At 46.1% G+C, this 576,716-nt stretch overlaps 3 long non-coding RNA genes across 4 annotated transcripts in view; all 3 read right to left on the bottom strand.

Annotated features, from left to right (window-relative positions):
• Nucleotides 1-114,007: 114,007 nt before the first annotated feature.
• Nucleotides 114,008-115,008, bottom strand: LOC137564057 (uncharacterized). The gene is made up of 2 exons (XR_011030501.1): nucleotides 114,840-115,008; nucleotides 114,008-114,761 (listed from the first exon to the last, which is right to left on the bottom strand). It is a non-coding gene; the product is annotated as an uncharacterized lncRNA (long non-coding RNA).
• A 33,514-nt stretch (nucleotides 115,009-148,522) lies between these two features.
• On the bottom strand, nucleotides 148,523-385,829 carry LOC137564059 (uncharacterized). 2 transcript variants are annotated; one of them, XR_011030503.1, is made up of 2 exons: nucleotides 385,663-385,829; nucleotides 148,523-148,816 (listed from the first exon to the last, which is right to left on the bottom strand). It is a non-coding gene; the product is annotated as an uncharacterized lncRNA (long non-coding RNA). The 2 variants fall into 2 exon arrangements; XR_011030504.1 differs by lacking the exon at nucleotides 385,663-385,829 and adding an exon at nucleotides 149,895-149,933.
• A 92,305-nt stretch (nucleotides 385,830-478,134) lies between these two features.
• The window catches only part of LOC137564058 (uncharacterized), a 265,554-nt gene continuing 166,972 nt past the window's right edge, over nucleotides 478,135-576,716 (bottom strand). Inside the window, exons 2-3 of the long non-coding RNA XR_011030502.1 lie at nucleotides 522,529-522,563; nucleotides 478,135-478,206 (exon numbers count right to left, since the gene is read on the bottom strand). This is a non-coding gene — a long non-coding RNA (uncharacterized lncRNA). The remainder of the gene's footprint in view (nucleotides 478,207-522,528; nucleotides 522,564-576,716) is intronic.

Raw genomic sequence — 576,716 nt, forward strand, 5'->3', positions numbered from 1 at the left:
TAATTTATGTAATTCCTGCTAGATTTGGTACAGCAGGCAAAGGGTGTATGACAGTACACCTGATTGGCTGACTAGCGTCTGCTGGCCAGATAGAGGCAGGATATTGCTCTAGCTGGAAGTTAGCAATTGTGTTTGTTGCAGTTGGCATTCAGTTTAGAGGTGGTGGGGTGAGTTCCCTGGAGGTGAGAGGTCCAGGGCTTGCCCACACTTCCCTCTAGGTGTCGCATGGTGGTTTGGGGGCCCCAGGTAGAGACAGAGGCCTGGGGCCCCTGGGCTGTCATGTGGACCAGTGTTTGTGATTTTAAAATAATATTTGCCAAGCAATGCATTGTTAATTGACTCATGCGACTTTATCACCAGCACCTTAGAGAACCTTACGAGCAGGGGCGTAGCAATAGGGGGTGCAGAGGTAGCAACCGCATCGGGGCCCTTGGGCCAGAGGGGCCCCGAAAGGTCCACCCTTTATCACAGTATTAGCTCTCTGTTGGTCCTGTGCTGGTAATAATCACTTTTATGGATGTTTTGAATAGTAGTAATCCTTAAAACACTGTTCCCCATCTCCTTCTTGCAACTCTGACTCTGTGGTTGTCTTTGGCAGGTTTTGGTGCGCCAAATCAATTGTTATGTATAGAGTGCTTGGGGGGGCCCCATGTAAAACTTGCACCGGGGCCCACAGCTCCTTAGCTACGCCACTGCTTACGAGAAAAGTTGCCTGGCGTAGATCGGCCCCAAACCCTTGGACGACACTGCATGGCCAATGGGAGGCAGAAGACTGACGAAGTGTGATGTTACATAGGAGCTGGGTGGGGAGAACAATGCTTTCAGCCGCAGCTCAGCTGAAGTTATCCCCCAGGTTGAATTGCTGGCTGGGCGGGCTAGAGGGTTTTTGGGTTGCTGTACAGACTTTGGATTCTTGGCAGAAGTGGCCATAATCAGCAATGTTTGGAATTGAACTGGGTACACAGTCAGTACTGTGGGGACCAGTTATCTTTGAGGCATTGTGCTTACTCACCAGGAGATTTGGGGAAGGGACAATGCACCTGCGATGATTACCACTTTTTACAAGAACTTATCTCTACTAATACAGAGGAAACAAATGTATACTTAGTATTCGCCACAGGATAAAGCTATAATTTTTGTTTATTGTGACACGTCTAGTATGCAGAAGCAAATCTGCTGAGGGAGCAGACCCTGCAGCCACTGGGATGGGGGGGGCAGAACTGTGAGGGCCCCAAAATTCTTACCTACTATCCTTCCTGTACACTAGCTCCCCTCTAGAGCAAGGGTGGTTGTGACCACTCTTGTTAAGGACAGGGGAAAACACAGTTACCACGTCGGAATGTGTATGTTCGCCCTGTGCCTTTGTGGGTTTTCGCTGAACACTCCAGTTAACTCCCACATCCCCCCAAAAATACAGATAAATTAATTGCCCCCCCCTACATTGGCCAACACTACGATGGATATATGACTATGGTAGGGATTACGGTACAGTAGGAGCCCCTGTGAGGGACAGTTAGAGACAAAACTATATGTAAAACACTGTGGAAGATGTTGATGATGATGATGTTATCCATTCAGTTGTATCCGACTCTCAGTGATTCTGTGGGTTAGCTTTCTCCATGCTGTCCGATCTTGTACCATTTCTGTCAGTTGCCTTAAGCTCAATCCTGTGTCAGCTTTGATGGTGTCAAGCCAACGCGTTCTTTGGCGGCCTTGTTGCCCTTTGCCACTGATCAGTCCTAGGTCTTTTTCTAAGGAATTTGATTGCATCACGTAGCCGAAATATTTGAGTCTGAGTCTGGTGATCTTGCCTTTCAGTGATATGTCTGATCCTATACATTTCAATACTTCTTTGTTCGTCATCCTTGCTGTCCATGGAATGGGAAGCAACCGTCGCCAGCACCACAACTCGAAGGAGTCAATTTTTCCTCTATCTGCATTTCTTAGGGTCCAGCTTTCACATCCATACATGGTTATGGGGAAAACGATGGAAGATATTAGCACTATATAAATACTAAATAATAATTTATTATGCTATATGACCCTTGGCAGTCGGGCCCCTTCTAGCTATGGAAGGATCAAAGAAAGGGTTTGTGAATGTGGCGGGCAGATCACAAGGGTAGTGCATAGCACAAACTGCAATTTACTACTGGTACTCTTGTACTACTCAACACTCTTGTGTTGCAGTTCTTGTAGCTACTAACCATATTAGTTAGGCAAACGTCCATGCAGAAAGTACCTGTAAACTGAATATAGTTGCAGGACACCCTAGGGTTCTGGGGGCTGACCGCAAGTTATTTAAGGATTGAGGGTTGCCTTGAGAGAGGGCTTTGAAATTAGGGGAATTGTGAGTTGCTTCTCCTCCCCAGCTGAGGTGCCACAGGTTCTGAGCTATACAGGAGCACCAGTCATCACTGTCTTTGGGAAACTGCTCCCAGAGAAGGGACAAGGTCCTCCAGCACCCAAGGCTGAGACACCAAAGTGCGCCCCTCCATCCCTCCCACTCCAGCTGTCACACACTGATTGCTATAAGACTAAGAGGGCCACAGGGCCCACAACCTCCCCAACACCTTAATATCTAGTTATCTGGCTTGCAGTCACTGCTATGTATCCCCTTTTCTTATTTCTTTCTGCTTCATACATAATTTGGAATGACAGCTGAATGAATTGTGCGCCCCCTCCTACACTGCGCCCTGAGGCTGGAGCCTCTCCAGCCTATGCCTCGGCCCGGCCCTGACTGCTCCTACAACCTAGAAGATGCCGTGGCATGCTACTGGCAGAAAACTACTGGCTTGGGTGCTACCGGATCCCATAGAGATCTAAAAATTAAAACTGCTCCAGCAGCTTTCTTCTGATTCACTGGGCTGCCACCCCACAAGTACCTTCCATATGCTATAGCACCCTGCTTACATTTAGTGCAAGAACTATTGCCTTCAATTACAATTAATTCAGTATAGCTTATCTTCTAGCAAAAATACGAAAATAAAATATGATACTCAGAAGAGATAACACAGTTGAGATGAAGCTAGAAGGGTATTCGTTTGACTCATTAAATAGTTTACATACAACAATTGTTGGATATGATAAAAATAATGACATTTAATAATAGGTTATTGCTATGGATCTGATTGGTAGGTAACCAGGGCTGGGACTTTGAGCATTGCTGCATATTCTAAAGATTTTAAACCTTTGATTGTGGGGGTTAGAGTTCCCCTTTAATCGGTTGTGTAGATTGAAAAAAAATCTTGTTGGATGATTGGTTGCTCCCTACCTGCCAAGGACGTCATCATCAACCCAAATTATTTGCAGAGATTAAACTACTTACGAAAGAAATAATCTCTCAGGAAAGGGAAGATTCTTGTCTCTGGAGCATTCATTAGATGTTGTTGTATGACTACATCGTTTTTCCTCTTCATTCCAGGTAAATATGTTGAAACTGGCTAATTGCAGATGACAGGGCCTGAACAATCATATCTAAAGTGCAGAATTCTGGAGTGTTTCTGCCAGGAAAGAAGTTGATCCAAGTCATAAATGTTACATTAGAAGCTTCGGCTCTATGATGCAAAGTACAGCGTGTGACCTAGAGCGAGAATATACAATGGCTTTCAGCTGGGGATCTTCTGTCACCGCCATTCCCTTTGATTCTGGCAGTCGCCTTTCAGGCTAGAGCACAGGGACTGAAGGTTTGTGGCCCGGTCCCCTGTTGTCCCTCATTCTGCAGGCAGGAGAGAACAGATGAAAACTGGCGGCACATACAGAAAACCTCAGCCCTTTCATCAGCTGCCTTTCTTCCTCCACGAAACTTTGTAAGTGCGAATGGTGCTCCTTATTATACAGACGCCTTGCTTCCCTCTTCTCTGTGCTCATGAAATTCTGCCAATGACACTAACATATTTTATGACTCCATCCAAGTTTTCTCTCAGCTACTTTTTCTCATCCTCTGCTTCTCTGCTGGGAGAGGGGTCCATTGAGCACTGATGAGACCAGGCAGAATCTATAGTCTAGGATGGTGATACTATCTATGCCTAACATATTATAAATTTCTAGTATACAGGCAATCTAGCAAAGGGACTACCCAGTGATACCACTGGCTGGAGTTTCCCTTTACTATCCTGTTGAGGATTAGTGATACTGCTGCTGCATACTGGGGGTTACTTGAAAGAAAGCAAGAGAGTCTATTTTACAACAGTGTTAAAGCTTATTCATAAAGTCTGTCCACAATAAATTGTAAGGCTCAATGTGTAGTGGCAGTGTTCCAATATTAAATCTTGAACCAAAGTGCAACAGCACCAGTCTGTTTTGGGCTATTCAAGACCAGAAAATAACATCCATAGCCAGGTCATTCTCAGAGCAATCACTCTGAGATTGACTCTGAACACTGAAGATATTACACTTTGATACAATCTAAAGTGTACAGCTTATATAACAGTGTCAATTTGCCGTCCCAATAAAATAACTCAACACAGCCATTAACGTCTAAATTGCTGGCAAAAGAAGTCAGTACACCCCTAAGTAAAGAATGTCAAGTTCTGCCTAAAGTGTCAATATTTTGTGCAGTGTCAAAACTAAGAAGCTTGGGCCGCATTGCGAGTTTTACATGGGGCCCCAAGCACTGTATTGATATGTAGAGATTGCCCGCCGGCGAACGGTTCCCGGTGGTTCGCGTTCGCGAGAACCGCTAACTTTTCCGGAAGTTCGATTCGCCCCCAACTTTGACCCTCTACATCACAGTCAGCAGGCACATTGTAGCCAATCAGGCTACACTCCCTCCTGGAGCCCCACCCACCCTTATATAAGGCAGGCAGTGTCAAGCATTGGACTCAACGTGTGCCTGCAATATTTAGAGAAGGGAAAGCTGCTGTGCAGAGACCTATAGGGAAATCTTAGTTAGGCTCTTGTGGGCTTCTTAGCTTGCTCCTTGCTGATTCTTATTGCCAAAAAAGCACCCCTCAACAGCTCTTTTGAGAGCTAATCTTGTTCTTGTGATCTATTTTTTTTTTTTTTTATGGCCCACTTGCATTATGTACAGCCCTGTCAGTCAGTCGCGGCTGGCCTTTGGCCCCTTGGTGATATAATTATTACTACTGTGGCAGGTGCACATTGTAATACTCATCACTGTATATACCTACCTTATGTTCACAGTGCACCCACCTACCTACATGAGCACACGCAGTGTCACTGTGCCTGTCCGGTACCTGTCTGTGTGTGACAGGTGCACATTGTAATACCCATCACTGCATATACCTACCTGTTGTTCACAGTGCACCCACCTACCTATGTGAGCGCACGCAGTGTGATATTTAATACCACCAGTCACTGCACCTGTTCACGGTACATGTGTGTGACAGGTGCACATTTGTAATACCCATCACTGCATTTACCTACCTGTTGTGTTCAGTGCACCCATCTACCTACATGAGTGCACGCAGTGATATACCACTCCGTGCATACCTGTTAACTGTGGGTCTACATGAAAAGGGCGCCGGTAAAAAAGGGCGCCTGGTGGAGCCCATATATATACCAACTTCGGCTACAAAAAAGGCGCCTGGTGTAGCCCATATAAACTTCGGCTACAAAAAAGGCGCCTGGTGTAGCCCATTTAAAAACTTCGGCTACAAAAAAACTCCGGGATGTGTTAATTACTATTCCCCCTCCAGGCCGCCATGGATAGTGGGGGAATGAAATAATTCGGCTTACAGTGCTTGTAGCCCATATAAAAACTTCGGCTACAAAAAAAAGTCAATAATATGGGCTACAGAGGGGCACCTTACTGTAGCCGAAAAAAATATGGGCTACAAAGGGGAGCCCGCTTGTAGCCGAAAACCTTGTAGCCGAAAAAATATGGGCTACAAAGGGGAGTCCACTTGTAGCCTATATCAAAACTCGGGCGCCCTTTTCTACACCTTGTAGCCCATATTTCCAGAAATAACATTGATGTCTATGGCGGCGCCCTTTTCATACAGGCAGCTCGGGCGCCCTTTTCAACCGATCCCGTTAACTGCACCTGTGTGACTGCACATTGTATTAGTCAAGTCAGTGCATACCTTTCACTTCATCCCCCCCGATATGGACAAAACGGACAAAACAGGTAGAGACAGAGGTAGAGGCAGACGCAGAGGAAGGCAACCCGGCAGGTCTGTGCGAGGTCGTGCTGATGTGATTTCGTGCGGCCCTGGACCAAAGTACAGTGCTCAGAAAAAGGCACGTCCCATCAACTCCCAAGATTGTCAGGACGTGGTTGACTATTTAACACAGAACACCTCATCTTCCGCAGCCACCAGCGCTACTACAAGCACCACATCCATTGCATTTGACACTTCGCAGGAGTTAATTGGTGTGGAATTAACTGATTCACAGCCATTATTGTTAAAACCAGATGAGGGCGCTAAACAAGTTACACCACCTCACATGTCTGAGTTAGGTGGCGACACTATGGACGTAACGTGTGAGGAGGAGGATGATGAAGTACCTGCTGTTGGTGCAGTTTTGGAGGTGTCTGAGGCAAGAGAAGCTGGGCAGGATGATTATGATGATACAGATCCCACATGGGTTCCTAATAGACAAGATGACCAAGGGGACAGTTCAGAGGGGGAGTCAGAGAGGAGTAGGAGGAGACGAGTTCCTGAAAGAAGCAGGGGGAGCTTGTCGTCAGAAACAGTTGGTGGCATTGTCCGGCGCCATGTATCGCCACCTATGGACAGCCAGCCAACATGCCCGTCAACGTCAGCTGCTGATGCCACCCTAGTGCCATCACCCCAGGGGGGCTCAGCGGTTTGGAAATTTTTTAATGTGTCTGACTCAGACCAGAGCAATGCCATCTACTGTATTCTCTCTGTCTCCAAAAATTGAGCCGTGGAAAGGCCAACACCCACGTAGGGACAACTGCCTTACGAAGGCACATGCAGAAAAGGCAAATACTGCAATGGGAAGAGCACCTGAGCAAAAGCAGCACACAAAAGGAAAGCCACCCTCTTTTTACTCTTCCTCCTTCAGGTGCAGCATCTTCAGCCGCTTTCTCCCTTGCACCTTCGCAGCCACCCTCCTCCACTCCACCTCTCACCTTGAGCGGTTCCTGCTCCTCTGCCCACAGCAGTCAGTTGTCTGTGAAGGAAATCTTTGATCGGAAGAAGCCAATTTCTGCCAGTCACCCCCTTGCCCGGCGTCTGGCAGCTGGCTTGGAACTGTTAGCTCGCCAGCTGTTACCATACCAGCAGGTGGACTCTGAGGCCTTCTGTAAATTTGTGGCCATTGGGACACTGCAGTGGAAGATACCAGGCCGCAATTATTTCTCTAAAAAGGCGATACCCAAACTGTACCGTGAAGTTGAGAGGCAAGTGGTGTCTTCTCTGGCACACAGCGTTGGGTCAAGGGTCCACCTGACCACGGATGCCTGGTCTGCCAAGCACAGTCAGGGCAGGTACATAACTTACACAGCCCATTGGGTCAACCTGGTGACCACTGGCAAGCAGGGAGTACGTGGCTGTGCAGCGGACCAACTTGTGACACCTCCACGGCTTGCAGGCAGGCCTCCTGCCACCTCGTCTCCTCCTGCTACATCCTCCTCGCTGTCGTCATCCTCTTCCTCCTTGGCTGAGTGGCAGTTCAACTCTACTGGTACTGCGATCTCCTCTCCAGCTGCACAGCCCCAGCTCCACAGGGCCTATGCTGCTTACCAGGTACGACAGTGTCATGCCATCTTAGACGAGTCTTGCCTCAAAGCGGAGAGTCACACTGGAGCATCTCTCCTGGCTGCTCTTAACAAACAGGTGGATCAGTGGCTGACCCCGCACCAGCTGGAGATCGGCAACGTGGTGTGTGACAATGGCAGCAATCTCATTTCTGCTTTGAATTTGGTAAAGCTGACACATGTACCCTGCATGACACATGTGCTGAATCTAGTCATTCAAAGATTTGTGTCAAAGTACCCAGGCTTAAAGGACATCCTGAAGCAGGCCAGGAAGTTGTGTGGGCATTTCAGGCAGTCTTACACGGCCATGGCACGCTTTGCTGATATTCAGTGGAGAAAAAGTTGCCGGTGAGACGCCTGATTTGCGATAGCCCGACTCGCTGGAATTTGACCCTCCTTATGTTCTCTCAGCTGCTAGAACAGGAGAAAGCCGTCACTCAGTACCTCTACAACTACAGTAGAAGGACACAGTCTGGGGAGATGGTGATGCTCTGGCCCAACAACTGGACACTCATGCGAAATGCATGCAGGCTCATGCGGCCGTTTGAGGAGGTGACCAACCTGGTGAGTCGCAGTGAAGGCAACATCATCAACTTGATCCCGTACGCTTACTTCCTGGAGCGTGCCGTGCAAAAAGTGGTGGATCAAGCTGTGGAGGAGCGTGAACAGGAACAGTTATGGGAGGATGCATTGTGGGATCAATTCTCATCAGAACCAGATGTTTCCTCAACACTTGCGGCAGCACAGAGGGGGGAGGAGGAGGAGGAAGAGTTGTGTGGGGAAGAGGAGTCAGACTCGGATGATGAGGAAGGTGTGAGGAGGAGGAGGCGGCGGCAGAAGAACAACCGCAGCAGGTGTCGCAGGGGGCTTGTGCTGCTCAACGTTCCCGTGGTATTGTTCGTGGCTGGGTGAAGGAGGAGGACTTACCTGACATCACTGAGGAAGAGCAAGAGGAGATGGATAGTACGTCTGGATCCAACTTTGTGCAGATGGCGTCTTTCATGCTGTCCAGCCAGTTGAGGGACCCTCGTATAAAAAAACTCAAGGGGAATGACAATTACTGGGTGGCCACGCTACTAGACCCTCGGAATAGGCACAAAGTGTCCGACATGCTTCCAAATCACCAGAACGCAGAAAGTATGCAACACTTGCAGAACAAGCTGGCAACTATGCTTTACAATGCGTTTAAGGGTGATGTCACAGCACAACCCAATAAAGGTACCACTGCCAGTAATCCTTCTCCCATGTCCACGCAGGCAAGGACAGGACACTCCAGCGATCTCATGGTGATGTCGGACATGCGGACATACTTTAGTCCAACGCCTCGCCTTAGCCCTTCTGGTCCCGGATCCACCCTCCACCAACGCCTGGACTGGCAGGTAGCCGACTACCTGGCCTTAAGTGTGAATGTAAACACTGTGAGCAGCGATGAACCCTTGGACTACTGGGTGCACAGGCTTGACCTGTGGCCAGAGCATTCACAATTTGCCACCCAACTTCTGTCTTGCCCTGCCTCAAGCGTCCTGTCAGAAAGGACCTTCAGCGCAGCTGGAGGCATTGTCACTGAGAAGAGAAGTTCCCTAAGTCACAAAAGTGTTTAGTAACTCACCTTTATCAAAATGAATGAGGCATGGATCCCGGAGGGCTACTGCCCGCCCCAAGACTAAGTCAGTCCCCACACACAGCATCTCTGCCTGCACGCCATGTGATTGCCTGCCCCAAGACTAAGTCGCTCCCCACACAGCACTTCTGCCTGTAGGCCGCTTGACTGCCTTCTCCGCAACCACCAACAGGGTCCAGGACTCCAGGTGGATTCCTGAATTTTTAAGGCCGCTGCTAGCAGTGGCCGCTATACTACTTTTTCTGGTGCGTGTACATGCCTGCCTAATTTTTCTGGCTGCACTGCAGCTGTAACAACAAAACAAAAGGCATGTACATGTGCCAATTTCCCTTCGTGATCATTACCTTGCCACGATGAAGGGGCTTGCGTATCACAATGAAGCAATGACCGACGGCGATATGAGTGTCTCGGGGGGAGGGGGGGGGGCAGGGGATGGGGCACACCCAAGATAATAAGGTCGTTGCTTCATTGTGGACAGACCAAATTTGATCAGCTGGACAGTCACTGTTGTTCTGTCACTGAGCTACCTCAGCCTGGCGACCATATGGGCTTGAAAACCGCTATTGCCTGCACTCTCGCCATGGTGCGCACCAGTCCAGCACGGCCGTCACAACACAAACAGCTGTTTGCGGTGCATTACACAGTGAGTTTGGTGTGTCAGTGTGAAGCAGTACTCTAATTACACTCCCTGATAGATGTATACACATGCAAGATGTTTTAAAGCACTTTAGGCCTCCAATTTAGCATTCAATGTGATTTCTGCCCTTAAAACGCTGCTTTGCGCCAAGTCCAGATTTTTCCCTGGTACTTTTGGCATCTATCCCACTCCTCCATGCAAAAACTCAGATGTTAGACCTCTTGAAACATCTTTTCCATCACCTTTGTGACCAGCATAAGTGTTTCTAGTTTTCAAAGTTCGCCTCGCCATTGAAGTCTATTGCGGTTCGCGAAAGTTCGGGCGAACCGCACTTTTGCGGAAGTTCGCGTTTGCGGTTCGCAAACCGAAAATTGGAGGCCATCTCTATTGATATGCAGCCCCAAAACCTACCAAGGACAGCTGCAGTTTCAGAGAGGTGTATTTAGAGTAAGGTTACAGTTTATTGAGGATTACCACTATACAATGTAGATAAAAATAAATTGCCAGCATAGCACCAATGAAAAGTTATTGAGATGGCTGAAGTAGGGCTCCTAGTGTGGGCCCCTCTGGTCCAGGGGCCCTGGTGCAGGTCGCAACCTCTACATCCTATATTGTTAAGCAACTGATTTTGTGTGCCCATAATTTTCCAGAACTGGAATTTTCCAGAACTGGACCCAAATTAAAAATACAAGATTTCAGAAATAAAATCTATTTTCTAAATTATAATAATAAATAGCAGCCTTTTTTCAGCTGCATGATGACAAATATAAAATATTTTACATTTATTGGAGGAACCCCTCCCTTCCTTTCAAATTGCCGGGATTTTTCCAGCAAACTGGTGGAGTAAATGGTGTCCGGCAATGGAGGAATTGCTAATGGCTACCCCCAGTATAACCCCAGTTATGAAAAGAGAAGGGTGAAAAGCATGCACTGAAATGATCATAGGTTTGAAGGAGTGTTTATTGATCTTTGTATGTGTCAGAGTGGTGCAACTAAATATTTTTAATTAAAAAAATGTTTGGTTTGGGTCCGCTTTAATCCTCGACACCCCTGTGGGCATTTTGTTTATGGTCTATAAACTGGGGACACTCCTTGCCATTATGTATAGACCTATGGTTATCTTGATAGCAATCTTTCATCATTCTAGTGGTCCTCCCTATATAGATTTTCTCACAGGGACAAACAATTAGTGATGCTCGGATACCCCTTTTTATTACTCGAGTCAGGTCGAATTCGAATAGTAAATTATTTGAGGTTGGTCGAATATTCGAGTCGAATATTTTTTACTATTCGATTCGACCTCGAAATTCGAGCTCACTATTCGAGTCGGTATTCGAGCTCATTATTCGAGCTGACTATTCGAATTGGCCTTAAATAGCTTCCAACACTTGTTTTGGGGGTGAATGATGCAAGAAACATCTTTTTTTCCAAGTAACAACAGCAAGTGATTATGTGGGGATGTTCCTTTAAAAAAAAAAAAAGGTGGAAAGAGAAGTTGTGTCCAAAATTCTGTTCAGTACTGTATACTTCTTCTTCTTCTTTATCTTCTATATCTTCTTCTTCTTATTCTATATCTTCTTCTTCTATATCTTCTTCTTCTTCTTCTATATCTTCTTCTTCTATATCTTCTTCTATATCTTCTTCTTCTTCTATATCTTCTTCTTCTATATCTTCTTCTTCTTCTTCATCTTCATCTTCTTCTTCATCATCTTCTTCTTCTTCTTCTTCTTCTTCATCTTCTTCTTCTTCATCATCTTCTTCTTCTTCTTCTTCTTCTTCTTCATCTTCATCTTCTTCTTCTTCATCTTCTTCTTCTTCTTCATCTTATTTTTCTTCATCTTCTTCTTCTTCATCTTCTTCTTCATCTTCTTCTTCTTCATCTTCTTCTTCTTCTTCTTCTTCTGCATCTTCTTCTTCTTCTTCTTCTTCTTCTTCTTCATCTTCATCTTCTTCTTCTTCTTCTTCTTCTTCTTCTTCTTCTTCTTCTTCTTCTTCTTCTTCTTCTTCTTCTTCTTCTTCTTCATCTTCATCTTCATCTTCATCTTCTTCTTCTTCTTCTTCTTCTTCTTCTTCTTCTTCTTCATCTTCTTCTTCTTTTTCATCTTCTTTTTCTTCATCTTCTTCTTCTTCATCTTCTTCTTCTATATCTTCTTTTTCTATATCTTCTTTTTCTATTTCTTCTTATTATTACTATTTTTCTATTTCTTCTTCTTCTTCTTCTTTTTCTATATCTTCTTCTCCTTCTTCTTCTTCTTCTTCTTTTTCTATATCTTCTTCTTCTTCTATATCGTCTTCTTCTTCTTCACTTATTTCTCTTATATTTTTTTTTTAAAGAAATGCAGCTATTTTGAGCGTAATAAATAGCTGGTGGTGCATGGTGGAAGCGCCATTGTATGTGCTCCCTGGCAGTGGAAACACACAGACAGCATGAGGTAAATTCAGCAGCAGCAGCAGGAGGAGGATGATTGTGTGGCAGCAGGCAGTCAATAAGGCAGGCCAGGCAGCGAGACATAATAGGCTGTGGTACCTAGCGGTGGTACCAGGCCGTAAATACACAGCATGAGGTTCCAGACAGCGGTCGCGAAGCCCACATCGTGTCCAATACACAACTGGGACAACACAGTTTTCAACCCGGACACCTCAGAAAAATTAAACCTTTTTTTTTTTTTAATGGTTTATTTATTTATTTATTTTTGACAGCAAATTACACAGATATAGCTATTGTGGGACGTAATAGCTGGTGGCAGAGTGGCAGCAGAAGGTAAATCTGTGTACCCTGGCAGTGGGAAACACAGACAGACAGACAGCAGCAGCAGCAGGAGGAATGGAGGAGTAGTGTGAGTGTGGCAGCAGGTAGGTAGGCAGCGTGACATAATAGCCCTGGTACCTAGCGGTGATACCAGGGCTGTAAATAAACACAACAGGAGGTCCCAGACAGCGGTCGTGCAGCCCACATCGTGTCCAATACACAACTGGGACAACACAGTTTTCAACCCGGGCACCTCAGAAAAATTAAACCTTTTTTTTTTTTTAATGGTTTATTTAAATTTTTTTTTTTGACAGCAAATTACACAGATATAGCTATTGTTGGACGTAATAGCTGGTGGCAGAGTGGCAGCAGAAGGTAAATCTGTGCACCCTGGCAGTGGGAAACACAGACAGACAAACAGCAGCAGCAGCAGCAGGAGGAATGGAGGAGTAGTGTGAGTGTGGCAGCAGGTAGGTAGGCAGCGGGACATAATAGCCCTGGTACCTAGCGGTGATACCAGGGCTGTAAATAAACACAACAGGAGGTCCCAGACAGCGGTCATGCAGCCCACATCGTGTCCAATACACAACTGGGACAACACAGTTTTCAACCCGGGCACCTCAGAAAAATGAAACCTTTTTTTTTTTTTTTTTAATGGTTTATTGATTTTTTTTTTTTTGACAGCAAATTACACAGATATAGCTATTGTTGGACGTAATAGCTGGTGGCAGAGTGGCAGCAGAAGGTAAAGTCTGTGTACCCTGGCAGTGGGAAACACAGACAGACAGACAGCAGCAGCAGCAGCAGGAATGGAGGAGTAGTGTGAGTGTGGCAGCAGGTAGGTAGGCAGCGTGACATAATAGCCCTGGTACCTAGCGGTGATACCAGGCCGTAAATACACAACAGGAGGTCCCAGACAGCGGTCGTGCAGCCCACATCGTGTCCAATACACAACTGGGACAACACAGTTTTCAACCCGGGCACCTCAGAAAAATTAAACCTTTTTTTTTTTTAATGGTTTATTGATTTTTTTTTTTTTACAGCAAATTACACAGATATAGCTATTGTTGGACGTAATAGCTGGTGGCAGAGTGGCAGCAGAAGGTAAAGTCTGTGTACCCTGGCAGTGGGAAACACAGACAGACAGACAGCAGCAGCAGCAGCAGGAATGGAGGAGTAGTGTGAGTGTGGCAGCAGGTAGGTAGGCAGCGTGACATAATAGCCCTGGTACCTAGCGGTGATACCAGGCCGTAAATACACAGCAGGAGGTCCCAGACAGCGGTCGTGCAGCCCACATCGTGTCCAATACACAACTGGGACAACACAGTTTTCAACCCGGGCACCTCAGAAAAATTAAACCTTTTTTTTTTTAATGGTTTATTGATTTATTTTTTTTTACAGCAAATTACACAGATATAGCTATTGTTGGACGTAATAGCTGGTGGCAGAGTGGCAGCAGAAGGTAAAATCTGTGTGCCCTGGCAGTGGGAAACACAGACAGACAGACAGCAGCAGCAGCAGGAGGAATGGAGGAGTAGTGTGAGTGTGGCAGCAGGTAGGTAGGCAGCGTGACATAATAGCCCTAGTACCTAGCGGTGATACCAGGCCGTAAATACACAGCATGAGGTCCCAGACAGCGGTCGTGCAGCCCACATCGTGTCCAATACACAACTGGGACAACACAGTTTTCAACCCGGGCACCTCAGAAAAATTAAACCTTTTTTTTTTTTAATGGGTTTTTTTTTTTTTTTTTTTTTTACAGCAAATTACACAGATATAGCTATTGTTGGACGTAATAGCTGGTGGCAGAGTGGCAGCAGAAGGTAAAATCTGTGTACCCTGGCAGTGGGAATGGGAAACACAGACAGACAGCAGAAGGTCAGTACACAGCAGCCCACTGTAGGTGTAAAATGTGTGGCTACAGGCGACGTAATAGTCAAACTGAACCAGGCTGGCTTAGTAGTGAGCAGGAGCCAGGAGGTGGTAAAGGGTGGTAAGGCATATTAACGATGGTTCCGGCAGCCAGTTCATGTCCCCCTCTCGCCGACAACAGGGGCCAGGAACTTGCCTTACACCCACGCCTGGTTTATCTTGAGAAACGTCAGTCTGTCCACAGACTTGTGAGACAGACGTAGTGTTGGGCGAACACCTGGATGTTCGGGTTCGGGAAAGTTCGCCAAACATGGCCGCAATGTTCGGCATGTTCGGGCCGAACCCCGAACTCCCCGAACATCCCGCTTTTGGGGGCCCTATGGGGTCGCAGGCATAAGGGGGGAGCATGCCCCGATCGCGGTGGGGGTCGGAAATTCCCCCCACCCCCTCCGCTAGCGCTCCCCCCTCTGCCCGCTTCCCCATACAAAAGTTTCAGGAAGTACCGGTCCGGTGGTAGTGGGTGGCTGGCAGTGGGCGGCACTGTGAAGTGAGTGACTGAGGAGGAGGAGTCCGGAGAGTGATGCGTTGAGGGAGGCCGGGCAGCGGGCGGTTCAGCAGTAGTACCGTACTACTGCTGAACCGCCCGCTGCCCGGCCTCCCTCAACGCGTCACTCTCCGGACTCCTCCTCCTCAGTCACTCACTTCACAGTGCCGCCCACTGCCAGCCACCCACTACCACCGGACCGGTACTTCCTGAAACTTTTGTATGGGGAAGCGGGCAGAGGGGGGAGCGCTAACGGAGGGGGTGGGGGGAATTTCCGACCCCCCCCCCCGCGATCGGGGCATGCTCCCCCCTTATGCCTGCGACCCCATAGGGGGGCAGTATTCGGCCGAACAGGGGCCCTGTTCGGCGGCCAATTAGTAGTTCGGGGCGAACCCGAACTTAAAAGGCCGAACACCATCAGGTGTTCGGCCGAACTCGAACATCACCCGAACAGGGTGATGTTCTGCAGAACCTGAACAGTGGCGAACACTGTTCGCCCAACACTAGACAGACGTGAGCGTTTCTCAGTGACCACGCCACCAGCTGCACTGAAGCAGCGCTCGGACAGGACGCTGGAAGGGGGACAGGACAGCACTTCCAGGGCGTACTGCGCCAGCTCGCTCCAGATCTCCAGGCGCTGGACCCAATACTCCATGGGATCAACAGGGGCATCGCTGTCAAGCCCGCTGTAGGACCCCATGTAGTCAGCCACCATGCGGGTCAGGCGCTGGCTGTGACCGGAGGAGGATGCTGCTGCATGCACCTCCTCTCTAGTCACTGCTGGAGCCTCTACAGTCCTGTAGAGCTCGTTGCTGAGAGACAGCAGGTCTGTGGGGCGCTTGCTGCTGGATGCAGGCACCTGCTGCTGCCTCTGTGCTGGGTGGACAGTGGGGGTGGAAGGCTGGGGGAATGCTTCCTCCAAGCGCTCAACAAGGGCCTGCTGCAAGCTCCTTATTTGTTGCGCTGGGTCTCCTCCTGCAGGAGGCAGGAACTGGCTCAACTTCCCCTTGAAGCGCGGGTCCAACATCATGCTGATCCAGATGTCCTCCCTCTGCTTCATCTGGATCACCCTGGGGTCCTTGCGCAGGCACGTCAGCATGTGCGTTGCCATTGGGAAGAGGCGGGCCACGTGTGCTGGCACATCGACGGCAGTGCTGTCCTCCTCATCCTCCTCCTCTGCCGCCTCATCCTCTCTCCACCCCCGCACCAACTCAGCTGCACTGTGCTGATCCCCCTCATCAGCAGCAAGGTCAGGGACCTCCACCAAGTCCTCCTCCTCTTCCCCCTCAGAGGTGGACTGTGCAGCTGCATGCCGCTCCTGCTGGGCCAAGGCTGCCCCTCCCTGTTCCAGCGAAGCATTGAGGGCCCTGTTCAGCAGACAAACCAGGGGCACCCACTCGCACACCATAGCATGGTCCCTGCTCACCATGTTGGTGGCCTGCAGAAAGGGAGCCAGCACTAAGCACACCTGCTGCATGTGCCCCCAGTCGTCATCGGGGACGATGGACGGGATGTTGCTGGTCTTGTCCCTTTTCTGAGCGGCGGACACAGTGGCCAGGGCAAGGTACTGGTTGACAGCGTGCTTCTGTTCAACCAGACGCTCCAACATCGCCAGGGTGGAGTTCCAGCGAGTTGGAACGTCAAGGATCAGCCGATGGCGTGGCAGCTCCAGCTCCTTTTGCACGTCTTCCAGGCTCGCAGAGGCTGCAGCCGAGCGCCGGAAGTGACGCACATCATTCCTTGCCGTTTCCAGCAGTTCGCCCATCCCCTGATAGGTGCGCAAGAACTTCTGCACCACCAGGTTCAGCACGTGGGCAAGACAGGGGATGTGGGTCAGGTTTCCCCTGTCGATTGCGGCAACCAGATTGGCCCCATTGTCGGCCACCACCTCTCCGACTCTGAGGCCTCTGGGGGTCAGCCAAATCCTCTCCTGCTCCTGGAGTTTGGCCAACACATGGGTTGCCTTAAGTTTGGTCTTCCCAAGGCTGACCAACTGCAGCAGCGCTTGGCAGTGGCGTGGCTTCACGCTGCTGCTGAGGCGGGGGGTTTGGCCAGGTGTGCCGGAGGATGGCAGAGGATCGGAGGAACCTGCTGCAGTTCCCCTGACCCTGCGGGGTGGCACCACCCACTGTGTTGCTGCTGCTGCTGTGCCCGCTGCTGCTCTCCCATCCTCACCCCCTTCCACCAAGCTGACCCAGTGGACAGTGAAGGACAGGTAGCGGCCTGTCCTGAAGCGGCTGCTCCAGGAGTCCATGGTGACGTGGACCCTTTCACCAACCGCATGCTCCAGCCCTCGCTCCACATTGGCCATGACAAAGTGGTGCAGTGCAGGCATGACCTGGCGGGCAAAGAAGTGTCTGCTGGGGAGCTGCAGTGGTTTTGTGCGGCTGGTGGTGGTACTGGCAGATGCTGCTGCTGTTACTGCTGAGCCTGAGACACCAGCAGGCTGTGGGACCTGCCCGCTGCTGCCAATGCTTGCAATGATGCGCCTCCTTGCAAGGCCCACAAGCGCATCCTCCTCCTCCTCCACAGAGCTGCTGATGATGACATACCCAGGTGCTGGTGGTGGCGGCACCCAGTCTTTGTCTGTCACCACATCATCATCATCATCATCATCCTCCCCCTCCTGAAACATGTCCTGCTGGGATGATGACCCCCCAAACTCCTCTCCTATCGCATGGATGGGCTGCTTGACTGTCGCCACAGTCTTGCTGTCCAATCCCTCCTCCCCCAAAGTGCCCATCAGCATCTCCTCCTCAAAATCGCCAACAACAGCAGACAATTTACTGATGATGCCTGGGGTCAAAAGACTGCTGAATGACAGATCGCCAAGTGACGGTGAACTGGCCTCCTCCCCAGGCCCTGCTGGGCGGCTGCTGCGAACAGGGGTGGTGGTGGTGGTGAGGGTGGAGGCCTCGGATGCAGAGCTGATGGCGGGCTGCTCATCCTCCGTCATCAGTTGCACCACTGTGGCTGCATCCTTTTCCTCAATGGGACGTTTCCGACCCGGCTGGAGGAAAATAGGAGCAGGTACTACACGCTGCTGCTGCTGCTGTGTCTCTGCAGCGTAAGTTGCAGATGCTCCTGCTGGGCGGCGCCCAAGGCGTCCACGGCCAGTGGCTATAGGAGGAATGTTAGCCACTGACGCAGCTGCTGCTGCTGCGGAACTGTGCATGGTGGCGCGGCCGCGGCTTGCCACAATGCTGCTCCCTCTCCTCCTGATTCCATTGCTGCCCTTCCCCTTGCCCAAACCGCGCTGGCTGCCACTTCCAGACATCTTAGATGTTTTGGGCGTAAACAAAAAAGTTTTTTAAAAGGGCGGGTGAAAAAGTGGGGTATTTTAATGGAGTGGGTTAGTGGGTGAGGTCACACTAATCACTAAGTGATTAGATCGCTAAGTGATTACTAGTACAGTACAAATACAAAATACAATAATTCAGTAGTAATCAGTAAGTGTGAACAGAACAGTGAACAGTGAGTGTGTCCCCTAGTACACTAACTAGAAAATACAATAATCAGTAGTAATCAGATTCAGTAGAAGGAAATAGAGTGTGTGTGTACACTACAGACAGTGCACGCACACACACACGCAGGAGCTAGCCTATGAACAGTCACTGAGTGTCCCGAGTACAGTAAGTACAAGCAACTAGAAAATACAATAATCAGATTCAATAATCAGATGATTCAGTAGAAGGGAATACTATGTACTGTGTACACTACAGACAGTGCACGCACACACACACGCAGGAGCTATGAACAGTGACAGTGAGTGTCCCTAGTACAGTATACAAAATACAATAATCAATCAGTAAGTAAAGGACAAGACAGGGTAGAATAAACAGCAGAAACACTGGTATAGATGAGAAATGTACTAACAGAGGACAGGAGGACAGCTGCCCACACAGGCAAGGCCCTGTGGCCTAAAGCTGTGTAAACTTGCCTGCAGCAGCAGCTGTATCTATGTAACACACAAGCTACTAACTAAAATACAATCTCTATTTAGCTAACAACAATATAGGTGTATATAGCAGGTGTATGTGAGCAACAACGCTAGGTAATTGACCACTATAGAGCACTTGCTAAGCCAAAGCACAAAGGAGCAGATCTCTCTCTGTACAAGTCTCAGGCAAGGACGGAAAAACCGAACATGGCGGCCGCTATTTATAGGGTAGGGGCTGGCCAGAGTGCCCCTCTGTGATTGGCTGCCGTCAGAGGGCCTAGGAGCCCTCTGATTGGCTCTAAGGACATCAATCTGGGCTATGACGCTATTCGAGCTCGGTATTCGAGCTCGAATAGCGCTGTTAGCTCGAATAGCTCGAATAGTGAGTGGGCTATAGTTCACTCGAATAGCCCATTCGAATAGCTGCAGCTATTCGAGCTCGGTATTCGAGCTCGAATAGCTGAAAAAGAGCTCGAATATTCGAGCTACTCGAATATTCGAGCTCTGCTGAGCATCCCTGCAAACAATTGCATAAACACCTTTCCTTTTGCAGTTGATAAACTATTTAAATCTACACACCTTCCCGTGTCTCATAAAGGATCTACCTCTGATCAAAAAGTTGGAACAAGAGCAATCGTTACATCTGAAATTGCCCATGGGTCGATTACTTACCAACCAACAGTCGGTTGTTCACTCACAAGCTCAGTATAATGTGTCTACATGTACTTCAGATTAGGGGTCCTCTTCTAGGTGTTGAGAAGGAGAGTCCAGTAGCCACTGATGGAAAATGTTGATACAGAACAAGGAGGTGCTGCACACTGTTTAATCCATGTTGAGGTCAGATTTCAGTCAGATATTAATCAGAAATGGTTTGCTTTCCTGTAATTTTTCAGGAAATTGAGCAGCTATATCACATTTCATACACTCATGAGAAGCTTTAAATAATGTTGTATCTATATATTAATATTACATGACGATGTTTATTTTTACTGGATTCAGATGAACCCTCATATATCTTCCAAAATGAAGGTGAAGCCATAACTTGATACTATGATAGATAGATATATATATATATATATATACAGCACCATCCTGCATCTTCATTTGGAGGTGTCATTCATGAACAGAAATAGTTTGAAAGACATAGAGAGAGAATGGCTGGACTGTGGTACAAAAATATAATGTCATGGTCTTTCAGCAGGGCCCTAACCTAATCATATTTAAAGGACTTTCGAGGACAGAAAATAAATGTAGTTTTACTTGCCTGGGGCTTCTTCCAGCCCCTAGAAGTCATTTGGGTCCCTTACCACAGCTCCGGTCCTCTCCAAGGTCCCGCTGGCAGCCTTTAAAGATCGGCAACTCCCAAAGGGTCGGCGTCTTCTACGCATGCGCAGAAACCTGTCAACGTGCCTGCATCATCAGGAACGTACTGCGCCTGTGCTGTACTACTGCACAGGCATTATGCTCCCAGTGACGTGGGCACTTTTTCGCATGGGGTGGCCACACGCCCGCGCATGCACAGAAGATGTCGACCCATCAGGTGTCGGCAAATTTTTGGAGGCTGCCAACGGGATCCTGGAGAGGACCGGAGCTTTGGCAAGAAATTACTTCTAAGGACTGGAAAAGTAAGTAAAACTACATTTATTTTCTGGCCTCGTTTTAAGTACCCCTGAAGTGAAAATAAATTGTAAATTAAGCCCATGGTGGGCTAGGTTACCGGACCTCCTCAGTCAAATATTCAACTTGCGACGGATATATAGAAAAAACAGCAGGCTGGCACTACAGTGCTTGTAGAGCTGAACTAGTGCATCTGGTGGCACTATCAGTGCTCCTTCCCTTCCTGTAAGCCTGGACAAAGCGTGCTCTGGTTCACAGTTATGAATGATTCAAAAGAATGAGTGAAAAGTGGAGAAACCGCACTGCTAAATAGGCTTCTTTATTCAATTGCGTAGAAAAAATAAATACATCTTGCAAACATGCGCATTAGCATATACAGTGTAAAACATACCCTTGGGGGGAAGGTAGCATTAATCAGTGTTTGGTGAGCGGTTGGTGCCCGGGTGCTGATGCCTTACGGCCGTTTCACGCTTACACACGCTTCTACGGTGGCAGCCTCCGTAGAAGCGTGTGCAAGCGTGAAACGGCCGTAAGGCATCAGCACCCGGGCACCCACCGTTCACCAAACACTGATTAATGCTACCTTCCCCCCAAGGATATTTTTTACACTTCATATGCTAATGCGCATGTTTGCAAGATTATTTTTTTTTTTTCTACGCAATTGAATAAAGAAGCCTATTTAGCAGTGCGGTTTCTCCACTTTTCACGTATTCTTTTGAATCAGTTAAATATTCTCCTGGAATCCGCCGTGGCCATGCAGAAGTGATTCTGAGCTGTGCATACCCAATATAAGTAAGTGCTTGTGTATGAAAAAAGAATAAGTACACAAGTTCTTTCTTTCACTGAGCATGCACAGTTTGAAATTTGTGCATGCCTAGTTTAGAGTCGCTTGTTCACAAGCAACAGGAGGATGGTAGGTGGTGGGTACCCTAGTCCACCATGTTTTTAAATTTAAAGTTTTGATACACTTCATGTGTGTTTTTAAGGGAAGCTAAGATAAAACAACAACCAAAAAATCATACGTACCTGGGGCATTCTCCAGCCCCCTTCGGCCTGATCACTCCCTCAGCACCATCCTCTGCCTCCTGGATCTTCTGTAAGGGCTCCCGGTAACTTTGGCCAGTCGGGGTTACTGCGCATGTGCCACAAGGCCACACACATGCCCCCCACCTAGCTCCCATACCCAGGAGCAATCTGTGCAGGTGCAGATCTCTCCTGGCCACGGGAGCGCAACAGGGGAGCGAGCGTGGCTGCACTGCACGTGTGCAGACTGGCACCGATTGGCTGAAGTTACCGGGAGCCCTTATGGAAGATCCAGGAGGTGGAGGACTGCGCCGAGGGAGCAATCAGGCTTAAGGGGGCTGGAAAAAGCCCCAGGTATGTATGATTTTTTTTTTGTGTTTCACCTCAGGTACATTTTAAAGTGGAATAAAACTCTTATCATAAAATTCAATAAAAATGTGTTTTCCTTATTTTTATTACCCATTCAGTTACCGTATTTGCTTTGCACTAGTACTGCCTGTTTGCAAATTATAAGTTCCCAAAGTACAGTTTATGTGCTCTGAAAGCTGCCATTGCATTCTATACATACAGTAACGGTTAATATACAGTAATTCTATATTAAGATCTTCTAGTGAGCTCTTCTGAACTGTGTGCAAGCTTGAAGCAGAGAGAGCTCCTTTTCAGCATATCTAAGAACAGGGTCGGATTATCGACCAGGCAACAAAAGCAGTCGCTTGGGGCCCCATTCTGAGTCTGAGCGGTCCCATCAGCACTGCAAAACAGGTCTTTGGGCCGCGAACAGAAGGGGGCACAGCACAGGAAGGGAAAACAGTGGGCACAGAGTGGTGGGAAGGGGGGGCTGTCCCCCTCACCTGGGGACCCCTTTCTACGCACCCCCTCCAGAATTTAACGCAGCGGCATAGAGTGGGAAACGGCTTACTTCTTCCTGGTTCCAGGCACTGGAGTTCTGCGTGCTGCTGGTCTGGTCTTCTCAGTTGTCCACTGCCGCTCTCACTGTACTTCCTGATTAGCGCAAGTACAGTGAGAGTGGCATTGGACAACTGAGAAGGCCAGACCAGCGGCATGCAGAGCTCCGGCGTCTTGCTGGAACCAGGAAGAAGTAAGTCGTTCCCCGCTCGCTGCTGCTGAGCTAAATTCTGGGCGGGGGGGGGGGGGTGCGGAAGGGAACCCCAGGTGAGGGAGGGGGGAGAGGCTGCACCTCCTCCCCGTCACTCTGTGCCCGTTTCGCCTCCTTCCAGGCTACCTATACTGGGGACACCTATAGACCTGGCTACCTATACTAGGGACACCTATAGACCTGGTTACCTATACTGGGAACACCTATAGACCTGGCTACCTATACTGGGGAACCTATAGACCTGACTACCTATATTGGGGGCACCTATAGCTGGCTACCTATACTGGGGGCACACATAGCTTGCTTCCCATACTTGGAGCAACTATAGCTGGCTACCTATACTGGGGCCACCTATAACTTGCTACCTATACTAAGGTCACTTATACTTGGGTACATTGGGGGCACCTATAGCTGGCTACTTATACTGGGGGCAACTATAGCTGGTTACCTATACTGGGGGCAACTATAGCTGGTTACCTATACTGGGGGAAACTATACTTGACTATTGTGGGGGGGCAAATCTGCTAGTTTGCTTAGGGCACAATTTGACCTTAATCTGGCCCTGACTAAGAATGTAACAACAGAATAATATACTGTAAACAAAAGAATTATGTTATCACCTCTTCATATGCGGATCATAAGCTGAAGGACTTTTTCACTGCTGAACAAAGTTCTATGTTTAACTGTTTGAATGCTGTTCAGCTGCATTTTTTTGTGGTAGTAGGTTGAGATGGGCCAAAGTATTGATCGGGGGGGGGGGGGGGGGTGTCTGTTGGGGGGCCCCCAGGCTAATTTTGTCCTAGGGCCCAATTGTTACTTGAACCGGCCCTGTCAGCTAGCACTCCCTCCTGGACCCCCCACCCCCTTTAAAAACACAAGTGCGGTGGCCATATTGCATTCATTCTCTGGCTACAGTGATAGGAAGAGCAGGGAGAGACTGAGCTGCAGTCCTGCACATAGGGAAAGCGTTAGCTAGGAATCTATTCTGTGTCACCACTGCCTTGCTAGCTGTTTATACAGTGTCCTGTGCAGGGCAAAAGAGTCCTTTTCAGGACTGTTATTGGTATAGGGTGTGCTTGTATAGCGTCCTCCTCCTGACTCCTCCTGAGTCCTGAGTGAGAATTAAAGGGCCAAACACAAAAGGATTGCTCACTCCCAGACAGCACTCTGCCACATATATATATATATATATATATATATATATATATATATATATATATATATATATATATATATATATATATAGTCAACCAATAAGAAGTGCAAATACATTACACCTAGTCTGCAGTACTTAACCTCCCTGGCGGTAAGCCCGAGCTATGCTCGGGCTAGCCGCCGCAGAAAATCACATGGCCCCAGGAGGATTTTTTAAAATAAAATTTGTTGTATAGGCTTAAGCTAGCACTTGGCTAGCTAACTATGTCCCCAAAGTTTCTCTGCTCCCCATCGATCGCCCCCGAACGGCACCGTAATACGTAGTACCCCCCAGGGATCCTGAGATGGAGCAGCCTCCCAATCAGCTCCAGGCTTCGCTATTGGGAGGATTGGGACTGCGCATGATGTCATGTGGTCGATGACGGCGTAGCGACGAGTGATGCTGAATCGTGAAGCCGCGGAGGGGTAAATATTGCCGGCAGCGATCTGGGGGTTTAGTTAGGTGCAGCGAGGCTTGGGGGACAAGCGAAGTGATAGCTAACACGTAAAAACGCATTTTATTTAAAAAAAAATACTCCTGCAGACGCAGCCTCGTAAACTGCGAACCGCCAGGGAGGTTAGTTGAGCAGAGGCTGAGCAATTCAGCCAATTGTTGGAGAGAGATTCAGTCACATATAGACAAGGGCGTATATGACCAGCAGGGGGCACCAGCATGCAGGAAACTTCCTCTCATCCGCCTCCCTCCTAACTAAACTGCATAAGGAGCTGCAAATGAAGTTTAAAATATGCAAACACTAGTGCACATGACAGGCGGGGGCCCGAGCTCAGCATTTAAGTCAGCAGCGAGCGGGGAAGCAATGATTCACCTTCTTCCGTTCCAGGCATTGCATTCCACCAATCGCATCACTTCCTGCAATGCCACCTACTGTACTTCCACAGTACAGTCGGCGGCATTGCAGGAAGTGACGTGAGCGGTGGAAAGCAGCGGCTGGAACGGAAGAAGGTGATTCATTGCTTCCCCGCTTGCTGCTGACTTAAATGCTGCGCAAATAGCTGGATGGGGAGCACGGATGGGGGAGCCCCAGGTGAGGGATGGGGGGACTGACCCCCCTCCCCACCACTGTGCCCACTGCTCCCCCTTCCTGGCTGCTACCCCCTCCAGGCTACCTATACTGGGGGCAATTATACTACCTATGGGGGGGCAGCATCCTCAAAAATTTGCCTCCAAATCACCCCCTTGCCCGGCATCTGACAGCTGGTTTGTCTGAACTGTTAGCCCACCAGCTGTTACCATACAAGCTGGTGGAGTCTGAGGCCATTAAAAAAATTGTTGGGACACCGCAGTGGAAGGTACCCGGCAGGACTTATTTTTCCAGAAAAGTAATCCCCAACCTGTACCATAATGTGGAAAGCCAAGTCAAGGCATCTCTGGCACACACTGTTGGGACAAGGGTTCATCTGACCACTGATATCTGATCTGCAAAGCATGGTCAGGGCAGATATTTCACCTATACCGCACACTGGGTAAACCTGCTGACCGCTGGCAAGCATGGAATGCGTGGGTTGGCAGTGGAGGTGGTGACACCGCCACAAATGGCAGGCAGGCCTTCTGCCACCTCCTCTTCTTCTCCTCCTCCATCCTCTTCACTGTCGTCCTCAGCTGAGTCCTTCTCTACTGCTGCTGCTGCTGTGCCTTCCTCTACTACAAGTGCCCACCCCCCAGGTCCCCAGGGCCTATTCCACATCCCAGGTATGACAGCATCATGCCATCCTGGGCCTGACTTGCCTGCCGAGAGTCACACCGGACAAACACTCCTGGCCGCTCTGAACGAGCAGGTGGATGAGTGGCTGACCCGGCACCAACTGGAAATTGACAAAGTTGTGTGTGACAACTGAATCAATCTGCTGGCGGCATGAATTTGGGAAAGTTAACACATGTGCCCTGCATGGCACATGTGTTGAATCTTATTATACAACACTTTGTGTCTAAATATCTAGGCTTACAGGAGGTCCTCAAGCAGTCCAGGAAGGTGTGTGGCCATTTCAGGCGTAACTACAAGGCCATGGCACGCTTTGCAGAGATTCAACGGCGAAAGAACCTGCCAGTGAGGCGCTTGATTTGCGACAGCCCGACTTGCTGGAATTCAACTCTGCTAATGTTCGACCACCTGCTCCAACAAGAAAAAGCCATAAATGAGTATATGTACGAGCCCGTTGCTAGGACAGGCCATGTGGAACCGTGGATTTTTTTGCCGCATTACTGGACGCTCATGCGCAATGCCTGCAGGCTCATGCGTCCTTTTAAGGAGGTGACAAACCTGGTGAGTCGCAGGGAAGGTGCCAACAGTGATCTCATCTTATATGCGTTCTTCCTGAAGTGTGCCCTGAGCAGTGGCGTTTCTACCACAGGGCGCAGGGGGGCGCGGCGCACCGGGTGCCAGACAGCCAGGGGGTAGTGTTGAGCCGAAATTTTCGAAATTTCGCGTTACTATAATTACGCATGCGAAATTTGCTATTACGATGCGAAATTATGGTAGCGTAATTGCCATTAAAATGGTAATTGAAAATACCGTAACTGTAATTTTCAACGCGTAATTTCGCGTTTCGTTCATAACGTAATTTCGCGTTAAACCATAACGTAATTTCGCGTTAAACCATAACGTAATTTCTCATTTCTTCGTAATTTCACAAATTTCGTAATTACTTGTTAGCAGGGTTGCTCGCGAATTTTCGCCAAAGGCATTTTCGTCTGTATGGCGAATTTTGATGCGAAATTTCACTACATGGCGAATTTTATATGCGTAATAGCATTCCGTAACGTGAAAACGACGCAAAAATTAACGCTTACAGTAATATGAACTATCGCAAAATTATGTTCTGTAACTACGCTTACAAACGGTTGCATGCAAGGTAAACGTAATTTCGCGATACCCACTGTAATGCGAAAATTACGCTTACGCGGAATTTCGCGAAATCCTTCTTCATTACGATTATGTACTTACGGCCATAATCATAATTACACTAATTACGTGAAATTTCGCAAAATCGTAATGAAGTCATTACGCTCATCTCTACCAGAGGGGTGTCGCCACGACCCCCCATAGATGCCGGACTCAGGAGGGGAAGAGCAGCGCTAGGAGGAGGGGTGAAGGCAGGGATAGGAGCGGGGAGGGGGGACATATCCCCCCCTCCTCCCTCACCTGGGTCCCCTCCTTCTGCCTCTCTTCTCCCCCCTCAAAATGTGGGCAGCGGGCCGGGGGCAGTGGTTAGCGAGCAGGCGAGCACGGAGAATACTCACGTTACTTCCGCGTATCAGTCTGGAACGCTCCGTCGCCGTCACGTGCCTCTTCTGCGCCTCCAATCATTGGAGGCGCAGTAGAGGCACGTGACGGCGACGCATGTTCCAGGCTGATACGTGGAAGTAACGTGAGTATACTTTGCGCCTGCCTGCTCGCCCTGTTTGCTGCCCGCTGCCCACATTTTGGGGGGGGAAGAGGCAGAAGCAGAAGGAGGGGACACAGGTGAGGGAGGGGGGAGATATGTCCCCCCCTCCCCACCGCTATCCCTGCTGTCACCCCTCCTTCTAGCTACACGGGGGGGGGAGGGGTACTATACTACCTAAACTGGGGGCCACTATACTGGGGGCAGCTAAACTGGGGGCCACTATACTACCTAAACTGGGGGCCACTATACTGGGGGCAGCTAAACTGGGGGCCACTATACTACCTAAACTGGGGGCAGCTAAACGGGGGGCCACTATACTACCTAAACTGGGGGCCACTATACTGGGGGCTGCTAATCTGGGGACCACTATACTACCTAAACTGGGGGCCACTATACTGGGGGCAGCTAAACGGGGGGCCACTATACTACCTAAACTGGGGCCGCTATACTACCTAAACTGGAGGCCACTATACTACCTAAACTGGGGGCCACTATACTACCTAAACTGGGGGCCACTATACTACCTAAACTTGGGGCCACTATACTGGGGCCACTATACTGGGGGCAGCTAAACGGGGGGCCACTATACTAGCTACACTGGGCCTGGGGGTCACTATACTAGCCATACTGGGGGCCACTATATTACCTATACTGGGGGGGGGGCACCATACCAGCTACAATGGAGGCTACACTGGGTGCAACTATACTATCTAAACTGTGGGCCACTATACTACCTATACTGGAGGGCAGCTGTACGGGGGCCACTATACTAGCTACACTGGGGGCAGCAACACTACCTACATTGGGGGCAGCAGCTATGCTGCCTATCCTGGGGGCAACTATACTAGCTATATTGGGGCAACTATACTACCTTCACTGGGGGCAACTAGCTACCTATACTGGGGGCAACTGCTAGCTACCTATACTGGGGGCAGTGGCGGCACCGGGGGGGGGGGGTGCTTTGGGTGCTGAAGCATCCCCTAAAATTCTCTAAGCACCCCCCAGCATGAACTGACTTTCGGTATCTAATAGATGCCGTGTCAGTTAACCGCAGTGGCAGAGCAGGGCTATAGTAAGATGTCTGAAGCCCTGCTCTGGAGACTTTGGGAGTTTCAGTTGCTGGCTGCAGAGGATCGTGGGAGCTGCGCACCGGACGGAGGCCGGAACAGGAGCTCTGCTGCAGGTGAGTAAGTGTGTTTTTTGTTTTTCTTTTATTTATATTAGCAGCCAGGTGTAGCGTTTATGTTCTGGACAGGTCTGCTACACGATTGAAGTGCTTTCTGGACTGGTCTGCCACACGTTTGCATGTATTTTCTGGTCAAATCTGCTACATGATTGCATGTATTTTCTGGGTAAATCTGCCGACATGATTGCATGTATTTTCTGGGCAAATCTGCTGACATGATTGCATGTATTTTCTGGGCAAATCTGCCGACATGATTCCATGTATTTTCTGGGCAAATCTGCCGACATGATTGCATGTATTTTCTGGGCAAATCTGCCGACATGATTGCATGTATTTTCTGGGAAAATCTGCCGACATGATTCCATGTATTTTCTGGGCAAATCTGCCGACATGATTGCATGTATTTTCTGGGCAAATCTGCTGACATGATTCCATGTATTTTCTGGGCAAATCTGCCAACATGATTGAACCTATTCTCTGGGCAAATCTGCCGACATGATTGAACGTATTCTCTGGGCAAATCTGCACACATTACGTTTATTTTCTTGAGAAAACCTGCACAAGTATGTGAATTTTCTGGGGAAAGGGTCACCAAAACTTGGGTCCACTGTCTTTGCGTTGCACTTTTAAAGGGAACCCGAGGTGAGAATAATATTGAGCCTGCCATATTTATCTCCTTTTAAGCAATATCAGTTGCCTGGCTGCCCTGCTGGTCCTCTGCCTCTAATTCTTTCAACCATAGACCCTGAACAAGCATGCTTGTTTCTGGTGTGATTCAGTTCGCTACTGCAGCCAAATAGATCAGTAGGGCAACTAGTATTGTTTAAAAGGAAATAAATATGGCAGCCTCCATACAGTTAGCTCCACCCTCATCCAGTCATGGCCACGCCCATTTTTATTTTATAGCTCCACCCATTTTTTGCCCCTTTACTTTTTTGGGGGGGGGGGGGGGGGGGGTCGTATAATACCCAGCAGCGGGTGTCAAATGCCCTAGGTACGCCACTGGCCCTGAGAAGAGTGCTTGATCAAGCCGTAGATGAGCGTGACCAGGAAGAGGAAGAGTTGTGGGTGCCATCGCCACCAGAACCTGCCTTGTCGTCATCACCTGCAGTACCTGCGGCAACGCAGGTAGAGGAGTCGTCTGGGGAAAAGAAGTCAGAGAAAGAATGTGGCTTTGTTGAGTTGGAAGACCAACCACAGCAGGTATCCTAGGGGTCTTGTGGTCACCTTTCAGAGCCTTGGTGTTGTATGTGGGGGGAGGAGGGGGAGGAGAAGACCTTTCATGAAATCACTGAGGATGAGGAACAGGACGTGGCTGCCTCGGCATCCAACCTTGTGCAAATGGGGTCTTTCATGCTGTCCTGCCTACTGAGGGACCCCCGTATAAAAAGGCTCAAGGACAAGGACCTGTACTGGGTGGCAACTCAGTATAAGCACAAAGTGGCGGAACTCACTGTTACCAAATTACCAGAAGGCAGAAAGGATGCAGCAGTTGCACAACAGCCTGAAAAGTATGCTGTACACTGTATTTAAGGGTGATGTCACAGCAGGATGGGAATCGAACAGGGGAAGAGGTGCCAGTAATCCTCCTCCTCCTCCCACGGCCACACCAGCGAGGATAGAGCGCTATAGTGATGTGATGGTCATGTCGGACATGTGCACTTTCTTTAGTGCAAAGCCTTGCCTTAGTCCTTTAATGATTACTACTATTTAATGCATCTATAGAAGTGATTATTACCAGCACAGGACCAAATAAGAGCTAATACTGCAGTTGAGGGAGGGCCCCTCTGGGCCCCTTTGGCCCAAGGACCTTGGTACAGTTGCAACCTCTGCAACCTCTATTGCTATGCCACTGTAAATGAGGCATGGATCCCGGAGGGTTACCGCCTGCAGAGTAGGGTGGCCACTTGTAGAACCCCAAAAAGGAGGACATCACACCCTGAAAAGGAGGAAATCGTTCTGAGAGTGCCAAAAGTGGGTGTGGTCAAACATAAAGTGGGCATGGTCATGGGTGGGGCCAAATATACATGACCTTAGCAGTGGTGTAAATTGTTTGCCAGGGAAGTTTGAGTAGTATAGCCCCCAAAAATAGATGTAATCTGGCAGCATTTCACCAAAAAGACACGGAATCTGGTAGAAGTTCCTCCAAAATACAAATAATATGGCAGTGGTTCCCCCAAAATAGACAATGTGGCAGCAGCAGTTCCCCCCAACATACACATAATCTGGAACCAGTTCCCCAAAATACGTGAAACCTGGCAGCGGATCACCCTAAATACACATAACACCCAAAATACATGTAATCGGGCAGCAGTGGTCCCCCAAACATACACATTCTGGCAGCAGTTCCCCAAAATACGCAAAATCTGGCAGCACCCGTGCCCCTAACCCTAACATACATAATATGGCAGCCGTTCCCCATAAATACAGATAATCTGACAGCAGTTACCCCAAAATAGGTACCCCCAGCATAGGTAGCCAGGTCTATAGGTGTCCCCAGTATAAGTAGCCATGAGTATAGTTGTCCCCAGAATAGGTAGCCAGGTGTATAATGTCCCCAGAATAGGTAGCCAGGTCTTTGGGTGTCCCCAGAGTAGTTAGCCAGGTCTATAGAGGTCTCCGGTACAGATGGCCAGGTTTTTAGGTCTCCCCAGAATAGTTAGGCAGGTCTATAGGTGTCCCCAGTATATGTAGCCAGGTCTTTAGGTTCCCCCAGAATAGTTAGCCAAGTGTATAGGTGTCTCCAGTACAGATAGCCAGGTGTATAGTGTTCCTAGTATATAGCCAGGTCTATAGGTGTCCCCAGTATATTTAGCCAGGTCTATGGGTGTCCCAAGTATATGTAGCCAGGTCTATGGGTGTCCCCAGAATAGTTAGCCAGGTGTCCACCGGCAGGAGGGGAGAGCTCAGTGAAGGGAGAGCGGTAGGTACATCTCCCTCCCGGCAGCAGGACATTTGGGCGCATGAGACAAGTGGACAAAAAGGGCGCCCCATTCACTCCCATTATAAATATCGTTTAATGGGCGCCGAACAGGGAAAAAAAGAGATTATTAACGTTTTACAAACGGCGCCCGGAGATTTTTAAGGTTTTATAACTGTGCTTGTGATGATTTAACTTTACAAAATGAGTCCGTGACGAATAACGTTTTTAAAGATACTAAATCACTATTTCTAAAACATTTCTAAAACATTATTATCCACCCCAAAAAATTATTTACATTTTTTATTTACATTTTTTATTTATTAATGTTTGTAAAACATTATTATCCATAGGGGGTCTTAGGTTTAGGCACCACCAGGGGGGTCTTAGGTTTAGGCACCAACAGAGGGGTCTTAGGTTTAGGCACCAACTGGGTGGTCTTAGGTTTAGGCACCACCAGGGGGGTCTTAGGTTTAGGCACCACCAGGGGGGTCTTAGGTTTAGGCACCAACAGGGGGGTCTTAGGTTTAGGCACCACCAGGGGGTTCTTAGGTTTAGGCACCACCAGGGGGTCTAGGGGTTAGGGATAGGTACAGGGAGGGTTTTTAACAAACGTAAATATAAGTTTCAGTTTAGAAACAGGGAAGATTAACGTTTTAAGAATTGCCGATCTCAAACACATTATTTAATGATTTATAAATTCTTAAAACACTATTTGTAAACGAAATTCTACACAATATTTTTATAAACGATAATACTGCTTATCGTTTACACCACGCGCCCATTTTTCCCGATGCCCTTTTTTGATGTACGCCTCCCTCCCCCCCTTTCCTCACTTTTGGGCTCCCCCTTCTTCGGTCTCCCTCTAGAACTAAAGTTTTTGGGTGGCTGGCAGCGGGTGGGACTTACCTGCCTCCTTCCACGGCGAAGCAGTAGTGATGTCCGGTTCATGAGTCATTTGAGCCTGTTCTTTCCTGTGATCCGACTCATCCACTGAACCGAATCAGTTCAGTGGATGAGACAGGAACTGCAGCTGCAGTTCCTGTCTCATCCACTGAACTGATTCGGCTCAGTGGATGAGTCGGATCATTAAACTCACAGGAAAGAACAGGCTCAAATGACTCATGAACCGGACGTCACTACGCAGCGCTTGGAGCGAGGCAGAGGTAAGTCCCGCCAGCTGCCAGTCATCCCAAAACTTTAGTTCTAGAGGGTAGAGCGAGGAAGGGGAGCCCAAAGGTGAGGAAAGGGGGGAGATGGCCCCCCTTTCCGACTGTGCCCACCGCTCCCTCTTCTTTGTGCTTTCTCCCTCCACACAGCCCAAAAAGGAGGACATCTGGCTGTCCTTCCTTGCCTTGTGCCGGACGGAGGACAAGCAGTCCAAAAACTGGACTGTCCGGCCTAAATCCGGACGGATGGCCACTCTACTGCAGAGTCCCCCCCCCCCCCCCCCACAGCTGTATTTACTCTCTCCACTCCGCGTCTTTGTGACATTTTCTCCAGGTAAACCCTGAATTTTTCAAGCCGCTGCTACAATACCTAATTTTTCAGGCTTGTGTACATGCTTAAAGGGACTCCGAGCAGTGCAGAAACTATGGAAAGATGCATAACATTTTAAAGCTCTCTTTCTCCTCTTTCCAATGATATATAAACCGCCGCCCTACGTCTTTTAGTTTTTGCTATTTTCGCAATTGAAATTGCAGCGACCGCGTTTTCAATCGCAAAAATAAAGAAAACTAAAAGGCGTAGAGCGACGATTTAGGTGTCGCCAGAAAGAGGAGAAAGAGAGCTTTAAAATGATATCCATCTTTCCATAGTTACTTGTATTACACAGGACGACACTTTCCCCAGTGTCAGCAGCTCCATTCAGCAGAAAAAGTCGGCCTGTGTAATACAATGTAACTATGGAAAGATGGATATCATTTTAAAGCTCTCTTTCTCCTCTTTCTGGCGACACCTACATCGTTGCCCTACGCCTTTTAGTTTTCTTTATTTTCGCGATTGAAATCGCGGCCGCTGCAATTTCAATCGCGAAAATAGCGAAAACTAAAAGGCAGAGGGCGGCGGTTTATATATCATTGGAAAGAGGAGAAAGAGAGCTTTAAAATGATATGCATCTTTCCATAGTTTCTGCACTGCGCGGAGTCCCTTTAATTTTTCTGGCCTCGGGTGATGCACTGTGGCTGGAACAAAAAAAAGCCTTTTACGTGTGTAAATTCCCCTTCGTGATTGTTACCTTGTCGTGGTGAAGGAGCTTGCGTATCACAATGAAGCAATGACCTATATGAGTGTGGTGGTGGCACACCCAAGATGATAAGGTCGTTGGTTCATTGTGGACAGAACAAATTTCATCGGCTAAATAAGTGTTGGCAAAAACAATTATTTTTTTTATGGTTTTCTCAGGTGATCAATAAAGCCTACTAGGCCAACACTGGGACCACACTGCAGAATCAGTGTTTTCTGCGTCACTTTACTGTCATTGAACTACCTCAGCCCAACCATACAGGCTGGAAAACAGCCATCGCCTGCACTCTTACGAATGTGCGCACAAGCACGGCAACCACTACACAAAGTTGCCACAGAGAGGACTAACATTTATGTCCTGAGAGTGTCAACTATTGACATAATAACAAAAGTTCTTTAGGTGATACCTTTTATGACTAACTGACTAACAGTTAGTCATTAGAGGTATCACCTAAACAACTTTTGTTGTTATGTCTTCGGATTCTCTCCATGACTAATACCCGACAACACTCAACTGGCTCAACTATTGACAACTCTTTGTGGTTGTTTGCAGTGCGTTAAATGGTGAATTTGGTCAGTCAGAGTTTGTTCTGTCAGTGTGAAGCGGCCTTAACCCTTACACTACCTGATCGACATGTACACACGCTGGATGTTTTAAAGCACTTTATTCCACCAATTTAGGAATGTATTGTGATTTCTGCCCTTTAGCGATTAAAACACAACTCTGCGTGGGACTTTTGGCATGGATTCCCTCTGGCATGCCACTATAAGGATCGTTATCAAGACAAGACAGGAATAGGAGATCACTTGCAAGGAAATACTGAGGTCTGCACAGATTGGATTTGAAGATGAGTAAACGTGTTTATTTACAGAAATGCAGTTAAAGGAGTCATCAGGGCAAAATTAATAAAATAAGTGCTACTTACCGGAGGCTTCCTCCAGCCCCAAGCTCCCGGCATGTCCCTCGCCGCAGCTCTCCCCGCAGCCGTTTGCCGCAGCTCCGTCCCGGTCCCCGTCAATGACATCAGGGCGACCTCCAGGTCGGCCTGTACTGCGCCTGCGCGAGCGGCGCTGTCAATCACCACCACATGGGCCGGAGCGGACTGCGCTGACGCAGTAGTTCTGCGCCTGCGCAGTCCGCTACGGCCCACGTGGTGGTGATTGACAGCGCCGCTTGTGCAGGCGCAGTACAGACCGACCTGGAGGTCGCCCTGACCTCATCACTGGGGACCGGGAAGGAGCTGCGGCGAACGGCTGCGGGGAGAGCTGCGGCGAGGGACATGCTGGGAGCTTGTGGCTGGACGAAGCCCCCCGATAAGTAGCACTTATTTTATTAATTTTGCCCTGATGACTCCTTTAACATATATACACACACCAAAAATATGCATGCAATCATACAATCTGAACATAGTGCACCGATATCACCCCTGACTAACTAACTAATATTCACAACAAATATGCAAAGACATTGATCACACAATATATACAAGAGCAGCACACAGGAACACGGATCACACAATATATACACACTAGCAATTATACAACAGCTATGATAATGTAATATATACATAAACGTATCAGCAGAATCAGCACACAGGAGAAACGTCATACAGGTCAGGATCAATAATCAGAAGTTATGCAGACATTGGGCAAGAGAAAAATCAGACAAAGCAGGAGGTCGATACCGGGAGGTCAATGCAGAAATACAGGAGGCTAGGAACAGGGAACACGGATAGGTGACCAGAACACAAGGCAAATAGTCTAGCGATGTTCCTTTGCCAGAAGCAGCCTTAGGCCGCATACACACGCCATACCGCCGCAAACGACGGGTCTGTAAGACCCTCCCGCTGGGCGGACGTTCAGCCAACATTAGCATGTGTGTACGCACTGTCGGCAGACTGATAAGGCTATTTCTGAACGATCCACTGAGTGCCTTTAAAGGACTTACGAGGCCAAATTCTGCCCCCAAAACCTTAAAAAAGTTAACTACCTGCATGAGTTTGTATGGCACGGTGGACGCCGTCCGCACCCTCCGTGCCGTTCCGCCTGGTCCCCTCTGCGCAATAGCCCCCCGAAAGGCTGCGACCCCACAGTCCGGGTCGGAATCTGCAGCCTGCAGAAAGATGGCCGCCGGAGCTGGCCACGGCTGCGCAGTCGGCATAGCCGCTACTGCGACTGCGCAGCTCCAGGGCCAACCCCCCGATCCATGTAAAAGGCAGCGTGGATCGGAGGGTTGGCCCTAGAGCTGCGCAGCCGCAGTAGCGGCTATGCGGACTGCGCAGCCGTGGCCAGCTTTGGCGGCCATCTTTCTGCAGGCTGCAGATCCCGACCCGGACCGTGGGGTCGCAGCCTTTCGGGGGACTATTGCGCAGAGGGGACCAGGCGGAACGGCACGGAGGGCGCGGACGGCGTCCTCCGTGCCATACAAACTCATGCAGGTAGTTAACTTTTTTAAGGTTTTGGGGGCAGAATTTGGCCTCGTAAGTCCTTTAAATACTGCACAATGGTCAGGTGACTGTTCACAAAGTTCCACACAGGAGGTGAGACCTCTGCTGGTGGGCATCGGAAGTTCCTGTAAAGTCCACAATCCTGCCACCAGCAGGAATTCAAACAACAAGCAGCATGACAGCCTCAGTCCAGGTGTTAGGCCCCTTGAAACAACTTTCCATCACTTTTGTGACCAGAAACAGTCTCTGTAGGTTTTAAAATTCGCCTGACCATTGAGGTTTATGGAGATTCACTGGATTCTCCTATCCACAAATTCTTGTGGAGATTTGAATTCGAAAATTTGTGAACCTGAAATTTGTTATTCGGCCCATCACTAGTAGTAGGTTTAACCACTTGAGGACTACGGTGTTAAACCCCCCTAGTGACCAGGCCATTTTTACTTAATTGGGCCACTGCTGCTTTAAGGGAAAGCTGCAGGGCCGCATAACACAGCACACAAGTGATTCCCCCTCCCTTTTACCCCCACCAACAGAACTCTCTGTTGGTGGGGTCTGATCGCTCCCCCTATGTTAATTTTTTTTTTTAATGTAAATATTTTTATTATTATTTTTTAAATAAAAAAACATATTTCTTTAAATGTTTTCCCTCCCTCCGTCCCCCAGTCAGCCAATCACTGTGATCGGCTGTGATAGTCTTCAGCCTATCACCACTGATCGCTTCTGTGTCACTCAGGGGGACAGCCGTGTCACACGGCTGTCCCCAGTACAGCGCTGCTGCTGATCGCAGCACTATACTACCCTATTAGACGGTGGTTTCGCCGTCTAAGTCTCCCAAGCGGCGATTGCCGCTTCTGGGGCTGCCGCACTGCTCACACCAATTGGCGTGGAGCAGTCGGCAAGGGGTTAAAGCTGTAAGTAATCTTTTAGAGCAAAGAGGAAATGCTGAGTTCCAGACTACTTTAATGTAAAGTAAACTAATCTTTCCTAAGCTAAGAACACATAATGAAATGCCCTATGAGAAAGTATGACACTAAATTACTAGAGAAAAATATGAAGCACCAACATCCACATCATAACTAAATGAATGTCACTTAACAGTGCATGTAGCTGTAATTCACATTTGAATGTCAAATCTCAGCTAAGAATAGGAGTCCTCCTTATATAGTATAGGTAAATAGGAGTCCCCCATTAGATAGTATAGGTAACCTGGAGCAGTAGCGGCGCCAGGGGGTGCTTTGGGTGCTGAAGCACATACTAAAATTCTCCAAGCACCCTATTAGCACTCCCCAGCGTGAACTGACTTTCGGCATCTGATAGACGCCGTGTCAGTTCACTGGCACCAGCAGCCAGCAGCGGCAGAGCAGGGCTACGGTAAAATGGCATCCGAAGCCCTGCTATAGAGACTTCGAGTCTGCAGTGCAGGGCTTGGGGTGCCATTTTCCCCGTAGCCCTGCTCAGGGCTCTTTCACATCAGAGCTTGCGTTGGAGAACGCTCAAAGCATGCGTTTTGTTGTATGCCTTTTAATGCGTTTTGATATGCGTTGCACTGCAGTGAGTGTGCGTTTTTAATCCGTTTTCAATCCGTTACTGCACATAGAAAAACGCAGGTAATTTTTTTTTCTTTTTAGTTTTCAACTTTCTACATTGTTCCTCTGTTGCATTCTGGGACTGATTGCCTGCGTTAACGGATTGAAAACGCGCATAGTGTGCGTTTTACATTGACTAACATTGTAACGCATAAAGCTAGCGTTGGCTGAAAAACTGCGCCTGGGTGCAGTGTAACGCAACGCACAAAAAGGCTGCGTTATATGTGAAAGCTAAAATGAAAGTCTATGGACTTTCATTTCACCTTGGGTAACGCAAACTTTACCCTTTGCGTTGAAACGCAGAAAATCTGCCCTAATGTGAAAGAGCCCTCAGCGCGGGAGTTTCAGTTGCTGGCTGCAGAGGATCGTGGGAGCTGCGCCCCGGATGCAGGCCGAGACAGGAGGTCTGCTGCAGGTGAGTACGGTAAATGTTGTTGTTTTTTTATTACAGCCAGCCAGGTGTATGTTCTGGTCAAGTCTGCTACATGATTGAAGTGTTTTCTGGTCAGGTCTGCCTGCCACATGATTGCATGTATTTCTAGTCAAACATGCCACATGATTGCATGTATTTTCTGCTCAAATCTGCTGTCATGATTGCACGTACTTCTAGTCAAATCTGCTGAAATGATTGCACGTATTTCTAGTCAATTCTGCTGACATGATTGCACGTATTTCTAGTCAAATCTGCTGACATGATTGCACATATTTTCTGGTCAAATCAGCCACATGATTGCACATATTTTCTGGTCAAACCTGCCGACATGATTGAACGTGTTTTCTGGTCAAATCTGCCACATGATTGAACGTGTTTTTTAGTCAAATCTGTCAACGTGATTGAGCGTATTTTCTGGGCAAATCTACTCACATTACGTGTATTTTCTTGAGAAAACCTGCACAATTATGTGAATTTTCTGAGGAAAGGGTCACCAAAACTTGAGCCCACTGTCTTTGCGTTGCACTTTTAAAGGGAACCCGAGGTGAGAATAATATTGAGGCTGCCATATTTATCTCCTTTTAAGCAATACCAGTTGCCTGGCTGCTGTGCTGATCCTCTGCCTCTAATTCTTTCAACCATAGACCCTGAACAAGCATGCAGCAGGTCAGGGGTTTCTGACAATATTGTCAGAACTGACAAGATTAGCTACATGCTTATTTCTGGTGTAATTCAGTTCACTACTGCAGCCAAATAGATCAGCAGGGCTGCAAGGCAACTAGTATTGCTTAAAAGGAAATAAATATGGCAGCCTCCATATCACTCTCACCTCGGGTTCACTTTAAGTTAGTTAGCTCCGCCCTCATCCGGCCGTGGCCACGCCCATTTTTTTTGCCACGCCGCGCGGTTGTAGCCACGCCCGGTTTTTGCCGCAACGTGCTTTGCGCACCATGGGTCATCAGCTACCCCAGAAATTCGCCCAGCACCTGCATAGCACCCCCCCCCCCCAAAAAAAAATCCTGGAGCCGCCACTGACCTGGAGTCTCTCTTAGATACTAGAAGTATCCAGAAGTCCCCCATAGATACTATAGGTAACTAGGAGCCCTCCATTGATAGTATGGGTAACCAGGAGTCACCCTTAAATATTATAAATATTCAGAGGTCTAGTGATTCCCCCTTACCCTTACAGTATAATCTGGTGGTCTAGTGGTCCTCCGCCCCCCTTATACCATCCTCTGGTGATCTAGTGATCCCCCCCAATCCCCCTATAGCTTCTCTAGTGGGCTAATGGACCCCTACCACTTATTGTAAACCCTAGTGTCACACACCTCCAAGTGGTCGGGCAGTTCAATGTCTTCCAATCTGTTGTCCGCCCACAGGCCATCCAATCTCATGGATGCAATTGATGCGTTGAAACCGTTGGAATTGGGCAAACAGACAGGCCAGGATGAAACGCGCAAGCAACACAAACACTTTAATATACAATATTTCAGGTATATGCCACCACCTCTGTATAAATATAGAGGAACCTGCTCTGACTATTCTAAACCTGCGAATGAAAACTGTTAACACACTCTAGTCTGATCGTAACAATATCCAGATAGCGAATCTTCGGAAAGTCTAGGATTCTTTCTGCAGTGTTCAAATCAGATATGCAGATGTAAAAATGACCTTAAGTTATTTTATTTTAAAAGCAATATAAATAATTAATATATACAGAAAATTATGTTCTTTTCCGTTAGCTGGGCACAACCACTAGGTGGCGCTAAACCTCCATTAGCTGGGCGCAACTGAGCTAAGTAATGTAGAATGTAATCTCCCTCGCCATCGATCGCTGGCAGCAGAGTCACATCTTTCCCTACTATCCATGGCGGCCTGGAGGGGGAATAGTAATTAACGCCGCTGGGATTTTGCAGGCTGAGGGGAATTACATTCTACATTACTTAGCGCCACCTAGTGGTTGCGCCCGGCTAACTGAATACTACCGAAAATTATTATAAGTAACAATTATGGAGACGGTAAGCACAGTGTAAGATAAAAGGGAAAAAAGCAAAGAAAAGAATACTTAAAGAGACTCTGTAACAAATTTTTCAGCCTTAGTTCTTCTATCCTATAAGTTCCTATGCGTGTTCTAATCTGCTCTGGCTTACTGCAGTCTTTCCTAACTGCACTGTCTCTGTAATAAATCAATGTATCTTTCCTCTGTCCTGTTTGTCAGGCTAAGGATTGATTGTGTGGAATGTGCAGGGCTGCTTGTGATTGGTAGAAGCGATACACACCCTCTGCAGGCCCCCTGCACACTGTGAATGACTCACACACTATGCTTAGCTGAGCCTATTAGAAGCTGGTTAGTTTGTTTGTAAACACTGCCTAAAACTGTTAATTACAAGCCAGGATTGCAGCAGAGAGTGGCAGAAACAGCACAGAGGGGCACAGGAGAAAATAATGAATAGAATGATATGCTTTTTATTGTAAGAATATTAGAGTACATATTCTCTTTAAGGTTTTGGAAGAAAGATGTCCTTGATGTGGAAATCCAAGCATCCGACCACTGCACTCGGATGTGGTATCTTTCAGGACCCCTGACAACGGGCATTGCATAAGGTATGTCAACAGCCCATCTCATGCAAGGGCTTCTTGCCAAGTGTCGGAGGACATAAGGGAACCCCACGGTATCCCTTGCCTTCCCCATCTCCTGACAGACAGCACATGACCTGCAATATTTCATCACAACTATGTTCATTCTAGGCCGATAAAACTGCTATCGAATACAGGCAAGTGTCTTATGGAACCCCATGTGCCCTGCCAGAGGACTGTCATGTGCAGACTTCAGCACATGCCCCCTGAACACACTCAGTACCAGGAGCCACTTGGTATTCACACTTCTTTTACCTGTAAGAATAAACATACATATATCCAGGCACATCGCCTCTAGTTAGGACATTAGATAAATTATTAGGGAAAGGGAGGTGCTGAAGGGGGTGTGGCTAGAAACAGCAAAAATCAATTAACCCTTCACACTCTCACATGCAAATGTTCAAACAAATGCATTCACAGATTTACTCATCCAGGCACAACTGTTATCCCTACAGCTAAATTAAAAGCCAGGGTTTTAGTTCACAGAAGAATGCATTCTTATGCTTAGTCACCTATACTGCGTAGAAGTACCCAGGTAAACATAGGTGTCCTAACTCTGGCCCTATAACATGCATAGTGCAGACATGCAAACACATTCATTGCATCAAACCTATCAATGGATTAGGAGCACACATCCTAACTTCCTCTCCTGGGAAAGACAGTGCATCTTACCAATCGCACAAGGGAGCTAACGATATGTGTCCATGTGCACCATGCGCATACACCAGCATAAGCTGTCTGCATGCTGACAAACATACAGGGGAAGGGGGGAGTGCACCGAATTGGACCCTAGCCACAGGGGTCAATGATAAGAATAAACATACATATATCCAGGCACATCGCCTCTAGTTAGGACATTAAATAAATTATTAGGGAAAGGGAGGTGCTGAAGGGGGTGTGGCTAGAAACAGCAAAAATCAATTAACCCTTCGTACTCTCACATGCAAATGTTCAAACAAATGCATTCACAGATTTACTCATCCAGGCATAACTGTTATCCCTACAGCTAAATTAAAAGCCAGGGTTTTAGTTCACAGAAGAATGCATTCTTATGCTTAGTCACCTATACTGCGTAGAAGTACCCAGGTAAACATAGGTGTATATGTATGTTTATTCTTATCATTGACCCCTGTGGCTAGGGTCCAATTCGGTGCACTCCCCCCTTCCCCTGTATGTTTGTCAGCATGCAGACAGCTTATGCTGGTGTATGCGCATGGTGCACATGGACACATATCGTTAGCTCCCTTGTGCGATTGGTAAGATGCACTGTCTTTCCCAGGAGAGGAAGTTAGGATGTGTGCTCCTAATCCATTGATAGGTTTGATGCAATAAATGTGTTTGCATGTCTGCACTATGCATGTTATAGGGCCAGAGTTAGGACACCTATGTTTACCTGGGTACTTCTACGCAGTATAGGTGACTAAGCATAAGAATGCATTCTTCTGTGAACTAAAACCCTGGCTTTTAATTTAGCTGTAGGGATAACAGTTGTGCCTGGATGAGTAAATCTGTGAATGCATTTGTTTGAACATTTGCATGTGAGAGTGCGAAGGGTTAATTGATTTTTGCTGTTTCTAGCCACACCCCCTTCAGCACCTCCCTTTCCCTAATAATTTATTTAATGTCCTAACTAGGGATGGGACGACGAATCCGGCGAATCCACGAATCCCTCGAATATTGGGAAATATTCGAGATTCGTGGATTCGAATCCCGACGCCATTTTCCACTTTGCGAATCCGCCGAATCCCGACGCTGCACTCGTCCTCCTCCGAGCCCCCCCCCCCGCGTCTCCTCCGCCCGCCCCGCGCCTCCTCCGCCCGCCCGCATACATTGTATCAACTTACCTGTCCAGTGGAGCGCAGAGCGGCAGACCTCTCGCTCACTTCCTGGTTCCCTCTAGTGACGGCTTTTACAATGACGTCATCAGTAAAAGCCGGTCCGGCCACTAGAGGGAACCGAGAAGTAACGACGAGGTCTGCCGCTCTGCGCTCCACTGGACAGGTGAGTTGATACTTATGCAGGGGTGAGCGAGGAGGCACGGGGGACGGAGGAGGCCGTGGGGGTGAGCGGAGGAGGCACGGGGGGGAGGGGGAGCGACACCTACCTACCTACCTACCTACCTACCTCTATACCTACCTCTATACCTACCTAAAGGCCCCCTATACGTACCTACCTACCTACCCGCCACTATACCTACCTACCTACAGGCCCCTATACCTACCTAAAGGATACGTACCTACCTACCTACCTACCACTATACCTACCTACCTACAGGCCCCTATACCTACCTAAAGGCCCCCTATATGTACCTACCTACCTACCTAAAGGCCCCTATACCTACCTACCTAAAGGCCCCTATACCTACCTACCTACCTAAAGGCCCCTATACCTACCTACCTACATATCTACCTATACTTAAGGCCCTATACCCTGCTACCTATACTGAAGGTCCCTTTAACTACCTACCAACCTACCTACAGGACACTATACCTACCTACCGGCCACTATACCTACCTACCTACAGGCCACTATACCTACCTAAAGGCCCCCTATACGTACCTACCTACCTAAAGGCCCCCTATACGTACCTACCTACCTAAAGGCCCCTATACCTACCTACCTAAAGGCCCCTATACGTACCTACCTACCTACCTACCTACCTAAAGGCCCCTATACCTACCTACAGGCCTCTATACCTACCTACCTACCTACCTAAAGGCCCCTATACCTACCTAAAGGCCCCCTATACGTGCCTACCTACCTAAAGGCCCCTATACCTACCTACCTAAAGGCCCCTATACCTACCTACCTACATATACTTAAGGCCCTATACCCTGCTACCTATACTGAAGGTCCCTTTAACTACCTACCTACCTACAGGACACTATACCTACCTACCTACTGGCCACTATACCTACCTACCTACAGGCCACTATACCTACCTACCTACATACCTACCTATACTTAAGGCCCTATACCCTGCTACCTATACTGAAGGTCCCTTTAACTACCTACCTACCTACAGGACACTATACCTACCTACCTATTGGCCACTATACCTACCTACCTACAGGCCACTATACCTACCTAAAGGCCCCCTATACGTACCTACCTACCTACCTACCTAAAGGCCCCTATACCTACCTACCTAAAGGCCCCTATACCTACCTACATACCTACCTATACTTAAGGCCCTATACCCTGCTACCTATACTGAAGGTTCCTTTACCTACCTAAAGGCCCCTATACCTACCTACATACCTACCTATAATTAAGGCCTCTATATACCCTGTTACCTATGCTGAAGGCCCATATACCCTGCTACCTATACTGAAGGCCCATATACCCTGCTACCTATACTGAAGGCCTATATACCCTGCTACCTATACTGAAGGCCCATATACCCTGCTACCTATACTGAAGGCCCATATACCCTGCTACCTATACTGAAGGCCTATATACCCTGCTACCTATACTGAAGGCCTATATACCCTGCTACCTATACTGAAGGCCCATATACCCTGCTACCTATACTGAAGGCCCATATACCCTGCTACCTATACTGAAGGCCCATATACCCTGCTACCTATACTGAAGGCCCATATACCCTGCTACCTATACTGAAGGCCTATATACCCTGCTACCTATACTGAAGGCCTATATACCCTGCTACCTATACTGAAGGCCCATATACCTTGCTACCTATACTGCAGGCCCCTATACCTTGCTACCTATACTGAAAGCTACCAATATTGAAGGCACCCATACCTAGCTAGCTATACTGAAGGCACCTTTACCTCGCTACCTATACTGCGGGCAACTATACCACGGATCACACAATTCTTATGTGCAGGATTCGTTAGATTCGGGATTCGAAAGGTTCGAGATATTCGAGAACCTTTTCAGATTCGGATTCGGATTCGAAAAAATTGTGGATTCGTCCCATCCCTAGTCCTAACTAGAGGCGATGTGCCTGGATATATGTATGTTTATTCTTATCATTGACCCCTGTGGCTAGGGTCCAATTCGGTGCACTCCCCCCTTCCCCTGTATGTTTGTCAGCATGCAGACAGCTTATGCTGGTGTATGCGCATGGTGCACATGGACACATATCGTTAGCTCCCTTGTGCGATTGGTAAGATGCACTGTCTTTCCCAGGAGAGGAAGTTAGGATGTGTGCTCCTAATCCATTGATAGGTTTGATGCAATGAATGTGTTTGCATGTCTGCACTATGCATGTTACAGGGCCAGAGTTAGGACACCTATGTTTACCTGGGTACTTCTACGCAGTATAGGTGACTAAGCATAAGAATGCATTCTTCTGTAAACTAAAACCCTGGCTTTTAATTTAGCTGTAGGGATAACAGTTGTGCCTGGACGAGTAAATCTGTGAATGCATTTGTTTGAACATTTGCATGTGAGAGTGCGAAGGGTTAATTGATTTTTGCTGTTTCTAGCCACACCCCCTTCAGCACCTCCCTTTCCCTAATAATTTATTTAACGTCCTAACTAGAGGCGATGTGCCTGGATATATGTATGTTTATTCTTATCATTGACCCCTGTGGCTAGGGTCCAATTCGGTGCACTCCCCCCTTCCCCTGTATGTTTGTCAGCATGCAGACAGCTTATGCTGGTGTATGCACATGGTGCACATGGACACATATCGTTAGCTCCCTTGTGCGATTGGTAAGATGCACTGTCTTTCCCAGGAGAGGAAGTTAGGATGTGTGCTCCTAATCCATTGATATGTTTGATGCAATGAATGTGTTTGCATGTCTGCACTATGCATGTTACAGGGCCAGAGTTAGGACACCTATGTTTACCTGGGTACTTCTACGCAGTATAGGTGACTAAGCATAAGAATGCATTCTTCTGTGAACTAAAACCCTGGCTTTTAATTTAGCTGTAGGGATAACAGTTGTGCCTGGATGAGTAGATCTGTGAATGCATTTGTTTGAACATTTGCATGTGAGAGTGCGAAGGGTTAATTGATTTTTTCTTTTACCTGTAGTGGGTTGCACAGACTCACTGTACAATTTCCCACTTTCCCAATACACCTTGAATGCAGCCCCGTCTGCGAGGGGCTCTGAAGCCTGTCACCTAAGTGCCTCCAGACTAGGGTCAGTCTTTAGGGCTTGCATGAATGCAGCACTACCAGTTTCAGCCAGCTGGCCCATGGCATATGAAATCAGGGACTGAAAGTTATCATCCCTGTGGTCAGAGAAGGGTGAGAAGGCCAGAACCTCCTCTACCTGTTCTGAGCTCAGGTTCTAAGCAGCACCGCTGCGAGTCACTGCTAAGCCAGATACACTGGGCAGCATGGTGGTGTAGTGCTTAGTGCTCACGCCTTACAGTCAGGGCACTGTCTGCACAGAGTTTGTATGTTCTCTGTCTCCTTCCTTGAGCATTGAGGCAGTTGCGGCAGGTTCATAATATTAGGACACAAGCTTGCCCAAATTGGTCCCCAACAACGCAGGAAGCGGGAGCTCATCCACAACCCCAGCAACCTTTTCTTGCACCCCCACCCCCCAGTCGAGTTTCACTCTTGCTTGGACTATGTGCAAAAGGGTGCCCCCCACACTCCAGTAAGGGCAAGATATCGGTCAGAGCTGATGCTCTCCTTTGGAACAAGGTGTGAGTGAACTAACATGATGTCTGCTCCAGTGTCTCGGAAACCAGTGACGATCTGGTTGTTTATTTTAACAAGCTGTTGGTTGGTTTGGTGGCAGATTTTCTTTCCGTGGACAAACATTACAGAAGTTGATGATTCAGGCTGTGGTTCGCTGGCTGGCTGCATCTGCCGTGGGCAAGGCACTGGTGGTCCAGGTGCTGGTGGTGTTGGCCCCCATTCAGGACAGTTAAACTTCTTGTGTCCTGTCCTGTGGCAGTAATGACAGGTGACCCAATCAGATGTCTCAGGCCTGGAAGCAGCAGCTGCAATGGGTGGCCTCTGTGGCAGACGGCTCACAGGGGCAGGAGGATCTGCTAGCGTATTCAGCTGACCTCCTCTCCAGCTAGGTGGTGTAGTTCTGCGTGTGTCAGGCACCCGGATAGTCACAGAGGTCTCAGCGAGCTCTGCTGCCATGGTCGCTGATTCAGGCTCTCTTTCCAGTACAAATTGTCACACATCAGCAGGCCAAATACACAGAAGCTAGTCTAGTACCATCAAGTCCTCTAGGGCAGGGCTTCTCAAACTTTCCACTAATTGTACCACTTTTATTGCCTGAAAAATGTCAAGTACCACAGTGTGCCTGCACAGTAGATCTGACCCGATCAGACTTGGCTGTTTCCGCTGGAGCCCAAGCAGAGAGCCGCTGCTGCGCACGCGCTCACATCAACCAGGCGATCTTCGGGGGGGGGGGGGGGGGGGGTCGGGCGGTGGCGGACAGCACTGGATCCTTTCTACTGAGGAAAAAGGGGAAAGCCTATTTAAGATCTAGAGGTGAGTACCACCCAGGAGCACTTTCTTCTTACAGGTGCACTTTAAGATAAGGGGGGCAAATGGGAGGGGAGTATCAGATATCAGGAGGCATTGGTGGGGCAAAGAATAAAAATCAGATTGTTAGCCTACAGATTGCAAATATAGGTAGCCTTTCCAGTTCCTCCCTCCCCTGCTTCAGTATAGGTAGCCTCCCCCCCACCACCAGAGACCTCAACAAAGTTCAGTTCCCTCTTACTCGCTCCTCACTGTGCTGCCCTGCGGGATAGTTCAGACCTCATATCAGTTGTAACCCTGCCGCAGTGAAGAGATAGACAGGCGAATGGTGCAGTGACGCCACGTATACGTCAATTACAGGAACTAAGCAGTGATGTCACTTCCTGTATTTGAAGTATACCTGCTGTCATTGTGCACCATTCGCCTGGCTTTCTCCTCACTGCTGATCTGAGGTCTGAATTATGCTTCCGGGCAGGACAGTGAGGAGCGAGCAAGGGATAGCCAAACTTTGTGAAGGCAGGACTGGACCAGGATAATCAGCAGGCAGGCAATTAAGTGGCAGACAAACTTAGAGTGTACCACCTGGCCAACAGCAAAGTACCACTGGTGGTACGCGTACCACAGGTTGAAAAGCCCTGCTCTAGGGCATCATAAGACTTTTTGGTAAGACCCAGAGTCCATTGGCGAAATGTGGTAAGTTGCTGACCACATCCGGATAAGGGTCCATGTGCTTTTTCTGCAAGGACCTAAACTTTTTACGATAGACCTCAGGGGTAAGCTGAGTTTTGGCAATAATAGCATCTTTGATTGCAGCATAATCATTACCCTGTTCCATAGGTAACTCCACAAAAGCATCAAGCGCTTTGTAGTGCAGCAAGGGTGTCAGATGTCTGGCCCATGGCCGTTTCTAGGGCCGTGCGGCCCGTGCAGCAGCCCTGAGCGCAGAAGGAGGAGGGGCGCCGTGATGGAGAGGGAGCCGCAGCCGCGGGGAGGGTGGCCCGACCTCTCCCTCCCTTCCTCTTAGGCGCGGACTGGCCCATATGCTGAGCAAAAGAGGAATCAGGTCAGCAGAATAGGATTAGGATCCACGCAGCAGCCAGCGATGATTCAGTATCACGCGCTCTGGCTCCAGGCTGCAATGATCTGCTCCTTTCTCCTCGGTGGCCGCTCGTTCTCTGTCCCCATCTTCTGCACCTCAAAAATCATGTGATGTGCAGAAGAACCAGGAAGTGGAGAACGAGCGGCCGCCGAGGAGGAAGGAGCAGATCATTGCAGCCTGGCTGGAGCCAGAGCCCGTGACAGTGAATCATCGCTGGCTGCTGCGTGCATCCTAATCCTATTCTGCTGACAGGTAAAAGGGGAGGCAGGGGCACCCGGGGGAGGGGGAGTTCGAGCAGCACTACTGTCTGGGTGTGAAGGAAGGGGAGGGGCTTTGAACACAGCCATCCATGTCCAGCCCGCAGCGCGCGCGGGGGGGGGGGGGAGATTTGGGGCTATGGGGGTTGAGCACTCCTATCTGGGGAGGAGGTGTTGAAACCTACCTACCTAATCTTTATTACAGCACCTACCTACCTACCTAATCTATACTGCACCTACCTACCTACCTAATCTATACTGCATCACCTACCTACCTAATCTATACCGTAGCACCTACCTACCTAATCTATACTGTAGCACCTACCTACCTAATCTATACTGCATCACCTACCTACCTAATCTATATTGTAGCACCTACCTACCTAATCTATACTGCAGCACCTACCTACCTAATCTATACTGCAGCACCTACCTTCCTAATCTATACTGTAGCACCTACCTACGTAACCTATACTGCAGCACCTACCTACCTAATCTATACTGCAGCACCTACCTACCTAATCTATACTGTAGCACCTACCTACCTAACCTATACTGCAGCACCTACCTACCTACCTAATCTATACTGCAGCACCTACCTACCTAATTTATACTGCAGCACCTACCTACCTAATCTATACTGTAGCACCTACTTACCTAACCTATACTGCAGCACCTACCTACCTACCTAATTTATACTGCAGCACCTACCTACCTACCTAAGGCACTAAGTTTGGTGAACTGGGATAATGTACTACAAGGGGAGGACACTGAAGGGAAATGGCAAGCTTTTAAACGTATTCTCAATCAATATTGTAGTATGTATATCCCATATGGAAACAAAATGTCTAGGAATAAAAAAAGGCCTCTATGGATGAATAGAAAGGTTAGAGATAAAATGAAGAGGAAAAAGAATGCCTATAAGGTCCTAAAACAGGAGGGGTCCGAGGCTGCACTCAGCAATTACAAGGAGTGCAATAAAAATTGTAAAAAAGAAATTAGGCTAGCAAAGATCGAAGCTGAAAATCAAATCGCTAGGGATATCAAATCTAACCCAAAAAAGTTTTACAAGTACATCAACTCTAAAAAAAGAAAGGTTGACTGTATAGGACTCCTAAAGGATGAAGGTGGAAACTCAATGGTGGATGACCAAGGTAAGGCAGAGTTATTAAATGCTTTCTTTGCTTCTGTCTTTACAAAGGAAACAGCACTGTTGCAAATTACAGAGGCGGAAGAGTCTCAATCTTCTAACTGTAATATTAAATACTTAACGCAGGAAGAAGTAAAGGCAAGACTAAATAAATTAAAAATAGACAAGGCACCTGGCCCGGATGGCATGCATCCTCGGGTCCTAAGGGAATTAAGTTCAGTTATAGATAAACCCCTTTATCTTATCTTTTGTGACTCTCTTGCAACTGGCAGAGTCCCAGTGGATTGGCGTACAGCCCACGTTTTCCCATTATTTAAGAAGGGCAAAAAATCAGATCCAGGAAATTATAGACCTGTAAGCTTAACATCAGTTGTATGCAAACTATTTGAGGGGTTACTAAGAGATACTATACATGACTTCATAGTAGAAAATAATCTTATTTCTCAGCATCAACATGGGTTTACTAAAGACAGGTCCTGTTTGACTAACATGCTCAGCTTTTATGAGGTAGTGAATGCTAATATGGATATTGGGAATGCTGTAGATGTGATATACTTAGACTTTGCTAAGGCCTTCGACACTGTTCCCCACAAAAGTCTGGTGCAAAAGATGAGGATGCAAGGACTGGGGAAGAGTCTGTGTGCTTGGATAGGGAACTGGCTAATGGACAGAAAACAAAGAGTTGTGGTCAATGGATCATACTCAAAATGGGAGACTGTTAGCAGTGGGGTCCCACAGGGGTCTGTACTGGGTCCAGTGCTCTTCAATTTATTTATTAATGACCTAGTGGATACAGTAGTGAGCAATGTTGCTATTTTTGCAGATGATACAAAATTGTGCAGAATCATCAACTCTAAGGAAGATAGTGTTATATTGCAACAGGATCTGGATAGGATGGCTATATGGGCACATACATGGCAGATGAAATTCAATGTTGACAAATGTAAAGTCATGCATTTTGGTCATACCAATGGTCTAACACCATACAAAATAAATGGGATACAGTTGGGGACATCAAACTTGGAGAAGGACTTAGGAGTACTCATCGACAACAAGTTAAATAATCGTACTCAATGCCAAGCCGCTGCAGCTAAAGCTAACAAAATTTTGGGATGCATTAAAAGGGAAATAAAAACTCGAGATGCTAGAATAATATTGCCCCTGTTTAACTCTCTAGTAAGGCCACATCTGGAATATGGAATTCAGTTCTGGGCACCACATTACAAAAAAGATATTGCAGTTCTAGAGCAGGTGCAGAGACGAGCAACAAAATTGATACGTGGGATGGAAGGTCTCACTTACCAAGAAAGGTTAGATAAACTGGGTTTATTTAGTCTAGAGAAAAGACGCCTTAGAGGAGATCTAATTAACATGTATAAATACATCAGAGGGCAATATAATAGCTTGGCGGATGAGCTTTTTGTCCCTAGGCCTTCTCAAAGGACTAGAGGACATGATCTGCGCATGGAGGAAAAACGTTTTAGCCATTTATTTAGGAAAGGGTTCTTTACAGTAAGAGTGATTAAGATGTGGAATGCATTGCCACAGGAAGTCGTTATGGCAAACTCTATACCTGCATTTAAAGGGGGCTTAGATGCTTTCCTTGCGTTGAATGACATCCATGGCTACAATTACTAGGTAATGCCAATGATGTTGATCCAGGGATTTTATCTGATTGCCATCTGGAGTCGGGAAGGAATTTTTACCTTGTAAGGGTTTTTTCGCCTTCCTCTGGATCAACAGGGATATGTGAGGGAGCAGGCTGGAGTTGTACTTTGTACTGGTTGAACTCGATGGACGTATGTCTTTTTTCAACCAAAGTAACTATGTAATTTATACTACAGCACCTACCTACCTACCTAACCTATACTGTAGCACCTACCTACCTAATCTATACTGTAGCACCTACCTACCTACCTAATCTATACTGCAGCACCTACCTACCTACCTAATCTATACTGCAGCACCTACCTACCTACCTAATCTATACTGCAGCACCTACCTACCTACCTAATCTATACTGCAGCACCTACCTACCTACTCTATACTGCAGCACCTACCTATCTACCTAATCTATACTGCAGCACCTACCTACCTACCTACCTACTCTATACTGCAGCACCTACCTACTCTATACTGTAGCACCTACCTACCTAATCTATACTTCAGCACCTACCTAATCTATACTGCAGCACCTACCTACCTAATCTATACTGCAGGCACTTACCTAATCTATACTGCAGCACCTACCTACCTAATCTATACTGCAGCACCTACCTAACCTATACTGCAGTCACCTACCTAACCTATACTGCAGGCACCTACCAAACCTATACTGCAGGCACCTACCTACCAAACCTATACTGCAGGCACCTACCTATCTAACCTATACTGCGGGCACCTACCTATCTAATTCATACTGGTGGCACCTACATAGCTAACCTAAACTGTGGGCACCTATACCTGGCTCCATGGCGCGGAGGGGGGGGGGGCGATTTTTACACCCTGGGTGACATTTAGCCTAAAAACTGCCCTGGTCTGGCCCACTGGTCTTGGGACAGACAATAGTCAAAAGATCGCAAAAACAAGTCAATATCAGTGTCTTATTCAATAGGTGCAAATTTAAGCTTTGCACTCACAGCTGGTGCATGCTGCTCTTTCAGCAGGGAGGTTGGGCTATGAACTCTGCTATGAACGACTGTTGCACCTTGGCCACACTGAGAGTTCATGCTGATGCTGTCGCTCCTGTTTTGTAGCATCCCTCTTAACTTGGCGTTCTGCATCAGTGGCTTCTCTTTTCAGAATGTGCAGGATCTATACTAACTGACTGCTAGGCCCTATAAGAGTTGGCCCATGCAAAATACTTTGCATCTCAACAGGGGTGCCGTGTGTAGGCCTCAAATGCACCCAAGAAATGGGAAGCAGCGCTGACAACATCCCATCCCACGCACTAGTTTGGACTTTGGATCATATAAATATCCAGCATGATTCTGATTACTTTAAGATATCCAGTATGGTTTGGATTGCTCTGAATTATCCACCAGCATGCCTCATGATTACTCAAACCTATACAGCGTGTAAGGAAAGTTTTTTGGAAAGTTATAGTGCAGAATGATGACTGGTGACCTCGGTGCAACAGCAAGGTCTGCTGATGTCACTATATGGTTGGACTTTTTGTCTCAATCGCTGGCATTCCCCATCCTTGCTGTGAAAGGCGACCTTGCAAACAGCGCTGACAAAGGTCGCAATGTGTTCATTGATCAGCCAGGCCGAGCAGATGACAGTCTGAGCCTTAATTGAATCCCAAAAGGGGGCAGACTGGGCTATTATTACAGATCGCAGCCAATAGCGCTCATTAAAAGCTCCACAGGCTGCGTGCCTTACTAATGACTATATTATACAGACACCTTGACGATGGCCGATGTGTCATTCTGCCCTTTATCGCTCTAAGGATATTGTTAAAAGTTTATTCAGACAAGGCTGACTGGCTCGGTCTGGCTAGGTGAGTGTGGCTAGGCCTGAGGTCACTCCTACCATAATGATTATGACAGGATCAAAGCCCAGCTTTCTGAAGAGGAGACATCCGTGAGGTGAACGATGCACCTGAGCCTGACCTGCTAGGAAAGATGGAAACAGATGATGCAAGGAAACTAGAAATGTCACCTTCTTTAACTACTTCAATTAACGTAGCACTTACTAAAGATAAAGTGACATCCCTTATCATCTTCTCAATGTGTGACTCCATCATTTGATGCCATCATGTGACACTAGACTACTTGCAAATTGCAATTACAGTTCGTTAACTCTTGAAGGTCACTGCATTCAGGTTATTCCCTACTACCGTTCACACTTAATAGCTGGCCATACACAATACAATCTTTATTTTACAATCATGTTCATTTTTTGCACATCTTCCTAATGGCTTTACCTCACTGAACAAACTGTTGAGAATGTATTCAGTTTGTTCACCTTCATGCTGCACAAGTTGGTACGATGACACAGAATTATACAAACAATTTTATATGGTGCATTTAAGTCCACAATTATGCCTCATACACATGATGAGATTTTCTGGCAGATTTACTGCCAGATCAACTATTTCCAGCATGTCCGATGTAATTTCCGATCGATTTTTCAATTGAGTTTATGTTCACTATCATGGAAAATCGATCGGAAATTAGATCGGACATGCTGGAAATAGTCTTTCTGGCAGTAAATCTGCCAGAAAATCTCATTGTGTGTATTAGGCATTAGAATTCATAAACGTTCTGGATCCCATATGAGGTAAAATAATGCCCCCTCTCTGACAGCCCCTTTTGAAACAGTGTAAACTTCAGACCTAGTGGGCCCAGTACTACCTGCAGCTTTTGATGGCATGCCAGGTAGTATGGGCAGCTTAATCAAGGAATTGAGTCACAGGCCAGTGCATAGTCATTAGCACCTGTAGCAGTTAAGAGACTGTATTCAAATAAACTCTGGTCTGGTGCAGCAAATTGCTGCTGAGATCTGGATAGTGATGGGCTGTTTCTGCAGTGTTTCCCGTGTGTCACAGTTCTAAAGGTGCTCTGCTCACTATGGTAACATTTTCAGAATCGCATGAGCGATCAGATAAATACCAGTGTTCCAAATTGACTGTGAACGATTCTAATGGTGATTATTTGATGACAATGTGGCCGAATGGAAACACAGGTTTTGTAATTTTGTAATGGTTTTTTTAATTGGTAGTCATGAATTATACAAACTAATACATCTTATTATACAAATTAAAAACTAGGAATTATACAACCTAATAACTAGGAAGTACAGATTGGTTTGTTGATGGGGAAATACTCGATGTATTATGACATTTTATTTCTGAACACATTTATCTGATCACTTGGGTGATTCTTCACTGAAAATGTTATCGTCAGTGGGCTCCGTAAGATACCACCACCATGTGTGAAGTATAAAGAGGGACTGAATTTTCAAGTGTCAGCTTATTAGCCAAAAATGATGCGGGCAATCTAGATTTACAATCTTCCCACATCTGTGTATTATGAGAGATTTAAAAAAAACATCCTGGTGGTGAAACATTATACTGCAGCAGGGGCATAACTAGAGGGTAGCAGCCCCTGCGATCGAAGGGGGCCAGAGCTGTATTGGGGCCCCAACTACTAACTTTCCTTTCCGCTGATTCAGGGTTCTACACTTCAGATTACGGTAGGTGTTTTTGTGGCTACACTTGTTATGGGTGTGAAGATCATGATGGCTGCACTTTTATGATTCTTGTGAGATGGGCCCAAAGGCTGTGAAGGTCACCAACAGGAGGCAAGGGAAGGGTTGTGAACATTTAGGGGGTGGGGGGACGACATCAAAGTTTTGTTTGGGGACCCTACCAATTGTACAGGGTGGGCCATTTATATGGATACCCCTTAATAAAATGGGAATGGTTGGTGATATTAACTTCCTGTTTGTGGCACATTAGTATATGTGAGGGGGGAAACTTTTCAAGATGGGTGGTGACTATGCCAGCCATTTTTAAGTCAGCCATTTTGAATCCAACTTTTGTTTCTTCAATAGGAAGAGGGTCATGTGACACATCAAACTTATTGGGAATTGCACAAGAAAAACAATGGTGTACTTGGTTTTAACATAACTTTATTCTTTCATGAGTTATTAAAAAATGTGTTCAATGTGCTGCCCATTGTGTTGGACTGTGAATGCAACCCTCTTCTCCCACTCTTCACACACTGATAGCAACACCGCAGGAGAAATGCTAGCACAGGCTTCCAGTATCCGCAGTTTCAGGTGCTGCACATCTCGTATCTTCACAGCATAGACAATTGCCTTCAGATGACCCCAAAGATAAAAGTCTAAGGGGGTCAGATCGGGAGACCTTGGGGGCCAGGGAAATTGCTACATGATGATGTGTTTCCCTCTTTATGCACTGAAGCTGGCACGTTCCCTGAGTTTTTCCAACAAAATAGTGCACCACCACATTATGGGTGTCAGGTCCGAGCATTCCTAGATGAACAGTTTCCTGGAAAGTGTATTGGTCACCGTGGGCCAGTGAGATTAGCCGAGAATGTGCAATATATGGCATCTGAAGATATTAAACATATGCGGCAAAATTGCACACACCAAGCAGCTTTCCTATTGGAAAAGGGCCAGGACCTTATGAGTCTGCGGGAGTTTTGACTGTGTTTTTGCCCTATCCTTATGATTGGCACATAAAAAAGTACTGTTATGAGGTGCTGAGGAGAGGGCAAGCCACAAGCCATATAGTTTTTAATAATTTTTTTCTTCAGACTGTTAAAAGAATGTTGCTCTTACAGAAATGCTGACTGTGTTTTCAGTCAGCCTGCAGTTATTCCTTGGTTGGTTTAGCTGTTAACAGCTCAAAGCGGAGCCCTTCTTTAAGGAGCCCATGTCTCACAGATGGTACCACGCAACATGGTAAGTGACATCAACAGTGCACCTACACAGCTGGAAAATGATTGAAGGTGAGACCTCGCCTCAGCCATCATTTTTCCTTGTCGTTTTCTGTGAAATGTTACAAATTAATAGAGATAATGATATTAAACAGCTAGTTGATGTTATAGAAACAAATGGAAGATAACAGTTGGGTAATTAGTATATTATCATTGCTACATGTTATTTTTACCCAAAGAAAGAAAAGCAGACAGCATCATTAATTAAATTTGTTTCACACTCTTTTGGTGCAGCATGTGATTCTCCCGCCGCCAGATGAGATACGATCGGCGCTCCTGTCACTTATAAGAGCCGTACATGGTGCCGCCTCCAGCTTCCCCGACGGGTAATAATTCACTCCAGTCGAGGTAAATAACGATCAGCATTGGGGAAAACGTCGCTCGATTGTCACATAACGCCGCATGAATTGCACAATTAATTAACAGCGCGGCCTGTAAAAAGAACAGCGAATATTAAATTCCATTTAACAAGCGCTTTCATTGCCGATGGCTCTGATCCTTCCACTGTTCACAAAAGGAGTAAAGTAAGACATCGGCAAGCGGTCTATTAGCGCGGATTACAGGGGTGATTTAATAAGCAGCGGTCATTCTCCTTCTCAAATACAAGAGACGTGAAAAATGAAATAGATTAAGACTTCAAATGTACCATCATCAAACGTATTATCTAATTACGGAGTTCAGCAAGCGAGGCCAGCACAAACGCTTGCTAAGACTCGTTAGCACTCTTCTGGGAATACAGCAGAATTATGCGCAAATAACAGCGGCTTCTGTTGCAAGTTGGTAATTAAGAATTTGTCAGGGAAATTTGACCCTCTAGGGTGGAAATTACTTTGTAGAATAAGAATAGGAGTGCAGAAAGTCTCAGCCGACTCCTCATCATTTAATGAGATTATTTATACATCAAAGGCCTCTTCTGCTGCTTCTTGCTAATATCTGAGCAGTGGCGTATTAGTGGAGGAGGCTCGCTGCCTTGCCATCGCTCCCCAAATCGTCGGAAGAAAATAGAGGAAATCTTCATAACACTGTTCATTTTGCATATAAATTGCCGCTCAGATTGTGCCTGAGAATTTAGCCCTGTCACATTTAATTCACCTTTAATTCTTCAGGCTGCAGCATGAGTGACGGGCGCTGTGCCAAGCAATTTTTAATGCTCCCAGGTAGAGGCCAGATCAATAATGTGTCTTTATGAGAAATTACCTGTAATGTTACTTGCTACGCCTTTCCCTTTCTTAGGATAATCGGCTAATGAAGTTGCGACTCGTTCATTAGGGGGACTCTGGAAGTGACACAGTGACATCAAGGCACAGTGGTTGTACATACAGCCAAGGAATAGACAAGAATTGAAACAGTGAGCTTACTTATTATATCAAACAATAAAGCAGGCTAAAAACAAATACTGTATTTTTAATGATTAAATGATTATATATGGTATAAATGCAATTTGATAGGATGAGACACTAAAATGTTATTGTATTGTATTGTATTGTAAAAAGCCCCATATTTGCTCTATTTTTCACTTTATAAGAGGTGTGGCAAATCGTATGTGGCACGTGTGCTGCTGCGAAGCTTCAGACAAATTGCTACAGCCATGTCTTGCATGGCTATAGGGAGTCGGATGTGTGCTACAAAAAACTGCAGCATGCTGTCCAGAGTCCCAACAGCAAGTGATTCGGACAGCATGCTAATGTCTGAATACAGTAGGCAGCGTTTCCCCATCCTTCTAGCATGCAGGGAAATGCTGCCTATTCGGATATAATTAAAATGGACCTTTACCAAACTTTCAGAACAAACCCAGGTACTGTGCATAGATAAGATAAGACAGAAGAACCCATATGCAATTCACCTTTTCTCCAGAGTTTTCTTCTAGGAGATAATTTTTCAACTTTCAACGGAAAAAGTACTAAAAAGTAAACGAAAAGTACTATCAAAATTATTTTAAGTATTTTCTCGCTTGCAGATGTTTTAAAGAGAATCTGTACTCTAATATTCTTACAATAAATACCATTCTATTCCTTATTTTCTCCCTCTGTGCTGTTTCTGCCACTTTCTGCTGCAATCCTGGTTTGTAATGAACAGTTTTAGGCAGTGTTTACAAACAAAAGACTGGCTTCTAACCACAGTATCCTAGGCTGAGAACTAGCTTACTGTGTGACTCATGTAGAGCTTGGAGGGGGTGTGTAAAGCTTCTTCCAATGACAAGCAGTGCTGCACATTCCACACATTCCAGCCTCAGCCCGACAGACAGGACAGAGGAAAGGAGATAAGATTTATTACAGAGACAGTGCAAGTAGGAAAGGCTGCAGTAAGACAGACCACATTAGAACAGTAATAGGAACTTATAGGACAGAAGAAATAAGGCTCATAATTTTGTTACAGAGTCTCTTTAAAGGGTATTTTACGGACGATTGTAAAAATATCACCTTGGAGAAAACTCAGGGGAAAAAGTTAATTGCATATGGGCCCAGGAGTGTAGTAGAATGGGAATTCATTGTTCTTGTAGGGAAGGATATAAGAAAGAAGCACCTGGTTTGCCAGAATAGTGACCTAATCACTGTAGAATGATGGCCTAAAGTTTTGAGAATGGCACAAATACGGATTTTCACAACGCTTGCTGCTTCCGTTTTTATGATGACAATTTGTATATACTCCAGAATGTTATGAAAAGTGATCAGACTAATTGCAAAGTCCTTCATCACGATGAAAATGAAGCTTACCCCTGTCCTCCTCACCAAACTTAGCCTGAGCTTTTGAAACGTATGAAATGCTTGTAAATATATTATAATACACCACAGAATCAACTGACAAAATAATGTAGAAACAGTGAAGGAGCAAAGGTGAAAACCAGTATTTGTGCCATTGCCATACTCAAAACTTTTGGCCAGGACTGTTCACCTCATTCAAAAATGACTTCTACTGAATCTGATACATATGTAAGTGATTTAGCTGCTGACTTAATATGCACTGGTTTGCTGGTTTGGACTTGTAGTGCAACATTTGAGAAATTACTGCAAAGTGACCCAAGTCTGGACTTGCAGTGCCAACTTGTAGTGCCACAATTGAGGAATTACTGCAAAGTGATTCAAGCCTAGAATGGCTGAAGGGCCTAGCCTATAGTCCTCTTGGGAGGAGCTAAATACAAGGAGAGTACTAATAAAATAAAATTAAATTAAAAGATCATCACCTGCTGCAATTCCCAATCCTCTCAGTAGCACAGCTTCACATTTTCTGGTCCCAATGCAGAATTTGGAATTGTTCTGTACACATCAACTCCACTCCCCATCTTCTTGCAATGTAGCTTAGCCCCCCCCCCCTTTTCTATTCACACCACAACCAAATACAACTCTCAGATAAAAAAAGTTACTGGAGATCATTCATTCACATTAATAGCATTGCAAAAATAATACTACAAAGCTGTAAAGTACAGTATATTGACCATTTTAGGGATCTGTCTAGTCTTTATTGCTAGCAGAAATACATAGGGGCAGCAGGCCCTCTGTAAAGCAATGGCTGCAGAAATATGTGTGAGGAAGGGGTAACCCTCCTGTTACGCCTAACATTAACCATTCTCTCCTGCACATAATCCCCTTCCGGCTGTAAATCTGGGTACCCAAATTATACTCTGGACACCACTAAAGCCGCAATTGGCATTTCAGTCTCTTGAAGTGCCCTAATTACCTGCCACTGTACAACCCAAATTACCTGCCTCATGTCAGGATGGTAGTTGGTGCTTCCAGGTAAATGTGAAGATAGCAGACATAGGTTTTTGAGTGCAAAGAGTTAGGTGTGGAGGGGAAATGATGGGTTATTGGATGACAGTGTGGTAGTGTGGCCACACACCACACAAGGGTGGAGTGGGCAGTCAAGGAGGTTTTTGAGTAGTTGGATCTGCATTGTACTGCACAGTATATTCCAGCATCCCTAGCATATATTCCAGCTTCCAGAGTTCTCATTAGTGTATTCCAGCATCCCATAGTTCCCTCTAATTTTGTTTAGGGTCTGTGATAATGGAGTTTCTGCAATAGGATGCATCCCACTCTTCCTCTTAGAGTGAGACATATTCCACCTAGAATTCTGCAAATATGCAGTGGTGCTGCGAAATTTCGCATCGAAATTCACCGTTTTCCATCGTAATCGTAATGCGACATTTATGGGAGAATGCGTAATAAATTACGCGTGAGCCGTAATTATGTATCGAAATTACGGTTCATTACGAAATTAGTCATTTAGTATCGTTTGATGCATATTTGTATTGATGTACGCTTACAAATTTCCGCATGCGGGCATGTTATATTATAGACGCGCATGCGCTGTTTCATGCGTATGTTTATACGCATCATAAGCATGATTGTACGCATTAATGTATATTATGCGCATGCGCATTGGCAAGTCAAGTAACGCGAAATTACGTTACGCAATTTTCGTTTACACGCATAGTACCGTAGCCGTAATTACGCTGTACCAGTAACTTCGTAAAATACTACGCGAAGTTTAATGCAAAGTTTTACGATGCGAAAAACTTAGCGAAATTTGCGAAACGAGGTTTTTTGGCCATTATGAGCACCACTGCAAATATGTACTCCATGTCCATCTAAGTACCTAAAACATTGCCTGTCGAATTGAGCTGGGTAGATTTCCACTACTGCATGAGATAGAGAAGACTATGTGCTATCCTACTGGGCCCACCTACAGAGCAGCAGCCTAGACTCATCCCACCACAAAGCCATGTTGCAAGATGAAGGATGAGAAAAGATGTGTGCCCTGAAAGAATTGGCCAACTCTATGCTCTCCCCAAACCCAGATCCATGGGTTCAAACAAAAGCCCAGATAAAACATACCACATCCAAGTGCAAAAAGGACTATGTAGATATAACCATATACCAGTCCCTACAGAGAGAATATAAAATATCGTACCTGGAAAATCTCCAAAATTCGTAAGAGAGGCGAATACTGAATGTATTCAGAGTGAGTGCTCACAAACTTGAAATTGAGTCTGGGAGACACAGACAGGATAAGGACAGACAGGACAAACTCAGGGAGAATACACTATGCCAATACTGTTAAAAGAAGATATTTGAGGATGCAGATCACTTCCTGCTGCACTGCCCCAAATAACAGGGAAAAGATTGGCAGCGCTCAATCAGGCTGCAACTGAAATGAAACCAACAGAGGCGTGCACTGCCCCCCCTAGGGACTTAAATTACACACTTTGAATACAAATCAGATGCAAAACTATGCACTAAACCCTAATCTAAATAAACTGAATGCAAACTGATACACATGGATGCAGCTAGCCATAAGTAGACTTACATTTTGTACAACAAGAGATATTGACAGCCCTTCCAAATTCAGGTTGCACCAGTTGCCCAGCTGCATAGATGTGCAGAGCCAACGCATGGGCAGATTACACAACTTGCATTCAAAACAGATGCAACAAAGGAGGATGTTGGCTTCAAGGACAGCCTGTGCACAGCTGTCCTTGAAGCCAACATCCTCCTTTGCTGCATCTATTTTGAATGCAAGTTGTGTAATCTGCCCGTGTGTGGGCTGTGCACATCTATGCAGCTGGTCAGTTCGGGTGCAGCCTGCATCAATTTTGTATATGCAAATGCGATTGCAATTATCTTTTAACATGGGAGCAAGTCAAAGGTAAAATTGCTCCAAGAAGTGATTGAGCTTAACATAAAATCGATTTGCAAAAATAGAAAATACTTTCATGTTCATGGATTCTACATGTAATCACGGCTAAAATCCGAATCGAATCCGGAGCTCCGATTCAAATCCGGATCATGATCACGTCATATCTTGATTTCGATTCTGCCGTGGACGGATTAACTCAAATTTGTGATTGAGGGGTATCCGAGCAACACTACGAAGATACAGTGACAGTCTCCCCAGGCTCTGGCGACATTAGAGTTCCAGGTCTACGCTATCTCCTCCTCTACAATGCCACTCACATTACTTCTTGATTCAGTGTGAGTGGCACTACAATGCCACTCACATTACTTCTTGATTCAGTGTGAGTGGCACTGCAGAGAGAAGAGACAGCGCAGACCTGGAGCTCTAACGTCTGCTGAATACCGGAGCCTGGGAGGTGAGTATTTAGCTGTATCTTCCACTGCCAGTAAAAGGAGGGGGACTCCAAAGGTGAGGGACAGAGGATCGGAGATGGTCCCCCAGCCTTCTGCAACACTTTACCACGGTCCGCTACTCTTCACTCAACCACTGTATTAAAAAGGTAGCCCCTCTCACGGGTGCCATATTACTGAACTGTTTGCTCCTTTATTGCTTTCTTATTGTTATTTAACTGATTTTATTAAGAATCCTATTCATTTTAAGGACATTTTTGCAAAAGATACGTTTATATTTACTTACTGGTGAGCCGGTGTGTTGTCGGATTAAACCCTAGGGAAGGTCACTATTGAAAAGGTAGGAGAACCCAACATATACCAGCAGCTCCCCCGGGGGTAGTGCTACTGTTTAATTCTAACTTAAATCACACCAGCTCCATGGTAACCACAAGACTAAACAGACATCAACCTATTATTATTATTTATTGTATTTATAAAGCGCCAACATATTACGCAGCGATGGACAATAAATATATATAATGATAAAAGAATGACAGACATAACAAGGTTATACAACATAGAACAAAGTTATACAAGGCAAACGGTACAAGATACATGATCATGTGATTAAGGGCTGGTTAGGTAGGCCCAGCAGGGCCGGCGCTACCATAGAGGCAAAGGAGGCAATTGCCCCAGGGCCCCAGAGCCTGTGGGGACCCCAGTGGCTACAAGAGGAATTTTTTTTTTCAAAAAGACCTTATAGTGTTTGAGAAAATCGTTTTTAAAGTTTCAAAGGAAAAAAACACACCTTTAAAAACCCGCTGATTTTAACGGTAAATAGCAAATCCACCTTAAATGCTAGAAACCCTAAATTTGCAGGATATATTAACCTCCCTAGCGGTATGGACAGAAATGTCCGTTCAAAAAAACATGCTGTGAACAGTATAAACGTGCATACACATCAATACTCTCCTGCACTGTATACTAGACCCTTGCTTGACACATTTTGGCAAGTTACAGGGAAAAAAAAGTTTTAAAAATAAATTTTATCACTGTTTGCACAGAAATCCTGGGGAAATTGAACGCTGGGAAGGTTAAGGAGATCATCGGGAATAAGAGGAAAAGAATTTTCAAAAAGACCTTATAGTTTTTAAGAAAATCGATTTTAAAGTTTCGAAGGAAAAAGGTTTACTTTTAAATGCGGTAAATGTCACTTTTAGTAGCAAACCTAACGATAGTGTAATTTTACATGTATCAAAAGAAAGAGCGATACATTTTCTGACGGGGTTTCCAGGGGGTCCATATGCAGCCGCAGCGTTTTGTCCAGGGATCGCTATACAGCCGCAATATGGCTGCATGAAGATCCCTGGCGTTTTTTCCTATTTTCCCAATTTATTTTTTTTATGTTTAGAGTGTGGGAAAATTTTTTTTTAAATTATGTGGGGTCCCCCCTCCTGAAACTTTTTAACCCCTTGTCCCCCATGCAGGCTGGGATAGCCAGAATGTGGAGCTCCGACCGATTGGGGCTTCACACCCTGACTATGCCAGCTGCAAAAAAGGTCCCTTAATGCAGATTTTTGTTCCGGGATATCGGTTGGGGGCCCCCCAGGTTTATTGTGCCCTGGGGCCCCATTGTTGCTTAAACCGGCCCTGAGGCCCAGTAATGAAAGTACAGGCTGTCATAGGAAAGGAGCACATGATCATGTAAACTACACGAGGGAGGACTCTGCCAGAAGCTTACAATCTAAGGTCTAAGGTACAATCTAAACTTAACCACTTTACCCCCACACGTACGGATTTCTTCGCCCCTTTTTTCCCTCCTAAAAAACCAGGGACGGAGAAATCCGTACCTTCCGCGCTACCGCCGCTGTCCGCGCTCCCGCCGCTCGTGCGCGTGCACCCGCTGCTCGTGCACGCCGCCGCCCGCTCGCCCGGAGATCAATGAACGGGAAAATCCATTCCCGTTCGTTGATCTAGCCCCCGCAATGATCTGCTGCTTCTTTCAGAAACAGCGAGATCATTGCGAGTCTCCCAGCCTCCTACTGCTTCCTGTAAGCGTCCTTCCGGACGCATACAGGTCGCATGTAAACAAACACTCTTTGGCCAAATAGTAAACTACACCCTAAAAGCATTTTACATATACAAACATTACATTTACACAATAAATTAACTCATTACCTCCCACACTCCCCAATTTTTTATTTTTTTTTTTGTAATTAAAAAAAATAAAAAATACAATAAAAAAAAAAACATAAATAGTTACCTTAGGGACTGAACTTTTTAAATATTTATGTCAAGAGGGTATAACACTGTTACTTTATAAACTGCGGGCTTGTAATTAGGGATGGATGCAAAACTGAAAAAAAATGCACCTTTATTTCCAAATAAAATATTGTCGCCAAACATTGTGATAGGGACATAATTTAAATGGTTTTATAACCGGGACAAATGGGTTAATACATTTCATGGGTTTTAATTACAGTAGCATGCTTTATTTAAAAACTATAATGGCCGAAAACTGAAAAATAATAATTTTTCCCACATTTTTTCCTATTTCCCCATTAAAACACATTTAGAAGAAAATAATTCTTGGCATAATGTCCCACCTAAAGAAAGCCTAATTGGTGGCGAAAAAAACAAGATATAGTTCATTTCATTGGGATAAGTAATAATAAAGTTATAGACGAATGAATGGAAGGAGTGCTGAAAGGTGAAAATTGCTCTGGTGGTCAGGGGGTAAAACCCCTCAGTGGTGAAGTGGTTAAGTAACTTTTATTTTTATTTACTTTATTATTTTATTGCTTAATTTTTTAGTTATTATGGGCATTTTTCTATATTCCTTTAATGCACTATTTTTACTTTCTCTCCTATTTTGAGTATTCAAAATATTGAATCCGCCTCTCTGTGTTACCATAGAAATATTATGCTTTGCATAGAGCAGGCATGTCCAAAGTCCAGTGCGGCCCTCCAAGCCTTTTTTGGTGGCCCCCAAAGCTCTCTATAGTTGTGAATTCCATGTGATCCACAGGCCGTAGCTGCAGTGCAGCACGCAGGGTCGCGGGGTCAGATAAAAATGGCACAGGACAAATGCCTATAAAAATGGCGCCGCCATTTGCGGCAATAGTACAAGCTGTGATTAGCGGCAATAAGGTTAACCACTTCACCACTGAGGGGTTTTACCCCCTGACCACCAGAGCAATTTTCACCTTTCAGCGCTCCTTCCATTTATTCGTCTATAACTTTATTATTACTTATCCCAATGAAATGAACTATATCTTGTTTTTTTTGCCACCAATTAGGCTTTCTTTAGGTGGGACATTATGCCAAGAATTATTTTATTCTAAATGTGTTTTAATGGGGAAATAGGAAAAAATGTGGGAAAAATTATTATTTTTCAGTTTTCGGCCATTATAGTTTTTAAATAAAGCATGCTACTGTAATTAAAACCCATGAAATGTATTAACCCATTTGTCCCGGTTATAAAACCATTTAAATTATGTCCCAATCACAATGTTTGGCGACAATATTTTATTTGGAAATAAAGGTGCATTTTTTTCAGTTTTGCATCCATCCCTAATTACAAGCCCGCAGTTTATAAAGTAACAGTGTTATTCCCTCTTGACATAAATATTTAAAAAGTTCAGTCCCTAAGGTAACTATTTATGTTTTTTTTTTATTGTATTTTTTTTTTTTTTATTACAAAAAAAAATAAAAATTGGGGAGTGTGGGAGGTAATGAGTTAATTTATTGTGTAAATGTAATGTTTGTATATGTAAAATGCTTTTAGGGTGTAGTTTACTATTTGGCCAAAGAGTGTTTGTTTACATGCGACCTGTAAGCGTCCGGAAGGACGATTACAGGAAGCAGTAGGAGGCTGGGAGACTCACAATGATCTCGCTGTTTCTGAAAGAAGCAGCAGATCATTGCGGGGGCTAGATCAACAAACGGGAATGGATTTTCCCGTTCATTGATCTCCGGGCGAGCGGGCGGCGGCGTGCACGAGCGGCGGGTGCGCGCGCACGAGCGGCGGGAGCGCGGACAGCGGTGGTAGCGCGGAAGGTCTGGATTTCTCCGTCCCTGGTTTTTTAGGAGGGAAAAAAGGGGCGGAGAAATTCGTACCGCTGGGGGTAAAGTGGTTAAATTATGGTGCCCGATAATCACAGCTTGTACTATTGCCACCTCTGGTGGCAAAGGGATTAGTGTTAGGCAGCGGGGTTTCTGGAGCAGTTAGGCAGCGGGTCCTGGGTTAGGCAGCGAGGCTGGAGCAGTCAGGCTAAGGCATAGGTAGAGGGAGGGTTCAGTATGTAGGCAGTATGTTTGTATGTATTACCTGCTCCGGGGCCATCGCGTCTTCTCCACTTCCTACTTAGATTGAATGAGTCAGGCAGCCAGCCATTCACCATGCGGCTTCAGTCCCACATTGTGATTGGCGGGCTTCAGGACTCTTGCAAACTAAACAGGAAGTGGAGAGAAGATGAGATCACCGGGACCGGGTTATGTATATTAGGACATTTCCAAAATGTTAAATAATTTTAGTAGCAAGATGCCATTATCAGCATCACCATGCACCATTTTTGTGCTGCACTATTTTTAAATGTACCCGCAGGGGCCACCTTGTGTCGCCACTCTGCCTCCCCCTTTATTTGCCTGTAGCTTATCAGCCAACCCTGTAGCAATAGCAACCACTGATTAGCAGCCGCCACTATGCCAGCAGCAGTAGCAGCCACTCAATACAGACATGTGGTAACATCCTCTAGATTGTAAGCCTCCTGCAGGGTCCTCCTTGTATCTCCTTCCAGTTCATGCACCTCCATTACCGTACACCCATTCTATGGATCTGAGTGAAGTCCTGAGTGAACTCAATTTGCCTAATCTCCATGCTCCCATCCAGTGACTGACTAAGCATTACCTTATACTCATACTGTGCTGCGTAATCTGGTTTGCATGTATTCCTGTATTGTCTTATTGCTGTAAGTCACCCCTAAATATTGTCTGTAACCTTAACTAATGTCCAGCGCTGCGTAATATGTTGGTGCTTTATAAATACAATAAATAAAATAAATAGCAAGCAATTTGATTGCATGTGTGTGTGCCCCAGTTTTCTGTTATCCTGTTCTTAGCTGACTGGTACATACAATGTAGTCCTGGACACTGGAAAATATCTAACACCGGCATTCCAGCGCAGGAGACTTAGGCGCAGCAGTGAGTAACCTCAGCGCCATCAGATGACGGAGCTGAAGTTACTTATAAAACACTATAATTCGGCCTACAGCAATTGCTGGAAGCCGAATTACTTCATTACCTACCATTCAATGGGAATTTATGCAGGAGCAGGATAAGCCATACAGGCTGTATCCTGCGCCCAAGTCTCCTGCGCCGATTCCTCTCGTACGCGGAAAATATATGTGGAGGGTGTGGATGTGAGAGTTATGACAGGGAACTGGGGTTTTTGGCAGGTGCCTTGTCTGGAACACCAAATAGGTCAGAAATGGACTTGGCAATGAGCGTACACCCAGGCAGATGTGGGAGAGGTAGCAATGGCTATAGCTGGTGTAATAAACTGACTTCTCCCAGTCTAGGAATTAATAAACCATGTTTTTCCCTCTGGGGACAATAATAAATGATACTAATCAGTAGTTTCACAGTTACCTTCACCTCTGGGGCAGATCGTCTTACTCCTGCATCAGCGATGAACAAACACAGAAATTGACAGCTGGATCAAGTTTTAATGTCTTCTGATAAACATTATTAAATATGGAGTTCTGTGTCATCTTCCTGGAAATTGCTGATGAAATCAGATCTTGTGTTGATCTTTATTCCTGAATGCAGAGAATCCGATACAAACCACAAATAAAACTGTATCACCTTTCATTGGTTTACACTAAGCATGATTGAAAGTCGATGGCAGCATCAGTGTATCCAATTTGTGAATATGCAGAGATGTGTGTATAGTATATCTGTGCTTTGAACTACAGAGACCAGCATGTGTCTATGGTGAAGCTTTGCAGGCAGTATAGGCCCAGGGCAGTATGGTAAAACGGTACAGCAAAGACAAGGAAAATCAAAAGGTGCATGTTTCCAACAAGGCATTTGTTTCCCCGCAGCTGATGGCAAGATGGCTAACCAGCCCATGTTGTCTCCAATACTGGCATAATTTGGCGTAGATTTTTGAGAGTCTCTATTTAAATTAAACCATGGAGAGAAAGCAGTTTATGTAGACAAGCACTCTGTTACTTACAGAAGGCATCTATAATGCTCCAACTGGATGCACGCATATAAAAACACAGTGTGCAAATTTGGGCGCAGGGTGGAGCCAAAAGAAATCTCACCCTGTTCCAAATGTACCACAACAAAACAGAGCAATATCAAATGATCCATGGCCATGGAAAAAAGGGGCAAAGCTATACAAAAAGAAAGCAATCCATGGTCTTTATACCAAAGCAAGCACACACAGGTGTAATGAAATATGTATAAAGTGTATTAAAGGACGTATCCCAAAAAGCAATAAAAACAAATGCACTGCCAGTGTTGCCAAAATGGAGGCATATATGTTAATAAAGTATTATACAAGGTACAACTAGCCAAGTATAGGCAAAGGCACATTGGTATATAAACCAGAGTAAATATGCACCTGATCAGCTGCAAAAACCAATCTCCCTATTCAGGTAATGCTGTTGAAAGTGACAGTATAGAAATCGCAGCAATTAGAGAACTGATAAATATAACCCGCCTCACCTCACTATAGAACTGTACCCCCTCGGCCCCACCGGCAGTCTGGACCTCACATGTATCGCACCCACTTGGTGCTTCTTCGGAGATTAAAAAACTTAAAACTGGGAAGCCTTAAATACACCTGTTCACACACCGCAAACCCGACACAGCGGGCGTGGCCACACCCCCTCTGCGTCACTCCGCCATGCGTATGCAATGACGCATGACACGGCTGGTTGAATGCAAAATATTACAATTATTTAAACACCAGTGTGCTTGGGATGTAAGTATACTATACAATAAAAAAAATATACAAAATTAAAAAACATGATGCAAAAGAAATCTGCTAATTCATATTAAATAAAGTGCCATCTTGTGGACGAAAAGAATAGGGCATCAAAATACATATATCAGGAAATGGAACAAGAAAAGTCAGGTAAACTGAGGACATGTACTGGTTGGAATAATTATTATTATTATACTAATCAATGAGCGGTCATGATGAAAAATAAGAAAACATTTTAAAAAAATCAAACAATTGCGTGCAGCAATTGCTAAAGTGCTCAAAGTGCAATAATTATGCTATGAAGATTACTGCTAATAATTATTATGTGACAATGTCGTGCATCAAGAAATTCATATTAGTGTTATGCAAAACATCTTGTTCCAGAACTTGACTGTGAATTCTTCAATGAATATAGAAACCAATAAAAGGGAAATATATACTAAAAAACAAAACAAACAAAACACACGACAAATGATCAAAATAGTGACAAAAAACAATATAAAAAGAACCACTCATAGTAAAGTGTAACTATAAAAAAGTGCCAATAATATACCCCAATTGCCCATACTCACTTTAGGCAAGAATTGGGTACAAAAATACTGTGCACAAAAAAAAGTGTCCACTATATACAAATGAACAAACGTGCTAAAAATATACCCCAGTAGCCCATACTCATTTAGGGCAAAAACTGGGTACAAAAATCTGTGCAATATGAATGAAAAAAGTGACACGTGTCTGCTCAAAGGGTTGTACTTACGGGCGACCCCCTATGCTAGTTAACAATCATAGTGTATAAAGTGCATAGTGCAAACTGGTGCTAAAAAATGTAAGGTGAAAAACACGACCACCCACAAATAAGTTGTGTGGAAGGACCGGACTCACACTGGCCCCCCTCCACACATGTATATCATAAAACTAAAAGACGCACAAAATATAAAATAATACTCACTTATAATATGAAAATATTGTGAAGAGGCGTTACTAAGTGGTAGTCAAGAGAATTATCACGTATATATATGCATTTATATCTCATTATCCCAACACATGTTCATGTGTATCATAGCCTGTTAATAACAGAAGATTTATTAAAGATTATATAAAATAAATAGATTTTCACATCATGGCATACTTGCAGTCAAACGGGACCATAATTCCTAAATACTTGGGTCCATAAATTACTGAGGCAAAAAAAAACACGCAAAGCTAGAATCTGCATTAAACCCCATTGGGCTCCTGGTCTTTAACTTGTATATCCAGCGAAGTTCAGCGCGCAGTAGTTTGTTCACAACTAGGGATGGCCCAAACGGTTCGCCGGCGAACGGTTCCCGGTGAACTTTCGGGGTTCGCGATCGCGAAGAACCGCAAACTTTTCCGGAAGTTTGGTTTGCCCCCATAGTGCACCATTAGGGTCAACTGTGACCCTCTACATCACAGTCAGCAGGCACATTGTAGCCAATCAGGCTACACTCCCTCCTGGAGCCACTCCCCCCCCCTTATAAAAGGCAGGCCTCGCCGGCCATTATACTCACTCGTGTGCCTGCAGTAAATAGAGAAGGGACAGCTACTGTTGCTGCAGTGCAGACTTTCTCATAGGGAAAGATTAGTTACGCTCTTGTAGGCTTGTTAGCTTGCTCCTTGCTGATTCTTATTGCTAAAATAGCACCCCACAACAGCTCTTTTGAGAGCTAATCTTGTTCTTGTGATCTATTTTTTTTTCTGTGTTTCCCACTGACACTTGTGTTTCATAGACAGCCTTGATAATCCATACTGTGTGTGTGCCACTGCCAGGCCCAGCACATTCAGTGACTACCTGTGTGTGTGACAGGTGCACATTGTAATACCCATTACTGCATATACCTACCTACCTGTTGTTCACAGTGCACCCACCTAACCATGTGAGCGCCAGCAGTGTCACTGTGCCTGTCCGCTACCTGTCTGTGTGTGACAGGTGCACATTATAATACCCATTACTGCATATACCTACCTACCTGTTGTTCACAGTGCACCCACCTACCTACGTGAGTTGAGCGCACGCAGTGTCACTGTGCTTGTACGCTACCTGTCTGTGTGTGAGGTCACTGAGGAAGAGCAAGAGGAGATGTGGAGTACGTCTGGATTCAACTTTGTGCAGATGGCGTCTTTCATGCTGTCCAGCCTGTTGAGGGACCCCCATATAAAAAAACTCATGGGGAATGAGCTGTACTGGGTGCCCACGCTACTAGACCCTCGGTATAGGCACAAAGTGGCGGACATGTTACCAACTCACCAGAAGGCAGAAAGGATGCAGCACATGCAGAACAAGCTGGCAAGTATGCTTTACAATGCGTTTAAAGAGACACTGAAGCGAAAAAAATATATGATATAATGAATTAGTTGTGTACTATGAATAATTACTAGAAGATTAGCTGCAAAGAAAATATTCTCATATTTTTATTTTCAGGTATATAGTGTTTTTTTCTAACATTGCATCATTCTATAATATGTGCAGATTACACAACACTCAGCATTCAAAATGAGTCTTTCAGAGCAGTCTGTGAAGTAATGACCTCTCCTCTAGCAGAGGAAAAGTAAACAGGTCACTTACAGTTGAGATAATAAATGTCAGATAACAGCCCTCTCCACGACTAAGTTAGTCGGAGAGCTTAATAGCTTTTTTGCATAGAGATAACAACTGGAGTTTCTCAACTCTTCCTGTACTGGAAACAATTAGACTGATGTATCTGATCTTAATGTTTTATTTCTTAGCTGTACTACACATACAAATCATAATATCATAATTTTTTTTTCGCTTCAGTGTCTCTTTAAGGGTGATGTCACAGCACAACGCAATAAAGGTACCACTGCAAGTAATCCTCCTCCCATGTCCATGCAGGCAAGGACAGGACGCTCCAGCAATCTCATGGTAATGTCGGACATGTGGACATTCTTTAGTCCAACGCCTCGCCTTAGCGCTTCCGGATCCACCCTCCACCAATGCCTGGACCGGCAGGTAGCCGACTACCTGGCCTTAAGTGTGGATGTAGACACTGTGAGCAGCGATGAACCCTTGGACTACTGGGTGCGCAGGCTTGACCTGTGGTCAGAGCTGTCCCAATTTGCCATCCAACTTCTGTCTTGCCCTGCCTCAAGCGTCCTGTAAGAAAGGACCTTCAGCGCAGCTAGAGGCATTGTCACTGAGAAGAGAAGTCGCCTAAGTCACAAAATTGTTCAGTACCTCACCTTTATCAAAATGAATGAGGCATGGATCCCGGAGGGCTACTGCCCGCCCGAAGACTAAGTCAGTCCCCACACACACCATCTCTGCCTGCACGCCATGTGACTGGCTGTTTGCCCCAAGACTAAGTCGCTCCCCACACAGCATCTCTGCCTGCAGGCTGCTTGCCTTCTCCGCCACCACCAACAGGGTCCAGGACTCCAGGCGGATTCCTGAATTTTTAAGGCCGCTGCTAGCAGCGGCCGCTATACAAATTTTTCTGGTGTGTGTACATGCCTGCCTAATTTTTCTGGCTGCACTGCAGCTGCAACAACAAAACAAAAGGCATGTACATGTGCCCATTCCCCTTCGTGATCATTACCTTGCTGCAGTGAAGGGGCTTGCGTATCACAATGAAGCAATTGACCGCCGGCTATATGAGTGTCTCGGGGGGTGGCACACCAAAGATATTAAGGTCGTTGCTTTATTGTGGACAGACCAAATTTGATTGAAGGTGTTAGATCCCTTGAACCATCTTTTCCATCACTTTTGTGGCCAGCATAAGTGTTTCTAGTTTTCCGAGTTCGCCCCCCCCCCCCCCCCTATCATTGAAGTCTATTGCAGTTTGCGGAAGTTCGCACGAACCAAACTTTTTGCGGAGACCCGGTTCGCGTACCGAAAATCGGAGGTAAGGGCCATCTCTATTCACAACATCACCACAACTATTATCCATCCTCACTGCCTCCAGTCCACAGAAGAGCCAATCTCTAAGGGAACGCCCATGTATGTTCAGGGCATGCGTGGCTAGTGTGGTAAGTGTCTTACCTTGCCCTCTGTCTCTTGCGGCTAGTCTAACAACTGAATAGTGTTTTTGAAGGCGAATTTTAAGGGCATTCTTAGTTTGTACAACATATTGCCAGCCACATGGACATTGCAACGGAAACAGGAAAAAATGGCGCAGGCAGCTAGTGGACAAATCGGGCGCCGCCATTCACTCCCATTATAAATATTGTTTACTGTGCACTGAACAGGAAAAAAGGGCACCGGAGAGTAATAACGTTTTACAAGCGGCGCCCGAAGATATTTAATGTTTTATAACTGCTTGTGATTGTTTACGTTTAGAAAAAGCACCCGTGATGAATACCGTTTATAAAAGTACTAAACATATTTATTCTATTTAAATAAAACATTATTTAAAATTGTATCCCTTACTGCTTGTAAAACATTATTATTCATAAAATAAAACGATCACTACGTAATGTAATTTGTAATATATTTTATCCCTTACTGTTTGTAAAACATTATTCTGCACACAATAAAGTGATCACTAAGGGGGGGTCTTAGGTTTAGGCACCACCAGGGGGGTCTTAGGTTTAGGCACCACCAGGGGGGTCTTAGGTTTAGGCACCACCAGGGGGGTCTTAGGTTTAGGCACCATTAGGGGGTCTTAGGTTTAGGCACCACCAGGGGGGTCTTAGGTTTAGGCACCACCAGGGGGGTCTTAGGTTTAGGCATTACCAGGAGGGTCTAGGGGTTAGGGGTAGGTACAGGGAGGGTTCTGTGTGAGAGTCGGGTTAGGTATAGTTTTAGTAAAATTTTAGTAATACTTACAAATTTTTTACAAAACGTTATTATACGTTTAACTTTTGAAACAGGGAATATTAACATTTTCACAATTGCCGATTTCATACACATTATTTAATGATTTAAAACTTTATAAAACATTATTTTTTAACGAAATATAGCACAATATTTTTTTTAAACGTTATTCATGTTTATCGTTTAAACCCCGCGCCCTTTTTTCTTGATGCCCTTTTTTGACGTACGCCATTGTAACATATAAACTACTGCACGAGTCTTGCAATTAATAAAATCATTGATATAAAAATTATTTCCAGTGTGTCGATTCCTAACAGTCCTAGTGCTTTTCATACATTACAGAATCCAAAAGGGTAACTACCCTTGGTGGTCACACCCGTACTTAATTTTTAGAAGTGACGGTGGCAAAGCATATTTTTCAAAGTAGGTGCCCTTTTTGCCATCAAACTCGGATGATCTGTAAGAAATGGACTGATTTCAGAATCCATTTTCAAAATGTCCCAGTGTGTACCAATGATCTTCCGCAATTCCAATGGGGTATTATATGGTGTTATTCTGATTTTAACATCACTGTTTTTCTTCCCGGGCATAATAAATCAGTACGCGGAGTGGCTCTCGCTCTTCTAATGGCTCTCTCTATATGTCTGCTGGGATAGAATCTTGCCTTAAACCGTTCCCTTAGATCAGTGGCTGCAAGTTCAAAATCTCCATACTCTGAACAGTTCCTGCAAAGACACACAAACTGTCCTGTTGGTATATTACGTTTAACTGACTCCATATGATGTTATTGATACTGCAACAAAATATTAACGATAGTAGATTTACGGAAAACAGTGGTGGAGAGTTCTCCCTTCAAGTTTTTCAAATTTTAAGGTCTAGAAATTCAACCTCCTGATGACTGATGTTGTGCGTGAGAAAGATACCAAGATCATTACGATTTAATACTTCAAAAAAATTCAACACATACATCACAAGGTCCCTACCAGATGATAAAGAGATCATCGATGAATCTGAACCACCCCAGAATATGGGGGTGGAACTGACTCATCGACTCTGATCACACCCACTCCCGCTCCCACCAGCCAAGGAGCAGCTCATTGATTAGTATAACAATAATTCTTCCAACCAGTAGATGTCCTCAGTTTACCTGTGTTTTCTTGTTCTATTTCCTGATATATGTATTTTGATGCCCTTTTCGTCCACAAGATGGCACTTTATTTAATATGCATTAGCAGATTTGTTTTGCATCATGTTTTTTGAATATTGTACAATTTTTTTATTGTATTATACCTAACTTACATCCAAAGCACACTGGTGTTTAACCACTTGAGGACCTAGCCTTTACCCCCCTTAAGGACCAGCGCTGTTTTTTGTGATCTGTGCTGGGTGGGCTCTGCAGCCCCCAGCACAGATCAGGTTGCATGCTGAGCGATCAGATCGCCCCCCTTTTTTTCCCCCTATGGGGATGATGTGCAGGGGGGGTCTGATCGCTCCTGCCGGCTGGCATGTTGCGGGGGAGGCACCTCAAAGCCCCCCTCCGCAGCGAAATTCCCCCCCTCCCTCTCCTACCTGTCCCCCCTGGTGATTGGGGCTGCACAGGACGCTACCCGTCCTGTGCAGCCTGTGACAGGATGTCCTCTGTCACATGGCGGCGATCCCCGGCCGCTGATTGGCCGGGGATCGCTGATCTGCCTTACGGCGCTGCTGCCGTTCAATGTAAACAAAAGAGACAAACGTCTCCTGCGTTTACATTTAGTCTACGAGCCGCGATCAGCGGCTCGCAGGCTATTCACGGACACCCGCTTCGTGATCTAACAGGAAACGGCCGCTCACGCCAGCGGCCTTTCCTGATTAATTAGGGAGGCACCTGGCGATGCAGATGTGCGTCGCTGGTCCTCCAGCTACCACTTTGCCGCCGCACGGTATGAGTGTGCGGTCGGCAAGTGGTTAAATAATTGTAATATTTTGCATTCAACCAGCCTCCTGACTCGCTGCACTTAGCCCTCATAAATTAGTATTTCGGGCCAGCGCCGATCATGTCATACATCATTGCGTATGCAGGATGGAGCAACGTGGAGGGGGCGTGGCCACGCCCCCTGTGTCGGATTTGCGGCGTGTGAACGGGTGTATTTAAGGCTTCTCCGAAGAAGCACCAAGTGGGTGCGATACATGTGAGGTCCAGACTGCCAAGGGGGTACAGTGCTATAGTGAGGCGAGGCGGCTTATATTTATCATTTTTCTAATTGCTGTGATCTCTATACGGTCACTTTCAACAGCATTACCTGAATAGGGAGATTGGTTTTTGCAGCTGATCAGGTGCATATTTACTCTGGTTTATATACCAATGTGCCTTTGCCTATACTTGGCTAGTTGTACCTTGTATAATACTTTACTAACATGTATGCCTCCCTCTTGGCAACACTGGTAGTGCATTTGTTTTTATTGCTTTTTGGGATATGTCCTTTAATAAACTTTATACATATTTCATTACACCTGTGTGTGCTTGCTTTAGCATAAAGACCATGGATTGCTTTGTTTTTGTATAATCTCGCTCTGTTCCAACTGAAACTCTTCCCTGGGGTATAAAACGATTTCCCCATCGAGTTGTGGAAACTGGGGGGATACGTTATTTGGCCTCCAGCTTTTGCCAGCAGCCGAATCACCCCGGTTTTTGTTAATTTGTGCTCTGGTCATTGTTGGCACCCAAAATAGTCACTGAATGCCACTATAGCCATAATTTACATTATGGCCTGTGGCGGTGCACAAATCATCGGCACATAGTTGTACTGTACCAACACATTCAGCACTTACCACAAAATCCTTTGAAGCGCAATCCTGTGTTGAATTTTTGGTTACAAATTTGATGTGTTTTTTATAAACTGGAAATCAGTATAAAGTAAAAGCCAGAACTGGACTTGGCTCATGTTTTAGGACACAGATGAGTACAAGTCCTGCAGCGGAAATGGCTAAATAACTATCCTCAAGAAGTGTGTGTCTACAAGCACCCTTTCCAGCTCCAAAATTGGATGCTGTTCACATCACAAACGCGGATGGCAGGGCGTGCGGAATGCAACGCATGCAAACGCGCGCCATCCGCTTTTGTGTGCGTTGCGTGGCTGATCCCATCACTGAAAAGTGAATGGGACAGCCACGCGATTTTGCAAAAAATGCGTGCAGCATGCGTTCCCGGGCCGCACAGGTCCGGAACGCATGCAGTGTGAACATCAGACAATGCACTCTATACACTGTCTGATGTCGTGCGTGTCGGCCACCTGCACGCGTTTCCAAAACGCGGCTGGAAACGCGTGCAGTGTGAACGGGGCCTAAGGGAGTTTACAACTCTTTTTAACAATGGGCACAAGGTCATATTTGTTTCTTGCTAATGTACAAATCTGTGACAAAAAAGTACTAAATGTTGATGAAAGGCACCAATATAAAATGGACCCGAGTCAAATCATGAAGGATACTATGCAATTCAGTTTTATACAGGGATAATGCCAGGTAGGAACACATCATGAGAGTGTTGCAGAAGGATGTTTGTAGGAAGCATACACTGCCTGTTGCTGTCTGTCTTCTTTCCCGCCTCAGAGTTTTTAAATGGAAGTGTACTGAATTGCGCTCTTTCGCCTCCTAGCTAGGCTTCCAGAAGGAGCCTCCTCCTTTCACCATAAGTCCACCAACACCAACAAGATTGTACATTCTATACAATAAGTACATTCATTAAAAGACACTGACTTACAGGACTGGTGAAGTACAGGTGTTATAAAGTTGTGTATATTTAAAACCATTAATGTTTTGGTAGCAAGTTAAAAAGAACCAAAAAGCTCTTCTACTGAAAAAAACTTTGCTAAGTACAATTTTACAGACTGCCCAACAAGCTAATGGTGAACTAGATCTCTTAGAAGTGTAAGGGACTGAAAGAGATCAAAAAGCATCCTTACTAAAATGCTATGCAAAACAGATGGTTGCTTTCTTAAAACAGAAGGTATTTGCAATTATCCAGGTTGAGGCTACTCATTCTGTTAAGCGGTAGATTTCTGGCAACCAGTGTTGCTCAGCAGAGCTCGAATATTCGAGTAGCTCGAATATTCGAGCTCTTTTCCAGCTATTCGAGCTCGGTATTCGAGCTCCGAATAGCTGTAGCTATTCGAATGGGCTATTCGAGTACACTCGAATAGCCCATTCACTATTCGAGCTATTCGAGCAAACGGCGCTATTCGAGCTCGGTACCGAGCTCGAATAGCGTCATAGCCCAGATTGATGTCCTTAGAGCCAATCAGAGGGCTCCCAGGCCCTCTGACGGCAGCCAATCACAGAGGGGGACCCTGGCCAGCCCCTACCCTATAAATAGCGGCCGCCATGTTAGGTTTCTCCGTGCTTGCCTGAGACTTGTACAGAGAGAGAGTTGCTCCTTTGTGCTTTGGCTTAGCAAGAGCTCTATTGTGGTCATTTACCTAGCGTTTTTGCTCACATACACCTCCTATACACACCTATATTGTTGTTAGTTAGTTAGACATTGTATTTTAGTTAGTAGCTTTTGTGTTACATAGAGACAGGCCAGCTGCTGCAGGCTTACAGCTTTAGGCCTCAGGGCCTTGCCTGTGTGGGCAGCTGTCCTCCTGTCCTCTGTTTATTTCTCTCTATTCTATACCAGTATTTCTGCTGTCCTTTACTACTGATTGTATTAGTATTGTAGTTATATACTGTAACTGTACTAGGACACTCACTGTCACTGTTCATAGGCTACTAGCTGCTCCTGCGTGTGTGCACTCAATTTCTGTGTACACACTACACACTCTATTTCCTTCTGATAACTGATTGATTATTGTAATTGATTATTGTAATTAGTTAGTTGTACTTACTGTTACTACTTACTGTACTAGGAGTCTAGGACACTCAGTCACTGTTCATAGGCTACTAGCTCCTGCGTGTGTGCACTCACTGTCTGTGTACACACTACACACACTCTATTTCCTTCTGATAACTGATTGATTATTGTAATTAGTTAGTTGTACTTACTGTTACTACTTACTGTACTAGGAGTCTAGGACACTCAGTCACTGTTCATAGGCTACTAGCTCCTGCGTGTGTGCACTCACTGTCTGTGTACACACTACACACACTCTATTTCCTTCTGATAACTGATTGATTATTGTAATTAGTTAGTTGTTTGTACTTACTGTTACTACTTACTCTTACTGTACTAGGAGTCTAGGACACTCAGTCACTGTTCATAGGCTACTAGCTCCTGCGTGTGTGCACTCACTGTCTGTGTACACACTACACACACTCTATTTCCTTCTGATAACTGATTGATTATTGTAATTAGTTAGTTGTTTGTACTTACTGTTACTACTTACTCTTACTGTACTAGGAGTCTAGGACACTCAGTCACTGTTCATAGGCTACTAGCTCCTGCGTGTGTGCACTCACTGTCTGTGTACACACTACACACACTCTATTTCCTTCTGATAACTGATTGATTATTGTAATTAGTTAGTTGTTTGTACTTACTGTTACTACTTACTCTTACTGTACTAGGAGTCTAGGACACTCAGTCACTGTTCATAGGCTACTAGCTCCTGCGTGTGTGCACTCACTGTCTGTGTACACACACTACACACACTCTATTTCCTTCTGATAACTGATTGCTTATTGTAATTAGTTAGTTGTACTTACTGTTACTACTTACTCTTACTGTACTAGGAGTCTAGGACACTCAGTCACTGTTCATAGTCTACTAGCTCCTGCGTGTGTGCACTCACTGTCTGTGTACACACACTACACACACTCTATTTCCTTCTGATAACTGATTCATTATTGTAATTAGTTAGTTGTTTGTACTTACTGTTACTACTTACTCTTACTGTACTAGGAGTCTAGGACACTCAGTCACTGTTCATAGGCTACTAGCTCCTGCGTGTGTGCACTCACTGTCTGTGTACACACTACACACACTCTATTTCCTTCTGATAACTGATTGATTATTGTAATTAGTTAGTTGTACTTACTGTTACTACTTACTGTACTAGGAGTCTAGGACACTCAGTCACTGTTCATAGTCTACTAGCTCCTGCGTGTGTGCACTCACTGTCTGTGTACACACACTACACACACTCTATTTCCTTCTGATAACTGATTCATTATTGTAATTAGTTAGTTGTACTTACTGACTGTTACTACTTACTTACTTACTGTACTAGGGACACTCACTCAGTCACTGTTCATAGGCTAGCTCCTGCGCGTGTTTGCGCGTGCGTGCACTCACTGTCTGTAGTGTACACACACTAAATTTACTTGTGATTACTACTGATTATTGTAACTGCTAGTTGTACTTCCTGACTGTTACTACTTACTTACTGTACTAGGGACACTCACTCAGTCACCTCACCCACCAACCCACTCCATTAAAGTACCCCACTTTTCACCCGCCCTTTTAAAAAACTTTTGTCTATACGCCCAAAACATCGAAGATGTCTGGAAGTGGCAGCCAGCGCGGTTTGGGCAAGGGGAAGGGCAGCAAGGGAATCAGGAGGAGAGGGAGCAGCATTGTGGCAGGCCGCGGCCGCGCCACCATGCACAGTTCCGCAGCAGCAGCAGCAGCGTCAGTGGCTAACATTCCTCCCATAGCTACTGGCCGTGGACGCCTTGGGCGCCGCCCAGCAGGAGCATCTGCAACTCACGCTGCAGAGACACAGCAGCAGCAGCGTGTAGCACCTGCTCCGATTTTCCTCCAGCCGGGTCGGAAACGTCCCATTGAGGAAAAGCATGCAGACACTGTGGTGCAACTCATGACGGAGGATGAGCAGCCCGCCATCAGCTCTGCATCCGAGGCCTCCACCCTCACCACCACCACCACCACCACCCCTGTTCGCAGCAGCCGCCCAGCAGGGTCTGGGGAGGAGGCCAGTTCACCGTCACAAGTTGGCGACCTGTCACTCAGCAGTATTTTTACCCCAGGCACCATCAGGGTATTGCCTGCTGTTGTTGGCGATTTTGAGGAGGAGATGCTGATGGGCACTTTGGGGGATGAGGGATTGGACAGCAAGACTGTGGCGACAGTCAAGCAGCCCATCCATGCATCAGGAGAGGAGTTTGGGGGGTCATCATCCCAGCAGGACATGTTTCAGGAGGGGGAGGATGATGATGACCCGGTGACAGACAGAGACTGGGTGCCACCACCTCCAGGGGATGTCGTCCTCAGCAGCTCTGAGGAGGAGGAGGAGGATGCTCTTGTGGGCCTTGCAAGGAGGCGCATCATTGCAAGCATTGGCAGCAGTAGGCAGGTCCCACAGCCTGCTGGTGTCTCAGGCTCAGCAGCAGCAGCAGCAGCATCTGCCAGTACCACCACCAGCCGCACCCAAGCCCCCCAAGCCCCCCCCCCCCAACCACCACAGGGAGACAGGCAGCAGCGCTTCCATGCCGTAGGGGGATGTTTCTGTCACCAATCTGGCGATATTTCACCATGCCCACTGTGTACAGCAAGTACGCCACTTGCAACCACTGTCAGCGGAAGTTGAGCAGAGGTGCAGACCCCTTAAAGTTCAGCACCAGCTCGCTCATCAACCACCTTGCTGCGAAACATTTCCACCAGCATGAGGAGTTCCAGAGGCTGAAGGCATCTGGTGCTGGCAGTGGCACCACACCCATCACTGCACAGCCTTCAGCAGCAGCAGCAACAGCAGCCACCCGCCCTCCTGCTCCTCCAGCAGCACCAGCAGGAGTGCGGAAACGCACTGCTCCTCCCCCCTCTGCAACTCCTGCCGCCGACACTGAGGCCTGTTCTGGCAGCCAGTCCTCAGTGGCCTCCTCCGCTGTGTCTGCTGATTCCCGTGCCAGCAAAAGGCCACGCCAGAGCCTTTTGAGCGAGTCCTTCCAGGGGGTGGTTAGGGCTCTGCCTCCCAGCAGCCGTCGCGTGCGGCAGCTGAACGGCTTGCTGGCACGGGCCATGTGCTCCCAACTCCTGCCGTACACGCTCGTGCAGGAGGGGAGCGACATTCGTGCGCTGCTTGCTTGCGCAGCCCCAGACTGGCAGCTCCCCAGCAGACACTTTTTCTCCCGCAAGGCCATTCCTGCACTGCACCGCTTTGTGATGGCCAATGTGGAGCGAGGGCTGGAGCACGCGGTTGGTGAAAGGGTCCACGTCACCATGGACTCCTGGAGCAGCCGCTTCGGGACAGGCCGCTACCTGTCCTTCACTGTCCACTGGGTCAGCTTGGTGGAAGGGGGTGAGGATGGGAGAGCAGCAGCGGGCACAGCAGCAGCAGCAACACAGTGGGTGGTGCCACCCCGCAGGGTCAGGGGAACTGCAGCAGGTTCCTCCGATCCTCTGCCATCCTCCGGCACACCTGGCCAAACCCCCCGCCTCAGCAGCAGCGTGAAGGCCCGCCACTGCCAAGCGCTGCTGCACTTGGTCAGCCTTGGGAAGACCAAGCTGACGGCAACCCATGTGTTGGCCAAACTCCAGGAGCAGGAGAGGATTTGGCTGACCCCCAGAGGCCTCAGAGTCGGAGAGGTGGTGGCCGACAATGGGGCCAATCTGGTTGCCGCAATAGACAGGGGAAACCTGACCCACATCCCCTGTCTTGCCCACGTGCTGAACCTGGTGGTGCAGAAGTTCTTGCGCACCTACCAGGGGATGGGTGAACTGCTGGAAACGGCAAGGAACGTTGTGCGTCACTTCCGGCGCTCGGCTGCAGCCTGTGCGAGCCTGGAACACGTGCAAAAGGAGCTGGATCTGCCACGCCATCGGCTGATCCTTGACGTTCCGACTCGCTGGAACTCCACCCTGGCGATGTTGGAGCGTCTGGTTGAACAGAAGCACGTTGTCAACCAGTACCTTGCCCTGGCCACTGTTTCCGCCGCTCAGAGAAGGGACAAGACCAGCAACATCCCGTCCATCGTCCCCGATGATGACTGGAGGCACATGCAGCAGGTGTGCTTAGTGCTGGCTCCCTTTCTGCAGGCCACTAACATGGTGAGCAGGGACCATGCTATGGTCTGCGAGTGGGTGCCCCTGGTTTGTCTGCTGAACAGGGCCCTCGATGCTTTGCTGGAACAGGGAGCGGCAGCCTTGGACCAGCAGGAGCGGCAAGCAGCTGCACAGTCCACCTCTGAAGGGGAGGAGGAGGAGGACTTGGTGGAGGTCCCTGACCTTGCTGGTGATGAGGGGGAGCAGCACAGTGCAGCTGAGTTGGTGCGGGGGTGGAGAGAGGATGAGGCTGACGAGGCAGAGGAGGAGGATGAGGACAGCAGCACTGCCGTCGATGTGCCAGCAGACGTGGCCCGCCTCTTCCCAATGGCAGCGCACATGCTGACGTGCCTGCGCAGAGACCCCAGGGTGATCCAGATGAAGCAGAGGGAGGACATCTGGATCAGCATGATGTTGGACCCACGCCTCAAGGGGAAGTTGAGCCAGTTCCTGCCGCCTGCAAGAGGAGACCCAGCGCAACAAATAAGGAGCTTGCAGCAGGCCCTTGTTGAGCGCTTGGAGGAAGCCTTCCCCCAGCCTTCCACCCCCACTGTCCAGCAGCCAGCACAGAGGCAGCAGCAGGTGCCTGCATCCAGCAGCAAGCGCCCCACAGACCTGCTGTCTCTCAGCCACGAGCTCTACAGGACTGTAGAGGCTCCGGCAGCAGTGACTAGAGAGGAGGTGCATGCAGCAGCATCCTCCACCGGTCACAGCCAGCGCCTGACCCGCATGGTGGCTGACTACATGGGGTCCTACAGCGGGCTTGACAGCGATGCCCCTGTTGATCCCATGGAGTATTGGGTCAAGCGCCTGGAGATCTGGAGCGAGCTGGCGCAGTACGCCCTGGAAGTGCTGTCCTGCCCCCCTTCCAGCGTGCTGTCCGAGCGCTGCTTCAGTGCAGCTGGTGGTGTGGTCACCGAGAAACGCTCACGTCTGTCTCACAAGTCTGTGGACAGACTGACGTTTCTCAAGATGAACCAGGCGTGGGTGGAAGGCGAGTTTCTGGCCCCTGTTGTCGGCGAGAGGGGGACATGAACTGGCTAAGAACCATCGTTAATGTGCCTTACCACCCTTTACCACCTCCTGGCTCCTGCTCACTAAGCCAGCCTGGTTCACTTTGACTACTACGTCGCCTGCAGCCACACATTTTACACCTACAGTGGGCTGCTGTGTACTGCCCTTCTGCTGTCTGTCTGTGTTTCCCACTGCCAGGGTACACAGATTTACCTTCTGCTGCCACTCTGCCACCAGCTATTACGTCAAACAATAGCTGCACACATAATTACTCCTCCATTCCTCCTGCTGCTGCTGCTGTCTGTCTGTGTTTCCCACTGCCAGGGTACACAGATTTACCTTCTGCTGCCACTCTGCCACCAGCTATTACGTCAAACAATAGCTATATATCTGTGTAATTTGTTTTACAAACAAAACCAAAAAACCATTAAAAAAAAAAAAAGGTTTAATTTTTCTGAGGTGCCCGGGTTGAAAACTGTGTTGTCCCAGTTGTGTATTGGACACGATGTGGGCTGCACGACCGCTGTCTGGGACCTCCTGTTGTGTTCATTTACGGCCTGGTATCACCGCTAGGTACCAGGGCTATTATGTCACGCTGCCTACCTGCTGCCACACTCACACTACTCCTCCATTCCTCCTGCTGATGCTGCTGTCTGTCTGTGTTTCCCACTGCCAGGGTACACAGAATTAGCTTCTGCTGCCACTCTGCCACCAGCTATTACGTCAAACAATAGCTGCTCACATTACTCCTCCATTCCTCCTGCTGCTGCTGTCTGTCTGTGTTTCCCACTGCCAGGGTACACAGAATTACCTTCTGCTGCCACTCTGCCACCAGCTATTACGTCAAACAATAGCTGCTCACATTACTCCTCCATTCCTCCTGCTGCTGCTGCTGTCTGTCTGTGTTTCCCACTGCCAGGGTACACAGATTTACCTTCTGCTGCCACTCTGCCACCAGCTATTACGTCAAACAATAGCTGCACACATAATTACTCCTCCATTCCTCCTGCTGCTGCTGCTGTCTGTCTGTGTTTCCCACTGCCAGGGTACACAGATTTACCTTCTGCTGCCACTCTGCCACCAGCTATTACGTCAAACAATAGCTATATATCTGTGTAATTTGTTTTACAAACAAGACCAAAAAAACATTAAAAAAAAAAAAGGTTTAATTTTTCTGAGGTGCCCGGGTTGAAAACTGTGTTGTCCCAGTTGTGTATTGGACACGATGTGGGCTGCACGACCGCTGTCTGGGACCTCCTGTTGTGTTCATTTACGGCCTGGTATCACCGCTAGGTACCAGGGCTATTATGTCACGCTGCCTACCTGCTGCCATACTCACACTACTCCTCCATTCCTCCTGCTGATGCTGCTGTCTGTCTGTGTTTCCCACTGCCAGGGTACACAGAATTAGCTTCTGCTGCCACTCTGCCACCAGCTATTACGTCAAACAATAGCTGCTCACATTACTCCTCCATTCCTCCTGCTGCTGCTGCTGTCTGTCTGTGTTTCCCACTGCCAGGGTACACAGATTTACCTTCTGCTGCCACTCTGCCACCAGCTATTACGTCAAACAATAGCTGCACACATAATTACTCCTCCATTCCTCCTGCTGCTGCTGCTGTCTGTCTGTGTTTCCCACTGCCAGGGTACACAGATTTACCTTCTGCTGCCACTCTGCCACCAGCTATTACGTCAAAAAATAGCTATATCTGTGTAATTTGTTGTAAAAACAAAACAAAAAAAACCAAAAAAAAAAAAAAGGTTTAATTTTTCTGAGGTGCCCGGGTTGAAAACTGTGTTGTCCCAGTTGTGTATTGGACACGATGTGGGCTGCACGACCGCTGTCTGGGACCTCCTGTTGTGTTCATTTACGGCCTGGTATCACCGCTAGGTACCAGGGCTATTATGTCACGCTGCCTACCTGCTGCCACACTCACACTACTCCTCCATTCCTCCTGCTGATGCTGCTGTCTGTCTGTGTTTCCCACTGCCAGGGTACACAGAATTAGCTTCTGCTGCCACTCTGCCACCAGCTATTACGTCAAACAATAGCTGCTCACATTACTCCTCCATTCCTCCTGCTGCTGCTGCTGTCTGTCTGTGTTTCCCACTGCCAGGGTACACAGATTTACCTTCTGCTGCCACTCTGCCACCAGCTATTACGTCAAACAATAGCTGCACACATAATTACTCCTCCATTCCTCCTGCTGCTGCTGCTGTCTGTCTGTGTTTCCCACTGCCAGGGTACACAGATTTACCTTCTGCTGCCACTCTGCCACCAGCTATTACGTCAAAAAATAGCTATATCTGTGTAATTTGTTGTAAAAACAAAACAAAAAAAAACAAACAAAAAAAGGTTTAATTTTTCTGAGGTGCCCGGGTTGAAAACTGTGTTGTCCCAGTTGTGTATTGGACACAATGTGGGCTGCACGACCGCTGTCTGGGACCTCCTGCCTGCTGTGTTTATTTACAGCCCTGGTATCACCGCTAGGTACCAGGGCTATTATGTCACGCTGCCTGCCTCATTGACTGCCTGCTGCCACACACTCATCCTCCTCCTCCTGCTGCTGAATTTACCTCCTGCTGTCTGTGTGTTTCCACTGCCAGGGAGCACATACAATGGCGCTTCCAACATGCGTGCGCCACCAGCTATTTGTTACGCTCAAAAATAGCTGCATTTCTTTAAAAAAAAAATTTTGAAAAGAGAAATAAGTGAAGAAGAAGACGATATAGAAGAAGATGAAGAAGATGAAGAAGAAGAAGATGATGAAGAAGAAGAAGAAGATGAAGAAGAAGAAGAAGAAGATGAAGATGAAGAAGAAGATGAAGAAGATGAAGAAGATGAAGAAGAAGATGAAGAAGATGAAGAAGAAGATGAAGAAGATGAAGAAGATGAAGAAGAAGAAGATGAAGAAGAAGAAGAAGATGAAGAAGATGAAGAAGATGAAGATGAAGAAGATTTCTGGGCACAACTGAACAAATTTCTGGACACAACTTCTCTTTTCAACTTTTTTTTTTAAAGGAACATCCCCACATAATCACTTGCTGTTGTTACTTGGAAAAAAAGAGGTTTCTTGCATCATTCACCCTCAAAACAAGTGTTGGAAGCTATTTAAGGCCATTTCGAATAGTCAGCTCGAATAATGAGCTCGAATACCGACTCGAATAGTGAGCTCGAATTCCGAGGTCGAATCGAATAGTAAAAATTATTCGACTCGAATATTCGACTGACCTCGAATAATTTACTATTCGAATTCGACCTAACTCGAATTTTGAAAAGGGGTATTTGAGCACCACTGCTGGCAACACTACAGGACAGTTACCTGACTCAAATGGCAACTAAGCCAACTAGGGGGAATGCGTTACCGGATTTGATAATTTCGAATAGACCAGATAATGTATCAAATGTGCAGGTTCAAGAACATTCTGGAAATAGTGATTACAACATGATAACATTTGATCTGGTGACTGATAGGGCGCGGAGCTGCGGGAAAACTAACACTATGAATTTTAGAAAAACTAGGAATTTTAGAAACGCTAAGTTCAATCAACTCAGGCAGGCTCTACCTTTGGTGGACTAGGATAATATGCTACAAGGGAAGGACACTGAAGGGAAATGGCAAACTTTTAAAAAAATATCTCAATCAATATTGTGGTAAATAAATCCCTTATGGAAACAAATGTCTAGGAATAAAAAAGGCCTCTATGGGAAAACAGAAAGGTTAGAGATAAAATGAAGTGGAAAAAAGTCCTAAAACAGGAGAGGACCGAAGCTGCATTAAGCAATTATAAGGAGTGCAATAAAAGTTGTAAAAAATAAATTAGGCTGGCAAAGATTGGAGCTGAAAATCAATCGTTAGGGATATGAAATCTAAACCAAAGGAGTTTTATGAGTTTTACAAAAAAAAAAAAAAGGTTAACTGTATTGGACTCCTAAAGGATGAGGGTGGATGACCACAATGGTGGATGACCAAGGTAGGGCGGAGGTATTAAATGCTTTCTTTGCTTCTGTCTTCACAAGGGAACCATAGCTGTTGCAAATTACAGATGCAGAGGGGTCTCAATCTCCCAATTGTAATATTAAATACTTAACACAGCAAGAAGTGAAGGGAAGAGTAAATAAATTAAAAATACAGGTCCTTCTCAAAAAATTAGCATATTGTGATAAAGTTCATTATTTTCTGTAATGTACTAATAACAACAACAGCAACAGCAAATAACATTTGTAAAGCGCTTTTCTCTGTAAGACTCAAAGCGCATAAGCATGGCTCAGACCATCGTGGTACAGAGGAAGAATTTTATAAGTCCGGAAATGCCAGGCTAAACAGGTGGCTTCTCAGTCTGGATCGTAATAGCAGAAAAAAGTGTGTTCCTGCGCTGCTGTAACACTTGATGGCAGTGAAGATGCTCCCAGGTGCTGCTCCAAGCGCTGGGTGGCTCCAGCAATCTGTGCAAGTGAAGAGAAGAAACAGGAGCGCCTCTCTGGTGCATTAACGTTTAATTAGAGAAATAAGCGCATTAAAATTACACTTAGGCCTCTTGCACACTGCAAGCGATTCAGATTAAGATTCCGCTTTTTAATCAGTTTTTACTTCCGATTCCGATTCAGATTTGCAGTTTGCTCCCTGCACACTGCAAATCGGAATCTGAATCGGATGTAAAAACAGATTAAAAAGCGGAATCTGAATCGGAATCGCGTGCAGTGTGCAAGAGGCCTTACAGTGTGTGAGGACAGATATAGCGTGTCTCAAAGCCTGCCGTCAGCTCCTCTCCTAGCTCTCTCACTTGGCCAGAGCGAGAAGCGCGATGGTGCGATGTGGAGCGAAGGTCTGGTGGGCGGGGCTTCCTCACGCAATGCCGTCTGACGTCACGACGCGTTTCGGCGTTTGACCATGCCTTCGTCAGGTGACAAAGGCGTGGTCAAACGCCGAAACGTGTCGTGACGTCAGACGGCATTGCGTGAGGAAGCCCCGCCCACCAGATCTTCGCTCCACATCGCACCATCGCGCTTCTCGCTCTGGTCAAGCGAGAGAGCTAGGAGAGGAGCTGATGGCAGGCTTTGAGACACGCTATATCTGTCCTCACACACTGTAAGTGTAATTTTAATGCGCTTATTTCTCTAATTAAACGTTAATGCACCAGAGAGGCGCTCCTGTTTCTTCTCTTCTCTTGGATCGTAATAGCTCCAGGGATGGTGCTGTCTTTACTGGGTGTGGCAGGGAGTTCCAAAGAGTAGGGGCAGCATGACAGAAGGCTCTATCACCAGATTTTTTTGAGGTGCACTCTGGGAGTGACCAAGTTTATAGAACTTGCTGATCTGAGGTTGTGAGAGGTGGGGTGCAGCTTCAGCAAGTCCTTCATGTATCCAGGGCCAAGATTGTGCAGGGATTTGAATGTCAGCAGTCCAATATTGAAGAGTATTCTCCATTCTACTGGTAGCCAGTGCAGTGAGCGAAGGATCGGTGTAATGTGACAGTGGCGAGACTGGTTTGTTAGCAATCTGGCAGCAGCATTCTGCACTAATTGCAGGCGACGCAGGTCCTTTTTGGGGAGGCCAGCATAAAGGGCATTGCAGTAGTCCAGCCGTGATGTGATGAAGGCGTGAACTAGGGTTGGAAGATCCTCTGGGGGAATCAGATATTTAATCTTTGCAATGTTCTTCAGATGAAAGTAGGAAGATTTAACTACAGATGAAATTTGGTATCTGAAACTCAATTCCCCATCGATTAGTATGCCAAGGCTGCGCACAAGGTTGGAGCTGTTTATGTCTGAATTCCCAATCCTGATTGGTGTTGCTTTAGGATAGAGCTGTTTTGATGGTGAGCGCTGGCTTTGGACAAAAAGGACCTCCGTTTTGTCAGCATTCAGTTTCAACCAGTTATCATTCATCCATGCCTGTAGCTCAGCTAAGCAAGAGTTTATTTTTGGAGTAGGGTCTGTTCCACCAGGTTTAAAGGACAGGTATAGCTGTGTTTCATCGGCGTAGCAGTGGTACGTCAGGCTATGTCGTTGGATAAGTGTACCGAATGGCAACATGTAGATTGCAAACAGCAGAGGGGATAGGATTGATCCTTGTGGCACTCCGAATTGTAGAGGTGCAGGTTTGGACATTATTGGTCCTAGGGATACTCTCTGTGTTCTGTCAGTCAGGAATGATCTGAACCACTGGAGGACTGATCCACTGATGCCACAGTACTCCTGCAGTCTGTTAAGCAGGATTTCATGGTCAACTGTATCAAAAGCCGCTGAGAGATCCAACAGGATTAGGATGGAGCAACCCAAAATGAAAACCCCAAATTCCTATCTCAAAAAATTAGCATATCATGAAAAGGTTCTCTAAACGAGCTATTAACCTAATCATCTGAATCAACTAATTAACTCTAAACACCTTCAAAAGATTCCTGAGGCTTTTAAAAACTCCCAGCCTGGTTCATTACTCAAAACCGCAATCATGGGTAAAACTGCCGACCTGACTGCTGTCCAGAAGGCCATCATTGACACCCTCAAGCAAAACGGTAAGACACAGTAAAGAAATTTCTGAACGAATAGGCTGTTCCCAGAGTGTTGTATCAAGGCACCTCAGAGGGAAGTCTGTGGGAAGGAAAAAGTGTGGCAGAAAACGCTGCACAACGAGAAGAGGTGACCGTTCCCTGAGGAAGATTGTGGAGAAGGACCGATTCCAGAGCTTGGGGGACCTGCGGAAGCAGTGGACTGAGTCTGGAGTAGAAACATCCAGAGCCACCGTGTACAGGCGTGTGCAGGAAATGGGCTACAGGTGCCGCATTCCCCAGGTCAAGACACTTTTGAACCAGAAACAGCGGCAGAAGCGCCTGACCTGGGCTACAGAGAAGCAGCACTGGACTGTTGCTCAGTGGTCCAAAGTACTTTTTTCAGATGAAAGCAACTTTTGCATGTCTTTCGGAAATCAAGGTGCCAGAGTCTGGAGGAAGACTGGGGAGAGGGAAATGCCAAAATGCCTGAAGTCCAGTGTCAAGTACCCACAGTCAGTGATGGTCTGGGGTGCCATGTCAGCTGCTGGTGTTGGTCCACTGTGTTTTATCAAGGGCAGGGTCAATGCAGCTAGCTATCAGGAGATTTTGGAGCACTTCATGCTTCCATCTGCTGAAAAGCTTTATGGAGATGAAGATTTCATTTTTCAGCACGACCTGGCACCTGCTCACAGTGCCAAAACGCACCACTGGTAAATGGTTTACTGACCATGGTATTACTGTGCTCCAGTAACCTATTACTGGGCCTGCCAACTCTCCTGACCTGAACCCCATAGAGAATCTGTGGGATATAGTGAAGGGAAAGTTGAGAGACGCAGGATCCAACACTCTGGATAAGCTTAAAGAGTAACTGTCAGGCTACAAAAGCTAATTTAAACCTCTATTCTCCTGTGTTAAACAGTTTAGAAGGAAGCCAAAAAGGCATTACTGAAGATAAAAATCTCTCTTACATTTGATGTGTGCTTATCAGCAAAGCTGTTATTCCCAAGCTCTTAAGAAGACGCAAGCCGCATACCATACTGCAAAGTATTCTGGGGCTCTCCCCTCGGCTGCTAATGAGAAGTTACAGGGTCAAGTAACAATAGCATGTAACTCAGTCCAGCGCACAGCACTGATAAATCTCCAGGCAGAGTACACTGCAGGAGTCCGCTATTGTTCCTAGCCACATGGCTAATTAATATTCACTGCACACTAGTGTGTGATCAGGAAGCAGGGAGGACATGACGACACATTTGGCTTCATAGGAGACAGACAAACATGGAACCTGCCATGAGCTGTCAGGAGCATCATTCTCTGCATATACTATATAAAAATTCTGTGAAATCCAAACGTGGACAGTGAAATGCATATGTAATGTAAGTACAGCCAGGGCCGGCCCGCCCATGAGGCGGGGTGAGGCGGGTTCCTCAGGTGGCAGGAAGTGGAGGGGCGGCACCAGATGAAGTGGCTGTGACTGAGCGGGGGGAGCCAGAGCCGCGGTGAGGGCAGCCCGACCTCTTCCTCCCTCTCCCCGGGCCGCCCTCCATGCTCCCCCCTCGGACTTTAGGCAGCAGAGTTAGCGCGCAGGGAAGCGCTGCTGTACACAGCCTGTTACTCACCTCCCTGGATCCGATCGCCGCTCCCGCCCTGCTGGTCTCCTCTCTGCAATGTAGCCGCTGATACATTACACACGCTGCTTCCTGTTTACACAGGAAGCAGCCGCGTGTGTATCAGCCGGCTAGGCAGAGAGGAGACCAGCAGGGCGGGAGCGGCGATCGGGTCCAGGGAGGTGAGTAACAGGCTGTGTACAGCAGCGCTTCCCTGCGCGCTAACTCTGCTGCCTAAAGTCCGAGGGGGGAGCATGGAGGGCGGCCCGGGGAGAGGGAGGGAGAGGTCGGGCTGCCCTCCCCGCAGCTCCGGCTCCCCCCTCCGCCATTATGAGGGGGCACCTACCTGGGCAAGCTACCTATCTATCCTATACTGGGGGGCACCTACCTAATCTAACCTGTTTTGGGGGCAAGCTACCTATCTATCCTATACTGGGGGGCACCTACCTAATCTAACCTGTTTTGGGGGCAGCTACCTATCTATCCTATACTGGGGGGCACCTACCTAATCTAACCTGTTTTGGGGGCAGCTACCTATCTATCCTATACTGGGGGGCACCTACCTAATCTAACCTGTTTTGGGGGCAGCTACCTATCTATCCTATACTGGGGGGCACCTACCTAATCTAACCTGTACTAGGGGCAGCTACCTATCTATCCTATACTGGGGGGCACCTACCTAATCTAACCTATACTGGGGGCCAGCTACCTATCTATCCTATACTGGGGGGCAGCTACCTATCTAACCTATACTGGGGGGCAGCTACCTATCTAACCTATACTGGGGGGCAGCTACCTATCTAACCTATACTGGGGGGCAGCTACCTATCTAACCTATACTGGGGGGCAGCTACCTATCTATCCTATACTGGGGGGCAGCTACCTATCTAACCTACACTGGGGGGCAGCTACCTATCTAACCTACACTGGGGGGCAGCTACCTATCTAACCTATACTGGGGGCAGCTACCTATCTATCCTATACTGGGGGGCACCTACCTAATCTAACCTGTACTGGGGGCAGCTACCTATCTATCCTATACTGGGGGGCACCTACCTAATCTAACCTGTACTGGGGGGCAGCTACCTATCTAACCTATACTGGGGGCAGCTACCTGTCTATCCTATACTGGGGGGCACCTACCTAATCTAACCTGTACTGGGGGCAGCTACCTATCTATCCTATACTGGGGGGCACCTACCTAATCTAACCTGTACTGGGGGGTAGCTACCTATCTAACCTATACTGGGGGGCAGCTACCTATCTAACCTATGTTGGGGGGCAGCTACCTGTCTAACCTATGCTGGGGGCAGCTACCTATCTAATCTATACTGGGGGCACCTACCTAATCTAACCTGTACTGGGGGCAGCTACCTATCTATCCTATACTGGGGGGCACCTACCTAATCTAACCTGTACTGGGGGGCAGCTACCTATCTAACCTATACTGGGGGGCAGCTACCTATCTAACCTATACTGGGGGCAGCTACCTATCTATCCTATACTGGTGGGCACCTACCTAATCTAACCTGTACTGGGGGCAGCTACCTATCTATCCTATACTGGGGGGCACCTACCTAATCTAACCTGTACTGGGAGGCAGCTACCTATCTAACCTATACTGGGGGGCAGCTACCTATCTAACCTATGCTGGGGGGCAGCTACCTGCCTAACCTATGCTGGGGGCAGCTACCTATCTAATCTATACTGGGGGCACCTACCTAATCTAACCTGTACTGGGGGCACCTACCTAATCTAACCTATACTGAAGGGCAGCGACCTAATCTAACCTATACTGGGGGGAAGCTACCTATCTAACCTATACTGGGGGCACTTATCTTACCTGTATTGGGGGCACCTACCTACCTAGCTAGCCTATACAGGTGGCAACTATACTGGCTACCTTTACTGGGGGCACCTACCTAACTAACCTATACTGGGGGTACCTACCTATCTAACCTATGCTGGGGGCAACTATACTGGCTACCTATATTGGAGGCACCTACCTAGCTAACCTGTACTGGGGGCACCTACTTATCTAACTTATACCGGGGGGGGGGGGGGTGCCTGCCTATCTAACATACTGGGGGCAACTATACTGGCTACCTATACTGGAGGCAACTACCTGGCTAACCTATTCTGGGGGCAACTTTACTGGCTCACCCATGCCTGGCCACCTATACTCGGGGGGGACCTATAGCTTTGAGAAGGACTTGTAGATAAGACACCTGACCCGGATAGCATACATCCTCGGGTTCTAAGGAATTAAGTTTAATTATCGAGAAACCCCTTTATCTTATCTTTTTGGACTCTCTTTCAACTGGCAGAGTTCCAACAGATTGGCGTACAGCCAACATTTTCACGTTATTTAAGAAGGGCAAAATAATCCGTTTTGGGAAATTAAGCTTAACTTCAGTTGTGTGCAAACTATTTGAGGGGTTACTAAGAGATACTATACAAGACTTCATAGCAGAAAATAATATTATTTCTCAGCATCAGCATGGGTTTACTAAGGACAGGTCCTGACTCCTGTTTGACTAACATGCTCAGCTTTTATGAAGTAGTAAATGCTAATGTCAATATTGGGAATGCTGTAGATGCAGGGCCAGATTACCGACCAGGCAACAAAAGCAGTCGCTTGGGGCCCCATTCAGAGTCAAAGGGGCCCCATCAGCACATAAACCAGCCCTCGCCATCCTGTCAGTGGTGGCTGGATGGTATAATGGTTAAAAGGACTCTGAGCAGTGCAGTAACTATAGAAAGATGCATATCATTTTAAAGCTCTCTTTCTCCTCTTTCCAATGATATACAAACGGCCACCCTATGCCTTTGAGTTTTCGCTATTTTCGAAATCGCGGCCACAGGACGAATTTTCTCCAAACTCCGCAGCTCGATTCAGCACAATGCAATGAAATATAAGGAACCCAGGGGGATATAATTACAAACATCATGCTGGTAGGTGTGAGGATGTAATTCATTAGTTGTGGGTATGCTTAAAGGCATACCCACAGGCACTGCTCAGAGTCCCTTTAAGGGCTCTGCCTCTGACACAGGAGACCAGGGTTTTGAATCTCGGCTCTGCCTGTTCAGTAAGCCAGCACCTATTCAGTAGGAGACCTTAGGCAAGTCTCTCTAACACTGCTACTGCCTATAGGGAGCGTCCTAGTGGCTGCAGCTCTAGCGCTTTGAGTCCGCCAGTAGAAAAGCACGATATAAATGTTATTTGTCTTGTCTTGTCAAATGATGCCGTGCGCTGCTGATTGTCTTCAGAGCCAGGCTCTCCTCCTAGGTCCCCCTCCTGCTACTGTGCACTCTGCCGCTGCCCACTCCTCCCTCCCTTCCCACAGAGAACCACAGCTTCAGCAACAATGAAAACAGCAGATGGAAAACGCTCACTCACCTATCCATGATCCAAGCGATAGAGATCCCGTCATCTGAAACTCATCTGTCTCTTCTACAGTGCAGCCGCTCGCTCTGAACTTCCTGATTCTCGGATCAGACAGGAAGTAGGAAGTAGTAATAGTAGTAGTAACAGAGCGGCAGCACTCCAGAGGAGACATATGGGCTCCGGATGACGGGACCTCTATTGCTTGGATCGCAATAGGTGAATGTGAGTCATCTGGTGCTGTCATTCTCCCCCGCTGCGGCTGCCTTCTCTGCTGGACTATCGTATTCACTGGGATGGAGGCTGCATGGTGGCTGTCTAGTTTGGGAGGAAATCGGTTGTTTGGTGGTGGGGGTGGTTATGTAATTCTGTCTGGGGAACGGCTTCCGGGTTGGCAGTGTCCAGAGCTTTCTGCTATTGCCAGGCTGGAGATGCAGGAGGAAAGTGCTGCTGCTGTGATATCTGGCGCCCTCTTCACAGGGGTGCCCCAGCCCCTGAATGCAAATGTCCCAGCCATTCATCTTTCACTCTGCATTTTGCCGCTGCTATTCCCTGCATTGTGCACCCACAGAGGAAAGCGGGCTGTTGCCCATAGCAACCAGTAGCTCGGCTGCCCCGGTGTGTGCGGCATATTGCTGTGCAGCTGCATCTTCTGATTCTATTACGACATGATGAGGGGCCCAAATCAGTTACTTTGCTTAGGGCCCCATTTAGCCTTAATCTGGCTCTGTGTAGATTTTATATACTTGGACTTTGCAAAGGCCTTTGACACTGTTCCGCACAAAAGTCTGGTGCAAAAGTTGAGGATGCAAGGACTGGGGAAGAGTCTGTGTGCGTGGATAGGGAACTGGCTTATGGACAGAAAACAAAAAGTGTTGTGGTCAATGGATCTTATTCTAAATGTGTGACTGTTAGCAGTGGGGTCCCATAGGGGTCAGTACTGGGTCCAGTGCTCTCCAATTTATATATTAATGACCTAGTAGATGCAGTAGAAAGCAATGTTGCTATATTTGCAGATGATACAAAATTGTGCAGAATCATCAACTATCAGGAGGATAGTGACATATTGCAACATGATCTGGAATTCTGGATAGGATGGCTATATGGGCACATAAATGGCAGATGAAATACAATGGTGAAAAATGTAAAGTCATGCATTTTGGTCGTTCCAATGGTCTAGCACAGGCATGGGCAAACTCGGTCCTCCAGCTGTTAAGGAACTACAAGTCCCACAATGCATTGCAGGGGTCTGACAGCCACAGTCATGACTCATAAAGGCAAATGCATTGTGGGACTTGTAGTTCCGTAACAGCTGGAAGGTCGAGTTTGCCCATGCCTGGTCTAGCACCATCATACAAAATAAACAGAATACAGATGGGGACATCAAACTTGGAGAAGGACTTAGGAGTACTCATCGACAACAGGTTAAATCAGTGTTTCTCGAACCTGTCCTCGTGGCTCCCCAACGGTGCATGTCTTGCAGGCAGCCTCACCTATGCACAGGTGGGGTAATTAGTGTCTCAGTTACATGGAATCCACCTAGAGACACTAATTACCCCACCTGTGCATAGGTGAAGTTACTTGCAAAACATGCACCGCTGGAGAGTCACGAGGGGAGGTTTGAGAAACACTGGATTAAATAATCGTATTGAATACCAAGTCGCTGCAGCTAAAGCAAATACAAATTTGGGATGAATTAAAAGGGAAATGAAACTCGAGATGCTAGCATAATATTTCCCCTGTTCAATTCTTTAGTAAGGCCACATCTGGAATATGGAATTCAATTATGGGCACCACATTACAGGAAACATATTGCAGTTTATAGAGCAGGTGCAGAGACGGGCAACATAATTGATATGAGGGATAGAGATGGCCTGAATGGTTCACCGGCGAACGGTTCCAGGTGAACTTCTGGGGTTCGCGATTGCGGAGAACCACAAACTTTACCGGAAGTTCGATTCGCCCCCATAGTGCATCATGAGGGTCAACTTTGACCCTCTACATCACAGTCAGCAGGCACATTGTAGCCAATCAGGCTACACTTCCTCCTGGAGCCACTCCCCCTCCTTATAAAAGTCAGGCAGTGTCAGCTGGGAAAACTGCTGCAGACTCTCATAGGGAAAGATTAGTTAGGCTCTTGTAGGCTTGTTAGCTTGCTCCTTGCTGATTCTTATTGCTAAAAAAGCACCCCTCAACAGCTCTTTTAAGAGCTAATCTTGTTCTTGTGATCTATTTTTTTTTCTGTGTGTCCCACTGACACTTGTGTTGCATAGACAGCCTTGATAATCCATACTGTGTGTTTGCCACTGCCAGGCCTAGCACATTCAGTGACTACCTGTGTGTGTGACAGGTGCACATTGTAATACCCATTACTGCATATACCTACCTACCTACCTACCTGTTATTCCCACTGACTCTTGTGTTGCATAGACAGCCTTGGTAATTCCTACTGTGTGTGTCACTGCCAGTACCAGGCCCAGCACATTCAGTGACTGCTACCTGTGTGTGTGACAGGTGCACATTGTAATACCCATCACTGCATATACCTACCTACCTACCTGTTGTTCACAGTGCACCCAACTACCTACGTAAGCACTCGCAGTGTCACTGTGTCTGTCCGGTACCTGTTTGTGTGTGACAGGTGCACATTGTAATACCCACTGCATATACCTACCTGTTGTTTACTGTGCACCCACCCACCTACATGAGCGCACGCAGTGTCACTGTGCCGGTCCGGTACCTGTCTGTGTGTTACAAGTGCACATTGTAATACCCATCACTGCATATACCTACCTGTTGTTCACTGTGCAGTGTGCACCCACCCACCTACGTGAGCGCACGCAGTGTCACTGTGCCTGTCCGGTACCTGTCTGTGTGTGACAGGTGCACATTGTTATACCCACTGCATATACCTACCTGTTGTTCACTGTGCAGTGTGCACCCACCTGCCTACGTGAGCGCACGCAGTGTCACTGTGCCTGTCCGGTACCTGTCTGTACGTGACAGGTGCACAATGTTATACCCACTGCATATACCTACCTGTTGTTCACTGTGCAGTGTGCACCCACCCACCTACGTGAGCGCACGCAGTGTCACTGTGCCTGTCCGGTACCTGTCTGTGAGTGACAGGTGCACATTGTAATACCCACTGCATATACCTACCTGCTGTTGTTCACTTCAGTGCACCCACCTAACTACGTGAGCGCATTCAGTGTCACTGTGCCTGTCCAGTACCTGTCTGTGTGTGACAGGTGCACATTGTAATACCCACTGCATATACCAGTCCAGCACGGCTGTCACAACACAAACAGCTGTTTGAGGTGCGTTACACAGTGAGTTTGGTGTGTCAGTGTGAAGCAGTGAAGCAGTATGTTTTAAAGCGCTTTAGGCCTGCAATTTAGCATTCAATGTGATTTCAGCCCTTAAAATGCTGCTTTGCGTCAAATCCAGATTTTTCCCCCGGGACTTTTGGTGTCTATCCCACTCTGCCATGCCCCCCTCCAGGTGTTAGACCCCTTGAAACATCTTTTCAATCACTTTTGTGGCCAACATAAGTGTTTCTAGTTTTCAAAGTTCGCCTCCCCATTGAAGTCTATTGCGGTTTGCAAAAGTTTGCGCGAATCGAACGTTTGGTGTGAGAGCTTATAGCAAACATTGAAATTGCGCCCCCTCCCCCCTTCCCGGTCAGACATTATCTGCGCATGGAGGAAAAATGTTTTAGCCATTTATTTAGGAAAGGGTTCTTTACAGTAAGAGTGATTAAGATGTGGAATGCATTGCCACAGGAAGTAGTTATGGCAAATACTATATCTGTGTTTTAAGGGGGCTTAGATGCTTTTCTTGCGTTGAAAGACATCCATGGCTATAATTACTAGGTAATGCCTGGTGGTGTTGATCCAGGGATTTTATCTGATTGCCATGTGGAGTAGGGATGCTCATTCGGATTTCGCAGAATTTACATTTTCACGAATATCCGATGGGAAATCTGAATTTCGGATCGGAACTCGGAAAACGGAACTTGGAAATCGGATTTCTGCAGAAATACTGCATTACTGCAATTTGGTAATTTTAGCCCAATCACATAACTCGGAAGCAATGGACCAGTCAGAGAATGCAGAGTCAACTCGGAAGTATTTGGCCAATCAGAGAATGCAAAAAATGACCAAAAAACCCACTATTTGGGAATCGGAAATCCGAAACTCAGAAATCGATTGGAAATCCGTGAAATCGGTAATCGGCATTAGCGGAAATCAGAATTTCTGCAGAATTGGAAATCAACATTTCCGACCATCAGAAAGCAATTTTTTCCCTTTTGGGGCTAATTGAACCATGCCTTGTAAGGGGTTTTTTTGCCTTCCTCTGGATCAACAGGGATATGTGAGGGAGCAGGCTGGTGTTGTACTTTGTTTTCTGGTTGAACTCGGTGGACGTATGGCTTTTCAACCTACTATGTAACTATGTAACTTCCAGAACTGCTGGAATGCATTGATGTGTTAGCTTGTTAATATTACAGTGCTTAACTAATCCAACATGCATACAGACTGTTTTGTATTGGTTGATCCTCATCAGTGCATGGCATGGATTAATATGGCTCTATGGGGTAGGACTTGACACACCCAGAGTTACAGATTGCTCAGCAAGCTCATGGTCAACTAGAACTCCTAGGAGTGTCTAAGAGGCTTAAAGAGATCAAAAAGTCTCCTTAATAAAATGCTACGCAAATCAGAAGTTTGCCTTCTTAAAACAGAAGTCAGGGAATGTTACAAGGAGTAGCCATAGCACACGGTAAGAGATACAAGCAAGGCAAGCATCTGCTTGGGACCTCACTTCAGAGGGGGACCTCACTCTCCCTGGTGGGCCTCAAGCTGGGTTGCCCTGTGCTCCATGGCCACGGCCCCTTCTACTGTAACTAACATGGCCTCAATCCAGAGCTGAATCTCACCGCTCTCTTGCCAGCAGCTTAGTCTTCTGTCACCATGGTTGCTTTTAGCCGGCGCCTCTCATGACATCAGAGGCGCCAGTCTGAAGTAACCATGGTGACTGGAGCTAAGCAGCCAACACGAGAATGGTTATATTCGGCCCTGGACCTGGGCCATGTGAGTTACGTCAGAAGGGGCCGGGGGCAGTAAAGCACAACACTGGGGGACAAGAGGAGAGGGGGAAATGAGGTTACACAGATGGGGACAAGATGAATAGGTGACACAGACAGGGGAACAAGAGGTGACACTGGGGGACAAAAGGTAACACAGAGCGGTACAAGAGGTGACAAAGAGTGGGGCAAGAGGTGACACGGGGGAACAGAGGTGAAACAGATGAGGACAAGAGGTGACACATGGGGACAAGAGGTGACACAGGGTGAACAGAGGTGGCACAGAGGGGAAAGAGGTGACATAGGGGGACAAGAGGTGACACAGAGGAGGACAAGAGGTGACAGAGCGGGGCAAAAGAGGCATTTGGGATACAGAGGAGGACAAAAGAGGCACAGAGGGAACAGAGGTGGCACAGTGTGTCAAAAGAGGCATAGGGGGAACTGAGGTGACACAGAGGAGGACAAGAAAGGCACAGTGGGACTGGGAACAGAGGTGATACAGAGGGGGACAAAGGAGACACAGGGGGACATGAGGTGACACAAAGGGGATAAAAGACATGGGGAACAGAAATAACACAGGGGGACAAGAGGCATGGGGGAAACAAAGGTAATACAAGGGAACAGAAGTGACACAGAGGGGACAAAAGAGGCAAAGTGGGACTGGGAACAGAGGTGATACAGAGGGAGATAAAAGAGACACAGGTGGACATGAGGTGACACAGAGGGGGATAAAAGAGACATGGGGAATAGAAGTAACATAGGGGGACAAGAAACACAAAGAGAACAAAGGTATCACAAAGGAACAGAAGTGACACAGAGGGGGACAAAAGAGGCACAGAGGTTACAGTGTTCTGACTTAAGAAGAGATTCAGGTTAAGAACGGACCTACAGTCCCTATCTCGTTCGTTAAACGGGGACTACCTGTATTTCGCTGGTCACTATTAGGTACGTCTTGCTAGTGTGGAGTATGAGCTTTATTGCTATCAGAACTGCCTTTATGCCTTCACGGCATTCTGCAGAGAGTTTTGGTCTATATTGACATGGTAGCATCATGCAGTTAGCTCTGCCCAAATCATGTTATGGACATGCCAATTTTTCAGCGGGGGGGGGGGGGGGGGGGGTTACAAATTATGTGCCACTTGGGACCACCAAAACCTTACCAGGTTTTGGTGGCCCCAAGTGGCACCAAACTGAGTGGGGAGGGAGGGCAGTCACTGGGGCTCTGCTACCAGTAGACCACCAGGCACAACAATCCTTATGGGAAGGGGGGGCCACTAGACCACCAGGGAAAGCTTTAGAGCAGAGTTCCCCAACCTTGTCCTCAAGGCCCACCAACAGTGGCATGCCACTAACCAGGAGACTACTAGGGAATGTTAGGACGACAAAAGGAGGGGGGCATGTTTACTGCCCATCCTTAACCACTTAAGGACCAGCTAACGCCCTTAGGCGTCAGCAGGTCTTAAGTGGGTTACCATGGAAACATCGATCGAGCGGCCTTTCCATGACAGTTCACGGAGGGTGTCTCCGTGAACAGCCGGAGAGCTGCCGATCGCGGCTCGTCGGCAAAATGTAAACATGCGGGGAAGAAATCCCCGCTGTTTACCTCATACAGCAGCGCCGTAGAGCAGATCGGCGATCCCCGGCCTCGGATTGGCCAGGGATCACCGTCATTTGATAGGCTGAAGCCTATCCTACATTGCGCAGGACGGATATCCGTCCTGCGCTGCTCACAGGTGGAGGGAGAGGGAGAGAGCGCCGAAAACGCTGCGGAGGGGGCAGAACCGGGCCGACACAGAGGCTGGCGAGGCTCCAGCCTATGAGCGCTGGTCTGGATGAGCGCTATCTGTACGTCCTGCTGTTTGCCTCCTGGCACTGTTTTCACCTGGTGCCGCTGTGCGCTATACTTCTGGGACGCAGGAGGGCCTGTTACACAAAGTATCTATAGGACAAAAGCCGCCCGCCCGCACATGCAACTGTATCTAGACAGGCCGCCCCTCCTCCTGATTGCTCTCCTTAGCTCTGTCTCTCACGTGGTGCGTCACTGGCCAGCGCGAAATTCAATAGAAGGCAAGAGAAGGACAGATGTCAGCGCTGGAGCGTGTCTTCAAAAGCACAGGGAGCAGTGAGCCGTATGTACGCTGACAGGAGGGGGTTGAGAAGAGACACACACAGACAAGAGCCAGCATGTCAGAGTGTGACACGGAGGACAGAGCCAGCCCACAGCCCAGCAGTAAATTTCAGAGTAGTGTTGTCCGGATCATGAACGATTCGGATCTTTGATCCGAATCTATTTTATGAGTCGATCATCCGAATCATCAAAATGAGTGATTCGGATCGCAAAAGGGGCGGGGCCAGAAGCGACACGCCCCCTCTCAGCGGGCAGCGGGGTCCTGGAAGCAGAGCTGAGATGGATCGCTCTGTTAGATGGGAGGCAGCCTTGCCGGGACAGCAGGTAGATAAGAGAGAGGGGACATGGGTGCCACTGCCAGATATGTGTAGAGCACACATACTGGTTGAAACGTGCTGCTCATTACAGGCTGTCTGTTCGTAGTTGTGCACAGTGAACACATTGGAAGCTTTTGGCTCAGCACAGGTCAGTAACTTTGCAGGCACTGTGATTGCAGGGCAAAATGATCCTCCTCCACTCCGCACTAAACAGCTGCACTTATCTTCTGGGAATGCTTTCCTGCACTGTGCGACGTTTGCATGGAAAGTACACAGATGAGCATATAGGTGAAATACATGTAAAGTATATGATTGCAGCATGTGGGTATTGTGTGCAAACATTTCTGCTCTCTGCTCGTCCCTCCTCCCTTCTCTGTCCACTCCCTGCCCTCTGTCCATCTTCTCCCCTTCTCTCTGTGTGTCCACCCCCCTCCCCTTCTCCTGTCCACAGCAGGGAAAGACCTGTCCTGCTAGTCATCTCACCCCAAACGCTTCGTTAGTAAAATGATCCGAGATTCGGATCAAAGATCCGGATCTTTTCAATGATCCGATTCGAATCATCCGGATCATTGAAAAGATCCGAACTTCCCATCTCTATTTCAGAGGAGCAGATGCCAGACCAATGAGCAAAAAGGAAGAGGTAACATGCCCTGTGATGTAATGTTTTTACCATAGGCATTCTCTCTCTCTTTCTTTTACCGCAGTCTGTCAGTCTCTCCTCCTCAACATTTCCCTGTCCTTCCACCTTTCTGCCCAATGCCCACCCTGTCACACTCACCTTCTGGACACTCCAGTATTGTTCACAGCTCTGTCAGTCAGCCCTGTTATTATATAGAACTGACATCTTCTGCAGCACTTTACTGACTGTCCTCAGAAGAGCTCACAATCTAATCCTACCTTAGTCATAGTCTCATGTCCTATCATATTATTATTATGTATTTATATAGCACTGACATCTTCTGCAGCACTTTATAGAGCACATAATCATGTCACTGACTGTCCTCAGAGGAGCTCACAATCTAATCCTACCATAGTCATAGTCTCATGTCCTATCATATTATTATTATTATGTATTTATACAGCACTGACATATTCTGCAGCACTTTACAGAGTATGTAGTCATGTCAGAGGAGCTCACAATCGAATTCATGTCATATACAGGGTAATTAGAACATTATCTTAATTTATTATCTTATTTTATGACCGATTGTAATTTTTTTTTTTTGGGGGGGGCGCACTAGAGCAGCTCAGCCTCTGTTGGTGGTGGACCTTGTCCCGGCCCTGGGAGGGGGGCTTTGATGAGCCCCCCCACGCAAAGCGCAGCAAGCCGGTGGCGATCAGACCCCCCCAGGAGGACATCCCCCCCCTAGTGGGGAAAAAAGGGGGTAAGTCTGATCGCCCTGGCTATTTCCTGATCGGTGCTGCGGGCTGGAGAGTCCACGCAGTACCGATCAGAAGAAAATCCCCTGGTCCATAATCGTACTCAATGCCAAGCCGCTGCAGCTAAACCTAACAAAATTTTGGGATGCATTAAAAGGGAAATAAAAACTCGAGATGCTAGCATAATATTGCCCCTGTTTAACTCTCTAGTAAGGCCACATCTGGAATATGGAATTCAGTTCTGGGCACCACATTACAAAAAAAATATTGCAGTTTTAGAGCAGGTGCAGAGACGAGCAGCAAAACTAATACGTGGGATGGAAGGTCTCACTTACCAAGAAAGGTTAGATAAACTGGGTTTATTTAGTCTACAGAAAAGACGCGTTAGAGGGGATCTAATTAACATGTATAAATACATCAGAGGGCAATATAATAGCTTGGCGGATGAGCTTTTTGTCCCTAGGCCTTCTCAAAGGACTAGAGGACATGATATGCGCATGGAGCAAAAACGTTTTAGCCATTTATTTAGGAAAGGGTTCTTTACAGTAAGAGTGATTAAGATGTGGAATACATTGCCACATGAAGTCGTTATGGCAAATTCTATACCTGCAATTAAAGGGGGCTTAGATGCTTTCCTTGCGTTGAAAGACATCCATGGCTACAATTACTAGATAATGCCTAATGATGTTCATCCAGGGATGTTATCTGATTGCCATCTGGAGTCGGGAAGGATTTTTTTCCCTTTTGGGGCTAATTGGACCATGCCTTGTGGGGGTTTTTTCGCCTTCCTCTGGATCAACAGGGATATGTGAGGGAGCAGGCTGGTGGTGTACTTTATACTGGTTGAACTCGATAGACGTATGTTTTTTTTCAACCAAAATAACTATGTAACTATGTAAGCAAAGAAATACTTAAAATAATTTTGACAGTATTTTTTCACCTACTTTTTGTTACTTTTCCATTGAAAAGTGCTACAAAAAATATTTTAAATCAAAGATGAAAAATTATCTCCTAGGAGAAAACTCAGGAGAAAAAGTGAGTTGCATATGGCCCTATGTCTTGCAATATGTGACCTGTCTCTGCACCATTGTATAATATTGTAATGTTTCCCCTATTCATTTACAATACTGCATAATATTTTAGCACTTTATAAATAAAGCTAATAATCGGGGATGTATTTACCCATAGGCACATAAGGCAGGACCATGAATGAGAGGCGGCTCACTAGCCGCCAAAGTGCCCTTCCTTCCATTCCTCCCTCCCTGCAGAGTGCGAGCGGAGTGTTACGCCTGAGAAGACACACCGGGATCCGACATGCCAGTGATGATTGCTTCTCTCTCCTGCAGTGTACCCAGTGTCATCTCCTAGGTAACAGCGTGCCTCCTTACTGTGATGAGCCTGTTACTGGCGGTGGGGCTTCATAGTAAGGAGACACGCTGGGTGCGTTGCGGGGAGAGAAGTGGTCATCGCTGGGATCTCGGTGAGTCTTCTCATGCGTAACGCTCTGCTCGCACTCTGCAGGGAGGGAGAGAACTACAGGCTGATTTTACCCCTGTCACCACTGATCTGAGGTCTGTTATCATGGCACCCAGACCTAGCCGGCACACAGACCCAGCCCCAGCCAGCCTGCACCTTACCCACCCTGCCCCATTCACCCTGCAGCCATACCCAGCCTGCACCCAGACCCAGCTCCATCCACTCTGCACCCAGACCCCGCCCCCAGCCACCCTGCTCCAGCCCCAGCCTGCACCCATACCCAGCCCCAGCTAGCCTGCACCCATACCCAGCCTGCACCCTGCCCCCAGACCCAGCCTGCTCCCTGCCCCAGCCACCCTTTCCTTCCCTCAGACCCAGCCACCCTGCAACCAGCCTCATCCAGCCTGCAGCCAGACCCAGCCTGCACCCTGTCCCCAGACCCAGCTAGCCTTCCCCCAGCCCCAGCCAGCCAGCACCCATACCAACTCAGCCCCAACCTGCACCTTGCCCCAGCCACCCTTCCCCAGACTCAGCCTGCACCCATACTCAGCCCCAGGTAGCCTGCACCCATACACAGCCAGCGCCCTCCCCCAGCCACCCTGCCTGCCTTCCAGACCCAGCCTGCACCCATACTCAGCCTGCACCCTGCCCCAGCCACCCTGCAACCATACTCAACCCGCCTGCACCAGACTCAGCCTGCACCCTGATCCCAGACCCAGCCAGCCTGCACCCAGCCCCAGCGATGGCGATTTTAAAAATCGCCTTAAAGTGAACCTCCAGACTAAAATTCTACTCAGCAGCACTGAAAAGGCTTGGTGTTTAACAGTTTCACAGCATCAGAACTTTGTTTTTCTTACCCAAGCCTCATTTTTAGCTGCACAGAAGCTTAGAAAGCCCCATCAAAGAAATCTGCCCGGGCATTTTTTCCCCTGATGCTGTGCACAGCATAATAGGATTTCTGGTGTTTTTTTTTTTTATTTCTAATTTGAGATTTGAAGCCTACCACACGCAGCTGGGAGGGGTGATCAGGACACAGGACAGTTGGAACTGTGTTTCATGCTCCCTTTCACCTCCTTTCATCCACAAAGATGGCTGCCCCCATGAAATCACAAACATTTGCCTGTTCTTTTAAAACAGGGTGGGTAAGAGATTATATTACCTATCTTTTTAATTAACATAACTAGTGTAACTTAACAAAAGTATGTTTGTTTAGGCTGAAATTCCTCTTTAAAAATGCTAGTGCAATGTTAACTTATGTGAGTGTTCTAAAATAAACGATGAGCTGTCTGAAAAAGCACTTTGAAACGTGATTTCCTGAGCGCTTTCAATAAATAAATACATTGTATTTATTCATTTTCCGGGGCAAAGAGTTCACTTCCTGACTGACGTCAGGAAGTGAAAAAAACACTGGTACACAAAAGCGCTTAGAAAAGCGATTTTCTAAGCGCAAATCGCTCTGAAAGCATTTAGAAAAGCGGTTTCAAAATTGCTCAATAAATTGATCAGCGATTGCGATAGCGCTGGCGATTTGTAATGTGAACAAGGCCTAAATAACAGCAGTTCACTGCAATACACTGCAATACAGTGCATCAGGCCCAATGTGACATGACTGCATGGTTCTTTTCTTGGGTCTTCTCAGTGAGAAGAAGAACGTTGGCAGGCGTTGGGCTCAATCTATCACTGCTGAAATATAACTCTGTATTAAATTACATTGCTCTTTTAATTCATCTTCATATTATGGGTCAGAACTTTCTGAAAAAAAAGACCTCTGTACCTCTAGTCTGGGCAATGGTGGCATAATTTAATGATGCTGATTTGTGGCAGGTTTAGCTCGAGAAGTAAAATACAGTGTGATTAGTTCAGTCATATTTCTTCATTTCTGGCCGCTGAATGCTGAAGCACACATTACCATAAAAGTCAGGGAAGGTGCGTGCGGTGCTCATGTTCTGGATGGTGACCGAAAAACATTTAAGTTGTTCGTCCCAATCTTTACATAGTTCACAGAGTTGAAAGATGACATTTCATCTCTGAAATTAACCTTTCCGTTATCTGAGATTGATGAGGTGATTACCACAAACGGAAAAGAGTTACTCCAACCTTTCTGATGGTGTGAAACTTTGCTTAAAACTGAACAAGTCTCATTAAGAGAGATGCTAAATGAACTGCAGGATAAAAGAAGGTTCTGTACCGTCTCTAGCAATTTACTGCCATTCCACAGTCTTTGATTGGAGGACCAGAGATACACAATGACAATAATTAAGCAAACATGACCTGTCACATCTGACGTGCATAATACACAATTACTTTATACTACAGTTAATTTTCTATGGGCTTGATTCACTAACACAAATAGCATGCCTTATCAAAGTTAGCACACCTTATCAAAGTTAACATGCCTTTTCAGAGTAGCATAGCGAGCGCTACGAACCCGCAGGGGCTCTGGGCAGGACGAGTGGAGCTTATCAGAGTAGCATAGCGAACTTATGCCTGCTAATTGGCAATGACAAGAGCTCCTCTCGTCCTGCCCAGAGCCCCTGCAGGTTTGTATCGCTCGCTATGCTACTCTGAAAAGGCGTGTTAACTTTGATAAGGCGTGCTAACTTTAATAAGGCATGCTATTTGTCTTAGTGAATCAAGCCCATAGAAAATTAACTATAGTCTAAAGTAGAATCAACAGCTCTAAGATTTGGTGAAAGGAGGTTTGGAAGCTAGCCATTTTAGTACCTGAGCTCAGCAGTGATGTCACTAGGTGACATCACTATGGGGGAAGTGCAATCTATTTTGGGAGTGGTTTCTGGGGAATTTGTAATCTGTATATAAGGCCAGAGCTCTCAGTCACTCACTGGCCTTGATACTAATCAGTTCGCTGGTTCTTGGCCTAGCTAGTAGTATTTTGAGCTACATTAATATATTGTGTAGACGCACAATATATATGTACTCTAGTCAGTCAGTATTGTTCTTGTAGTTATACTTTGTAATTTATTCGTAATATTCTAGTAATATTATTGAAGTAACATCTATTGTATATTTATCTGTGTACCGACCTCTTGCCTGCCTCTTGATCTCGCTCTAGTTTGATCCTTCTGTACCGCTGCTATCTGATACACGTGTTCGACTCAGCCTGTCCCTGACTTCGTTATTGCGTGATCCTTACAATACGACTGACATCTGACCTATGTGTATGACTCTGCTTGATTATTGACTACGATTTTGTTTAGCGACTCTGTATCTTGATATCTCTGACTTGTGCTTGAATATGGCCCGATCCTGACTACGCTTTACGTACTATTGTTTGTGTATACTGCTGTACGTTACCTCATCACGTACCATCGTAATACCCATTCATTTGGGATTATGGCAAGTACAGGAAAAACTAGAGCGTTAATATAACAAATAAATGAGATGTAAGCTAGGCCACGAAGGGTAATAAACAAAGCCTCCTTCTCTTGTGCTGCTTATAACCAGCCTTATCATTTTACGTCTTTAAAGTTAACCCGATCCAAAGCTTGGGTTCAAATCAAAACAAGCCCTTACCCTGAACAGAGGGAAGCCTCTGGATCCTACTGAGGCTTTCCTCACTTGTCTGAAGCCCCCCAGGAAGCCCCCGGTTGCTGAGCGCAGGCCCCCTCCACATCGGGGCTGTGCAGCTCTTCTTCCTGATTCATGGACACGTAGTAGACGCGTGAACCCGCCTGCACATGCGCAGTAACATGGAGCCCTCAGCTTCAGCTTTCTGCGCATGCGCAGGTGGTCCCATGCGTCTCCTGCACATCCATGAATTAGGAAGAGGAGCTGTGCTACCCCAGTGCCTTGTCATTAATCTTCAGGGGGCAGGCTCAGCAATGGGGAACATCAGAAAAGCGAGGGAAGCCTCTATAGGATCCTGAGGCTTCCCTCTCTTTAATAAGTATCCCATTTTGTAACCGACCTTTGGCTTGTGTATACTTTAAAGCGTATAAGACTACTTTTTAACCCTTAAAAATCTTATGAAAAGTTGGGGGTCATCATACACTGGATGTCATTGATGTGGAGTGATGCGTGATGCAGATACGAGATGAACGTACGTGACATGCGGATGTTTAATTACCAGGTCCTGGAAATTCGGCGGTCGCCGCATATGCTGGAGGGGAGCTCACCGCTCACGCTGCAAGGTCTGGGATGCCCAGGATATGGAAGAAAAAGATTGCGCTGTGCCCATAAAACACGCCTCTTCCACCCGTATGGCCCACCCTATCCTGTTACCGCCTATCAGAATATCGCTGCTGAGGACAGTAGTGAAGCGGCACAGGTATATGTGCAAAATCTGAGAGGCAGAGAAGGTGGTAAATAGGATCAAGGGTGGGCCAGACAGGTGAAAGATGCATGTTTTTTGGGCACAGCACAATCTATTCTTCCATAGCGCTCTGATAAACAGGGAGACATGGAGAGCTGACCAATTTGCTTGGAGACAGGTAGAGCTGACCAATCCACTTAGGGAGAGTTGACCAATCCAACCAGTCAATCGCTTGTATACTGTTATACACTGGGTACCACATACAGTACAGCACCAGTATATGTTAATACATAGCACCAGTATATGATGTTTTTTATTTTTATTTGGTGTGCATTGGAAGAAGGATACTTCTATACAGTGAGTATATCTCAAACTCTATATTTTAACTGGAAAAGTTGAGAAGTCGTCTTATACGTCCACTCGTCTTATACGGTGGAAAATACGGTATGTGTATAGCTGTAGTTTAAAGGGAACCTGAAGTGAGAGGCATTTGGTTGCTGCCATATGTATTTATTTTTTAACAATATCAGTTGCCTATGGCCTCAATTCACTAAGCTTTATCAAACACTTTATCAAACATTTGATAATTTACCTCATGAGTAAAATCTAATTTTAAATTCACTAAGGTGTTATAGATGTATCGAATGTTTTATCGATAAAATGTTTAATAAATCTATAACACCTTAGTGAATTTAAAATTAGATTTTACTCATGAGGTAAATTATCAAACGTTTGATAAAGTGTTTGATAAAGCTTAGTGAATTGAGGCCTATGAGTCCTGTTGATCATTGGGGCATCAGTAGTGTCTGAATCACACATCTGAAACAAGCATGGAGCTAATAAAGTCAGACTTCAGTAAGAGCACCTGTACTGCATTCTTTTTCAGTGTCTATTCGGGTCTGTAGGTATTGGTTTTTTTTTTTCTGTATGGCTCTGCTATTCATTATCTGTTTTGTGGTTAATACATTTCAAATATATTAGTAAAACTGTATTTGCTGCAAATGCTAGATATTAATTACTGATTGAATTTTTGACACACATACTTCATTTTTGTCACATAAAGGTACATCCACAAAGCATGGTAACATTTCAGTGTACTTCAATTTTACCAGTGTTTATGGAAACCAACATTGTGCATATAGCACGACCTGCGTTATATACACAACACGTGTTAAGCGACTTATTTTACATTGTTTGCTGTCTGGCAATTTTACAGTTTTTTTTCGAAAAAATATCACATGGTTCTTTAAGTTACAAAAACCTTCATTTTCAGATTGGATACGAAATGTACAGGGTGGGCCATTTATATGGATACACCTTAATAAAATGGGAATGGTTGGTGATATTAACTTCCTGTTTGTGGCACATTAGCATATGTGAGTGGGGAGACTTTTCAAGATGGGTGGTGACCATGGCGGCTATTTTGAAGTTGGCCCTTTTGAATCCAACTTTTGTTTTTTCAATAGGAAGATGGTCATGTGACACATCAAACTTATTGAGAATTTCACAAAAAAACAATGGTGTGCTTGGTTTTAATGTAACTTTATTCTTTCATGAGTTATTTACACGTTTCTGACCACTTATAAAATGTCTTTAATGTGCTGCCCATTGTGTTGGATTGTCAATGCAACCCTCTTCTCCCACTCTTTACACACTGATAGCAACACCGTAGGAGAGGGCCGAAGACTAAGTCAGTCCCCACACACAGCATCTTTGCCTGCACGCCGTGTGACTGCCTGCCCCAAGACTAAGTCGGTCCCCACACAGCATCTCTGCCTGCAGGCCGTTTGACTGCCTTCTCCGCCACCACCAACAGGGTCCACCAGGACTCCAGGCGGATTCCTGAATTTTTAAGGCCGGCCGCTATAATGATTTTTCTGGTGCGTGTAAATGCCTGCCCAACAAAACAAAAGGCATGTACATGTGTCAATTCCCCTCCGTGATCGTTACCTTGCCGCGGTGAAGGGGCTTGTGTATCAAAATGAAGCAATGACCGACAGCTATATGAGTGTCTGGGGGGGGGGGGGGGCACACCCAAGATAATTAGGTCGTTGCTTCATTGGGGACAGAACAAATTCGATCAGCTGGACAATCACTGTTCTGTCATTGAGCTACCTCAGCACGGCGACCATATGGGCTTGAAAACCGCCATGGCCTGCACCCTGGCCATGGTGCGCACCAGTCCAGCACGGCTGTCACAACACAAACAGCTGTTTGCGGTGCATTACACAGTGAGTTTGGTGTGTCAGTGTGAAGCAGTACTCTAATTACACTCCCTGATTGATGTATACACATGCAAGATGTTTTAAAGCACTTTAGGCCTCCAATTTAGCATGCAATGTGATTTCTGCCCTTAAAATGCTGCTTTGCATCAAATCCAGATTTTTCCCTGGGACTTTTGGCATCTATCCCACTCATCCATGTAAAAACTCAGATGTTAGAGCCCTTGAAACATCTTTTCCATCACTTATGTGGCCAGCATAAATGTTTCTAGTTTTCAAAGTTCGCCTCCCCATTGAAGTCTATTGCGGTTCGTGAAAGTAGGCAAGTTCGCAAAAGTTTGCAGAGGTTCGCGAACCTAAAATCAGAGGTTCGGGCTATCACTAGCTATGGAATGTAAAAGATCAAAGATTTTTAACATTTTCCTCAGTCAGTGTGATCACAAATTACCACAGCTGTGTTCTACAACAGAAATCCCACAGGGTGCTGCTGGTGAGGCCTGAGGACAGGATTGCAAATCTCTGTTGTTAACAGTACTGGCTGAAACTGCCACAAATCAGGACCTTTTGGAAAGCATCAGAGAAAAATAATATTTGGTAAGTCTGATTGAAGGATATTTTACAGGAGAAAATTAGAGATGGTGTAATGGGGTCCAATCGTGATGTAATACAATTCAGGAAACGGAGAGGAATAGAAAGTTTGATGGAACAACTTATGTGATTAAAGAGGAACTGTAAATGGTAATAAATTATTTAGGATGCCCATTTTTACCTTAATTATCCTGGTTTTAGCATTAGAAATGTTTCGTATATCTGTATATTGGTATGTAATCACACCCTCTATTGATGTTTAGCCTAGGCTATGATGTCGTGCAGCCTTTCCACAGCAATATGTGAAATCATGAGATGTTCCTGCTCACTTCAAAGAGGAGAAAAAGAAACATTTGACAGTGGTTGACCTTGCCAGCAGTAAAGATGCTGGCTTCTCTGATAAATTGTGTTTAAATCAGGGTGAGGTAGGATGTTACAATGATCAAATAACGTATAAGCAAATACTGGAAAAATAAGTATTTTTTAAGTTTGATATAGTAAAGTTAAGTTCTTCTTTTATGGTTGCAGCGTATGAGGGGACATTTTACTGAACGCCAACCGTTTCAGGTTGTGATGGGTATGGCACTCACTCAGACTTTCTGCTGTATAGGGGTTAATGTGTATTGTCAAGATTTCCATAGCATAGGTTTTGACCTAAATGAGAAGTGAATGTCCATCATAATTGTTTTTTATACTGCTATCAAATTGTTGTCTTATTTGACAGTAAGTAATACAGTATTTTAACAATTTCCCCCTTGGCACCTCTTCATAATTTGTATTGTATTGTACTGGAGTATCTTTCAGCAGACATATTATTCTATAAGTCTGTGGAATAAGATGTTTTTTCCATGGGAAGAGGCACCAATCCTAATGTTTGGGAACTTTTCAGAAAGTATCTTTTAATTTGTGCCAAAATAATGTTGCTAATTGAGGCTCATGGATGGGGAAAATTTAAGATGATGAATTTATTATGGCAAGTCCAACAATCATTGTTCTATAAGTAGACCCCTAATTTGTTGTAACAAGGACCAGAGACATTTCAGTCTGGTGGGTTGGCCTCTATCTTAGCATACAATGTAGTCCCTGGACCGAAGTGCCACTACTTGTTGGCTAATGAGGACCCCCGTTCTGTCCTCTCCTCACCATTGTTGTCCTTCTGCCGGATCAGAACTTTGAATCAACTAGTTCAAAGCCAACGACTTTCATGCTCCCCTTCCATGTCTGACACTTTCAACTCCTTATATCAAAGTCCCTCTTGGCTGCGGTTCAAAGGGCCGTGGGCTTGCGGGGGGTACCAGAGGAGTAAAAGGTTGCGTGTCTACAAAGCCAGGGACTTCACAGCAATGTGGAGCCTGGAGAAGCACACGGTAATACAATTTCTAGCACTCTGCCATTGATTGAAGTGCTTTACCAGTGTCGGACAATAATTCAGGAGGAGGAAAGTCTCATTTGTATGTGGAGAAGCCTTGGCCTCCGCAGACACATTAGGATTAGTTTAGAGATAAAGAATTCCAGCCGTAGATTAGTCATGGAGGAATACGGATTCTACTTTTCGATTCATCTTCCTCTCTTCACTCTCTTCTTTTTATCTGGCTGCCCACAAGATGTGGAGCCACTTTAATTGGTCCTGGGGGAAGCTGTCGGCCTCCTCTTTCATCAGTCGATCCTTTGTATGGCGAACGTGTCCACAGTTCTCTAGAGATAAACAAAGAGATGACTTGCTGGAGGTGGAGGAGGAAAATTCTGTTATACTCTGTAAAGATTATCATTTACCTAATGTGGAATCTATTCAGAGTTACCCGAGTCTCTGGTCTGGCTTCTGCTAATGCTGCAGATTTGTCCCCAGGTCTCCAGCCCAGCCCTCCGATTAGCCGTCATACAGAGAGGGCACAAGGGTAATATTTCTTCAGATCAGAAGCCAATTGTCAGATTTACTACCACCAATTATCTACATGGAAAAAGTGAAAACACAGAATGAGAACTCAGCTACAGACTCCCCCACAGTAAATGTTACAGAAGCCTAATTTCAGACAGGTAAGACAAAATCACGTTAAATGGGGTAACCTGTAAAGATTCTTTAAATGTAGAAAAAAAGTCCTTAAACAGGATCTGAATTTGCCAATCAGGATTAATCAGCGTAATCTGTTGTAAAGGAGTTGATTTATAAAACCTATGCCATAAATGATGTCTCTTTACGTATTTCTCACCGTATCTATAAAATAACTATATAAGCCTTTCTAAGCAAAAAAAAAGTTCTAGCATTACTGTTTTTGCCTTATTTGTAGATCATTTTTGCATGTTAGATAAATAAGTTGATACACAGGTAAGGTGAAAAACAGATAATCTATATATATATAATAGGCTAAGTGCCTCAACCTTCAAGCAAGAAGAAGAAGTAGCGCCCTGCCCCCAGGGCCGGTTCAAGCAAGAAGAAGGGGCCAGTCCAAGCAAGAAGAAGTAGCGCCCTGCCCCCAGGGGCGGTCCTACACTTCCCGCGAGCAGGAGGGGGTAGCAGGCAGGAAGGGGGTATTGGGCACAGCGGCGGGGAGGGGGGTCGGACCCCCCTCCCTCACCTGGGTCCCCCATCTGCGCTACCCTTCTAGCTTAAGTTCAGCAGCAGCCTCCGCTATTAGTAAGAGGCAGTGGGCGAGGATGACTCACCGCTTCCGCGTTCCAGCGTGCGTTCCACTGTCGTCACTTCCTGCAATGCCGTCCACTTACAATACAGTGGGCGGCATTGCATGAAGTGTCGACAGTGTAACGCACGCTGGAATGCGGAAGAGGTGAGTCACCCCGCCCGATGCCTCTTACTAATAGCGGCGGCAACTGCTGCTGAGCTTAAGCTGGAGGGGGAGCGCAGATGGGGGACCCAGGTGAGGCAGGGGGGGTCCGACCCCCCCTCCCCGCCGCTGTGCCCGATGCCCCCTTTCTGCCCGCTACCCTCTTATGTGGCGTATGCTACGCCGCGGGTCCGCTAGTATGAGATAATTCATGAGAAAAGGTTTTTGAATCAACCTTTGAGTGAAGAAAAAAGTTATCCCCAATGGGAACATTAACAGTCAGTCAAGCTGACAGGTAATATAAGCCTTCTTTACCTTTCCCAAAACAAAAGTGTTTTGTGTGGAAATGGGCATTATGGATATAAGCATTCGTCTACAAGTGGTGGTGTATGGGGGCTATTTCTTATATGGATGCATTTATACTGTTTGCTGCTCCTTTCAGTGCGGGCACTGGCCACTCCCCTGTGCGTGTCATACCGTTTTAGGAAGTTCTGAAAGCTTGGATTGTACAGTGCATGCATGCGTGTACATTGCTATGGTAACACAGGGACTTCATACAGACCAGAAAAACGTTAATCGTTACTGCATGCTGCGTTTTTTCTGCATTTTTCTGTTGATAGCATTCAGGGAACATCGGAATCGCAAATTAAAATCGCAAATCGGAATCGCAAATCAGATTTGCAGTGTAGGCACCTATGGCTGGCTACCCATACTGGAGGCACCTTTGGTTGGCTACCCATACTAGAGGCACCTTATGACTGGCTAACCTACCTATACTGGAGGCACCTATGGCTTACTAACTATACTGGAGAAACCTATGGCTGGCTAACCCTACTAAACTGGAGGCACCTATGGTTGGCTACTTATACTGGAGGCACTTATGGCTGGCTAACCTACCTATTCTGGAGGCACCTATGACTTTCTACCTCTACTGGAGGCACCTATGGCTGACTAATCTACCTATACAATAGGCACATATGGCTGACTACCTATACCGGAGGCACCTGTTGCTGGCTAACTATACTGGAGGCACCAGTATACTATTATTATTTAGTATTTATATAGTACCAACATGTTCTGCAGCACTGTACAGAGTATATTGTTTTGTCACTTAACTGTCCCTCAGAGGGGCTCACAATCTAATCCCTACCATAGTCATACAGTATGTCCATGTAGTGTATGTATCGTAGTCAAGGGCCAATTTAGGGGGAAGCCAATTAACTTATCTGTATGTTTCTGGGATGTGGGAGGAAACCATGCAGACACGGGGAGAACATACAAAGTCCTTGCAGATGTTGACCTGGCTGGGATTTGAGCCGGGGACCCAGCATTGTAAGGCGAGAGCGCTAACCAGGGGCGTTGATAGGATCCTAGGAGATCAGGGGCACCCAAGGGCACCAGGTTAGGCGAAACTGCGGCGTGCGCAGCACAGCAAAAAAGGGTGTGGCAATGCGATGAGTGGGCGTGGCCATGGGTGGGGCCAAATGTACACAAACTTAGGAGCGGTGTGCCTTAAAGATAATAGGCCTTCCCAGCTAAATGTTGGATGGAGGCTCCTATCCTTTCATTAGATAGTTTACTATCAGCATAGGCATAGCGTACAGATGCATACACAGACTCAATTTTGATTGGTCAATCACTGACCAATTATACAACCCTTATGTAGTATGAGGTAAAACAGACATTAAATACAGGCTTTACAGTGAATACTGTACATACCAGAGGTAGTAGGGATCAGCACGCATAGTAACATCTTATACTGTACATTCTGGATATAGCAGAGATCAGCACACATATCAGCTAGCTTACTATCACAACAGGCACAGAGTAGCAGCTTACACTGGTAAGCATGTGTGGCGCCACAAGGTGAAGAGGAGTACAAAGACAAGTGTGTCTTGTCTTTGGCTGTAATGGCTTGATAGTGTACTAGTTAAGGGTTCTGCTTTTGACACAGGAGACCTGGGTTAGAATCTCAGCTCTTCAGTAAGCCTGCACCTATTCAGTGAGGAAACCCTGGGCAAGACTCCCTAACTCTGCTACTGCTTACAGAGTGCACCCCTACTGGCTGCAGCTTTGGCACTTTGTCTTGTCTATAGTCAAGCATTGTCATGGGAGTGTCATGGTTTGAGGCTGCATGAGTGCTTCTGGCACTGGGGACCTACAGTTCAATGAGGGAACCATACATGCCATCATGTACTGTGGTATACTGAAGCAGAGCATGAACCCCTGCCTTGGGAAACTGAGCCACAGGGAAGTATTCCAAAAAGATAACAACCCTAAACACACTTTCAAGATGACCACTGCCTAGCAAAGCAAGTTTCCAGACCTAGACTCATTGAGTATCTGCATTCTAAAATATTGAACTCAGGGCAGAATTCTGACATTCTTTAGATTGTATGCTTGCAAGGGCAGGGCTCTCACCCTTTTGTGTCATGGAATATTATTAATTTAATTGCTTGCACTCTGTTATAAATGTATACCCTTTAGTCATCATGTTAAATTTGCTGTTGTAATCACCAGTTCTGTATTTTGTACCAGTGTTCATATTTGATGTATATCAAATATGAACACTTTTAGTCATCATGTTAAATTTGCTGTTGTAATCACCAGTTCTGTATTTTGTACCAGTGTTCATATTTGATGTATATCATTGTCTGTATCATGTACAGTGCCATGGAATATGTTGGCGCTTTATAAATAAATGATAATAATAATTGTTGAACTGACTTTTGTTGCCAGCAGTTTACACATTAATGGTCATGTGTTGAGTTTTTTATGGGACAGCAAATTTCCATGGGCATTGAGAGAGTGGAGGAACACAAGAAAGTTAATAATGAATACATCAAGTATCACCCGGGCCCTCTCTGCTCCAGGCCCACATAGCAGCTTCTATGGCTGCTATGGCTATTGCTATGCCCCAGGCGTGGTAGGCAGAGGGGACTGAGTGAGGCTCAGTAGGTTTGCCCTGTATGGGAGTGGGACCTGGAAATTTCTGCTGGTAGCCCTGGAGCATAGCAGGAGGAGTCCCTATTAATGGGTGCAGCAGGTGTGCACAAATAGAAACTCATGTGAACAAAGATTTCACAAACTGAGTCCCAGAGAGGTAGACAAGTCCAGCAAGGGAAGAGGAACATGGAGGAACCCTAGTTAATGGGTGCAGCAGCTGTGCAGATCTAAGAACTCAGGCACACAGGGTTCCCACCACAGTAGTTCCAAATAGAGGAAACCAGCAGAAGGAGGGGAGCACCTGAAAGTGTGAGGAAACGCGGAAAAGCCGCCGTCTCTCGAGGTGAGGCGGCTGTTTCCGCGTCCAGCATGGCGTCACAACGCGGAAAAAACGCCGCATGCCGCATGGGCAGTGCGGCGGAATCCGCATTGGTAACGGCGGAATCCACATCAGAGGCGACCCCCGCATTAGATACATTGCAAAACAGTACTGGTGTGGCTGGGACTGATAGTCCACCAAGATTCAGACTTACACGCGCGCGAGCACTGAGGCAGAATTTAAATAGCAGTTAGAAGGGTGTCGGCTGACCAGCTGGGTCAGCTGACAAATTCCACTGCTCCCATTGGACCAGCAATTAGGGAGGTCCTGGAAAGGTCCTAGAGTATATATACTGCTGGTTGTTCACTTGCTCCTTGTCTGGCGTTGCGTTCACATATGTGGGAGCACCCAGATCCGTAGTTAGATCCGTTAGTGTGCCGGGACCAGCTGGAGCTGTAATCCTACACTAAGCTAGATTCTATTGATAGCTAAAGTACTAGTTTGATTGTGATTATCTGTTATGACTTTTGCCTGCCTTGACTATCCTCCTGAACTCTGATCTTGCACCTCGATATTTCTGATACTCTGTTGCCGAACCCCGGCTCGTACTTTGACTCTGCTTCTGCCTCCTGATTTTGTACCCCGATATTTCTGATACCCCGTTGCTGAACCCTGCCTGTACTCTGACTCTGCCTTTGCCTCCTGATCCTGTACTTTATCTGTCCGTGTGTGTACGACCTGGCTTGTCCGACCTCGAGAACCGACCTTACCGTTAGAGGCGGTTCCTCGCTCTGTTAGCGATCCTTCCTCCTGAGGGTCACTTTCAGATATCCCTTCCTACTGTCAGTCTGACTCCTCCCATCTTGGAGAGCTCAGGTCTGCGGAAGGAATCTGTGCAGTACTCCTTACTGCATTGAGGCCTTGTCCTCTTAGTGTTACAGTTACACCAAACACTACACTCTATTCAGGTGATCAGAGGTTAGTTTGTATATCGGATTATCGGTGAGACTGCAGTTCACTTATAATCTGGTATATATCTGTATTTCCGGTGATACTGCAGATCACCGGTAATCAGATACTCTCTGCGCCCACCGATCGTTACAGAACGCCAGACCAAAAAACAAAATGGACGCAAACACTGGTCGTCTGGGTATGCTTGCCACTTCGGTGGATAACCTCCATCAAGCACTGGGCCAGCACAAAGCTTTGATTGATGCCCTTTCAGGCTCTGTGCAAACCCTCCAGACGTCAGTTGATTCAGTGCGATCCCCTCCTAGTGATGACATACGTATGCCTGTACCTGATAAATTTTCCGGCCACAAGTCTGACTTCCGGAATTTCAAGAGTAGAGTGTTGTCATACTTCGAGTTAAGACCCCGATCCTCGGGGACTGAGACCCAACGGGTCATTTTCATTAAAACACTGTTAACTGGTGATTCCCAGTCCTGGGCATACAACCTGTCCCCCACTAATTTAGCTCTGACCTCAGTCGAGGAATTTTTTAAGGCTATGGCCGTAATATACGACGACCCTGACCTTGCGGCAACTTCAGAGCGGAAGCTCAAACTTTTGCGGCAAGGCAGAGGGTCGGTCGAGGATTACGCAGCAGAATTTCGTAGGTGGTCTGTTACCGCCAGATTCGACAATTTTGCTCTGATGGATTATTTTCTATCTGGGTTGTCGGAGGAGGTCTCTGATTTGATGCTAACCTTACCCGAGCCCGCAACAGTCGATGAGGCCATATCATCGGCCATCAGAGTCGATCGTCGACTACGCCATCAGAGGCAGACTAGGGGCAGTCACCGGGTCAGGGTGACTTCGTATGTGGCACCTTCTGGTACACCCGCAGTAACGGCATCTCCACCGGTGTCACCCTCTCCAGCCTCACCACCACCCGAACCCATGCAAATTGGTCGATCAAGATTGACCCAGGTGGAACGTAGGCGGAGAATAACAGAACAACTGTGCCTGTATTGTGCAGAAGCAGGGCACAGGGTGCGAAACTGCCCTAACAAGTCGGGAAACGGGTCTGCCTAGGAGTAGTGGGGGGTGACACCCTAGGCACTTCATTCTCACCCCAAAAAGAGAAGAAGTTACTTCTCCCCTGTACTATTACGTGGGATGATAAGTCTGTGGACACTGAAGCTTTTATTGACTCTGGCTCAGCGGCCAATTTTATGAACCTTGAATTTGCTCGGGAGTTGGGTATTCCTCTCACTCCAGTAAGTCCCCCCATTCAGGTCACGGCAGTAGACGATTCCCCGCTGCAACGGGATCGTCCCCTGTCTCAGACTCCGCAGGTGAGGGTTACGATAGGGGTATTGCATGGGGAACAGCTACAGTTTTTCGTTTTGAACATGTCAACCTCCACTATTATCTTAGGCATGCCTTGGTTACAGGCCCACTCTCCACAAATCGACTGGGCCACAGGTCAGGTAACCAGATGGTCTGATCGTTGTCACCAACAGTGTCTAGGAAAGGTGACATTGGGTCAGACCAAGGTGTACGTGGAGGGTGTTCCCGAGGTGTATTCCGATTTTTCTGATGTCTTTTGTCCCAAGTCTGCTGATCAATTACCTCCTCATCGCCCGTTCGATTGCCCCATTGATCTCCGTGCTGGTTGTATGCCCCCTAGGGGTCACCTGTATAACTTGTCCGGTCCCGAGAAGTTGGCCATGCAGGATTACATTCGTGACAACCTGGCCAAGGGGTTTATTCGGCCCTCTCGGTCACCTGCTGGGGCCGGTTTCTTTTTTGTTAAGAAAAAAGACGGGGGTCTTCGACCTTGTATCGACTACCGAGGTCTCAATAAAATCACGGTGAAAAATCGCTATCCGTTACCATTGATAGACGACTTATTCACGCAGGTCACTACTGCAAAGATCTTTTCTAAGTTAGATCTGAGGGGGGCATACAACCTAATCCGCATTAGAAGGGGCGATGAATGGAAGACGGCCTTTAACACACCCGACGGGCATTACGAATACTTGGTGATGCCCTTCGGGTTGTGCAATGCGCCCGCCGTCTTCCAGGAACTAATCAATGAGGTATTCCGGGAGGTATTGGGTAAATTCGTACTGGTATATCTCGATGATATATTAATTTATTCCAATAACCTCCCCGAACACAGGGTCCATGTGAATTTTGAGGTGACATCCGTCACGTTTCTGGGGTATGTGATTTCTACCTCAGGTCTGTCAATGGACCCTGCTAAAGTCACAGCTGTCCTAGAATGGCCGCAACCTGTGGGTCTGAAAGCCCTCCAGAGATTCCTGGGTTTTGCAAATTATTATAGGAGGTTTATAAAAGGGTACTCCACAATCATTGCACCCCTTACCAGTCTTACAAAAAAGGGGGCAGATACTACCCACTGGTCTCCGGAGGCTCAGAATGCATTTTCTAGTCTGAAAAAATTGTTTTGTTCCGCACCAATCCTGAGACATGTCGACACCGCTTATCCGTTCATTGTTGAGGTCGATGCCTCGGAGGTCGGGGTAGGGGCTGTGCTGTCTCAGCGATCAGGGTTACAGGGAAGACTACATCCCTGTGCGTACTTTTCCCGTAGGTTCTCTCCGGCGGAGAGAAACTACGATATAGGCAACAGAGAGCTCCTGGCCATTAAATTGGCATTTGAGGAGTGGCGCCACTGGTTGGAGGGGGCAGAGCACATGATCACTGTTTACACCGACCACAAGAACTTGGAGTACATCGAGGGGGCTAAGAGGCTTAGTCCCCGTCAGGCCCGGTGGTCCTTGTTTTTTACGAGATTCAGGTTTATAATCACATACACTCCAGGTAGCAAAAACATCAAGGCAGATGCCCTCTCCAGGTGTTTTGAACCTGAGACAGCACAGCCCCCCACTTCTGAATCCATCATTCCGCAGAAACTGGTGTTAGCCGCCACGGAGTCTTGGGAAGAGTGGACAGAGATCTTGGGTCCCTTTCAGCAGGAGGTTCCTGAAGGGAAACCCGAAGGGGTCTTGTTCATACCACTACCATTCCGGTTACAGGTTCTGCAACTCTTTCACGCCCATAAGAATGCTGGTCATCCTGGAGCTGCCAGAACGCAGGATCTGATTGCCAGGTGTGCTTGGTGGCCTTCCTTGGCAACAGATTGCAAGGAGTATGTTAGGGAGTGTGCGGTGTGCGCCCAGAGTAAGCCCTCCCGGCTGGCACCTGTAGGAAGGTTGCAGCCTTTGCCCACCCCGAGTGAGCCATGGACCCACTTGTCCATGGATTTTGTGGGGGAATTGCCCAGGTCTGAAGGCATGTCGGTCATTTGGGTGGTAGTCGATCGGTTTAGCAAAATGGCCCATTTTGTGCCCCTGAAAGGACTCCCCTCGGCTCAAGAACTGGCTGAATTGTTTATCATTCACATCTTCCGGCTGCATGGCATTCCGGAAGACATCGTGTCTGATAGGGGAGTCCAGTTTGTGTCTGGATTCTGGAGGGCATTTTGCCACCAAATGGGCATGAAATTGTCTTTCTCGTCAGGCTACCACCCACAGACCAATGGGCAGACAGAACGCATTAACCAATCCCTGGAGCAATTCCTGAGATGCTACGTTGCTGAGGCGCAGAGTGACTGGGTGAAATTTTTGCCCTTCGCGGAATTCGCTCAAAATAATTTAAAGAATTCCTCGTCTGGGTTTTCCCCATTTCAGATTGTAACAGGGAGGTCACCCAAATTTTCCCCTTTTCCAGTTGTCTCGTCTCCATTTCCAGCACTGGAAGATTGGCAGAGATCACTCAGGGACAATTGGGGAATTGTTAAGGGGAATTTACAGAAGGCGTTCCAGAGTCAGAAGGGTCAAGCAGATAAGAGACGGTCCGTGGAATGGAAGTTTCGGCCAGGGGATCTAGTCTGGGTGTCCACGCGTCACTTGACCCTGAAGCAGCCATCTGCCAAACTGGGTCCCAGGTTTGTGGGCCCATTTTCCGTGACCAAGAAGATTAATAATGTTACTTATTCCATTGACCTTCCCACCAGCATGCGGGGGGTGAGGTCTTTCCACGTATCCCTTCTTAAACCAGCAGTCCAGGTGGGTCCCACTCCTCCTCCTCCCGTGTTGGTGGATGCCCAACCCGAGTACGAAGTGGAGAAGATCATAGATTCACGTACTGTACAGAACTCGGTACAGTACCTCGTACATTGGAAGGGGTACGGGATTGAGGAGAGGCAATGGGTACCTAGGAACCGCATGCATGCGGACGAGTTAGTGAAGGAATTTCATGCTGTACATCCCGAGAAACCTGGTGGGAGTTGTCCGGAGTCCACTCCTCGGGAGGGGGGTACTGTGAGGAAACGCGGAAAAGCCGCCGTCTTTCGAGGTGAGGCGGCTGTTTCCGCGTCCAGCATGGCGTCACAACGCGGAAAAAACGCCGCATGCCGCATGGGCAGTGCGGCGGAATCCGCATTGGTAACGGCGGAATCCACATCAGAGGCGACCCCCGCATTAGATACATTGCAAAACAGTACTGGTGTGGCTGGGACTGATAGTCCACCAAGATTCAGACTTACACGCGCGCGAGCACTGAGGCAGAATTTAAATAGCAGTTAGAAGGGTGTCGGCTGACCAGCTGGGTCAGCTGACAAATTCCACTGCTCCCATTGGACCAGCAATTAGGGAGGTCCTGGAAAGGTCCTAGAGTATATATACTGCTGGTTGTTCACTTGCTCCTTGTCTGGCGTTGCGTTCACATATGTGGGAGCACCCAGATCCGTAGTTAGATCCGTTAGTGTGCCGGGACCAGCTGGAGCTGTAATCCTACACTAAGCTAGATTCTGTTGATAGCTAAAGTACTAGTTTGGTTGTGATTATCTGTTATGACTTTTGCCTGCCTTGACTATCCTCCTGAACTCTGATCTTGCACCTCGATATTTCTGATACTCTGTTGCCGAACCCCGGCTCGTACTTTGACTCTGCTTCTGCCTCCTGATTTTGTACCCCGATATTTCTGATACCCCGTTGCTGAACCCTGCCTGTACTCTGACTCTGCCTTTGCCTCCTGATCCTGTACTTTATCTGTCCGTGTGTGTACGACCTGGCTTGTCCGACCTCGAGAACCGACCTTACCGTTAGAGGCGGTTCCTCGCTCTGTTAGCGATCCTTCCTCCTGAGGGTCACTTTCAGATATCCCTTCCTACTGTCAGTCTGACTCCTCCCGTCTTGGAGAGCTCAGGTCTGCGGAAGGAATCTGTGCAGTACTCCTTACTGCATTGAGGCCTTGTCCTCTTAGTGTTACAGTTACACCAAACACTACACTCTATTCAGGTGATCAGAGGTTAGTTTGTATATCGGATTATCGGTGAGACTGCAGTTCACTTATAATCTGGTATATATCTGTATTTCCGGTGATACTGCAGATCACCGGTAATCATATACTCTCTGCGCCCACCGATCGTTACAGAAAGTAGTTTTGGCAGGTGTGCAAAGCTGGGTACTCTAAATTAAAGAGATCTTGTAAGGCTTGACAGGTTGTGTCCACAATCAGTCCCTATGCCCCAATCTAGTGCCACGGCTCTGAGCCCGGCCCACAGTCTTCACCTATAGACAAGCCCCCGCATGAACAGAACACTTTATTTGTCTCCTGACTACGGTTACCCTCAGGTCTTAACGTGCAAGGCATACAGACTGAAGTAGAGTGGACAATAACCCACCAGAACCCCACTGAGGCAAGTATAGCAAAGTTTTAACAGTTCACAAGTATCACACAGGACTAGTACCTTTTGATTTAGGAGGATGAGGCCCTCAGCGACGACTGCCAGAAATGTGACAGATAGTTCAGGAAACAGGCAATGGTTGATCCAGGCAACAAGCAAGAGAGTCCAAGCAAGGTCAGTTCAGGCAGCATACAAGAGTATCCAGGTAACAAACAAAGGTCGGTCCAGGTAGCATGCAAGAGTATCCAGGTAACAAGCAAGGGTCGGTCTAGGCAGCAAGCAAGAATGTCCAAGTAACAAGCAAGGGTCGTCCAGGCAGAAGGCAAGAGTGTCCAGGTATCAAGCAAGGTCAGTCCAGGCAGAAGGGTATCCTATATAGAAGGGTATCTCTCATTCAGTCCACAGCACCCACGACTCATGCAACTAATGGAAATAGCTGCAAAAACAACCTAACACCCTGGACTGACTTCAAAAGTATTAGTGAGGAAGAGATCTCAGACATCCTCTGTCGTCTCCGCCAGACAACCTGCGACCTGGACCCTGGACCAACTAAACATATGCTGAAATGCCCTGACCTGCTTGGTCCAGCATTTCACAAAATAGTAAATTGCTCTCTGCAAGCGGGGAGGTTTCCTACCTCTCTAAAAGAAGGAATCATCAAGCCCCTTCTTAAAAAACCTTCCATGGATCCAGATGCTATGAGCAGCTACAGACCTGTCTCCAACCTCCCCTTCTTAGGTAAAGTTATTGAAAAGGCTGTCTATCGGCAACTTGAAACCAGGCTGTCAGTAAACAACATCCTGGACCCTCTACAATCTGGCTTTAAGAAACACCACAGCTGTGAAACAGCCCTCATCCAAGTCTGCAACGATCTGCTCATGGCAAGGGACAGAGGGGAATGCTCCATCCTAATCCTGTTGGATCTCTCAGCGGCTTTTGATACAGTTGACCATGAAATCCTGCTTAACAGACTGCAGGAGTACTGTGGCATCAGTGGATCAGTCCTCCAGTGGTTCAGATCATTCCTGACTGACAGAACACAGAGAGTATCCCTAGGACCTATAATGTCCAAACCTGCACCTCTACAATTCGGAGTGCCACAAGGATCAATCCTATCCCCTCTGCTGTTTGCAATCTACATGTTGCCACTCGGTACACTTATCCAACGACATGGCCTGACGTACCACTGCTACGCCGATGACACACAGCTATACCTGTCCTGCAAACCTGGTGGAACAGACCCTACCCCAAAAATAAACTCTTGCTTAGCTGAGCTTCAGGCATGGATGAATGATAACTGGTTGAAACTGAATGCTGACAAAACTGAGGTCCTGTTTGTCCAAAGCCAGTGCTCGCCATAAAAACAGCTCTATCCTAAAGCAACACTAATCAGGATTGGGAATTCAGACATAAACAGCTCCAACCTTGTGCGCAGCCTTGGCGTACTAATCGATGGGGAATTGAGTTTCAGAAACCAAATTTCATCTGTAGTTAAATCTTCCTTCTTTCATCTGAAGAACATTGCAAAGATTAAACATCTGATTCCCCCAGAGGATCTTCCAACCCTAGTCCACGCCTATCACATCATGGCTGGACTACTGCAATGCCCTTTATGCTGGCCTCCCCAAAAAGGACCTGCGTCGCCTGCAATTAGTGCAGAATGCTGCTGCCAGATTGCTAACAAACCAGCCTCGCCACTGTCACATTACACCGATCCTTCGCTCACTGCACTGGCTACCAGTAGAATGGAGAATACTCTTCAAGATTGGACTGCTGACATTCAAATCCCTGCACAATCTTGGCCCTGGATACATGAAGGACTTGCTGAAGCTGCACCACACCTCTCACAACCTCAGATCAGCAAGTTCTATAAACTTGGTCACTCCCAGAGTGCACCTCAAAAAAATCTGGTGACAGAGCCTTCTGTCATGCTGCCCCTACTCTTTGGAACTCCCTACCACACCCAGTAAAGACAGCACCATCCCTGGAGCTATTCAAATCCAGACTGAAAAGCCACCTGTTTAGCCTGGCATTTCCAGATTTATAAAATTCTTCCTCTGTACCACGATGGTCGGAGCCATGCTTATGCGCTTTGAGTCCCACAGGAGAAAAGCGCTTTACAAATGTTATTTGTTGTTGTTGTTGTTGTAATAACAAGCAAGGGTTAGTTAAACAGCAGACAAGAATGGTCAAATACAAGCCAAGGTCAATTCCAAAAGATAAAGATAGTATGAGTGCACACCCAGCAACTAGCCACAGCTATGCCTATCACGGGCGATGACTGGGAGCACTCTGTGCATTTAAATACAACTTCCATCCAATCAGTGGCCGACCACACTCCGCACATTCAATCACAGCAGACACACCTGCCTGAGTGTCAGCTGAATAATCAGCTGACGCTTGTGCTGTCAGCTGACCTTACTCAGCTGACTATTGTTTATCTTTGCGGAGGGCGTACTGAGAACGCACCCTTCACCTATCAGGAAGTGTGGCCTGTGTTCCAGCCTGCATTTGCTGTCATCAGCGGGGAACAAACGCCGAGACCCGGAAGCAGCAAATTCCGCACGGTTCTTGGCATAACCATCAGCATTCACAGATAAGTTCCTTATAGCTCTCCATGTCAAAATCCTGAAGAGATCGAAAAGTCCAGCAGAAGAAAGGTAGTACTTAGTAATGGCTACAACAAAAACAACAAAACATTTGTAAAGCGATTTTCTCCCGTATGACCCAAAGCGTATAAGTCTGTCTCACATCAGTACATAGTGATTTTTACAGGGGGAAAACTTAAGTGATCATAAATGTCAGACTAAACAGGTGGCTTTTAAGCTTTGATTTGAACATGTTCAGGGTTAGAGCTGTCTTGATTACGTTTGGCAAGGCATTCCATTGGGTAGGGGCAGCATGACAGAAAGCTTTGGCTCCAAAGGTTTTTAGTTCAACTCTGGGGGTGGTCAAGTTATGAGATCTAGTGTTGCGCTAGTAACTCAAGAGGGCTGATATCTTGCCAAGAAATAGAGATATCCAGTAGGGGTAGAAGTCCCTGGCAATAGACAAAGCAGTTGTGTAAAGCTGGGAACTTAGATCCACAGAGATCTCACTGCTGAAGTCCTTGAGAAACAGACACCTCTTGGGGGCTTATCTCTCCAGACACCACTCACAAACATCATTTCTGAACAAAGTTATATTTCTGCTGAATGCTGGTGAACATGTCGGCCACTCAGGACTTTTTATTTGTTTCTTTCTTGAACTTAAAAGTTGAAGATCTCTGCAGGCAGAAGATTCAATTTGTCGTCTATTAAATGTGACCTTTCAGGAACTGAAGTCTTCACTACATAAAGCATTCAGGAAATATGTCTGTAATTAAAGTGACGATTCGCTGGCTGCAAGCTCAGGATCTCTGGATAACATTTCTAGCAGAGAATGGAGGAAATTTTATGCCGATTTACTTCTCTCTCTGCTCATTCTGGGATAATATTTACAGGTGAGCTCTCAAAGGATACTACTTGGCCTTATTTACCCAGGATATCTTTAAAGGTGGCCACACATGATACAATAAAATAATCTGATTTTACGGCAATTCGATATGATCTCGGCATGATCTCCCGAAAAATCGAAAGCTTTTTTTTTCATTCAAATGAAAAATCCAATCGGATTTCACGTTTTCTTCGGTTTTTATCGGTCCGGAATGCCAGATATTTTTCTTCAATCTTTCTAAAGATTGTATGGTGTGTGCTAGATTGTCAGTTTTATTAATATACATACTTGACAACAGGATACAAAGATATAGTGTGGCACTTCCCACTAGTTCAATTTGTGAGACAAAAAGGGGTTAACACAGGGAATATGCCTTCCGCTCTCCTGCAAAGTCCACAGTTTGTGACAGTAATCGCCACTAAGACGTGCGCTCCGTGTAAACACTTGTAAAGAACAATGCACTCCTTCACATTAAGAAAAAGCAAAAAAAAGTGCACCTTCCGTCTTGATGTATAAACTTTTAATTGCAAAAAGTGGCTGATCAGATTTCCGATACAAACATCCAAAAGTGGCACAAATCAATCAACAAAACATGATCAGATGGTACCAGTCGGTGTCTGGGACGGCCATAGGGACCCCAGTGGCGTTCTCCTATGTGAACCTTTTTTGGGGGGAGTGGGAGAAGTCTGCCGTGCTCTCGGATTCAAATCTGTTCCGGGGCACGTCAGACAATGGTCGAGATACGTGGACGATGTCCTGGTGGTGTGGTCAGGCACGAATGAACAATTCAATTCCTTTATGGATTATCTGAATACAATTGTTGTTAATATGCAATGCACGTCAGAGTTTGGTGACTCAGAGGTCACTTTCTTGGATTTGAGGCTAATCGTGGAGAACAATCAGAGCCGGATTAAGGCTAAATGGGGCCCTAAGCAAAGTAACTGATTTGGGCCCCCCATCATTTCGTAATAGAATCAGAAGATCCAGCTGCACAGCAATATGCCGCACACACCGGGGCAGCCGAGCTACTGGTTGCTATGGGCAACAGCCCGCTTTCCTCTGTGGGTGCACAATGCAGGGAATAGCAGCGGCAAAATGCAGAGTGAAAGATGAATGGCTGGGACATTTGCACTCAGGGGCTGGGGCACCCCTGTGAAGAGGGCGCCAGATATCACAGCAGCACTTTCCCCCTGCATTTACAGCCTGGCAATAGCAGAAAGCTCTGGACACTGCCAAACCAGAAGCCGTTCCCCAGACAGAATTACATAACCACCCCCACCACCGAACAACCGATTTCCTCCCAAACTAGACAGCCACCATGCAGCCTCCACCCCAGTGAATACGATAGTCCAGCAGAGAAGGCAGCCGCAACGGGGGAGAATGACAGCACCAGATGACTCACATTCACCTATTGCGATCCAAGCAATAGAGGTCCCGTCATCCGGAGCCCATATGTCTCCTCTCGAGTGCTGCCACTCTGTTACTACTACTATTACTACTTCCTACTTCCTGTCTGATCATAGAATCAGGAAGTTCAGAGCGAGCGGCTGCACTGTAGAAGAGACAGATGGGTTTCAGATGACGGGATCTCTATCGCTTGGATCATGGATAGGTGAGTGAGTGTTTTCCATCTGCTGTTTTCATTGTTGCTGAAGCTGTGGTTCTCTGTGGGAAGGGAGGGAGGAGTGGGCAGCGGCAGAGCGTACAGTAGCAGGAGGGGGACCTAGGAGGAGAGCCTGGCTCTGAAGACAATCAGCAGCGCACGGCATCATTTGACAAGACAAATAACATTTATATCGTGCTTTTCTCCTGGCGGACTCAAAGCGCTAGAGCTGTAGCCACTAGGACACTCCCTATAGGCAGTAGCAGTGTTAGAGAGACTTGCCTAAGGTCTCCTACTGAATAGGTGCTGGCTTACTGAACAGGCAGAGCCGAGATTCAAAACCCTGGTCTCCTGTGTCAGAGGCAGAGCCCTTAAAGGGACTCCGAGCAGTGCCTGTGGGTATGCCTTTAAGCATACCCACAACTAATTAATTACATCCTCACACCTACCAGCATGATGTTTGTAATTATATCCCCCTGGGTTCCTTATATTTCATTGCATTGTGCTGAATCGAGCTGCCGAGTTTGGAGAAAATTCGTCCTGTGGCCGCGATTTCGATTTTGAAAATAGCAAAAACTCAAAGGCATAGGGTGGCCGTTTATATATCATTGGAAAGAGGAGAAAGAGAGCTTAAAAATGATATGCATCTTTCTATAGTTACTGCACTGCTCAGAGTCCTTTTAACCATTATACCTTCCAGCCACCGCTGACAGGATGGCGAGGGCTGGTTTATGTGCTGATGGGGCCCCTTTGACTCTGAATGGGGCCCCAAGCGACTGCTTTTGTTGCCTGGTCGGTAATCCGGCCCTGGGCTATATGAGTGTCTTGGGGGGGGGGGGGGCACACCAAAGATAATAAGGTCATTGCTTCATTGTGGACAGACCAAATTTGATCAGCTGGACAGTCACTGTTGTTCTATCAATGAGCTACCACAGCCCGGCGACCATATGGGCTTGAAAACCACCACGGCCTGCACTCTGGCCATGGTGCGCACCAGTCCAGCATGGCCGTCACTACACAAACAGCTTTTTGCGGTGCATTACACAGTGAGTTTGGTGTGTCAGTGTGAAGCAGTACTCTAATTACACTTCCTGATCCATGTATACACATGCAAGATGTTTTAAAGCACTTTAGGCCTGCATTTTAGCATTCAAGGTGATTTCTGCACTTAAAACGCTGCTTTGCGTCAAATCCTGATTTTTCCCCGGGACTTTTGGCATCTATCCCACTCTGCCATGCCCCCTCCAGGTGTTAGATCCCTTGAAACATCTTTTCCATCACTTTTGTAGCCAGCATAAATTTTTCTGGTTTTCAAAGTTCGCCTCCCCATTCAAGTTTATTGCGGTTCAGGCCATCTCTAGCAGTTTATAGCAAAACAGCAATTCATGGCAAGACAGCCAGTGTGAACATAGAGTCAGCAGCAGCAGCAGCAGCAGCACACAATGATGGAGTTAGTCCAAATAGTTACTACATAGCAAGCAGAGATAGAGGAAGCCGACACTGTATGCATATAGCAGCAAAGATGTGCAGAAATAAATCCTGTTAACATCAGTTCATAGAACATGGCATACAGTACCAAATCAACGGTGTCCACTGTCCAGCTTCCATTCAGGGTTGCATGCTTCACACTATAGATAATAAAAGGCTCCTGTAGCAATGTCTGGCCTACGCACCACTTGTCTGTTTCTCACTACCAATTGTGGAGTCCACTGCATCCCCAGTCCAAGTACTAGAGGCAACTGGATAGGTGCACCAAGGGGTATCGAGCTCGCTAAGGAGGAGCAGAGCAGAGCTTCAGGGCGGCGATCACACATCTGCCAAGCATCCCACACTAGCCCGCAACATGTTTCACAGGCCACTTCCCCTGAGTTCACAGCACTGCACATCTGCTGCATCCATTCCAAAGGGTTCCCCTTCCCCTGTTGGATTAAAGCGGAATGAAACTCAGCATTTCTTCTTTGCGCTAAAAAAGTATTTACAGCATATTATATACTACCTCCATTTATTTTTAACTAGAACAGCATTCAACTAGTTAAACACATGACTTAAAAGTTCACTGCAGAGAAAGCTGGACGCATACGAAGTGGAGATAATGTTATCTTGTGTTTATTTAATTGTATCAAGTGAGGAATGTGACACATTCTCTGACTGTACAGAAGCTCCTGGACACAGAGAGACACTGAAAGCATTTCTGCCTTCAATACAACATAAATAAAACTGGTTATGAATAAAATGCAAAGGCAGTTCTCAAAGCAAAAAATTATACTTTTGGGAACTTGTTATTTCTAAATCAATAATACTTATGCACAAATGCAAATTTGATAACCGTATAACATATAAAAAGTAGTAAAACATATTTTTATTGAATATTATGTCAGGGTTTTATACACCCTCATCAGCGAATCTGCAGGTGCCAGGGTACTATGTGTTCGGTTCATTGGCACACCCTTAACCAACAACTTAAGGTGGGGCAGGAAGTGGTGTTGTTGAATGACCATTGTCCAGGGGACATCGCTGGACCAATCGGATGGTGAGTACGGAGCTTTAGGTTTCCCAATGCCCTGAGCAAAACATGACTTTGGTGCCCCCTTCCAGAGATTTCTAATTCCACTCAGAGAAATAAGTCACAAATAGGCACATTGGGGGCATATACACTAAACAGTGGTAAAATTGCCTTGCATACAAAGCGGTCAGCAATTTTACCATTACTAAGGACAGACACATGTTACACTAGTAAATTAACATTATTTAGATAAAGCGGGCTGCACTAATATGCCACTGGCACAAGTAATGCTGCCTGTGCATGACAATTTTACTGCTATTTAGTGAATATTAGAATGAGGCTACTGAGGATGCTAGGGGATGGGTAAGGAGAGAGGGGTGCTTACTGGGGGTCTGGGGGAGAGTGAGAATACTGAGGATGCAAGGGGTGGGTAAGAAGAGAGGGGGGCTTACTGAGGGTCTGTGGAGAAAGAGTAAGGCTACTGCGGATGCAAGGGGGTGGCTAAGAGAGAGAGGGAGGCTTACTGGGGTCGGGGGGAGTGTAAACCTACTGGGGATACAAGAGAGTGGGTTAGAAGAGAAGGGGGGCTTACTGGGGGTACAGTATAAGGGTTTTGAGGAAGCGGGTGGGGTGTAAAGGAGAGAGGGGGGCTTACTGTGAGTCTGGGGGAGAGAGTAAGGCTACTGAGGGTTCATAGAGGTGGGTAAGAAGAAAGCGGGCTTAGTCTGGGTGGGAGGTTGAGGGTACTGACTGTGCTAGGAGGTGAGTTAGGAGAGAGATTGCTTAGTGGGGGTCGGGGGGGGGGGGAGAAGGAGGTTACTAAGGATGCTAAGAGAGAGTAAAGCTACTGAGGTTGAAAATGGGTGGGCAAGGAGAGACGGGGGCTTACCGGGGTTCTGGGGGAGAGTGAGGGTGCAAGGGGATGGATAAGGAGAAAGGTAGTCTTACTGGGGGTCTGGGGGGAGAGAGTGAGGCTACTAAGGATACTGGGGATGGGTAAGGAGAGACGAGGGTTAGTGGGGGAGAAAGGGTCCTGAGGATGCAAAGGGGATTGGGGGAGAAGAAAGGGGGCTTAGTGGGGGTTTGGGGGTGAGAGTGAGGGTACTGAGGATGCAAGCTGGTGGGTAAGGACAGCAGTGGCCTACTGGAGGTATGGGGGGGGGGGGGAGAAGAGAGTGAGACTACTGAGGATGTAAGGAGGGCAATGGGGAGAGAGGGGCCTTATAAGTGGGGGCTATTTAGGGTCAGGAGAGAGAGAGAGGTTACTGAAGGGGCTGGTAAGTACAGAGGGGGCAGACTGAGGACAGTCAGGAGAGAATGAGAATGTAACCTACCTCTCACATCTCCTGCTCTGCTAATCTCAAAGTGTGAGGCCAGAATAGTAACTAGATATCACTGGGCCCCCCTGCAAAACTTTGGATGGGGCCCCCCTCCCTCGCTTTTTGCTCAGGTAAACTGAGAACTTATAAGGAATTCACCCGTGTCTGTGAGTAATTCCACAGAGACCCGGGCGGAATCCGCCACTTCCCGGGTCTCGGCGCTTGTTCCACCCTGATGCGCTGGCTCACAGGCCGCACATTCTCCGCAAAGGTAAACAATATTCAGCTGACTCCGGTCCGCTTTCAGAGTGGTGTCAGCTGACTTTGCAGCTGACACCTAGGCAGGGCCTTGCTGTGTGATTGGATGTGCGGAGTGTGGCCGGCCACTGATTGGATGATGTATTGTATTTAAATCTGCAGAGTGCTCCCAGTCATCACCCGTGATAAGCATAGCTTTGGCTAGTTGCTGAGTGCGCATTCACTTGTTAATGATTCACTGGATATTGACCTTGGCTTGTATTTGACTATCCTTGTCTGTTGTGATTAACTTCTGCTTGATTCCTGGATTGCCTGTTATTGGATACTCTTGCCTGCCGCCTGGACTGACCTCTACTAGTTACTGGACACCCCTTGCTTGCCGTCTGGACTGACCTCTGCTAGTTACTGGGCACCCCTTGCTTGCCGCCTGGACCGACCTCTGCTAGTTACTGGATATCCCTTGCTTGCCGCCTGTACCGACCTTTGCCTGTTGCTGGATACTTCTTGCATGCTACCTGAACTGGACGATAAGTATAATTCTACTATCCTTGTCAGTCATCTGAACAACTTGTTTGCAGCCTCATATGAACTTTATCCTACTACCTGGAGCATCTGTTACCTGTCCAATAACTTTGCATGCAGACTAATAGGAACTGTGTCATAACTTGCATCATCTATTACCTGTTGCATAATTCTGCATGCAGACTTGCTTGGACTGTCTCATAACGTGGACCATCCATTACCTGTTGAATAACTTTCCATGAAGACTTACCTGAACTGTTTCATACCTGGTTTACTCATTGCCTGAACTTTGCCTGTGGACTGTTTGATCCCTCTCTTGATATTGAAAGAATCTGCAATCGCTATCTCTGCCATTACTGATAACCGACACTGATTGCCTCATCCCTCTGATTCAAGGTAATAACCCTTTGTGATACTGCTGAACAGTTGAACTGTGTTACTAGCCTCATTAGGACTCTAACAGGTTATTCCTCTCTACTTCAGTCTGTATGCCTTGCACCTTAAGACCTGGGGGTAACCGTAGTCAGGAGACAAATAACATGTCTTGTTCACGCGGGGGCTTGTCTATAGGTGAAGACATGTGCCTGGCTCAGAGCTGCGGTAATAGATTGGGGCATAGAGACTGAGTGAGGACATAACCTGTCAAGCTTTACAGAACCAATGTTATTCAATTGGCTAGTGCAGACCTCTCCCCCCACAGGGCCCCTGCGACTTCTGGGCATCTCTGGGGCTGCATCGCTTGCAGGGTCTATTGTTATGTGAGACAGTGTTGCATACATGCCTGTGGGGGCGCAGCTTCACACCAGTTTGGGGCAGCACATTGTGGTAATATGGGGCAGAGAGTCACGCCGGTATAGGTGTGGGACTTCACAGAGGACCCGGCACCTCTTGGAAGACTATAATGTGGCACCCTGATCAGCCACTGAGGTCGCTCAGCAGGGGGCGTTGCCAGCCCCAAAGATCAGTGGCTTGTGCCCCGGATCTATTCTGGGGTGCCCCGGATATCCCCCAGGCAGCGGGCGGCAGTACTCACCTCCGGCCGCTTGGTCTCTAAATTCTGCAGACATCTTCTCCTCTGGCTTTTCCCTCTAGTGTCTGAAAATGAATAAGACGGTAGAGCTCCTAGTGTCTGATTCTCGGATGCTATGGGGAGAACTGCAAGCTACCCAGTGTGCCCCATTTTTTTGTGTATTAATGGAGAGGCCTGCCCAACATTTTGCTGGGCAGGCCTACTTAGACTGCTGTTAAGTTCATGTAAATTTGGCCCTGCCCATGACCACACCCATATTCTGGTGCAAGGCCACACCTATTTTGCGGCTGGAGTGCCTAAAAGTGCCCCGGATCCTAGCAACGCCCATGTCGCTCAGGGCAAATGCAGGTCCTGCTGGTGGTGTCCCTCTCTACCAGCCGTCTAGGAAGCCGCTGGAGTTGTCAGAAACCCTCACAGTGAGGTAGGTATGTGCATTTGTATCAATAGGTTTAATCTTTTCTCTGGGCAATGCACTTCTCTTTTCTTCCTTTCCTCCATATTTTTACTTTCTCCATTCCAATACAACATTGGGCCCAATCCAATTCACTTTTTCTCAAAGTTTTCTCCTAGGTAATTTTTTTCACATCTTTTCAATAAAATGCATGTTAAGCCATCAGTAAGCAAGAAAATACTCAGAACAATTTTGATAGTACTTTTCCCCCTACTTTGGTACTTTTTCAATTGCAGAGTGCTGAAATGTATTTTAAACAGGAGACAAAAAAAATCTCTTAGGAGAAAGAAGAAAAAGTGAATTGAATTGGGCCCATTCTCTGCTATCTATCAGTATATCATTAGAAAAGTATATCACCTCCCCACTATTGATCCTTGCTGTCCACTCCAGGTAATCGTCTACACTTTGGAAGGGTCAAAAGAAGGTGATATACTTGTTTTTATCCCCGACTCTGTATCACATAAGAATCTCTTTGCAACTCATGCAAAGTTTTCCTGTCTCAGCAGCAACTTTTGGCATCAGATGAGTTTTTCTAGAATTCTCTGGCCAGTCATCAGCCATCATTACCAGAAAGCGACACCTCTGCAGTTTTACACTCAAGGTTCCTCACAAGATAAAAATAAATATCAGTTGGACAGTTCCTGATCCTGCGCTCAGCTGGATGATAATTTGGGGGAATTATTTCAGGTGCACACTGGCCCCTCACCCGTTCCCTTGATGTGGAATTGCTCAATCACTTCATAAAATGTTACTCAGCACTTTCTCACTTTATCACTTGTTTTAGGGGCTCCGGGGAGATCGGTCGCCATTATTTTTCCGGAAAATGTTATGTGACACTTCTCAGCCACACAATTACTATATTTTTGTGAAAATTCAGCGCTCCGTGTCATCATGAGTATCGCCTTTTATAGGGCCATAAAGATTGAGTGTCACCGTAAATCCCTTCCCTTGCTGAAGATGACATTTATAGGACCCAGAACAAGGACAGACTGCAGATTTATACCTGGCTGGATGCTGCAACCATTATTCAGGGAGACGGAGGGGCACTGGCAAAACAGCCAAGCAGACTTTACACCAATGCATTCCAATCAAATTGAGTGTAATTAGCAAAATTGGTTAATTATACTACAATTAGGTGGTACCACCATTAATGTAATGGAGGATGAAACATATAGAAGACAAGACCTTGTCATTGTCTATTATAAGGCAGAGAATAAAAGGAGTAACCTCATATGTACAATAAAAAGCTAAGGAGCTATTTTCATTCTTCATAATCGTTGTTAATGCTCCCACAATGGATGCAAATATGCAAAAAACATTATTATTATGTATACAAAGTTATGTTTTCTAAATGTATTTTAAAAATGAGTTTAAAATGAAATCCCTTCAGATCTATGCATCATAAGTACCGTATTCCGACAAACATTATTTCAGATTTCTTTCCTTGATTTATAAGCAAAGACAAAAACAGCCATTTCCCAGGGTCACTAACAGCAAATATTTTATAAGAGTTTGCTGATTACCCCAGGTGTGGAGCTGTAGTTGCTGCCACTCTGTGCAGCTGATTTCCATAGAGGAAGAGCAGAGCTATTAGGATATTATTGGGTGGTCTGTTCTTCAAATATACTGAAAAAGTACTGATTTCATAGTTGGCTGCAAAAACTGAAAGAGTACTATTTATAATAATATATAAAATAGAGCTTGCTCTATATATTTTTTTCCTTTCAAGCTTGCTCTAAAATATTTTCTTTTTTACTGATGTAAGGTTAGCATGAGAGGGTGACATCTGTTGTTTTACAGGTTATAACAGTGTCATATTAATTTAGCCCAATTTAAATGGGTACTGAAGCAAGAGGGATATAGAGGCTGCCATATTTATTTCCTTATAAGCAATCCCAGTTGCCTAGCTGTCCTGCTGATCCTCAGTCCCAAACACTTATAGCCATAGACCCTGAAAAAGCATGCAGCAGATCAGAACAGAATCAGTTCATAATCAGTTTAATTCATTTCGCCAAGATCAGGTGTTTCTGACATTGTTGTCAGATCTGCCTTGATTAGCTGCATGCTTGTTTCTGGTATTATTCAGACATTACTGCAGCCAAATAGATCAGCAGGGCTGCCAGGCAACTGGCATTGCTTTAAAGGAAATAAATATGGCAGCCTCCATATTCTTCTCACTACAGTTATCCTTTAAGATAATGGCGCTTCTGGTTACCTAATACTGGAAGGGACCTCTGCCTACCTAATACCTGGGGCATCAATGTGCAGCTAATACTGTGGGGAACATCAGACTACCCAATACTGTGTGTGGGGGGGAGGGCTCTGGCTACCTGATAATGAGGGGCACCTATGGCCACCGATGCTGGGGACACTTCTGGCTACCTGTTCTGGAAGGCACCTTTCGTGACCAGTAGTGGGGATTCCAAATGCTGGGGGGGGGGCATCTCTAGCTACCTATACTGGGGGTGTACCTCTAGATGCTGATACTGGGGGCCACCTCTGGCTACATGTGCTAGGGGTAACCTCTGGTAGCCTTTACTGGGAAGTTATCCCTTGCTGCCAATATTCCAAATACTTGGAGCCAGAGTGGCTGCTGGAAGGAGGAGGAGGACACATGATGCATCAAGAGAGCCAGCATATACAGTGGGATGCGAAAGTTTGGGCAACCTTGTTAATTGTCATGATTTTCCTGTATAAATTGTTGGTTGTTACTATAAAAAATGTCAGTTAAATATAGCATATAGGAGACACACACAGTGATATTTGAGAAGTGAAATTAAGTTTATTGGATTTACAGAAAGTGCGCAATAATTGTTTAAATAAAATTAGGCAGGTGCATAAATTTGGGCACTGTTGTCATTTTACTGATTCCAAAATCTTTAGAAGTAATTATTCGAACTCAAATTGTCTTGGTAAGCTCAGTGATCCCTGACCTACATACACAGTTGAATCCAATTATGAGAAAGAGTAGGTCAATTGTAAGTTTCCCTCCTCCTTTAATTTATTCTGAAGAGTAGCAACATGGGGGTCTCAAGACAACTCTCAAATGACCTGAAGACAAAGCTTGTTCACCATCATGGTTTAGGGGAAGGATACAGAAAGCAGTCTCAGAGATTTCAGCTGTCAGATTGAGGAAATGGAAGACCACAGGCTCAGGCCAAGAAAAAATCTCGGATAAATCATCAACTCTCGGCAGAATCATCAACTCTCAGGAAGATAGTGTCATATTGCAACAGGATCTGGATAGGATGGATATATGGGCACATACATGGCAGATGAAATTCAATGTTGAAAAATGTAAAGTCATGCATTTTGGACGTACTAATGGTCTAGCACCATACAAAATAAATGGGATACAGTTGGGGACATCAAACTTGGAGAAGGACTTAGGAGTACTCATCGACAACAAGTTAAATAATCGTACTCAATGCCAAGCAGCTGCAGCTAAAGCTAACAAAATTTTGGGATGCATTAAAAGGGAAATAAAAACTCGAGAGGCTAGCATAATATTGCCCCTGTTTAACTCTCTAGTAAGGCCACATCTGGAATATGGAATTCAGTTCTGGGCACCACATTACAGGAAAGATATTGCAGTTTTAGAGCAGGTGCAGAGACGAGCAACAAAATTTATATGTGGGATGGAAGGTCTCACTTACCAAGAAAGGTTAGATAAACTGGGTTTATTTAGTCTAGAGAAAAGACGCCTTAGAGGGGATCTAATTAACATCTATAAATACATCAGAGGGCAATATAATAGCTTGGCGGATGAGCTTTTTGTCCCTAGGCCATCTCAAAGGACTAGAGGACATGATCTGCACATGGAGGAAAAACGTTTTAGCCATTTATTTAGGAAAGGGTTCTTTACAGTAAGAGTGGTTAAGATGTGGAATGCATACAAGTCGTTATGGCAAACTCTATACCTGCATTTAAAGGGGGTTTAGATGCTTTCCTTGCGTTGAAAGACATCCATGGCTACAATTACTAATTAATGCCTAATGATGTTGATCCAGGGATTTTATCTGATTGCCATCTGGAGTCGGGAAGGAATTTTTCCCTTTAGGGGCTAATTGGACCATGCCTTGTAAGGGTTTTTTCGCCTTCCTCTGCATCAACAGGGATATGTGAGGGAGCAGGCTGGTGTTGTACTTTATACTGGTTGAACTCGATGGACGTATGTCTTTTTTCAACCAAAATAACTATGTTACTATGTAACTATATAAACAGAATCAACGAATGGTGAGAACTGTCAACCCATAGACCAGCACCAAAGACCTACAACATCATTTACACAAGGAGATGCTGTATGCAAGAGTGATGCAGAGGAAGCCTTTTTTCCATCCACAGCACAAACAGAGCCGCTTGGGGTATGCTAAAGCACATTTGGACAAGCCAGCTTCATTTTGGAATAAGGTGCCGTGGACTGATTAAACTAAAATTGAGTTATTTGGGCATAACAAGGGGCATTATGCATGGAGAAAAAATGACACAGCATACCAAGAAAAACACCTGCTACCTACAGTAAAATATGGTGGTGGTTTCATCATGCTGTGGGGCTGTGTGGCCAGTGCAGGGACTGGGAATCTTGTCAAAGTTGAGGGACGCATGGATTACACTCAGTATCAGCAGATTCTGGAGACCAATGTCAGGAATCGGTGACAAAGCTGAAGCTGCGCCAGGGCTGGATCTTTCAATAAGACCAACAACGACCCTAAATACTGCTCAAAATCCACTAAGGCATTCATGCAGAGGAAGAAGTACAATGTTCCGGAATGGTCATCTCAGTCTCCAGACCTGAATATAATTAAAAATCTGTGGTGCGAGTTAAAGAGAGCTGTCCATGCACGGAAGCCATCAAACCTGAATAAACTAGAGATGTTTTGTAAAAAGGAATGGTCCAATATACCTTCAACCAGAATCCAGACTCTCATTGGAACATACAGGAAGCATTTAGAGGCTGTAATTTCTGCAAAAGGAGCATCTACCAAATATTAATTTCATTTATTTTTTGTGGTGCAAAAATTTAGGCACCTGCCTAACAGGGGTGCTCGGATACCCCTTTTCAAAATCCGGATTGGATCCGGATACCCAGATATCCGATCCGGATCGGATATCCGAGTTCAACATTTTCCAATCTGGATCCTAATCGGATATCCGACCTCAATATCCGGGGTATCCGGCCGGATTCGGGTATCTGGATAGAAAAACCGGAAGTGGCCTTTAAATTGCTTTAAAAGGGTATTTAGGGTAAATGAGGGATGTATCATGATTATTTTGTAAAGGGGAACACTAATTGATGAAGGGGATTTCAAATCCCCCTCCAAAAAAAAAAAAAAAAAAAAAAAAAAAAAGGCTGTCAGTTAACATTAGGCCTAGGTTCCAGACAGCGGTCGTGCAGCCCACATTGGCCTCAATTCACTAAGCTTTATCAAACACTTTACCAAACGTTTGATAATTTACCTCATGGGTAAAATCTAATTTTGAATTCACTAAGGTGTTATAGATTTATCTAATGTTTTAATGAAAAAAAGTTCAATAAATCTATAACACCTTAGTGAATTAAAAATTAGATTTTACCCATGAGGTAAATTATCAAACGTCTGGTAAAGTGTTTGATAAAGCTCCGTGAATTGAGGCCATTGTGTCCAAAGTCCAACCGCACAACTGGGACATGACAGTTTTCAGCCAAGACACCTCCACGTGGCACTTGGCACGTGTCACTTGCCACGTGTCATATGGCACTTGCCACGTGGCACTTGCCAAGTAGCACTTGGCACGTGTCACTTGCCAAGTGTCACGTGTCACTTGCCAAGTGTCACGTGTCACTTGCCAAGTGTCACGTGTCACTTGCCATGTGTCACGTGGCACTTGCCACGTGTCACTTGCCAAGTGTCTGCCAAGTGTCACGTGGCACTTGGCACATGTCAAGTGTCAATTGCCACGTGCTATTAACTGCTAAGTCGGCGGGAATTGGTTCCCTAAGAATTGTCATTACGGCATTTAAATGTATACTTTTTTCTTTAAAATTTTAAAATCGATTTTCTCAAAAAGTATAGGGTCTTTTTGAAAAAAAAAATGTCTTCTTGCTCCCACAGTTCTTCTTAACATTCCCTACACATTTGGTGTTTCTGGCATTTACAGGGGATTTGCTATTTACCGCTAAAATCGGCGGGCGTTTAATTTTCCCACCATCAGAAGGAGAATTTTAAAATCGATTTTCTCAAAAACTATAAGGCAGAGGTGGCCTTAGAGTATGCGGGGCCTGGGGCGAGTGTCATATGCGGGGCCTAGAGACATATGCTGTGGACACACACACACACACATATGCTGTGGAAACACACACACTGTGGAATCACACACTCTGTATATGTTAGATAGGTAGGTGACTGCAGTATAGTTTAGATAAGTAGGTGCCCCCAGTATAGGTTAGATAGGTAGGTGCCCCACAGTATAGATTAGATAAGTGCCTGCAGTATAGATTAGATAGGTTCCTGCAGTATAGATTAGATAGGTGCCTGCAGTATAGATTAGATAGGTGCCTGCAGTATAGATTAGATAGGTAGGTGCCCCGCAGTATAGATTAGATAGGTGCCTGCAGTATAGATTAGATAGATGCAGTATAGATTAGATAGGTGCCTGCAGTATAGATTAGATAGGTGCCTGCAGTACTTATTGGATGGGAAGGTGGCTGCAGCGGTGGGGAGAGCGGGCATAGTTGTTAAAAACTCACGTTTCTTCCTCCGATGCTCACAGCCTCCATCTCTTTCCTGTCCCGGCATCTGTGTATTGGTAACAGCGCCCCCTGGGATGACGTGACCGCATGTCACCACAGGGGGCGCTGTTACCAATACACAGATGCCGGCACAGGAAAGAGAATGAAGCTGTGAGCATCGGAGGAAGGACCGTACGTTTTTTACTATGCAATCGGGAGAAAATGAAATGGTCACGCATCTAACCAAGATGCACCTGATAGATACTCACTGCATAGGGCTAAAAAGCCTCTCAAAGGCACAAGTGTGCTCATTGCAGTGAAACAGGTGCATTAAGAACTAATGCATCTCACAATACAAACAATGGAAGCAAATCCATGTGTTACACATTATCCGGGGACCTTACCCTTCTCTTATTGAGAGAGACATCTGTTCCACACTGCAGAGCATGTTAGCAGGGACGGCTCGTGCAGCCTTCTCTCGGGGTCCCCACCCTATCTAAGTTTAAAATAAAGATGTCTCTCTCAATAAGAGAAGGGTAAGGTCCCCAGATAATGTGTAACGCATGGATTTGCTTCCATTGTTTGTATTGTGAGATGCATTAGTTCTTAATGCACCTGTTTCACTGCAATGAGCACACTTGTGCCTTTGAGAGGCTTTTTAGCCCTATGCAGTGAGTATCTATCAGGTGCATCTTGGTTAGATGCGCGACCATTTCATTTTCTCCCCATTGCATCGTGAGTTTTTAACTACTTTGCCCGCTCAACCCACCGCTGCAGAGAGTGTGGACTCTTCAGACGCAGGGCCTGGAGCGATTGCTCCACTTGCCACCCCAAAGGCCGGCTCTGCTATAAGGTCTTTTTGAAAAAAAAAATGTTCCCAATTTTCTTCTTAACAAAACCTGCAAATTTGGTGTTTCTAGCTTTTAAGGGGGCTGTGCTATTAAACGTTAAAGTCGGCGGCCAGACATTTTCCAAACGGCAGCAAAGCAGAGCTTAAAACGATAAATATCGTTCAGGTAGGACATAAAAAGCAGGTTTCTAAACGATAAATAAAGTTTTGATGGTCGGCGCCATGTTTTAACTTTATAAAACGATAGATATCGTTTAATAATGATTTTCAATGAGGCATCATTTTTATAGCGCCCGCGCCTAGCGCCATTTTTCACTGCTCCCTGTAAATGCTATCACCCTATGTTTTGTTTTTTTTACTTTTTTCATATGCCTGAGGTGCAAAGGTAGCAAAAGGCCGGAGTCAATTGCCTCAGCTCTGCTACTAGCTCGGGGTAAGAATGAGTAAACATTGTAGGAGATCAGAGAGTGATTGGACATCAGTATGGTGTATGTTTTGGCATGATTATGCAAATCTTTGAGCTGGAGTTAAGGGGCCCATACACTCAGTCGATTTTCTGGCCGACCGATCGATCCCGATCGATCGATCGATCGATTGCAAATCGGTTGGCCAATCGACCGATCGATGGCCGATTTCGATTGATTTCGATGGATTTCCATCGAACTGGCAGGGTGGAAAATTTAGGTCGATCTGATGAGATTGCTTATCAGTTTGCATTGGCCTTAATGGAAATCTGATGGCAAAAAAATGCCATCAGATCGAATTTCAATAGATTTCAAACTGAAATCTATTGGAATTCTATCCTGGTAAAAAATGTTCTAAAAACGCATCAGATAGATCATCAGATGCATTTCTTATCTATCTGCTGCCAATCTGACGAGGGTATGGGCACCTTTATTATAAGAAAGAATCCAATTAGGTGGAAGCAGGTAGGGAAAAAGTAAAGGTGGCCATACACCTATAGATTTGCAGCAGATTTAACCATCAGATAGATTTCTGTCAGATGCCTGTGAAGTTGAATCTGACAGGAATCTATATGATGTGTGCCACACACTAGGAACAGATTTCCAATAGATTTCAGAATTAAAAAAAAGAAAGGTTGACTGTATAGGAATCCTAAAGGATGAGGTTGGGAACTCAATGGTGGATGACCAAGGTAAGGCAGAGTTATTAAATGCTTTCTTTGCTTCTGTCTTCACAAAGGAAACAGCACTGTTGCAAATTACAGAGGCAAAAGAGTCTCAATCTTCTATGTAATATTAAATACTTAACGCAGGAAGAAGTAAAGGCAAGACTAAATAAATTAAAAATAGACAAGGCACCTGGCCCGGAAGAGAATTAAGTTCAGTTATAGCTAAGCCCCTTTATCTTATCTTTTGTGACTCTCTTGCAACTAGCAGAGTCCCAGTGGATTGGCGTACAGCCCACGTTTTCCCATTATTTAAGAAGGGCAAAAAATCTGATCCAGGAAATTATAGACCTGTAAGCTTAACATCAGTTGTATGCAAACTATTTGAGGGGTTACTAAGAGATACTATACATGACTTCATAGTAGAAAATAATCTTATTTCTCAGCATCAACATGGGTTTACTAAAGACAGGTCCTGTTTGACTAACATGCTCAGCTTTTATGAGGTAGTGAATGCTAATATGGATATTGGGAATGCTGTAGATGTGATATACTTGGACTTTGCAAAGGCCTTCGACACTGTTCCCCACAGAAGTCTGGTGCAAAAGTTGAGGATGCAAGGACTGGGGAAGAGTTTGTGTGCATGGATAGGGAACTGGCTAATGGACAGAAAACAAAGAGTTGTGGTCAATGGATCGTACTCAGAATGGGAGACTGTTAGCAGTGGGGTCCCACAGGGGTCTGTACTGGGTCCAGTGCTCTTCAATTTATTTATTAATGACCCAGTAGATGCAGTAGTGAGCAATGTTGCTATTTTTGCAGATGATACAAAATTGTGCAGAATCATCAACTCTCAGGAAGATAGTGTCATATTGCAACAGGATCTGGATAGGATGGCTATATGGGCACATACATGGCAGATGAAATTCAATGTTGACAAATGTAAAGTCATGCATTTTGGTCGTACCAATGGTCTAGCACCATACAAAATAAATGGGATACAGTTGGGAACATCAAACTTGGAGAAGGACTTAGGAGTACTCATCGACAACAAGTTAAATAATCATACTCAATGCCAAGCCGCTGCAGCTAAAGCGAACAAAATTTTGGGATGCATTAAAAGGGAAATAAAAACTCGAGATGCTAGCATAATATTGCACCTGTTTAACTCTCTAGTAAGGCCACATCTGGAATATGGAATTCAGTTCTGGGCACCACATTACAAAAAAGATATTGCAGTTTTAGAGCAGGTACAGAGACGAGCTACAAAATTGATACGTGGGATGGAAGGTCTCGATTACTAAGAAAGGTTAGATAAACTGGGTTTATTTAGTCTAGAGAAAAGACGCCTTAGAGGAGATCTAATTAACATGTATAAATACATCAGAGGGCAATATAATAGCTTGGCGGGTGAGCTTTTTGTCCCTAGGCCTTCTCAAAGGACTAGAGGACATGAGATGCGCATGGAGGAAAAAACGTTTTAGCCATTTATTTAGGAAAGGGTTCTTTACAGTAAGAGTGATTAAGATGTGGAATGCATTGCCACAGGAAGTCGTTATGGCAAACTCTATACCTGCATTTAAAGGGGGCTTAGATGCTTTCCTTGCGTTGAAAGACATCCATGGCTACAATTACTAGGTTATGCCTAATGATGTTGATCCAGGGATTTTATCTGATTGCCATCTGGAGTCGGGAAGGAATTTTTCCCTTTTGGGGCTAATTGGACCATGCCTTGTGGGGGTTTTTTCGCCTTCCTCTGGATCAACAGGGGTATGTGGGGGAGCAGGCTGGTGGTGTACTTTATACTGGTTGAACTCGATGGACGTATGTCTTTTTTCAACCAAAAACACTATGTAACTATGTAAATCTATTGGAAATCTATCTAAATGCATTATTGGACCATTAGATCCAATGCAACTCTATGGGCCATTGATCTGCTGCCAGCAGCAGATCGACCTAGATTTTCCATCCTGACAGATAGATCAAATCGATTGAAATCAGCTGCAAATCGATCGACCGCTAGATTTGATAGAATCGATTTCTGATCAATCGATTCTATCAATGGCTGAAACCGACCAGTGTATGGCCCCTTTTACACTTGAAAAATAGGATAGGAAAGACAGGGGAACACAAGAAAAGATATTTTCATGACAATGTAAGATTCTTCATAAAAATTGTCATACAATAAGTATATATCCTGCGATGAAAATATGATTTTTGCGGCAAATAGTTTTTGCAGATTTTACAGATCCATTTCTAGTTTTAATGCCTGGTACACGACACCATGCTATTTCCCGTCAGATAGATGGGTCGAATTGATTTTTTCTGACAGATCGGATCTAATTTCCGATTGTTTTTCTTAACGATTTTCTGATCTCTTCTCTACAAGATCGATCAGAAAAAACAATCGGAAAACAGATCGGACCTGTTGGAAATAATGGATTTGACCCTTCTATCTGACAGGAAATTACATGGTGTGTACCAGGCATAAGATGTCTGATGATATAGGGGTATTGCAGACTGGCCAATTATTTTATGGCTGTGGGTACCCTGTAGAAATATTGCCCGAATCTGTTATGGAGAAATAGATTGTAGAGGTTGGGGAACAAAGAAGAGTTTCCACTATGCTGCAGTGACCGGAGGTTGGGCAAAGTGTCTGTTTGCAGTTTCTCTTCTGAGTGATCAATTGTTCCACGCAGGTATATTTTCTGTCCAGTGTCTTCTCAGATCCTGTCTCAGGATCAGTGATGGACTTTGTGTCATTTCATCTGAATACTGTGTTCGAGTAAGAATGGGAGCTGGCAGGGGAGTAAGACAAAAGGACTGGTGAATAGGGACACAATGAGTTATTATATAAATAAAAGATTGCAATAAAGTGGAAAACATATTTCAGACATAATGGCATTGCTGTAATGTTTTATTAAACGCTGGTGGAGATTTTCCTCGTTCAATATCATGTTTATCATTTTCCCCAATAAAAATAAAATACTTTCTACGCTGATGCAGCGAATGTTTCCGTCGCTGAATAATTACATCACATGGAACAGCGGAACTTGCATTATTGTGGTAATATTTCCTGCCAAAGGTTACATTATTCAAAGCTTCCCCCTCGGTTGAATAGTACATCTGACGCTTATCTTGTGGCTACTGCAGTACTACGTTGGGCAGATGATGATTGTGCATCCTGTTGTACCTGAAAAAAATTCACACATTAAAGCTGCATTAAAGCTGCTATAATTTAAATTAGGTATATATGTTTCTTCCCTCCACATCATAAAGTAAATCCAGATGTGTGAAACAAGAAGCTTCTGTTTAGTTCCCTATGTGGAAACATTCAGCTATTGCCAGACTACTGGGATGTCCTTATGCAGGACCAGGACGAGGTTCTCCAGCAAAGGTGGAAAAACCAAAAGGCATCCCCTCCACATTGTGCCTGCCACAATATAGGTATCAAATGTGCCCCCAGTATTAGGAAGACTACCTCCCCAGTTTAGATAGCCATATGTGACAACAGTGTTAGGTAGGTTCCCCCCAGTATATGTAGTCACATGTGCCCCCACTGAACGGAAGATCTCGCTCAAAAGGGTGCGGGTATCATCTAGTGATGTGTGGGCAGATCGACCAAGAGACAGATTTCTCTCTGATTGAATCTGATCAGAGAGAGATCTGTTGGCTGCCCATACACCACAGTGCTAATCAGCAGTGTTCATTTAGAAGTGTAATTTATCATCCATCCCATTCTCAATGAAACAGTTGTCTAAAAGAATTCCATAAGGTACAGTGTGGGTAGAACAGCCCTGTAGTGCAACCTCCTACAAGTGTTGCCCTAGGCATTTTCCTGGCTTGCCTATGCCTACAATCACCCATATGTCTCTATATCCAAGTACTGGTCAGAAACAGGAATATAGGAGCCATTTATAGCATACAGGACCTTATCTGGCGTTGTCTCAGATTCACTAGTATTATATATTTAAGTGTGTAGTTAGGTGTCATACTACTCAGTTTTGACGTGGCAAAAAGAAAACCATATGTTGGTAACAGGAACTGAAACATGGAGCACATTCAGTGGGGGGACTGTTGCTCAGTTCCAACACAGCAGGCAACACCCAGCATGACATGGTGGAAGTGTCATGGTTTGGTGCTGCATGATTGCTGCCGGCACTACAGAGCTACAGTTCATTGAGGGCACAATAGAGGTAAAGAGGCGCCCTGGTTGAGATAAAAGCATCTAAAAACAGCTTGAAAACGAGAAAATAATATAGGTGGCTTACCTCAATAATGAAATCTTTGTATGTGACAAAAGATTTTTATTTAGCACAGGCAACGCATTTCGCAGGTCTGAGCCCGCTTCATCAGGCCAATAAAAGTGCCTACGATGGTAAAAAAGCTCCTCAATATAACTGTATCGACAGGGTTATATACTGATACAATAAATATTTATGCATTACACATTTCTATCATAATGGTATATCTGATTTTGTAGTTAAATAGAAAAAGATCAACTAATCGGATAGATCGAAGGTGGTAAATAATTATGCAAAATGCAGTATATAGCTATATAGAATATATGTATATATTGTTCAAAAGGATCTATAGTCCATATGCTTAAGACGTCTATATAGTGGAGGTGGTTCTTATAGTAAAAACTAATATATATATATATATATATATATATATATATATAATGAAAGTTATACACAACGTACATATAAAAAAAGAATCCAGCATTCATAATACAATATAGTAGATGTTTTCCTTGCCTGTACATATATAGTGTTAAATATGGTGCATGTATCAATATAAAAAAAAAGGAACAATTATCAAAAAGACTTGGCCAAATAATAGAAAGACATGTGTCTAATGGAAACTGACAATTTAAGAATACCTGGTCACTAGTATCATAAAAGCAACAGTCAGCTGTGCATAGCTTCAACAGCAGGGGTAACGCTTAAAGAGTAACTGTCAGGCTGCAGAAGCTAATTTAAACCTCTATTCTCCTGTGTTAAACAGTTTAGAAGGAAGCCCAAAAGCCATTAGTGAAGATAAAAATCTCAGTTACCTTTGATGTGTGCTTATCTTAAAGGCTGTTATAGACCCATAAGGACGCAAGCCGCATACTAAACTGCAAAGCATTCTGGGGCCCTCCCCTCGGCTGCTAATGAGACGTTACAGCAGCTTCTAATCAGTCCAGCGCGTAGCACTGATAAATCTCGGGGCAGAGTACACTGCAGGAGTCAGCTATTGTTCCTAGCCACATGGCTCATTAATATTCACTGCACACTGTGTTATTTAGTACCAGCTTTTCTGTGATCAGGAAGCAGGCAGGACATGACGACACATTTGACAGAAAAACATGGAGCCTGCCATGAGCTGTCAGGAGCATCTATCTCTGCATATACTATATACAAATTCTGTGAAATCCAAACGTGGACAGTGAAATGCATATGTAATGTAAGTACAGCCAATCTTTAGCTACTGATATATGTGTTTACTTTCTCTGAGACCTTATACCTAACAGCTCCTCTTTAATATAGCTGTATTAATTGGAGTAAATTTTACTTACCAAATGAATAGATCGATATAGCAAAGGGAGCCTCTAACGGGGGCTCTGAAGAGGTGCAGTATATATCAGCTTTGATATTCTCGGCAGCCGCAGTAATGCGTTCTCGCCGAGGGGTGGAACAGATGCTAGGGGGGCGTGATGACGTCATTTTGGATTTGGGCATTTGTATGTATATTAGTAGAGCGTGCCAGTACTTGTATATATTAGACAGGACAGCAGCTAAAAGGTCCCTGCGGCTGTTCTGTCCTTAGGTGGCAGCACAGGACATATACTGTAGCTTGATTTTACTACAGGAAACATTGCAGTACATGGAATTGAATTAAATTAGGGTGCATGCATACCATGTGTGTTTTATTCTTATATTAACTAATTAAAATGAGTGGAACCTATTGTTCAAAATATGTTCGTAGTGCATAACGGTATAATAATATCGCATAAGGAGTATGATATGATTAATTCCATTACAGTATGGTGGTTCATATGCATATTAATTAAATTGATATTCATGTGGTATATCGTTAAACTCTATGAAAGTGTATTACATAGTGACGTGAAATAAATTGGGAAGAAAAACAGGGAGGGGGGGGCAAGGGGACCGGACAAGGGGCAGGATTAAGGGAGGGGGGGGGGGGAAAGTGGGGAACAGTGGATGTGAGGAGAGGGGAGTGAAGCTATGGGGATTGGTGGTGGAACTTTTTGGACTATGAGGATTATGTGGTTGTTAATAGTTATGCACCAGACACTCATTTAAACCTTCTGGTTTGAGTGTTCTGAGTTTAAAAATCCAGTCTAATATATACTAGTACTGGAGCGCCCTACTAATATACATACAAATGCCCAAATCCAAAATGGCAGCGCGACGTCATCACGCCCCCCCTAGCATCCGTTCCACCCCTTGGCGAGCGCGCATTACTGTGGCTGCTGAGATTATCAAAGCTGATATATACTGCACCTCTTCAGAGCCCCCGTTAGAGGCTCTCTTTGCTATATCGATCTATTCATTTGGTAAGTAAAATTTACTCCTATTAATACAGCTATATTAAGCGCTCCCCCTGCTGTTGAAGCTATGCACAGCTGACTGTTGCTTTTATGATACTAGTGACCAGGTATTCTTAAAGTGTCAGTCTTTTTGATAATTGTTCCTTTTTTTTATATTGATACATGCACCATATTTAACGCTGTATATGTATAGGCAAGGAAAACACCTACTATATTGTTCTATGAATGCTGGATTCTTTTTTTATATGTATGTTGTGTATAACTTTCATTATATATATATATATATATATATATATATATATATATATATATATATATATATATATATACAGTGGGTTGCAAAAGTATTTAGCCCCCTTGAAGTTTTCCACATTTTGTCACATTACTGCCACAAACATGCATCAATTTTATTGATATTCCACGTGAAAGACCAATACAAAGTGGTGTACATGTGAGAAGTGGATCGAAAATCATACATCATTCCAAACATTTTTTACAAATAAATAACTGCAAAGTGGGGTGTGCGTAATTATTCGGCCTCCTGAGTCAATACTTTGTAGAACCACCTTTTGCTGCAATTACAGCTGCCAGTCTTTTAGGGTATGTCTCTACTAGCTTTGCACATCTAGAGACTGAAATCCTTGCCCATTCTTCTTTGCAAAACAGCTCCAGCTCAGTCAGATTAGATGGACAGCGTTTGTGAACAGCAGTTATCAGATCTTGCCACAGATTCTCGATTGGATTTAGATCTGGACTTTGACTGGGCCATTCTAACACATATATATGTTTTGTTTTAACCACTTGAGGACCACAGTCTTTCTTCTACTTAAGGACCAGGCACTTTTTTTCCATTCAGACCACTGCAGCTTTCACGGTTTATTGCTCGGTCAGGGATCGGTTGAAAAGGGCGCCCGAGCTGCCTGTATGAAAAGGGCGCCGCCATAGACATCAATGTTATTTCTGGAAATATGGGCTACAAGGTGTAGAAATGGGCGCCTGAGTTTTGATATAGGCTACAAGCGGGCTCCCCTTTGTAGCCCATATTTTTTCGGCTACAAGGTTTTCGGCTACAAGCGGGCTCCCCTTTGTAGCCCATATTTTTTTCGGCTACAGTAAGGTGCCCCTCTGTAGCCCATATTATTGACTTTTTTTGTAGCCAAAGTTTTTATATGGGCTACAAGCACTGTAAGCCGAATTATTTCATTCCCCCACTATCCATGGCGGCCTGGAGGGGGAATAGTAATTAACACATCCCGGAGTTTTTTTGTAGCCGAAGTTTGTATATGGGTTACAAGCGCTGGAAGCCGAATTATTTCATTCCTCCACTATCCATGGCGGCCTGGAGGGGGAATAGTAATTAACACATCCCGGAGTTTTTTTGTAGCCGAAGTTTTTATATGGGCTACACCAGGCGCTCTTTTTTTTTTGTAGCTGAAGTTTTTATATGGGCTACACCAAGCGTCTTTTTTGTAGCCGAAGTTTATATGGGCTACACCAGGCGCCTTTTTTGTAGCCGAAGTTGGTATATATGTTACGGCCAGAACCCGAAGTTTGGCCAGAACTAGAAGTGGCCGGCCACTTCGGGTTCTGGCCGGCCAATGTGCGAACTGGCCGCTGCGCTGCGGCCAATGTGAGAAATGCAACAATTCCTGTAAGGTTAATGGGATGTTGTGGCCGCAGCGCAGCGGGCAAATGTATCACACATCTTTACTTTGTTCAATGACATTAAGCCGCCCGGCTTTTTCTCTGCCTCTCTCCTCCCCCCCCGCCTCTCTCTCCTCCTCCCCCCACCTCTCTCTCTTCTTCTCTTATGGGCAGCCGGGCGGGGGACACGCGTGTCCCTCCGGAGTCGTTCGTCGCGGCAGGGGAATCCTGCCGTTCTTGCAGAGCGGGTGCTGGCAGAAGCGATGTCTGCAGCCTCCCCGCTCTGCTCTCCTGCCGCGACGAACGACTCTCCTGGACACGCGTGTCCCCCGCCCGGCTGCCCATAAGAGAAGGAAGAGAGAGAGGCGAGGGGAGGAGAGAGAGGCGAGGGGAAGAGAGAAAGCGGGGAAAAAGCCGGTCGGCTTAATGTCATTGAATAAAGTAAAGATGTGTGATACATTTGCCCGCTGCGCTGCGGCCACAACATCCCATTAACTTTACAGGAATTGTTGCATTTCTCACATTGGCCGCAGCGCAGCGGCCAGTTCGCACATTGGCCGGCCAGAACCCGAAGTGGCCGGCCACTTCTAGTTCTGGCCAAACTTCGGGTTCTGGCCGTAACATATATATGGGCTCCACCAGGCGCCCTTTTTTACCGGCGCCCTTTTCATGTAGACCCCACGGTCATACAACCTACCACCTAAATGAATTTTACGTCCTTTTCTTCTCACTAATAAAGCTTTCTTTTGGTGCTATTTGATTGCTGCTGCGATTTTTAGTTTTTATTATATTCATCAAAAAAGACATGGATTTTGTCAAAAAAATGACTTTTTTAACTTTCTGTGCTGACATTTTTCAAATAAAGTAAAATTTCCTATACATTTGAGCGCGAAAGTTATTCTGCTACATGTCTTTGATAAAAAAAAAAAAAACCTTCAGTGTATATTTATTGGATTGAGTAAAAGTTATAGCGTTTACAAACTATGGTGCAAAAAGTGAATTTTCCCATTTTGAAGCATCTCTGACTTTTCTGACCATCTGTCAGGTTTCATGAGGTGCTAAAATTCCAGGATAGTATAAATACCCCCCAGATAACCCCATTTTGGAAAGAAGACATCCCAAAGTATTCACTAAGAGGCATGGTGAGTTCATAGAAGATTTTATTTTTTGTCACAAGTTAGCGGAAAATGACACTTTGAAACAAAAATAAAACTAAAAAAAAAAGTTTCCATTTCTGCTAACTTGTGACAAAAAAAAAATGAAATCTGCCACGGACTCACCATGCCCCTTTCTGAATACCTTGAAGTGTCTACTTTCCAAAATGGGGTCATTTGTGGGGTGTGTTTACTGTCCTGGCATTTTGGGGGGTGCCTAATTGTACGCACCCCTATAAAGCCTAAAGGTGCTCATTGCACTTTGGGCCCCTTTGCACAGTTAGGCTGCAAAAAAGTGCCACACATGTGGTATTGCCGTACTCAGGAGAAGTAGTATAATGTGTTTTGGGGTGTATTTTTACACATAACCATGCTGGGTGGGAGAAATATCTCTGTAAATGACAATCTTTTGATTTTTTTTACACACAATTGTCCATTTACAGAGAGATTTCTCCCACCCAGCATGGGTATGTGTACAAATACACCCCAAAACACATTATACTACTTCTCCTGAGTACGGCAATACCACATGTGTGGCACTTTTTTGCACCCTAACTGCGCTAAGGGGCCCAAAGTCCAATGAGTACCTTTAGGATTTCAAGGGTCATTTTGAGACATTTGGTTTCAAGACAACTACTCACGGTTTAGGGCCCCTAAAATGCCAGGGCAGTATAGGAACCCCACAAGTGACCCCATTTTAGAAATAAGACACCCAAGGTACTCCATTAGGAGTATGGTGAGTTCATAGAATATTTAATTTTTTGTCACAAGTTAGCGGAAAATGATTTTTATTGTTTTTGTTTACAAAGTGTCATTTTCCGCTAACTTGTGACAAAAAATAAAATCTTCTATGAACTCACCATACTCCTAACAAAATAGCTTGGGGTGTCTCCTTTTTAAAATGGGGTCACTTGTGGAGTTCCTACACTGCCCTGGCATTTTAGGGGCCCTAAAACATGAGCAGTAGTCTTGAAAACAAATGTCTCAAAAATGACCTGTAAAATGCTAAAGGTACTCATTGGACGTTGGGCCCCTTAGCGCAGTTAGGGTGCAAAAAAGTGCCACACATGTGGTATTGCCGTACTCGGGAGAAGTAGTATAATGTGTTTTGGGGTGTATTTTTACACATACCCATGCTGGGTGGGAGAAATATCTCTGTAAATGGACAATTCTGTGTAAAAAAAATCAAAAAAATCTCTTTTACAGAGATATTTCTCCCACACAGCATGGGTATGTGTAAAAATACACCCCAAAACACATTATACTACTTCTCCCGAGTACGGCGATGCCACATGTGTGGCACTTTTTTGCACCCTAACTGCGCTAAGGGGCCCAAAGTCCAATGAGCACCTTCAGGCTTTACAGGGGTGCTTACAATTTAGCACTCCCCCCACTTGCCAGGACAGTTAACAAACCCGACAAATGACCCCATTTTGGAAAGAATACATGCTAAGGTATTCCATGATGGCCATGGTGAGTTCATAGAAAATTTTATTTTTTGTCACACGTTAGCGGAAAATGACATTTTGTGAAAAAAAAAAAATTTCTGCTAACTTGTAACTCTGAACTCACCATGCACCTCACGGAATACTTTGGGGTGTCCTCTTTCCAAAATGGCATCATTCGTGGGGTCTGTCCTGGCATTTTAGGGTCTCTGCCATCATTACATGTATGGCCAGGATTAGGAGTTTCTGCTATACTCCTTATATTGGGCATTCGGGTAATGCACTCTGGGCTGAAAGGAAAAATGTACATCAAACAATCAATCAATCAATGTGGATGAAAAAATATCTGCCAAAAAAATGTGAAAAAAAAAAGGGACATAGGAGCTGCCACCCAAAAACGTCCAAACCCACTCAGCTCGTATGCCCTGGCAAACCTGAGTTATCCATTCACACCGATCGATGTGGATGAACAAATCATTGCCAGAGTTCTTTTTTGATACAAAGTGCTTGCCAAAGCATATGAACCCCAACACCGCTCCTCGGCCCATATGCCTCGGCAAACGTATCTTTTTGACTGCGGAGGAGAAATCTCGTCCTGCAGCGCTGCATGCACCGACTTGTATGTAATCTGACAGACGCACAATGCCTCTGTCAGAATGCACCACCAGAATGCACCATCAGTGCTGCAGCTGGTTGGTCGGTCTGGATAGAAAAAAAAGAGAGAAGAAAAACGAAAAAACAAAACAAAAAGGAGGGAAAGGTGTCCGCCTGGACATAGGAGCTGCCGACCCACAAATCCAAACCCACCAGCTCGTATGCCCAGGCAAACCTGATTTATTCATCCACATCGATCGATGTGAATGGAGAAATCATTGCTTGAGTTCTTTTTTGATACAAAGTGCTTACCAAAGCATATGAACCCCACTACCGCTCCTCAGCCCATATGCCTCGGCAAACGTATCTTTTTGACTGCGGAGGAGAAATCTCGTCCTGCAGCGCTGCATGCACCAATTTTGTGTAACCTGACAGACGCGCAATGTTCTGTCATGATGCACCATCAGTGCTGCAGCTGGTTAGTCGGTCGCTCGGTCCATCTGGAAGGTTAATGGGTGGAAAAAGAGGGGAAAAAAAACAAAAAACAAGCAAGCAGCAAAGCAATTACTTCATTAACATTAATAAACATTGAACTTTTTTAAACAAAACCTTAACATTTCGAACCAAACATTAACTTTTTTGCTTACCTGTTTTTTGTTTTTTTTTTACTTACCTTCCGAGGACAAACCTCCCCTCCCCCATGGGACAATGTGCAAAGTGCAAATCGCACAGAGTTGTGGCAACGTACATTACGCATTTTGTCCCAAGTGAAAGGAGAGGTTTCTGGCAGCCCTGTGTATTAGGGTCTCTCGAAACCAGATGCTTGGTTTCACACTGCATATTGACATATCCGGTGGGTCGAGCCCGCCGCACCGTATCGTCCAAAACAGACCTTCAGGGAATACCACAAGAGTAGCATTCGGCCTAGTAATGAACTGCGTCGCCATAGACTAACATGACTTCCGGGCCGACCGAAATTACTGCAGAAGCCTCGCAGTAAAGTAGGCATGCACTAGCGTTAAGTCAAGCACTTCCGGCGTAGGGGGGGACCGCAAAGTGTGACTTTCGCTAGGCATTTTGCCCTACCGCATCGCAGCAGTGTGAAATAGCACTGAGAGGCCCTTGTGTGCCTACCGCTGTGTCTGCAGTTCCCTACTCTCTAATAGTGTACCTGCTCGTGGTACCTCTCAAAACACTCCCCTACGCATAGGCCAGGCTGGTCAGGACAGCGGGGACAATAAAAACTGGTGTCACACCTTGTTCCAGCCCTGCTGCAGACACGACAACGTTTTCTTCGGGTGCGTTGACCTGGGGTACTCCGAAGCGGATAGGCGTAATGCCTTCCATGCAGCCGGCTAGTTGCATCTTGGGGTTGGGCCCGGACACCTCCTGGATACAGGAGTTCCGTGATGATCTGTCTCAGAAATTGAAGAAACGATCCAGTTCTCCCAGCCTTACTGTAGAGAACAAAGCTGTTGTAAACTGCCAATTGAATTAGATAAAAAGACACTTTTTTATACCAGCGTCTTGTTTTACGGGCAAGCAAATAGGGCGCTAACCTCTGGTCATTGAAGTCCACCACTCCCATGTTAGTATTATAGTCGTGGACGACAAGGGGTTTTTCAGTGACCTGGGTTGGCCGTTCAATTTGGACTGTCGTGTCTGCGTGAATGGTGGACAGAAAATAAACGTCCCTCTTGTCCTTCCATTTCACCGCGAGCAGGTCGTCAGCACTCAAGGTAGCCCTCTGCCCCCGTTGAAGTCTGGTGGTAATAAACCGTTGGGGGAAGCCCCGGCGACTAGGCCGCACAGTGCCACAGCATCGGATTCCTTCTAACTTTAAGTGCTGATAGAGGGCCACACTTGAGTAGTAATTGTCCACATAAAGATGGTACCCCTTCTGGAACAAGGGTGACGCCAAGTCCCACACAACCTTTCCACTGCTCCCCAGGTAGTCAGGGCATCCGACCGGCTCCAATTTTGAGTCTTTTCCCTCATAGACCCTAAAATAAGATGTATAGCCTGTGGCCCTTTCACAGAGTTTATACAGTTTCACCCCATACCGGGCGCGCTTGCTTTGGATGTACTATTTGATGCCAAGGCGCCCGGTATAACGAATGAGGGACTCATCTACGGAGATTTGCTGTTCAGGGGTATAAGCATCTGCAAATCTGGATGACAGGTGGTCTATGAGGGGCCGAATTTTGTGGAGCCGGTCATAAGCAGGGTGGTCACTTTGATGACAGGTTTCGTCATCATTGAAGTGCAGGAAGCGCAGGATGTTCTCAAATTGTGTCCTGGACATGGCAGCAGAGTACAAGGGAACGTGCTGTATTGGGTCCGTAGACCAATAAGACCGGAACACAATGGGCCTGATTCACAAAGCGGTGCTAACAGTTAGCACCCTGGTGAAAAGCCCTTTATCATGCCTAAACTCAGTTTAGGCATGATAAGTTTAGGTGTGATAAGTTTAGGTGTGATAAGTTTAGGCATGATAAGTTTAGGTGTGATAAGTTTAGGCATGATAAGTTTAAGCGCCAACTGCGTTAGCACCGCAGTGCACAGCTGATCAAAAGTTTTACGCTAGCAAAGACTGGTGCACTTCGTATAAAGTTTAATGGCGCTGCTTTGCGTGCGGGACTTTGCAAGCGATCTAAACTTATCTAAACTTAGCATGCCTAAACTTATCACACCTAAACTTATCATGCCTAAACTTATCACACCTAAACTGGCTTTTCACCAGAGTGGTGCAATGGTTATCATGCCTAAAGTCTCTAACTGGGTTAGCACCGCTTTGTGAATCGAGCCCATTCTGATTGGTTAGTCCCATGTGTAGGAGAAGGCCCCAAAAAGTTTTAAGTTTGGAAACTTGGACTGGTTTCCACCGAGATGGCTGGGCAAGAAAGACATCCGGATGGGCGGTTAAATATTGTGTGGCTTTACGGTTGGTCTCTGCCACAATTAAGTCTAAGGTATCCTGGGTGATGAACAGATAAAAAAAGTCTAGGGCGATCCTAGATTATCTGTCTCCACCTGGACTCCAGACTGGGCGGTGAAAGGGGGCAGTACGGGTGCGGCGGTATCAGGGGATTGCCAATTGGGATTTGCCAGCACCTCTGGTATACTAGGGGTAGTACGGGCCTGTTTACTTGGTGGCTGCGACTGGGGTGTTACCGCACCAGTTTCAACTTCCATGCTGGTGCTCGCCACTTCACCAGGCTATAAGGAAGCACTGGTTCTAGGTCCAGGAGATGCTGTGCTGCTGGTGCCTGCCTCACCATGAAAAATCAGACCAGCACTAGCACCACTCTGCTGCCCTTGAGGCTGATCTTGCGCCGCCTGCGGTCCAACGACATGAGGTGTGGTACGCCTGGCTGTAGCCGGGACCTCAACCTCGCCATCGCTATCGGTCAGTGAGCCACTGCTCAATTCAGGTACAAACTCTGACCCAGATGATTAGTCGAATGGTTTGTCCCAATCGTCCTCATCCGACTGGGTCATGTACCTGAGCACCTCATAATTGGAATACCCCTTTCTTGACATGGTGGACTGCTAAATTTAGGGGGTATTCCTCTGAGACTACCCAGAAAAAAAGAGCATCTACCTAGCGAAATGGAGTATTTGGGAGGTAGAAAGCTGTGGTCACTGAGTTTTGACTAAAAAAAAAATCAAAACTGATGTTTACAGTGCCACAGCTAGTGTTCAGTGTTTTTTGCAGTGATCAGAAAAAAAAATTCTGTCACTGGGGTGGGGTGGGCTGAACGCAAGTGCGAGCGAACGATCAGGCCTGATCGGGCAAACTGTGATTTATGTGGATCCTAGTGACCCTAATATAGATCTGACTGCGATCAGTAACGAATCGATCACTTACAGATACTATATAGTACCAATTCTGATTAGCGACAGTGATGACGCTAATTATTGACTGTGGTGCAGTGGGCTGAGCACTAACTGACACTAACAAAGGGGCCTAGCTAACTGGCCTAACTGCTAACGTTAGTGATACAAAAAAAAGTGACAGTTTTCACTGATCACTGGTTTTAGATCACCAGGATAGTGACAGGGGGTGGGGGTGATCTGGGGTGGGGTGGGGGGTTTGGGGGTGGTGGCGATTGGGGAATCAGAGGCAATCAGAAACAATCACGGGACAATCAAAGCCAATCACGAGAAATCAAAGCCAATCACAGGCCAATCAAAGCCAATCACAGGCCAATCAAAGCCAATCACAGGGCAATCACAGGCCAATCACAGCCAATCACGGGGCACTCAAATCACGGGACAATCAAAGCCGATCAGGGGTCAATCAAAGCCGATCAGGGGTCAATCAAAGCCGATCAGGGGTCAATCAAAGCCGATCAGGGGTCAATCAAAACCGATCAGGGGTCAATCAAATACAATTACAGCACAATCAAATACAATAACAGCACAATCAAATACAATGACAATACAATCAAATACAATGACAGCACAATCAAATACAATGACAGCACAATCAAATCCAATGCAGTGGGAAGGTGATGGGGGGGGGGGGGGGGAGGGGTCTTAGAGTGAGGGGGGTTGATTAGGTGCCCGCACAGGGCAGATTGGGTCCTGATCTGATGGGTGGCAGACACAGGGGGGTGACAGAAGGGAGATCAGTTAGTGATTACAGGCGAGAATGGATGTAAACAATGCACTGGGGAGGTTATCAGGAGGGGGGTTTGAGGGCAATCTGAGGGTCTGGGTGGGTGATCAAGTGCCCCCAAGGGACAGTTTAGAGCAGGGCCATGCAGAGGGTCCTTAAGTGGGGGGTGCTCAAATTTAAAAAAGAGGCCTGGCAATGCTTTCCCCCGCATACCCCCTTCCTCGTTTCTGGATGGGGGGGGTATTGATTGTCATGCTGCTGGATGCAGATGATGGGTGCCATCTGCCATGTGGGTTCTGGGTGTAAGTACTGAGTGTCATGTGGGTTCTGGCTATGGTTGGGTATCGAGTGCCATGCCGGTGTTGATTGCAAGTACTTAGTGCCATGTGAGTTCTGGGTGTAAGTGCTGAGTGTCATGTGAGTTCTGGCTATGGTTGGGTATCGAGTGTCATGCAGGTGTTGATTACTTAGTGCCATGTAAGATCTGGGTGCATGTACTCGATGTCATGTCGGTGCTGGGTGCAGGTACTGGATGTGACATGGGTGCGAACACTTGGCGTCATGCCTGTACTGGGTGCTGGCTATGGGTGGGCTTTGGGCATCACATGGGTTTTGAATGCAGGTACTTTGGGTGCGGGTACGGGTTAAGTGGGTGCTTGGTGCAGATAGTGGGGGCCATGTGGAAGCTGTGTGCAAGTGTGAGTACTGGGTGCAATTTTAGGCCTGGGTGCAGATACTTGGTGTCATGTGAGTGTGAGTACTGGGTGCCAACTATGAGGGGAAAGGGGTGGCTGATGGTAAAAGTAGAGGTCAGTGTGGGTGCTGCAGGAAGGGCAGGGCCGTGCAGAGGATCCGCAAGGCTGTGGTGCTAAAATTTGAAATCGATAAATCGTGATAAAATTGTGTATGTAATACCCCCTTATCAGAAAGCATAAGGTAGTCTTAACCCCCCCCCCCCCCCCCCCCCCACACACACACACACACACACACACACACACACACACACACACACACACACACCTTTACAGCAGTATCAGGCAGACTTTGTGTCTCCTTCCAACCAACTCTTTTGGTGCTACCACCCTCAAAACAGCAGTGATAGGTGCCCACTGTTAGTTGGTTAGAGTGGGCACAGTGGAGCCAACAGTGGAGGCACAGACTCACCTTTCATTACTGGGACCTCTGTCCCTCTTGATCAGCACCCAAGCCTCTTTCCAGCCAAAGAAGTGGTTACCAATATGCAGTGGTTGCTAAGCATTAGTAGATGCAAAACTGCAGTAAGTGCCAAGGTGCAGTGGGTGCCCAGATGCAGTAGATGGTAAGATGCAAAGGTTCACTTTGTGCTAAGTTGCAGTGGGTGCCGAGATGCCAAAGTAAAGTCTGTGTCAAGCTGCTTTGGGTACCAAGGTCCAGTTTGTATTGGGTGTTTATTTGCAGTTGGTGCTATGCAGTATTGGGTGCTGAATGAGTAGCAGATTGTGATAAACAATAGTGGGTGCCATGTGAGTGCTAATTGGTACAGGGAGCCATGTGAGTGTTGGACATGAGTGAGTAGGGAGTGCCATGTGTGGTCTGGATGTGTGACATGGGAGAATACTGAGTCTCATATGGGTTCGGACCAAGGATGGGTACTGGGTACTATTTGGGTGCTGGCCATGGACAGGTACTAGGTGCATATAATGGCTTTGGAACTTGGTGACGTGTGAGTACTGTGCTATATGGGTGTTGATTATGGGGGTATGTGGGTCTTAGGTGAAAATACTGAGTGCCAAGTGGGTACTGGGTGTGAGTACATGGTGACATATGGGTGATGGGTGCTGGCTAGTGGGGTATTTGTTGTCATGTGAGTGCTAAAGGCAGATGCTGGGTGCCATGTGGGTTCTGGGTGCTGGCACAGGGTGTCATGTGGATTCTGGCTGTATGGGTGGGTATCAACCATCATGCAGGTGTTGATTGCAGGTACGCAGTCCCTTGTGAGTTCTGGGTGCAAGTACTGGATGTCATATGTGAGTGCTTGGTGTTTGTGCTGGGCACCAAGTGGAGGCTTAGTGCATCTGGAACTACTGCAGATGAAACATGTGGGTGTTGGGTGCAGGTACAGGGTATTACATAGGTGCAAATACTTGGTGCCATGCCTGCACTGAGGTGCGAGCTATGGGTGGGCATTGTGTGTCATGTGGGTTCTAAGTGCAGGTACTTTGGGTGCCAGTATTAATTATTGTAGTGCAGATAGTGGGTGCCATGTGAAGGCTGTGTGCAGGTGTGAGTGGTGGGTGCCATGTCGGGGCTGGGTGCAAGTACAGTGCCATGTAGGTGTGAGTACTGGGTGTCAGCTATAGGGTGAAGGGGTGCAGGTATTGGGTGTCATGTGGCTGTTTGATGCAAGTACTAAGTGCCATACTGAGGCCGGATGTGAGTATTGCGTGCAGGGTGCTTGGTGCAAGTACTGGGTGCTTGCTATAGTGGGGGTTACTGGTTGAGTGTAATGCGGGTGCTGAATATTGGTGGGATTTCTGTGGGTGCAGGGGGTGAGAGATCACTGTGGGTACTGCTATGAATGGCATAGTTGCTGCTAGGAGAGGTAGAGGTCAGTGTGGTTGATGGGGGAAGGGTAGGTCACTGTGGGTGCTGGGGGGAGAAGTAACTGGGTGCTGTGGAAGGTAGAGGTCAGTATGGGTGCTGGAGGAAAGGGAGGTCGCTGTGGGTCCTTTGGGGGAGATCACTGTGGGTCTCGGGAGGTATAGGTCATTGTGGGTGCAGGGGGTGGGAGGTCACTATGGGTGCTGCTATGAATGGCATAGTTGCTGCTAAGGGAGGTAGAGGTCAGTGTGGGTGCTGGGGGAAGAGTAGGCCACTTTGGGTGCTGTGGAAGGAAGAGATCAGTATGGGTGCTGGAGGAAGGGGAGGTCACTGTGGGTGCTGGGAGAAGTCAGTGTGGTTACTGGAGGAGGGAGTGGATGCTGGATGTTGGGAGAGGCCACTGTGAACGCTGGTAATGGGAGAGGTCACTGTAGGTGCTGCTTTGGGGATGGGAGGTCCCTGTGGGTGCTGCAGGGGACAGGAGGGTAGCCAATGGGGCAGGGAAAAATCACTGCTAGAGGTCAGTGTGGGTGCTGGGGTAGGCAGGATCACTGCTAGAGCTGGGGAGGGAGAGGTCACTGTGGGTGCTAGGTGGAGGGAGAAGTCACTGTGGGTGCTGTGGGAGGGAGAGGTCACTGTGGGTGCTGGGTAAGAGAGAGGTCACTGTGGGTGCTGGGTAAGAGAGAGGTCACTGTGGGTGCTAGGTGGAGGGAGAGGTCACTGTGAGTGCTAGGTGGAGGGAGATGTCACTGTGGGTACTGGGTAGGGAGAGGTCAGTATGGGTCCTAGGTGGAGGGAGAGGTCACTGTGAGTGCTAGGGGAGGGAGTTGTCACTGGGTCCTAGGTGGAGGGAGAGGTCACTATGGGTGCTGGGGGAGGTAGAGGTCAGTATGGGTCCTAGGTGGAGGGAGAGGTCAGTATGCTACACTAGGATTTCTGTCTGGGGCTCTTCACTTGAAAGTGTCCCCGGCGGAGGCGGAGCTTCCCGCGGGTGGGGCTTACCGCAGTTGGGGGCGGAGCTTATTTTGCGCGGCGAGAGGGGCCTTTTTTGAAAATTTTAAAAAGAGGGGTGCCTGGGCACCCAGAGCACCCCCCTGTGCACGTGCCTGGTTTAGAGTCTGCTCTGATGGGTGGTGGTGACAAGGGGTGACAGACAGGTGACAGACAGGTGATCAGTGAGTCAGATACTGTATACAAATGTATACAGTATACAGGGGGTGGTCTGGGGGGGGTCTGGGGGGATCTGAGGGTAAGGGGACCCTAGGGGGCAGTTAGGGACCTAATACACAAACTAGCGTCGGCAGATAGTGGCAGGGGGTGATTGATGGGTTGATAGGGGGGTGCTTGGGTGCACACTGGGGTATTTATGGGTGGTCAGGGGGGGTCCTGAGGGCTGGGGTGGGCGATCGGGGGGTCTGTGGGTGGAAAAACGGGTGTTGTGGTGCTTACTGATAGGGCTGCCTCTCCCTCCGATGGTCACACTGCAAAGAGACCGGATGAGGAGGAGGCAGCCTGTATAATACACTTTGTTTCATAAGCAAAGTGTACTATACGCCTTTGATTGGCCGGATCGCCATTTTTAAAACCCGCCAGCACTGCTAATTGGCTGGCGGGTTACGGCGCTAGGTGGGCGGGACCAGTTGCCGGCGGCAGATCGCGTCATTAGTGACGCGATCTCTCGCTAGACACGCCTTAAGGAGCCGCCGCGTTTCTGCGTTCGGCGGTCCTTAAGGTGTCCACTTTGCCGCCGCCAATGAGCTGTTGGAGGACAAGTGGTTAAACCATTCCATTGTTGCCCTGGCTTTATGTTTAGGGTCATTGTCCTGCTGGAAGGTGAACCTCCGCCCCAGTCTCAAGTCTTTTGCAGTCTCCAAGAGGTTTTCTTCCAAGTTTGCCCTGTATTTGGCTTCATCCATCTTCCCATCAACTCTGACCAGCTTCCCTGTCCCTGCTGAAGAGATGCACCCCGGAGCATGATACTGCCACCACCATATTTGACAGTAGGGATGGTGTGTTCAGAGTGATGTGCAGCGTTAGTTTTCCTCCACACATAGCGTTTTGCATTTTGGCCAAAAAGTTCCATTTTGGTCTCATCTGACCAGAGCACCTTCTTCCACATGGTTGCTGTGTCCCCCACATGGCTTGTGGCAAACTGCAAACGGGACTTCTTATCCTTTCTGTTAACAATGCCTTTCTTCTTGCCACTCTTTCATAAAGGCCAACTTTGTACAGTGCATGACTAATAGTTGTCCTATGGACAGAGTCTCCCACCTAAGCTGTAGATCTCTGCAGCTCGTCCATAGTCACCATGGGCCTCTTGACTGCATTTCTGATCAGCGCTCTCCTTGTTCGGCCTGTGAGTTTAGGTGGATGGCCTTGTCTTGGTAGGTGTACAGTTGTGCCATACTCCTTCAATTTCTGAATGATCGCTTGAACAATGCTCCGTGCGATGTTCAAGGCTTTGGAAATCTTTTTGTAGCCTAAGCCTGCTTTAAATGTCTCAATAACTTGATACCTGACCTGTATTGTGTGTTCTTTGGACTTCACAGTGTTGTTGCTCCCAATACCAATCCCAAGGACAATTACTTGACTCAAATGGTAACTGAACCAACTAGGGGGAATGCGTTACTGGATCTGATCATTTCTAATAGACCAGATAATGTATCAAATGTGCAGGTTCAAGAACATTTGGGAAATAGTGATCACAACATGATAACGTTTGATCTGGTGACTGATAGGCCACGGGGCAGCGGGACCACTAAAACTATGAATTTTAGAAAAGCAAAGTTCAATCAAATTAGGCAGGCACTAAGTTTGGTGAACTGGGATAATGTACTACAAGGGGAAGACACTGAAGGGAAATGGCAAGCTTTTAAACTTATACTCAATCAATATTGTAGTATGTATATCCCATATGGAAACAAAATGTCTAAGAATAAAAAAAGGCCTCTATGGATGAATAGAAAGGTTAAAGATAAAATAAAGAGGAAAAAGAATGCCTATAAGGTCTTAAAACAGGAGGGGACCGAGGCTGCACTAAGCAATTATAAGGAGTGCAATAAAAATTGTAAAAAAAAGAAATTAGGCAGGCAAAGATTGAAGCTGAAAAACAAATCGCTAAGGATATCAAATCTAACCCAAAAAAGTTTTACAAGTACATTAACTCTAAAAAAAGAAAGGTTGACTGTATAGGACTCCAAAAGGATGAGGGTGGGAACTCAATGGTGGATGACCAAGGTAAGGCAGAGTTATTAAATGCTTTCTTTGCTTCTGTCTTCACAAAAGAAACAACACTGTTGCAAACTACAGAGGCGGAAGAGTCTCAATCTTCTAACTGTAATATTAAATACTTAACGCAGGAAAAAGTGAAGGCAAGACTGAATAAATTAAAAATAGACAAGGCACCTGGCCCAGATGGCATGCATCCTCGGGTCCTAAGGGAATTAAGTTCAGTTATAGATAAACCCCTTTATCTTATCTTTTGTGACTCTCCTGCAACTGGCAGAGTCCCAGTGGATTGGCGTACACGTACAGCCCACGTTTTCCCATTATTTAAGAAGGGCAAAAAATCAGATCCAGGAAATTATAGACCTGTAAGCTTAACATCAGTTGTATGCAAACTATTTGAGGGGTTACTAAGAGATACTATACATGACTTCATAGTAGAAAATAATCTTATTTCTCAGCATCAACAGGGGTTTACTAAAGACAGGTCCTGTTTGGCTAACATGCTCAGCTTTTATGAGGTAGTGAATGCTAATATGGATATTGGGAATGCTGTAGATGTGATATACTTGGACTTTGCAAAGGCCTTCGACACTGTTCCCCACAAAAGTCTGGTGCAAAAGTTGAGGATGCAAGGACTGGGGAAGAGTCTGTGTTCATGGATAGGGAACTGGCTAATGGAGAGAAAACAAAGAGTTGTGGTCAATGGATCGTACTCAAAATGGGAGACTGTTAGCAGTGGGGTCCCACAGGGGTCTGTTCTGGGTCCAGTGCTCTTCAATTTATTTATTAATGACCTAGTAGATGCAGTAGTGAGCAATGTTGCTATTTTTGCAGATGATACAAAATTGTGCAGAATCATCAACTCTCAGGAAGATAGTGTCATATTGCAACAGGATCTGGATAGTATGGCTATGAAATTCAATGTTGACAAATGTAAAGTCATGCATTTTGGATGTACTAATGGTCTAGCACCATACAAAATAAATGGGATACAGTTGGGGACATCAAACTTGGAGAAGGACTTAGGAGTACTCATTGACAACAAGTTAAATAATCGTACTCAATGCCAAGCAGATGCAGCTAAAGCTAACAAAATTTTGGGATGCATTAAAAGGGAAATAAAAATCTAGATGCTAGCATAATATTGCCCCTGTTTAACTCTCTAGTAAGGCCACATCTGGAATATGGAATTCAGTTCTGGGCACCACATTACAAAAAAGATATTGCAGTTTTAGAGCAGGTGCAGAGACGAGCAACAAAATTGATACGTGGGATGGAAGGTCTCACTTATCAAGAAAGGTTAGATAAACTGGGTTTATTTAGTCTAGAGAAAAGACGCCTTAGAGGGGATCTAATTAACATGTATAAATACATCAGAGGGCAATATAATAGCTTGGCGGATGAGCTTTTTGTCCCTAGGCCTTCTCAAAGGACTAGAGGACATGATCTGCGCATGGAGGAAAAACGTTTTAGCTATTTATTTAGGAAAGGGTTCTTTACAGTTAGAGTGATTAAGATGTGGAATGCATTGCCACAGGAAGTCGTTATGGCAAACTCTATACCTGCATTTAAAGGGTGCTTAGATGCTTTCCTTGCGTTGAAAGACATCCATGGCTACAACTACTAGGTAATGCCTAATGATGTTGATCCAGGGATTTTATCTGATTGCCGTCTGGAGTCGGGAAGGAATTTTTCCCTTTAGGGGCTAATTGGACCATGCCTTGTAAGGGTTTTTTCGCCTTCCTCTGGATCAACAGGGATATGTGAGGGAGCAGGCTGGTGGTGTACTTTATACTGGTTGAACTCGATGGACGTATGTCTTTTTTCAACCAAAATAACTATGTAACTATGTAATATTCTCTTAGACAACCTCTGAGGCCCTCACAGAGCAGCTGTATTTGTACTGGCATTAGATTACACACAGGTGCACTCTATTTAGTCATTAGCACTCATCATCAGTCAATGTCTATAGGCAACTGACTGCACTCAGATCAAAGGGGGCTGAATAATTATGCACACACCACTTTGCAGTTATTTATTTGTAAAAAATGTTTGGAATCATGTATGATTTTCGTTCCACCGTGTACACCACTTTGTGTTGGTCTTTCATGCGAAATTCCAATAAAATTGATTCATGTTTGTGGCGGTAATATGACAAAATGTGGAAAACTTCAAGGGGGCCGAATACTGTTGCAACCCACTGTATATATATATATATATATATATATATATATATATATATATATATATATATTTTTATATATATATTTAGATTTTAGTTTTTACTATAAAAACCACCTCCATTATATAGAAGTCTTAAGCATATGGACTATAGGTCCTTTTGAAGAATATATACATATACTCTATATAGCTATATACTGCTTTTTGCATACATATTTACCACCTTTTGGAAATTATAGCCCATTGTGGATCAACGGTCCAGATCCTTAATTTAGGCTGTGTCCACCTCTTGGAAAAATCGTTTTTCTGATTTACCGATCTATCAGATTAGTTGAACTTTTTCATTTTAACATCAAAAGCAGATATACCATTATGACACAAATGTGTAATGCATAAATATTTATTGTATTAGTATATAACGCTGTCGATACAGTTATATTGAGATGCTTTTTTACCATTGTAGGCACTTTTATTGGCCTGATGAAGCGGGCTCAGACCCGCGAAACGCGTTGCCTGTGCTAAATAAAAATCTTTTGTCACATACAAAGATTTCGTTAATGAGGTAAGCCACCTCATAATATTTTCTCATTTTTAAGCTGTTTTCAGATGCTTTTATCTCAACCAGGGCGCCTCTTTACCTCTATTGTGCTTAGTTTACCCCCAAACAATTAGTGTTTGAGGGGCGGTGACAGACCACTTGTGGGTTTACCACAGTGGACGTCTGTCCCTATTTTTCCAAGGAGAGCGACCACATCCAGGTCCTGGCTGGGACTACCCCGAGTGGAGTTGGGTTTATGTCTCCACCTGCTTCCTACAGTCGGTTGCCCTTGCAACCCCCTTTTGTGAGTAGTGTTGGGCGAACAGTGTTCGCCACTGTTCGGGTTCTGCAGAACATCACCCTGTTCGGGTGATGTTCGAGTTCGACCGAACACCTGATGGTGTTCGGCCAAACCGTTCGGCCATATGGCCGAACTAAGAGCGCATGGCCGAACGTTCGGCTAGCGCTGTGATTGGCCAAATGGGTCACGTGGTTCGGACCCGAACGCGCTCTGATTGGCCGAACGGGTCACGTGGTTCGGGTAAATAAATACCCGATCCACGTCATTTCTCCGCCATTTGTCTGTGGGTTTAGCTTTGGGTAGGCAGGCAGGGTAGTTCTCTCTCCAGCCAGGCTAGCCAGGGTCCCCCCAGTCATTGTGTCGCTGCTGGGAACAGTAGTACACCGCTCACCCACACTATATAGCATTGTGTTTACTGCCACTCTGTGTACACCGCTCACCCACCACTGTATAGCATTGTGTTTACTGCTACTCTGTGTCTCTGCTGGGAACAGTAGTACACCGCTCACCCGCCACTGTATAGCATTGTGCTCTGTGTCGCTGCTGGGAATAGTAGTACACCGCTCACCCACCACTGTATAGCATTGTGCTCTGTGTCGCTGCTGGGAACAGTAGTACACCACTCACCCACCACTGTATAGCATTGTGCTCTGTGTCGCTGCTGGGAACAGTAGTACACCACTCACCCACCACTGTATAGCATTGTGCTCTGTGTCGCTGCTGGGAATAGTAGTACACCGCTCACCCACCACTGTATAGCATTGTGCTCTGTGTCGCTGCTGGGAAAAGTAGTACACCGCTCACCCACCACTGTATAGCATTGTGCTCTGTGTCGCTGCTGGGAACAGTAGTACACCGCTCACCCACCACTGTATAGCATTGTGCTCTGTGTCGCTGCTGGGAATAGTAGTACACCGCTCACCCACCACTGTATAGCATTGTGCTCTGTGTCGCTGCTGGGAACAGTAGTACACCGCTCACCCACCACTGTATAGCATTGTGCTCTGTGTCGCTGCTGGGAACAGTAGTACACCGCTCACCCACCACTGTATAGCATTGTGCTCTGTGTCGCTGCTGGGAATAGTAGTATACCGCTCACCCACCACTGTACAATCAATTTTCTCAAAAACTATAAGCTCTTTTTCAAATATTTTTTTTCTTCTTGTACCCACTCCCAAGGTGCACATACCCTGCAAATTTGGGGTATGTAGCATGTAAGGAAGCTTTACAAAGCACGAAAGTTCGGGTCCCCATTGACTTCCATTATGTTCGGAGTTCGGCGCGAACATCCGAACATCGCGGCCATGTTCGGCGAACGTTCGCGAACCCGAACATCCAGGTGTTCGCCCAACACTATTTGTGAGTAGTATTTTGTCGAATTCATTTTTCAATTGCACATTAATATACTACACTATTGGGCTCCCGTCTCTGTCTCCTATATTTCTTCTCTGCGGGGTGCCGAGACACCCCCACTACACTAAGTTCATTGAGGGAACCATGAATGCCAACATGTAATTAGAGATGGTCTGAATATTACAATTTTGGTTCGGTAATTTCGAATCCCCACAAAAATTTGCAAATAGTCGAATCCGGCGAACCTCCATAGACTTCAATGGGCAGGAAAATTTCAAAATCTACAAAGACTGTTTCTGGCCACAAAAGTGATGGAAAAGTTGTTTCAAGGGGCCTAACACCTGGACTGTGGCATGTCGGAGGGGGATCCATGGCAAAAGTTCCACCAAAAATTATGGAGTTGATGCAGAGTCGTGTTTTAAACACTAAAGGGCAGAAATCACAGTACAGTCTAAATTGGTGGAATAAAGTGCTTTAAAACATCCGACGTGTGTACATGTTGATCAGGTAGTGTAAGGAATACACCTGCTTCACACTGACAGACCAAACTCTTACTGACCAAGACCAAACTCTGACTGACCAAATTCACCGTTTAACGCACCGCAAACAACCACAAAGGGCCTGATTCACAAAGCGGTGCTAACCCAGTTAGAGACTTTAGGCATGATAACCATTGCACCACGCTGGTGAAAAGCCAGTTTAGGTGTGATAAGTTTAGGCATGATAAGTTTAGATAAGTTTAGATCGCTTGCAAAGTCCCGCACGCAAAGCAGCGCCATTAAACTTTATACGAAGTGCACCAGACTTTGCTAGCGTAAAACTTTTGATCAGCTGTGCACTGCGGTGCTAATGCAGTTGGCGCTTAAACTTATCATGCCTAAACTTATCACACCTAAACTTATCATGCCTAAACTTATCACACCTAAACTTATCACACCTAAACTTATCATGCCTAAACTGAGTTTAGGCATGATAAAGGGCTTTTCACCAGCGTGCTAACTGTTAGCACCGCTTTGTGAATCAGGCCCAAAGAGTTGTCAATAGTTGACACTCTCAGGACATAAATGTTAGTCCTTTCGTCTGCAATCTTTGTGTAGTTGTCGCTGTGCTCATGCGCATGTTCGCCAGAGTGCAGGCGATGGCTGTTTTTCAGCCCTTATGGTCGGGCAGAGGTAGTTCAGTGACAGTAAAGTGACCCAGAAAACACGGATTCTGCAGTGTGGGCCCAGTGTTGGCCTAGCAGGCTTTATTGATCACCTGAGAAGTTCATAAAAAAAATAATTGTTTTTGCCAAAACGTATCCAGCCGCTCAAATTTGGTATGTCCACAATGAAGCAATGAACTTATCATCTTGGGTGTGCCACCTACCAACACACTCATATAGGTCATTGCTTCATTGTGATACGCAAGCCCCTTCACCACGACAAGGTAACAATTACGAAGGGGAATTTACACATGTACAGTACATGACTTTTTTGTTGTTGTTCCAGCCACAGTGCATCACTAGAGGCCAGAAAAATTAGGCATGTACACAAGCCTGAAAAATTAGGTATTGTAGCAGCTGCTGCTGTAGCAGCGGCCTGAAAATTCAGGATTTACCTGGAGAAAATGTCACAAAAATGCAGCGTTGAGAGAGTAAAGACAGCTGTGTGGGGGAGTCTGGGCAATAAGTCACAAGTAAGTCTCCAGCAGGCAGTAACCCTACGGGATCCATGCCTCATTCATCGTAGTACAGGTTAGGAAGTCAACATTTTGGTTACCTAGGTGGTGACTTCTCTTGTCAGTGACAATCCCTTCTGCTGCGCTGAAGGTCCTTTCTGACAGGACACTTGAGGCGGGGCAAGCCAGGAGTTTGATGGCAAATTGTGACAGCTCTGGCCACAGGTCAAGCCTGCGCACCCAGTAGTCCAGGGGTTCATCACTCCTCAGAATGTCGATATCCACATTTACGGCCAGGTAGTCCCCTACCTGTCGGTCCAAGCATTCTCTGAGGGTGGATCCCGAAGCGCTGAGGCGATGCATCGAACTAAAGAAACTGTGCATGTCCAATATCACCATCATATCGCTACAGCATCTTTTCCTTCCCGGCGTGGCCGTGGGAGGAGGAGGATTACTGGCACCTCTTTCCTGCCGTGCTGTGACATCACCCTTAAATGCAGTGTAACGCATACTTGCCAGCTTGTTGTGCAACTGCTGCATCCTTTCTGCCTTGTGGTAATTCGGTAACATTTCCACAACTTTGTGCTTATACCGAGGGTCTAGCAGCGTTGCCACCCAGTAAAGGTCGTTGTCTTCAAGCCTTTTTATACGGGGTGCCTCAGTAGGCAGGACAGCATTAAAAACCCCATTTGCACAAGCATGGATGCCGAGCTAGCCATCTCCCGTTCTTCATCCTCACTGACGTCACTGAGGGTCTCTTGCTCCCCCCAGCCACGTACAACACCAAGGGTACACGAAAGGTGACCTCAAGCCCCTGGGACACCTGCTGCAGTTGGTCTTCCACCTCCTCAAAGCTACCTTCCTTCTCTAATTCCTCTTCCTCAGACTCCTCTACCTGCATTTCTGCAGGTACTGCAGGTGATGACAACAAGGCTGGTTCTGATGGTGATGGCGTCCACAACTCTTCCCGGTCACGCTCATCTACGGCCTGATCCACCACTCAGGGGCACGCTCAGGGCACGCTCCAGAAAGAAACCATATGGGATGAGGTCGCTGATGGTGCCTTTGCTGCGACTCACCAGATGTGTCACCTTCTCAAAAGGACGCATGAGCCTGCAGGCATTGTGCATGAGCATCCAGTAACGCGGCAAAAAAACCCCAACTCCGCAGAGCCTATCCTACCACACAGTTGGAGCAGGCAGTCTAACATTAGCAGGATTGAATTCCAGCTAGTCGCCTCACAAATCAAGCGCCTCACTGGCAGGTTCTTTCACCGCTGAACATCTACAAAGTGCGCCATGGCCATGTAGGAACGCCTGAAATGGCCACACACCTCCCTGGACTGCTTGAAGACCTCCTGTAAGCCTGGGTACTTTGACACGAAGCGTTGTATAATAGGCTTTTAAAACATGTGCCATGCAGGGCACATGTGTTAACTTTCCCAAATTCAATGCTGCCAACAGATTGCTTCCGTTGTCACATACCACTTTGCCGATCTCCAGTTGGTGCGGGGTCAGCCACTGATCCACCTGTTCATTATGAGCTGCCAGGAATGCTTGTCCAGTGTGACTCTCGGTTTGCAGGCAGATGTGGAATAGGCCCTGGGGAGCTGGGGGTGTGCAGTTGTAGAGGAGGGTACAGCAGCAGTAGAGGAGGACTCAGCCGAGGATGACAGCAAAGAGGATGGAGGAGAAGTAGGAGGAGAAGAGGAGGTGGCAGCAGGCCTGCCTGCCATTCGTAGCGGTGTCACCAACTCCACTGCCGAGTCACGCATTCCATACTTGCCAGCGGTCAGCAGGTTTACCAAATGTGTGGAATAAGTGATATACTTGCCCTGACCGTGCTTTGCAGACAAGGTATCAGAGGTCAGATGAACCCTTGCCCCAACACTGTGTGCTTGAAATGTCTTGACTTGGCTTTCCACAGTATGGTACAGTGTAACGATCGGTGTAACACAGAGAGGATCTGATTACCGGTGATCTGCAGTATCACCGAGAATGCAGATATATACCCGATTATTGATGATCTGCAGTATCACCGATAATCAGATATATCTAACCTCTGGACACCTGAGAGATGAGAGTGTTTTGGTGCAACAGTAATACTTTGAGGACCGCACCTGAATATCAGGAGCAAGAGCAATAAGGAGTACTGCTCTGCAGCAAGTTCCCTCCGTTGGTCTGAGCTCTCCGCAGGGAGGAATCAGGCCGAGAATGGGAAGGACAGAACGTGAGTGACACCAATGAGGGAGTGTCACTGACAGATCTGTGAACTACCTCTCAACAGGAGAGATAGTTCTCGAGGTCGGGCAGGCCAGGTTGTTAACACACGGACAGATAGAGTACAGATACAGGAGACAGATGCAGAATCCTAAGACTAGCCGGGTTTGGCAACAGAGTATCAGAATGACAAAAGGTACAAAATCAGAGATCAGAAGAATTGTCAGGAAAGCAGAAGGTCATAACAAATAATCAACAATTCCTAGACTAAGGTGTGAGTTCCTTGGTCATCAACACCTTGGAAACTGGTCTAGACAATAACACAGATGATAACAGAATTCCTAGACTAAGGTGTGAGTTCCTTGGTCATCAACACCTTGGAAACTGGTCTAGACAATAACACAGATGATAACAGAATTCCTAGACTAAGGTGTGAGTTCCTTGGTCATCAACACCTTGGAAACTGGTCTAGATAATAACACAGATAATAACAGAATTCCTAGACTAAGGTGTGAGTTCCTTGATCATCAACACCTATCTGTACCCTGATCTGTTATATCCAAACTTGGCTTGTTTGACTACATTTATTGCCTGCTGATTTGGTCCTGCGCTTCTTGTATATATGTCCAGTACAGTATTGTATATATTTGCATAGATAGATAGATAGATGTGTTTGGGGTTTATGATTGAGGTGGTTTGGGATGTTTTTTTTTATGTTTGCATTGCTGTGTGTAAAGCCTCTACTGTTTTGGATGCGGAATCCGCCGCACCGCTGTCCGAGCGTGCAGCGTTTTCTCCGCGTTCAGCAGTACTGACAGAATTAGGCCTATGCGCCGCGTCGGACGCGGAATCCGCCGCCCTGTTCTCTGGGCATGCGGCGGTTTCTCCACGCTCCGTCAAGCCAGTGAATGCAGGTCTCTGCGCACAACCTGCCATGTTGAACGCGGAATCAGCCGCCTTACTCTGAGTACTTGCGGCGGCTTTTCCGCGTTTTCTCACATACAGGTTGGGGATTGCCTTTCTGGAAAAATAAGTTCTGCCGGGTACCTTTCACTGCGGTGTCTCAATCGCAATACATTTTTTTAAACGTCTCAGACTCCACCAGCTTGTATGGTAACAGGTTGCAGGCTAACAGTTATGATAAACCAGCTGTCAGATGCAGGGCAAGGGGATGACGTGGAGACTTCGGCTTCTTCCGTTCCAAAATTCCTTGATGGAAAGCTGCCTGTGTGGACAGATGAGCAGGAACTGCTCAAGGTGAGTGGCAGAGTGGAGGGTGGCTGCGAAGAGACAAGGACAGCAGAGGTTGACGTGGCTGAAGAAGCTGGACCAGGAGAAGGGTGGCCTCGACTTTGGGTGCTTCTTCTCCTCCTGTGTTGCTCCCATTGACGTGGGTGTTTGGAGATCAGGAGCTTTCGCAAAACCGTTGTGCCTAGGTGGGTGTTGGACTTCCCACAACTTGTGGTCTTGTGACACAGGTGACTTTGCTGTTGTAAGAGGCAGACTCATAAAAAATTGCCACACTGGTGAGCTTTGGGATAATGGCATTCTGGTGGTGGTGGTGGTAGTAACAGCAGAAGTTGGCGGGCGTGTTGGCTGGCTGACCCCAGGTGCTGATACATGCTGTGTGGCAGTGGCACTAGCTCCTTGTGACGATCTCCCCCTGCTTACAACTCATTTCCTCCTGCTCTCTGTCTTTCCATCTGAACTCTTCACTATAGACGCAGAGGTCTGCAATATGACACAATCAAAATAGAACTAGAATAGCACGTATGATGTTGTGGTGTATTCTGTACACGGACTCACCAGGAATGTGCGCCCATGTGTGATGTGCAGCTCAATAGACACTGCACACTGGATGCAGAGGTATACGATATGACAATCAAAATAGAACTAGAATAGCACTTATGATGTTGTAGTGTATTCTGTACATGGAGTCACTATGAGTGTGCCCTTGTGTGTGACATACAGCTCAATAGACACTGCAGACTGGATGCACGGGGTGCTCAGTCAGGACACTGTACAAACACAACCTAGGCGCTTTAGTGCTTAGTCAGGAGTCAGAAGTCTGACTCCTACATACAACCTATACAACCTATGTGTAAATATAGCAGCCCTGAGAAGGGTCCTTTAATGCTCAGCCAGAAGGACTCAGGAGGAGCCAAGATGCTATACAAATACAAGTAATACCAGTACCAGTCCTGAAAAGGACTGTTTTTGCATGCTCTGGATGCTGTATAAACAGATAGCAAGGCAGTGGTGACATAGAATATAAACCTAGCTATCGCTTTCCTTATGTGCAGCAATGCTCTGGCCCTTCTCTCACTAACAGTAGCCACAGAATAAATCCAACATGGCTGCCACAACTGCTTTTTTAAAGGGGCGTGGGGGTGGGGGGGGGGGTCCAGGAGGGGTGCTAGCTGATTGGCTGCCATGTGTCTGCTGACTGTGATGTACGGGGTCAAAGTTTAGCTCAATGATGATGTATAGGGGGCGGATCGAATGCACCATGTATTCGCCTGAGCAGGCGAATGCGAATACCCCATCTTTGCTGCAAAGTATTTGCCTGGCGAATACTTCAGCCCATCTCTACATGGAATTTGACATACTGAAGCAGACCATGATCCCCTCCTTTGGGGAACTTGGCTCCAGGGCAGTATTCCAATATGATAACTACCCCAAACACACCCCAAGTGCTTGCTCAAGTAACTGAGTGTAAAGGTGCTGGACTGCATGTCTCCAGACTTAAACCCTATGCATCTGTGAGACACCCTCAAATGAAAGGTCTAGGGGAGCGCAATGTCTCTAACATCCACCAGCTTCAACATGGAGGAGTGGAAAAGTATTCCAGTGGCAACATGTGAAGCTTCAGTGAATTCCATGACTAAAAGAGTTAAAGGGAAGGTTCAGGGAGGGGATTAAAAAAATAAATTTCCACTTACCTGGGGCTTCCTCCAGCCCGTGGCAGGCAGGAGGTGCCCTCGCCGCCGCTCCGCAGGCTCCCGGTGGTCTCCGATGCCTGACCCGACCTGGCCAGGCCGGCTGCCAGGTCGGGCTCTTCTGTGCTCCATTTCCTGGGACTTCTGCGTCCCACGCCGGCGCGCTGACGTCATCGGACGTCCGCCGGGCGTCTCCGGGTCGGGCACCGGAGACCACCGGGAGCCTGCGGAGCGGCGGCGAGGGCACCTCCTGCCTGCCGCGGGCTGGAGGAAGCCCCAGGTAAGTGGAAATTTATTTTTATTTTTTTAATCCCCTCCCTGAACCATCCCTTTAAGGCAATGCTGGAAAATAACAATAAAAGTAATTTAAGGTTAGCGCTCATGAAATGAAACAATCAAATGCTACGTGGTGCACGCTCACACAATCTGATGAAAATTGTCCACAAATAAGTTATTCCTGGACTGCGCTCAAGACCTTACCCGAGTAGGAAATAACCTGATAATGTCCGCCAGAAAGGCAAAAGTCCTTTTCACAGGTCCTAAGCACATCCAAGGTTCCTGAATATCCTTCCACGCAGGGTCACACAGAAAACATAAAAACAAGGAAAAAGACCAATAGCGTAATTCTGTAATGACAGTCAAATTCCCACCACCTTCACATTGGCTATGGATAATGATCCGTGAGATTAACTTGACTAAAACACCTCAGGTGAGCACCATCTCCCCACAATGTCCGCACTCACCTAAAAGTCCTTCAAAACTCTCCGAAGGCAAAATTGATAGCATTGGGGGATGATATCCACACTTTATCCTCAGGTCATCAAACACTGTCCAAATGTGAGCATGTGGCTGGCTTCTGCTGCTAGCCCTGCTGGAGGAGGCATAGGATGGCAGGCAGAGCGAAGACAAGCAGCTGTGAGGCTGCAGCCAGACTACAGACAGCTGAAACAAGTGCAGGAGACACCTGCATTTGTTTCAGTTGTCTGTAGTCTGGCTGCACCCTCACAGCTGCTTGTTTTCCCTCTGCCTGCCATCCTATGCCTCCTCCAGCAGGGCCATCAGCTTCATGACCTGAGGATTAAGTGTGGATATAATCCCCCAATGCTATCAGTCTTGCCACCAGAGAGTTTTGGAGGACTTTTGGGTGAGTGCCTGCATTGTGGGGGAATGTCAAGGTGCTCACCTGAGGTGTTTTAGTCATGTTAATCTCACTGATCATTGTCCATAGCCAATGTGAAGGTGGTGGGAATTTGACTGTCATTATAGAATTACGCTATTGGTCTTTTTCCTTCTTTTTATGTTTTAAGTGTGACCCTGCTAGGAAGGTTATTCAGGAACCTTGGATGTGGTTAGGTGAAGCAGGAAATTTTGGCGCATGAGACAAGTGGACAAAAAGACCGCCGCCATTCACTCCCATAATAAACATCGCTTGATGGGCACCAAACAGGAAAAAAGGGCGCCGGGAATAATTAACGTTTTCAAATGGCGCCGGGAGATTTTTAATGTTTTCTAACGGCACTTGTGATGATTTAAGTTTACAAAATGCGCCCGTGACGAATAACGTTTACAAAAATACTAAACATATTTATCTTATTTGACTAAAATATTATTTAAAATGTTATCCCTCACTGTTTGTAAAACATTATTATTCACAAAATAAGGCAAGCAGTACGTAACGTAAATTGTAATATATTTTTTACAGTCACTATTTGTAAAACATTATTCTCCACACAATAAAGTGATCACTAAGGGGGTTTTAGGGTTAGGCACCACCAGGGGGGGGTCTTAGGGTTAAGCACACCAGGGGGGTCTTAGGGTTAGGCACTGTCACAAGCCCCCTAATGCCTTCCAATTGGTTTCAGTACACAGACCATGCAATCAGTGGTCGCAATCGGTGCGCAGAAACCGCTGGGAATTTGGCAGCAGACCGACAAGAAGGGAGCCTGTGAGTTACGGTAATACAAATTACACACTCTTTCAGGGTATAACTGCCACCACTCCTACAGAAGGGTAGGAGTCCTAACTATACTGAGACTAATACCTGCAAATAAAACGGTTAAACACACTCTATTTTATCTAGCTATCAACAATAGTAGCGACTCTTCAGAAGCTAGAGTTCAGTTTGTGCGGCTGAATAGCAAGTGTAGCTGAACAAATAAAATGACTTTTTATAAAGTCTTTATTATAAGTGCAATATAAATAATTAATATATACAGAAAATCATTAAAATCAACAATTATGGAGACAATCATAGCGCAGTATAAAAAAAATAAAAAGGGAGGAAAATACTTAAGTTCATGTGGGAATATGTCCTTTCCGGGAAAACACGTGCAATTCTTTGTTTCAGTTCAGGAGCCAAAGTTCAGGCAAGATGCCCGCTGCCCGTCCTCAAGGCAGCAGCAGGCTCACATACAGATGGAATTGGAGGAATGAAGGAGGAGGCCCTGGCAAACACTTTTGAATAAACCACAATTTTGGGTGGAGTCTCAGGTTCAGCCCAAGGGCTGGACAGGGTGCGGTTAACCTCCTGGGTGGGTTTCTAGTGCCCACCAAATATGACAGTTTTCACATCTCGGCTTACGCTTCCTACACACACATAACGGTCACTGATTCATATTCCTCAGAATATGCCAGTTCATATGACATCAAACTTGGGTGCTTTCGCATGCCCGGTTACGAAGTAGCGGAATACCTCGGGTTCTGGGTATGTCAGTGGCCTCAATTTACATAGTAGTTACATAGTTACATACTTATTTGGGTTGAAAAAAAACCAGCCTGCTCCCTCACATATCCCTGTTGATCCAGAGGAAGGCGAAAAACCTTTACAAGGCATGGTCCAATTAACCCCAAAAGGGAAAAAATTCCTTCCCGACTCCAGATGGCAATCAGATAACATCCCTGGATCAACATCATTGGGCATTACCTAGTAATTGTAGCCATGGATGTCTTTCAACGCAAGGAAAGCAACAGGGACGCAGACTGGAACGAAGGTGGCGCAAACATCAGTCTCCTGATGACAAACTTTCCCTAATTGCTCACCTGAAAAAATATCAAACGATGATTAACAAAAAGAAGTCCTTATTCCTGTCTCACGAAATTGCAAATGCAGCCAACAGACCTGCCCAACTCTTCCGCACGGTTGACAGTCTCTGCAATCCATCTTGCAGGAAATCCAGCATCAGACCTTCACAGGAACTGTGCGAGAAATTTGCCCACTTCTTCTCAGACAAAGTCTCCTCCATACGATCTGCCATTCAATTCAAAGCCCCAGAAACCCATGCAGAGCCATATAACAGGTGCAAAAATAGCCTACCACCATGGTCTGATTTTAAGGTAATCACTGAAAAAGACATCCTGGATATCCTCTCAAACCTTCGCCAGACTACCTGCGATCTGGCCCCTGGCCCCACTAAGTTCATGTTGAAATGCCCTGAACTATTTACACCGGCATTCCACAAAATAGTCAACGGCTCCTTACAAGAAGGGTGGTTTCCCTCTACTCTGAAAGAAGCAATCGTCAGGCCTCTACTCAAGAAACCATCCTTAGACCCAGATGCTCTAAACAGCTACAGACCTGTCTCAAACCTCCCCTTTCTGGGAAAAGTTTTTGAAAACGCTGTCTACCTCCAACTTGAAGCCAGGCTCTCCAGAAACAACATCCTTGACCCTCTTCAATCTGGTTTCAGGAAATATCACAGCTGTGAAACAGCCCTCACCCAGATTTGCAATGATCTGCTCATTGCAAGAGACAAGGGTCAATGTTCCATCCTGATTTTGCTCGACCTCTCAGCGGCTTTTGACACAGTCGATCATGAAATCTTACTCAACAGGCTACAAGAGTACTGTGGCATAGATGGCATTGTTCTCCGGTGGTTCAACTCCTTCCTGGCTGGCAGAACACAAAGGGTAGCCTTAGGGCCCTTCCTCTCCAACCCTGTACCACTAAAATACGGTGTACCTCAGGGCGCAATATTATCCCCTTTACTGTTCACCATATACATGCTGCCACTTGGAGAAATCATACAAAAACATGGCCTGACATATCATTGCTATGCTGATGACACCCAGCTATATTTGTCATTCAAACCTGACGTCACAGACCCTACTCCACAAATAAACGCATGCTTAGCTGAGCTTCAGGAGTGGATGAATAATAATTGGCTAAAACTTAATGCTGACAAAACTGAGGTTCTTGTTATCGAGGGCCAGGGCTCAACAGCAAAGCAGCTCCCGTCTCAACCAACACCGCTAAGGATAGGGAGCTCAGACCCGAACAACTCAGACTGTGTGCGCAGCCTGGGAGTACTGATTGATGGGAAATTAAGCTTCAGGAATCAAATCTCAGCTGTTGTGAAACATTCCTTCTTTCACCTAAGGAATATTGCAAGGATTAAACACCTAATTCCTTCAGAGGATCTTCCAACCCTAGTTCATGCCTTCGTCACATCAAGGTTAGACTACTGCAACGTCCTCTACACAGGCCTGCATAAGAAAGACTTACGCCGCCTGCAATTAGTACAGAATGCCGCCGCAAGGCTGTTAACGAGCCAACCCCGCCATTGCCACATAACACCAACCCTGAGCTCACTCCACTGGCTACCGATAAAATGGAGAATTCTGTTTAAGATTGGCTTACTGACATTCAAATCCTTGCACAATCTGGGCCCTGGATACCTGAAGGACTTGTTGCAACTACATCACACCCCCCACAATCTTAGATCAAAAGGACGTAACACCTTGGTCACCCCCAGAGTCCACCTCAAAACCTTTGGAGACAGAGCCTTTTGTCATGCTGCCCCTACACTTTGGAACTCCCTGCCACACCCAATCAGGACAGCCCCATCCCTGGAAACATTTAAGTCTAAACTGAAAACCTACCTTTTCAGTCTGGCATTCATGAACATCTGACTATCTCCTCTGTAACACAACCCAGCCTAAAACCCTGTATTAATCTGAGACACAGCTATGCGCTTTGAGTCCTATGGGAGAAAAGCGCTTTACAAATGTTATTGTATTGTATTGTATTGTATTGTATTGTATCTAAGAATCTATATTTAACCACTTCAGGATTCGGCGTACGCTTAACTACGCCCCTGAATCCTGAAGTGGATTGCATGGAAACGGCCGCTCGTATGAGCGGCCTTTCCATGTCAGTTCACGGAGGGTGTCTCCGTGAACACCCTGCGAGCCGCCGATCGTGGCTTGCAGGGTAAATGTAAACACACGGGGAAGATCTTCCCCGGTGTTTACATGTATACGGCGCTGCTGCGCAGCAGCGCCGTGGCGGAGATCGGCGATCCCCGGCCTCTGATTGGCCGGGGACCGCCGGCACCTGATAGGCTGAAGCCTATCCCATCAGGCGCAGGACGGAATTCACAGGGGGAGGTAGAGGGAGGGAAGGGGAAGGCGGCCAGGAAGCGCTGCGGAGGGGGGCTTTGAAGAGAGCCCCCCCCCGCAAGCGCAAGCAGCCGGCGGCGATCAGACCCCCCCAGCAGGACATCCCCCTAGTGGGGAAAAAAGGGGGGAAGTCTGATCGGCCTGGCTGCTAGCTGATCGGTGCTGCGGGCTGGAGAGCCCACGCAGCACCGATCAGCAAAACCACCCGGTATCCGGAAGTGGTTAATATTAAAATATTCACCAGATCCGGATCAGCAGAATGAGATAACTTCCATACCTCTCATAGGAACGGTATTCCTTAAATCGGCAAAAAAGCATAAACTCCATGTATTTCTAAGCTGTCTACATGGCTCCGTTGAGTCTGAGTCCTTGCTGTGTGGGGAGCTCACCAAATGGTATCCTTTCCTCACACTTAGCTGTGATCTGCCTGTGACAGGAAATCCTTTGTTCCTTGCTAATTAAACAAAACCTTGGGACAGCCACAGGCAAAAGGGCTTTATGAAAGTCTTCCTCTAGCAGCTATTAAAGCTAGATTTCCAAAAGAAGACCCCCCATTGACATCAAATCTTGATCTAGCAAAGCAACAACAATCGGTTCAGGAAACCGATTGTAATTGCGTTTTCTGGTCTCACGGCTCTTCCGTGACAGGCACCACCAGGGGAGATTTAGGTTTAGGCACCACCAGGGGGGTCTTAGGTTTAGGCACCACCAGGGGGGTCTTAGGTTTAGGCACCACCAGGAGGGTCTTAGGTTTAGGCACCACCAGAGGGGTCTTAGGGCTAGGCACCACCAGGGGGGTCTTAGGGTTAGGCACCACCAGGGGAGATTTAGGGTTAGGCACCATCAGGGGGGTCTTAGGGTTAGGCACCACCAGGGGGATCTAAGGGTTAGGGATAGGTACAGGGAGGGTTCTGTGTGAGAGTTAGAGGGTTAGGTTTAGTTATAGTAAAATGTTAGTAATATTTACTAATGTTTTACAACAGTTATTACAAAAACACGTATATACTTTTTTCATCGTTATAAACAATATTTTCAGATTTTATTATATGAAGAAATGATAAATTAAGGTTATTCACAATAATATATAATTATAACGATTAAACATATATTATTGTTTTTTTTAACAAACGTAGTTATAAGTTTCACTTTTAAAACATGGAAGATTATCTTTTTCACAATTTGCGATTTCATACACATTATTAAATGTTTTTTAATTTGTAAAACATTATTTGTAAAAGAAATACAACACAATATTTTTATAAACGCTATTAACGCTTATCGTTTACACCCTGCGCCCTTTTTTCCTGACGCCCTTTTTGCATGTACGCGTGGTTAGGACCTGTAAAAAGGACTTTTGCCTTTCTGGCGGACATTATCAGGTTATTTCCTACTCAGGTGAGGTCTTGAGTGCAGCTCAGGAATAACTTAGTGCTGGAAAATACTAGTTGGCATCCAAAAATAATGAAACTTTGGGTGTAAGTTTGACATTCTTCACTTAGGGGTATACTCACTTTTGTTGCCTTCGGTTTAGACATTAATGGCTGTGTGTTGTTATTTTCGTGGGACATCAAATGTACACTGCTATACAAACTGACTTATTTTACATTGTATCATAATGTCATATAATGAGTGTTGTCCCATGAAAAGATATAAAATATTTACCAAAATGTGAGAGGTGTACTCACTTTTGTGATACTGTATATATAGCAAACTAATGTATATGAATAAAATTTAGAGTCAATTAAACACAATTTTCAGTAGAAAATTCAGTAGAAAACTCATACAGACTCATACAGAGATAGAAATACTGTTCCCCACAACAGTCTGGTGCAAACGTTGAGGATGCAAGGACTGGGAAAGAATCTGTGTGCATGGATAGGGAACTGGCTAATGGTCAGAAAGCAAAGAGTTTTGGTCAATGCATCATATTCAAAATGGGTGACTGTTATCAGTGTGGTCCCACAGGGGTCGTTACTGGGTCCAGTACTCTTCAATGTATTTATTAATGACCTAGTAGATGAAGTAGAAAGTAATGCTGCTATCTTTGCAGGATATACAAAATTGTGCAGAATTATCAACTCTGATAAGAGTGATGTATTTCAGAAGGATCTGAATTGGAGGACTACGGACACATAAATGGCAGATGAAATTCAATCTTGAAAAATGTACAGTCATGCATTTTGGTCATTCAAATGGTCTAGGATCATACAAAATACACAGGATACACATGGGGACATGAAACTTGGAGAGAGACTTAGGAGTACTTATCGACAACCATTCAATACCAAGCAGCTGCAGCTAAAGCAAAGAAAATTTTGGGATGCATTAAAAGGGAAATAAAAACTGGGTATACTAGCATAATACTGTGCCTGTTCAACTCACTAGTAAGGCTGCATTTGGAATATGGAATTCAGTTTTGGGCACCGCATTACAGGAGGGACATCGCAGTTTAGAGTAGGTGCAGAAACGAGCAACAAAATTGATTAGAGTCTCCCTTACCAGGAAAGGATAGATAAACTGTGTGATGAATAAAATTGCATATCGCACCCACCAATTGCGCATATCGATTGCGCCATCAGCAGAAGTGACATTCTCTCTTAAAAATGACAATTAGAGTGTTTTTCCCCTTTCTCTTTTCCACCCTCTGAGAGCATGAGGGAACTGCAGTGTATATTCCCTTCCCCTATGTCCTGCATTAGGACAGAGAGGAATGTCACACGTGGCTGGACCCCCTAATGAGACCTCTTGGTGCTTACAGCCCCTCTCCAAAAATACATTTTCTGATACCCATAAACCAGCTCTATCATCCACCCGAATTACAATTTTCTAACTGTCAGGGGTCAATCGGGGAAACTGCTTTATTTATCATGAGCAGACCGAATGCGATAGACTAGGCATGTGTACCCTCATTTGATACCGGATCGTGGGCCGCTTATGAATATAGTCTCGGATTTGCAATACGCCAATCTGGGGCGGAGTCACGCAGATGATTAATAAATGTTACATTTTCTGCTCTGAGTTCTGGGGGCTGCAACCTGGCTGACCAGGAGGTAACCCCACCTAATTTGGAGGTAATCCCGCCCCAATTCTAAAACTGTATAAATCTGGGGCCGGCATTGCCCGCCTTGTCTTTCACCATTTCATCTGCTAAAGAAGAGCTTTTAGCATGCGTTCATACAAAAGGACCGAACACATGCATTGTTCCAAGGACTCTTACCGTTAACAAAGTTTATACATTGGTTCAAAACTGTAGAAGGTGGTTTAAACAAGGACTCTAACTTCTTGTGCTGGTACGATGGGTTTTAAATGCCACAATTCTTTTAATTTAAATTTTTCTATCTTTTCATTCATTTTTGTGCCATATGCTGTGTAAGATGGTATTCAATGTCACTATTCATTTTATTTGCTTTCATGTGCTGGCTTTAAATGCCACAATTCTCTTACGCTTAGAATTAATGGTGCATGTAACCAGCCCAGTTACAATTTGAACTCGGAATTTACGATGTCTCCCCATCACCAGAGTCTGCTTCATGTCATGATGAGGATTCTATTGATCTTATCAATTTAGCCAGGATGCCTGGGAAAGCCTCCTCAATAACAGTTGAAGCATCTAATTACATTTATGTTTGCCAAAGAATGTTTCACCTCTGTATGTCAGTGTATATAAGCTGTGTTTTTCAGTTTTGGTCAGGAACCAGTCCGACGAAGGCTTTTTATAAGTCGAAAGCTCACTGTTTATCCATCTCTAAGTTAGCCAATAAATGGTATTTTCCTGATTCAAAACTTAATGCCTAATTTAAACAGGACTCTTTTCTTTATTCTCCAAATGGACTGCTCAGCCATAACTAAAGTAAGATCTTTCTAATTGTATCCCTTTTATTTTTAGCTATGTGTCTATGTGTTGATCTGTATAAATGTATGTAATGCAACTTTATTATTAAAACGTTTAAAAATCGTTATGGTTATGACCTGCTCTGAATATACACAAACGTACCTATTCTCCTGGAACCGCTAGCCTGTGTTTAATAGAAGTGTACCTTTATAACCCGTATGCGCGGACCTGGCCCAGATAGTCAGATCTATCTGACCCAGATTCCTGCATACTGCTAAGGGTTAACAGAGCGTTCTCGAAGTAGTAGTAGTACAATTACAGTAGCGGACTGTGTAACCCGCTTGGTGGCAGATCTTTGAATTGTACTGTATGTGTGGGGTGAATCCTTTGGCGTCCGAACACACCCTCCGCTAGGCGGTTCATCAACTTGCGAAGTCAGGTTGCGCTTCGTGATGAGCAAAATGACAGTGTGAGAGGATTTCTGACTCCGATCGATTGACCCGATAGCAGACTGGCCCTCGCGGTTTGTGACAAACTGGGCTTATTTAGTCTGGAGAAAAGAAGACTTTGAGGAGATCTAGTTGACATGTATTAATATATCAGAGGGCAATATAAAAGCTTGGCAGATTTTTGTCCTAAAGTTTTTTGTCCCTAAGCTTGTGCAAAGGGGACAAGATTACACAGACAGCATCATCAGCATCCCTGCAAGCATGCTCACATACACGAGCAGATGTCTAATGCTGGGCATAGACGGTGCGCTTGCTTTTTATCAATCGAGCCGCTGATGGCTCGATTGATAATTTCTGACAGGTCCGATCACTGCGCGGATCGATTCCCCGCTCGATACATGCGGGCGGACAATAGCGGAAATCGAGCGGAAGTTAAGGAAGCACCTACGGGAACGAGCGGGAATCGATCCGGGCGGCCGCAGGGACGAGCGGGGACGCGGCGGGAGTCGATCTGGTGGCTAATCGAGCCGCCGGATCTAACCGTCTATGCCCAGCATTAGACAGGCATATGTGGCCACACATCTTATTCCTTCTGGCAGCATTGTTAGCCACAGCTGGGGGAATTATCCTCATTTGTATGTAGAATGAGAGGTCACTTGGCCTATGCATAAACTTCGCCTGTTGGACTACTCTCTTGCTCTACGAAACACTCAAAGAGGACTAGCACTATCAATATAATTATGAATCTTAATCATATAAAACAACACAGGAATGTGCAGTATAACCAACACAGTATACATAAAATACATAAACTCAAGAACTGCACAAAACCAAAATAATCGAAATAGTAATAAGGTTATTGTCAACATCATTAAAAACACAATAATTACACTGGGGTCCAACAATAAATAAGTGCAAATTATTGCACACAATAAAGATATTGCACATATCAAGGTATCTCAGTATATCAATATCACAAGGGATTTCAAATGCAGGCAAGAAAAATATGCAAATTGTAATAGATGGGCAAAGTTAATTGCCAATAAATTGCCTGTGCTAAATAGTAATCCAAGAAAGTAAAGTGAACTGTGTCAAAAAAAAGGGGTCCAATACCGAACCAGGTATTGAATGAAAAAATGTCAGACACCACGTGAGAAAACTCCCAGAATAGCAGCACAGAGAGTGAGAGTAAGAAAGTGAAGCAAGATCTTACCGCAAAGTGAGTAAGAGAGATGCCTGCAGCCGGGACCCCCAACTGTCCCTGTCGTGATTTGTCACAGCAGTGGCTCCCTCAAAGGTTTCTCTGACTGATGATCCTTCCTGCCTAGCAGGGTTCTGATGGTACTTTTGCCTTCACCTTCAAAGTTTTGGTTCCTATTCCTTGCGCACTTGAAGCCTGTGTGTAACTGAGTGCTGAGACAACACATAAAGTATCCTAAGGCTGAGCAGTGACATGTCACATAGGGTGAAGACTGCAATGGACATTAGAGCATAAGAGCTGAAAAGAAGGAAGGAGATCTGCCAGGATTTACAACTGTTTTGTAGAAGTAGGAAAAGGTTGCTTGCTTTTGAAATCTTGGGGGAAGCACTACTTATTTTTGTATTATTATTTCATTACAAAGCTGTTGCCAATTATTATTATTATTACTTTTATTATTATACATGTGCACGTGGGCATAGGCAGTCTTTTTTGCAGTGTTATGCCTGTTTCCCTTGCAAATCAGTTGTTATTTGTAAGGGGCTACTTTGTGATGGATTTGCCCTGGGTGTCTGACGTGTCAGTGGAATTTATTATGAGGGTTTTTACAAACTATAGCCACAAATGTGCAACATTGCATCTTCAAAAATAAGAAGGGGTCAGGGCACAAGGTAGCAGACATGGAGGGAAAGTTGAAAAGTTGCTTTGTTTGGTATAAGTCAAGGCCCACCAACAGTGCATAGTTTATGGAAATCCAAAGAGGTAGTTAATCAGCCCCGCTGATACATTAATTGCCCTACCTGTAAACAAAAAAGTAGGGTGTTCTAGGGTTAGTAAACCCTAGACAGTGATCTGTGAGTGTGTAGGGGGACAGGTGCTGTTTCCTGTGGGACACAGTATATCTATGAAAAGACAAAAGAGAAGAAGACCACACACTGTGATGTCTATAAAGAAAGGGCTAATGCCCTATTTGAAAAAAAAAATCTCACCTATTAGATGGTGCTGGGAGTACCCGTACGGGCTGCCAGCAATCACACTTTCGTCTCACTAGTGACAGGGACCAAGCTTGTGGCAGTGTCCTGGATGGATGAGCTGAGAAGAAGATGTGACTTCAGTGTTAGCTCTAATGTCAGAAGCATTGTGGATGAAAGAGCCAGATGGTATGGAATTAGCTGGAGAGCTGCGGCAATGGTGAGCACATAGTGATCTTGGTTGGTATGGGCGATTCCGCCAGCAATGAGTGAAGTTTGCTAGAGGAAACTGTAAGCAGTATTTAGCCTCAAGAGATTGATGTAAACTTGTTTTGGCCAAGCATTACAAATGGGCTCTCCCTAGAATTTTTAAGCTAGTGTAAATACCGGGTACTCCAGCCTCACCTAGTAGGTGAGACTTATTTGTAAATGTGTGTGGTTTCCTGCAAATCATGTACTGTTGGCGGGCCTTGAGGACAGGGTTGGGGAACTCATTGTGGTGTAAAACACATTATAGAACATACTAGAAACTCTTACTATTTGGGGAGCCCTTGCACCAGAAAAACAACATAAACCCTCTGGAGTCTTACATGGTTCATACACTATCTATATGCAATATAAGAGTTATGGAATGGACAGGGATAGAAGTATAGACAGAGACAGAGTGTATCCTGATATTAAGAATGACACAAAGGAAACACTGGATCCTGACACAGTTCCTTGCCTGTGAACTCTTCCATCTGCTCCTGTATTATTTATCATCCTCCCACTGTATTAAGCCTTTGCTGCCAATTGCCTCTCCACAGCCCCTGGCCTCCTCTTCTTCTTTCCAACTTCTAAAAATATGTATTTCCCAGGAGTCATTTTCAGCCAAATGCCCAGACAGAGCTGTGTAGCTTTTTCTAAGGTCACGAAAAGGCCATTAATGTGTCGGAACAAAGTTTGACAAAAGACAATGGGCCTGATTTACTCAGGTTCTTCTGGGCTAGGGAACATTGGAATACATAAGTTATCCAGCAGCCCTGTCCTCTGGTTAGAGGTGAAAGTTTTTAGATCTAATCTAGGTCATGTCAGAATATAGTGAGGGCTGATGAAAGGTTAGAAACAGGTAGCAGCTTTTCTGGGCATACATATATTCAAAACCAGATAGAAAAAATGCAACTATGATCACCAACACTAGAAATAAAAACTAGAAATTAGAAATTAAAGTAAAGCCATGTTAGGTCTTGGAAGATTCATTACGTAAGGTGCATACACACCATTACTGTCACCTGTAGGGATTTGGACTCAATCCCACTGACGACAGTTCAAGGTCAAGTGCTCATTACCCGACTGTGGGAATGGGTGGGGTGAGGATGGCAGAGGTGTCAATCAGGCATCATATAGACATTTGTACACCTACTAGATTCTCAGACAAGATAGTCCTGAATCGCCACCTTAGACAAGTGTCATATAGCATGTATACCTAGGTTTACACTAGTGGTCCAAATCAGGACATAAACTGTGCTAAGTTTGTAATCTCAATTGTAAGCCATCCCCGTCTGTTTGACAAGTTAAGACTAGAGATTGTGAGTGACAGGCTACTAATTCTGGCTTGCTTACACACTTCATGTTAACTGTATGCAACTTGAAGCTGGGTTAGTTGAATGCACTTCCCATGACCTTTTCATGCAGTTGTCATAAAAATATATTTTTCCCCCATTGATTTCAATGGTATTTGGATTTATAAACCAAGTGGAATACCGCTACACTCTTAAGGCAGTATATGACTAAGGATAGCCAATCCTAGTGAATATAAAAAATACAGTAGATCCACACGATGCCGAAATAAAAATGGATATATCCAATCACAGTACCATAGAAACACATGGATGACATATTTTGGATTACACTAGTCCTTAGTTTGGATTTAGTCGTGAACATTTTGACCTGTTTGTCTGAACACCGTCCCCTTCCTATGCTGCAAGGTATGTAGCACTTGCTGCTAACTTCTAGCCAGCTTAGTACCCATAGTAGAGCATGGATGCCATCTTGCAGAGTAGCTTCGTAGTTTACCCTCCTCTGTTCATTACTGCAGCCAGGTGGGGTGCTATTTATGTATGACTCCCAATGCATGTCACGTGACATGCAGGAACCCCTGGGAGCAGTAAGTAAATATCAGCACAGTGTCCATGCTGCATTGATGAGGAGGGCAGAGGGTTCTAGACCTTGCCTGCCACTGGAGCAGTTAAAATACTGTGGTCTGCTGAGTTTCTCTGTCTGCTGCACCTCTCTGTATAATGTGGGGTCTCAGGAAAAGTAAAGAGGGGTTGTGATACTGTGCACATTTGTATTAGGGAATGCAGTAGCGTACCTAGGGCATTTGACACCCAGAGCTGGGTATTAAAAGAAAACCCCCGCCCCCCAAAAAAGAAAAGGACTGAGTGTGGCATTCTAAGCGCACCACAGCAAGTCATGCCAGGTATAGTTTCCCCAGTATAGGTAGCATAGTTGGCCTTATAAAGTTGGCCTAGTACAGGTAGTAAACTTGCCCCTAGTATAGGTAGCTAGTATAGTTGCCCCCAGTGTAGGTAGTATAGTTGCCCCAGTATGGCTAGTATAGTTGCCCCAGTGTAGGTAGTATAGTTGCCCCAGTACAGCTAGTATGGTTGCCCCCAGTGCAGGTAGTATAGTTGCCCCAGTATAGCTAGTATAGTTGCCCCTGTATAACTAGCATAGTTGCCCCCAGTGTAAATAACATAGCTGCCCCATTATAGTTGTATAGTTGCCTCAGTTTAGCTAGTATAGTTGCCCCCAGTATAGGTAGCATAGTTGGCCCAGTAGGGGGGAAGCTTGGAAGGAGGGGCAGTGGGGAGGGGGGCCAGACTCCCCCCACCTCACCTGGGTCCCCTCCTTCTGGCGCTCCCCCTCCAGATATGTGGAGGCAGGCACGAGCAGCGAGCGAGGAATTACTCATCTGTTTCCTGCAATCCAGGCACTGGCACGCAGCGTCATCATCACGTGCCTCTGGTCTCCGCCTTCTCCACCACTCACTGTGCTTCCTGATTAGCGGAAGCACAGTGAGCGGCTGAGAAGGCGGAGACCAGTGATACATGACAATGATGCTGCATGCCTGCGCTTGGTACGCAGGAAGTAGTTGAGCAATTCCTCGCCCGCCACTCCTGTCTGCCACCGCAAATCTGGAGGGGGAAGCGCCAGAAGGAGGGGACCCTGGTGAGGACCCTCCCTGCCCCTGTCCCCGCTGCCCCTCCTTCAGCACTGCTTTCCCCTCTTGCTCATGGCCTCTGTGGGAGGCCTTGGCGACACCCCCCTCCTGTCTGTCACCTGGTGGCCAACGCCCCCTGGCACCCAATGGCAGTAACCCCCCCTGAGGGCATATATGGGAGGTTATATTATTCTTACTATAATATGTATATTGCATCAATATTGTGAGAAACCGTGGAGAAGCCGCCGTGCAGACTGGCATCAGGGCGGCGGATTCCGCGTCCAGCGCGGCTGTTTGCACGCAGCAGCGTGTGGCTGGTGTGGCTGAGCCTACTAGTGCACACAGTTTGAGAAATACGCGCGCGCGCTGAGAGGCAGAACCTTTATGGCAAATGAGGAAGGATCAGCTGACCAGGCTGGTCAGCTGATCTCGGTGCGAACGGTGATTGGTTGATCAGCGGTGGGTGGCGCTGCTGAGCCTCTCGTATATATTCTTGCTGCTTGCCAGTCTCAGGTTGTCTGCCGTTGCGAACACTTACGTGGAAGCACTCAGACCTTAGTCAGATCTTACAGTGTGTTTGAACCAGGAGGACCTGGGAAATCACACTGAGCCAGATTACTTCTGTTATCATTCTGTTATACTTCAGACTAGTTCCAGGGTGTCGAGACCACGGACCTCACACCCAAGATTAGGGACTTTGTGTTATCATTCTGTTATACTTCAGACTAGTTCCAGGGTGTCGAGACCACGGACCTCACACCCCAGATTAGGGACTTTGTGTTATCATCTTGTTATACTTCAGACTAGTTCCAGGGTGTCGAGACCACGGACCTCACACCCAAGACTAGGGATATTGCTTACCATCATATTATACTCCAGACTAGTTCCAAGGTGTAGAGACCACGGACCTCACACCCAAGACTAGACATTGTTTGATATCTGTTATGACCTACTGGTTTTCTGACTATCCCTCTGCTTTCTGATTCGGTACCTTCGCACATCTGATTATCTGTTGCCAAACCCTGCCTGCCTGTGGATACCGAATCAGCCTTCTGTCTTTGTACTTTGTCTGTCCGTGTGTTGCCGACCTGGCTTGCCCGACCTCTAAAGCTATCTCTCTCCTGTAAGAGATAGTCTCCAGACCAGCTAGTGACATCCATCTTCAGGTGTTACTCACTCGCTGGCCCTTCCTATCTTCAGCCTGAGACCCCACCCCTTGGAAGGGCTCAGGCTGCTGGAAGGTTCTCGTGCTTCTCAAAAGAGCAGTATTGCCCATACTGCCAAGGACCACCTGCTCATTAGGTGGTTTACTCGAAGTTATTACTGTTGCACCAAACACTCTCTATATATACCAGAGGTTAGCGATATATCTGTATTATTGGTGATTCTGCAGATCATCCATAATCAGGTATATATCTGTATTCTTGGTGATACTGCAGATCACCAATAATCAGATTCTCTCTGTGTGCTGACACGTCGGTACAAATATCTTCTGCAGCACCGTACTTGCTTTACAAAATTGACAATAGTAGGGAGCATAGATACATGAGTATTTCAATACACAGTACAATGAGAACTTCCAGCAACCCAAGTACAAATGCACACAACACATTGTCATTAGCATAAAGTTGATACTGCAAACCAAAAGTGCGCATTAATTGTCCCAGACCATCTTTTAGATTGTATGCTTGCAAAAGGCAGGGCACTCAACCTTTTGTTGGAATTTGTTATAAATCATGCTATTTTTGTCACTGTAATTGCCAATTCTGTATTTGTACCAATCTTGCATTGGTACATAATCTATTGATTCTGTCAAATATTTATACCAAGACTCTCACCGGTGGTTTTAGGTGGTACAGTTGCCTTCTGATGGCATAAAAGGTTCTGCAGGCTTTTTCTTTAATTCATTGCCTCTACTGCTGGCTTGCAGCTTCCTGACTGGTTGACCTCCAGCCCCAGGTTGGTGTTACTGTTGATGGTGGTCACCAGTGCTGAAATATCTAATGTAAATGGGGAGACGGAGGTTTTATTTAGGTTCTTCCTGTTGAACACCATCACTTTTGATTTCTTTGGATTGATGGACAGTGCCCATGTGGTGCAGAAACATTCTAGTACTGCCCGTATAAGCATTGTGCGCTCTATTGACTTTTATTATTGGGAATGAAGGATATAACTTTTCAGAAAGGAATTCTTCACTGTAAAAGTGGTTAAGATGTCGAATATACTACCCCAGGCAGTTGTTACAGCACTTCTATAGGTTCAGTTAAAATGGGCTTGGATACTTTCCTCTGGTTGAACTCGATGGACGTATGTCTTTTTTCAACCCAAGTAACTAACTATGTAACTATGCAGCTTTCCTCTGCACACTTTGATCCAGGCATGGAGACAGTACCTGGCCTTGTACCTTTTCTTTTCTATGGGCTGGGGAGCAGTGAAGCTCAGCCCAGGAGATTGAACTTGATGGGTGCATGTCTTTTTTCAACCTAACTATGCCTGTGTGATAGCTGACATTGAAGGCGAAGTGAAGTCACCTAGCGGGCATTACTCATCTGCGCCTTTTTCCACTTATTGGGATATGGAGGAAGCTCTTGGTGTGTGAAATTAATGGCAGACACCGCTCTATTATAGTTCACCGTTACTTTAACGCTGACATTTCGGAAAGCCCGAGAGGCAGCTTCACCTATTTACAAACTGTGTTTTATCTCCTCTCCATAAATCCGCTCGCTGGATGTCCATTAACTTTGTATGAGTCGCCGCCATTAATTCCTTACAGAGTGACATTCTGATGGAAGACGAACAGATGGAATCGCGGGATTGTTCCAGCAAATTTATCATAAAAAATGCATCGGACACCTGTGTAATTTGCCTAATCATTTTCCTAATAAGCTCCCACCATTAATTATACACGATTTCCACAATGCAATCAAGATTAAAGTAAATCTGATGACTTAATACCCTTCAAAATAATTGCTTCACCCAACACTGGCCTCCCGCGCTGCTCTGACAGTTAATTAGGGAGAGGCTGCGCCCTGTAGCAGGTTGCTGGGGCTGAGCTGGGGGGGCTGCAGCTTTGGGGCTCCAGTGGAGGATCTAAACTCATAAAAGGGAAAATATAATAGGAGCCCCTAGCTCACATCCAACTCCATGGTAAACAGATGTGAGCCGAGAGAGGCTCGGCTTTGGCTGCTCTTTCTGCTAAGATGCAGATGGAGGTTGCTGATGCTGCTGTCTTGTAGTGAGTCCCAGCTGTCACATCATTCACTACCGTGTGTGTCCACCAATGTGTCTGCTAAACCAGATTCACATTCTATTACACAGATGAATCTTGTGAAAGTTGTATGCACAGTAACCTACCCATAAGTTGTTTGTCAAGTCAAAGGCTTCGGCTGAATAGGGAGAACTCACTTCTTACATCTTACATCACTATGAGTGAAATTAACAAACTATAACATGTAAATAATGGAAAAAGTGCTATCTGTGGCTGTGAATCTCTTCTTTTCGTCTACTGCACGTATGTACCCTGTGATCACATATACAGTGTAAAGAGAGTGTGATGTCACCCACCGTAATTTATAGTGAGCCTCTGCAGTAAACAAAGATCTAACTATTTATCACATATTGCATGAGCGTGATGAGCATGAGGGGAGTGGTTTTTCTGCTAAAATGATTGCATGTCCCCTAATGTTTCCAATGTCTGCATAACCCACATACACACCTGCCACACTGCCACACACAAACATATACACAAACACCCTACTGGCACACACTTACGTAAAATATTTTAGCCACTTATTTAGGAAAGGGTTCTTTACAGTAAGAGTGATTAAGATGTGGAATGCATTGCCACAGGAAGTAGTTATGGCAAATTCTATACCTGCATTTAAAGGGGGCTTAGATGCTTTCCTTGCGTTGAAAGTCATCCATGGCTACAATTACTAGGTAATGCCCAGTGATGTTGATTCAGGGATTTTATCTGATTGCCATCTGGAGTCAGGAAGGAATTTTTTCCGTTTTGGGGCTAATCGGACCATGCCTTGTAAAGGTTTTTCGCCTTCCTCTGGATCAACAGGGATATGTGAGGGAGCAGGCTGGTGTTGTACTTTGTTTTCTGGTTTAACTCGATGGATGTATGTCTTTTTTTCAACCCAAATAACTGTGTAACTATGTAACTATGTAGACAGACACACACCTGGAACACACTCTCTCTCACACACTCACTCACACCTCACACCTCTTTTGGAGGATCAGTCCTTCTTTTGGAAACAAATTCCTTTGCCCATTTATCCTGTTTTAATTACCCTCTGTTAGCCTTAAAGGGACACTTAAGCCAGAAAAAAATGAGCCCCCTGCAGGAGTCCTGTGCCCTCACAGCCACTTACTAATCCTCTGGTCCCCCGCTGCCAGCTAGTTTCATTTTTGCTGACAGGCCCGTCAGGACAGGCCACGCGTAGCTTTTTCTGCATTCCCGACTGTAATTAGCGCTATTGCGGGTCGCAACACGTACAAAAATACGCGTTGACGCATTTCGAACGCGTATTTTTGTACGCGTTGCGGCCCGCAATAGCGCTAATTACAGTCTGGAATGCAGAAAAAGCTACGCGTGGCCTGTCCTGACGGGCCTATCGGCAAATACGAAACTAGCTGGCAGCGGGGGACCAGAGGATTAGTGAGTGGCTGCGAGGGCACAGGACTGCTGCAGGGGGCTAGTAGAAGCCCCAGGTGAGTAAAACTCATTTTTTTTTTCTGGCTTAAGGTTCATTTTAAGTACAGATCAATATAAATGAATGTAAAGGCCCGTATCCACTAAGCGTTTTTTTGGGTGATTTTTCCAACTACCATAGATTTTTTTGACCAATGAACAATTGTTTCCACATTCTAACCATGTGGGTACAGGTGAAAGATTATGCGGATGATGCATAGCGGGATGCGGTGGTAACGACCGTAGCATCACGGCGGATCAGATCTTTAAGCTCCCCAATGACTCCTGCACAAAGTACGACAATCACTTGAACTGTTCTGCAACCACTATGTTCTGATATGATCCACGCTAAGGTTGCCGTAATCAGTAGCACAAAGCAGGATACGCTGCTTTACAGCCATGTTTTTTATATGCAGCTGATCTCAAGCCACCATTTTGTCCCTATATGACACAGGCTATGCAGCCAGTGATCACCAGCAAACAAATAAGGCATTATAATCATGTAATATATACATGAACAATCACCAGTCATTATCAGTTAATTTTGTTAATAAACAAATTGCATGATTTCCATGTGCCACTCAGTAATAACAGTCTGTCTTCCAGAACATGGTTCCCGCCAATACTTGGAATCCATCAAAATCAAGGTGAAACACCAATGAAGAAGCAATAGGTGAGGTGCCCACCTGGGGATCTACTGTTGCTCTAGGAGTAATGAACCCCACTACAATATATGTGTTTTGAATAAATAAAACATTCCCTGCTGGTTTTGGTGGTTTGCAATATTGTACATTTAGTGCGTATTTGCGTGTGTGTGTGTGGGGGGGGTGCGGGGCGGGGCGGGGGGTTAGATTGCATCCCAGGGTTAAATTTGCACCGGGGCCCATGGCTCTGTACAGGGATGTTTTATAGTCTGTCTTTCACCACAGGCAACAAGAAGTCCTGTGTTACCCCCTGCCACCCCCCCCCCAAAAAAAAAAGGTGGATGCACAATATAGGGAGTCCCCGAGATACAAACATCCCAAGGATCCTTTGGCATTTCTATGCAAACCCCATTCCTGCACTCCCCCAGCTTAGTGTGTAAATCCAGAGTATAACACAGCAGAAGCTGTGCTCTTACCTCTCTTCGAGAGTCCAGTGCTGTGCTTTCACCCGTCTGCTCACCGCTTGGCCTAGTGTCCGGCATCTTCTACCACATATGGCATGATTATACATGACATGAGGAGAGTGAGGTGCCAGCAATAGAGGGAGCAGGAGATAGACAGGATAGTCACACAGGCACAACGCTGGATTCCGGCAGGAATTGAGAGCACAGCTTCTTCTGCGATTTATTCTGCATTTGCACACTTGGCTGGGGGAGTACAGGAGGGGAACGGGGACAGATAGTGGCACAAGGGGACAGAAGGAGGCACAGGGGGACATAGGAAGGCATAAAGGAGGACAGAAGGCAGCACAGTGGAACAGAGGGATGCATGGGTGGTAGAGGTAGCACAAGGGAAATAGGAGGCACAGGGGGACAGAAAGTCACCAAAAGGGGCAGAAAGAGTCGCAAAGAGGGGCACAAACAGGAACAGAATGAGGCACAACGGGGGGCAGGATGAGACGCAGGGAGACAGAGGGAGGCACAAAGGGGGGCAGAAGGATCCAAGTAACTCCCTGTGTTGGCCAGTATCATCTTGTGTTCCTCTTGACATATATATACACTGCTCAATCAGTAGTTTGTACAGCCCCCACTTGCTTCTATGCTTACCTCAAAATGCCAGGCATGCTCCTGATGAGATGACTGATTGTGTCCTGGAGAATCTCCTTCCAGATCTGGACCAGGGCCTCACTGAGTTTCTGGACTGTCTGAGGTGCGGTGACGGGAAATTTGCTGGTAGTGGAGGATGTTTGGGCGGAAGTTAAGGTTAGCCATGAGGGGTGAGTGGTTTAGGTTAGCCGTGCGGGGTGGTTAAGGTTTGGTGTGGGGCAGTGGATAAGGTTAGGCATGGGGGGGGGGGGGTGCTTAAGGATAGGCATGGGGAAACGTTTTTACGGTTAGGCATAGGATAGTGGGAGGGTTCAGTGTGAGAATATGGTTATGTTTAGCTATAGTAAAATATCGGTATGTGTTACTGATATTTTACTATCGTCATTTTCACCGTAACAGTAAATTTACTGATATTCTATTATCGGGTTTTCTGGGCACCCTTTTTGCATGTACTCCTGTTCTGATGTGCAACCAGGGGACAGTAAATAGAAGGAGACATAGGCCCTTATGCAATTCACTTTACCTCCTAAGTTTTCTCCTAGGAGATAATTTTTCATCTTCTGTTTAAAATAACTTCTTAGTAATCTGCACTTGAAAAAGTACTAAATTAGGTGAAAAGGTCCTGTCAAATGAATTTTGAGTACCGGTATTTTCTTGTTTGCTTGATAAGGTTTGAGAATATCACCTAGGAGAAAACTTAGGAGAAAAAATGAATTGCATTTGGCCCAGAATGTCCTAGAGGTGTTCTATTGGATTTTGGCCAGGAGAATATAAGGGCTAATCAATGGTATAAATTCCTTCATCCTCTATAAACTGCCTGCATACTCTTGTGACATAATGCCAGGCATTGTCATGCACAGGAGAAACCCAGGATGCACTGCACCACCATAGGGTCTGACAATTTGCCCAAGGCAATGAAGATGTCATTGTCTAGTAGTCCAAATATATGTTACCAGTATTCTGCTACAGATTGAAACGGTTCTTTTGTGATCAGCTGTATGTCTGATGATACCCTTCTTTAAACCTACCCTATTCCCTAACTGTAACGCTCCTACCAAATCTCCTAAAAATGCCCATTAACGGTACAATTTTTCCCGCAGATTCGATCTTTTGACGCAATTTGAACGATCAAAGGTAATCGGACGGTAGTTATGGATTGTCTGCATTACTGCAATGATTTAAAAAGGTTTTACATTCCAATTCAATCATAAAATACAATTAGATCAATATTTTTTTTTTGTCCTATCGACCAAAAATTGTTTCACATCGATTTGTGCCACACATGGTGTATAAAAATTGGGTCAAAAGATCAAATCTGAAGGAAAAATTGTACCGTTAATAGGCACCTTAACACTAATCTTCCTACCAATATGCCTAACAGTAACCCTCCTACTGCTATGTCTAACATTAAACTTCTTACCAAACCTGTGGCAGCTTACTGATCACTCACCACCATTTGCTGAACACTCACTGAAGCCAGCTCTGCATACTGATCACTTGTCGCCACTTGCCGAACAGTTGCCGAAGCCAACGCTACTTACTGATCACTAGTTACCACTTACCAAACACTTGCCGAAGCCAGTGCCTTTTACCGATTACTCACCACTGCTTGCTGAACAGTTGGCAAAACTGGACACCGCCTAATGGTCACTAATTGCCACTTGCAAAACAGTTGCTGAAGCTGACACTGCTTACTGGTCACTAGCTGCAACTTGCAGAGCAGTTGATGAAGCCAACGCCATTTACTGATCATAGTCACCGCTTACTGAACACTTGCCAAAGCTGGTGCCTCCTCCCTATCACTTACGACCGCTTGCCGAACAATTGTCAAAGCCGGACACCGCTTATGGTGCAGAACAGTTGCTCAAGCCAGCGCCACTTACTGATCACAAGTCACAGCTTATTTAACACTTGATGAAGCCAGTGTCTCCAACCGATCACTCACTGCCTCTTGCCAAACAGTTGCCAAAGCCATCACTAAACAGTGACTGAAGTAGCTGCCACTTACCCTGCCCATCACTATCCACCACTTGCCATACAGTTGGCAAAGCCTGCACCACTTGCCAAACCTTGCACCAAACATAAGCACTCCCGCGCCCCAACTTAATATTGCAGTTTATGGTTCTGTAGTAGTGTGCATATAGCCATCATGCCAATATGAACCGCTTTGCCTTATGGATATACCTCCCCAGGCCATCTCTGACCCACCACCAAACCGGCCATGCTGAACAATGTTACAGGTAGTCCTTATCGAAGCCTCTGAACTGATGAATTTTGTGTCCCCGTCCGTCTGTCCCAGTTAGCTGCTAAGAGGAGCATATCATCACTAATCAGCTGGAAGGGACTTTTCCAGCCTCAGTTTCCTCCCAGTAGGGATGGTCAATGAGATGCACATAATTCTGAATTGATTCAGAAATGTAATTATGCCCATCTTTTATGCAAATAGCCCATTTCCAAGTTGCATTCATTTGCATAAAATTTGAGTAATTCTGCATTGGCTTTGGGATTATTTGTACCTCCCAGTGATCTTCAGCTCCAATCTCTGGTAGCAGCTGTTCCTCCCTCTTGTTGCATCCTTGCTTCATCCGAAGTGTTCAGTCTATAGGTAGTAGCTACCACGGCCCAAAAAAGAAGATACTTTATAGTTTGGGACAACTTTAGTCTCTCAAAGTCTGCTTCACTTCAAGAACAAAACAAATGCGAGCAGTAATGAGGATGCCATTTGTATACTGACTGCACTTGCTAGGGGTAAAAAGAATGGGAGTGGCCCAGGAGGATGGGGGGGGGGCTTACAGGTAGCTGGAGGAAGCCCCAGGTAAGTAAAAATGCTTGTCTTTCTGTTATCTCAGGTTTCCTTTAAGGTTCAGCATTAGGAAGAGGGTTTTTCCCAAGGGGAGAAGCTAAGGTTAGACATAGAGAAGTGGGGTGGTTAGAAGAGGGGTTGGAAGTAGTGGGGAGACGTAGGGTGGTTAGAATTAGGAAAAAGACATGGAGACAAATAGTGAAACCGTGGACGAAAACATCATCACAGATGAAGCTACAAGTGAACCCAAATTGCAAAGCCAAAATAAAACAAAGGGAGAGAACAGAGTTGGAAGTTAGGTATGGATGAAGAAGAGACTGAAAGATGAGACTAAAGAGAGGGATTAAAAGGGAGATAAAGAAAGAGGCATTTGGAACTGTAATTAAGATGGAATAGAGAGAAAAGCAAAAAGGCTGGAATTTGGGGGGGGGGGTGAATATGAGGGAAATGGAGAAGATAGTTGGGAATATGGAGAGAGAAAGGGTGAGATACAGGGAGTAGATATGAAGATAGAGGAAAAGAGATTTGAGGGTATAAGTGGAAGATCAGGGGAAGGGTGCCCCAAACTGTAGGTAGCACCCCTACATTTTGCCCTAGAACTGTGAAGCCCCGATGGCCCAACCAGCATCCATCACACATTTTCTGCAAACTATGAGAAATGAGACGCACAATGTTCAGCAGGACTTTGATGTTCCATTACAGAAGATTAGAAGAAGTGAATCTTTATCACTGGTCTTTCATCTCGGTGCTGTGATAATGTAAGGTGCAATTATATCATTATCATAATCACTTTCCTGTGTTCCTCCTATAATATACGATGAAAAGAATGGAGCTTTTTTCTTCTGCAGATTCTTTCATTGTGTGATTAGCCTTCAACCATTAATTGTCATTAGTAGATGCTTCTTCTGCTATTCTGGGTAAGCTCAATTCCCCCACCTCACTGGAGGTCTGGGGGATGGGCAAAGGATCCATTCTATACAATATCCATAATTCAAAGTCTTGTACAGGGAATTTTTACAGCTCCCCATATATGGATATGCATTTTCTTTCCTGACAGGCTAATGCACGATTGGTTCTGGGGAGCTGTAGGGGTGGGAAGGGGTATAGGGGGTCTGGAGAGATTTTGTTTTCATTTGTAACTTGCAGCATATGCCTGTTCATCAGGCAGGCACTGTTTTACACTCATTTACAACTTCATATTTCATCTTAAAGGGAACCTGAGCAAAGAGGCAATACAGATTGTCTGGCTGGCCTGCTGACCCTCGCTCTAAAGGCCCCTCCTCCCGCCCTTACCACCACCACCACCACCACCACCACCACCACCACCACCAGAGACAATTTAAAGGGAACCTAAGGTGAGAGTGATATGGTGATATAGTGGCTGCCTGGCTGCTCCACCCCCTCCCCCCCATCCTGTGTCTCTAATCATTTTAGCCTTTGTAAATTGTATAAAATACTATTATGTAACAATTTATTACAATTAGATAAAGTAAGTAATAGCAAGAATAAATGAGTCAATAGACAATATTTTATATAGGTATGTACCTACAGTCACTCTCACATTCAGGCATGCCACAACCATACCACCTCCACTCATTGCAGTGAAAAAATGGATTTGGAGGGTACTGAAAAAGTGAGCAAAATGGTATGCAGTGAAAAAATGGACTTGGAGGGTCTTGAAAAAGTGTGCAAAATGGGTAAGGGAGATGTACCTCCTGAAATGCATCAGAATCAGTGTGACATCACCACTGTTAAAGAGGGACAATGGATCCACCAGCGGTGCAGGGCCAGAGCTACCCAAGTTGTCCCTCCCCATCTTAACTGTTGCTCCCCAGGGATTCTGAAGAGTCTGATAAGTTGGAAGGTGATTGGGGAGGGTCAGCAGCCAGCTCAGGGGCCCAGGACGGACGTTTGGCTGCAACAAAGGGCCTCTAATAACGCTTTTTGGTCGGGGGTGTCTGTTAGGGGGCCCCCAGGCTAATTTTGCCCTAGGGCACAATTGTTACTTAAAACGGCCCTGCAGCGGTGTACAGCTCTTCATACCTAAGCAACCGTGGGACTCTCATTAAGTCTCCACCCACCTTCCAACTACCACCGCCAGCAACAAGCATGTAGATCAGGTGCTCTAACTCAAGTCTGACTGGACTAGTCACATGCTTGTTTCAGGATTGTGACTCAGACACTGATTCCTGAAAATTAACAGGACTGCCAGGCAGCTGCATTGTTTAACAGTAAATAAATATGTATGTCAGCCTCCAAATCTTTCTCACCTTGGGTTCCCATTAAGGGGAGTGGGGAGACTGGATCACTGGAGATGGTGGAAATCTAGCACATCTACTGCATTCTCTCTTATGGTGAGAATCCAGCACCTCTGCTGCATTAGTTTCTGCTTATTATAAGGGGAGAAGAAGAGGGCTCCATGCAAAAAGGGAGTCTGGAAAAAAGGGTGCAGGATATAGCCGAAATGATAAGTTTTTATGTAAAACAATATTTGTCGTTTCTATGTTATAAACGAAAATCAAGTGCTAAATATGTTGAATTAATGCTAATGAAATGGCAAAGTACCGTCTTATATGAAGAAACGATTTTTATACTGGTAATAAGCAAAGTAATACAATTGTAGTTATTACAGGTTTTTTTTTACTGCAATTATACCTAACTGTACTCTCACACAGAACTCTCCCTATACCTATCCCTAACCCCTAGACCCCCCTGGTGGTGCCTAACCCTAACCACCCCCATGGTGGTGCCTAACCCTAACCACCCCCCTGGTGGTGCCTAAACCTAACCATCCCCATTGCACAAACACTCTTACACACATAGAAACAATAATATATTTCATACTGTAAAATACTTCACTACAAATAACATGAATAGAATAATTTATATATTTTAATACAGCCTTACAATTACGTAAACATTTATAATATTATAAATAGTAAAAGTTATATATTTGTTATAGAATAAATAGCTTTATAATCACGTACGCATTAAAAAATATTATAAATAGAAAAGGTTATATATTTATAATTGAATAGCCTTACAATCACGTACACATTAAAAATCTTAAAATAACGGTAATATTAAAAGCAATATATTAGCAAGATAATAAATCTGAAAACTATAATTTACACATAATAATTCTGAAAACAAGGTTAATACAAAAAAACAATATATTTGTAATACAATAAGCTTGAAAATGATATTTAAGCATTATACTTATGAAAACGAAAATGTACTTATTACACTCATGAAAGCGACATTTGAAAATGATAAAATAAGTTAAACTGAAAGTAAAAACAAATTTGTAAACGATATGTGTAATGAACCTTATTCTGTAAACAAAAACTTTTGTTAACACGATCCCTGCAACCGTTATTTCTCGGGCGCCGAAATTTACTCTCTGGAGCCCAATAGCCGATATTTTGCATTGCAGTCTATGAGTGCGCCCTTTTTGTCCACTAGCCATATGCGTCCTTCTTTCCTGCTTCTGCAGAAGAGGAGGTCCCAGGAGAGGGAGGGAGGGAAGGAAGAAGTCTGCCCCCCCTCCCTACCACCATGGATAATGCTTAAGTGGGGTGGGGAGAAGTTGGGGATGTAAATTGTATTGGGGGGGGGGGGGGGCAAACACACATCTTATGGGAAGGGAGGGAATGAAGGCTACCTAACATTTCTATATGGGGGACCACAAAGCAATTAAATGTTAACTATTACTTCTATCTGCGAGGGGGATTGGGGCACAAAACAAGAGGCTACCTATTACTGCTATCTGTGAGGGGTTGCATTTACTCATTTACTGCAACCGTCTAATGGTCTTTACTGTGTTATGATTGCAACCTCATTTCATCTGGTTGCATTCATAAACCAGACCGCAGCTCTACTCAGGAGATCACACAACTCTGATATCACATCCACCTCCATAAAGGACCATGCAAAGTACAGTATTGTAAATGTTACAATTTTTAGGTGATCCTTTAAGGAGGTGGGTGAGCCCCCCCTCCCCCACATAGCAGTAAAAGTGTTAAGCATTGTCTCTGGTGGCAGGCAGGGGGACCCGACTTCTTCCCTCCCTCTCCTAAGACCCCCTCTTTTTCTCCACTAATATTAGGCAGAGTCGTGCAGGAGACATGCTGGATTTTCACCAATTCCAGTCTGCCAAGCCCCGACCGTTCTCCACTTTCTGCCTCCTGTTTTCTACCTGCTTCTGCTGCATGTCCTGGATGGCAGAAAGCAAGTGACCGCAGTGAAGGATGGTGGGGACTTAGGACACAGCGCTGGAGATGGTAAGGTTGAAAAGCATTCCCACTGTGCCTAGTCTCTGCTGGTAGGGGAGGAAAGGGGGGGGGGAGCCTAGGATGATGGAGGAATGATGTTGTGGTCCCCCTCCCCGCATCTCTTCCTGAATTGCAGCCAGAGATTAGAGCCGTGATCCCTTCTAGGCTAAATATCTTTCTAGGCAAGTTTGTAAAAAATTCAGAAAAAAAAACAAAAACAGTTTCATTGGGGTTTCTTCCAGCCTGAGCAGTTTCACGGCTAAATTGCACTCAGGGTGAGGGTGTAAAAATTGTGCCCCCCAGTTAGATATGCAAGGTGCACCTGGTATAGCCCCCAGTATAGGTTTGCTTGGTGGGTGCCTCCAATATAGGTAGCCAGTATAGTTGCACCCAGTGTAGGTTAGCTAGGTAGTTGCCTCCAATATAGGTAGCCAGTATAGTTGCCAACAGTATAGGTGAGATAGGTAGGTGTCCACTGTCCGCAGTATAGATTAGATAGGTAGGAGCCCGCAGTATATATTAGATAGGTAGGAGCCTACTAGTAGAAAAGACTGTCTCTCAGCCTAAACTGCTATAAATTTATACCAGGGAGTCAACCAGCACACACCCGGATCCACCAAAGGTGTAGTGATGCAAGAAAAGATGACTGGGTCTCCACCTGGATTTCAAGCAATTATTGCTGTGTTTATTGTACCATAGTTCACAAAGACAAACAACGTTTTAGCCGGCAGGCCTTTATCAAGTTTAGAGAGGTAGGAGCCCCCAGTATAGGTTAGATAGGTAGGTACCCCCAGTATAGGTTAGATAGGTAGGTGCCTCCAGTATAGGTTAGATAGGTAGGTGCCTGTAATATAGGTTAGATAGGTAGGTGACCCCCCCATAGATGATGGAGGGGGAGCCGCGGCCACACTGAAACTCAGCCGCTGGAGGGGAGCTTAGATAAAACACACAAAAAGAGATCGAGAGCCCGATATGGTGTAGTATGTCAGGAAATTAGGAGAAAACGGTAATCGATAATAAATATACTCACAAAATTGGGTTACCGCACAGGCAACCACTGAAACGGCAGGTGGGGAGAATTATAACCTGACCCCACTCAGGTATTAAAATGTCGCTCTCTGTAGACAGGGAAAAAGGATGGGGATACACCCCTCCACCCAGGGTGGACTCAATCAATGTAATCGTCAAACAGCAGAGGCGCCAAAAAGTGTAAAAGAATTCCTTTTAAAAGCGTTTAAAAGAAGGGAGGGATATGGGTGGATTCACCTCCCTTAAGTACAGACCAGCCAATGAGCCGTAAACAGACAACAGTATAATTTATTGGGGTTTCTCCAGGCAATGCAACGCATTTAATTATGTCCAATATTTAAATTATATAACATGTATTATGTCTATGCTGTGGAGTGTCCTCTGGTTTAGTCCCACTGTTTGTTTTGTCCCCTTGTCTTTTCCCCAGTTTTTCTCCATTTTGATTGCCTGATGAAGCGGGAGCTTTGCCCGTGAAACGCGTTGCATTGCCTGGAGAATCCCCAATAAATTATACTGTTGTCTGTTTACGGCTCATTGGCTGGTCTGTACTTAAGGGAGGTGAATCCACCCATATCCCTCCCTTCTTTTAAACGCTTTTAAAAGGAATTCTTTTACACTTTTTGGCGCCTCTGCTGTTTGACGATTACATTGCTGGAGGGGAGCCTGACTTCCCCCCTTCCTCTCCCCGGGGCACCCCTCCGTGCTTCCTCCTCTTTGCAGAGTTAGCGCAGGAGAGCCTGTAGTAACTCACCTCCCTGTTCATTCCAATCGCTGCTGCTTACTTGCTGATAAAAAGGAAGTAGAGCGTGTATCAGCGGCTATACAGACAGAGATTAGCAGGAAGCGAGCGGCGGCAATTGGGACAAGCAGGGAGGTGAGTCACTAAAACAGGCTTGCCTGCGCTAACTCTGCATAGAGGGGGGAGCACGAAGGGAAGCTCCGGGGAGAGGAAGAGGGGGAAAAGTCGGGCTCCCCTCCAACGGCTGAGTCCCTGTAAGGCTATGGCTCCCCCCTCCATCATGGCGCCCCCCTCTCTCAGCACTCAGGGCAACGGCACGCCTTGCACGCCCCTAGAAACGGGCTGCTTCCAGCCCATAGAAGTCTGTTACGTCACACAGTGCAGTTCTGCTCTGAGCCAGGCCTCCACTCTCCTCTCCATAAGATTGCGAGCTGCAGCTCGGTCGCGATCTTCTGCGCGGATACACTTCTCGTGATCATGTTCCCATCCCTGGGAGCACTCTGCGTATGCTCAGTTCCAGTGCTGCTTGGATACCATTTTTCACTATCTGGAACTAATTCGGATCCGGATACCCCTCTATCCGATCTAGGTCGGATATCTGGATCAAAACATTTCCAATCCGAATCGGATATCCGACCCCAGTATCCGACGGATTCGGATATCCGGATGGAAAACTGGAAGTGGTTGTTCACTGGGGGCGTGCCTAGAGGGTCTCCCTCTGCTTCATAAGCCTTCGTTTGTCACTTGCATCTTGTCTGCTGTTGCGAATACTTCGTGTTAGCACTCAGACCCTTAGATAGTTCCGGTGTGCTTTGATCTGGGAGGAAACCTGGGATTTCACACAAGATAGTAATTGTTGATTATCTTTAGCATTATCTTACTGTATTATTTGTATATGACTCTGGCTTGCTCTGACTACTCTCTTGCTAAGTGATTCTGTACCTCTGCACATCTGATCTCGTTGCCTACCCTGCCTGATTATATCTTCCTGACTCTGTCTTCCGATTTTGTACTGCATCTCTCTGTCTGTTGCCGAACCCGATCTGTCTGACTACTCTACTCTCACCAGAGGGCCCTTGTCTCTGGTGAGAGGCTTTCACTGATAGTACCCACCAGCTCCTCTGGTGAGGTACAACTCTATCAGTATTACTGTTGCACCAATCACCATCAGTATTACTATTGCACCTAACACCATCAGTATTTGTTGTCACATCAGTTTCTGATATACCAGCATTATAGGTGATTCTGCAGATCACCTCATAATCAGGTATATTTCTGCATTATAGGTGATACTGCAGATCACCTAATAATCAGAATTCTGACGATTGCTGACACAAATCGTTACAGAACAGCAGACCAAAATGTCTACGGACTCGCTGGGTAAACAGGTTGAGGCCTTGATCATAGCGGTGAATGATTTAACCACAGTGGTCAATACCCAACAGACTCAGATCACCCAGCTGTCTGGGGTGGTCTGCACCCTCCAGACTGCCACTGTTCCAGTGCCTTCCCCTTCAGTTGTAGAACCCAGAATGCCTATGCCGGCAAAATTTTCAGGGCATACATCTGATTTTCAGAATTTCAGAAACTGCTGTTTGTCATACTTTGAGATGAGACCTATTTCATCAGGGACAGAAAGTCAGAGAATCACCCTCATTAAAACTCTGTTATCAGGGGATTCACAGACATGGGCTTACAGTCTCCCTACGGGTCATGAAGCTTTGACATCAGTTCAGGAATTTTTCAAATCAATGGCTATCATATATGATGACCCAGATATTGCAATCACTGCTGAAAGGAAACTTAAAACTCTCAGGCAAGGGCAGAACACCGCTGAGACCTATGCGGCAGAATTTAGATGATGGGCCGTGTCAGCTAGGTGGGGACAATTTGCCTTGTTAGACTGTTTCTTATCCGGGTTATCTGATCCCATTACAGATGTAATGTTAAGCCATCCTGAACCTAAGACTGTAGATGATGCGATCTCACTTGTTGCAAGAATAGATCGCCGTATCCGTTATCAAAGACAAGCACGTGGTAAACACTCTGTGAAGTCTAGTCCTGTCTCTTATCCCATTCCTTCTCCGCCTCAGGTTGAATGAATCGGACATTCTAAATTGTCAGAGGTCGAGAAAAATCGGAGACGGTTAGAGGGACTCTGTCTATATTGTGCAGAAAAAGGCCATATAGTACAGAACTGTCCTAAGAAGGTGGAAAACTCTGCCGCCTAGGTATAGCTAGAGGTACTACCCTAGGTGAGCCAGTATTACCTCTACTTGATAATCAGTTACTACTCCTTTGTTCTATTTCCTGGGAGAATCGAGTCCAGTCTACTCAGCCATTTGTAGACTCGGGTTCAGCCGCTAATTTTATTGATTACGATTTTGTTAAGAAATTGCGGATTCCTCTGATTCCCCTAGACAGACAGATTGTTCTCACTGCAGTGGACGATTCTCCTCTTCAAGGGAGCCGTCCTCTGTCTCAGACCCCGAATCTGGTATGTCATGTGGGGGTCTTACATAGAGAACAAATACAATTTTTTGTACTTAAAAATGCCACTTCTACTGTGATTTTAGGGATGCCGTGGCTGCAAAAGCATTCTCCTCAGATAGATTGGAGTACCGGCCAGATGCTTAGTTGGTCCTTCTGTCATCAGCATTGTATGGAGAAAATTGCTATTTGCACCACCAAAATTCAAGTAGAAGGATTACCTGCACAATATGCAGAATTTGCTGATGTCTTTTGTCCTAAGTCAGCTAATAAACTTCCTCCACACAGGAGTTTTGACTGCCCCATTAAGTTACGGTCTGGTTGTATACCCCCTAGAGGGCACCTGTATAATCTGTCTGCTCCTGAAAAACTCGCTATGCAGAATTATATTAAGGAAAACCTTGCTAAAGGGTTTATCCGTCACTCTAGGTCTCCGGCTGGAGCAGGGTTCTTCTTCGACGGTGGGCTTCGGCCTTGCATAGATTATCGAGAATTGAATAAAATTACCATCAAAAATCGTCATCCTCTCCCGTTAATTGACGACTTGTTCTCTCAGGTTACTGATGCAGGTGTCTTCTCTAAACTTGATTTAAGAGGGGCATATAACCTGGTATGCATAAGAGAGGGTGACGAATGGAAGACAGCGTACCTGGTTATGCCCTTCGGGCTGTGTTACGCTCCAGCCGTGTTCCAAGAATTCGTCAATTAGATTTTCTGAGAGGTCGATTTGTATTGGTATATCTGGGGTATATTTTTGCATTATAGGTGATACTGCAGATCACCTAATAATCAGAATTCTGACGATTGCTGACACAAATCGTTACACACAGCTATTGTGTTCAGATAATTGCTATGGCACCTAGTGTTGGTACCACGGCACAGGTAAAACATTAAAAAAGGAAAGGTTCCAGAAAGCGGTTGTACTGCCGCACTTGGGGCCTCCCCACAACTTGGACAGCACAGACACCTCAAAAACATGACACAGCTATTGTGTTCAGAGAATTGCTATGGCACCTAGTGTTGGTACCACGGCACAGGTAAAACATTAAAAAAAAGAGAGGTTCCAGGAAGTGGTCGTACTGCCGCAGTTGGGGTCTCCCCACAACTTGGACAGCACAGACACCTCCAAAAAAATGACACAGCTATTGTGTTTACAGAGTTCACCATGGCACTTAGTGTGTTGTATCGCGGCTGTAACAAAAATTTGAACCTGGTTTAATGAAGATGGAGTTTGGAGGTTGTGTTGGTAAAGGGTGGTGAAGCAGGCATAGTGATTCACACTCAGCCACTTTATTTCCCCCCTCTTGTCAACAACAGGGGCCAGGAACTCACCAAACACCTAAGCCTGGTTCATTTTTTAAAAAGTCAGTCTGTCCACAGTGACCACGCCGCACTGAAGCACCTTTCTGACAGAACGCTGGAAAGCGGGCAGGACAGCACTTCCAGGGCGTACTGCGCCAGCTCGCTCCAGATATCCAGGTGCTTGACCCAGTACTCCAAGGGGTCCACAGGGGTGTTGGTGTCAAGCCCGCTGTAGGACCCCATGTAGTCGGCCACCATCCGGGTTAGGCGCTGGTTCTGGCTTTGAGAGCCGGATGCAAATAGTGTACAGAAGGTATTTAAGTGTAAAAACGCTGTGTTTATCACTCAGATAATGCACTTGCTTCAGCCAAACACACTGGACTTGTCTCTCAGTGGCAGTCACAAAGCAAGGACGAGATTCTCATCATGGCCCCCTGCTTATATACAGGAGGGACTGGCCAAGGTTCCCCTCTGTGATTGGTTGTTTGGGCTTAGGCTGGGAGCCCTCTGATTGGCTGAATGACGTCATGGACGTTATCTCCATGGTAACAATACCCGGATCCGGATATCCGCATGATATCCGCGGATATCCGGGCATGCGACCAAATATCTGCGGTTTGCATTCCGGATTTGGGCCCAGGTATCCGGAATCCGAAAATGTATATATACACGCACACACACACATATACACCCTTACACATATTTACACAGCCACACGCACGCACGCACGCACACACACACACACATATATATACACATACATACACACACACATATATATGTATATATATATATATATATATATATATATGCACACACACACATATATATACAGTAGCTTGCAAAAGTATTCGGCCCCCTTGAAGTTTTTCACATTTTGTCATATTACTGCCACAAACATGAATCAATTTTATTGGAATTCCACATGAAAGACCAATACAAAGTGGTGTACACGTGAGAAGCGGAACGAAAATCATACATGATTCCAAACATCTTTTTACAAATAAATAACTGCAAAGTGGTGTGTGCATAATTATTCGGCCCCCTTTGATCTGAGTGCAGTCAGTTGCCTATAGACATTGCCTGATGAGTGCTGTCACGGACGGTTGCGGGGCCGCAGACGCGTCCTGGAACCGCCCGTGAAGAAAAAGCAATCGCGCTCGATTCTCTGCATCAATTGCGATTCAGATCAATAGAATCTGGATTGGTTGTGTAGGGGCTACCTGTAGCACCTGGAGTTTCCCTTTCTCCCAGCTGTCACGGAACAGCCGGGAGGAACGTAGGCGAATCTGGAAGATTCACCGTCGGTTGCTCCGATTTCTTGGTCAGATCTGCTGGTCATTGCAGCGAACAGAACTGACATTCTTGGGGGTTTTATTCTTTTTTTTTTTTCTTTCCCTCCTTCCACCAAAAGGGCACTAGCCTGCTGCAGAGTGTCCCTGGCTTCAAGCTGTGCTGATGGCCCATCCATCAGATATAGTTGATAAGCACGATGGCAGAAGCAATCTAGTTGGGGGAAAAGTCAGACACTCTGTCTCCCTCCCAGCAGGGGAGCTGACACGTAGCTGGCTGCCCCCAAACTTCAAAGAGCCTTTGCCTGGGAATGACCTGCTGTAAATCCCAGAGGTATCTCATATTCCATAAACTGCTATATGTGTCATATTTTCTGTGTTGCCAGGCTGACAGACCCTCCAAACTAACAGCGCTTCTTTGCCCTATCTGGCGCTGGTTCTGAAGAAGTTTCAGAACATTCTGAGATAAAGACTGCCAGTTAGGCAGTTCAAAAGTGCCCTGATGATACCACAGGGGTCCCACCCCTCATGTTTGGTATCAGGCTCCTGGGTAAATCGAGACAGACCTGAAAATGTTAGTAAATCTGCCCTGACCTGTACGGTTCTGTGAGATAGAGCCCATATATGGTTAGATATGATTTCTGGTCCCCAGGACAAGGGGAGGACTCATCTCATATTCTAAGGGGATGTGTGGCCCCTGCCCTCACTCCCTCCTACTGGATCAGGGGCATAAGAATGGCAGAGGAGACAAACTCAGTGTCCATTACCCTGAAACATCATCTTGATCTCATCTGTGCCAGCTTGAGGATATGCTGGCATCCACCTGGTCTGAACTCTGAACTTTGATCTGAAACAAAGGACTTTACCAAGGACTTTATGATTCTTCCCACAAAAAGGACATATTTCCAGGAACTAAGTATTTTTTCTCCCTTTTTTCTCTTATTTTTCATACTGGCTATTACTGTTTTAATAATTGTTGATTTTAATAATTGTCTGTATATATTAATAATTTATATTGCCCGTGAATAAAAGACTTTACCAAAGTCATTCACTGTTCCGCTACCCTATTATTCAGCATACACAGGAACTGAGCTCAGACTTCTGAAGCGATGCTACTATTGTTGTTATTAGCCGGACAGAATAGAGTGTGTTAACCGTTTTTATTTGCAGGTCGAGAAATAACCAGTTAGTGAGTTCCTCTGTCTCAGAAAACAGAGGTGGTGGCAGTTATACCCTGAAATAGTGTGTAAAGTTGTAATTACCGTACCTCACAGGCTCCCTTCTGGTCGGGCTGCTGCCCAAATTCTATCTGTTTCTGCGCAAAGCTTGCATGGTCTGTGTGCTGAAACCGATTGGAAGGCAATTTGCGGTCTGACCACTAGGGCTCCTGTGACAAGTGCTAATGACTAAATAGAGTGCACCTGTGTGTAATCTAATGTCAGTACAAATACAGCTGCTCTGTGAGGGCCTCAGAGGTTGTCTAAGAGAATATTGGGAGTAACAACACCATGAAGTCCAAAGAACACACAAGACAGGTCAGGGATCAAGTTATTGAGAAATTTAAAGCAGGCTTAGGCTACAAAAAGATTTCCAAAGCCGTGAACATCCCACGGAGCACTGTTCAAGCGATCATTCAGAATTTAAAGGAGTATGGCACAACTGTAAACCTACCAAGACAAGGCCATCCACCTAAACCAGGCATGGGCAAACTTGGCCCTCCAGCTGTTAAGGAACTACAAGTTCCACAATGCATTTGCCTTTATGAGTCATGACAGTGGCTGTCAGACTCCTGCAATGCATTGTGGGAATTGTAGTTCCTTAACAGCTAGATGGCCAAGTTTGCCCATGCCTGACCTAAACTCACAGGCCGAACATAGTAACATAGTTATTTTGGTTGAAAAAAGACATACGTCCATCGAGTTCAACCAGTATAAAGTACAACACCAGCCTGCTCCCTCACATATCCCTGTTGATCCAGAGGAAGGCAAAAAAAACCTTACAAGGCATGGTCCAATTAGCCCCAAAAGGGAAAAATTCCTTCCTGACTCCAGATGGCAATCAGATAAAATCCCTGGATCAACATCATTAGGCATTACCTAGTAATTGTAGCCATGGATGTCTTTCAACGCAAGGAAAGCATCTAAGCCCCCTTTAAATGCAGGTATAGAGTTTGCCATAACGACTTCCAGTGGCAATGCATTCCACATTCCACTAGGGACAAAAAGCTCATTCGCCAAGCTATTATATTGCCCTCTGATGTATTTATACATGTTAATTAGATCTCCTCTAAGGCGTCTTTTCTCTAGACTAAATAAACCCAGTTTATCTAACCTTTCTTGGTAAGCGAGACCTTCCATCCCACGTATCAATTTTGTTGCTCATCTCTGCACCTGCTCTAAAACTGCAATATCGTTTTTGTATTGTGGTGCCCAGAACTGAATTCCATATTCCAGATGTGGCCTTACTAGAGAGTTAAACAGGGGCAATATTATGCTAGCATCTCGAGTTTTTATTTCCCTTTTAACTTGTTGTCGATGAGTACTCCTAAGTCCTTCTCCAACAAAAATGCATGACTTTACATTTTTCAACATTGAATTTCATCTGCCATGTATGTGCCCATATAGCCATTCTATCCAGATCCTGTTGCAATATGACACTATCTTCCTGAGAGTTGATAAATTCTGCACAATTTTGTATCATCTGCAAAAATAGCAACATTGCTCACTACTGCATCTACTAGGTCATTAATAAATAAATTGAAGAGCACTGGACCCAGTACAGACCCTGTGGGACCCCACTGCTAACAGTCTCCCATTTTGAGTACGATCCATTGACCACAACTCTTTGTTTTCTGTCCATTAGCCAGTTCCCTATCCATGCACACAGACTCTTCCCCAGTCCTTGCATCCTCAACTTTTGCACCAGACTTTTGTGGGGAACAGTGTCGAAGGCCTTTGCAAAGTCCAAGTATATCACATCTACAGCATTCCCAATATCCATATTAGCATTCACTACCTCATAAAAGCTGAGCATGTTAGCCAAACAGGACCTGTCTTTAGTAATAACGAGAGCGCTAATCAGAAATGTAGTCAAGAGGCCCATGGTGACTCTGGACGAGCTGCAGAGATCTACAGCTCAGGTGGGAGACTCTGTCCATAGTAGGACAACTATTAGTCATGCACTGTACAAAGTTGGCCTTTATGGGAGAGTGGCAAGAAAAAAAGGCATTGTTAACAGAAAGCATAGGAAGTCCTGTTTGCAGTTTGCCACAAGCCATGTGGGGGACACAGCAACCATGTGGAAGAAGGTGCTCTGGTCAGATGAGACCAAAATGGAACTTTTTGGCCAAAATGCAAAACGCTATGTGTGGCGGAAAACTAACACTGCACATCACTCTGAACACACCATCCCCACTGTCAAATATGGTGGTGGCAGCATCATGCTCGGGGGGTGCATCTCTTCAGCAGGGACAGGGAAGCTGGTCAGAGTTGATGGGAAGATGGATGGAGCCAAATACAGGGCAAACTTGGAAGAAAACCTCTTGGAGACTGCAAAAGACTTGAGACTGGGGCGGAGGTTCACCTTCCAGCAGGACAATGACCCCAAACATAAAGCCAAGGCAACAATGGAATGGTTTAAAACAAAACATATCCATGTGTTAGAATGGCCCAGTTAAAGTCCAGATCTAAATCCAATCGAGAATCTGTGGCAAGATCTGAAAACTGCTGTACACAAACGCTGTCCATCTAATATGACTGAGCTGGAGCTGTTTTGCAAAGAAGAATGGGCAAGGATTTCAGTCTCTAGATGTGCAAAGCTGGTAGAGACATACCCTAAAAGACTGGCAGCTGTAATTGGAGCAAAAGGTGGTTCTACAAAGAATTGACTCAGGGGGCTAAATAATTACGCACACCCCGCTTTGCAGTTATTTATTTGTAAAAAATGTTTGGAATCATGTATGATTTCCGTTCCACTTCTCATGTGTACACCACTTTGTATTGGTCTTTCACGTGGAATTCCAATAAAATTGATGCATGTTTGTGACAGTAATGTGACAAAATGTGGAAAACTTCAAGGGGGCTGAATACTTTTGCAACCCACTGTACATACAGAAGCTATATATATATATATATATATATATATATATATATATATCGCATATTCAACCCATAAAACGATAAATATTGTTTTTAAATGTAGTCATAAAACGTTAAATATCGTTTTTAGTGCGGCGCCATTTTTTAAACTCATAAAACGATAAATATTGTTTTATAATGCAAATTAATGCGGCAACATTTTTACACTGTCGGCGCTGGCGCCATTTTTAACTGATCCGGGTCTTGAAGAGTCCATGCCTTGATGGATCACAATTATTTTGCATCACTGTGGGGACCTGCACAATATTAGGCAAGTGGTATTAATGTTTTGGCTGATAAGTGTGGCTGTTTTCTGAATGTGTCTTAAGCAGGTTTCCTCAAAACATTGAAGTTCCAAAAAGTTGTGTTTAGTCAGATCTGGTGGCAGATGTCTCGGCGATGGCGGCCAGGAGGCAGAAGGGGGTCTGTCACGCTCAGAATAAGGAGTTGTTTTAATGCCATAAGCCTGGAAGCTAAACAGATTTGCAGATACACTAGTGCTGATGAACTTGTTGCTGTGACTCTGTGAGGCCTGCTTGGAAAATAGTTTTGCTAGAGCCCTTCCTGATATCATTTATTACAGGAGGGTTGTACTTTCCCTGGGCTGCAAAGGACTTCAAGTCTACAGTAGGTGTGGTGGGAACCTTTGTATCCCCTGGTGCTATGCATGTGCTAAATACCATTGCATAACCCATCAACCAAAACTTTCACATTCTTGGTGAGTCCATCGAATCCCATTGCATATAATTTAGTTTATATGATGCTATGTCATTGACACAGATGCACGACTGTATATTTATTGACATCATTTTTCTACATAGCCATGTTGTTCAAAAGCTTTTGTAGCATGTCTATTTTGAGCGTTGATAATGCTACATAATTTTGCAACATCTACAGAGATGGCAGCTTTGTTTTCTATTCCATCAATGAAAATGATTAACCTCTTGACGACCAGCTAACGCCGATTGGCGTAAACTGGTCGTCTGCGGGTTACCATGGTTTCCATGTCAGTTCACGGAGGGTGTCTCCGTGAACAGCCGGAGAACCGCCGATCGCGGCTCGCCGGCAAAATGTAAACAGGCGGGGAAGAAATCCCCGCTGTTTACATCATACGGCGCTGCTGCAAATCGGCGATCCCCAGCCTCTGATTGGCCGGGGATCGCCGGCATATGATAGGCTGAAGCCTATCCTTCAATGCGCAGGACGGAAATCCGTCCTGTGCAGCTCACAGGGGGAGGGAGAGGGAGGGAGCGGCAGAGACGGCGGAGAACTCTGCGAAGGGGGGCTTTGAAGAGCCCCCCCGCTAAGCAAATGCAGCCGGCGGCGATCAGACCCCCCCCCAGCAGGACATCCCCCTAGTGGGGAAAAAAGGGGGGGTAGTCTGATTGCCCTGCTGCACTCCTGATCGGTGCTGCGGGCTGTAGAGCCCACGCAGCACCGATCAGTGAAAAATCCCCTGGTCGGCAAGTGGTTAATAGCAGGACCTGTTGCAGGACCCCAGTGTAAACGGTTTCCCCTTTTTGTGTATGTTTTCATTTTCTTCTTAGCCTTCTGCTATGCACACACTGCAAGAAATCATGTGACACGACATATGAACAATCATTCCACCGGATCAGTGAATAATGGCGCACAGCGCCTATGCATAAAAATGGCACCGCATTAAAAAGATACGCTTATCGCTATTTATCGTTAGTACTGCATAATAATGGTGCACAGGGAAAAAAAGAAGAAAAACGGCACACACTAAAATTATTTATTAATAGTGGCACACACTAACGTTATTTATCAATAGTGCCGTTCATTTGCCAAACAGCAGAGGTAATTGCCCACAGTAACGTTATTTATCAATAGCGCTCTTCATAAGCCAAACTGCAGACGTTATTTAACTACAAAACGGTGAATGGATTTAATGTAACACTGTCAAGGTTAGGGTTAGGCACCACTGGGGGGGTCTTAGGGTTAGGCACCATCAGGGGGGTCTTAGGGTTAGGCACCACCAGGGGGGTCTTAGGGTTAGACACCACCAGGGGGGTGGTTAGGGTTAGGCACCACCAGGGGTTGGTTAGGATTAGGCACCACCAGGGGGGTCTTAGGGTTAGGCACCAACCGGGGGGGTCTTAGGGTTAGGCACCACCAGGGGGGTCTTAGGGTTAGGCACCACAAGGAGGGTCTTAGGGTTAGGCACCACCAGGGGGGTCTTAGGGTTAGGCACCACCAGGGGGTGGTTAGGGTTAGGCACCACCAGGGGGTGGTTAGGGTTAGGCACCACCAGGGGGTGGTTAGGGTTATGCACCACCAGGGGGGTTTAGGGGTTAGGGATAGGTACAGAGAGGGTTCTGTGTGTTAACGCTAAATAACGATAAGGCTTTAACGCTAAATAACAATAAGGCTTTAACGTTAAATAGCGATAAGCGGCAAACGGATTAGCGGCAACACCATGCGCCATTATTCTTAGGCGCCATTTTCAGATGGATCCCATTCCACAGTCTATCACTAAAGATGTGAACAACAGCAGAAGATTGCAAACAAAATGCCAAACGATCGTTAAACAATGTAGGATTCAGGCGAAGTGCCGTAGATTTGCGGACATGTCATTTAGTAAGCGTTCATAGCTCTGTACACACTACTGACTATGAACAATTATCTGCCGAGGTGATTTGTCATGACGGTCATTTAAAATGCTCAAGCACAATCATAGATCGCTCATTCAAACCGTTGCTTGTGTCATGAAATTTTCGGAACGAGTCGTTCATATTTCCTTTCAAATTATTTTTCCTATCTGTGTGTGCAGGACTCATTGCTCAGATGGAAGTCATTCAAAAAAACTATGGAAGACCGACTTGTGAACGACGTGTTGCTAGTGATGGCGTGCATACACACAACACTTTAAACTGTTGATAAAGCATCAGATAATTTGCACACGCAACCAGAAAAGTCACTTTTTTTTGTTGGTACGGCGCAATACTGTGCTTTTAACAAAATGCATGGTGGGAAAAAGCTCTATAAAACAGGCTCTCTACTACTCACTTCCTGTGGCCAAAATATATAGTGCAACCAATATGTTTAGATATCGAGCTAGGCTGTTGTATAGGGGATTGGCAATCCTAGTTTTATGGCACATGCTGAGCCGGCGATATAGAAATGTCAGGAGGTGGTGGGTACATCCTCGAGGAGAGGCCTGACAATGGACATATTGCCACATTATTCCTGGATTTACTGCAAAATACTGACAAGTTCCAGGAATATACCTGAATGTCTATTTCTAGGTGAGTGATAACAATGCCAACAAACAAGGTGCAGTTTAAACACTTCAGGAATACCAATAGTATAAAAACGTCCAATTGGACCCTGTTAATGGACCAATGGACGTTTTATAACGTCCAGTGTTTATCATGGGCATCCACACGTCGAGCAAATTGGGGCATCTGCCCTGCCCGGCCGCCACTGCCCCCTCCCCCCGGCCGCCGTCAGACCTCGATCAGCTGCCCTGCGACCAATAGTGCGGGCACTAGGACCTAGCACACCGCACTGATATGCAGAAGTGACATCACTTCCGCATATAGAGCGTGGTGCGTCCGTGCACCCGCTCTAACTGGTCGGGTCGCCGGCTAAATCTGGGGTCTGACGACTGAATGGTGAGGGGGGTGCCTTTCACTTCCTGACCTGGAGGGGTCCCTGTTACTTCCTAACCTGGGGGGCGCCTGTCACTTCCTAACCTGGAGGCGTCCCTGTCACTTCCTGACCAGGGAGGCAACTGTCGCTAGCTAATCTGGGGGTCCCTGTCACTTCCTAACCTGGGGGTCCCTGTCACTTCCTAATCTGGGGGGGCGCCTGTCACTACCTAATCTGAGGGTCCCTGTCACTTCCTAACCTGGGGGGCACCTGTCACTACCTAACCTGGGGGTCCCTGTCACTTCCTAACCTGGGGGGGTGCCTGTCGCTACCTAATCTGGGGGTCCCTTTCACTACTTAACCTGGGGGGGGGGGCAGCTGTCCCTGTCACTACCTAACCTGGAGGGGCACCTGTCGCTACCTAATCTGGGGGTCCGTCACTATCTAACCTGGGGGGCACCTGTCGCTACCTAATCTGGGGGTCCCTGTCACTACTTAACCTGGGGGGCAGCTGTCGCTACCTAATCTGGGGGTCCCTGTCACTACCTAACCTGGGGGGGGCACCTGTCACTACCTAATTTGGGGGTCCCTGTCACTTCCTAACCTGGGGGCACCTGTCACTACCTAATCTGGGGGTCCCTGTCACTACCTAACCTGGGGGGTACCTGTCACTACCTAATCTGGGGGTCCCTGTCACTACCTAACCTTGGGGGGCACCTGTCGCTACCTAATTTGGAGGTCACTGTCACTTCCTAACCTGGGGGGCTCCTGTCACTACCTAACCTGGGGGGGGGGGGCACCTGTCACTACCTAACTGGGGGTCCTTGTCACTTCCTAACCTGGAGGGCACCTGTCACTACCTAACCTGAGGGTCCCTGTCACTACCTAACCTGGGGGTCCCTGTCACTACCTAACCTGGGGGTCCCTGTCACTCACTACCTAACCTGTGGGTCCCTGTCACATCCTAACCTGGGGGTCCCTGTCACTACCTAACCTGGGGGTCCCTGTCACTATCTAACCTGGGGGGCGCCTGTCACTACCTAACCTGGGGGGTGCCTGTCACTACCTAAACTGGGCGGTTCCTTTCACTACCTGAACTGGGGGGCACCTGTCACTGTCTGAGCTGGGTGGCTCCTGTCACTACCTAAACGGGGGGGCACCTATCACTACCTAACCTGGGGGTCCCTGTCACTACCTAACCTGGGGGTCTCTGTCACTTCCTAACCTGGGGGTCCCTGTCACTCACTACCTAACCTGGAGGTCTCTGTCACTTCCTAACCTGGTGGGCACCTGTCGCTACCTAACCAGGGGGCCCCTGTCACTACCTAACCTGGGGGTCCCTGTCACTTTCTAACCTGGGGGTTCCTGTCACTCACTACCTAACCTGTGGGTCCCTGCCACATCCTAACCTGGGGGTCACTACCTAACCTGGAGGTCCCTGTCACTTCCTAACCTGGGGGGCACCTGTCACTACCTAAACTGGGGAGCTCTTGTCACTACCTAACCTGGGGGTCCCTGTCACTATCTAACCTGGGGGGCACCTGTCACTACCTAACCTGGGGGGTGCCTGTCACTACCTAAACTGGGGGGCTCCTTTCACTACCTGAACTGGGGGGCACCTGGCACTGCCTGAGCTGGGCGGCTCCTGTCACTACCTAAACTGGGGGACTCCTGTCACTACCTAAAATGGGGGGCTCCTGGCGCTATGTAAACTGGGGGCTCCTGGCGCTACATAAACTATCCAGGCCAGCCAGCCCAGCATCACCACCAGCCCAGAATCACTGTCAAAAAGGCCAGAGCATCACCACCAGTCAGGCCTGCATTTACTTCAACCAGCCAAGCCCAGTCACAGCATCACCGCCAGCCAGCCCAGGCACAGCATCACTGCCAGCCAACCCAGCCACAGCATCACCGCCAACCCAGCCACAGCATCGGCCACAGCATCACCGCCAGCCCGGCCACAGCATCACCGCAAGGCCTTTCAGCTCACACATCAGCCCCAATCCAGCCAAAAACAGTATTCCCAGGCACAGCAGCCAGTAGAGGAGAATTCAGAAGCCAGGTGAGAGGTGTCTACCATGTTAAGGGGGCATTCTGCCTATTTATGTGAAAGGCTGTCTATTTATGTGCCTCATGACTGCTGAATTTGTCTTGTTGGGGGCCTCATGATTGCTGAATTTGTCTTGTTGGGGGGCCTCATGATTTGTTGGGGGCCTCAAGCTTGCTGAATGTGTCTGTTGGGGCCTCATGATTTGTTGGGGGCCTCATGATTGCTAAATTTGTCTTGTTGGGGGCCTCATGATTGCTGAATTTGTCTTGTTGGGGGTCTCATGATTGCTGAATTTGTGTTGTTGGGGGCCTCATGACTGCTGAATTTGTCTTGTTGGGGGCCTCATGATTACTGAATTTGTCTTGATGGGGGCCTCATGATTGCTGAATTTGTCTTGTTGGGGGTCACATGATTGCTAACAGCGAGACTATGGGAAAAGCTGAATCATAATCATATGAGAAAATAGCATTAAACCTACTTTTTTAGCTTTTTAAAACAGAAAAGAAACTGGGAGGTTCTAAAAAATGAATACATTTTTCAGGAGTAGGATGGATGAAATTGTTTATCTTCACAGTTTATTTTCAACTTCGATTTTCCATAATGTTCATGTATGAGTTAAAATCTTTGTGTTTAGTGGCAACAGCAAATTGCTGTTGCCACTTTGCGATAGATAAGTAACTTTTGGGTTGCAGTTTGGGCACTCGGCCTCCAAAAGGTTCGCCACCACTGTCCTAATCTAATGCCCCACCATTGCTAAGTTCATGTAAATGTGTCTCCACCCGTGACCACACCCACATTCTGGTCCATGGCCATACCCATTTTTCGACGTGACGCGTACAACTTCACCCTCACATTTTTCGGCACAACAAATCAATGCAATCATCGGCACGGCGCGCATATTTCTTTCCCTTTTTGTCCCCCTCCCGGAAAATTTTCGCCGGACGCCCATGGTATTTACAATCAATTTTCTCAAAAACTGTAAGGTCTTTATGAAAAAAAAAATGTTGACCTTGCTCTCAAGGTCTATTTAACATATCCTGAAAATTTGGTGTTTATATCTTGTAAGGGGGCTTTGCTATTAACCGCTAAAGTTGGCGGGTTTTGGTGGTTTTTAATCACAAATACTTTTTCATTTGAAACTTTAAAATCAATTTTCTCAAAAACTATAAGCTCTTTTTGAAACAAATGTTGTCACCTTGTCCTCAATGTTCTACTTAACGTATCCTGAAAATTTGGTGTTTATATCATGTAAGGGGGCATTGCTATTAACCACTAAAGTCGGCGGGTTTTGGCGGTTTTTAATCACGAATACTTTTTTCGTTTGAAATTTTGAAATCGATTTCCTCAAAAGCTATGAGGTCTTTTTGAAAAACATTTGTAAGTAGTAGTAGCCACTGATCACCTTTATAATCCATGCACTTTTGGCAATTGTAGCATGTATGGGGGTTTTGCTATTAATTTTTAAGTCAAATCAGTAATCACTGGCATGATCACGGATTCTACACGAAATCATGGCTAAAATCCGAGTTGAATCCGGAGCTCCGATTTAAATCCGGATCACGACCATGGCATAACTGGATTTTCGATTCTGCCAAGGCCGGATTTACTCAAATTCGTGATGGGGGGGTGGAGGGGGGTATCCGAGCAACACTGCCCGTGCAAACTAATGTGCACTTTAAAAGTGACAACCAGGGGCTTCTTTTGGTCTATCTGTCCCTTGCCGCAGCTCTAGCGTCCCAGGATCCCCTCTGATGCAGATGCCGACCTTGGCAGATCAGCATCTTCTGTGCCTGCGCTAGCGCTTGGCCATGCTGCTTGCGATCGTGCTCACTCACGTGGCCTGGAGCGTTCTGCAGTACTCCTGCACCTGGGCAATATGCTCCAGGCCATGTGAGCATGATCATGAGCGTCACGGCCAAGCGCTCATAGCCAAGCGCTCACGCAGGCGCAAAGAATACCGACCTGACAAGGTCGGCATCTGCAACGGAGGCAGAACTGCAGTGAGGGACAGATAAGTTGCTAGGGGTTGGAGGAAGCCCAAGGTAACTAGAGCTTTCTTTCACCTTGCACCTCTTCTTTAAGGCAGGGTACACACTTGCAGGGCTGTTTTCCCCTTTGGTTCCCGGGTCTCCATCGCTTTTGCGTTCACGCTTCTGCGTTTGCGCTTAACGTGTACGTTTTTCCAGGAACATTCCACATTTCTGACGGCATGTACATTATGCGAATGTGCATGCCATGCAGAAAGTTGTGCACCTTAACTTCCGCGCGTTTTTAAATCACACAGCTTTCTGCTTTTTTCCACACGACACACGTTTGCATACAGTACATGCCGCCGCAAACACAAAAATGCGGAATCATTTACAGAAAAACCTTTGCATTAAATACAAACGAAAAATCCAGCAAAGACCCGGGAATTACAGGGGAAAATAGCCCTGCAAGTGTGTTCCCTGCCTTAAAGTGCACGTGTGGGTGTGGGTGCACATGCGAATGCACGTGCGTGTGCATTGTAGAATCGTGCATGTTTTGCCGTCCGTGGCAAAACGCGCACAAATGCGTTTAGTGTGTTCTCTGCCTAAAGGGAACCTTAACTTCAGTGCGTTTTTAAATTGAACAGCTTTTTTTTGTTTCTGCATGATGCACACATTTGCATAAAGTACATGATGCCACAAACGCGGAAATGCGTAAACGTTCATGAAAACTGTTTGCTTTAAACATTAATGCAACATTAATGCAAAAGCCGACGGAGCCCTGGGAATCGCAGGGGCAAACCGTCCTACAAATGTGTTCCCTGCCTTAAAGAGCACATGCGGGAGCGTGCACGTGCTGAAGCAGGTGCATGTGCACTGTAGAATCGTGCATGTTTTGCCGTCTGTGGCAAAACGCGCACAAAGGCATCTAGTGTGTTCCCTGCCTAAAGGGAACCTTAACTAAACATTAAAAAGAGTTTCACTTACCTGGGACTTCTACCAGCCCCCTGCAGCCGCACTGTACCCGCGTCGTCCTGGAATGATCCTCTGCTCCCCACAGTGGCTTAGTTTCAATTCCGGCGACAGAGCCACTCGCCGGTGACTGTGCCTGCACAGCCCTGGCTGCGCGCGTCCTCATACATGGTAATATGTCCTGAAAATAACACAAGTCTTTCATTTTTATTCCTGTAGATTTTATGCTTTTTAACCACTTGAGGACCCACCCTTTACCCCCCCTTAAGGACCAGCGTTATTTTTTGTGATCTGTGCTGGGTGGGCTCTGCAGCCCCCAGCACAGATCAGGTTTCATGCAGAGCGATCAGATCGCCCCCCTTTTTTCCCCCCTATGGGGATGGTGTGCAGGGGGGGTCTGATCGCTCTGGTGGGCAGGCTTGTTGCGGGGGGGGGGGGGCACCTCAAAGCCCCCCTCCGCGGCGAAATTCCCCCCTCCCTCTCCTACCTGCTCATCCCCGGTGATCGGGGCTGCACAGGACGCTATCCGTCCTGTGCAGCCAGTGACAGGACGTCCCCTGTCACATGGCGGTGATCCCCGGCCGCTGATTGGCCAGGGATCGCCGATCTGCCTTACGGCGCTGCTGCGCAGCAGCGCCGTACAATGTAAACAAAGCGGATTATTTCCGCTTGTGTTTACATTTAGCCTGCGAGCCGCCATCGGCGGCCCGCAGGCTATTCACGGAGCCCCCCGCCGTGAATTGACAGGAAGCAGCCGCTCGCGCGTATTTATTAATGACCTCTGAAGAAGCAGGTTACCCTGCGAAACGGCTGTAAGGCCTGCACATTTCACTGTATGTCAGTTTGATGGGGATGGATTAAAGGTTGTTTAGCATTACCTCTGCTGTGACTGGTGCCTAGATACTTTGTTTCTACCTACCGTTTTGTGCATAGCTGTTTGACCTGGAGGCACAGTTACTCAATCTGTTACCCCCGGAGGTTTGCCAGTTTATGCATCTTGTGCCAATCATTGCTACTCTCTGTTGAAACTTGGACTTTGCAAAGGCCTTCCACGCTGTTCCCCACAAAAGTCTGGTGCAAAAGTTGAGGATGCAAGGACTGGGGAAGAGTCTGTGTGCATGGATAGGGAACTGGCTAATGGACAGAAAACAAAGAGTTGTGGTCAATGGATCATACTCAAAATGGGAGACTGTTAGCAGTGGGGTCCCACAGGGATCTGTACTGGGTCCAGTGCTCTTCAATGTATTTATTAATGACCTAGTAGATTCAGTAGTGAGCAATGTTGCTATTTTTGTAGATGATACAAAATTGTGCAGAATCATCAACTCTCAGGAAGATAGGGACATATTGCCACAGGATCTGGATAGGATGGCTATATGGGCACATAAATGGCAGATGAAATTCAATGTTGAAAAATGTAAAGTCATACCAATGGTCTAGCACCATACAAAATAAATGGGATACAGTTAGGGACATCGAACTTGGAGAAGGACTTAGGAGTACTCAACAACAAGTTAAATAATCGCACTCAATGCCAAGCCGCTGCAGCTAAAGCTAACAAAATTTTGGGATGCATTAAAAGGGAAATAAAAACTCGAGATGCTAGCATAAATTTGCCCCTGTTTAACTCTCTAGTAAGGCCACATCTGGAATATGGAATTCAGTTCTGGGCACCACATTACAGGAAAGATATTGCAGTTTTAGAGCAGGTGCAGAGACAAGCAACAAAATCGATACGTGGGATGGAAGGTCTCACTTACCAAGAAAGGTTAGATAAACTGGGTTTATTTAGTCTTGAGAAAAGACGCCTTAAAAGGGATCTAATTAAAGAGACTCTGTAACAAATGTTTCATTCTGATTTCTTCTATCCTATAAGTTCCTATGCCTGTTCTAATGTGCTCTGGCTTACTGCAGCTTTTCCTAATTGCACTGTCTCTGTAATAAATCTTATCTACTTTCCTCTGTCGTGTCTGTCGGGCTAAAGCTTGAGTGTGTGGAATGTGCAGGGCTGCTTGCGATTGGTTAGAAGCGATACACACCCTCTGCAGGCCCCCTGCACACTCTGTATGACTCACACACTCTGTTTATGTGAGCCTATTACAAGCTGGTTAGTTTGTTTGTAAACACTGGGATCAGTGAATAATGGCGCACTGCGCCTATGCATAAAAATGGCGCCGCATTAAAAAGATACGCTTATCGCTATTTATCGTTAGTACTGCATAATAATGGCGCACATGGAAAAAAGAAGAAAAACGGCACACACTAACGTTATTCATCAATAGTGGCACACACTAACGTTATTTATCAATAGTGGCACACACTAACGTTATTTATCAATAGCGCCCTACATAAGCCAAACTGCAGACGTTATTTAACTGCAAAATGGTGAATGGATTTAATGTAACACTGTCAAGGTTAGGGTTAGGCACCACCAGGGGGTTCTTAGGGTTAGGCACCACCAGGGGGGGTCTTAGGGTTAGGCACCACCAGGGGGGTGGTTAGGGTTAGGCACCACCAGGGGGGGTCTTAGGGTTAGGCACCACCAGGGGGGTGGTTAGGGTTAGTCACCGCCAGGGGGGTCTTAGGGTTAGAGATAGGTACAGGGAGGGTTCTGTGTGAGAGTAGGGTTAGGTATACAGTACAATATACACCACCAGGGGGTGGTTAGGGTTAGGCACCACTAGGGGGGTGGTTAGGGTTAGGCACCACCAGGGGGGGGGGTTTATGGGTTAGGGATAGGTACAGAGAGGGTTCTGTGTGTTAACGCTAAATAACGATAAGGCTTTAACGCTAAATAAAAATAAGGCTTTAACGTTAAATAGCGATAAGCGGCAAACGGATTAGCGGCAACACTGTGCGCCATTATTCACAGGCGCCATTTTCAAATGGAAGCGTAAACACTGCCTAAAACTGTTAATTACAAGCCAGGATTGCAGCAGGGAGTGGCAGAAACAGCACAGAGGGGCACAGGAGAAAATAAGGAATAGAATGGTATGCTTTTTAGTGTAAGAATATTAGAGTACAGATTCTCTTTAACATGTATAAATACATCAGAGGGCAATATAAAAGCTTGGCAGATAAGCTTTTTGTTCCTAGGCCTTCTCAAAGGATTAGAGGACATGATCTGCGCATGGAGGAAAAATGTTTTAGCCATTTATTTAGGAAAGGGTTCTTTACAGTAAGAGTGTATAAGATGTGGAATGCATTACCACAGGAAGTAGTTATGGCAAACTCTATACCTACAATTAAAGGGGGCTTAGATGCTTTCCTTGCGTTGAAAGACATCCATGGCTACAATTACTAGGTAATGCCTATGATGTTCATGCAAGGATTTTATCTGATTGCCATCTGGAGTCGGGAAGGAATGTTTTCCCTTTTGGGGCTAATTGGACTATGCCTTGTAAAGGTTTTTGGCTTCCTCCGGATCAACAGGGATATGTGAGGGAGCAGGCTGGTGTTGTACTTTGTTCTCTGGTTGAACTTGATGGACGTATGTCTTTTTCAACCCAAATAACTATGTAACTAAAAAATAGGGACTTGTATGTGACTTTTTGATCCTGCCCTTGATGTGGTAAAATCAATCCTCATACTACTGTGCAGTTTTGATTTTAATATATATTGATAAATAGTTATATTTTATACTTAGCTTCCCTCATAGGGTTAATTATGTGTTGAATTTACTAAATCAGGATTTGTGATTTGTTTTGTTTCTTTGTTTTTTACTCCAAGGTATTAGCCATATGTCATTACTCTTTACGTCATGACAAAGTATGCATTCAACTGTCATCAGTTTACATGGCATACTGTTAAAACTCTCTCTAAAAACATTGGTTTCATACAAAATAGTTGCTTTTTACAGACGATATCATAGTATAGTATCCAAAAACATCTATTTGGTGAAAAAAGTAACCCAATCTGGGTTATTAATGCAAAGATCTGTCTGCAATAAACTTACAGCGGTTCACAACCTCTTCCTCTCCAAAACCCTCACCATCCTCGCACTCACTGAGACATGGCTCACCCCCTCTGACTCTGCAGCAGAGGCTGCCCTCTCCTATGGGTGGCTTCACTTCCCCCAGACCAGACAACAGGACCTGGGGAGGGGTTGGTCTGCTCCTTTCCCCATCCTGCAGCTTCCGTGTCCTCACACCACCACCCCGTACATTTCACATAGTTCGAGGCCCACATTATCCGCCTCTACATCCCCTCCCAGCCATTGTTGTGGTCTTATACCACCCTCCGTCGAGCTCCACACCACACTTTCTTGACAACCTTGCCTCCTGGCTCCCACACATCCTCTCCTCTGACCTCCCCACCATCATCCTTGGGAATTTCAACATTCCCATCAATGAACCTGACAACTCTGTCGTGACCCGGCTGTCATAACATAGCAGCCATTTGTGATGTTGCATATAATACAGAAGCCATATTTTTCATTTTTCTGTCTGATGTGTACTACTTCAGATGTGTATGTATGTTCCGAAGCCATCTGGCTTTGGGGGTATAATTGTCACCTGGCTGAAGGAAGCTGCTAATTTGATTGTCTGTATGGCCATGTAAAGTACATTAGCATTCATTTTCCTCTGGACACTGTGGCCTCCAGCAAGGAAACAGGTAATTAGGTAACGACCCACTATTTTGTCCTGAATCTGCTAAAAAGGTGTTGCATTGCTTTGAACTCTGTGTATATGTAAACAGGCAATATACAATCAGACTGTCTGTGTCTGGCCAGTTGAAAGCTAAAACAGGAACCTTTGGAATTTGCATATCATAGCCAGCAAGGATGTGCTGTCACACCTGAGGAAATTGGATTATTACTGGATCTGGACATTTGAGTGGCTCCGGGACACAAATCTCGCTGTAAAACATTAGCTAGGAAGATTTAGAGTTGTAGTTTCCTGGAGATAGCAAAGACACTAGGACTATCCTGGTTTCTGACCAGCGTGCTCCTCGCAAACAATGCTCTGTTCATGCTGGTAACGTTTTATTACCCTTTTTATGTTTGAGCAAACTGTCTTGTTGTGTGTCTTTGTAATTTTTACTTTGTTTTTGTAAATCTTTTGTATATATTCCTTTCTGCACTGTTCCACATTTTTCTGGAATATTAAATATTTATTTAATAAGTTTGACTTCTGATGTACTAACAGCTCATAGTCTTGGAGAGACTGCAGTGTAATTTGCGTTACAATTTCAGTGCCTGATTGTGCCTTGCTACTGTGTGATTGTATTGTGTGCGCGGCGTTCCCGTTTGGCCTAAGCGCGCAGCTGACCCAAATACGAAAACGCTGGACTGAGTGCAGGCCCCTCGACAGCAGCGTGGGAATTGTTGAAGTGTCTAGCAGCAGCTAGTGGTGGCAGTGAGAAGTGTTTTTGAGGGGTAACAGCCATGTGTTAGCTTGAATAAGGCTGCTTTCCCTTGTGATCTGGTCAAACCCCCAGTCGGGAACCGTTCCTGCAAGCAGCCCGTGGGGCCGGTTCCTGACACTGGCTACTCACCATAGCCAACTCCATTAGCCTAGTACAACACACCAACACCCCCACCCACTCGGCAGGTCACAATCTGGACCTTATACTCACTAAATCCACCACCATTAGAGACTTTGACATAGCACCATTCCTGCCCTCAGACCACCTCCTTCTCACCTTCAACCTCCTCACAGAAGGCACCTCCAAACTACATGCCCACCCACCTGGTCGATGGCAGCGAGACCTATGTCAGCTCAACCCTAGTGTCATAGCTGAACCCCTCCATGCCCTCTACTCCTTTCTCCCCCCCAAACCTGTCCTAATCTTGCTGCAGCTCAGTATCGTCAAACCCTCTAATCGGCCCTAGAGGAAGCTGCTTCCCCAATATTCAACTAATCAACTGCAACCGACTCCCTAACCCCCAGCTCTGGTGCACCACCCATACTCTCAACCTCGAGAGGGTAACTCGCCACTCAACGGAAATGGAGGAGAACTCAATTTAACCAGGATTTCCTACAGTACAAGGCTAACCTGCTGCATTTCCATACTGCCTTTGCTGATGCGAAGCAGGAATACTTTACAAAGCTCATCGGAGCACAAGCTTCTAACCCCCGGCGTCTCTGTCACTTTGAACTCCCTGCTTAAACCCCCCCTTCGTTTCCTCCCTCTCTGCCACAGATTTAGCTGCCCACTTCACCAACAAAATGGTTTCCATCTGTCAGGAAATATCCAGCCTTCAATCCTCACCTCCCTCCCCCTCCCATCCAGCTCCACCTTCACCCTATCCTCCCCTCACCTCCCTCACCCCTACTACCATTGAGGAAGTCAACCACCTTCTGCAGACTTCCAGCACCACTACCTCCCCCTTGACCCTGTCCCTTCTGACATACTCCTCCTCACTTTCTGGATTTGGCCTTACTGCTTACTGCTCGGTTTAATCTCTCCCTATCCACAGACACCTTCCCCTCTGCCTTCAAGCAGGCCACTGTACTACCCCTGCTCTAGAAACATTTCCTCGACCCCTCACTACCCTCTAACTACCGCCCTATCTCCCTCCTCTCCTTTGCCTCAAAACTCCTTGAACGCCTGGCTCACAAAAGCCTGACCCAGTGCCCAATGCCAACTCCCTACTAGACCCACTGCAATCTGGATTTCGGCCTGCCCACTCAACCGAAACAGCTCTCACCAAAGTGGTCAATGACCTCACCTTAGCTAAAGCTGAACGCAAATACTCCATTCTCCTCCTCTTTGACCTTTCAGCAGCTTTTGACACAGTGGACCATCCCCTACTCCTCCAGTCCCTCCAGTCCATGGGCATTCATGACCTCGCCCTGGCCTGGCTCTCATCCTACCTCTATAACCGCTATCCTTCATGACCTCCTTCAATGAGCCCTCATTCACCCCCAACCACCTCTTGGTGGAAGTCCCCCAAGGCTCGGTCCTTGGCCCCCTACTGTTGTCTGTATACACATCCTCCATTGGCAAAGTTGTCTCCTCCTTGGGTTTTAACTATCATCTGTATGCCGATGACACCCAGATCTACCTCCACACCCCTGACCTATCCACCACTACCATGGACAAGGTCTCCTCCGGCCTATTAGCCATCTTCTCCTGGATGTACTCTAGGTTCCTGAAACTAAACCTGGACAAAACAGAATTCATGATCTTCCCTCTAGAGATGGCCCGAACGGCGGGTAGCGAACAGATAGGGCGGTTCGATCCGCCCTCTATACCTCATCTTTGGGCTAAACTTTGAAACCCTACATCACAGTCAGCAGACATGTGACAGCCAATCAGGCTGCACTCACCCACGGATACCCGCCCCCCCCCCCTATAAAAACACAGCAGCGCCGGCCATGTTCTCAGTCTGGTGCTGCTGCTGTAGTGAGTGGAAGGGAGAGACATTGCTGCAGAGACAAAGACAGTTAGCTAGGCACTTCTGTTTATTGCTGATTGCTGAAAGCACCGCAAATCAAAATCACCCCTTTGAGGGCTTATATTGTTCTATTTGTGTGTGTGTGTGGGTGGGGGGGGAGGGTGTTGTGCGTGTGAGACGCTGGTCATACGGGCCAGCCACAGTCATTGCTGGGTTGTGTAGTTCTACTATACTCTTCTATCTACAATTGTGTCCAAAATTATTCAACCCCCACTGAAATTGAGTGTTTTGGCCAGTTTGACATTGATTTTGATCATTTCAGTTATCTTCTTTACAATTAAATCAAAGAGGCACTTGTAAGTCAGACAAATATAACATAACATTTATAATGAAATAACCACAAATGTCTTTTCTGTGCTCACATCATTATAAGTTTTATTCAACCCCCAAGTGACATTCATTCTTAGTACTTATAACTGGAAAAGGATGTTGTACTAACAGCTTTTAAACGTGAAGCATAGCTTGACACAAGTGTCTTGCAGCAATGTAGGGGTATCTTAGCCCATTATTCATGGGCAAAAGCCTCCAGTTCAGTCACATTCTTAGGCTTGCGCGCGGCAACTGCTTTCTTTAAGTCCCACCAGAGGTTCTCAATCAGATTTAAGTCTGGTGACTGAGATGGCCACTCCAAAATGTTCCAGCATTTAATCTGCAACCATGCTTTAGTGGACTTAGAGGTATGCTTGGGATCATTGTCCTGTTGAAAGGTCCAACATCTCCCAAGCCTCAGGTTTGTGAAGGACTGCATCACATTTTCATCCAATATCTCCTGGTACTGAAGAGAATTCATAGTACCTTGCACACGCTGAAGCTACCCTGTACCTGCAGAAGCAATGCCCCAAAGCATGATGGACCCCCCCGCCATGCTTCACAGTAGGCAAGGTGTTCTTTTTTTCATAGGCCTTGTTCTTCCTCCTCCAAACATAGTGTTGACCCATGGGCCCAAACAGTTCTAATTTTGTTTCATCAGCCCACAGAACACTACCAAAAAAGTTTTGGGATAGTGTTCTGTGGACTGATGAATTCACTAATCTAGAGGATAGTGTGGAAGAAACAATAGGGAAGGAAACACAGGGGTAAGTGGGTGAGCCAGTGTGGTTATGGAGTTAATGTGAGGATTAAATGAGAGACGAATCAAATATTACCCCTAAGCACCGTGCTTTGGGAACTGAAGTTATAGGGGTATTATTAACATTTATTGTAATATCAGGCTGAAAGGTGGACAGAGATGGTGGAAAGATGATTAGTTCAGTTTAATTCATATTACGTTTTAAGAAGCGAGAGGAAATGAGAAAGAGGATATAGTGGACAGACAGTCGGGAATCCATGTGAGCAGAGAGTTGAGGTCTAGAGCCGAGAGGTACAGCTGTGTATTATCACAGGCAGCACGGTGGTGTAGTGGTTAGCGCTCTCATCTTGCAGTGCTGGGTCCCCGGTTCAAATCCCAGGCAGGTCAACGTCTGCAAGGAGTTTGTATATTCACTCCAGTTTCCTCCCACATCCCAAATACATACAGATAAGTTAATTGGCTTCCCCCTAAAACTGGCCCTAGATATGATACATGCACTACACAACACATACATAGACATATGATTATGGTAGGGACTAGATTGTGAGCCCCTCTGAGGGACAGTTAGTGACAAGACAATATACTCTGTAAAGCGATGCGTAATATGTTGGCACTATGTAAACACTAAAATAAATAAATCTGCGTATAGGTGGCATTGAAAGCCAAATGAGTTGATTAAGTTACCAAGGCCGTGCATGTAGATGGAAAAGAGAAGCTATCCAGGAGAGAGCGAGGCCCTTTATGCCTATAGAAAGGATCTGTAGGAGTAAGGTGTGGTCGACAGTATCAAAAGCTGATGACAGATCAAGAAGGATGAGTATGGAATGATAGCCTTTGGATTTAGCTGTGAGTAGATCATTGGCCACTTTAGTAAGGGTTGTTTTTCTGGAGTGGTTTGCCCGGAAACCAGACTTGAACTGGTCAAGCAGGGAATTAGCAGATAAATAATGGCTTAGTTCAGCATGAATGTGGCAGTCAAGTAATTTAGATGCAAGTGGGAGAAGTGACACTAGGCGGTAGTTGGCGAGCACAGTGGGATCTAGAGATTTTTTTTAAGTAGTGGTGTTACAACAGCTTTCTTGAGTGAGGATGGAAAATACCAGTGGAAAAGGATAGGTTAAACAGCGATGTTAGGGCAGGGATGAGGATAGCTGCGGAATGAGATGGAAGGGGATAGGATCCAAAGAACAGGTGGTTAGATGAGATTTGGAGATTAGAGAGGAAAGAGATGGTTTGGAGAGTGGAGAGAAGGCAGAAAGATAGCAATCGACAAGAAGGTAGAGGTGTAGCAAACGGTTCGCCGACGAACGGTTCCAGGCGAACTTTGGTGGTTCGCGTTCGCCTGGACCAGGCGACCTTTTGCGGAAGTTCGATTCGCCCCATAATGCACTATGAGGGTCAACTTTGACCCTCTGCATCACAGTCAGCAGGCACATTGTAGCCATTCAGGCTACACTAAGCCCTGGAGCCCCACCCCCCCCCCTTATATAAGGCAGGCTCGCCGGCCATTAGAGTCACTCGTCTGCCTGCTTAGACAGACTAGGGCGAGCTGCTGCAGATTGTTCTCCTAGGGACAGATTAGTTAGGTTCTTGGCTGCTTAGCTTGCTCCTGGCTGATTATTATTGTTTTTATAGCACCCCTCAACAGCTCTTTTCAGAGCTAATCCTGTTTTGTTGCATACTTTTGTTGCATACACAGGCTTGCTAATTCATACTGTGTGTGCCACTGCCAGCAACCCAGCCAGCACATTCAGTGACTACCTGTGTGTGTGACAGGGAGCTGCACATTGTACTACCCAGTACTGCATATACCCAGTACCTGTTGTGTTTACTTAACCCACCTCATCACTACATCTAACTACCTGTTGTGTTAAGTGAACCCAGCTCACTGCATCTACCTGTTGTGTTGAGTGAACCCAGCTCACTGCATATAACTACCTTTACTGTTGATTGAACCCACCTCACTGCATATAACTACCTTTATTGTTCAGTGAACCCACCTCACTGCATATAACTACCTGTTGTGTTGAGTGAACCCACCTCACTGCACATAACTACCTTTATTGTTCAGTGAACCCACCTCACTGCATATAACTACCTGTTGTGTTGAGTGAACCCACCTCACTGCATATAATTACCTGTCGTGTTGAGTGAACCCACCTCACTGCATATAACTATCTTTACTGTTTAGTGAACCAACCTCACTGCATCTAACTACCTGTTGTGTTGAGTGAACCCAACTCACTGCATCTAACTACCTTTATTGTTCAGTGAACCCAGCTCACTGCATCTAATTACCTTTATTGTTCAGTGAACCCAGCTCACTGCATATAACTACCTTTACTGTTGAGTGAACCCACCTCAGTGCATATAACTACCTTTATTGTTCAGTGAACCCACCTCACTGCATATAACTACTTGTTGTGTTGAGTGAACCCACCTCACTGCATCTAACTACCTGTTGTGTTGAGTGAACCCAGCTCACTGCATATAACTACCTTTACTGTTGAGTGAACCCACCTCACTGCATATAACTACCTGTTGTGTTGAGTGAACCCACCTCACTGCATCTAACTACCTGTTGTGTTGAGTGAACCCACCTCACTGCATATAACTACCTTTATTGTTCAGTGAACCCACCTCACTGCATATAACTACCTGTTGTGTTGAGTGAACCCACCTCACTGCATATAATTACCTTTACTGTTCAGTGAACCAACCTCACTGCATCTAAATACCTGTTGTGTTGAGTGAACCCACCTCACTGCATCTAACTACCTGTTGTGTTGATTGAACCCAGCTCACTGCATATAACTACCTTTACTGTTGAGTGAACCCACCTCACTGCATATAACTACCTTTATTGTTCAGTGAACCCACCTCATTGCATATAACTACCTGTTGTGTTGAGTGAACCCAGCTCACTGCATATACCTAGCATCCCCCGCCCCCCCCCCGAGATGGACAAAATGGACAAACCAGGTAGAGGAAGAGGTAGAGGCAGACCCAGAGGAAGGCCACCTGGCACCGGCAGGTCTGTGCGAGGTGGTGTTGCTGTGATTTCGTGCGGACCTGGCCCAAAATACAGTGCTCAGAAGAAGGCACGTGCCATCACTTCCCAAGATCAGGATGTGCTTGACTATTTAACACAGAACACCTCATCTCCTGCAGCCAGTGCCACCAGCGCTAGTACAAGCACCACATCTGCTGCATTTGACACTTCGCAGGAGTTATTTGGTGGTGGTGGTGGTGAAATCACTGATTCACAGCCACCACTGCAACAACAAGAAAAAGGCGCAGGTACACCACCTCATACGTCTGAGTTAGGTGGCGACAGTATGGACGTAACGTGTGAGGAGGGGGATGATGAACCACCTGAAGTTGGTGCAGTTGTGGAGGTGTCTGAGGAAAGCAAAGCTGGGCAGGAGGATTATGATGCCGATTATACGGATGCCACGTATGTTCCCAGTAGAGGAGATGACCAGGGGGACAGTTCAGAGGGGGAGTCAGAGAGGAGTAGGAGGAGACGACTCCATGATAGAAGCAGAGGGAGCTCGTCCTCAGAAACAGCTGGGGGCAGTGTCCGGCGCCATATATCGCCAGCTATGGACACCCAGCCAACATGCCCTTCAACATCAGCTGCTGATGCCACCGTAGCGCCATCACCCCAGGGGGGCTCTGCGATTTGGAAATTTTTTAACATGTGTGTCTCAGATCAGAGCAAAGCCATATGTTCTCTCTGCCAGCAAAAATTGAGCCGTGGAAAGGCCAACTCTCACGTAGGGACAAGTGCCTTACGAAGGCACCTGGAGAAAAGGCACAAACAGCTATGGCAAGAACACCTGAGGAAAAGCAGCACCCTTCAAAAGACAAGCCACCCTCCTTCTCCTCTTCCTCCTTCAGGTGCATCGTCTTCATCCGCTTTCTCCCTTGCACCTTCACAGCCACCCTCCTCCACACCGCCTCTGCCCTTGAGCGGTTCCTTCTCCTCTGCCCACAGCAGTACCCAGCTGTCCGTAAAGGAAGTATTTGAGCGTAAGAAGCAAATGTCTTCCAGTCACCCTCTTGCCCGGCGTCTGACAGCTGGCGTGGTGAAACTATTAGCTCGCCAGCTATTACCATACAAGCTGGTGGAGGCTCTCCGTAAGTTTGTGGCTATTGGTAGACCACAGTGGAAGATACCAGGCCGCAATTATTTTTCACAAAAGGCCATACCCAAACTGTACCAAGCAGTTGAGAGGCAAGTGGTGTCATCTATTGCGAAGAGCGTTGGGTCAAGGATCTACCTGACCACAGATGCCTGGTCTGCCAAGCACGGGCAGGGTCGCTACATTTCGTACACAGCTCATTGGGTCAACCTGGTGACCGATGGCAGCAAGCAGGGAGTATGTGGCTGCGCAGTGGACCGACTTGTCACACCTCCACGGCTTGCAGGCAGGCCTCCTGCCAGCTCCTCTCCGCCTGCTACATCCTCTTCGCTGTCGTCATCCTCCTCCTCCTCCTTGGCTGGTGCTGCAATCTCCTCTCCAGCTAAACAGCCCCCGCACCCCAGGGCCTATGCTGCATGCCAGATACGACGGTGTCACGCAGTCTTAGACATGTCTTGCCTCAAAGCGGAGAGTCACACTGGCAGGGCCGGTTTAAGCAACAATGGGGCCCCAGGGCAACATAAACCTGCCCCCCCCCAACAGATACCCCATAACACAGGCATAGGGATCGCTATAGCAACCATAGCGTTGCTATAGGGCCCGGATCCCTTCGCTTCAACTGGGGGGCCCGCCTGTCCTGCAGCCTATTTTTGTTTCCTGCTTTTTTTTTTCCTTTAATCATGGGTCCAGGGCCCATTCAGGATTGCTGGAGTGAGCACCCTCGCCCGGCCCCCCCCCCCCCCCATTGCAGCATTGCAAAGAGGCTGGCAGGTGAAATGGGACTATTTTCCACCTGCCGTCTCTCTGCATATCCCTCCGCCTGCCGACACTTACTTCATAGTTCCGGCCTGGCCCGGAACACAGAAGAGCGGCGCTGGCTATGGCTCCGCCCCTCCCGTGTGTAGCTCCGCCCCTCCAGCATGTAGCTCCGCCTCTCCCGCATGTAGCTCCACCCCCTTCCCGCCTGTCTGCCCGGTCACAGCATCGGAAGCCAGACACTGTGAGTAACTGGCCCATGGTGTGGGTGTGTGTATGTATATGTGTGGGTGTGTGTATGCATGGTGTGTGTGTGTGTGTGTGTGTGTATATGCATTCTGTGTGTATGCATGGTGTGTGTATGCATGGTGTGTGTGTGTGTGTATGCATGCATGGTGTATGTGTGTGTATGCATGCATGGTGTGTGTGTGTGTGTGTGTGTATGCATGCATGGTGTGTGTGTGTGTGTATGTATGCATGGTGTTTGTGTATGCATGGTGTGTGTGTGTGTGTGTTTGTGTGTGTGTGTGTGCATGGTGTGTGTGTATGTATGCATGGTGTGTGTGTGTGCAGGGGTGCCACCAGGGGCATCACGTTTTTAGGGGCTCCTTGAAGCTCCTTGACGTCATCGTGACGTCACACTGTTGCCCACAGGCCCCGCACTGACGCCGCACCAGCCAGTTCACAGAGCAGGGCTACGGGAAGATGGCTGCCGCCGAAGCCCTGCTCTGGAGACTATTTGTGTCTCCAGTACAGGGCTTTGGGTGCCATCTTCCCATAGCCCTGCTCTGCCTGACTGCCAGCGCGGGTCCGCGGAAGACTGCAGGAGGAGGTAGAGCAAGATCCCTGGGGGAGCTGCTCGCCAGAAGCCGGCCGGAAGAGAAGACTTCTTTCAGGTGAATACATTCTCTTTTTTTTTTTTTTTGCTGAAATGTGGCCCAAACTGCGTTAATTATCTGATGAAATGTGGCCCAAACTGCGTTAATTATCTGATGAAATGTGGCCAAACTGCGTTTATTATCAGATGAAATGTGGCCCGAACTGTGTTTATTATCTGATAAAATGTGGCCCAAACTGCGTTTATTATCTGATGAAATGTGGCCCAAACTGTGTTTATTATCTGATGAAATGTCGCCTGAACTGCGTTTGTTTTCTGCTGAAATGTGGGCCGAATTGCGTTTATTTTCTGTTTGTGTTGGAGGAGGGAGAATTTACCTGGGGGTGAGGGGGGCCCATGAAAAAAATTTGCTATGGGGCCCAGTGATTTCTAGCTACGCCCCTGCCCCATAACAAAAAAAATCGGCATTTAGGGACCTTTTTTCAGCTGGTATAGTCAGGGTGTGAAACCCCAATCGGTCTGAGCTCCACATTCTGGCTACCCCAGCCTGCATGGGGGACAAGGGGTTAAAAAGTTTCAGGAGGGGGGACCCCACATAATTTAAAAAAAAAAAAATCCCACACTCTAAACATAAAAAAAAAAATTAGGAAAATAGGAAAAAATGCCAGGGATCTTCATACAGCCATATTGCGGCTGTATAGCGATCCCTGGCCAAAGCGCTGCGGCTGCGTATGGACCCCCTGGAAACCCCGTCAGGAAATTTATTGCTCTTTCTTTTGATGCATGTAAAATTACACTACTGTTAGGTTTGCTACTAAAAGTGACATTTACCGCATTTAAAAGTATACTTTTTCCCTTCAAAATTTTAAAATCGATTTTCTCAAAAACTATAAGGTCTTTTTGAAAAATTGTTTTTTCTTCTTATTCCCAATGATCTCCTTAACATATCCTGCAAATTTAGGGTTTCTAGCATATAAGGTTTAATTTGCTATTAACCATTAAAGTCGGCGGGTTTTTAAATGTGTATTTTTTTCCTTTGAAACTTTAAAATCGATTTTCTCAAAAACTATAAGGTCGATTTGAAATTTTTTTTTCCTCTTGTAGGTACTGGGGGCCCCTACAAGCTCTGGAGCCCTGGGGCAATTGCCCCCTTTGCCTCTATGGTAGCGCCGGCCCTGCACACTGGAGCAGCTCTCCTGGCTGCTCTTAACAAACAGGTGGAGCAATGGCTGACCCCGCACAAGCTGGAGATCGGCAACGTGGTGTGTGACAACAGCAACAACCTCATTTCCGCGTTGAATTTGGGAAAGCTGACACATGTACCCTGCATGGCACATGTGCTGAATCTGGTCGTGCAAAGATTTGGGTCCAAGTACCAGGCTTAGAGGACGTCCTGAAGCAGGCCAGGAAGTTGTGTGGGCATTTCAGGCGATCTTACACGGCCATGGCATGCTTTGCGGACATTCAGCGTAGAAACAACTTGACGGTGAGACGCCTGATTTGCGATAGCCCGACTCACTGGAATTCCACCCTGCTCATGTTCTCTCGCCTGCTAGACCAGAAGAAAGCCGTCACCCAGTACCTGTATAATTACAGTACAAGGACACAATCTGGGAAGATGGGGATGTTGTGGCCCAACAACTGGACACTGATGCGAAATACATGCAGGGTCATGGAGCCCTTTGAGGAGGTGACCAAACTGGTGAGTCGCGCTGAGGGCGGCATCAGCGACTTGATCCCCTACGCTTACTTCCTGGAGCGTGCCGTGCGTAGAGTGGTGGATAAAGCTGTGGAGGAGCGTGAACGAGAACAGTTATGGCAGGAGGAGTCGTGGGAGCGATTTTCATCCGAACCAGATGTTTCCTCAACACCTGCGGCAGTACAGAGGGGGGAGGAGGAGGAAGAAGAGGAGTCATGTGGGGAAGGAGAGGAGTCAGACTCTGATGATGATGATGAGGAAGGTGTTTCTGTGGAGGAGGAAAAGCCGGCGGAAGAAGAACAACCGCGGCAGCCGTCACAGGGGGCTTCTGCTGCTCCACGTTCCCGTGGTATTGTTCATGGCTGGGGGGAGGAAGAGGAGTTGCGTGCCATCACTGAGGAAGAGCAAGAGGAGATGGAGAGTACGTCTGCATCCAGCTTTGTGCAGATGGCCTCTTTCATGTTGTCCAGCCTGTTGAGGGACCCCCGTATCAAAAAACTCAAGGCGAATGACCTGTACTGGGTGGCCACGCTACTAGACCCTCGGTACAGGCAAAAAGTGGCGGACCTGTTACCAACTCAACACAAGGCGGAATAGAAGCAGCACTTGCAGAACAAGCTGTCAATGATGCTTTACAATGCGTTTAAGGGTGATGTGGCAGCACAACGCAATCAAGGTACCACTGGCAGTAATCCTCCTCCTCACAAATTCACGTAGGCAAGGACAGGACGCTCCAGCGATCTCAGGCTGATGTCGGACATGCGGACATTCTTTAATCAAATGCCTCGCCATAGTCCTTCCGGATCCACCCTCCACCAACGCCTGGACCGGCAGGTAGCCGACTACCTGGCCTTGAGTGTGGATGTAGACACTGCGAGCAGCGATGATGAACCCTTGGACTACTGGTTGCGCAGGCTTGACCTGTGGCCAGAGCTGTCCCAATTTGCCATACAACTTCTCTCTTGCCCTGCCGTCAGAAAGGGCCTTCAGTGCAGCTGGAGGCATTGTCACTGAGAAGAGAAGTCACCTAAGTCACGACAGTGTTCAGTACCTGACCTTTATCAAAATGAATGAGGCATGGATCACGGAGGGCTACTGCACGACCGAAGACTAAGTCAGTCCCCACACACAGCATCTCTGCCTGCAGGCCACTTGCCTTCTCCGCCACCACCAACAGGGTCCAGGACTCTAGGCGGATTCCTGAATTTTTAAGGCCGCTGCTAGCAGCGGCTGCTACAGTAATTTTTCTGGTGCGTGTACATGCCTGCCTAATTTATCTGGCTGCACTGCGGGCGGCTGCAACAAAAAAACAAAAGGCATGTACATGTGCCCATCCGCCTTCGTTGCTTCATTGTGGTCAGACCAAATTTGATCAGCTGGGCAGTCACTGTTGTTCTATCATTGAGCTACCACAGCCCGGCGACCATATGGCCTGGAAAACCGCCACGGCCTGCCATGGCCATGTTGTGCACCAGTCAAGCACGGCCATCACTACGCAAACAGCTGTTTCCGGTGCATTACACAGTGAGTTTGGTGTGTCAGTGTGAAGCAGAACTCTAATTACACTCCCTGATCCATGTATACACATGCAAGATGTTTTAAAGCACTTTAGGCCTGCAATTTAGCATTCAATGTGATTTCTGCCCTTAAAACGTTGCTTTGCGTCAAATCCAGATTTTTCCCCGGGACTTTGGGCATGTATCCCACTCCGCCATGCTCCCCTCCAGGTGTTAGACCCCATTGAAACATGTTTTCCATCACTTTTGTGGCCAGCATAATTTTTTCTATTTTTCAAAGTTCGCCTCCCCATTGAAGTCTATTGCGGTTCGCGAACTTTTCCGCGAACCGAACCTTCCACGAAGGTTCGCGAACACCGTTCGCGAACCGTAAATCGGATGTTCGCGACATCACTACAAGAAGGGTGGAGATGGAGTTTGAAGTCTGGATGGAAAAAACACTTTGAATTTTGGCAATTTTGTCAGTGAAATATGCTACAAATTATTCAGCTGATAAGCATGAAGAAGGAGGAGGAGAGGGTGGATGGAGAAGGTAGTTATTATGTGAGTGAGAGGATATGAGGGAGGAAAAATATGACTGTTTTGCAGAAGAGAGAGCATTTCTAAAATTGTTCAAGGCTTTCTTGTATAAAATGAAGTCCTCATTAGTATCTACCCTAGATCACCCCTTTAGCTGTTTAGTAGCTTTGGTCAGCCAGGGATGGCGACTGACACGATGAGGGCGGATATTGGTAAGAGGGGCAAAGTCATCCATGACTTTTGTGATAGAGCTGTGGTAGTGCGTAGCAGCTGAGTCTGGGTCAGTGAAGGATTGTGTGAGGAGAGGTGTCAGGGCATCAGAGACAGATTGCATGTCAATGTTGCAGTAGTTTCTGCTTATGTGTGCGTGTGGTTGTGGCAGCTCAGTGGGAAGAGAGGGGGGGAGGAGAGATAAGTTGTTACGAAACAAGCAGGTATTGCAAGGAATGACCACAGTTTGCAGAAACACTGACACTGAGACAGGAACAGTAATGTGCAAAGGTGTTTATTGTAAACCGTATAGCGCATGCAACTAAGATGCAACCACATGCACAGCAAGCTATGTACAAACAACCAGGGACATGTAGTGACAAATATATACAATGATGCAAATATGATGCAAACATATGCAACCCACATACACCGCAACTATATACAGGTGATCACCAATCAATGAGAACCTGCAAACCAACCTATCTATCTAACTAGGGTAAATAATGGTGAATATACTGTATATACAGACATACAGTATATACAAATCTGCACGGTATCACAGGGATTAGGCAAAGGCAAGTCAAGACAGAGAATCAGGGCCAGCAACGGGTAGTCAGATACATACGAGGTACAAAGGAATAAACAGAAGCAGAGTCAGGACAAGCATGGTTCTGCAACAAGTTATCAGATCAAGTAAACAGGGTACAAAGATCAGGTAACAGGTATGACCAGGAACTCAGACCTACAGGGAACGAAGTTCTGGCAATTGCTTGGAGGAAGAGGCAGTCTTATATAGTCCATGTAACAGGAAGCAGCTGGTGGTAAGTGATCAGAGTTCCATTAGAGGCCTCTGTAACGAAGGATCGGGGGTTGGAGGGGGGGGAGGAGCAGAAGTCCAAGGCAGTCCACCAACTCAATACTATGGGTGGCTCTGCTTAGGAGAACTCATGGAGAAGCATGTGATCAGTTTTATCAGCTGATAGATTTGTAAGGTTCCGATTTGCTGGTCCTGATCATGTGTTAAGACAGGAAGTCATCACAGCAAATCAGGACATGATACATAACAGAAGTTTAGTAAGTTATGATCAGAGTGTGGGAGTGGAGCATTAGTGAAACCAGTGATACAGTAGAGACGAGTGAATATGAGGTCCAGTGTATGACCATTAGTGTGAGTTGGAGCAGAGGACCACTGAGACAGGCCATAGGAGGAAGTAAGTGACAGAAGTTTGGTGACGGCAGAATTGTTGGTGTCGACATGAATGTTAAAGTCACCCATAATGATGGTAGGGATTTCAGAGGACAGGAACTGGAGGAGCCGTGCAGAGAAGTGATCGAGGAAGACAGAAGCAGGGCCAGGAGGACGGTAGATAATTGCAATCTGGAGGTTAGAGGGAGAGTATAGTCGGACTGCATGGACTAAAAAGGATGGCAGAGAAAGAGAAGGAATAGGAGTGAGTGGCTTAAAGGAGCATCTATCAGAGAGGAGAATACATTATTGTATTTAGATTGTATCATTGCATACGTTATTGAAAAGGCAAGGTCTCGGAGTGCACATAAGCTGGCTGTGTGGACACAGCAGAGCCACTCGTTTTTTTCTTCTCCTTTCTGAATACCTGAACAACATTGTCCTTCACAGAATGAAATGAAAACACAGATGATATGTCAAACACCCAAAGACATCAACAATTACATTCATAGAATGAAAAAAACACACAAACGTAGGTTACAAACATTATTGTATGCTTCATACGTACAGTGCTGCCAATAATTATTCATAACCCTGGCAAATTGTAACTTAAAGTTACTTTTATTTAACCAGCAAGTAATTTTTGGACGGGAAACGGCATAGGTGTCTACCAAAAGATAAAAAGACGATGTAAAAGTTTTGTGGGAAAAAAAAATTCTCGGCTTTTATTTACATTTGAGCAAAAAGTGTCCAGTCCAAAATTATTCATACCCTTCTCAATAATCAATAGAAAAGCCTTTATTGGCTATAACAGCAATCAAATGCTTTTTGTAATTGCAACCCAGCTTTTGTCTCCACAAGTATTTTTGTCCATTCATCTTTAGCAATAAGCTCCAAATCTTTCAGGCTGGAGGGTCTTCTTGCCATCACCCTGATTTTTAGCTCCCTCCACAGATTCTCAATTCAGGACTCTGGCTGGGCCACTCCAAAATGTTAATGTTGTTGTCTGCTAACCATTTCTTCACCACTTTTGCTGTGTGTTTTGGGTCATTGTCATGCTTAACCACCCTGGCGTTCTATTAAGATCGCCAGGGCGGCTGCAGGAGGGTTTTTTTTAAATAAAAAAAAAACTATTTCATGCAGCCAACTGAAAGTTGGCTGCATGAAAGCCCACTAGAGGGCGCTCCGGAGGCGTTCTTCTGATCGCCTCCGGCGGCCAAAAGTAACACGGAAGGCCGCAATGAGCGGCCTTCTGTGTTTTGCTTACTTCGTCGCCATGGCGACGAGCGGAGTGACGTCATGGACGTCAGCCGATGTCCTGACGTCAGCCGCCTCCGATCCAGCCCTTAGCGCTGGCCGGAACTATTTGTTCCGGCTGCGCAGGGCTCAGGCGGCTGGGGGGACCCTCTTTCGCCGCTGCTAGCGGCGGATCGCCGCAGGGCGGCGGCGATGAGGCAGCACACGCGGCTGGCAAAGTGCCTGCTGCGTGTGCTGCTTTTTATTTCATCAAAATCGGCCCAGCAGGGCCTGAGCGGCAGCCATCGGCGGTGATGGACGAGCTGAGCTCGTCCATACCGCTAAGATGGTTAAATGTCCACTGGTGCCCAAGGCCAAGCTTCTCTGCAGACTGCCTGATGTTGTCCTTGAGAATCCTCATGTATTGCTCTTTTTTCATGGTGCCACTTACTGAGGTTAGGTTCCCTGGTCCATTGGCTGAAAAACACCCCCAAAGCATTAGGTTCCCACCACCATGTTTGACAGTGGGAATGGTGTTCTTTGGGTTGAAGGCTTCTCATTTTTTACGCCAATGAAGGAAACTTTATTGTGACCAAACAATTCAATTTTTGTTTTATCTGACCATAACACAGAAGACCAGAAGTCCTCTTCTTTGTTTAGATGAGCATCTGCAAAGGCCAAGCGAGCTTTTGTGTGCCTTATCTGGAGAAGTGGTGTCCTACTCGGTTTGCATCTGTGCAACCCAGCAGTGTGCAGTGTCTGTTGGATTGTCTGCCTTGAGACATTGCCACTAGCAGAGCCCAGATTCACCAGGATCGCCTTGGTGGTGATCCTTGGATTCTTTTTCACCTCTCTCACTATCCTCCTGGTCAGCACAGGTGTCACTTTTGGCTTCCGACCATGTGCTCTGAGATTTTCCACTGTGTGGAACATCTTGTATTTTTTAATAATACTTTGCACTGTAGCTACTGGAGCTTGAAAACATTTGGAAATGGTGTTGTAGCCCTTTCCTGACTTGTGAGCAGCCACAATGCGCAGCCGCATCTCCTCACTGAGCTCCTTTGTCTTAGCCATGACTGTCCACAAACCAACTGCACGGAGCTGCTGTTTTTCACCTGCTGAGTTAATTAAAACAGCTGTTCCCAATTAATTAGGATAGATAGGATGCTTTTGAACAGCTTGGACTATTTGGAATGGTATAGAACTTTGGATTTTTTCACAGACTGTGACAATTTGTAAAGGGTATGAATAATTTTGGACTGGACAGTTTTTGCTCAAATGTAAATAAAAGCTGAGATTTTTTCCCCACAATAATGCCTCTTGTACATCGTCTTATTATCTTTTGGGAGACACCTATGTAATTTCCCATCAAAAAATTGCTTGTTAGTTGAATAAAAGTAATGTTAAATCAAAATTTGCCAGGGGTATTATGGGCAGCACTGTATGCAGTGGCGTAGCAATAAGTATAGCAACCATAGCGTTGCTACGGGGCCCTACGCCACAGGGGGCCCGCCTGCCCGTACATCAGTTTTGTTTTTTTTTTCGTTTTTTTTTTAATGTCGGTCCTGTCCGGGGCCCCCACCCCACCCCACCCCCGATACTTTTAGAGCTGCGGGCCCCCCCTCCCTGGCCCCCCTCCTCTGATAAGGTGGCTGTGAGGAGGGGGACTACTTGGGCGCAATGATACTCCTGGCGGCCGGCCCGACAGTTACTCTATAGTTCCGGCTTCCGGGCCGGCCAGCCAGGGAGAAGGAGGAGTGACGTCCTATGCACGTGCGAGGGAGGGAGCGGACTGCTCAGGGTGCTGTGCCTGTTGGACTGGAGGAGGCCAGAGCGGAGGAGAGCGGAGCGACCCGACCCGGCCCCACCCCACCGTGACCATCCCACGCAAGCTGCCTGCAAGTAAATTAATACATGTGCCTGGCTGGCTGGTGCTGCTGGCTGCTGTGGAGCACGGTCGGAGGTGGGTGGGTGCTGGGGAATGGCCTGGCCGGGGGACTTGCTGTCTGCTGTGTGTGGGGGGATGGGGGAAACAGAGAAGTGCTGGCTGCTGTGGGGGGGGGGGGGGAGAGAGAGAGGTGCTGTGTGTGTGTGTGGGGGGGGAATGGGGGAGAGAAGTGCTGGCTGCTGTGGGGTGGATGGGGGAGAGAGAGGTGCTGTGCGTGTGTGTGTGGGGGGGGGATGGGGGAGAAACGTGCTGGCTGCTGTGGGGGGGATGGGGGAGAGAGAGGTGCTGTGTGTGTGTGGGGGGATGGGGGAGAGAAGTGCTGGCTGCTGTGGGGTGGATGGGGGAGAGAGAGGGGTGCTGGCTGCTGTGTGTGTGTGGGGGAATGGGGGAGAGAAGAGCTGGCTGCTGTGGGGGGGATGGGGGAGAGAGAGGTGCTGTGTGTGTGTGGGGGGGGGGGATGGGGGAGAGAAGTGCTGGCTGCTGTGGGGGGATGGGGGAGGGAGAGGTGCTGGCTGCTGTGTGTGGTGGGGGGGATGGGGGAGACAGAGAGGTGCTGGCTGCTGTGGGAGACAGAGAGGTGCTGGCTGCTATGGGGGGGGGGGGATGGGGGAGACAGGTGCTGGCAGCTGCCCCCACATAGTGATTGTCTGGTTAATGCTCCCCCCACATAGCGATTATTGTCTGCCGAATGGTCCCCCCCATAGCGATTATTGTCTGGTGAATTGCCCTCCATAGCGATTATTGTCTGGTGAATGCTCCCCCCACATAGCGATTATTGTCTGGTGAATGCTCCCCCCAAATAGCGATTATTGTCTGGCGAATGGTCCCCCCCATAGCGATTATTGTCTGGTGAATGCCCCCCCATAGCGATTATTGTCTGGTGAATGCCCCCCCCCATAGCGAGCGATTGTCTGGTGAATGCTCCCCCCACATAGCGATTATTGTCTGGTGAATGCCCCCCCATAGTGAGCGATTATTGTCTGGTGAATGCTCCCCCCACATAGCGATTATTGTCTGGTGGATGCTCCCCACATAGCAAATATTGTCTGGTGGATGCTCCCCACATAGCAAATATTTTCTGGTGAATGCTCCCCGCATAACGATTATTTTCTGGTGAAATGCTGCCCACTTTACGATTTCTGGTGAAATGATGCCCGCATAATGCTTATTTTCTGGTGAAATGCTGCTCTCTTTACGATTATTTTATGGTGAAATACTGCCCACTTTACGATTAATTTCTGGTGAAATGCTGCTCTCTTCACAAATATTTTATGGTGAAATGCTGCTATCTTTATGATTAATTTATGGTGAAATGCTGCTCTCTTTACGATTAATTTATGGTGAAATGCTGCTCTCTTTATGATTAATTCAGTGCTGTAGAGTCGCAGTCAAGGAGTCGGAGTCGGGGGAATTTTGGGCACCCGGAGTCGGAGTCGTTGATTTCATAAACTTCGGAGTCGGATGATTTCTGTACAAAATCCACAGCCCTGTTAAGTATTAGACTAAGGAGTCGGAGCCATTTTGGGTACTCGGAGTTGGAGTCGTGGTTTCATAAACTGAGGAGTCGGAGTTGGAGTCGGAAGATTTTTGTACCGACTCCACAGCCCTGGATTAATTTATGGTGTAATGCTGCTCTCTTTACAATTAATTTATGGTGAAAGGCTGCCCTCTCTACGATTATTTTATGGTGAAATGCTGCCCACTTTACGATTATTTTCTGGTGAAATGGGGGTGGGGATGGCGGAGCGGGGGGGGGGGGGGGCATACAAAAAATTTGCTATGGGGCCCAGTTATTTCTAGCTACGCCCCTGACTGTATGCTTTATACAACACATTAATGATGTTTAATACTTCTCATGAATGTGTATCCCTTTAAGGAATTATTTACCACATAAAAACATTATACAATTGTTCCATCCAGTGATAATGACATAATGCAATACACAAAACAGGTCATATTATATGAGAAGGCAGCATCAATAATACAGTGGTAAATCAACTCACTTTTTTAAATTAACATAATATTTCACTAGAAAACACATTATTAGAAAAGCTGCGTTATTACACATGTCCACAAGATAGCGCAGCCTTGTTCTTATAAATAACTGTATTTGAAAGGAAATTCAATTCTGGAATATGATAGTCTATGATCATAGCTAGAAAAAAAAAAGGTCTGTAAACATCCTGCAACACTCAGACACAGTACAAGCATGCCTACCACGCGGTTGAGTGCATTATTAATTTTCTTTCCAATATTTTTATTTTTCAGACATTGTTCCGTAATAATTATGATGGTCTGTGGTCGAATTACGAATAACGCCCACTCTTTATACATCTGAGACGGGATCTCTGGTAACTTTTTGGTAAATGGCACACTGTCACCCAGATCATAAATTAGTTCTCTGATTTAAAAAGAAGGACGCCGGTCTGGGTGGCAGAAGTGCATTCGTCTGTTCATGCAGGTAATGTTTGAAACACTATGCAAAAGGATTAACACATATATAAGATGCAGCTTTATCATTCACACCACATTGGTCCTCTCTATCATTATTATTCCTCCATTTTAGCATTTAAAAATAAGATATACTGTATTTTTTGGACCATAAGACACACTTTTTCTCCCCCAAACATGGGGGGGGGGGGGGAGTCATTGGGCTTGATTCACTAAACCGTGATAACTGAAATATCACACCTTATCAAAGTTAACATGCCTTATCAGAGTAGCATACCCAGCCTAGCTGTATATAAAAGGAGAATGGGGATACTACGGCGCAAGGCAGAGTCCGCCTAAAGCTCTGACTGCCTGCCTCTGCCATAGTGTAAAGCAGAATTCCCCTCCTATAACATTGGTTTTAATTGTGAGCTGTATATCAGACAAAAGCCAGACACCCTTGTTTAAAGCAGAGCTCCCTTATAACTGGAGCTGTATCAGTAGAGAAGGTGGATGATTCAATGATGTAAGGAAGCATTGCCACATAACTCCAGCTATTTGTCTTAGGGGCTAAGGCAGGGAAGAAATGATTTGCCCCCTTATTTGTTTATAATTTCCCAGAAATTTGTTTTGGATTTGTGGACATTTCTGATATTTTAGCTTTTCTTCCCGGCTGAGTTGTAATGAGAGGCACCTGCATGATTTGCATATTTGTTTGCACAGATGTGCCAGTGGGGTGCCACCCCGGCCCTCAGGCCTGATGGCTTTTATCATATCAATTGGTTTAGTGGAGCAGATGATGTGAATTATTGTTACCCAGGTAATGATGGGAAATAAACGTTTTTGGAATAACAGGTGGAGGACTAATTCCATGACAGGGCCAAATAGCATGCTGAGGACACTCAATTTCATTGCATGCTGCCAGATCCTTCCATATGTCGTTTTAAACTTTATCGTTCAGGAAAGAAGTTGAGTGAAAAGAAGGTAGGCCAATCACAACTTGTTTTATTAGAGTCACGTTAGGGAAAGATGGTGTCTTATAGGTCTTATTAATCACACATGCATCTTCCTTTCATATGTGGATGCAAACAAGTGGCTATATTGCCAGATCCACATTCACAGTAGCATGAGTGGGATGTTGGGCAGTACATGATCAAATGATAGAAGGGTGCAGTCCCATTCAGAATTCCCGTGATAAACTGCTGAACTGCCTGCTGCAGATATCAAATATCTTATATTAAATATTCTAGTCTTTCCATTAGAAGCTGTGTAATTGGCTTCATGGTGAATATTCCCTCTCCCCTATCTGTCCAGAACTATATAATCTTTTCTTAAAAAATATCTGAGATATTCCAGAATTGTTTCACTGTCCATAGGTCAAATCCAAATAGTTCAAATTGATCTGGATAGGATCTCCAGTTCCATATTTTTTTATTTAGGTATTCTTTGCTCTGGAATCTGTGTGTGTGTGTGTGTGTGTGTGTTTGATTAGGGGGGGGGGGGGGGACATTTCTGCCTTGCACAGCAACGACATCAAGAAAATAATCCCCTTCTTGTAGTTTCACCTTGTGATTTAACGATCGGCAGCAATTACCAGCACTCTGCTAAACTCTGCTACAAAGTCTGCAGTGCCTGAGGCCATGAATACATTTTCCTAGGAAGGATAATGACAATAAATATGTCGGCACTTTGTTTGGACAGTCGCCGTCAATAGTAACCGCTGGGGAATGGGGCTGTCACACTCCACTTCGGTAATTGTTGTCTCCCGAGTTTTAATTATTTAACAGAAATTTCTGTGATATGTTACAAAATCATACCTAATCCAGGAAGACAATTGGTCACTCTATTAAATGACTGGCACTTTTTTTTTTTTTTTGGTTCAGCAACAGGACAGAAAATCCACAAGATCAAAGAAAATTCCCCTGGTGCAGCTCAGTGAGACACCAGCATATCAGGGGGCTTAGAAGAATGCTTCACTGCTGCACAAAAGTCTTTACTACGGTGGATACAGTGGAGATGCTCAGAAGAGAAAGTGAGGAACTTTGGCTGCTTGACCTCTATTTGCCATACCTGTCATTCTGTTACAAAACTGTATTCAAAGCAGATCCTAAACAACTTAAAGATAGAGGAGGAGATGAAAAATGAAAACCAACATGGTTGCTGCTGTCATAGAAACCCTGAGACGGCCCTGTAGATAGATTTGCTGCAGTATTGTGCCTATTCAGTTGACAATCCATACTTCCTTACCCTAATGCTAGGTACACACGATGCAATTTTCTGACAGATTTACAATTAATGTAACAGTTTACAGTTACATTTACAGTTTGTTAATTTCCAACATGTCCGATATGATTTCCGATCAATTTTCCGATTGATTTTTTGTTCACTACTATGGAAAATTGGTTAGTTAATCGATTGGAAATCAGATTTGACATGCGGGAAATTATCGATCTAACAATAGATCTGTCAGGGCTCTTTCACACCAGAGCCCGTTTTGTGCGGTGTAACGCAAAGTCAAAACTTTGCATTAACCAAGGTAAAATGAAAGTCCATAGACTTTCATTTTACCTTTCACACCTGACGCTGCGTTTCGATGCGTTGCGGTACGACGCACCCGGGAGCTTTTAATCGTCGGGAGCCGGCGTTTTCACATTGGGTTAATTAATTACTACCGCTGCTGATTGCGTCGCACCGCAGTATCCGGACGACACGCTGCAGACTATTCAACGTGTGCAGGAGAACGGCTCCTGCACGCGTTGTTAGATGTGAGAGAGCCCTCAGAAATTTGCATCGTGTGTACCTAGAATAACAGTGATTGGGGAGTGTCAGGCAATGTAAAACAATGCAGCCCTTAGCAACTAACATCCTTGCTAAAATAAGATTGGCTTGTGTTCCTTATTCCTTTTGTTTATTTCTTATCATTCTCTGTGACAGTGATAACAATTTTGACACCATTCATTTACCAATACAACTACGTGGACTCTGGAGACCGACTTATCTTTATTTTTCCCCCTGACCCCCAAAACCTTAACTTTATGGACATTCAGAGGGTCATCAGCAGAGAGGATGATCGGGAAACCTCTACTTCAATTAGATCTCACACACAACACTAGACTGCGCTCAAGAGCAATACGAATTGCCAAAGACCCCTCACACCCAGCTTCTTCAGTCAGCTCCCATCATGCCAGAGGCTCTGGGCCTTCTCCACCAGAACCTCAAGGCTCAGGAACACATATTTCCCCTGTGTTGTAACAATGTCGAAGCCCCCCTCCCCCCACTATTATTTCCGTAACCTGATGTTTTTGTCTGTGCCCTGCTGTTGCCAAAACCAATCCAGGCACGAATGGCGAATAAAACTGATTCTGACATGTAAGTTAGTTGGCTGGAAGAAGTGTAAAGTGTGTACCACCCCTGAGCCATACAAATCTTTACTTATTTTGTCATGCATTGTTTTTATATACTTGCTTTAATGAATTGTATATAACTGTATGGGTTATTTTCCGTTACCTTGTGAAGACACATGTAGGTTTTTCTGCCGCAACTATCGTTTAACCACACCTGTCTTTTTCCATGAATAAAAAAGAATATAGAAAAATGTAAAAAATAACTAACAAACAATATAATCCACAGCAAATAAAAGAGGATAAAAAAGAAAGAAGTTACTTAAGTTTCTGTCTGCTCAGTCTTTAGGTTACCGTGGACTAGGGTCTTTAAGCTTGTTGGAATTAGAGTCCTGCTTTAACCTTCCTGAGGTTCCTGTCCAGTTTACTACTTGTGATGTTACAGATGGTTGTATCACAACAGTCAAGGATACTTTCACCCCTCTTACCAACGTCAGTCACCAACCCTGGCTGATTAAACTGCTGAACAGGTTCTCTAGAGCCTATGTTCTCACGTGTGGTACGCGTACCCAAGGGGGTACTTCTGGTGGTTACAGGGGGTACTCGGGCTTGATTTACTTAAAGGGGCACTACAGCGAAAAACTGTAAAATTTAAAATATGTATAATGGTTAGGATAGCAGCCTACAGAGCGGTAGGCCTGGGTTCTATTCCCAGCCAATATGAGTTGGTTTTTGATATGCTAAAAATCCTTAAGCAAGCTAATTTTTCTCTTGGATATATCATAATGGTACATGCTAGGCTGGCTTCAGCATGTAATGTTGTAGTGTGTTGTGTTGGTGGTATAATGTTTAGGATAGCAGCCTACAGAGCGGTAGGCCTGGGTTCTATTCCCGGCCAATGCGAGTTGGCTTTTGACATACTACAAATCCTTAAGCAAGCACATTTTTCTCTTGAATATATCATAATGGTACATGCTAGGCTGGCTTCAGCATGTAGTGTTGGTGGTGGTATATGGTGAAGTGAGCTACCTACCACGCACTCAGACCTGGGTTCAATTCCCAGCCAAGGTATGTAAGCTGGCTTTTTAAATACTACAATTCCCTGGAAGAAGAGACCCTTCTCCCTCCGGGGGGAGGAAGGAAGAAAGAAAAGGACTAAGGGAACAGTTAATAGGGTCTATGGGCTACCATATAGGATAAACAAGGTTACTTTTGCGATTAATTTAATTTTTCCGTAAATTTTTAATTTCGTACAAATCCGGCGGAATTTTCATAGCGACGGAATTTAACCCTGACGGAATCCGCGATTTCCGGCGGAACGGAATTTGCTCTTTCCGATCATGCCTAGGGTGAAGGTGCATGAAGGCATTAAGATGCTGCACTAGATCCTTCTGCTTTTTTTGTCTACATTTCTATGAGGTTGCAAGGACCCAGGAGGGGATGTGAAGAAGCTGTGATCGATTTGGTTTATACTAAGGCTTACGTTGCTGTTTGTAATTGAGCAGCTACCCTATTCGGTGAGCACATTATACCGCCATTTGAGCACATTATTGCTGGATGTGTGGTGCACGGGAAAGTGGTGGTGCAAACCTAAGCTGAAATTACTACACTATATATATTTTTTTTTATTCCCATTTATGTACATCTCGTCTGAGGCTGAAAACTATCCAACCATCATCACCGAGTAACATGTATATGGTCATTGGAGTGTGAACTGTTTTGTCAGAAAGACTGCCACAGGATACCGTTTTGAGCGCTGACACTCTCTTAATTGATATAAAGGTGACTGTATTGGGGTATTGCGATCGGGTATAGACAGACCATTGAGATATAAGGAGGAGGAGCGCAATATCATCTTTTACACTAAAAATCGGTAACAGTGAAGCTATGTACCCATGTCGCGATTTTGCCAACGACCAATGATTTTTAAGAGCCAAACGGTAATTTCCATGATATCGCGACATAGCTACAGGTCCAGGACCATGCAAACATTGTGCCGCAATAATGACCGTCACGGCGGATCAGATCACTAAGATCCCCAATGACTCCCACGCAAAGTACTGTGATCGCTTGAAGTCTCAGTCACTCCCAAGGTGTAATGTCGCGTGATGTCGCTCATACCCGCCGGCAGAAAGAGGCATCTGGAGTATGGAGAGTAAGGCAGATCAGCAGAATCACTTCGTTCAGAAGCAGTTGGGAAACAAATGGCTATATTGTTAACATCTTGTGCTTTCAAATGAGCATATCTGCCATCTCTGCCATGGCAGTCAAGTGACACAGGGGAGAGATCAAATTACTAAGTGATTAGAGACAAATGACGAGGAATTAGACAGGCTAAACTCTCTATATACATACTGGCTGCATTTCTCTGTTTATCTTATGCCCAGTGAAAGGGTCCAGATGAGGGATTAGACAGGCTAAACTCTCTATATGTGTGCAGGCTCAGGCTGCACTTTCCGTTTTCCTTCTGTCCTGTGCTTGACTTCGGGTCCATTTTAATTATGGCACCGCCTCCCAATGACATCACGCCGCTCTGTACTGCCACCGCCTCTGATTGGCCACTAGGATCCACAGGAAGCAGAGAGGAGATGGAGTACCCGGTGGCTGACAAGAGAGCCATGGAGCCCCACTGGGCAGCGTGGATGGGCTGCGGGACCCAGGTAAGCAGCAGGAGCTGATGATTTAGCTAGCCCGAGCATTGCTCGCGCTTACCGCTTCCAGCACCTTAACCTTATCCCAGGCTACGCTCGGGAATACCGCCAGGGGAGTTAACCTGACTTTCCTTTTCACATGACCTCTCCTGTCACCTTTGACCAATAAATTATCTGTGGCCCCTTAGTAGCCGTTCCTTATATTCAATGAAAGAAATGATTGGGAATGATTGCTTCTTGCTACCTGTCCTCATTGGAGTCAGGATCACCACATTGTGTATATGATATTGAGGCATTTTGTATTACATTGTATTACTACTTACCAAGAAAGGTTAGATAAACTGGGTTTATTTAGTTTGGAGAAAAGACGCCTTAAGGGGCCCATACACCTAACGATTTTCCCGCCGAAATACGGCCGTTTCGATCACAGTGATCGAAACGGCCGTGAAATCGCCGTGCACACCGCTGACAGAACGATGGATTTCCATCCGAAATCCATTGTTCCCGTCGACTCCCGTCGATCCATCCGTGCGGAAGATTTTTCTCGGTCGCTGGAGGGTCGGGAGTGCGTCGATAGCCGCGTTCGAATGCCCAACGACCGACGCAATGCAGTATACATTACCTGCTCCGGCCGGCGCAAATCCCCACTGTCACCTCCCGGCTCCCAGCTGGCATCTTCTCCCATCACCTTCCGCATCACGGCATCCGGCATAACTTCCTGTGTCACTGCAGTGACAGCGAAAGTACAAATAGAGGGCGCTCTATTTGAACTTCCGCTGTCACTGGAGTGACAGAAAGTTATACGCGGATGCCGGTGATGCGGAAGGTGATGGGAGAAGATGCCAGCCGGGAGCCGATGCGGAGAAGATGCCAGGACCAGGCGGGTAAGAATACAGCGGTGGACCAGGGGACTCACGCCGGCCGTAACAGGTAATGTATGGGGGGGGGGGCGGCAGCAGCGGCAGCAGCGGCAGCTCCGCAGATTGTGATCGGTTGCAGGCTGAAATCGATTCACAATCTGTTTGCAGTAAGGTGGCCATACGATCCCTCTCTGATCAGATTCGATCAGAGAGGGATCTATCTTTTGGTTGAATCTGATGGCAAATCGACCAGTGTATGGCCACCTCTAGAGGGGATCTAATTAACATGTATAAATACATCAGATTCAATATAAAACCTTGTTTTTGTCCCTAGGCTTTCACAGAGGACGAGAGGACATGATCTGTGCATGGAGGAAAAACGTTTTAGCCATTTATTTAGGAAAGGGTTCTTTAAAATAAGAGTGATTAAGATGTGGAATGCATTGCCACAAGAAGTAGTTATGGCAAATTCTATATCTGCATTTAAAGGGGGCTTAGATGCTTTCCTTGCGTTGAAAGACATCTATGGCTATAATTACTAGATAATGCCCAGTGGTGTTTTATCTGATTGCCATCTGGAGTCGGGCAGGAATTTTTTCCCTTTTGGGGCTAATTGGACCATGCTTTGTCTTTTTTCAACCCAAATAAATAACTATGTATTGTGCTTAGAACTGTGCAAAGTGTTTTTGTTAAGTATGTTGATTATCCCTCAGCAATAATTCTCACATTCCTACTCATCTAAAGTGGGAGTCGTCTACAGCTGCATCACAGACATCAGATGGTAATCACTTGATCCAATGACATGTTTGTTGATCCTGCAGTCAGACCCAACTGGCTGCCCTCTTTCTTTCCAGGAGACTGAGTGACTGGAGAAATTAGATGTACAGTATCACTTGAATTGATTCCTACAAAGAGCCCTGCATATGTCATTCTTTAATGCCACAGATGATCATTCATGAAATTCACAGTGAGTTAATGTGTGCGGTCCTATGGAGAAAGTTGAGGTTAAATACACTGTGCATTGTAAAAAAAAAACGTTTCCGGTATTAAAAACTCTATATGTATACTTAGCATAACTCAGACGTGAATGGAAGGTAGTACCTAGAGCCCTACCCATCTTCTTTTGTACTTCCATATTGAAACTGGAAGAGTTACCTCAGTGTATCCACATTCCTTCCACAAAAGGATATTCATGGCAAGTCCTATGATTCCAAATACACACAAATCTGGGTTTCAGCAAAGTTGGGCGATTTAACCTGACCTCTTTATAAATTAAACATTATTTATAACCTGACGGTACAAAAGAACGGTTCCATCTATGGACCTGCCCATTGTTTTCTAGGGTTCGCCCCGTCATTTTTTATTTAAAAGACTGTGTCGGCTAATGTCTAAGGGACTATTTCCACTAGCACACATTGCAAATCGCATCCGTAAAAACGTACGGGTTTTATGTGTTTTTCACGCCTAGCAACATCACATGCCCAGCAACCCATTAGCACTAATTAACTTCCTGTGTTGAAGGCGAGGAAATGACGCTGTGCATGCAGGATACATTCGTATTCGGAATGCGAATTTGTTACACCAATATATGTGGCCCCACTGACTTACATTAGCTGTGATTTGCATCCAGATTGACGCAGAATGTGAAAAAATGCAGCATACCATCCAGATTGTTCTTGCATCGCGTCCAGAAATTTGCATTGAATGGAATAGCACCATTCACAATTGTGTTGCATTTTGGAAAATTCGCATTGCAAATGTGCGTGTTTAGTGGAAATAGGCCCTAACTGCTTTTGTAAATTACCTCAATGCTGTAAGCAAGCTGTTGCAAATTCCTCAGCAGAAGCCTTAAAGAGGAACTCTAACCCCAACAGCCCGGCTGTTCTTAATTCTTTTATCATTCACTGGCGCATTTAGCCGGGGGTTACCGATGTCTGGAATACCCCATTGAAACTCCTGTACCTTTAAAAAAAATTCTTACACACAAATCTCTGAATTATTAGATTCAGCACATGTGCCATGCAGGGTACATGTTTCAACTTTCCCAAATTCAAAAATTCGAAATGAGATTGCTGCCGTTGTCACACACCACGTTGCCGATCTCCAGTTGGTGCGGGGTCAGCGACTGATCCACCTGCCCGTTAAGAGCAGCCAGGAGAGCTGCTCCAGTGTGACTCTCCGTTTGAGGCAAGACATGTCTAAGATGGCATGACACCGTCATACCTGGCATGCAGCATAGGCCCTGGGGAGCTGGGGCTGTGTAGCTGGAGAGGAGATCGCAGTACCAGCAGATTAGCACTGCCACTCAGCCGAGGATGAGGAGAACGACAGCGAAGAGGATGTAGCAGGAGGAGAAGGAGAGGAGGTGGCAGGAGGCCTGCCTGCAAGCCGTGGAGGTGTCACAACTAGGTCCGCTGCAAAGCCACGTACTCCCTGCTTGCCATCGGTCACCAGGTTGATCCAATGGGCTGTGTAAGTTATGTACCTGCCCTGACCGTGCTTTGCAGACCAGGCATCTGTGGTCAGATGGACCCTTGACCCAACGCTGTGTGCCAGACATTACACCACTTGCCTTTCAATTTCATGGTACAGGTTGGGTATCGCCTTTTTTGAGAAATAATTGCGGCATGGTATCTTCCACTGCGGTGTCCCAATCGCCACAAAATTTCGGAAGGCCACAGAGTCCACCAGCTGGTATGGTAACAGCTGACGAGATAACAGTTCCGCCAAACAAGCTGTCAGATGCCAGGCAAGGGGGTGACTGGCAGACATTGGCTTCTTCCGCTCAAAGATTTCCCTCACGGACACCTGGCTGCTGCTGTGAGCAGAGGAGCAGGAACCGCTCAAGGTGAGAGGCGGAGTGGAGGAGGGTGGCTGTGAAGGTTCAAGGGAGAAAGCGGCTGAAGATAATGCACATGAAGGAGGAAGAGGAGAGGGAAGGTGGCTTTGCTTTTGTGTGCTGCTTTTCCTCTTGTGCTCTTCCCATTGCAGTTTGTGCTTTCTCGTCATGTGCCTTCGTAAGGCAGTTGTCCCTACGTGGGTGTTGGCCTTTCCACGGCTCAATTTTAGGTGGCAGAGAGTACAGATGGCATTGCTCTCATCTAAAGCAGACACACACAAAAATTTCCAAACCGCTGAGCCCTGGGGTGATGGCACTATGGTGGCGTCAGCAGCTGACTTTGAAGGGCATGTTGGCTGGCTGTCCATAGTTGGCGATACAAGGCGCCAGACACTGCCACAAGCTGTTTCTGATGACGAGCTCCCTCTGCTTTTTTCAGCAACTCGTCTCCTCTTACTCCTCTCCGACTCCCCCTCTGAACTGTCCCCCTGGTCATCTTGTCTATTAGTCGCTGCACAGAGAATTTAAATGTGTGCATTAAACACCAAGTGAACACCTGACACAACTGGCTGAGCAAATTTGGCCTGATTGGCTATTCATGAGGCAATGCTCATGCAAATATGCATTTGCTTTCGCATGCCAACTAATGCAGGGTCCATTGAACCAATGCCGCAAAGCGGTTTGCCCTGCGGGAATTAGTTCATGCTATACAGCACTATCCAGGAGCGCCTCGGGGAGGCTTCCCAATGCCCCCATACAATCATTCCAGGTAGTGTGAGCCCTGGAGTGGGCTGTCAGTGCCTGTCCTCCACCCCCTTGGAGTGCAGTGTGTGAGCCAGCCCTGAGCTCCAAAGCTCGGTGCGACCCATGCCTCATTCCTTTCCTTTTCAAATGTGTTGCACCCAAGCTATGCTCAGCAGCAGAACGCAATGGATGTTAAGGTAAGTGCTTGTTTTTAAATATTGGGAGGTGAAAGGTGCGGATGGCTCTCCCCGGCGCTGGCCACGCTTGGGGGGGCCGCCTGCGCCACCCAGCCTCCCCCCTCCGGGGTGCTGCTGTGGTTCCCAGGCAGTGAGAGCGCCTGGGACCCCGCGGTCCCCCGGTTGTATGGGGGCATTGGGAAGCCTCCCCGAGGCGCTCCTGGATAGTGCTGTATAGCATGAACTAATTCCCGCAGGGCAAACCGCTTTGCGGCATTGGTTCAATGGACCCTGCAATAGTTGGCATGCGAAAGCAAATGCATATTTGCATGAGCATTGCCTCATGAATAGCCAATTAGGCCAAATTTGCTCAGCCAGTTATGTCAGGTGTTCACTTGGTGTTTAATGCACACATTTAAATTCTCTGTGCAGCGATTTGTGAATGTCTTTCCCTTGGAGGCGGGTGGCGGATGGCTCATTCCAGGTAGTGTGAGCCCTGGAGTGGGCTGTCAGTGCCTGTCCTCCACCCCCTTGGAGTGCAGTGTGTGAGCCAGCCCTGAGCTCCAAAGCTCGGTGCGACCCATGCCTCATTCCTTTCCTTTTCAAATGTGTTGCACCCAAGCTATGCTCAGCAGCAGAACGCAATGGATGTTAAGGTAAGTGCTTGTTTTTAAATATTGGGAGGTGAAAGGTGCGGATGGCTCTCCCCGGCGCTGGCCACGCTTGGGGGGGCCGCCTGCGCCACCCAGCCTCCCCCCTCCGGGGTGCTGCTGTGGTTCCCAGGCAGTGAGAGCGCCTGGGACCCCGCGGTCCCCCGGTTGTATGGGGGCATTGGGAAGCCTCCCCGAGGCGCTCCTGGATAGTGCTATTGAAGCATGAACTAATTCCCGCAGGGCAACCGCTTTGCGGCATTGGTTCAATGGACCCTGCAATAGTTGGCATGCGAAAGCAAATGCATATTTGCATGAGCATTGCCTCATGAATAGCCAATTAGGCCAAATTTGCTCAGCCAGTTATGTCAGGTGTTCACTTGGTGTTTAATGCACACATTTAAATTCTCTGTGCAGCGATCTTGTCTATTAGGATCCCATGTGGCATCCATGGCAGTATCGTCATCATCATCATAATCATCCTCCAAAGCTTCGCTTGTATCAGACACCTCCAAAACTGCACCAACAGCAGGTACTTCATCATCCTCCTCCTCACACCTTATGTCCATACTGCCGCCTAACTCAGACATATGAGGTGGTGTAACTTTCTTAGCGCCTTCATCTTGTTGTAACAATAAAGGCTGTGAATCAGTTAATTCCCCACCAAATAACTCCTGCGAAGTGTCAAATGTAGCGGATGTGGTGCTTGTAGTAGCACAAGACTGGTGGCTGTGGACGATGAGGTGTTCTGTGTTAAATAGTCAACTACGTCCTGACAATCTTGGGATTTGATGGCACGTACCTTCTTCTGAGCACTGTACTTTGGTCCAGGGCCGCACTAAATCACATCAGCACAACCTCGAACAGACCTGCCGGGTGGCCTTCCTCTGGGTCTGCCTCTGCCTGTTTTGTCCATATCGGGGGGGGGGGGGGGGGGGGGGGGGATGAAGTGAAAGGTATGCACTGACTTGACTAATACAATGTGCAGTCACACAGGTGCAGTGAAAGGTATGCAGTGACTGGTATTGTAATACAATGTGCAGCTGTCACACAGGTGTAATTAATAGGTATGCACGGACTGGCATATAAAACAGCGTGCGTTCACACAGGTGCAGTGAACAGGTATGCAGTGACTGGTATTACAAATGTGCAGCTGTCTCACACACACACAGGTGCAGTGAACAGTTATGCAGTGACTGGTATATAACACTGCGTGCTGTCACGCAGGTACCGTGAACAGGTATGCAGTGACTGGTATTACAAATGTGCAGCTGTCACACACACAGGTACCGTGGGAGAGGTATACAGCGACTGGTATATAATATAACACTGCGTGCTGTCACGCAGGTGCACTGAACAGGTATGCAGTGACTGGTATCAATACAATGTGCAGCTGTCACACACACAGGTACCGTGAACAGGTATGCAGTGACTAGTATTACAAATGTGCAGCTGTCCCACACACACACAGGTACCATGAACAGGTATGCAGTGACTGGTATATAATATAACACTGCGTGCTGTCACGCAGGTGCACTGAACAGGTATGCAGTGACTGGTATCAATACAATGTGCAGCTGTCACACACACAGGTACCGTGAACAGGTATCCAGTGACTAGTATTACAAATGTGCAGCTGTCACACACACACAGGTACCGTGAACAGGTATGCAGTGACTGGTATTACAAATGTGCAGCTGTCACACACACAGGTACTGTGAACATGTATGCAGTGACTGGTATATAATTCAACACTGCGTGCTGTCACGCAGATGCACTGAACAGGTATGCAGTGACTGGTATCAATGCAGTGTGCAGCTGTCACACACACAGGTACCGTGAACAGATATGCAGTGACTAGTATTACAAATGTGGAGCTGTCACACACATAGGTACCGTGAACAGGTATGTAGTGACTGGTATATAATTCAACACTGCGTGCTGTCACGCAGATGCACTGAACAGGTATGCAGTGACTGGTATCAATACAATGTGCAACTGTCACACACACAGGTACCATGAACAGGTATGCAGTGACTAGTATTACAAATGTGCAGCTGTCACACACACAGATACCGTGAACAGGTATGAAGTGACTAGTATTACAAATGTGCAGCTGTCACACACACAGGTACCGTGAACAGGTATGCAGTGACTAGTATTATAAATGTGCAGCTGTCACACACGTGCAGTGAAAAGGTAGGCACTGAATGTGCTGGGCCTGGCAGTGGCACAGTAGGAATTAGCAAGGGCCAGCTGCAATTGACTGACTGACAGGGCTGTATATGCAAGTGTTAGTGGGCCACACACACACACATAAAAAAAAACAACAGATCACAAGAACAACATTGTCTCTCCAGCAACTCTCTCCCTTCTCTAATTACTGCAGCCACACCGAGTGAGATAATGGCTGATGCAGCTTCCTTATATAAGGGTGGAGGGCTCCAGGAGGGAGTGTAGCCTGATTGGCTGCCCTGTGTCTGCTGACTGTGATGTAGAGGGTTAAAGTTGAGCCTAATGATGTAGTATAGGGGGCGGGTCGAACTCACATATAGTTCGTGGTTCACTGCAAACGCGAAGCCCTAGATCATCAGGGAAGTCATATGGGATTGGGAGGGGGAAAACACTAAACACCAGGAAACTGTATAGGGGAGGTAGGTAGGTCACTAGACTCCATGGAAGGATAGGGGAGGGAGGAGGCATTAGACACCAGGAAACTGTATAGGGGAGGAAGGGGGGCACTAGACACCAGGGAACTGTATAGGCGAGGGAGAGGAGCCATTAGTCACCATGAAACTGTATAGGGGAAGACTTAGACAACAGGGACCTTTATAAGGGAGGGAGATGGTCACTAGAAATTGAGGTTGGCCGGGGACTTCGTCCCAGTGTTACATTTAGGCCCACTTTTTATTTGCGTTTGACAGTTGACACCCTGATCTATATCCTTTTTTCTGTATATTTCTTTCTTTACATCCCTGTATTGTTCTTTTTCCTTCTGTGTATGTCTTTATTCATTTCTATATATATCTTCTATATTTATTTATATCTTCTATATTTATCTTCTTACAGAATCTTGTTCTGTATACATAGGTCCTTCCACCATGTTTATTTGTAAACTTAACCCTTCTTTGCTCGTCCTCTAGCCTCTAGCCTTCTGTTCTTTTCTTCCATAATCTTATAAGGATATTGTTAGTCACCAGCTTCAAAATCCAACAGAATGTTGATCAGGCGTACCTTCGGCATCTCATTTCAATTTTCCACTGGGACTTCATATTGGTTCATTGGGTGAACCAATAGGAATTCAGAGGATAAATTAAAATAAACCTTCCTGCAGAAAATTTAAAGGACCATTATTGGAAACATTTTTTTAAATGTAACATACATTTGTACCAATATGTGTAATGATCTGGGGGTGATCTCCAAAGTCAGCACACACCACGTACGCTGAAGCAGATGGAAATCCCCACAATCACAGAAGCAGAGTACCCAGTATATATTAGTAGAGGGGAATTCCAACCAGCAGATGGAGCTGTGGAGTACAGAGGAACAAGTCCTCTGTACATCCACAAATGCCAGATTGGAATTGCACGATGAAGCAACACCAGGAAGAATAAACAAGGTAGTAACACAAAGAAAGCAAGAACAGAGATAGATTATATGAATGTCTACCAATCTAGTCGCCACCCAGCGACGGTAGACATAGAACAGACCAGAGTGAGAAAGCTAATCGCAAGAGAGGCGATTGCTATCAGCAACACAAGACTGAGCAAAGACAGAGCATGAATTGAGTAAAGGAAGACACAGCAAATAACTAAAATCTGAACGTCAAGGAAAATAACAAATGAAGTAGCTGAACGCGGTCACCGCACGTTATGCGCAACAGTGACAAGCGCGTTCAGATACGGTCACCGCACGTTAAGCGCAACAGTGACAAAACGTACCAACCCTGACTAACAAATGAACACGGAAAACAAAGACAAACAAATAGCGGGAACGCTTGCTAATCGGTTGCCATACACCAGACAACAGCAAGCGTTCGTTCCAGACAGAACAGACTGAAGGAGTAACCAGTAGCAACCGCTGCCAAGGTTATACTCCAAGACACAGACAAGAGAGATCCCCCACCTCTAGAGCTAGGGCGAATGCGATCTAGAAACAGGACTGAACGATTTACTATCAGCCTCCGCAGGAGATAGTACAATCGCAAGAACAGTATAAGACAAAACAGGACTTAGGCAGTACAAATAATAAACAACCTGACTGCACTAGGAGGAGTGCAAAATGCACTCCCCAAGAATTAACTACACTAGAATATTCGCAATAAGATATAAAGAGGCTGAGGCTCTCAAGGTAAGTCTCCCTAAACAGGAACTATAACGAGCAAGGAATTCTGAGAGGAAGTGACATTTATACTGGAAACCTTCAAAAGAAGCAGACAAGCAGATTGCGAGATAAGTAGATGCAAATCAGTCAGCCTTGCAAACTGACAAAAAGGCCTCTTTTCCCTGGACTGAACTATGTAACCTGCATAGGAAACAAAACTGTCCAGGGAATCAAGGCCAGCAGAGCGGATTCTGACAATATGTATAAAATGTGCATTTGTTCCAGAAAAAAAAGCTCCCAATTCCCTTCTTGCACCTCTGATACTGTAGTTGCCATTTGCAGGTTTTGGTGCGCCATATCAATTGTTATGTATAGAGTGCTTGGGGGGCCCCAATGTAAAACTTGCATCGGTGCCCACAGCTCCTTAGCTACTACTACGTCACTAGGGAGGGGGGCTAACAGTATTAGCCCCCCTCTCATCTCAGATTCACTCTGTTCGATCTGATGGGATGTCGCTCAAAAGCTGATGCTATGATACAATGTACTCAGACCGAAGGGAATATTGTCAGTAATGCAGAAGATATGATGTCACATGTCATGATCAGAGATAATTATCAACATTAACGTCCCCCTCGTACAGAACAAAGCTATGCAATCCGCTCACATAAAACATTTTCCCAGTAATTGTCTCCGCCAGCCACAAACGCTGCACCAAGAAAGGGACACAGCAGCCAATCTTGTGGAAAATAAGAGTGGCTTTGAAGAAAAGGATGAATTTAATGAAGTTACATTTTCTAATTTCACATAATTAGTGCAGTGTGGAGATGATCACAAGCACGGCGGGCGCTGATCACAGCAAAGAAAGAGAAGGAATATTCTGTCTGTCACTGCACTGTAAAGAATCACTCGAAATATAAATATTATCAGGACTGTTAAAGGAGAACTGTAACCTAAAAAAAAAAATGAGTTCAACTTACCAGGGCTTCTACTGCATTTCCCCGAACACCCCCCAGCTGCCCCCCCCCCCACAGGCATCCTGTGCCCACGCCAGGAGTCAGGACAAAACAATCCTCCGGGCCCTGCCGCAGCTTGCTTCCAGTTTTTGCGACTTTAATGTTGCAAACAGCTTTGCCTGCACGGCCCTGGCCCCTCACGTCCTCGCTCCCGCTGACGTCGCCAGGAGCTCCCTGCGTAGCCACAGTATGCATACTAATTTTTGGATTCTGAAAGAGTATGGTTGAGTATTAAACAGGAGCACGGCATGAAGCGCAAGCATTCAACAAACACCTGTTAACAAATCCACTATGGCGAACTTGTAACTTATGCTCTTGTGACTTTTTTCATGTGACTGGCCTTATTGTCTGTGTAAAACCCTGGGGGTACAACATTGGTTGTACTTGGAATCAGACTGTTGCTATTGGTATTAAGTGGGTGTAGAGATGGGCCAAACGGTAACTTCAGTGGTTCGTGTTCGCCATGCAAAGGCGAACTTTTGCGGAAGTTCGATTTGCCCCATAATGCTCTATGGAGCAGAACTTTGACCCTCTACATCACAGTCAGCAGGCATATTGTTGCCAATCAGACTGCACCTGGAGCCCCACCCCCCCCTTATAAAAGGCAAGGTCCTTGTGCTGTTTTACTCACTCGTCTGCCTGCACTAATTAGTTAAGGGACAGCTGCTACACACACTCTGCTAGGGAGAGTTAGGCTCTTGTATATTACTCCTACCGGAGGGAGGAGGATCTCATCTGCCAGGGAATTATAGTATTTCAAAAGCCAGCTTACATACCATGGCTGGGAATTGAACCCAGGTCTCACTGTGTAGTGGGCAAGTACCTTAACTGCTGTACCACCAACACTACTAACTGAAGCTAGCCTAGCATGTACCATTTCTGCTTAATCCAAGAGAAACATTAGGTTGCTTAAAGGGAACCTTAACTGAGAGTGATATGGATGTTTCCTGTTAAACAAATACCAGTTCCCTGGCAGTCCAGCTGATCTCTGTGGCTGCAATAGTGGCTAAATCACACCCTGAAACAAGCATGCAGCTAATCCAGTCTGACTTCAGTCAGAGCACCTGATCTGCATGCTTGTTCAGGGGCTGTGGCTAAAAGTATTAGAGACACAGGATCAGCAGGCTATTCAGGCAACTGGTATTATTTTAAAAGGAATATCCATATCCTTCTCGGTTTAGGTTCCCTTTAAGGATTTGTAGCATACAAGCCAAATCACATTGGTTGGGATCCAAGAGAAAAATTAGAAAAGACAAATAACATTTATATCACGCTTTTCTCCTGGTGGACTCAAAGCACCAGAGCTGCAGCCACTAGGGCACACTCTATAGGCAGTAGCTGTGTTAGGAAGACTTGCCTAAGGTCTCCTACTGAATAGGTGCTAGCTTACTGAACAGACAGAGCCGACATTTGAACCCTGGTCTCCTGTGTCAGAGGCAGAGCCCTTAACCATTACACATACCAGCCACTGCTTAAGGATTTGTAGCCAGGCATGGCCTTGCCTTTTGTGTTCAACAGTTGTCTAAAGAGAACCCCAGATAGCCAGGTAAATTCATCTCTCTCTCCTTCTCTCTCTTGTATTTTTGAGCATAAATGGATTGAGCATAAATGGTACATGCTAGGCTGGCTTCAGCATGTAGTGTTGGTGGTACAGTGCCTGGCTATCTGGGGTTCTCTTTGGACAACTGTTGAACACAAAAGGCAAGGCCATGCCTGGCTACAAATCCTTAAGCAGTGGCTGGATGGTGTAATGGTTAAGGGCTCTGCCTCTGACACAGGAGACCAGGGTTTGAACCTCGGCTTTTTCTGTTCAGTAAGCCAGCACCTATTCAGTAGGAGACCTTAGGCAAGTCTTCCTAACACTGCTACTGCCTATAGAGTGTGCCCTAGTGGCTGCAGCTCTGGTGCTTTGAGTCCGCCAGGAGAAAAGCGTGATATAAATGTTATTTGTCTTGTCTAATTTTTCTCTTGGTTTAAGCAGAAATGGTACATGCTAGGCTAGCTTCAGTTAGTAGTGTTGGTGGTACAGCGGTTAAGGTACTTGCCCACCACACAGTGAGACCTGGGTTCAATTCCCAGCCACGTTATGTAAGCTGGCTTTTGAAATACTATAAATCTCTGAAGATGAAACCCTCCTCCCTCCGGGAGAAGGGAAGAGTAGAGTAGGCCTGTAATTGAAAATTGACCTTAAAATAGGGATTTATGTGAAATCTAGATTTTTTGCCTGGGACTTTTGATGTGTATTTCACTCAATCATGTCTGCCTCCAGGTATTAGATCCCTTGAAACATGTTTTCTATCATTTTTTCCAGCCGGTAGAATTTTTTCTATTTTTCAAAGCTCACCTCCCCATTGAAGTCTATTGCAGTTCGTGAACTTTTTCGCGAACCGAACCTTTTGCGGTGGTTCGCGAACCAAAAATCGGAGGTTCGCGACATCTCTAAGTGGGTGCAGCATACTAGAGGTAATACAACTGTGCCCAATTTACAATAATAATAATTCATATTAAAACCAAGGATCTCCCTTTACTGGTCTCTTAATCCCATTCTTCCTTCTCGAACCGTAACCAACAGCAATGTCACTACAGAGTATTTAGGTGCATGGGGGGAAACCAGCTGGGTTGATGATCCTGTAATCAGCATGCTACTAGCCTCATTACGCATTTTTGGTGAACTCCGCCTTTATCAGATTTGGGGAAGGCAGAGCCCCACCGAAATGCGTAGTGATGCTAGTAGCACTCTGATTGCAGGTTCTTCAACACAGCTGCGTTCTCCTCATGTACGTGAGTACTCCTTAGTGATATTTCTGTCCACAGAAACTGCTTGAAGCTTCTTCAACTGGGCTGCTTCAAGTCATGTGACCTGTAAACCAGGATTTAACCACAGGTGTGTTTGCACCTGTTACACATGATATGTATATGGATTACACACAATATTATCATTGCATGCATTACGCCCTGTGTATGTGGTATGACCATATTGCATTACTTTCTACTTATTCGGATTATAGCAATTTAGTGTATATACCCCTTTGTTTGATGCAAAACATTGTGTTCTGGTTGTTAAGCTCTGACCTGGTGTGTTTAGACCTGATTTAGGAATGCATTCAAAAGGTATAGGAGACTTTGGAGAAAGTAGATCCCGCACAATGCAGTTCTCTAGAGGATTCCTGAGGTTTGCACTGTGGAGGAGCACATGCTCTGTAGGCTAGGAATCAACTTTATAGACAATCTGGATGTTTGTGATTAAGGTTGATCAGGTTCCGCTGTTTTGGTCGCACATGAGGGGAGGAAACACTTCTGAACAAGAGAAATGTCTTATTCATTCTGCACTCTTCTCTTGTTAGAAATGACAGTGGCATTCCCATTATCATAATGTACTCCGTATGTGTTTTTCAACGACAATGGGGCAGACTCATATTAAACATTGGCTTGTCTTCACCAAGTTCCAGTGACGGCATCTGTTGTTTTGGTAATAATTACAGGGAAGGCAGCACACACGGCGTAGTGAGAGGACTGATGGCGTTCGTTTCGATTTAGTCATGCGTACGCTTCTAGCCGTTCCTGACAAATGCTTGTCCTACAATGGAGAAGCCAACACTGTGCTGCTACTACAGACCACACACAGAGGGGAACACATGTCTGCATATTTGGTACTGCCAAGCCTCTTCCCTAGCAGCTGTGCCCAGCATGATTACATACAGCCATGGATTCTCTATGACCATTGCGCCATGTCCGTCCCCTACCAGCGACAGATTGGAGGTGCCACCACTCTTTTCACTCCACTAATTAAAAACATGCCAGACTTTCTTCTGCCACAGTAGCGCCAACCCCAACTCATCAGCAAGACCCATGCTTATCAGAGCTCCTGATTATAAAAAAAAACTAAAAAGAACTAGGTTGCGCTGAAGATATAAAACCTGTTACACTCAGTGTGTCAGTCTCTACTCATCACATGCTAAATTTATTTTAACTATTGATGATTACTTCATGTAGTACAAATAGCTTTTATGATGATAAGTTGTATCAGGATATATATTTATACATTTTTTATGATCGGTTATATCAGCATGTATAGTCATTTATTATGACATGTTTATTATGACACGAGCATATTTAATTCTTGATCCACTTTATGTTGTATATCACTGCGTTTTGTCAAAAGTTTCTGAGTGCTTCTCATTGACCTTATAGGCACTTATTTGCATGTACCCACGAAATGTGTTGCCGCCAGTGCAAATACAAATCTTTGTCCTTTTCAAACATTTGTTATCCTGAAAGGTAAGCCACCTCTACTTTTTTTCTTCATTTTACAGTTTTTAACTTCACCCGTGTTGTGTCAGTTTTTCTGTAAGACGTCATTGGAAGGAACGATCGAGACACCCTGTGGAACAGCTAATTTTCCAAAGGCTGACAAAAAGCTGCAGAGTTTTCAAAGCTGCTAATGCGTGTCAAGTAAGCTTGGGAGTTATAAAGTCTTCCCCCAGACAAAGATTACTATCTATGTCAGGGCAGAAACGTATGTGGCCTTGCCCATTGGTATACATTGCCCTTTGAATGGACTGGTGGAACCTGCCCTTAAAGAGAACCAGAGATGGGATAATTGGGTGTATTTATACTTACCTGGGGCTTCCTCCAGCCCCATGAGGTGCATGGACTCCCTATCCAGCTGCTCCGTTCACTGGTAGAGATGGCCTGAACCTCCAATTTTCGGTGCGCGAACCGGGTTTGACCGCAAAAGTTCGGTTTGAGTGAACTTTCGCGAACCGCAATAGACTTCAATGGGGAGGCGAACTTTGAAAACTAGAAAAAATTATGCTGGCCACAAAAGTGATGGAAAAGATGTTTCAAGGGGTCTAACACCTGGAGGGGGGCATGGCGGAGTGAGATAGATGCCAAAAGTCCCGGGGAAAAATCTGGATTGGACGCAAAGCAGCGTTTTAAGGGCAGAAATCACATTGAATGCTAAATTGCAGGCCTAAAGTGCTATAAAAAATCTTGCATGTGTATACATCAATCAGGGAGTGTAATTAGTGTACTGTTTCACACTGACACACCAAACTCACTGTGTAACGCACTGCAAACAGCTGTTTGCGTTGTGACGGCTGTGCTGGACTGGTGCGCACCATGGCGAGATTGCTCTTCCTCACTTAGTGATGTCAGGTAATGTCTGACTGCCTTATCAACTTTCGATGGTTCTTTTTATACCATTGTTAAAGCTTACATCTATTTTTTTAAATACTTGTTCTGCTTGCTGTTCAGTACCTGCATCGAGAATCTTTTATGAAGGGCAAGTCTGCCATTGCGAGTGACCACAGGTAATGGCCGGGGAATCCTTGCTCGATTCCGGTCCGGAGTGGGAGCCAAAGAAACGGCTACCACCACCACACATCCAAAGTAGGCAGCAGGCACGCTGTGGGCAAAGAAGCAGGAACGGCTACCACACGCATCCAAAGAAGGCACAAGGCATGGGATGCACGTCCCGATGTAGTGACCAAAACGAGAACTTTCGATGCCCTGCTGTATATGACACTGATCGACTTTATTACCTTTAACGAGAATCTGTTATGGAGGGCAAGTCTGCCATTGCGAGTGACCACGGGTAATGGCCGGGGAATCCTGGTTCGATTCTGGTCCGGAGTCGGAGCCTAAGAAATGGTTACCACCACCACCACATATCCAAGAAAGGCAGCAGGCACGCTGTGGGCAAAGGAGCAGGAATGGCTACCACACACACCTAAGGAAGGCAGCAGGCATGGCATGCACGTCCCGAGTAGGGACCAAAAATAACAATACAGGAGAACTTTCGAGGCCCTGCTGTATATGAGATGAATCAACTTTAAATCCTTTAACGAGAATCTGTTATGGAGGGCAAGTCTGCCATCCATTCAAGTGAAAGGTATGCACTGACTGCCAGGTATAATACAATGTGCAGTCAAAGATGCAGTTAAAGGTATGCAGTGACTGCAAACAGCTGTTTGTGTAGTGTTTGTGTAGTGACGGCCGTGCTGGACTGGTGCGCACCGTGACAAGAGTGCAGGTGATGGCGCCTTTCCAGCCCATATGGTCGCCGGGCTGAGGTAGCTGAATGACAGAACAGTGACTGTCCAGCTGATCAAATATGGTCTGTCCACAATGAAGCAACAACCTTATTATCTTTGGTGTGTCACCCCCTCCCAGACACTCATATAGACTGCATGCGCTCACGTAGGTAGGTGGGTGCACTGTGAACAACAGGTAGGTAGGTATATGCAGTAATGGGTATTACAATGTGCACCTGTCACACACACAGGTAGTCACTGAATGTGCTGGGCCTGGCAGGGGCACACACAGTATGAATTATCAAGGTTGTCTATGCAACACAAGTGTCAGTGAGACACACAGAAAAAAAAATAGATCACAAGAACAAGATTAGCTCTCAAAAGAGCTGTTGTGGGGTGCTATTTTAGCAATAAGAATCAACAAGGAGCAAGCTAAGAAGCCTACAAGAGCCTAACTAATCTTTCCCTATGAGAGTCTGCAGCGGCTGTCACTTCTCTATTTACTGCAGGCACACGAGTGAGTATAATGGCCGGCGATGCCTGCCTTTTATAAGGGGGGGGGGGGGGGGAGTTGCTCCAGGAGGGAGTGTAGCCTGATTGGCTACAATGTGCCTGCTGACTGTGATGTAGAGGGTCAAAGTTGACCCTAATGGTGCATTATGGTGGCGAACCGAACTTCCGGAAAAGTTTGCGTTCACTGGCGAACACGAACCACCGGAAGTTTCCCTGGAACCGTTCGCCGGCGAACCGTTCGGGCCATCTCTATTCACTGGATATCCCTCCCGGTAATCTGGCCGGCCATGCTCTTGTGCATATGTGCAAAATGCTCCCGGGTATGGAAGCACGGTGGGGGTGCACGACTGGCCGTGACTGGCCAGATTACTGGGAGGGATACCCAGTGAACAGAGCAGCCAGAGAGGGCAGTGAGGGAGCCCACGCACCCCATGGGGCTGGAGGAAGACCCAGGTAAGTGTAATGATGATCAAACACGTTAGAGGCTGAAGTGATTGTGTAAAGTAATAATCCTTGGGCCGCACCTATTGTCCTTATCCAGAAAAAGATAGTTTAGTCAGTTTCTGTGCCAGTACACTCTGAGATGCCTATCCATTGACATGGATAAAGAAGCACTGACTGTCATTGAAGGTGCCAGATTCTATTCAATGCTGGACCTAGTTAGTGGCCATTGGCAGGTGGAGATGTTGGCAGCAGATCAAAAGAAAACTGCACTCATAACATCAATGTGGTTGAACAAATTCCAGCCAATGCCCTTCAGGTTGTCTAATGCCCCTGCCACATTCCAGAGGTTCATGGAATATTACTTAGGGGAGTACAACTTTGAGCACCTGTTGATATACCTGGATGGCATCATTATATTTCCAAAAACATTTGATGACCATCTACATCACTTACACTTGGTGTTCCAGAAACTGGGTGTTCCAGAAACTGATCCAGCATGGGCTCAAGTTAAAACCAACTAAATACCACCTGTTCAACCAAGAATAAATTTCCCGGGGTACGTCATATCAAAGAACGGAATTAAGCCTAGCCTCAAACTGTAACCGAAGTGAGGGCGTTCCTTAGCGTCATAAGTTATTTCTGACTATTTATTCAGGGCTTTGGTCAGATTGCCAAACCATTGCCCAACCTGCTCAAGGGGGCCAGCTTGAAGTCTGGAAGAATACTGGAAGAAGTGACTTGGATGAACGGTAGGAAGCTTTTCATGGTTTAAAAGGTAAGCACCGCCGGCCATTATACTCACTCGTGTGCCTGCAGTAAATAGAGAAGGGACAGCTGCTGCAGACTCTCTCATAGGGAAAGATTAGTTAGGCTCTTGTAGGTAATGAGATAATAAGGTCATTGCTTCATTGTGGACAGACCAAATTTGATCAGCTGGACAGTCACTGTTCTGTCATTCAGCTACGGCAACCATATGGGCTGGAAAGCTGCCATCACCTGCACTCTCGTCATGGTGCGCACCAGTCCAGCACGGCCGTCACTACACAAACAGCTGTTTGCAGTCACTGCATACCTTTAACTGCATCTTTGACTGCACATTGTATTATACCTGGCAGTCAGTGCATACCTTTCACTTGAATGGATGGCAGACTTGCCCTCCATAACAGGTTCTCGTTAAAGGATTTAAAGTTGATTAATCTCATATACAGCAGGACCTCGAAAGTCCTCCTGTATTGTTATTTTTGGTCACTACCTCGGGACGTGCATGCCATGCTTGCTGCCTTCCTTGGGTGTGTGTGGTAGCCATTCCTGCTCCTTTGCCCACAGCGTGCCTGCTGCCTTCCTTGGATGTGTGGTGGTGGTGGTAGCCATTTCTTAGGCTCCCACTCCGGAATTGAACCAGGATTCCCCGGCCATTACCTGTGGTCACTGGTCACTCGCAATGGCAGACTTGCCCTCCATAACAGATTCTCGTTCAGGGCTGGTTCAGACGGACGTCTGCGTGGTGTCACGTTTGGGGGCTTGCGGCGGCTGCGTGGTCAGGGCTTCAGTAGCCTTCGCGTCGCATTCTGATGCGGTCGCGTTTTTTCTTCCCCTAAGGGGACATTAGCTGTCGCGGTTGGCCACCCCTGGAAGCAACATGTCGCTTCCAGGGGCAGCTCGAACGCTAGCAAAAATCGGGACCCGAACGCCGCGATTGTGTAAACGTTCGCAAAACCTCAGTGTAAACGCTCCCATTCATTTGAATGGGAGCGTTTACCGCGACGTTCCGGATGCTTGCGGTAAACGCTCCACAAGCGTCCGTCTAAACCAGCCCTCAAGGTAGTAAAGTCTATCTATGTCATATACAGCAGGGCCTCGAAAGTCCTCCTGTATTGTTATTTTTGGTCACTACCTCGGGATGTGCATGCCATGCCTGCTGCCTTCCTTGGATGTGTGTGGTAGCCGTTCCTGCTCTATTGCCCACAGCGTACCTGCTGCCTTCCTTGGATGTGTGGTGGTGGTATCCGTTTCTTTGGCTCCCACTCCGGACTGGAATCGAACCAGGATGCCCCAGCCATTAACCGTGGTCACTCGCAATGGTAGGCTTGCCCTCCATAAAAGATTCTCATTGCAGGTACTGAACAGCAACCAAACCAGGTATTTAAAAAAATAGATGCAAGCTTTAACAATGGTAGAGAAAGAACCGTTGAAAGTTTATAAGGCAGTCAGACATTACCTGACATCACTGAGTGAGGAAGAGCAATCTCGCCATGGTGCGCACCAGTCCAGCACAGCCGTCACTACGCAAAAAGCTGTTTGCGGTGCGTTACACGGTGAGTTTGGTGTGTCAGTGTGAAGCAGTACTTTAATTACACTCCCTGATTGATGTATATACATGCAAGATGTTTTAAAGCACTTTAAGCATGCAATTTAGCATTCAATGTGATTTCTGCCCTTAAAACGCTGCTTTGCGTCCAATCCAGATTTTTCCCTGGGACTTTTGGCATCTATCCCACTCCACCATGCCCCCCTCCATGTGTTAGACCCCTTGAAACATCTTTTCCATCGCTTTTGTGGCCAGCATAAATTTTTCTAGTTTTCAAAGTTTGCCTCCTCATTGAAGTCTATTGCGGTTCGCGAACGGTTACGTGAACCGAACTTTCGTGGGAAGTTCGCAAACCAAAAATCGGAGGTTCAGGCCATCTCTACTCCCCTCCACATTATACATGGATGCTAGTTTACAAGACCTAGAAGATTTCCTTACCCAGAAACAAGATGAGCGAAAGTGTGTAATAGCCTACGCCAGCAGAAGTTTGAGGGAAACTGAAAAAAACCCTGCTAGTTACAGCTCATTTCGACTGGAGCTGCTCACAGTGGTGTGGGCAATCACAGAAAAAAATCAACAAATACCTTACAGTTGCTAAGTTCATGGTAGTTATGGGATAACAACCCTCACGTCCACTTTCAAAATGCCAAACTAGAGGCTGTAGAGCAGAAGTTCCACTTGAAGTTCCACTTCAGCATGAAGTGACAAAGGCGTCCGTGCACCACACTGCTTATAGTAAGGATATCTGTTTCCATTGACCTGAAGAAGCGGGCTGAGTCCTGAAAAATGCATTGTCTACAGTATAACAATGTTTATAATAAAGACTCCCATTTTTTCCACCTCTGTGAGTCTTCATTAGAGGTAAGATACCGACCGCTTTTTATCTACATATAGGAGATATGTTTATTTTATCACACCTACACAGTTTGGACGCCTCCTCAACAATTCCTACTCAGTTACCCCCACCCCCCCACCCCCACACACACACCTCTGATAGAGGTGTCAGTCCCTACTACTCAGTGACCTAGTCCTATAGTAGGGAGGATCACAGGAGGAGAGTGACTGCCCAGTTCCAGAGTGTTGCGGGATTACCGAGCGGGAACGGTTTCTTCCCACAGGCCTATACGGGAGTTGCAGGACTGCAACCCATCTTTGTGAGTATCCGCTACCCACAACATTCTGTCCTTATATTGTAACTGACGATACTGCACCATCGGGATCCCGGTCTCCCTTTCTCCACAGGCAAAAAAGGACCTACCTCCTTAGTTAAGGGACCGCCTCGCATCTGTACCACCACTCAGATCTTGACTCAGCTTGTAATGTTGTGTTCTGCTCATCCCTGCCCTAATCCAGGACCCACATTCAAGTCTGTTGTGTTGCTGCACTTTATGCCTTCCAGAGTAGTTTTGTGCTGGAGACTCTCCTCCCTCCCCCATTCCTTCATCTTGTTCTCAGCCAGAGCCAACTGTGTCCTAACATATACAGCCAGTTTGTTTATTTCACTGTGATTATTGTGAGAAGTGTTTTCCCTCAAGTCGCACACAGGCTGCATGAACTGTTATCATACAGTGGGCCTGCTAGTGTATTCATTGCTAATGATTGCCTTAACATTTTCCTCCTGCAAGTTGAAGTTCTGCAAGAGCTTCAACTGCTCCATATCGTATACAGCAAGTCTGCCTGTGTTATTCATGGTTAGTGGTTGCTGTGACAGCCTCATGGGTGGCTCCATATCACATACAGCAAGTCTGCCTGTGTTATTCATGGTTAGTGGTTGCTGTGACAGCCTCATGGGTGGCTCCATATCACATACAGCAAGTCTGCCTGTGTTATTCATGGTTAGTGGTTGCTGTGACGGCCTCATGGGTGACTCCATATCATATACAGCAAGTCTGCATGTGTTATTCATGGTTAGTGGTTGCTGTGACAGCCTCATGGGTGGCTCCATATCATATACAGCAAGTCTGCATGTGTTATTCATGGTTAGTGGTTGCTGTGACAGACAGCCTCATGGGTGGCTCCATATCATATACAGCAAGTCTGCATGTGTTATTCATGGTTAGTGGTTGCTGTGACAGCCTCATGGGTGGCTCCATATCATATACAGCAAGTCTGCATGTGTTATTCATGGTTAGTGGTTGCTGTGACAGACAGCCTCATGGGTGGCTCCATATCATATACAGCAAGTCTGCATGTGTTATTCATGGTTAGTGGTTGCTGTGTCGGCCTCATCGATGGCTCCATCTCATATACAGCGAGCTTGCCTTTGTTATTCATCATTAGTGATTGCCGTGACGGACTCATCAACAGTTCCATATCATAAACAGCAAGTCAAGCCTGTGTCATTGTAAGTGAGTGCTGGGGCAGAGTTCTTCTACAAGTTCAGTGAAGGTCCCCGTGGACTGTGCTGCATCATACTCCGCAGGCCCGCCAGCATGATTCATCATTAGTAAATACTGTGAGAACTTTTCCTCTACAGCTCGAGCAAAGGCCGAACAGGTTTAGGTACTCAGACAGTGAACTTACCAGTACACTCATGCTTAGCTGTTATTGTGTTTGCCATTATTTTTATTGAAACAGAAACAAAAAATTGCTCTTCCTTTGGTCACCTTACAGTATTGCATTTATTTTACTGGTTTTATTTTACCATAACTACTTTGTTGTAAGATAGCTCGCTTAAATTGACAAGACAAATAACATTTATATTGTGCTTTTTTCCTGGCGGACTCAAAGCGCTTGAGCTGCAGCCACTCAGTAGGCAGTAGCAGTGTGCTTTTTCAAATCACTAGCGCTGCTGGTGGGTTTGAGTCCTTAGGGAGTCTAGCCCAAGGTCTCCTTACTGAATAGGTGCTGGCTTACATAACAAGAAGAGCCAAGATTTGAAATCAGGTCTACTGTCCCTTAACCATTACACTATCCATCCATTAACGTGTCTTACTCTGTAATAATCCTGGTTTGTGTAAGCTTGGGAAAAAAGGAAAAAAGCAATCATCCATCCTACAGTAGATTATCCCAAAATCTTATTTTCTTGTATATTGTCAGATCAGATATTATGTTCACAGACACCTCTCTGACATTCCTATTCATGCTAAACAAAGGCCTGAAAAATATGCAGGCCCAAGAAAAGGCCTCCCATAACAGGCAGAGATAGAATAAGTACTTTTCAATTCCCAAATTATTGGAAGAAAATCCTAAAGGTTCTTTGTACCTTTTGTAAGATCATTGTTAATGTGTTAACGTGGGAATCCCACCTCTTATTCATTTATCATGCCAAGTATTCATTTAAATTAATATATACTGTAGTCACCCTCCCCCAGAATATGGAGCAAAATGCCCCAAATGTAAGCATCGCAATGCTTGCTGATATGGTCCACTGTGTGTGGTTATGCACTAAAATAGCGAGGTTCTTGACACATGTTGTACTATGAGTTTTTTTTTTAATTTGTAAAAGCAAATAACATATTTAAATTAAAACAACTCACATTGGGGGTCAATGCAGACTGGACTCTTTTGCATGAAATTCCATATAAGGTTTTGCACTAACGCCAAGGTAAAGTGCACCTTACCTTGCCACTATTAGCATATCAGGAAAGATTGCCCGCTCTCCTCTTCCAAACTGATGGGGTGGTCTGCTGATGTGGATGGACCAATTGGCTCCCTTCAATGTTTTCTTATGCACTCTGAACACAATGGGCGTGGGAGCTGAATGTGAACTACTATACACAGGTAATGCTTATCATACTATATATTTGGCCAGTTTAGCTAGTTCTCCTGTTGAGAGCAGAAGGCAGAAACCTTGGTCAGAAGAGGAGAGAGTCCAATTCCTGATATGCCAATAGTGGCAGTTGTTTTAAGGTGCACTTTACCTTGGTGTTAGTGCAATACCTTGTATGCAATTTCCTGCAACAGGGTCCCATGTGCATGGACCCTCAATGTGAGTTTTCATTTAATTTATCTTATGTGGTTTTATTAAAGTGTACCTACCTGTGCAATTAAGTATAGCTTACTGTGGTTTTCGTACCTTGGTTGGAAATCTGTACGAATGAGTTGTTAACCAGTTCACCCCCAAGGGTTTTTACTCTAACGGACCAGAGCAATTTTCACTTGTCAGTGCTCCTCACTTTTATTCCCTAATAACTTTATTACTACTTATCACAAGAAAATTATCTATACCTCGTTTTTTTTGCCACCAATTGGGCTTTCTGTGGGTAGTACATTTTGCTAAGAATTTTTTTTATTCTAAATGTGTTTTAATGGGAAAAAAAACAAAACAAAAAAAATGAAAAAAAAAAATCATTATTTCTCAGTTTTCAGCCATTATAGTTTTAAAATTAAACATTCTCCTGTGGATAAAGCAAACACATTTTATTTGCCCAGTTGTCCCGATTATTAAACCGACTAAATTATGACCCTATCACAATGTATGGCGACAATATATTATTTTGAAATATAGGTGTTATTTTTCTGGTTTTTTTGTATTTTGTTCTGGCCATAATTACAAGCCCCCATATAATAAATTAAAATTAATTTCCCCCCATAAAATATTGATAAAAAAAAGCTAAGTCCCTACGGCAACTATTTATTTATTTATTTTAAGCTGATTTTTTTTTACAAGTGTTTTTTTTTTCCGGGGGGGGGGGGGGGGGGGAGGGGAGGGTTGGAAGTGTAATTTTATTAATAGTGTGTATGTACTTGGCGTACGTTAAAAAAGGGCGCCGGGAAAAAAGGGCGCAGGGTTTTAAAAGATAATCATGAATAACGTTTAAAAAAAATTGTGTTATATTTCGTTTAAAAATAATGTTTTATAAAGTTATAAATCATTAAATAATGTGTATAAAATCGGCAATTTTAAAAACGTTAATCTTCCCTGTTTAAAAATTGAAATTTATAATAACGTTTTATAAAACATTAATAAGAATTTTACTAAAGCTATACCTAACCCTACTCTCACACAGAACCCTCCCTGTACCTATCCCTAACCCCAAGACCCCCCTGTTGGTGCCTAACCCTAAGACCCCCCTGTTGGTGCCTAACCCTAAGACCCCCTTGTTGGTGCCTAACCCTAAGACCCCCCTGGTGGTGCCTAAACCTAAGACCCCCCTGGTGGTGCCTAACCCTAAGACCCCCGTGTTGGTGCCTAACCCTAAGACCCCCCTGTTGGTGCCTAACCCTAAGACCCCCCTGTTGGTGCCTAACCCTAAGACCCCCCTGTTGGTGCCTAACCCTAAGACCCCCCTGTTGGTGCCTAAACCTAAGACCCCCCTGTGATAAGCATTAATAACGTTTTAAAAAAATATGGTGCGGTTTTTCGTTTAAAAATGCAAAAAAAAAAAATTGTACGGTTTTTCGTTTAAAAGTAATGTTTTAAAAAATATTGTACTGTTTTTCGTTTAAAAATAATGTTTTAAAAATTATAAATCATTAAATAATGTGTAATCATGAGAAACAGTTATAAAACATTAAAAGTCTCCGGGCGCCGCTTTTAAAACGTTATTTTTGTCCGGCGCCCTTTTTTCCTGTTGGGCGCCGATTTAAACGATATTTATTATGGGAGTGAATGGCGGCGCCCTTTTTGTCCACCTGCCTCATGCGCCCAAATTTCCTGCTTCCATGTACTTGTATATGTATGTGCTTTGTATGTGTAATATACTTTTCGGCCACAAGATGGCACTAGTGAACACTCTCCCGTATAGGAAGTGAACACTTTTTTTTTCTTACACTTTATTAAACTGTGACAGCTTCCTGTTTTTATGAATGGACGCGGCCGCTGTTCGCAGTCGCGTCCATTCACTCCAGGCAGTGCGATTGGGTAGAGGACCGCTTGGTCCTCTTCCCCAATCACTCAGCACGGGATCCCGACGGAAATGGTGGCGGTAGTGGCGCGCACACGTGCGGAGCTGCGGCGGGAACGTCATGTTGCCATTAACAGGCAAAAGCATGATGTTTTAATACGTTAGATTGCCGTTAAATGGTTAAAATACAGTAGATCCAAGTGGCTGTTTACTTGGATCTACTGTATTTTTTACTGTTTTTTGTTTGTTTTTTGTTTTTGTTTTTAGAAAAAAGGCACATTTAAAAAAAAAAAAAAGATGGCCTAAGCTATAAGAAGATTAGAAGATGCTCCATCTTTAGTGATAAAATCACCAACATCCGGCAAAGCTTTAACCAACAGCCTCCTCTTTCCTTATATATCCCTAACCTTACATCCTCCCTAACAACCTTCTCACCACTATCTGAACTCACTGTCTCCTCTAACATCTAAATCACGTTCCACTACATGCCTCCTTGACCTCTCACCTCATTAATTACTTATTCTATTAGACTATTGCAACTTGAGTACTCTGCAGGGGTTCCTTGGCATGTTCCCCCATCATGTGGGAAGGATTTTGTAATAGAGGGTACTGTAAAAAGAAGCACTAAATTGGGGGTCAGAATAATATTGAACACATTAATAAAAAGCACTAGGATAAGGAGACAGTATAATGAGTGGCAGCGTTATAGGGGGTAGGGAAATAAACAACCTCACCTATGTTTAAAGACCATGCCTCATGCAAAATAAAGGCAGGGGTTCCTTGAGATCCAAAAGTTATTAGCAGGGTTCCTCCAAGGTTAAAAGGTTGAGAAAGGCTGCTTTAGACTGTACGGCCTTTTCAGTTGTTATCTATGCAAAAGAGCTTCTCTGAGCTCTCTGACCAAGATTGATCGGCTACAGTGCTGTTTTCTGAAGCATTTATCTCAACCTGTCTCTCACTGTTTCTTGTTTGATTAAGGTGTTACTGCAGGAAATTTCAAAGGGTCTTTAGCTCTGCTCTGTTTCATAGTTTAAAATACAGGGTGTAGTTTGTAAACTGCAAATATTAAAGAATGATGCAGTGTTATAAAAATAAAGCAATATAACTGAAAATAAAGATTTGAGACTCTTTTCTTTGCTACTAATGTTCTATTAATTATCTGTACCGTACTACACATACAATTCATTATATCTTGTTTTTTTTTCACTTCAGTGTCACTTTAAGACAATGCTGGAAAATAATGATGGGTACACTAAATACTGACATTCTGGGCACAATTTTGACATTCTTCACTTAGGGTAGTACTGACTTTTTTGCCAGCAGTTTAGATATTAATGGCTGTGTTATTTTTGATGGGACGGCAAAGTTACACTGTTATACGAGCTGTACATCGACTACTTTAGATTGTATTAAAGTGTCACATCTTCAGTGTCGTCCCATTAAAAGATATAATAAAATATTTACAAAAATAAAAACTATAAGAGGTGTATTCACTTTTGTTATATACTGTATGTATTACACACACACACACACACACACACACACACCACACACGCACGCACGCACGCACGCACGCACGCACGCACGCACACACACACACACACACACACACCTCTCCCAATATGTCCACAGGGCTTGACTTTTGCAAGAAACAATACTGATAGTAATAATTATAAACGGTTGGGGAAAGTAAGGGGGGGATGGGGATGAATCCTTTATGATACTTGGTGAAATTGGCATACTGTAATTAACATGCAAACCAGGGAGGGCGCAGAGAACTTTAATGCAAGTTGTAAATGGAAGGCAAAGGGTCTTCTGGCGAGTCTCTAAATTGTGTGAAATTGAGAGGTTGTGCTGTGCAAAGTCATATATAACAGCTGACTTATTCCACTCTGTAATGGGATGGAAATGCACTGTCAGCTGTTTAGGGCTAATGTCTTCAGCTTTGTAAAAATCTCATGGCTGGTGTGGATTAAATCATTGTCACTTTGTCACACAGTTTTATATCTCTTCTGTCACTTCAGCTTCATCTCTCCATTTTTATATGAGCTGAATGAGACTCGGGTGGAGACTTTTGCCCAAAATTTCAGAATATCACATAAGACCTGCAGGGAACGATGTCAGAACATTCCATGGGGGGAGATATTAGAAGAAATCAGTCAACAATCAGTCAACACATTGGATGTTATTTGGGATTAACAAAAAAAAAGCAAAATAGAAGGACAAAAGGATTTGTTCAGCATGTCAATAAAAGCAGAACAGAAGTGGAATTCATTTTAAATGACCAACTTAGATCATCATTTGTGATTGAAAGTTGGAGGTTATGTTAGGTGACAGGAGGTTAAGTTTCACAGTTGATCTGAAAGTTAGGGTTACATCGTTACATAGTTATTTTGGTTGAAAAAAGACATACGTCCATCGAGTTCAACAGCAGCACAAAGTACAACACCAGCCTGCTCCATCACATATCCCTGTTGATTCAGAGGAAGGCGAAAAAACCCTTACAAGGCATGGTCCAATTAGCCCCAAAAGGGAAAAAAAATTCTTCCCGACTCCAGATGGCAATCAGATAAAATCAGATAAAATCCCTGGATCAACATCATTAGGCATTACCTAGTAATTGTAGCCATGGATGTCTTTCAACGCAAGGAAAGCATCTAAGCCCCCTTTAAATGCAGGTATAAAGTTTGCCATAACGACTTCCTGTGGCAATGCATTCCACATCTTAATCACTCTTACTGTAAAGAACCCTTTCCTAAATAAATGGCTAAAACGTTTTTCCTCCATGCGCAGATCATGTCCTCTAGTCCTTTGAGAAGGCCTAGGGACAAAAAGCTCATCCGCCAAGCTATTATATTGCCCTCTGATGTATTTATACATGTTAATTAGATCCCCTCTAAGGCGTCAGCAAAGGGTAAGGGTTGGCAGTGATGGTTTAAGGATAGGATTCAGGGTTGTGATCACAGTCAGTTTCACACTACTAGGTATTCAAAAGTATAAATACAACATATTACGCAGCTCCAGCGCTGCGTAATATGTTGGCGCTTTATAAATACAATAAATAAATAATACAAACAAGTGGTTCGACCCAGCACTCTCAATGGAGACAAGCGTGCTATAGCTGATCAGAACTTGTTGCTCATCAAGTTCAAAAATGTTGCCTCCAGCTCTATTTTTGCCACATGATTTTACTGCACTAATAAAGAGCTAACTTTTTCACTGTAGCGGTGCTGCTGATATCTCTTTTTTAATAAATAAATAATAGACACATCAAGTGTGCCTTTAGCCCTCCATGCCAGAGGTTGGTGGCAGTGACAACCCTAGGGTGATTTTACCTGGCGCTCCACAGAGCTGATTGAGACAAAAAAAGTCTGATCAGGAAATGTCTTTGGGATGGGCAGGACAGGAGTGGTGGGAGATTGATACCCTGTATTTCAGGGGACGGCAGCCTATTAACCATGATCCACCCACCGATTGTGGTCATGTGATTGTGGTTTAATTTACTGATAAAAGTATCTTATTCCTTGTTTGCTGCACTTCATCTCCTTGTTCCTTGAAATCTTTTCCCTTGTTAATTGACGAGATAGCATCCAGCACCTTTCTCTAAACTCTGCCATTCAATGTACTGGCAGTGCCAATATTTCTATATGCTGTGTGCATATAAGTGCACTCAATGGAGCTACATTGAGTGGAAGCTGTCATTGAGAACATTCTTTGGACATAGCGTCTGTTCAAACAATATGGCAGAAGATGTCAAGCAATGGGCAAACAGCATGTTTCAAAATTTCTAGCAATAATTTTTTTGGGGGGTATGGGGCATCCTGCCTCAAGTTGATCTTGGAAGACACAAAGACTGAACTGGTTATTTGGTGGACTTCCTGATTAGTTATTTGGGAACCTGTTGCCTATACCTGACTTCATGCTGACAAAACACTTTTCTGAGGGAATATGCTAGCCAAGCATTACTACATCCAAGGGACATGCTGATGATACTTGTTTTTTTAGGGAGAACTGAAATAAAGTTGTTTGGGGGAATGTGGTTACTAATCTCTAAAGTTTATCTCACTACATGTGCCCTGGACACTTTTCATTCTCATCTTATCCCCTAGCTCTCCTCCCCCCTCATTCCTGCTTTAACAACACTTTTTCACCTCTTCATCTCTACTGGCATTTTCCCTTCTTCCTTTAAACAAGCTATCATAACATCCCTAATCAAAAAACCCCCCTTAGACCCTACTGCCCTTTCTAAATACTGCCCAGTCTCTCTCCTTGCCTTTGCCTCCAAACTGCTGGAACGCCACATTTACTCAGAGCTATCTGACTTTCTCTCTGCTAACTCCCTGTTGGACCCCTTCCAGTCCGGCTCCCGCCCTCAACACTCTGCAGAAACAGCTCTTACTAAGGTTGCCAATGACCTCCTAGAAGCTAAAGCCAAAGGCAGATTTTCGGTACTAATACTCCTAGATCTGTCCTTTGCGTTTGACACTGTTGATCATACCCTACTTCTCCAAACCCTCTTGACACTGGGAATCAAGGGCCTAGCACATTCCTGGATCAACTCTTACCTGTCTGGACGTTCTTTCATGGTCTCCTACGTCAATACCAACCCCCCCCCCCCCGCGTCCACTGTCTGTGAGAGTACCACAAGGCTCCGTCCTTGGGCCCTCCTCTTTTCCATTTACACTCATAGCCTGGGACAAATAATAAGCTCTTTTGGTTTTCAATATCACCTCTATGCTGACATCCAAATTTATTGTTCTGCCCCAGACCTCTCCACGCTACTACTATCTAAAGTCCCTGACTGTCTATCCGCTGTATCTACATTCATGTCATCCCGCTTCCTTAAACTCAATATGAGCAAAACGGAGATTGTGATATTTCCACCTTCGCTCTCTGTTCCACCTCCCATAGTCACAATCAATGTAGATAGCACCCCAATAACATCAACTCAAAGAGCTTATTGTTTCAGTGTAACTCTGGACTCTGAGCTTTTCTTTATACCACATATCAACACATTAACTACCTCCTGCTTCTTCCATCTCAAAAACATTTCCAGAATTCGTCCCTTCCTCTCACAAGAAGCAACTAAAATGCTTGTGCATGCCATAATCATCTCCCGTCTTGACTACTGCAACACCCTACTCTGTGGTCTACCAAAAAGCAGACTAGCACCTCTCCAGTCACTACTAAACTCTGCTGCCCATCTCATCCACCTCTCTTCCATATTCTCTGTGGCAGCTCCTCTCTGCCAATCTCTCCATTGGTTACCAGAGTGGTGCTCAAATACCCCTTTTCAAAATTCGAGTTAGGTCGAATTCGAATAGTAAATTATTCGAGATCAGTCGAATATTCGAGTCGAATAATTTTTACTATTCGATTCGACCTCGGAATTCGAGCTCACTATTCGAGTCGGTATTCGAGCTCATTATTCGAGCTGACTATTCGAAATGGCCTTAAATAGCTTCCAACACTTGTTTTGAGGGTGAATGATGCAAGAAACCTCTTTTTTTCCAAGTAACAACAGCAAGTGATTATGTGGGGATGTTCCTTTAAAAAAAAAAAGTTGAAAAGAGAAGTTGTGTCCAGAAATTTGTTCAGTACTGTATATACTTCTTCTTCTTCTTCTTTATCTTCTATATCTTCTTCTTCTTCTTCTTCTATATCTTCTTCTTCTATATCTTCTTCTTCTATATCTTCTTCTTCTTTTATATTGTCTTCTTCTTCTTCTTCTTCATCTTCTTCATCATCATCTTCTTCTTCTTCATCTTCTTTTTCTTCATCTTCTTCATCTTCTTCTTCATCTTCTTCATCTTCTTCATCTTCTTCATCTTCTTCTTCTTCATCATCTTCATCTTCTTCTTCTTCATCATCTTCATCTTCTTCTTCATCTTCTTCTTCTTCATCATCTTCATCTTCTTCTTCTTCATCTTCTTCTTCTTCTTCTTCTTCTTCTTCTTCTTCATCTTCTTCATCTTCTTCATCATCTTCATCTTCTTCATCTTCTTCATCTTCATCTTCTTCATCTTCTTCTTCTTCTTCTTCTTCATCTTCTTCATCTTCTTCTTCATCTTCTTCTTCTTCTTCATCATCTTCTTCTTCTTCATCTTCTTCATCTTCTTCATCTTCTTCATCTTCTTCTTCTTCATCATCTTCATCTTCTTCTTCATCTTCTTCTTCTTCATCTTCTTCTTCTTCATCATCTTCATCTTCTTCTTCTTCATCTTCATCTTCTTCTTCTTCATCTTCTTCATCTTCTTCATCTTCTTCTTCTTCATCTTCTTCATCTTCATCTTCATCTTCTTCTCCTTCTTCTTCTTCTTCTCCTTCTTCTTCTTCTTCATCTTCTTCTTCTTCATCTTCTTCTTCTTCATCTTCTTCATCTTCTTCTATATCGTCTTCTTCTTCACTTATTTCTCTTTTCAAATTTTTTTTTTTAAAGAAATGCAGCTATTTTTGAGCGTAACAAATAGCTGGTGGCGCACGCATGTTGGAAGCGCCATTGTATGTGCTCCCTGGCAGTGGAAACACACAGACAGCAGGAGGTAAATTCAGCAGCAGGAGGAGGAGGATGAGTGTGTGGCAGCAGGCAGTCAATGAGGCAGGCAGCGTGACATAATAGCCCTGGTACCTAGCGGTGATACCAGGGCTGTAAATAAACACAGCAGGCAGGAGGTCCCAGACAGCGGTCGTGCAGCCCACATTGTGTCCAATACACAACTGGGACAACACAGTTTTCAACCCGGGCACCTCAGAAAAATTAAACCTTTTTTTTTTTTATGGTTTTGTAGTTTTGTTTTTACAACCAATTACACAGATATATAGCTATTGTTTGACGTAATAGCTGGTGGCAGAGTGGCAGCAGAAGGTAAATCTGTGTACCCTGGCAGTGGGAAACACAGACAGACAGCAGCAGCAGCAGGAGGAATGGAGGAGTAATTATGTGTGCAGCTATTGTTTGACGTAATAGCTGGTGGCAGAGTGGCAGCAGAAGGTAAATCTGTGTACCCTGGCAGTGGGAAACACAGACAGACAGCAGAAGGGCAGTACACAGCAGCCCACTGTAGGTGTAAAATGTGTGGCTGCAGGCGACGTAATAGTCAAAGTGAACCAGGCTGGCTTAGTGAGCAGGAGCCAGGAGGTGGTAAAGGGTGGTAAGGCACATTAACGATGGTTCTTAGCCAGTTCATGTCCCCCTCTCGCCGACAACAGGGGCCAGGAACTCGCCTTCCACCCACGCCTGGTTCATCTTGAGAAACGTCAGTCTGTCCACAGACTTGTGAGACAGACGTGAGCGTTTCTCGGTGACCACACCACCAGCTGCACTGAAGCAGCGCTCGGACAGCACGCTGGAAGGGGGGCAGGACAGCACTTCCAGGGCGTACTGCGCCAGCTCGCTCCAGATCTCCAGGCGCTTGACCCAATACTCCATGGGATCAACAGGGGCATCGCTGTCAAGCCCGCTGTAGGACCTCATGTAGTCAGCCACCATGCGGGTCAGGCGCTGGCTGTGACCGGTGGAGGATGCTGCTGCATGCACCTCCTCTCTAGTCACTGCTGCCGGAGCCTCTACAGTCCTGTAGAGCTCGTGGCTGAGAGACAGCAGGTCTGTGGGGCGCTTGCTGCTGGATGCAGGCACCTGCTGCTGCCTCTGTGCTGGCTGCTGGACAGTGGGGGTGGAAGGCTGGGGGAAGGCTTCCTCCAAGCGCTCAACAAGGGCCTGCTGCAAGCTCCTTATTTGTTGCGCTGGGTCTCCTCCTGCAGGCGGCAGGAACTGGCTCAACTTCCCCTTGAGGCGTGGGTCCAACATCATGCTGATCCAGATGTCCTCCCTCTGCTTCATCTGGATCACCCTGGGGTCTCTGCGCAGGCACGTCAGCATGTGCGCTGCCATTGGGAAGAGGCGGGCCACGTCTGCTGGCACATCGACGGCAGTGCTGCTGTCCTCATCCTCCTCCTCTGCCTCGTCAGCCTCATCCTCTCTCCACCCCCGCACCAACTCAGCTGCACTGTGCTGATCCCCCTCATCAGCAGCAAGGTCAGGGACCTCCACCAAGTCCTCCTCCTCCTCCCCCTCAGAGGTGGACTGTGCAGCTGCTTGCCGCTCCTGCTGGTCCAAGGCTGCCGCTCCCTGTTCCAGCAAAGCATCGAGGGCCCTGTTCAGCAGACAAACCTCGGGCACCCACTCGCAGACCATAGCATGGTCCCTGCTCACCATGTTAGTGGCCTGCAGAAAGGGAGCCAGCACTAAGCACACCTGCTGCATGTGCCTCCAGTCATCATCGGGGACGATGGACGGGATGTTGCTGGTCTTGTCCCTTCTCTGAGCGGCGGAAACAATGGCCAGGGCAAGGTACTGTTTGACAGCGCGCTTCTGTTCAACCAGACGCTCCAACATCGCCAGGGTGGAGTTCCAGCGAGTCGGAACGTCAAGGATCAGCCGATGGCGTGGCAGATCCAGCTCCTTTTGCACGTCTTCCAGGCTCGCACAGGCTGCAGCCGAGCGCCGGAAGTGACGCACAACGTTCCTTGCCGTTTCCAGCAGTTCGCCCATCCCCCCCCCAGGTTCAGCACGTGGGCAAGACAGGGGATGTGGGTCAGGTTTCCCCTGTCTATTGCGGCAACCAGATTGGCCCCATTGTCGGCCACCACCTCTCCGACTCTGAGGCCTCTGGGGGTCAGCCAAATCCTCTCCTGCTCCTGGAGTTTGGCCAACACATGGGTTGCCGTCAGCTTGGTCTTCCCAAGGCTGACCAAGTGCAGCAGCGCTTGGCAGTGGCGGGCCTTCACGCTGCTGCTGAGGCGGGGGGTTTGGCCAGGTGTGCCGGAGGATGGCAGAGGATCGGAGGAACCTGCTGCAGTTCCCCTGACCCTGCGGGGTGGCACCACCCACTGTGTTGCTGCTGCTGCTGTGCCCGCTGCTGCTCTCCCATCCTCACCCCCTTCCACCAAGCTGACCCAGTGGACAGTGAAGGACAGGTAGCGGCCTGTCCCGAAGCGGCTGCTCCAGGAGTCCATGGTGATGTGGACCCTTTCACCAACCGCGTGCTCCAGCCCTCGCTCCACATTGGCCATCACAAAGCGGTGCAGTGCAGGAATGGCCTTGCAGGAGAAAAAGTGTCTGCTGGGGAGCTGCCAGTCTGGGGCTGCGCAAGCAAGCAGCGCACGAATGTCGCTCCCCTCCTGCACGAGCGTGTACGGCAGGAGTTGGGAGCACATGGCCCGTGCCAGCAAGCCGTTCAGCTGCCGCACGCGACGGCTGCTGGGAGGCAGAGCCCTAACCACCCCCTGGAAGGACTCGCTCAAAAGGCTCTGGCGTGGCCTTTTGCTGGCACGGGAATCAGCAGACACAGCGGAGGAGGCCACTGAGGACTGGCTGCCAGAACAGGCCTCAGTGTCGGCGGCAGGAGTTGCAGAGGGGGGAGGAGCAGTGCGTTTCCGCACTCCTGCTGGTGCTGCTGGAGGAGCAGGAGGGCGGGTGGCTGCTGTTGCTGCTGCTGCTGAAGGCTGTGCAGTGATGGGTGTGGTGCCACTGCCAGCACCAGATGCCTTCAGCCTCTGGAACTCTTGATGCTGGTGGAAATGTTTCGCAGCAAGGTGGTTGATGAGCGAGCTGGTGCAGAACTTTAAGGGGTCTGCACCTCTGCTCAACTTCCGCTGACAGTGGTTGCAAGTGGCGTACTTGCTGTACACTGTGGGCATGGTGAAAAAGCGCCAGATTGGTGACAGAAACATCCCCCTACGGCATGGAAGCGCTGCTGCCTGTCTCCCTGTGGTGGTTGGGGGGGGGGGGGCTTGGGGGGCTTGGGTGCGGCTGGTGGTGGTACTGGCAGATGCTGCTGCTGCTGCTGCTGAGCCTGAGACACCAGCAGGCTGTGGGACCTGCCTACTGCTGCTGCCAATGCTTGCAATGATGCGCCTCCTTGCAAGGCCCACAAGAGCATCCTCCTCCTCCTCCTCAGAGCTGCTGAGGACGACATCCCCTGGAGGTGGTGGCACCCAGTCTCTGTCTGTCACCGGGTCATCAACATCCTCCCCCTCCTGAAACATGTCCTGCTGGGATGAGGACCCCCCAAACTCCTCTCCTGATGCATGGATGGGCTGCTTGACTGTCGCCACAGTCTTGCTGTCCAATCCCTCATCCCCCAAAGTGCCCATCAGCATCTCCTCCTCAAGATCGCCAACAACAGCAGACAATTTACTCATGATGCCTGGGGTCAAAAGACTGCTGAATGACAGGTCGGCGAGTGACGGTGAACTGGCCTCCTCCCCAGACCCTGCTGGGCGGCTGCTGCGAACAGGGGTGGTGGTGGTGGTGGTGAGGGTGGAGGCCTCAGATGCAGAGCTGATGGCGGGCTGCTCATCCTCCGTCATGAGTTGCACCACAGTGTCTGCATGCTTTTCCTCAATGGGACGTTTCCGACCCGGCTGGAGGAAAATCGGAGCAGGTGCTACACGCTGCTGCTGCTGTGTCTCTGCAGCGTGAGTTGCAGATGCTCCTGCTGGGCGGCGCCCAAGGCGTCCACGGCCAGTGGCTATGGGAGGAATGTTAGCCACTGACGCTGCTGCTGCTGCGGAACTGTGCATGGTGGCGCGCCCGCGGCTTGCCACAATGCTGCTCCCTCTCCTCCTGATTCCCTTGCTGCCCTTCCCCTTGCCCAAACCGCGCTGGCTGCCACTTTCAGACATCTTCGATGTTTTGGGCGTATAGACAAAAGTTTTTTAAAAGGGCGGGTGAAAAGTGGGGTACTTTAATGGAGTGGGTTGGTGGGTGAGGTGACTGAGTGAGTGTCCCTAGTACAGTAAGTAAGTAGTAACAGTCAGGAAGTACAACTAGCAGTTACAACTTACAATAATCAGTAGTAATCACAAGTAAATTTAGTGTGTGTACACTACAGACAGTGAGTGCACGCACGCGCAAACACGCGCAGGAGCTAGCCTATGAACAGTGACTGAGTGAGTGTCCCTAGTACAGTAAGTAAGTAAGTAGTAACAGTCAGTAAGTACAACTAACTAATTACAATAATCAATCAGTTATCAGAAGGAAATAGAGTGTGTGTAGTGTGTACACAGACAGTGAGTGCACACACGCAGGAGCTAGTAGCCTATGAACAGTGACTGAGTGTCCTAGACTCCTAGTACAGTAAGAGTAAGTAGTAACAGTAAGTACAACTAACTAATTACAATAATCAATCAGTTATCAGAAGGAAATAGAGTGTGTGTAGTGTGTGTACACAGACAGTGAGTGCACACACGCAGGAGCTAGTAGCCTATGAACAGTGACTGAGTGTCCTAGACTCCTAGTACAGTAAGTAGTAACAGTAAGTAAAACTAAGTAATTACAATAATCAATCAGTTATCAGAAGGAAATAGAGTGTGTGTAGTGTGTGTACACAGACAGTGAGTGCACACACGCAGGAGCTAGTAGCCTATGAACAGTGACTGAGTGTCCTAGACTCCTAGTACAGTAAGTAGTAACAGTAAGTACAACTAACTAATTACAATAATCAATCAGTTATCAGAAGGAAATAGAGTGTGTGTAGTGTGTGTACACAGACAGTGAGTGCACACACGCAGGAGCTAGTAGCCTATGAACAGTGACTGAGTGTCCTAGACTCCTAGTACAGTAAGTAGTAACAGTAAGTACAACTAACTAATTACAATAATCAATCAGTTATCAGAAGGAAATAGAGTGTGTGTAGTGTGTACACAGACAGTGAGTGCACACACGCAGGAGCTAGTAGCCTATGAACAGTGACTGAGTGTCCTAGACTCCTAGTACAGTAAGTAGTAACAGTAAGTACAACTAACTAATTACAATAATCAATCAGTTATCAGAAGGAAATAGAGTGTGTGTAGTGTGTGTACACAGACAGTGAGTGCACACACGCAGGAGCTAGTAGCCTATGAACAGTGACTGAGTGTCCTAGACTCCTAGTACAGTAAGTAGTAACAGTAAGTACAACTAACTAATTACAATAATCAATCAGTTATCAGAAGGAAATAGAGTGTGTGTAGTGTGTGTACACAGACAGTGAGTGCACACACGCAGGAGCTAGTAGCCTATGAACAGTGACTGAGTGTCCTAGACTCCTAGTACAGTAAGTAGTAACAGTAAGTACAACTAACTAATTACAATAATCAATCAGTTATCAGAAGGAAATAGAGTGTGTGTAGTGTGTACACAGACAGTGAGTGCACACACGCAGGAGCTAGTAGCCTATGAACAGTGACTGAGTGTCCTAGACTCCTAGTACAGTAAGTAGTAACAGTAAGTACAACTAACTAATTACAATAATCAATCAGTTATCAGAAGGAAATAGAGTGTGTGTAGTGTGTACACAGACAGTGAGTGCACACACGCAGGAGCTAGTAGCCTATGAACAGTGACTGAGTGTCCTAGACTCCTAGTACAGTAAGTAGTAACAGTAAGTACAACTAACTAATTACAATAATCAATCAGTTATCAGAAGGAAATAGAGTGTGTGTAGTGTGTACACAGACAGTGAGTGCACACACGCAGGAGCTAGTAGCCTATGAACAGTGACTGAGTGTCCTAGACTCCTAGTACAGTAAGTAGTAACAGTAAGTACAACTAACTAATTACAATAATCAATCAGTTATCAGAAGGAAATAGAGTGTGTGTAGTGTGTACACAGACAGTGAGTGCACACACGCAGGAGCTAGTAGCCTATGAACAGTGACTGAGTGTCCTAGACTCCTAGTACAGTAAGTAGTAACAGTAAGTACAACTAACTAATTACAATAATCAATCAGTTATCAGAAGGAAATAGAGTGTGTGTAGTGTGTACACAGACAGTGAGTGCACACACGCAGGAGCTAGTAGCCTATGAACAGTGACTGAGTGTCCTAGACTCCTAGTACAGTAAGTAGTAACAGTAAGCACAACTAACTAATTACAATAATCAATCAGTTATCAGAAGGAAATAGAGTGTGTGTAGTGTGTACACAGACAGTGAGTGCACACACGCAGGAGCTAGTAGCCTATGAACAGTGACTGAGTGTCCTAGACTCCTAGTACAGTAAGTAGTAACAGTAAGTACAACTAACTAATTACAATAATCAATCAGTTATCAGAAGGAAATAGAGTGTGTGTAGTGTGTACACAGACAGTGAGTGCACACACGCAGGAGCTAGTAGCCTATGAACAGTGACTGAGTGTCCTAGACTCCTAGTACAGTAAGTAGTAACAGTGAGTACAACTAACTAATTACAATATTCAATTACAATAATCAATCAGTTATCAGAACTTGGAAATAGAGTGTGTGTAGTGTGTACACAGACAGTGAGTGCACACACGCAGGAGCAGCTAGTAGCCTATGAACAGTGACAGTGAGTGTCCTAGTACAGTTACAGTATATAACTACAATACTAATACAATCAGTAGTAAAGGACAGCAGAAATACTGGTATAGAATAGAGAGAAATAAACAGAGGACAGGAGGACAGCTGCCCACACAGGCAGGCCCTGAGGCCTAAAGCTGTAAGCCTGCAGCAGCTGGCCTGTCTCTATGTAACACAAAAGCTACTAACTAAAATACAATGTCTAACTAACTAACAACAATATAGGTGTGTATAGGAGGTGTATGTGAGCAAAAACGCTAGGTAAATGACCACAATAAAGCTCTTGCTAAGCCAAAGCACAAAGGAGCAACTCTCTCACTATGCAAGTCTCAGGCAAGGACGGAGAAACGTAACATGGCGGCCGCTATTTATAGAGTAGGGGCTGGCCAGGGTCCCCCTCTGTGATTGGCTGCCGTCAGAGGGCCTGGGAGCCCTCTGATTGGCTCTAAGGACATCAATCTGGGCTATGACGCTATTCGAGCTCGGTACCGAGCTCGAATAGCGCCGTTTGCTCGAATAGCTCGAATAGTGAATGGGCTATTCGAGTGTACGCGAATAGCCCATTCGAATAGCTGCAGCTATTCGGAGCTCGAATACCGAGCTCGAATAGCTGAAAAAGAGCTCGAATATTCGAGCTACTCGAATATTCGAGCTCTGCTGAGCACCACCCAAAGGATCCAGTTTAAACTTCTCACGATTGCATACAAAGCTCTACACAAGCTATCACCTCCATATATTTCCTCTTTAATCTCCAGATACCTCACCACCCAGATCCTCCGTTTTTCACAGGAGACCCTTTTGTCCTCTAGCCTAGTCACCTCCTCTCACTCTTACATTCAGGACTTCTCATGGGCTGTCCCTTTCCTTTGGAACTCTCTCCTTCAGCCGGTTCGTCATGCCCAGAGTCTGGAAACCTTCAAACGTACTCTGAAAACACACCTGTTCTGACAAGCCTATAATTTGCTATAGGCAGCACTGAAGGCACACTGCTTTACCTACTAACCCCTGTGTTTCCGTCCCTATTGTTTCCTCCCCACTACCTTCTAGATCAGCGGTGTCCAACTGGCCTGCCAGGCCTCTTGCTGCGGCCCACCAGCCGCTGGCTCTCTCTGAGGTCCCAGAAGTTGCGCAGACTCAGAGCGGCATTGGAGAAGAGCGGTCTTAGCCCACGCTGGGCTGGCTGTAGTGCTGAGATGATGCGGAGTGATAGGCACTCCAACCGCATCACCCAGAACTCATTACAGGCCGGCTCAGCGTGAGGCGGGATAATTAGCCGCCGGAGCTGCTGCAAACATGAGACGTTCAGCACTGGTGGAGTCACCTGCCAGGTGAGTTGATTATATTGATATTTACAGGTTCCTGGCCACATACATGTATATTGGAGGGTGGGGGAGCCCAGAGGGAGGGGGGAACTTTCCCAAATGTTATTTATTTATTTATTTTAATTCTTTATTTTTGAGAAATAAAGATATAAAACAGAGCATACAGTAACATAACTATTAGGTACATTATATAACAATAAACACATGAAGTTACAGCAAGCCAGCGCTGTTTGAGATTAGGGTATATATGGCCATCTTGTATGAATGGAGGAGCTGGAGTCGGTCATGGACTGTCTATTGCCCAAACGGACTGTGGGTTGTCGGGTAGAGAGGAACAAACTCCTCGCTCTCGACAAAAGGTATATAATGTGAGTGAGAGTTGCCGCCAGGTCCATAAGGGGAATTTAGGGGCTGTGGTGACCCAGGAGCCCAGTGGGATCATACATCCCAGGACACCATATATGAAAGACCAACATTTGGACCAAGGGGGCTACAGTCCGGCAACCTGGAGAGGTGAGTATATATATATATTGAGCGGCAGAAACCGTGACCGACCCAGTGCACCATAACAAATCAACTGATTACCTAGATCAAAAGGTTATAGAGGAGAATATATAGAAAAGGTAGCAGGAAAGAAGAAAAAGAAAATGGAGAGGAATTAGGACACACTAACCCTTGCGCTGTGAAACCAGTGTGCCTTATCCAGAATTAGAAAGGTTGTCATGCCAGGAGATATAGGATTATATTTATGTTTAGTTAAGAGTCAGCTCCAGCCAGCAGAGATCTCCAAATGTTATTTTTTGAGGGGAAACGCTGCCTATCTAAATGCATTTTGTGTGAATATGCTGCCAATCTGATTGAATTCTGTGGGAATCTGCTGCCAATCTGATTGAATTCTATGGGAATCTGCTGCCAATCTGATTGAATTCTGTGGGAATCTGCTGCCAATCTGATTTAATTCTGTGGGAAGTGCTGCCAATCTGATAGCATTTTGTGGGGAATCTGCTGTCAATCAGATTGCTTTTTGTGGGAAATCTGCTGCCAATCTGATTGCATTTTGTGGGAAATCTGCTGCCAATCTGATTACATTTTGTGGGGAAATCTGCTGCCAGTCTGATTGCATTTTGTGGAGAATCTGCTGCCAATCTGATTGCAGTTTTTGGGGAATCTGCTGCCAATATGATTGCATTTTGTGGGGAAATATGCTGCCAATCTGATTGCATTTTGTGGAGAAATATGCTGCCAATCTGATTGCATTTTGTGGGGGAATAGGCTGCCAATCTGATTGCTTTTTGTGGGGAAATATGCTGCCAATCTGATTGCATTTTGTGGGGAAATATGCTGCCAATCTGATTGCATTTTGTGGGGAAATATGCTCACAATCTGATTGCATTTTGTGGGTAAATATGCTGCCAATCTGATTGCATTTTGTGGGGAAATCTGCTGACAATCTGGTTGCATTTTGTGGGGAAATCTGCTGCAAATCTGGTTGCTTTTGTGGGGAAATCTTCTGACAATCTGGTTGCACTTTGTGGGGAAATCTGCTATCACTTTTTTTTTTTGGGGGGGGGGGGGGGAGGGGGGCAGCCGGCCCTCCACCATGGGGTCTGGAAAAAAAATGGCCCTCCGTGCCCTATGTATATTTGTCCCCCATTATTTGTTTAGTACAATGTACAGCGCTACAGAAACTGTTGGCGTTATATATATAAATAATAGTAATAATAATAATGTGTTTAATTTTGTAATTTTTTTAAAGCTACAATTGCCTCAATTCACTCATCATGCTGGAGATAATAAGGCTAGAGATAATGTGCCACCAGTGAGAGAGTTATCTTATCGCTTAATTCCTTAATTTACCTCCTCTGTAGTTAAGTTACCTCTTCTGTAGTTAAGTTACCTCCTCTGTAGTTATTTTCACAAGCAGTTCATTAACAGCCTGTCTTTAATTCTGGAGTTATTTAAAGGATTGAAGAGTTAACTTAAAGACAGAAGAGTTAACCTTAGTTTTACCTGAGGTAAAATGTTTCCTGAATACTACATGCCTTATCACCATGGTGATAACTCTAGAAACGTTACTAAAGACAGGAGATAACCTTAGTGAATTGAGGCCAATGGCCTCAATTCACTAAGATCATGCTGGAGATAATAAGGCAAGAGAAAACTTACCTCCACACAGTAAGAGAGTTATCTTATCTCTTCATTCCTTACGTTACCTCTTCTATAGTTAATGTACCTCCTCTGTAGTTAAGTTACCTCCTCTGTAGTTATTTCCACACGCAGTTAATGAACAGCCTGTCTTTAACTCTGGAGTTATCTTAACCTCCTTGCCGGTTATCCCGAGCTCAGCTCGGGGTAACCTGCGCAGGAGGATATCTCAGGCCCCGCTGGGCCGATTTGTATAATTTTTTTTTTGTTACAAGCAGCTAGCACTTTGCTAGCTGCTTGTAACTTCCGATCGCCGCCGCTCGCCGCCGATCCGCCGCGCCGAGTCGCTCCCCCCCGCCCCAGAGCCCTGCGCTGCCTGGCCAATCAGTGCCAGGCAGCGTTGAGGGGCGGATCGGGATTCCCTATGACGTACCGACGTCCATGACGTCGGTGACGTCATCCCGCCCCGTCGCCATGGCGACCGGGGAAGCCCTGCAGGAAATCCCGTTCTCAACGGGATTCCCTGCATACTCTGATCGCCGAAGGCGATCGGAGTGGGTGGGGGGATGCCGCCGCTTAGCGGCTATCATGTAGCGAGCCCTTGGCTCGCTACATGATTTAAAAAAAAAAAAAATTAAAAAAATGTGCGGCGCTGCCTCCTTGCCGGATTTTTTAGACCGGCAAGGAGGTTAAGGATTAAAGCGTTAACTTAAAGACAGAAGAGTTAACTTTAGGTTTGCCTGAGGTAAAATGTTTCCTGAATACCACATGCCTTATCACCATGGTAACAACTCTAGAAGAGTTATTAAAGACAGGAGATAAGCTTAGTGAATTGAGGCCAATGTGTTTTTCAAGGTCTTTTTTTGGGACAGGTTATGTGACGGGTTTGTGACAAGCTATCACCACCAAATTTGTTATGTAAATCAGGCTGAATTTTATTACAAATATGGTGATGATAGCTTGTTTGGGGACTTTCCAAATAACTCATAAAGTTGGCGTTACATTCAACTTTTTGTTGTTGTTGAAAGGTAGCTTTTATTGAATTTTTCAAAAGTGTTAATACCATATAGAAAACATTCTAAGTAAATTTATTCGAGATAGCACCCACAGTTCATTTATGTCTAGACATGTTTACAAGATATAACAACGTCAACTTTTAGGGACAGATTACCAGAATAGCTAAAGGTGGCCATACACTGGTCGATTTGCCATCAGATCGACCAACAGATAGATCCCTCTCTGATCGAATCTGACCAGAGAGGGATCGTATGGCTATGAATACCACATACACTAGAGTAAAAATGCAGCCTCCATAGAAGCAGCCCCACGCTGTGAACGCGCAAGGCGTCCCCCTCGTTCTCCCCAGCAGCAACTTCATTACAACATGGGCAAGCACTGTACACCTTTTGTGATCGCTTTCTTTGGTTTATCAATTGTATTTGAGCATCAGCACTGTATATTTATTGTGTAACAGACTTTTTTTTTTTGCACTTAGGATATAATTGCATATAATTTTCTAGCACTCAGCACTTTGTTCTATACACTAGAGTTTTGCAGTTTTTTGCACAATTTTTGCATCTTTTTTATAAAATTACCTATATTGCGGGCTGTGCAATATATGGATTATGCACTTTATATGTTTTTGATGATATTTCTCACATTGTGACACAACATAGTTTGCTGCTCCTGTGGATTTCCAATTACATTTGGATTCAGAAGGTGGCTTTTAATTCATTGTTTTTAACCTATTTTTTGTGCTTGGATAAGACCTAATAAAATTGATCATTGATTTCACCTTACATGGAATGTGATGAGTATTCACTTTTATATGATATGTCTTTAGATTGGGCATCTTTCCTTGTGGTGTTAGGGATCGTATGGCTGCCTTTACTGCAAACAGATTGTAAATCGATTTCAGCATGAAATCCATTCACCATCTATGGAGCTGCTGCTGCCGCCCCCCGCCAGCTATACATTACCTGCTCCGGCCGGCGCGAGTTCCCTGGTCTCCGCTGTCTCTTCTCGAGTTTGGGCTCCTCCCGCTTCACTTTACTTCCTGCCGGGGGAAGTTTAAACAGTAAAGGGCGCTGTACTGTTTAAACTTCCTGCCAGGAGAGGAAGAATTTAAGCCTGCTGGACTCAGCGCGGAGACGGAGCAGCGGTGACCAGGGGACTCGCGCCGGCGGAACAGGTAATGTAGTGCCGCTGTATTGCGTCGGTCATCGAACATTCGAACGCCGCTATCGACACACTCCCGACCCGCTGGCGATCGAGCGAAATCTTCCGCATGGACAGGAACGGGAATAGACGGGAACGATCGATTTCGGACGGAAATCGATCGTTCGGTCAGTGTTTGCGGGATGATTTCACAGCCGATTCGATCACAGTGATCGAATCGGCTGTGTATCGGCGGGAAAATCGGTAAGTGTATGGGCCCCTTAAAAGTAGCGCAATCGGGTGCCCAGTATGCAAACCGCAGCTACTATTTGTAGTAACAGTTTGCATAGCAGTCACCTGAATTAGCTCGGGATTAAAGATAAGTAGGGGGGTCAAGGTTATTTGCCCACCAGGATGCGGGGTTAGGGTAAGGCACCCACCGGGGGAGCTTAAGATAAGGCACCCACTGGTGTGGTTAAGATTAGGCACCATCGTGGGGTGTGGGGGTTAAAGTTAGGCACCACCAGGGGGGTTCTATGTGAGAGTAGGGAGAGGTTAGGCCATAGTCAAGTATCTGCAAATATTACCGATACTTCACTATATGAATTAAGTAGAAGAATATCAGTAAATTTACAGTGATTCTTCTACCAGTTATTTCCTGCGGCCTTCAAAATTATAATTTTTGGTCGTAAAGCCTGCGCCCAATTTAGCATGCAGCGCTTTCAAGTGTACACCATATTACAGCTTTTGTAATTCCAGCTCAGAAAAAAAATTCTGGTTTACAACTGGCCATGTCAGAATTCTGCCAGTGTGTCTACTGCCTAGTTTTGTTGTTTGGGAAGCATGCTACCTATTTATATTATTTTTGGTCCTTCTTCCTACTTACGTTATTTGGAGGACAAGCCTATCTAGTTTTGTAATTTGAAGGATATATTGCTAAATTATGATATTTAATTTGGATCATATGGTAAAAAAGGTATTTTTTTCCTGGGAAAAGCAAACCACAATGAGGGTCCTCTGATTTGTAGTTATGCTTCTGAACAGCAATGTAGTAACTACTACGGATAAGTAGAGAAAATTCATAAAATACGATTTCAAAAAAGAACCCCATAATAACAGCGCAGGAAAATGTTGTTATGCCAGAAATTTAATTCACCATAGCAAATCTATGCCATAATAATGTTTTAACCCAAGAATTTGATCTGATAATGATTAGTATGATTGGTGTGAAAATGCTAAAGAGACCACAGAGACACTCCCCAAGGAGAGAGGTTGGGGTTCGACACAGAAGGGGGATGCGCCACATGAAAGGTCCCAAAAGGCTTAATTAATCTTCAACTGCGGCTAATGTAACCCAGCCCTATCACCTTGCAACATCGTCCTGCTGAGTGGTTTTTACATAGTTGAAACCTATGGGATTATATCAGCAGAGTGGAAGACCAGGAAGAGAACAGATGCTCAAGGTACCATGGGTATAATGCAAGAACGTTCAGAAAAAATGCCATGCGCAAGTAGCGCATGGCAATTTTACTGATCTAAAACATGTGCAGTAGTATAAGTTGCGCTAATTGCATAATGTACAATACTTTCCTGTGCACCTGAGACAGATGAAGATCCTGTAGAAAAACACTAAAGACTTCAAGAGACATTAAGAAAAAAACTAGGAAAGACATTAAAAAATAATATATTAAAACACATTTCTTTATACTGCAAAATTCCTTTTACTTTTGTTCCCTAGTTACAGGCTACCCAGCAAGCTCATGGTGAACCAGAACTCCTAGGAGTGTGTAAGGCACTATAAAGGACCAAAAATCCCTCTTACTAAAATGTTAGGCAAAGCAAAAGTTTGCCTTTTTAAAACAGAAGGTATTTGTGAGAGTTCAGGTTGGAGTGAGGATATGATGTCTCCCATGGTGCATCACTGCTTATAACAAGCTGACACATCATTGCATTCCAGCGGTTCTGGAAATGTGGTTAGCTTACAGGGACAACAAATGATGATTTGCATATTAAGCAGTGATGCGCCGTGGGAGACGTCATATGTTCAATCTAACCTAAATTATCGCAAATACTTTCTGTTTTAAGAAGGCAAACTTTTGTTTTGCTTAACATTTTAGTAAGAGGGCTTTTTGGTCCTTTGTATCCCCTTATACACTCCTAGGAGTTCTGGTTCACCGTGAGCTTGCTGGGTAGTCTGTAAACCTGGGTGTTGCAAGTCCTACTCCATACAGCCACAACATTAATCCATGCCATGCACTGATGAGGATCAACTAATTCAAAACAGTCTGTATGCATGTTGTGGCTCTGTACAATTAACAAGCTGACATATCATTGCATTCCAGCCGTTCTGGAGGTGTGGTTAGCTTACAAAGACAACAAAGGATGATTTGCATATTCAGCAGCGATGCACAGTGCACGGGAGACATCATATGTTTACTCCAACCTGAGTTATGGCAAATACCTTCTGTTTTAAGAAGCAAACTTTTGTTTTGCTTATGTCCCCTAGAAAGGGTGACAACATAGTACTATAACACTCCTCTCATTGTATCACATGCAACTTTTTTTGGCACACTTTGGTGGGTAAGGGTCTTTTCAATTTAAAGTGTACCAGAGCTGTTGTAAGTAAAACGTTTTATACATACCTGGGTCTTCCTCCAGCCCCATACGCACGGATCGCTCCCACGCCACCGTCCTCAGTCTTCTCGCAGCTTCGATACCAGGTCCCGGCATTTCCGTCAGTCGGAGCCAGTCTGACGTAAGTGAAGTGTGCTGTTTGCGTTTCTCTCCAGCAGCTGCTGGAGAGATACGTTGAGGGTTCACTTCTCCTGTGTAGACTGGCCCGACTGACAGACGTGCGGGGTCCCGGTATCGGAGCTGCAAGAAGACTGAGGACAGCGGTGTGGGAGCGATCCATGCGTATGGGGTTGGAGGAAGCACCATGTATGTATAAAATGTTTCATTTAAAACAGCTCTGGTTTCCTTTAAGTCTGGGAAAAGAGGAGCAGGGTGGCTCCACACTTTGGCCACCCCTCCAGTGATTGTTGCCCCCCCCCCCTCGTACAATTGCAGAATTGTGAGCGTAGCATGCTGAAATTGCTTACCTCACCTCTATGCAGTGGGATCTCTCTTTAGCCATGTCCAGGGTCCCTTCTCTATGACTCTAACAGTATCTCTCATTGCTGACACCTCTAGAATCATGCAGGTTGATTCATCAATGCATATCGCGATACTTGACTAGCGGGACAGCTACTACGTTAATTGACGTAGTAGTGCCCACGTTAGTCAAGTATTGCGGTCGCAGTGCTGCACTAGCGCACGTACTTTACAAGGAGTTTGTGCACACTATCTTCGATGCATTTCGCACTGAACACAATATAAATTTCTGTAATATGCTGCAATGATATATATGGTATTGTGATTTCCTGTATTAATTCTGTTTTTCTCTGTTCTAAGAAAGCTGTATGATTTACCTCTGCATATTTTGTTCAGTAAAGAGGTCTTACTTGTTATACCAGGTGCCTATCTGCATGTACCTACCACTCTGCTCCATCACTACTTATATACTGCACGGGGCAGTCTACCTAATACTGGGGGCACAAGTGGCTACCTATATACTGTAAGGGCCGGGCTACCTAATATTTCAAGCACATGTGGCTACCTATTTACTGAATGCCATGACTCTCTTATACTGGGGACACATGTGGCTACCTATACTGGATGGGTGGGCTACCTAATACTGAGGGCACATGTGGCCACCAATATACTGCATGAAGGGAATATCTAATACAGGGGGGCACATGTGGCTACTTATATTCTGCATGGGGGGCTACCTAATACAGGTGACGCATGTGGCTACCTACATACTGTATGGGCCGGGCTACCTAATACTGGGGGCACATGTGGCTACCTATGTACTGCATGGGTGTCTATCTAAAACTTAAAACAGAAGCATCTAGAGTCATGTTGATATGGCATGCGAAGATGAGTAGCCACAAACGTCAGAAGATGCCCTACTGGGGAAGAGCAGAAGACAAGTACGGGTAAAGCCAGAGATAATGATGCTGATGGATTAAAGCCAAGATGACATCCAAATGCTGAGGTGCTCAGAAATATCAAAAGTACAGTCTGATGCTGCAAAAGACAATATTACCATCAGAACTTGGAACATAAGATCCGCAAATCAAGAAAAGTGGATGTGGTCAAAGATGGCAAGGCTAAACATTGACATCCTGGGAATAAGTGAACTAAAATGTACTGGTGCTGATCATTTTACATCAGATATACATTTTCTATGTTGGACAGGATACTCACAAAAGACATGGAGTAGCCATCATCACCAATAAAATGGTATTAACGCCAGCCCTTGGTTTCAATCCAAAAATGTACTGAATAATATCACCTACTGTAGACTGCAAGTCAACTTGTTCAACATTACAGTGATTCAAGTTTATGCTCCAAAAGCTGAAGCTGATGAGAAGGAAGTAGAACAGTTTTATTGTGATTGCAACAGCTATAGACACAATACCTAAGAAAGACATTACATAAATCATAAGTGACTGGAATGCTAAAGTTGCAAAAAGAAAAACAAATGGAATGACAGGCAAGTTTGTTCTTGGAAAGCATAATGAAGCACGGCAGAGACTAATAGAATTTTGCCAAAACAACACATTGGTTATAGTAAATACCATATTTAAGCAGCAGAAGAGAAGACTTTACACATGGACATTGCCATATGGTCAGTATCGCAACCACACTGACTACATACTTTGCGGAAGGAAATGGAAGAATTCTATACAAATAGCTAATACAAGACCATGAGCCGACTGTGGCTCAGATCATCAGCTTCAAATTGCAAAGTGTAGAATTAAACTAAAGATAACAGGAAATGCATGTAAACCAGTGGTCCTCAAACTAAGGCACGCGGGCCGAATGTGGCCCCCTGAGGCATTTTTACTGGCCCCCAATCACAAAATGTATAGATGTGGTGCAGTGGCCTTTAAATAATGGCGGCCCACATATAGAATAGCAGTGCTGGCACCACCAATCCACATACTGTTGAAGTCAGTGAGCAGTCATTCACTGGCTTCCAATTTGCATCAGGTGACACTGCTGTCCAATTGGAAGTCAGGTTGTCTCCTGCGTATGCTTCACTGCCTGGTGCATAAAGACCTTCTTCAGGCGCCGCATGACTGAATGGCTGCTGCTGGGAGTTCTCCTCCGGGCATGATTGGGGGGGGATCAATACCTAGATTCAATGTAATGTTTTTCACCATCATTTTATGTATTTTCCGGCCCCCCCAGCAGTCTGAAGAATGTTGACCCGGCCCTTGACCAAAAAAGTACGGGGACCCCTGATGTAAACTAACAACATATAATCTTAACAATATTTCATATGACTTAAGATTGGAGGTGAAGAATACTTTAATGCTGGATCCACACGGTGCGTTCGCGTACTCTATTTCCCGCTCGATTCCCGTCGATTCGTTTATTTCCAACATGTCCGATTTGGATTTCGATGGATCGTTAGGTCAATTCGCATGCAAAGTATGCCAAATTGACCTAACGATCCATCGAAATCCAAATCGGACATGTTGGAAATAAACGAATCGACGGGAATCGAACGGGAAATCGCGTGCGCGAACGCACCCTGTGGACCCAGCATAAGAGGTAGAGATGGCCCGAAAAGTTTGCCGGCCGACAGTTCCCAGCAAACTGCGAACATATGGCGTATTTGCCCCCCGCCCCTATACATCAGCGTGGAGCCAAACTTTGACCCCTTACTTCATAGCCAGCAGACCATGGCAGCCAATCAGCTAGCACCCCCTCCTGGACCCCCCACTTCCCTATTAAAAAGCAGTTGCTGTGGCCATATTGGATTCATTCTCTGCTGGCAGGTGACTGTTAGTGAGAGCAGGGTCAGACTTGCTGCAGGTAGGAAGGGAAAGCATTAGCTAGGCCTGTGTTCTTGTGCCTCACTTGCTGTAAAAGCACCCCAAACAGCCCTTTTGAAGGCTAGTACACCGGTCTCCTGTGTTTTTTGTGTGTGACACTCCACAGCCCACTGACACCCAGAGCTGTGTGCACACTTCTGCTGTTGCTTCATTAAAGACACTCTGTAATAAAAAAAAAGTCCACTTTTTGTGAGTACCCCCCATACTCACCTCGAGAAGCCTCAGGGTCCCAATGAGGCTTCCCCCATCCCTGTAGCTGCAGGCAATCCAGCGCTGGCTCCCCTAAAGCTTCCCGCAATCCTGGCTTGACAAGCCTGACAAGGCTTGATATATTTACCTTCCCTGGCTCCAGCAGGGGCGCTGCTCAGCACGGAGATAGGCGGAAATAGCCAATCTCTGTCGGGTCCACTCTACTACGCAGGCGCAGGAGACTAGCGCCTGCACAGTAAAGCGGACCGACAGTGATCAGCTATTTCCGCCTATCTCAGAGCGGAGAGCCGATACTGCGCCTGCGCTGGAAGGTAAATATTTACATCTCCGCTGTTCGGAGGGGCACAGCAAGACCACCGTGGGACGCAGGAGGACGGGGGAAGCCTTGATAGAATACGGAGGTTTCCCGCACCTGAGGGGAGAACAACTCAACTCTGTAATTTTTGGTGGGACTTTTGGCAGGGGTCCCCCTCTGGCATGCCACAGTTCAGGTGTTAGACCCCTTGAAACAACTTTTCCATCACTTTTGTGGCCAGAAACAGTCTTTGTAGGTTTTAAAATTTGTCTGCCCATTGAAGTCTATGCTGTTCGCCAAGTTTGCATGTTTGCGAACATTTGTGGAAGTTCAAGTTTGCCGTTCGCGAATGGAAAATTCTATGTTCACGACATCTCTATTCAGAGGATTAGATCTGGTAGTCAAACTGCCTTACATCTGATATTGCTAAGAGGCTGCAACCAATAAGATCCCAAAACTAAGAAGGAAAAATGGTTGTCTTCTGTGACTTTAAAAGCTGCTGAGGAAAGAAAAAGCCAATAGAGTCAAAGAAAAATTTGGCCAGCTGAACCCAGAGTTCCGGAGAATAACGTGCAGAGATAAGGAAACGTATCTGAATAATTATTTTTCCTTTACACAATACTAGTTGCAGGGTAGTTTCTAGGCTAAATTGCACCCAGGACGAAGGTGTGAAAACCTCCACTCCCGTGAACTCTCGAACCCATACTTACGTCCCAGTATAGGTAGACAGGTATGAGCGCGCAGTATAAGTGCAGCCTGTCATAGACCGCACGGGCCGGTCCTTGATTGGGTCAATCGCTCAGAAACTCGCTGTCGCTTTGCGCATAGATGCCCATATGTGGATTTACAATCTATGAAGCGACTAGCCGAGAGGAGCGTCCTGACTCCAAAGGATTCACCACACACGTACAATTCAAATAATTGATATGGTGACAATCCTGCTTTAAGGCAACTGTGGTAACAAGTCAAACAAATCATTTTTTAAAAGCCCCTGTAGATTTTAAGAAACTTGATTTTGAAATTGCAAAGGCAAAATGGTTTTAAACTATTTCATTTTTCTGAGTTTAAATATAATTTGTGGCTAGAAGAAGCCCTGATCATGATTCAAGTACATAGTTACATAGTTACGTGGATTGAAAAAAGACATATATCCATCAAGTTCAACCAGATAAAGTACAACACCAGCCTGCTCCCTCACATATCCCTGTTGATTCAGAGGAAGGCAAAAAACCCTTACAGTACGGAGCTTGGTTTACTTAGTAAGTCTGTGAACAGAATTTTTCCGCAAATGTTAATTTTCATGATGTTACTAAATTAGAAACTGTGCCTGCTATACTGTAAGAAGAGTTTGTGACCCTCACCTAAGTCATATTAAGACAGGGGTCCCCAAACTTTTTTTCAAGGGCCGGGTTAACATACTTCAGACTGCTGGGGGGCCAGAGCATACATAAAATGACGTACAAAAACATATAACATTGAGTCTAGGTATTGTAGACAGTGCCTATTAACATGGGCAGCACTCATGTCTCCCATTTAACAAGAGCAGATGTTACGGGATGCCCCCCAACACAGCATGTGCTAATTGTATGCCCCCCAACTCAGCAAGTGCAGTTATTATGTCACCAACACAGCATGTGCAGATAGTATTCCCTCAACACAGCATGTGCAGATAATATCCCCCCAACACAGCATGTGCATATAGTATGCCCTGCAACACAGCATGTGCATATAGTATGCCCTGCAACACAGCATGTACAGATAGTATCCACCCAACACAGCATGTGCAGATAATATCCCCCCAACACAGCATGTGGAGATAGTATGCCCTGCAACACAGCATGTGCATATAGTATGCCCTGCAACACAGTTTGTGCAGATAGTATCCCCCCAACACAGCATGTGCGGATAGTATCCCCCCAACACAGCATGTGCAGATAGTATGCCCTCCAACACAGAATGTGCAGATAGTATGCCCTCCAACACAGAATGTGCAGATAGTATGCCCTCCAACACAGCATGTGCAGATACTATGCCCTCCAACACAGCATGTGCAGATAGTATGCACTCCAACACAGCATGTGCAAATCGTATTCCCCCAACCAGGGCTGAATTTACTATAAGGCACTGTAGTCACATGCCTACAGGCGCTTGAAGATGGAAAGGTGACTCACTCCTCTCCCCAAGTGCCTCCCTCCTTCCCTAAGCAGAATCCCGAGCGGAATAAAAATGAGAGCTTACTCACCCAGGTCCTGACATTCCACTGACTAGAACTCCCTTCAGTCGAGGCACCTCTAGCTACTTAGTACGGAGGATAGCTATGGCCACCTAATACTGAAGGGGCACCTGTAGCTACCTATGAAGGGTAAGGGAACTAAGAGAGAAGTGACAGTTGGACCAGCAAACACGTTTGTGGTGTGGTTTGAGAGGCCAGCCCACCTCCAGTATTTAAGGCGTCTGCTCACAGCACTCTGCGCTGATTCCTCTGTCAGCTAGTGTGTGAGTTAGCTGCTTGAAGCTCGCTTATCCTTTGATTCCTGTTACCGTCCCGGCTTGTCATGGACCTCCCTTGATCTGCTCTCCTTGGTTTGACCCTTGGCTTGTTTCTGGACCTCCCTGATCGCTGCCTGCCCCGACACGGATTGTCTTTGGTACTGCCTGCTCTCTGCCTGCCCTGACCTCGGCTTGTCTCACCGTTACTGAACCCTGCTGCCTGCCCTGACCTCGGATTGTCTCATCGTTACTGAACCTTGCTGCCTGCCCTGACCTCGGATTGCCTCACTGTTACTGAACCTTGCTGCCTCAGCTACCTTAGCTTGGACTATGGATCTCATCCTCCGCATTGGGGTGTCACCTCACCTGTTCTCCTGACCACTGTTAGGGGACTCTGGAGTGCAACCTGGTGGGCACTAGGCCGCTACAAGTCCATCGTCCCTTGCAGGGCGCTCTGGTGAACACCCGTGGTCACTTAGATTCTGCACTCTAAGGGTTTCTCTCGCCTCAGTGGAAGATAGAGCAACAGAGCACTACCATAACAGTATGCCCTCCAACACAGCATGTGCAGATAGTATCCACTAGGATAGGATGTGCAGCTATTATGCCACCAACACAGTGCAGATATTGTGACCCTAACATAGCAAGTCATATGTTAGCCAAAATGTCATCCAATGGCCTGCAAAAGCCTGCAGCACAATTTCACAGATACACACACGATCTCTGTATAAACATATGCAGTACAACCCTCCATTTCTCCTTTGCAAAGTAACCATAACATTCCTGCACAGCACTGACCAAAATATATGTAATTATGCTTGTCATCCCCTCCACGCAGTAACCCAGAGGCCAGCAAAAGACTTCTTGCTGGCTTCCATGTGGATGGGTGGTGCCAGAACTGCTATTCTATATGCAGGCCACCGATATTCAAAGATGCAGCAGGTCGCATCTATAAGTAATACATTTTTTGTTTGGGGGTGGGTAAAAAAGCCTCAGGGGGCCGCATTTGGCCCACGGAGCATAGTTTGAGGACCACTGTATTAAGACATAGTGGGGTCGCTACGAAGTCAGTAAAATAGCAGTTGGGTGATTTCAACCACGAGTAGCATTTTCAGTTAATAATATCAGGCTGTTAACAAATAAGTCCTCGCTGCAGGTGCTGCATAAGGCTGCATTCACAAAACTGCTGTTCACGATTGCTATGGTCTGGTATGACTCAGATGAAGGGTGAAATAATAATGACAATAATGATTCAGGCTAGATTTGTAGCGTTACGTGCGTTCCTCACTCATCTTCAGCTCAGGAGCGTCTCGGTAAATTTTACCCAGTAAGTAGAGAAATTGTTTCCATAACCTTAATATTACATAGCTGTTGCTAAATTGTACAATCAGATTGCCATGTGTGTTGTTAGAATAGAACTCAGAATTTGCTTCTAACGAAGTAGAAATATTTCCAGCAACAAACCTGTAAAGTTAATGTTAACGGGAATCATTGGAATATGATCAAGACGAGACACAGAGCATTTATATTGCGCTTTTCTCCTGGCGGACTCAAAGCGACAGAGCTGCAGCACCTAAGACGCGCTGTATAGGCAACAGCAGTGTTAGGGAGTCTTGCCTAAGGTCTCCTACTGAATAGGTGCTGGCTTACTGAACAGGAAGAGCTGAGATTCGTACCCTGGTCGCCTCTGTCAGATGCAGAGCCAGTACACTACCAAGCTAGCTCAGAACACACTACATATTTACAGAAAGGAAACTCACAGACACATGAGAATGATCTATCCACTGGGAACAAGTGACAATCCTCACATAAAATCCATACGGCTGATGGATGTAATTACTCAGCTGATAGGAGAACTGACAGATGTGTGACCTGTGCACACACCGGTGAAAGAACAATTCACCTCAGCCGCCGTATGACTGTTCAATCGTATGTGCACCTTGGGAATAGTATCTGGGTAGCTGCCAGTGCTGTTACTTAAATCAGTGTAACTTAAATCCTTTGAATTATAAAATACAGTTTGCTCATATTCAAAAGCACAGCTGTTTCATGAGATGCAATCATCTTATCAGCATTATTAGATTATTACCAATACTAGTAAAAAGGCCCATCCATTAAAAAACGGGCGCTAGGCCACAGCTGCTACCACCCACAACGCACACACAGAGGCGTCCACTCGCCCATCCACCACCACTGTCCTAACTATATGCACACAGGGAGATGTTGCTTGCTTGGCAGTTGGAAAAAGCTGTTATTTCCCACAATGCAATGAGGTTCTTAGACACCAAACTGTCAAGTCTGGAAGCAAGGACACAGGAGGATGCAGAGACATAGGTTTTATTATATAGGACTAGTAACCTAAGTCCGTTAAAAAACGGGCTCTAGGTCTGTCACCACGTGCGCACCTGACCGCCGCGCGTGCACACACGCCTGCCCGCTCGGCTGGCCCGTCTCCTGCGTCCTGTCCTAATGGCTGTGTCAGTGCAGAACATGCGCAGTAGCACAGAAGCACTGACACACGGACATGGGACACTTGTAGATTATTAGGTAGGACTGGGCCTCAGGCCCATTTAAAAAGGGGTTGCTCCACGACCCCTGCACTGCCTCTCTCCCTCATTAGCGCACGGTGCGCACGTGGCTATGCACGCCGTGTGCACACACGCTTGCCGTTCTTCTGGGCCCGTCCTTCCCTGCTCTCTGCGTCCTGGTTGCCCTAGCAACACGCGCAGCAAGAGCCGCACATTATTCCCCCAGCTCTTGGCAGTGTCTCTGCATTCCTGCACATGCGCACAACTGAAAAAGCACTGACACAGGGACATGGTATGCAGAGATATTTGCCTATTATTAGGTAGGACTAGTAAAAAGGCCCACCCATTAAAAAACGATCGCTAGGCCTTGGTCGCTACCCCATTCCCAACTACAGGTGTACCGAACGGTTCGCCGGCGAATGGTTCCAGGCGAACATTGGGGGTTCGCGTTCGCCTGCGCCAGGCGAACTTTTCCGGAAGTTCGATTTGCCCCATAATGCACTATGAGGGTCAACTTTGACCCTCTGCATCACAGTCAGCAGGCACATTGTAGCCATTCAGGCTACAGTAAGCCCTGGAGCCCCACCCCCCCTTATATAAGGCAGCCTCCGGCGGCCATTACAGTCACTCGTGTGCCTGCTAGAGAGAGGAAAGGGACAGCTGCTGCAGACTTTTTCTCTTAGGGACAGATTAGTTAGGTTCTAGGCTGCTTTGCTTGTTCCTGACTTATTAATATTGCTTTTAAAGCACCCAGCAACAGCTCTTTTCAGAGCTCAACCTGTACATTTTTTTTCTGACACTTTTGTTGCATGCACAGCCTTGCTAATTGATAGTGTGTGTGCCACTGCCAGCAGCCCAGCACATTCAGTGACTGACTGTCTGTGTGTGTGACAGGGAGCTGCACATTGTACTACCCAGTACTGCATATACCCCAGTACCTGTTGTGTTTACTTAACCCACCTCATCACTGCATATACCTAGCTTTGTGTTGAGTGAACCCAGCTCACTGCATCTAACTACCCAGTACCTGTTGTGTTTACTTAACCCACCTCATCACTGCATATACCTAGCGTTGTGTTGAGTGAACCCAGCTCACTGCATCTAAGTCTAACTACCTGTTGTGTTGAGTGAGAACCCACCTCACTGCATCTTAAGTACCTTTACTGTATACTGTTCAGTGAACCCAGCTCACTGCATCTAACTACCCAGTACCTGTTGTGTTTAATTAACCCACATCATCACTGCATATACCTAGCGTTGTGTTGAGTGAACCCAGCTCACTGCATCTAACTACCTGTTGTGTTGAGTGTGAACCCACCTGGCCACCTCACTGCATCTAACTACCTGTTGTGTTGAGTGAGAACCCACCTCACTGCATCTTAAGTACCTTTACTGTTGAGCGAACTCAGCTCACTGCATCTAACTACCTGTTGTGTTGAGTGTGAACCCACCTGGCCACCTCACTGCATCTAACTACCTGTTGTGTTGAGTGAGAACCCACCTCACTGCATCTTAAGTACCTTTACTGTTGAGTGAACCCAGCTCACTGCATCTAACTACCCAGTACCTGTTGTGTTTACTTAACCCACCTCATCACTGCATATACCTAGCCTTGTGTTGAGTGAACCCAGCTCACTGCATCTAATTACCTGTTGTGTTGAGTGTGAACCCACCTGGCCACCTGACTGCATCTAACTACCTGTTGTGTTGAGTGAGAACCCACCTCACTGCATCTTAAGTACCTTTACTGTTGAGTGAACCCAGCTCACTGCATCTAACTACCTGTTGTGTTGAGTGTGAACCCACCTGGCCACCTCACTGCATCTAACTACCTGTTGTGTTGAGTGAGAACCCACCTCACTGCATCTTAAGTACCTTTACTGTTGAGTGAACCCAGCTCACTGCATCTAACTACCCAGTACCTGTTGTGTTTACTTAAACCACCTCATCACTGCATATACCTAGCCTTGTGTTGAGTGAACCCACCTCACTGCATCTAATTACCTGTTGTGTTGAGTGTGAACCCACCTGGCCACCTCACTGCATCTAACTACCTGTTGTGTTGAGTGAGAACCCACCTCACTGCATCTTAAGTACCTTTACTGTATACTGTTCAGTGAACCCAGCTCACTGCATCTAACTACCCAGTACCTGTTGTGTTTAATTAACCCACATCATCACTGCATATACCTAGCGTTGTGTTGAGTGAACCCAGCTCACTGCATCTAACTACCTGTTGTGTTGAGTGTGAACCCACCTGGCCACCTCACTGCATCTAACTACCTGTTGTGTTGAGTGAGAACCCACCTCACTGCATCTTAAGTACCTTTACTGTTGAGTGAACCCAGCTCACTGCATCTAACTACCTGTTGTGTTGAGTGTGAACCCACCTGGCCACCTCACTGCATCTAACTACCTGTTGTGTTGAGTGAGAACCCACCTCACTGCATCTTAAGTACCTTTACTGTTGAGTGAACCCAGCTCACTGCATCTAACTACCCAGTACCTGTTGTGTTTACTTAACCCACCTCATCACTGCATATACCGAGCCTTGTGTTGAGTGAACCCAGCTCACTGCATCTAATTACCTGTTGTGTTGAGTGTGAACCCACCTGGCCACCTCACTGCATCTAACTACCTGTTGTGTTGAGTGAGAACCCACCTCACTGCATCTTAAGTACCTTTACTGTTGAGTGAACCCAGCTCACTGCATCTAACTACCTGTTGTGTTGAGTGTGAACCCACCTGGCCACCTCACTGCATCTAACTACCTGTTGTGTTGAGTGAGAACCCACCTCACTGCATCTTAAGTACCTTTACTGTTGAGTGAACCCAGCTCACTGCATCTAACTACCCAGTACCTGTTGTGTTTACTTAACCCACCTCATCACTGCATATACCTAGCCTTGTGTTGAGTGAACCCAGCTCACTGCATCTAACTACCTGTTGTGTTGAGTGTGAACGCACCTGGCCACCTCACTGCATCTAACTACCTGTTGTGTTGAGTGAGAACCCACCTCACTGCATCTTAAGTACCTTTACTGTTGAGTGAACCCAGCTCACTGCATCTAACTACCTGTTGTGTTGAGTGTGAACCCACCTGGCCACCTCACTGCATCTAACTACCTGTTGTGTTGAGTGAGAACCCACCTCACTGCATATAGCTAGCATACTCCCGAGATGGACAAAATGGAAAAACCAGGTAGAGGAAGAGGTAGAGGCAGACCCAGAGGAAGGCCACCAGGCACCGGCAGGTCTGTGGCTGTGCGAGGTGGTGTTGCTGTGATTTCATGCGGACCTGCCCCAAAATACAGTGCTCAGAAGAAGGCACGTGCCATCACTTCCCAAAATCGTGAGGAGGTGATTGAGTATTTAACACAGAACACCTCATCTCCCGCAGCCACCAGCGCTACAACAAGCACCACATCCGCTGCATTTGACACTTCGCAGGAGTTATTTGGTGGTGGTGGTGAAATCACTGATTCCCAGCCACTACTGCAACAACAACAAGAAGGCGCAGGTACACCACCTCATACGTCTGAGTTAGGTGGCGATAGTATGGACGTAACGTGTGTGGATGGGGATGATGGTGGACCACCTGAAGTTGGTGCACTTGAGGAGGTGTCTGAGGAAAGCGCAGCTGGCCAGGAGGATTATGATGACGATTATACGGATACCACATATGTTCCCGGTAGAGGAGATGACCAGGGGGACAGTTCAGAGGAGGAGTCAGAGAGGAGTAGGAGGAGACGACTCCATGATAGAAGCAGAGGGAGCTCGTCCTCAGAAACAGCTGGGGGCAGTGTCCGGTGCCATGTATCGCCAGCTATGGCCAGGGAGCACACATGCCCTTCAACGTCAGCTGCTGCTGATGCCACCGTAGCGCCATCACCCCAGGGGGGCTCAGCGGTTTGGAAATTTTTTCACGTGTGTGTCTCAGATCGGAGCAAAGCCATCTGTTGTCTCTGCCAGCAAAAATTGAGCCGTGGAAAGGCCAACTCTCACGTAGGGACAAGTGCCTTACGAAGGCACCTGGAGAGAAGGCACAAACAGCTATGGCAAGAACACCTGAGTAAAAGCAGCACTCCTCAAAAGACAAGCCAAACTCCTTCTCCTCTTCCTCCTTCAGGTGCATCGTCTTCATCCACTTTTTCCCTTGCACCTTCACAGCCACCCTCCTCCACACCGCCTCTTCCCTTGAGCGGTTCCTTCTCCTCTGCCCACAGCAGTACCCAGCTGTCCGTGAAGGAAGTATTTGAGCGGAAGAAGCAAATGTCTGCCAGTCACCCTCTTGCCCGGCGTCTGACAGCTGGCGTGGCGGAACTATTAGCTCGCCAGCTATTACCATACAAGTTGGTGGAGTCGGAGGCTTTCCGTAAGTTTGTGGCCATTGGTACACCGCAGTGGAAGATACCAGGCCGCAATTATTTTTCTCAAAAGGCCATACCCAAACTGTACCGTGCAGTTGAGAGGCAAGTGGTGTCATCTCTGGCACACAGCGTTGGGTAAAGGGTCCACCTGACCACGGATGCCTGGTCTGCCAAGCACGGGCAGGGCCACTACATTACATACACAGCCCATTGGGTCAACCTGGTGACCGATGGCAGCAAGCAGGGAGTACGTGGCTGCGCAGAGGACCGACTTGTCTCACCTCCACGGCTTGCAGGCAGGCCTCCAGCCACCTCCTCTCCACCTGCTATCACCGCTTCGCTGTCGTCATCCTCCTCCTCCTCCTCCTTGGCTGGTGCCGCCATCTCCTCCCCAGCTACACAGCCCCAGCACCCCAGGGCCTATGCTGCATGCCAGGTGTGACGGTGTCATGCAGTGTTAGACATGTCTTGCCTGAAAGCGGAGAGTCACACTGGAGCAGCTCTCCTGGCTGCTCTTAACAAACAGGTGGAGCAATGGCTGACCCCGCACAAGCTTGAGATCGGCAACGTGGTGTGTGACAACGGCAGCAATCTCATTGCTGCGTTGAATTTGGGAAAGCTGACACACATACCCTGCATGGCACATGTGCTTAATCTGGTCGTGCAAAGATTTGTGTCCAAGTACCCAGGCTTAGAGGACGTCCTGAAGCAGGCCAGGAAGTTGTGTGGGCATTTCAGGTGCTCTTACAAGGCCATGGCACGCTTTGCAGAGATTCAGCGTAGAAACAACTTGCCGGTGAGACGCCTGATTTGCGATAGCCCGACTCGCTGGAATTCCACCCTGCTCATGTTCTCTCGCCTGCTAGACCAGAAGAAAGCCGTCACCCACTACCTGTATCATTACAGTACAAGGACACAATCTGGGAGGATGGGGATGTTGTGGCCCAACAACTGGACACTGATGCGAAATGCATGCAGGGTCATGGAGCCCTTTGAGGAGGTGACCAAACTGGTGAGTCGCGATGAGGGCACCATCAGCGACTTGATCCCCTACGCCTACTTCCTGGAGCGTGCCGTGCGTAGAGTGGTGGATACAGCTGTGGAGGAGCGTGAACAAGAAGAGTTAGGGCAGCAGGATTCATTGGAGCCATTTACACACGAACCCGATGTTTCCACAACACCGGCGGCAGCACAGAGGGGGGAGGAGGAGGAAGAAGAGGAGTCATGTGGGGAAGGAGAGGAGTCAGACTCTGATGATGGTGATGATGAGGAAGGTGTTTCTGTGGAGGAGGAAGAGGCGGCGGAAGGAGAACAACCGCGGCAGCCATCACAGGGGGCTTCTGCTGCTCCACGTTCCCGTGGTATTGTTCGTGGCTGGGGGGAGGAAGAGGAGTTGCGTCCCGTCACTGAGGAAGAGCAAGAGGAGATGGAGACTACCTCTGCATCCAGCTTTGTGCAGATGTCCTCTTTCATGTTGTCCAGCCTGTTGAGGGACCCCGTATCAAAAAACTCAAGACGAATGACCTGTACTGGGTGGCCACGCTACTAGACCCTCGGTACAGGCACAAAGTGGCGGACCTCTTAGCAACTCAACAAAAGGCGGAAAGGATGCAGCACTTGCAGAACAAGCTGTCGATGATGCTTTACAATGCGTTTAAGGGTGATGTGGCTGCACAACGCAATCAAGGTACCACTGGCAGTAACCCTCCTCCTCCCAAGTCCACGCAGGCAAGAACAGGACGCTCCAGCGATCTCAGGGTGATGTCGGACATGCGGACGTTCTTTAGTCCAACTCCTCGCCATAGTCCTTCCGGATCCACCCTCCACCAACGCCTGGACCGGCAGGTAGCCGACTACCTGGCCTTGAGTGTGGATGTAGACGCTGCGAAAAGCGACGATGAACCCTTGGACTACTGGTTGCGCAGGCTTGACCTGTGGCCAGAGCTGTCCCAATTTGCCATACAACTTCTCTCTTGCCCTGTCGCAAGCGTCCTGTCAGAAAGGACCTTCAGTGCAGCTGGAGGCATAGTTACTGAGAAGAGAAGTCGCCTAAGTCACGACAGTGTTCAGTACCTGACCTTTATCAAAATGAATGAGGAATGGATCACGGAGGGCTACTGCACGACCGAAGACTAAGTCAGTCCACTCCCCACACACAGCATCTCTGCCTGCAGGCCGCTTGACTGCCTTCTCCGCCACTACCAACAGGGTCCAGGACTCTAGGCGGATTCCTGAATTTTTAAGGCCGCTGCTAGCAGCGGCCGCTACACTAATTTTTCTGGTGCGTGTACATGTGCCCATCCCCCTTCGTGATCATTACCTTGCCGCGGTGAAGGGGCTTGCGCATCACAATGAAGCAATGACCGCCGGCTATTTGAGTGTCTTGGGTGGGGGTGGCACACAAAAGATATTAAGGTTGTTGCTTCATTGTGGTCAGACCAAATTTGATCAGCTGGAAAGTCACTGTTCTGTCATTCAGCTACATCAGTCGGGCAAGCATATGGGCTGAAAAGCCACCATCACCTGCACTCTCGTCACGGTGCGCACCAGTCCAGCACGGCCGTCACTACACAAACGGCTGTTTGCAGTCACTGCATACCTTTCACTGCATCTGTGACTGCACATTATACCTGGCAGTCAGTGCATAACTTGCACTTGAATGGATACACTTTCAAACAATTTAAAAATACAACCATCTAAACTTTCAAACAATTTAAAAATACAACCATCTAAAGTTTCAAACAATTTAAAAATACAACCATCTATCATTTTCAAAAAATGTAAAAAAAGGGCAAAAAAACTTGCCCTCCGTAAAATATTCTTGGCAAATGCTTTCGACTTGGTTTGTCTTCCGCTGGCTCAAGGGTCCATCTGACCACAGATGCCTGGTCGGCAAAGCACGGTCAGGGCAGCTACAGCATGGGTCTCAGCAGGCTCCCACTTCGGGCCGGAATCCAACCTTCATTCCCCGTTTTGACAATGGCAGACTTGCCCTCCATAACGGATTCCCGTTAAAGGATTTAAAGTTAGTTCATTTCAATTAGGGCCGCAAAAGGTCCTCCTGAGTCCTGTATTGTTATTTTTGGTCACTACCTCGGGGCGGGCGTGCATGCCTGCCTGCTTCCCTCCTTGCCTGGATGTGTGGTGGTAGACGTTGATCAGGCTCCAACTCCGGAACGCAATACAAGAGGGAGCTCGTCCTCAGAATCAGCTGGGGGCAGTGTCCGGCGCCATGTATCGCCAGCTATGGCCAGACAGCCAACATGCCCTTCAACGTCAGCTGCTGATGCCACCGTAGCGCCATCAGCCCAGGGGGGCTCAGCGGTTTGGAAATTTTTTCACGTGTGTGTCTCAGATCGGAGCAAAGCCATCTGTTGTCTCTGCCAGCAAAAATTGAGCCGTGGAAAGGCCAACTGTCACGTAGGGACAAGTGCTTTACGAAGGCACCTGGAGAGAAGGCACAAACAGCTATGGCAAGAACACCTGAGGAAAAGAAGCACCCCTCAAAAGACAAGCAGTGGAGAACAACCATGGCAGCCGTCACAGGGGGCTTCTGCTGCTCCACGTTCCCATGGTATTGTTCGTGGCTGGGGGGAGGAAGAATGGATACACTTTTAAACAATTTAAAAATACAACCATCTAAACTTTCAAACAATTTAAAAATACAACCATCTAAACTTTCAAACAATTTAAAAATACAACCATCTATCATTTTCAAAAAATTTAAAAAAAGGGCAAAAAAACTTGCCCTCCGTAAAACATTCTTGGCAAATGCTTTCGACTTGGTTTGTCTTCCGCTGGCTCAAGGGTCCATCTGATCACAGATGCCTGGTCTGCAAAGCACGGTCAGGACAGCTACAGCATGGGTCTCAGCAGGCTCCCACTTCGGGTCGCAATCCAACCTTCATTCCCCGCGGTGACAATGGCAGACTTGCCCTCCATAACGGATTCCCGTTAAAGGATTTAAAGTTAATTCATTTCAAATACACAGCAGGGCCTCGAAAGTCCGCCTCCTGTATTGTTATTTTTGGTCACTACCTCGGGGCGGGCGTGCATGCCTACCTGCTGCCCTCCTTGGATGTGTAGTGGTAGCCGTTTCTCAGGCTCCACACCGGATTCCATCCCTCATTCCCCGGCCATTACCCGGGGTCACAAATGACAGACTTGCCCGCCTCCATATCATTCTTGTGAAAGGAATGTGGTGTCATCTTTGCCCGCCATAACTGGTTCTCGTTAAAGGATTTAAAGTACATTCATTTCAAATACACAGCAGGGCCTCGAAAGTCCGCCTCCTGTATTGTTATTTTTGGTCACTACCTCGGGGCGGGCGTGCATGCCTACCTGCTGCCCTCCTTGGATGTGTAGTGGTAGCCGTTTCTCAGGCTCCACACCGGATTCCATCCCTAATTCCCCGGCCATTACCCGGGGTCACAAATTACAGACTTGCCCGCCTCCATATGATTCTCGTGAAAGGAATGTGGTGTCATCTTTGCCCGCCATAACTGGTTCTCATTAAAGGATTTAAAGTACATTCATTTCAAATACACAGCAGGGCCTCGAAAGTCCTCCTCCTGTATTGTTATTTTTGGTCACTACCTCGGGGCGGGCGGGCGTGCATGCCTGCCCGCTGCCCTCCTTGGATGTGTAGTGGTAGCCGTTGCTCAGGCTCCACACCGGATTCAAACCTCTCATTCCCCGGCCATTACCCGGGGTCACAATGGCAGACTTGCCCGCCTCCACAGGATTCTCATTGTAGCGGTACTGAACAAGTACACAGCAAGTAGAAAATGTAAATTAAAAACAAAACGTAAGCTTTTTAACAATGCCATGGAAAGTTGAGAAGGAAGTCACACATTACCTGACATCACTGAGTGAGGAAGAGCAATCACGCCATGTTGCGCAGTAGTCCAGCATGGCCGTCACTACACAAACAGCTGTTTGCGGTGCGTTACACAGTGAGTTTGGTGTGTCAGTGTGAAGCAGTACTCTAATTACACTCCCTGTTTGATGTATACACATGCAAGATGTTTGAAAGCACGTTAGGCCTGCAATTTAGCATTCAATGTGATTTCTGCCCTTAAAACGCTGCTTTGCGTCACATCCAGATTTTTCACCGGGACTTTTGGCATGTATCCCACTCCGCCATGCCCCCCTCCAGGTGTTAGACCCCTTGAAACATCTTTTCCATCACTTTTGTGGCCAGCATAATTTTTTCTATTTTTCAAAGTTCGCCTCCCCATTGAAGTCTATTGCGGTTCGCGAATTTTTCCCGCGAACCGAACCTTCTGCGGAAGTTCGCGAACCGAAAATCGGAGGTTCGCGACATCTCTATTCCCAACCCCGTCCCTTCTGCAATGCGCACACAGACCCACCCTGCTCAAACTGTCAGGTCTGGAAGCACGGACACAGGGAGGATGCAGGGACACAGGGGTTTTATTATATAGGATGTGTCATTACATTAACATCATCATATCATCATCTGATCACCATTGTCAGCATCATTGCCTCATTGTCACCCTGATTGCATAATCATCACCAACATAACATTGTCCTCATCACCATGTTATCCCCATTTGCATCATCATCATCATGCCATCTTTATCATCATCTCCATGTCATCATCATTGTGTCATCCTCATTGCTTTATCATCATCATTAAGCCTTTGGCTATCTCCACTAATCCGACCACTAAAACCTGGTGCACACATCCAGTTGTGACTGGCCAATTATTGCCCAATATTACCACTCCCATTTAGTATAATGCTAAGAATATACCATGCAATTCCGTCAGATTTAATGGTCAATAGATATTTTCCGACAGATCCGATCTGATTTCGATCTTTTCTGATCACTTCTACACAAATCAATCAGAAAGAACGATCGGAAATCAGATGGGACCTTTTGAAAATTATCTATTGACTCATCTATCTGATGGAATATTGCATGGTGTATTTCCAGCATAAAACCTACACAATCTGTTAATAGTAAAATGTTTGAATCCACCCTAACTTTCACACAAACTTAGCTAATGCTAATCTTCACACTAAACCTAACATTAACCCTAATCCCTACAATAATAATTGCAGTATTTGTATAGCGCCTTTCTCCTGTCAGACTCAAAGCGATTGCGAGACAGCCACTAGAGCGCACTCAGTAGGCAGTAGCAGTGTTAAAGGAGTTGTAAGGCAAATTTAAATAAAATAAACGCTACTCACCAGGGGCTTCCTCCAGCCCCAAGCTCCCAGGACCTCACTCGCCGCATCTCTGCGCGCAGCCGTTTGCCGAAGCTCCGACCCGATCCCCGGCGTTGACGTCAGAGCGGCCTGGAGGTCACTCTGTACTGCGCCTGTGCGATCGGCACTGTCAATCACCGCCACGTGGGCCGGAGCGGACTGCGCAGGCGCAGAACTACTGCACCTGCGCAGTCCGCTCCGGCCCACGTGGCGGTGATTGACAGCGCCGATCGCGCAGGCACAGTACAGAGCGACCTCCAGGTCGCTCTGACGTCATCGCCGGGGACCGGATCGGAGCTCCGGCAAACGGCTGCGCGCAGAGATGCGGCGAAGGAGGTCCTGGGAGCTTGGGGCTAGAGGCAGTCCCCGGTGAGTAGCGTTTATTTTATTTAAATTTGCCTTACAACTCCTTTAAGGAGACTTGCCCAAGAAACTCCTTACTGAAATAGGTGCTGGCTTACTGAACAGGCAGAGCCGAGATTTGAACCCAGGTCTCCTGTGTCAGAGGCATTACACTATCCAGCCACAATAATAGTACTGACCAATAACTGTTAACAGTAAAATTAATTTGATTTGCTACAACAAGCCTAAAATTAATCCTTACACAAAGTCCAACACTAACCTTCCCTACAAAAGCTGTAAACTAACCTTCCACTTTGCCTTACAGTAACCTTCATACTAAGCCTTAACCTTCACATTATACTGTGTATTAACCCTAATCTCTTCACTAAGATTAATACTTACCTTTCAGAATGTAAATCAGGGAGAGGAAAGATTTTACAATGGACAAACACTGACTTCATAATTTATAAGTGAATACAGTATTGTAAAAAATAAGCAATTTTATTCATTATGTTATTTTCAATGCCGTTCATCTTTAAGCTGTACGGTGGCACTGCATTCTTGGATTGCACCATCTACACAATACGATTCTACGTGTGATTCGATTATGATTCTATTTACGATCTGATTAAATCTGACATGTCCGATCGGGAATCGATTCAATTTGCCATTGTTTTGCAATGGCAAATTGAATTGAATCAAATCAAATCCTGATCGGACATGTCGGATTTAATCGGATTGTAAATAGAATAGTAATCGAATCGCACAAATAATCGTATCGTGTAGATTGGGTTTAAAGCCCCTGTTTAGAATCAAGTCCAGGACACTATGTGCATGTAGTTTCTATATTCTCCCCTGTGGGACTTTAGTTTTCGCCCACATTCCAAAACATACAGATAAGTTAATTGGCTTCACACACAATGGTCCTTAGGCTATAAAGGTCATGTGACTATGGCATTGGAGCAATTAGATTGATACCCCCCCCCCCCCCCTTCCCAAGGGACAGTTAGTAAGAAGACTATATGCTGTGAAGTGCTGTGAAAGATTTCAGAGCTATATACAGGTAGAGTCTCAGTTACCGACACCAATGGGAATCAGCTGATGCCGGATAAGTATGCTTTCTGGTTGATTGAGACTCAATGGTAAAAATAAGCCTAGCTAATACAGTGTTATACCCCACTGTATATGAATACTATGAACTCTGTATTAAATGTTAAACTCAGTAACTGAAAGTATATCAACCTTGGGGTAGCCGTGTGGAACCCAGTCTTTAACCACTTTGTCCTCCTTGACGTATAAAACCGTCAAGGAGGAAATGCGCGCTCCCGCGGCCGATCGCACGCGTGCACGCACACTCCCGGCCGAGGATTCGGTAGCCCAGGATCAATGTATCGGGCTATGGTGCCCGATCACTGATTCCTCTCCCCCGCTGAAAAAGCGACAGCTTCTCTAGGAAGCTACGCTTTTTCTGAAGCTATGTCCCTCTAAGCGTACATTGTATGCTTAGAGTAACGTCATGTAAACAAACAAACATCTTGTGGCCAAAAAGTAAAACTACAAGTAAAAGTAAAAAAACATTACAATACACAAATATTTCCCCAAATAAAACACTATTTATATCCCACCCTCCCAAAAATGCCCACATAAAATGTTTAATAAAAACAAAACAAAAACATTACTATAAAAAAACAAAAAACACATAAATATTTACCTAAGGGTCTAAACTTTTTAAATATCTATGTAAAGGTGAAATATTTCTCTCTATTTTTTTTTTTTATAAGTTTGTAAATAGTGATGGATGCAAAACGGAAAAAATGCTCTTTTATTTCCAAATAAAATATTGTCGCGATACATTGTGATAGGGACATAATTTAAACGGTGAAATAACCGTGACAAATGGGCAAATACAATACGTGGGTTTTAATTATGGAGGCATGTATTATTTTAAAACTATAATGGTCGAAAAATGACAAATAATGAATTTTTTCATTTTTTTTCTTATTCTTACTGTTAAAATGCATTTACAGTAAGGTAGCTCTTAGCAAAATGTACCCCCCAAAGAAAGCCTAATTGGTGGCGGAAAAAACAAGATATAGATCAGTTCATTGTGATAAGTAGTGATAAAGTTATAGGCTAATGAATGGGAGGTGAACATTGCTCGGATGCATAAAGTGAAAATGACTGAGAGCTTAAGTGGTTAAAGAGACTCAGAGACCACATACACTACAGCTCTGATACTTACCCGGGGCTCCTCCCGCCCCATAAACGTGTCTAAGTCCCACACCATCCTTCCCCGGTCTGCCGTTCAGTCACAGTGATCTCCGTTACGAGCCTCAGTCGATGTCAGTCAGGGTCTACTGTGCATGCGCAGACCTCCCACGCATGTGCAGTAGACTTGGAATGACATCACTAAGCCTCGTAACGGAGCTCACCGCGGCTGAACGGCAGACCGCGGGAGCAGTGGTGCTCACCGCCAGGTCGTGATCACGCTTACGCGTGGATTCACGACCATTTTGACGCATTCCGCTTCGGACACGCTAAGCCGTGAATAGATTTTCAACCACGAAAATCTACTTCGGCTTCGCGTGAATGCGGACAGAAATCCGCATTCACGCTCGTGAAACCCGGTGCTGAAGTCGTGGTTTGCGGAAATGCGTCAAACTATGCGGAAGTGACACATTGCAGGCCAATCAGAGTGCCCCAGCCAGGCCCTAGCAACCAATCACAGGAGGGGAGCTATGCCCTCCCCTCCTGAATATAAAGCGGCGGCCATGATGGAAAAGCTCTGTCCTTGCTAGACTGTGGTGCTGAGAGGATTATCTCCAGGCCATTGTTGTTTGAGCAAGTGCATTTATTGTGTTAAAAACAAAGCTTTTTTTTTGCTAACACTGCTCTTATACTGTACACAGTTAGCTAGTCAGTGAGTGATTGCTGTAGTTAGTTGTAGTCAGTGTAGTGTAGTGGGAGTGTGGGAGTCTAGTGATTATTTAACTGTGTGTAGTGCAGGCAGGTTCAGTGCTGCAGTGTAGTCAGTGTAGTGGGAGTGGGGATTATCTGTGTGTAGTGCAGGCAGGCAGGTTAGTGCAACTGCAGTGTTCACTTGTATATTCCAGTGACAGTTATACACTTGTACTATTTGCAGGCAGCCAGTCACACCGCCGGCGCCGCCACTCTCTGCCAGCTGATCATTCATTCTGTCAGTGACCTTGTGCCGTGCCCAGTGCCCACTGCTCGCTCGCTGGCATATGAGCATCTCATTACACAGTGTGACATCCTTGTGTGCCCACTGCATCCTTCAGTGACCTTGTACTGTGCCCACTGCATCCTTCAGTGACCTAGTTGTATATCCAGTGCCCACTGCTGTGCCCACTGCATCCTTCAGTGACCTTGTACTGTGCCCACTGCATCCTTCAGTGACCTTGTACTGTGCCCACTGCATCCTTCAGTGACCTAGTTGTATATCCAGTGCCCACTGCATCCTTCAGTGACCTTGTACTGTGCCCACTGCATCCTTCAGTGACCTAGTTGTATATCCAGTGCCCACTGCTGTGCCCACTGCATCCTTCAGTGACCTTGTACTGTGCCCACTGCATCCTTCAGTGACCGCCCGCATTGTCCTCCTCCTCCTGACTCAATCGCTTCCACCAATGTACTCTGTCTGCGTTATCACTGCCTGGGTCACCGGGTGCATTTAATTTTTTGGCCAGCACTATGACGCTGTGCTGCTACTGCTACTACTACCACCAGTATGTTGGCATGGTCCTTCTGTGCTGCTGCTGCTGAACTGACCGCCCGCATTGTCCTCCTCCTCCTGACTCAGTCGCTTCCCGCTGCTGCACTCTGCGTTCACACTGCCCGGGTCACCGGGTGCATTTAATTTTTTGGCCAGCACTATGACGCTGTGCTGCTACTACTAGCACCAGTATGTTGCCATGGTCCTTCTGTGCTGCTGCTGCTGAACTGAACGCCCGCTTTGTCCTCCTCCTCCTCCTGACTCAGTCGCTACCACGGTACCACCAATGTACTCTGTCTGCGTTATCACTGCCTGGGTCACTGGGTGCATTTAATTTTTTGGCCAGCACTATGACGCTGTGCTGCTACTACTAGCACCAGTATGTTGCCATGGTCCTTCTGTGCTGCTGCTGCTAAACTGAACGCCCGCTTTGTCCTCCTCCTCCTCCTGACTCAGTCGCTACCACGGTACCACCAATGCACTCTGTCTGCGTTATCACGGCCTGGGTCACCCGGGTGCATTTAATTTTTTGGCCAGCACTATGACACTGTGCTACTACTACTACTACCACCAGTATGTTGCCATGGTCCTTCTGTGCTGCTGCTGCTGATCTGACTGCCCGCATTGTCCTCCTCCTCCTGACTCAGTCGCTTCCACCAATGTACTCTGTCTGCGTTCACACTGCCCGGGTCACCGGGTGCATTTAATTTTTTGGCCAGCACTATGACGCTGTGCTGCTACTACTAGCACCAGTATGTTGCCATGGTCCTTCTGTGCTGCTGAATTGACCGCCGGCATTGTCCTCCTCCTCCTGACTCACTCGCTTCCACCAATGTACTCTGTCTGCGTTCACACTGCCCGGGTCACCGGGTGCATTTAATTTTTTGGCCAGCACTATGACGCTGTGCTGCTACTACTACTACCAGTATGTTGCCGTGGTCCTTCTGTGCTGCTGAACTGACCGCCCGCATAGTCCTTATCCTGACTCAGTCGCTACCACCACTGCACTCTGCGTTCACACTGCCCGTGTCCACTGACAACTCTGCTGCGATTACAAATTACAAAAACCTCTCTGGGGCCTTTTTGGCGTCAGCCACTCATCCTCCTCCAGCCTACCTTCGCCGCCAAGTGCCATTGGAACTCGCCTTCACCTCTTTGACTGCTTAACGCGTATATCCCTTTTTAAAACCACTTATTACCAATTAATAGCCCCATTTAAAGTGTTGATTTCACTTTAAAATCCATTTTCTCTAGAAAAAAAAATTTGGGGGGAATTTTTTATGTTGAAGTTATGTTGCCCCTTATCACCTCGATAATCCATGCAATTTGGGGGATTGTAGCATGTATGGGGGCTTTGTTATTAACGTTAAAAGAAAATCCGCCTCCGGGCGGGAATCCACGCGTGATTACGCCATTCACGGCAGAAAATCCGCGTGGTTGCGTGGACGCGAACGAAAATCCGCATGCGCTGGGGCCGAATGCGGATTTTTTTTTGCAACCACGCGGATTTCCGAATTCGTGGATGAGGCACATCCGAGCATCCCTGCGCGGGAGGACGGCGTGGGCCTTAAACGTGTTTATGGTGCGGGAGGAAGCCCCGGGTAAGTATCAGAGCCGTAGTGTATGTTGTCTCTGAGTCCCTTTAAGCACAACACAGCCCACATATAGCCATTATTGCTGGCAATTTATGCTGGTTGGTTGACACTGCTGGTTAGTTGAGTTCCGGATAACTGGGCCTCTACTGTAAATGCAAAATTAAAAAAATATATAAAATATTTACACTACACCTGACACTCTACAGATGTTAGCCATTTATTAGCTTTTCCTGTGATATTCCAGGTGAGGTTGCTATGAGAGAGATTGAATGTTAGAGACAATTGTTGGTAGATTGAATGTAAGGGTCAGTGATAGGCTATCTGTATGTGCAAGGCTTAGAGTGACAATTAAAAGATCAATTTCTACTCCAATTTGATAAATATGATCAGTTGCCCTGAAAAATCAAATTTACAGTTTTTTGATTTTTTTAAGATTGGACATGTTGCAAAATTCAGACCAGTTTTATCAAGAATTTATGGAAAGGGTAGGAGGCGCCCGGTGAACGTAATGGTATATTTACTCTATACGGTAGGTACAGCATTCAATAAGAAAATGGTGTGGTCCTACCTTCTAGATGTCCCCTCTCGGGAAGTATACAAACGGAATTTTTTTGCTTTCGAGATTCTATTTATTTTGCATTCAAGACAACGCGTTTCACGGTCTAAACCGCTTCCTCAGGTCAGTGACAATGCCTTCAAAAATTATCAGAAAAAACACACGGCACTCAGATATAATCAGTTTCCAAAGCATAAAAAACATAAAAACAAGTAGATATATGTATATATGAACAAACATAAGAGTATAAATATCTATTTAAAAAATATATGTAATATATATATAAAAGAATCCGCATTCATATATGTAAAAACAAATATATATGGCAAGAATATATGAAAAATAAACAGCACAACATCAACCGTAAAAAACACACACAGTAAAACCCATAGGGCGCCCTCTAGCACTACCTACTATTTTTCATATATTCTTGCCATATATATTTGTTTTTACATATATGAATGCAGATTCTTTTATATATATATTATATATATTTTTTAAATAGATATTTATACTCGTATGTTTGTTCATATATACATATATCTACTTGTTTTTATATTTGTATGCTTTGGAAACTGATTATATCTGAGTGCCGTGTGTTTTTTCTGATAATTTTTGAAGGCATTGTCACTGACCTGAGAAAGCGGTTTTGACCGTGAAACGCGTTGTCTTGAATGCAAAATAAATAGAATCTCGAAAGCAAAAAAATTCCGTTTGTATACTTCCCGAGAGGGGACATCTAGAAGGTAGGACCACACCATTTTCCTATTGAATGCTGTACCTACCGTTTAGAGTAAATATACCATTACGTTCACCGGGCGCCTCCTACCCTTTCCATAAGTTTACCAAAACCCCTAGCCTTAGGGGGAGATCCACATCGGGCACTTTCCGATAGATCAATTTTTGGAGCAGCGACCAGGAACAAAGGCCGAGTGGGGACGGTACTTCCCCACAAGCGAGCACGATTGGTTGCCTCACCCAGCAACCCACTCTTGTGAGTATAAAATCTACTGTTTTTATTATATAATCCCGTACCAACTAACGTACTGCGCCAGATTGGGCTCCCGGACCCCCTGTGCTTTCTCTTCCACTACCTCTACTTTATCAAGAATTGTATGGTGTGTTATGGATTGTGAAATTGTATTCAACCAGAAAAAATGTATGAAACTATTCAGTACAAACTAACATTATTCACTTTTTTACTCTTGATTTTTCTGGGTTTGTGAACTTTTATTTTGAAATTGCTGCAATCTTGAACATACGTGTGTGGTACCTAGAATGTTCTGGTTGAGGTACCTAGCTTACATGTATACTGACTGAGCATCTACTGTATACCACAGGTTTCTAACTCAAGGCCATGGGCCAAATCCCTCCCTCCTAGCCATTTCATGTGGCCCTCAAGAACTTCAGATGTGCATCATTGTGAGCAGCAAGGCCCTGAGCCCTTAGGCAGTTGTTTTCGCTTCTGTCCACTTTTCTGCATCTGTAACATTGATGTGTTGCTGAAAAGCAGAACACAACTGTATTAGTGGGTTCAGGCTTTAAAATAATGACAGCACACTGCCTTCCTGTCAAGAAGAACATACCGGTGACAGGACCCCCCCATCAAAAATTACCATGAGCCCCCCTCCTTGGATCTAACCCCCTCCAATTCCCAACACCCTCTCACCACAGTGCAGAGTAGCGCAGTGGAACAGTGCTGACACCTGCTCCAGCACTGTGTCAGATCTGTTCTGTTTGTCCTAGCAGTCAATTGCTCTTTGCTTGCATACCTACAGCTGCCTATCAGTAGTGTTGGGCGAACATCCAGATGTTCGGTACGTTCGTGTCGAACACCGAACATAATGGAAGTCAATGGGGACCCGAACTTTCCTGCTTTGCAAAGCCTCCTTACATGTAACATAGACCAAATTTTCAGGGTATGTGGACAGGGGGGGTGGGTATAAGAGGAAACTATTTTTTTCCGAAAGGACCTTATAGTTTTTGAGAAAAACGATTTTTAAGTTGCAAAGGGAAATTGTCTTTTAAATGCGGAAAATGTCAGGTTTTTTTGGCACAGGTAACAACAATCTTGTATTATTTTCAAAGCAAAGCAATGAGTTTTGTCGCCATGCAGTGATTAATAAATAGAAATGGGATATTACGGAAAGTGGCAATGCTAAGCCATCACAGATGTTCATGGTCCTTGGTCGGGGTCGGACTCGGGGAGTGTTGCGTAGTCGTTTCCAATCCACGATTGATTCATTTTAATTTGTGTCAGCCGGTCTGCATTTGCTGTGGAGAGGCGGATACGCCGATCTGTAATGATGCCTCCGGCAGCACTGAAACAGCGTTCGGACATAACGCTGGCTGCAGGACAAGCCAGCACCTCTATTGCGTACATTGCCAGTTCGTGCCAGATGTGTAGCTTAGAGACCCAATAATTGAAGGGTGCAGATGGATTGTTCAACACGGCTACGCCATCTGACATGTAGTCCTTGACCATCTTCTGCAGGCGATCGGTGTTGGAGGTGGAACTGGGCGATTGCTGTTCTGTGGGCTGCTGCATGGGTGTCAGAAAATTTTGCCACTCCAAGGACACTGCCGATACCATTCCCTTGTGGGCACTAGCTGCAGCTTGCGTTCTTTGTTCCCCTCCTCGTCCTGGGTTTGCGGAAGTCAGTCTGTCGGCGTGGAACTGGCTAGAGGAGGAGGAGGATGCCAATCTCCTCTCTAATGTCTCCACAAGGGCCTGCTGGTATTCTTCAATTTTGACCTGTCTGACACTTTCTCCAATGAGTTTTGGAACATTGTCTTTGTACCGTGGATCCAGAAGGGTATAAACCCAGTAATCCACGTCGTCCAGAATTCGAACAACGCGCGGGTCGCATTCAATGCAGTCTAGCATGAATTGAGCCATGTCTGCCACAGTCCTAACAGAATCCTCATCATGTTCTTCTGAGCTTGACGCACCCTCATCATCATCACCAGCATCACGCCGTCGCCCACCTTCTTCCTCGTCTTCTTCTGCTGTCCATTCCCGCTGAATCGTGGAAGTCCAACGTGCACCGCTCTGTCCCTCGGCAGTGGGGGCATCCAAGTCCTGCTCCAACTCCAGCTGTTCCTCGTCCTCTTCTTCAGCATAGCTGGGAGGACCAGCGTTTCCTGAAGCAGATTGTCTGATGTTGGTATCATCATCACGCTGATCGTTGTCCTCTTGAGACTCCCCCACTTGCATCCTGACTGCGGCTTCCTTGATCTGCAACATTGATCTCTTCAGTAAACACAGCAGTGGTATCGTAATGCTGACTGAGGAGTTGTCACCGCTCACAAGCAACATGGATTGCTCAAAATTTTGGAGGACTTGGCAGAGGTCCAACATGGTGGCCCAATCAGATCCACAGAAGCTTGGTAGCTGCCCGGATGCGCCTCAGTACTGCGCCGTCATGTACTGGACCACTGCACTCTTCTGCTCGCAAAAGCGTGCTAGCATGTGCAGCGTCGAATTCCAGCACGTGGGTACGTCACACACCAAGCGATGGTTCGGTAGATTGAACCGCTCCTGCATCTTGGTGAGTCACTCCGAAGCGGTACTGGACTTTCGGAAATATTTGGCCACTCGTCGCACCTTCAGCAGAAGATCTGCCACGCCTGGGTATGTCCTCAGGAACCGTTGAACAACTAGGTTCATAACGTGTGCCAGGTAAGGGATGTGTCTCAGCTTAGCCAACTTTAAAGCGCGAATGAGATTGCTCCCATTGTCACACACAACCATGCCTGGTTTCAGGTCCAGCGGTGCCAGCCACAAATCGGTCTGTTCCTTGATTCCCTTCCAAATTTCTTCACCTGTGTGCTGCTTATCTCCAAGGCAGATCAGCTTCAGTAAGGCTTGCTGACGCATGGCAACAGCTGTGCTGCACTGCTTCCACGACGACCCTATTTCTGGGTTACCGATGCCGGATGAGGTACAGCTTTGAGAGGCATTGGAGGAGAAGGAGTCAGAGTCGAGATTGGTGCCTCTGAGGGACGCCGGTCCAGCAGTTTGCGGCGTGGGCAACACCCGCGCCGTAGCCGGTGAGGAGGAGTCACTGCCAGGCTCCACAAAGTTCACCCAGTGCGCCGTCAGGGAGACGTATCGACCCTGGCCAAAGGCACTCGTCCAAGTGTCTGTGGTGAGGTGAACCTTGCAGGCATCGGCATTTTTAAAGCTTCTGATAATTTTGCTAACCACGTGCTCATGTAACGCTGGCACTGCAGACCGCGCAAAATAGTATCGGCTGGGAACCACGTAACGTGGGATGGCAAGCGCCATCATGCGCTTGAAGCTGTTTGTCTCCACCACGCGATATGGCAGCATTTAGCAGGCCACAAACTTGGCTATGCTGGCTGTTGGTGCCACGGCCCGGGGGTCATTTGCTGGCAATTTTCTCTTGCGCTCAAACATCTCCGGGACAGACAACTGAACCGTAGGATCGCACACTGAAGGACAGTTGGTTGTTGTTGTCGTGGTCGTTGAAGACTGGAAAACGTCAAGAGGACTGTTGCGGAAACTGACATCGTCGTCTACTACGGATGTTTGTGCACCACGTAATGGCTGGGCTGCTGCTGAGGAGGGTCTGGTGACAACGGAGGCAGTGTTGCTGGGGGCTGGAAGCGAGCCGCTACCCTGGCCTTGCGTGTTTGACCACAGAGTGCTATGTTTGGCTACAATGTGGCGGCGCATGCTGGTGGTAGAGAGGTTGTTGACATTTTTCCCCCTGCTCAGTCGGGTCCTGCACACCTGCAAATCACCATGGTAACATCTACCCTGCAGTCTTCAAAGAAAGCCCAGACTTTTGAGCTCCTGCTTTGCTGGCGAGTTTGCTTCGTGCCTCTTTGGCGTCTCACTTCTACGGCTACGCCTGTTGTGTCCGAAATACCCCGCCTACTTTGTGGCACACGGCGAACTCTTGCAGCAGTGGGTTCTGCAGCAGACTCATCTGTACTGCTGCTATCCCGACGGCGAGGTTCTACTCGATAATCCGGGTCTGTGTCCACATCGTCCAAAACCTCCTCTTCCATCTCCTCATCTGTGACTGTGTCTGTGTGCAGTGGACTAGAGCTCCCCAGAACACTCTCTGCGCACCTCACTCCCATGTCTTCAAGATGTTCTTGGTGGACCTCCTGCAATTCTAATTCCTGCGCACATTGCTCAGGGATTTGGGTGTCTTCGTCCTCGCCTTGCATTTCAATGAGTGGTGCAGTTTCCTCGCACAATGGTTGTGAATCCGGGCACAACATTTCTGGCTGTTCCATTGTTTGTGGGGGTAGGAGTGGGAATAGCTCCTCCGAAGAGCCCATTGTGTCCGGAAATAATTGTTCGGACTGGTTATTTGGCCATTGTGTGCATGGTGTAGCTGAGGGTTGTGTCACCTTTGTGCCCACTGGCTCCTTGTAACTGGCAGAGGACCTAGTGCGTGACAAGGATGTGCTGGTGCTGCTGCTGCTTAACCCGCTGCTGGATGCTTGAGAGGTCAACCAATTCATTATCCGGTCCTGCTCTTGTGGATTAGTGAGGGTTGTTTGTCTGGCACACATGGGTGGTATTGAGTGGGTTTTCTTAGGTGCTCCACTGCGGCCTCTACGTGAACCGTCAGGGGAAACACCTCTTCCATTGCCCCTCCCTCTTTCACTGCATTTCTTCATTATGGTTGTACTGATCCCAGCAGTACACACACACTGACTGGCAGTACAGTGGCAATAAGACAATGCTATATAGTATGCTATACACTGGTGACGGACGGAAGTACTACTGATCCCAGCAGTACACGCTGACTGTGGCAGTACAGTGGCAATAAGACAATGCTATATAGTATATACTGGTGACGGACGGAAGTACTACTGATCCCAGCAGTACACGCTGACTGTGGCATTACAGTGGCAATAAGACAATGCTATATAGTATGCTATATACTGGTGACGGACGGAAGTACTACTGATCCCAGCAGTACACGCTGACTGTGGCAGTACAGTGGCAATAAGACAATGCTATATAGTATGCTATACACTGGTGACGGACGGAAGTACTACTGATCCCAGCAGTACACGCTGACTGTGGCAGTACAGTGGCAATAAGACAATGCTATATAGTATGCTATATACTGGTGACGGACGGAAGTACTACTGATCCCAGCAGTACACGCTGACTGTGGCAGTACAGTGGCAATAAGACAATGCTATATAGGGCTTGATTCACAAAGCGGTGCTAACTGTTAGCACGCCTGTGAAAACCCCCTTAGCACGTCTAAACAAGCTTTTCGCGCATAAAACTTTACGCGCGCAAAACTTTATGCGCGTAAAACTTTACGCGCGTACTGCACAGAGCACAGGGCGCACCGCGCGAAGTGCCCATTAAAGCCTATGGGACTTAGCGCGCGTAAAACTTTGCGCGCGTAAAACTTTACGCGCGCAAAGTTAGCGCACGATCTGATTGAGAAATCCGGTGCTAACCTACTTAGCACCCTGGTTAGCGCGTCTAAAGACTTTAGACGTGCTAAGTAGGTTAGCACCGCTTTGTGAATCAAGCCCATAGTTTGCTATACACTGGTGACGGACGGAAGTACTACGGATCCCAGCAGTACACGCTGACTGGCAGTACAGTGGCAATAGACAATGCTATATACTGGTGGCGGAAGTACTACTGATCCCAGAAGTACACGCTGACTGGCAGTACAGTGGCAAATAGACAATGCTATATACTGGTGGCGGAAGTACTACTGATCCCAGCAGTACAAGCACGCTGACTGGCACTACAGTAGTATGACTAGGAGGCTGGGGGGGCCCTGGCTAGCCTAGCTGGTGAGAGAGTCTAACCTGCCTGCCTACCCAAAGCTAAACCCAACTTCAAGTGGCGGAGAAATGACGCGGTTCGGGTATTTATTTACCCGAACCACGTGACTCGCTCGGCCAATCGCAGTGCGAGCCGCGTGTTCGAGCCCGAACCACGTGACCCGCTCGGCCAATCACAGCGCGAGCCGAACGTTCGGGGAACGTTCGGCCATGCGCTGTCAGGCCGAACATACGTTTGACCGCATGGCCGAACGCATGGTCGAACACCACGAGGTGTCCGGCGGAGCCCGAACCGAACAGCCCAAAATCCGGGCGAACCCGAACAGTGGCGAACACTGTTCGCCCAACACTACCTATCAGGTGACATGCATCAGGAGCCAGAGATATGCAGCATAGAACATGTGGTTGTCAGGAAGAACAGAGGAGACCTGAAGCAGCACTGGAGCAGATACTGTAAATATTCAACTGCTCTGCTGCATTACTCTGTAAAATGGGAAGGAGGGGGGCCTCCATGTCTCCCAGGCCCCGCCACCCCATGGTCACTAAAGTTACGCCACTTAGTTTGAGATTGTTTAATAAAAATAAAATCTTAATTAACAATTTGGCCCAAGACCAAGACTTTGTCTTAAATTTTGGCCCCTTTTGTGCAGATCGGCTAATGTGGGCACAGCACTGCGCAATCGTTTGGGCGCCTCCATAGGCCATAATGAGAATTATGGCTATAGCGGCATTCAGTGACTAATTTAGGCGCCGATGATTGCCGGAGCTCAAATTAGGGAAAAACAAGGCCCCCGCCTCATGTACACTGCACGCCAGTTGCTGGGGAAGAATTTTTGCCACCAACAAGCCCAGCCAGCCCTGCAGCATCACAGCCAGCCCTGCATCATCGGCCAGTCGAGCTTAACCACCACCATCCAGCATCAGCACCAGCTAGACCAGCATCAGCACCAGCCAGACCAGCATCACCACCAAGCCAGCCAGCATCAACACCACCAGCCCAGCATCACCACCAGCTAGTCAGCCCAGCATCACTACCAGCCAAGCCAGTGAAACTGTCATCACCATCAGCCAGGCCAGACTAGCATCACCTCCAGCCAGACCATCATCACCACCACCAAGACCAGTATCGCCACCAACCAGACCAGCATCACCAGCAGCCAGGCCAGCCAGCCCAGCATCACCACCAGCCAGCCCAGCATCACCACCAGCCAACCCAGCACACATCACTGTCAGGCCAGCCAGCACAGCATCACCACCAGGCCAATCTAGCATGTCACCCAGGCTAACACAGAAGCCTGGTCAAGGGACACCCTGCCTATTATTGTAAAATGCTTCCTATTTCTTATATTTCTATGTAGGAACACACCTGCCACACTGTGAGTGTCGCTATATGTGATGCATTGCAGTGTATCAAGCCATGTTACAAAGCGGTTGTTATGCCGCAACACACTACTTTGAATGTAGCCTAGGTTTCACTGCTGCTAAGTTCATGCACCCATGGCCATCCCCACCTTCCCCGCAGTAAGACTACATCCATTTTTAGCTGCGTGGTGCCCAGGGGTGCCCCAAATCTCCCAGGACCCTAGCAACACGCCTGGGTGCAATGATTATCTCAGACAGATTCTACAAGGAGCAGAGATTGGGGAGTGGCTGAATTAAATAAACCTAGAATGAAATATATGTTTATGCTTGTTTTTATTACCTACTGAGAATATGCCAAGACACACTACATATTAATTATCAATGCATATAAGCTTTAGATTTGGGGAAAGATTGTCACCATTTAATATTAGTTTTCCCCTACAAACAGTGTAAAGAGAAGAGTTGCAAATTGATCAGACTCCCAGGCGTATTCCACAACTGTGAATTGGCACCTCTGTCAGCGCCAAGCGTCTCTGTGAGACATCTCGTTACACGTTCATTAAAAGGTTTTCCAGCACTGTTCGGGGATCACGGACATTTTAAGTAGCCTATTCATCACCTTGCCATTTTAATTATGACAACAAAGTGACACAATATTGAAAGCGATTCCACTTGGAAAGGCTAAGCGTCCACCTCACGCCACGCTCCATCTAATTAAAATTAGCTGTGAAGCCATAACCCTCATAACTGTATGAGGATGACGGAGAGGCGATCGGCTGCCTGCCGACGTGCCGTGCTCATTAGTGCCATTGCTGTCAGTTATTACACCCTGATCTTTCTTTAACGAACAATGTGGAAAGCACTGCTGCCCACAGAACTGACGGATCTTTTGGACGTTTCACCAACGCTTTCACCTTTCTGACATTCGCCAACCTCTCTACTTATTTATCTCTTTAAGATCCACGGCCTGAGCTGATATCAGTGTCTTAATTAACAAGATGGATGTGCTCACACTAAATTGACGTCTTTCATTGATTAAGGAGCAGCTGGACGAGCAGCATTGATTGTTGCCGCGCTTCAACATAAATGTAATTGTTTGAACACACAGAAGCATAATTATCTGGCTGTACGTTTGTCCTTTTCAACCTTCCTGCATCTTCGCGTGTTCTCCAAGAGGGCAAATAGGTCCTTCTGCAGGGGAAAGATATAGCAGAAAAAGTGGACCTTGTCACATGTTGAAATACTCATGGAACAAGCTCTTCTCTGCATTTTTAACTTGCGTGGTCCTGAAGCTAATTTTTACAATCAGAATCTGCATCAGCTTTCATGAACCAGAATCACAACTCCCCCAACTTCCTAAATTAGCTCACCTTCATATTCTCAGGTGCAGACCAGGGAAATCAGTCATATTGTAACTTTCAGGAGTATGGAGTTTGTCATGAGAATGAATTGCTTATTGACTGTAACTGCAGAGAAACTGTCATGTAGAGCTTATGATTCTTAACCCTTACAGTGAGATCAGAGATGGATTAAGACGTAATGGGGCCCTAGACATGGTAGTAGATTTGGCGCCCTTTTGTGGTCCTTTTAGTAAGCTGAAGTGGAGAGAAGCCAGAGAAGGTGGCAGGTGAGCCCTTGACACCCACTAGGCCCCAGGCGCCTGCCTAGGTTGCCTGGTGGATGATCCTGCTCTGGAAATAACCATTTAAAATATGAAAGGGCACCAGCCACAGCATACCATTCTGAAGGAACACAAGTCACAGGCAGGGGCGTAGCAATAGCCATAGCAGGTGCTATGGGGCCCTGGAACCTAGGGGGCCAGGAGGTAGTTAATGTATTCATCTTTAAGTTTTTTTGTGTTTCTCCACCCTCTGACATTGTCTCAATGCCCATAAACTATGTGCAGTGTCGATTGCATGAGAAATTGTAAATTGCCCAATTAACTCATATCCTTAGGGTAGGGGCAGGTGGCACTGCTTAAGGGTGCCTACATCTAAGGGCCCCATGAAAGTTTTGCTATGGGGCCCCATGATCTCTAGCTACGCCACTGGTCACAGGGCATCTTTTTGAAGGGGTTGGCAGCCACTTGGCAGTATAATTTAAAGGTAGCCATCCTAAAGGAGCATTAGTCACAGGACATCTTAAAATACACCACCCAGAGAGCACCTCCTAAGTGGCTCACAGCCACAGAAGACATTATACTGGTCAAAGTACACATAATGGAGCACAAGTCACAGGGCACCATTTTGAAAGTGCATCCGTCACTGTACAGAATTATGAAAGTTACAAGGTAATGTCCGAAAGGAGCACCAGCCACAGGGCACCATCACAAGATCCCTAGGAAGACTCCAGTCACTGGACAATGTCATTAAGGGCAGCCACAGGGCACCATACTGAATGGGTAAAAGCCACAGACTACCATCCTGAAGCTTCTTTATTTGCAGGACACCTGGATGAATATTTGTCATAGTGGACAGCAGTAGTATATAGTGTAAGGGTAGGTGGAAAGTGGTGGTCTCTAACAGGATGGAGTTGGTGAGTAGAATTCTTTATGAGAATGTGGGGGAAAATGATAGTCTTTTCCTAATGGTGTCTTTCAGGGTGGGAGTTGGAAGCAATGGTCACTATAAGGGTAGAATGTAGATTAAGGATTGGCTCTCAGGGTGGAGCTGTTAAGTAGTGATCTCTATCACGGTGAGGTAGGTGAGTGTCAGTCTGTGTCTTAATGCACTGGTGTTGAGGGTCTCTATCAGTTTTGAGCTGAATTCATTAGGGTGTAGTGGGCTAGCTACAATCTTGAGCAGAGTGGGGCTGGTGAGCGATGGTCTGTCTCAGGGTGGAAATGGTGAGCGATGGACTGCCTCAGGGTGGAGCTGGTGAGCAACAATTCTGGATGGGGAGCCCTGGTCTCTATAAGGGTGGAGCCAGTGCAGTTTCTAGGCTAAAATGCACCCAGGGCGAAGGTGTAAAAATTGCGCCCCCCCCCGGACCCCTCCCCCCGGAGCAAGGTATGGGTGCCCACAGTATAGGTTTGCCAGGTCTAGTTGCACTTAGTATAGGTCCCCTCAGTATAGGTAGCCAAGAATAGGTACCCCAGTATAGGTAGCCAGCTATAGGTCCCCCCAGTATAGGTAGCCAGGCATAGGTGAGCCAGTATAGTTGCCCCCGCAATAGGTTAGCCAGGTAGGTGCCTCCAGTATAGGTAGCCAGTATAGTTGCCCCAGTATAGGTTAGATAGGCAGGCGCCCTCAGTATAAGTTAGATAGGTAGGTACCCCAGTACAGGTTAGCTAGGTGGGTGCCTCTAATATAGGTAGCCAGAATAGTTGCCCCCAGCATAGGTTAGATAGGTAGGTGCCCCCAGTATAGGTTATTTAGGTAGGCGTCTCCAATATAGGTAGCCAGTATAGTTGCCACCTGTATAGGCTAGCTAGGTAGGTAGGTGCCCCCAATACAGGTTAGATTAGTGCCCCCAGTATAGGTTAGATAGGTAGCTGCCCCCCAGTATAGGTTAGATAGGTAGCTGCCCCCCAGTTTAGGTTAGATAGGCAGGTGCCCCTCAGTATAGGTTAGATAGGTAGGTGCCCCCCAGTATAGGTTAGATTAGGTAGCTCGCCCCCCAGTATAGGTTAGATTAGGTAGCCCCCCCCAGTATAGGCTAGATTAGACAGGTGCCCCCCGGTATAGGTTAGATAGGTAGCTGCCCCCCAGTATAGGTTAGATTAGGTAGCTGCCCCCCAGTATAGGTTAGATTAGGTAGGTAGCTGCCCCCCAGTGTAGGTTGGATAGGTAGCTGCCCACCAGTGTAGGTTAGATAGGTAGCTGTCCCCCAGTATAGGTTAGATTAGGTAGCTCCCCCCCCAGTATAGGCTAGATTAGACAGGTGCCCCCCAGTATAGGTTAGATAAGTAGCTGCCCCCCCAGTATAGGTTAGATAGGTAGCTGCCCCCCAGTATAGGTTAGATAGGTAGGTGCCCCTCAGTATAGGTTAGATAGGTAGCTGCCCCACAGTATAGGTTAGATTAGGTAGCTCCCCCCCAGTATAGGCTAGATTACACAGGTGCCCCCCAGTATAGGTTAGATAGGTAGGTGCCCCCCCCAGTATAGGTTAGATTAGGTAGGTAGCTGCCCCCCAGTGTAGGTTAGATAGGTAGCTGCCCCCCAGTGTAGGTTAGATAGGTAGCTGCCCCCCAGTGTAGGTTAGATAGGTAGGTGTCCCCCAGTATAGGTTAGATTAGGTAGCTCCCCCCCAGTATAGGCTAGATTAGACAGGTGCCCCCCAGTATAGGTTAGATAGGTAGCTGCCCTCCAGTATAGGTTAGATTAGGTAGGTAGCTGCCCCCCAGTGTAGATTAGGTAGGTAGCTGTCCCCCAGTGTAGGTTAGATAGGTAGCTGCCCCCCAGTGTAGGTTAGATAGGTAGCTGCCCCCCAGTGTAGGTTAGATAGGTAGCTGCCCCCAGTGTAGGTTAGATTAGGTAGGTGCTCCCCAGTATAGGTTAGATAGGTAGCTGCCCCCCAGTGTAGGTTAGATTAGGTAGGTGCCCCCCAGAGTAGGTTAGATTAGGTAGCTGCCCCCCAGTATAGGTTAGATTAGGTAGCTGCCCCCCAGTATAGGTTAGATTAGGTAGCTGCCCCCCAGCGTAGGTTAGATTAGGTAGGTGCCCCCCCCCCCCAGTATAGGTTAGATAGGTAGCTGCCCCCCAGTGTAGGTTAGATTAGGTAGCTCCCCCCCCCCCCCCCAGTATAGGCTAGATTAGACAGGCGCCCCCCAGTATAGGTTAGATAGGTAGGTGCCCCCCAGTATAGGTTAGATTAGGTAGGTAGCTGCCCCCCAGTGTAGGTTAAATAGGTAGCTGCCCCCCAGTGTAGGTTAAATAGGTAGCTGCCCCCCAGTGTAGGTTAGATAGGTAGCTGCCCCCCAGTGTAGGTTAGATAGGGTGCCCCCCAGTATAGGTTAGATTAGGTAGCTCCCCCTCAGTATAGGCTAGATTAGACAGGTGCCCCCCAGTATAGGTTAGATAGGTAGCTGCCCCCCAGTATAGGTTAGATAGGTAGGTAGCTGCCCCCCAGTGTAGATTAGGTAGGTAGCTGCCCCCCAGTGTAGGTTAGATAGGTAGCTGCCCCCCAGTGTAGGTTAGATAGGTAGCTGCCCCCCAGTGTAGGTTAGATAGGTAGCTGCCCCCAGTGTAGGTTAGATTAGGTAGGTGCCCCCCAGTGTAGGTTAGATAGGTAGCTGCCCCCAGTGTAGGTTAGATTAGGTAGCTGCCCCCAGTGTAGGTTAGATTAGGTAGGTGTCCCCCAGAGTAGGTTAGATTAGGTAGCTGCCCCCCAGTATAGGTTAGATTAGGTACCTGCCCCCCAGTATAGGTTAGATTAGGTAGCTGCCCCCCAGCGTAGGTTAGATTAGGTAGGTGCCCCCCCCCCCAGTATAGGTTAGATTAGGTAGCTGCCCCCCAGCGTAGGTTAGATTCGGTAGCTGCCCCCAGCGTAGGTTAGATTAGGTAGGTGCCCCCCAGCGTAGGTTAGATAGGTAGCTGTCCCCCATAATGAAGGGGGGAGCCGGAGCCGCGGGGAAGGCAGCCCGACCTCTCCCTCCCTCTCCTGGGCCGCCCTCCGTGCTCCCCCCTCAGACGCATACTCACGCAGGAAGCGCCGCTGTTTACAACTCACCTCCCTGGCTCCAAGCGCTGCTCGTCTCTCGCCGCCGGTCTTTTCCTCTCTGCCTACACGCTGATACACACGCTGCTTCCGGCAGCGTGTGTATCAGCGTGTATACAGAGAGGAGACCTGCGGCGAGAGAGCAGCGCTTGGAGCCAGGGAGGTGAGTTGTAAACAGCGGCGCTTCCTGCCTGTGTATGCGTCTGAGGGGGGAGCACGGAGGGCGGCCCAGGAGAGGGAGGGAGAGGTCGGGCTGCCCTCCCCGCGGCTCCGGCTCCCCCCTCCATTACAGCGCCCCCTCCCAAAAGCGCCCCGGGCGGCGGCACTCCCCGCACGGCCCAAGAAACGGGCATGGGTGGAGCTTGCAATGGAAGCAACTATATATATAAAACTGTGTGTGGTCTCTATAAGGGTGGAGCTTGCAATGGAAGCGATCTATATATATATATAAAAGTGTGTGTGTGTGTGTTTGCGTATGGGTGTGTGTGTACAACAACCAATCAAAATTCACCTATTGATTTTCAAGGGGAATATTTAAACTGCTGCCATTCTTACACTGTTAATGCCAGAGGCCTCAAACCTGGTACAGTCAGTCATTGGGTGACTGGGGTTCAAACTCACTAAAGGGGGTGGAGCTAAAACCAACCAGATTTATTTAATGGATAAACTGCTTCCATCCACACAATTTTGATGCCAGGAACCCGGTAGCTCACAAACTTGATCATTGAGTGTCTGTGTGTCAACTTTACAAAAAAGTACAGCGAGCCAAAAATATATATTTCACTGGGAAAATGTAAGCTGCAACCATTCTTACACTTTTTAATGGCAGGGTTCTTAAACTTCTTCACACAGGTGGCCTTTTGGTAACTGGTATTAATAATCAAGAAAGTGGGTGGAGTGGCCTAAAAAAGCTAATCATTAATTCACCTACTGATTTTCAAGGGGAATATTTAAATTGTTGCCATTCTTACACTGTTAATAGCAGAGGCCTCAAACCTAGTACAGTTTGTCATTGGGCGACTGGTGTTCAAATTCACAAAAGAAGGCAGACCCACAAACAGCCAATCAGATTTGTTTCATTACTATGGGAAACTTTTATTATTTGTCAAAAAACCGAAAGCTCACACACTTGGCCATTGAGTGTTTGTGTGTTAAAGAGGAACTCCGGTGAAAAAAATGTAATAAAAAAAGTGCTTCATTTTTACAATAATTATGTATACATTATTTAGTCAGTGTTTGCCCATTGTAAAATATTTCCTCTCCCTAATTTACATTCTGACGTTTATAACATGGTGACATTTTTACTGCTGGCAGGTGATGTCAGTGAAAGGAGATGCTGCTTGCTTTTTTGGCAGTTGGAAACTTATTTCCCGCAATGCAACAAGGCTCCCACAGTGTGATGTCAAAACCATGGTCCTGACATCACACTGTGGGAGGAGTTTCACCACAATATCAGCCATACAGGGCCCCCGATTATCCGCTAGTGAAAAGGTAAAGATTTCTCATGGGAAAGGGGGTATCAGCTACTGATTGGGAAGAAGTTAAATTCTTGGTTACGGTTTCTCTTTAAAAAAAAGTGGGTGGAGCCAACAACAGCCAAATACAAAGAAACACCTTTTAGCATGAAAACATTTGGACAAAAACACAACCCTCCAGACAGACCCTGCTCACGCCCCGTAATGCAGATTGTCATAACATAGCAGCCATTTCTGAAATTGCATATAATACAGAAGCAATATTTTTCATTTTTCTATCTTCTGTGTACTATTTCAGATGTGTATGTATCTGACCTGGGTTCAAATCTCGGCTCTGCCTGTTCAGTAAGCCAGCACCTATTCAGTAGGAGACCTTAGGCAAGTCTCCCTAACACTGCTACTGCCTATAGAGCGCGTCCTAGTGGCTGCAGCTCTGGTGCTTTGAGTCCGCCAGGAGAAAAGCGCAATATAAATGTTCTGTTCTGTGTTAAGAGGCCAGTCTAGCAGCTGGCTTTGGGGGTATAATTATCACCTGGCTGAAGGAAGCTGCTAATGTGATTGTCTGTATGGCAGTGTGAAGTACATTTGCATTCTGCTTCCTCTGGACATTAAAGCCTGCTAAGAAGCAGCCATTTGTGGGCTGATGTGTTTGTACTCTGTGTATATGTAAACAGCCAATATACAATCAGACTGTCTGGTCTGGACAGTTGAAAGCTAAAACAGGAACCTTTGGAATTTGCATATCATAGCAAGCAAGGGTGTGCTGTCACAATCTGGGAAATTAAATTATATCTGGACTTGTACCCCCGGGCTACAAATCGGACTATATAAGTCCTAGGACAGTCACAACTCATCTTCTCCTGAAGGTAGCTACAGCTAGAGATGATCCTGATCCAATGAGAATTAATGTCCTTCCACGGCCAAGTTGGACCTTTGCACTGGTAAAAGTTCAATTTCTGTTTTGATTCCTGTTTTATTTTTGCAAACTGTCTTGTTGTGTGTCTTTGTAATTTTTACTTTGTTTTTGTAAATATTTTGTATATATATTATTTTCTGCACTGTTCCACTTTTTTTTCTGAAATATTAAATATGTATTTAATAAGTTTGACTTCTGCTGTACTAGCCAAAACTCATAATCTGGAGAGACTGCAGTGTAATTTGCGTTACAAGTTCAGTGCCTGATTGTGCCTTGCTACTGTGTGATTACATTGTGTGTGTGTGGCGTTTTCGTATTCTGGCCTAAAGAGCAAAGCTGACCCAAATACGAAAATGCTGGACTGAGTGCAGACCACTCGACAGCAGAGTGGGAATTGTTGAAGTGTCTAGCAGCAGCTAGTGGTGGCAGTGAGAAGTGTTTTTGAGGGGTGACAGCCTTGTGTTAGCTTGAATAAGGCTGCTTCCCCTCGCAATCTAATCAAACCCCCAGTCCGGAACCGTCTCTGCAGGCTTGCCGTGGGGCCAGTTCCTGACATTATTGGTGACAGCGGTGGGATCGCTTAGTACATTAGTACGCAGTTTATCTCTCTATTCTGTGTACTAAGGGCTAGAAGCTGTTAGAAGCGACTAGCCTACAGAAGTCTACTCAGTGCAGAATCTATATACTTTTTTTTTCCACAAAGGTACACACTTGGCATTTTGTTTCCCCTCCCCCCTTGTTTTCTTTTTTTTTCTTTTTTTGGCAATACGATGGCTCAAAAAGCAACCAGCTACGAGAAACAAAATCAAAATTACTTACTCAACCTGTGTGAGCACAGTGGCATCGAGACGGTGAGAGGCCCAACTAAAGAGCACTTAGTTTGTGCCCTTTAGGAGTATAATGAGGCAGAGCAAGGCCAGTAGATGCAGCTCACGACACATCAAAGGATGAGTCGCTCCCGCCACAGGATGCGAGTGAAGACGATGTCCTGGATGATCCACCGAACATGGAGATGACATCTCTGGAAGCTGATCTACAGCTACTGAACTCGGCTGATCCCGAACTGCACCTAAAGCTGATTCTACTGCATCGTCAAGCTGAGAAGGATCATGCTGAACATCGACATCAGGCCGAGGGAGAAAGTGCTGAGCGGCGACATCAGGCAGAAAGGGATAGAGCCCATCACCAACACCAGCTGGAGCTGGCTAAACTTCAGCAGCTGAAACGGTCTGCTGGACCCGCAGAACGCGAGTCCACAGAATCCCCCTGGATAAGTTCCCCGCTATGGACAAGGACTCTGACATAGACACTTTCCTACAAGGGTTTGAAAGGACTTGTCGTCAGTATGGGGTGCCCCAAGAGCAGTGGGCAAGGTATCTCACACCAGGGCAGAGAGGCAAGGCCCTGGAGGCGTTTGTGAGTTTTCCCCAGGAGGAAGAAGTGGACTTTGAGGCAATTAAGCAAGCCATCATTAAGCGATATCACCTCACACCAGAGGTGCATCGCATACGTTTCAGGACAGTGCAGCGAGGTCCTAATGACAGTTACCTGGATCATGCTTGCAACCTGCGCACTGCCTTCCAGCAGTGGTTAAAAGGACTGTCAGTCAAAACCTTTGAAGCCCTGCAGTAACTGATGACAAAAGACCAGTTCCTCCACACTTGTCCTGTTGAAGTCCGGCAGTTTGTGCTGGACCGAGAGCCAAAGACAGTGGATGGGGCTGCTAAAATTGCCGATTCCTAAACAGCCCATCGAACAGCCGAGTCCTGGAGGACTACTGCACCCAGCTGGAGGGGAGAACAGATCCCTAAACCTGCTTCACCCGTCAGCCAGAGGAGGCAGGCACCACTGTCTCCAGGATTAAATATTATATCTACTAATTTATTGTCCATATGTACTTACAAAACTAATGTTCCTCACCTAACTGTCCCACACTAGACGATTACATATCAGTTATGACTTATCCGAAACTGGCTTCTGATAATTTGATTTATTCAAATTAAAAGATAAAAGTAAAAAAAAAAAAAACTTGTGCATTATCAATTAAAGCGTTTTCTTATATGATCTGGATTTCCTATACTTACTTCAAAGTCCCAGTAAATGGCTGCTTCCCTATTACTAGATACAATTTAACCTATTTTTACATGAAAAAAATTAGAGAGAAAGAAAATGAATATTTTTCTGTTTTGTCTTTGTGGTTTCATCTTCTTTATTCACTATGGCTGAACCTGTCGCCAGTTTCTCAGACTGTGGGGATCAGCTAATCACTGGTTAGCAGAAATGGGGGGAAGGTGCCAGCATTCAGACCCAGCCACCCACATGCACATAAATGTTCACAAACAAGCAGATGGTGTTTTAATTATGAAACAAATGTTGAGATTATCAACAAATTATCTCAGAGTAGAAAATATTCATTAAACACAAGGAAGGAATAACAGGAAGACGTAGGAGATGATAAGCTGGGGATGCCAGTTTTTTGCACCAGAGGCCAAAAAAATATTAAAATACCTAGTAGTAAAGGACAACTCCCTCTTGTGTCCTCATATAACATTTGGGAAAGATGCCTCTATGTGCAGACAGTCAGCTAAAGGGAATTTTATAACTTAGAGTAAAACAAGTCATAGGCAATGTAGTCTTTCAGTTTACCTATGGAACCACTTTTAGATGGCAACACCATCAAACTTCAAGGGCAAATAGAAGGCTCTTTAGATGGATCTTCCACAAAAAAACTGCTATAGGAGGCAGACAACCCTTGAACATGTTTTCATAAAAAGGTAACTCTGGAAAGGGGCAAGTGCAACAAAACCTATACTGCATTCCACAAACCACCTACTGAAAGCAGTATAGCAAGCGCTCCCACAGGAACAGGCAGAAGGGCAATGCTAGCGCTCTGTGGATCACAAACTTCCAGGCCCATACAGCCACAATACGAACAGGCAGTAAAGGGCAAGGTAAGCCAGGGCACTTTCCCGTCGTCTTTGACTTCATCAGTCCGTAGGTAAAAAAAAACATCCTCAAGGTCAAACTCATTTGTTTTTTGACTCAAGAGGGCCCATGAGTTTAAAAACACAGATTTACACTGAACATTTATGGCTTACACTGTATTTGTCTCAAATTAGGTTTAGGCTTTGCTCCAACTTGATCGGAGAACAGACATTTTTTGTCCATTCTCCGCTCATTGAATAAACTGCTTCTATTTTATAAATAGGAGCCACTCCCCAGGATCCATTGCAGTAAGCATACTGTGCAAGTCTGTGATAATCCCAGGCAGGCGGATGGGTTCTGCATATAGCGTATGGGGGAGGAGCATGGGAACAGACACTACGCTGTGCACTCCCACTGGCCGCATGTGGTAGTGGAAACAGATTCTTCTAGGCGCTCTCTAAATAAGGCCTTCTTGCTTTTCACTGGTGCCCTTTGCTTTCAGGTGACCAAGTCCCAGGGCCGGATTACCGACCAGGCAACAAAAGCAGTCGCTTGGGGCCCCATTCAGAGTCAAAGGGGCCCCATTAGCACAAAATCCAGCACTTGCCATCCTGTCAGCGGTGGTTGGATGGTATAATGGTTAAAGGGACTCTGAGCAGTGCAGTAACTATGGAAAGATGCATATCATTTTAAAGCTCTCTTTCTCCTCTTAACAATGATATCTAAACGGTTGCTCTATGCCTTTTAGTTTTCGATATTTTTGCGATTGAAATCGCGGCCACAGGACGACTTTTCTCCAAAGTCAGCGGTGGCTGGATGGTATAATGGTTAAAGGGACTCTGAGCAGTGCAGTAGCTATGGAAAGATTCATATCATTTTAAAGCTCTCTTTCTCCTCTTTCCAATGATATATAAACAGCTGCTCTATGCCTTTTAGTTTTCGATATTTTCGCGATTGAAATCGCGCCCACAGGACAACTTTTCTCCAAAGTCAGCGGTGGCTGGATGGTATAATGGTTAAAGGGACTCTGAGCAGTGCAGTAACTATGGAAAGATTCATATCATTTTAAAGCTCTCTTTCTCCTCTTTCCAATGATATACAAACAGCTGCTCTATGCCTTTTAGTTTTCGATATTTTCGCGATTGAAATCGCGGCCACAGGACGACTTTTCTCCAAAGTCAGCGGTGGCTGGATGGTATAATGGTTAAAGGGACTCTGAGCAGTGCAGTAACTATGGAAAGATTCATATCATTTTAAAGCTCTCTTTCTCCTCTTTCCAATGATATACAAACAGCTGCTCTATGCCTTTTAGTTTTCGATATTTTCGCGATCGAAATCGCGGCCACAGGACGACTTTTCTCCAAAGTCAGCGGTGGCTGGATGGTATAATGGTTAAAGGGACTCTGAGCAGTGCAGTAACTATGGAAAGATGCATATCATTTTAAAGCTCTTTTTCTCCTCTTTCCAATGATATACAAACGGTCTCTATGCCTTTTAGTTTTTGATATTTTCACGATCGAAATCACGGCCACAGGACGACTTTTCTCCAAAGTTGGCAGCTCGATTCAGCACAATGCAATGAAATATAAGGAACCCAGGGGGATATAATTACAAACATCATGCTGGTAGGTGTGAGGATGTAATGAATTAGTTGTGGGTATGCTTAAAGGCATATCCACAGGCACTGCTTGGAGTCCCTTTAAGGGCTCTGCCGCTGACACAGGAGACCAGGGTTCGAATCTCAGCTCTGCCTGTTCAGTAAGCCAGCACCTATTCAGTAGGAGACCATAGGCAAGTCTCTCTAATACTGCTACTGCCTATAGGGCACGTCCTAGTGGCTGCAGCTCTGGCGCTTTGAGTCCACCAGGAGAAAAGCGCGATATAAATGTTATTTGTCTTGTCTTGTCGAATGATGCTGTGCGCTGCTGATTGTCTTCAGAGCCAGGCTCTCCTCCTAGGTCCCCCTCCTGCTACTGTGCGCTCTGCCGCTGCCCACTCCACCCTCCCTTCCCACAGAGAACCACAGCTGCAGCAAGAATGATAGCAGCAGATGGCAAACGCTCACTCACCTATCCATGATCCAAGCAATAGAGATCCCGTCATCTGAAACCCATCTGTCTCTTCTACAGTGCAGCCGCTCGCTCTGAACTTCCTGATTCTCAGATCAGACATGAAGTAGGAAGTAGTAATAGTAGTAGTAACAGAGCGGCAGGGCTCCGGATGACGGGACCTCTATTGCTTGGATTGCAATAGGTGAATGTGATTCATCTGGTGCTGTCATTCTCCCCCACTGCGGCTGCCTTCTCTGCTGGACTATCGTATTCACTGGGATGGAGGCTGCATGGTGGCTGTCTCGTTTGGGAGGAAATCGGTTGTTCAGTGGTGGGAGTGGTTATGTAATTCTGTCTGGGGAACGGCTTCCGGTTTGGCGGTGTCCAGAGCTTTCTGCTATTGTCAGGCTGGAGATGCAGGGGGAAAGTGCTGCTGCTGTGATATCTGGCGCCCTCTTCACAGGGGTGCCCCAGCCCCTGAGTGCAAATGTCCCAGCCATTCATCTCTCACTCTGCATTTTGCAGCTGCTATTCCCTGCATTGTGCACCCACAGAGGAAAGCGGGCTGTTGCCCATAGCAACCAGTAGCTTGGCTGCCCGGTGTGTGCGACATATTGCTGTGCAGCTGCATCTTCTGATTCTATTACGACATGATGGGGGGGCCCAAATCAGTTACTTTGCTTAGGGCCCCATTTAGCCTTAATCCGGCTCTGCCAAGTCCTGTATAGTTCTAATGACCTTCTTTAAGTTTTAGAAGACTGACATTAGACTGACCAGTAGCATCTTTTCCAGGAAGCAAAAGGACAGCACCTAAGAGAGATAAACTCTATACCCCCATCTAGACCAGAAGAAGGTCTACAGGGTATACATTCACAATACTCTTTATTGAGCAATTCAATCAAACAACTTTGCAGCATCAGTTTTGGGTGTCCCGTCCCCCTTTTTCAAGCTAATTAACATGAGTAGTCACATAGTCTATATATATATATAATCGGATGTACAGTATGTATGTATGTATGTATGTGTGTATGTGTGTGTGTGTGTGTATGTGCCGCGATCACGCAAAAAACGGCTTGACCGATTTGAACGAAACTTGGTATACAGATCCCTTACTACCTGGGATGATATGTTCTGGGGGTCTCGCGGGCCCCCCTGCACACCTGGGCGGAGCTACAAACAGCAAATCAGATTCCACCCATTCAAGCCAATGGAAAAAATGTAAAAGGCTGCCATTCTCACAGTAATCAAGCCAGGGTCCCCACACTTGGCAAAGGTGGTCACTTGGTGACCGAGGTTACAAATCCAGGAAAAGTGGGAGGAGCATAACACAGCCAATCAAATTTCAGCCATTCATTTTAAATGGGAAAATGTAAACTGCAGCCATTCTTAGACTGTTAATGGCAGGGGTCTCAAACTTGGCACACTTGGTCACTGGGTGAATGTGATTAAAACTCAAGAAAATGGGTGGAGCCTACAACAGCCAATCAAAATTCACCTATTGATTTTCAAGGGGAATATTTAAACTGCTGCTATTCTTACACTTTTAATGGCAGAGGCTTCAAACTTGCTACAGTCGGTCATTGGGTGGCTGGGGTCCAAATTCACTAAAGAGGCGGGGCCACCTACAGCCAATCAGATTTCCTTGGTGGATAAACTGCTTCCACTCACACATTTTTGATGCCAGGAACCTGACAGCTCACAAACTTGGTCATTGAGTGACTGTGTGTCAAGGTTACAAAAAGCGGGTGGAGCCAAAACAACTTTTACTGGGAAAATATAAACTGCAGCCATTCTTACACTGTTAATGGCAGCATTCTCAAACTTTGCACAGTTGGTCATTGGGTGACAGATTAAGATTTTGGAAGTTGGGTGGAGCCTACAACAGCCGATAAAAATTCACCTTTTGATTTTCAAAGGGAATATTTCATCTGCTACCATTCTCTTATACTGTTAAAAGCAGATGCCTCAAACCTGGTACAGTTGGTCACTGGGTGATTAGGGTCCAAATTCAGGAAGGGGGCAGAGCCACAAACAGCCAGATTTGTTTATTTTTAATGGGAATATACAAAGTATTGATACCAAGGACCCCAAAGCTGATAAACTTGATAATTGAGTGACTGTATGTCAAGGTTAGAAAAAGTGGGCGGTGCCAACAACTTCATTGCAGGGTTCCCAAACTTTACACAATTGGCCACTGGGTTACTGGGATAATTATTCAGAAATGTGGGTGGAGCCTACAACAGCCAATCAAAATGTACCTATTGATTTTCAAGGGGAATATTCACATTGCTACCATTCTTACACTGTTAGTGGCAGAGGCCTTAAACCTGATACAGTCAGTCATTGGGTGACTGGGGTCCAAATTCACTGAAGGGGTGGAGCCACAAACAGCCAATCAGATTTGTTAGATTGATTTCAGCCATTCTGTTATTGGCCGGGTTCTCAAACGTGACACAGTTGGCCACTGGGTGACTGGGACTAATATTCAGAAAAGTGGGTGGAGCCTACAGCAGTCAATCAAAATTCACCTTTTGATTTTCAAGGGGAATATTTACATTGCTGCCATTCATGCACTCTTAATGGCAGAGGCCTAACATCTGCTACAGTCAGTCACTGGGAGACTGGGGTTTAAATTCTGAAGGGAGTGGGTCAAAAACAGCCAATCAGATTTGTTTAATTTCAATGGTAAAATGCAACTTATTGATGCCAAAGACCCCAAAGCTCATAAACTTGGTCATTAAGTGACTATGTCAAGATTAGAAATAGTGGGCGGAGCCAAAAACAACTAACTTTTTACATGGGGAAATGTAAACTGCAGTTTTTCTTACACTATTAATGGCAGGGTTCTCAAATTTCACACAGTTGGTCACTGGGTGACTAGGATTAATATTCTGAAAAGTAGGTGGAGCCTACAAGAGCCAATCAAAATTCACCTATTTATTTTCAAGGGGAATATTGAAACTGCAGCCATTCTCACACTGTTAATAGCAGAGGCCTCAAACCTGCTACAGTCGGTCGTTAAGTGTTTGGGGTTCAAATTCAGTAAAGGGGCAGAGCCAAAAACAGCCAGATTTCTTTGCTGGATAAACTGCTTCCATTAGCACAATTTTGATGCCAGGAACTCAAAAGCTCACAAACTTGGTCATTGAGTAGTGACTGTGTGTCCAGGTTACAAAAAGTGGGTGGAGTTAAAAACAGATTTTTTTGGGGGGGAAATTGTAAACTGTAGCCCTTCTTCACTGTTAATGACAGGGTTCTCAAACTTAGCATAGCTGGTTACTGGGTGACTGGGATTAATATTCAGAAAAGTACGTGGAGCCTAGAAATGCCGATCAAAAATCACGTCACTTTTCAAGGAGAATATTAAAATTGCTGCCATTCTTGCGCTGTTAATGGCACAAGACTCAAACCTGGTACAGTTGCTCATTGGGTCACTGAGGTTCAAATTCAGAAAAGGGGACAGAGCCACAAACAGTGAATCAGATTTGTTTCATTTCATGGGAAAATACAAATGATTAATGACAAGGACCCCAAAACTCACAAACCTGGGCATTGAGTAGTGACTTTGTGTCCTGGTTACAAAAAGTGGGTGGAGCCAAAAACAGATTTCACTGGGAAAGTGTAAACTGCAGCCCTTCTTACACTGTTTATTTCAGGGTTCCCAAACTTTGCCCAGATGGTCACAGAGTGACTGAGATTAATATTCAGGGAAGTGGGTGGAGCCTATAATAGCCAATCAAAATTCACCTGTTGATTTTCAAGTGGAATATTTAAATTGCTGCCATTTTTACACTGTTAATAGCAGATGCCTCAAACCTGCTACAGTTGGTCATTGGGTGATTGGGGTTCAAATGCTGGAGAGGGGCGGAGCCACAAACAGCCTATCTGATTTGTTTAATTTCTATGGGAATATACAAATTATTGATGCCAAGGACCCCAAAGCTCTCAAACTTGGTCATTGAGTGTTTGTGTGTTAGTGTTAGAAAGTGGGCGGAGCCAACACCAGTCAAATACATACCCGGGCAATGCTGGGTCATCAGTGGGTGGAGACAAATACAAATTTCACTGGGAAAATGTAAACTGCAGCCATTCTTACACTGTTAATGGCAGGGTTTTTAAACTTTGCACAGTTGGTCACTGAGTGACTGAGATTAATATTCAGAAAAGTGGGTGGAGCCTACAAAAGTGAATCAAACTTCACCTGTTGCTTTTCAAGGGGAATATTTAATTGCTGCCATTCTTGCACTGTTAATGGCACAGGCCTCAAACCTGGTACAGTTGGTTATTGGGTGACTGGGGTTCAAATTCAGAAAAGGGGGTGGAGCCACACACAGCCGATCAGATTTGATTCATTTCAATGCAGATTATTGATACCAAAGACTGCAAAGCTCACAAACTTGGTCAGTGAGTAATTGTGTGTTAGGGTTAGAAAAAGTAGGCGGAGCCAACACCAGCCAAATACATACCCGGGCAACGCTGGGCAATCTGCTAGTATACAGTATATATACACACAAGAAATTACTTCATAATCACCTGATCACAAGATTTAACCGCTTCCGGACAACGTTGGTAGAAATCTACATCCTGCAGGAGGCTGTGCGGTTCTGACAGGACGTAGATTTTCCTTTCCCGCTTTGTGCTCTCGCCGCAGTTCATTCGTCCTGCTATCTATAAAATGGCAGAGCTCTGTGAGCAGGTCAGGAGCCACTTTCATTGGCTCCTAACCACGTGATCACCCAATCACGTTGGCTTACTTTGATAGCGTCAGAAGCCAATGAAAGCAGCTCATGACTGGCTGACAATGTTCTGCCGTCATTGAGATGGCAGAGAGAGGGGCCTGCGGCAATGGGAGCACGCTGTGATCGGCGAGAGTGGTGGGTATGTGCGGCGATTTGATTCAGTGTTTTAAATCTGAGAGGGACAAACTCCCCAACTTATCAATGCAAAACATTTGCTTTTGTTTTAACCTCTTTATGCGGTCCCCTCTTCTCCTTAATCTGGGTATATGATAAATTACCATAAATTTGGGATCACATGATCCCTTGCTCTGTTCAATGCAGACACAGGGGTTTAAGGGTTCACATGATCCCTTAGACCAATGCTGCACACATTGATTACAGGAAGCCAATGACTTACTGTATCCACTTTCAGCAGCTACAACACCAGCCTGCTCCCTCACATATTCCTGTTAATCCAGAGGAAGGCAAAAAACCCTTACAAGGCATGGTCCAATTAGCCCCAAAAGGGAAAAAAATCCTTCCCGATTTTAGATGGCAATCAGATAAAATACTGGATCAACATCACTGGGCATTACCTAGTAATTATAGCCATGGATGTCTTTCACTGCAAGGAAAGCAACCTCTTTAAATGCAGATATAGAATTTGCCATAACTACTTCCTGTGGCAATGCATTCCACATCTTAATCACTCTTACTGTAAAGAACCCTTTTCTAAATAAATGGCTGAAACGTTTTTCCTCCATGTGCAGATCATGTTCTCAAGTCCTTTGTGAAGGCCTAGGGACAAATTGCTCTCCGCCAAGCTTTTATATTGCCCTCTGATGTATTTATACATGTGAATTGTTAACATGTTAACATATATACACTGCCTTCCAAATTATTATGCAAATTGTATTTAAGTGTCATAAAGATTAAATATTTTGTTTTTCAATTAAACTAATGGATGATTTTATGTCTCTCTTTTGATCACTGAAATAAATCTCGGACCGAAGCAGGTAGTTTCAGGGCATGGTGCTCAGCGCAGAGCGCCAAAACCAGGCGCCCAATAGCAGTAGTGTAACTGCACGGGGCGTGTAAGGGTAAGTCCAAGCTCTGGCGGTTGCAGGACCATGAATTACATCTCCCTCCGAGTTGCGACAACACGGAGGGGGAATAGTATTTAATGCCACAAGGGAGTTTTGCGACTGCAGGAAGAGCCGTCATTCGGCTTGTGCTGTGCCCAACTCACCGGCGACACCTACCAAACACACATTTGAAGCTGCTGGTGCCTGCGGAGCCTTGCGAACATCGACATCCAGGATTCTCCAGAGGATTTCAGTGCATAAACCCAGATGGATGGAGTGGTGGATGTTTAGTTAACAGCCACCACTTCCAAACAAGGCTGCAATGTCAGCAAGAAGGTGGCAGAGTAATGGCCCCTTTATGGTCCCTGAGGTGTGAAAATGACCTCTGGAAAGTATGTGGAGTTTATGACTGACCACTTTCTCCCATGGTACCAAAAGAAGAACCATCATTTCTGTGATAAAATCATCTTCATGCATGACAATGTACCACCATCTCATTCTGCAAGGATTACCTTTGCGTCATTGGCTGCTATTGGCATAAAAGGAGAGAAACTCATGGTGTGGCCCTCATCCTCCCCTGACCTCAATCCTATTGAGAACCTCTGGAGCAACCTCAAGCAAAAGATCTATGAGAGTGTGTGTGTGTGTGTGGGGGGGGGGGGGGGGGGAAGTTTACATCCAAACAGCATCTCTGGGAGGCTATTCTGACATCCTGCAAAGAAATTCAAGCAGAAACACTCCAAAACTCACAAGTTCAATGGATGCAAGAATTGGAAAGCTACTATCAAGTAATAATAATAATTCCTTTTTTTGTATAGCGCTTTTCTCCTGTCGGACTCAAAGCGCTTGCAAGGCAGCCACTGGCGCGCACTCAGTAGGCAGTAGCAGTGTTAGGGAGTCTCACCCAAAGAACTCCTTACTGAATAGGTGCTGGCTTACTGAACAGGCAGAGCCGAAATGGTCTCCTGTGTCAGAGGCAGAGCCCTTAACCATTACGCTATCCAGCCACTGTTAATGGGCCCTATGTTCATATGAAACTTGACATGTTAAGATGTTTTTGATTTAAATTTTTATTCCAGTAAACACGACCTCCTAATGCTGCAAATTACCATTTTCAGTTCTTTACAACCTATATAATGCTTTGAAACTCTGTTGTGTGTAATAATTTGGAACAGTGCATTTTTATTTTTTTATTTTTTTAAAAACATGCCATTATCATTAGAAGGTTTGTTCAGTAACACTCAAATTACACTCAAATGGTTGATGGCTCAAAATGATGCTGACTGCCACTTGCATCAATTATTTAGGGAAATCAGAGAAAAATATGATTTGCACAGTCATTCAGAATGCGGTGCGTGTGTGTGTATATACAGCGGGATGCAAAAGTTTGGGCAACCTTGTTAATCGTCATGATTTTCCTCTATAAATCGTTGGTTGTTATGATAAAAAATGTCAGTTAAATATATCATAACAGAGACACACACAGTGATATTTGAGAAGTGAAATTAAGTTTATTGGATTTACAGAAAGTGTGCAATAATTGTTTAATTACTAGCCGACCGCGTCACGCCGATGGGCGTGGTCGCAGCGGCAGCCCCAGGACCGCCTAACGCCGATCGCAAAGTCCTGGGGCTCTGCTTTGCAGGAAATCGTGCGCAGGCTGCGCACGCATCTCCTGCTTGGTGGGCGGAGCGGAGCTTAAAGCTGCAGTGGCCAATTTAATGAAAAATGGCCTGGTCTTTAGGGGGGTTTAACAATGCAGTCCTCAAGTGGTTAAACAAAATTAGGCAGGTGCATAAATTTGAGCACAACAAAAAATAAATTAAATCAATATTTAGTAGATCATCCTTTTGCATAAATTACAGCCTCTAAATGCTTCCTGTAGGTTCCAATGAGAGCCTGGATTCGGGTTCAAGGTATTTTGGACCATTCCTCTTTACAAAACATCTCTAGTTCATTCAGGTTTGATGGCTTCCGAGCATGGACATCTCTCTTTAACTCACACCACAGATTTTCAATTATATTCAGGTCTAGGGACTAAGATGGCCATTACAGAACATTGTACTTGTTCCTCTGCATGAATGCCTTAGTGGATTTTGAGCAGTGTTTAGGGTTGTTGTCTAGTTGAAAGATCCAGCCCCGGTGCAGCTTCAGCTTTGTCACTGATTCCTGGACATTGGTCTCCAGAATCTGCTGATACTGAGTGGAATTCATGTGTCTTTGACAAGATTCCCAGTTACTGCACTGGCCACACAGCCCTACAGCATGATGGAATCTCACCATATTTTACTATAGGTAGCTTGTGTTTTACTTGGAATGCTGTGTTCTTTTTCCTCCATGCATACCTCACCTTGTTTTGCCTAAATAACTCAATTTTAGTTTCATCACTCCAGACCACAGCACCTTATTCCAAAATGAAGCTGGCTTGTCCAAATGTGCTTTAGCATACCTCAAGTGGCTCTGTTTGTGCTTTGGGTGGAGAAAAGGCTTCCTCTGCATCACTCTCGCATACAGCATCTTGTGTAAAGTGCGCTGAATGGTTGAATGATGCACAGTGACTCCATCTGCAGCAAGATGATGTTGTAGGTCTTTGGTGTTGGTCTTTGGGTTGACTGACTGTTTTCACCACTCGTTGCTTCTCTCTATCTGAGATTTTTCTTGGTCTGCCACTTCGAGCCTTAACTTGAACTGAGCCTGTGGTCTTCCATTTCCTCAATATGTTCCTAACTGTGGAAACAGACAGCTGAAATCTCTGAGATAGCTTTCAGTATCTTTCCCCTAAACCATGATGGTGAACAATCTTTGTCTTCAGGTCATTTAAGAGTTGTTTTGAGACCCCCATGATGCTACTTTTCAGAGAAAATTAAAAGAGGAGGGAAATTTACAATTGACCCCCTTAAATACTATTTCTCATAATTGGATTCACCTGTGTATGTAGGTCAGGGGTCACCAAGACAATTTGAGTTCCAACAATTAGTTCTAAAGGTTTTGGAATAAAATAACAAGTGCCCAAATTTATGCACCTGCCTAATTTTATTTAAACAATTATTGCGCACTTTCTGTAAATCCAATAAACTTAATTTCACTTCTCAAATATCACTGTGTGTGTCTCCTATATGATATATTTAGCTGACATTTTTTATTGTAACAACCAACGATTTATACAGGAAAATCATGACGATTAACAAGGTTGCCCAAACTTTCGCATCCCACTGTATATATATAATATATATATATGTATGTAGATATATAGATATATAGACGGATTTGTACTCTTTACCGCCCAAGGCCAATGTATCCAGCCTCTCCCCTTCAGTATAGGTAGCGGGTTGACCCCTATCCCGTTCCCACCAATATAGGTAGCCAGATGAACCCTCCCCTCTTGTATAGGTAGCCTCATGACCCTCCTTGAGTGTAGGTAGTCAAATGACCCCTCCCCTCTTTCCCTCTAGTATAGGTAGCCTGATGACCCCTTCCACTCAAGTATAAGTAGCCAGATAACTCCCTTAATCCCTCCCTTTCCCACTCCCCCCTTTCAGTATAGGTAGCCAGCTCACTTCCACACCGCAGGAGCCATCAGTGTCACTCACTTCTCTGCTCATCTTCAGTGCAGAGGTTTCCTCTTCCCCTCCATCTCCAATGCTGTCCGAGTCCGTAGTTGCCCGCCACAACGCTAAAGTGCACAGAGAGCAAGGTGGCTGCTGCACAGGTGGCTGGCGCTTGCCTGATCTCCCTGAATTGCAGCATTTGCAAGCCTGGAAATGCTGCACCAGTGTAGCCTGCTGCTTTGGGGCCCTTGCTCCTGTGGTGCCCTAGGCCATGGCCTAGGTTAGCCTTGGCCTAAATCCGGCCCTGTATATATATATATATATATATATATAAATATATATATACTGTATATATGTGCTCAGGGTATGTGGCTAAAAGTATTAGAGGCAGTAAATCAGCAGAGTAGCCAGGCAATGTGCAAGAGCAAATTAGGTTAAGACACGGTACGTGTAATTTTTCTGTGTGACTTATTGCCTTGCCACATGTGCTCCTCACATGCTAGTTATTTTAGTAGTGATGATGATCATAATGTGCTAATTTTTTATGCTAAATTTCATATAAACTTTCACAATTAACATTACGTGTAATTACTTAGCACTGATTTCACGTAATCCATTCATAAACTTAGCATGTTGTTTGAACAGTGGCGTAGCAATAGGGGTTGCAGAGGTTGCGACCGCATCAGGGCCCTTGGATCAGAAGGGCCCTCCCCCAAGCACAGTATTTGACCTCTATTTATCCTGTGCGGGTAATAATCACTTGTATAGATGCTTTGAATAGTAGTAACCATTAACAAGCTGTTCCCCATTCCCTTCTTGCACCTTAGACACTGTGGTTGTCCTTGGCAGGTTTTGTGTGTCGTATCAATTGTCATATAAAAAGTGCTTGGGGGGCCCCATGTAAAACTTGCACTGGGGCCCATTGATCCTTAGCTACGCCACCGTGTGCGTAAGTATGAACGTGGCAGTCGTAAACTATTTTTTGCATAAATTGCGTAAAATCTTTGCGCCAACCAGAATGGTTAGTGGGAATAGTGGGAAGAAGTCAAAAAATTCCATGGGCTGTGAATACTATAATAGTTATGTAGTATGTACAGTATATATTCGTAAGGTATTCACAGTGCATTACTTTTCCCACATTTTGTTTTGTTACAGACTTATTCCAAAATGGGTTAAAAAATTATTTTTTTGTGCTCCTGTGTGGGCATAGTGATAATATTTGTGCAATATGTGCTGATTATACTGCATTCATGCAAATAAAATTATTTAAAAAAATGGGCCCCTAGGCTTAACATTGTTTTTTGAAAACCACTGATGATCACCTGGCTTTTTTTTTTTTTTAAATGTAATAGGTGCTGTCGTCCATCTGTACCTCTCCAGGCCCTTGGCAAGTGCCTAGGTTTGCCTTGTGGATGATCTGGCTGTGGTGCACAGCCATTTTTTTAAGATCTTTCCAGAGCTATTCAATCGTATTGAAGCCTACGCTCTTGCTGGGCCACTCAAGGACATACACAAAGTTGTCTCGAAGCCACTCCATTGATATCTTGGCTATGTGCTCAGGGTTGTATTCCTACTACAAGATGAACCATTGCCCCGGTCTGCATTCCAAGTGGTCTCTTTAAAGCCTATCCTAGTTTTATTTTACTGTATTGAAGAGTAGAGATGGCACGAACCTCCAATTTTAGGTTCGCGAACCAACCGCGAAAGTTCGATTCGCCCGAACTTTCGAGAACCGCAATAGACTTCAATGGAGAGGCAAACTTGAAAATTTAGAGAAAATTATGCTGGCTAGAAAAATGATGGAAAAGATGTTTCAAGGGGTCTAATACCCGGAGGGTGACATGATTGAATGGAATAGACATCAAAAGTCCCAGAAAAAAATCTGGATTTGACACAAAGCAGTGTTTTAAAGTCAGAAATCTTATTGAATGTTCAATTGCAGGCCTACACTGCTTTACAACATCAGGAAGTGTAATCCTCCCTCCTCCTCCTCTTGTCTTCCAGGGAATTGTAGGATTTCAAAAGCCAGCTTACATACCTTGGCTGGGAATCAAACCCAGGTCTAGTGCTTTGGTAGGCAGCTCTCTTCACCACTATACCACCACCAACACTACCTGCTGAAGCCAGCCTAGCATGTAGCATTATGATTTTATGGGGATGTATGTGTGTCTTTTGGAGGGAGGAAGAAAGTCTGCTCCAAGAAGTTTCAGCATGTAGTGTTGGTGGTATAATGGTGTGGATAGCAGCCTACAGAGCGGTAGGCCTGGGTTCGATTCCTAGCCAATGTATGGGAGTTGGCTTTTGACATCCTACAAATCTCTAAGCAAGCTCATTTTTCTCTTGGATATATCATAATGGTACATGCTAGGCTGGCTTCAGCATGTAGCATTGTAGTGTGTTGTGTTGGTGGTATAATGGTTAGGATAGCAGCCTACCACGCAGTAGGCCTGGGTTCGATTCCTGGCCAATGTATATGAGTTGGCTTTTGAAATCCTACAAATCCCTAAGCAAGCTCATGTTTCTCTTGGATATATCATAATGGTACATGCTAGGCTGGCTTCAGCATTGTAGTGTGTTGTGTTGGTGGTATAATGGTTAGAATAGCAGCCTACCACGCGGTAGGCCTGGGTTCGATTCCTGGCCAATGTATGTGAGTTGGCTTTTGAAATCCTACAAATCCCTAAGAAAGCTCATTTTTCTCTTGGATATATCATAATGGTACATGCTAGGCTGGCTTCAGCATGTAGTGTTGGTGGTGGTATAGTGGCGAAGAGAGCTGCCTACCAAAGCACTAGACCTGGGTTCAATTCCCAGCCAAGGTATGTAAGCTGGCTTTTGAAATCCTACAATTCCCTGGAAGACAAGACCCTCCTCCGGAGGAGGAGGAGAGTGAGGGTGGAGGGAGCTGTGGTGGGGTGCAATGTAAGGAATAATAATCAGCCAGGAGCTAGCTAACAAGCCTACAAGAGCCTAACTAAGCTTTCCCTAGCAGAGTCTGTCAACAGCTGTCCCTTAAAGGGGAACTGAAGTAAGAGTTATACGGAGGCTGCCATATTTATTTCCTTTTAATCAATACCAGTTGCCTGGCAGCCCCGCTGGTCTATTTCTCTGCAGTAGTATCTGAATAACACCATAAACAAGCAGCTAGTCTTGTCAGCTCTGACTTTAAAGTCTAAAACACCTGATCTGCTGCATGCTTGTTCAGGGGCTATGGCTTATAGTATTAGAGGCAGAGGATTAGCAGGGCTGTCAGGTAACTAGTATTGCTTAAAAGGAAATAAACATGGCAGCCTCCATATACCTCTCTCTTCAGTTCCCCTTTAACTAATTACTGTAGGCAGACGAGTGAGTAAAATGGCAAGAGAACCATGCCTTTTATAAGGGAGGGTGGGGCTCCAGAAGTGAGTGCAGTCTGATTGGCGACAATGTGCCTGCTGACTGTGATGTAGAGGGTCAAAGTTGTTCTTAACGGAACATTATGCGAGCGACTCGAACTTCCGCAAAAGTTCACCTTCGCCATGGCGAACGCGAACCACCTAAAGTTTGCCTGGAACCGTTCGCTGGCGAACCGTTCGGGCCATCTCTATTGAAGAGTCATATTCTTTCATGTCCAATAAATAAATAAAAGGTATAAGAATATTACTTGTTTTCTGTTTATAAATAGAGTAAGTTATTTATCAAAGTTCTCTTAAAAATATAAATAAAAGTAATTGTAGTTCAAATAAAAAAGTTATTACTTTTTATCCATTTTATCATATATTTGGATCACATTTTATTATTCCTAACTCCTTAATATAGCTGGCAACGGTAGCCAAGAAAAGGACCAGCAGCAAGGCACAGCAGCACCCAAGCCTTCCTCATTAAGGTCCTCCTCACCTGGCCTGAGTCACCACAGCCAGAGGGCATACAGGAGGGGAGCCAGCAGAACACCGCTATATGGTAAAATTCTTTTACTGTATGATTAACATTGCATACTATGGAAAATTAAGTAAATGCTATGTTATATGTATTACATTACAGGTTCTTATTTTTAGGGGTGATCAATGAGATTGAAATATGTACAAGTTGATGGGTTGCTGGGTTAACCTATTTCCCCCCTTTTTTCTACAGTTCCTCTATCAACTTACATGAGGCTAAGAGGCCAAGTGAGGAGGATCAATGAAGAGGCCCAGAAGACAAATCCGCATCCTTGAAGAACAGATGCTGGAGGTGTGGGAGATCATCGCCAATTTGCAGGAGGAGATCCGCCAGCTGAAGGGAACAGGTGGGAGATGGGGATCTTGAAGGGTTTTTTTTTGTTTTTGTTTTTTGTCCAATGAGAGTCTGGATTCTGTTTGAAGGTATTTTGGACCATTCCTCTTTACAAAACATCTCTAGTTCAATCAAGTTTGATGGCTTCCGAGCATGGACAGCTCTCTTTAACTCACACCACAGATTTTCAATTATATCCAGGTCTGGGGACTGAGATGGACATTCGAGAACGTTTGTAACATCCGCAAGTATGGCGGCTGCGGACACGCAGAGTTTACCCGCAGCCGCCATTGTACCCTGTTCTCAGGCCGCTTCCGTTCCGCCGGCGTCTAGCACGCCGGGGACGGCACTGTCTCTTGCTCATAGGGTCGCTGTCTCACGCGGGCACGCGCGGAGACAGGACCTTAATGCTGGCAGAAGGCGCGTCAGCTGACCTGCCGGTCGGCTGACGTCAGAGGTGACTCATGCCGCTCTGATTGGCTGATTAGGTGATGGGCGCGGCCGTGAGCTCTCCTCTGCTTGTTAAGCCTTCACTGGTCATTCGCAACCTGTCCGCTGTTGCGAATACGTTCGTGTTAGCGCTCAGACCTTAGACTAGTATCCGGTGTGCTTTGATCTGGGAGGAAACCAGGGATTTCACACAAGACTAGGACTATTGTTATATATATATTGTTGTTTACCTGTGTATGATTCTGGCTATACTCTGACCTTGCATTTGCTTATCGATTCTGTACTTCTGCCTATCTGACTCTGTTGCTGAACCTCTGCCTGATTACTCACTACTCTTCTGCCTCACGATTCTGTACTGTATCTGCCTCTCGGTTGCCGAACCTTGCCTGTCTGACCTCTCTACTCACCAGTGGGCCCTTGCCACTGGTGAGGTGCTCTTCGGATTGTACAAACCAGCTCCTCTGGTGAGGTTTAGTTAAAGCTACACTATTACTGTGACTGATAGTACCTTGCCAGCTCCTCTGGTAAGGTCTAGCCAAACTATACAGTCACTTTTGCAGATAGTACCTTACCAGTTCCTCTAGTAAGGTCTAGTTAAATCTATACTGCTACTACAGTTTGACTCCACCAGTTCCTCTGGTGAGGTCAGGTGTTACTTCTCAGTCGTTATTGATAGACCTTCCAGCTCCTCTGGTAAGGTCTGTCTATCCCAGGGGTCTCAAACTCGCGGTCCGAGGGCCATTTGCGGCCCTCGATACAATATTTTGTGGCCCTCGCTGGCAAAAACTTCCTTATAGTTCGCTTCAGTACTCCCAAGTAATTCGCCGCATCCCCGCCGCTAAACGAGGGCTGCAGAGCCCCCAAATCGCCCGGGGGGCAATCCGCTGCCATTTCCTGGAAGGGGCAGAGCTTTCAGCTTCAGCTCTGCCCCTCCTGACGTCAATCGCCTCCTCTCCCCGCCCCTCTCTGTGAAGGAAGAGTGAGAGAGGCGGGCAGAGGCGGCGATGCGCCGCGATTGTGAAATTCCTTATGCGGCCCAGCCTCATCCTGACTTTGCCTCTGCGGCCCCCAGGTAAATTGAGTTTGAGACCCCTGGTCTATCCTTTTGTACTGTTGCACCAAAACACTACACTACCGTGTCCAGTCATCTATACTTGTATTATTGGTGATTCTGCAGATCACCACATAATTAGGTATAGAGTCTGCATTATTGGTGATTCTGCAGATCACACAATAATCAGACGTCTGAGTTGCTTCACCCAATCGTTACAACGTTCTACTTGTTCCTCTGCATGAATGCCTTAGTGGATTTTGAGAAGTATTTAGGGTCGTTGTCCTGCTGAAAGATTAAGCCCAGGCGCAGCTTCAGCTTTGTCACTGATTCCTGGACATTGGTCTCCAGAATCTGCTGATACTGAGTGGAATCCATGCGTCCCTCAACTTTGACAAGATTCCCAGTCCCTGCATTGGCCACACAGCCCCACAGCATGATGGAACCACCACCATATTTTATTGTAGGTAGCAGGTGTTTTTCTTGGAATGCTGTGTTCTTTTTCCTCCATACATAACGCCACTTTTTATGCCCAAATAACTCAATTTTAGTTTCATCAGACCACAGCACCTTATTCCAAAATGAAACTGGCTTGTCCAAATGTGCTTTAGCATATCTCAAGTGGCTCTGTTTGTCCTGGGGGTGGAGAAAAGGCTTCCTCTGCATCACTCTCGCATACAGCATATCCTTATGTAAAGTGTGCCAAATGGTTGAACGATGCACAGTGACTCCATCTGCAGCAAGATGATGTTGTAGGTCTTAGGTGCTGGTCTGTGGGTTGACTGACTGTTCTCACCATTCGTCGCTTCTGTCTATCCGAGATTTTTCTTGGTCTGCCACTTCGAGCCTTAACTTGAACTGAGCCTGTGGTCTTCCATTTCCTTAATATGCTCCTAACTGTGGAAACAGACAGCTGAAATCTCTGAGGCAGCTTTCTGTATACTGCCCATAAACCATGATGGCGAACAATCTTTGTCTTCAGGTCATTTGAGAGTTGTTTTTAGACCTCCATGTTGCTACTTAAAAAAAAATAAACAAAAAATGTATTCCTTAAAGTATACATTTCTTCTCTTTTGTTGTACAATCCCTGACACTGACACATTGTGTTGGATTAAATAATCGCAACAGAAATGCAATGACATTGTTAGTACAATGCATTTCTGAAACATATTTTTTATGCACTATGCTTAGTTGTATGTCTCACATTGCTTGTGATGCAATCCCTTAATTTTTTAGATCTTCAATGTCCAACACAAAGCACCAGTGTGAAAAATAGACATTTACAGTATCATAGCTCCCAACTGTCCATCTTTCGGAGGGACAGTCCCTTTTTGGGAGCTCTGTCCCTCTTTCCTCCTCATTTGTCCCTCTTTCAGCACTTTGTCCCTCTTTTTATGTAAATATATATATTTCTCTACTGAAACATGTGTTTGATTGACTCTAAACTTTATTCCCATCCTTTAAACTGATATATTACTAATTTGAAAATGTGAATATGAAGGAAAATGAACCAGGATAGAAAGGACCAGTGTGGTTTGAATTATAAAACAACATATTTTTCTTATGAAATCTTTCTGGTATGCGTGCCTAGGGTGTGGCAGGGGCGTGGCTTAAGTGTCCCTCTTTCTCATCTCAAAAAGTTGGGAGGTATGCAGTATGAACAGCATATGTCGCAATTATTCATTGCTTTTTCGTTCTCTTTTACAGCGCATGCGCAGGCTCAGTCTCCTCTAATTTCTTCCTCCCCTCTTCTGCGTGGCGCACGTCATAGTACACAGAACTATGATGCGCTGCAGAGAGTAGGAAAAAATTAGAGGAGACAAAGCCTGCGCATATGCTGTAAGGACCCGCAGACATCATTTTCCGGGTCACAGCTCTACTTTCTATAGGAGGTGTGGTTTCAATAGCATCGAGTGCCGGCATACCGGGATGGAGAGGGATTAAGAGAAGGGAGTGTATACTCCTCTTCATATAGACTTGGGTATACTTAAAAGCATACCCAGCGCCCGTGCTCAACATTTTGTTGAAGGGGGAGGGGGTTTGGGCTGGTTTGTAGGCATTCAAATACTTACTGAGCCTCCAGCGACGTTTTGTAGCCTTCCTGAAGCTCCTAGCATGCTCCTAGTGGCTTTCCAACGTCATCTGTGCACGGCAGCAGGCGTACCACTTGACTCTATGCAGGTCAGGTAACATGCCGGCTTCATAGTTACATAGTTACATAGTTATTTTGGCTGAAAAAAGACATACGTCCATCGAGTTCAACCAGTACAAAGTACAACTCCAGCCCGTCCCCCACATACCCCTGTTGATCCAGAGGAAGGCGAAAAAAAACCCACCAGGCATGGTCCAATTAGCCCCAAATGGGAAAAATTCCTTCCTGACTCCAGATGGCAATCAGATAAAATCCCTGGATCAACATCATTAGGCATAACCTAGTAATTGTAGCCATGGATGTCTTTCAACGCAAGGAAAGCATCTAAGCCCCCTTTAAATGCAGGTATAGAGTTTGCCATAACGACTTCCTGTGGCAATGCATTACACATCTTAACCACTCTTACTGTAAAGAACCCTTTCCTAAATAAATGGCTAAAACGTTTTTCCTCCATGCGCAGCTCATGTCCTCTAGTCCTTTCAGAAGGCCTAGGGACAAAAAGCTCATCCGCCAAGCTATTATATTGCCCTCTAATGTATTTATACATGTTAATTAGATCTCCTCTAAGGCGTCTTTTCTCTAGACTAAATAAACCCAGTTTATCTAACCTTTCTTGGTAAGCGAGACCTTCCATCCCACGTATCAATTTTGTAGCTCGTCTCTGCACCTGCTCTAAAACTGCAATATCTTTTTTGTAATGTGGTGCCCAGAACTGAATTCCATATTCCAGATGTGGCCTTACTAGAGAGTTAAACAGGGGCAATATTATGCTAGCATCTCGAGTTTTTATTTCCCTTTTAATGCATCCCAAAATTTTGTTCGCTTTAGCTGCAGCGGCTTGGCATTGAGTACGATTATTTAACTTGTTGTCGATGAGTACTCCTAAGTCCTTCTCCAAGTTTGATGTTCCCAACTGTATCCTATTTATTTTGTATGGTGCTAGACCATTGGTACGACCAAAATGCATGACTTTACATTTGTCAACATTGAATTTCATCTGCCATGTATGTGCCCATATAGCCATCCTATCCAGATCCTGTTGCAATATGACACTATCTTCCTCAGAGTTGATGATTCTGCACAATTTTGTATCATCTGCAAAAATAGCAACATTGCTCACTACTGCATCTACTAGGTCATTAATAAATAAATTGAAGAGCACTGGACCCAGTACAGACCCCTGTGGGACCCCACTGCTAACAGTCTCCCATTTTGAGTACGATCCATTGACCACAACTCTTTGTTTTCTGTCCATTAGCCAGTTCCCTATCCATGCACACAAACTCTTCCCCAGTCCTTGCATCCTCAACTTTTGCACCAGACTTCTGTGGGGAACAGTGTCGAAGGCCTTTGCAAAGTCCAAGTATATCACATCTACAGCATTCCCAATATCCATATTAGCATTCACTACCTCATAAAAGCTGAGCATGTTAGTCAAACAGGACCTGTCTTTAGTAAACCCATGTTGATGCTGAGAAATAAGATTATTTTCTACTATGAAGTCATGTATAGTATCTCTTAGTAACCCCTCAAATAGTTTGCATACAACTGATGTTAAGCTTACAGGTCTATAATTTCCTGGATCAGATTTTTTGCCCTTCTTAAATAATGGGAAAACGTGGGCTGTACGCCAATCCACTGGGAGTCTGCTAGTTGCAAGAGAGTCACAAAAGATAAGATAAAGGGGCTTAGCTATAACTGAACTTAATTCTCTTAGGACCCGAGGATGCATGCCATCCGGGCCAGGTGCCTTGTCTATTTTTAATTTATTTAGTCTTGCCTTTACTTCTTCCTGCGTTAAGTATTTAATATTACAGTTAGAAGATTGAGACTCTTCTGCCTCTGTAATTTGCAACAGTGCTGTTTCCTTTGTGAAGACAGAAGCAAAGAAAGCATTTAATAACTCTGCCTTACCTTGGTCGTCCACCATCGAGTTCCCACCCTCATCCTTTAGGATTCCTATACAGTCAACCTTTCTTTTTTTAGAGGATGGCAGAAAGCCGCTAGGAGTTTCAGGAGGGCTGCAAGATGTCGCTAGAGGTTCAGTGGGTATTTTGGAGCAGGTTTGTGTTTTTTCTGCTAGTTGTTCAAGCAACAGACAAGCACATGAATACGGCATCAGGTGATCCCTGCTGGTGGTGGATATTGGGGACTTAACTGTATTAGTATATGTAAATATAGATATATATCTACATCTGATAATATATCTGTATGCATGTATATCTGATATACATATAAATACAGGTAGCTAGACCTCTCCCCCCAGTTAAATATAGGTAGCCAGACCGCCCCCCAGTAATTTATAGGTAGCCAGACCTGCCCCCCCATCCCCACAATAATTCATAGGTAGCCAGACCTGCTCCCCCCAGTAATTCATAGGTAGCCAGACCTCTCCCCCCAGTAGTTCATAGGTAGCCAGTCCTGCCCCCCTCCCCCAGTAACTCTTAGGTAGCCAGACCTGTTCCTACTACCCCCCAGTAATTCATAGGTAGCCAGACCTGTCCCTACTACCCCCAGTAATTCATAGGTAGCCAGACCTGCCCCCCTCCTTACCCCCAGTATCTCATAGGTAGCCAGATCTGCCTCTACTAAACTACCCCCAGTAATTCATAGGTAGCCAGACCTCTCCCTCCTCCCCCCAGTAATTCATAGGTAGGCAGAACTTTCCCCCCTCCCCCATTAACTCATAGGTAGCCAGACCTCTCCCCATTCCCCCAGTAATTCATAGGTAGCCAGACCTGTCCCAACTCCCCCCAGTAATTCATAAGTAGCCAGACCTGTCCCAACTCCCCCCCAGTAATTCATAAGTAGCCAGACCTCTTCCCCCCCCCCCAGTAGTTCATAGGAAGCTAGACCTGCCCCCTCCCTCCAGTAACTCATAGGTAGCCAGACCTGTCCCTACTACCCCCAGTAATTCATAGGTAGCCAGACCTGTCCCTTCTCCCCCCAGTAATTCATAGGTAGCCAGACCTCTCCCCCTCCCCCTCCCCCCAGTAATTCATAGGTAGCCAGACCTGCCTCCCCTCCCCCAGTAACTCATAGGTAGCCAGACCTGCCCCCCCCCCATCCCCCAGTAACTCATAGGTAGCCAGACCTGCCCCCCCATCCCCCAGCAACTCACAGGTAGCCAGACCTTTCCCCCCTCCCCTTATTCATAGGTAGCCAGACCTCTACCCCCAGTAATTCATAGGTAGCCAGACCTCTCCCCCCTCCCCCCAGTAATTCATAGGTAGCCAGACCTGCCCCCCCTCCCCCCAGTAACTCATAGATAGCCAGACCTGTCCCTACTACCCCCAGTAATTCATAGGTAGCCAGACCTGTCCCCCCCTTACCCCAGTAATTCATAGGTAGCCAGACCTGTCCCTACTAACCCCAGTAATTAATAGGAAGCCAGACCTGTCCCTCCTCCCCCCAGTAATTCATAGGTAGCCAGACCTCTCCCCCCTCCCCCAATAACTCATAGGTAGCCAGACCTGTCCCCCCTGCCCCCAGTAATTCATAGGTAGCCAGACCTTTCCCCCCTCCCCTCAGTAATTCATAGGTAGCCAGACCTCTCCCCCCTCCCCCCAGTAATTCATAGGTAGCAAAGTCTCTCCCCCTCCCCCCAGTAATTCATAGATAGGCATACCTGCCTCCCCCCCCCCCCCCCCAGTAACTCATAGGTAGCCAGACCTGTCCCTACTCCTCCCAGTAATTTATAGGTAGCCAGACCTCCCCCCCTCCCCCCAGTAATTCATAGGTAGCCAGGTCTCTCCCCCTCCCCCCAGTAATTCATAGATAGGCAGACCTGCCCCCCCTCCCCCATTTAAATATATCTATCAGTAGCAGAAGAAGTTGAATTGATAAGAATGTGGGGTGCACCCTAATAGCAGGGACAACAAAAACAATAACAGCAACATCTTTTATTTCTTCAGTGCTCCCTGACACTGGGAACACTGCTGTCTATCAGTAACAGAAAGAGGTAAATTAATAAAATGTATGGTGCACCCTAAAGGTGGGGACACCAATAAACAAAACAGCAACAGGTGTTGTACTCCCTGACAGTGGGAACGCTGACATCTATCAGCAACAAAAGAAGGTAAATCAATAAAAAGGTGAGCTGAGGTGCACCCTAACGGTGGGAACACCAATCCACATAAAAGTAAGAGGGGTTTTTTTGTGCTCCCTGACAGTGGGAACGCTGCTATCTATAAGCTACAGAAGGAGGTAACAGGAAGTAATGTGAAGCCCTTGCAGATTGGAGACCTCCGGTGGTGAATGGAGGTAATTATAGCTGCCGCTGCTGCTCCCACTTAGATAGATGCAGGAGGGGAGCGCAGAGGGGAGAGCTTGAGGTGACGGAGGGGGAGAATGTCCCCCTCCCCGCTGATGTGCAAAGCTCTCCCCTCATGCTGCGACCCCTCCTGCCCCCCAAAACGGCCATTCTTGCAGGGGGGCCTGGGGACTTCTAGTTACGCCCCTGGGTAAATGAATGAAAATGTATGGTGCACCTTAAAGGTGGGGACACCAATAAACATAACAGCAACAGGTAATTTGTTTTGTGTGTGTGCTCCCTGACAGTGGGAACGCTGCTATCTATCAGGAACAGAATGAGGTAAATGAATGTAAATGTATGGTGCACCCTAAAGGTGGGGACACCAATACATATAACAGCAACATGTTTTATTTATTTTTGGCAGTGCACCCTAACATTGGAAACACCACTAAGCATAATGGCTGCAGCAGATTTTGGGCAATATGTTAAATAAGTAGGCAAAGTTATACCTTGTCTTGTACCTATGAGAGGAGCAGCAGCTCAGTCAAGATGACCATGACCCTCAATAAAAGTACATTTTGGCAGTAAGTAGGCAAAGTTATACCTTGTTTTGTACCTATAAGAGGAGCAGCGGCTCAGTCAAGATGACCAGGACTCTTAGTAAAAGTACATTTTGGCAGTAAGAAGGCAAAATTATACCTTATCTTGTACCTATGAAAGGAGCAGCGGCTCAGTCAAGATGACCATGACCCTCAATGAAAGTACATTTTGGCAGTAAATATTAAAAGTCATAACGTGTACCTATGAGAGGAGAAACGGCTCAGTCAAGATGGCCATGACCCTCAATAAAAGTACATATGGGCAGTAAATAGGCAAAGTTATACCTTGTCTTGTACCTATGAGAGGAGCAGTGGCTCAGTCAAGGTGACCATGACCCTCAATAAAAGTACATATGGGCAGTAAATAGGCAAAATTATTGTCTTGTACCTATGAGAGGAGCAGTGGCTCAGTCAAGATGACCATGACCCTCAAAAAAAGTACATTTTGGCAGTAAGTAGGCACAGTTATACCTTGCCTTGTACCTATGAGAGGAGCAGCGGCTCAGGCAAAGTTATACCTTGTCTTGTACCTATGAGAGGAGCAGCGGCTCAGTCAAGAAGATGACCATTACCCTCAATAAAAGTACATTTTGGCAGTAAGTAGGCAAAGTTATACCTTGTCTTCAGGGGCGTCTCACCCACCAGGCAAGTATAGGCGGTTTCCTGGGGCGCCATGAGGTGGTGAGGCGCCATGAGGTGGTGAGGCGCATTCCCCCGCCGCTGCTACTGTGACCATGTTTTTTTTTATATTATATTACCTCCCGACTCAGTCCCCGGTGCTCGGCACGCTACCATGTGCTCAGCAGTGCCTCCACCTCCACTTCTCCCCAGCCAATAGAGCAATCAATACTGCTCTTCTCTGCCAGGCTCCTTCTTTAAAGCCGTGCCCCTTCTTCTCAGTAGCCACACAGGTAAAGTGTTTACCTCGTGTGGCCCAGCCTTTAACTCTGCCCCACGCCAGTCAAACCAGGAGCCAGCGGCCAGCCAGCTTATGCCCCCGACAGTCTGACCCCCCACCTGTGTCACTGGCTGCACACAGACACTGGAGCGAGACAGCCAGGGGACAGATGCAGTCACAGAGAGAAGAATGTGATGTGTCCGTGTTGGAGCCCCGCCCCCGCACAAGACAGCAGCACAGCCCGGGAGAAGGGAAGTTTCTGCTCCAGAGTAGTGATGGGAATTCCGGCTCTTTTCAGAGAAACGACTCTTCTGAATCGGCTCCCATTAAAGAGCCGGCTCTTACGGCTCTGAATCGGTTCTTCATTAAATATCACTAAACACCACTCAGAATCGGCGTAAAAGCCCCGCCCCCGTCTCCATGACAATTCCAGACTGCTCCTCTGACTCGAGCAATGCCTCCTGCTACTGCTCTGCTCCACCCCATACACTCCTACAAGCTGCAAGAGGAGGACTACATCTCCCAACATGCCTCAGCGCCCTTTATTGCAGAGCAAAGCAGAGCTCTGTGGGGCGGCTGAGGCATCGGCTCTTTCTAAACTGAGAACCGGCTCTTGTCGTTCGCAGCAAAGAGCCGGCTCTTAGAGCCGGCTCATTCGCCAACGACCCATCACTACTCCAGAGATGATAAGCTGCATGCACAGGCAGAAGAGAAGGTATGCAGGCAGGCTGCTAAGAACACTTCCTGTCCTGTGTGCAGACTCCCTGTACTGTTATAACTGCTAGAATGTGCCCTGCTCTTTTGATACTAGAGTTTTCTTTGAAAGCTGGTTAGGCTGTAGGCTGGTAAAGCTGTAAACCTGTGCTTTAGTGCTGTGCTGTCTCTCCCTCTCCCTTCTCTGTTCATCTGCCCCCTCTTCCATCTTATGCTGTCTCTACCCCTCTCTGTTCCTCTGCACTCTCTTCCATCTTATGCTGTCTCTCCCTCTCCCCTCTGTTTCTCTGCACCCTCTTCCATCTTATGCTGTCTATCCCTCCCCCTCTAAGTTCCTCTACCCCCCTCTTACATCTTATGCTGCCTCTCCCTCTCTACTCTTTCCCTCTGCTCGGATTACGTGTATTTTCTGGTGAAACACTTCCACATTACGATTATTTTCTGACAACGCTGCCCCATTACGATTATTTTCTGGTGAAACGCTGCTGCCCTATGATTAATTTCTGGTGAAATGCTGCTGCAATAAGTGTATTTTCTGGTGAAACGCTGCCACCTTACTAATATTTTCCGGTGAACTGCTGCTGCAATAAGTGTATTTTCTGGTGAAACACTGCCACATTACGATTATTTTCTGGTGAATTACGATTCTGAATTACGATAATTACTATTGTTTTCTGATGAAACACTGCCGCATTATTATTTTCTGGTGATACGATGCTGCATTATGATTATTTTCCTGGGGGGGGGGGGGGGGGGGCAACAGGTTTTCTCGCCTGGAGTGACAAAATGACTAGAGGCACCCCTGCTTGTCTTGTACCTTCAGGATTTGCCATTCAGGAATAGCAAACTCCAGGAGGTTGCGAATAGCTGACCCCTTCTCCACATTGTAATAGGGCAACAGCTGCTGGGCCATAGCCTGTGCCAATAGACCATTCAGCCTCCGGATTCTGCGGCTACGGGGAGGCAGTGCCCTTGTAGATCTTATTGCCTCAGTTATCAATGACTGGGTGCTGTGTGCTGATGATGATTGTGCAGTGGAGGGAGCTGAAATCTGGCCTCTACTGTTAGACTGCATTGCAGAGGGGAGGGCAGGTGGGAAGGCTGCCAATCTCAGAAACTGAGGCAGAATGGGAAGGTGAACGGGTCTGTTCTATAGTCCTCTGCCTGGTGCTGCTTTGTCTAATGCACCCTTAAGGTCCTTTAACGCTATCATGTTCCTTTTTTGTGGTAGCTTGCCAGGTGTGAGTGTAAACCACCTGTCCCCAACCTTGCCAAATTTTTTCCTCTGCGCAGCCGGGTACCGCGAAGCTTACACACAGCTATCAAGGGATCACTGGTTGACACAGTAAAGTATTGCCAGACTGGGGCCCTCCGAGAAGTATTTCTTCCTGAGGTTGCAGTTTCACAACCTTCAGTTTGGGACGTGGGAGTTTCAGCTGGAGGCTCTAACTGTGGCTCCTGCCTTACGTGGACTGCACTAGCAGAGGAGCTCATGCTGCCACTAGGCTCCCTAGTGTGCCGATGCCCACGCGCGAGCATCAAAAAAGGTCGCCTGGAAAAAAGGGTGCTGGAAATAGCCGAAATTATAAGTTGGAATGGAAAACAATATTTTTCGTTTATACCTTATGAACGAAAATGTAGTGTTAAAAAGGTTGAACAAATGGAAATGAAACGGCAAAATACCGTCTATAACAACAAACGAATTTGGAAATGAAACATCAAATAGCGTCTATAACAAAAAACGATATTTACACTTTTAGATTTTACAGGTATTTTACTGCAAATATACCTAACTGTAGGCTCACACAGATCTATCCCTATCCCTAACCCCTAGACCCCCCTTTGTGTAAATATACATAATTTAATAAATTGTATACAGTATATTACAAATATTGTACTGTAACTATACCTAACCCTACTCTCACACAGAACCCTCCCTGTACCTATCCCTAACCCCTAGACCCCCCTGGTGGTGCCTAACCCTAACCACCCCCTGGTGGTGCCTAATCCTAAAAACCCCTGGTGGTGCCTAACCCTAACCACCCCCCTGGTATCTGTGATTTGGATTTCTGGAAACTGTGCTTAACCGTGTGTCCGCAACTGTGAAGACTTTTTACAAGAATAAAAAGACTGTATTTGTTCATTTAAAGCCCCATATTTATGTGTTTGGAAAGTTGGCATTTAACTCAGGGGTGGAACTGCACTATCTGGTTTTATTTGTAACGTGTTGTGTTTGACCCCCCTGGTGGTGCCTAACCCTAAGTCCCCCCTGGTGGTGCCTAACCCTAACCATCCCCCTGGTGGTGCCTAACCCTAAGACCCCCCTGGTGGTGCCTAATCTTAAGACCTCCCTGGTGGTGCCTAACCTTAACTCTCCCCTGGTGGTGCCTAACCCTAACCACCTCCCTGGTGGTGACTAACCCTAGCCATCCCCACTGCAAACACCCTTACACACATATAAACAATAATATATTTAATCCTTAAAATACTTCACCATAAATAACATGCATAGAATAATTTATATATTTGTAATAGAATAAATAGCCTTAAAATCAAGTACACATGAATAATATTATAAATAGATAAAAGTAAAAACTATAATCGACGCATTATAAGTGTAAAAAACAAAGTTAATACCAAAAGTGATGTATTTCTAACAGAATAAGGTTGAAAACGATATTAAGCATTATACGCATGAAAACGAATTTTAAATGATAAAATACCATATATACTCGCAAGCAAGCCGAATTTTTGACCCCCCAAAAGTGGGCCAAAACTTGGGGGGTCGGCTTGCTTGCGAGTGATGTGGTCCGTGGTCCCCTCCCCAGTCCGCTCCCCCCCGCCCCGCTCCCCCCGCGGCCGCTGCTGCTATTAGCTTACCCGGTGGCTTCCTCTTTTCCCCTTTACGTCTCCTGCTCCCCATGTAAATAATTCACAGCAGCTCGCCCCACGGCGATTGCTGTGTGATGAGGGAGGAAGCTGTAGGGAGAGCGATACCCATAGTAACGGCGATACAAATCGCCGCTACAGAAAGCCGCTCTCCTGCTTCCTCCCTCATCACACAGCAGCCGCCGTGGGGCGAGCTGCTGTGAATTATTTACACGGGGAGCAGGAGACGGAGAGGGCAATAAAGTAAGCCGCCGGGTAAGCTATTAGCAGCGGTGGCCGCGGTGGGGGGGGGGGGGGGGCGGTCCACCTACACATACTGGGCACTACCTATACTGAGCACTATACTAGTTATAATGGGGCACTATACTAGCTATACTGGGCACTATACTAGCTATACTGGGCACTATACTAGCTATAATGGGGCACTATACTAGCTATACTGGGGCACTATACTAGCTATGATGGGGCACTATACTAGCTCTAATGGGGCACTATACTAGCTCTAATTGGGCACTATACTAGCTCTAATGGCTATAATGGGGCACTATACTTTCTCTAATGGGGTACTATACTAGCATACTGGGCACGATACTAGCTATGCTGGGCACTATACTAGCTATACTGGGGCACTTTACTAGCTATACTGGGCACTATACTAGCTATACTGGGGCACTATACTAGCTATACTGGGCACTATACTAGCTATACTGGGTACTTTACTAGCTGTACTGGGCACTATACTAGCTATACTGGGCACTTTACTAGCTGTACTGGGCACTTTACTAGCTGTACTGGGCACTATACTAGCTGTACTGGGCACTATACTAGCTATACTGGGCACTATACTAGCTATACTGGGCACTATACTAGCTATACTGGGCACTTTACTAGCTGTACTGGGCACTATACTAGCTATACTGGGCACTATACTAGCTATACTGGGCACTTTACTAGCTATACTGAGGCACTACCTACCCATACTGGGCACTATGCTAGCTATACCGGGACACACTGGGGGGATCACGCGGCCAGAATTTCCTACCCCCGGCTTATATGAGGGTCAATCATTTTTTCCTGTTTTTTCAGGTAAAAGTTGGGGGGTCGGCTTATATGCAGGTCGGCTTGCTTGCGAGTATATACGGTAAGTGTTAGCAAAAATGTACTTGTTACAGTCCTAAAAGCAAAATTCAAAAACGGAAAAATAAGTAAAAGCTCCTATAAGCGAAATTTAAAAACAAAAAAATAAGTAAACCACAAAGTCAAAACGAACTTGTAAGCGATATTTGTAATAAACTTTATTCTGTAAACGAAAACTTTTGTAAACACGATCCCTGCAACCGCTATTTCTCGGGCGCCCAAATTTCCTGTCGGGTGCCCAATAGCCAATATTCTGCATTGCAGTCTATGGCGGCACCCTTTTTGTCCATTAGCCATATGCGCCCTTTTTTACTGCTTCCGCCCATGCTGCCTCCTATGCCGGATTGCCTCAGACTCATCTGAGCTGGCATCATCATGCTCTGGCTGCACATAGGTCCAATCTATGTCATCATCATCATAATCATCACTGCGGCTGCCTCCCTCATAGCCCAGCTCCTCACTGCCAACAATGTAAGCAGTATGTTGCAAGGACTGAGAGCCCTCCACTTGGCCCAATTCCTCCTCCTCCTCTACAAATTCCTCTTCTACATGCCTCCTTGAGGACTGTGTCGGATTAACGGGTGGATGCACAATGTCCTCATCCTGACCCGCCACCACTTGGATGTCAGGTTCTGCCACCACCCCCTCAACAACATTATCATCATCATAAAAAAAAACTCTGGGCATGAGGCACCATATCGACGTCTGACTGCTCCAGAGCTTGATCCACAAGTTCTGAAATTGTGTCATCAAAGGGAATTACACATAGGTTGGGGGCAGCTTTTGGAGGAGGCATGAAAGTGCTGGGGGTGGTACTGCCATTACTAGGTAAATTAACATTTAAGGACTGAGTGACTAGCGCTGTCTCCTGTCACCAAGTCCACAATGTCTTCAGCCTGGCTCTGCGCAATGGGCCATGGTTTCTGTGTAGGAAAATATGATCGCATAAGGCTGTACCCCCTTTTTGGATCCGATGCACCCCTGCCTGACGCTGAGTGGCCACTGTGACGAACATTACGGAAAGTTGTGCGCGTAATCGCAACGATTTTCGTATGGTCCAGCCATTACTGTCAGTGCTGTGTAAATGTACAAAAAAATGTCTTTCCTTTCTCTGGTGAAGGGAAGCAAGCCCTTCACCAACATCCTGTGTCAGGTCAGCAAGGAGTTTCATGCCTGGCTGACCCCTGCCGAGGGCCATTTCCTGCTTCAGCCTTCCCCCAAAAGAAAACCAGCTCGAACTAGTAAGATAAGAAATTCCCTCCAAGCTCATAGCTTCACACAAAGGGAACGTTAATTTATTAATAATTCAAAATGGGGTTGGCACAGCAAGACAAAAATTACATTTCCTGACATCTAGAAACCAGTTCTATCAGTAACCTAAAGTGCACTTTTCTAGCTATCAGGAATCGGTAGAGAATACACAATCGTACCTATTCTCCTGAACTCGCTACCCTGTGTTTATTAGAAGTATACATTTATAACCCGTATGCGAGAACCCGGACCAGATATAACGATCTGACCCAGGTTCCTGCATACTGCTAAGGGTTAATAGAGCGTTCTCGAAGTCCTAGTAATTACAGTAATGGGCTGTGTAACTCGCTTGGTGGCAGATCTTTGAATCGTATGTGTGTGGTGAATCCGTTAGTGGCAGAACGCTCCCTCCATTAGTCAGTTCATCAAATTGCGAACGCGGGTTACCCTTCGTGATGAACAAATGACAGTGTGAGAGGATTTCTGACGCTGATCGATTTACCCCATCCGCAGACCGGCCTTGCGGTCTGTGACAGCCACTACCTGCTGCTGAGTGGCTACTACTTGCTGGTGATTGGCTTCTGCCTGCGGATGTCTGTCCCCGGAGTACTGTGGACTGACCCTGCCTGCTGCTGACTTTGCTGGTGGATCCTTGTCTGACAAGGGACCGAACAGGCTACTTCTAACAGAGCTTGCCCTGCCTCGACCACGGCCAGCTCCACCTCTGCCGAACATTGTTTATTTTTCTCAAACGTAATGTTTATTAAAAGTACAGTGGAAGGGGAACAATGCCAAATCAATTTTGCAGAATAAAGTGAAATAAAGGAATGAATAAAATAAAATGAATAAAATAAAAAAAAACAACAAGATCAATAGGATGAGGAATATGTTCACAATGTACTAACACACAGTCACTGTCTATAGCTGCCTACACTGTCTCACTACAGACCACAGGCTCTATCTAGCTCACTGTGCACACAGTTACTTTCTATAACTAAATACGCTCTCCACTACAAATCACAGGCACTACCCAGCTAACACACAGTCCCTGTCTATAGCTGTATACAGTACACTCTCTCACTATAGATCACAGACCCTACCTAGCTTGCACACAGTCCTATCTGTAACTGCCTAATGCTAGGTACACACTATGAGATTTTCTGACTGATTTACTGTCAGATCGATTATTTCCAACATGTTCGATTTGCTTTCAGATCGATTTCCGAACATTTTCCGATCGATTTCCTATTAAATTGCTCGGAAATCGATTGGAAAGCAAATCGAACATGTTGGAAATAATTGATCTGACGGTAAATTGGCCAGAAAATCTCATAGTGTGTACTGAGCATAATGCTGGGAATACACGGTACGTTTGTGCGGCTCGATTCTGCCACCCAATCAATTCCCCGCTCGATTCTGCGGGCGATTCTCTTATCTTCTGCTCATTTTCCTTATCTTTTTCCATTGTCCCCCATGCGGTATCGAGCGCGGAAGCGATTGGGCGGGTGATCGGACATGTCGGAAATGATCAATCGAGCCATCTAAATGGCTCAATCGAGCGGCACAAACGTACCATGTATTCCCAGCATAACACTAAAACACAGAAATCCCTTTCTATACAAACCCCTAACGCATTTGCTAGTAGTAACTAACACAGATAAACAATCAGATAAGAAAAAAAACAAACAAACAAAAAAAGATTGCTAGTAATGTGGATGTGTAAAACACAGAAATCTCTTTCTACACAAAGTCCTAACACACTTGCTAGTAGAAGCTAAAGGGGCCCATACCCCTAACGATATTCCCGCCGATATACAGCAAATTCGATCACTGTGATCGAATCTGCTGTGAAATCATTGCGCAAATGCTGACAGAACAATAGATTTCCGTCCAAAATCAATCGTTCCCGTCGATTCCCGCTCGATCACCGGCGGGTCGGGAGTGTGTCGCTAGCGGTGTTCAAATGCCCGACGACCGATGGTAGCAGCAATACATTACCTGCTCCGCCGGCGCGAGTCCCCTGGTCTCCGCTGTCTTCTTCTCAGCTGGGCTCCGGGTTCCGGCTGGCTTCACTTCCTGTCCTGGCAGGAAGTTTAAACAGTAGAGCGCCCTCTACTGTTTAAACTTCCCCCGGCAGGAAGTTCAGTGAAGCTGGAGCCGAGCGCGGAGAAGAAGACAGCGGAGACCAGGGGACTCGCGCCCGCCGGATCAGGTAATGTATGCGGGGGAAGCGGGGGCATTCGGCGGCAGCTTCAAAGATGGTCAATCGATTTCATGCTGAAATCTATTTACAATCTGTTTGCAGTAAAGGCAGCCATACAGAGGCGGGACAAGGTCCTTCAGCACCCAAAGCTGAGACACCAAAGTGCGCCCCTCCATCCCTCCTACCCCAGCCGCCACACACTGATTGCTATTAGACTAATAGGTGCCCCAAGGCCCCCAACCTCCCCAACACTGCGATGCGTAATTTCGTTCAGGCATAGTTTCTGCTCACCCCTGGTGTAGAGAAGCACAGTGTGTTCCAAAATATGACAGTGGCAATAAAATGTTTTCTAGATAGAAAGAGATGCCACTTTCTCTTTCCAAGAATGATTTCCAAGAAGATGGCCTAACACAGAGTTATAAATGGTAATGGATGAAAAGTTGAATGACTGAATTTTCACATCCTACCTCGGTTTTGGGGATAACGGCAAGGGGTGATGCCATTAATAATATATATCCTTGGAATCAGGAACATATTATTGTCTTCATCCTCTTCCAAGTATTATTATCCAGGAGTGCAAAGTAGAAAATGAGGCATATAAAGATGATTATTATTTGATGCAAAAATTTTGTTCAAGGCTATGTTCACAGCAGGAACGCAACAGGAAAGCAGTGCCGCATGTTATCCAATCATTGCATCACGTACAACCTCCCCCTCTTGTTTCAGTGCAATTTATCATATGAACATCTATCAGTATTGGTGATGTTATTCCAACTACACATCAATTGTATGTATCGGTACTTGTGTCACTGGATATATCGGTACTTGTGTCACTGTTCATGTATGCTCCCCATTGTGTTATGTTTTGCACTTTGTACAGCGCTATGGAATATGTTGGTACTTTATAAATAAAAGTAATAATAATTATAATAATAATAATACAATGGCAATGAGGTATACAATCAATGAAAAGTATGCTTCACTGTTACTGTGTGTAACGATCGGTGTAACACAGAGAGGATCTGATCATCGGTGATCTGCAGTATCACTGAAAATACAGATATATACCCGATTATTGATGATCTGCAGTATCACCGATAATCAGATATATTTCTAACCTCTGGACACCTGAGTAATATGAGTGTTTGTGCAACAGTAATACTTTGAGGAAAGCACCCGTATAGAGGGTGCCAGGCAGTAAGAGATACTGCTCAGAGAACAGGTTCCTTTCAATGGTCTGATGCTCCCCAAGGGGCGGAGCCAGGCTGAGAGTGGGAAGGACCAGAGAGTGAGTTACACCAATGGTGGAGTGTCACTGACAGGTCTGTGAACTATCTCCAAACAGGGAAGATAGTTCTCGATGTCGGACAGGCCAGGTCTGCAACAGACAGACAGATCAGATACAAAGACAGGAGACAGATGCGGAATCCTAAGACAAGCAGAGTACGGCAACAGAGTATCAGATATAGCGAAGTACCTAATCAGAGATCAGAAGAGTAGTCAGGAAAGCAGAAGGTCATAACAGATAAACAATGCAATTAGTACTTTACGCTATCAAGAATCTGACTCAGTGTGGATTCCCAGCTCCAGCCGGTTCTGGCACACTGTCGGATCTAGCTAAGGTCTGAGAGCTAGCACATATAGTTTTCCCTAGTCTTGGGTGTGAGTTCCTTGATCATCAACACCCTGGAACTAGTCTGAAGTAATAACAGAATGGTAATACAGTTCCCTAGTCTTGGGTGTGAGTTCCTTGATCATCAACACCCTGGAACTAGCCTGAAGTAATAACACAGAAAATATCACAGATACTGACAAGGTCTGAGTGCTACTAGTGATCGCAATGCCAGACACCAGAGAAATGACCAGCACCCAGTATATATACACAAGCGCTCTCCGGCGCCTCCCCTAAGTGCTGGACCAATGAAACCTGATAGAATTGTCAGCTGATCGGCTGAATCAGCTGACACCCTTCTGACTGTCATAAAGGCTCTGCCTCTCAACGCGCGCGCGCGTCCTTCTGAACCTGTGTGGACAATCAGTCCCAGCCACACCAGGCATGTGTTGTAATGTATCTGATGGTTTGAACGCGGGGCCAGCCGCACCGCTGTCAGAGCATGCGGCGGTTTCCCCGCGTTCAGCCATACTGCTAGTGGTAGGCCCATGCGTGCAAACCGCTGCGTCGGAACGTGGAATCTGTCGCCTTGTTCACTGGGCATGCGGCGGTTTCTCCGCGCTCCGTCAGGCTAGTGGATGCCATATTGGACGCGGAATTAGCCGCCTTACTCTGAGTACTCGCGGCGGCTTTTCCGCGTTTTCTCACACTGTGCAGTGTGTTTTGCGGTAACGCACTGCATGCCATGTGTTACGATGCCGCACGCCATTATACCGCAACGCATCCACCGTACTGTGAACATTAAATAGGTGGTGCATTGCTGTTGTACCGCACCGTAACACACCACTATGAATTGTAGCCTCACAAGTGAAATCTGTCAGTTTTGCGGGTCTCGGATAGCATTACCTTGAGCCTAGGGCGAAGAAAAATGTAGTTAATGCTCCATTGTTTTCTGTCTTCCAGCCAGAAGCCTTTATGTATTTCATTTAGCAGGTCATTGTGAAGAGAATTATTGTTCCTTTCCTGAAGCTGGTGGAGAGATCAGGGTCACAGCTGAGTAACAGGCGGAACCACAATCTGAGAATAAAATAAGAGCGATTAGTATTACCGCTGGCCTTGGCGAACGTCACCCGGTCAGCGCTAATCAAAGTGTTTTTGTTTATTGGTGAACGCGTTATTCAACCCAACAAGTGGAAAATCAGCAACTTTTTAATCAGAGCAATTAAAGACGAGAATGATGGCAGCTTCAGTTACTGCAGGAAGGACACTGGCCTCACAGATAAAAAAACACTTTCAGGAAATCTTCACAAGTTGTCTGATCAAGTTACCTCCACAATTGGTCTGTCTCACTGTCTGAGCAATCAGTGAGTGTGACGCTCTCTCTGCTGCTCAGCCTGGTGGAGACAGACATGTCCCAGCGATAGCCATGTGTGGAGTCAGCCTGTCTGTCCTTCACTCTCTAATCTCTGCAGCTGAATGGGGACACCAAGTGTTTCCCTCAGTCGGATCACCTTTCCCCCAACATGCTGGAGAGCTAATGTAGAACTTGTGGATTAATTTCTCACCTGAGGGAGAACTTTGTTGTTTCCTGAAATTACTCTGCTGCTGGGAGAATCCTGTAGTGACAAGTAAAGAATATAAAATATACAGTACATTACATACTATGTATATATAGCTGGAGCTATATTATGGTTTCAAATGGAATAATTTTGCCGCCACTCGTAGGTTAACAATGTTTAAAAAGACAATCGGCTTTATTAGAGAACCAGTATGAACAAAATAGCCACCAGTTTCTAACCACTTAAAATAACCTGCATAAGACGACTCCAGAAAGCAGTACATACAACCCTTGCTCACACATCCGCATAACATACACCCTGGCATTACCGACGGAGACCATGCATGTGTGCAGCCCTATAAACACCCACAGGTACATAGTGTCACATATAAACACATAATGGCCAGAAATGGATTAAGAAGAAATGGGGCCCTAGCAAGATAGCAGTTTTTGCCCACCGGTAATGATCACCTAGCTTTATTAGTAAGATTTGGTGGGGGTTAGCATCCACCAGGCCCTTAGACTCTCTCCAGGCCTTAAGCAACTGCCTAGAATTGCCTTGTGGATGATCTGGCTCTGATAATGGCTTCACTAAACTTTGCCTAAATTTTAATAAACTCCTTTGGGTCATATTGTACCATAAAGGTTCTGAAGTAGCATCTGAACTGAAGCAGTTATGTGAACCACTCTCTGCAAGGATGAAGAAAAAACCCACAAACTATCCTGTGGGTGCAGCCCATGGGTATTTTCACACTACTATTTCACCAGCCTTTCATCTATTACTATGGCCTGATATGATAAGCAGCTTCAGTTGTCACCTAGGACACCTGGTGAGGAGATCAGAAGTTATTCAGTGAACCAAAACTGGATTAATTAACATTGTTGAGTTGTCCATCTGAAAGAGGCCTTAGTGTTCAGAGGTATGAAAATGAGTGGGTCATATCAGATAATTGTGAGGAATGCTGAAGTTTGTGAATTAGTGCCGTGTTGCAGTGGGAGCACCTGCAGTTATCAGGCACTCTAGGTCATATCATATCATAGAGAGGGATATTAAAGGACAACTGTAGGCTGCCATATTCATTAGCTTTTAAGCAATACCAGTTGCCTGGCTATCCTGCTGATCCTCTGCCTCTAATACTTTCAGCCACAGACCCTGAAAAAAAATTTGCAGATCAGGCATCTCTGAAATGATTGTCAAATCTGACAAGATTAGATGCATGCTTTTTACTAGTGTGAATCAGACACTACTGAAATCAAATACATCAGCAGAACTGTTAGGCAACGGGTATTGCTTAAAAAGAAAATAAATATGGCAATAAGTATGATAAGTTCTTCTTACTTTAGTTTCCCTTTAAGAGAAGTGTGAATTGGTGGATGTGTGACTGCAGTTGCAACAGCTGCAGCTAGAGGGCAGCTTGGGCTTTATCATACCACAGTGAAAGATTCAAAAGGTGGCCATACATCTGTCGTTTCTGCAGCCGATCCACCACCCGATGTAATTATTATTATTGAATCAGATGAAAATCGGTGCCGCAACAAGCATGCTAGGTCGACGATTTGACCAATTTTGTCCCGAAATGCTGCCCACTTTACAATTAATTTCTGGTGCATTACGATTATTTTATAGTGAAACGCTGCCCCATTACGATTATTTGGCACCTATGGGGGGCCCCCATCCACATTTTTACAGGGAGGACCAGTGATTTTTAGTTACGCCCCTGTATATTACCTATCTATTTTAATTAACATAACTAATGTAACTTAATGACAGTATGTTTGTTTAGGCTGAAGTTCCTCTTTAAGCTAATATGTCATGTTCTCTGGGCTAAAGAGGAGACGGGTCATCCAGCTTATTATCAGCCAGCATTCATGATGGTGTGGGGTGCACTAGTGCATATCTGATGAATATGCAGTAATGCTGATGGGTACTACTTTCGGACCACTAGGCACAACAAGGTTAACAACTGGATAATGGAAGAGGCTACACAGGCTGCCCAGAGCAACTGCAGCTCTGGGCTTCTGATATCGCTACAAATAAGACGCAATGGCAGCGCAGTGCAATGTTGCGCTGCTCTTGCGATAGCAAGCATTCAGACAGATACAAGACAGGACTATAGATTGGAGCGTAACTAGTAGCAATCGCAGCTCACAGTCACGTCCACAGAAGCAGAGCAAGCAGGCTAACAAAAGTCACCAGCAAGCATCCACACAGGCAAGACTACAGGAAAGAACGTAACTAATAGCAACACAACTATGCTAGCTAAGCACGGGTGGTCATGATAAGCGCAACCTACCGAAACGTGCTAAACACTAACTACCTAAACACAGGATAACAACAGTTGGAGTACGTATATATCAGCGGCACTGATATATCACCATAGCACAAATACAAGGAAAATAACAAACGCTGACTAGAATACAGTATGTATATATTGGCGATGAACCAATATATAACATATGCAAGGGAGACTAGCTAGATCTGGAGCAATACAGCGAACTAAGCTAGGCAAAACAAACAATACAAAATCTCTGCACCAGAAGGAGTACGTATATACGTCCCCGTGGGAAATATATAATCGTAGCTCCACAAGATAACTGAACTTGAAAGTAGCAAGACAAGGAAATATTATTCACAGTATCAAAAGACCCAGTAACAGCTTAGACAGAGCTGAAACTATGACGGGCGAGGTCTAAAAGGGGAGGCCGACTTTTATGCTGGCATCAGCCAATGGATGCAAGCATGCAAATCTCCACACAGCTGACTGGTAATTATTCAGTCCTGAGGTCCTGAGCTGGCTTGATTACCATTTGCTAGCTGAAAGACTATCATAACAAATGCATGCAGTACTATGCAAGAACATGCATTCAGGAAATCCAGGGCTATCTGGCTGCAGCTCAGCTGTAGTAAGCCATTGGTGGAATGATGACAGTATCCTGAGCTGCCCAGAACTGCAGAGCAATTGCAAATGACAATGTGACTCATTGCGAATGCACAACCGAATGCAGGCTGACAAGCCAGAACTGTCCGTTTGTGGCTCCACTGCAATGGACAGAACACGCCACAGGAGGAATCCTTACATACACTTTTTCAATCAGGAAGGTACCATTAATAATGAATAATATATACAGGTTTTGAAGAAACATATGTTGCTGTCCAGGTAGTACGCGTTTTAGGTAAGGCCTTGCTTATTTCAGCAAAACGAAGTAAAACCACATCCTCCATGTATTATAACAGCATGGTTCCACAGTAACTGTCTAGTTTAGGGGTGGGCAAACTTTTTAAGTCAAGGGCCACATTGAGATTTGAAAATGGGCTGGGGGGCCGGATTGCAGCGCGCGAAGCAAAAAAATGGGCCAGGCCATGCCCGGATGTGGGCGGTGGCATAGCAGGAAAGGGTGTGTCTACTGTCTACCCATAAATGCTATGAGATTGGCAGCACATTTTCCCACAAATGCAATGAGATTGGCAGCACATTTCCCTACAAATGCTATGAGATCAGCAGCACATTTCCCCACAAATGCAATCTAATTGGCAGCACATTTCCCCACAAATACTATGAGATTGGCAGCACATTTTCCCACAAATGCAATGAGATTGGCAGCAGATCTACCCACAAATGCTATGAGATTGGCAGCACATTTTCCCACAAATGCAATCTAATTGGCAGCATATTTTCCCACAAATGCTATGAGATTGGCAGCACATTTCCCCACAAATGCTATGAGATTGGCAGCAGATCTACCCACAAATTCAATCTAATTGGCAGCACATTTCCCCACAAATGCTAGGAGATTGGCAGCACATTTTCCCACAAATGCAATGAGATTGGCAGCAGATCTACCCACAAATGCTATGAGATTGACAGCACATTTCCCCACAAATGCTATGAGATTGGCAGCACATTTTCCCACAAATGCAATGAGATTGGCAGCAGATTTCCCCACAAATGCTATGAGATTGGCAGCACATTTCCCCACAAATGCTATGAGATTGGCAGCTGATCTACCCACAAATGCTATGAGATTGGCAGCAGATCTACCCACAAATGCTATGAGATTGGCAGCACATTTCCCCACAAATGCTATGAGATTGGCAGCATATTTCCCCACAAATGCTATGAGATTGGCAGCACATTTCCCCACAAATGCTATGAGATTGGCAGCACATTTCCCCACAAATGCTATGAGATTGGCAGCACATTTCCCCACAAATGCTATGAGATTGACAGCACATTTTCCCACAAATGCAATGAGATTGGCAGCAGATCTACCCACAAATGCTATGAGATTGGCAGCACATTTCCCCACAAATGCTATGAGATGGGCAGCACATTTCCCCACAAATGCTATGAGATTGGCAGCACATTTCCCCACAAATGCTATGAGATTGGCAGCACATTTTCCCACAAATGCTATGAGATTGGCAGCAGATCTACCCACAAATTCAATCTAATTGGCAGCACATTTCCCCACAAATGCTATGAGATTGGCAGCACATTTCCCCACAAATGCTATGATATTGGCAACACATTTCCCCACAAATGCAATGAGATTGGCAGCAGATCTACCCACAAATGCTATGAGATTGGCAGCACATTTTCCCACAAATACAATCTAATTGGCAGCACATTTTCCCACAAATGCTATAAGATTGGCAGCACATTTCCCCACAAATGCTATGAGATTGGCAGCAGATCTACCCACAAATTCAATCTAATTGGCAGCACATTTCCCCACAAATGCTATGAGATTGGCAGCACATTTTCCCACAAATGCAATGAGATTGGCAGCAGATCTACCCACAAATGCTATGAGATTGGCAGCACATTTCCCCACAAATGCTATGAGAATGGCAGCACATTTCCCCACAAATGCTATGAGATTGGCAGCAGATCTACCCACAAATGCTATGAGATTGGCAGCAGATCTACCCACAAATGCTATGAAATTGGCAGCACATTTCCCCACAAATGCAATCTAATTGGCAGCACATTTCCCCACAAATACTATGAGATTGGCAGCACATTTTCCCACAAATGCAATGAGATTGGCAGCAGATCTACCCACAAATGCTATGAGATTGGCAGCACATTTCCCCACAAATGCTATGAGATTGGCAGCACATTTTCCCACAAATGCAATGAGATTGGCAGCAGATTTCCCCACAAATGCTATGAGATTGGCAGCACATTTCCCCACAAATGCTATGAGATTGGCAGCAGATCTACCCACAAATGCTATGAGATTGGCAGCACATTTCCCCACAAATGCTATGAGATTGGCAGCACATTTCCCCACAAATGCTATGAGATTGGCAGCAGATCTACCCACAAATTCAATCTAATTGGCAGCACATTTCCCCACAAATGCTATGAGATTGGCAGCACATTTCCCCACAAATGCTATGATATTGGCAACACATTTTCCCACAAATGCAATGAGATTGGCAGCAGATCTACCCACAAATGCTATGAGATTGGCAGCACATTTTCCCACAAATACAATCTAATTGGCAGCACATTTTCCCACAAATGCTATAAGATTGGCAGCACATTTCCCCACAAATGCTATGAGATTGGCAGCAGATCTACCCACAAATTCAATCTAATTGGCAGCACATTTCCCCACAAATGCTATGAGATTGGCAGCACATTTTCCCACAAATGCAATGAGATTGGCAGCAGATCTACCCACAAATGCTATGAGATTGGCAGCACATTTCCCCACAAATGCTATGAGATTGGCAGCACATTTCCCCACAAATGCTATGAGATTGGCAGCAGATCTACCCACAAATGCTATGAGATTGGCAGCAGATCTACCCACAAATGCTATGAAATTGGCAGCACATTTCCCCACAAATGCAATCTAATTGGCAGCACATTTCCCCACAAATACTATGAGATTGGCAGCACATTTTCCCACAAATGCAATGAGATTGGCAGCAGATCTACCCACAAATGCTATGAGATTGGCAGCACATTTCCCCACAAATGCTATGAGATTGGCAGCACATTTTCCCACAAATGCAATGAGATTGGCAGCAGATTTCCCCACAAATGCTATGAGATTGGCAGCACATTTCCCCACAAATGCTATGAGATTGGCAGCAGATCTACCCACAAATGCTATGAGATTGGCAGCACATTTCCCCACAAATGCTATGAGATTGGCAGCACATTTCCCCACAAATGCTATGAGATTGGCAGCACATTTCCCCACAAATGCTATGAGATTGGCAGCACATTTCCCCACAAATGCTATGAGATTGGCAGCACATTTCCCCACAAATGCTATGAGATTGGCAGCACATTTCCCCACAAATGCTATGAGATTGGCAGCAGATCTACCCACAAATTCAATCAAATTGGCAGCACATTTCCCCACAAATGCTATGAGATTGGCAGCACATTTCCCCACAAATGCTATGAGATTGGCAGCACATTTTCCCACAAATGCAATGAGATTGGCAGCAGATCTACCCACAAATGCTATGAGATTGGCAGCACATTTCCCCACAAATGCTATGAGATGGGCAGCACATTTCCCCACAAATGCTATGAGATTGGCAGCACATTTCCCCACAAATGCTATGAGATTGGCAGCACATTTTCCCACAAATGCTATGAGATTGGCAGCAGATCTACCCACAAATTCAATCTAATTGGCAGCACATTTCCCCACAAATGCTATGAGATTGGCAGCACATTTCCCCACAAATGCTATGAGATTGGCAACACATTTTCCCACAAATGCAATGAAATTGGCAGCAGATCTACCCACAAATGCTATGAGATTGGCAGCACATTTTCCCACAAATACAATCTAATTGGCAGCACATTTTCCCACAAATGCTATGAGATTGGCAGCACATTTCCCCACAAATGCTATGAGATTGGCAGCACATTTCCCCACAAATGCAATCTAATTGGCAGCACATTTCCCCACAAATACTATGAGATTGGCAGCACATTTTCCCACAAATGCAATGAGATTGGCAGCAGATCTACCCACAAATGTTATGAGATTGGCAGCACATTTCCCCACAAATGCTATGAGATTGGCAGCACATTTTCCCACAAATGCAATGAGATTGGCAGCAGATTTCCCCACAAATGCTATGAGATTGGCAGCACATTTCCCCACAAATGCTATGAGATTGGCAGCAGATCTACCCACAAATGCTATGAGATTGGCAGCACATTTCCCCACAAATGCTATGAGATTGGCAGCACATTTTCCCACAAATGCAATGAGATTGGCAGCAGATCTACCCACAAATGCTATGAGATTGGCAGCACATTTCCCCACAAATGCTATGAGATTGGCAGCACATTTCCCCACAAATGCTATGAGATTGGCAGCAGATCTACCCACAAATGCTATGAGATTGGCAGCAGATCTACCCACAAATGCTATGAAATTGGCAGCACATTTCCCCACAAATGCAATCTAATTGGCAGCACATTTCCCCACAAATACTATGAGATTGGCAGCACATTTTCCCACAAATGCAATGAGATTGGCAGCAGATTTCCCCACAAATGCTATGAGATTGGCAGCACATTTCCCCACAAATGCTATGAGATTGGCAGCACATTTCCCCACAAATGCTATGAGATTGGCAGCACATTTCCCCACAAATGCTATGAGATTGGCAGCACATTTCCCCACAAATGCTATGAGATTGGCAGCACATTTCCCCACAAATGCTATGAGATTGGCAGCACATTTTCCCACAAATGCTATGAGATTGGCAGCAGATCTACCCACAAATTCAATCTAATTGGCAGCACATTTCCCCACAAATGCTATGAGATTGGCAGCACATTTCCCCACAAATGCTATGAGATTGGCAGCACATTTTCCCACAAATGCAATGAGATTGGCAGCAGATCTACCCACAAATGCTATGAGATTGGCAGCACATTTCCCCACAAATGCTATGAGATGGGCAGCACATTTCCCCACAAATGCTATGAGATTGGCAGCACATTTCCCCACAAATGCTATGAGATTGGCAGCACATTTTCCCACAAATGCTATGAGATTGGCAGCAGATCTACCCACAAATTCAATCTAATTGGCAGCACATTTCCCCACAAATGCTATGAGATTGGCAGCACATTTCCCCACAAATGCTATGAGATTGGCAACACATTTTCCCACAAATGCAATGAAATTGGCAGCAGATCTACCCACAAATGCTATGAGATTGGCAGCACATTTTCCCACAAATACAATCTAATTGGCAGCACATTTTCCCACAAATGCTATGAGATTGGAAGCACATTTCCCCACAAATGCTATGAGATTGGCAGCACATTTCCCCACAAATGCAATCTAATTGGCAGCACATTTCCCCACAAATACTATGAGATTGGCAGCACATTTTCCCACAAATGCAATGAGATTGGCAGCAGATCTACCCACAAATGCTATGAGATTGGCAGCACATTTCCCCACAAATGCTATGAGATTGGCAGCACATTTTCCCACAAATGCAATGAGATTGGCAGCAGATTTCCCCACAAATGCTATGAGATTGGCAGCACATTTCCCCACAAATGCTATGAGATTGGCAGCAGATCTACCCACAAATGCTATGAGATTGGCAGCACATTTCCCCACAAATGCTATGAGATTGGCAGCACATTTCCCCACAAATGCTATGAGATTGGCAGCACATTTCCCCACAAATGCTATGAGATTGGCAGCACATTTCCCCACAAATGCTATGAGATTGGCAGCACATTTCCCCACAAATGCTATGAGATTGGCAGCACATTTCCCCACAAATGCTATGAGATTGGCAGCAGATCTACCCACAAATTCAATCAAATTGGCAGCACATTTCCCCACAAATGCTATGAGATTGGCAGCACATTTCCCCACAAATGCTATGAGATTGGCAGCACATTTTCCCACAAATGCAATGAGATTGGCAGCAGATCTACCCACAAATGCTATGAGATTGGCAGCACATTTCCCCACAAATGCTATGAGATGGGCAGCACATTTCCCCACAAATGCTATGAGATTGGCAGCACATTTCCCCACAAATGCTATGAGATTGGCAGCACATTTTCCCACAAATGCTATGAGATTGGCAGCAGATCTACCCACAAATTCAATCTAATTGGCAGCACATTTCCCCACAAATGCTATGAGATTGGCAGCACATTTCCCCACAAATGCTATGATATTGGCAACACATTTTCCCACAAATGCAATGAGATTGGCAGCAGATCTACCCACAAATGCTATGAGATTGGCAGCACATTTTCCCACAAATACAATCTAATTGGCAGCACATTTTCCCACAAATGCTATAAGATTGGCAGCACATTTCCCCACAAATGCTATGAGATTGGCAGCAGATCTACCCACAAATTCAATCTAATTGGCAGCACATTTCCCCACAAATGCTATGAGATTGGCAGCACATTTTCCCACAAATGCAATGAGATTGGCAGCAGATCTACCCACAAATGCTATGAGATTGGCAGCACATTTCCCCACAAATGCTATGAGATTGGCAGCACATTTCCCCACAAATGCTATGAGATTGGCAGCAGATCTACCCACAAATGCTATGAGATTGGCAGCAGATCTACCCACAAATGCTATGAAATTGGCAGCACATTTCCCCACAAATGCAATCTAATTGGCAGCACATTTCCCCACAAATACTATGAGATTGGCAGCACATTTTCCCACAAATGCAATGAGATTGGCAGCAGATCTACCCACAAATGCTATGAGATTGGCAGCACATTTCCCCACAAATGCTATGAGATTGGCAGCACATTTTCCCACAAATGCAATGAGATTGGCAGCAGATCTACCCACAAATGCTATGAGATTGGCAGCACATTTCCCCACAAATGCTATGAGATTGGCAGCACATTTCCCCACAAATGCTATGAGATTGGCAGCAGATCTACCCACAAATGCTATGAGATTGGCAGCAGATCTACCCACAAATGCTATGAAATTGGCAGCACATTTCCCCACAAATGCAATCTAATTGGCAGCACATTTCCCCACAAATGCTATGAGATTGGCAGCACATTTCCCCACAAATGCTATGAGATTGGCAGCACATTTCCCCACAAATGCTATGAGATTGGCAGCACATTTCCCCACAAATGCTATGAGATTGGCAGCACATTTCCCCACAAATGCTATGAGATTGGCAGCAGATCTACCCACAAATTCAATCAAATTGGCAGCACATTTCCCCACAAATGCTATGAGATTGGCAGCACATTTCCCCACAAATGCTATGAGATTGGCAGCACATTTTCCCACAAATGCAATGAGATTGGCAGCAGATCTACCCACAAATGCTATGAGATTGGCAGCACATTTCCCCACAAATGCTATGAGATGGGCAGCACATTTCCCCACAAATGCTATGAGATTGGCAGCACATTTCCCCACAAATGCTATGAGATTGGCAGCACATTTTCCCACAAATGCTATGAGATTGGCAGCAGATCTACCCACAAATTCAATCTAATTGGCAGCACATTTCCCCACAAATGCTATGAGATTGGCAGCACATTTCCCCACAAATGCTATGAGATTGGCAACACATTTTCCCACAAATGCAATGAAATTGGCAGCAGATCTACCCACAAATGCTATGAGATTGGCAGCACATTTTCCCACAAATACAATCTAATTGGCAGCACATTTTCCCACAAATGCTATGAGATTGGAAGCACATTTCCCCACAAATGCTATGAGATTGGCAGCACATTTCCCCACAAATGCAATCTAATTGGCAGCACATTTCCCCACAAATACTATGAGATTGGCAGCACATTTTCCCACAAATGCAATGAGATTGGCAGCAGATCTACCCACAAATGCTATGAGATTGGCAGCACATTTCCCCACAAATGCTATGAGATTGGCAGCACATTTTCCCACAAATGCAATGAGATTGGCAGCAGATTTCCCCACAAATGCTATGAGATTGGCAGCACATTTCCCCACAAATGCTATGAGATTGGCAGCAGATCTACCCACAAATGCTATGAGATTGGCAGCACATTTCCCCACAAATGCTATGAGATTGGCAGCACATTTCCCCACAAATGCTATGAGATTGGCAGCACATTTCCCCACAAATGCTATGAGATTGGCAGCACATTTCCCCACAAATGCTATGAGATTGGCAGCACATTTCCCCACAAATGCTATGAGATTGGCAGCACATTTCCCCACAAATGCTATGAGATTGGCAGCAGATCTACCCACAAATTCAATCAAATTGGCAGCACATTTCCCCACAAATGCTATGAGATTGGCAGCACATTTCCCCACAAATGCTATGAGATTGGCAGCACATTTTCCCACAAATGCAATGAGATTGGCAGCAGATCTACCCACAAATGCTATGAGATTGGCAGCACATTTCCCCACAAATGCTATGAGATGGGCAGCACATTTCCCCACAAATGCTATGAGATTGGCAGCACATTTCCCCACAAATGCTATGAGATTGGCAGCACATTTTCCCACAAATGCTATGAGATTGGCAGCAGATCTACCCACAAATTCAATCTAATTGGCAGCACATTTCCCCACAAATGCTATGAGATTGGCAGCACATTTCCCCACAAATGCTATGATATTGGCAACACATTTTCCCACAAATGCAATGAGATTGGCAGCAGATCTACCCACAAATGCTATGAGATTGGCAGCACATTTTCCCACAAATACAATCTAATTGGCAGCACATTTTCCCACAAATGCTATAAGATTGGCAGCACATTTCCCCACAAATGCTATGAGATTGGCAGCAGATCTACCCACAAATTCAATCTAATTGGCAGCACATTTCCCCACAAATGCTATGAGATTGGCAGCACATTTTCCCACAAATGCAATGAGATTGGCAGCAGATCTACCCACAAATGCTATGAGATTGGCAGCACATTTCCCCACAAATGCTATGAGATTGGCAGCACATTTCCCCACAAATGCTATGAGATTGGCAGCAGATCTACCCACAAATGCTATGAGATTGGCAGCAGATCTACCCACAAATGCTATGAAATTGGCAGCACATTTCCCCACAAATGCAATCTAATTGGCAGCACATTTCCCCACAAATACTATGAGATTGGCAGCACATTTTCCCACAAATGCAATGAGATTGGCAGCAGATCTACCCACAAATGCTATGAGATTGGCAGCACATTTCCCCACAAATGCTATGAGATTGGCAGCACATTTTCCCACAAATGCAATGAGATTGGCAGCAGATCTACCCACAAATGCTATGAGATTGGCAGCACATTTCCCCACAAATGCTATGAGATTGGCAGCACATTTCCCCACAAATGCTATGAGATTGGCAGCAGATCTACCCACAAATGCTATGAGATTGGCAGCAGATCTACCCACAAATGCTATGAAATTGGCAGCACATTTCCCCACAAATGCAATCTAATTGGCAGCACATTTCCCCACAAATACTATGAGATTGGCAGCACATTTTCCCACAAATGCAATGAGATTGGCAGCAGATTTCCCCACAAATGCTATGAGATTGGCAGCACATTTCCCCACAAATGCTATGAGATTGGCAGCACATTTCCCCACAAATGCTATGAGATTGGCAGCACATTTCCCCACAAATGCTATGAGATTGGCAGCACATTTCCCCACAAATGCTATGAGATTGGCAGCACATTTCCCCACAAATGCTATGAGATTGGCAGCACATTTCCCCACAAATGCTATGAGATTGGCAGCAGATCTACCCACAAATTCAATCAAATTGGCAGCACATTTCCCCACAAATGCTATGAGATTGGCAGCACATTTCCCCACAAATGCTATGAGATTGGCAGCACATTTTCCCACAAATGCAATGAGATTGGCAGCAGATCTACCCACAAATGCTATGAGATTGGCAGCACATTTCCCCACAAATGCTATGAGATGGGCAGCACATTTCCCCACAAATGCTATGAGATTGGCAGCACATTTCCCCACAAATGCTATGAGATTGGCAGCACATTTTCCCACAAATGCTATGAGATTGGCAGCAGATCTACCCACAAATTCAATCTAATTGGCAGCACATTTCCCCACAAATGCTATGAGATTGGCAGCACATTTCCCCACAAATGCTATGAGATTGGCAACACATTTTCCCACAAATGCAATGAAATTGGCAGCAGATCTACCCACAAATGCTATGAGATTGGCAGCACATTTTCCCACAAATACAATCTAATTGGCAGCACATTTTCCCACAAATGCTATGAGATTGGAAGCACATTTCCCCACAAATGCTATGAGATTGGCAGCACATTTCCCCACAAATGCAATCTAATTGGCAGCACATTTCCCCACAAATACTATGAGATTGGCAGCACATTTTCCCACAAATGCAATGAGATTGGCAGCAGATCTACCCACAAATGCTATGAGATTGGCAGCACATTTCCCCACAAATGCTATGAGATTGGCAGCACATTTTCCCACAAATGCAATGAGATTGGCAGCAGATTTCCCCACAAATGCTATGAGATTGGCAGCACATTTCCCCACAAATGCTATGAGATTGGCAGCAGATCTACCCACAAATGCTATGAGATTGGCAGCACATTTCCCCACAAATGCTATGAGATTGGCAGCACATTTCCCCACAAATGCTATGAGATTGGCAGCACATTTCCCCACAAATGCTATGAGATTGGCAGCACATTTCCCCACAAATGCTATGAGATTGGCAGCACATTTCCCCACAAATGCTATGAGATTGGCAGCACATTTCCCCACAAATGCTATGAGATTGGCAGCAGATCTACCCACAAATTCAATCAAATTGGCAGCACATTTCCCCACAAATGCTATGAGATTGGCAGCACATTTCCCCACAAATGCTATGAGATTGGCAGCACATTTTCCCACAAATGCAATGAGATTGGCAGCAGATCTACCCACAAATGCTATGAGATTGGCAGCACATTTCCCCACAAATGCTATGAGATGGGCAGCACATTTCCCCACAAATGCTATGAGATTGGCAGCACATTTCCCCACAAATGCTATGAGATTGGCAGCACATTTTCCCACAAATGCTATGAGATTGGCAGCAGATCTACCCACAAATTCAATCTAATTGGCAGCACATTTCCCCACAAATGCTATGAGATTGGCAGCACATTTCCCCACAAATGCTATGATATTGGCAACACATTTTCCCACAAATGCAATGAGATTGGCAGCAGATCTACCCACAAATGCTATGAGATTGGCAGCACATTTTCCCACAAATACAATCTAATTGGCAGCACATTTTCCCACAAATGCTATAAGATTGGCAGCACATTTCCCCACAAATGCTATGAGATTGGCAGCAGATCTACCCACAAATTCAATCTAATTGGCAGCACATTTCCCCACAAATGCTATGAGATTGGCAGCACATTTTCCCACAAATGCAATGAGATTGGCAGCAGATCTACCCACAAATGCTATGAGATTGGCAGCACATTTCCCCACAAATGCTATGAGATTGGCAGCACATTTCCCCACAAATGCTATGAGATTGGCAGCAGATCTACCCACAAATGCTATGAGATTGGCAGCAGATCTACCCACAAATGCTATGAAATTGGCAGCACATTTCCCCACAAATGCAATCTAATTGGCAGCACATTTCCCCACAAATACTATGAGATTGGCAGCACATTTTCCCACAAATGCAATGAGATTGGCAGCAGATCTACCCACAAATGCTATGAGATTGGCAGCACATTTTCCCACAAATGCTATGAGATTGGCAGCACATTTTCCCACAAATGCAATGAGATTGGCAGCAGATTTCCCCACAAATGCTATGAGATTGGCAGCACATTTCCCCACAAATGCTATGAGATTGGCAGCAGATCTACCCACAAATGCTATGAGATTGGCAGCACATTTCCCCACAAATGCTATGAGATTGGCAGCACATTTCCCCACAAATGCTATGAGATTGGCAGCAGATCTACCCACAAATGCTATGAGATTGGCAGCAGATCTACCCACAAATGCTATGAAATTGGCAGCACATTTCCCCACAAATGCAATCTAATTGGCAGCACATTTCCCCACAAATACTATGAGATTGGCAGCACATTTTCCCACAAATGCAATGAGATTGGCAGCAGATCTACCCACAAATGCTATGAGATTGGCAGCACATTTTCCCACAAATGCTATGAGATTGGCAGCACATTTTCCCACAAATGCAATGAGATTGGCAGCAGATTTCCCCACAAATGCTATGAGATTGGCAGCACATTTCCCCACAAATGCTATGAGATTGGCAGCAGATCTACCCACAAATTCAATCAAATTGGCAGCACATTTCCCCACAAATGCTATGAGATTGGCAGCACATTTCCCCACAAATGCTATGAGATTGGCAGCACATTTTCCCACAAATGCAATGAGATTGGCAGCAGATCTACCCACAAATGCTATGAGATTGGTAGCACATTTCTCCACAAATGCTATGAGATGGGCAGCACATTTCCCCACAAATGCTATGAGATTGGCAGCACATTTCCCCACAAATGCTATGAAATTGGCAGCACATTTTCCCACAAATGCTATGAGATTGGCAGCAGATCTACCCACAAATTCAATCTAATTGGCAGCACATTTCCCCACAAATGCTATGAGATTGGCAGCACATTTCCCCACAAATGCTATGAGATTGGCAACACATTTTCCCACAAATGCAATGAAATTGGCAGCAGATCTACCCACAAATGCTATGAGATTGGCAGCACATTTTCCCACAAATACAATCTAATTGGCAGCACATTTTCCCACAAATGCTATGAGATTGGCAGCACATTTCCCCACAAATGCTATGAGATTGGCAGCAGATCTACCCACAAATTCAATCTAATTGGCAGCACATTTCCCCACAAATGCTATGAGATTGGCAGCACATTTTCCCACAAATGCAATGAGATTGGCAGCAGATCTACTCACAAATGCTATGAGATTGGCAGCACATTTCCCCACAAATGCTATGAGATTGGCAGCACATTTCCCCACAAATGCTATGAGATTGGCAGCAGATCTACCCACAAATGCTATGAGATTGGCAGCAGATCTACCCACAAATGCTATGAGATTGGCAGCACATTTCCCCACAAATGCTATGAGATTGGCAGCACATTTCCCCACAAATGCTATGAGATTGGCAGCAGATCTACCCACAAATTCAATCAAATTGGCAGCACATTTCCCCACAAATGCTATGAGATTGGCAGCACATTTCCCCACAAATGCTATGAGATTGGCAGCACATTTTCCCACAAATGCAATGAGATTGGCAGCAGATCTACCCACAAATGCTATGAGATTGGCAGCACATTTCCCCACAAATGCTATGAGATGGGCAGCACATTTCCCCACAAATGCAATCTAATTGGCAGCACATTTCCCCACAAATGCTATGAGATGGGCAGCACATTTCCCCACAAATGCTATGAGATTGGCAGCACATTTCCCCACAAATGCTATGAGATTGGCAGCACATTTCTCCACAACCGACCTGGACCCGACCTCCTCCTACTACTCCTCCTCCTCCACAGCAGCAGCCAGGCAGGTGGCGTGATGTCTCCGACTCCCAGCCAGGAGTCCCCTCCAAGTTTCAGTCAGCCAGAGGCACCCCCAGAACCAGACAGGCGGCAGGTCCCAGGCCCCAGCACAGAACGCTGAAGTCTTGGCTCGCTCACTCCGGGCAGTGCGCAGCAGGCTTGCGGCAATGGCTCCAGGCGGGGGGCGGAGTCAAGTAGAGTGACGGAGCCACGCACCAGGGCACACCACGGCCGGCCGCCTCAGTCCACCTGTCTGATTGGATAGGCGGACCGGCCGGTGGAGTGCGTGTATCACACACGCTGCAGGCTTTGGCAGACTTCGGGGGCGGTAAAAAAAAAATGAAAGCACACTGCAGGCTTAGCGGGCTTCGGGGGGCCGGATTGAACAGGTCCACGGGCCGTAGTTTGCCCATCCCTGGTCTAGGTGCTATGTTGGCCTATGTGTCAACCACCATTTTATGAAAGAATATACCGTATTTTCCGCCATATAAGACGCACTTTTTCTCCCCCCAAAATGGGGAGAAAAACTCCCTGCGTCTTATACGGCAAAGGCAGGGAATCCCCGACCTCTGAATGCCCGCCGATAGGAACCGCCGCCATGTCGGGGATTCCCTGCCTGTGTGTGCCCGCTAGCCGCTCACTCCCAGTGTCTATGTTCCCCTTTGCAAGTGTAAGGCGTTCAGGCAGCCTGATCACATACCACATGGCCGCCGCGATTTCAGGCATCTGTTTTCCTTAATAAAGCTGCTCGGTCTTCTCTTTTGTATGTCCACTTGTGCGCATGTAAAAGATCGGGCAGCCCGGCTTCCATACAGCTTGACCGCGAGGATTGCAGACCTGTTCTCTGTGCGCGGCTTCCTCTATTGACAGGCTCGTTCTAATCGCGTCATCAGTATGAGCCTGTCAATAGAGGCAGCCGCGCACAGAGAACAGGTCTGCAATCCTCGCGGTCAAGCTGTATGGAAGCCGGGCTGCCCAATCTTTTACATGCGCACGAGTGGAGTGGACATACAAGAGAGAAGACCGAGCAGCTTTATTAAGGAAAACAGATGCCTGAAATCGTGGCGGCCACGTGGTATGTGTCGGGCTGCCCGATCTTTTACATGCGCACGAGCGGAGTGGACATACAAGAGAGGAGAAGACCTAGCAGCTTTATTAAGGAAAACAGATGCCTGAAATCGCGGTGGCCATGTGGTATGTGATAAGGCTGCCTGAACGCGTTACACTTGCAAAGGGGAACATAGACACTGGGAGAGAGCGGCCACCCACTTGACACCAGTCAATAGGGGCACAGGGGGGCACATAATGGGCACAGGGGGGCACATAATGGGCACAGGGGGGCATATAATGGGCACAGGGGGGGCACATAAGGGACAAGACGCTCTTGGAATATGGACGCACTAGGTTTAGTATACATACATTTTTTTCCCTGGTTTTTGCCCTCTAAACCTAGGTGCGTCTTATATTCCGGAGTGTCTTATACGGCGCGAAATACGGGTAACCAAGGAGGTCCTAAAGTGTTGGGCAGATGAAGTCCTATATCATTCTCCAATATATCAGCACACCAAGTTAGTTGGAATCACGCTCTTTATTGAGCCATCTGTATCCACAAAAAAGTTAGCCCCTGAAACAATAACAGCAATAACACAAACAACAAGGGCTTGGTGGTTTTGTTTCCATGCCTGTGCTCCTGTCCATAGTGCGCCTGTGCGAGTCCTGGCCACACAAGCGCAGTAGCATGAAGCCACTCCAGCAGAACTTTTTTTCTCCGAGAATAAGTGGCTTCATGCAACCGCACAGGCAAGGTCAGGACTTTCATAGGTGCACTGCAGCCGTACTCCTACACAGAAGGGAACATGGCTATGAAGAGGAAGAGGGTCCCGGTGAATAGCAGAGGATTTAAGGAAGACACAGGAAGCCCCCTGGATAGTGATGGTCATGTCTAGGAGAACTCATGGAAAGGTATGTGATCAGTTTGGTCAGGTTATATATACCGGTATGTAAGTCTTGGATTTGCTAGTCATGATCATTAGATAAAACAGGATGTGAACACAATAAATCAGAGCTTTGCAAATCTATCAGCTGATCAATCTTAAAAAAAAACAACAACAACAACAAAAAAACACATGCCTCTCCATAAGTTCTCCTAGACACTGACCATCACTACCTCTGGATCATTCAGTGACTTCCTTCCTATATTGGTGGGTTTTTTTTGCCTACGTATTTGCTTAACAAGAACATTATAACTAGAAAAACTAAATAATTTCATATTAAAAATGCATTTTATTTAAATGTAAGTCTCAGGAAGTAAGTCTGTCTAGAGTTGTGATGGGTGGCTTTCTATTACTCAGGCCTGTTTCCTGACATTATAGTGCCTTAAAGCGGGATTGTCACCATAAAAATCAAATTTCAACAGCAACTGGTCTGAATGTAGTAAGTGATAAAGATGCTAATCCTGCATTCAAAACTTTTTCTGCTGTTATGATTTGGAGTTATATATCTATAATATATTCCTCCTCTTCCATTTATTTCCCTGCCTAGCTGCCTATCTGAAACACAATCCCCTGCTCACTTGTGTTTACAAGCAAGGGTAAGGTGACTCAGCGATTGGAGAAGAAAAGAAAAAACAGTAAAGGGCAGAAATGACATCAGGATTTAGCCTAAACTGTGGGCAAAATACATGGTTCCCACCAGGAACAGAATTCTCTTAATTTACTATAGAACATTCACTGAAATTAAAACGTGGACAGTACAATACATGTGTTATGTAAGTAGATCAAGTATTTATCTACTTATATATGTGTTTTTTTCCCTGGTATTGTATGGCTAATCCTACTGCTTTAAGTAGGACTGCCAAGCCCCTGGCCCAGCCCCTAGCCCCTCAAAAAAAATGTAATATAAGCTATCAGATAAAACTACATATTGAACAGCCTCTTGTCAGCACTGATAATCCTAATATGAAAATGTTGCCTGTGCATAAGTATTTTGTCAGCTGAAACCATAAGGAACTCCTCAGACAGGCAGGTTTATCAGCAGTTTTGTGACACAGTTCCTCGGCAGTTAACAGCCATCCAACAATTCACCCACAACACCGTTGATCAGAGTTCCCCAGTCCTGTCCTCAAGGACCACCAACGGGAAGCCACACACAGGGCTATTTCTAGCCTTTTTGTCAGCCCTGGCAAGAAGTCCTGCTATGTCACCCCCCCCCCCCCCCCCAAAAAAAAAAACATAACACACATGCTAGAGAACATAGATCCCCCAAGATACAAACCACTTGCTGATTCTGTTGCATTTAATTGCTCATCCCCTTCCTGCACTCCCAGCCCAGTGTGTAATCCAGTGCTGTGTTTCCACCTGTCCGCTTACTGCTCGGCCTAGTGCCCATCATCTTCTACCACATGCAGCATGCCAGCACTGGAGGGAGCAAGAGATGGACAGGATGGTGGCACAAGCATAATACTGGACTGTGGAGGAGAGGTGAGAGCATAGCTTCTGCTGCGCTATACTCAGCATTTACACACTGGGCTGGGGGAGCACAGGAGGGGGATGGGGTCAGAAGACACAGTTGGTAAGAGGGATGCACGGTAAGGAGGTGGGGGAGATATCACAAGGGGACAGTAGGAGGAAAAAGGGGACAGAAAAGGTACAAGGGGGACAGAAGAAGGCAGGGGATGCACAGAAGGGGGCCAGAGGGAGCAACAAAAAAGGACAGTAGGAGGCACAGGGGGGACAGAAGGACGCACGATGGGGGGCAGAAGGAGGCACAGGGGCCAGAATGAGTCACAAAGGGGGAAAGGAGGCAGCACAGGGTGGCAGGAAGAGACACAGTAAGACAGAGAGATGCACAGGGAGGGAAGAGGTAGCACAAGGGGACAGAAAACGACACAAAGGAGCAAAACGAGGCACAGGGGGCAGAAGAAGGCACAAAGGGGGACAGAAGTAGCCACAAAGGGGGACAGAAGTAGACACAACTTGGGACAGAAGGAGGCACAGGGGCCAGAATAAATCACAAAAGGGAGAAAGAAGTAGGCACAGAGGGATAGAAGGAGGCACAAATAGGGGTAGGAGGAGACAGAGTGGGTCAGAGGGATGCACTTGGGGGGGGGAGAGGTAGCACAAGGGGACCAAAGGAGGCGCAGGGGGACAGAGGGAGGCACAAAGGGGAACGAAAGTAGCACTGTGGGACAGAGGGATGATGGGGGGAGGAGGTAGCACAATGAGAATGAGGTACAAAGGGGGACAAAAGAAGGCACAAAGGGGACCAGTAGTAGCTACAAAGGGGGACAGAGGGAGGCACAGGGGACAGAATGAGACATGGGGGGATGCACAAAGGTGGTTAGAAGGAGCCATAAAGGGGGACAGAGGGATGAACAATGGGGACAGAAGGAGGCACCGGGGTAGAGTGAGTCACAAAGCGGGACAGAAGGAGGCACAAGGGGCAGAAGGAGAGATAAAGGGGGACAAGAGGAAATACAGTGAAACAGAGGGTTGCAGGGGGGGGGGGGGGAGGGAGGTACCACAAGAGGAGAGAAAAAGACGCAAGGGGACAGGAGGCACAAGGGGACAGAAGGAGGCACAAGGGGACAAAAGGTGGCAAAAAGAGGGATAGAAATAGTCACAATGCAGCACAAAAGGAGGCACAATAAGGGACATAATGAGTCACAAAAGAGCGAAAGGAGTCAGAGGGGCACAGAAGCAGGCACAAAGGGGAACAGGAGTAGACACATATGGATGCATGGGGAGGGTAGCACTAGCGGACAGTAGGAGGCACAAGGGGATAGCAGGAGGCATGGGGACAGAAGGATGCACAAAGAGGCACAATGGGGGGAAGAATGAGTCACAAAGGGGAAAGAAGGAGTCACAGGGAGACAGAAGAAGGCACAAAGGAGATAGAATGAGGCACAAAAGAGCAAAAGGAGTCAGAGGGGCACAGAAGCAGGCACAAAGGGGAACAGGAGTAGACACATATGGATGCATGGGGAGGGTAGCACTAGCGGACAGTAGGAGGCACAAGGGGATAGCAGGAGGCATGGGGACAGAAGGATGCACAAAGAGGCACAATGGGGGGAAGAATGAGTCACAAAGGGGAAAGAAGGAGTCACAGGGAGACAGAAGAAGGCACAAAGGAGATAGAATGAGGCACAAAGGGGACAGAAGGAGGCACAATGGGGGACAGAAGGGTGCACAGAGGGGAACAGAGGGAAGCACAATGGAGGAAAGAAGGAGGCAAAATGAGGGACAGAAGGAGGGACTAAGGGGGACAGAAGGAGGCACTGGGGGGGGGGGGGGGGTTAGGATGACACAGAGGGACACAGTAGAGGCTGCCTGCAACACTATCCCGATTTTGTGATATCTGCTCTTCAGGGACCAGTGATACTGCTGGTTTTCAGGATACCAAACTTCCTGCTGCTGAGCACACACAGCAGAAACAGGTGATCTAACACCTATGGAAGGAGACCCTTCATTTGGGGCAGGGCTTTGTTTGGGGACAGGGCTTAATCCAGGGGCATGGCGCTCCCCAGGACCAATGGAACTCCATGCAATGGCCTGGAGCTTCCTTACAATCACAGGTGGGGTAATTGGATACATGTAAATAGGGCACTGGGAAATTTGGGTGCAGGGTGAAGCCGCAATACAGCTCACCCTGCTGTGGCAAATTTCCCAGCGGCGTTAATTACTACTCCCCCTCCAAGGTGCCATACAGAGGGGTTGAGATGTAATTCAGCTTCCTTGCTATTCCTGAATTGCGCTTTTTTTATCATAATTTGGCCTCCATTCTTTACCGGCGCTCAAATTACTCACTGAGCGCCGCTATAGCTGTAACTCACATTACCACCTATGGTGGCGCCTAAATGTCCTCGGCCGTGCGGGGCCCTTTTTACCTCCGGGTAATTAGCGTCTCGGCAAAGGCGACAGCTTTTCCACAAAACATGCCCTGTTGGTGGGCCTTAGGGACAGGCTTGTGGAACAACTGTATTTCAGTGATGGCTTGCTACTACCCAGTTTTTTCTAGCCATTTGGACACCCAAGGCTGGATAATCCACTGTCATGTAACATCCTCCCAAATAAATAAACATTGCCTGAAAATCTAACATAAGCTATCACTACCCATATACACTGTAGCCAAGAGGTGCCCACACTTTTTCGGCTTGTGAGCTACTTTAAAAATTAGCAAGTCAAAATGATCTACTTATGTGCAATTTTAGGAGCAAATTGTACTGTATATACACAATGGAAAATTAAGTACGGTCAGGATCTACCATGAAATCCTTTGCGATCTACCCAATGAGAACCCCGGCTGTAGCCACATCCAGTTAAATGCACCTCCTCTTGCAGGGCATCTGTCGCCTGTCCAACAAGTGTCATTGACCTGCAGTGACCTGACTTCAGCCTTCTCCTCCCCTCCTCGCAGTGCCAGGATCCTCATTTTCCACAAGTAGCAGCAGCAACCACCATGCTATTAGATGTAGGACAGCTTTATAAGATCTCTCCTCTCCTGTGTTGCTCCTGTATCACAGAAGTACAGTATATACAGAGAGGAAGCATATGTAGCTTCCTGCTTCCTCCTCTAGCCTGCTGAGCTCCTGAACAGTAGGTAGGCAGCAATAAATGCACAATGGTAGGTGGCCATGACCAATAGTTGACAGAGGTTCTTAAGTTCTATTCAATCAACAGATTGACACTATGTTGCCCTGAATAAGTGAGAGTTTAGCTCACAAAACACATTCTCTATTTGGTGCTGAAGTAACTGTTCTAATTATATTTTTAAGTTTGCTAACACTTGCCATCCTTTTTTAAACTGGTTTTAACTTTTTTATAATTCATGGGTGCCTCCTCATATACCAATATTATAAATGTTTCCCTATATTGGGAGATCAGATTACCGTATTCAGTAGTCACTGTTTGAAAGTAATGGGCACAGGTCCATCACTCCGAGCGGGGACACCCGCATGCTTGTGGCGATTGTTGTTATTATTGCATGCATTTTCCTTGTGTTCCAAGATAGTACGGCATGCTGGGCTCTCAGTGTCCCTTGCATTTTTTTTTTTACTGGAATCCAGCACGTCTCAATAATGAAAGGAGGTTAATACTGAGGGTAAGTGCGTCTGCTGTTGTGATGTCTGTAGATGGCTCACATTTACCATAATGAAAGAAGGGTGAATGACAACATTATGCAGTGTTTGTATGAAGAACTTAAAGGACACCTGAGGCGAAAATAAACTAATGAAATAAACAATTGTATCTATCTACCTTCTCCTAAAAATGACTTTTTAAGATATTCCAGTTGTATTTTATGTTTTCATCTACTTTTTAAGTTTCAACGGTTTTATTGTTTTTGCTCAATGACACATTCATTGGAGTATGCCAGAGCTAAAATCTATGATTTATTGATCCTTTTTATCTCTTTCCTGCTCTCAGAAGCCATTTTCTGCTAGGAAAGTGTTTTATAGTTGGAATTTCTTATCAGTGAGGGTCACACTGTAGTCACTTCCTGTCTGAGTCAGGACTGAGTCAGCCACTTACATACCTGATATTTAACTCTTTCAGGCAGAGAAAGAAAAAAAGGAACACAGCATAGTTATTTGTGTGCTAGGCACTGTGTACATACCCATGTCTATCTCATCATGTCACATGTCACCTCGGGTATCCTTTAACAGGACATATTCTGGGTAAAGCCTGTGCATTGTTGTTGTTGTGTTTGCAGTCATGGATGGCTAGCTGTCATCATAATGAAAGAAGCAGGACTGGTTCTCTCATGAAGCAAGGTGAAACATTTGCATCAGGTGGCAGAGATTACAGGGTCAGCATTTTTTACTGCGTGTACCTTCCTGAGGAGGAAATTTAATGATTTTGTCAATAACCATATTTTATCGTTTGTTGTTGTAAGAAAAATATAAAAATATTGGTTATAACACTGAACACTATAATATATGTATAACTGTATAATATTATGTATAACCATCTTTTATCGTTTCTTCATGTATTGAATCTGAAAATATTGTTTATACTTCTGTAAACGATAATATATGTATAATCGTTATAATATTGTGTATAAACTTAATTTATTGTTTATAATGTAATACAATCTTGAAAGATCGTTTATAAAAATTAAAAATATATATATATAAGTACGCTTGTTATAACTGTAGTAAAAAAGTTAATACTACTAACATTTTATTACAGCATAACCTAACCCTACTATCACACAGAACCCTCCCTTTACCTATTCCTTAGACCCCCTTGGTGGTGCCTAACCCTAAGACCCCCTTGGTGGTGCCTAACCCTAAGAGCCACCCCTAATGATGCTTAACCCTAAATCCCCCCTGGTGGTGCCTAACCCTAAGAACCCCCTGGTGGTGCCTAACCCTTAGAACCCCCTTGGTGGTGCCTAACCATAAATCCCCCCTGGTGGTGCCTCACCCTAAGACCCCCCCCCCCTGGGTGTGCCTAACCCTGAGATCCCCTGGTGGTGCCTAACCCTAAGACTCCTGGTGGTGCCTATCCCTATGACCCCCTACTAGTGCCTAACCCTGAAACTCCCATATCGTTTATCAAATTATTTTTTTAAATCTATATATTTAGTTATAAAGTCCCCTAGTGGTGCCTAACCCTAAAACTCCCATATCGTTTATCAAATTTTTTTAAAACAATATATTTAGTTATTTGAGGAATTTAGTATTTTCCACTATTCCACTAAATATCGTTTTAGTTATAAACCCTTACGTAGATAGAAACGATAACTATGGTAAGTATGTTTTTAAACATTATTATATGGTAAGCATGTTTGTAAATGTTATTATTCACCGGGCGCCCACATTTCCAGTCGGGTGCCCATTAAATGATATTTAACCTGAGAGTCAATGGTGGCACCTTTTTTGTCCACTTGCCTCTTGTCTTGCGCCCAGATTTCCTGCTTCTGAGGAATGGAGTGGCTGAGGGTGAGCAGTTTGTATGTCACAGACTCACAGCAAGCCAGTGTGCTATTGTGTTGAGCTGCAGGCCTGCAGCATGTCATGTGAGAACATTAAATGAAGCTAAGTATATTGATGGGTGCTGTGCGATCATTCCAAATCAAGGGGTGGGTACGCATCCTCATGTGTACATATATCTACGTGTTTAAATTGGGATATTCTCAGTAAAGTCTGTGTGCTATGCACTCTCTTAGATGGCTCGCTATTACCGCAATGAAAGAAGGGTTAATATGTATTATGTACCTAAGAAGAGATATTCCGGGTAAACGCCATCCATTATTGCGATGTTTGCGCTCATGGATGGCTGGCTATTACCATAATGAAAGAAGGGTTAAGTGCCCTCGGTGGGAGAGGAAGAATCTGGCCTCCAGGATCCTTTGATGTCCAGTCTGAGTCTGAAGCTGGAACTTGTGTGAATGTCAACCAATAGGGACGGCGCTGGCTGACATTCTATCTACAGGTTATCATTATTATTTTTTTTTAGCTGATCGATCGTGTGTGCAAGCACAATGATGCTGGAGGGCAGCTCTCACTGCTGGGGAGTGATTGACCATTGGGTATCATTAGAAATAAAGGTATTGCTGCTCTTTCTCCTCTTTTCACGCACTCTGCTGACCTTTCACTCAGGAAGCAGCTGGAGCTGTGAGATATTTAATTGAATGGATTCTTCAGATGTAGTTATGTTTTTGGTGGAGGAGGAGGAGGAGGGCTTGAGAAAAAAAAAAAAAAAACTTTCCATGACCTTCAAAGCCTAATTGATAGGCTTCTTTACCGACTGGTGGAGATTTGCTTTTTTGGTCCCTGTTGTTTGGTTTGAGCCCCTCAGAACTTCAGGAGAGAAGAAGAGTCAACTGCTGGAAGCGTTTCCCCAGCGACGCCGGAACAATCAATACTGAGCAGCTTGTGCGTCTCTGGCTTGTTCGCACGCTGCATTAACAGGCTGGCCTCATCCTAATTTCCCCAGCTCCTCTCATTAATCTGAGCAATCTGAGGAGAGAGACAACATGAAACACACCGAGGTAGACTTAACAAAAAAAAAAAAAAAAAGAAAGAAAATCGAATCTTTGCTTGGCAGCAGGAATCCAGAAACGCAGCAATTTACAGACATTTTCTCACTCGCCCTTGTTTAGATTACAATTATACGCTGTTATAGAGCCCATATATTAAGCAAAGTGTTTGCGCTGCTTTTTCCGCCTTCCCCAGCGAAGTGGTGAAGAAGGAGGGTGCATGAAGCTGGTGACAAGTGACACCGTGTAATTGTCTTCTTATTGTTTTAAAGAGCAATTTAATTACAGGTTTGGAGTTACGGCAGCGCAGCCAGAGCCGCCTCTATATTGCTTTTATTGCGGCCCTCTAAGAATCGCTCTAAAAGGGATTTTTAAAGGATGTAACAAGATCAACAGATAAGCAGCTAATTTTGTGTACTTAGGGAGCGAATGATTGAGCAAATTCCCAGTGGAGGCCTCCAGATGATGCGATGAAAAGCAAACGGCAGCAGAGATCTTAGAGGAATTTCACATAAACGGTGAACGGTGAATGAAATATTCATGTTGCCCTCGAAATACTCACAGAAAACTTTTTTTCTGTTTACAGAAAGAAGAGTAATAAAAGGCTGTGTAGAAATCAGGTCTATCATTAGCGCTGTGCTTTGCGCAGCGCACATCATGGTGCAGTGCTCAGGAAGTATGTCAGACATCGTGATAAGGAACACAAATATCTTGTTGTCCTTCAGCATATGATAGCTGAGCTGCAGATAATGCTATCTCATAGAAGTGTCCTACTTTGACAGAAAAAGTCCATCAGCCTCAGGGTATGGATGAAGCCTGAATTTGCTTTTAAATCTGTAGCCTGGCTGAAGGGAAACACAGGGGACCAAATTCTCTCTCTTATTAGAAATATTTCAAGAGGGAAAAAGAAATAACCAGCAGGTCTGAGAATTCAAAGAGCAGAAGGTCACCAGTACTCACAACACTTTCTTTTTTTCTTTAATTCCAGCAATATCTTCCCCCCTACCATCTTCTTGCCCAACAACAAATATAATTCCCTCCCTCTCTTTTACCCCTTCCCCACTTCTCTCTCTTAAGGTGGCCATGCATTACTTGACAGCCACCAGATTGACCATCAGATAGATCTTTCTCTGATCAAATGTGATCAGAGAGGTTGGATTCACAGTGGTGCACTGCATAATGCTCAAGTTTAAATGAGAGTGAACTGCAGTGAAGAATAGACATAGACATTAATTTAGATCTTGCGTGCAACAAGTTAGAAGAAAGGCCCGTACCCACGTCCCGATTTTTATGCCGACCGCGTTTTTTTTAGCAACAAGTGGTAGTTTCCAGAATCTTGCGATGTGCGAACATTGTTTAGAGATGCATGGTGAAAACAACCGTCATGGTGGATCGGATGTTTAAGATCCCCACCTCTGCCACAATGTACCGCAATTGCTTGAAGTCTCATTCGTTCCCATTGTGTGACAGCTCGCATATCCGCTGACAAGAAGATGGATCAGGGAGCGCTCATCATTGTGGGATGTCTCTGTGAGCCATCTTCCTTCGTCGCGCGGTGAGTATTCAGCTTAATCCTTTGGGGACTGGCCGCCTAACCCCCCTTATGGACCAGGCAATTTTGCTGAAGGGGGGGGGGGCACGTTTGGGAGGTCAGGCAACCGAATCCCCCGTGGAGCTGGCAAGGCTTGGTGTCCCCTGTGTGACCAGGTGTCCCCCCTGTATGCAGCAGCCATTACTCACCTTCCAGGCTCCATCGATGAGCCGCTGTAGACCCCTCCGCTCTGGCCGGCATCCCCGCTCGTACTGCCGCTCAGTTCCCGGGACCCGGCACTGACGTCAGAGAGAGCAGGGATGCCGGCCAGAGCGCTGGGGAGCGCCGATCATCGTGGGAACAGCAGGAAGGTGAGTGGATCCTCTTCTTCCTCCCTACCCCCGCAGCTGCTAATAGTGATCACTTTGATCCGCCACCGATCAGTGATCACGTGATCAGAAGCCATACGCGATGGCTTCTGATCACTGAGGGGAGATGTCAGCTGTCATATGACAGCTTAATCTCCCCTCTCGGGTGCACACGATCGCGTTGGGAGAGGAAACAGCGGGCGGCGTAGAACCTACACCGCATCAGGCTAGAACAGCCACAAGTGCGCGTAGGATCTAATACAGGCGGTCTCCAAAAGGTTATTGCAATCTGTTACAACGTGGATATGTGAAAAGGCCCATAGAATTGTATGGGCAGTGAGTTGACATTGACATGCAGTATTATTTTGCAATGCAACTGATGCACTTTGACCCAGAGGGATCAATTAGCTGCCCACACACTGCACACAGATTTCCAAAAGATTTCAGCATAAAATGTATTTGAAATCTACCATACTGCCACTACCATACTCCACCTGCGAGGGTCCCATGCCCCCCCATGTAATTTGTACCCCTTGGGCTGTGTAGAGCATTGGAAACTCACCTATCCTCTGGCATGCTTCCTTCTTTTGTTCTGCGTCTTTTTCCATTGTTGGCAGGTGAGCCTGTACCATGTGATCCCATGTGGTACAGGCTCCCACCAGCAGCAATAAAGAAAAGACGGGACACAGGAGGAGGAACAGTTTGGGGGGGAGGGGGGGACACATTACATGGGGATAGACTGGATGGGGTCGGTTCGTTGTTAAAACAAATGCTGCTACCTCCTTGCAGATCTTGCTCAAAGAGGGTTATTCAGGTGTAACACCGCTACCGCCTTATACCTGACTGAGCCTCTTTGAGCAAGATCTTTCCAGCATGCTGGATTTATTGCTTCTACCAAATTTGATCCTTATGACTGAATTTGTGGGATATAGATGCCACAAATCGAGTAGGGGGAGGGGGGCTGCCTAGTACTGAGGGCACATAAGGCTTCAGGGAGGGGGCTGCCTGCTGCCTAGTATTGGAGGCACAACTGGCTACAGGGAGGAGGTCTGCCTAGTACTGTGACCACTGTCACAAGCCCCCTAGTGGCTGGACTGCACAATGCCTTCCAATCGGTTTCAGCACACAGACCATGCAATCTGTAGTCGCAATCGGTGTGCAGAAACTGCTGGGAGTTTGGCAGCAGACCGACTAGAAGGGAGCTTGTGAGTTACGGTAACACAAACTACACACTATTTCAGGGTATAACTGCCACCACTCCTACAGAAGGGAAGGAGTCCTAACTATACTGAGACTAATACCTGCAAATAAAATGGTTAAACATACTCTATTTTATCTAGCTATGAACAGTGGTAGCGACTCTTCAGAAGCTAGGGTTCAGCTTGTGCGGCTGAATAGCAGGGGTAGCTGAACAAATAAAATTACTTTTTAGTTGTTTATTATTAATGCAATATAAATAATTAATATATACAGAAAATCATTAAAATCAACAATTATGGAGACAATCGTAGTGCAGTATAAAAAATAAAAGGGGAAGAAAATACAGATACTTAAGTTCATGTGGAAATGTATCCTTTCTAGGAAAACACGTGCAGTTCTTTGTTTCAGTTCAGGAGCCAAAGTTCAGACAAGATGGCCTCTACTCTTCCTCAAAGCAGCGGCATGCTCCCATGAAGATGGAATTGGAGGAATAAAGGAGGAGTCCCTGGCAAGCACTTTTGAATAATCCACAGTTTTGGGTGGGGTCTCAGGGTCAGCCCAGGGGCTGGACAGGGTGCGGTCCTGGTTGGGTTACGCTTCCTGCACACACATAAGAGTCACAGATTCATATTCCTCAGAATATGACAGTTCATATGACATCAAACTTGGTTGCTTTTGCATGCCTGGTTACGAAGTAGCGGAATACCTCAGGTTCTGGGTATGTCAGTGGCCTCAATTTAATATTAAAATATTCACCAGATCCGGACCAGCAGAATGAGATAACGTTCATACCTCTCATATGAATGATATTCCTTAAACTGGCTAAAAATCATAAACTCCATGTATTTCTAAGCTGGCTACATGGCTCCGCTGAGTCTGAGCTCTGCTGTGTGGAAGGCTCAGTTTTCTAGGTTCACCAAATGGTATTCTTTTTCAAATGGCAGGTTTACACTTAGCTGTGATCTGCCTGTGACAAGAAATCCTTTGTTCCTTGCTAATTAAACAAACCTTGGGACAGTCAGAGACAAAAGGGCTTCATGAAAAGAGTTCCTCTAGCAGCTATGAAAGCTAGATTTCCAAAAGAAGACCCCCTAGACATAAAATCTTGATCGGGCAACACAACGACAATCGGTGCAGGAAACCAATTGCGATTGCGTTTTTTGGTCTCACGGCCGTGACAACCACAACTGGCTATTTGTACAGGTGAGAGGGATGCCTCATACTGGGGGCACATTTGACTATTTATACTGTGGAGGGGGCTATTTTGGGGAGGGGGGCTTAGCCAACCACTTTTCTAGAAGGTGTCTTCCCGAGATCCCTGGAATCACATGTCTTGCGATATGCAAATTAAAGGTCAACACTGACAACACACTACCCAGTCTAATTAAAATAGAATGTACTTTGTAACATAAAAAAATACAAAGTGTTCATACATAGCCCAATCTCGACTGGAATGCAAGCTTTCTATTTTACTCCAGCAATTCCCTCATTGTCTACCCATCTGCATCTGTACCTTCCTCTTTCCATCTCCCTTTGCCCATCATCTCTCTTGGGGCTGGTTCACACATGTATTAAAAATGTACAGATACATGGAAAGAAAAATTTATACCATATTTTAAAATGGAACTGTTCACACATTGCAGTTCCGTTTAATCCATATCATGGAAAGTCCTGACCTGGATACCATATGCTAACAGACACAGTGGCAGTCAATAGGAATAGACAGTAGCCCTTTACACCATACATCTTATTTATTTACCATCCGTTTTCATGGAAAATTCTTTACAGCACACAGCATTGCAAAAGAAGAATTAGCTGTTTTCTGTCCTGCTCTGTCAATTTTGTTCCTGTCCATTAAAACTGATACATAACTTATGGAAAATTGATACAAAACAGATGAAACGTCCAGGACAGAACAGGAGTGGAATGGAACTATACGTTTTTCATTTGGTGTATGTGTGAATCCCTGGGACTATATGCAGATCATGTCCCCTTGTCATTTTTTACATGCCTAGGGAGAAAAAGCTCATCTGCCAAGCTCTCTGATATACTGTATTTATACATGTCAATCAGGTAACACCTCAATCATCTTTTTTCCAAGCTAAATAAGCCCAGTTTGTCAAACCTTTCTTGGTAATTGACTCCTTTCATCCCTCTGATTAATTTAGTTGCCCGTCCTTGTATCTATTCTAGAACGTCTAAAATGTCAGTGCATTGTTGATGATTCTGTGTAATGACTTCATTACTCTGTATTTTGTCTACTAAATCATTAATAAATACATTGAAAAGAATTGGATCTAGTACTGACCCTTGAGGGATCCCACTGCTAACTGTTTTCCATTTTGCATATATCCGTCAGATCACTGCGCTTGCTCAAACCCTGTAACACAAATTCAGAATATGCACATAGTGCCCAGCATTGCCTGCAACAAGCTATATTCAGCACCCTGTGCCGCACACAGGGGGTAATGCCGCCACCTTATCAGGGATCAAAGCTTAGTGGGAGCACTCATCAGAAGTGTGTCTTGAATCACTGCACATCAAGCCTCTTTATATCAGCCAAGGAGAAGACCCAGATGTAAGAGCAGATTCCAGTTTAATACCTCATATACGCAGGATTACAAAGGTTGCACTTGACCCAGCTGCGGACAAGCAGAGCAGCACATTACCATTCGCCTTCCTTGCTTCCTGGTGTGACATCAGCACGCACCTCTGACTCCGCTCTGCACGTTTTGATGCGGTACGTGACTCATTCAAGGGCTTAAGCACTGGTGTACGACAGGGCTGTGTATCTAGTCCTCTCCTATACGCACTTTTCACTAACGACTGCCAACTCAATACTCAGGGTGATGTTTTTTAGCTGCTGCCCAGCACACATGCTACATCCGAGTGCCTGTTGACAGGATCTAGCTCTTTGGTCAAAAAACTTCTCCTGTGGCTCAGCAGGTAAAGGTGCTGGTTATGTTAACACAAGGTCGCCGGTTTGATTATCACAGGAGGAGGGAGTTGAAGTTAGATAGGGTGTTTAAGCGGTCCGTCACATGATCCCTTACCGTGTAACCAGGGAGTACAAATTAGTTAGGCTCTGAAGAAAATTCTGCAACTAACAATCTGTTTAAAAAAGTGTAGCACGTACGCAGGGACGGATCTAGGGGGGGGCAAGCGGGTCTCTTGCCCCAGGCGCAGTTTGTTGAATTCTTAAAAAGGCAGCAAAATTTGGATGGGGAATGGCAGTTTAGGTGCCAAAACCTGACCTTGCCCTAGGCGCAACTTGGTCTAGATCCGTCCCTGCACGCACGCTGGGCAGCAGCAAGAAAACATCACCCTGAGTATTGAGTTGGCAGTCGTGAATGAGTCACGTACCGTGACGAAATGCGGAGTCAGAGGTGCGCGCTGACGTCACACCAGGAAGCAAGGAAGGTGGATGGTAATGTGCTGCTCTGTTTGTCCGTGGCTGCAGCGAATGCAACCTCTGTAATCCTGCGTATATGAGGTATTAACCTGCTGGGCGGTCTGGACGAGCTCAGCTCGTCCAGTACCGCCGGAGCCTGCCGCTCAGGCCCTGCTGGGCCGATTTGGCTCAAATAAAAAGCAGCACACGCAGCCGGCACTTTGCCAGCCGCGTGTGCTGCCTGATCGCCGCCGCTCTGCGGCGATCCGCCGCGAGCAGCGGCGAAAGAGGGTCCCCCCAGCCGCCTGAGCCCAGCGTAGCCGGAACAAAAAGTTCCGGCCAGCGCTAAGGGCTGGATCGGAGGCGGCTGACGTCAGGACGTCGGCTGCCGTCGATGACGTCACTCCGCTCGTCGCTATGGCGACGATGTAAGCAAAACAAGGAAGGCCGCTCATTGCGGCCTTCCTTGTTTATTCTGGGCGCTGGAGGCGATCGGAAGAACGCCTCCGGAGCGCCCTCTAGTGGGCTTTCATGCAGCCAACTTTTAGTTGGCTGCATGAAATAGTTTTTTTTTATTAAAAAAAAACCCTCCCGCAGCCTGCCTGGCGATCTTAATAGAACGCCAGGCAGGTTAAGCTGGAATCTGCTTTTACATCTGGGTCTTCTCCTTGGCTGATATAAAGAGGCTTGATGTGCAGTGATTTAAGACGCACTTCTGGTGAGTGCTCCCACAAAGGGGGAAACCAAGCTTTGATCCCTGATAAGGTGGTGGCACTACCCCCTGGAGTTCGGCACGGGGTGCTAAATATAACTTGTTGCAGGCAATGCTGGGCACTATGTGCATATTCTGAATTTGTGTTACAGGGTTTGAGCAATCGCAGTGATCTGATGGATATACGCAGTTGAGGTGAAGTGACCTTTCGTTGCTGTGATCCCGATAGTGAGATTTTCCAGTGGAGCGCAGTATATTTTCTGGCATTTTGGTAAGACTGTTTTCGATTTTGAGTATAATCCCTTCACCACCATTATTTGCCGTCTGCCCTTTAATCCACATACACACATTTTCTCCTAGTCTCTGTATCTTCAGGCTATTGTGGAGAACAGTATCAAAAGCCTTTGCAAATTTTGAGTATGTTTCTAAGACAGGAATTGTCTTTAGCAAACCCATGCTGTTGAACAGAAATTAGATTTTTGTGCTACATAATTTTTCATAGCATCCCTTAAAGAGTACCTTCAATTTCTACACAGCTGATATTAAAAGGAACCCAAGATGGGGTTCTACATTAAAATAAACAATGCTACCTCTTGTGGTCTGCTCTCCTTTAGTTTCAGTTTCGTGACCCCTGGGGTCACAACACTGGAAGAGCTCTCTGTGTGTAGAGCAGCATGCAGAGAGGCAGGGGAGTGGCCAGGGAGAGATAGAGCCGCTCTATGGCACCTGGGGAAGGACAGCAAGAACATCCCCTGTGGGCGTTTAAGCAGGGTATACCTTTCCTCCCTGACCCTAGAGATTATTGAAAATCATTTGTCGCCAATTTCTGGAGGCGATAGCGCAGCGGTGGGGGGTAGAAAGCAGCACGGGGGCATTCAGAGGCATGTCATGGAGCAGGGAACTGCCTCGGTACACTTTAAACTTGCATTTCTATAGATTCCTGGTTCTGATCTTTTTTCCCTCCTTGAAAGAGGGGAAAACATCAGCTGCCTGGACGGCATTCATAGTCATTACTTTTTTCAATCCAACTAACTATGTACACTGAAGTATAAGCATGATAAAACCTCTAGAGCAGGGGTCTCAAACTCAATTTACCTGTAAGGCTGCAGGAGGCAAAGTCAGGATGAGGCTGGGCCGCATAAGGAATTTCAGAATCGTGGCGCATCGCCGCCTCTGCCCGCCCCTCTCACTCTTCCTTCACAGAGAGGGGCGGGGAGAGGCTGAAAGCTCTGCCCCTTCCAGGAAATGCTGTCGGATTGCCCCCTGGGTGATTTGGGGGCCTTGCAGCCCTCGTTTAGCGGCGGGGATGTGGCGGATTACTTGGGAGCACTGAAGCGAACTATAAGGCGAGGGCCACAAAATATTGTATCGAGGGCCGCAAATGGCCCGCGGGACGCGAGTTTGAGACCCCTGCTCTAGAGCATAATGTGCTAGTTTTGGCCATTTATCAGAAAGTCTGGTTAGCCAGTGAACCACAGGATCTTCTGATATCATAAAGTAAAAGGCACTAGCAGTTAGTGTGTAATCAGATAGTCTGCCTATGTTCTTTTGGTGGTTGCTACTAGATGTCTGTGGATGGGATAGTTGCTGATGCTTTGGATGTTGAAAGAATTTCTCAAAACAGCCATGTGATCAGGACACTGGGCAACACCAGTATGACTGTTCTCTGCACTGTCACTCGCTGCTGTCTGCTGCAGGATTGGTTAGGCTTCACTAGGTTGGATTTGGAAACAGCACTTGAAAAAGACCACACCGGTCGAAACGTGTTTTTGTCTGTGGTATTGGCCAGTTGGCTATAAATCCAGGTGGAGACCCAGTCTTTTTTCTGTTTGCATGAAGTTACCCTTAAGTGGATAGGGGTGTCGACTGCTTGACTCCCTGGTATTGGAATTTACTGGGTTGCAGCCCTAGGATTAACTTTATTGAACTGGATTTGGAAACAGGCCTGTGCAACACTGGTAGCTAGGAGTTGGCATAAGCAACATATGGCTGCATTCTTGCAACTTGGTTGAAAAAAATCCCCTATTCTGCTCATGTAATGGGTCTTAACTATGATGACAAGCTAGTAGCCATCAAGGATTATATATGTGTGTATATATATATATATATATATATATATATATATATATATATATATATATATATATAATATACCTCAATAGAAAAAAAAACTCAACATCTCCTCTTCCACTGTTTCTTCGTATGTGGAATGCACACTGGGAACCCTACCAGTCCAGTTTTTACATCCCCACAACTGAACATCATTTTCATCCTCTTCTGTCCCTTTACCATTTCAAGTAGAGCGCCTATGGCTCTGTCAGTTTGAAGATAGGAGAGATAACATCATTGTGTCCTGGCTGACAAGTTTAGTGGCCTTCTCAATGAATGTGAGACATTTACTAAGCTAAATTATTTTTAGCCAATAATACTCAATAAAGAAACCTAGCTGTGAGGTTGGGCCACTGCTGGTAGGTTCTAGAGCACAGATTCTGAACATGCCTCTGTTCAAAGTTCAAACACACACTGAACCATATGCAAAGAGTACAGCTCTAGTGGTTTTATGTATTGCATATGAGACTGTAGTGAGGCAGGTGTGTTTGCTGCAGTAATCTAAGTAGCATATCTTTAGTAGTTGGGGACCTGAAAAATGACAGCAAAACTTATGTGCATGCTGTATTAAAATGTCAAGACCAGGGCAGGTTGCATCCTCACAAAATTATGCACAGTCAGGTTAAGAACATACAAAGCATAGTGCATGACAGAGATGGCCTTGTGAAAGTACAACTATTGTCTCACAATTAAGACTCACAGCATATCCCTCACTGCAACTCACCTAGCACTCAAGAACAGATAAAAATATGTCCAATCGGTTCCACCCCACTTTACATTTAGATATATAAAAAAGAGTCCACAAGGGGTTTTAAAGGAACAGATTTTTTAATTCTTTATAAATATTATACTATTTGATTGCAGTCATATGAATAGGATATCCAATCCCAGCAGCAACATATGCCTGACACGTGTTTCACGGCCTAGCACTCAGCAGTGTGACTCTGTTAAAAGAGTACAACAACTCTGACCATGCCGGCCAGTTGATATTTTTAGTGATAGTGTGAACTTTTCTCCCAAATGTGATTTAGTGCCATACACACATTACCAATTACATGCTACTGTAAGGAGACCCACTTTTGTGAAAACGTTTGACATCCGTCAGTTAGGAATTCCAAAATACATTACAGTATGAATATGTGTCTACAGTTTGAAACTGCAGCAGCTGACTGGCCAACCCCTTGGACAGTTTAAAATATTATTTTTGAATGTGAGGTTGGCTTAGAGTAATAGCCTCCTCTTTAATATGCATGACAGGGAACCAGAACACATTAAAGGACACCTAAAGTAAGAGGTATAAGGAGGCTGCCATACTTATTGCTTTAAGCAATACAAGTTGCCTGGCAGTCTTTCTGACAGGGTCGTCGCTAGCCCTATTTTGGGGGGGGCCGTTCCCCCAATCTGTCCTGGGGTGCCACGGATCTGCCCGCCACCACTGCCCCCCCGGCTGTCCCCGCTGCCATACAGCAGCGTCAGACCTCGATCAGCGGGCAACCAGATAGAGCGGGTGCTAGGACCTAGCGGACACAGCTGATATGCGTAAGTGACATCACTTCCGCATATTGGCGCCCGGCGACCGCTCTAACTGGTTGGGTCGCCCGCTGATAATGAGGTCTGACACGGCAAGGTAGGTGGGTGGTGGGGAGCGAGCCTGTCACTCACTACCTAAATGGGGGTCCCTGTCACTCACTATCTAACGTGGGTCCCTGCTGTCACTCACTACCGAACGGGGTCCCTGCTGTCACTCAACACTACCTAACTAGGGGTCCCTGCTGTCACTATCTAACTGGGGGTCCCTGCTGTCACTCACTACCTAACTGGGGGTCCCTGCTGTCACTATCTAACTGGGGGTCCCTGCTGTCACTCACTATCTAACTGGGGGTCCCTGCTGTCACTCACTATCTAACTGGGGGTCCCTGCTGTCACTCACTATCTAACTGGGGGTCCCTGCTGTCATTTACTACCTAACGGGGGTCCCTGCTGTCACTCACTACCTAATTGGGGGTCCCTGCTGTCACTCACTATCTAACTGGGGGTCCCTGCTGTCTCTCGCTATCTAACTAGGGGTCCCTGCTGTCACTCACTAACTAACTGGGGATCCCTGCTGTCACTACCTAACTGGGGGTCCGTGCTGTCACTATCTAACTGGGGGTCCTTGCTGTCACTCACTACCTAACTGGGAATCCCTGCTGTCACTACCAAATTGGGGGTCCCTGCTGTCACTATTTAACTGGTGGTCCCTGCTGTCACTCACTATCTAACTGGGGGTCCCTGCTGTCACTCACTGTCTAACCTGGAGTCTCTGTCACTCACTATCTAACTGGGGGTCCCTGCTGTCACTCACTATCTAACTGGGGGTCCCTGCTGTCACTCACTATCTAACTGGGGGCCCTGCTGTCACTCACTATCTAACTGGGGGTCCCTGTCACTCACTACCTAACTGGGGGTCCCTGCTGTCACTCACTACCCAACTGGGGGTCCCTGTCACTCACTACCCAACTGGGGGGTGCCTGTCACTACCTAAACTGGGGGCTACTGTCACTACATACACTGGGGGATCCTTGTCACTACCTGAACTGGGGGGCACCTGTCACTACATACACTGGGGGGCTCCTGTCACTAAATGAGCTGGGGGGCTCCTGTCCCTACCTGAACTGGGCGGCTCCTGTCACTACCTAAACTGGGGGACTCCTGGCCCTACCTTAACTAGGGGGCATCTGTCGCTACCTAAACTACACTGTGCCTGTCCGGTACCTGTCTGTGTGTGACAGGTGCACATTGTAATACCCACTGCATATACCTACCTGTTGTTCACTGTGCACCCACCCACCTACGTGAGCGCATGCAGTGTCACTGTGCCTGTCCTGTACCTGTCTGTTTGTGACAGGTGCACATTGTAATACCCACTGCATATACCTACCTGTTGTTCACTGTGCACCCACCCACCTACGTGAGCGCACGCAGTGCCCCTGTGCCTGTCTGGTACCTGTCTGTGTGTGACAGGTGCACATTGTAATACTCACTGCATATACCTACCTGTTGTTCACTGTGCACCCACCCACCTACGTGAGCGCACACAGTGTGATATACCACTCTGTGCATGCCTGTTAACTGCACCTGTGTGACTGCACATTGTATTAGTCAAGTCAGTGCATACCTTTCACTTCATCCCCCCCCGATATGGACAAAACAGGTAGAGGCAGACCCAGAGAAAGGCCACCCAGCAGGTCTGTGCGAGGTCGTGGTGATGTGATTTTGTGCGGCCCTGGACCAAAGTACAGTGCTCAGAAGAAGGCACGTCCCATCAACTCCCAAGATTGTCAGGACGTGGTTGACTATTTAACACAGAACACCTCATCTTCCACAGCCACCAGCGCTACTACAAGCACCACATCCGTTGCATTTGACACTTCGCAGGAGTTAATTGGTGGGGAATTAACTGATTCACAGCCATTATTGTTACAACCAGATGAAGGCACTAAGCAAGTTACACCACCTCATATGTCTGAGTTAGGCGGTGACACTATGGACATAATGAGCAGTGCAGTTTTGGAGGTGTCTGCGCCAAACGAAGCTGGGCAGGATGATTATGATGATGACGATGATACGGATACCACGTGGGATCCTAAGAGACAAGATGACCAAGGGGACAGTTCAGAGGGGGAGCCAGAGAGGAGTAGGAGGAGACGAGTTGCTGAAATAAGCAGAGGGAGCTCGTCGTCAGAAACAGCTGGTGGCAGTGTCCGGCGCCAGCCAACATGCCCTTCAAAGTCAGCTGCTGATGCCACCATAGTGCCATCACCCCAGGGGGGCTCAGCGGTTAGGACATTTTTTAGTGTGTCGTCCGTAGATCAGAGCAATGCCGTCTGTTCTCTCTGCCTCCAAAAATTGAGCCGTGGAAAGGCCAACACCCACGTAGGGACAACTGCCTTACGAAGGCACCTGCAAAAAAGGCACAAACTGCAATGGGAAGAGCACCTGAGCAAAAGTAGCACACAAAAGCAAAGCCACCCTCCTTCTACTATTCCTCCTTCAGGTGCAGCATCTTCAGACGCTTTCTCCCTTGCACCTTCACAGCCACCCTCCTCCACTCCGCCTCTGCCCTTGAGCGGTTCCTGCTCCTCTGCCCACAGCAGCCAGGTGTCCATGAAGGAAATCTTTGAGCGGAAGAAGACAATTTCTGCCAGTCACCCCCTTGCCCGGCGTCTGACAGCTGGCTTGGCGGAACTGTTAGCTCGCCAGCTGTTACCATAACAGCTGGTGGACTCTGAGGCCTTCCGTAAATTTGTGGCCATTGGGACACCGCAGTGTAAGATACCAGGCCGCAATAATTTCTCTAAAAAGGCGTTACCCAAACTGTACCGTGAAGTTGAGAGGCAAGTGGTGTCATCTCTGGCACACAGCATTGGGTCAAGGATCCACCTGACCACGGATGCCTGGTCTGTAAAGCACTATCAGGGCAGGTACATTACTTACACAGCCCATTGGGTCAACCTGGTGACCGATGGCAAGCAGGGAGTACGTGGCTGTGCAGCGGACCAACTTTTGACACCTCCACGGCTTGCAGACAGGCCTCCTGCCACCTCCTCTCCTTCTCCTCCTGCTACATCCTCTTTGCTATCATCCTCCTCCTCCTCCTTGGCTGAGTGGCAGTTCAACTCTACTGGTGCTGCAATCTCCTCTCCAGCTGCACAGCCCCATCTCCCCAGGGCCTATGCTGCATGCCAGGTACGACGGTGTCACGCCATCTTAGACATGTCTTGCCTCAAAGCGGAGAGTCACACTGGAGCAGCTCTTCTGGCTGCTTAACAAACAGGTGGATCAGTGGCTGACCCCGCACCAGCTGGAGATCGGCAACGTGGTATGTGACAATGGCAGCAATCTCCTTTCTGCTTTGAATTTGAGAAAGCTGACATATGTACCCTGCATGGCACATGTGCTGAATCTAGTCATTCAAAGATCTGTGTCAAAGTACCCAGGCTTAGAGGACATCCTGAAGCAGGCCAGGAAGTTGTGTGGGCATTTCAGGCGGTCTTACGCGGCCATGGCACGCTTTGCGAACATTCAGCGGAGAAACAACTTGCCGGTGAGACGCTTGATATGTGATAGCCCGACGCGCTGGAATTCGACCCTGGTCATGTTCTCTCGCCTGCTAGAACAGGAGAAAGCAGTCACCCAGTACCTGTACAATTACAGTAAAAGGACATAATCTGGGAAGATGGGGATGTTCTGGCCCAACAACTGGACACTGATGCGAAATGCATGCAGGCTAATGTGGCCATTTGAGGAGGTGACCAACCTGGTGAGTCGCAGTGAAGGCACCATCAGCGACTTGATTCCATACACTTACTTCCTGGAGTGTGCCGTGCGTAGAGTGGTGGATCAAGCTGTGGAGGAGCATGAACAGCAACAGTTACGGGAGGAACAGTTGTGGGAGCAATTTTCATCAGAACCAGATGTTTCCTCAACACCTGCGGCAGCACAGAGGGGGGAGGAGGAGGAAGAGTCGTGTGGGGAAGAGGAGTCAGACTCGGATGATGAGGAAGGTGTTTCTTTGGAGGAGGAGGAGGCGGCAGAAGAACAACTGCAACAGGCGTCGCAGGGGGCTTGTGCTGCTCGATGTTCCCATGGTATTGTTCGTGGCTGGGAGGAGGAGGAGGACTTACCTGACGTCACTGAGGAAGAGCAAGATGAGATGGAGAGTACGTCTTGATCCAACTTTGTGCAGATGCCATCTTTCATGCTGTGCAGCCTGTTGAGGGACCCCCATATAAAAAAACTCAAGGGGAATGACAATTACTGGGTGGCCACGCTACTAGACCCTCGGTATAGGCCATCCAACTTCTGTCTTGCCCTGCCTCAAGCGTACTGTCAGAAAGGACCTTCAGCTCAGCTGGAAGCATTGTCACTGAGAAGAGAAGTCGCCTAAGTCACAAAAGTGTTCAGTACCTCACCTTTATCAAAATGAATGAAGCATGGACTCCGCAGGGCTACTGCCCGCCCGAAGACTAAGTCAGTCCCCACACACAGCATCTCTGCCTGCACACCGTGTGACTGCCTGCCCCAAGACTAATTCGCTCCCCACACAGCACCTCTGTCCGCAGGCCGCTTGACTGCCTTCTCCGCCACCACCAACAGGATCCAGGACTACAGGCGGATTCATGAATTTTTAAGGCCGCTGCTATCAGCGGCTGCTATAATAATTTTTCTGGTGCGTGTACATGCCTGCCTAATTTTTCTGGCTGCACTGCAGCTGCAACAACAAAACAAAAGGCATGTACATGTGCCCATTCCCCTTCGTGATCATTACCTTGTCACTGTGAAGGGGCTTGCGTATCAGAATGAAGCAATGACCGCCGGCTATATGAGTATCTCGGGGGGGGGGGGTGGCACACCAAAGATAATAAGGTCGTTCCTTCATTGTGGACAGACCAAATTTGATTAGCTGGACAGTCACTGTTGTTCTATCATTGAGCTACCACAGCCCGGCGGCCATATGGGCTTGAAAACCGCCACGGCCTGCACTCTCGCCATGGTGCGCACCAGTCCAGCTTGGCCGTCACTACACAAACAGCTGTTTGCGGTGCGTTACACAGTGAGTTGGTGTGTCAGTGTGAAGCAGTACTCTAATTACACTCCCTGATTGATGTATACACATGCAAGATGTTTTAAAGCACTTTAGGCCTGCAATTTAGCATTCAGTGTGATTTCTGCCCTTAAAAAGCTGCTTTGCGTCAAATCCAGATTTTTCCCCGCGACTTTTAGTGTCTATCCCACTCCGCCATGCCCCCCTCCAGGTGTTAGACCACTTGAAACATCTTTTCCATCACTTTTCTGGCCAGCATAAATGATTGTAGTTTTCAAAGTTTGCCTCTCTGTTGAAGTCTATTGCAGTTCGCGAAAGTTTGTGCGGGGAACGTTTGGCGAAGGTTTGCGAACCCGGTTATCGAACCTAAAATCGGAGGTTAGGGCCATCTCTACTTCTGTTATGATCTAGTCATTGCAGCCAAGATCAGTTCCTATCATCTTTTACCCCAGGTAAAAAGCCCAATCCCATATTCACATAAGCAACAATTGCTGAATCTGCTGACTGTTGTTCTTTTAGGGCATCAGGACCCAGAAGACAATAAACTCATGTGTTCACTCTTAGTCCGAACAGATTTGGATCATGTAGGAGAAGCCAGGGGGATTCTTGTGGGTCTGAAACACTTGGTAATGTTATGGTGCCTCCTCTTTAAAGGGAATCTGTATTGTTAAAATCGCACAAAAGTAAACATACCAGTGCGTTAGGGGACATCTCCTATTACCCTCTGTCACAATTTCGCCGCTCCTCGCCGCATTAAAAGTGGTTAAAAACAGTTTTAAAAAGTTTGTTTATAAACAAACAAAATGGCCACCAAAACAGGAAGTAGGTTGATGTACAGTATGTCCACACATAGAAAATACATTCATACACAAGCAGGCTGTATACAGCCTTCCTTTTTAATCTCAATAGATCATTTGTGTGTTTCTTTCCCCCTGCAGCTATCTTCCACTGAAGTGTCAGGCTGTTTCTTCCTGCAGAGTGCAGACAGCTGTGCCTGTATGTAATTCCTCAGTATGTGAAAGCCCAGCCAGCTCAGAGGAGGATTTATCCAGCTTGTAAAAGATAATAGAGCAGAGAGAAGCTGTACTAATCTAAATAACACACAGGCAGTGTGCATAGAGGGGCCAGGAGGGGGGAGATGCATCACAGAACCACAACACTGAAGAACTTGGCAGCCTTCCAGACACAGGCTGACAAGTCTGACAAGAGAGAGATAAGTTGATTTATTACAGAGATGGTGATAGCAGAAAGTGCTGCAGTAAGCCAGAACACATTTGAATAGCTTTTGGAAGTTGTAGGATGATAAAAAACAGGATGCAATTTTTGTTACGGAGTCTCTTTAAATGACATCATTAAAGGGAATGTCCAAGCAAAATAAAAAAATGAGTTTCACCTACCTGGGGCTTCTACCAGCCCCATGCAGCCATCCTGCGCCCTCGTAGTCACTCACTGCTGCTCCAGTCCCCCGCTGGCAGCTTTCCGACCTGGGAGGTCGGCGGGACGCATTGCGTACATTTTTACGCATTCCCGCTAGTGCAGGAACATTAACACATACATTTTTACGCATTACTGGCTCAATGCGTAAAAATTTACGCATTGAACCAGTAACGCGTAAAAATGTATGTGTTAATGTTCCTGCACTAGCGGGAATGCGTAAAAATGTACGCAATGCGTCCTGCCGACCTCCGAGGTCGGCAAGCTGCCAGCGGGGGACTGGAGCAGCAGTGAGTGATTATGAGGGCACTGGATGGCTGCCTGGGGCTGGTAGAAGCCCCAGGTAAGTGAAACTCATTTTTTTATTTTGCTTGAACCTTCCCTTTAAAAGGATAAAGGTGGTTATGGTGCTGCTCTGCTCTGAAATATTTTGCTGCTTTCTGCTACTGGACTGAAGGTTAGGAACTGGACATTAGTGATGGTCAATTAGGTTATTTTCCATGCAAATCTTATGCAAATTACATGCAGCTATGTATTTGGTCCTTCAAATCTAATTATGATTGGTCCAGTTTCAAGCTCTATACAATTTGCATGCAAGTTGGAAAAAAATAGCATCTTATTTATCATCTCTACTGAACTGTGAACCTACTAGATTACTCGAATGAGTAATCTACTGTGCTACTACTACCTACTGTGGGTGTATGTGCCTCCTTGAAGTGTGTGGCACAAAGAACTGTGGCCTTGTCCTTTGTATGTGTCATCTGCAGTAAATCTTGCTGCATTGATTTGAGGTATTTGTTGGCATGCATTATGGGCTGTCAAATTTGCCCCCTTCCCTTCCACACCTACTATCAGTGGTCTTTGATTGCCTCTGCTTCTTTTTGCTTTACTTGCAAGCTTTCTATATTAGTTGATATAGAAGGGTCAAAGGTAGTGGCAGGATATGAATATTAGAGAGCTTGTTGCAAACATTTGAACATTTGCTTTTATTATTATCAGTTCAGTTTCCTTTTTGGAACGAGAGGACACTGCTTTCTGAGTCTCCATACAGTGTGTTTAGTAACATGAATCGTAAATAGGATGGAGCTGTGAACAGTGAGAAAAAATGTCAGCATCCCACTGTAAACAAGTGTGTGCCTGCCTATATGCAGTAATATATGTAAGAAAATAACAAGAGTGGAGGTGACTGAAAATAAATCTCCAACAACAAACAACATTAAGGAAGGTTAACATATTAACCCACTGCAGTGCAGAGTGATCAAAAGCAAAAAAAAACAACAAATCATCTATATACCTGTGTGTTCTGTAAAAAAAAATGGATCACACATAAAGAGGTACACAAATCTTTGTGCAAAAGATATACAGGCGGCCCTTACTTACAAACAGGTTCCGTTCCGAGAGATTGTTTGAAAGATTGTTTGAAAGTTGATTAGGTTGTAATGGCTCATACACATGCTTAACAAAAGTCTTTTAGATGCATGATTATCAAACAACTTGAAGAAGTTGGACAACTTTTGTCAAGTAAAAGACATGCAAATGACAAGGCGTTATCACTGATAAGAGGTGACCAACGACTGAATTCAAAAGTTAAACACATCCTTGTCTCTCACCTGGGAAGCTACCAAACTGCGATCACTAAGAAAAAAATCCTCCAACCTATTAGAGGAGATAGCAAAGGCGCTAACAGGCCAGCCCAATTATTCTGCACAGTTGATAGCCTCTGTAACCCATCCTGTCAAAATCCTACTATAAATCCCTCAAAGGAGCTATGTGAGAAATTTGCTTGCTTGCTACTTTTATGACAAAGTGTCCTCTATTCGGTCTCTTATTCAGTCCACAGCACCCAAAACTTATTCAACTCCTGTAAATAGTTGCAAGAACAACCTAACACTCTGGCATGACTTTAAAAGCATTAATGAGGAAGAGATCTCAGACATCCTCCATCGCCTCTGCCAGACAACCTGCGACCTGGACCCTGGACCAACTAAGCATATGCTGAAATGCCCTGACCTGTTTGGTCCAGCATTTCACAAAATAGTAAATTGCTCTCTGCAAGCAGGGTGGTTTCCTACCTCTGTAAAGGAAGGAATCATCAAGCCCCTTCTTAAAAAACCTTCCATGGATCCAGATGCAATGAGCAGCTACAGACCTGTCTCCAACCTCCCCTTCCTAGGTAAAGTTATTGGAAAGGCTGTCTATCTGCAACTTGAAGACAGGCTCTCAGCAAACAACATCCTGGACCCTCTACAATCTGGCTTCCACAGCTGTGAAACAGCCCTCATCCAAGTCTGCAACGATCTGCTCATGGCAAGGGACAGAGGGGAATGCTCCATCCTAATCCTGTTGGATCTCTCAGCGGCTTTTGATACAGTTGACCATGAAATCCTGCTCAAGAGACTGCAGGCGTACTGTGACATCAATGGATCAGTCCTCCAGTGGTTCAGATCATTCTTGACTGACAGAATACAGAGAGCATCCCTAGGAACTATCATGTCCAACCCTGTGCATCCTATCCCCTCTGCTGTTTGCAATCTACATGTTACCACTCGGTACATTTATGCAACAACATGGCCTGACATACCACTGCTATGCCGATGACACGCAGCTATACCTGTCTTTCAAACTTGGTGGAACAGACCATACTCCAAAAATAAATTCTTGCTTAGCTGAGCTACAGGCGTGGATGAATGATAACTGGTTGAAATTGAATGCTGACAAAACTGAGGTCCTTGTTGTCCAAAGCCAGCACTTGCCATCAAAACAGCTCTATGCTAAAACAACACCAATTAGGATAGGGAATTCAGACATAAACAGCTCCAACCTTGTGCGTAGCCTTGGTGTGCTAATCGATGGGGAATTGAGTTTCAGAAACCAAATTTCGGCCATAGTCGAATCTTCCTCCTTTCATCTGAAGCACATTGCATAAATTAAACATCTGATTCCACCAGAGGACCTTCCAACCCTAGTTCACGCCTGGCATTTTCAGACTTATAGAATTCTTCCTCTGTTCCACGACTTACCAATCAACCAATTATTGGTCTGAGCCATGCTTACGCGCTTTGAGTCCTCCGGGAGAAAAGCACTTTACAAATGTTATTTGTTGTTGATAAGACGCAGCTCAAGTCAATCCAACAGTTGGATTGACTTGAGTTGCGTCTTATCAGTCGTTGGTCACCTCTTATCAGTGATAACGCCCTTGATGTTTGCATGTCTTTTACTTGATAAAAGTTGTCCAACTTCTTCAAGTTTGATAATCGTGCATTTAAAAGACTTTTGTTGAGCGTGTGTATGAGCCTTAAGTCGAGTCTTTTGTTAAACATGGTCAAACATGGATAAATGATTTACTTTCTGGCAACTCTACTTTATGTCCAAATCCAAACTATGTTTTTTTGGTTGTTTTCATTGTGCTTTTTACATTTTTTTCTTAAAGAGGAACTGTAACATAAAAATATCCCCTGGGGGGTACTCACCTCGGGTGGGGGAAGCCTCCGGATCCTAATGAGGCTTCCCACGCCGTCCTCCATCCGTCAGGGGTCTCGCTGCAGCCCTCCGTGGAGTCCGGGCAGCGGTGACGTCATTATTTACCTTCCTGGCTCCTGCGCAGGCGCTCTGACGGCTTTCCATTCCGAACTACACGGAAATACCCGATCGCCGTCGGGTCCGCTCTACTGCGCAGGCGCAAGTCTCCTGCGCCTGCGCAGTAGAGCGGACCCGAATGAGATCGGGTATTTCCGTGTAGTTCGGAATGGAAAGCCGCCACAGCGCCCCCGCTGGAGCCAGCAAAGGTAAATATTGAAATGACAGTCGGCACAGTCGCCGGCTGTTCGGAGGGCTGCGGAGAGACCCCCGTGGGACAGAGGACGGCGTGGGAAGCCTCATTAGGATCCGGAGGCTTCCCCCACCCGAGGTGAGTACCCCCCAGGGGATGTTTTTAATGTTACAGAGTCTCTTTAAACTACTTGTTACAGTTTATGCAATACTGAAACACAAATATGTAATAAAAAAAAACAGTATTATATATTTTGTATATGAAGACAACTGTTTGTATCTCTGAAACAATGTAAATGGAATCATTTGTAAGTAGAGGACTGTCTGTACAGTGAATATCAGTAGGCAACCCTTTAAAGGGAGACTCAGAAAGCAGAGTCCTCTCATTCCCAAAAAGGTAGAACTTAAAAAACGGAACTAATCCTAATACAATAAAGTTATAAATACCATAGGTACATGTGATAAAAAGGGTTTCTACAACTTTTATTAACCTAAAACATATTGAACACACCACTTGAATAGGTCACCTAGCAATGACTTCTTCAGCAAAATGTAATTGTCAGTTGGGAAATGACATTTTATACAATCTCTAGGTAATAAAGAATGGCTCCACCTCTGCATCTGCCTGTTCTCTTTCAGAGCCTGCCTCATCATCAGTACTGTGAAGAACTGCTGCAAATTCCTTAGCAGTCTTAACCACTTCTTGTAAACTGGAATTTTATATACATCCTATTTGTGCACTAATTAGTGCAATTCTGGCAAAATGCATGTGCATGCACTCGACAGGCGCAGGAGTGTGCACACATGCTCATTTTAACCCCTTCAGTGCATGGCATGAAGTGGTTAAGGTGGAACTCTCACTCTAATGTGCTACTTGTTGCAGTATCGACAACTGTAACCCTAAAGACTGCATTGGTCAAGCAGAAACGTATGCATTACTTTCATTTTTTATTCCTTTTATTTTGCTGTGATTAACTCAGACTTTGCTTAGAGAAAAGGACTACTTGCAAAATTACTTTGCAGATCTCATGCACGGGCCATTCTTTTTTTACATGACCCATCTGCCATGGCTGTGTGACTTTAGAAGGTACATGATGACTCTTGTTTCAGAAATATGGCCATCACTCTTTCAGATAGTTCTCCATGGCTCTCTCATTTAAAATGATCCTCCATGATGTTCTCATCACGTCATTAGAATTACATAACACATGTTTGGCTATGAAAGTCTTATTTTATGTGAGCTCTCATAGTTCTCTCGTTTCAGATGATCCACCATCACACTCATCTCACATGGCCTTCTGTTGCTCTTATTTCAGATGTCACAAAGAGGTGAGTTTTCATGGAAATCTGGCATATAACAGCTCTACAGCCACCTGTGGATAATAATCCCCCCTCCCTTGTTATCTAACGCATCCTAATTAGCACACCTGGATCCCCTCATTAGATCCTCATTAGTTAATTATGTGTAAGGGTCGGCTTTAACCACCCGAGAATGATCCCCTCTTCCTCCCAAGGGTGGGGGAGCACCAGTGATTGCACCGCTCACCACCCTCCATTTCCATCACTCACCTAAAGAGATTTTTGACATTTGAGAAATGACTTTTATAATCAACTGACAGAGATGTTCCTCTGAATAGTGCAATTAAGTGCCGCTACTTCTGCTGAAATTTATTAGTGACAAAACATAATTCATCTTCTAATGTCCTGACAAGACGATGTCTGATGATAAGAGTGAAATCTGTAAAGTCCTAGAACTGCTGAACCAACATAGCATAGCTTCTAACAGATGAAACAGATTCAGTATATTATTAGACTCCCTAGTACTGTTCAGATTTCACTACAATCTCCAGTACAGTACTGTTATATATTGCCATTATCGTCCATGGGGGCTGGGCTGTTCAGAGTAAAATGTAAACTTGGGTATGTAAAAATACTGACAATGGTTTACATAAAAATACAGGTGTTGGCACAAAATATTGTAATGGTAGACATGGACAATCCTACTAATATAATAAATGGGAAAGTTCGGATGTTTGGATGTTTAGATGTTTGTTACTCGATCACGCTAAAATGGCTGAATGGATTTGAATGAAATTTGGCACACACATAGTACATTACCTGGAATAAAGTATAGGATACTTTTTATTCCCATAACCAAAAAGGGGGCGGAGACAAATAGACATTTCACTGGAAAATGTAAACTGCCGCCATTCTTACACTGTTAATGGCAGCCGGTTCTCAAACTTTGCACAGTTGATCGCTGGGTGACTGGGATTAATATTCAGAAAGGTGGGAGGAGCCTACAAAAGCCAATCATAATTCACCTATTGATTTTCAAGGGGAATATTTACATTGCTGCCATTCTTGCACTGTTAATGGCACAAACCTCAAACCTGGTACAGTTGATCATTGGGTGACTGGGGTTCAATTTGAGATAGAGGGGTGGAGCCACAAACAGCCAATTAGATTTGTTTCATTCAAGCGCAAATTATTGATGCCAAACACCGCAAAGCGCACAAACTTGGTAATTGAGTAATTGATTAATTGTGTGTGAAAGTGGGCACAGCCAACACCAGCCAAATACATAAGCGGGCAATGCGGGGTCATAAGTGGGCGGAGACAAATACAAATTTTACTGGAAAATGTAAACTGCAGCAATTCTTACACTATTAATTGTAGGGTTTCTTAAACTTTGCACAATTGGTTACTGGATGACTGGGATTATTATTCAGAAAAGTGAGTGGAGCCTACGAAAGCCAATTAAAAATTACCTATTGATTTTGAAGGGGAATATTTAATTGCTGCCATTCTTGGGGTGGAGCCACAGTCAATCAGATTTATTTTATTTCAATGCAAATTATTGATGCCAAAGACCGCAAAGCTCACAAACTTGGTCATTAAGTAATTAAGTAACTGTGTGTTAGGGTTAGGAAAAGGGGGCGGGGCCAACACCAGTCAAATACATACCCGGGCAACGCCGGGCGTCCAGCTAGTATATAATAAGTTGTAGTGATAGTTGTATACTGATTAAAAAAAACTTGAGACACAAAAAAGGAGAGAACCCTGCCCTAATGAGCTCACACTCTAAAACAAATAGGGACAAAACAAGAGCTGAGGCTTTACATAAGCTTTACAACCAGGGTTGTTATATCAGATTATATTAAGGAGAACAGCTTGACCGGAGGCTAAAAGTAACAGAGCACTGGCGTAACAATAGGGGATGCGACCCCTGCCGTCGCGGGGGGCCCGGGGCCCTCCTAGGGCCCGCTCAGGGACTTTTGGGGGGCAGGAGGGGTCGCAGCATAAGAGGAGAGTGTGGCAGATCGGTGGGGAGGGGGGAAATTCCCCCCCCCCTCCCTCACCTTGGGCTCTCCTCTCAGTGCTCCCCCTCCTGCAATCATTGGTGGTGTTCGTGGCAGCAGCGGCGGTGGCGGCAGGACGACTCATTACCTCCTTCTCGCTGGAGGGCTTCTGTTCTCTAAGTGCAACTTCCTGTTTACACAGGAAGTTGCATGAAGCACTTAGAGAACGGAAGCCCTCCAGCGAGAAGGAGGTAATGAGTCATCCTGCCGCCACCGCTGCTGCTGCCACGAACACCACCAATGATTGCAGGAGGGGGAGCACTGAGAGGAGAGCCCAAGGTGAGGGAGGGGGGGGGGAAATTTCCCCCCTCCCCACCAATTTGCCACACTCTCCTCTTATGCTGCGACCCCTCCTGCCCCCCAAAAGTCCCTGGGTGGGCCCTAGGGGGGGGGGGGTCTGGATTATTTTTTTTGCAGGGGGGCCCGGGGATTTCTAGGTACGCCCCTGTAACAGAGTTTACAGTATGCACCTCAGAACTGTACAGAAGATTGAATCAGAATCAGGTTTATTTCACCAGATGTGGCAGATGCCACACCCAGAATTATTTGTGGTACACACCGGCATTGAACATAGTGCAAAATTTACAATCTTACAATCATAGTGCAAAGATACAAAAAAATTGACAAACATAGTGCAAAGATAAACATGCATATACAGGGGCCTATTTAGCTCTTTGGCAGTAATGTGAGGGTGACCGTGGAGCCCTGCTACGAGGACTTGCTGAGTGAGGGGCACTAGTTAAGAAGGAGCACAGCTTGGGGAAAAAAAAGAGTTCCTGTGCCTGGAGGTTTTGGTGGGGATAGCCATGTAACGGCGGCCTGAGCGCATACGGTTGAAGAAGCGGCTCCCAGGGTGGTGGGGATCTTGCGCGATCCTGTTTGCCCTGGTTCTCAACCTGGTTACGTGAAGGAGGTCCAGCGGTGGTAGGGGTGAACCAATGATTCTTTCCACTGCTTTGATCACTCTTTGTAATTTGTATTTGTCGCTTGCGGTGGCACCTGCATACCATACGATGATAGAGGAGCAAATGATAGACTCAATAGAGGCCGTGTAGAAGCAGTATACTCCTCAGAACTGTATAGCAGATTGCACTATTATCCCCAGAACTGTACAGCAGATTGCACAATACTCCCTGAACTGTATAGCAGATTGCACTATACTCCTCCGAATTGTACAACAGATTGCACTATTCTCTTACCATAACTGTACTGCAGATTGCACTTTACTCACCAGAACTGTACAGCAGCTTGTACTATACTCCCCAGAACTGTACAGCAGCATGCACTATACTCCCCTGCACAGTACAGCAGATTTCACTATACTCCCCCGAACTGTACAGCAGATTGCACTATACTCACCAAAACTGTACAGCAGATTGCACCACTATGCTTACCAGAAATGTTCAGCAAATTGTATCTAGAGATCTCGCGAACGGTTCGCCTGCGAATGGTTCAAGGCGAACTTTGGGGGTTCGCGTTCGCCTGCATCAGGTGAACTTTTGCGGAAGTTCGATTCGCCCCATAATGCTCTATTGAGCAAAACTTTGACCCTCCATATCACTGTCAGCAGACATATTATTGCCAAACACACTGGTCTCACTGCTGTAAGCCCTCCCTCCTCCAAGCAAGGTCCTTATACCACTTGACTCAGTTGTCTGCCTACACTAATTAGTTATGGGACAGCTGCTACACACTCTGCTAGGGAGATTTTAATTAGCCGCTTGTGGGTCTTCTCCCTCCTCCCTTTCTACCCTTCTACCTATTCCCTCCTCCCTCCTACCGGAGGGAGGAGGGTCTCTTCTGCCAGGGAATTATACTATTTTAAAAACCAGTATACATCATACCATGGCTGGGAATCGAACCCAGATCTCACTGTGTGGTGGGCAAGTCACCCTAACCACTGTACCACTACAGTAGTAAATGAAGCTGGCCTAAAATTTACCATTTATGCTCAACAATAGAAACAGGTTGCTTAACCCTCCTGGCGGTATAAAAAAATCTGCCAGGAGGGAGCGCAGCAGTTTTTTTTTAATTTTTCCCCCCTATATCATGTAGCGAGCCCAGGGCTCGCTACATGATAGCCGCTGCTCAGCGGCATCCCCCCGCCCTCTTCGATCGCCTTCGGCGATCTCCGATCAGGAAATCCCGTTCGAAGAACGGGATTTCCTGGAGGGCTTTCCCCGTCGCAATGGCGACGGGCGGGATGACGTCACTGACGTCGGGGCGTCATTGGGAGTCCCGGGCCACCCCTCGGCGCTGCCTGGCACTGATTGGCCAGGCAGCTCACGGGGTCTGGGGGGGGGGGGGCCGTGCGGCGTTACCGGGGTTACCGCCAAGGAGGTTAAAGAGACACTGAAGCGAGACTAAATCTCGCTTCAGCTCTCATATATAGCAGGGGCATGTGCTAAAACGCCGCTATCCCGCGGCTAAACGGGGGTCCCTTCACCCCCAACCCACCCCCCGCAAAAGTTGGTCGCTACTTTGGTCGTAGAATTTCCCTTCCTGGAGGCAGGGATAACGGCTGCCGCCCTGCCTCCAGTGGCGTCTATCAGACGCGCATCGCCGCCTCTCCCCCGCCCCTTTCAGTGAAGGAAGACTGAGAGGGGCGGGGGAGAGGCGGAGATACGCATCTGACAGACGCGCGTGGGGCAGGGCTGAGGCGGCTAGCCCTGCCCCAATGCGGAAGCGCTCCCCCGCATTACGGAGGGGATTTGGGGGGACAGGGACCCCCGTTAAGCCGCTGGATAGCGGCGGTTTAGCAGGGGCACAAGTGCCCCTGCTATATATGAGGTCTGAAGCGAGATCTATTCTCGCTTCAGACTCTCTTTAAAGGGAACCTTAACTGAGAGTGATATGGATGTTTCCTGTAAACAATACCAGTTGCCTGGCAGTCCAGCTGATCTTTGTGACTGCAATAGTGGCTGAATCACACCCTGAAACAAGCATGCAGCTAATCCAGTCTGACTTCAGTCAGAGCACCTGATCTGCATGCTTGTTCAGTAGCTGTGGCTAAAAGTATTAGAGACACAGGATCAGCAGGCGATTCAGGCAACTGGTATTATTTTAAAATGAAAAATCCATATCCTTCTCTGTTTAGGTTCCCTTTAAGGATTTGTAGCATAAAAGCCAACTCACATTGGCTGAGATTTGAACCTGGGTCTCACTGTGTGGTGGGCATGCACCCTAACCACGGTTCCAACTGAAGCTGGCCTAAAAATTACCATTTATGCTCAATACAAGAGAAAAAGTAGACAAGACAAATAACATTTATATCACACTTTTCTCCTGGCGGACTCAAAGCACCAGAGCTGCAGCCACTAGGGCATGCTCTATAGGCAGTAGCAGTGTTAGGAAGAGAGAGAGATATGAATCTACCTGGCTATCTGGGGTTCTCTTTGGACAACTGTTGAACACAAAAGAGAAGGCCATGTCTGGCTACATATCTGTAAGCAGTGGCTGCATGGTGTAATGGTTAAGGGCTCTGCCTCTGACACAGGAGACCAGAGTTCAAATCTCAGCTCTGTCTGTTCAGTAAGCCAGCACCTATTCAGTAGGAGACATTAGGCAAGTCTTCCTAACACTGCTACTGCCTATAGAGCATGCCCTAGTGGCTGCAGCTCTGGTGCTTTGAGTCCGCCAGGAGAAAAGTGTGATATAAATGTTATTTGTCTTGTCTACTTTTTCTCTTGTATTGAGCATAAATGGTAATTTTTAGGCCAGCTTCAGTTGGTACAGTGGTTAGGGTGCATGCCCACCACACAGTGAGACCCAGGTTCAAATCCCAGCCAATGTGAGTTGGCTTTTATGCTACAAATCCTTAAAGGGAACCTAAACGGAGAAGGATATGGATTTTTCCTTTTAAAATAATACCAGTTGCCTGAATCGCCTGCTAATCCTGTGTCTCTAATACTTTTAGCCACAGCCCCTGAACAAGCATGCAGATCAGGTGCTCTGACTGAAGTCAGACTGGTTTAGCTGCATGCTTGTTTCAGGGTGTGATTCAGCCACTATTGCAGTCACAAAGATCAGCTGGACTGCCAGGCAACTGGTATTGTTTACAGGAAACATCCATATCACTCTCAGTTAAGGTTCCCTTTAAGCAACCTGTTTCTATTGCATTGAGCATAAATGGTACATTTTAGGCCAGCTTCACTTACTACTGTAGTGGTACATTGGTTAGGGTGACTTGCCCACCACACAGTGAGATCTGGGTTCGATTCCCAGCCATGGTATGATGTATACTGGTTTTTAAAATAGTATAATTCCCTGGCAGAAGAGACCCTCCTCCCTCCGGTAGGAGGGAGAAGGGTAGAAGGGAGGAGGGAGGAGACCCACCAGAGGCTAATTAAAATCTCCCTAGCAGAGTGTGTAGCAGCTGTCTCATAACTAATTAGTGTAGGCAGACAACTGAGTCAAATGGTATAAGGACCTTGCTTGGAGGAGGGAGGGAGGGAGGGAGGGAGGGTGGGTCCTCCAGCAGTGATGTGTATTTCACTCAATCAGGTATGCCTCCAGGTATTAGAGCCCTTGAAACATGTTTTCTATCATGTTTCTAGCCAGTAGAATTTTTTTAGATTTTCAAAGTTCGCCTCCCCATTGAAGTCTATTGCGGTTCGCGAACTTTTTCCCGAACCTTTCGCGGAGGTTCGCGAACAGGGTTCGCGAACCGAAAATCGGAGGTTCGCGACATCTCTAATTGTATCATACTCCCCAGAACCGTACAGCAGATTGGGGTTGATTCACTAAGCTGCGCTGCTACAGCAGTGCAGCTTAATGGCAGCAGCGAGTGGTAATAATTCTCAGCGCATGCTATGCAGCCATAGCGTGCATTGCTAAATTACGCTCTGCTCTGATAGTTCAAGGAGCACTTCGTTAAACTTAACGAGCGCTCCACTTAACCCGCCCGGAGCCCCGGCGGGTCCAGTTGCTTCAAAGGACGAGATTCCTGCACTTTGATTGGCCCAGTAGGCTGCCTGTCACTTGACAGTTAGCCTTCTAGGCCAATTAAAGTGCAGGAATCTTGTCCTATGAAGCCACTGGACCCGCCGGGGCTCCGGGCGGGTTCAGTGGAGCGCTCGTTAAAGCGGAATATAACCCTGCATTTCAACTTTGCTCTAAAACATTATTTACAGTATATTATATGCAACCAGCATTTTTTTTTTAACTAGACCAGCATTGGAAGGGTTACACAGGGCTTTAAAGTCCCTAGAGATTTCTGCAGACGCATCCGAACTTGAGTTAGATACTTTTTGTTTACATGAATGTATCTAAGTGTTTATTGTGACTCATCTCTCTCACTGAGAAGGAGTTGGAGGACAGCCAAAGAGTGTGTAACATTTCTAAATATATACATATAACTAAATAGAATGTAACTATCTGAACGTCTGCACGGAACTTAAAACCTGTGTTTAACCCTTCCAATGCTGGTCTAGTAAAAAAAAAATGCTTTTTGCATATAATATGCTGTAAATAATGTTTTAGAGCAAAGTTGAAATGCAGGGTTATATTCCGCTTTAAATTTAACGAAGCGCTCTTTAAACTATCAGAGCAGAGCGTAATTTAGCAGTGCATGCTATGGCTGCATAGCATGTACTGAGAATTATTACCACTCGCTGCTGTTATTAAGCACAGCTTTGTGGATCAACCCCCTTGTGCTATAGTACACAGTATTGAACAGCAACCTGCAATAGAATAAAGGATCAACGCTTCAAAATGTGACTCACAACAATATCCACTGCCCATCCTACATTATATAGATGTGTTTAGGATAGGTAATGAAATCCCAAATACATTTATGGTACAAAAATGTTTGCATGAACCCATCAACTGTACGAGACAACTCAAATGCCTTACTTGACATTTTTGATAATTATCTGATTGCCTGTGATGGAAAGTGTTTTATAGATTTAGAATAGTTAGAGAATAAAGTTTGATAGGTTTACTGCATATGTTCAGTTACAGGGTAAACAGGGTGCATAACGTTTACTTTGAACAGATACTTTACATAGTTCCTCATATTACATAGAAGTGGTAAGATTGTACAATCAAGATTTTATCATTGATGGGCACCTTATCAGTTGTGCAGAAAAATTGAAAGGGCTTTTTTTTTTTTTTTTTTTTTAAATTCAAGCTAGAAATCAAATCTCATTTTTTTTTTTTAATCAAAGTTAATCGGGAGTGTCTGATTTTTCTGATCAATTTTTTTTTGAAAATTGAATGGTGTAGGATAAATTGTCGCTTTCTTGATTAATAAACTTAAGCAATTTTTTTAGTTTACAACTATTTTTTTTTTGTAAACTGGGGAAAAATTGTGGGATACATTGGTCAGATTTTTGGACTGTTACAACTAATCCGAAAAAAAGAAAATTGATTGTAATTCTTGAATTAAAAAATACATATTAAAAAAATTGTATTGTGTGGGGCCACCTTTACATTTTTATCATTAGTTACTACAGGGTCAGCGAAAGCGCTTTTGCCATTTATACTTCAGCAAGAGTATTATCAAGATTGGCAGAGGTCAGCTTCTGTATCATCTATCTTGATGATACTCTAGCCAGCGTATAAAAGGCACAAGCGCATTTGCTGATCCTGTAGTATTACAGCTTCAGCTACCGAAGGAGGTGAAAGTTATTTGAAATATTTGTGACTCTTGCTTTTGATGGTCTCTGCTTTTCTTCCTCCCCTCTTGTTTCACCTGTTTCGTTGTCTTATTGGCAGATGGCAGTATACCTGTGTCTTCTTTAATTTGACTGTGGGTCATTAGAACTGTGCTCCCCCTCCCTCAGAGGTTCATCTCACTACAAGGTTCATTTCTTTATGCTAAAGGTATAGTGTGCTTTTCATTTCTGACACATCCTTTTGAAGTCATGAGAAAGGAGTGGACATTGCTGTAAAGGTAGGATCATCATACACAGTCCTTGCACATTCTGTGCACAGAAGAAATGTCTTCAGATGACAGGAATGGGGGATGGGGGCGGGTTGAGAATAAGGTTCCATTGTTAATTGTCTGATTAGTTGATGTATACGGTATTTGTATAAGAATATAGGTAGTTCGCTTAAATTGTTAGGGCCCAATTCAGGGGTAGAAGAAGGTCTATTGTGATTAATTATTCATATATATATAACCTGTGGTAAAGAGACAGGAGGACACTTTGCTTGCTCTCTTACTCGTTGATCCTGCTGTATGCTTGGTAATTATGGAACTGCATAATAAATCACTTCATTGCCCCAGACCAAAGTTATGACTCGTTTATTAATCCTCACTTTAACACCAGTGAAATTGAAAGCACATTGTACAGGTACAGACTATAACACTGAATCACAGGTCATTTAGTTTTAATTCAGGCCCATTCCTCTGGTTCATGTGGCCATACTCATTGTCGTATTGGCATACTGCAAACATTACATGTTTTATGGCCCATACTCACGGGCAACTTTTTGGCATGTCGCTAGCACATGGGAGCGTGTGAGCGACATGCCGGCGACAGCTCGTCGCCAGGTCCCTCCGCATACACACGGCGGAGGGACCTGGCAACTGATGCGGCGGAAGCTGTCGCTGTTGTCCCTCCCCCCGCCGGAAGCGTCGTCTATTTGCAATTATGTTGCTGTCGCTAGTCCGCGTACTCACGCGGACTAGTGACAGTTGCGGCGGAGTTGCGGCGGCGACTGTCGCCAGGCGATTGACCGCGCCAATCGCCTGGCGACATCAGCAACGGGCGACAGTTCGGGGTGCGCGCCCGTGCAACGCCGCATACTCACGGGCGAACTGTCGCCGCAACACGCGCGCGCTGCATGTTGCGGCGACAATTGTAGCCCGTGAGTATGGGCCATTACACTCTAGCATTATGCCCAGACTCAGGGCTCATTCACACTAGAGGCGTTTTCGGCCTTTTTTCAAGCGCAGGCGATTTTGTAAAATCGCCCCCAAATGCTTGTGCAATGAATGTCTATGAGAAGGTTCATATCAGCGTGGTTCATGCTCTGTGAGTTCAGCAAAACGGTGCCTGGACCATTCTTGGGACAATTTTGCTATAATGGAAGGTATAGGAAGAGCGCTAAAGGCTCAAAGCTCAAAATCGCTTTGTGGAGCATTTGCATTCGCGTTTTAAAGAATAAATACATTGTATTTATTATTTTTCGGGTCAGAGAGTTCACTTCCTGACTTGCATCAGGAAGTGAATTAAAAAAACACTCGGAAAAAGCGCTTAGAAAAGCCCTTTTCACAAAAACGGAACGCCCACCCAAGTGGCGGGAATCTAAAAAAAACCAAAACAAACACCAATGCGAACGCAATGTGATCGAGCCCTAAAGCTTGCCATACATATATGTAGATTTCTTTACCCAATTCAACCACCTTGATTGAATAGTCTGGATATATAAGGCATATTGAAAGACCGCCACCAAGAAGGTGTGAAGAGGAGCAGCGGTGGATACACAGTATTATACTGCATTAAGTGACACAAAGCTAGTGGTTTGATTTATTGTCTATGAGACTTCTGTCAAAATCTAAGCCAGGTATTGAATAAACTGGTTGAGATTTGATAACTACTTAATTGATTTCTGGCTGGGGAGGGCTCGATCACTTGCCATATTGGGTCTTAATCATTCCATGTATGGCTATCTTTTGCAGTTTCACTGCAGTAATCTACTCTTAACTCTGCAACCTTAAATTTATTCCAGAAAGACCAACCAGAACCCTCAGACCAAAGGGTCATCGTCCAAACGAATACCCCAAGATAGGACTCTACCAAGAGTTTGTCAAGCAATCTGTTTTTATTAATTCAAGAACATCACAGAAAAGAGGCACAATGTTTGAAGTAAAATGCACCTTTTCAAGCATTTAAAAAAGATCTCATCAATCGAAATATTGTGCCTCTCTGCTGTGATGTTCATGCACTGATAAAAGCGAGACTTAGATCTTGGGATAATTATTAAGCTTTGCAGTATTCCCTGCTATGCCTATGCTAGCCATCACTCAAATCCACCAATGCCTAAATCTAATTGCCTTGCATGCCTGACACTAGCCCCACACTGTAATCATAACAACTCCCTTGAAATATATTTATTGACAAACTCTTCCTTACTAGCTAAAGTCTGCTACTTACTTTGATGCTGCAACCATGGAGGAGACCATCTTTACTTAAAGGATACCCGAAGTAAAATGTGACATAATGATAGACATGGGTATGTACAGTGCCTAGCACACAACTAACTATGCTGTGTTCCTTTTTTTCTTTCTCTGCCTGAAAGAGTTAAATATAAGGTATGCAAGTGGCTGACTCAGTCCTGACTCAGACAGGAAGTGACTACAGTGTGGCCCTCACTGATAAGAAATTCCAACTATAAAACACTTTCCTAGCAGAAAATGGCTTCTGACAGCAAGAACGAGTTAAAAAAGGGGAATTTCTTATCAGTGAGGGTCACACTGTAGTCACTTCCTGTCTGAGTCAGGACTGAGTCAGCCACTTACATACCTGATATTTAACTCTTTCAGGCAGAGAAAGAAAAAAAGGAACACAGCATAGTTATTGTGTGCTAGGCACTGTACATACATATGTCTATCTCATTATGTCACAATTCAGTTCGGGTATCCTTTAATCAACCTGTGCCAGTAAGAAGCAAGACAGCTCTGAACCTCTTACCAACAGGATTTGTACATCTCTTAACCCCATCCACTCCAATTATTTTTTTACCCACGTGACAAACCCCCAGCACAAACTCAGGCCTCTTCCTCCTCTGGAGCCAGCAGTAGTGGGTGGGTGGGGGGAGGGTAGAGGAGGTGGAGCCAGCTTGAGCACTGTAGCTTTGTCCCCATTGCCCACGCCAGCGTAATCACATTATTATGCAGCGCAGAATGGAACTGAAGGGGATAAAAGTGTCATACTTGAATCCACATAGCCTGATACCGTGCTGGACCCAAATGTAATATGTATTATAACATGGCGACGCATTGGTGGATGAGGCCAGCGGAGATCAAAGTGTGGAACATAGTTTGATCTAAAGAGGCTGATACTGTGTTAGATTTTATCAGATTTTATCAGGCAACAGTGCCACCCAACTGCAGTGTGGGACTATGTCTGACATTGGGCCTATACTAGAAAGTCAATTTTCACCAAGATATATTCAGGTGCATAACATTAAGCGGTTAAAATATACTGTATGTTTATTTGCCAAGTGTGAAAAAACACACAAGTTTTACATTCAGCACTTGTATTTGTCAGATGATGTGGAGCAGTGGTCCCCAACCTTTTTTGACCCAAGGACCGCTTCAGCATCAGGCAATTTTTCCAAGGACCGGGGACCGTGCAGACGCAAGCATATGCAGGGGACGGGGGTGTTATTGCATGTGTGTGGGGTCAAGGGCTTGTTCTACAGGCAGGGTACACCAGCCCTACCTAACCACTATCTTCATCACCGTCAGCAAGATGTCTTCGCACTGCACTGGGGCTGCTGTATAACCCACCAGCACAAGGTACATCTGATGTGACAGGTGGTGTGAAGGAGGGTACTGCCTGGGCTTCCTTATCTACTGGCACAGTCATTTTCTACCCTCATCTGCCTCCTCTCACTTTTACCCTTCCCTCCCACAGCCCCTTTACCCTCCTCCCCACACTCACTTCACCCTTTCCTCCTCCCCACACCCATTTCACACTTCCCTCCTCCCCACACCCAATTCACACTCCCCTCCTCCCCACACCCAATTCACCCTTTCCTCCTCCCCACACCCAATTCACACTTCCCTCCTCCCCACACTCACTTTTACCCTTCCATTCTTCTTCCCACACTAGCTTCCAGCACCAGCTGCTCACCTCCATGCAGACTGAACTCTGTGGGTGGCAAGAGACCAGAGCGTCCCAGTCATCCTCACTGCTGCCACCTAGTGTCGATACAGACATAAAGCATACTGCATTACAAATAACAGACACTAGGTGGCAGCAGTAACAATGGCTGCATACAGCTCTTCTTTATAGCTTCTGGCAAACTTCAGTGACACTTCTCTCTGCACTGTGATGACAGATGACACGGCCCAGGTCAGAGCAGCCTGCGGCCCACCATCGTAGAGCATGACAGATTGGATCGGTGGGAGGTGCGGAAGAGATCAACGTTTTACCCCACAATCAAGGCTCTTTTTCAGAATAATGAAAACCTACACACCTTAAGTGTTTTTAATTATGGATATCCAGCAGCCAGCCATTACCTATTATCCGGCCCATAGCAGCCAGGAAACGCTCCCGTGTTTGGGGTACATTTGCACCCCTTTCCACCTATAAAGGAGGTACTCCTACCTTAAACTGCAAGGTCCACACTATGCCCGGTGCAATCAGGGTTGCCACCTCATCTCTTTAAATACCAGCACATATGAATTATACAGGTTCTGGGGCTACTCACACATAATCAGTGCTTAAACTGCATCTAACTAGCCACAAGGCCTGTATAATTAATATGTGCTAGTATTTAAAGGAATGAGGTAGCAACCAGGGACGGACTGGCCTGGGGTGAAGGGGGGCAATATCCCCCCGGGCCACCTCCTGTCTCCTGTATCAGGGCCGCTCAGAGCCACGTTTTACATCTATGTTGGTCCCGCAGCGGCCTTTTAAACTGCGGGACCTTCTTGCTCCCTGTTGTGGCTGCTGCTGTGACTGGCTGCTAGGCAGCAGAGGTCCTGCCCCCTGCCTGCAGACACAGCCAGTCAGTGAGAAGAGCAGAGGCGCATGGAGCGCGTCATTTGAAATGGCAGAGAGGCTGCTGTCCCAGTCCTGCCTGATGTCTGCAGCTTTCCTGCAGTGTGTGGAGTGCCAAACGTTCCCTTGCTTGAAGTAGGAAGGGACAGGGTCACTGGCCGTGCAGACTTGAGCTCCGTGCAGACTTCAGCTCTGGACACTCTTCCTGGTAAGCTGACACTTCCCCTCCTCCCCATTTGTCTCCTGTGCTTTCATCAGACCAGCCCTCCCTGTGCTCTCACAGCTGCCCCTTCCCCGTATCTCTGTCTCTCTTCTATGTGTGTAACCCTTTCACTGCTGGTGCCCTGTTAGCCAATTTAACTTGTTGCAGCAATGGAAGTTTGTTTAAAAGTAAACTTGAAATAAGTAAAAAAAAAATTTCACTAACCTGGGGCTTCTGCCAGCCCCCTGCAGCCATACTGAACGATCCTCCGGTCCAGCGCCGCAGCTCAGTTTCATAATCGCAACTCAACGGCCACTGCATCTGCGTGGCCATGGCTGCACGCAACCTTGTTCACCTTCTCCAAACCGGGAGCATCCTGCGCAGATGCAATATGATGTTTTCTCTACATGAATGAGAATGCGTGCGACTAGGGCTGTGCAGGTGCAGTGGCTATTGATTTGCAAGTCGGCAAGAAGGAAACGTAGCCACTGCAGGGGACTGGGGGGATCGTTCCAGGACAGCGTGGGCACAGGGCGGCAGCAGGGGCCTGGCAGAAGCCCCAGGTAATTGAAACTTGTTTTTTGGGGGGTTTAAAGTTATTTTAGTCTTCCTTAAAGTGTACCAGAGCCATTTTAAAATAAAACTTTTATACATACCTGGTGCTTCCTCCAGCCCCCTCCACACCAATCGTTCCCATGCCGCCATCCTCAGCCTTCTGCAGCTCTGGTACCGTAACTTCCTCCAGTAGTGGCCAGTCTGAGCAAAAGAAGTGCGGCGTCTAAGTCTCTCTCCGGCAGCCGCAGACTGGCCGCGACTAGAGGAAGTTACGGGACCCGGTGCCGGCGATAGAGAAGGCTGAGGACGGCGGTGTGGGAGCGATCCGAGCGGATGCGGCTGGAGGAAGCCCCATGTATGTATAAAACTTATTTTAAAACGTCTCTGGTTTCCTTTAAGTAAACCTAATGTGGTCAGTGTAATTTACCTAGGGCTTCTACTAGCCCGCTGTAGTACTTCTGGTCCCTCTCTGATATCCATTCAGCAGCTGTTCCCTCCAAAAGCTGCATGTGCCTCCTCATTTGCGCTCCCAAAGCTGGGAGCATTCTGCATTTGCACAGTTTGTAAAAATTGCTACTGCGCATGTGCCAAATATTTCCAACTATGGGAGCGCGATCGGGGAGGCATGTGGCCGCGCATGTGTAATAGCCAGTAGCTGACTTAGTCTGGCAGCTTTCAGAGAGGCACAACTGCTGAATGGATAAGACTGGAAGCATACACTTGAAATCGGCGCGGTAGACTTGGGCGCAGGATACAGCCAGTATATGGCTGATCCTACTTCTGCACAAGTCCGGGCCGTATTAATTACTATTCCCCCTCCAGGCCGCCATGGATGGTGGGGAATGATATAATTCGGCTTCCAGCGATTGCTGGAGGCCGAATTATTGTGTTTTTAAGCAACTTCGGCTCCGTCTTCTGATGGCACCGACGTTACTCACTGAGCGCCGCTATAGACTGATTCCCATTACTGTCTATGGCGACGCCGGCTGCGCCCAAATCTAGCAGCACTGAAAAGCACTGCTCTGGACTGGAATGTCAGCAAGGGGACTGAAGGACTGCAGGGGGCTAGAAGAAGCCCCAGGTAAGTTACACTGGGCACCTTAGATTCACTTACGACATACATTTAAAGGGAACCTTAACCGAAGAAAAAAAAAAAGTTTAACTTACCTGGAGCTTCTACCAGCCCCCTGCATTCCTTCAGTCCCCTTGCTGACATTCCAGCCTGTGCCTGCCCTGTCACTGAACAATCATCTGGTCCCTAGCAGTGCCCCTCTTCCGGCCAGGCGTCTCTACGACCACTGCACAGCCCTGGCCACGCTCCCTTCCTTGTAGAGATTTGGAGTGGCTGGATAGTGTACTGGTTAAGAGCAGGGGCGTAGCAATAGGGGTTGCAGAGGTAGCGACCGCACTGATAAACGACTAAACACTGCTCCATTGCCCTAGGTAAGCCCACCACCAAGTATATCCTCCAACCTCTGCTACACCATTGTCCCTACCTATTTTCACCACCACTCCCATTGCAACAGTATGTATCCCCAACACATCATTATGCGTACCCCCCTCATACCTCCTCCTTCCTTTGATCACCCGCCCAATTGGTGCCTCATGTTCTGGCTCCATCTGCTCCTCCCCCTGGTCCCTTGTCCACTGCTCACCACACATCCTAACCCCAGGCCCACTCCAGTCTCCCAGCCCCCCCATTCCCCTCCTCATACTTCCCACCTCACCCACCACAACCAAATTCACCCACCAAGCCCCTCTCCCCGCTGCACCTCCCACCCTCCCCTTACCCACGAACATTCTCGCCCCAATCTCATTCCCATCCGCCCCATACTCAGACAATCTCTTCCTCTATCTGGCGCTCTCTGGAATGCCAGATCTATCCGCAACAAGCTTACAACTATCCATGACCTCTTTATCTCAAAAACCCTCACCTTTCTTGCCCTTACGGAGACCTGGCTCACCCCCTCTGACCTGCCTGCAGCTGCAGCCCTATCCTACGGGGGTCTACACCTCAGCCATACCCCAAGACCAGATAACAGGCCTGGGGGAGGGGTGGGCCTACTCCTCTCCCCATCCTGCACCTTCCTTGTCCTTACCCCTCCCCCGTCTCTTAACTTGACCTCCTTTGAGGCCCATGTTATCCGCCTCTATCATCCCCTCCCAGCCATTATTGCAGTCCTATACCGCCCCCCCTCCAGTACAACATCGCACTTCCTAGAAAACCTTGCCTCCTGGCTCCCACACATCCTGTCCTCCGACCTCCCAACAATCATCCTCGGAGACTTTAACATTCCAATTGATGAGCCTACCACCTCTGCTGCCACTCAGCTTCTCTCACTCACCAACTCCCTTGGCCTCACTCAGCATACTAATGCCACAACCCACAGTGCTGGTAATACTTTAGACCTAATTTTCTCCAAAGCCATCGCACTTACCAACCTGGACATTACACCATTCCCCATCTCCGACCACCACCTCATCACCTTCACCCTCACTCCATCCAGCACCCCCTGTCCCCCTCCCCAAACTGGACGTTGGCAGAGAGATCTGCGCAACCTTGACCCCAATGTACTAGCCACACCCCTCCACTCACTCTCCTCCTCCCTCCCCAGCCTAACCTGCCCCAACGAAGCGGCAGCTCAATACAACAGTAACCTCTCCGCAGCCTTAGACCATGCTGCTCCCCTGACCTTTCGTACCAACAGTCGCCCCAACCCCCAACCTTGGCACACTGCCCTCACAAAAAAACTACAAAATGAGACACGAGCTGCAGAACGCAAATGGAGGAAATCCCGCCACAACAATGATTTCCTGGGATACAAGACCAAGTTGCAGACGTACCATACTGCCCTCGCTGATAGTAAACAGATATACTTCACTCACTTGATCGCTACCCAAGCCTCCAACCCACGTCGTCTTTTTGCCACCTTCAATGCCCTACTTAACCCCACACCTCCCCCCCCAACCTCCACCCTCTCAGCCACTGACCTATCAAACTACTTTATCAACAAAATTACAACCATCCGGAGGGATATTTCTCTCCTCCACTCTATTGCCCCCGCCTCCCCACTACATCCGACTCCTGCCTCTTTCTCCTCCCTTACCTCCTTCAATCCTGTCACGGTGGAGGAAGTCAACCAGCTGCTGGCAACTTCACCTGCCACTTCCTGCCCCCCAGATCCGGTCCCATCTGATTCTCTGCGCCCACATTTTTCTGATCTGGCCCCTGTCCTCACCCATCTGTTCAACCTCTCCTTCTCCACCGGCATCTTCCCCTCCATATTCAAACAGGCCACTGTGCTTCCCCTGCTAAAGAAATCTTCACTTGACCCTGCTCTGCCATCCAACTACCGCCCAATCTCTCTCCTCCCTTTTGCCTCAAAAATTCTTGAACGCCTGGCCCACCAACTTCCTTAACTCCAACTCCCTTCTCGATCCCCTGCAGTCTGGTTTTCGCACAGCCCATTCTACAGAAACAGCCCTCACCAAAGTGGTAAACGACCTTGCCCTTGCCAAAGCCGAAGGTAAAAACTCCATCCTGCTCCTCCTGGATCTCTCCTCGGCATTTGACACTGTCGACCACTCCCTCCTCCTCCACTCCCTGCAGCTAATGGGCATTCAGGACCTAGCCTTAGCCTGGATCTCCTCCTACCTCTCCAACCGCTCCTTCACAACATTTTTCAATGGCTCCTCATCCACTCCTACACCCCTTTCAGTTGGTGTTCCTCAAGGCTCCGTCCTAGGACCACTCCTGTTCTCACTCTATACTGCCTCAATTGGCAAAATCATCTCCTCCATGGGTTTCAATTATCACCTGTATGCCGACGACACCCAGATATATCTCCACACCCCAGATCTCTCCTCCTCTACCATGGACAAAGTCTCTGCCTGCCTCACATCCATTTCCTCCTGGATGGCTGCCATGTACCTGAAGCTTAATTTGGACAAGACTGAGCTTCTAATATTCCCACCCCGCACAGCTGCACCCCTCCCAGATCTGCATGTCACTATTGAAGATACTACTATCCACCCTACCTCCCAAGCCTGCTGTTTAGGCGTTACTCTGGACTCTGAACTTTCCTTTACAGCCCACATCCAAGGTATTGTCAGTAGGGATGCTCATTCGGATTTCGCGGAAATGCAATTTCCGAAATTCCGATCGGAAATTGCATTTCCGCATCGGAATGCGGAAATCGGTAATGCAAGTGCATTAGGCGGATTTCCGCCGTAAATCGCGGAATTTCCGCCGGAAATCGTGGAAATTCAGCCCGAGTTTAACATCGATTTTCTCAAAAACTATAAGGTCTTTTTGAAAACTTTTTTTTGCATCTTGTGTTTCTAGGACTTACGGGGGCTTTGCTATTAACCGCTAAAGTCGGCAGATTTTAACTGTAATGTAAAATGCAGAATATCTGCATCTGCCTATTTTCTGCATTTACATTACAGTAAAAATCCGCCGACTTTAGCGGTTAATAGCAAAGACCCCATAAGTCCTAGAAACACCAAATTTCCAGGGTTTGTTAAACAGAATCTCCTGAACAAGATGTAAAAAAAGTTTTCAAAAAGACCTTATAGTTTTTGAGAAAATCGATGTTAAAGTCAGGCGGAATTTCCGCGATTTCCGGCGGAAATTCCGCATCGGAATGCGGAAATTAGTAGCGGAAGGCGGAATCGGTATTTGGCAATGGCGGAATGCGGATTTACTGCGGAATCGGAAATTGGCATTTCCGACCATCCCTAATTGTCAGATCCTGCAACTTCCACCTCCACAACATCTCCAAGATCCGCTCCTACCTGTCCCCTGACACCACTAAACTCCTCATCCATGCCCTTGTCATCTCCCGCCTAGACTACTGCAATTCTCTTTTATCTGGCCTTCCCTCTAACCGTACTGACCCACTTAAATTGGTAATGAATGCGGCAGCCAGACTGATACATTCTTCTCACCGCAGCGCCTCTACAACTCCGCTCTGTAAAGCATTACACTGGCTCCCCATCAGCTTTAGGATCAATTTCAAAATCCTGTGCTTGGCCTACAAATCAGTGCACAAGACCTGCCCGACCTACATCTCTGATCTGGTCCACAGGCACATACCAGCCCGCCCCTCCGATCCTCCAATGACCTGCGCCTAGTCGCACCATGCATAACTCAGTCACACGCACGATTGCAGGACTTCACCAGAGCTGCCCCTACTCTCTGGAACTCTCTTCCACCAGCCGTCAGACTCGCCCCCACCTTTAATACCTTCAAACAAGCTCTCAAGACTCACCTCTTCACGCTCGCATACCCCCCTACACCAGCATCATAATATGTTCTGTTAGACCCCCTCTCAAAAGACACACCTATTGTCTCCACCCAACCCTTTAGATTGTAAGCCTCTGGCAGGGCCCTCCTCCCTAATGTATCCAGCTTGATTATGCAATCTTACTCACAACCACCCTTCTTGTAGACTCGAACAGTCTCTATCTTGACCTATGACACTATATTGTTATCAAATAATTTGCATGATCTTGTTTTGTTGTGAGTTTCCGTATGTTCTACCTGTATGTTAACCCATTTATCTATTGTGCAGCGCTGCGTAATATGTTGGCGCTTTATAAATACAATAAATAATAATAATAATAATCACTTCTATAGATACTTTGAATAGTGGTAATCATTAACAAACTGTTCCCCATCCCCTTCTTGCCCTTCTGACACTGTAGTTGCCATTGGCAGGTTTTGGTGCATCGTATCAATTGTTATTTATAAAATGCTTGGGGGGCCCCATTGTAAAACTTGCATCGGGGCCCACAGCTCCTTAGCTACGCCACTGGTTAAGAGTCCTGCCTTTGACATGGGAGACCAGGGTTTGAATCCTGGCTAGTAAGGAGTTCAAGGCAAGACTCCCTAACACTGCAGGATGGCCTCCTGAGCACGTCCCAGTGCCCGCAGCTCTTGAGCGCATTGAGTCTGACAGGAGAAAAGCAATATACAAATGTTTTGATTACTATTATTATACATTTCCTGTCGCTGCATGATCAGGAGGTGCACGGACTGGGGCCGCAAATCCAGAAGAAAAAAAAACGCTGCCGGGGCCTGGAGGATCGGTATGTCCCGGTGCAAGCACAGGGTGGCTGCAGTGGGCTGGTAGAAGCACTAGGTAAGTCACTTTTTTTTTGTCTAGGATTTAGGTTTACTTTAAAGTAAATCTAAAACCAATGCAAGACAAGAATTTATACTTACCTGTGGCTTCCTTTAGCCCCCTGTAGTCCATGGGCTCCTTCGATGTGTGTCTGGTACTGTCCATTCTCCCACTGTTAGCCTCAGTAGTTTCAGACTACAGGGGCTAAGCCGGATGTTGGCTATTGCACATGTGCGGTCATGTGCCTTCACAATTACGCTCCTGTAGTGTGGAACATTCAGTGCATACGCAGTAGCAATTTTTACAAACTGCGCAATTGCAGTGTTGAGGGATCTCTCACCCTCTCCAGAGGACTTGGGCTGAGCTGCCTCTGTGCTCCATGGCCACCCCCCTTAAGAGTAGTACTCACATGCCCCCGATCCAGCGGCGAATCTCTCTGCTTATGCTGGGAGTAACAATGGTGACTGGGGGGACACAGTAGTCACAGGGGTTGCCACAGGAGCCACAGTGGAAAGCACAGGTGACACAGGGACAAAAGAGATACAGGGGAAACAAGTGCTACAGCGGGACAAGAGGCACAGGGGAAACAAAGATGGCACAGGGGACAAAAAAGACAGTGAGGGACATGAGGTGACACAGAGGGGGACAAAAAAGATGGGTAACCAAGGGAACATGAGGTGACGGGGACAAAAGAGATGCAAGGGAACAGAGGTGACGCGGGGAAAAAAAGGAAAAGGGGGGCAGGAGAGCAGAGGTAACACAGGGGGACAAAAGAGACACAGGGGAAACAGGTGACACAGAGGGGGACAAAAGAGGCACAGAAATGACACTGTTCTGACTTAAGAACTGATTCAGGTTAAGATTGAACCTGCATTCCCTATCCCGTTAATCGGTGACTACCTGTATTTCACTAGCCACTTTATTATGTATGTCTTGCTAGTACTGAGTTTGACCTTTTTTGCCATCAGAACTGCCCTAATTCTTCGTTGTGTCGTGACATTCCTCAGACATTTTTGGTCCATATTGACATCATATCATCATGCAGTTGGCCCTGCCCACATCATTTCATGGCCACGCCCCCAGGGCCTATGGGTTGTGTTTTCCCCCCAGGCCAAAAGTTCCCAGTCCTCCCCTGGTAGTAACCCTAGGTGCATGCGTCTCCACACCATCAAGATTTCGATTTCAGTTTGACACTTCCGCTTCTGAACCCATGGAACGCTTGCATTTGTTCCAATGTTACCTGGGACGCTTTCTGACTCTATAGCACCATCTTGTGGAGAAAAATGGGTAATGCTGCCAGCCAGTAACCACAATAGAAACTACAAGGAAGGGCATACAAATTATAGTAAGTGAAACATTTACAGTTATACAAAATAGCACAAACCATAAAATATGAATATCTTAGATCGAATATTCTTGATAGCGGTATTGCCTACCCAGTTTCCTGTTAAACATAAACCCCTTAACATTACCTGAAGAAACCACACGGACTACTTGGCGTTGGATGAATTTTCGGCCAAAGCAGCCCATTAATTTAAACCAAAACATAGTTAAAGCGGACCCAAACCAAACATTTTTTTTAATTCAAAATATTTAGTTGCACCACTGTGACACATACAAAGATAAATAAACACTCCTTCAAGCCTATGAGCATTTCAGTGCATGCTTTTCACCCTTCTCTTTCCATAACTAGGGTTATACAGGTGGCAGCCATTAGCAATTCCTCCTTTGCCGGACACCACCTACTCCACCACCTACTCCACCGGTTTCTGTCCCGGCAATATGAAAGGAAGGGGAGGGGTTCCTCCAATAGATATGAAATATTTTATATTTGTCATCATGCAGCTGAATATTTAGTATTATAATTTAGAAAATAGATTTCATTTCTGAAATCTTGTATTTTTAATTTGGGTCCACTTTAAGAACAAACTTTTCAAAAACACAGAAATATCTTTCAACATCAAAAACATAACAGTAACTCTGAACACTGAGGTAAGGGGTCCGGAGGCACCACCTGAGAACCATGACCTTCCAAAACCTGGTGATGCAGCCTTGAGCCGGCCCACAGCCGCATTCACCGGCTCGGGGACAACTGCATGCCCACTTAAAACGACACTTCCGATGAACACTTCCGATGTTTCTCTTGTAGGATTATCCCGTGACAAATCCTTCACCGAATACCATCGACCTCCGGAGCCCCTACCCCTTCTGCTCCAATGACAAAATATCCTGACGAAAACATTAAATTAAGGGAGGGAGGGAGGGAGCTTGGTACCTACGCTTGCCACCTGACTTAGCCGCCCTGCCACTAGCTATACCCTTATTCTCCGCCCAGCCTCTTCCTGTCCCCAACCCGGGAAATCTAACTCTTCCCCACTCCACCACGTAAGCAGCCCCTACTCTATTCCTGGACGGCTGACCCTATCATGCTGGGCCTTGCGTATTAACCTCCCTGGCGGTCTATTAAAACCGCCAGGGGGCAGCGCAGCACATTAATTTTTTTTTTTTAATAATGTAGCTAGCCTAGCGCTAGCTACATGATAGCCGCTGTGCAGTGGCATCCCCCCTTCCGATCGCCACCGGCGATCAGTGCAAAGAGGAAATTCCCGCTCAGAACGGATTTCGTGTTTGGCTTCCCCCGTCGCCATGGCGATGATCGGAATGACGTCATCGACATCATCCACGTCATGGCGTACGGGGGAGTCCCGATCCACCCCTTAGCGCTGCCTGGCGCTGATAGGCCAGGCTGCGCAAGGGGTCTGGGGTGGATGCGCGGCGGGTAGCGGCGAATCGGCGTGGAGCGGCGCCAATCGCAAAGTACACGCATCTAGCAAAGTGCTAGCTGCATGTACCAAAAAAAAAAGTATACAATTCGGCCCACCAGAGCCAGAGAAATCCTCCGCAGCGGCATAGCCCAAACTCAGTTTGGGCTTACCGCCAGGGAGGTTAAGCCTTGCTCCAGCTCCAGGCCCCTTTCTAGAAGGAACTAGCTTAACCAATCACAAGGAACCTCATGTAATGATATCAACATTTTCCAAGATAACCAGGGTGTGGAGATCAATGTTAATCATCGATCCCTCATAGAAATAGGTGGACAGTGGTCATTTACTGATTAACATCATTGACCCTACATTTTTATGGGGGAGGAGAAATTGTAATATATTTTATAGCTAGTATAATGATGCTATGGGGGAACCTAGGGACTAGCTAGCTCATTACCCTAAGGTCAACCTTTCATCAATATATTAAACATGACATATTCAGTTAAGGGGTGCTGACCTCACCAATGAGTCAATGCAGGTTGTATATCCACCCTGAGACATCATGCTCTACCCCTATGTTGTGACCTCACATTCTCAGACATTTTGCACCACTATTTCCCTTGAAAGAATGGACCTGTTCTCCAAACCTCTCTCTCATGGGTCTAGTTGTCATGCCAACATATATGAACCTTTATGGGCATTGAACAATATAGTCCACCATTTTAGATGTACAATTTATGAACTGGTTAATGACATATACCATGTCCAATGTTTTAAACTGTCTAATAGGGATCAAGTATTAGTATTGGTTACAATAAGAACCACGCCTGACCTATAATTGGACTACTAGTTAAACAGGTTCTGGGTACTAGACTTCTAAATTCATTGTAACTAAATGGTCCCTCAGGTTTTTACCCCTAGTGTATAAAATACAAGGTGGAGCAGCACATTTGGACATCAATAAAAGATCAGATTAAAGAATACTCCAATGTTTGAGGATAGTCCTTTTGATGTGTTCCCCAATGGGAGAGTGAGAGAAATGCATGAAAAAAAACTCCCATTGGACTCTATGTTTGGGGGCCACCAGACCCAGTAATTTACTTTTGTAGCCTCTGTTCCTGAATTGGATCTTTATGGCATCGGTCTCACAGTCAAATTACTCCTTAACTGAATTGTTCCTTCTCAATATGATAATTTTGCTTCAAAGCCTCAGGGTGATAACTTTCCACATGGAGTGTGCACAGTCAGATGCTGTCTTCCTGGTGGTGCCTAAACCTAAGACCCCTTGGTGGTGCTCCTAAAATTACTTGTTACTAATTCATTTTCCCTGACTTTAATTTTAAGTCCAAGAACTCTCATTGACTGCCTCCCCAAATGGATGTAAGATGTAGATTTATATCATTCACGTTTAACTTCTCTACCCAATTCTCAAATTCTCCCCTACTGCCTTACCAGATGACCAAAATGTCATCAATCAATCAACTCCAGAGCTGAATCCAAGAGTCAATGCCCCCTCTCCCAGAAAAAAACCTGATCAAATTCCCATGGGCCCATGAAGAGGTTGGCAAATATAGGGGCCACCGGTGTGCGTACGTACAAAAAGGGCGCCCGGACAAAAAGGGCGCGGGGTGTAAACGCTAATTAATACTTAATCATTAATAGCGTTTATAAAAATGTGTGCTATATTTCGTTTACAAATAATGTTTTACAAAATTATAAATCATTAAATAATGTTTATGAAATCGGCAATTGTGAAAACGTTAATCTTCCCGGTTTCAAAAGTGAAACTTATAATTACGTTTATTAAAAAAAACAATAATATATGTTTAATTGTTATAATTATATATTATTGTGCATAACCTTCATTTATGGTTTGTTCTTATAATAAAATCTGAAAATATTCTTTATAACGATGATATAAATATAACTACGTTCGTAATAAGTGTTGTAAAACATTAGTGAGTGTTGTAAAACATTAGTAAGTTGTAAGGATCCGCTCCTCTCGGCCGCAGTATGGTCTGAGGCGACGATTGAGGTAGAGTCAGCTAACACTTAGCAGGGGTTTATTTTAATAATATAAAATTATAGTTTGTGACCGTGCCTAGGATTGAACCCTGGTCTCCCACATCAGAGGTGGTGAGCTTGACCACTGTGCTATGGTTTATACACTCAGAAAGCTTTGCTGGTCAGCATTGGGTGGTCAGCTGACCTGTTGTGGTCATCTGTTTCAGCTGATCTCACTGTCAGCTGATTTTTGCCTGCGTGTGATTGGATGCTGTATGCATGTGGACGGCCACTGATTGGTTGCATGTAGTATATAAGTCTGCTGAGTGCTTCCTGTCATTGCCCGTGATAGCGTTAGCTAGTCTAGCTGCTGGGTGCGTGTATCCTGGTTGGAAATCTATTCTTTGTTGGATTACTTGGCTTTTTGACCTCTGCCTGATTTTGGACCTTCCTTGCTCGCTGCCTGAACTGACCCCGGAAACTCTCGACTACTCTCTTGCCTGCTCCTTCTGTACTGCGAATCTCGGATACCTGTGTTTGACCCCGGACTGTTATTGGACTCTGCTTTTGTTTCTTGTTTGGTGTTGGTGATCTATCTATACCCACCCTGCATTCAGCCTCAATATCTTGCGCCCTAAAGGCCTGGGTGTAACCGAAGTCGGGTAGGTGTTGTCTCTCACCTCCCGTTCAAGCGGGGTCGCGCCACACAAGGCGAAGACGGCGGAGGTAGATTGGGACATTGAGGCTGATTCGTGGGTGGATAGGTTGCCAGGCCTTACATTATCACGGGCCCCAACAATTATTATCATGGAGGAGCTCCAACGCCAGATATTGCTACTTACTGGAGCCGTTAACCAGCTTACAGAACGGGTTAATACTCTACAAAAACCAGCAAGCTAATCTGCCGGCTCAACCTGTGGACAACGCAGGGTCTCTTCCCGCTTCGGTCTCGGGGACGTCTGCGGAACCAAAGCTACCACTTCCAGAGAAATTTTCAGGTACCAGGAGTCAGTTTAGTAACTTTATGAACTCTTGTCTAATGTATTTTCATGTCAGACCAATTGCTTCTGGTTCTGAAACTCAACGTGTGGCTCTTATCATTTCACTGCTCCAAGGGGATCCCCAATCTTGGGCCTTTGGCCTTCCACATGGACATGTGGCCCTTTCTTCTGTTGATGAATTTTTTAAGGCCATGGCAGTATTATACTCAGATCCTGATCTCTCCACTACAGCCGTTCAGAAGTTAAGAGATTTGAGACAAGGCCGCAGACCTGCTGAGGAATACGCTGCAGAATTCCGCAGGTGGTCAGTCTCTACCAACTGGAATGATCCTGCCTTACTTGATCAGTTCCTGCTTGGTCTGTCGGAGACTGTAAAAGACATATTGGTCAGTCATCCAGTTCCTGAAACGCTTGAGGATGCTATTACCCTTGCCATTCGGGTGGACCGGAGAGTCCGGCAGAGACGCCAGGGGAGAACTTTCTTTCCTACCGTCACTTCTGTCCCTCAAGTCACTTTGCCCCCTGAAGAACCGATGCAACTTGGTTTCTCTAAACTGACTCCTACTGAGAAATTAAGGAGACGTTCTGAGGGTCTGTGTCTCTATTGCGCAGGCAAGGGACATATGGCCAAGGATTGTCCTGTAAAAAAGAGGCCGGAAAACTCCAGCGCCTAGGTGGGTCCGAGGAAACTCACCTAGGCGAGCAGGTACTTCCTCTTGCATTAAAACGCATTTTATTACCTGTAAGCATTTTTTGGGGTGACAAGTGTCATTCATGTGAAGCATTTCTTGATTGTGGTGCTGCAGGTAATTTCATTGATTGTTCACTGGCCACGAAATTGGGCATTCCTGCCTTGGAATTACAGGACAGGATTTGTGTGACTGCTATAGATGGTTCTCCTCTACAGGAGAATTGTCCGATAGCAATCACTCCAGAAATCTCGTTTAAAGTTGGTGCATTGCATATTGAGTCTTAGTCATTTTATATACTGAAAATGCCTACCTGTTCTATGGTGTTGGGGTTGCCATGGTTGCAGAAGCACAATCCGCAGATCGATTGGACTTCTGGGCAACTTACTAGCTGGTCCTCCTTTTGCCATAAACATTGTTTGAAACTTGTTCCTTTGCATGGGATTGAGATAGCTTTTGATACATTACCTATTTGTTACAGAGAATTTGTTGACGTATTTTCTCCTCAGGCTGCTGACAAGCTCCCACCCCATAGATCTTACGATTGCCCTATTGATCTTCTTCCTGGTACTATGCCTCCTCGAGGACGTCTTTACAATCTCTCTGGTCCTGAAGATCGGGCTATGAAGGAGTATATCAAGGAAAATCACAGTAAGGGTTTCATTCGTCCATCCACTTCTCCCGCAGGAGCGGGGTTTTTCTTCGTGGAGAAGAAGGATGGCGGATTGCGGCCCTGCATTGATTATAGAGGTCTGAATAAGATTACTGTTAAGAATAAATACCCATTACCTCTCATTGACGATTTGTTTGCCCAGGTCACAGGAGCTCGGATCTTTACCAAACTTGATTTAAGAGGAGCGTACAATTTGATCAGAATTCGTCAAGGTGACGAGTGGAAGACAGCTTTCAATACAAAGGATGGGCATTATGAATATTTGGTGATGCCATTTGGCCTTTGTAATGCTCCAGCTGTCTTCCAAGACTTTGTAAATGACATCTTTAGAGAATTCTTGGGGCGGTTTATGGTCATTTACTTAGATGATATTTTGATCTATTCTGCGTCACTTTCTGAACATAGATTTCATGTTAAGACTGTACTGCAGAAATTGAGAGAGAACTCTCTTTACGCCAAATTGGAAAAGTGTGTTTTTGAGACCAATCAAATCTCGTTCCTGGGATATATTATTTCAGATTCTGGTCTCGCCATGGACCCCGTTAAATTGTCCGCAGTCCTAGATTGGCCCCAGCCTTCCGGGCTCAAGGCTCTCCAGCGTTTCCTGGGTTTTGCGAATTTTTATCGCAAGTTTATTAAGGGTTTTTCCACTTTGGTCGCTCCTTTGACTGACCTGACTAAAAAAGAAGCTGATCCCACTCATTGGCCCCCTCAGGCCTGTCATGCCTTTGAGGTATTGAAAAAGGCTTTTTGTACTGCCCCTGTACTGGGTCATCCAGATATCCTTAAACCTTTTATCATTGAAGTTGATGCTTCCGAAATTGGCGTAGGAGCAGTTCTTTCACAATACTCAGGTTCTCCAGAACGTCTCCACCCTTGTGCCTTCTTCTCTCGCAAGTTTTCTTCTGCTGAAAGAAATTACGACATAGGGAATAGAGAGCTGTTGGCAGTTAAGATGGCATTCGAGGAGTGGAGACATTGGTTGGAGGGAGCTTTGCATCCAGTCACTGTGTTTACTGACCACAAGAACCTAGAATATATTGAAAGTGCCAAGAGACTCAATCCTAGACAGGCCCGGTGGGCATTGTTCTTTGCCCGTTTCAACTTTACAATTACTTATAAGCCTGGATCCAAAAACATTAAGGCAGATGCATTATCACGTTGTTTTGAACCTGAAACTAATCAACCTGTAAGTTCAGAATCCATTGTTCCCAAACATTGTATTATCAATGCGCTGTCCACCTCTCAGTTATCACCTGATCTTTCAGTGTTACTGTCTTCCTGTCAGAATGATGCACCTGCCGAGAAACCACCAGGTCTGTTATTTGTTCCATTAACTCTTCGGTTACAGGTTCTACAGCAATTTCATGATTCCAAATTAGCGGGTCATCCAGGTGAAAAAAAGACTGTAGATTTATTGTCTCGTCATGTCTGGTGGCCATCGCTCAGGGTGGATTGTAAGGCCTTTGTTAAGGCATGTCCAGTCTGTGCTCGAAATAAGACTTCTCATCTTGCACCCAGAGGTAATCTGCAACCACTTCCCATCCCTGATAGGCCTTGGACTCGTGTCGATGGATTTTATTGTAGATTTACCTTGCTCTCAGGGGAATACTGTTATATGGGTAGTGGTTGACAGATTTAGTAAAATGGCTCACTTTGTTCCCTTGAGTAAGTTACCCTCTGCAAAAGAATTGGCAGAATTGTTTATTGTCCATGTTTTCCGTCTGCATGGTATCCCTGAAAACATTGTCTCTGACAGAGGAGTACAATTCGTCTCGCAGTTTTGGCGAGCATTTTGTACTCGTATTGGTATATCATTGTCATTTTCCTCTGGATTTCATCCTGAGACTAATGGACAAACTGAGAGAACAAACCAGTCTTTGGAGCAATATCTCCGGTGTTTTGTATCTGATTGTCAGGACCAATGGTTTGAAGTTCTACCGTATGCAGAATTTGCTTTTAACAACCTTGCCAGTACCTCTACTAAAATGTCCCCATTTCAGATTGTCACAGGTTTAAATCCTAAGTTTGCTTCCCTATCAGGTACGTCTTCTGGGTTTCCAGTGTTGGAGGATTGGCTGTCACATATGGTTTCGTTATGGGACCAGGTTAAAAGAAATTTAGAGGTGGCAGTCAAATAGCAGAAAAAATTTGCTGATAAACATCGTTCTCAGGAATTTTCCTTTTCACCTGGTGATTTAGTCTGGGTCTCCACCCGTAACCTTTCTTTACGGCAGCCTTCTTCCAAACTGGGTCCCAGATATATAGGTCCTTACCCTGTAACAGAAAAAATCAATAACGTCACCTACAGGATTTCATTGCCTCAATCCATGCGGGGAGTCAATTCATTTCATGTTTCTCTGCTGAAACCGGCAGTTAATACCATGATATCTGACTCTCCACCACCTCCGGTCATTGTTGATGGAGAACCAGAATACGAAATTGAAAAAATTCTGGATTCTCGTAAAGTACGTAATTCTTTACAATACCTTGTTGACTGGAAGGGCTATGGCCCAGAAGAAAGATGTTGGGTCCCAGCACGTCAGGTACATGCTAAAGAATTAATCCATCAATTTCATTTGAAATTTCCAGATAAACCAAGGTTGGAGTGTTCGGAGACCACTCCTCAGGGGAGGGGTACTGTAAGGATCCGCTCCTCTCGGCCGCAGTATGGTCTGAGGCGACGATTGAGGTAGAGTCAGCTAACACTTAGCAGGGGTTTATTTTAATAATATAAAATTATAGTTTGTGACCGTGCCTAGGATTGAACCCTGGTCTCCCACATCAGAGGTGGTGAGCTTGACCACTGTGCTATGGTTTATACACTCAGAAAGCTTTGCTGGTCAGCATTGGGTGGTCAGCTGACCTGTTGTGGTCATCTGTTTCAGCTGATCTCACCGTCAGCTGATTTTTGCCTGCGTGTGATTGGCTGCTGTATGCATGTGGACGGCCACTGATTGGTTGCATGTAGTATATAAGTCTGCTGAGTGCTTCCTGTCATTGCCCGTGATAGCGTTAGCTAGTCTAGCTGCTGGGTGCGTGTATCCTGGTTGGAAATCTATTCTTTGTTGGATTACTTGGCTTTTTGACCTCTGCCTGATTTTGGACCTTCCTTGCTCGCTGCCTGAACTGACCCCGGAAACTCTCGACTACTCTCTTGCCTGCTCCTTCTGTACTGCGAATCTCGGATACCTGTGTTTGACCCCGGACTGTTATTGGACTCTGCTTTTGTTTCTTGTTTGGTGTTGGTGATCTATCTATACCCACCCTGCATTCAGCCTCAATATCTTGCGCCCTAAAGGCCTGGGTGTAACCGAAGTCGGGTAGGTGTTGTCTCTCACCTCCCGTTCAAGCGGGGACGCGCCACACAAGGCGAAGACGGCGGAGGTAGATTGGGACATTGAGGCTGATTCGTGGGTGGATAGGTTGCCAGGCCTTACATAAGTATTACTAAAATTTTACTAAAACTATACCTAATCCTACTCTCACACAGAACCCTCCCTGTACCTATCCCTAACCCCTAGACCCCCCTGGTGGAGCCTAACCCTAAGACCCCCCTGGTGGAGCCTAACCCTAAGACCCCCCTGGTGGTGCCTAACCCTAAGACCGCCTGGTGGTGCCTAAACCTAAGACCCCCCTGGTGGTGCCTAACCCTAAGACCCCCCTGGTGGTGCCTAAACCTAAGACCCCCCCTGGTGCTGCCTAAACCTAAAACCCCCCTGGTGCTGCCTAAACCTAAGACCCCCCTGGTGGTGCCTAAACCTAAGACCCCCCTGGTGGTGCCTAAACCTAAGACCCCCCTGGTGGTGCCTAAACCTAAGACCCCCCTGGTGGTGCCTAACCCTAAGACCCCCCTGGTGGTGCCTAACCCAAAGACCCCCCTGGTGGTGCCTAAACCTAAAACCCCCCTGGTGGTGCCTAAAACTAAGACCCCCCTGGTGGTGCCTAAACCTAAGACCCCCCCTGGTGGTGCCTAAACCTAAGACCCCCCTGGTGGTGCCTAACCCTAAGACCCCCCTGGTGGTGCCTAAACCTAAGACCCCCTGGTGGTGCCTAACCCTAAGACCCCCCTGGTGGTGCCTAAACCTAAGACCCCCCTGGTGGTACCTAAACCTAAAACCCCCCTGGTGGTGCCTAAACCTAAGACCCCCCTGGTGGTGCCTAAACCTAAGACCCCCCGTGGTGGTGCCTAAACCTAAGACCCCCCTGGTGGTGCCTAACCCTAAGACCCCCCTGGTGGTGCCTAAACCTAAGACCCCCTGGTGGTGCCTAACCCTAAGACCCCCCCTGGTGGTGCTTAAACCTAAGACCCCCCTTACTGATCGCTTTATTATGTGGATAATAATGTTTTACTAATTGTGGCTGCAAAAAATATATTGCAATTTACGTTACGTACTGATCGCTTTATTTTGTGAATAATAATGTTTTACAAACAGTAAGGGATAAAACTTTAAATAATGTTTTAATTAGTTAAATAAGATAAATATGTTTAGTATTTTTATAAACGTTATTCGGCACGGGTGCATTTTATAAATGTAAATCACCACAAGCACAGTTATAAATCATTAAAAATCTCCGGGCGCCGTTTGTAAACGTTACTTATCTCCGACGCCCTTTTTTCTTGCTCGGCGCCCATTAAACGTTATTTATTATGAGAGTGAATGGCGGCGCCCTTTTTGTCCACTAGCTACCTGCGCCCTTTTTTCCCGCTTCCCACCAGTGTCCCTATCACTGTGCCAACCTAGTGATGGAACCAACAGCCATTGAAGAGGAAGGCTCTGCTCCAGGACCAGCTCCAGACTAGACAGGGTGAAATGGTTGACCTCCAGAGATTCCTACAAACTAGGCAGAAAGGATTCCACTGCTCTTAGACCATCCTCATCTATACTTCTGCTGTAGAGCGAGGTCACATTAATACTTGCTAAGGAGAAGCCATTGATAGGATTTCAGTACATCAGAGGTGTCGTCTACAAATGAGGGAAGCACCTTCACCAGGAAAGTGTCAATGTCAGACACAGCCCGACACAAAATTGGAAAGGGTTAATGGGAGATTTTCAAAGTTTCCTTTATTAATCTCAAAAGCATTCCCTGTAAAATACCTACAGTATACAAAGAAGCCACTTGGTCTGCCTACTACTCGTGCCACTATTCTGGCAGTTGGATTGTGCCATCCAGGGAGTTCTTTTGCAATACAAAGGACACCTGAGAACCCCCCATCAAGACATAGACTAGTCCAAAACCTGCTGGTCAGATGTTCACAGCTGTAAAGGTACGTACACACAGACAATAATTGTCAGCCGAAATGGCAAATTTCACCACTTCTACCAGCCAATCGTTTGCACAAATAGTGTGTGTACAACATATTGCAGACATCGTAATAAGGATCCAACATGTTGGATCCTTACTGACCCCAATTATCGTAAAAAAATGTTCCCTCTTCCTGCTCTGTTGTGTGCTAGTCATTGTGACTCCACCTCCTCCATAGCTACAGAATGCATTGCTAGCCTCAAGAATAACAATGCATCTGTATGGCATCAGTCCCCTATTTGTTGCACGAGGGATCATTTGCCAATCCGTGATCGCAGACAATCGCATGTGTGTAATAAGGCACAGACATCTCACTTTAAAAACCTAGAGAGATTAAAGAATCCAGTCAGGGAAAACAGGCCATTGGTAGTGGGCGCAAAGCTGGGAACTCATAACTGCAGAGATCTTAACACCAAAATCCATGAGATAAGAATTCAGCAGGGGCAGAGGGAGTATCTGGTAATATGTTTGACAAAAGGAAGAGCCCTGGGAATTAAAAGAGACTGTTAGGAAATTCAACGCTCCAGCCTCCACCAAAAACTGGCATAGCAGCTCTAGGTGGAGTAGCTCTTCAGTACCCAGATATAAAGCAGAAAACAGAGCAGTCAGTAAACATCTCCCTCCTTGTTCCTGTAATAATTCAGCTCACAGAGAGTTTATAATGGAAAGGAGTGCACAGTCTGCTCACATAAACTAGAGACACCTCCACATAAATAAACATGGTGTTGTGCAGCTGTTTGAAGGCTCCTCCGGCATTCTGAACATTAATGGAAATTCCTATCCGACTCTTCCATTAATGGGACTGTATATGATAAGTATCCCCCCTGTATGGTGAACACAGTATGCAACACGCCCGGCGAGGGGACCTCATTACCTTCCCCACTGATCGCAGACTTTGCCGTTCAGGACACAAGTTGTCGCCTGACAAACACTAGGGATGAGATTGGTCTGTGGGGAGATTGTGCGCTGGAGGCAGCTGCTGTGAACCAGGGGGCTATCTGCAATCCCGAGCAAACCACATTGATAATACTGCAATTATTAAGTTTCACCCAAAAATCCCTCCCCGGGTAATTGACGCAGAAGACATTACCCAGAATCCTCTAGCAGACGCTAGTTAAGGGACGTCTCCAACAGGCGAGATAAGTAAAGGCGAGGAAAAAATTTGACACTTATTTGATTTTAATCTTGCCACTTTGCAAGCATTTAAATTGCCTTAATCAGGTGGCAGCTTCCAGGCAGAACGCTAATCTCTTATCAAGTTCCAGCCCAGAATTTTTCCTGAAAATGTCACTGTTGCCCATGAATCTCAGTTTATTAATGGGTGGAAGCTTATTGACGACGTACACTGATGTGTTAATAGTGCTCCATGCCATGTGGCCTGCACATAAACGCTTTGTGCTTACAGTCTGGAATGAAAGGAAGATTTCATTCTTTCACAACTAAGAAGGGGATGAAGTGGTAGCGGAAACTCGAGCTGATCCAACAGTAATTAGACTGTAACCTTGATAAATGTAATTGAATTTTCTTCTGATGAGATGTAACTATTGGCAGCCCTGAATGGGAAGGTCTGACCCTCCGCAAATGAGATTTACCACAAGATGGAAATAATCAATTTAATTTCCAGGCCAGTAAAGGCTGGACACGCGGCAGCTATCGTTTCTCCTGTGCATTGCGTGGTCTATTGTACATATAATCACAGCTTGCTGTGAGCTGAAATGTACAGTATTGCTTTCCCCATGGCCCCTCCCATGCTCAATAAATGGAAGGAGGGCAGTTTTATAAACAAAACAATGGTGCACAAAGAATTTGGCATATTCATAATTCACATGAGGAATAGCCAAGAAAACAACAGAAAATGTTAACGTTACTTATGCCAATTCCGTAGCATGCATTGGCAAATGTTGCATTGGTAATGCAGGCGTTGCGCTACTTGCACTTACAATGCATGGATTGGGCTATATGTAACAGGTGTAATATTATTTTAAGAATGTGGGAAGAAACAAAGTACAGAGTGTGGCTGGATAGTATAATGGTTGAGGGCTCTGCCTCTGACACAGGCGACCTGGGTTCGAATCTTGGCTCTGCCTGTTCAGTAAGCCATCACCTATTTAGTAGGAGACCTTAGGCAAGTCTCCCTAACACTGCTACTGCCTATAGAGTGCGTCCTAGTGGCTGCAGCTCTGGCGCCTTGAGTCCACCCAGAGAAAAGCGTGATATAAGTGTTTGTCTTTGTCATTCAGGGACACCACAGCTCTGCAAGGTGAGAGTGCTACCCACTAGGCCAGGGGTCCCCAAATGTTTTCGGTCTAGGGCCGGGTCAACATACTTCAAACTAATGGGGGGCCGGAGTATACATTATATGATGTAGAAAACACTACATTGAACCTAGGTAGTGTAAACTATTACCTGTTAACACATACAGCCTTTTTGTCTCCCATTTAAAGGAGTCATCAAGCAAGTAATGCTACCCAGAGTACTTCTTACCCGTAGCTTTCTCCAGCCCCTGGCGGCCGATATGTCCCTCGCCACAGCTCCACTCTGGCTCCTGGTCCCCGAGGGTGCAGAGGCTAACCTCGCCAGGTTGTCTTCTACTGCACGAGCGCCAATGTCAATCACTTCCACGTGGTCCGGAGTGTACTGCGCAGGCGCAGTAGCTCTGCGCCTGTGCAGTACGTTCCAGACCATATAGAGGTGACTGACAGTGGCGCTTCCGCAGGCTCAGTAGAAGACACCTGGCGAGGCACTGTCGGGGACCGGGAGCCAGTGGCGGTGAGTGGAGCTGCGGCAAGGGACATAGCAGCTGCCAGGGGCTGGAGAAAGCCCCAGGTAAGTATTACTCTGGGTAGCATTACTTGCTTGATGACTCCTTTAACCAAAGCAAATATTATGCCCCCAACACAGCATGTGCAGATCGTAAAAAAACTCTTTGCACCAAACAATGAAGCATACCCAGGGGACAACCTGTCGTCCAATTGGACAGCAGTGTCACCTGATGCAGAATTGCATTGGAAGCCAGCGAATGACTGCTCGCTGACTTCTACAGTATGTGGATGGGTGGTGCCAGCACTACTATTCTATATGTGAGCAACCGATATTTTAAGATGCAGTGGACTGCATCTATAAGTTATACATGTTGTGAGTGGAGGGCCGGTGAAAAAGCCTCAGCGGGCCGCATTCGGCCTGCGGTCCTTAGTTTGAGGACCACTGCACTAGACCATCTGTTGTATTACTAATTATAATCTGTTGGTCCCTGATGGAAGATAAAATCTGACTGGCGGCTGTACGTGATCAAATCCCACATTATGGATAAATGACAGTGTGTACAATAGTACTGATTTCAGAGTTCAACATCACGTTACCCATGACCTGCGGTGGGAGAGGGGGGAATCAGGGGGATCATCACTGCAGGGGTGAAACAGAGTAGGGGATTCAACCAACTGTAACCACTTTATTCAACTAAGTCACCATCAATCTCCACAATTGTTAAATCCAGTTTACTGTTTTGATCTATCAGTAATCTGCCCCATTATAGAATGCTGCACCCTAACATTGGGCAGGATCCTGTTGTTCCTGCGCTAAATGCTGGCTGTATCTACCAACATACATACAGATATCTCTAATCTTTCTAGTTGAAAAGCCACAGTGACAACATTCTAATCAATAAGACCTGCACAATGTACGGTATTCATTTCTGCACCAACATTTTTTCTTGAATAAGAGAGTTGCAAGCTGTAGTCCCTTTCACTGTCATGCTGATCTTCTGGCTTCAGCAGAACTTCTGGTTGAACTCGATGGACGTATGCCTTTTTTCAACCCAAATAACTATGTAACTATGTATCTGAGTGACACCTGCAACAAGCATACAAGTCAGCGGAGTCACCTAAATTGCATACTGGTTCTGGGTCATATTTAACCCTTAACTTGCTAGCTGTTTTTTTTTTCGGCAGTCATTTAAAAACACGCGCATTGCCATAGACTTACATGACTTTCAGCCCGCCGCACATCACCGCAGGAGTCGCATGGTAACGTAGGTATGCTCTCACGTTAGATAGGGTACTTCTGGCCCACTGCACCACATGCAATGTGAATTACAGCATAGACTTTCATTGCTCTAGCGTTAGGCTGCAGCAAAATGGCGCACCGCACTGCGCCTGTGTGAATGGTCCCTGAGGGCTAAGCCACGATAGCCCACTAGGAATGATCAATGAGGTGAAAATCATTCTGAGTTGAAGGATTGTGCTAAGGCAAGCCAAATTTTTGCATCTTAGAAATGGTCCAACCGAGTTCCACTTTGGTGGTGGAACAACATAATGTTTGCATCAGCTTTCCAGTACCCTGCAAGTGTGACCCTGGAAAGTATGCTCCCTGATTTTCTCTCTGTACTGTGAGTTTTCCAGTGTCCATTATTTTCAGTCTGGGCAAAGTGTATCACAGTTTCTAAGTGTCCCACCGTGTGTCAAAGCTAACCATTTCTCCTAAAGTGCATCCCAGTTTCCCAATCCCAGTGTTCCAAAAGCATATCGAGGACTCTCTGTAATTATATTAGCAGATATTAGCAGAGATGATGTGCCTGACTGAATAATAGGCAATGGAAATTCTTACCATAAGTGGTTGAAGAAGTTTTGGACTCCAAATCATGCCATTCTCCTTCTTACTTACTTATATCACTATCAATCATTCCCCAAAGCAAGCACTGTGCCTCTCCCATAGTGCTTAAAGGTACGTACATAAATCCAATTGTGATTGGCCAGTTTTATCAGTTCCATGTAGTATGAGACCATACCTACACAATCTGTTCAGAGTGTTCATGTAACAATTGTGGAATATCTCCGTGGCCAGCGCTCAGGATGTGCGCTGACACTGCGGAAATCCTCCACAAACGTCTGTATAACGGAACCCAGCTTTGGTGCAATGCATCTGTAGAGGGGAATTCCCACCGGCAGATGGAGCTGTAGAGTGCAGAGGAATAAACCCTCTGCACTGCTACAGATGCCAGATAGGAATTGTACGAGGGGAAGCAATACAAGGCAAGATAGCCCCTAGTGAAAGAGAGTGAGCACAGAGACAGAATGTATGTATGTCCACCAATCTAGTCGCCACCTGGCGACGGTGACCACATACCAGCGAAGACCAAGTGGGAAGCAATCGCAAGAATGGCGATTGCTGATAGCGACACAAGATAGTAAAGACAGAGCAGAAGTGTAGTAAGAAAGACACAGCAAACAACAATGATCAGAAGGCCAAAGAAAATAACAAACACACTATCTAAACTCGGTCGCCACACGAGAAGCGCAACAGCGACAAAAACACGTTAATGGCGCGGTCTCCGCACGAGAAGCGCAACAGAGACAAAACACGCCGACCTTAACTAGCACATGAACCCAGAAACACAAACAAATAAATAACAGAAACGCTTGCTAATCGATTGCCTTACCTCAGGCAACAGCAACAAGCGTTTGCTCTGGACAAACAGACAACAGAAACAAGTCTGATAAGATCCACTGCTCTTCTGCAAGAGCGAGTGCGATCCGTACCCAGGAACAGGACTGAAAGAATCCACTGCTCTTCCGCAAGAGCGAGTGCGATCCGAATAACAAAACAGACAGAAAGAGTAACCAGCAGCAACCGCAGCTGAGGTTAAACTCCAAGACAGAATACAGAGAGATCCACCGCCTCTAACGCTAGGGCAAGTGCGATCCAAATAACAAAACAGACAGAAGGAGTAACCAGCAGCAACCGCAGCTGAGGTTAAACTCCAAGACAGAATACAGAGAGATCCACCGCCTCAAACGCTAGGGCAAGTGCGATCCAAACAGACAGAGCGATTTTCAGTTGGCCACCGCTTGGGACAGAACAATTGCACCGGAAAGACAAAACGATTCACTACCGCCAACCGCTGGCGACAGTACAATCGCAAGGACAAGACAAGACAGAATAGGCAGTACAAATATAACACAACCTGACTGCACTAAATAGGAATGCAAGGAGCACTCCCAAAGGGTAACTACTCTAAGCTAGCAATAATAGCCTACAATGAGCAGAGGGCTGAGACTCCAGGCAAGTTAGCAGGAACAAACCATCATGACCAGCAAGGAATTCTGGGAGGAAATGGTATTTATACTGCAGGCCATCAAAGGAAGCAGCTAAGCAATTTGCATGACAAGTGGATGCAAATTCCTCACCAGAACAGCAGCTCTGCCACTCACAGAGTGAAGATAGGTCTCTTTTCCAGAGAGCTGCAGCACTCAGACCTAAAAAATGGTCAAAAAGCTGTCTGCCTGTGCAGACAGCAGAGCAGATCATTACATTTCAAAATCTGTTGGTTCTTATACTACATGGAAGTGGTAAAATTGGGCAATCAGCATTGGATGTGTGTATTTATTTATTTTATTTATTTATTTGTTGTATTTATAAAGCGCCAACATATTACGCAGCACTGGACATTAGTTTAGGTTACATACAATATTTAGGGGTGACATACAGCAATATGACAATACAGGAATACAAGAAAAATCAGATCATGCAGCACAGTATGAGTACAAGGTAATGCTTAGTCAGTCACAGGTGTATACCTCTGAGTAAGATCGGAAATGTAGGTTGGACAGGTTTTGTGGACAGATTTGTAGGTCAGACACAGTATCTTGAATCTGATTCTGGACTGGATAGGAAGCTAGTGGAGGGATTCACGGAGGGGAACCGCCATGGTGGAGCGATGGGAGCGATAGGAGGAGTGGATCATTCTGGCTGCCGCATTCATAATGGACTGCAGTGGGGCTATTCGGATCATAGAGAGACCAGACAGAAAGGCATGGATGAGTAGTCAAGGCGGGAAATTATGAGAGCATGGATGAGGAATTTGATGGTGGCAGAAGTCAAGAAAGGGCGGATCTTGCAGATGTTACGAAGGTGGAAGTTTCAGGACTTTGTATGGTTTTGTATGTGGGGAGTGAAGGAGAGTGCGGAGTCCAGGGTGACACCCAGACAGCGGGCTTGAGAGGTAGGGTGAATGGTAGTGTGGTTAACAGTGACATGCACATCTGGGAGGTTCAAGGATGGCCGGGGTGGGAAGATCATAAATTCCGTTTTGTCTAGATTTAGTTTCAGGAACCTAGCAGACATCCAGGAGGAGATGGCTGATAGGCAGGAGGAGACCTTGTCCAAGGTAGTGGGGGATATGTCAGGGGTGTGGAGGTAGATCTGGGTGTCATCAGCATACAGATCATAGTTAAAACCCATGGAGGAGATAACCTTGCCAATGGAGGATGTGTATAGGGAGAACAGTAGGGGGCCGAGGACCGAGCCTTGGGGGACTCCCACCGAGAGGGGGTTGGGGGTGGATGAGGACTCATTGAAGGAGTTTGTGAAGGAGCGGTTGGAGAGGTAGGATGAAAGCCAGGTCAGGGCGAGGTCGTGAATGCCCATGGACTGGAGGGACTGGAGGAGTAGGGGATGATCTACTGTGTCAAAAGCTACTGAAAGGTCAAGGATGAGGAGAATGGAGTATTTACCTTCAGCTTTAGCTAAGGCAAGGTCATTGACCACTTTGGTGAGAGCTGTTTCGGTTGAGTGGGCAGGCCGAAATCCAGATTGCAGTGGGTCTAGCAGTGAGTTGGCATTGAGGTACTGAGTCAGGCGTTTGGGAACCAGACGCTCAAGGAGGTTTGAGGCAAAGGGGAGGAGGGAGATAGGCCGGTAGTTGGAGGGTAGTGAGGGGTCAAGGGAGAGTTTCTTGAGCAGGGGTAGTACAGTGGCCTGCTTGAAGTCTGAGGGGAAGGTGCCTGTGGATAGGGAGAGGTTAAACAGGGTAGTGAGGACTGGGGCCAAATCCGTGAAGTGAGGCTGGAGTAAATCAGAAGGGGGTCAAGGGGGTAGTGGTATGGGAAGGCTGCAGTAGGTAGTTGACTTCCTCAGTAGTAGTAGGAGTGAAGGAGGTGAGGGGAGGATAGGGTGGAGGAGGAGATGGTTGGGAGGTGAAGATTGGATATTTCCTGACGAATGGAGACAATTTTGTTGGTGAAGTGGGTGGCTAAATCTGTGGCAGAGAGGGAGGAAACGGAGGGTGGGTGGGTTTAAGCAGGGAGCTGAAAGTGGCAAAAAGACACCGGGGGTTGGAAGTTTGTGCTCCGATGAGCTTGGTAAAATATTCTTGTTTTGCATCAGCAAGGGCAGTGTGGAACTGCAGCAGGTCTTGTACTGTAGGAAATCCTGGTTAAGTTGAGTTTTCCTCCATTTCCGTTTAGTGGCGCATGTTACCCTCTGGATTTTGCGAGTATGGGTAGTGCGCCAGGGCTGGTGGTTAGGGGGGCGGTAGCGGCGGAATATTGGGGGAGCAACTTTCTCTAGGGCTGATGAGAGAGTTTGGCGATACTGAGCTGCAGCAAGATTAGGACAGGTTAGGGTGGGAAGAGTGGAGGAGAGGGCTAGGGTTAGGTTGGGTTGCATTTTCTGATACAAATAGCTTGAAGTCAATGGTTAGGTTGCACTTTTTGATAGCTATATCTAAACCAAAACCAAGGCATGCTCTGTATTACCGGACAATGGGCTTGATTCACTAAACCAGGGGTCTCAAACTCAATTTACCTGGGGGGCCGCAGGAGGCAAAGTCAGGATGAGACTGGGTCGCATAAGGGATTTCACAATCGCGGCACATCGCCGCCTCTGCCCGCCCCTCTCACTCTTCCTTCACAGAGAGGGGCGGGGAGAGGCGGCGATTGACGTCAGGAGAGGCAGAGCTGAAGCTGAAAGCTCTGCCCCTTCCATGAAATGCCAGCGGATTGTCCCCCGTGCGATTTAGGGGCTCTGCACTCCTCGTTTAGCGGCGGGGATGCGGCGGATTACTTAGGAGCACTGAAGCGAACTATAAGGAAGCTTTTGCCAGCGAGGGCCACAAAATATTGTATCGAGGGCCGCAAATGGCCCACGGGCCGTGAGTTTGAGACCCCTGCACTAAACTGTGATAATTCATATCACGGCCGCATTAGCTTTTTTGACCGCATTTTCACATGCAATTGCAAATTTTTTGCGCGCAAAATCTTTGCGTGAAAAACAAGCCCTATGTGTGAGTTTACCGTTGCATTGAAGTATACTTTTCGTGTTCTGTATGTGTCGTAATGCACAATGCGATTTTTCCCCTCTGTTGCGATCCTAATTTCCAGGATGTGCAACAGAATGCCCCAATCTGTAACTGGCCTAAATCCTTATGTAAATGTTGCTTATAAATTAGAGTGCAGCAGAATATACATTACAGTATATATATATGGCTACAATCTTCAATATATGGATACAATCACTGTTAATCTTCGTGCTGCTTTCACAGGTTGGTCAGCCATATCTATCTCCATCATATAACAATCTTCCCCTTTAGGGAGAATAGAGATTAACATGAACACAATGTTTAACATAACAGCCTCGAGCGATACAAAGATATAAAAAGCAGTAATCAAGATTCCTGGCCGATCTCTAAACCAGCATCTCGTTATTGTCCGCTTTATATATCTGCAAATCAGCAAGCAGGAGCAGTGGATGTAATTCTGACAGATGGTTGAAAACATTGTCACCATGCTGCTATTTATCACACCACTAAAGGGACCCTGCCACCAAGCAATACACTGGTGCCATTACATACAATATGATGCTAATTATTTTGGCAGTCGCAGAGATTTTACACCTAATGAAACCAGTTTGACCAAGAGAAAAGTGTTATTTTGCCAACCGCTTTGCTATAGAAAGAAATGTAGAAGCCCACCTTGTACCTTCTGACAGCTATATTACACTTGGTCTCTTTCTTTATTCCATTCCTCGTCCAGTACACCTGTAAGATTACAATAAAAAAAGATTACAAAAAAAGGCCTGGTCTTTAAGGGGGTTTAACACTGTGGTCCCCAAGAGGTTAAAGAAACACATTTCTTTTTACAGCTGATACAAATACTGCAATAAATTAACATCCTGTGTTTACCAATTATCTCTCTGCCATGGCAGTCAGCTGACACAGCTGATGGATCAAATTACAACTTGTGCTTAGTCACAAATGAGGAAGAATTAGAAAGCCTACATTCTCTAAATACATACAGGGTGCATTTCTATATGTTTTTCTTCTGACCTGTGCAAGAGTTCAGGTCCACTTCAACTGGCCTGGGCTGTTTATTAGACAGTTGATCTGGAATGATAAACCTTTCTGGGGAAACTGGATGTTTATTATGTGTCAGTGGATGCCATACGTTTGTCTACAAGACTTTTTGTTTTTTGGCTGATGAAACCTGACTAATACACCTAGATGGGGAGATGATTACTTGCCAGTGAATCAAGGATGATACACCTGGATTAGATTAGGAGACCATTTGTTTATTGGCTGGTGATTCCAGAAACATTCACTTGCTTTGGGAGACTTACGTTTTACTGGATGGTGAATCAAGAACAATATATCAGGCTGTTTATTGGATGGTTAATCCAGGATGATTGATGAAAAGACCAGCTTTTCATTGGCTGGTGTTTCCTGGACAATTTAACTGCCTGGAAAGCTCATCTTTTAATTGGCTGGTGAATCCAGCAGAGTGTACCTTGTAGTAAAAACTGTCAGTTTATTGACTGTTGAATCTGGTAAGATGCCCCTGGCTGGGGAGACTTGATGTTGTTTCTTGGCTAGTGAATGAAGAATGAAATACCCGGCTAGAGAAACTGGTTATTTATTGACTGGTAATTCTAAGGTAATAAAGCTAGCTGATAAGAACATTTGGTTATTTACCATCCAATATGATTTAACTGGCTTAGGATACTGCATATGTATTAGCTACATAATCCAGGATGCAAGTTACTACAAGGTCATGGGCCTGGGGCTACTACCACACTGTTGACAAGAAGAACAGGAGCATGAATCATGCAATGTGAATATGGCAAGGTTAAGATTGGACAGAAAGATTGTAAGGTAGCATAAGGATACAGGCAGAGGTAAGGACTAGTGTCTGGCAAAGCAGAATTAGGGTACAGGCCGAAGACAAGACTTGCAGCTGGCAGACCAAATTCAGGGTATAGGTTCAGGTCAGGCTGGTGACTGGCAAAGTAAAGTCAGAATATAGGTCAAGGACAAGACGTGAGGTATATAAGAATATAGGTCAAGAGGTGGCAGGTCAGAGCAAGAAAACAGAACAAGGTCAAGGGGACAGATTGAAATTGTGACTGACAGCTGACAGAACAGGACCAAAGGTGAGAGGCTGATCTCAAGACTGCCAGGTGGCAGTAAAAGGGCCCAAGGTGAAAGGCTAAAGTTGGCACAACTGTCAGAAAAGGGCTAAATGTGAAAGATTGATATTGTTTACAGCTAACAGGACAGGCCCAAAGATGACAGGCTGAGGTCCTGACAGCCAAAAGGACAGGGCCATAGGTAACAGGCTGCGGTCCTGACAGTTAGCAGGATAGGGCCAAAGGTGACAGGCGGAAGACTTGACTGCCAGCTAGCAGGAGAAGGCTGAATGTGATGAGACATGTTGAGGATCATGACTGACTGTTGAGTGGACTGGTCTGAAGGTGAAAAGCTGAGGTCGTGACTGACAGTTGGCTGACAGGCCATTCTCTCGATAGTGCACCTGGCTGGGTAGATCGACGGTTTATTGGCTAAAGAACTCATGATAATGCCTCTGTCTGGGGCAATATAAAAAGTTGGACCTAGCTAAGGTGATAAGGTATTTAGTGGCTGATATTTGAAATGCAAATAATTAGTACAATCAAATGTAATTACTATCGATTCTGCCTGACCAAATTCCAAGCTGCACGCATTTTGCATGAAATATGCAAACAAGTCAGAATTATTTGTACTTAATTGACCATCTCTATTGGGGAGACCAGCTGGTTATTAATGAATGAACTGAGGATAATGTACCTAGCTAGAGAGACTGGCTTGAGGATGCAGAATGATACACCTGGCTAGTAAGACTGGTGCATTTGGTTAGTGAACCCAGTATGATGCTTCTGGCTGTGGAGACTCGCAAACTGTTTAGTGGCTAGTGAACGTCATCTGGATGGGGAGACCAGCATTTTTTGGCTGGTGAACTAAGTATGATGCTCCTGGCTGGGGAGGCTAGCTGTTTATTGGCTTGTGAATGGAGGTTATTGCACCTGATTGAAAATATTTTATTGGCTGGTGAAGCTAATATGATACTCCTGGGTGGGGAGCTGTTTATTGGCTAGTGGATGCAGGTCAATGCACCTGGCTGGAGAAACCAGTATGAAGCTTTTGGATGTGGAGACTGGCTGTTTGCTGTTGAGTGAATACAGGAAGTTGCACCTGGTTTTGCAGGCCAGTTCTTTTTTGGCTGTTAAACCCAATATAATGCACCTTGTTGGACAGAGCAAGTATTTAGTAGCAGACGAATCTATGAGGGGGTAAATACTTGGCTGGGAAAAGCCAACATTTCTAAACATGTTATGTATTCTTCAGGATAGTTGTCCTCCAGGAAAGTGGTACTTCTCCAGAAGGGCAAATGTCTTAATGGAAACTCTTGAAAGACATCAGAGAGGAAGAAAATGTATTCTTATATGAATGTTTTATAAGCAATCATGGCAGGTTTAAGGAGAATTAGCAATAATGGATGGACAGAGCACATTAAATCTTCATATTATTTTTACATGGTTAGTATTCAGGTTCTGCCAAACACTTTTCTCCCAGCAACATCTCCAGTATCCTGAAACACTGCCTCCAGTACTTGCATGATGGACATCGGCTTAATGTACTGAACGTCAACTGGCTGGAGACGACTGGAATAACATAAGTGATCTAGCAGATTTGGACTGAAATTATTGCACACAGCCATTACCTGATTACAAGTCCCTCTTTCTTATATCAAAAAGTTGGGAGTTATGCAAACGCATTAATTTAACACTCTTCCTATGTTCACATGCATCGGCAGAAACTTGCCGTCAGACATCATGTAGGACTTAGCATGCACAACAAGGGAATGCGGCATGAGCTCCTATCTATTTCTATGAAATGCAGCATATACTGTAATGATTACAGGGGGCATGGGCTGGTTCACACTTGCAATCATTTAGCGGTTGTGATTTTTCAATACAATTTTTTCAGGAAAGGAAATCCAAAAACGCTGCATACATCCCGTTTTGCATGTCCAGAGATGCAGTCCTTCAATGTGTGTACATCTCCTGTCCAGAAGTACTCACATCAAATTACTACAGCCACTGGCATGCATTGCGGTGACCGGGAATGCACAAAACCGCCACAGGCACTTCAAACCAAACTAGCTGTAGGTCTGACTGAAGAAGATGGAGGAGAAGCCTCTGAAGGTACGTAATGCACATTCCTCCCCCCCCCCCCCCCAAACAGCCCACACTATTTATCAGGGCTGTGGAGTCGGAGTTGGAGTAATTTTTGGGTACCTGGAGTCAGAGTCGGGAGAAAATGCACTGACTCTGACTCCTAATGAATTTAAACTGTAATTAAAATAGAAAATATGATAAAATGTTCTATTTCTCAGATAAAAGTCATCATAAATAATTTATATATACAGTAATAGCTGTGCTTAGTCCACAAAAATGAAATAAACCAATCAAAAAATAGTTACTGCTTCAATAAAGCAGTCCCTGTATTCTTAAAGTCAGATATACATATCTGATAGTGACTGTACAATATATATGATGTGTACACAGGAATCTTATATATATATATATATATATATATATATATATATATATATATATATATACACTAAATAACATCTAAATAACATCTATGCTGTAAGAATAAAGCCTGATGTGTAGCCGTGTCACTAATAGAGATGGTCAATGAGATGGAAACAATTCTGCGTTGATGCTGGTTTATGCAAATGTACGCACTCCCTTTGCTCATGAAATCAAATAATTTGATATGTTGTTAAAATGTGGTGACTACGAATTAAAGGGTACCTGAGACGGATGAAAAGAAAAGTTTTATACAAACCTGGGAACTTCCTCCAGCCCCCTTCAGGCTAATTCAGTCGCTGTCCTCCTCTGCCACCTGGATCTTCTGCTATGAGTCCCGGTAATTCAGCCAGTCAGTGCAGTCCGGCCGCGTGCCGCTCCCACAGCCAGGAACATTCTGCACCTGCGCAATAGTGCTGCGCAGGTGTAGTACGCTCCCAGCGGCGGAGTGTGTGCATGCACACTACCCCCGACTGGCGCAAGTACCTAGACCCATAGCAGAAGATCCAGGTGGCGGAGGAGGACAGTGAGGGACTGATTGGCCTGAAGAGGGCTGGAGAATGTATAAAACTGTATACCCCATGTATGTATAAAACTTGAATTTCATCTGTCTCAGGTTTACTTTGTTACACATTAGTACTATACTCTACATATGCACTTCCCACAGAGTTGCAGGGAATCCACTGAGAATGTTGTGCACATTGAACACAGAGGTATTGTCTATCACCCATAAAGCTGGTTCAGATTGTACCTGAAGAATGTGTTATAGGGGAAGAATCGCCTCATTCTCCTGCAGAGTACCTGCACACCACTCTTACATGTACCCACAGTTATATTGCCTAGGGCCTGATCCGTGTTCAGATTGTGCATGAAGAATGTGTAATAGAGGAAGAATCCCATCATTCCCCTGCAGAGTACCTGCACATCACTCTTACATGAACTCACAGTCACATTGCCTAGGGCCTGATAGATGTTCTTTGTTCCTGTCTTCTACAAGTACTCTTACCAAGGACTAGTTTTAGTCTATGACTAAAAGTATTAGAGGCAGAAGATCAGCCGGCTAGCCAGGTAACTGGTATTGTTTAAAAGGGAATAAATATGGCAGCCTCCATATCCCTTTCACTTCAGTCGTATTTTAAAATTCCTAAGCGTTGGCAGTTAAGAGATGCATTTCATGTTACATACTTTCAAACAAACAAAATTGTAATATGCAAATTAGAGGAGTCGGAGTCGCGGAGTCGGTTTAATCCCAACCTGAGGAGTCGGAGGATTTTTGTACCACAGCTCTGCTATTTATGAACCTCCTGCAGGGGGAGACTTGTTTTACATGGTTTATTAAATAGGTGCTTGGATCCCTTTAAGGGGCCTTCTACATTTTTGTGCTGTGCTGTTAGTTATGTGCATTGATTTTTTTATGTTATCGTTCACAGTAAAGCGTTCTCGCGTGTTGCATAAGGCACCTGGAAACACTTTATTGCACAACGGATGCGATTTCCTGTCAGGTTAATTGTGCTAGTGCCGCTAGTGTTTACATTAACCAACCCTGCTGTGCATCTCCTGCCCCGGGAATGCGTGCACATGTTGTTTAGTATGAAATAAGGTGTACGTATTATTACGCCACCCGGTCAGTTGGACACAGGGTGAGTGGAATGGCATCTCAACATGCTGGCACTGAAATTCTGTGCGGCATTGAATACTATTCCCCTGCAAGCTGAAGCAACTCGGAGGGAGAAGTCATTTGGAGTCCGACAATTTCAGGCTCCCGAATTACATTGAAAATTTCACTGCGCCGCTATAGACATAATACCATTACGTCTATGGCGGCGCCCAAGTCAGGCACTTTGAGGGCTAGAGTTCACGCTTAGACAACCTGTTTCGTGAATAAACCCCAAAGGCAGCGTTCAGACTTTTTAATATGTTTTCCCACGTGAATTTGCTTAGAACTTACAACCAAGTATGAGATCGTTTACATCTAAATACAATTTTCCTTTTGCAGGGAAAAAAAATAGAACCTGCTGCATAATTTCTCACACCACAAACATTTTCTAATTGGCACAGTAGATATTGTGGCAAAAATGTGCAAGTTGTAACGCAGACAAATGTAATGTCTAAAAAATAATTATTTCCTATTAAACAATACCAGTTGCCTAGCTGTCCTGCTTATCTATTTGGCTGCAGATGTTTCTGAATCACACCAGAAACAAGCATGCAGGTAATCTTGTCAGATCTGACAATAATGTCAGAAATGCCTGTTCAGGGTGTATGGCTAAATGTATTAAGGCCACACACACATCAGACTATAGTCTTTGGAAAATGAAAGATCACAGACCAATCTTACCACCCTTGCTGTGGTATGAGAGCCATACTCTACACAGTCTTTTCTATGGAGCTGAACTCCCCATCAGAAACAAATCTTTGCAAGATGCTGCACACACAGATGCTGTACAGACACAAAAGATCAGTATCTGCAAAAGATCTGTTCCTGCCAAAAATCCATTCCTACAAATTGCAATGATAGTCTATGAGATCTGCAGATTATCATACACACATGATTTAACTGACATTCATCTGCAGATCAGATCCACCAGGATGGATTTTCAGATCTGCAGATGACTGCTTGATCTGCAGATGAATGTCAGTTAAATCGTGTGTATGATGATCTGCAGATCTCATAGACTATCATTGCAATTTGCAGGAATGGATTTTTGGCAGGAACAGATCTTTTGCAGATACTGATCTTTTGTGTCTGTACAGCATCTGTGTGTGCAGCATCTTGCAAAAAAAAATTTTCTGATGGGGAGTTCAGCTGCATAGAAAAGACTGTGTAGAGTATGGCTCTCATACTACAGGAAGGGTGGTAAAATTGGTCTGTGATCTTTCATTTTCCAAAGACTATAGTCGGATGTGTGTATGAGCCTTTAGAGGCAGAGGATCAGCAGGTCAGCAAGGCAACTGGTATTGCTTAAAATGAAATAAATATGCAAGGCAACCTCCACATACAGTTTCCCTTTATGTGAGAAGAGTTTGCAGAAATCACTGGGTTGAAGGCAGAGCACAGACAGTATTCAGTCATGAATTAGCTGTTCTAGACTGTATTAGGCCAAATTCACACTATGGCCTCAATTCACCAGTGGTTACCGACCTATTTATTACATGGTTGGTAATTTACCTCATGTGATATCTCAAAATAGCAATTATCCAGAAGTATAGGCTGAAATATCGACTGGTCAAAATTCGTGCGAAAATGGTGCGCAATTCGTGCGAGGGATCCCCCTCTCTTGACAAAGCGGCGTGACTGCCGCGATACTGGTAGAGCAGTCAGCCGGGGACATCCCTTCCTTCCTGCTGGTCACCTCGATCCTCTTCATCCCGGGTCACGTAAGAGCTCCTTGTCTGCACATTGCACCTTTGCAGTTCAGCATCATAATATGCAGGGTATACAGCATTCAACTCTGCTCTGTTTGCACTAGTGGCATTTGTTTATACATGTGCCCTTGTTATATGGTCATGCACTTTATTTATTCATGTGGATACTCATGCACTTTTTTGTATTAACACACATTGTTTGCACTATTTATTTAGCTCACTTGAGCACTTTTTTGAACCCGGGTTCTTCACTGTGGGAGCTCTTATCTGAGCACCATAAGGTGAAAATATATGTGCTGATATATATTTATGCCATCTATTATAGGTGTTATGTTGATCATATTTTATATGAGGTTCACCAGCAGATGTGTTTTTAATGGTTTTTATGTATAGTGTGTTATATGTACTTAATAAAATTGTGGTTACTTCTGTCTACATACGTTTGTGGTGCTGCTTTTTGGTCATAAATCTTTCCTTTATGAACATTTTAAAATTAGTAATATATCAATTTAAAGGATGGGAATAAAGTTTAGAGTCAATCAAACACATTTTTAGTATAAAAATATATATATTTACATAGAAAGAGGGACACAGTCCTGAAAGAGGGACAAATGAGGGTGAAAGAGGGACAGAGGGACAGGGCTCCCAAAAAGGGACTGTCACTCAGAAAAAGGGACAGTTGGGAGCTATGCTAATTAGAACTGTTCTGAGCCCACTGGCAGCCTGTGGTCAGTGTTTCTCTCTGTCCACAGGTCAGTAAGTGCAGATAAGGGCAGCAGACTTTGAAGCACTTTGTACAGTATTAATAGCTCACTAGTGTCTGAGGCTTAATGTGTTGCTCTATGTTTTTGCACGTCTCTCTGCAGTCGTCAATAATATGCTGCTTTCTCAGTCACTTCTAGACTTGGCCAAAAAGTTTGTTCATACAAATATGATATTCTCATTTCCATTTTGGTACACGGGCGCCACCTGTTGGGCTAAAGCGCATTTTCTTCCTTAAACTGCAGGGTTTTTTTCATAATAGTCTAAAATTCTGGTATTTCTTTAAAGTTTGCATTTAAAAAAGCATTGTTTGTTTTACATGAACTATGAATAAACTAATTTGTAAAAACTGCTGAAGTAGTTGCACAATACAAAAGGAAAATACCTGCTGCACCAAATCTAAAACGCCATATTTTCTTGTCAACAATCTTCTCTGACTGCTTAGAGCTTTTTTATACGACATGCAATTTGCTGCATTTTTCAATCTGTTTCTGATTGCAAGCAAAATGCAAGGACATCAATAAAAAAATGTTGTAAACCCTTTTATACCATTGCGATCTGATTTTGCTGGATCACAAACGTCCTTGCATGCTGATTTTTTTCTGCATTCCTAGCATCCAGAGAATAATTGCAATAGTTGATTTGCAGCCCTTTTCCACTGGCTACGCTTCAATTCAATTATTACAGTGCTGGCAGTTTGCCGTTTACAAGGGCCCCCCTATGTTATTTACGATGCCCCTTCTCCACCAGTGTGCTATATTTTTTGGCCAATCACGAATACTCTGCATACTGCATTATTTGTCCATCATTGGCCTGTAATCATTATTAATATTCCCCGCAAATGACCATAAAAAAAAAGTGCTTGCGTAAATGGTGAAAATCGTGATTGCATCACAACACGTTTGCAAAGCTGATTGCAATTTTTGGTGGAAAAGAGCCCCAAAGGCTCCTTTATACTGCAAACGCAATCACAAATGCAATGTGATTTTGTAATGCAATTCTTTTCCTGCGATTGCGACTTTTCTCTGGATACTAGGTACGCAGAAGAAATGCAGCATGCAGAATTCCTACCTATGGGCAAAATCAGATTGCAATCGGATTGCAGTAGTATAAAAGGGTTCCTGTAATTTTCTTTACTTTAGGCCTCTTTTCCACAAACTCTTTCTATACAGGGAAATGCCTCTCAAACTCCCACAACTGCTCACTGCGCCTGGTAACTGCTTGTCGCTGCCTGGTAACTGCTTGTCGCTGCCTGGCAACTGCTTGCTGAGCACACAGCTCAACAGTTCGTGGAAAAAAGGCCTTAAAGATGTCCTTTCATTTTATGATGTGCATGTGATTAGAAACAGAAAAAAATAGCCCTAAGTTTAATACTGCAAAACGCAATGGTAAACCCAAAATGCAGTGTAATTGCATTTTGTAATTTTACCTGGATGCTAGGAAAACGAGAAAAACTGAAGAAATGCAGCATGCAGGACATTTGCAATCAGGTAAAATTGGATTGTTATAAGATCTCTCTAGTAAACAAAAAAAAAAAGAGTTCCAGGGATTTTCAATATCATGCTCATGTTGATTCACAAAGGATACTGTAAGGATCCCTCCTGTAGTGTATTCTGTCCGTTGCAGTGGAGCCGCAAACGGACAGTTCTGGCTTATCTGCTTGCATTCGGTTGTGCATTTGCAATGGGTCTCATTGTCATTTGCAATCGCTCTGCAGTTCTGGGCAGCTCAGGATGCTGTCATCATTCCACCAATTCCTTGTTGCAGCTGAGCTGCGGCCAGATAGCCCTGGTTTTCCTGCATGCATGTTGTTACATAATTCTGCATGTATTTCTTATGGGGGTCCTTTGCATTCACAGCCAGCTAGCAAATGGTAATCAAGCCAGCTCATGATTGAGTGATTACCATTCAGCTGTGTGGAGCTTTGCATACCTGCATCCATTGGCTGATAAAAACAGGGAGCACCAAGAGCCCCAATAGTGTAATACGTACTGGACAAGGTGGCAATAAATTCGTATTGCTAGATACTCACAAGTCAGGGTCACCAGCAGGCAACCACTTTAAAGGCAGGTGGGGAGATTAAAGGCAGGTGGGGAGATTACCCTGACCCCACTCAGGATTAAGAAGTCGCTCTCTGTAGAAAGGAAAAAAGGGTAGCAACCCTCCACCAAGGGTGGACTCCAAATTGTATACAATTAACAGAGGCGCCAAAAGTATAAAATGAGCTTAAAAACCAACTTAATGGGGGCGGAGCCAACCATGGAGGAGTAAGGATGTGCTGAGCTCCCGGCCTCGTGTGCTTTTAACAGCTATTCTAGCGGAGAATTCTCTCTCTCCTGGCCCCCAAAGTGGTATGAAGGGCGACAAGAAAGCTACTGCCGCTGACCGGTGCCCTCCAACTCCGACACAAAGACCGGTGACCCGTTATTTCCAGGCCCTAGGCCCGACATCAGAGGCCTCCAACATGGCGGATGCCGCACCTTCTACAACACAAACCTCTACGTCCTTTAAGGCAGGCCCTGCAGCGCTGTGCAATTTAGAAGATATATGGAAGTATCTTCGCAGCCTCCCTACTAAACAGGACCTTGATGAACAGACGGAACGGATAGTCACTTCTACAAAAGCGGAAATAGCCGCCATCCGCACTGACATCACAGGCCTATCGGACAGAGTCACCTCGGTAGAGAGCGGTCTGGAGACCTTACGTGCAGAAGTGGCGCAGTTGAAGGAGGCAAAAGAAAAACAACTTACCCACAACCGAGTACTGAGAACCCAGATGGAGGATCTCCAGAACAGGAATCGCCGCAACAATATTAGGGTACGAGGTGTACCGGAATCTGTCCCTGCTGAAGACATAACGTCTACCCTGCGTTCCATCTTCAATGGCCTGCTGAACCGTCCATCGGAGCAACGCTTAAAGTTTGATAGAGCACACAGAGCGTTAAGGGCCATGCCTGCTGATGACGAACCTCCGAGGGATATCATATGCAGATTGCATAATTTTACGGAGAAAGAAGGCATCATTCAGGCCGCGCGTGACGCAGGAGATATTACTTGGCAGGGATCGGAGATCACTCTCTATCAAGATTTGGCGCCCTCTACCCTGATCCAGCGACGAGCCCTGAAGCCTCTGATCCAGGTGCTACAGAACATGGGAGCGACATATTATTGGGGTTTCCCCTTTCAACTGGTCATGAAGCAGGGCTCCAAGTCTTTCTCCCTTCTTCACCCGTCAGACTTGCCCACTTTATTCCAAGCCTTTTCAATGGAACCCGTGGCATTACCTGAATGGGACCCGGACAACTTGGAAGTGGCCCGCCCGCAGAAAAAATGCGGACCCCGCCGCTAAAACTACGTGAGTACTGTCACACGCTGTTACCCTGCTGCCCTCGGCCCCCGATCTGATCTGATCTGCCCTGTCTGCCCCCATGTTTGGGTCCCTGACTCTGTGCATCAATCAATAGACTCCCCTGATTTAAACACTTGCTCTAAGCCGACACTGGAACAATTTGTTTCCCTTTAACCCTATACACAGCCCCAGGATGCCTGACTGCGGTGCTCTTCACAAGGCCTCGGCCTACCCTACGTACTGGGTGTCCGCCCTCTGTCTTTGGTTGTCCACTGCCCACCCGGGGGGCCCTACACCCGGACACTGGAACTGGATTCGATTTAGCAATGACCCCCTAGCACCTTTCTGCACCCCCTAAATATCCGAGACTATGCCTCCCTGTTCACATTGTGCCCAAGATGAATACGCTTGGAAGATGCGGTGTCACCACACCCCTGTGTGCAAACCTCCTCTGTCTAACCGATATGGATAGTTGAAACCCAGCTTCAATATTACTTTATTTATCTGCCTGCTATATCTTTATAGTGATCCTTTAATGCTGGATATAATTATATGGTTTTTTCCAAAATACATGTGTACTATTATACGGATCTTAGAAGGTGGGATAGTCAGTATGCCGGGACAGGGAGATGGTTCTGGTTTGGATCCACTGAGTATATCTATACTGGAGCTCTTGCATAATATGTTAGTGGAGATGAGAACATTCAGGGAAAATATGGGGAGGTATATATGTATATGTATGTTTCTGTTTCTGTTTGCCAACTACTTATTCTATGCATAAAGGGGTCTCTTTATTGGATACACGGAACTCGGGGATGCTTGGGTGCTGCGTGAAGGGAGGTCTGTTGTTGTATGTGCGTACCCCCCCCCCCCGGTCTCCCTCTGGACGCAATGATGGGCTTCTGCGCCCCCCTCCCGGGGGTGGCCCCCCTCCCCCCTGGGGTGCGCGTTTCTGCTCTCTGGAGGCGGGGCCTCGTCTGCTTTCCCCTAGGGCAAAGTCCACTGATATTGGTGCATGATCCGATAGAGAGATGTTGCCAATCGAGGGGGAGGCAGAGACTGACAATAAGTTGTGTGAGATGAATATATAGTCAATCCTGGAACCTTTCCTGTGTACGGTGCGTAATAATCCTGACATAACAGGTATTTCTCTCCCATCCTCATCACATAAAGTAGCTGCCTATGCAGATGACCTGCTTTTCTATCTCACCAATCCGCATATCTCCCTTTCCAATTTGCTATCGTAATTTAAGTGATACGGCCAACTATCTAATATGTCTATTAATTATGATAAGAGCGAGGCGCTAGGTGTCCTTCTCCCAAGAGATCTGAAGTCTCTATTGCAATCAAATTTCCCCTTCAAATGGCCTAAGGCAGCCTTGAAATACTTAGGGGTACAGATCACTCCGAACCCAAAAGACCTGTTTCAGACCAATTTTATTCCTACCCTTGACCGCATTAAGCAAGACCTACATCATTGGGATAAACCTCATTTCTCATGGTTTGGACGAGCTAATATCATCAAAATGACCATTATGCCTCGCTTACTGTACCTATTTCAAACCCTTCCGATCTTCATCCCTGCCCGATACTTTAAAGCAGTTACTCAATCTTTTTCGAAATTCATTTGGAATGGCCGTAAGCCGAGACTTAAATATGCCCTTCAAACTGCACCTAAGGCATTGGGTGGGATGGCTGTCCCAAACCCTCGCCTTTATCATGCAGCTGCCATTCTAATCAGAATTATAGACTGGCATAAGCATGCAAAACTCAAACGTTGGGTGGGCTTAGAAGATGAGATAATGAAGGGTCGCCTAGTACAGTCGACCTGGTCTGCTCCGTTATATACGGGGTTGGACCCTGCAGCTGCCCTAATAACTCAGACACTCAAGACCCTTGCAAAATATAGACAAGACCCTGCTATCTCACCCTGGCCTTCCCCTTTGCTCCCTGTATGGACAACCCCAGTTTCCCTCTTGGTCTTGCCACTAAAAGCTACCCCGCTTGGCGCAAATGCCCTAACCTAAGAGCGCTAAACTTTATATCTGAGGGAGAATGGGTTCCACTACAGAAACTACGGCAAGATCTGAACTCTACAACCTTAGATCAATGGTCATGGCTCCAATTTAAACACTTCCTTCTATCCCAAGGCTCCAAAATAAGCTTCAGTAGACCGTTAACACCATTTGAACAAACCTGCCAAGGGGAGGGCTCAATGCGGGGTATGATCTCATGTGTGTACTCGCTTCTTAATGATCCTGAAGCCCCTGCCTTGACATACAAAGAGAAGTGGGAGCATGACCTGTGTCTAACATTCTCTGATAAGCAATCGGGGAAAATCCTCACTTTTTTGCATAAATTTTCTATTTCCTTCAAAAACCAAGAAGCTGGGTATAAGATCTTTACGAGATGGTATCTCACACCTTCTAGGCTACACCAAATGTTTCCAGGGTCTTCTCCCCTTTGCTGGAGATGTAGACAGGATACAGGATCTATTTGGCATATGTTCTGGTCATGTAGCAGGATCACCCAATATTGGGCAGACATAAGGGACCTTATGCACGCAATGACAGATTTTCTCCCACCAGACTCTCCAGCCTTCTTTTTATTACACCACAACTCATGGTCTATTCGAAAATATAAGAAAACTCTTACGAGGCACTTAGTAAATGCAGTTCGAGCTCTGATAGCAAAAAAATGGAAATCTCAGGACCCTCCCACAACTTTGGAGTGGTTACGAGAAGTCGATCAGACTAGATGTATGGAAGAGCTCACTGCCACTGTACATGACAAACATGATCAATTTTGGAAGACATGGTATGGCTGGTTTGAGTTCAAAGAATCTGACCGTTATCGGTCCCTTATGTTTGCCCGGGGCTCTAATAGCAATGATCAGGGGTAAGGGAGTTGAACACAGTCCCAAGGTATGGGTTCTGGAGCTACTTCCTGACAAGTGGGTCCTTACGTTATCTGTCCTCATCGGGCGGGTTCCATGGCACTCAGGGAATGAAAGTTGGTAATGGGGGCGGTTCTCCGACATATCTTATTCTTATCTTATTCTTACTTTCTCTGTCTACTCTAGGCTCATTCTTTTTTTCCTCTGAGCTTTTTCTTTTCTTTTCTTCTTTCTCTCTTACTTCTTCTGTCACCTCCAGAGGTATAGGTTGCTAATGGAACCCAAGGGACTTCCGAGACTAAAGGGATTGCCTACTGATCTGCTCCTATAGTTTGATGTCCCCCTCCCAAATATAATCTGACCCATATATATTGGGCATAGAGAAGTGGGCACTACTCGCCCTCTAGCTTAAATCTAGCACTCGGGTGGTTCCTGGTGTATGTTCCCCCAGGGCCTAGGGCCACCCCTTTGCTACAAACATTTAGGAGGACATCTATGCCCACACAACTACATCTTAAGAAAACTTTTGTTAGCCCATAAGAATTCCAGGGTACGCTATGTTGTTTTTACTAGTCACGCTGGTTTGTGACTTGATTTTGTATTCAATATATGATGACATGGATGTACTAATTCGGGGTACCTAGGTTATGATATTTTTCGGTACCCTTGGTGTATAGGCCTATATTGCCAAACCTTATGTATTTCTGTCTACCATGTACCTTGTATGTTGTATCGTATATTTCTATTTGAAAATCAAAAATAAAAGAATCTTTAAAAAAAACAACAACTTAATTGGCAAAAATAAAGGAGGAAGTGGTGGTCTTACCTCCCTCAAGCAGACACGACAACGACTGCGATTCAGACAGGCAAACACATTTATTAGAAACTCAAAAAAAATTGCAACGCATTTCACAGGCTCAATCCCGCTTCATCAGGCAATACAGGGAGGAGTATCAAGCGATCTGCACAAGGATTCAAGTTAAGCGCCTTAACTTGAATCCTTGTGCAGATCGCTTGATACTCCTCCCTGTATTACCTGATGAAGTGGGATTGAGCCTGTGAAATGCGTTGCAATTTTTTGGAGTTTCTAATAAATGTGTTTGACTGTCTGAATTGCAGTCGTTGTCGTGTCTGCTTGAGGGAGGTAAGACCACCACTTCCTCCTTCATTTTTGCCAATGAAGTTGGTTTTTAAGCTCATTTAATCTAATTTTATACTTTTGGCGCCTCTGTTCATTGTATACAATCCATTGGCTGATGCCAGCATAAAAGTCTGCCTCCCATTTCTTACCCCGCCCGTCATAGTGGTCAGTACGCTGATCTACTGGGCACCTTGTTACTCTGTATAGTTCTGTTATTGTAGTTCTATGCGACCTTATTACTTGTGCTTTAGCTAGTTCTTGATAAATATATATGCAGACTTGCTAATATATATTTATCCGTTAGTTGAGTTGTTTGTTATTTTTCTTATCATTGTGTATTGCCTAGTTCCATGCTTGATGGACGTTCACTGCATCCGCGGTGGATCAGTGAAGTCCATTATCCAGATAGCTTGGATTCTGCCAAAACCACGTAGGTGACTGGTAGTATTCCTGCTACTCTAGTTTCTGGGAACGTAACTATAGGCTGCAGTTGCTATTAGTTACGTTCTATCCTGTAGTCTTGCCTGGGTGGATGTTTGCTGGTGACTGTTGTTAGCCAGCTTGCTCTGCTTCTGTGGACGTGACTGTGAGCTGCGGTTGCCACTAGTTACGCTCCAATCTATAGACCTGTCTTGTACCTGTCTGAATACTTGCTATCGCTAAGGCATCACAGTGCGAACTAAGGCAGCGCAACATCGCACTGCGCTGCCATTGTGTTTTATTTGTAGCGATATCGGAAGCCCAGAGCTGCAGTTGCTCTGGGCAGCCTGTGTAACCTCTTCCATTATCCAGCTCTTAGCCTTGTTGTGCTGGGTGGTCAGAAAGTATGACCCCCCAGCATTACAGATACTTATTTTTCACATTAACTGTAAGGAGTGCTAATGAATGAGATAAACAAATGAGAGATAATTCATGAGATAAATAAATAAGGAGAATTAAACCATGAGTTATGTCAAATAAGGAGAGCTAAACCATGAGTTATGTCAAATAAGGAGAGCTAAATCATGAGTCATGTCAAATAAGGAGAGCTAAACCATAAGTTGTGTCAAATAAGGAGAGCTAAACCATAACTTAAGTTACATAAGAAGAGGTAAATCATGAGTTAAGTTAGTTAGGGATAGATACATTGTGAGTTAATAAGGTGAGATAATTTAACAGAAAAGCTTTGTGAATCAGGCCCCATGTGTGGTATAAAACAGCCTTTAGGCCCCTTCCCACTTGTGTGTACTAATGCAGTTCGCAGGGACATCAAAAGTGCATGGACTGCACCCTCTGATATTTCATCTAAGCGTTGCAAATCACTGTGGAATTGCAATGCATGATTGCCAAACATTTGCACAAATGCAAAATGTGATTTCCATTCATTATAATGAATTGAATCACAACCACATTGGGGAGAATTAGGTAGCAAAGCAATTGCTGTGCGTTGTGACAGCCACCTGCATTGCACGCAGTGGGGGAGGGGCCTGTCTTACAACTCCTTCACCCTTAGGGTCCTTTCACACCGGGGCAGTGTGGTATTTTTACCGCACCCCACCGCAGGGCAATGAAAGTCTATGGGACGCACCGCAACACTGCCGGCCGGGCAATGAAACGGACAGCAACACTGGCGCCAGGCAATGAAAGTCTATGCAACACACCGCAAAGCTGCCGTCAGTTTACAGTGTGAAACCGGCCTACATACACACATTCAAAATTTGGATGAAACTTAGTATTAACTGGGGGGAAAAAAAAGTCAGCCAAAAAGAAATTCTTTATGTCGCTTACCTATACAGTTGTTTTTAGTGTTCACTGGGGGGGGGGGGGGGGGAGGTCATAGAGTCTTTATCTTATCTGAAATGGAAGTTTCTGTTATTTGCATTTTGAGATCATCATGGGATGTTGCTGTGATACATCTTCCTTTGTCGCGAGGTGAATATTCAGCATTATGCTGTGGATACACGGTGCGTTTCTGTACCGTGTATCGACCAGATGATCCGGCCAGCTGATAATATTCAGCTGGCCCGATTAAGCTGCTCAATCCCCGCCGGCGGACAATGGCAGGGAATAGAGCGCTGATGAGGAAGGGTCGGCGGGGACGAGCGGTAATCGATCCACGCGCATGCGGTGCAGGGTGCTTTCCTCTCGGTTTTCCTTCTGTCCTGTGCAAAACTTCAGGTCTGCTGACACATTTATTTACCTGTGCATGTTTGTGGTTTTCTGCAAAACATGTACTGTTGGTGGGCTTTGAGGACAGGGTTGAGAACTGTGTTTTACACTGTGATTTAAAGGAGCCATACAAGACAAAAAAAATTATATATACTGACTTTTTTTACACCCAACTGTTGGGTGTGAAAAAAGTGCATGTGTGTGTAATTGGTATTCAGCTTATCTGGGGGTGATATACGGTGAACAGGGAGTCCTATGCAGAACACGCACTGGAAATTATAGCTAACTCCTCTCACTCCAACTTGCATCTAGTGTAGCGTGTCCCCGGCAGCTTCCAAGCTGACCACTAGAGCCCCAGGCTCACTGCATTCGCCTGACAGTGAGCCTGGAACCCTAGTGGCCATTTCAGGAGCTGCCGGGGAGATGCAAGTTGGAGCAGGCGAGTTAGCTATGCTTCCACCAGCACAATCCAATGTGTGCTCTGCTTCCATGGGCATGTTTCAATGCATGCTCTGCATTGGGAGCTAGGATGCCACATTGGGTGGTTTATCGTCGTGTTTAAGCATCTGGACTATTTTTTGGCCCCCCCAAAAAAGTGAGAAGGGGGGGGTTGGAGTTGGCTTATCCGTGGTGATATGCAATAGTTAGTGGCCCTGTAGACCTTCACAAATTCACATCTCACCGGAATACTCAAGTCTGTAGAGCAGGTAAATTTGGAATGAATTAGAGGCATTCATTTTCTTGTTAGTGAACTACCACCTGACAAGTTGACATGATGGGAGAAAGTTTGCCTGTCTTCCTAAGCCCTCTCCTGCCTGCCTCAGCTCCTTGTAGCCCAACTTGACCTCCTCTCACCCACCCCGGCATCCCCTCACCAAGCAGCCTCCAAAACACCCCACTCTTCCTTTTTAACTCCATCTTGTCAATTAAAAGAGGGGGAAAGCGCAGAGAACTAATTGGGCGAGTGTGTAATTTTAATTAGCTGTTTTGATAATTAAACTAATTAGTTCCCTTGTGTTTCCACAATATGTGGTGGACGGGTTTTGATATCACAGCTTCTGAGCCTCATTCCATTTCTTAATTAGTCACTTTTGCATTGGAAAGCTTTATTAATGTCCTTAATTTGCAGTTGAAATGAGAAATCTGCTGTCAATAATTTGGATAATTGCCTACTGTTTGATTATAAAGTAGAAAAGTAGCAGCACAGCATTATATATGCAAATCCCGGCGGCCCCGGGCTGGAAGCGCCTCTCCTTCATCTCCATCCAGCCTCTCTCAGCTGCGGAGGTTTTCTCCTGACCCTGTTAGGGGAAAGGAACGGCTTATTAAGAAAATGAAGAGCTGTTTCCCCCTCGCCCTTCTCTGTCTGCACTTCCCATTGTTCCGCGTAGCGCTCGCTTTGTACCTAATTAGTGTCCTTGGAATTGGAGGAGCGGAGCGGGCTGTGGCGCTGCCTCTACAGCCATTTTTGTGCATTGAATAATTGATTGTACTGCACTAATCAGATAGGGACATAATGAGCCAGTTTAATTAAATGGGGATGTAACCTGCCTGAACGCTGCTACAATATTTGCTCATTTACTTATTTGAAGGCCACGTTGCTGTTTTCACTGGTGGAGGAGAGATTGTCTGGGACAAAAAGGCCTCTTTTCGGGAAAGGATGGGCACTCAATGATCTGAATTTATAGCAGACAATATCCACACCGATTACCATTGTTTCACCAACAGCAAAAGGAAGCAGTTACATTGTCCTGGTTAAAAAAATCTGCTGTTGGGGGCCATTGTTTCCTATATACTCCATAAAGCAAGAAAACTGCTTGAGAGTAGACTATGGCAGGAACACACAGCCACAACAAACTAATCTGCAAAATTAATTCCAAATGTCCCTTTTTCAGAAAAACTTTTAATAAAAGATTCTATATCTTTACATATCATTAGGAATGTCTAGGCAAATGTTTATCTAATCAGAAAAAAACGGAAAACAATATTTGAAAGAATTCTCTAAACTAATTCTATGGCCCAATACACAGTGTGGTTAGTAAAGCTCTTTTCCCTTTTGATGCCGGACTACATGCAGCCAGCGGAGAGTGTAGTGCCCATGTCGATGGTTCGCCGTGGTCCGCCTGGAGCCCAGGGCAGATGCGCTTCCCAATAGGCTATATGAGGGAAGGCATCCGCCAGCCAGGAATTATTGTGGACTGCACAGAAATCCTGCAATAGATCCCTTGCAAGTGTGAACGAGCAATTTACTGTCCATTTAGCAATGAGCACACAGCCTTAGACACTAAGATTACCCTGAATAGAACATTTAATTTTTCTTATCATAAATTCTGGTCGCTAATTGCCCTTGGCTCAGCCCAAACCTTGCTGTGACTGGCTGGGAATCTGAAAACAGCTTAGTACCCTTAGCACCTAAATTGATCTGTCAAGTCTGTCTGTCAAGTCCCTTGACCTAGCTCTTGTAGATGTCATCTTGTGCTTCATCCAGGAGCATAGCAATAGGGGTTGCAGAGGTAGCCACCGCATCGGGGCACTTGGGCCAGATGGGCCCCTAAGGGCCCTCCCTCAAATGCAGTATTAGCTCTCTATTGGTCCTGTGCTCATAATAATCACTTCTATAGATACTTTGAATAAAGGTAATTATTAACAAACTGTTCCCCATTCCCTTCTTGCACCTCTGACACTGTAGTTGCCATTGGCAGGTTTTGGTGCGCCATATCAATTGCTATGTAAAGAGGGGGGGGCCCATTGTTAAATTTGCATTGGGGCCCACTGGCTTATTCTACAACTGGATTTTCTACTGTAGTAGTTATTCGCACTCTAAGGTCCGCGCCCTACTAAATCGCTTCCTGGCGCATTTTCTACTTTCAAAAAAAAGGAACCTTTAAGGATGCCTGAAGTAAGAGGGATATGAAGGCTGCCATATTTATTTCCTTTTAAACTAGGAAAATTGCCGGGCTGTCCTGCAGATCCGCTATAGACCCTGAACATGCATGCAGATCAGGTTTTTTGACTGAAGTTTAACTGGATTTGTTGCATGCTTGTGTCAGGTGTGTAATTCACACACTACTGATCCATGAAAGATCAGCAGGACTGCAAAATAGCTGGTATTGTTTAAATGGAAATACATATTGCAGCCTACATATCTTTTTCATATGTCCTTAAAAGCGTCCCAGTAGTGAGAGCGCTATTGTGGCTGACATATTTATTTTCTTTTGACCAATTGCGTGGCTTTTCTGCATAACTAATGCCACCATCTTTTCTTTTGCTATGCAGACCACTACTGCAAACAAAAGGGCTGACTGTAATGATTTGCAGGTCTGATAATTACCAGTGTTTTAAAGCAGTAATGAATGCGCGTTATGTTTAACAATATCTGTATCCTGACGAAGCTAGCAGTGGGCGGGCGCAATGTGTAGGTGGGCGGGGTCACATCCCGTGCATCCGAGTTCTACTGTCGGTCGACCGGCTGAGTGGCAACTGCTGATTCCTGCATGGCTGCCCGCTAGAACGCCAACAGGCTGGGTTGAGCGGTAAGCAGCACGGAGGATACAACTATGCTTGCAGCTGGCTGGAAGGTGTAATGGTTAAGGGCTCTGCCTCTGATGCAGGAGACCAGGGTTTGAATCTCAGCTCTGCCTGTTCAGTAAGCCAGCACCTATTCAGTTGGAGACTTAAGGCAAGTCTCCCTGACACTGCTACTGCCTATAGAGCGTGCCCTAGTGGCTGCAGCTCTGGTGCTTTGAGTCCGCCAGGAGAAAAGAGCGATATAAATGTTATTTGTCTTGTCTTGTTTTGAAGATTGCTAGAGGATCCAGGAGCCTGTTGTCTACACCGGATTGGTGAGATACCAGCGGCATTGCATTGTCCCACTACCAGCTTGGAACTTGCTAGCTGAAACTGTGCATTGCTACTCTGAACCTGCTTATGGTCATTTACCATCTTAATACATATCACTGCCTATATCTATCTCCGCACTCTGAAGATAACTGGAAGGTGGTACCAGTGTGTTTGGAGGATGAGTGGGTCATTGGTATGTGTCTTATGGAGCACTCTGCATATTTTTTAAGTGTAATGGTTTCTGCCTACTGTTTGGTTACAAATAAAGGTTTTGTAATTTGGTATCCCCTGAGCTGCTGCATCATTTTTTCATTTTGTATAACAATATCTGTAACACCTTTTGTCAAAACTTACATTCATATCCAATAGTATTCCCCTTAACTAAACCACATCAAGTGAGAGTCCAAAGATCCAAGCAGGTCATCTGGGTACATGCACGGAGGTGTGTAGTGCCAAATGACAGTGCGGCTCAGGGCCGGTCCTAGAAAGGCACAAATGAGGGGGCAGTCAGAAATGTGAAGGGGGCATCATATTCGAGCAATTTTTTTCAGTACTGCTAGTGCGGTGCGCAAAAAAATGGGTGTGGTCATGACATCATGTGGGCGGGGCTAACTGTAATGTAACGCGTATCAGTGAGGCGGCACATAAAATGCAAGAAGCAGCAGTGTTTTACCATAAAATAATCATAATGCGGCAATCTTTCACCATAAAATAATCGTAACGCAGCAATGATTCACTATAAAATAATCGTAATGTGGCAATCTTGCACCAGAAAATAAACGTAATGCAGCAGTGTTTCATCAGAAAATAATCATTATGCAGCGATATTTCACTAGAAAATAATCATAATGTGGCAATGTTTTACTAAAAAATAATTGTAATGTGGGCAGCTTTTCACCATAAAATAATAAAAATGGGGCCAGAGTTTCACCATAAAATAATCGTAATGTGGCCAGCATTCCACCATAAAATATTTGTACTGCAGCAAAATTTCACTAGAAAAAAATCATAATGTGGGCAGCGTTTCATCAAAAACTAATGTTCACCTTGTAAAAAAAAAAAATTTACTCACCTGCAGAAGACTCCTCTACCTGGGCGCAGCTTCCCCCGACGATCTTCCTGAAGCGGCGCAGCCAGCCTGCGAAACTCCTGCGATGACAGGCAGAGAGCAGGGCTACAGGAATATGGCACCCGAAGCCCTGTACTGAAGACACAAATAGTCTCCAGTGCAGGGCTGCGGGCACCATCTTCCCGTAGCCCTGCTCTGCCTGACGGAAGACTATGCAGGCTGGAGTGGTGAGCTGCTGGGATAAACTGGTGAGGCATCTATTAGAACCATTGAGGGGGCAAAACAATTATTTGAGTCTCGCCCTCCCTGATGCAGCTATAGCTGTAATGTAATGTATTATATAATGCATTATAACTATAATGTAATGTATATGTATGTATAGTCCACGCCCTGCGTAAGGGTAATTCTGGGTTCCAGTCATCACCAGATCCGAAATTGCTTCCCCCTCCAAGGTGTTATGACTTGGAGGGTAAATATCTTTTAACACCAACCGTTGTTTCAGCGGCAGCAGGGGGAGCCGTCAATTGGCTCACCCTGCGCCCCAACTGATGGGGCGACGTAGTAATACATAAGCCCAAAGATTCCCTTTTCACACATAGCATGGCGCATCGCATCGCGGTACTCAGCGCTACCTCATGTTGTTGACAAAGGGTGGAAAAAAGAAGCGTTGTTTGTTATGAACTTATGATATAGAGAATATTTTTAGGATTGATGTGTGCTAAACATATAAGAGAGAGCATATACAGGTCTTCCAAACCTGATTGGAGCACACTCATGAGGCAATTTTGATCTTTTACAACTAATGCGCTTTGATTGATGTAATATTTAAGAACCAATGTTTCAGCAGAAGACTATATGCAAAGTTCTCCCTTACAAAATATATTCTGTTGGACATAGGTGATTCTAGTGCACATCTTGTGTTGTAAAAGGAAGAACAGCTAGTTCTAATAGCTAGTTCTAAACTACAAGTTGTTCAGTCCGGGAGGTACCAGAACACATTCTGGGACTTTCAGAACAATAACAGTTTCCATTAAGTAGCAGGGAACAGGTCCAAGTATGGTCTTGGGTTCCTGTCATGAGCAGTGGATGGTGTGTTAATCATACAAGCCAACAGAAACCACATATTGTGATTGACATCATCCACCCACAGCGCACATACAGGGGGATATGACTAAATAACTCTTGTTAAGCTGGAGAGTTTTCTATATTTAGGATGTATCCATAGTTTAGTTTACTGCTGCTTACTTCTGTTTAGGGCTTATTTCTGCTCCTAGCTTGCTTCCATAGCTTAGCTCAGCTTATTTGTGCTTACTGATGTTTGCGACGCAAGCTTCCGTTACTTTGCTGCTAGTTTAAGATATGCAATTCATATTCCAATTTCCGATTTGCAGTACCAAGATGACTGCTGAATGAATGGCTTGTAATTGATGCCAATAAATTCCTTAACTGATTAGAGCATCCTATGGTCTATATATATCTGCTGAAACTGAAGAGATGTGATCATTGATCAGTGCTGCCGAACGGTATTTACAAGCAGTGGCGGCTGCAGCTTTACATTTTTGGGGGGGCTCAAAGGGGGCACGATGGCTGGTGGGGGCCATTTGGGTGATCAAAATTAATGTTTGTATGGTGAGCTTTAGATATTTATTGCCTAACTCAGGTGATAAAATTAAGGCTAACTAGTTCAGCAACAATAGTAACCAAATGTAAACATCTCCAACAGAACTCAGAGGCTTTTGAGCAGTGCAGATTGCCCAAATGATGGTGCTATTATTGAAGAAACATTGGGCTTAAGCAGTTAAGGGGAGCACAGTGATTCCCAGGAGGCCGGGGGGGGGGGGGGGGCAGTGCCACAGTGTAGCACCACCCATGTTTACAAGAAGGGCCAAACAAAATGTACGACTTTCATCTATGCAGAGGCAAGCTTGGCGCGCTGTTGCATTTGTGTCAATGGCACTGCAAAAATCAGTGCAGTGCGCATGTGTAGAGCGTAAAAAATCTATTGACATAGTTCCTATCCATCAGGGAGCACATCAATAAGTGGTGGGCTTAGCTAGGCGGGCTCTCATGCCACAGGAAAAATCGTACCGCACATGTGTGAAACTAGCCTGAAACTGTGAAAGAATTTTCTGTCATAGACATAGCATAGACAGTGTTCATTTAAACAGACAAGACTAATGCCATCAGGTCAGGAATACCTGAGATGACCTCAGTGGATTTCTATAAACCAGAAACACACCAATACACATTCAAGTCAAGCAACCAAACCATGACCTCTTCCCATACGGAAGGAGTCTGAATATTTGTATCTGTCAAACTTTACAGGTGAATGCTACTTGACATCCTAACTGCATGCTAATTGTACTGCAACTGCAAACAGTTCAAATTATGGACAAATGTTATACTGGGAGGGTAAGAAATTAAATATAATGTTTAATAGCAGAAAACAGACAGGATGGTCGCACAGGCACAGCACTGGACTCCAGAGGGGATATTAGAGCACCGCTTCTGCTGCGCTATACTCTGCCTTTACACAATGGACTGGGCGAGCCCAGGAGGGGGTCATGATTAGATAGGGGCACAAGGGGACAGAGGGAGCCACAAAGGGGGTAGAAGGAGGCACAGTGAGACAGAGAGGGACAAACACAGAGCCAGATCATACACAAGGCAACTTATGCAGGTGCCTAGGGCATGGAGAGAGTCTAGGGGCAGAGATGGCAGATAAGCTCATTTGAAAGCACAGGATGACAATATAGCCAATTGCAGTTGCCGACCTCTGCCAGCCGCCTGCACTGACCTCTTCCTGGATTTTGACTACTCTCTGCCTGACTTAATTGTACAGTTTCACAATTTTTAACCAATTGAGGACCGCAGTCTTTTCACCCCTTAAGGACCAGAGCCTTTTTTTCCATTCAGACCACTGCAGCTTTAACGGTTTATTGCTTGGTCATACAACCTACTATCTAAATCAATTTTACCTCCTTTTCTTGTCACTAATACAGCTTTCTTTTGGTGCTATTTGATTGCTGCTGCGATTTTTAGTTTTTATTATATTCATCAAAAAAGACGTGGATTTTGTAAAAAAAAAATGATTTTTTTAACTTTCTGTGCTGACATTTTTCAAATAAAGTAAAATTTCTGTATACATTTTTTGTCCTAATTTATTTTGATACATGTCTTTGATAAAAAAAAAAAAAAAAAAAAAAAAAAAAAAAAATTCAGTGTATATTTATTGGTTTGGGTAAAAAAGTTATAGTGTTTACAAACTATGGTGCCAAAAGTGAATTTTCCCATTTTGAAGCATCTCTGACTTTTCTGAGCACCTGTCATGTTTCATGAGGTGCTAAAATTCCAGGATAGTATAAATACCCCCAAAATTACCCCATTTTGGAAAGAAGACATCCCAAAGTATTCACTAAGAGTCATGGTGAGTTCATAGAAGATTTTTGTAACGATTGTGGAATCGTCTCCGTGGTCAGCGCACCAGACGTGCGCTGACGTGGCGGATTTCCTCCACAAGCGTATTATTGCGGACACCCAGGCTAGGTGCTATGCACCCGCAGAGGGCAATTCCCACCGGCAGATGGCGCTGTGGAGTGCAGGCGAACACAGCCGCTGCACAGCCACAGATGCCAATGGGAATTGTACAGATCCGGGACAAGGTACAATCAGGCAGGGCTGGATAGCCCACAGGGAACAGAGCAAAAGGACAGAACCAATGTGTGCCCACCAAATTAGTCACCACCCAGCGACGGCGAACACACAACGGCGGAAACGAAGTAGGAAACGCAATCGCAAGAATGGCGATTGCCAATAGCGACACAAGACTGAGCAGGACAGAGCACAAGGGTAGCAAAGGCACAGCAAATCATACAAAGAGAAAGATAAAGAAAATAACAAATGCTAGCTGAACGCGAACACCGCACTCATTCGCAACAGTGCACGCGTTCGTGCGCGGTCTCCGCGTGTTACGCACAACAGAGACAAGCACGCCTAACTAACCAAAGACAGACATACACGAAACAGAGAACGCGAGCGCTTGCTTAACGGTTACCTCACCGAGCCTACAGCAAGCGTTTCGAATCAGACAAGACAGACACACGAAAACAGGGACAAGCGAGAGATAGGATCCACAGCACTAGCGAAAAGTGGCTAGCGCGATCCAGGTACAGAGTAGCAGAACAGAAGGATCACCAGCGCTAGCGAAAAGTAGCTAGCGTGATCCCAGGAGACAGAACAGAAGGATCACCAGCGCTAGCGAAAAGTAGCTAGCGCGATCCCAGGAGACAGAACAGAAGGATCCAAACACACGGCAGACAGAACAGATGAGGTAGGCAGAAACAACCGCTGTTCCAACCTACACTCCAGACTCAATCAGAAGGATCCACTGCCGCTAACGCTAGGGCTTGTGCGATCCAAACACAAGACAGACGGAACAGGCAAAACAGATAATGCAATCCTAACTGCACTAGGGAACTGCCTAGTGCATCCCCACGAATTACACTAAGATAACTTCAACAAACGAGAATGGCTGACACTCCAGCAGTGTCCATCAGGAACAGACCATGGAAGGGAAATGTCCAGCAAAGCATTCTGGGAGCAGAATGCTTTTATAGTGCCAGTCATCAAAAGAAGGCAGGTAACGGATTTGCATGACTAATGTATGCAAATTCCTCAGCAACACAAGCTGCAGAACTGACAGAAAGTCTCTCTTAAAGAGACCTGCAGAATGCAGACGTGAACAGTGATCAAAACGCTGCCTGTCTGCACAGGCAGCTGAGCAGATTCTCACAGTACCCCCCCTTCTAGGGTCGAATTCCAGATGACCCTCAAAACTGATATCTCCAAACCATTCTAACAGAAGACTCATGAAGGTCGGGGCAGCCCGACAAGGTCCAATTCCAGAGTCAGTCCACCCGAAACCGACCTCATCGGAAACAGAAGCCACCGAAACATGCCCATCAGTACTACCAGTCTCAGTATAACACCCATCAGGACTGTGAACGCCAGAGAAGAAGCCATCGACACCCTCCAGACAATACCCACCACCTTCCAAGGAGCGTCCGAAAATACCAAACCTGCCACAATACCTGTTCAAAGTGTCCCTTACAACGCAAAAGCCACCGTTGATCTTTTCCAGGGTACCAAGCAAAATCTCTCCCGGAATCTCCCAGAACCTTTTGAAGCTCCACAGAGATCCCAAGAGGGTAGAACAATCACCAGGCTCACATGGAGAATTACCAAGAACCCCCATGGAACCAATGACAATTCCGGATTCAGAATTACGAGGACACCCATCAAGATCAAGACTTTTAGGGACCACTTCTGGGCATGCAAGCAGGCAGGCCATATCAGAGCATGTCTCCACCGAGGAAGCATCTAAGTATGCTGGTAACCGAGGCACACTTGGGCTTTCTGGGTCACAGAGCACACTGGGGTACACCAGCACAGGAGAAACCTCAGGACATGTCGGGGAACTGCCCACCTCAGAGTCCGGCACGTCAAGACCAAAACCAGTACCGGGCAGAGAATCATCATGAGTGGAGGTCACAGGCACTGGACTTTCAAAAGAAGACTCGGATACAAATTCAGAAATTTCTGTGACAATAATATCATCATTGACTACACAGGCGTGAAGCTCCATCAGAGCTGAAAAGGTAGCCAGCAAGGCAGCAATGCCTACTGAAGTGGGCAACACCTCAAAAGGACTTGGGGAGCAGGAGACGTCTCCTACAAGTTCTGCACCCTTTGGGAGGAACTCGGAGATCTCCAGGAGGTCAGACAGGACCTCAGGAACATCCTTTTTCAAGTTTCCTAAGAAGGATTCTGAACTATCCATGTTACAGGGCAAGGCTTGAACTTTATTTTGTGAACCGGGCAGATGTCCCAGGGAAGGTTCCACCATAAACTGAGACTGAATTTCATCATCAGGACAGGGATACACAGAAATATCTAGTGAAACTAACTCTGGCTTTCTGAGTTTCGTTTCACTGCAGGGAAATTCCTCCATAGCAGTCAAACCCGACTGCAATTCAAAAATAGCAGAGAAACAGGTAACAATGGTTGCAATACCTAGACGAGCCTCTAGGGACACTGCAGGAGATTTTAAACAAGGTAGTATTGACTCATCCAGATTACTGGGTGGAGAGTCAGTACTTACTTCAGAATCAGACTCGCAAATGTCAATGCGAGTGGACATAATGTCTTTATTCATGATACAGGGCAGGCTCAGAGACATTTTCTCTGGACAGAGCAAAGGTGCTTCAATATCAGGTTCACAAAACCAAAGTGCTGTCTCATTCTTAGACTCGGCTAACGATGTCGAATCCGAGGAGAAAGAACGCAAAATTTGCGAATCCACAATCGCTTTAGGTTGCGAAACCGAACACTCCAAAGACAGGGATTCTGAGGTCTCCAGGCTGCATTGCTCGATCTCAGAAACGCCAGCTGACAATGTACCTTTACAAACGTCACCTGAATGACGTACACGTAATTCATTCAGAATCATTTTCCACATACAAATCAGCGGACTCACAAAGTCAAATTCACACCCCTCTTTTTCTCTTAAGGCGGAAGCATAACTTATACATGCTCTCAAGACAGATTCACTTCTGGCAATGTAGTACTCACAAAACGACTCTGAATCGTTCTCCAATTCATACGACAACGCTTCGAGCTGTTTTTTCTGGAACGGGGGCTCCCATTCACACCTGACTAGGTCTGAGCATTCATACTGAACAATGTTAGGGGAAGTTGTGGCAACAACATGAGGAATCATATTAATTTTACTCTTGAAACTGCATAGTTTGGGAATTTTCCCCATAGCAAGATCATAGATGGAGGATCTTAAAGTAGTACTGAGAGAAGAAGATCTGTTTTTACATGACAAGGGATCCCACAAATCATTGACAAAACTGACACACTCACGCCGATCACAATCGGCAGGAACATCTGAGAAACAGGCATCAGATCGCACAGATTTAACCTCTAAACAAACGGGAGAAACTCCATCAGAATTCACGCAGGTGTCCACAGTCGAGGCACACCCATTCATTTCAGGTCGCACAGTGTCCAAACTCACTTGCTTTACCCCAGAAAGACAGGAATAATCATGTGACAATGGTGTCTCTTTATTGGAAATAATTGGTTGGTGTGTGTGCAATTCGTCCAAAATAGTCTGCCACACATAAATCACCAGATCCACATCACACTCATCACATTCATCAGAATCGATCAAAAGGTACATAGAGTCGAGACAATCATTCAGGTCATCCGCGCTCTTTGCGATATAAAAATCGCAAAAGGCTTTCCAATCGAAATCAAATTCTTCCAACAAGAACCCAATCTCCCATGAGGCAAATGGCGGTTCAAACAACCCAGTATCTAGGTAATCTCCATATGGGTTGGGGTCAGGAACGAGGACAGACTTTTTAACTGCTTTAATGTAGTGTGCGATCCTACCTATAATAGGATCCACATATGCCTTTGCCTCAGGCAATGACATCTGAACAAAATCGAAGGTTCCCTCTGCCCTGGAAATTTTGGTTAGGCTGGACATTCTGTAACGATTGTGGAATCGTCTCCGTGGTCAGCGCACCAGACGTGCGCTGACGTGGCGGATTTCCTCCACAAGCGTATTATTGCGGACACCCAGGCTAGGTGCTATGCACCCGCAGAGGGCAATTCCCACCGGCAGATGGCGCTGTGGAGTGCAGGCGAACACAGCTGCTGCACAGCCACAGATGCCAATGGGAATTGTACAGATCCGGGACAAGGTACAATCAGGCAGGGCTGGATAGCCCACAGGGAACAGAGCAAAAGGACAGAACCAATGTGTGCCCACCAAATTAGTCACCACCCAGCGACGGCCAACACACAACGGCGGAAACGAAGTAGGAAACGCAATCGCAAGAATGGCGATTGCCAATAGCGACACAAGACTGAGCAGGACAGAGCACAAGGGTAGCAAAGGCACAGCAAATCATACAAAGAGAAAGATAAAGAAAATAACAAATGCTAGCTGAACGTGAACACCGCACTCATTCGCAACAGTGCACGCGTTCGTGCGCGGTCTCCGCGTGTTACGCACAACAGAGACAAGCACGCCTAACTAACCAAAGACAGACAAACACGAAACAGAGAACGCGAGCGCTTGCTTAACGGTTACCTCACCGAGCCTACAGCAAGCGTTTCGAATCAGACAAGACAGACACACGAAAACAGGGACAAGCGAGAGATAGGATCCACAGCACTAGCGAGAAGTGGCTAGCGCGATCCAGGTACAGAGTAGCAGAACAGAAGGATCCCCAGCGCTAGCGAAAAGTGGCTAGCGCGATCCCAGAAGACAGAACAGAAGGATCCCCAGCGCTAGCGAAAAGTAGCTAGCGCGATCCCAGAAGACAGAACAGAAGGATCACCAGCGCTAGCGAAAAGTAGCTAGAGCGATCCCAGGAGACAGAACAGAAGGATCACCAGCGCTAGCGAAAAGTAGCTAGCGCGATCCCAGGAGACAGAACAGAAGGATCACCAGCGCTAGCGAAAAGTAGCTAGCGCGATCCCAGGAGACAGAACAGAAGGATCCAAACACACGGCAGACAGAACAGATGAGGTAGGCAGAAACAACCGCTGTTCCAACCTACACTCCAGACTCAATCAGAAGGATCCACAGCCGCTAACGCTAGGGCTTGTGCGATCCAAACACAAGACAGACGGAACAGGCAAAACAGATAATGCAATCCTAACTGCACTAGGGAACTGCCTAGTGCATCCCCACGAATTACACTAAGATAACTTCAACAAACGAGAATGGCTGACACTCCAGCAGTGTCCATCAGGAACAGACCATGGAAGGGAAATGTCCAGCAAAGCATTCTGGGAGCAGAATGCTTTTATAGTGCCAGTCATCAAAAGAAGGCAGGTAACGGATTTGCATGACTAATGTATGCAAATTCCTCAGCAACACAAGCTGCAGAACTGACAGAAAGTCTCTCTTAAAGAGACCTGCAGAATGCAGACGTGAACAGTGATCAAAACGCTGCCTGTCTGCACAGGCAGCTGAGCAGATTCTCACAATTTTATTTTTTTTGTCACAAGTTAGCGGAAAATGACACTTTGTGACAAAAAAAAAAAAGTTTCAATTTCTGCTAACTTGTGACAAAAAAAAAAAATTAAATCTGCCACGGACTCACCATGCCCCTCTCTGAATACTTTGGGGTGTCTACTTTCCAAAATGGGGTCATTTGTGGGGTGTGTTTAATGTCCTGGCATTTTGGGGGGTGCTAAATTGTAAGCACCCCCTGTAAAGCCTAAAGGTGCTCATAGGACTTTGGGCCCCTTAGCGCACCTAGGCTGCACAAAGGGGTCACACATGTGGTATCGCTGTACTCTAGAGAAATAGTATAATGTGTTTTGGGGTGTATTTTTACACATACCCATGCTGGGTGGGAGAAATACCTCTGTAAATGAGATTTTTTTTATTTTTTTCACACACAATTGTCCATTTACAGAGAGATTTCTCCCACCCAGCATGGGTATGTGTAAAAATACACCCCAAAACACATTATACTACTTCTCCTGAGTACGGCGATACCACATGTGTGACACTTTTTTGCAGCCTAGGTGCACTAAGGGGCCCAACGTCCTATGAGTACCTTGAGGATTTCACAGGTCATTTTGAGACATTTGGTTTCTAGACTACTCCTCACGCTTTAGGGCCCCTAAAAGGCCAGGGCAGTATAGGAACCCCACAAGTGACCCCATTTTAGAAAGAAGACACCCCAAGGTATTCTGTTAGGAGTATGGTGAGTTCATAGAAGATTTTATTTTTTGTCACAAGTTAGCGGAAATTGATTTTTATTGTTTTTTTTCACAAAGTGTAATTTTCCACTAACTTGTGACAAAAAAATCAAATCTTCTATGAACTCACCATACTACTAACGGAATACCTTGGAGTCTTCTTTCTAAAATGGGGTGACTTGTGGGGTTCCTATACTGCCCTGGCATTTTAGGGGCCCTAAACCGTGAGGAGTAGTCTAGAAACCAAATTCCTCAAAATGACCTGTGAATAGGACGTTGGGCCCCTTAGCGCACCTAGGCTGCAAAAAAGTGTCACACATGTGGTATCGCCGTACTCAGGAGAAGTAGTATAATGTGTTTTGGGGTGTATTTTTACACATACCCATGCCTGGTGGGAGAAATATCTCTGTAAATGGACAATTGTGTGTAAAAAAAAATAAAAAAAATTGTCATTTACAGAGATATTTCTCCCACCCAAGCCGGTTAGTGTGCCCTAAGTGTTAGTGTGCGCAAACCACAGCGTTAGGTGGTTTGCGTCCACACAGTTGAAATAATCCCACTCACTGCGCATTGCTGGCCTTTAAAAGTTGCACCCAACGCAACGAAAATGACGCATCGGGTGCCCGTTAAGCAGCGCTATGGTGGGCCACTTCGGGGGCACCCGATGCGTCATTTTCGTCGCATCGGGTGCGACTTTTAAGGGCCAGTGGGTGCAACGTTATCGGCGCACCGCGCACTAATACTGCAAAGTAGGTTTGCGCACACTAGCGGCCAAAAAGGGCTTTTGACACCGGCACTAACACTTAGCGCCGGTTAGTGAATCAAGCCCTTGGTATCATATCATAAAAATAGCAACATTGCTTTCTACTGCTTCTACTAGGTCATTAATAAATACATTGAACAGCACTGGACCCAGTACAGACCCCTGTGGGACCCCACTGCCAACAGTCACCCATTTTGAGTATGATCCATTGACAACGACTTTTTGTTTTCTGTCCATTAGCCAGTTCCCTATCCATGCACACAGACTCTTCCCCAGTCCTTGCATCCTCAACTTTTGTACCAGACTTTTGTGGGGAACAGTGTCAAAGGCCTTAGCAAAGTCCAAGTATATCAAATCTACAGCATTCCCAATATCCACATTAGCGTTCACTACCTCAAAAAAGCTGAGCATGTTAGTCAAACAGGACCTCTCTTTAGTAAACCGATGCTGATGCTGAGAAATAAGATTAAATTATACTATGAAGTCATGTATAGTATCTCTTAGTAACCCCTCAAATAGTTTGCATACAACTGATGTTAAGCTTACTGGTCTATAATTTCCTGAATCTGATTTTTTGCCCTTCTTAAATAATGGGAATATGTGGTCTGTACACCAATCTACTGGGACTCAAAAGATAAGATAAAGGGGTTTATCAATAACTGAAATTAATTCCCTTAGGACCCAAGGAAGCATGCCATCCAGGCCAGGTGCCTTGTCTATTTTTAGTTTATTTAGTCTTGCCTTCACTTCTTTAATATTACAATTGGAAGATTGAGACTCTTCTGCATCTGTAATTTGCAACAGTGATATTTCCCTTGTGAAGACAGAAGCAAAGAAAGCATTTAATAACTCTGTCTTACCTTGGTCACCCACCACTGAGTTCCCACCCTCATCCTTTAGGAGTCCAATACAGTCAACCTTTCTTTTTTTAGAGTTGATGTACTTGTAAAACTTCTTTGGGGTAGATTTGATATCCCTAGCGATTTGATTTTCAGCTTCAATCTTTGCCAGCCTAATTTCTTTTTTACAACTTTTATTGCACTCATTGTTTTTCCTCAGAATGATTATATTACCCAAAGAAAGCCTAGATTGTCCTGAAAAAAAAGCAAAATATATATCACATAAATAGTATAATAAGTAACAATAATTACACAGATGAACTGCCACAATTGGCAGTGGCGTATCAGTGGCGTATCCTCTCCAACTGGACGCTATCCTTGGTGACGAGGCCGACAATGGTGGTGTCGACAGCAAACTTAATGACCGTGAACGAGACTGCCATTGATCTGCAGGTATTTTTATAAAGAGAGAACATCATTGGAGACAAGATGTAGCCCTGGGGTGTCCCAGTGTTGATGCCCATTTCTCGCAAGTAGGTGTCCCCCAGCTTAACGACCTGGGTCCTGTTGGTGAAAAAGGTCCATGATCCATCGGCAAAGGTTGGGATGAACCCCAAGTATGGGGTTCATCCCACCCATCTTGGGGTGTTTTCTACATTGATGGTGACTATGGGGGGTGGAACAGAGAGAGAAAGTGAAAATATCACAATCTACATTTTATCTGGGGTCTGGAGAAACAGAGGATGATCAACAGTGTCAAAAACAGAGGAAAGATTGTGGAGTATTAGTACAGAAAAGTTGTGTTTGGATTTTGCAACTAGGAGATCATTAGCAACCTTAGTAAGGACTGCTCATCGATTTATTGTACCAATATTGGTGTGCTTGTGGGGTAGACAAGAACTGTATAGTGCCCGTTATGTATGGTGGGGGTTAATGCCCAGAGGAAGTCCCTTGACTTTAGAAGGGTGTGGTCACTTGCAGTGTTCTCCCCAAGCACTTTTAGCTGGGTGCTCCATCCGGCTAGTTTTGGTGAGCACCCGGCTGCTATCGGCTCACCTCCTCCTATTCTGTAAGCAGAGTTGCAAACAGAAGCTCCCGACCCTGCATTCTCTCCTCTCACCCCACCCGGCTACTCTTTAGTGCCACCAGGCTACTATTTCATTCCACCCGGCTGGAAAAATTACTGCGGAGAACACTGACTTGTGTATTTTGGTGCAGTAGTTCATTTATTGTTATAAAGTTGTGTATAATATGCCATTATTGTGAATATAATTTTGTCAAGCAATCTGTTTCTTGGATTGATCTGAGTCGATTGGTGAACCAGCAAGCACAGTCATCGCCAGCACATGTGTTTTTTGGATTGATTTGTGTGGATTGGTGGGCCACTAAGGACTGCCACTGGCAATATATGCGATAGAGTGATTGAGGCTGTGTGAACTACAAAACACTCTTGGAAACTCAAGTGGTGAGTCTCTGCATTGTTATATCTGAAAGTGAGATGAATTTAGAATTGAGGGTTGTGTAATGTGCCTCCATTTTTTTTTAAATCTCTCAAACCTGCGATTTTCTTCCCATTATGAAATATTTTCCCTAACATACTGTCTGGGACAGGAAGTTAGACAAGGTGGGAGAGGTAATCTCCACACTGGGGTGCAGACATTAAAAGTGTGGCAGAAACGGTAAACTTTACCCTTTACATCCTAAACTGTAGGAAAAGTGTTAGTTTAACGGCAAAGCAACAAGTTGATGTGAATTGTTGTCGGTGGAGCTTGGGGGAAGTAATGACATTGGGATAAGGTACATCCCATGGTCATATGACACAGTTGTTCTGTGGAACATCCTAGAAGCAGCAGTGAAAATGTCTCCTCTATCCTGGCTGTGGTATTAAAAGCTCCCCTCACAACTTTTATTGCTGACGTGTTTTAACAAATCAAAGGCAAGATGGAGAATTCTGCAGAATCCATGTTTTATGATAGATAATCCCAAACCACATGCCTGCCTTTACAGCCGCCCTTTCATGGCCAGATAGTTCCAGCACTGTCGAATATTGAGCGGCATTTTCTCATCTCTGCAATAGAACAAGATGAAATATTCAGCACAATTTATTTTTTTATTCTTTCTTGACGGAACTTCTTCCATAATATCTAAAGAATTTTCTAACTGGAGCTGCGGAGATGTCTGAACTTCGAGCAGCGTTTGAAATGTAATAACTACTTGGGTGCACAAGGGTTACTCCATATTGGAGCTGGAAGAATGTATGTCAGCTGTGTATATATTGCATGACTGTAGCTTCACTCCATGTCACATAGTAGGCAGAAAAAAGCAGCAAAAATGTAAATATAAACAAAATACTTTCCACTCTCCGATGGCCCTAGCTCATCCATAAGAAGGAAAACACTCCTCGTAATCCAATCAGCAGCTATGTATAGTACTAATACTATCACTAGTACTAATAGGTAGCTAGACATAGTGCCCCCCATGCTCAGTATAGATAGCCAGAGAGCCCCTCGAAGTATAGGTAGCCAGAGTGTCCCCCTTAGTATAAGTAGCCAGCACACCCCTTACCTTCCACAGTATAGGCAGCCACAAAGCTTCTTCTCAGTATAGGTAGCCAGAGAGCTGCCCTCAGTACACGTAACCAGAGAGCCCCCCACCTTAGTATAGGTAGCCAGAGAGCCCCACCCCTTCAGCATAGGTAGCCATAGAGCACCTCCCCAAAGGTAGCCAAAGTGCCCTCCCCCCCATAAAGGTAGTCAGAGACACCCACCCAGTATAGATGACCAGAGAGTCCCCACCCTCAGTATACGTAGCCAGAGAGCCCTAGTCAGTATAGTTACATAGTTATTTGGGTTGATAAAAGACATGCGTTCATCGAGTTCAACCTGAAAACAAAGTACAACACCAACCTGCTCCCTCACATATCCCTGTTGATCCAGAGGAAGGTGAAAAAACCATTACAAGGCATGGTCCAATCAGCCTCGAAAGGGAAAAAATTCCTTCCCGACTCCAGATGGCAATCAGATAAAATCCCTGGATCAATACCACTGAGCATTACCTAGTAATTATAGCCATATATGTCTTTCATTGCAAGGAAAGCATCTAATGCTGGGAATACGCGGGAATTAGCCGCCGGATCAACCCCAGCCACGTCCCCGCGTGCGTGCGTGCGTGCGTATCGATTACCGCTCGTCCCCGCCGGCGCTCTTATCAGCCGCTCGATTTCCTACCATTGTCCGCCGGCGGGGATCGAACGGGCGTGGGTCGAGCAGCTTGATCGGACCAGCTGAATATTATCAGCTGGCCGGTTCAGCTGCTCCATACACGGTACAGAAACGTACCGTGTATCCCCAGCATAAGCCTCCTTTAAATGCAGATATAGAATTTGTCATAACTATTTTACGTGGCAATGCATTCCACATCTTAATCACTCTTACTGTAAAGTACCCTTTCCTAAATAGATGGCTAAAACGTTTTTCCTCCATGCACAAATCACATCCTCTAGTCCTTTGTGGAGGCCTAGGGACAAAAAGCTCATCCGCCAAGCTTTTATATTGCCCTCTGATGCTTTTATACATGTTAAGTAGATCCCCTCTAAGGCGTCCTTTCTCCAGACTAAATAACCCCAGTTTATCTAACCTTTCTTGGTAAGTGAGACCTTCCATCTCTCGTATCAATTTTGTTGCCCGTCTCTGCACCTGCTCTAAAACTGCAATATCTTTACTGTAATGTGGTGCCCAGAACTGAATTCCATATTCCAGATGTGGCCTTACTAGAAAGGTAAACAGGGACAATATTATGCTAGGATCTCAAGTTTTTATTTCCCTTTTAATGCATCCCAAAATTGTATTAGCTTTAGCTGCAGCGGCTTGGCATTGAATACAATTAACTTATTGTCGATGAGTACTCCTAAGCCCTTCTCCAAGTCCCCATCTGTATCATGTTTATTTTGTATGGTGCTAGACCATTGGTATGACCAAAATGCGTGACTTCACATTTTTCAACATTGAATTTCATCTGCCATTTACAGGGGTTGGACAAAATAATGGAAACACCTAACATTTTGGCATCATAATCTTTGAACATTTTTTCAGCAATCAAAACTTGACATATATTCATTTTTTAATTATTTTTTTTATTTGATATGTTTAATTAAAAGAATCGTTTTTTACAGATAAACAAAAGTTGGTTATAATTTATAAAAATGGCAGATCTCTCAGACTGTCAAAGAGGCCAAATTGTTGGTGCTCGTATGGCAGGCGCTACTGTAACAGAAACTGCCGGAACGCTTGGCATTTCAAGAGGTACTGTCTCAAAAATAATGACTGCCTTTGAGAGAGAATGTAAAACATCCTCAGCAAAGCACAGTTGTGGCCGAAAGTCAAAGCTGTCTGAGAGAGACCGTCGGACTCTAAATCGAATTGTTAGAAAAGCTCGCAAGACCACGGCTCCTAAAATCATTGCAGAGCTGAATGAACACCTACAGAACCCAGTTTCCACAAAAACTGATCGTCGGGAGCTGCACAAATCTGGATTCCATGGAAGAACTGCAATTAGAAAACCTCTTCTCTCAAAGACAAATGTTTCAAAGCGTTTAGAGTGGTGTAGAAACCACCAGAATTGGTCCCTCGAGCAGTGGAAAAATGTGATTTTCTCTGACAAATCATCGTTTACCTTATTTCCGACTTCAGCCGCGTGTACATTTGGAGACAGCCGAAAGAAGCATTTCATCCAGACTGCCTTCTCCCAACCGTAAAACATGGCGGGGGTTCTGTGAATATCTGTGGTGCTATTTCTTGGAAATCCACTGGGCCAATGATTTCTCTTCATGGAAGAATTAACAGCTGAGACTATTTAGGAATTTTGGGTGACCAAGTTCATCCTATGGTTCAAGAACTGTTTCCAGAGGGGAATGCCATCTTTCAAGATGATAATGCCCCAATCCATACAACTAGAATTGTTAAAGAATGGCACGAGGAACATTCTAATGAAGTTGAGCATCTCATCTAACCACCACAATCCTCAGACCTCAACATTATTGAGCATTTATGGTCGTTTTTAGAGATTCAAGTAAGAAGTCGATTTCCACCGCCATCATCTCTAAAAGAACTGGAGGGTGTTTTAACTGAAGAATGGGCTAAAATTCCTTTGGAATCAATTCACAATTTATATGAATCAATACCTGTAATTGCCACAAAAGGTGGACCTACACCGCATTAAAATATATTTTGTTGATTTTCAAGGTGTTTCCATTATTTTGTCCAACCCCTGTATGTGCCCATATAGCCATCCTATCCAGATCCTGTTGCAATATGTCACTATCTTCCCGAGAGTTGATGATTCTGCACAATTTTGTATCATCTGCAAAAATAGCAACATTGCTTTCTACTGCATCTACTAGATCATTAATAAATTAATTGAAGAGCACTGGACCCAGTACTGACCCCTGTGGGACCCCACTGCTAACAGTCACCCATTTTGAATATGATCCATTGAACATAGGTATCCCAAAAGCCCCCTTCAGTATAGCCAGCCAGAGAGCCCCCCCCCCCCAGTATAGCCAGCCAGAGAGCCCCCCCCCCCCCCCCCAGTATAGGTAACTAGAGAGCCACTCTCAGGTTAGGTAGTCAAAAAGCCCCCCCACCAGTATAGGTGTCCACACGCATGAATAACATATGCTACAGACAGCAAGGCTGAAGACAGAGCACACGTACAGCAGAACATAAAATTGTGCAGGGGCCCAAGGGAGCAGTTGTGGGGAGACCACCCAGGGGAGGTGGGGTGGTGATCGTCTCAAGGGCCCAAGGGGCTGACTTTGCTGGGGAGGGGGGTAAGGAGGCCCCCGAGTTACCTTTACCTTAAGGCTGCTTTCACAGTGAGCCTGTTACACACCTTAGTGCAGCCTGTAACACCGCCCACCGCACAGTAATAAAAAATCAATGGGCTGTTCATAGTGCCCACGTTGCGTTACATTGTAACGCAAGACGTCAAGACAACGTACTGCATGCAGTACTTTATACGCCGCTAAGCCGCGTTAGACTGCTTGCACATGCTCAGTAATGTTAAGGAGGAGGGGAAAGCGGCCAGGCACATGGCTAATTAATATTCACTGCACTTTGTGACGTGTGCAGTGTTTACTTCCTGGAGCGGCCGCTCTGTGCGGCGATTGGCTGGCGGGACAACGTGATGCCGCATGCGTCCAAGAGTACGCATCATGGCATCACGGACGCCAGAGTGAGCTGCACAACGCGGCTCGCTCTGACATCCACATCCAACACCACCAGGCGTTGCGTTAGGGGCACGTTATGCGAGCATAACGTCCCCTAAAACGCAACTTCCTGGTGGGAAAGTAGCCTAAATCTCTATAAAATTGCATGATCATGTATCTCATACCCTGTTTGTGTGTATAACCTTGTGCTATGTTGTATAACTGTGTACTAACTCTCTGACTGACATCCCTGGTTAACATTGTATATATGCTTATTTATTGTCCCAGGCTGCATAATATGTTGGTACTTTGTTCTTATTATAAGTTTTTACGCACGATATGTGTGTTTGTCCACCAGACAGCTGCAGGCTCTTTGGCCAGCAAGAAGCCATCCAGTGACACTGGGTTTGTCCTTTAGAGGAGCTCACAATCTAATCACATTCTAATCTCTTAGCATACTATGTACGGTATTTATATAGCACTAACATCTTCTTTGGCAAGGAGAGAGTATATGGTTATGTCTCTGACAGTCTTCCATGGAGCTCACAATCTAACCCAAGGGGTGGGCAAACTATGGCCTGCGGGCCGGGTATGGCCTGCTTGGCCATCTCATTTGGTGAGGGCCAAATTTTATGTCCCTCCAGTAGGTGAAGTGTCTTTCAGCGTCTAACGGACGCTGCATCAGTTCACCCGCCGCAGCTCACCAGTTCCAGGCTGCGGGTGTCTCCTCTGAATTGCGGAAAAGGGCAACTGGAAAATGGTGCCCGAAGCCCAGGACTGGAGTCTATTTGTGTCTCCAGTGCTGGGGTCCAGCCGCAAAATTCCTGTAGCCCTGCTCTGCTTTTGACAGCGAAGGAGATTTACAGCTGTAATGAAGATCAGGGAGCGACGCTGGAGACTGAGAGGGGAGTCTTCTGCCAGGTGAGTAGTTTATTTTTCTTTTCAGGTGCACCACTAGCACCAGGGTTATTAGGGGGTACTATCTGAGTGGGGGAGGGGGGTATGTTTATTAAATGGGAACCCTGCCACAAAATGTATGGGGGAAATGCTGCCATTTATGTGTATTTGGTAAATTGGTTTTGTATTTTGGTGATTTGTTTTCTGGGTAACTGCTACGCATTATGTGTATTTTATGGAAAAACAAAAATTTGCTTTCTTAAAACAGAAAGAATTTGCGATAATTCAGGTTGGAGTGAGCTTGAGATGTCTCCTAGTGCATCACTGCTGAATATATGCAAATTAACCATTGTTACCCTTAGAAGCTAAACACACCTCCAGAACCGCTGGAATGCAATGATGTGTTAGCTTGTTAATTTGTACAGAGCCATAATAATCCAACATGTATACAGACTGTTTAGGATTATTTGATCCTCATCAATGCATGGCATGGATTAATTTGGATCTATGGAGTAGGGCTTGTAACACCCAGAGGTACAGACTAACCAGCAAGCTCATGGTGACCCAGAACTCATTGGAGTGTATAAGGGGCTACAATGGTCCTAAAAGCCCCCTTACGAAAATGCTAAGAAAAACAAAAGTTTGCTTTCTTAAAACAGAAAGAATTTGCAATAATTCAGGTAGGAGTGAGCTTGAAATGTCTCCCAGTACATCATTGCTGAATATATGCAAATTAACCATTGTTACCCTTAGAAGCTAAACACACCTCCAGAACCGCTGGAACGCAATGATGTGTCAGCTTGTTAATTTGTACAGAGCCATAATATTCCAACATGCATACAGACTGTTTCGGATTGTTTGATCCTCATCACTGCATGGCATGGATTAATTTGGCTCAACCTGAAATATTGCAAATTCTTTCTGTTTTAAGAAAGCAAACTTTTGTTTTTCTTAGCATTTTAGAAAGGGGGCTTTAAGGACCATTGTAGCCCCTTACACACTCCAATGAGTTCTGGGTCACCATGAGCTTGCTGGTTAGTCTGTACCTCTCGGTGTTACTGCACATTATGTATATTTTTTGAGAAACTCTGCAGCATTAATGTGTATTTTGTGGGGTAACGCTGCCACAACATGTGTATTTTGGGGTAATGCTACCGCAATGTGTCTTGCTGCCCCTGGTCCTGTGTATAGTTCCAAAGAGGTCTTGCTGCTGCCATTTACTGTTTGTGGTGGAGGACATTTCAGCACAACCCATGGTAACCGCTTGGTTACTCGGGTTTTTTGATTAAAAAAATGTGTTTTAATAGGTTGCGGCGCTCAGCTATATGTTTTTCTTCCAGGTATAAGCACAATAAAGTCCTAATGTACTCATGGTTCACTCTCTTCTATTCTGGCCTGGTCCCTCAGTCAAACTTGAGAACTCCATGTAGCCCTTGAGTCAAAAAGTTTGCCCACCCCTGTTCTAACCCCTTCCATAGCTGTAGCCTAATCTCCTATATATTATTATGTATTTAAATAGCAGCCACATCTTCTGAAGCACTTCATAGATGAGTATCTAGTCATATCACTGACTGTCCTCACAGTAGCTCACAATCTATTTCCCAATCATAGTCTAATGTCCTACCATATTATAATGTATTTACATGTATTTACAGTGTGTAGCACTTACATATTCTGCAAATCTATGCAGCGTACACAGGTACAGAGGCGTAGCTAGGGTTTTCAGCACCCGGGGATAAAGTCAGTTTTTGTGCACCCTCGTGACAAGGTGTGATCTATAAGGGGGTCCATCATGCTTTCCCAGAGATGTTTGAGTTTTAGAATAATTTCCTGCACGTCCGATCAGCGCCTGATTAAAAAGACTCCGAGCTCAACCAAAAAAGCAAAATAGTACTCACCCGGGGCTTTCTCCAGCCCAGTGCTGGTCGGGAGGTCCCACGATGGCGTCCTGGCTCCTCTCCTAGGCCCCGCTCCGGAATGGCTGACCGGCGGCAGCCTGGCGACACTCGGCCGAGTGTCGGGCTTCATCTTCCTGGTATGACGCGGCTGACGTCACGACGCCGGCCGCCTCGCGTCATCACGGCGGCCGGCGTGGCAGTACGGCGCATGCGCGCTCTAATCGCGCATGCGCAGTACTTTCACGCCGGCCGCCGTTATGACGCGAGGCGGCCGGCGCCGTGATGTCAGCCAGGAAGAAGAAGCCCGACACTCGGCCGAGTGTCGCCGGGCTGCCGCCGGTCAGCCATTCTTTCTCCAAAGAGACCGGCACCACTTAAAGTGGACCCAAATTAAAAATACAAGATTTCAGAAATAAAATCTATTTTCTAAATTATAATAATAAATAGCAGCCTTTTTTCAGCTGCATAATGACAAATATAAAATATTTTACATTTATTGGAGGAACCCCTCCCTTCCTTCCAAATTGCCGGGACAAAATCCGGCAAACTGGTGGAGTAGGTGGTGTACAGCAATGAAGGAATTGCTAATGGCTGCCCCAAGTATAACCCTAGTGATGAAAAGAGAAGGGTGAAAAGCATGCACTGAAATGCTCATAGGCTTGAAGGAGTGTTTATTTATCTTGGTATGTGTCAGAGTGTGGCAACTAAATATTTTTAATAAAAAAAAATGTTTGGTTTGGGTCCGCTTTAAGCAGAATAGTATTTAAGCTCTTTTATTGCATACAAAGTGGCAATACAATGACAGTCGCTGTTTCGGGCCTAGCCCTTTATCAAATTGCAGTAGCCATAACAAACACCCTTGTGCAAAGTCCTTAAATATCCCTCCCCCAATAAAACCACCAATAGGTGTCCTAATCGGCGGGGTTAACGGCGGACCTGATGGGGAACATGTAAAAAGCAAACATGTAAGCACACAAACCTTTACCTGAACAAAGTCTCCATATGTTGCTAAACGCCGCTCAGCGCCGCTTCCATGCGTCCCATCGGCAATGCGTGCACCAGCAAGCCCCTCCTCCATCAATTCAGAAGGACCAATGGGGCTGCTGCGCGCTGTGGTAAGGAGACCGTCCTATCTCGTAACCACCTGCGTTCCACAAGCCGACTTCCTGTCGGCAAACCGGATATGACGCTACGAGACTCAAAAGGTCGCCGTAGCAACCATACACACAGCGCAACGCGCTGTGATAGGCTGTAATCTGTCCCCCTCTTCACTGCGTGAATGCGGAGACAGGGAGGCAGAAAGATAAACACTAATCCCTCTCAATAAAACACAAATATAGATAGGTCAGCAAAATAGAAATAAAGCAAAAAACTCCTTCTCCTCCCCGTGACAGCACACACCAAAACAGCCAACAGGGGACATCCCACCCAAAATACTAGCAAACATATATATAGAGACAAGCAAAAGGTTCTATACTTCACCCAATACAGATCAGCCGAACCGCCGTCCAAGGAATCTAAAAACAAAGCAGAAATAAAAAGCAATAAGGCTCATCTTCAAATACATAAATACAATAATAGTCAGATAGTGACAGGGTAGGTCAGGTGTCACCTTGTCACCTTATCATGTATGGTCGGGGCCCTCTTAAAGGCCATCATAGGTGGATACCGAAACTCCAAAACCTGCGGAAAACCATCCGTGAGGACCCGCCAGTGCCTGCGGATCACCCGTGACACCATGTCACTGCAGGCACTGAAGGTCGACACGAACGGCATGCAGGGGCCAACTGGGCTGCTTGTTCTCTTGCCTGTACGAGGCAATAAAACATGTGACGGATAACCCCTCCTCCGAAATTTCTCAGACATCTCTTCTCTCCTAAGTCTACGGCTAGACTCGTTACTCACTATTCTGTCGATTCTTCCAAATTGGCTCGAGGGAATGCTTTCTTTAGTTGTCACAGGATGAAAGCTCCCGTAATGCAACACTGAGTTACGGTCGATATCCTTGACATACAGGTCGGAGATAAGAATCTCCCCTTCCCTGGTGATCTGCGTGTCAAGAAAAGATATACCATTGCTGTCACTATGAGACGTCAGTCTTATGTAAGAGCAGCAGCCGTGCACTTCAGCGATAAATTCCAAAAGAGTCTCCCGTGACCCCCTCCATATGCAGAAAACTTCATCGATGTAACGCCACCAGCACAAAGCGTGCCGGTGGAATAGTGCATTGTTGTAAACAAAGGCCTCTTCATAGAGGCCCATGTACAAATTAGCATAGGAGGGGGCCACATTGGAACCCATCGCCGTACCACGGCGCTGCACATAGAACTGACTCTTAAATTCAAAATAGTTACACTTCAAAACTATCTGTAAAAAACTATATACGCTCCCCAAAATACACAGGTGTCTGCAGAGCCCCCCTGGCTGACCGATTGTGGCCGGGGAGGGCTCTGTATTTGTACCCCTGGCCAAGTTTCTTGATTCTATATTGCAGCCACTTGTACAGTCTATTCCATGCTATTTGAAAGACACCACCATGTTTTTGAGTAAGTTGCAGGGGATCAGTCTGCCCGCGGAGGAAGTTCTTTTGGTCACCTTGGATGTGGAAAGCCTCTACACCTCCATCCCACATGATGGGGGTGTGGAGGCAGTGGATTGGTTCCTGTTGACTAGAACTGATCTGTCGGTTGCCCAGAGAAAGTTTTGCTTGTCTCTTTTACAGATAGTTTTGAAGTGTAACTATTTTGAATTTAAGAGTCAGTTCTATGTGCAGCGCCGTGGTACGGCGATGGGTTCTAATGTGGCCCCCTCCTATGCTAATTTGTACATGGGCCTCTATGAAGAGGCCTTTGTTTACAACAATGCACTATTCCACCGCCACGCTTTGTGCTGGTGTCGTTACATCGATGACGTTTTCTGCATATGGAGGGGGTCACGGGAGACCCTTTTGGAATTTATCGCTCAATTGCACGGCTGCTGCTCTTACATAAGACTGACGTCTCATAGTGACAGCAATGGTATATCTTTTCTTGACACGCAGATCACCAGGGAAGGGGAGATTCTTATCTCCGACCTGTATGTCAAGGATACCGACCGTAACTTAGTGTTGCATTACTGGAGCTTTCATCCTGTGGCAACTAAAGAAAGCATTCCCTCGAGCCAATTTGGAAGAATCGACAGAATAGTGAGTAACGAGTCTAGCCGTAGACTTAGGACAGAAGAGATGTCTGAGAAATTTCGGAGGAGGGGTTATCCGTCACATGTTTTATTGCCTCGTACAGGCAAGAGAACAAGGAGCCCAGTTGGCCCCCGCATGCCGTTCGTGTCGACCTTCAGTGCCTGCAGCTACATGGTGTCACGGGCGATCCGCAGGCACTGGCGGGTCCTCACGGATGGTTTTCCGCAGGTTTTGGAGTTTCGGTATCCACCTATGATGGCCTTTAAGAGGGCCCCGGCCATACGTGATAAGGTGACACCTAAGAGACGGCCGCGTCCTGAGGGTAGACGCATTGGCATGTTTCCTTGTTTAGGATGTCACATGTGTGGTATGGTCTTGAAGGGTAACAAGTTTACTCATCCTTCACGTGGAAATTCGTTTAACCTTGATCGTTTATATACATAGTTACATAGTTATTTTGGTCGAAAAAAAAGACATACGTACATCGAGTTCAACCAGTACATGTGATTCGACCTATGTCATTTATGCTGAAGTGCCCATGTGGCCTGGCATACGTAGGGATGACGACGCAATGTCTCAAAGACCGTATTTCGTCGCATAAATCGGCGATTTGGCATAAAACGCAGGGCCTATCGGTCTCCGAACATTTCTCAGCTCTTAGACACTCTGTATCTCAATTAAAAGTTACAGTTATTGATTATGTCCTGCCTGACTGGAGGGGTGGTAATAGAGAGACTAAATTACGTAGGAGGGAAGCGTTCTGGATTAGGCGGCTCGGTACTCTTGAACCGGGCGGTCTTAATCGGGAATACGACTTGGGTTTTTGTATTCATGCATGTTGAACTGTTGTCCCCAGTTTTTGTCCCCCCTTTTTTTCTGCTTGCTACCCTGTCACTATCTGACTATTATTGTATTTATGTATTTGAAGATGAGCCTTATTGCTTTTTATTTCTGCTTTGTTTTTAGATTCCCTGGACGGCGGTTCGGCTGATCTGTATTGGGTGAAGTATAGAACCTTTTGCCTGTCTCTATATGTATGTTTGCTAGTATTTTGGGTGGAATGTCCCCTGTTGGCTGTTTTGGTGTGTGCTGTCACGGGGAGGAGAAGGAGTTTTTTGCTTTATTTCTATTTTGCTGATCTATCTATATTTGTTTTTTTGAGAGGGATTAGTGTTTATCTTTCTGCCTCCCTGTCTCCGCATTCACGTAGTGAAGAGGGGGACAGATTCCAGCCTATCACAGCGCGTTGCGCTGTGTGTATGGTTGCTACGGCGACCTTTTGGGTCCCGTAGCGTCATATCCGGTTTGCCGACAGGAAGTCGGCTTGTGGAACGCAGGTGGTTACGAGACAGGACGGTCTCCTTACCACAGCGCACAGCAGCCCCATTGGTCCTTCTGAATTGATGGAGGAGGGGCTTGCTGGTGCACGCATTGCCGATGGGACGCATGGAAGCGGCGCTGAGCGGCGTTTAGCAACATATGGAGACTTTGTTCAGGTAAAGGTTTGTGTGCTTACGTGTTTGCTTTTTACATGTTCCCCATCAGGTCCACCGTTAACCCCGCCCATTAGGACACCTATTGGTGGTTTTATTGGGGGAGGGATATTTAAGGACTTTGCACAAGGGTGTTTGTTATGGCTACTGCAATTTGATAAAGGGCTAGGCCCGAAACAGCGACTGTCATTGTATTGCCACTTTGTATGCAATAAAAGAGCTTAAATACTATTCTGCTTAAGTGGTGTCGGTCTCTTTGGAGAAAGTTGGTGTTTGTGTGTCCCAAGGGACACTGGGACGAAGACCGTGGCACACTGACTGTTGTTCAGTTTTGTGGTGTTCCTCCTATGCTACTTGTCGGTCAGCCATTCTGGAGCGGGGCCTAGGAGAGGAACCAGGACGCCGTCGTGGGACCTCCCGACCAGCACTGGGCTGGAGAAAACCCCGGGTGAGTACTATTTTGCTTTTTGGGTTGAGCTCGGCAGGGACGGATCTAGGGGGGGGGGGGGGGCAGACGGGTCTCTTGCCCCAGGCGCAGTTTGTTGAATTCTTAAAAAATTGGCAAAATTTGGATGAGGAATGGCAGTTTAGGCGCCAAAACCTGACCTTTAGGTGCCAAAACCTAACCTTTAGGCAGCAAAACCTGACCTTTAGGTGCCAAAACCTAACCTTTAGGCAGCAAAACCTGACTTTTAGGCGCCAAAACTGGATGGGGAATGGCAGTTTAGGTGCCAAAACCTGACCTTTAGATGCCAAAACCTGACCTTGCCCCAGGCGCAACTTGGTCTAGATCCGTCCCTGGAGCTCGGAGTCCCTTTAAGAACAGGATCGATTTTCAGATCAGCACTGCACAAAATTGATCCTGTTCTCCATCAGTAGCAGATCGGACATGCCAGAAATGATCAGTTTGACCCATCCACCTGGCAGGAAATTACATAGTGTGTACCATGCATTAGAAAGTTGGGAGATACGCAGAAATACACATGATCTACTTTGCTGATGCAAACATGGCAAGCGCTGATTACAGCAGGGGGATAAAATAAAACAAAATTCCGGGGCAGAGAGCAGGAGGAAGCAGAGGATAATACTGGATCCTTCCACTGTCTTTCATAGACTCTTGGACGGGGATGCATCAGGGAAAGTAAAACCTGTAACTGCACCCCCTAGATGCTGCGCCCGGGGACAGATGTACTCTTGCTCTCCCCCCCCCCCCCCCCCCCCCAATAGCTTCTCCTTTACACAGGTATGTGAGCTCCAAATCATGGAGCACATGGGCCCCAGGATGATTTTTCTTAGGTGGGCTCTCAGTGTCCGACTGTTTGTTGTACATCTAATACATTTCAATGGCTTTGCATTTGACCTGTGTCTTCTTAATTTTTTTAGTTTTTACATTTTTCTGCATTTTTAAATCGAAATGCTCTTTTTGCCAACATCACATCTGATTTTAAACTTAGATAAATTGTCATGTAAATTTACTTTATTTGTATGCATGGAAAATTAAACTCTGCAATCTAAAAAATCTCAATAAAAACACACACATAAAAGGCAAACTTGCAGAGGCAAAACCAAAGGACAAAATATGAAAAACTGCAAAACGCAGAATCATACATGCCGAAAATTATGTGAAATTTGCATGATTAAGTGTGAACGCTGTCTTGGTCTCTCTCACTCTCTTCTCTGTCTTGCCCTCTATCTCCTAGAGCTAGCTCAAACAGATGGCTGACAGTGGTGAGTGTAACAGTCATCAACCAGTCAAATAGAGCTGTTGAGGGTTTACAGACAACTGGAGGTACACGTGTTTGGCAGTGGTAAGGCACTGACCAGGTGCCACCTGCCTGCCAGGCGCTACATTCAGGATGCATTAACCATGTAGTAACTGCACCACATATTAACTGACACAGCAGTTACAGTCAGAATTGTCCAATATACAAGATAGCGCTCAACTGTGTCCTGTTTCCACCACCATACACCCCGTGTGGGATTGAACTCACCCAGCGAGTTTGACCACTATTAGACTGGTCAATAAGCGCCCAGCAATGTGCGACTCCAGCACTTTGGGGTTGCCAACTCCTCTTAGAACACGGTATCCTTAATGATGTATGCTGGTTGATGCGTACCTTGGCAGCTGCACGCCTCCCACAGGGCTCTGCCGATTCCAAAGCACAACCTGTCCACCTTCTCCCTAACTGGAGGCAGCCATGACAGGGATACACTGAGAATAGCAGTAAACTACACTTCCCGGCAGCCCTTGGGACCGAAGCTACGGGCTCCTGTAGCTTCGGTCCCAAGGGCTGCCGGGAAGTGTAGTTTACTGCTATTCTCAGTGTATCCCTGTCATGGCTGCCTCCAGTTAGGGAGAAGGTGGACAGGTTGTGCTTTGGAATCGGCAGAGCCCTGTGGGAGGCGTGCAGCTGCCAAGGTACGCATCAACCAGCATACATCATTAAGGATACCGTGTTCTAAGAGGAGTTGGCAACCCCAAAGTGCTGGAGTCGCACATTGCTGGGCGCTTATTGACCAGTCTAATAGTGGTCAAACTCGCTGGGTGAGTTCAATCCCACACGGGGTGTATGGTGGTGGAAACAGGACACAGTTGAGCGCTATCTTGTATATTGGAAAATTTTGCTGACAGTCTGCCGCGGCTGACATGGAAGCGCACCTGTGACAAAGGACAATATTTCATTTAGCACACTGAGCAGTGAAAACTGTTTTCTTAATAACTGCTTTTGTCTTCACTGTTTTTTTATCATATGTCATTATATGTCTTTATTATATGTTTTTAACCTAGACTAGTATCGCCACAATAGCGCTTTCAAAATATTGTTGATTACAGTCAGAATTGACTTTGCGAAAGATGTCACACCAGGAATTATTTGTGGTACTCACAGAATTTAAGTGCAAATGATAATAACATATTAAGTACATAACATACAATGATAATAACATAACAACATATATCACAGTGCAACAGTGAACAGCAGACATGTATACAGGAAATAGACATACTGTATGTGCAGTAAGCTTGGACTCCAGGGGTGCTGGAGGGAGAGTCTGGGGGGTTTTGCTAGGGAGTTTATTTGCGTTCAGGAAAATGACTGCTTTGGGGGAAGAAGGTATTACTGCGCCTGGAGGTTTTGGTGGGGATGGCCCTGTAGCAGCGGCCTGAGGGAAGGAGATTGAAGAAAGGTCTGCCAGGGAGGGAGGGGTCATGCATTATCCCGTTGGCCCTGGACCTCATTGTAGATGTGTGAAGGAGGTCCAGCGGAGGCAGAGGGTGACCTGATGATCTTTTCCTCTACAAGCAATGGTGGTCTATTTCCAGCATATTGACTGCTAAACGATGTATCAACCACTCAGTAACTGCATAGTTCAATTATCCATGTGAAGTAGCCCTTACTCTCTCTCCCCCTTTTCTCTCTCCTACTATGCCTCTTGCTTTCTCTTTTTCCAGTCTAGGCCTTGTTTACCACAAGAGCAAATCTAGCTTTAGAAACTGCAGACTGGCACTGCATGTCTGAACTGCTATATACTACTCCCATTACTGATCACCGATATTTACACTGCCCCCCCCTTCCCCCCGCTGCGGATTATATGCTACATGCATAGCATGATTCCTATTGTTATAAGCATTTCTGAAGCCATTATCTGCTCCCCCCAAGCAAAAGCTTTGCAGACATTAGGAAGGTTGTTATTTGAGCACTTTGGTGGAGGACCACGAAGAAGTCGTCTTTGACAGGAGGATTTATTAAACAGTATTTCTGTGGATATACATAATATAAGAATGTCAGAGAGAGGTGGCTTTTTATGAGGAATATAATTACCCTCTTTCCGCGCTCTATGTGAGTCACACAGAGACATTATTTCTTGGATTAGAAGCTACAGATTACTGGGGTTCACCACAAATTTGCAAGTAAAAAGCTTTGAAATGAACGTGTATTTCTAAGCGGAAGATTATGAAAGTGAAATAGACAGCAGCGGCCTCCTCCCATCCGCTCTTCATATTGTTAATGTTTAGTTCAGTGAAGCAATTTCTATGTTTTGTACAGGAAATGATAATATGAACAGGCCGGGAAGAAGTTTTTCAATTTCTGGTATCCCCACATCTCCGCGCTAGAATACCAATTGAATTGGATTAGAATAACATATGGTAAGCTCTGGAGGCAATCGTCCCGCATCGCCGATAAGATACACAAAGTTCTTAGTGAAGGGAACTTGGTGGTCCGAACTGGCAGCTTTATCAGGGGCACCATTTTCATATTTATTAAAAAATCTCAGCACACGTTCTCCAGCTAATGACAAGAGATGGAGGAGGGGACATCTTTGCCTAGTGTGATCAATATTACTCTATTAGAAATGACATGTAGGAGGCAGCACTGCTCTCAGAATCTTGTAAACAGCCATGCTGCCCCTTCTAACCATAACTTTCATTACCTGGCAGACTGAGCAGACACCAGTAGTTTAGCAGGTAATATCTACTATAATGGTTCTTACCATTTGAACTATTGAATGGTTCTAACCATTTGAATGCTGGAAGAAGAGATCCCCTCTATATTGTGCACTTCAAACAAAACCTGTTTCTGTAGTTGGTTAGGGAGAAGGAAGGGTTAAAACATCTGCTTTTTCTTGTCTGTGTTGCGCGGGAGAGAGTTCATCTCAGTTACTTCCTTGGTAATCCTAATTACTGATACAGGAGGTACGAAGTCAGCTGCCCATAAGAGCAAGGACAACAGTTAAATACAATTTTTTTTTTTTTTTTACAGTGTCAAAATGCTATGCAGGTGGCACAACCCATGATACATTTAGAAACTTACAGTCATAACAAATACAAATATGATACAAGAGGAGACAAGGACTGCTAGTAAGAATCCTAAACCTTTCCCATTTATCTGTAAATATTAATTATCTTTATATATCTTGTCAAGGTTTTGCCAATCACCTGGTCCAACTGGTCTTGTTGATGGCGAATCAACCATGAAAACCACAAAAACACCAGGATGGAAACCTGTCTGGTTTCAGAACAGATCTACCATTTTCTGAGCTATGGTGGTCTCAGTATATAGGATGCCTGGTGCCAGTATCGATCTACCAGCTTCAGGATTATGATGAGCCCTCCCTTTTGCCAGGATATATGTGCTATATTCTGGCATATTATAATCCCTCAATATACATCAATCAGCTATACTATTAAAACCACTGACAGGTGAAGTAAAAAAAAAAAAGGATTATCTATTTTTAGCAGCACCTATACAAAGGTGGGATATGTTTGGCAGCAAGTGTGCAGTCACTTTATTTTAAAGGAGGTGTATTGGAAGTAGGAAATGGGAAAGTACAAAGATCTGAGATGGCTAAACAGCTGGTGCAGAGCATCTACAAAATTGCAGATTTGTTTTAGGTGCCTATGGCATGCAGTGGTTCTAACCTAGCAATAATGGTCCCAGTAAGAACTGGTGAACCAGCATCAAGGTCATGGTTGCTCAGGGCTCAGTGATAAATATGGTGAGTAAAGGCTAGCCTGTCTGGTCTGATTCCATGGAAGAACTACTGTAGTACAAAGCCGATAAATCTTAGTACTGTCCAAAAGAGAAAGATGTCAGAAGCTGGACTCCATCACAGCTTCTTGTGTATGTGACTGAGTTGCCATAGATCACTCGAAGTATTCAAGCTGGTCTGATTCCATTGCCAAAAGCACAATGGGCAGAATGTTAGAATTAGAACTGAACTAGGGAGCATACATTTTATTTGGCCTCCAAATTTCCTAGATCTCAAACAGATCAAGCTTCTGTAAAATAAGCTGGAAAAAGAAGGTTAATTTATTAAATCACCACCTCAGAGTTTACAGTACTTAAAAAGTATCTGAGGCAAAGTAAAATAAAGTTAAGTTTAACTTATCTGTGGCTTCTTCCAGTCCCCCAGACTCTATCAAGTCCCTTGCTGTAGTTCCAATCCACTTCAGTGTGCTACTGCCCCCTCTGAAAGCTCTGCAAGTGATGCTAAGTCATACATGCATGACCTGGGCTGCGTGCCTCTCCAAAAGCTTTCTGTGCATGCACAGTTTAAGTCCTACAAACTGCATAGCAATATTTCTCATAGCATGACGTTTATCAAGTGTCACTAGGTATACATCTGGGAAAACTTGTTATTTTTTATCCTCAAACATCAGGTCGGTGGTGTTACGAGCCACTTGAAGAACCTTCTCTTCAATAAAGTCTTTTAAAAAACATCTTGAAGCGGTTGACCATCTGGGGGTTTAGGACGAAGTGCACGGTGAATCCTTTCAAAAATAAGAGTCCTGATCAATATCTGGAAGAAAGGTATGAATAAATTTAGAGACGACAGGCCTCAAATCAGTATGTGATTCAGGCAGGCCCCAAAGTCTTAGATTATTGCGCCTATTACAGTTATCTAAATCCTCCATTATGATCTGCATTAAATCAACTGTAGATTTCAGGGCATCATGCTCGGTTTGAAGGTCAGCATTAGCTTTATGCTGGGAATACACAATAAGATTCTTCAGCAGATTTACTGTCCGATCAATTTTCTGATAGTTTTTTCACTTCTATGAGAAATCGATCAGAAAAACGATCAAAAATCAGATCGGATATGTCGGAAATTATCTATCGAACCATCTATCTGCTAAAAAATCTCATGGTGTATTCCCAGCATTACATAAGTCCTCATACTTTATCCCAAATCTATCAGTCCTCACCCCCATTTCAGCTATCTCACAAGACAACGCCTCAGTGGCCTTGTGAAGCTGTAGTTTGTGAAGTCTGTAGTTTACCCACAAACCTGTTATAAGTACGATCCAAAGCATCCTCCAGATCCCGCTTAGCCAGGCTCAGGTCTTCCAGGCTATGAGAGCGCGAAGAAGAGTGTCTTTTAGGTGAGGCAGAGCGTCTGGAGCATCTGGTACTATGCTGAGACAACGCCATCTTGAATTGGGTGCAGAGAAAGTAACTTGTTAGAGAGCCCTGGGAGTTGCGCAGTAGCTTTTTTACCTTCCCAGACATGCACTTCGATGAGGGGTCAGGGGTGATCAGCTTAAAATCAAGTTGCAGGTAAAATTAGCCCCGATCCAGGCTGCAATAGGCCGAAGTGGGAGGGAGCTCAGCTCACATGCGTCCGACCAGGAGCTTGCCACGCATGTGTCCTCTTTCCATTTAATGTCCAAGTTGCATTGGAGTTAGAGAGAAAGAGAGAGACAGAGTGTGTAACCTGGGGTCATTCTTAACATTCCAGGCCAGTGCCTGGAGTACCATTGGTCTTGGGGTGTGCCATGCCCCTGGATTAAGCACCGCCCTGAACAAAGCTCTCCCACAATTGACATTAAACCCTCGAATGAAGCCCCGCCTACCACACATGTTTGATGCCAGCATCTGCTGTGTGTGCGCAGCAGCAGGAAGACTGGTATCCTTTAGAGCAGCAGCATCGCCTGTCCCTGGAGAGCAGACATCCATATAGTGTAAGCTGCAAGCAATAGAGAATAAATAGTACAGGTGCACAGGTCCTTAAAGGATATGTCCAGGCAGATTAAAAAAAATCAAAATCCACTTACCTGGGGCTTCCTCCAGCCCCTGGCAGCTGTCCTGTGCCCTCGCCACAGCTCCGGTGGCTCCCGGTGTCCTCCACTGCAGAAGTCGTCTTTCCGGTCGGCTTCTTGTGTGCTCATCCGCATGGGTAACGTGGTCTGGCCGATATCATCAATACACCGGGAGCCACTGGAGCTGTGGCGAGTGCACAGGACGGCTGCCAGGGGCTGGAGGAAGCCCCAGGTAAATGGATTTTGATTTTTTAATCTGTCTGAACGTATTCTTTAATATTAAATGCACCTCCTTAATTAAAGGGGGAAGGCTGGTTTGAATAATCAAACAATAGAAAAATAAAGGCAAACCGCCACTCACTGAACTATAAATATGCAAAAACTTTATTGGATCAAAAATCACATCCTTGAAAAAATCCCATCAATAGCCAATCCCATTAAAAACTATACACTAGGGAATGGATTTGGAGCGCTCCCATGGACAGAACTGTCCATTTGCATTTATTTTTCTATTGTAAGTTGCAGGCAGCCTCCACTGTGTCCCTCTGTCCCACCTCTGCCACCCTGTGCATTCCTCTGTCCTTCTGTGCCTCCTTCTCTCCCCCTTTGGGCCTCCTTCTTTCCCCTTGTGCCTCCTTCAGTCCTCCTGTGCCACCTCTGCCCTCCCCCCATGCCTCCTTCTGTCACCTTGTGCTACCTCTGCCCCCCTATGTATCCCTCTGACCCAATGTACTTCCTTCTGTACCCTTTGTGCCTTCTTCTTTCCCCCTTTGTGACTCCTTCTATCCCCCAGTACGGTACCTTCTTCTGCCCCCCTGCACCCCCTTCTGCCCCCCTTTGTGCCTCCTTATGTCCCCGTGTTTGTGCTTCCTTCAATCCCCTTGTTCTCAAATGAAGCCCTGCCTCCTGTGGGTATCTGATAACCAGCGTCTGCTGAATGTGTGCAACAGCAGGAAGTTCAGTGTCCTGGAGAGCAGACATCAGAAGGTCCAGATAGTGTAAGTTGCAGGGTGCCTCCATTGTGTCCTGCTGTGCCATATAATTCCCCCTTCCCTTTGTGCTTCCACTGTCTCCCTGTGCATCTCTCTGCCCCACCATGCCTCCTTCTGTCCCCCTTTGTGCTTCCTCCTGTCTTACTTTGCCTCCTTCTGTCCTTCTTTGTGCCTCGTTCTGTCCCTCACTGTGCCTCCTTCTGTCCCCACTGTTCTTTCTTCTGTCCCTTATAGTGCTTCCTTCTGTCCCCTATTGTGCCTCCTTCTGTCCCCCTATTTGCCTCCTTTGTGCCTCCTGATTCCAGTGCTGACACTAAACTCACAGTAGGAGATTCTGAGCACTAGGCCAAGCGGTGAGCAGACAGGCGGAAGCACAGCATTGGACTCTGGCGGAGAGGTGAGAGCACAGCTTCTGTTTTTACCAACTTTGCTGGGAGAGTGCAGGAAGAGGGTGTACAACCAAAAGGCGACAGGATAAATGGGTTGCATCCACCTGACACAGCACTTCTTGCCTGGGGTGACAAATAGGCTAGAAATGACCTTGAAGGAACTTAGCATAGCTTTACACTAACATTAATCTACTCATGTTCAGGGGTCCCGCTAGGGTACAAGCAAGGAAAGCCCCTGCTTGGGGCTCACTGTCCCTGGTGGCTGAATTGTGATCCACGGCCCCTGGCTCTTTCAGCTGTAACTCACTTGCCCCGATTGCGTCCTGTCACCATGGTTACTTCTGGCCGGCGCCTCTTGTGATGATGTCAGAGGCACCGACCAAAGGTAGCCATGTCATGTAACCATGGTAACTGGAGCTAAGCGGCTGGCAGGAGAGTGGCAAGATTCAATGATGAATCCAGGCCATGTGAGACACATGGAAGGGCGGGGAGGGGGGGGGGAGGTGTAAGGGGGGAGGGGGGATAATTCACAAAAACCTTAACAGCACCCCTGATCATGTTGCATGTAATTTCAGGTACCTTTTAAATTAAACAAGACCTCACAAAAGTGAGTACACCTCACATTTTTTGAAAATATTTTATTGTATCTTTTCATGGGACATCACTAAAGTTATGACACGTTGATACAATGTAAAGACGCAATGTGTGTAAAATTTGTGTAACAGTGTAAACTTGCTGTCCTGTCAAAATAACTCAAAACACAGACATTAATGTCCAAACCGCTTCAAATTTGCACAGCTCCTTCTGATGTGCGCATATGGTGCGAGAGGAACTATATTATGGCGCCCTTGAAAGGTTAATCTTGATGCACTATCTGTCCCAGAGGAACAGTGATAAGGATATGTTATCCTAATCTGTTTGAAAGGCTGTTTGCAATCTACATGTTGCCACTCGGTACACTTATCCCACGACATGGCCTGAAGTACCACTGCTACGCCGATGACACACAGCTATACCTGTCCTTCAAACTTGGTGGAACAGACCCTACTCCAAAAATAAATTCTTGCTTAGCTGAGCTACAGGCATAGATGAATGATAACTGGTTGAAACTGAATGCTGACAAAACTGAGGTCCTTTTTGTCCAAAGCCAGCGCTCGCCATCAAAACAGCTCTATCCTAAAGCATCACCAATCAGGATTGGGAATTCAGACATAAACAGCTCCAACCTTGTGCGCAGCCTTGGCGTACTAATCGATGGGGAATTGAGTTTCAGAAACCAAATTTCATCTGTAGTTAAATCTTCCTACTTTCATCTGAAGAACGTTGCAAAGATTAAACATCTGATTCCCCCAGAGGATCTTCCAGCCCTAGTTCACGCCTTCATCACATCACGGCTGGACTATTGCAATGCCCTTTATGCTAGCCTCCCCAAAAAGGACCTGTGTCGCCTGCAATTAGTGCAGAATGCTGCTGCCAGATTGCTAACAAACCAGCCTCGCCACTGTCACATTACACCGATCCTTCGCTCACTGCCCTGGCTACCAGTAGAATGGAGAATACTCTTCAAGATTGGACTGCTGACATTCAAATCCCTGCACAATCTGGGCCCTGGATACATGAAGGACTTGCTGAAGCTGCACCACACCTCTCACAACCTCAGATCAGCAAGTTCTATAAACTTGGTCACTCCCAGAGTGCACCTCAAAAAATCTGGAGACAGCCTTCTGTCATGCTGCCCCTACTCTTTGGAACTCCTTGCCACACCCAGTAAAGACAGCACCATCCCTGGAGCTATTCAAATCCAGACTGAAAAGCCACCTGTTTAGCCTGGCATTTCCGGACTTATAAAATTCTTCCTCTGTACCACGATGGTCTGAGCCATGCTTATGCGCTTTGAGTCCTACGGGAGAAAAGCACTTTACAAATGTTATTTGTTGTTGTTGTTGCTGCACTGTATGCATGCATGCTGCATTGTGCATGTTATAGGGCCAGAGTTGGGACATATAAAGTGAACCAGGTACGAAGCACCCTCATGTATTTCACCATATATATCAGTGGGAACATTAGAGAAAACCTACCCTGCTCTCTGTTTCATTCTTTACTGTTCAGCCTGCTTGTTACCAGCCCTGATAACATCCCGGACTGAGCATTCAGTCTGGCTTTGCTCAGGAATCATTATAGCCAAGTGTCTTCTCTGATGTCTTTTCAAGCCCAAGCCTTCCCACTTCTGGCTCTGCTTTCCTGTTCTGTATATACAATGCAGAGAGCAGTGATGAGATGGGAGGAGGTGCTAATGTAAGGGTATATTAAAAAACTGTTTTTTTTATCTATATTTGTTAATCATAAGAGGTTTTTAGAAATGGTGATTTCATTTTGCACACAGCCCAATAAATAACATGTTTTTCTGAAGAACTGTGTTTTGCGTGGAGTTATAGTAGAAAAAAACCCACAAAAAACGGCACACCAGAGCAGCAAAAATACCAGGTATAGTATTTATTTTGTAAAATCTATCGGGAGATATGTTTATTTTGTGCCAAAGCGTTCATCTCTGGTTTCCTTTAAAGAGGAGCCTTTGTGTGGCGAATATGACTATGCAAAAAAATGCATTGTTTTGGAATCTGAAACCTCTGCTTTTTAATTAACTGTAGGGATAGTGGTTTCTTATCATTATCTTTCAATGATTATTTGTGTGCGAGTGTGCAAAGGGTTAATTGATTTCACTGTTTGGCAACACCCCATTTAGCACCTTCAGCTTAATTAGGAGTACTTATTTTATAATGTGTAAATCCTTTAGATGCAAAGCTCTATGTCCCCCTGTATGGATCGGTGAGTGTCTGCAACAGTAACTCACCCCCTACCTGTAAAGCATTTGAGCTCTGAAACTCCGCCCAACTCAAGAGGCAAGATGACCGCAGCCATCTTTATGCAAAGTGTTCCAAAGTTCTTTGGCCACATACTGTAGCTTTAGAACACTTTAGGAAAAAAGACATCATAGCAGTTTTTGCCAAGCGGAAAGGGGGGTGGGGGAATTTAAGAGCTCTATAAACCCCCATGGTGGGAGAGGTAAGTTTAAGTTACTGCCGCTGACACCTGCCAATCCGTGCAGGTGGGAAAAAGAGTTTGCATTAAAAGGTTTACACATTATAAAATAAGTTCACTTTAGGTGTCCTCATTAGGGAGATGAGCCTGGAGCCTTTTGTATCTTACAATCCTTGTGGCCAGGATTTATTCCGGTGCTCTCTCTCAGTCCTATAATTACTCTCAGCATTTACACAGCTCTTGCTGGTGTGCACATATGCTGCAACCGGAAGTATGCTGTAGATTCTTTCGGAGGTTATTCTTGATGCACTATCTGCCCCAGAAGAGAATCGATAAGGATATATGCTTTTAATTTAATAGGTTGATGCACTGGATGCTTGCATGCTCCATTATGCACGTTAAAGCTTAGTGAATGGAAGCCTTTGTAGTCAAAACTTGGAGGAAGACTCCTATGGCTTCCGTTTCCTGCCATCCTGGTTAAAAAAAAAGTCATCTACCGAATGTGAGCAGAAAGGATAAGCTAATGTACATGTATACAGTATGCTCCAAATGATGACAATGATACCTTATGTAGGATGGTACATCATAAAAGGGGTGGGGGCAAGAGAAAACACAGAAAGTGGGAAGTAAAATAAGCTAGTAAATACTAGGAGACAGATGTGGGAAGACCTTCCAAAAGCAGAAGTTTCAAGAGATAAGATAGATATTTTCCACAGCATAACTGTTGAAGAGGTGGTAAAATGTAATGAGGGAAACTGCCAGAGAGAGCTATGAGAATTCAAAGTTAGGCATATCAGTTTGATGAGCTGATAGATTTGCAAAACTCTTGATTTGTTTTCCACTTTCTGCTTTCAGCACATGACGTTCATCAGCAAACCAGGACCTTACAAATCGGATCCATCTGAAAATGGCGCCTGAGAATAATGGCGCACGGTGTTGCCGCTAATCCGTTTGCCGCTTATCGCTATTTAACGTTAAAGCCTTATTGTTATTTAGCGTTAAAGCCTTATCGTTATTTAGCGTTAACACACAGAAGAACCCTCTCTGTACCTATCCCTAACCCTAAGACCCCCCTGGTGGTGCCTAACCCTAACCACCCCCCTGGTGGTGCCTAACCCTAAGACCCCCCTGGTGGTGCCTACCCCTAAACCCCCCTGGTGGTGCCTAACCCTAAGCCCCCCTGGTGGTGCCTAAACCTAACCACCTTCCTGGTGGTGCCTAACCCTAAGACCCCCCCAGTGGTGCCTAACCCTAACCTTGACAGTGTTACATTAAATCCATTCACCGTTTTGCAGTTAAATAACGTCTGCAGTTTGGCTTATGAAGGGCGCTATTGATAAATAACGTTAGTGTGGGCAATAACGTCTGCTGTTTGGCAAATGAACGGCACTATTGATAAATAACGTTAGTGTGTGCCACTGTTGATAAATAACGTTAGTGTGTGCCACTGTTGATAAATAACGTTAGTGTGTGCCGTTTTTCTTGTTTTTTTTCCCTGTGCGCCATTATTATGCAGCACTAACAATAAATAGTGATAAGCATATCTTTTTAATGCGGCACCATTTTTATGTATAGGCGCTGTGCGCCATTATTCACTGATCCGTACAAATCACCTTATTAAACAGAGCCAGGGCTGTAGGTATTTGAGTACATTAAAAAAAAAAAGGCTCCTGGAAAAAAAAGGGCGCCGGTTGTAGCCAATAAGTGTGATTTCATTTACAAAAGGGCGCCACATGTAGCCAGCATATATAGTAAACGGTATTCACTGAAATTGTTGTAGCTATAATGTTTAAAATACAACAGTTACAGTGGTTTGCAAAAGTATTCGGCCCCCTTGAAGTTTCCCACATTTTGTCTTATTACTGCCACAAACATGAATCAATTTTATTGGAATTCCACGTGAAAGACCAATACAAAATGGTGTACACGTGAGAAGTGGAACAAAAATCATACATGATTCCAAACATTTAAAAACAAAAATAACTGCAACGTGGAGTGTGCGTAATTATTCAGCCCCCTGAGTCAATACTTTGTAGAACCACCTTTTGCTGCAAATACATCTGCCAGTCTTTTAGGGTATGTCTCTACCAGCTTTGTACATCTAGAGACTGAAATCCTTGCCCATTCTTCTTTGCAAAACAGCTCCAGCTCAGTCATATTAGATAGACAGCGTTTGTGAACAGCAGTTTTCAGATCTTGCCACAGATTCTCGATTGGATCTAGATCTGGACTTTGACTGGGCCATTCTAACACATAGATATGTTTTGTTTTAAACCATTCCAATGTTGCCCTGGCTTTATGTTTAGGGTCATTGTCCTGCTGGAAGGTGAACCTCCGCCCCAGTCTCAAGTCTTTCGCAGTCTCCAAGAGGTTTTCTTCCAAGTTTGCCCTGTATTTGGCTCCATCCATCTTCCCATCAACTCTGACCAGCTTCCCTGTCGCTGCTGAAGAGATGCACCCACCGAGCATGATGCTACCACCACCATATTTGACAGTGGGGATGGTGTGTTCAGAGTGATGTGCAGTGTTCGTTTTCTAGAAAACAATTTTGTCCTGGCCAGACAGCGGGAGAGGAGTTGATCGTTGGGTGGCCCATTAACACGCTGATTCAAAGACACCAATCTTGTAAGTGCAATTTGTATATTGCGTTTTTATTGATTAAAAGTTTAATGCACTGTAGGAGCGCTTTTCGTTTTTTCTCTCTTTGAGTGTTCGTTTTCTGCCACACATAGCGTTTTGCATTTTGGCCAAAATGTTCCATTTTGGTCTCATCTGACCAGAGCACCTTCTTCCACATGTTTGCTGTGTCCCCCACATGGCCTGTGGCAAACTGCAAACAGGACTTCTTATGCTTTCTGTTAACAATGCCTTTCTTCTTGCCACTCTTCCATAAAGGCCAACTTTGTACAGTGCATGACTAATAGTTGTCCTATGGACAGAGTCTCCCACCTGAGCTGTAGATCTCTGCAGCTCGTCCAGAGTCACCATGGGCTTCTTGACTGCATTTCTGATCAGCGCTCTCCTTGTTCGGCCTGTGAGTTTAGGTGGATGGCCTTGTCTTGGTAGGTTTACAGTTGTGCCATACTCCTTCCATTTCTGAATGATCGCTTGAACAGTGCTCCTTGGGATGTTCAAGGCTTTGGAAATCTTTTTGTAGCCTAAGCCTGCTTTAAATATCTCAATAACTTGATCCCTAACCTGTCTTGGGCCTGTCTGGTGTGTTCTTTGGACTTCACAGCGTTGTTGCTCCCAATATTCTCTTAGACAACCACTGAGGCCCTCACAGAGCAGCTGTATTTGTACTGACATTAGATTACACACAGGTGCACTGTATTTAGTCATTAGCACTCATCAGGCAATGTCTCTAGGCAACTGACTGTATTCAGATCAAAGAGGGCCGAATAATTATGCACACACCACTTTGCAGTTATTTATTTGTAAAAAATGTTTGAAATCATGTATGATTTTCGTTCCACTTTTCATGTGTACACCATTTTGTGTTGGTCTTTCATGTGGAATTCCAATACAATTGATTCATGTTTGTGGCAGTAATATGACAAAATGTGGAAAATTTCAAGGGGCCGAAAACTTTTGCAACCCACTGTATATTCTCTTACCCACACTGTTTTAAAAGAACAGGCACATGTTTGATTTCATGATTGCAGCCTTCTTTTTGGTTGAAAGGAGGTGACACGGAGCATGAGACACAGTTCCAACTGTCCTGTGTCCTGAGCACCTCTCCCAGTTGCTAGGCAATGCGAACAACAACATAGAAAATCCCATCATGCTCTGCACAGCATCAGGGAAAAAAGCCCGGACTTTTTTCCTTTGATGGGTGGAGCTTAGATAAAAATGCAGCTAAAAATGATGCTTTGGTAAGAAAAACAAAGTTCTGATGCTGTGAAACTGTTAAAGAAACACCAAGCCTTTTCAGTTCTGCTGAGTAGATTTTTAGTCCAGAGGTTCACTTAAGATAATGCTGCTGAAACATCATGACTGCCACCTCTGAATTCTCTGCCATGATTTTGTTACTAGAAACTGTTGTGATCTCACATAACTATCCTGCAGGGCAATAAAGCTACTGAAACTTCATGGTTGCCATGGGCATCACTAGCCTTATTTTAGGGGGGGGGGGGCCCAACATCAACATGTCATAGGGTGCCTCCAATCTATTTACAGGGGTGCTCGCTGCCCCCCCCCCGGCCGCCGCTGACACCCCCCCCCCCCCCCGCTGGCCGCCGCCGCCAGCATCAGACCTTGATCAGCCGGCAACCACTAGTGCGGGCGCTAGGACCTAGCGGACACCCCGCACGGATATGCGGAAGTGACATCACTTCCGCATATACAGCGTGGTGTGTCCGTGCGCACCCGCTCTAACTGGTCGGGTCGCCGACTGATACTGAGGTCTGACGCTGGGCTGCTGCTGCTGGGAGGTGAGTGAGGACCACCTGTCACTTCCTAACTGGGGGTCCCTGTCACTCACTACCTAACCTGGGGGGCGCCTGTCACTCACTACCTAACCTGGGGCTCCCTGTCACTCACTACCTAACCTGGGGGGTGCCTGTTACTCACTACCTAACCTGGGGGGCGCCTGTCACTCACTACCTAACCTGGGGGTCCCTGTCACTCACTACCTAACCTGGGGGGCGCCTGTCACTCACTACCTAACCTGGGGGTCCCTGTTACTCACTACCTAACCTGGGTGTCCCTGTCACTCACTACCTAACCTAGGGGTGTCTGTCACTCACTACCTAACCTGGGGGTCCCTGTCACTCACTACCTAACCTGGGGGGTTCCTGTCACTCACTATCTAATCTGGGGGTCCCTGTCACTCACTACCTAACCTGGGGGTCTGGTCCCTGCCACTTACTACCTAACTGGAGGTCCCTGTCACTACCTAACCTGGGGGGCACCTGTCACTCACTACCTAAACTGGGGGTCCCTGTCACTCACTACCTAACCTGGGGGGTCCCTGTCACTCACTACCTAACCTGGGGGTCCCTGTCCCTCACTACCTAACCTGGGGGTCCCTGTCACTCACTACCTAACCTGAGGGGTGCCTGTCACTCACTACCTAACCTGGGGGACGCCTGTCACTCCCTACCTAACCTGGGGGTCCCTGTCACTCACTACTTAACCTGGGGGACGCCTGTCACTCACTACCTAACCTGGGGGACACCTGTCACTCACTACCTAACCTGGGGGTCTCTGTCACTCACTATCTAACCTGGGGGTCCCTGTCACTCACTAGCTAACCTTGGGGGTCCCTGTCACTCACTACCTAACCTGGGGGTCCCTGTCACTCACTACCTAACCTGGGGGATGCCTGTCACTCACTACCTAACCTGGGGGTACCTGTCACTCACTACCTAACCTGGGGGTCCCTGTCACTCACTACCTAACCTGGGGGGCACCTGTCACTCACTAGCTAACCTGGGGGTACCTGTCACTCACTACCTAACCTGGGGGGCGCCTGTCACTCACTACCTAAACTGGGGGTCCCTGTCACTCACTACCTAACCTGGGGGTCCCTGTCACTCACTAACCTGGGGGTGCCTGTCACTCACTACCTAACCTGGGGGTACCTGTCACTCACTACCTAACCTGGGGGTCCCTGTCACTCACTACCTAACCTGGGGGGCACCTGTCACTCACTAGCTAACCTGGGGGTACCTGTCACTCACTACCTAACCTGGGGGGCGCCTGTCACTCACTACCTAAACTGGGGGTCCCTGTCACTCACTACCTAACCTGGGGGTCTCTGTCACTCACTAACCTGGGGGTGCCTGTCACTCACTACCTAACCTGGGGGTCTCTGTCACTCCAACCTAACCTGGGGGTCCCTGTCACTCACTACCTAACCTGGGGGGTTCCTATCACTCACTACCTAACCTGGGGGTCCCTGTTACTACCTAACCTGGGTGTCCCTGTCACTCACTACCTAACCTAGGGGTCTCTGTCACTCACTACCTAACCTGGGGGTCCCTGTCACTCACTACCTAACCTGGTGGGTTCCTGTCACTCACTATCTTATCTGGGGGTCGCCTGTCACTCACTAGCTAACCTGGGAGTCCCTGTCACTCACTAGCTAACCTGGGGGTCCCTGTCACTCACTAGCTAACCTGGGGGTCCCTGTTACTCACTACCTAATCTGGGTGTCCCTGTCACTCACTACCTAACCTAGGGGTCTCTGTCACTCACTACCTAACCTGGGGGTCCCTGTCACTCACTACCTAACCTGGGGGGTTCCTGTCACTCACTATCTAACCTGGGGGTCCCTGTCACTCACTACCTAACCTGGGGGTCTGGTCCCTGCCACTTACTACCTAACTGGAGGTCCCTGTCACTACCTAACCTGGGGGGCACCTGTCACTCACTACCTAACCTGGGGGATGCCTGTCACTCACTACCTAACCTGGGGGTACCTGTCACTCACTACCTAACCTGGGGGTCCCTGTCACTCACTACCTAACCTGGGGGGCACCTGTCACTCACTAGCTAACCTGGGGGTACCTGTCACTCACTACCTAACCTGGGGGGCGCCTGTCACTCACTACCTAAACTGGGGGTCCCTGTCACTCACTACCTTACCTGGGGGTCCCTGTCACTCACTAACCTGGGGGTGCCTGTCACTCACTACCTAACCTGGGGGTCTCTGTCACTCCAACCTAACCTGGGGGTCCCTGTCACTCACTACCTAACCTGGGGGGTTCCTATCACTCACTATCTAATCTGGGGGTCCCTGTCACTCACTACCTAACCTGGGGGTCTGGTCCCTGCCACTTACTACCTAACTGGAGGTCCCTGTCACTACCTAACCTGGGGGGCACCTGTCACTCACTACCTAACCTGGTGGTCCCAGTCACTCACTACCTAACCTGGGGGGTCCCTGTCACTCACTACCTAACCTGGGGGTCCCTGTCACTCACTACCTAACCTGGGGGTCCCTGTCACTCACTACCTAACCTGGGGGTCCCTGTCACTCACTACCTACCCTGAGGGGTGCCTGCCACTCACTACCTAACCTGGGGGGCACCTGTCACTCCCTACCTAACCTGGGGGTCCCTGTCACTCACTACCTAACCTGGGGGACGCCTGTCACTCACTACCTAACCTGGGGGGCACCTGTCACTCACTACCTAACCTGGGGGTCTCTGTCACTTACTACCTAACCTGGGGGTCCCTTTCACTCACTATCTAACTTGGGGGGTTCCTGTCACTCACTATCTAACCTGGGGGTCCCTGCCACTCACTACCTAACTGGGGGTCCCTGTCACTACCTAACCTGGGGGGCACCTGTCACTCACTACCTAACCTGGGGGTCCCTGTCACTCACTACCTAACCTGGGGGGCGCCTGTCACTCACTAGCTAACCTGGGGGTCCCTGTCACTCACTACCTAACCTGGGGGTCGCCTGTCACTCACTAGCTAACCTGGGGGTCCCTGTCACTCACTACCTAACCTGGGGGTCCCTGTCACTCACTACCTAACCTGGGGGGTGCCTGTCACTCACTACCTAACCCGGGGGGCACCTGTCACTCACTACCTAACCTGGGGGTCCCTGTCACTCACTACCTAACCTGGGGGTCCCTGTCACTCCCTACCTAACCTGGGGGTCCTTGTCACTCACTACCTAACCTGGGGGTCCCTGTCACTCACTACCTAACCTGGGGGGTGCCTGTCACTCACTACCTAACCCGGGGGGCGCCTGTCACTCACTACCTAACCTGGGGGTCCCTGTCACTCACTACCTAACCTGGGGGTCCCTGTCACTCCCTACCTAACCTGGGGGTCCTTGTCACTCACTACCTAACCTGGGGGTCTGGTCCCTGTCACTCACTTTCCAACTGGGGGTCCCTGTCACTACCTAACCTGGGGGGCACCTATCACTCACCACCTAACCTGGGGGTCCCCGTCACTCACTACCTAACCTGGGGGGCGCCTGTCACTCACTACCTAACCTGGGGGGTCCCTGTCACTCACTACCTAGCTGGGGGTCTCTGTCACTACCTAACCTGAGGGGCACCTGTCACTCACTACCTAACCTGGGGGTCCCTGTCACTCACTACCTAACCTGGGGGTCCCTGTCACTCACTACCTAACCTGGGGGGCGCCTGTCACTCACTACCTAACCTGGGGTCCCTGTCACTCACTACCTAACCTGGGGGCCCTGTCACTCACTACCTAACCTGGGGGTCCCTGTCACTCACTACCTAACCTGGGGGATGCATGTCACTAACTACCTAACTGGGGGTCCCTGTCACAACCTAACCTGGGAGGCACCTGTCACTCACTACCTAACCTGGGGGTCCCTGTCACTCACTACCTAACCTGGGGAGCGCCTGTCACTCACTACCTAACCTGGGGGGCCCTGTCACTCACTACCTAATCTGGGGTCCCTGTCACTCACTACCTAACCTGGGGGTCCCTGTCAGTCACTACCATACCTGGGGGGCACCTGTCACTACCTAAACTGGGGGGCTTCTGTCACTACCTAAACTGGGGGACTCCTGGTGCTACCTTAACTAGGGGGAACCTGTCACTACCTAAACTAGGTCAGGCCAGCCAGCCCAGCATTACCACCAGCTAACTAGCACAGAATCACTGTCAAAAAGGCCACAGCATCACCATCAGTCAGGCCAGCATTTACTTCAATCAGCCAAGCACAGCCCAGCTTTACCGCCAGCCTGGTCACAGCATCACCACAGCCAACCCAGCCACAGCATCAGCCACAGAATCACCGCCAGGCCTTTCAGCCCACACATCATCCCCAATCCAGCCAAAAACAGTATTGCCAGGCACAGCAGCCAGTAGAGGAGAATTCAGAAGCCAGGTGAGAGGTATCTACCATATTAAGGGCGCATTCTGCCAATTTATGTGAAATGCTGTCTATTTATGTGCCTTATGACTGCTGAATTTGTCTTGTTGGGGGCCTCATGATTGCTGAATTTGTCTTGTTGGGGGCCTCATGATTTGTTGGGGGCGTCAAGATTGCTGAATTTGTCTTGTTGGGGGCCTCATGATTTGTTGGGGGCCTCATGATTGCTGAATTTGTCTTGTTGGGGGCCTCACGATTGTGGAATTTGTCATGTTGGGGGCCTCATGATTGCTGAATTTGTCTTGCTGGGGGCCTCATGATTGCTGAATTTGTCTTGATAGGGGCCTCACGATTGCTGAATTTGTCTTGATGGGGGGCCTCATGATTGCTGAATTTGTCTTGTTGGGGGTCACATGATTGCTAACTGCGAGACTATGGGAAAAGCTGAATCATCATCATATGAGACAATAGCATTAAACCTACTTTTTTAGCTTTTTAAAACAGAAAATAAAACTGGGAGGTTCTAAAAAAATGAATACATTTTTCCGGAGTATTATGGATGAAATTGTTTATCTTCACAGTTTATTTTCAACTTGAATTTTCCATAATGTTCATGTATGAGTAAAAACGTTTGTACAGTATTTAGTTTAAATTGCTGTTGCCACTTTGCGATAGATAAGTGACTTTTGGGTTGCAGTTTGGGCACTCGGCCTCCAAAAGGTTCGCCACCACTGTACTAATCTAATGTCCCACCATTGCAAAGTTCATGTAAATTTGTCCCCACCCATGACCACACACACATTCTGGTCCATGGCCCACCCATTTTTTGGTGTGGCACGCTAAGCGTGCCGCACAACGTAACCCTCATATTTCTCGGCGCGCTGACTGCAGTGTGCTGAATTCTGCTGCCTACAGTATGTACAGTATAAGCTGTTCTCTAGTGCCTGCACTGTATGCTGATCTACCTCCAGTGTGTACAGTATAAGGTGTTACTCTGTGCCTTTACTGATTGTAAACCAGCTGTATTGTATGCTGATCCCTGCTACTTTCAGTATGTACAGTATTAGCTGTAAAGCCTGGTACACACATACAATTTTGATTAGCCAATTTTAGCTCTGTTTATTAAATTCATTGTCTGTTGGCCCACTTACTGCATGGGGGTGGTAAAATTGGTCAGTGATTGACCAATCAAAATTGTATGTGTGTATACATCTTTGATCTATGCCTATACTGACTGTAAATTATCTAAATAAAGGACAGGAGGCTCCATCCAATATGTTGATGGGCAGGCCCGTTATCTGTAGCTTACACCGCTGCTAAGTTCATGTACATTTGGCCCCACCCGTGGCCACGCCCACTCACGGCATGGCCACACCCATTTTGCCATAGTGCGCACAGCGAGCCACATATACCACCCACCTAGTGCCCCCGATCTCCATGGACCCCAGGAACGCCCCTGATGGTTGCATCCTCTGCTTTCTCTCCCATAATCTCATTACTGTAAGCACAGCTTGTGCTGTGTAGTCACAAGACTGTCATGAAGGAACATTAAGTTGCTTAACCATCGTAGCTGCCACCTCTCTATTTTCCCTTATAGTCACCTGTTGCTCGAGTTGGTGCTGCGCAGCCATGTGACTTTTCTGTGGGACAATAAAGTTGATAAACCATTGTGGCTGTCTGCTCTGTGCTCTCTTTATTAATCCTGCTGCTGAAAATATGAAGCTGCTGTTGTGCAGTCACATGACTATGTTGCAGGAGCATAAAGCTGCTGAACCATCATGGTTGTCACTCCCTACTCCCTCCCTTGATTCCTCAGTACTCGAAACATGTAGTTTGTATCATTAATGGAGATGCCTTCACAATGGAGAATTCGAGGAAATGGGGTATCAATGCAAGAAGTAACACGGACCAGTACTAAAGTTTATATTTACTGTGACTGCCTCTTTTTCAGATCGTAGTATATTATGTTTGATTAGATTTACAATCCTAGGCAATGAAGGCGAGGTCACTATCATGATATAATAGACCAATTAACCCTCAGCAGTGCGGATGTTTCAGTACCGCCCTTGTCTGTACAGAAGAAAGTGGCAGCCTGGAGGTCAGTCTGACTTTCATCCTCACATCTCAGTCTGAATTGCTGAGCACCGGACAAGTATTTCCCATCAGAAATGTCATTAGACTCAGATTCTGTTAGACAACTGGCACAAACATATGATTAACCTCTGGCGCCTTCATTACTAAGGGGTTAATAGGGATATTTCTGATACTTCCGTCTGGAAGGCAGCCGAGCCTCTTTCTGACACCTCAGCAGAGAGATGCGTATCGTAAACAGATATGTAGAAAGAAAAAGTCCTCGTCTAAAATAAGGCAATTTATATGTAAATCGGCAATAAGCAGAACTACTGGCAATGCATAAAACATTCCATTATTGACATTTTGCGTTGTGAAATAGTTAAAATGCTTGATAATTCCCCCTTTATCTGCAGCAATATTTGCCTACCTGCCCCGTCTTCCCACTTTCCGGCTACATTAAGCCATCGACAGAACAGATTAATATCTCTCCGCCGGCTCCTTTAACATTTGATTATTTAGTCAAGTAATTCTCTTATAGAAATATTGCAGCAGCGCAGTGCCGGAGCTACAGAGAGATATTAACTGAAGGCTGAATATCATACATGCTGAAATTTCAGATTAAACTACAATGCATTATTGATTGTGTGGTAATTTAGTTTGCTGCAAATAAGTGCCATCGGGTTATTCTTTAATATGAATGATAATGCAATATGTGGAGGAGGGAACGGGCAGCCGCGGCGGCTGATGATGTGCTGTGTTACTTTGTCAAACATTTTCAAATTGCTTCCTTTTGTGCAGAGGGATGAGGGAGGTATAGTCGGTGCTTTTCATTAGTTTACAATGTGGGATTTATTAGAATAGAAGTGAACCGTAAATTTGCCCAGACCGCGCCATTATTAGGCCCTAGACTCTCTCATGGCTGAGTTTTGCTCTGACAATGGATTGTGCCAATATCGCTGCTCTGCTGCCACATTCCTAAATTGCCATGAAAACGTCTTATCGGTAAAGGCTTGAGAGCCTTGTCCTCCAACCTACACCTTCTTTACAGGGACATTCGACTATTCAATCCTGCCTCTGAGTTACATTTTGTTTACCCTTCTGAAATACGTAGCAGAGGCTGATGGGAAACTCTATGGCACAATCAGGGACAGGCAACTTTTATAGCACTGGTTAGAAGAGAATGTTCCAGTCCATCGACCCCCACATTGGATTGCTAGCCTTTGTCATGTTCAGCTATAGAGTGGATGAGCCTGGAGAAATAGCGATAAATATTTTGCTTTGATTTTCTTATTTAATGCCCATCAAGAGACTCTGGTACCTTAGACAGGAAATATGGATCCAATCAGGAAAACTTTGCTGTGTGGTCCCTTATCGTATCCAAGAGTCCAAAATCTTCTGCTCTCAGAAAAACATCGCCTTCATATGAGGACATTCACGTGCTGTTTGTGTTTGGGTAAATGTGACATTTTCCCCAAACATTACAATTTCAAATTGTAAACAATTGAACCAAACAAATGTGATATTCACAGAAAAACAGGGTGGGTTATCCATTAAAGTTCTGGACCTCTGCAGCAGGTCAGTCAGTAGCCAGGAACGAGCAGAGATATGGAATCCTGTGTCAGGAGAAACATGTCTCCTCACATGGACAACATGTTTATGGGGTTCAGTGTCTTACTAATTATCCATAATTGCATGGTATACGAGCCTACCCGCAGTATTTAAATACCAGACACTTTACAGCCACTAACTAACATATGTAACTATGTAACCATTTGTAGCCTGGTGGACTAGCTAGTTAGATCAGCACCAGATACGTAGCTATGGTTTTCAACGCCTGGGGAAAAAGACTACCCCCCCTCCCCCTTCTCTTCCCTGGACAGTCCTGCAGCTGCGCAAAAAAAAAAAAAGGTGTGGCCACGCACCAGAATGTGGACGTGGTCATAAATGGAGCCAAATGTTGTTTAGATAGCCAGATGTGCCCCCCTTCCCTCCATTTAGATAACCAAATTTGACCCCTTCCCCCATTTGTGCCCCTTTCCCATTTAGACATTTAGTAAAATTTGCCCCCTTCCCCATTGAGATAGCCAGATGCTCTCCCCTTTAGATAGTCAGATGCGCCCCCCTACAGATAGCCAGATTTCCCCCCCCCCCCTTTAGATACCCCACTGTGCCCCCTTCCACCGGCCAGATAGCCAAATGTGCCCCCCCCCCCCCTATAGACAGTGGTGTAGCTAAGGAGCTGTGGGCCCCGATGCAAGCTTTACATTGGGGCCCCCCAAACACTCTATACGTAACAAGTGATACGGCGCACCAAAACCTGCCAATGGAAACTACAGTGTCAGGGGTGCAAGAAGGGGATGGGGAAAAGTTTGTTAATGATTACCACTATTCAAAGTATCTACAGAAGTGATTATTATGAGCACAGGACCAATAGAGAGCTAATACTGAAGTTGGGGGAGGGCCCCTCGGGGGCCCCTCTGGCCCAAGGGCCCGATGCGGTCGCAACCTCTGCAACCCCTATTGCTACGCCCCTGCCTATAGATAGCCGGATGTGCCCCCCTTTAGTTAGCCAAATGTGTTAATAAAAGCAGAGGACTCATCGCCTCCAATGTTCTAGCGATGACGTCATCTTTCCTCTGCATCGCGCCCAGAGTCCTCTCCTTGGTAACAGCAGAGTCATGTGACAAGACGCCACTATTATCAAGGAGAGGGAGCTGGGTGCCCTGCAGGGGAGCAATGATGTCATCATCAAAGCGCTGGAGCCGGCGATTCTTCTGCTGTTATTAATGCTTTTGCACTCCTCAGCAGAGGGAGGGAGAGAAGTGTGGGCACTTTGAGCCACCTCTCACGTACGTGGGGTAGCGGCGGCCATGCTGAGCACCCCCCAATAGCGACGCTATCCCCTGTGCTAAGGAAATCATTAGACAGGAGGGTTAGCTAAACTGTACTGTTGCAAGGGTAATATTCTAAAGCATTTGAAGGATATTATAACTTAGGACTGGGAGGATTTTCCAGGCAGAGACTAGTCTTGTATGCCTGTGTTGTAAACCATTCATAATGCTCAAACGCTGTGGAGTTAATTCTACTACATTTGCGAGTACAACATATTACATCAGACACTGAGCAGCGTTGTTGTTTGTCTGGATAATATACTGTATTCGTAAGGTACTAACTATATATTGTCCATGATCATTGTTTTGTGCTTTGTACTGTCTTCTAGTTCATTTTCAATTTGAGCATATTAGACCAGGCATTGAGGAACAATGCTGCCTGTCTCCGTATTATAGGTATAAACTACCCTTAGGCCCAATTACCACTACATGCGTTGCTGTGCACTGTGGTGACACTGTCTGACATTCACACGATGCAATATTGCACTGTTGCATGCATTTTCAGTAAAATGCAGAGCTGACACATTCACTGTACAGAATGGGATCAGTAGTGCATGCACAGCAAAGCAGATGGCATGCAATCGTGTACATTGCATTTCGAAACCATGGACATCTGTGATTCCTAATGTGAATGAGGTCTTACTGATTATCATCACTGCACTGCGCTGGGAAGCCGATTTTATTATGCTTGACATTTCAGCATATTAAACCAGGTATTGAGCAGCAGTTGTGTCTTATCTGCAAAGTATAGCTAGCAACTACCTTTTTTGTTTAATTGACTTTGCTTTGTGTTGTGAAGATTAAAGGAAACCCTAGAGTGATGAACAGAAACTGATGAGATAAATAGTTGGCTTCGAAGGAGGGAGGGAGGCAGGGGTAAGACACGGAAGGAGCATGAGGGGGAGAGGAGGGGGCTAACCTGGCCTGTTGGGGTGTGAGTGAGTCAGAGTGGGTGGGCTGGGTCTGAGTGAAGGCTAACAGAGTGAGAGATTTAAACAGGATGAGGTTGTGGATGGCTGATCTGTCATTCCAAAGATAGAAGGATGGAGCGTCGGTGGATGAGGTGGAAGGGTATGAGGTTGGGCAGGGCTGGAGTTGGGTAGTGGGGAAGAAATACTGGGATTGTGGGGTGCTGAGAGTGGTGTGCGGGGTAAATTAGTCTGGCCAGGAGTCCTAGGCCAGCGCTAGTCTCCAGCAGCAAGTAAGAGGAGGAGAGTGAGTGAGAGTAGGTAAAATTGTAATTTAAAGTGTATCTGGGATGAACATATATAGTTACCGGGGGGGGGGGCTTCCTCCAGACCCCTGTAGATATGGGTTTCCTCACTGTCTTCCTGGGCTGCTCCGTTCTCCCACAGTCTTGTCTGCTAAAGTCCCTAACCGGCCCAGTCGTGCTCCACAGCACATGCGTGGTCCTGGCTGCATGCGCCCTTGATCACATTCCTGGTGCCGGAAACATTCTGTAAACGCTTAGTTCACTAAAGCTGCGTACTCACCGCTCGATGAGTCCAGCGATGTCCCCCTGACGATGGTCGCTAGCGACTCTTCATCCTTTCGGCGGGTTAAGTGCGAGGTTATGGCGGCGCGAGCGAGACTTACAGCGATCGCAGTACTTTGCACAGTGTCGTCAGGAATCTTAAAGATCTGATCCTCTCTGTCGGTGTTTTGTCATTGTGCGACGCTAAGCGACGCTCGCAATCGTGCTCCTGTACCCACCTAGCAACGTCATGTAAAAATCACCGGACATCGGGAAAATCGTCAGGAAAATTACCGGGTGGGTACATAGCTTAAGGGAGTAACTACGCAAGCATAGAACAGTCCTGTAAATGGGAGAGCAGACAAGGACACTTGTGGCCAAGGCTACACATGCGCAGTAGTCACATCTACAAAATAACAGAGAGAGCCTACAGCCTTCAGAGGGCTGGAGGAAGCTTCAGGTAAGTATAAATGCTTATATTTCTTCAAATGAAGACTGGGGTGTGCAGGTGGATAAAAGTGTTTTTAGGAATGACCGAAGTACATAGGAAGCTAAAAGGGGTGAGGAAAGCAAGGAGGGTAAAATATGGTTTCATGTTGCGGTGTTGGGAGTTTGCATGTTGTGAAACAGCTTACACATCAATTGAAGGAGACAGAGCTGTGTGGACGCAAAGCAGAGAATATAATGTCTATATAATGTCTATCATTATGTCACATCTCACCTTGGGCAACCTTTAAGATGCCATGTAGTGCTATATATTTTATGTGCTAAATTGTATATAGTAAGCCATCTTGTATGTGAATCTCTTCATTCGGATCTGCACATTGGTTCATTTGGGTCTGGAGGATTTCCTTAATACTTGTTTACTAGAACTTAATACCAGATGTGTCCTTTAGTTCACATTAGCGCGAAGTACAATTATAACTACTAATGTAGGATAAGTGCTAATATAGCTCAGGGCGCCTTGCCCTTGTTTAACTGATAATACGCTTTTAAGTATGAAAATAGAGATATTGTAGATTAAATGTTGAGAGCACAAAATGGCCTGAAAGGGGCCATTTAAGGTTACAATGAAAGTGATTATATTCAGATATGACTACCTGATTGTGTTGATAACAGAAGAGGCACTTATGAGCAGGTTGTAAAGTTGCCAGTCCAGGATGGCCGAGAGATGACGCTTTCTGGTGTGATTCCAGCCATTATCACTTGTTGATCGTCTAGGAGGGGTTTTTCCATACTCCATAGGCTAGCATGGGGCACCATGATGGTCTATGGGAGTAAAAACTATAAAACCCAGGCTGATATTTCAGGAGATTGAGATTTCTCTGGACTCTCGCTGGACTGGCCATCCAGCGTTGACTTGACTGCCTGCTCTGCCCAAGGAACTTCTTAGCCGTCGCGGGGGAAAGAGTCACTCACGTAGGACGGGTGGAAGTTGCTGTAACCTTGAGCGGACACCTAGAAACACAAGGTGATGTGTTGTGTTTATAGTATTATATTTTATTGTACTCTTAATCTTTGCCTTCTTTAAGATAACTTTGTAGTTTGTATTTTATATCTTGTATCAATAAACTTGTTAACCTTGTTGATTGTGTCTGATGATTGGAGGGATCATAAAGAACTAGTAATTGCTGTCTGTTCAAGTGGTGTCACTTTTCTACGGCAATACATGCCTACACATGTGAGATAAAAGTCTTTGGAAAATGAGGAAGCAATTTGCTGCATAGATATGGCAGGAAAGTTTGAACGACTGATCATTCTAGTGATGTTGTACACATGCACAAGATCCATGAAATGGGTTTGTAGTCCATTTAATTCCTTCTTCTTAATGCTTGTACACATTGGTTAAAGTGATGGCAAGGAAATTAACAGCGCTACTTAAAAACAGATAAGTGCCTACCTGCAAGAGAGTACAAGCCCCACTTGTGGGATAAAATACACACCTAGCATACACATGACCTGTCTACCACTGAAGGTTGTTGGTTTCCTGTAACAGCTTGCATGCAACTTGTTAAGTACTCGTCCCTGCCACTGCAGAGAAGTCATCCTTGATGGGAGGGGACCTACACAGCTGTCTCAGCCACCAGGCAGCTATAAATTTTTGCCTAGGGCCGCAGGAGGAGGGAAGAGCGCTGTTGCACTGAGTAGAGAGAGAAGAAATGCCTCTCAGCTCACTCAGGGGTCAGATTACAACAGCAGCTAAAAGCAGCGCCTGACTCCACTCATAACTGATTCATTCAGTTCCTTCAGCTCAATGATTCAAAGAACCACAGTAATGAATGAGTCAGTGAGAGAAGGCACTCGTCCTAGCTCACTCAGGGATCAATCCGAGTACAGCATCAGCTCCTGAGTCCCTGACTCTTCACTGATTCATTCAGTTCCTCTCTCTCTCTCTCTCTCTGCTACTGGTAACTACCTGGATGTAGAGAGACTGAGTGTAGCAGCCAGGCATGGACTGCCCCCCAGGCCTTTCATTCAGTGATTTAGGGCTTGTCAATTGCCGGGTGTATTCAGGTTTGTTGTTGTAAGGCAATGTCAAACACTAAGCTAGCAGATAAAAGTGCAATTAGAGGGCAGGCAAGCTGGTAAATATACACAGCATGATGCAGAGCTTGCCTGGAGGGTCTGTGGGAAAAAAATCTGTCTGGTCTCTACCCATTGTTAAAATGACTGCATGTGCAGATAAGGTGTTAAACAAGTGGAAAAATGTTGACAGTCCCTAGACTCCAGGAGGGCTTTCTGACTTGTGTGAGAGACTGGCAGGGAGTCACATTACAGGCAAGTAGCCTCTGTCTAATGTAGGACTGCAATACAGATAAGCTATCTGGTTCATCTCAGGCTATTCTCAATTTCTCCACTCCGCCTCTCTCTGGGCTAGTGCACGACAAAATCGCAATAGCAATCGCTAGCAATTTGCGAATGCGACTTTGTGAAGCGATTATTGAAAGAATCGCTCCAAAAAATTTGAAAAAATCCCAACGCTGCTGTGGGAACACCGTCATAGGGGAACAATAGCCCAGCGCTTTTAAAATCGCTGTCGATTTGAAAAGCGCTCAGAAGCACTCTTGGTGTGCACCAGCCTCCTTCATTCACCTTTGTTTCCCTCTTTCCCTAGTGCTGGCTGGCTGTGTCTTCTTGTCATACAGGAAAGCTAAATAAAAGTGCAATCCTGGTGAGGTAAACATCTTCTTCCCTCTCTTTCAGCTTTTCTCTCCTCATTATTTCTCTGCATAAGGGCTCAGACACACTATAAGGTAGCGAAAGCAGGGATTAGTAGAGATGGTGGACAGGGGAGGACATAGGTAGGTGTGTGTGTGTGTGTGTGTATAGTGTAGTGTTGTGCGTGCATGTGTATAGTGTGTGTGTACTGTGCGTGTGTATAGTGTGTGTGTATATAGTGTACTGTGTGTGTACGTGTGTATAGTGTGTGTGTGTATAGTGTGCGTGTGTGTATAGTGTGTGCGTGTGTATAGTGTGTGTGTAGTGTGTGCGTGTGTATAGTGTGTGTGTGTACTGTCTGTGGTGTGTGTGAATGCATGCCGCAATAAGTATATTTTATGGTGAAACACTCTGCTGCATTACAACTATTCTCTGGTGAACCCATGCCGCAATAAGTGTATTTTCTGATTTTCTGGTGAAACGCTGCTGCATTATGATTATTTTCAGGGGTTTTGGGGGTGGTGTTCACCAGGGGTACGGGGCTGGGGGGCAGTCACCGAGGGGGGAGGGTGCCACAGGATTTCTCGCCTGGAGTGGCAAAATGGCTAGAGGCACCCCTGGGGACCTAACACTAACTAAATCCTAACCTGTGTATATGCATAGCCTGGGTGCGGCCAATCAAGTAAAATCAAAAATTGAAAATTGCGCAAAAGGTGGATCAGCGCATCACCAGGCCGCCTCCGAATGGCCTGAAATCAGAGGTGCGCTGAGCCCCCCCAGAAACTGTGAACGCACCTTTTCAATTTTCGATTTTACTTGATTGGCTGCACCCAGGCTATGCATATACATAGGTTAGGATTTAGTTATTTTTTAAGTAGCACTGTTCATTTCCTTGCCATGTACTAATTTAATTCATTTTTGGTCAGCTGCTCCCACTTAACAGCTTTGCTTTTGGTGTATATGCAGAGCTTCTGTTTGGGCTCAAGATGCGTTTGCAGTTTCTGGGGGGGGGGCTCAGCGCACCTCTGATTGGAGGCTATTCGGAGGCGGCCTGGTGATGCACTGATCCACCTTTTGCGCATTGGTTAAAGTGAAACAAAAAACAAACAAAAAAAAAATTTAACTTACCTGGGGCTTCTATAAGCCCCCTGCAGCCACCCTGTGCCCGCGCTGGGACAAACTGATCATCCGGTCCCCTGCAGCAACTCAGTTTTGTTTTTGGCAAATGAGCCAGTCGATGACCACTGCGTGCTTGATCATGCACCGTCCCTGGGAGCATCCTGCGTATGCGCAGTATGAGAGAATTTGCATATGCAGGATGCTCCCATTAATGACAGCGTGATCCAGGACACGCGTGGCCAGGGCTGCACAGGCGCAGTGGCCATCGAGTGGCTGAGTCACCGTAAATTAAACTGACTCAATGTGGGGGGCCGGAGGATCGGTCTGTCCCGGCACGGGCATAGGGTGGCTAAAGGGGGCCAGTAGAAGCCCCAGGTAAGTTAAACTCTTCTTTTATGTTTTGCTTTAGGTTTCCATTAAATATCTGACGATCACTGGCGTAGGGCCCGCGGTCGCAGGGGTCGCCGTGGCGACCGGGCCCGCCTCCTGAAGAGGCAGGGGAGGGGCCCGGGCCCCGGGGGCTGTGTGTTGGAGGACCCGGGCCCGCCCCACCTCTAGTCGCCGCTCGCTCGCTCCCTCCCTTTCTCCCTCTAGCCGTCAGACCTCGATCAGGCATCGCTGCGGCGACCAATAGTGCAGGCGCTAGAACCCAGCGCCCGCACTGATATGCGGAAGTGACATCACTTCCGCATATAGAGCGGGTGCGTCCGGCGCCCGCTCTTACTGGTCGGGTCGCCGCTGATCCTGAGGTCTGACACGCCGCAGCCTGCAAGGTAAGGGGGAAGCGGCGGCGGTGGCTGGGGGGGCTCCCTTTCACTCACTAGCTAAAGGGGCTCCCTGTCACTCACTGCCTAAAGGGGCTCCCTGTCACTCACTAGCTAAAGGGGCTCCTGTCACTCACTGCCTAAAGGGGCTCCCTGTCACTCACTGCCTAAAGGGGCTCCCTGTCACTCACTCACTACCTAAAGGGGCTCCCTGTCACTCACTCACTACCTAAAGGGGCTCCCTGTAACTCACTCACTGCCTAAAGGGGCTCCCTGTCACTCACTCACTGCCTAAAGGGGCTCCGTCACTCACTCACTACCTAAAGGGGCTCCCTGTCACTCACTGCCTAAAGGGGCTCCCTGTCACTCACTCACTGCCTAAAGGGGCTCCCTGTCACTCACTCACTGCCTAAAGGGGCTCCCTGTCACTCACTCACTGCCTAAAGGGGCTCCCTGTCACTCACTCACTACCTAAAGGGGCTCCCTGTCACTCACTCACTACCTAAAGGGGCTCCCTGTCACTCACTCACTACCTAAAGGGGCTCCCTGTCACTCACTACCTAAAGGGGCTCCCTGTCACTCACTGCCTAAAGGGGCTCCCTGTCACTCACTCACTACCTAAAGGGTCTCCCTGTCACTCACTCACTACCAAAAGGGGCTCCCTGTGACTCACTCACTGCCTAAAGGGGCTCCCTGTCACTCACTCACTGCCTAAAGGGGCTCCGTCACTCACTCACTACCTAAAGGGGCTCCCTGTCACTCACTGCCTAAAGGGGCTCCCTGTCACTCACTCACTGCCTAAAGGGGGTCCCTGTCACTCACTCAATACCTAAAGGGGCTCCCTGTCACTCACTGCCTAAAGGGGCTCCCTGTCACTCACTGCCTAAAAGGGGCTCCCTGTCACTGCCTAAAGGGGCTCCCTGTCACTCACTGCCTAAAGGGACTCCCTGTCACTCACTGCCTAAAGGGGCTCCCTGTCACTCACTGCTTAAAGGGCTTATTATGTGCATTTACTGGTGAAAAGCTGTCTCTTATTATGTGCATTTACTGGGGAAAAGCTGTCTCTTATTATGTGCACTTGCTGGGGAAAAGCTGTATCTTATTATGTGCATTTGCTGGTGAAAAGCGGTTTCTTATTATGTGCATTTACTGGTGAAAAGCGGTCTCTTATTATGTGCATTTACTGGGGAAAAGCTGTCTCTCATTATGTGCATTTACTGATGAAAGGCTGTCTGTCATTACGTGCATTTACTGGTGAAACGGTGTCTCTTATGTGCATTTAGTGGGGAAATTTTGTCAGTAAAAATAATCTTTGTCAGTAAATTTTTAGGTATTTGTCAGTAAAAAATAACATGAAAGGTTGGCAACACTGGCAGGCTGTGCAGCGCAACGGGAAAGATACAGGCAGCCCACCTCACGCTTGGGCTTGGCGGGGGGAGGGGCCGACGACAGCGAGCGAGAGTAGGGTGGCCGCAGGCAGCCATAAATACGCAGTGTGTGACTGTGTCGCACTCGCAGAACCTCTCAGCCTGCGTCAGTCCAGAGACTAGCAGACTCGCAGGCAGCCAAAGCCAGCCAGGAGCAAGCCAATGGAAGAGGGGTAGGAATGGGGTATCACATGCATGCGTAAAGAGGTGGAAGGTGTGGGTGTGATTAGGCAGGACATAGGTGTGGTTATGTGGTTGGGCGCGGTTAATTTAAACATTCCCATAGGCGCCAGAGAAAATCTTGCACCCAGGTGCCAGGCACCCCAGGCTCACCCCTGATTGCCTGGGTATGTTTGTTGTGTTGGTCCTATAATCTGTCCAGGGAATTTATGCTTTATAATGTAGCATTTTATTGCAGTGTTTTTAGTATTCTGGAGTGGTTAAGCACTTGTATTATTATCCTATTTAAGTGTGAAGTTTAATTAGGCATGTTTGTATAATACAAATTGGTATTACCAGTCAGCTTTGTGACCCAGTGCTAAGGTGCGTGCGTGCATGTGTGTCAGTCAGCAGCAGTGTGTGTGTGTATATATATATATATATATATATATATATATATATATATATATATATATATATATGTGCGTGTTGGCAGCAAAGTTTTTAAATGTAAGTGTGAGCTGGGCCTTATGCTGGGAATACATGGGTTGATTCTGGGGCTTGATTCTGGGGCTCGATTCTGCGCCCAATCGTTTTTGCCACTCGAATCTGTGGGCGATTCTCTTATTTTCCGCTTGTTTTTCTTATCTTTTTCCATTGTCCCCAATGCAGAATCGAGCGGCAAAACGATCGGACATGTCGGAAATTATCTATTGAGCCATCTTATCAGCTCAGAATCGAGCCGTGTATTCCCAGCACTAGGTTCGGGCTGATCTCTGCTACTTTCAATGTGTACAGTATAAGCTGTTATTCTGTGCCTGTACTGATAGTAAACTAGCTGCAGTGTGTACTGATCTCTTCTACCTCCAGTATGTACAGTATAAGCTGTTACTCTGTGCCTGTATTGATGGTAAACGAACTGCAGCGTGTGGTGATCTCTGCTGCCTCCAGCATGTACAGTATAAGCTGTTACTCTGTGCCTGTACTGATAGTAAACTAGCTGCAGTGTTTGCTGATCTGTTACCTCCTGTATGTACAGTATATGGTGTTGCTCTGTGCCTGTACTGACAGTAAACTAGCTGCAGTGTGTGCTGATCCCTGCTATCTCCAGTAAGTACAGTATAAGGTGTTGCTCTGTCCCTTTACTGATTGTAAATCAGCTGTATTGTATGTACAGTATTAGCTGTAAAGCCTGGTACACACCTACAATTTTGAATAGCCAATTTTACTACTTCTAGGTATTATGAGAGCCCAGCTCTGTTCACAGTATTCAAAGTCTCTTGGTCCTCATACTACATGCAGTGGTAAAATTGGTCAGTGATTGACCAATCAAAATTGAATGTGTGTATGCATTTTTATTCTATGCCTATACTGATAGTAATCTATCTAATTAAAGGCATCTTGCTACTAATTGCCATATTTCCTCTGAGTGCTGCGTATGTTTGCAAATTGAACGTGGCACCCATGCTGCTGCAAAGCTGAATTGATATAGCCATGCCATGCACAGCTATAGGGATTCGGATATGTGTGTGCGTCGGGTGTTGTGGGGGGGGGGGGGGGCGGTTGTTGCCGGGGGGGGGGCCACATCCAGATTCCGCATAGGGGCCCAGAGGTTTGTAGCTACGCCACTGCTGACGATCTCATACACACCATGTAGAAAGGACAATTGTCAGCAGAACATATTCACTGGGATAGATTTTAGAGAGTGAGAGAAAAATATATTTTGTCACTGGCTTTGGAGGTCTATTACAAACTATTGTATAACAATTACTGTATCTGCAGATTGATCGTTAATCATTCATTTTACCTTGTTTAAGTGGCTTTATACTTCTTAATTCACAATTGCAGCATTCTCAGCCAGGCACTGTGCAGAAGTGCAGCTTGCCTGTACAGTAGTGCCATTAATTACCTTTGCTCTTAATAATTTTTACTTTGTGCTGTGGGGCTTATTCTACTGTTTATTGAAATTGCAGGCACCCATGGCCATTGATATGGCCAGTAATAAGTCTTTTGGTTGAGTGACTGGAATCTTACTCTACAATTGGACATAGACCTTGTCTGTGGCGTTAGACCAGCATGCCGGAGAGCGATCTTAGTGAGTACAGTAGATTAGTAGGAGGATATTTTAGGAAGTGTTCCCAAGCTTCGACAGAGGACCTAATAGTAGGGTACTCTGAAGTTGGGTGTTTGTAGCCTTGTGATATGGCCGGTAATAATTTTGGCTGAGTACCTAAAATTTTACTCTTCAATTGGACCCAGAACTTGTCTGTAGAGTTAGAACAGCAATATTTAATACATTCTACGTTTGCAGCAAGATGATAGGTATGCAGAAAGAGAAGACACAACCATCCTAGTTGGGAAGAATCATAATATGATAGTGGTGAAATGCATTAGAAACAGAAACGTCTTTCTCTACCTTTGTTTTTTTTTAGAACAGCAATTCAAACTAAATTAACAAGATATAAATGAAGAAACAAGAATCGGTTTAAAAGGATTTACTGTATTTTCTTATAGTGTGAGTATCAGCTGGTTTGTTGCTGAAAAAAGTTTGTTGATAATATTGGAAGCTGCAGCAGAAATGGAATTTGGACATCTATCGCCGCAAATTATAGTTCCAGCCCTCTGAAGTTGCTGTGTAATATGCACCACATGGTAATCCACTTGCGAATTGAGAAAGACACAAAACTAGAGTTGGCCCGAACCTCCGATTTTAGGTTCGCGAACTTTCGCGGAACGTTCGGTTCGCGTTAAAGTTCGCGAACCGCAATAGACTCCAATGGGGATGCGAACTTTGAAAAAAAAAATAATTATGCTGGCCACAAAACTGATGGAAAAGATGTTTCAAGGGGTCTAACACCTGGAGGGGGGCATGGCGGAGTGGGATACATGCCAAAAGTCCCGGGGAAAAATCTGGATTTGACGCAAAGCAGCGTTTTAAGGGCAGAAATCACATTGAATGCTAAATGACAGGCCTAAAGTGCTTTAAAACATCTTGCATGTGTATACATCAATCAGGTAGTGTAATTAAGGTACTGCTTCACACTGACACACCAAACTCACCGTGTAACGCACCGAAAACAGCTGTTTGTGTAGTGACGGCCGTGCTGGACTGGTGCGCACCATGGCGAGAGTGCAGGTTTTGGTGGCTTTACAGCCCATATGGTCGGCCTGGCTGATGTAGCTGAATGACAGAACAGTGACTGTCCAGCTGATCAAATTTGGTCTGACCACAATGAAGCAACGACCTTATTATCTTTTGTGTGCCCCCCGAGACACTCATCTAGGCGCCGGTCATTGCTTCATTGTGATACACAAGCCCCTTCACCACGGCAAGGTAATGATCACGAAGGGGAATGGGCGCATGTACATGCCTTTTCTTTTGTTGTTGCAGCTGCCCGCAGTGCAGCCAGAAAAATGAGGCAGTCATGTACACGCACCCGAAAAATTATTACAGCGGCCGCTGCTAAAAAATTCAGCAATCCGCCTGGAGTCCCGGACCCTGTTGGTGGTGGCGGAGAAGGTAGTGAAGCGGCCTGCAGGCAGACATGCTGTGTGGAGGGACTGGGAGCTACTTAGTCTTCTTGGGGCAGGCCAGGCAGCCAGTCACACGGCGTGCAGGCAGAGATGCTGTGTGTGCGGGGACTGACTTAGTCTTGGGGCGGGCAGCAGCCCTCCGGGATCCATGCCTCATTCATTTTGATAAAGGTGAGGTACTTAACACTTTTGTGACTTAGGCGACTTCTCTTCTCTGTGACAATGCCTCCAGCTGCGCTGAAGGTCCTTTCTGAGAGGACGCTTGCGGCAGGGCAGGAGAGAAGTTGGATGGCAAATTGGGACAGCTCTGGCCACAGGTCAAGCCTGCGCACCCAGTAGTTCAAAGGTTCCTCATCGCTGTTCACAGCAGTGTCTACATCCACACTTAAGGCCAGGTAGTCGGCTACCTGCCGGTCGAGGCGTTGGTGGAGGGTGGATCCAGAAGGGCTACGGCGAGGCGTTGGACTAAAGAACGTCCGCATGTCCAACATCGCCATGAGATCGCTGGAGCATCCTGTCTTTGACTGCGTGGACACGGGAGGAGGATTAGTGGCAGTGGTACCTTGCTGGCGTTGTGCTGTCACATCACCCTTAAAGGCATTGTAAAGCATAGTTGACAGCTGGTTCTGAATGTGCTGCATCCTTTCCACCTTCCGGTGAGTTGGTAACAGGTCCGCCACTTTGTGCCTGTACCGAGGGTCTAGTAGTGTGGCCACCCAGTACAGCTCATTCCCCTTGAGGTTTTTTATACAGGGGTCCCTCAACAGGCAGGACAGCATACCTCCTCCCCCCAGCCGCGAACAATACCATGGGAAGGTTGAGCAGCACAAGCCCCCTGCGACGCCTGCTGCGGTTGTTCTCCTGCCGCCATCCCCTCCTCCTCCTCCCCCAAAAAAATACCTTGCTCATCATCCTCTGAGTCTGACTCGTCTTCTGCACATGACCTCTCTTCTTCCTCCTCCTCCCCCCTCTGTGCTGCCGCAGGTGTTGAGGAAACAGCTGGGTCTGATGAAAATTGGTCCCATGCCTGTTACTGCCGTAACGGTTCCTGGTCACGCTCATTCGCAGCTTCATCCGCCACTCTACGCACAGCACGCTCCAAGAAGTAAGCGTAGGGAATTAAGTCGCTGATGGTGCCCTCACTGCGGCTCACCAGGTTGGTCACCTCCTCAAACGGCCGCATGAGCCTGCATGCATTTTTCATCAGTGTCCAGTTGTCGGGCCAGAACATCCCCATCTTCCCAGACTGTTTCGTTCTACTCCAGTTGTAGAGGTACTGGGTGACGGATTTCTTCTGTTCTAGCAGGCGGGAGAACATGAGCAGGGTCGAATTCCAGCGAGTGGGGCTATCGCAAATGAGGCGTCTCACCGGCATGTTGTTTTTCCGCTGAATTTCTGCAAATCGTGCCATGGCTGTGTAAGACCGCCTCAAATGCCCACAGAACTTCCTGGCCTGCTTCAGGACATCCGCTAAGCCAGGGTACTTTGCCACAAATCTTTGAACAACTAGATTCATGACATGTGCCATGCAGGGTATGTGTGTCAGCTTCCCCATATGCAAAGCGGCAAGCAGATTGCTGCCGTTGTCGCACACCACGTTGCCTATCTCCAGGTGGTGCGGGGTCAGCCACTCATCCACCTGTTTCTTAAGAGCAGCCAGGAGAGCTGCTCCAGTGTGACTCTCCGCTTTGAGACAAGCCATGTCTAAGATGGTGTGACACCGTCGTACCTGGCATGCAGCATAGGCCCTGCGGAGCTGGGGCTGTGTAGCTGGAGAGGAGAACTGCCACTCAGCCAAGGAGGAGGAGGACAGCAAAGAGCATGTAGCAGGAGGAGAGGAGGTGGCAGGAGGCCTGCCTGCAAGCCGTGGAGGTGTCACAATTTGGTCCGCTGCGCCCTGCTTGCCATCGTTCACCACCAGGTTCACCCAATGGGCTGTGTAGGTAATGTAGCGGCCCTGCCCGTGCTTGGCAGACCAGGCATCCGTGGTCAGGTGTACCCTTGACCCAACGCTCTTCGCAAGAGATGACACCACTTGCCTCTCAACTTCACGGTGCAGTTGGGGTATGGCCTTTCTCGAAAAATAAGTGCGGCCTGGCATCTTCCACTGCGGTGTTCCGATGGCCACAAATTTACGGAAGGCCTCAGAGTCCACCAGCCGGTAAGGTATACAGTGGCGGGTTCACAGAACAGGTATACAGTGGCGGGTCCACTGAACAGAACAGGTATACAGTGGCGGGTTCACAGAACAGGTATGCAGTGGCAGGTTCACTGAACACAACAGGTATGCAGTGGCGTGTTCACTAAACAGGTATACAGTGGCGGGTCCACTGAACAGAACAGGTATACAGTGGCGGGTTCACAGAACAGGTATGCAGTGGCGTGTTCACTAAACAGGTATACAGTGGCGGGTCCACTGAACAGAACAGGTATACAGTAGCGGGTTCACAGAACAGGTATACAGTGGCAGGTCCACTGAACAGAACAGGTATACAGTGGCGGGTTGACAGAACAGGTATGCAGTGGCAGGTTCACTGAACACAACAGGTATGCAGTGGCGTGTTCACTAAACAGGTATACAGTGGCGGGTCCACTGAACAGAACAGGTATACAGTGGCGGGTTCACAGAACAGGTATACAGTGGCAGGATCACTGAACAGGTATACAGTGGCGGGTCCACTGAACAGAACAGGTATACAGTGGCGGGTTCACAGAACAGGTATACAGTGGCGGGTCCACTGAACAGAACAGGTATACAGTGGCGGGTTCACAGAACAGGTATACAGTGGCGGGTCCACTGAACAGAACAGGTATACAGTGGCGGGTTCACAGAACAGGTATGCAGTGGCAGGTTCACTGAACACAACAGGTATGCAGTGGCGTGTTCACTAAACAGGTATACAGTGGCGGGTCCACTGAACAGAACAGGTATACAGTGGCGGGTTCACAGAACAGGTATACAGTGGCAGGATCACTGAACAGGTATGCAGTGGCAGGATCACTGAACAGGTATACAGTGGCGGGTCCACTGAACAGAACAGGTATACAGTGGCGGGTTCACAGAACAGGTATACAGTGGCGGGTCCACTGAACAGAACAGGTATACAGTGGTGGGTTCACAGAACAGGTATACAGTGGCAGGATCACTGAACAGGTATGCAGTGGCAGGATAACTGAACAGGTATGCAGTGGCAGGATCACTGAACAGGTATGCAGTGACAGGATCACTGAACAGGTATGCACTGGCAGGATCACTGAACTGGTATGCAGTGGCAGGATCACTGAACAGGTATGCACTGGCAGGATCACTGAACAGGTATGCAGTGGCAGGATCACTGAACAGGTATGCACTGGCAGGATCACTGAACAGGTATGCAGTGGCAGGATCACAGTACAGGTATGCAGTGGGCTGAGGGCTCACTGAACAGAACAGGTATGCAGCCAGGAAAAGCTAAGCCTAACTAATCTTTCCCTAGAGACAGACAGCAGCTCGCCCTACTCTCTCTAATGCAGGCACACGAGTGGCCGTAATGGCCGCCGCTGCCTGCCTTATATAAGGGGGGGGGTGGGGCTCCAGGGGCTAGTGTAGCCTAATTGGCTACACTGGGCCTGCTGACTGTGATGTAGAGGGTCAAAGTTGACCCTCAGGTGCATTATGGGGCGAACCGAACTTCCGCAAAACGTTCGCGTGCGGGTGCCGGCGAACCGTTCGGCCCAACTCTACACAAAACTACATAGTTACAGATTTAGCTTGAACATGTGATTATTAAGTTCAGCCTCTAATACCAAAATACAAAGTACACACAGCTGTCTTGGTGACAAAACATATCAGTCTTTGAATATGTGTGGGTATATATGTTTAACTCAGAGCAGGATCATCCACCAGACAACCTAGGCAGGTGCCTGGGGCCTAGTGGGTGTCAAGGGGCCCACCTGCTGCCTTCTTTGACCTCTTTCCACTTCAGCTTACCAAAAGGACTACAAGACGGCCCCAAATCTGCTATCTTGCTTAGGGCCTCATTACATCTTAATCCACATCTCTGGATAAACAAGCCAGTGGTATTAAATTACAATAAAAGCATAAACAAGCCTCAAAAGTCAGACAGAAGGCCTTGGAAAGATCTTCCTGAAAACTTAGCCAAGCCTCAGAGAAGAGGTAGAAAGCTTTTTAAAGAGAATCTGTATTGTTAAAATCGCACAAAAGTAAACATACCAGTGCGTTAGGGGACATCTCCTATTACCCTCTGTCACAATTTCGCCGCTCCTCGCCGCATTAAAAGTGGTTAAAAACTGTTTTAAAAAGTTTGTTTATAAACAAACAAAATGGCCACCAAAACAGGAAGTAGGTTGATGTACAGTATGTCCACACATAGAAAATACATTCATACACAAGCAGGCTGTATACACCCTTCCTTTTGAATCTCAAGAGATCATTTGTGTGTTTCTTTTCCCCTGCAGCTATCTTCCACTGAAGTGTCAGGCTGTTTCTTCCTGCAGAGTGCAGACAGCTCTGTCTGTATGTAATTCCTCAGTATGTGAAAGCCCTAGTGTTGTCCGGATCATGAACGATTCGGATCTTTGATCCGAATCTATTTTATGAGTCGATCATCCGAATCATCAAAATGAGTGATTCGGATCGCAAAAGGGGCGGGGCCAGGAGCGACACGCCCCCTCTCAGCGGGCAGCGGGGTCTTGGAAGCAGAACAGAGATGGATCTCTCTGTTGGAGGGGGGACAGTTAGATGAGAGAGAGGGGACATGGGTGCCACTGCCAGATGTGTAGAGCACACATACTGGCTATAACGTGCTGCTCATTATAGGCTGTCTGTTCCGTAGTGCTGCACAGTGATCACATTGGAAACTTTTGGCTCAGCACAGCTCAGTAACTTTGCAGACAGTGTGATTGAAAGGCAATATAATCCTCCTGCACTCGGCACTAAACAGCTGCACTTATCTTCTGGGAATGCTTTCTTTCACTGTGCGACCTTTTCTTTCAAAGTGTACAGATGAACATATAGGTGAAATATATGTAATGCATATGATTGCAGCATGTGGGTATTGTGTGCAAACATTTCTGCTCTCTGCTCGTCCCTCCTCCCATCTCTGTCCACTCCCTGCCCTCTGTCCATCTTCTCCCCTTCTCTGTGTGTCCACCCCCCTCCCCTTCTCCTGTCCACAGACCTGTCCTGCTGTTCATTTCACCCCCGAATGCTTCCGGTAGTAAAATGATCCGAGATTCGGATCAAAGATTCGGATCTCTTCAATGATCCGATTCGAATCATCCGGATCATTGAAAAGATCCGAACTTCCCATCTCTAGAAAGCCCAGCCAGCTCAGAGGAGGATTTATCCAGCTTGTAAAAGATAAGAGAGAAGAGAGAAGCTACCCTAATCTAAATAATACACAGGCAGTGTGCAGAGAGGGGCCTGGAGGGGGGAGATGCATCACAGAACCACAACACTGAAGAACTTGGCAGCCTTCCAGGCACAGGCTGACAAGTCTGACAAGAGAGAGATAAGTTGATTTATTACAGAGATGGTGATAGTAGAACGTGCTGCAGTAAGCCAGAACACATTAGAATAGCTTTTGAAACTTGTAGGATGATAAAAAACAGGATGCAACGGAGTCTCTTTAAAGCAAACCCGAGGGGGTTTAAAAAAAAAGTGCAGCCCCAATCAGAAGAAATCTTTGGGGGGTGCGTGCGCCAGCAGCAATGGGAGACGGGAGGACACCATAAGAAGCCCTTACAGGATCCAGAGGCTTCCCTATTCTTAGGCAAGCTTCAACCCAGGTACACATTAAAAAAAAATGGGAAACCTCTGGCTAGTCCAGAGGTTTCCTGTGTCCTCCTCGACCCGACCGTTGCTCCGAGCTAGTCAGATATGTTCTCGTGTCCTGGCTGTGCTCTCTGCAGTGTATGGCCGCTTTACACCTGTGTGAGTGGGTCTCTGTCCAGTAAATCAAAGCTGTTCATCTGCGCTCTTGCTCAAAGAGCAGCACGACCGTAAACTGTCAGCAACCGTGGTACTGAGTAGGATGTGGGAAGCTTCAGAGGCTTCCCTCTTTTAAGGTTAGTATCTCACTTTTTTTTACACCACCTTGGGTTTGATTTAACCACTTAATGCCATTGGCTGAAGGGTTCACATGCACTCGTGTGCATAAGTATGCTTGTGTGCGCTTTAGCAAAAATAGCAGACCTTTTATAAACCTCCTTCTTGCGCTATAGGTGCAAAAATAGGATGTTTATAAACATTCATTTTACAGGAAGTGGTTAAGGTGTGTTCCTAAAAATGTTGCTTGGTCTTATGCTGGGAATACACCATACAATTTTCTGTTATGCTGGGCATACACGGCTCGATAATGCGGCGATAACGAGCCAACGGCTCGATGCCGGCGCGTCCCCGCTCGTCCGTGCGGGCGCGTGTATCGATTCCCTCCTGTCCCCGCGGGCATTTCCTTATCAGCTCTTCGTTTTGTACATTGTCCACCCGTGGGGATCGAGCGCAGTATCGATTACCGCTCTTCCCTGCTGGCGCTTCCTTATCAGCACTCAATTTCCTGCCATTGTCCGCCGGCGGGGATCGAGCGGCTTGATCGGGCCAGCTGAATATTATCAGCTGGCCGTATCAGCTGCTCGATACACGGTACAGAAACGTACCGTGTATCCTCAGCATAAGAGCAGAGGCAGAAGGCCTTGGTGAGATTTTCTACAAAACTTATGCTAGGTACACACTATGAGATTTTCTAGCAGATTTACTGTCAGATCGATTATTTCCAATATGTCCAATTTTATTTCCGATCATTTTCTGATCGATTTCCGATAGAAGTGAACGGAAAACAGATGGAAATCGATCGGAAATCAGAACGAACATGTTGGAAATAAAAAATCTGACAGTAAATCTGCCAGAAAATCTCATAGTGTGTACCTAGCATTAGCCAGGCTTGAGAACAGAGACAGGAGGCTCTTTACCGTGTACCTGAAGCGAATGTTTCTTTAAAGGTTAGATACCTACTTTAAAAGAGGGAAGCCTCGGGATAGCCCTGAGGATTCCTCCATCCTCCTCGACCATGCCTTTCAAGTGCTGGGATCCTCTTAATATATAAGCCCTATTGAATAGATTGTCGTGGCCCTGCTTCCTTCCATGTATGAGCACAGCCTCACTGCACAGGAATAAGTACAGACCGCAGCTGGCTGCGCAGTACCACGAAGCAGACGTGTATGGCTTTTTCCTCCATACCAAATAAGCTCCATGCTATTGCACAGGTACACTCCATAATTATACCTACGCAGTGTTGCCATGCTTGTACACTGACGGGAGCATGGCTGTAATGAAGAGAGTTCTGGCAAGCAGTGGTGCAGGAGTATCAGAGAAGTCTCTAAATCATCCAGAGGCTTCCCTCTGCTGAAGTAAGCATCAAACATTTCTTTTTATTTAATCACAGATTCACTCCCTTTAGATGACTCCCTAAAGAGTTAAAGCGGATCCGAGATAAAAAACTAACTATAACAAGTAACTTGTCTATATATCTTATCTAAAGTTTAGATAGTTTACACAGCAAATCTAGCTGCAAACAGCTTTAATAGAAAATGATTATTTCTTCCTGTGATACAATGACAGCAGCCATGTTCTTTGTAAACATTACACAGAGGCAGGCTTATCTGTATCTTGAGCACTCAGCCTGTGAAAAAAAACCTAATCCTCCCTCCTCCTCTGAAATCAATGGCTAATAACACCTCCTCCTGCCCAGACTGAGCTCCCATGAGCACTTGCTACTGCCAAGGCTCTCTGAAAACCTGTGGGTGTGGTTTATTTAGTTTATAGGGAATTAGAGTATTAAAACAAAAAAGTATTTGGCTTGAGGAATGCCCTTTAAACAATAGGAAAGGAACACAATTATGCAATGAGTAAAAGTTCACCTCGGATCCACTTTAAGCTAGGTACCTATGTAAAGACTGCAGAAGATCGATTAGGGGACTTCCGGTGACCCGCAATCCAACGAACGCTCGTCACCTGATCCATCTTCTGCAGTGGGTACAAACGAATGCACACGACGTATGCAAAACGGTACTTTTGCATAGAAGTCTACGACGACCAATCTGCCGTAATGGTCATTTAAAAACGAGTGATCATCACGAGTGGCCGCATTGTGCAACTTCGTTTAATGAGACTTTGTTAAACGATGTCATGATAAAACGCAGTAAAAATCGCTTCATGGGTACGGGCATTAAGTCTATTTTAAAGAAGTATCTCCATGAAAAATTTGATTGATCTCACAGCAGTAGCATATGGTCCTACTCAGTACCTCTTGCACACTGGGTTTGGGCTTTATGGAGCTGAACTCATCCTCAAATGCAATGTTGGATGAGTTTGTAAAAATCCCTAATATGCAGCAACACTAATTTCCTGGCCTGTTCAGGAGACATCTGTTCTGCTTGACAACATGTAATATACTGTATGGTCAGATTGAAGGAAGATTGAGTCCAAAACTTTGTGTTTTTTTTTACCTGCTCACATTTTGGGGTTTAGGGTGACATGTTTCTGTTCAGATTTAGTAACAATATTCTGAAAACGTACGAAAATAATTTTCTTGGGGTCAAAGCATAAACAATTTTCTAGCCACACAATTATTATTTTATATTACTTGCTGTGATCTTAGAGTCACTATATTTCATTGCAGCTGAGAGGTCGGGTTACAGCACTTCCACTGGGCGAGACATGCAGAGATTTCTGTAGAAAGTATCTGAAGACTGAATACGTAAAGAAGAAGGTGTATGTAAAATGGAGATGGAAGGACCTGAGAGCAGCCAGTACATCTGTATGCGGCTGGAAATTACATTCTCCCCCGTCGAAGCAGCGTGGTTCTATTGCCTGTCACGTTGAGCCAGATGTACTTCGGATCTAATCTGACCACTACCAGTGCCACTTTCCTGTTGATTAAAACTAACAGCAGAGTGTTTATTAAAGTCAGCAAAGCAATGATTTGAAAATTGTTGCGGGGCCAGAAATCTAGATTACAAAGTGCAGAGAAAATACATCTATAACACGAGCAGGAAAATTGTGTTTCCTACAATGGAATATTAATACATCTCTTTTACTTTAAGATGATGTTTTTTCTCTTCAGAGAAGTTTTATTACAGAAGCCGACAGAGAATAAAGAAATACTGATGTTAGGGTGTAATGTAAGGCAGTGTTTTTCTTTCCCGTTTCTCTGCTGGACACAGTGATACAGCTGGACAGAAGGATGAATTTAATATAGTAAAAAAAAAAAAAAAAAAAAAAGAACACAAAGGACTTGATGTAATAATCTTTTCTCTTGAGTTATTACTTCTCTTTTTTCTCATCTTTAATATACAATAACCTATTCAGAATATAGCATAAAAATAGTACTGGACAACTTGATTTACTAAGCTAATGAATTACCCACAGCTATACATTGCCATTCAGGGACATAACTACAATATATTTACCTGCTCCAGGTCTGCAGGTCTCCTCCATGCATCACAGCCACACACACTCTGCTGCCATCATCTAGCTCCTGATCACGTGATTTGTATCATGCAGGAGAACAGAGGCGCCAAAAGGATAAAAGGAAGCTAAATGAGCTTAAAAACCAAATTCTTGGTAAATAGAGGAGGTAGTGGTGGACTTACCTCTTCCAAGTAGACACACAACGACTGTAGTAAAGACAGTCAATATATTTTATTTATGAACTCCAAATATGCAACACTCTGACAAAGGTGCCTAGCTCTTCTACTGACCACATATGCTATTGCTCCGTTGTTATTGCCTGATGAAGCGGGATCAAACCTGCGAAACGCGTTGCGTATTTTGAGTTCATAAATAAAATATATTGACTGTCTTTACTACAGTCGTGTGTCTACTTGGAGGAGGTAAGTCCACCACTACCTCCTCTATTTACCAAGAATTTGTTTTTTAAGCTCATTTAGCTTCCTTTTATCCTTTTGGCGCCTCTGTTCTCCTGCATAATATTGAGTCCTTTTTTTTTCATCTACAGAGAGCGACTTCTTATTCCTGAGTGGGGTCAGGAAAATTTTCCCACCTGCCTTTACAGTGGTTGCCTAATGGTAACCCTGGTTTGTGAGTATTAATATTTACTCTATCTAGTAACCATTTACCAGTACATATTACACTATTGGGGCTCTTGGTGTTCCTTGTTTTTATTTACGTGATTCGTATCGTTCATGTGATTTGGAGTCGGTGAATGGCAGCAGAGAGTGTGAGGCGTGTGAGTGTGTGGAGCATGGAGGAGAGCCTCAGTGCTGGAGCAGGTGCATATTACACCACTTCCTGCGTTACTCTGCATGTGGGTGGGGAGAGAACGGAGAAGTGGGACCCTACAGCTCCTGGTCCCCCCTACGGCTGAGGTGGTTGCAAGGCTATTGTTACCCCCGTTGCCACTGTACCGTTCTTTAGCAATAATGCAGTGCAGTCACAATGTTCAGAAAAGCACAGATTACTGTGGCTTACTGCAATAAGTCACACTCAGCAACACTGAAATAGAGGAAATTAAACATATGCACATTTCCATGTTCATCCAACTTTACTGCCTAAGCTGCAACCATACTGCCTAAGCTGTGTAATTTATCAAAACAAAATTTGCAGCCAAGCAGTGAAATATTTAGCAATTTTTTTTTTCTTCAAATACTGTCCACATGTTTGCATACATGTGCAGTTTTTGAAAAAAAAAGGCATTTACCGTATATACTCGCATATAAGCCGACCCGCATATAAGCCGACCCCCAACTTTTACCTAAAAAAACAGGGAAAAATGATTGACCCCCATATAAGCCGGGGGTAGGAAATGCTGGATTGGTGCAGGCCGCGTGATCCCCCCAGTGTGTCCCAGTATAGCTAGTATAGTGCCCAGTATGGGTAGGTAGTGCCTCAGTATAGCTAGTATAGTGCCCAGTATGGGTAGGTAGTGCCCCAGTATAGCTAGTATAGTGCCCAGTATAGCTAGTATAGTGCCCAGTATAGCTAGTAAACTGCCCAGTATAGCCAGTAACGTGTCCAGTATAGCAAGTATAGTGCCCAGTTTAGCCAGTATAGTGCCCAGTTTAGCCAGTATAGTGCCCATTTTAGCCAGTATAATGCCCAGTATAGCCAGTAAAGTGTCCAGTATAGCAAGTATAGTGCCCAGTTTAGCCAGTATAGTGCCCAGTTTAGCCAGTATAATGCCCAGTATAGCCAGTAAAGTGTCCAGTATAGCAAGTATAGTGCCCAGTTTAGCCAGTATAGTGCCCAGTTTAGCCAGTATAGTGCCCAGTATAGCTAGTAAACTGCCCAGTATAGCCAGTAAAGTGTCCAGTATAGCAAGTATAGTGCCCAGTTTAGCCAGTATAGTGCCCAGTTTAGCCAGTATAGTGCCCAGTTTAGCCAGTATAATGCCCAGTATAGCTAGTAAACTGCCCAGTATAGCCAGTAAAGTGTCCAGTTTAGCCAGTATAGTGCCTAGTTTAGCCAGTATAGTGCCCAGTTTAGCCAGTATAATGCCCAGTATAGCTAGTAAACTGCCCAGTATAGCCAGTAAAGTGTCCAGTTTAGCCAGTATAGTGGCCAGTTTAGCCAGATCCCCCGTCCGCCCACCGCCCGCCCGCAGCTCCCTTCGCGGCCGCCACTGCTATTACCTCTTCAGCCGGCGGCCGCTTCCTCTACTGCGGGTGCCCCTCTCGACTCGCTCTGCTCGCCGTGTATCACAGCAGCGCACCCGGCGCTGCTGCTGTGACGAGGCAGGAGAGAGCGGTTCCCCTGGTAACGGCGACGCCGTTACCAGGGGAACCGCTCTCTCCTGCCTCGTCACAGCAGCAGCGCCAGGCGCGCTGCTGTGATACACGGCGAGCAGAGCGAGTCGATAGGGGCACCCGCAGTAGAGGAAGCGGCCGCCGGCTGAAGAGGTAATAGCAGCGGCGGCCGTGGAGGGAGGGAGCGAGCGGGAGGGAGGGAGCGAGCGGGAGGGAGGGGGGTCAAAAATTCGGCTTGTATGCGAGTATATACGGTATTATATAATAGAAAAAATGTCTTCACTGCAAAAAAAAGAAAGAAACAAAAACAGTAAAGCCACCCTTTCCCAGCTTCAATAACCCCTTGCCTCTCATGCAGGTTGGTTGGTCAAGAAGGCCACACAGCAGCAAATTCAAATACGCTGATGCTTTCAATCGTCTAATTCAGTAGTCCTCAAACTACGGCCCGCAGACCGAATGTGGCCCCCAAGGCTTTTTTCACTGGCCCCCAAACACAAAATGTATAACTTATAGATGTGGCTCACTGCACCTTTAAATATCGGCGGCAAACATATGGAATAGCAGTGCTGGCTCCACCTATCCACACACTGTAGAAGCCAGCGAGCAGTAGTCATTCGCTGGCTTCCTAGCCAATTCTGCATTAGGTGACACTGCTGTCCAACTGGATGGCAGGTTGTCACCTGGTTATGCTTCACTGTCTGGTGCACAAAGATGCCACTTGACTGAATGGCTGCTGCAGGGAGTTCTTCTCCGGGCATGATTGGGGATCTGTAACAGCAGGTGCCTGTAGTGGAACCAAAGGAGCACAACCAGTTGAAAGTTAAATAAATGTTATCTTAGTAAGAATTCTAAGCGGTGGAAATCACAAACGTATAACTGCAACACATCAAATATATGCAAACTGAAAAGAAGCACTATGCAAAGGGTTGTGTTATCACAGAACACAGTCCAGTAGGACAACACGTCCCAGCATGACTGGCAGTACTAGTAAGCAAAGGTAAATGTACATATAACTTCAATAGACAGTTCTGTAAACTGGTGTAACAGAATTCAGTGGATTCAGTTTCTGGTACTTGCGCTTTCCAAGATTTCTGCATCAAAGTCCTCTTGAGAAATTCAGCTTCTGCAGGCTGGTCTCATCTCACTCAGCAGACTGTATCAGGCCTCAGAAGTTTCTAGAAGACCAGACCTCACACCACCCCACTGTGTCCACAGTGCTCTGGACTTCTCTCTCTCTGGATGGTTTGCCTGGTAGAGCAGAGGTCTTACACTCCAATGCTTGCTGTTTCGCTCTGAAGCCGCCAGCACGCTTCCAAACTGGGTACTGCTCCAAGATGGGTAGTGAGTAACTTGCCTCTGCTCCTCTCACTCCATCCACCTGAGATGTACTGAGCAAGGAGTATAGGGCAGAAGAGCCCTTTGTAGATTCCTGGGAAGGGCTTCCTGTGGCTGGGTATGTTAAAGGGGTGATGCCTTTTACTCTTAAAGCAGCATTACTCTGACCTGTTTGAGTGGACCCATGGTAGTCTAAATACTCTGGCAGAGCCACCCTGTTACAGATCAATAACTAGATTCAATGTCATGTTTTTCAACATCATTTTATGTATGTTCCGGCCCCCCATCAGTCTGGAGTATGTTGACCCGGCCCTTGACCGAAAAAGTTTGGGGACCCCTGATCTAATTCAACTGTCTATTATTAGATGCCAATGTTTACCGTCAAAATGAGGGCACAGCAGTTGGAAGCTCATCGCTTTTATTTACCCAAGTGATATATCATATTGCTTATCTGAGAATGGTGCTTTTTGCACTTTGTTTTTAGCATTCTTTACTTACATTCAAAAAGGACCCCACAATGTAG

Source organism: Hyperolius riggenbachi, chromosome 3, assembly GCF_040937935.1.
Source record: "Hyperolius riggenbachi isolate aHypRig1 chromosome 3, aHypRig1.pri, whole genome shotgun sequence".
Classification (NCBI taxonomy): domain Eukaryota; kingdom Metazoa; phylum Chordata; class Amphibia; order Anura; family Hyperoliidae; genus Hyperolius; species Hyperolius riggenbachi.